At 37.0% G+C, this 576,716-nt stretch overlaps 8 protein-coding genes, 2 non-coding genes and 2 pseudogenes across 21 annotated transcripts; 7 read left to right on the top strand and 5 right to left on the bottom strand.

The window, feature by feature from the left end:
* Positions 1-8,938: 8,938 nt before the first annotated feature.
* On the bottom strand, positions 8,939-9,129 carry LOC122894775. Its single transcript, XR_006381841.1, has one exon. It is a non-coding gene; the product is annotated as a U2 spliceosomal RNA (small nuclear RNA).
* Positions 9,130-55,467: 46,338 nt separating this feature from the next.
* LOC122894799 lies at positions 55,468-55,593 on the top strand (annotated as a pseudogene).
* Positions 55,594-213,334: 157,741 nt separating this feature from the next.
* C13H14orf28 (chromosome 13 C14orf28 homolog) lies at positions 213,335-223,342 on the top strand. 2 transcript variants are annotated; one of them, XM_044229677.1, is made up of 5 exons: positions 213,335-213,586; positions 216,374-216,898; positions 218,572-218,661; positions 220,077-220,211; positions 221,381-223,342. In XM_044229677.1, the coding sequence occupies exons 2-5, from the start codon at positions 216,375-216,377 to the stop codon at positions 221,562-221,564; spliced, it is 933 nt and encodes a 310-aa protein (XP_044085612.1). In that variant the 5' UTR covers positions 213,335-213,586; position 216,374; the 3' UTR covers positions 221,565-223,342. The 2 variants fall into 2 exon arrangements, with proteins under 2 accessions (XP_044085612.1, XP_044085611.1); XM_044229676.1 differs by lacking the exon at positions 213,335-213,586 and having other exon boundaries at positions 216,324-216,898.
* A 12,898-nt stretch (positions 223,343-236,240) lies between these two features.
* On the bottom strand, positions 236,241-277,682 carry KLHL28 (kelch like family member 28). 3 transcript variants are annotated; one of them, XM_044229674.1, is made up of 5 exons: positions 277,388-277,682; positions 253,253-254,151; positions 244,034-244,477; positions 241,851-242,059; positions 236,241-240,806 (listed from the first exon to the last, which is right to left on the bottom strand). In XM_044229674.1, the coding sequence occupies exons 2-5, from the start codon at positions 254,149-254,151 to the stop codon at positions 240,643-240,645; spliced, it is 1,716 nt and encodes a 571-aa protein (XP_044085609.1). In that variant the 5' UTR covers positions 277,388-277,682; the 3' UTR covers positions 236,241-240,642. The 3 variants fall into 3 exon arrangements, with proteins under 3 accessions (XP_044085609.1, XP_044085608.1, XP_044085610.1); XM_044229673.1 differs by having other exon boundaries at positions 277,467-277,682; XM_044229675.1 differs by lacking the exon at positions 277,388-277,682 and adding an exon at positions 255,811-255,840.
* Positions 238,500-238,614, bottom strand: LOC122894780 (annotated as a pseudogene).
* TOGARAM1 (TOG array regulator of axonemal microtubules 1) lies at positions 277,427-358,914 on the top strand. Of its 2 annotated transcripts, XM_044229671.1 has the most exons (22): positions 277,428-277,528; positions 277,691-280,080; positions 293,539-293,695; positions 298,489-298,623; positions 304,706-305,011; positions 306,568-306,830; positions 308,783-309,015; positions 312,401-312,501; positions 317,085-317,237; positions 321,142-321,240; positions 322,456-322,631; positions 323,367-323,520; positions 333,874-334,027; positions 338,709-338,814; positions 339,442-339,677; positions 340,286-340,444; positions 343,896-344,022; positions 345,437-345,555; positions 351,813-352,002; positions 353,409-353,628; positions 356,353-356,439; positions 357,766-358,914. In XM_044229671.1, the coding sequence occupies exons 2-22, from the start codon at positions 278,038-278,040 to the stop codon at positions 358,017-358,019; spliced, it is 5,472 nt and encodes a 1,823-aa protein (XP_044085606.1). In that variant the 5' UTR covers positions 277,428-277,528; positions 277,691-278,037; the 3' UTR covers positions 358,020-358,914. The 2 variants fall into 2 exon arrangements, with proteins under 2 accessions (XP_044085607.1, XP_044085606.1); XM_044229672.1 differs by lacking the exon at positions 321,142-321,240 and having other exon boundaries at positions 277,427-277,528.
* Positions 358,915-367,435: 8,521 nt separating this feature from the next.
* PRPF39 (pre-mRNA processing factor 39) lies at positions 367,436-405,912 on the top strand. Of its 6 annotated transcripts, none has more exons than XM_044231445.1 (14): positions 367,436-367,577; positions 382,764-383,110; positions 383,548-383,673; positions 384,325-384,443; positions 389,238-389,405; positions 397,402-397,567; positions 398,064-398,171; positions 399,282-399,446; positions 399,761-399,887; positions 400,245-400,513; positions 401,399-401,583; positions 404,493-404,567; positions 404,820-404,940; positions 405,178-405,912. In XM_044231445.1, exons 2-14 carry the CDS (start codon positions 382,793-382,795, stop codon positions 405,232-405,234), a joined length of 2,004 nt encoding a protein of 667 aa, XP_044087380.1. In that variant the 5' UTR covers positions 367,436-367,577; positions 382,764-382,792; the 3' UTR covers positions 405,235-405,912. The 6 variants fall into 6 exon arrangements, with proteins under 6 accessions (XP_044087380.1, XP_044087381.1, XP_044087382.1 ...); XM_044231446.1 differs by lacking the exon at positions 367,436-367,577 and adding an exon at positions 367,774-367,877; XM_044231449.1 differs by lacking the exons at positions 367,436-367,577; positions 382,764-383,110 and adding exons at positions 383,862-383,930; positions 384,034-384,196 and having other exon boundaries at positions 383,593-383,673.
* On the top strand, positions 400,596-400,681 carry LOC122894752. The gene has a single exon (XR_006381823.1). It is a non-coding gene; the product is annotated as a small nucleolar RNA SNORD127 (small nucleolar RNA).
* A 559-nt stretch (positions 405,913-406,471) lies between the features above and the next one.
* Positions 406,472-421,565, bottom strand: FKBP3 (FKBP prolyl isomerase 3). 2 transcript variants are annotated; one of them, XM_044230039.1, is made up of 7 exons: positions 421,403-421,565; positions 418,586-418,687; positions 416,945-417,052; positions 410,397-410,532; positions 409,837-409,904; positions 408,068-408,165; positions 406,472-406,821 (listed from the first exon to the last, which is right to left on the bottom strand). In XM_044230039.1, exons 1-7 carry the CDS (start codon positions 421,508-421,510, stop codon positions 406,767-406,769), a joined length of 675 nt encoding a protein of 224 aa, XP_044085974.1. In that variant the 5' UTR covers positions 421,511-421,565; the 3' UTR covers positions 406,472-406,766. The 2 variants fall into 2 exon arrangements, with proteins under 2 accessions (XP_044085974.1, XP_044085975.1); XM_044230040.1 differs by lacking the exon at positions 421,403-421,565 and adding an exon at positions 421,023-421,268.
* A 1,067-nt stretch (positions 421,566-422,632) lies between these two features.
* Positions 422,633-487,171, top strand: FANCM (FA complementation group M). The gene is made up of 23 exons (XM_044230210.1): positions 422,633-423,566; positions 424,358-424,530; positions 427,174-427,251; positions 429,675-429,833; positions 436,183-436,314; positions 438,949-439,081; positions 439,551-439,676; positions 440,717-440,803; positions 443,775-443,959; positions 453,321-453,527; positions 455,422-455,632; positions 460,815-460,972; positions 461,968-462,135; positions 464,573-466,460; positions 470,594-470,685; positions 470,816-470,884; positions 472,925-473,053; positions 473,819-473,975; positions 476,976-477,082; positions 477,830-478,387; positions 483,193-483,568; positions 485,272-485,563; positions 486,952-487,171. The coding sequence occupies exons 1-23, from the start codon at positions 423,050-423,052 to the stop codon at positions 487,088-487,090; spliced, it is 6,141 nt and encodes a 2,046-aa protein (XP_044086145.1). The 5' UTR covers positions 422,633-423,049; the 3' UTR covers positions 487,091-487,171.
* A 3,081-nt stretch (positions 487,172-490,252) lies between these two features.
* On the bottom strand, positions 490,253-538,643 carry MIS18BP1 (MIS18 binding protein 1). Of its 2 annotated transcripts, XM_044232138.1 has the most exons (16): positions 538,250-538,643; positions 530,719-531,353; positions 526,455-526,936; positions 520,315-520,388; positions 518,096-518,226; positions 515,771-515,858; positions 514,653-514,810; positions 513,933-514,084; positions 513,358-513,454; positions 510,214-511,081; positions 502,004-502,185; positions 501,104-501,264; positions 498,158-498,306; positions 493,536-493,620; positions 490,832-490,889; positions 490,253-490,651 (listed from the first exon to the last, which is right to left on the bottom strand). In XM_044232138.1, the coding sequence occupies exons 2-16, from the start codon at positions 531,257-531,259 to the stop codon at positions 490,548-490,550; spliced, it is 3,330 nt and encodes a 1,109-aa protein (XP_044088073.1). In that variant the 5' UTR covers positions 531,260-531,353; positions 538,250-538,643; the 3' UTR covers positions 490,253-490,547. The 2 variants fall into 2 exon arrangements, with proteins under 2 accessions (XP_044088073.1, XP_044088074.1); XM_044232139.1 differs by lacking the exons at positions 490,253-490,651; positions 490,832-490,889; positions 498,158-498,306 and having other exon boundaries at positions 493,553-493,620.
* A 30,829-nt stretch (positions 538,644-569,472) lies between these two features.
* Positions 569,473-570,090, top strand: LOC122893154 (ADP-ribosylation factor-like protein 6-interacting protein 1). Its single transcript, XM_044229998.1, has one exon. The coding sequence runs from the start codon at positions 569,500-569,502 to the stop codon at positions 570,088-570,090; it is 591 nt and encodes a 196-aa protein (XP_044085933.1). The 5' UTR covers positions 569,473-569,499.
* Positions 570,091-576,716: the final 6,626 nt, after the last annotated feature.

The following is a 576,716-nucleotide window of genomic DNA, read 5'->3' as shown; positions in this document are numbered from 1 at the left end:
GTTATTAATCATATTGTATTTCTGTTTTTAATTTTCTGATGAACCTCCATACTGTTTTCCACAGTGGCTTCACCAATTTACCTTCCCACCAACAGTGTGCAAGTGCTTTTTTCTCTACATTCTCACCAATACCTGTTATTTCTTGTCTTTTTATTTTAGCCATTCTGATAGCTGGAAAGTGATAGTTCATGATTTGGATTTGGATTTCCCTGATGATTAGAGATGTTGTATTTTTTTTTTCATGTGTTTTTCACTTTTGGTGTATTTCTGGACTCTGTTCTGTTGATCTATGTCTCTATTTTTGTGCCAGTTCCATACTGTTTTGATTACTAACATTTTATAGTATATTTTGAAATCTGGAATTGTTATATTTCCAGCTTTGTTTCTATTTCTCAAGATACCTTTGGTTATTCAGGTCTTTCGCAGTTCCAAGAAAATGAAAATACTAACTCAAAAAGATATATGTACCCCTATGTTTATTGCAGCATTCTTTATAATAACCAAGATAGAGAATCAACCTAAGTGTCCACGGACATACAAATAGATAAGGAAGATGTGGTATGTATACAGAAGGGAATATTAAGCAGCCATAAAAAGGATGAAATTATGGCATTTGGGACAACATGGACAGGCCTAGAGGGTATTATGTGAAATAAGTCAAACTGAGAAAGACAAGTACCATATGATTTTATTCATATGAGGAATCTAGAAAAATAAATGAATAAACAAACAAAAAGCATAATCAGACCTATAAATACAGAGAATAAATTGATGGTTGCCAGGGGGCAGTATGGGGGTGGGACAGTCAAAATGGGTGAAGGGAAGTGGGAGATACAGACTTCCAGTAATAGAAGGGATAAGTCATGGAAATAATAGACACAGCATAAGGAATATAATCAATGATATAATACTGTTGCATGATGACAGATGGTAGCTACACTTGCAGTAAGTATAGTTTAATGTATAAACTTTCCAAATCTCTATACTGCATACCTGAACTAATGTAATATTGCATGCCAACTATATCCAAAAACATTTTTTAAGATTTTATTTATTTATTCATGAGAGACAGAGAGAGAGAGGCAGAGAGAGAAGCCAGTTCCCTGCTGGGCAGGGAACCCAGCATGGGATTCGATCTAAGGACCCTGGGATCATGATCCCAGCCAAAGGCAAATGCTTAACCATATGAGACACCCAGACACCCTATCCAAAAATATTTTATAAAAATAAAGATGCTTAGCGCTTCCCCGAAATGTGAATTATTAAAGAATCCATTTTTTCTACATTTTCCCAAACTTAGTAGGAGTAATTTAATGTTAAATGTTTTTGTTTTTTTTAATTTTTTAAAAAGATTTTATTTATTTATTTGACAGACAGAGATCACAAGTAGGCAGAGAGGCAGGCAGAGAGAGGAGGAAGCAGGCTCCCCGCTGAGCAGAGAGCCTGATGCGGGGCTCCATCCCAAAGCCCTGAGATCATGACCTGAGCTGAAGGCAGAGGCTTTAACCCACTGAGCCACCCAGGTGCCCCTGTTAAATGTTTTTAAAATAAAAGTAAAAAGCATTTATTTATTTAAAGTCTTTTCTAAGTTAGGATCAAGTTTTGAGGGGATGAGGAATAGCTAAACTATTGTTGAACTCATTTTTTTTTAAGATTTTAAGTAATCTCTGCACCCAACATGGGGCTGAAACTTACAACCTCAAGATCAAGAGTCAAACACTCTACAGACTAAGGCTTTTGGGTGCCTCAGTTTAAATCTATTTTTTAAGATATATCTGTTCCTATAAGAGAATCCTATAAGAGAAGTGTATTATTTGAATCAAAAATGAAATTCTCTTATTTAAAGAAAAATATGCTTATTTAACCACTATTTTAAATTTTACTTATAAAAAAGCATGGCTTTTAAATACATATACCACCCTTACCACAAACCCAATAAATCAAATATATTTCCACTTTTTTAGTCATGTTTCCTAATAATACAGTGCATACCCAAAAAAAGAGCAGATAGTATGTACCACCAAGATATTCTAAGATGCATTCCAAAGCCTCATTCACCCTCCAAACTCTGGGTTTTGGTGTTAGGCAAAGCAGGGCAGCCAGCTATAAGATGGCTATATGTCTCTACCCTTCACACTTGGAGCATGCAATCTAAGCACCACAGGATTAAAGACCATCCTTTGGTTCCCACACTCTCCTCCCTTCACCTTGCCTCTTGATGAACCATTGAGGCTTATAAATATCCTTATTTAATTCTCTCTGGCATGTGAAATGAGTATTATTTTAAAACTCCAAAAGAAGAATCAATGTGAATGCTATCATGGAGAAAATTGGAAACCATTTAAAGTGTCAAGGAACAGAGCTGAATTTAAGTGTCTATGATCCTTGACATTTACAAAAGCAATCAGAGATCCATGGCTCTCTTTTTTAATATAAAACTCTTTTACTTAATAGTAGTAATCACCTACACACCAATAAACAGAAGCACGTAGTAGAAAATAAATTATCCCATTCTTTTATAATGAATAGATATTTGTGTCTGTCCAATTTGGACACATCCAGTTTCATGATTTCCTGAGACTATAGGTAGCATTACTCCCATATGTTCTGTGAAAAGCATGCCTCAATTCTTCTAAAGGAGATATGTGAAGAGACTAAATAAGCTACAGGTAGGCATTCTGAAATAAAACTTGATATGTCACACATTTTGAAAAAAAATAATAAGAGTTTTTATTTTCATGCATTTTATTTAAAGTAATAATTTTCCCTTTGACAATTCCCTATAGTATTTATCATATTAAAATATAACATGCCCCAGGGGAACCTGGGTGGCTCAGTCATTAAGCATCTGCCTTCAGCTCAGGTCACGATCCCAGGGTCCGGGGATGGAGTCCTGCATAGGGCTCCCTGCTTGGTGGGAAGCCTGCTTCTCCCTTTCCTACTCCCCCTGCTTATGTTCTCTCTCTTGCTGTCTCTCTATCAAATAAATAAAATCTTTAAAAAATAGATAGATAGATACATAGATAGATGATAGATAGATGACAAATACATAGAGAGAGAGATATAACATGTCCCCTCACTAATGACTTAGGAGATGCAAATGCTTAAATTGGTCATTAACATTCTATAATATTATGCTTTAAAAGGCAAAATTTCAAGATCAGGGAAGATTTAAAATTATTGACTCTTTAATGGTACTGTCAATTTTTTCTTCTTCATTTCTCATACTTTGCTCTAGCTGTTCACTCACAGTTCCCAAATCAATGAAATTATAATGGAATTGATTTTCATTTGTAATTCTGAGGTTATTCTGTAAGAAATCCTCTCATAATTTTTTAAAAAATTAACTGCTCTTAAGGGTATAACTGAAGAAAACAGACTATTTCACAAAAGGTACTTATACATAAAAGACACAATAGCTCATAAAGCCTGGGAAAAGAGTAATTTTTAATCACATAGCATTGAAGTTTTTAAGGGGGGGGGGCCCATTCATCTCATTGCTTTCTTTCTTGTTTTCTTTATCATGTGACATCTGCCTAATTATTCAACTCCACTTTTTCTCCACAGGCCTGCAGACATTGCTTATCACTATGACCTCGTGGCTGTGTTTAATAAACATTATAGGAAAAAGGCATAGGAAAGGAGAAAATAAATTTACATTATCTCATTTGATCCCAGAAACAGAACTCAGAGGGAGGAAGGGAGAAAGGGACAGCATTGCAATTATGCCCCTTTCACATGGAAAGAAAATCTCATAGATCAAGACTTTCCCAGACTTAGAAAGTTACTGTCAGAACCAGGACTAGACTCCCTATCTTATGAATGGTAGTTTAGCTCTTTCCACAACACTATGAGTGTTCTCTATAGATTTTCAAGATGAATAATGTCCATTACTAAATTTCTCATCCTTTGTCTCATCACAAAGGAAAAGGAAATTCTGGTTTGAATCAAAATACGCAGAATCTGAAATACTTCAAATAATTTGAGAGTACATAATTTTCATAAATTTCCAAAATCTAATATGTAAGGACAATTTCTGTAAGCAGGACAAATCAATCTGCTTTCACCAGTATTAGTTAAATATGTGCCAAATTTTTTCTCTGCTCACCTATTATTTAAAATGTTGGAGCTTATGGTATTTCAGTAGTTATGTTTCTGTTCCAACCCAAACTGGTAATTTCTTTTTTTTTTTTTAAAGATTTTATTTATTTATTTGACAGAGAGGGATCACAAGTAGGCAGAGAGGCAGGCAGAGAGAGAGAGGAGGAAGCAGGCTCCCTGCTGAGCAGAGAGCCCGATGCAGGACTCGATCCCAGGACCCTGAGATCATGACCTGAGCCGAAGGCAGCGGTCTAACCCACTGAGCCACCCAGGCGCCCCCAAACTGGTAATTTCTAACACACCACCAGCTAGTATTATTTTTCTTTATTATTTACCTCATGAACCAATCATGAACCATGAATATACCTCATGAATCAATCATGAACCATGGATCAAACTTGGGTATAAAGTTGTCTTCCATGCTCCATCTAAAGCAACTACCACATTTTTAAAGCATGCTTCTCCTATGCAACATCATTCAGTAATACCAACAGGAAACATGGTTTATGTCTTAATTTTGGTGCATATCAAGCATATGAAGCACACCTGACAGCTCCTGTTTTTTTAAATCTAGAATCAATTTTATTTTTTATTTAAATTCAATTAGCCAACATATAGTACATCATTAGTTTCAGATGTAGAGTTCAATAATTCAGTTTCATATAACAGCCAGTATTCATCACATAACATGCCCTCCTTAATGCCCATCACCCAAATACCCCATACCTCACTCAATTCCCCTCCAGAAACCCTGTTTGTTTCCTTTAGTTAAGAGTCTTCTGTGGTTTGTCTCCCTCTCTGATTACTTCCCATTCTGTTTTCCCTCCCTTCCCCTATGATCCTCTGTGCTGTTTCTTCTATTTCACACATGAGTGAAACCATGTAATTGGTTTTCTCTGATTGATTTATTTTCCATAGCATAACACCCTTTGGTTCCATCCACACTGAATTAAATGTTAAGAACTCATCCTTTCTGATGGCTGAATAATATTCCATTGTGTGTGTATGACATATACATATATATAAATAAATATGTCATATTTATATTTATATATATATATAAATATGACACACACACACACACATACATACACACACCTCTTCTTTATCCATTCATCTGCCAATGGACATTGGGTATTGTGGGCATTGCTGCTATAAACATTGGAGTACAGGTGCCCCTTTGGATCATTACGTTTGTACCTTTAGGGTAAATATCTAGAAGTGCAATTGCTAGGTTGTAGGGTAGTTCTTTTTATAATTTCTTGAGGAGACTCCATACTATTTTCCAGAGTGACTGTATCAGATTACATTCTCACAAACAATGTAAGAGGGCTCCCCTTTCTCCACGTTCATACCAACATTTATCATTTCTGGACTTGTTAATTATAGCCATTCTAACTTTTGTAAGATGGTATCTCATCGTGGTTTTGATTTGCATTTCCCTGATGGCTAGTGATGTTAAGCACTTTTTTTTTTTTCATATGGCTCTTGGCCATTTGTATGGCTTCTTTGGAGAAATGTCTGTTCATGTCTTCTGCCCATTTCTTGACTGGATTATTTAGTTTTTGGGTGCTGAGTTTGATAACTTCTTTATAGATCTTGGATATTGGCCCTTTAACTGATGTGCCATTTGCAAATATCTTCTCCCATTCCACAGGTTACCTCTTAGCATTGTTAACTGTTTCCTTTGCTGTGCAAAAGCTTTTTATCTTGATGAAATCCCCAAAGCTCATTTTTTCACCCTTGCCTTGGAGACATCTCCAGCAAGAAATTGCTGCAGCCAAAGTTAAAGAGGTTGCTGCCTATATTCTCCTCAAGGATTTTGATGGATTCCTGTGTCATATTGAGGTCTTTTATCCATTTTGAGTTTATCTTTATGTATGGTGTAAGAGAATGGTCCAGTTTTATTATTCTGCATGTGGCTGTCCAATTTTCCAAGCACCATTTGTTGAAGAGACTCATTTTTCCACTGAATGTTCTTTCCTGCCTTGTTGAAGACTAGTTGACCATAGAGCTGAGGGTCCATTTCTGGGTTCTCCATTCTGTTCCAATGATCAATGTGTCTGTTTTTGAGCCAATACCATACTGTCCTAATGATTACAGCTTTGTAATACAGCTTGAAATCTGACATTGTGATACCACCAGCTTTGGTTTTCTTTTTCAACATTCTTCTAACTATTCAGGTCTTTTCTGGTTCTATACAAATTTTTGGATTACTTATTCCATCTCTGAGAAAAATGGCATTGGTATTTTTGATAGGTATTGTGCTGAATGTGTAGATTGCTCTGGGTAGCATAGACATTTTAACAATATTCTTAAAATCCATGAACATGGAATGTTTTTCCATTTCTTTGTGTCTTCAATTTATTTCATAAGTGTCCTGTAGTTTTTGGAGTACAAATCTTATATCTCTTTGGTTAGGTTTTCCTAGGTATCTTGTGGGTTTTGGTATAATTGTAAATGGCATCAATTCATTAATTTCTCTTTCTTCACTCACATTGTTAGTTTATAGAAATGCAACTGATTCCTGTGCATTGGTTTTATATCCTGCCATGTTGCTGAATTCCTGTATGGGTTCCAGCAATTTTGGAATGGAGTCTTTTGGGTTTTCCACATAAACTGTCATGTCATCTCTGAAGAGAGAGAGTTTGACTTCTTCTTTGCCAATTTGAATGCCTTTAATTTCTTTTTGTTGTCTGATTGCTGACGCTAGGACTTCTAGTACTATGTTGAATAGCAGAGGTTATAGTGGACTTCCCTGCCATGTTCCTTACCTTAGGGGAAAAGCTCTCAGTTTTTCCCCTATTAACAATGATATTCACTGTGGGCTTTTCATATATGGCTTTTATGATATTGAGGTATGTTTCTTCTATCCCTACACCATAAAGTTTTAATCAGGAAAGGATGCTGTACTTTGTCAAATGCGTTTTCTGCATCTATTGAGAGGATCATAAGGTTCTTATGCTTTCTTTTATTAATGTAGTGTATCTCATTGATTGATTTGTGAATGTTGAACCATCCTTGCAGTCCAGGAATAAATCCCACTTGGTCATAGTGAATAATCCTTTTAATGTACTGTTGGATCCTATTGACTAGTATCTTGGTGAGAATTTTGGCCTTCATGTTCACCAGGGATATTGTTCTGTAATTCTCCTTCTTGGTGAGGTCTTTGGTTTGGGGTTCAAGGTAATGCTGGCCTCACAGAAAGAGTTTGGGTGTTTTCCTTTCATTACGATTTTTTGAAACAGCTTCAGAAGAGTAGGTATTAGTTCTTCTTTGAAGGTTTGGTAGACTTCCCCTTGGAACCCATCCAGCCCTGGACTTTTGCTTGTTGAGAGACTTTTTATTACTTTTTAAATTTCCTTGTGGTTGTGGGTCCATTTAGGTTTTCTATTTCTTCCTGTTTCAGTTTTGGTAGTTTACAAGTTTCTAGGAATGCATCCATTTCTTCCAGATTGCCTAATTTGTTGGTATATAGTTTGTTCAATATGTTCTTAAAATTGTTTGTATCTCTTGATGTTGGTTCTGATCTCTCCTCTTTCATTCATGATTTCATTAATTTGGGCCCTTTCTCTTTTCATTTTGATAGGTCTGGCCAGGATTTATCTATCCTATTAATTCTTTCAAAGAACCAGCTCCTCGTTTTATTGACTTTTGTTCTTTTGGTTTCTATTTCATTGATTTCTGCTATAATCTTTATTATTCTTGTCGCCTGCTTGGTTTAGGCTCTATTTGCTGTTCTTTCTCTAGCTCCTTTAAGGATAAGTTTAGCATGTGTATTTGAGACTTTACTAGTTTCTTGAGAAAAGCTTGTATTACTACATCCTTCCCTTTCAGCACCACCTTTCTGCATCCCAAAGGTTTTGAACAGCTGTGTTTTCATGTTCATCTGTTTCCATGAATTTTTTAATTCCTCTTTAACTTCTGGTTGACTCATTCATTCTTTTGTAGTATGGTCTTTAACCTCCACTTATTTGAGTTCCTTCCATTTTTTTTTTTTTTTTTTTTTTTTTTTTTTGGGTGAATGAGTTCAAGTTTTAGAGCACTATGGTCTGAAAATATGCAGGGTATAATCCCAGTCTTTTGGTACTGGTTGAGACCTGATTTGTGACCCAGGATGTGATCTGTTCTAGAGAATGTTCCATGTGCACTTGAGAAGAATGTGTATTCTGTTGCTTTAAGATAGAATGCTCTGTATATACCTGTGAAGTTCATGTGCTCCAGTGTGTCATTCAAAGCCCTTGTTTCCTTGTTGATCTTTTGCTTAGATTATCTCTCCATTTCAGTGAGTGAGTCCATGTCAGTGAGTGGGGTGTTAAAGTCCCCCACTATTATTGCATTATTATCAATGCATTTCTTTAATTTTCTTACTAATTGGTTTATATAATTGGCTGCTCCCAAGTTAGGAGCATAAATATTTATAATTGTCAGGTCCTCTTGTTGAATGGACCCTTTAAGTATGATATAATGTCTATCTTCCTCCCTTTCTACAGCCTTTGGTTTAAAATCTAATTTGTCTGATATAAGGTTTGCTACCCCAGCTTTCTTTCAAGGTCTATTAGCATGATAAATTATTCTCCAACCCTTCACATTCAGTCTGGAAGTGTCTTTGCATCTAAAATGAGTCTCCTGTAGACAGCATATGGATGGGTCTTGCCTTTTTATCCAATCTGATACCCTGTATCTTTTGATTGGGGTATTAGCCCATTTACATTAAGAGTAACTATTGAAAGATATGAACTTAGTATACAGCCATTGTATTATCTGTAAAATCACTGTTTCTGCATTTTTTTTTTTAACCACTTTAAACACCTCTCTATTTTCACCATTTTCGTGGGGAAGGTGCACTGTTCCTGGATGTACTGCAATACCAGGTCGATGCGTGGAGTGGACCGAGCAAGCTCCTATTCCATCTCCCTGCTCCAAAAATCCATTTAATATACTGTCCTCGGATAGAGGACGTATCAGATATTAAACTGATAAGAACAGATACTACACTTGATCTTAGCCAAAATACTGTAAAATTACTTTTTCTGTTTCTCTCTGGTCTATGTTACTTTGGCGTTCTCTTTTCACTTACAGTATCCTCTTTAATATTTCTTTCAGGGCTGATTTAGTCATCATAAATTATTTTAGTTTCTGTTTGTTCTGGAAGCTCTCTATCTATCCTTCCATCTGAATGACAGCCTTGCTGGACAAAGTATTCTTGGCTACATGTTTTTCTTATTTAGTACCCTTACTATATCATACCAGGCCTTTCTGGCCTGCCAAATCTCTGTGGTCTGCTACCAGTCTAAAATTCCTACCCTTGTAGGATAAGGACCTCTTGTCTCAAAATGCTTTTAGGATTTTCTCTTTATCCCTGAGATTTGAGAGTTTCATTATTATATGTCAGGGTATTGATCTATTTTTATTAATTTTGAGGAGGGGTTCTTTGTGTCTTCTGAACTTTTATTTCCTTCCCCAGATTAGGGAAATTCTCAACTATAATTTGGTCAAATATATCTTCTGCCCCTCTGTCTCTTTCCTCTCCCTCTGGGATCCCAATAGTTCTAATACTGTTTCATTTACAGTATTGCTGATCTCTTGAATCCTCTCCTCATGGTCCAATAATTGTTTATCTCTCTTTTGCTCAGTTTTTTTTATTCTCCATAATTTTATCTTCTATACCACTTATTCTTCCTTCTGTTTATTTATTCCAGCAGTAAAAGCCTCCATTGCTGACTGCATCTCAGCAATACGCTTTTCAATTCAAACTGATTAGTTCTTAGTCCTTTTATTTCTCCAGAAAGGGATTCTCTAGTGTCTTCTAAGAATGCTTCATTCAAGTCCAACTACTATCTTTATAATCGTTCTGAATTCTAGCCCTGACATTTTACTAATATCCATGTTTATTAAGTCTCTGGAAGTGAGTATTACCTCTTGCTCTTTTTTCCTGGGAATTTTTCCTTCTGGTCATTTTGACCAAAGAAAAATAGATGAACAAAAAAACAAAAAATAAATAAAAAATAAAAATTTCAGCCATGACCCCAGCAAAATATACACTAAACAAGTCAGAAGAGATCAGAAACCAAAAAAAAAAAAAAAAAAGTCGAGGGGGTAGACAAAGAATATAATCAAACAGGTAGACAGAACAAGGTGATACATTTGGTCCTGGGTGTATTTTGTTCTGTTCGTTAGAAACACTTGATCCCAAAATTGTAAAGAAAGAAAAACTAATATAAATATAAAAATAAAATTGAAAACAGTGAAAGGAAGCCAAAAATGAAGAATATATCTATAAAATGTAAATGTAAAAATGAAAATCTTTAAAAGAGTTGATAAGAAGCTAGTTGAAAAATGGAAAAAAGAAAAAAATTTAAACTGAAAGACTAAAGAATTCATGAAGAAAAAACCTAGAATTATATATATTATTTTCCCCAGCTCAGGGGTTTTTCAGTCTGTATGATCCATAAATTTGATATTAGCCTCATATTCCTGCTTGTCCTTCTCGGGGAAGGGACTGTTGCACTGGTTCTCAGTGTCTTTGCCTGGGAGGAGTTGCACCACCCCTTGCCAGGGAGCCAGGCTCAGTGTAAGTTGCTTACATGTGAACAAAAAAAAGCTCCATGTGGCTTTTGTTCTCTGAAGACTTTCTGAACTGCTTCAGAGGATGAAAATAAAATAAAAATGGTGGTGCCCCAATCTCCAGTCCCAGAGCTAAAAAATCAAGGCCCCCACTCCTCAGTGCACCCTACTGGAATAGTAGTCAATCACTTCTGTGTGCCCAAACTCTGTAGACTCCTGCAGTGCACACCTATACCAATCCTCCCAGGGCAGCAAGGAGGGTCTCATTGCTGCCCCTCTGCTTTCTGGGCCTCTGATTGGGGAGTGGTTGCCCCATCATGGACACACCTCCACCACTCCTCCCAAGGGAAGGAGCAGGATCTCACAGTGGTTTTGCTGCATGCTGGGCCCCTGCTTGGACAGTTAGCCACGGATGTCCCACAGTTCATGGTTTATGGCAACAATTAGATGAGAGGCCACTCCAAGGCTTGCTAATTGTAGCCAGCTTCCCCGTTCCAATGCTCAGGAACTCCACTGCACTTAGGCACCCCCATTCTTCTGTGACCCTGGGGAATCTTGAGACCACACTGTCCTATCTAGGATTCTGCCCCAATCCACCACCTGGACTTCTTAGGGATGGTCCTATGAGGGATGTCCTTCACAGGAGCAGACTTCTAAAAGTTCTGATTTTGCACTCTGTTGCTATATCACTTCCTAGTAGTCACCTATGAGAGGCTCCCTCCCTCTGAGATTTATCTTTTGATATATCCCCCAGATTCACTTCTCTGCACCTCCTACCTTTCAAACAGTGGTCGATTTTCTATTCATAGAATTGCAGCAATTCTTTTCTTAGATCTCAGGTTTAATTCATTGGTGTTCAGAATGATTAGGTAGATATCTAGCTGCATTCAAGGGACCAGATGAAATGAGGGTCCCCTACTCTTACACAACCTTCCCTTCTCCCTCAGTTCTTTTTTAAAGAACTTTTTTAAAAAGTGTGCTTTTAAAAAAAATAATGATCAACATGAGCAATCTTAAATTATAAAATGTTTGAAATTGTAATCTATAGCATCCATATGCTACCAGAGCTGTTACTACCAGTAAGCAGAGTCTCAAACCCACAACATCAAATTTTCTTTTTACTATAATTCACAGCTTGATCATCCAGAGAAGTGTGACTTGCACATTATCATTCAGCACAACCTCATCAACTTTATCCTTTAGCAATGACCTTATGATAAGAAATTAAGCCCTTTGAAATAGCATTTGTAATTAATCCATTTCCATAAGATTAACATGTCAAATATCACAAGAATACATGTAACAGTCTACTGAAGCCTAAAAAATCCCTCAGTCACATTTCACTTAAAACCATATAAAGTATTATCACAATGTATCAGCAGAATATAAACTGCTAGATGCCCCCAGTGTCTTAAGTTCATTCATTTATTCATTCTTCAACGCATATTTATTTAAATGCCAATGTCCCAGGCACCACCCTGTTGTGTCTAAGGAAAGAAAAAGGCCAACTCCTGGTTCTGAGAGCACTCACAATCTAGGGGTAACACAGGCTGGTTAAAAAAAAAAACAAAAAACTAGTAAGTTATTCCGATGAGCTATATAAGAGATATGAATAGAATCAGAAGTATTAGAAGCATAGAGTCAGAAATATATCTACACACAAAAGAAGAATGACTCCAAGTAGAAGAACTAATGTATTACATAGAGAGGCATGAAAAATTATGTCCTGGTCTGAGAATAAGAATTCAAAATGAAACACATGACAAGTTATCCAACATTGCATCCCTGTTCCTTCAAAAGTGATGGCAAAGGTAAGACTGTACAAGAAAGTGGCAGGAAAAAAAAGTTAGAATAGCAGTTCTGGCAGAGATTTTGTATGGCCTTCTATACTGTACTAAGGAGTTGGGAGAAGATTTAGGCTTTATCCAGGAGATAGGAAGCCACTGAAGTTTCTAGCAGGGAACCCACATGATAAGAGATGTGCTTTAGAAAAATAAAAATAAGTATTGTGACTGGTATGCAGAACTCAATGCAGATTGTCTAAGAAGAAACTCCAGATAGAGAAACTGATTAGAAGATTATTGAATTAGTTTTTTGAGGAACCTCCACACTATTTTTCAGAGTGGTTGCACCAGCTTGCATTCCCACCAAGAGTGCAGGAGGGTTCCCCTCTCTCCGCATCCTTGCCAGCATCTGTCATTTCTTGACTTGTTAATTTTAGCCATTCTGACTGGTGTGAGGTGGTATCTCATTGTGGTTTTGGTTTTTTTTTTCAATTTATTTATTTTCAGAAAATCATTATTCATTATTTTTTCACCACACCCAGTGCTCCATGCAAGCCGTGCCCTCTATAATACCCACCACCTGGTACCCCAGCCTCCCACCCCCCCGCCACTTCAAACCCCTCAGACTGTTTTTCAGAGTCCATAGTCTCTCATGGTTCACCTCCCCTTCCAATTTACCCAAATTCCCTTATCCTCTCTAATGTCCCTTGTCCTCCATGCTATTTGTTATGCTCCACAAATAAGTGAAACCATATGATAATTGACTCTCTCTGCTTGACTTATTTCACTCAGCATAATCTCTTCCAGTCCCGCCCATGAGTCCCGTCCATGAGTCCCGTCCATGAGGAGGTTCCTCAAAAAACTTAAAATAGAGTTATCCTATGACCCAGCGATTGCTGTACTGGGTATATATCCTAAAGATACAAACGTGGTGCTCCGAAGGGGCACGTGTACCCAAATGTTTATAGCAGCAATGACCACAATAGCCAAACTATGGAAAGAATCTAGAAGTCCATCAACAGATGAATGGATAAAGAAGAGGTGGTATATATACACAATGGAATACTATGCAGCCATCAAAAGAAATGAAATCTTGTCATTTGCGACGACGTGGATGGAACTAGAGGGTATTATGCTAAGCGAAATAAGTCAATCGGAGAAAGACAACTATCATATGATCTGCCTGATATGAGGAAGTGGAGATGCAATGTGGGGGGCTTGGGGAGTAGGAAAAGAAAAAAAATGAAAGAAGATGGGATTGGGAGGGAGACAAACCATACAAGAATCAATCTCAAAAAACAGACTGAGGGTTGCTGGGTGGAGGGGGGACGGGAGAGGGTGGTGGGGATATGGACATTGGGGAGGATATGTGCTATGATAAGTGCCGTGAAGTGTGTAAACCTGGCGATTCACAGTCCTGTACCCCTGGGTATAAAAATAGGTTATATGTTTATTTTAAAAATAAATTAATTAATTTTTTTAAAAAAAGAAGAAGATTATTGAATTAGCCCCAGCAAAGGCTTGCATAAAAACAGCAGCTGTTGGTAAAAAAGTAGGGAGGAGAAGTAGGGACAAATAAAGCATAAAGTTAAGTCTTCAAAGTAAAGTAATAGTGAGTTAGTAAGTAAGTGGGCACAGATAATAACGGAGAGAATGATACCAAGTATTTTTTACTTAAATGGACATATGAATTAACTGCCTCTGAGATGAGCATGCCATAACCAATACCGGAAAAGAAGTACATTTGAGGAGAGAAGGAATGTACATTAGTTGAGAAAATAACAGGGTATTCCTGAGGAAATTGTAAGTTCAGAAGAAAGAGGTGAAGGACCAGGAGAATGGAGACTATAGGTTAGGAATGAAAATTGTTGAGCTCTTGGCAAATAACTAGCACTTTCAATCATGTTGCTGAATAAAACTGTCTAGGAAGATCATGTAAAATATAAATAAAGTATTAAATAATCTTCTTTAGCTCTTTTTAAGACACAATCCCTGCAATGTGAAAAGTGCCAACAGTTCGGTATTCTATATTTAACAACCTCACTTTTCTAAAGCAATGGGAAAATTAAGTAGATATACAATATTGCCAACATTAGTCAGTTTACTATTTAATTCATTTATTTCTACAGCAGGGAGAAGGATAAGTGACCATAAAAAGAATATTAATAATGATCTAAATAAGTAATCAGAATTCCCCAGGACAGGGTTGAAAAAAAGATAATATGGGAAAATATAAAAATATATGGTTAGTAATATCCCAATTGTTTTAAGAAGTTATAGAGTTGTATGATGAGTTGTAGTTTATCTAATGTTGCTAGTGCTAACATTAGGCATTTGGTTCAATTCTTCATATGCAATCATTTACTTAACCCTTATAACAAAACTATGAATTAGATTTACAATTCCCTTATTATACACTCAATAACTAAGGTTGATAGAGATTAATTGTGTTTTCCAAAGTTACAAAGAATATAAATGAAATAACTGAGATTTGAATCTAGGACTTTCTAATTGCAAAGTACTTTTTCTTAACCTTTGCACTATACTTCCTAATGCTATTCATATTATATACTTCCTCACCATTAGGTTCACATTTCTTCATTGAGCAAAGGCTACATCTACTTTTTCCACTTCTATTCAACAATATACTGGAAGTTCAAGCCAGGGCAGTTAGGTACATAAAAGAAATAAAAAACATCTAGCTTGTGCAGCTACTCTGAAAAATAGTATGGAGGTTCCTCAAAAAGTTCAAAACAGTTCTATTCATTCTAAATAACATTAAAACATTACCCTACCACCTAGCAATTGCACTAGTAGGTATTTACCCAAAATAAACAAAAATACTGATTCAAGGGGATACATACACCCTAATGCTTATGGCAGCACTATCAACAACAGCTAATTATGGAAAGAGCCCATGTTCATCAACGATGAATAGATAAAAAAGATGTGGTGATACATACACACACACATTATGGATATTATATATATTTTACATATATATTAATATTATACACCATATATATGTGTATTTTATATATATATACATATATATGTATATAATGGAATACTACTCATCCATAAAAGAAAATGAAATCCCGCCATTTGCACTCACATAGATGGAGCTAGAGAGTATTATGCTAAGTACAATAAGTTAGGGAAAGACAAATGCCATATGATTTTACTCATCTCTGAAATTTAAGAAACAAAACAGATGAAAAGCCAGTGCGGGGTGGGCAGGCAGACAAACCAAGAAACAGACTCTTAACTATAGAGAACAAACTGAGGATTACCAGTGGGGAGATGTGTGAGGGATGGGTAAAATAGATGATAGGTATTAAGGAGGGCTCTTGTGAAGAGTGTTGGGTGTTGTATGTAAGTGATGAATCACTGAATTCTATACCTGAAACTAATACTACACTTTGTGTTAACTAACTGGAATTTAAATAAAAACCTGAAGAGGAAAAAGCCATCCAGACTGGAAAAGAGAAGTGTAACTTTTCTTTCAAAAACAATACTATCTTATATAGAGAAAATCTTAATGAATCCACCAAAAAAATACTAAAGCTAATAAATGAATTCATCAAGGTCACAGGATACAAGAGAAACAAAAAGTCAACTGTGTCTTTTTTTTTTTTTTTAAGATTTCATTTATTTATTTGACAAACAGAGATCACAAGTAGGCAGAGAGGCAGGCAGAGAGAGAGGGGGAAGCAGGATCCCTGCCTGAGCAGGGAGCCTGATGCGGGGCTTGATCCCATAACCCTGGGATCATGACCTGAGCTGAAGGCAGAGGCCTTAACCCACTGAGCCACCCAGGTGCCCCTCAACTGTGTCTTTAAACATTGCCAGTGAATGGTCTGAAAATGAAATTAAGAAAAAAAAGTTCATTCTAAATAACATTAAAAGAAACAAAATTCTTAGTAGTAAATTTAACCAACAAAGTACAAGACCTGTACACTGAAACAGATTGAAAGATAGTCCATGTTCATGGCTCAGGAGAAGCAAATTATTAAAATAGCAAAACTCCCCAAACTCATCTATAGATTCAATGTGATTGCTATCAAAGTCTATACTGGCTTACACGCAGAAACTGGCAAGCTAATCCCAAAAAAATGTGGACATACAAAAGTAAACAATCTTTTTAAAAAAGGAACAAAGTTGGAGCAGTCACACTTCATGATTTCAAAACTTACTAAAAACTAGAGTAGCCAAGAAAGTGTGCCACTGGCATAAGGATGGACATATAGATCAATATCATAGTGAAACTTGCCAAATACAAAGAGAAAGAGAGAACTCTGAAAGCAGTTAGGGACAAAAGATCCTTAACCTACAAGGTTAGACACATAATATTACCAGAGACCTGTCTTCAGACACTAACCTAGAAGGTTAGACACATAAAATTAGCAGAAGACCTGTGTGCAGGCCAGAAGGGAGCAGCATGATATATTTATGGTGCTAAATGACAAAAACATGCAGCCAAGAATACTATATCCAGCAAGGCTGTCATTCAGTATAGAAGGAGAGATAAAAAGAGTATCCAAGAGAAGCAAAAGCAAAAAGAATTTGCTTTTGCTAACTGTAAGAAATATCAAAGGGGACACTTTGAGTGGGAAAGAGAGAAAAAAACAATGAAGACTAGAAAGGAACAATGACAATCTATAGGAACAGCAACTTTACAGGTAATAGGATGGCACTAAATTCAGATCTATCAATAATTAACTGCGAATATAGATGGACTAAATGCTCTAATTAGGGGCACCTGGGTGGCTCAGTGGGTTAAAGCCTTTGCTTTTGGCTCAGGTCATGATCCCAGGGTCCTGGGATCGAGCCCTGCATCAGGCTCTCTGCTTGGCGGGGAGCCTGCTTCCCTCTCTCTCTGCCTGACTCTCTGCCTACTTGTGATCTCTGTCTGTCAAATAAATAAATAAATAAATAAAGGAATGAATGAATGAATAAATAAATAAATATATGAATAAATGAATGAATGAATGAAAAATGAATGAATGAATGAATAAATAAATAAATAAATAAATAAATCTTTAAATGCTCTAATCAAAAGACATAGGTTATTATAATGGATTTTTTAAAATGGTTATTAGAATAGATTTTTAAAAAACAGTCCTGTAAGACTGGACTTATTTGACAAAATACATCATGCTTTCTTGATTAAAACCCTCAGGAAAGTAGGGATAGAAGGAACATATCTCAACATCATAGAGGCCATATGTGAAAGACCCACAGCTAATACTATCCTCAATGAGGAAAAACTTTTTCCCTAAGGTCAGGAACACAACCAGGATGTCCATCATCACCATTACTATTTTACAGAGTACCAGAAGTCCTAGAATTAGCAAACAGACAATAAATAATAAAAGGCATCCAAATCAGCAAGGAAGAAGTCAAACTTTTACTTTTCACAAACTATATGTACAAAACCCACAAGACTCCACCAAAAAATTGCTAGAAGTCATACAGGAATTCAGCAATGTGGCAGGATATAAAATCAGTGCACAGAAATCAACTGCATTTCTATACATTAACAATGAGATGGAAGAAAGAGAAACTAAGGAATCAATCCCATTTGTAATTGTACAAAAAAAATAAGATACATAGGAATAAACCTAAATAAAATGTAAAGGATCTGTATGCTGAAAACTATGAGACACTTATGAAATAAAATTGAAGACACAAAGAAATGGAAAAACATTCCATGCTCATGGATTGGAAGAACAAACATTGTTAAAATGTCTATACTGCCCAAAACAATCTACACATTCAATGCAATCCCGATCAAAATAACAACAGCTTTCTTCACAGAACTAAAACAACTAATCCTAAAATTTGTAGGGAACCAGTAAAGAACCCAAAGAGCCAAAGTAAAGTTCAAAAAGAAAAACAAAGTGGGAGGCATTACAATCCCAGACTTCAAGCTCTATTACAAAGATGTAATCATCAACATTGTATGGTACTGGCACAAAAACAGACACATAAATCAGTGGAATAGAATAGATAACTCAAATATGGACCCATAAGTATATGGTCAACTAATCTTGGTCAACTAATCTTTGACAAAGGAAAGAATATCCAAGGAAAAACATCTCTTCAACATATGGTGTTGGGAAAACTGGACAGTGACATGTAAAAGAATGAAACTGCACCACTTTCTTACAGCATACACAAAAACAAATTCAGAATGGGTGAAAGACCTAAATATAAGACAGGAAATCATCAAAATCTTAGAGGAGAACACCAGCAGCATTTTCTTTGACCTCAGCTGCAGAAACTTCTTACTAACCTTGTTTCTGAGGCAAGGAAAACAGAAGCAAAAATGAACTATTGGAACTACAGCAAAATAAAAAACTTCTGCACAGCAAAGGAAACAATCAAAACTAAAAGTCAACTGACAGAATGGGACAAGATATTTGCAAATGATATATCAGAAAAAGGGATAGTATCCAGAACCCATGAAGAACTCATCAAAATCAACACCCCAAAAAATAAATAATCCAATTAAGAATGGGCAGAAAACATGAACTGACATTTCTCCAAACAAGACATATAGATGGCTAACAGATACATGAAAAAATGCTCAACATCACTCATCATCAGGGAAATACAAATCAAAACCACAATGCAGATACAAATTCACACCATCTCACACCTGTCAGAATGGCTAAAATTAACAACTCAGGACTCAGGAAACAACAGGTGTTGGCAAGGATACAGAGAAAGGGGAACATTTTGCCCTGTTGGTCAGAATGAAAACTGGTGCAGACACTCTGGGAAAAAATATGGAGATTCCTCAAAACATTAAAAATAGAACTACCCGGGCGCCTGGGTGGCTCAGTGGGTTAAGCTGCTGCCTTCGGCTCAGGTCATGATCTCAGGGTCCTGGGATCGAGTCCCGCATCGGGCTCTCTGCTCTGCAGGGAGCCTGCTTCCTCCTCTCTCTCTCTCTCTGCCTGCATCTCTGCCTACTTGTAATCTCTCTCTGTCAAATAAATAAATAAAATCTTAAAAAAAAAAAAAGAGAACTACCCTACCACCGTCAATTGTCCTACTGGGTATTTATCTAGAGGATATAAAAATGATGATTCGAAGGGGTACGTGCACCCCAATGTCTATAGCAGTATTATCAGCAATAGCCAAATTATGGAAAGAGACCAAATGTCCATCAACAATGAATGGATAAAGAAGAAGTGCTATATATCACACACACACACACACACACACACACAGGAATATTACTCAGCCATCAGAAAGAATGAAATCTTGCCATTTGCCACAATGTCGATGGAAATAGAATGTATTATACTAAGCAAAAGAAATCAGTCAGAGAAAGACAAATACCATATTATTCCTCTCATATGTGAAATTTAAGAAACCAAATAGATGAACATAGGAAAGGGAAGGAAAAATAAAATAAGATAAAAAGAGAGAGGTAGGTAAACTCTAAGTTACTTTTAACTATAGAGAACAAACTAAGGTTGCTGGAGGAGAAGTGGGCAGAGAATGGGCTAAATAGGTGATGAGCATTAAGGACAGCACTTGTGATGAGCACTAAGTTTTACATGGAAGTGATGAATTACTAAATTCTACTGGTGAAACAACATGACACTACATGTTAACTTGAATTTAAGTTTAAAAAACAGAATGAAATATTGATTTATACTACATGGCTGAATATTAAAATATAATTTTCACTGAAAGCAGCAAAACACAAGGCTATATATTATATGACTCCATTTATATTAAATATACAGAATAAGTAAATCTGTAGAGACAGAAAATAAATTAGTGATTGCCAGGGGCTGGGAGAGAGGAGAATGAAAAGTGACTGCTAACAGATACAAAGTTTTTTTTTTTTAATTGTGGTAAAATCCACATAAATAATCTATCTTTAAGAGTACAGCTCAGTGGCATTAAATACATTCACAATGTTGTGCAACCATCACCACTGTCTATCTCCAAAACTCTTTCCATCTTGAAAAATTGAAATTCTTCCACCCATTAAAAACTAACTCATCTTTTCCCCCTCCCCCCCACCCCTGGCAACCACCATTCTACTTTCTGCCTTTATGAATTCAACTATTCTAGGTACCTCCTATAAGTGGAATCATCCAGCATGTCCTCTTGTAACTGGCCTATTTCACTTTGCATAATGTTCTCAAGGTTCATCCATGTTGCAGCAGGTGTCAGAATTTATTTCCTTTTTAAGGCTGAAAATAATTCCATAGTATGTATATACTAATTTAGTTTATATATTCATGTATTCATGGACACTTGGGCTGCTCCCACCTTTGGCTATTGTGAATAATGCTACTGTGAACATGAATGCATAAATACCTCTTCAAGACCCTGATTTCAATTCTTTTGGGTATATACCCAGAAGTAGAATTGCTGGATCATATCAGATGTATTTTATTTAAGGTGATGAAAATATTCTGGAGTTAGGTAGTGGTAATGGCTGCAAATTCTGTGAATATACAAAAACCACTAAACTGTATACTTTAAAAAAAAAATTATGTTTATCTTTTGTAAGAAAGAAATACAGATGCTCATGCATTTGCTATTTAATTATGATTCAAGGGAGACAGTTTACTAAACTCAATAAACAAAAGGTGCTTTGGTTTTATAAATAGTAGGCTACAGAGAAAAGAAGGAAATGGGGAAAGGACAGAAACAAAATAAAAAAGAAAAAAATTTTAAGAGGAAAAATAAAAATAAAAAAGGACATGGGTCCACACATAAATTTGGGTTAAGGTGTAAAAATCTCAAGTCCTCTCAATCCTACCAAATTCTTATCTCCCTACTACACCACATTTACCATAACTAACTCAGCCCTCTTTCTCATCTCATTCCCTTTTCACATAAGCATGTGAATCCAAGGTAAAGTACTCGTGTTATGATTTCTGATTCACTGAACTTCTAGGGGTCAAAGTAAATTACCATCTATTAGGTAGAACACTTCACTGGAAAGAGAGCTGATTTAGGAGTCAGAAAACTTGGGTTCAATTCATCTATTTTCCAATCACATTTGCTGTCAAGTTGAAGTTCTGAGACTGTGCCTGTGGTTGAAAACTCTGAATTTCTCATCATATTAGTAGTAATTGATTTAAATTTATCATAAAAGGCATTGAGAATTCAAAATAGCATCTATGGTTCACATCAAGATGTGCCAACTATGAAACACTATGAAATTAATACAACCTTGAAAGAGAAACCGCAGTTGGCTAAAAACAAGCTTTAAGAAATTTCCATGACAGCTGTGCTAGGTGATAAAGATGCAGAGGTCACAAATTTTGTGACCTGTTGGACACGAAATAAAGATATGAACCCACTTCTCCTTAATACACAATAGATTTTAACTTATTAACTCATTTCCTAAGAAAAATATTATGGACTCTTTACCTGTGCTATTATTTCCACTGGACTAACATGGGACTTTTCCAGTTTCATTGTTTACATTCTAGGCATAGCCTTAAAGATTATGTGAAGGATACGTCAACTAAAAAAATTTTTAACATTCCCCTAGATATGTTTTATTAATCTTTATGCTATTGTTATTGACTCTGTATAATCTATATTTTTTTTAATACACAGCAAAAAAAAGGTGGAGGCATTAAAGAATAAGAGAAGACTGTTTCCTTTGCTGTGCAGAAGCTTTTGATTTTGATGAAGTCCCAGAAGTTTATTTTCGCTTTTGTTTCCTTTGCCTTTGGAGACGTATCTTGAAAGAAGTTGCTGTGGCTGATATCAAAGAGATTACTGCCTATGTTCTCCTCTAAGATTCTGATGGATTCCTGTCTCACGTTGAGGTCTTTTATCCATTTTGAGTTGATATGGCCACAGTCGCCAAACTATGGAAAGAACCAAGATGCCCTTCAACGGATGAATGGATAAGGAAGATGTGGTCCATATACACTATGGAGTATTATGCCTCCATCAGAAAGGATGAATACCCAACTTTTGTAGCAACATGGACGGGACTGGAAGAGATTATGCTGAGTGAAATAAGTCAAGCAGAGAGAGTCAATTATCATATGGTTTCACTTATTTGTGGAGCATAATAAATAGCATGGAGGACAAGGGGCGTTAGAGAGGAGTAGGGAATTTGGGTAAATTGGAAGGGGAGGTGAACCATGAGAGACTATGGACTCTGAAAAACAGTCTGAGGGGTTTGAAGTGGCGGGGGGGTGGGAGGTTGGGGTACCAGGTGGTGGGTATTATAGAGGGCACGGCTTGCATGGAGCACTGGGTGTGGTGAAAAAATAATGAATACTGTTTTTCTGAAAATAAATAAATTGGAAAAAAAAAGAATAAGAGAAGATAAAAATGAGTAACTGACCAGATATTCCAATCTTAATTGCTCTCCTCAATTTTTGTTCTTATATCCTTATCATTCACTACTCATATTTCTAGAATGCAAATTATGCAAGAGGTTGGCTGGATTTGGGGATTCAAACCCTCTGACTATACAGGGTTCTCATTCTAGCATGGCAGTAACTGGCTGGAGCTGGGTTCAATCGCCCTCTAGATGGACCATGAGCTCTCTAGTTTGACATATTTTCACTTAAGTCATTTACTTCATTTATGTTTCCTGCTTGACCACTGTAGGATTTGTCTATAAGACTGAGACTTGAGAAACTCCACCCCACTGCTTCCAATGTGGCCAAAAGAACAAATGTGACTAGAACTGAGACAAACCTATTGGGTTTAGAGGCTTGGGGGACCTTGGTGAGTGTGTGTGTGTGCATAAAATTTTTTTGAGAATTGAGCCCAGCAGCTAGATAGGAGGGGGCTTAGGAGTCTGGGAAATGTATGGGATTGAGTAATGCCTGCCTCCTCCCTCTTTAATTCATGTCCATTTGGAACTTGTTAATATGATCTGGTTTGGAAATAGTCTTTTTGTAGATGCAGTGAATTTAAGATGAAATCATACTAGATTAGGTAAATCCTAATACATGGCACTTGTCCTTATGCAGAAAATTTGAACAAAGAGAGACATTAGAGAGGAAAACACCATGTGAACACAGGAATGAAGATTAGAAAGGTGCACCTACCAGCCAAAAAATACCAAGGATTTCTGGAAACCACCAGGTGCTAAGAAGAGAACTAGGGATTCTTCTCCAGAGCATTCAGAGGGACCACAGCTATTTTGACATCTTGAATTTGGATACCTAGCTTTTAGAACCATGAGGGATTTCTGTTGTTTTAAACTATCAAGTGTGTGGCACTGTGTTACAACAGCCCTACGGAGCTAATATATGGAATGAGGAAATAGAAACTGTGAGTATAGAGTTCTTTAAAGAAGTCTGGCTACATGTGGAAGAAAAAGATATGGTGCTACCTGGAAAGGAGAAATTGAAAACTGAGATATAGAATTTGGACATTGTGCGCCTTTTTCAAGAACTGCTTGGTTGTTGAGTACAGATATGGAGAAATGGAGAGTAAGGTCTACTTAAGCTTGGAATTTTGCCAGACAGTTATGATGAAGAGACAAATGGATGAAGGAGATTACAGATTCATGGGACTACTACTAAAATGAAGAACTGTGGATTCAAAGCTGGCTGAGGAAGGGAAAAAAAAAAAAAGGTAGGTGTTGAGGGTTTGATGGATAAGAGAAAATAAAAGAGTCAAAGAACCGGAAATTCCCAGTAAGCCAATGTTATGAAGTGAACCCTGTCCCTGTAAAATTTGTATGTTGAAGCTCTAACCACGAGTTTGACTGTATTTGGAGATAGGGTCTTTTAGGAGATAATTAAGGCTAAATGAGATCATAAGGGCAGGGCCCAATAGAACTGGTGTCCTTAAAAAGTGAAGAGACATCAGAGTTCCTATTTCAACTCCTATCCAGCTGCTGGGCCCAACTCTCAATATGTTATATCAAGTTATGTTATGTTATGATATGTTATGTTATGTTATGTTATGTTATACTAATTATCCTATTATATAAGACCAGTGTCCCCAAAGACCTCCAGCCTCTAACCCTAATAGGTTTGTCTCAGTTCCAGTCTGAGACTAGCATACTGCATACAGTGTGATCTTTCCAAAAGACAGAATTGATCATGCACCCATACTTCCCTTTTCCCTCCAGTTATTTCAATTAGCTTTCCATGTTTCCAAAATCCATAACATAGACTACAAAGCCCCATGTATGCAAGCCCCTACCCTCTCTCCACCTATATCTCCTCATAGTCCCCCCCCCTCAAGGCATTTTCTAGTCACACCAACAAAGGTCTTCTTTCAGGCCTTTATTTTATTTTTATTTTTTTTTAAGATTTTTATTTATTTATTTGACAGAGAGAAATCACAAGTAGGTGGAGAGGCAGGCAGAGAGAGAGAGAGGGAAGCAGGCTCTCTGCTGAGCAGAGCTCCCGCTGCGGGACTCGATCCCAGGACCCTGAGATCATGACCTGAGCCAAAGGCAGCGGCTTAACCCACTGAGCCACCCAGGCGCCCCTCTTAAATGAACCATATTAGCTTCCATCATGAGACCTCTGCACATGCTGGAAGTTCTTCCTTTCATCTACAAGCTCTTCTTACTCTTTCCCCTAACTAACTGCCCATTTTTTAATCTTAGCTCCAGCACCATTTGTTCAGTAGGCATTTGAGACCCAGTCTAAGTCTTTGTTTTACTCTCATAAAAATGTATACCTTTAGGGTACCTGGGTGGCTCAGCGGGTTAAGCCTCTGCTTTCAGCTCAGGTCATGGTCTCAGGGTCCTGGGATCCAGCCCTGCATTGGGCTCTCTGCTCGGCAGGGAGCCTGCTTCTTCTTTTCCCTCTGCCTGCCTCTCTGCCTACTTGTGATCTCTCTCTCTCTCTCTCTCTCTCTCTCTTTCCGTCAAATAAATACATAAAATCTTTAAAAAAATGTATACCTTTGCTTATGAGTCCTACCTCAGCTTGTAGATAAATATTCTTTGGGGTGATTATGTGACTAATGTGTCTCCCCAACTAAGTGTATATTTTTTCCTATGTATATTTTTTATCATCTTTGATTTCTATTGCTTAGTATAGTATGTGGCACATTACAGGTATTCAATAAGTACTTGTTGAATAAGCAAAAGCCTATATTCTTTGTAAATTAAACTGCCTTGTCCATATAGACCAAAAGGAGTACATCTTTATTAACTATGTTTTGCTGTGCAGTGAACTATTCTAAAACTCAGTGGCTTAAAACAACAGGCATTTATTTAGCTCATGATTAAGTAGGATAGCAAATTATGCTGAAATAGACTGATCTGGCTGATCTGGACCAGCTTAGTTGATGTTGGTTAGGTGCACACATGCATTTGCAGTAAACTTTCAGCAGGCTGGCTAGTCTAAAATAGCTTATTTCTGTCCACCTGGTCTCTCAACCTCCAGCAGCCTTGCCAAGACATATTCCCATATCAGATTTTCAAGACAAAAAGGACATAAGGCCTCCAAAGAACCAAGCATGTAACTGTACATCACTTTTTCCTTCCTTTTACTGACCAAGCAAGTCATAGAGCCAGCCCAGATTCAAGGATAGAACAAATAGATTCCATGTCTTGATGGGAAAGCTTACAAAATTACATTGCAAGTGTGTGCTTGCAGACACTTGTGGTTGCGATCACAAAAGAACTGTGACTCTTTTTGTAATCTATCATAACATCTATTTAATAGCCAATGGCTTACAGCATGATAATATGGAATACAAATGTGAGCTAGGACAAGAAGAGCCTTACTCTCAGAAACTAGAATGCAGAGACAAAAGATGGAGTAATGCAGAGTGAGAGCGGAGGTTGAAAGAGTAACTACAACATTCCCCATCCTAGCCAAAGATAGAAAGGAACTAAAGTTCTGAGTAAGCAGAGGCAGTCAGTAGAGGAAGAATGGCTCAGGCCCCAGAGCACTGCAAAAATGCCATGGGAGAGACCCTGGGAAAGGTGAAGAAAGAAGCTAAGAACTAGAGCTACTTTAGTTCCACTCCATCTATCACTGGCAGCTCTAATCCAAACAAAGCCCCACAACGGGCTCCATATTTATTCAGGCTGAGTTCTCTGGAACCAAAAGTCTAACCAAATCTATTTAAGAGAAATGTTTATGTATCCTTTTTCTTTTTCTTTCTAAACAGAACTATGCTACCTGCTCACTTACTTTTCCAAAAAAGAAAAAAAAAAATGTTTCTTTGAATGCATGAATGAATTTTGTGACTGGGAGAAACAAGAGTTTAATGGCACAAGGTTTGAGATAGCACAGTATACCAAATGGATGCAAGTGAGAAAATAAGGTTAATTTTCAGGAAAGAAAATTCCATGAACTTTCTTATAGTCAACTTTCACTCTGTAAAAGGGTCAATGTGTATACATAGGTGTGCAGGAGGTACCCTTTCATGGTCCATCTCCCTGTTCTCCAACGTTTTCCATTTGAGAACCACTGATATGATGAAGCACGGGCTTCATTACAAGATGTAAACATTGCAATATGCATGAAGAAAATCATATTACAAGCTAAATATTACCCATTTGGATTTGCAGCCAAGTTACAGTCCACTAAATCCTAAGTACTTTTTTTTCCCCCAGCCAAAGCTATATAGCATTTCAACTCCCTTGTTAGAAACTGATGCTAGGAATTGACAAGATAATAGGATGGAGAAAGTTTTCAGATCTCATTTACAGCAGATGGGAGAAGGGTCAGTTTCCTGGGTAATGAAGCATTGTCTGGTTGCCCCTAAATCACTCCAAACTCTGCCTGGTCCCAAGAGGCTTAGAACGCATCTGCATTATCACTATCCTTCAGAGCATTATTCTAACACCTTAAAAAAGAAAAGTTATAATAAGTGATCTGAGAATTGGAGACACAAATGCCCAACTTCAAATTTCTGTTTCAAAAAATAATCTGCAGTCCCTCCTGTAAGTATTGCAAGGAACCCTTGTAATTCATGGAAAAGCTTTTAATTTATATCTAACAGTAGACCTTTTTGTCTAATTTGTTCTTTCTCAGACTAATATGTCTTGAAGGCTCCTATTGACAACTTGTTGCTAACAAAACATAGAAGAAAATAAAAGGGCACTGTTTCTGCCTCTCATTCCAATTCTACCTTAATAGCTCCATTCTTCAGTCTACAGATACTTTCCTTCCACCATTATCTTACAAAAGAGAGCTCTGATCCTGTGAGTTATGTCTGGTTTCCCTGGGAACACAGGGAACATGATGGTAAGGATTAATAAAGGAGAACGTTGTCCTTAATATTTATCTTTTAATTTCAGTATCAAATACCTGTCTTTAGCCTTCATGCTTGGTTCAGTTAAATCCCCCCAAAGTCTCCTGCCACACTAAAGGACAGAAGGCTCTTACAGAGCTCCCAGGATTTCTGGAATGACAATTCACATACTATGATGAGCACCTAGATAAGTGACTCACTTGTCAGATTCACCAGTGTCCATCAATATAAGGAGAAACAGTATCTACCTGCAAGCATCATTATATTCCAGACAGAATCTCAGTAAAAACCATATGAATTAGTCCAGAAATTTCCACTCCAAAAATTCACACAAAACCCTTTTACTTAGCACTTCCAAATCTTTATATCTTACAGCAGTAAAAAGCAAGAGCCTGAATACTGTATAACTATCATTGTGAGCCATTTTTTACATGTTATTAAATCTCTGACTGGCATCAGCTTGATTTATTTGAGTCCTGGTCTGTTAGCCTGGGCTAATTTATAGTGATTAATTTATCATTCATGTCCTCATTGATTCTGAAAAACTATCCCCACCTCCCTGATAGTTTACTCCATACCAGCTCACATGATCTTCTCTCTTTGCATGAACATTCTTCTGGGTTCTTTACAGATTTGTGTGTATGACCAGAAGGGAGAAAAATGATTTTTTTTTATTAACACAATGTATTATTTGCTTCAGGGGTACAGATCTGTGAATCATCAGTCTTATACAATTCACAGCACAGACCCTCCCCAATGTCCATAATCCAGCCACCCTATCCCTCCCCCCCATCCCCCAGCAACCCTCAGTTTGTTTCATGAGATAAAGAGTCTTATGGTTTGTCTCCCTCCCCAGTCCCATCTTGTTTCATTTTATCCCACCCTATCCTCCACAACCCCCTGCCCTGCCTCTCAAATTCCTCATATCAGAGAGATCATATAGTAATTGTCTTTCTCTGATTGATTTATATTGCTTAGCATAATAACCTCTAGTTCCATCCACAAATGGTATTTTGGAGGGGGGCGGGTTTCTGATGGCTGCATGGTATTCCATTGTACATATATACCACATTAAAAAAAAAAAAAGAAAGAAAGAAAGAAAGAGGGCGCCTGGGTGGCTCAGTGGGTTAAGCCGCTGCCTTCAGCTCAGGTCATGATCTCAGGGTCCTGGGATCGAGTCCCACATCGGGCTCTCTGCTCAGCAGGGAGCCTGCTTCCTCCTCTCTCTCTGCCTGCCTCTCTGCCTGCTTGTGATCTCTCTCTGTCAAATAAATAAATAAAATCTTTAAAAAAAAATAAAAGAAAAGAAAAGAAAAAGAAAAAAAGAAAGAAAAATGATTTTGAGAGAGACCAAAGTAACATCTGCTCAGTCCTGATATGGTGGGGAAAAAGATTTACATACATATACACATACATGTAAAGGCTATTAAACTTAATATATGGAGCACACGAGAGAGGATATTCACTTTCTCTTTGTTAAAAGAAACACTTTAGCAAACCTGACTCAAATTTAACTCTTCAGCTCCATTCTTACAATACAGTATAATAGAAACTACTATATAATGTATATGGAACTGCCAATACTATTATAAACTTTGTAACATTTCCATATTCATGGTTTCTCTGTTTTTAATATCTCCTGATTATTACCATATGTTTATCAGCAGAAAATTATTAAAATAAACATCCTTGTTGCCTGCGTTCTGACACAGTCAGAAAGTATACAGCTGGGAACTGCGACCCATCTCCCCATCACAGTATTCAAAGTGCTAGGTTGGGTATTATACCTCCTGAGAAGAGAAAGAACAGAGGCACTCATGGAGCCTGCCGGGATCAGGAGCGGCCAGGCTAGGCTCTGGGACTCAGACAGGAAGATCTGTGCAGTATTCTCTAGTAGCTGGGTTCACTCTTTCATTCACAATTCTTTTCTTTATTATCTCAGAACCAAAAGCACTGACTGGCAGATTCTCCGGAGAAGAGAGGTATAATGATTGTATTCTTAGAACTGAGAGGAGCAACTTAGTGTGTTCCTAGCATACTTGCAGGATGAGCGCTGTTTGGGTTGGGGGGGGCTCTTTGGGGAGTATTTTGGCTTGTTTTGTTTATATGTTTAGGTTTTATTTGGATTAGATTTAGATTTAGATTAGATTAGTTACATGTTTTGGTTTGGTCTGGTTTGAGTGGCAGTTTTAATTCTGTTCTTTCACTTCTAATAATGTGTAAACCACTCCATAGATTTGTTTCCAAATTTCCTGCTATCTTCAAGATTTTTTTCTTTCCTCTTACCTATCTTTTCTGCCAATTCTCAAAATCCATTATGATTACAAATATACTTTACCTTTACATGGCATTTAGTATATAAAGTCCTCACCCATGTCATATTCATTTAAACTTTATAATAACCTTATGCAACGTATATTATTATCACCACTTTATAAATTTTTTAAAACTGGAGTTAAAACCAAATTCTTTCTTCTCAGATCTAGCAACATTTACCATTCCTGTGCGCTTGCAATATGCAAGGCTTTGTGCTAGTGCTATATCTGCACTTGGTTCTCCAACAGGCCAATTTAGTGGGGATTATTAATTCTTCTTATGTTACAGATGAGAAAAAGACATGCTTTAGCAAGATCAAGCAACTTGCCAGGAGTCACACAGCTAGTACCTGGCACAGCCAAAACTTTCCCAAGGTTACATAACCACCAAACACTAGAGCCAGTGCTAGAACCTAGGCCTTCTAATTCTGAAAAGGGGCCAATCTACAGTTCTTTTGTTACAGTTCTTTTGTTTCCACTTCAAGCTCTGTATCATGGCAAAACTATTTGGTTGTTCCTTTGGTTAAAATATTCTAAATAAAAAAGTGTTGGACAGCATTGTAATAAAAGGAAGTATGTTTCTCCAGAGGTTATGCTTCATACACCCCCAAGACAGAGTGGAAATAGTTAAAAGACCCCACTGAAGCTGACTCATCCCATAATTTATCTAGTGCTATAAAAAAATCAAAGACTTCTTCAGTTTCCTGACAGCTTTGCTGTCTTAAAGGTGAAATGCCCTCAGGGTCCATAAATAGATTTTGTTTTTTTGGAGTGCTCAAGTTCCAAAGTGTTTTTTATCTTTAAAATATTAAATAAATACTGCAAAGTACTTAAATGGGCTCTGGGGGTATATCTGGTTTGATTCTGGCCCTTCAGCAAAGCTACTGAAGTATAGATCTGGAGAACTAATCAAAAGAAAACGAAATTCACAGCTTTCTTTAAATATTTTATAGCATAACGTTTTAGTGTTTCACCTGCCTGCAGTCTCTGCTGGTTTATGAGCAGCTGTCCTGAGACATGGAATGTGCTGTTAGCATGGATACCTCAACCACGCAGGAAAGACCCAGCAGCTGGGGACTGGCCAAAGAGAAGAAGGCATCAGCACCTGCCTGCTGTGGCTTCCTTTTCTTTTTAGACTTCCCCTTAGTAGGAAAGCACATTAGGAGCTGCCTTGAAATGAACAATAATTTTCCAGGTTTTCATCATCCCTCTGGCAGCACTGTCCACAAGGGGCACTTAACATTGCATGGAAAAAAATGGTTCTCAGCCATTGGCTTCCTCCCTGGAAGCAGCCAACCATTTCATAAATGGGGACCTGGAGAGTAGCAGGGATGTCTTAGCTCACATTCATCCCTGCTGCCAGAAGAACAAAAACCACTAGTAAGACTCAGTGTGCCAGCGGTGTGTGTCAGTAGCACCATCATCTATACACAAAGACTTTTTAATATAATTCTAAATGAAACTCCAACATATTCCCCACCTATCTGAACTCCAAAAGTTCCAAGAGCAAAATCAGTCAGAGGATTTATTTTTAGGACATGTCCTATAATCAGTAATGGGAAAAGCAACTGAAAAGCTTTTTCTAGCCTAGTAGGCAGACTAGTAGACACACACACACACACACACACACACACACACTGCGATTACTTTTTCCAGATCCCAGCAATACCCACCATCAATTTAAGCCCCTAAAATGGGATTTTATGGTAAAGAATAAATAGGGTAATAGAGAATCTGAACTCCCATTTCTCTTTCTGCTTCTCCAGATATCTGAGCTACTATACCATAGGTTAAGGGGAGAAAATGCAGAGACATCATGCTCACAGCATTTTCCCCTCTCTAGAACTCACAGGTATTCTGAAGGTTTCCCATTAGCCTGGAAACAGATGAGACCAGATCCATCTGGCATACAGAGTTGGGTCACAGTCATTGGTATCACTTTATGTCCACTGATTTACATGAGGGATGAGAAGTCTAAAAGGCAAAGAACTCAAACAGGGTCCAAGGCTATAGTTCAGATATAGATGACATTTCTGGCAAACAAAGGTGAGGAGAAAGATAAGGTAAATTACCTGAGAGTATGGCAGAGTCCCAAAGAAAGAAATCACTCCAAGTAAAGACGATATCTGGCATGATGAATAAGACTTGGCAACAGAGCCTAACGTTTAGAGGAAAGTGGCAATTATGGCTATCTTAAAATAGCTATTTGAACCTGCCCAGTGAACAAAAAGCAGCAGAGCATCACCCATCCACAGCAGAGTGGATGGTGATGGTATGGTACCCAATGGAAAACTGACAGCAACTGACCCATGAGCATTTGTGAAACCTCACCTAGTGATCCACTGAGGTAAGTCTGAAAACACTCAAGGGAGTAGGGCTGTCATCATGCCTTGAGGCCAGTGTTGGGAATTATCTAGCCAGAAAAAATCTGGAACTATGGGGGGTCTGGGTGGCTCAGTGGGTTAAAGCCTCTGCCTTAGGTTCAGGTCATGATCTCAAGGTCCTGGGATTGAACCCCACATCAGGCTCTCTGCTTGCTTAGCAGGGAGCCTGCTTCCCCCACCCCTCTCTGCCTGACTCTCTGCCTGCTTGTGATATCTGTCTGTCAAATAAATAAAATCTTAAAAAAAAAATCTGGAACTACATATTAACAGGATGCTTCAAGTTACTGAAATATAATCATTCAATCCTCAAATACCTATTTCTAAAAGGTTATAGCTACCTACTCAAGAAGTGTAACAGCTACTTGAATTCTCAGCATGGATTTCATAAGGGAGCCTCCCTGTATTTTTATCTCTTCTGAACTGTTTTTGTTGAATCCCCAGCCATCCTTTCAGACAGGTAGTATCTGAGGTGTCAATACATATAATAGTATCTGAGGTTCAAGTTAGTATCTGCCTGGGCACCTATTAACACAAATACCTCCACTTAGTGTGGAAATTTCCAGTGTACAAGATGACTTACCCTTTTAGACCCTGTATTTGCAAATCTTGTTCTATCATCTTTAATCCTTCCCTAAATTTTCCAAAAAGCAATGCCAATTATAAAGAACACAGGGTTTTTCTTTCAATGGAAAATATATTTGAGCTCATTTCAATTCTTGACCAAGTCTTTTGAGACATGACATCAGAAAATTAATGTTCCCTGTAACCCAGATACTTCGTTGCTATGCCTTCCAACCAGATGATATTAAAATAATTGTAAAGGTATCAAACTTATATAAGTAATGATCACACCATTTTTCTGTCCTCCTTGAAAGATTTGCCTCTACTAATGTTCCTCTCATTCTTTCCTGCATTCACTCCAATCTGTTCTGTGTCACAAAGTCTAAGTTGAAAAATCCAGTGCCAATTCTTAGTCCTGATTTTACTCAATCTAGGGGCAATAACTGACACCTCTGTTGACTCTTTCTTGACTCCTAAATTTATTTCTCTGCTCTGGGCCTCTCCCTTGAAGCCCAGAATGAGTATCCAACTGCATATCTCACCTCTCCACTTGAGAGCTAAGACATTTCAAACCTAAGATATATAAAACATACTCATTTCTTTTTCTTCCACATTGTCCCTCCTCCCTCAGTTTTCCTCAGTCTCAGCAAATGTCAACTTCATATCCTTCATGGGACAAAAAACTTGGAGTCATCTTTGACTCCCCTCTTTTTTTCATATCCCATTATTGAATCCTTCAACAAACTCAAGAAGATTGACCTTCCAAATAAATCCAGAATCTGATCACTTCTCACCACCACTGTTACTCTGGTCTAAGCTCCCATCATCTCTTATCTAGATAATTACAATAGTCTCCTACCTGATCTTCCTGTTTCCACTTGTTTGCCACAAAGCAGGCACAATATGTATGTTAGAACATAATCAGATCATGTCTGCATCGCTACTCAACAATCTTTGTACAGCTTGCGATCCAACACAGAGTAAAATTCAAAGTTCTTATTACCATATGGACCAGGCCTGACCTAACTTGGAGCTCACCAGTTCTTTAATGTCATGTACTACTCTCTCCCTCCTTTCTTCCACTGCAGCCATGATAGAACTTGCTGCCTCCAATACGCCAAACATGTTCCCATCTCAGAGTCATTGTCCCCACTGGAGTTATCTTATTCTACTTCATGGCTCACTCTTTACCTTTTTTCGTCTCTTCTCAAATATCCCCTCATCAGAGATGTCTTCCCTGACTCTGAATATACAAAAAGAAGACCCTACTCCCACTTGACACTCTCCTCTCCTTGCATAGTTTGCTTTCCCCTATGGCACTAATGATCACTTGACATAATTATCTGCTCCCCCCATTCAAATGTAAGTTACATCAGAGTAAATATATTATCAGTTTTGATTACTGGTGCACCCCCATCATCCAGAACATTATCTCATTCATATAACATATTTCATCTCCTCTAAGACTTACATTTATATACATTTTAACATCTCTAAATTGGAGATATATCTTTTTTCCCCTTCTTAGTGGTCCATATAACAGTGGTCTATATTTTAACTGACATCTTAGATTCAGTGAAATACAGTATTGACAGTCGAAGGATATTTTCAATGAACAAATTCATTTATGGTATTTTCAGAAATGTGGAGCTCAGGCTCTTGAGCAAAAGGCTACAGAATTATAATGTTATATACAACTTAATCTACTGATCTGGGAGGTTTATCTGATTTAGACTAAAATAGGGTTACAGAAAAAATAGATTAAAAGTAACAAGGAAAGGGAATTGTCAAATTGAAACAGTCTAGAGAAAGGAAGAGACAATAGATGCAAGAGAATCACCAGGACTTATTTAAAATTTTGAGGTAATTAATCAAACAGACATACATAACTCACTAGCCCCTGAGGGAAACACTGTATTAAGATATAAAACAAAAATCATTCATAATGGTAACCTGAGACCTACTCATCACAAAATGAATGAAATATTTAGTATGGTCAGTTCAAAAAGCAGAATAGCACATCAGCATTAGGTTTCCTTCCAAAAAAATGGTTAAAAGATGGTGAAGGTGTAGGAGACTGAGATGACATCAGGTCTTAGGAGTTCAGTTAAATAGTTATCAAACCTTCCAAACACCTATAAACCCAACAGGAGATCAAAGAAGAGAAGAGCAGCAATTCTAGAAACAGAAAATTGACCACTTTCTGAAAGGTAGGATGTGTGGAGAAGTGAATCCAAAGCAACGGGAAGATAGACCATGGGGGGAGGCGCCAGCTCCCGGCAAGTGCTGGAGCAACAGAGCACAAAATTGGAACTTTTAGAAGTCTGCTCCACTGAGGGACATCGCTCCAGAGACTAATCGGGGATGTAGCCGTCATGGGGACAGTGTGGTCTCAGGTACCATGGAGTCGCAGAAGGATTGGGGTATGTGAGTATAGTAGAGCTCGCAGATATTAGAGCAGGGAAGCTGGCTACAGAGACCGAGCCAAAGAGTGAGCTCTCAGCTTGGGATTACCTGATCTGTGGCACAATCAGGACACTGCTCTTTGAGCAGGGACCCCACAAGTGGCAGATCCAGGGAGACTCACCTTCCTTCTCTGGAGGCAAGAAGCTGCTGGATTTGGAGACTCCAAATGGGGCTGCGTGCCAGAGACAGAAACGCCCAATCACAGGCCAGGTAAGCCTGGAGTGCAGCTAGAAACCAAGGAGATGAGAGTGATTGAGCGCTTTTCTCGGAGGGCACACTGCGGAGTGGGGCCCTGAGCTCTTGGCTCCTCCGGGCCAGAGATTGGGAAGCCACCATTTTCATTCCCATCCTCCTGAACTCTACAGAAAGCGGAAAGCATTCAGGGAACAAAAGCTCCGGAGAGTGAACCCGTGTAGATTACTCACCCCAGGCCCTGGCAAGGGTGGGGCAATTCTGCCTCAAACAAAGACATTTGAGAATCACTACTACAGACCCCTCCCCCAGAAGACTGCAAGAACATCCAGCCAAGACAAAGCTCACTAATCAAGAACAGCGAAATTCCAGAGAAGGGGAAAGCAAAGCATGGAATTAATGGCTTTCTCCCCATGATTCTTTAATCTTACAAAGTTAATTAATTTTTTTTAATTTTTTCTTATTCTAATCTTTTTAACTTTTTCTCTTTCCTCTTTTAACGTTTTTTAACAAGTTTATCTTAGCAATACCTTTCTTAAAAAAAAGACTTTTTAAACTTTCCTTAATATAGTTGTATTTTATCCTTCATTGTATCTAACAATATTTTTTGTATACACATATAGGGTGTTTTCTTCTGAAATACAACCTATATGTGTATTGGAATACAACTTCTAACAGATCAAAATATACCCTAATTCTAGCACAGGGCTTTGTTCTACCCTCCAGCCTGAGCAAATTCTCTCCACTTTTTTTACTTTCCCAACAAATTATCTTATCAATTCCCTTTTTAGAATTTTTTTTATATTTTCATCTTTACAGTCATATTCCATCCCATCATCATTTTACCCTTATTTTTGTATATATATATATTTTTTTTTCTTGAAATTTTGGGACATAGTTTCTTCTAAGAGACCAAAATACACCAAATCAAGTGGGTGGCTCTGTTCTACTCACCTGTCATATATATATATATGTATACATATATATATATATTCCTAGAAGAAAATTTGAGGAAATGCAGAGTTATAAGACCTTTTTACATGTCATATATATATATATATATATATATATGACAGGTGAGTAGAATATATATATATATATATTTCCAATGGAAAAAAGACAGTCTCTTCAAGAAATGGTATTGGGAAAACTGGACAGCCACATGCAGAAGAATGAAACTGGACAAGTTCCTTACACCACACACAAGAATAGACTCAAAATGGATGAAAGACCTCAATGTGAGACAGGAATCCATCAAAATCCTTGAGGAGAACACAGGCAGCCAACTCTTCGACCTCGGCTGCAGCAATTTCTTCCTAGAAACATTGCCAAAGGCAAGGGAGGCAAGGGCAAAAATGAACTATTGGGACTTCAACAAGATCAAAAGCTTTTGCACAGCAAAGGAAACAGTCAACAAAACCAAAAGACAACAGACAGAATGGGAGAAGATATTTGCAAAGGACATATCAGATAAAGGGCTAGTATACAAGATCTATAAAGAACTTATCAAAGTTAACATCCAAAGAATAAATAACCCAATCCAGAAATGAGCAGAAGATATGAACAGACATTTCTGCAAAGAAGACATACAGATGGCCAACAGACACAAGAAGAAGTGCTCCACAACACTCAGCATCAGGGAAATATCATGGAAATACAAATCAAAACCACAATGAGATAACACCTCACACCAGTCAGAATGGCTAAAATTAACAAGTCAGGAAACAACAGATGTTGGTGAGGATGCAGAGAAGGGGGAACCCTCCTACACTGTTGGTGGGAATGCAAGCTGGTGCAGCCACTCTAGAAAACAGCATGGAGGTTCCTCAAAAAGTTGAAAATAGAGCTACCCTACAACCCAGCAATCGCAGTACTATTTACCCTAAAGATACAAATATAGTGATCTGAAGGGGCACGTGTACCCGAATGTTTATAGCAGCAATGTCCACAATAGCCAAACTATTGAAGGAACCTAGATGTCCATCAACAGATGAATGGATAAAGAAGAGGTGGTATATATATACAACGGAATACTATGCAGCCATCAAAAGAAATGAACTCTTGCCATTTGCGATGACGTGGATGGAAACTAGAGGGTATTATGCTGAGCTAAATAAGTCAATCAGAGAAATACAATTATTATATGATCTCCCTGATATGAGGAATTTGAGAAGCATAGTAGGGGGTTTGGGGGGTAGGGAAGGAAAAAATGAAACAAGATGGGATCAGGAGAGGGACAAACCATAAGAGACTCTTAATCTCACAAAACAAACTGAGGGTTTCCGGGGGGAAGGGGGTAGGGAGAGGGCGGTTGGGCTATGGACACTGGCGAGGGTATATGCTATGGTGAGTGCTGTGAAGTGTGTAAGCCTGATGATTCACAGACCTGTACCCCTGGGGCTAATAATACATTATATGTTAATTTAAAAAATGGTTAAAATAAAAATAATCTGGCTTTTATAAGTGATAAAATTTAATAGTCTGGAACATTTATTCCAATGGCACACTTACAGCTCTCTAAATGATGTCATCAACATTGGAGTAATTCTCAGAGAACTTCTATTGGTATTCACTGTGCACTTCCACTAAATTTCATTAAGACCCATATGATATGATCCTAGAAGAAAATTTGAGGAAATGCAGAGTTATAAGACCTTTTTACATGAATTCTAATCTTACTTATTTTGATAGATGCTCTGAATTAAAATGTGTTAGAATACTACTGATCATTATCTAGCACTCACCTATTACATGCTTCTGCTAGTAAATAAAACTCACTTTTGCCCACCTTTTATGCTTCCTGCAAAATGAAGGAGGAAAATGTTTTATAATTTTTTAATTGTGATTCTTTCTACTATGTTGTTTATGTATCCTATTAATTCTGTATATCAAAAATTTGGGAAATTTTTCTCAACATAACAAAATAAAATGAAAGTGAAGTCAGTAGGTAAATCATGTAGCTGGGAGAGAAAGATGGGCTGTAGTTTGGGACAGAGGTTAAGAATATCTTATTGAGAGGCGCCTGGGTGGCTCAGTGGGTTAAGCCTCTGCCTTCAGCTCAGGTCATGATCCAAGGGTCCTGGGATCGAGCCCTACATCGGGCTCTCTGCTCAGTGGTGAGCCTGCTTCCTCCTCTCTCTCTGCCTGCCTCTCTGCCTACTTGTGATCTCTCTGTCCACCAAATAAATAAAATCTTAAAAAAAAAAAAAGAATATCTTACTGATTTCAGCTCCATATAAATGCGGTCTATTAATGCAGGCTTATATTGTTCATATGAACTCAGTATTCTCAATAAAGCGAACTTCCCACATATCAGTTATTAAAATGTTTACTCCTTAGTATCTGCTTTCAAAATGTACATAATCAAAAAATTCAATCTTCAAAATGCTGAGTGGTTGTCTGTTATTTCTTATCTTGTTCATATTTTTGGCAATAAAGCATCTTACTTCTCAATAATAAAAGAAATATTGGGATGTTTATTTTATGCAAGTTTTTTAAATGTTTATTTTGTGCAACTTCAGTTCTTACTTGTTACATAGGGATGACAATTCCTAAGGGAATCATTATAAGGACTCAATAATGCCATAATGCAAAGAAATTTGGATGGTGTCTGTTACATAGAAAATAACTTGATGATTATTATTAGTATTACTAGATTTATTGCTGTTATTATTAAGAAATTAGACATTTGGGCTAAAGCATCAATTTAGGAATAAAGACATAGGATTTTACATAGTGCCCCCTTGGGTTGTTTTCATTAGGACTCTGAGTATGAACAGGGGTGAAGGTTGACCCCTCATTTAAGCAGTGGAAGGAATGAGAAAGAAGACACAGGAGTACAAGAGGGGTACAGAATTTTTTTTAAAAGGCTTTATTTAAGAGGGAGTGAGAGAGAGAAAGTGAGCAGGTGAAGAGAGAGGCAGATTCCCAGCAGATGCTGGCATCATGACTCAGGCCCAGGCAGATGTTTTACCAACTGAGTCACCCAGGCATCCCAAGAGAGGTGCAGAATTAATGTAGTCAATTCTTCAGTCTTCTTTGTAGTAGAGAAACCAACTCTGGTTTCTGGACTTAATCACATGACTTGCTTTAGCCATTGGGATTTTAGGTTGCTAGAGGATAAGACATGGAACAGAGCCTCCATTGTTCCAGCTAAAGCCTTTCTAGACTAAAAAAGAAGCCATCTAATACCTGAGTATATGAGAAATACCAATCATAATCTATACATGATTTATCAAGTCAAGACCAAAAACACCACCCAGTTCACCCAAAAACTCATGAGTTAAATAAATGTATTGTTTTCATCACTGAGTTTTGGGTGGTTGTTACACAGAATAATGTGGCAATAAATAACTGATAGAAGTTGATACTAAGCTGAGTGGAAACTGTGAAAAGAATGACACCCCAGGTCCTTGTTGGAGAAAAAGATGATATGCAGAAAAATGTTAAAAGTAGCATGGACCTGGGTACTTCTCTTCCAGTGCAGTAAGGAACAAAGGACTGTGTCCCACTCCAAGATCAGACTTGCAAAGTCCAAGAGAAACATTGAGTGATAGCAGCTTAAAAACAGAAAGGAAACCAAGCAGAAGTCCTGGGTATGCAGCAAGCAGAAAAAAGAAAATGGGGAATCAGCCTAGCCCCTGAAAAGGACCTTTGGGTTCAACAGAAGAAAGCCCCAAGCAATTTCCCTAGTATTCATTCTGACAGATCTTCCATGGATCATTCTAATTTTTCAGTAGGGAAAATGCCCTTATTTTTTCTTTCATATTAGTTTCCTTTTCATTTTCATCACCAAAATCTAAAAGACTTCCTTCCTTCTCAGCTTACTGTTATAAAATAACCTCTTTTCTGGCCTGACCCCTCAGCGATCTCATCATGAAATCCACTATTAGCCAGATAATTTTTAAAACAGGTTCAATCATGTTTCTTTGCTATCTAAAAATCTTTAATGACTAATTACCTATTTAATTACTTATCCCTAGATCACCCTTTCACTTAAGATTCTCCACAAAATACACACAACCCCTGTTCCAGGATGGATGTGCATGGGTGGGTGAATAGATGGGTAGATAGATAGGTAGGGAGATTCATAGGGAGATGACGGATGATAGATGATATAGATAGATAGATCATGGATAGATAAATAGATAGATAGATGATAGATGATAGGCAGACTAACAAACTAAACTATCAGCCACAAGGACAAGCTGATTTTACCTCCCAGTGAGAAATATAATTTAATAGGGGTGGCTTTATACACATATTTTTGAGTTCCTTATTTGCAGTTCCACAGAGCACTGAGACTCTCTCTCTCTCTCTCTCTCTCTCTCTCTTTTTTTAATTCAACTCATCCTTCTGTCCAGCCCCTAGTTGGAATGGACACAAAAGCTTTTTGAAAAATAATTGGATCATACCACCATAATCAGTAAGAAGGACGTGTGTGGTTGGTTAGTTCCCTTTTCCCATTCCCTTTATGTGATCATATGAAGCTCAGGCTGCCATTGTCTTGGCCAACTCTTTCCTGATGTTGCTAATGTCACCTGCTTTGTTGGGACCCATTCCTTCAACTCTGTCCTATAATGGAATGACTTCTTTGTCCCCCAGGACCCCCCCATCAGCATTTAGAGCAGACTTTTTTTCCCCCCTTCATAACTAAACTGCCATAAATCTAGTGTCTGGGAGCCAAATCCTCAGGCCCAAGATCCCAAGAGCCACTTCATAGGATTCCCAGGAGACCTCAAGGAATCAGGACTGTTAATGCCTAACCCAATGTCCCAAAGTTCATGAAGCAGATATGCAAGTTCACCTGGCCCTGAATCTCACTACCTAAGCTTCAGTGTCAAGATTATACAAAACAACTAGTTACTCAATTAAAAGTGAATATTATCTTACATAGTCACATTCAAAACCATTTTGACACTATGATATATTTAGTCTTCTTTGTTCTAAATATTTTACTCAAGTCTTCTTTCACCTTGTTTTTTGATGCTAAAACATATATGCATTTTGGGGGTTTTTTTGGTTTTTTTAGGGTGCAATGCAATCCCTTCTAGAACATTTCAGTCACTGTGCCATGTAGGGTAACACTAACCAAATGGAAAAGATTTTTAAAAGGCTTTCAAAAAGATAGTTCTTTATTGCCGCAATACAATTTTGAGTTCAATCTATTCCAAAGGGGAAAAACAAACAAACAAACAAAAACACTGCAGTTTGCAACTAGAATGCACCAACGAAACATAAAATGTTAACAATAACCTCTAGTATCCCTAGATATACACAGCAGTCCTCCTTCCCCATCACAGTTTTGTGAGCCAATTCCTTCCTAACAGACTTCTAAATCATTCCTGATGAATGGAAACATCTCCCTAAAGAAGTCACTCAGTGTATTCACCAGACAGCTCCAGTTATCACCTGCATTGTTATACCTTGAAAATAGTTTGGCCATCTCAATAGCTCAGTGAAAATACTATAGAAATAGTTTGACTAACTACTGTTGAGTTGCAACCATCATTAACTTACATTTAATCTGTATAACTCTTTAAAAGTATCTCTGTTAACTCCATAGCCTGATACTTTTACTGAGTCTTCTGAATGTTATAGCCCCTGAATTCACTGTTAAGAATAATCCAGCTCACTTTGCCAGATACAAAAACAGTTCTTGGGCACCTTTTCTCAAAGCAGCAATTCTAAAAAGGTCCCTCACTTCCTCCCTGCTGTCTTTATAAGAACATAACTTACTAACGGTCTGGAAAAAGCAGCTCTACACACTTCATGCTCCACCATTTCTAGGTAAAGGAATTAGAACCAGCATGGGATTTCTGACCCTAACTAGACCAATGAGATCGTCTCCCCCAAAATTTAACATTGGGACCCAGAGACTAAGTCTGTAAGTTATGATCAGCAAGCAAAGCAACCTTCCGTGAAAGCAATGAGTCAAAAGAAAATCCAGCCTGCAAAAAAGAGAAAGCAGACTGTCTTGGTTATCTATTGCTGCATAACAAATTACTCCAAAACTCACTGCCTTAAAACAACAAACATTTATCATACCACATTTTCTGAGGGTAAGGAGTCTGGGAGCAGGTTAGCTAGGAGATTCTGATCCAGGGTCTCTCATAACATTGTAGTCAAGTTATTGGTTAGGTCTGTAGAGATCTCAAAACCAGACTGGGCCTTAAGGATTTGCTTCTAAGTTTACTAACATGGTCACTGGTAGGATTCAGTTCCTCCTGGGGTGAACTCCCTTAAGAAGCTTGGTTCCTTGCAATAGCACATGGACCTCTCCATAAGTCTGCTCACTACATGGCAACTTGTTTCCCCTGGTATCAGTGACATGTGTGTATGTTTGAAAGAGAGAGAAAGAACACAACTAATATGGAAGCCAGAGTCATCTTGAAATCTAATCTTAGAAGTGACAGCCTATCTCTCTGGCTGTGCTATATTATTTGGAGAGTGAATCACTATATCCAGCTCAGGGTCATGAGAAAAGGTTACACAAGAGCATGAATGCCACTAATATGCCACTTCTAATATGGGAGCCATATTAGAAAACACCTACCACAGTTACACCTATGGCTCCCAATGATTCACATCTCTCTCACATGCAAGATTCCCTCATCTTCTCCCATACCATTGAGAGTTTTATCTCTTTGTAGTACCAGTCCAAAGTCCAGAATCCTGTCGTCAAAATTAAGTCCAGGGATTAAGCCCGGGGACTTCTCAGGTGTAGATCCCGAAGTACAGCTCCTCAAATTCAGTACTCTTGATCAACAGACTGAAATTAAAGAATTACCTGTCCTCTCTACACCCACCCACATGCATGCACACACATAAACACAATGTATAATGATATGATAGAAGCAGAGTATTGAAAAAATACTATAAACATTCCTGTCTAAAGGGGAAGATAAAGGATACACAACAATCCTTGACAGTTCTGAAATCCAGCGGGGCAAATGTTGGCTACTCCTTGGTGAGATTTCAAGGCCTGGGAATAATTTTCCCTGACTCTCAACTCTACCTTTTCAGTTTTTAATTCTGCCCTCGGAGTCTTCTTTCCTTTTGTTATGAAAGATAGCATGTGTTTATAGCTAAGCAGCTATCACAGCTTCTTTTCTCCCAGTAATTCTGGTGTTCAAAAGACTCTCCTCTTTTTATATCGTCTTTATCCCTCTAAGTCCAAGCTAGCAATATTTCTGCATATATAAGAACTTTGTGGGTCTACTATGAATCATCTTGGGGTTCATTCCATTAGACAAAAGCCATGCTCACAAATCTTGAAATAAGCTCTTCCTTCCCTTGAGCCTTGGCTAAGACAGCTGAAGCACAACAGTTTGAATGAGAGGATCTGTGAGAAGTACCATTAATCTCTTTAAAGGGCCCTCAGTGTTGCTAAATAATACCCTGGGGCATGAACTTTGATCTTTCTGAGGTCTTAACAGAAGTTTTGACAGTGACATCCTTTGCTTCATCTTTAGATCTCTGTTCTCAGAGCAGTACCCTGAATTTGTTTTTTTTATCAAAATCCATTTCTTAATTTTGGCACCAGTTGCCATCTGGAAGAACAAAATTTTTTAAACTGTCAACTCTTGGCTCTTTTTAACTTAACATCCTCTCCTCGATTTAATTCATTCCTTTCCTATTTTATTATATAAACTACAGGAAGAAACCAGATAGCACCATCAACATGTTGCTTGAAAATCTCCTGGGCTAGATCACCCAAGTCATAAAGTACATTTTCTACTTTTCACATTACAAGCAACAATGTTGCTAAGTTTTCTGGCCCTCAATACAAGGATCTCCACTTTGTTCATTTTACTGCCAGCAACCACCCTCAGCCTTATAAAAGACTGAGACTTTTCTATTAACAGCTTCTTCAAAAACTTAAAATTTCACTAAATTTGCTCAAATCCCAGTTCCAAAGACACTCCTACATTTTGGGTTTTCATCATCGCAGTACCCTACTTCTAAGCACCAAATCTGTATTATCTGCTACTGCATAACAAATTACATCAAAAATTAGCAGCTTTAAATGACAAACATTATTTCTCTCACAGTTCCAGAGAGTCAGGAATCAGAAGCAGTTTGGCTAGGAAATTTTGGCTCATAGTACTCATGAGATTACAGTCAAGCTGTCAGCTGAAACTCCAACCACCTCAAGATTCAATGACTCAACTAGGAAAGAGGTATCCACTCCCAAGTTCATGGGGCTATTAGCAGGCATTAGTTACTCATACGCTTTCAGATTGAGGGCCTCAGTTTCTCATAAATTCTTGGACTGAGGACCTCAAGTCTTCACCAGATCAACTGGTCCTTTCCATATGGCTACTCAAAACATGACATTTTGTTCCCCCAACATAGGTGTTCTGAAACAGAGTGGATACACCCAAGACTGAAGTCACCACCTTTTTAAACCTAACCTTGAAAGTGACATCCCATTACTTCTACCTTTAGAAGTAGGTGAGTAAGTCCAGGGAACACCCAAGGAAGGAAAATTACATTAGGACATGAATACCAGGAGGGAGGAAGATCATTAGAGACCATCTTAGAGGTTGCCTACCACACATTCCTCAAGATGAGAAATGAAGATATGGCAAGAGAAAAAGAGAGATCACCTGATGGATTACCAGTCTCACGAGAGATGCCTATTTCCAACAGTTGCATTATATGATATTTCTCTGAATACCTAAGATAAATGCACCTACTCTTAAGCAACCTTGAGTTTCTGCTCTTTACAACCAAATTTTTCCTAAAACTATACCCTATTTTCTATCCTATTTTCTTATAGAATCTGTACTCCACCTTTGTGAACTGAAAGCAAATATAATATACCCTTCTACAATCTAAAGAAGACTCAGAATGTCTGAAGTGACCTGCAGATATTATAGATCAGGCATACTCAGTATTCTGCTGACCCTGTCAGTAAAAAAGCTCTCTGCCAGCATATTAAAGACAGCACACTTATACTAGAAGCTGCACTTTTAATTTCTGTGACATGTAATGAGGCAGTCTCACTAGCCAGAATATTTTATTAGGTCATAAAGTGTTAAATGTGGTTTAATCAAGGACTGCCTTTAGATAGCTTCCCAATGAACTTCAGAGGTAAGATGATCATATAACAAGTCATCTATGGAATCCCTCTGAAACAGTGTTAAGAAAAATGGCCCAGCTCTGCAATCTAAGCAATAATACCCTCATAACTAGTAATAATAATGATGAAAATAGCTAACATTTATTGAGCACACACATAAGGTTCTCTTATAGCTCAAGATGGCTATACTAGAAATCCTCATCATTTTATATCTTACACATGCCCACTCTTTTTAGAAAACTTGTGCTGAGAAAAGACAACCTGCATGTATTGGTTACTATATCTTGATCTCTGAGATATTACATTTAATCTTCACAACCCTATAAGAGAGCTATCATTATCCCCATTTTAAAAGTGGAGGAAACTGAAGTTTATCAATACTAGTCCAAGGTCAAATAGCTTGCCTCTGGATAAAACTAATCCTGGGAGGTCCCGTCACATTCTATCAGGGGACAGTCTGTGGCGTCAATCATTACGGCGAAAAGAATGGTATGTGACTTCTGATGCTAGGTTACACAAACCATTTCAGCCTCCACCTTGCTTTCTTGGATTCCTCATTCTGGAGGAAATCAGATGCCATATTTAAGAACACATAAGAAGTCATAAGAAAGTCCTGTGGCAAAGAACGGAGTCCTTTTAAACACCATCAACTTGCCAGGAATGTGAGCTATTTTAGAAGTGACTCCTCCAGATCCAGTCAATCCCTGAGGTGACAGTATCCTCAACTAGCATCTTGACTATAACTTCAGGAGAGACTAGAAGCCAAAACCACCCAGGTGAGTCACTTCCAAATTCCTGGCCCATAGAAACTGAAGAATAATAAATGTTGCTGTTTTTCAGCCACTAAGTTTTGAGGTGGTTTGTTACACAATAGGTAAGTGATATAGCAGTGGAGCTGCGTGACCCTGCCTCAAGTTCTCTCATGGATTATAGTCATGAATTTGCCAAAACTAAGATTTACTCAGAAGATGGATTGGGAAAAGTTCTGCTTTTAAGCTCATTCATGCAGCTATAGGCAAGATTCAGTTTTGATTATTGGCCAGAGATCTTCCTCCATTTCTTGCCATGTGGGCCTCTCCATAGAGCAGCTTACAAAGTGGCAGCTAGCTATTTTCTCTTATAGCAAGTAAGAAAGAACAAAAGGAGAATACCCAAGATGGAAGCCACAGCCTTTTGTAATCCACTATCAAAAGTGACAGCACATCAAATCTGCCACATTCTCTTCCCTAAAGGTGAATAAATAAATCTAGCCCATACTTAAGTAGAGGAGATGATGTAAGAGTGTGAATACCAGGAAGCTGGGATCATTGGGGGGCCATTCTACACACTGGAATATGATTCCAGTGGTCTGGATCAAGGTTTTTCACCATTGTACTCCATGCCTTCTTCGATCTAGTCATAAATTCCTTTTACAGAAATAGAATCCAAAAACAGAATGCAGGGTCCTCAAAAAGTTAAAAATAGAAGTACCATATGGTCTAGTAATCCGAAAATACAAAAACACTAATTTAATGGGATACACACACCCCTATGTTTATAGCAGCATTATTTACAATAGCCAAATTATTGAAGCAGTCCAAGTGTCCATCAGTAGATAAATGGATAAAGAAGATGGTGTGTGTGTGTGTGTGTGTGTGTATAACAGAATATTATTCATCCATAAAAAAAGAATGAAATCTTGCCATTTGCAATGAGATGGATGAAGCTAGAGAATATAATGCTAAGTGAAATAATTCAGTCAGAGAAAAACAAATACTACATGATTTTACTCATAAGGAAAATTTAAGACACGAAACAAATGAGCGAAGGGGGAAAAAAAAAAAAGAAGAGAGAGACAAACCAAGAAAGAGATGTTTAACTATAGAGAACAAACTGATGGTTACCAGAGGGGAGGTGGGTAGATGGGTGACATAGGTGATGGGGATTAAGGAGAGCACGTGTTTCAATGAGCACTGGGTGATATATGGAATTGCATCACTATATTGTACACATGAAACTAATATAATATTCTAAGTTAACTATACTAGAATTAAAATAAAGAAAACAAAATAATTTTTTGAAAAGTAATAGAATACAAGCATCAGCTTGTATAATTATAATTACAACACATCTCTCCAGGATATTTAGTAGAAAGATGTTTAGGCTGAAGACTGGTCCTGAGTCACCCCCATGACAGCTGCTTCTACTCCCCAGTCATATTTCTACCTGTGGTCATTGTTTGATCAGCTACACTCAGAGTTAATGCCCTCACTCTTCAAACTATCACTAACTCAAGACTTAATTCGAAGACAACTTTCCTGATGGCTCAAGGGTAACTAAAATTATTTACTGCCTCTCAGCAAATATCTTTAAAATTGAACATTAGCCAATCCTGCCTTTAAAATTATTCCAGGTGCCTGGGTGGCTCTGTGGGTTAAGCCTCTGCCTTCTGCTCAGGTCATCATCTCAGGGTCCTGGGATCGAGTCCCACGTCAGGCTCTCTCTGCTCAGCAGGGAGCCTGCTTCCCCCCCACTCTTTGCCTGCCTCTGTGCCTACTTGTGATCTCCCTCTGTTTGTCAAATAAATAAATAAAATCTTTAAAAATAAAATAAAATTATTCCAGCCCCTTAGGCATTGATACTTTCTCACAGGTCACCTTGCCCAGAGATTCTACCTACTACTTTGTTCCTCCCTATTCAGGGCCACCATATAGAGCTGTACAAGTTGTTCACTGTGCAAGGGTACTTGGTGAAAGGGGTGAGCAAGGGACTGAAGTTTAGCTTATATTTTGCTTCATAATCTGAAGTATCTGTCTTGGGATGGGGCTGCAACTGCCCAAAGTCGTACAAAGTGCCGTCTGGGCTAGCTGAACTTTTGTGCACTTTTTACACTGCTTTTCAGGACCCATTCTCTCATTTCTTAACTAATTCTAGAAATGAAAAGCCTATCATCATTCATAATTTTCAAATTCTAAGGAAAGTGGATCCTAGAAGTTAAAGGAAGTTTTTAGCTGGGAGCACATAATTTTTACTATGGTGAGTGCTATGAGATGTGTAAACCTGGCAATACACAGACCTGTACCCCCAGAGCTAATAATACATTATATGTTAATAAAAAATTAAAAATTAAAAAAGAAAGATTATATATATATATATATATATATATATATATATATATATAATGGTCTTTCATACACTTGAAGATACAGTTCAGTGAAAAGAATGAAAATGCAAAATTAGAAAAACTTAAGCGGAGCTAATTTCCTCTGCTTAAGACAAGGGATATGGATAATAGTGGGACTGGGAAGAGACTGGAACCAGGAGCTAGAAGCTATATGGAATCTAAGAAGAGCAACCTTGCAGATACAAGAGACATCTGATGGACATTTTTGGATAAAATGCTGTTCACCTGAGATGTAAAACACCCTTTCACCTTTTTAAAATTTATATTTCTCAGTACCCCCTAGATATATATTTGCTTGGGTAAGAGACAGGCATAGATGTGTCACTATAGCCATGGTTGGGTTAAACTCCAAATTGCTTACTTTATTATATAGAACACTTTGGTTCTCCCCCTCTCACTTCTTCAAATCCTCATCCATACCCTGAGGTCTATACTTCCATAGACAAATCACCCCATCATAAAGTTTTCTGTAAAACTCAAGGCAATATATACTATTCCTAGAAGAAAGGACAGCTTCAGTGGCTACTTATATAACAATTTTCCCTTCCACCAAATAAACTTAAAACTCCCCACCAAATTAATGATGCTTATTAAGGCAAGTAACTTTGGTTGAGTCTCTGGAATTTTCACATACAGCATTTCATCAAATAACCCTAGAAAATTGGTATTATCCTCCTATTTTACAGATGAGGAATTATAGCTTAGAACCATTAAATAACATTCACAAGGTAATAAAGTAAGAAGTAGAAAAAACAAAAATCATATCCAGATGACACTGGAGCTCTGTTGTTGTCATCGTTTTTTCTCTACAGCATATTATCTCCATATAAATAGTTTAGTCTTAGCAATCAGCTATCAATATATATCTTTTTAAATTCCTCAGTCCAACATATAATGAGTTTACTTTATTTTTAAGATTTTATTTGTTTATTTGTCAGAGAGAGAGACAGAGAGAGAGAGCAGGAGCACAGGCAGACAGAGTGGCAGGCGTATACAGAGGGAGAAGCAGGCTCCCTGTCAAGCAAGGAGACCATTGTGGGACTCGATCCCAAGACACTGGGATCATGACCCAAGCTGAAGGCAGAAACTTAACCAACTGAGCCACCCAGGCGTCCCATGGGCTTACTTTTGATCAGGGCTCCTATTTTATGAGCTTTAAGACAGATTGAAAGTTTAGCAGCATATTATCTTTAGGAAGAAGATTCATAGGCGTCCAAATTTTGTATAGCCTCAAAGAAAACCCAAAAAGATAAAACATTTAGCACACTTAATTCCTGTGCTCATGACATGCTTTGCACACAACATGATAATTTACATGAAACAGAATGTTTAATTTGGAAGTTTCAGCTGAGATACTGAGATAGGATATATAACAGATACCAAAATAATTTTGCAGAAAAAAAAACATATGCAGATTTTCAAGACATTATCCAAAAACCAAGTCAAAGTCTGGTTTGTATCCATAAGGAGATATAAAAGACTTCATAAAGTAGAGTTGGGGACAGAACTCTGTGAGAAGGGAAAACGGTATGTGCATGATGAGCTCTAACCCATCAGACAACTAAGAAAGAAGGAGAAAGAGGTTTCTGCTCCTTCACTGTAAGCCTAAAGAGACGGGTACTTCAGTGGAACCCCCTAGATAGAGGCAGAGGTATCTTCTAACATTTTTAGGATTCAAAGGTTGGCTGTCTCCCTAAGGAAACTGGGGACCTACTGCAGTGGCAAAATAAAGGTGAGTTGTGGTAGCAGAACATGAGAATTAACCGCACTTGCAGTCAGAGCCTACGTGAGTATTCATGTGGATTAGACATTAGCCTCACAGGAGCCAGCTGAAAAGTTGCCTAAGTCAACCCACCCAGAAAGGTCCCCAGGACTACAGTAGCAAGAGCCTATGTGTGAAGGACAACTGCATTCAGGACCGGCTCCATGGAGGGCAAGCTGCGTAGTTAACAAGGACACTGCACTCAGAGAGGCCCCAGGCTGGACTGAATGTTCTGTGTTCTCAAATTCTTGAGAATTTTTGAACTAGTGTTCTGTAAGTCCAACAGGATAATGTGTGTCTGTCATTCCTTGCTGCTCCATTTGCATATGGCATTTATGATCCCCCAGGAGCATAGGATTCCAGTGGACCCACAATGCCTAGAAACTCAGTGAGACTCAAAGTGAGTACAAGGTAAATTGTTATGTCTATAACCAAGTAAGCAGAGGTTGCTGACAGGTCCCAGAGACCACACCTTACATATGATTACAACTTGCTTCCAACACAAAAAGCAGTTGGTGGCATGCTAAGAAATACAAATGGAAACCTATTGAATCCTTCTTACCTATTTTACTTCTCTGAGTTAAGTAGCCATTTACACTACAAATGGCGACGTGGAAGGAAAGAGAAAGACAGGGCAACTCATAGGTCCTTTTCCTTTTGGTCCTCCCTTACTTATTCATAAGCCCAAGATAGAAAGTATTAGTAGGATGTACATGCATCAAGAAGTAGAATAAAAACAATTCAGTTTATTTTGGGCAAGATTTCCACTGTTCTGTACATATATGTTCCAGCTACAAAATACAAGCTATGTAATTTCAGGGATTTTGCATACAAGTTAAATATTCTCATATTTGATTTGAAAACTGGCATTGCAAAATAGAAAGATAACCAATAAAGTTATGGAAAATTTTTCTTGCAATGACATTAAATAGCAAATAAAAACACCATGATGAGAGAGATTATGCAATAAAGGAAAAAGCTTTATATTTTAGGACTTTTTAAAAAACATTTTATTTCTTTATTTGACAGAGAGAAAGAGGGAGAGAGAGAGAACACAAGCAGGGGAAACAGCAATCACAGGGAGAAGGAAGAAGCAGGCTCTCCACTGAGCAGAGAGCCTAAGGATCCTAGGATTATGACCTGAGCCAAAGGCAGATACTTAACCAATTAAGCCACACAGATGTCTCTATATTTTAGGGCTCTGCTCTTGAAGACTCTCTTTCTTGCTTTTTGAACAAGGGGCCCTGTATTTCATTTTCCATTGGCCCCTGAAAATTATAGCTGGTTCTGATTGCACCAATCACTTAAATCTACTCTTTTACTTCAACTAACTCCCTCCCCTGCAGGGCCTAACACTGGAGGGTTAAAACATAGTTAGCAAACTAGGAAAGAAGAAAAATACTAATGGGATGAGATGGAAAAGGGCCTCCCCATTCCAATACAATTGTCCCTGCTAGGGAAAAAGAAAAAAAAATTATGATTAATATTTTGATAACTGTTGGGAAGGCACACTCTAATGTCTGAACCTGAGAATGGTATTTTTTTTTTTAAGATTTTATTTATTTATTTGACAGAAAGAGAGAGATCACAAGTAGACAGAGAGGCAGGCAGGGAAAGAGCGAGAAGCAGGCTCCCCACCGAGGAGAGCCCAATGTGAGGCTCAATCCCAGGATCCTGAGATCCTGACCCAAGCCGAAGACAGAGGCTTTACCCACTGAGCCACACAGGAGCTCCTATACCTGAGAATGGTATTGATCTAAAATGACTTTAATACAGTCTGTTACCTAAACATGAGCCAAAAGTGATGGAACCAGCCCTCCATCCCAAGGGAACGAGAGATTATTCCACTAAATAAATTTTAAAGGAGCAGTAGGGGGCAAAAGTAGAGTTGAATTTTTATTATGTCTCATGGGTCATGCTTGCTCAATAATCCAGTTACAAATGAAACAGAAAGTTTGAAGAGGTCTGACCAGAGTTTTATCTGAAAAAAAAAAAAAAAAAAAAAAAAAGCAAGCAAGAAAGCTTTTCTTGGTTTAGAATACTTCAGCCACAGAAATTACATTGAAAATGATTAGATTCCATTGCCGATTTTACCTCACAAATTGCCCATATGTTCCAGCTCATGTTACAATTTCTTTGGGGAGCATTAAAATTATTTTTCAATTTTCTCACTCAATTTCTTCTATCTCTGCTGAAAATAAGAGACGACATTGTATGATAAGAGCAAGTCACTTTAAATTAGAACAACTTGACTTTTGTCTTGCAGTCAATCAAATGCAGATCAAATGTGGGGTTTTTTTTTCCCCAAAGAAAAAACAAACTGTGGAAAATTCATAAAGAAGCACTTCACATATTTTTAGAAATATAAAGGTTTGTTTTGAAATTCCTCTATTTTTAATCTTCTGTCACACTGATAAGCTGTGAATTTTAATTTATCACTTTGCCGCATCTTCAAAACAAAAAAAGCCAAGATATTTCTTTCTGAAAGATAAACACAATAAGGTTTCTGTTGCAATACATAGCTTTAAAGTGTAGAACTGTAATTATTTCACATAGTCCACCAAAATTAGTCCCTACTGATCAATAGATTTTGTTTCCATGATTTTTTTTCAGCTGCATAGAATTTAATACAGAACTTCCATGTATCAGAACCCAAAATGCTTTTAAAATATTTTGAGATAACTAATCAATCCAAAAAATTTTACATTAAATGGAAATTCCAGAAATTAAAGTATATGCCATAAAGTTAAATGTTAAATTTAAAGCAAATAATGAATACAATATATTATGGACTCACACTGCGTTAAAGGATTTGCTGATAAGTAAAGGCTCATGAATTTAAAAAATGGGAACTTTATGAGGTATCTTGGGCCACAAGCTCTGTCTCTGAAATTATGCACAAGTAGTGAAGTATCTAGAAATTGAGCCCCTGAACAGTCTGATACAGTTTCCTGGGGATTTTTCCCCCTAATTTTTCATCACCCTTATATTGCAGAAACTTTCTGGATGACATTTCACTGACTACTTAATGAGTGCCTCTTATGGGCCAAGTATTGTGCAAAGTGCTAAGAAACACAAAAACTAGTGCCTTCCAACTAGTCTAGAGTTGCCAGAGAGAATACAGAATTTCCAGTTAAATTTGAATTTCAGATAAATGAGTAGTTTTTTTTTAGGAAAAGTATGTTTACTTTTATTTTTCATGGGATTTTTTTTTTCTTTCCCAAAACTGGCCATCCCAGAGCAATGGAACTGAAGGTTTTGATCCTGCACCATAGAATTAGTACTCAGGCATCTGGACACTACCAGCTGAATTTGACCCTGCCCATACCTCCACTGGTGCCTTCCTTCAATCCCTCTTCTATGTTGGCCTATTTTGTCTAAAGCTGATCTCTTCTTCTATGTTGTAATTAGATCTTCCTTTGATGAAATTTATCTTCAAACAATTTCCATAAATAATGTGTGGGAGGTAAAACATTCTGAGCTCTTACATGTTTGATGGTATCTGTATTCTGCCATCACATTTGATTGATACTTAATCTGAGTATAGAATTCTAGATTAAGAATGATTTGTCTTCAGAACTTTGAAGATATTGCTCCCTTGTCTTCTAGTATCCAGTATTGCAGATGAGAAGTCCAAGGTCAGTCTGATTTTCATTCTTTTTATGGGTGACCTGTTTCATTTTTGTTTTCTGAAAGCATTTATGATCTCTTCATTCTTGGTTGTATTACTTTGCTAGGGCTCCCATAACAAAATGCCACAGTCAGAGCACTTGGGTGGCTCAGCTGGTTAAGCATCTGATTCTTGATTTCAGTTCAGGTCATGATCTCAGAGTTATGAGATCAAGCCTGCATCAGGGTCTGCACTCAGCAGGGAGCCTGCTTGAGATTCTCTCTCTCCCTCTCCCCCCCCCAACAATATTCTCTCTCTAAAATAAATAAATATATATTTTTTAAATGTCAAGAATTAAAAAAAAAAGGTCACGAAGTGGGTGATTTAAACAACAGAATTTACTTTTTTGCCATTCTGGATATTAGAAGTCCAAGATCAAGGGGTCATCAAAGTTTGTTTCTTTTAAAGCTCTTAGGCTTTTAGATGGCCACCTTCTCACTGTGTTTTCACATGAACATCCTTCTGTGTCCTAATCACCTCTTCTTATAAGGACACCAGTCCCAAGGAGGAGATGTGATTGTATGCTTAAATCTTATGTCACCTCATACCATCAGTGAGAAATTAGACTCAACTATGTACCATCTTTTAATATTGCCAGCCTCTGAGTAGAGCCAAGAAATGTAGACAAACCAAAGAGACTCTTGGTCTCAGGAAACAAACTGAGGGTTGCTGGGGGTGGGGGGTAGGGATAGGGTGGCTAGGTGATGGACATTGGGGAGGGTATGTGCTATGGTGAGTGCTATGAATTGTGTAAGACCGATGGATCACAGACCTGCACCCCAAAACAAATAATACATTATATGCTAATAATAAATAAATAAATTTTTTTAAAAAAAAATCAAATGATAACAAGTGGTGGCAAGGATAAGGAGGAAAGGGAACCCTTGTACACCAAAAATGTAAATTGGTACCAATTATGGAAAACAGTATGGAGATTCCTCAAAATCTAGAATAGTACCACCATATGATCTAGCAATCCCACTTCTGGGTACAAATCCAAAGGAAGCAAAATCACTATCTTGAACAAGTTTCTCAACACATTCATTGCAGCATTATTCATAATTACCACAAAAAGGAAAACAACCTCCATGTCAAACAATGGATGAATGGATGAAGAAAATATGGTATACATACAACAGATTATTCAGCCACTAAAAAAGGAATTTGTGACAACATGAATGAAACAGGAGGACATTATGCTAAGTGAAATAAGCCAGGTAAGCTTTGCGCAGTGGCAGTATCGTAGCCAATGAGGTTTATCCGAGGCGCGATTATTGCTAATTGAAATAAGCCAGGTAGAGAAAGACAAATACGATATGGTATCAATTATTGATGTAAAGTCTTTTAAAAAATAGCTAAATTCATAGAAATGAAGAATAGAATAGTGGTTGCATGGTTACTCGGAGCTAGTGGAAATGGGGAAAGTTTGGTCAAAAAGGACAAACCGGTTAGAAGAAGAAAAAATTCTCAGGATCTAATGTGCAGTATGGTAACTGTAGTTAATACTGTATTGTGTACTTGAAATTTGCTTAGACAGTTGATGTTAAGTCCTCTCACAACAGAAAAGAAGTTACTGTGTAAGGTGATGGATGTGTTAATTAACTTGACTATGAGAATTATTTCATAGTATGTATGTACATCAAGTCATCATGTTTTCCACCTTAAATATATGAAAATTTTGTCAGTTATACATCAATGAAATGGGGGAGGAAGGCAGAGAATGCAAATTCTCCAGTCCCACACCAGGCTGCTAAATCAGAAACTCTGGATTTTGAATTTTGACAAGTCCACCAGGTGATTTCAAATTAAACTAAAATTTAAGATCTATTAGGTTGGCCTAAGAGAACACAAGCCTCTATATGCACATATACATTACTGCATAGCCTTATAGTTCTTGGAGGAGAGAAGGGGCAGGGAAAAAGAGATGCCCCAAATGACGCAATGATGTTTCAGGGTAGAGAGATGCAGTGTCCTGTGCGAAAAAATTTAACTTGAAGACCTGAAATTTAGATAGTTACAACCCTCTGAAAAACAAAAGCATATTAAAAATAATAGAGGAAAAAGTATTTTATGCTCATCACCTGATATCTTTGAGGTGTTTATCACAAGCTTCTTTCTCCATTCTCCTCTCCTTTGGTTCAGGGAGAGGCAGTAAGGTTAAGCTCACGGGTTCTGGAACCAGACACCACAGGCTTCAAACTCCAGCTCCCTCACTTTATTAGGTATGCAACTTGGGCATGTTAGCCTCTTTCGACTTCCTTGTCTGCAAAAGTGGGCATATTGGACCTCTTTCACAGGATTATAGTAGGTTACATTCATATATATATGAAAGTTACATTTTATAGGTACTTAGTCCCCCATCCATAGTCAGTCCCATGTGAGTATTACCCATTTAACATGCACTCACTTTTTTACTTCTATTATGCTTTAAGCTATTTATATCTTAACTCTTTATATTACAGTAAACATTTTTTTGTTTAAAATCTATATATTAAGTACATAGCATTGATTTAGTGATTTTAATTTATGGCAAAAGAGCAATGTGACAACATCTTGCTGGAGTACCAGAAAATCATTAAAGATCTTTCTTTCATTTCAGTTGACACTGAATTAACTATTTGAAGGTAATTTATAGCAGTGAGCACTTTGGGACTTATATATAGATTTGGTACTATAAGAGTTAACTAAAGAGCTCTTACCAAAGGATGAAATTGGCTAAATAGGAACAAGCTGAATTTAAAAAAAGAAAAAGACTGATGTGGCTGCCAGAGTATGTTTTGCATGCACAAATATGAATCATGGCCGTGAAAATTAAAAAAAAAAAAAGTGTTGGTTGTTATGAATGTTTCTATAGGGCATACTGAGCCTAAGAACATTTTTCTTTCTCTTCATTTGACTTCCTTCATGGATGATTCCTAGGAGTTCTGATAGTCAATTCATTCCACTTTGGCAAAATATAGCAACTTCCTCTAAATCAGTTTTCTCAACCAGAGGGGCACGAGACCCCTAGAGAAATGAATTCAAAATACACATCCCTGCCATAACCTACCCTGAAATGCTTATCAAACTTTCTCAGAAAGGTCCCAGGTATGTGTACTTAGAAAAGTCTCCTCAAGGGATCAGCATATTCTGCTCCTCATCTCACATTAAGCCCTCACCTCCCACACACCATACAAACACATAACTGCAAGTCACTGTTCTAGAGGGCAGCTGGTTCCCCACCAGAAACATTCAAAGCATGCATTCCACATGGAACAACAGTATTGTCATTAAAAACCCAGGCTCTGGAGTCAAGCTGGGTTTGAGCTCAGGCTCTTCTATATGTGACCTTAGCTAATTCATTAATGCTACTATTAATAAGCAATAGTTGTAAGTAATGTTGGGTGTTTTCTATATTCTAGGCACCATGGTAACACTAAATGGATTAACTCCCAAACCAATGAAGTTGTTGTTATTATTATTATCCTGGATTTACAGATGAAAAAATTGCGGCTTAGAGAAAGGGTAAGCAACTGCTAATTTGTTCAAAATCATACAGCCAAAGAGTAATGGATAATACCCAGGGTCTCGAGGGACCATGCACTTGGCTGCTTTGTTGTATCGATGCTCAGATACAGAGAGAGTAAAACAGCAAAACATGAAACAGAGGAGTTCATGAACCTAAGATAGAGAGAAATCAAAAGGAAAATATATGACTTGGGTTAACCTGACACCATGCTAGACACCGAAAAACAGTCATGGTGGGTTAATGTTCAAAATATTAATGGGGAGGAAGCCCATAAAAGCATTTTATAAATACAAAAATGATTCCCATTTTTCAGCTCACACCCTACAACTAATCTCTTAAATGAAGATGGCAGATGTCATTTCCATATTTACGTTTTAATATACTTCCCCTGAAAACACAAATAGAAGTTCCAGTATGACAGCCATTTAGCAGGTGTGGACAACATCAAGTCCAAAACTGGAACAGGAAGATACAGAGCTCTGGGAGGGAGGTCTCCAGAGGGAAGGAAAGAGAGGGAGCCTAAACAAAAGAGATGATATTTTAGAGAGGTTGAGGGGGAAATTGGGGCAAAAAAAATATATATAAGCTACTTTTGCAGACATACACACACAAACACACACACACACACACACAAAATAGAAAGTTTTGGCTTTGTATTGAACAATATTTACCCAATTATAATTATGTGAATACCTTTCATAGCTCTCAGCTTTTTGAATCAACCTACACACCAATCACCAAAGACCCAGTTTTGGTTATAAAACAGAGTTTGACCAACACTGTATTAGACTGCATTCAGCTGTAAGAATAACACGTGTCTCAAACATGAAAGAAGCTTGTCCTTTCATGTGAACAATCTATAAATAAGCAGTCTGGGGCGGGTATGACTCTACCTATCAGGAGAGATACAGGCTCCTTCCACCAACATGGGGCTTCCATCCCAGGACCCATGATGACTGCCCAAGCACTAGACATAACTTCTACATTCCAGATAGCAGAAAGGAGGAAGCCATGGAGGGAAATGTGGACTTTCCCTCCAGGGACACTTTTGGAAGTCACACTCAATACTTCTGCTTACATCCTGTTGGCCAACCACATGACTCAGACCTAGTCATAAGGACACTGGGGATGGTAGTTTCCGTTCTGGGCAACCATTTGTACAACTAAAATAGAGATTTCATTACTAAGGCAGAAGAGGGTTGGATATTGGGTGACAATATCTCCTTTGCCACAGTTATCATCCTTGACAGTGTAGAAAAACAGAAAATAGAATTTAGAAGATTAAAGTATTGGAACACTGAAAAAAAAATTAAATTAAATTAAAATTTTTAAAAAAGAAGATGAGGGTGCCTGGGTGGCTCAGTTGGTTAAGTGACTTGCCTTCAGCTCAGGTCATGATCCTAGAGTCCCAGGATCGAATCCCACATCGGACTCCCTGCTCAGCAGGGAGTCTGCTTCTCCCTCTGACCCTACCCCTTCTCATGCTCTCTCCCTCTCTCTCATTCTTGCTCTCTCTCAAATAAATAAATAAAATCTTTAAAAACAAAAAAAAGAAGATGAAAGTAGGGAAGGAATTTGAAAACTAAAAGTAGTTACAAAATAAGGAGTTAAAAAATAGCATTTATGTTCACAAAAAAATTAAAAGTGTAAGGAAGAAATTAAAATTATTGTAGTTACAGGGGGAGGAGTCAAGATGGCGAAGAAGTAGCAGGCTGAGACTACTTCAGCTAGCAGGAGATCAGCTAGATAGCTTATCTAAACATTGCAAACACCTGCAAATCCCTCGGCAGATCGAAGAGAAGAACAGTAATTCTGGAAACAGAAAAACAACCACTTTCTGAAAGGTAGGACTGGTGGAGAAGTGAATCCAAAGCGACGGGAAGATAGACCCCGGGGGGAGGGGCCGGCTCCCGGCAAGCGGCGAAGCAACGGAGCACAAAATCAGGACTTTTAAAAGTCTGTTCCACTGAGGGACATCGCTCCAGAGGCTAAACCAGGGCGATGCCAACGTGGGGGCAGCGTGGCCTCAGGTCCCGCAGGGTCACAGAAGGATTGGGGGTGTCTGAGTGTCACAGAGCTTGCGGGTATTGGAACGGGAAAGCTGGCTACAGAGACAGAGCCCACAGTAAGCTCACAGCTCGGTGTTGCCTTGAACCGGCCGCAGGCTCGGTGAGCTCGGAGCTCGGCCGGAGATCAGGCAGACGGGAGTTACTGGGTGCTGTTCTCTGAGGGTGCACTGAGGAGTGGGGTCCTGGGCTCTCGGCTCCTCTGGGCCAGAGACCAGGAGGCCGCCATTTGTATTCCCATCCTCTGGAACTATACGGAAAGCGCTCAGGGAACAAAAGGTCCTGAAAGCAAACCCCAGCGGATTACTCAACCCAGCCCCTGGTAAGGGGGGTGCAATTCCACCTGGGGCAAAGACACTTGAGAATCACTACACCAGGCCCCTCCCCCAGAAGATCAACAAGAAATCCAGCCAAGACCAAGTTCACCTACCAAAGAGTGCGGTTTCAATACCAAGGAGAGCCTCAGAATTCCAAGGAGGAGAAAGCAAAGCACGGAACTCATGGCTTTCTCCATGTGATTTTTTAGTCTTGCAGTTAATTTAATTTTTTTCTTTTTCATTTTTTTTTCTCTTCTTCTGCTAAATTTTTTTTAACTTTTACCCTTTTCTTTTTTAACGTTTTTTTAACTAGTTTATCTAATATATATATTTTTCTTTTTTATACATTTATTTATTTGTTTTCTTTTTTTAATTCTTTTTTTTTTTCTTTCTTTCTTTTTGAACCTCTTTTTATCCCTTTTCTCCCCCCTCACGATTTGGGATCTCTTCTGATTTGGTTAAAGCATATTTTCCTGGGGTTGTTGCCACCCTTTTAGTATTTTACTTGCTCCTTCATATACTCTTATCTGGACAAAATGACAAGGCGGAAAAATTCACCACAAAAAAAAAGAACAAGAGGCAGTACCGAAGGCTAGGGACCTAATCAATACAGACATTGGTAATATGTCAGATCTAGAGTTCAGAATGACAATTCTCAAGGTTCTAGCCAGGCTCGAAAAAGGCATGGAAGATATTAGAGAAACCCTCTCAGGAGATATAAAAGCCCTTTCTGGAGAAATAAAAGAACTAAAATCTAACCAAGTTGAAATCAAAAAAGCTATTAATGAGGTGCAATCAAAAATGGAGGCTCTCACTGCTAGGATAAATGAGGCAGAAGAAAGAATTAGCGATCTAGAAGACCAAATGACAGAGAATAAAGAAGCTGAGCAAAAGAGGGACAAACAGCTACTGGACCACGAGGGGAGAATTCGAGAGATAAGTGACACCATAAGACGAAACAACATTAGAATAATTGGGATTCCAGAAGAAGAAGAAAGAGAGAGGGGAGCAGAAGGTATACTGGAGAGAATTATTGGGGAGAATTTCCCCAATACGGCAAAGGGAACGAGCATCAAAATTCAGGAGGTTCAGAGAATGCCCCTCAAAATCAATAAGAATAGGCCCTCACCCCATCACCTCATAGTAAAATTTACAAGTCTTAGTGATAAAGAGAAAATCCTGAAAGCAGCCCAGGAAAAGAAGTCTGTAACATACAATGGTAAAAATATTAGATTGGCAGCTGACTTATCCACAGAGACCTGGCAGGCCAGAAAGAGCAGGCATGATATTTTCAGAGTGCTAAACGAGAAAAACATGCAGCCAAGAATACTATATCCAGCTAGGCTATCATTGAAAATAGAAAGAGAGATTAAAAGCTTCCAGGACAAACAAAAACTGAAAGAATTTGCAAACACCAAACCAGCTCTACAGAAAATATTGAAAGGGATCCTCTAAGCAAAGAGAGAGCCTACAAGTGGTAGATCAGAAAGGAACAGAGACAATATATAGTAACAGTCACCTTACAGGCAAACAATGGCACTAAATTCATATCTCTCAATAGTTACCCTGAATGTTAATGGCCTAAATGCCCCAATCAAAAGACACAGGGTATCAGAATGGATAAAAAAACAAAACCCATCTATCTGTTGCCTCCAAGAAACTCATTTTAAGCCCAAAGACACCTCCAGATTTAAAGTGAGGGGGTGGAAAAGAATTTACCATGCTAATGGACATCAGAAGAAAGCAGGAGTGGCAATCCTTATATCAGATCAATTAGATTTTAAGCCAAAGACTATAATAAGAGATGAGGAAGGACACTATATCATACTCAAAGGGTCTGTCCAACAAGAAGATCTAACAATTTTAAATATCTATGCCCCCATCGTGGGAGCAGCCAACTATATAAACCAATTAATAACAAAATCAAAGAAACACACCAACACTAATACAATAATAGTAGGGGACTTTAACATTCCCCTCAGTGAAATGGACAGATCATCCAAACAAAAGATCAACAAGGAAATAAAGGCCTTAAACGACACACTGAACCAAACGGACATCACAGATATAGTCAAAACATTTCATCCCAAAGCAACAGAATACACATTCTTCTCTAGTGCATATGGAACATTCTCCAGAATAGATCACATCCTTGGTCCCAAATCAGGACTCAACCAGTATCAAAAGATTGGGATCATTCCCTGCATATTTTCAGACCACAATGCTCTGAGCTAGAACTCAACCACAAGAGGAAGTTTGGAAAGAAGCCAAATACATGGAGACTAAACAGCATCCTTCTAAAGAATGAATGGGTCAACCAGGAAATTAAAGAAGAATTGAAAAAAATAATGGAAACAAATGATAATGAAAACACAACGGTTCAAAATCTGTGGGACACAACAAACGCAGTCCTGAGAGGAAAATGTATAGCAGTACAAGCCTTTCTCAAGAAACAAGAAAGGTCTCAAGTACACAACCTAATCCTGCACCTAAAGGAGCTGGAGAAAGAACAAGAAAGAAACCCTAAGCGCAGCAGAAGAGGAGAAATCATAAAGATCAGAGCAGAAATCAATGAAAGAGAAACCAAAAAAACAATAGAACAAATCAACGAAACTAGGAGCTGGTTCTTTGAAAGAATTAATAAAATTGATAAACCCCTGGCCAGACTTATCAAAAAGAAAAGAGAAAGGACCCAAATAAATAAAATCATGAATGAAAGAGGAGAGATCACAACTAACACCAAAGAAATACAAACTATTATAAGAACATACTATGAGCAACTCTACGCCAACAAATTTGACAATCTGGAAGAAATGGATGCATTCCTAGAAACATAAACTACCACAACTGAACAAGGAAGAAATAGAAAGCCTGAACAGACCCATAACCGGTAAGGAGATTGAAACAGTCATTAAAAATCTCCAAACAAACAAAAGCCCAGGGCCAGACGGCTTCCCAGGGGAATTCTACCAAACATTTAAAGAAGAACTAATTCCTATTCTCCTGAAACTGTTCCAAAAAATAGAAATGGAAGGAAAACTTCCAAACTCATTTTATGAGGCCAGCATCACCTTGATCCCAAAACCAGACAAGGATCCCATCAAAAAAGAGAGCTATAGACCAATATCTTTGATGAACACAGATGCAAAAATTCTCACCAAAATACTAGCCAATAGGATTCAACAGTACATTAAAAGGATTATTCACCACGACCAAGTGGGATTTATTCCAGGGCTGCAAGGTTGGTTCAACATCCGCAAATCAGTCAATGTAATATAACACATCAATAAAAGAAAGAACAAGAACCATATGATACTCTCAATAGATGCTGAAAAGGCATTTGACAAAGTACAGCATCCCTTCCTGATCAAAACTCTTCAAAGTGTAGGGATAGAGGGCACACACCTCAATATCGTCAAAGCCATCTATGAAAAACCCACCGCAAATATCATTCTCAATGGAGAAAAACTGAAAGCTTTTCCGCTAAGGTTAGGAACATGGCAGGGATGTCCATTATCGCCACTGCTTTTCAACATAATACTAGAAGTCCTAGCCTCAGCAATCAGACAACAAAAGGAAATTAAAGGCTTCGAAATCGGCAAAGAGGTCAAATTATCACTCTTCGCAGATGATATGATACTATATGTGGAAAACCCAAAAGACTCCACTCCAAAACTGCTAGAACTTGTACAGGAATTCAGTAAAGTGTCAGGATATAAAATCAATGCACAGAAATCAGTTGCCTTTCTCTACACCAACAAGACAGAAGAAAGAGAAATTAAGGAGTCCATCCCATTTCCAATTGCACCCAAAACCATAAGATACCTAGGAATAAACCTAACCAAAGAGGTACAGAATCTATACTCAGAAAACTATAAAGTACTCATGAAAGAAATTGAGGACGACACAAAGAAATGGAAAATGGGAAACACAAAAAATGGAAAAATGTTCCATGCTCCTGGATTGGAAGAATAAATATTGTGAAAATGTCTATGCTACCTAAAGCAATCTACACATTTAATGCAATTCCTATCAAAGTACCATCCATCTTTTTCAAAGAAATGGAACAAATAATTCTAAAATTTATATGGAACCAGAAAAGACCTCGAATAGCCAAAGGAATATTGAAACAGAAAGCCAAAGTTGGTGGCATCACAATTCCAGACTTCAAGCTCTATTACAAAGCTGTCATCATCAAGACAGCATGGTACTGGCACAAAAACAGACACATAGATCAATGGAACAGAATAGAGAGCCCAGAAATAGACCCTCAACTCCATGGTCAACTAATCTTCAACAAAGCAGGAAAGAGTGTCCAATGGAAAAAAAGACAGCCTCTTCAATAAATGGTGCTGGGAAAATTGGACAGCCACATGCAGAAAAATGAAATTGGACCATTTCCTTACACCACACACAAAAATAGACTCAAAATGGATGAAGGACCTCAATATGAGAAAGGAATCCACCAAAATCCTTGAGGAGAACACAGGCAGCAACCTCTTCGACCTCAGCCGCAGCAACATCTTCCTAGGAACATCGCCAAAGGCAAGAGAAGCAAGGGCAAAAATGAACTATTGGGATTTCATCAAGATCAAAAGCTTTTGCACAGCAAAGGAAACAGTTAACAAAATCAAAAGACAACTGACAGAATGGGAGAAGATATTTGCAAACGACATATCAGATAAAGGACTAGTGTCCAAAATCTATAAAGAACTTAGCAAACTCAACACCCAAAGAACAAATAATCCAATCAAGAAATGGGCAGAGGACATGAACAGACATTTCTGCAAAGAAGACATCCAGATGGCCAACAGACACATGAAAAAGTGCTTCATATCACTCAGCATCAGGGAAATACAAATCAAAACCACAATGAGATATCACCTCACACCAGTCAGAATGTCTAAAATCAACAAGTCAGGAAATGACAGATGCTGGCGAGGATGCGGAGAAAGGGGAACCCTCCTACACTGTTGGTGGGAATGCAAGCTGGTGCAGCCACTCTGGAAAACAGCATGGAGGTTCCTCAAAATGTTGAAAATAGAACTGCCCTATGACCCAGCAATTGCACTACTGGGTATTTACCCTAAAGATACAAACGTAGTGATCCAAAGGGGCACGTGCACCCGAATGTTTATAGCAGCAATGTCCACAATAGACAAACTATGGAAAGAACCTAGATGTCCATCAACAGATGAATGGATAAAGAAGATGTGGCATATATACACAATGGAATACTATGCAGCCACCAAAAGAAATGAAATCTTGCCATTTGCGACACATGGATGGAACTAGAGCGTACCATGCTTAGCGAAATAAGTCAAGCGGAGAAAGACAACTATCATATGATCTCCCTGATATGAGGAAGTGGTGATGCAACATGGGGGCTTAAGTGGGTAGGAGAAGAATAAATGAAACAAGATGGGACTGGGAGGGAGACAAACCATAAGTGACTCTTAATCTCACAAAACAAACTGAGGGTTGCTGGGGGGAGGGGGGTTGGGAGAAGAGGGGTGGGGTTATGGACATTGGGAAGGGTATGTGCTTTGGTGAGTGCTGTGAAGTGTGTAAACCTGGAGATTCACAGACCTGTACCCCTGGAGATAAAAATATATGTTTACAAAAAATAAAAAAAAAATTTAAAAATGTCTAAAAAAAAAAAAAAGAAATAGAAAAAAGAAAATTATTGTAGTTACAAAGCTATTAAGCAGAGAAAAAGAATGAAGGTGGGTAATTAGTATAAGAAAGTTAAATCATAAATCTCTTATGCTTTCTTTGGGAAACAGATTCAGTAATGGAAGCAAAGAAATGGGAAAGTGGCTACCAGATAAAGAGAGGCAGTGAGAGTCAACCCACCAAGAGAAAGGAGCCCAGGTATTCAAAACACTAAGAATCAAAATTTAAATAGAGAAATTTTGCTTTAAGAGTACAATAAATGTCACTGGCTTCTGAATTAAAGGTTTGTGGATTTATTAAGTTTATGAACTCCCTTCTTCACACAAACACACACACACATACACACACACACATTTAAATCTAGCCACAATTCATATGCATGAAAGAAGTGATAATGATATATCTATATTAACAAAAAGTGAAAATTGCTGTTAAATTATACACAGAAAAGATGCAGCACCTTTTACCTCTAAATTCCTTAAAAATGACAAAAGTCTTTTTCAGAATGTCCTCAAACATGTCTATCCATGCCTTTATCTTCCATCAACCCTGCTTTTCTATAGTTACCACCATTGTGAAAAAAGTTAAAAACACTTAGTTATCTTTAAAAATCTGCTTGATTGTTAATATATTCAGTACATTGAAAATATAAGAAAAGTGTTCTCTGGGGCCCCTGGGAGGCTCAGTGGGTTAAAGCCCCTGCCTTTAGCTCAGGTCATGATTTCAGGGTCCTGGAATGGAGCCCCACAATGGAGCAGGCTCTCTGCTTAGAAAGGAGCCTGCTTCCTTTCCTCTCTCTCTCTGCCTACTTGTGATCTCTGTCTGTCAAATAATTAAATAAATAAATCTAAAAAAAAAAAAAAGTGTTCTCTAAGTTCTTTTAACATATTCTTATATTTACATACATTTAAAATACTTCAAGAAGTCATAACACAGTGTTTTCTTGGTTTTGATTTCATATGTTAGGGTATTTCTACTGCATTGTGGGTTAAATTGGCTTGGGAATGTAACTACCATTTACAATATAGTTTTTCAATAGGGAGATATGCTTTGAGTGCCAAACAGGTGATCTGTGAATAACAAGAAAAACAAAACACAAACCTATACTTGAAGGACTACTTTGCCTCCTTAATTCACCTGACCTGTGGAATTCCAGGTTATACAAACACCTGAAAAGTTGATGTCCTGGTGATGAAAGTGCAAACTGATAAATAAGAGGACAACTAAGACCAGGTATGACTTTTTTTTATTGTATTACTTTGTGCTGTCTAAGAAAAATAGCATACGTTTCTGGAACAATGCCATGTTTGAAATCCTGCACTTTTGTGTAACATCAGCAGAACAGAGCCTAATGTCAGCAGTGTTTTCCAGTGCTGGCCATATCTCATGACGGGAGGATGTCAGCTTGCCAGAGAGAATATTGTATGCCAGGCAATGCAATATACAGTATTGAATCCTATCATTCAGCAGTAGGTAACAAGATTCAGTCACATATACCTGCAATTATGGAAGGTGGAGATAAAAAGAAGCTACCAATTTTATTGGCCATTCAACAAAGTTTATCTATTAATTATGAATGATTGGCCTTGTTAAAATGATTTAGTAAATAGCTTTTGTCCATCCAGCAGAACTCCAAACCTTAAGCATGATTATTGAAATGTGTGAAAATGGAAAAATACTCTACAACATTTAGTTTTACCAAACAGTCCTTAGAAGATATGTTTCCCAATTACAATTAGCCTTGTGTTGCAGATGCCTAAAACTGAAAATTTTTAGAAAGTCCAGAGCACAGCAACAGAGCTCTGAGTGGACTCTCACCTTACTAAGGATTACACTTCTTGGTTCATAAAAAGGGTCAACTTCTCTAAGTACAGCCATTCAAACTTGTTCACTCAGAAAAAGGATTTTTACCAAACAGAAAAGGACTAAAGAAAATGTCCACAAACAGGGACTCTTGCAAAGAAAAACTTTGTTACTCTTGGTTTCTTTTCATCATGTATTACTTTGTTCTGCCTTCATTGATAGGAAGAAATTTCCCCTTCAGAACAGCAAGGCTTCTTCAGAATTGCTAACTTCAGAATATTACATGCCATCCTGTGATTGTTAGAACAAAAATTTTAAGAGAGAATTTTTTCTATAGAATTCACTGTACTTTGGCTGTTTCTCTTTGGCGTATTTATCCACAGGCTATCTGAAATTGTTCTATACAGTGTAACATTGCTCTCAAACATGATCCTTGAAGAGTTCATACTTATCTATTGCATCCTATTCATTCCTTTTTTTTTTCTTTTAAGTAAACTCTACCCGCAACAGGGAGTGCAAACTCACAGCCCAAGATCGAGAGTCGTCTACTCTACCAACTGAGCCAGCCAGACTCCCTCATGGCTTTCTTCCTATGGTTTAATTCTACTTTGCCACTTAGAAATCTTATGTAAGTTCTCTCTTAGCACAACAGTCCATTCTACCAGGAAGACAAAGACTATCATGTTTTTAAAGGTAACTTCATTCCTTCATTTTAAGGCAACATGTTTTAGTTAGAATTAGTTAATGATCCCTCTAGTTTAAATGAAAGAATTCACCTCCAGAAAGCCTCTTCTTCAGCTCGCCCTCTTAAATTTCTTAAATTTCAGCATTGCTTGTGTCTCCTCCCTCCCAAACTTTAATCAGTCTTCTAAGAGAGTTGATCTGAAATACATTTTCAATGAGATCCAATAGGCAGATGATTCCCCTGCCTACACCACCAGCCACATTTCTCCCGAGGTCTAACACCATAAAAATGCACTATACTGACTGTCTGGACATCCCAATGACTCAAAACTGTACTTTTCTTTACCTCACATTTTATAACCTGTCCTCTGAGCCTTATCTCAATAAATGACACCTCTATTACCTCAATTAGAAATGAGAATTACCCTAAATTTTTTCCTTTCTCTCAACCTCCAAACATCCAATTAATCCAATAAAATTTGTGAATTTGTTGTATTAGAATGGTCCCAGCACAACCCAACAGAAATATGGCATGAAGAGCTGAAGATCTCCTCGATTCCATTCCCCCATTATCATGCCCTGTATACAACGTTATCTATTTTCTTAAGTTTCAGGATTTTTTGTGGCTGAAGCAAAGAAAAAGAACATCAGCTTGCAGGACTCAGGAGAGATAGGAAAGTAAGTACAGAAATGGAAAGCAGTATGGTATCAATTTTCCAACCAGTTCAAAGAGATTGGTCTGATCCTCTGTAGTGAACAGGACACAGGCAGAAGCCAAAAAGCTTTTAAAATGAGGATAATTGCAAGACTTTCCATAGTTATGGCCCGATCACTTCACCCCTAGACACCTGAATTTACCTATTACCTGCCTTTCCTTATCTTGGGACACCCCTTCAGTTGATCCTCCACAGAGCTACCAAAGTAGTCTTTGCAAAGTATTAACTTAATGATTTCACTTCCCTGTTAATGAGACATCAAAATCTCCCCATAGCTATAAAGTGATATATCAAATTTGCTACCCTATTCTCTCCATCAGTCCCATCCTCTAACTACAACAAACCACTAGTAGTTTCCTGCATGCATCCTATCATTTCATGCCACCAAGATGACATATATACTACCCCTCTTCATTGGTTACCCTCCTTCTTACTGACACAACCAATATGCTAGTATTCACTTATTCTTTAAGACTACTTAGGCATATCCCTCCAAGGATAGCCTTTCTTGGATCCTAGAATGATTTACATACCCATTGTCTGTGTTCCCAAAGCACTCTACATTTATCTCTACCACACTCATCCAGTGTTGTAAGGTCTTGAGGAAGTATTAGTCATCTTTCTTTTATCACTGTACTGACTGGCACATAATAGATATACAATAAATTTTTCTGTATAAACAATATAACATTTTTTTCAAGGAAACATATTTTCCTAGTTCCAAACAAATTGGCATACAAATATATTTTGTGAACTCAATCTGTTCATAAGTTTTATAGGCTCTATTCTGGGAAATTGAAAGTCCCTTCATATATCACACATGAATAATAAATTGTCAAACAGAATACAATCAAATACACTAACTCCAAAACTACATCAAGTAAAATTTAACTTTTATTAATTCAGCACTTTCTTCATATTTTGAAATGCCTCGCAGCATAATCATGAATACCAATTTCTACTGTATCACAGATAAAGATGCTTACAAAATGATAAAGATTTTTAATCTTGATATTGGGACAGTTGGTATATTAACATTTATTATTTTTGCCACAATTAATTCTAAGTTGCATGTTATGCAATTTACGAGGGCCAGTCTTGGCTGTTGTTGCTGCCAAAGGAACACTCCCAAGAATTTTAAAACAGAAGGTATGGAGAGATCCCAGACTGGAACCCAAAATCAATTGGAACTGCAATGAAAGTCCCCTTTCTTTTGTCAAATTATAATTTAGCTAAATATATCCAATGTGCTGTAAAACACATAGAAATTTCATAAAATGAATGGAGAGTTAAACCATCTTAAGGTGTGTACCATATCCACTTATGATTTAACTTGCTAGTGGGAAATTGTTTAAATAAAGTTAGCATGCAGGTCTGAAGGACAAAAACAGTTCTTTCTCTATCTTAAGTATCTTCTAGTTTCAGAAACACCAGATACATATTTTTCCAAAGAAACATAAAAGGGTTCTTTCAGAAAATTGTGCTAGAAACACATCTAATAATAAATATGGTAATCATATAAAAAATCCTTTATTTGAATAAATCACTTATACCCCATGCACAATTAACTGGCTCTTCGTATTGTCTTGAAATGCCTTTCACATGAAGGCATGTGTTATTATTATATGTAAGAAAATGAAGCTACTGAGCTGCCACCAGTGTGACTTGCATTTTGAGCTGTTTTTCCCCCCAAGCAGTAATAATACATTTTCTCTTAGCCACTCATGTTTTGATAAGTGGCAAGAATATGTGAGATGGGCCACCTGAAATTCAAACATTGTCTGTAGCCCCATAATAGAGATTTATTCTAGGTAATATAACAGGCATTGGAGAGGAGAGAATTGACGACCTTCACTTCAATCTCATGAACAGTAGACTTCAATCAACAAAAACAGCATACCTTAAAAATACACTAACAATAATTCAGCAAAGCAAATTATGCATGCAAGGCAAAACTGGATGGATGCTTCCAGTCATATCAATATCATGATATTGATTATCTTTGTCTGAGATCTGAATAGTTACTCTGACCTAAAAATTAAATTCCATATCTCTAGTCATCAGTGAATACTAACAGCTTTTAAAAGAGGTAAACCAAAAAAATCCATAAATTAGCATGTACTGCAGTCTCCCCTTATCTTCCAAGACACCCAGTGGATGTCTTGAGTAGTAATGAATAAAACCACAAATAGTACTGAACCCTACATATGTTTTTTCTTATACATACATACCTCAAGTTTAATTTATAAATAAGGCACAGTAAGAGATTAACAATAGTAATTCATAATAAAATAGATTATATAATAAAAATTAAGTGAATGTGGACTCTCTCTGTCTCTCTCTCTCTCAAAATGCCTTATTGTACTGTACTTAGCCTTCCTGCAATGGTGTGAGATGATGAAGTGCCTACCCAAGGAGATGAAGTATGGTGAAAGACATATGCATTGTGACTAGCCAAAAGCTACTACTAACCTTCTGACAATAGGTCAGAAGAAGGAACATCTGCTGTCAGTGGGTGGTTATCTGTGGGTAACTGAAACAGCAGAAAGCAAAACCATGGATAAGGGGAAAGTACTATACTTCGATGTGAACACTAGTCCTTTGATACATACTAAATCTTAGATGATGGCACTTGTCACCAGCTAACACTATGCCCTACCTGTTCAGACTGTTTTCCCCAAATGATAAATCTCTTTTTCACACTCCAAAATCTTTTTATTATCACTTCTCTATGAAATGTGCCTTTTTATTTTTAGTATTGCCTAGATTAAATTCCCTTTGATGTATATTTCAAGCCTCCCCTTTGACTAACTCAGTGTTATAGACCTCACTAAATCCTTATTCAAATGGCAGGCACGACACTGTTCCCTTCTCTAATCACAGCAGCAACCCGTAACAGAAGCTATTCCAAGGCTCTCAGGAAAAAAAAAAAAAAATCATGTTTAATCTATGAGGAGAAATATTTAAGGTGGCAGGATTTTATTTCTCTAATGTACATACACATGTGTAATATACAAGAAAACAAAGTGCTGTTTGAAGCTTTTTTATTTTGTATTGTAAGTAGGATGTATGTAAAGAATTAGAATTATTCTGCCTTAATTTGACTACTGTGGGACGTGGATTGTAATATCCAAGGAAAACCTACAAAATGAAGCTCAGATGAAGGATTCAGATCTCAGACAAAGATAAATTGGGAGGTAATGAAATAGCCAAATTGACAAGATCACTCTAGCCTTTGTTTTTTCCTATTAATGGAAGGACATTTATTTTCCTAACTTGCTGTTTTCAAGGTAAATATAATGGGAGAAAATGAAAGAGCTAAAAAATTCTGCAGAACGGGAGGTCATTCAAGCAAGGAAAAAATCGAACACCTAAGCCCCAAGAGTCTGGATAAGTAATTTTTCAAACAAATATCAAAATAAGTCTTCATGAAAAATACCAGTTGTGAAACACCCTCAAAGAAGGTGGGGGGCACCCAGCTGGCTTAGTTGGTAGACTATGCAACTCTTGTTTTTAGAGTCTTAAGTTCAAGCCCTCTGTTGAATGTAAAGCTTACTTTAAAAAAAAATTACCATTAAGGGAAATTAAATTTTACTATAACGATAACTTTATTCTTTTTTTCATATTATAAGAATTAAGAACCTGGGAAGATTTTCTTTATATAAAAGATGATTATAGTATTTATGAGACAAATCAAATCTATTAAATTTATAAATACAGATTAAAATTTTAAGTCAGTCTAAATAGGCATAAAATTTGTGACTATTTCCAAATGCTAATCAAAGACCTCTTGGAAAAATGATAGTTTAAATTTGTTGAAATTACAAATAGAATAAGATTTGTAAGGTGAGCCTGAGAGCTAAAGGAAGAACTTGTTTTATATGTTGTTGTTGGATTTTTTCATTTGCAACTTCTTGATAAATTGAATAATAATTTTAAATATCAAAGTTATTCTGAACAGTTTTTTGTTTTGTTTTTCTTTTTGTTTTTTTTTCCTCTTGAAAAAGTAAAATTTCTTATTTGACACAATTTCAAAGTCCCTGGTGACTGATTAGTAGATCCCAGAGAACTCTGAGAGAGCAGGCTGTGCAGAGTGGTAAGAGCAGAAGGTAAGATTTTTGAGGGTCAAGATATGGAAACAGAGTCACAGACTATGATATTGGTTTCTTGTTGCTACTATAACAAATAAACACAAATTGGGGGATTAAAACAACACAAATTTATTCTCTTACAGCTCTGGCGTTCAGAAGTCCAAAATATGTCTTAGTAGACTGAAAACAAGGAGTCAGGAGCTGCTTTCCTTTTGGAGGCTCCAAGGAAGAATCCATTTCCCTCCTTTTTCAAGTTTCTAGAAGCCATCTCCATCCCTTAGCTCATGGCCCCTTCATCCATTTTCAAAACCAGCAGTGTATCATCTTCAAATTTCTCTCTGACTCATCTTCTGCCTCCCTCTTCCATTTTTTTTTAAATTTTATTTATTTCTTTGACAGAGACAGATCACAAGTAGGCAGAGAGGCAGACAGAGAAAGGAGGAAGCAGGCTCCCTGCTGAGCAGAGAGCCCGGTGCGGGACTCAATCCCAGGACCCTGAGATCATGACCTGAGCCGAAGGCAGAGGCTTTAACCCACTGAGCCACCCAGGTGCCCGTCCCTCTTCCATTTTTAAAGAAGCCTTGTGATTCCATTGAACCTACCCCGATAATCCTGGATTTCCCCATCTCAAAATCCTTAGAAATCATACATATAAGTCCCTTTTTTCATGTGAGGTAATACATTTACAAGTTCCAGGAATTAGGACTTCTTTCGGAAGTCATTATTCTGCCCACCACAATTATTATTCAAAACATTTAACAAACAAAGGAGAAAGACAGTCTATGTTACTTTGAGTGACAAAAAGTTTAATGGAAGGTTTTTTTGGTAGACAAAAAGAAAGGAGTTAAGAAGAGGGGGAAAATTGGGAAGAAAATTTTGAGGAAGTAGGTCCTAGGTCCCCCAAATGAAGGGTTACCCTTGGAGAGGAAGGACAGAGACTCTTTCTTGGGCCAGAAGCAGGAAATAAGGAGAGTAAAGACATCAATAGATTTGGGTGCAGAAGAGGAAGGTTGGGAGACTTCATCTCAATGATTTAACTCTTAAGTGAAAGTGACCTCACCCATAGTGAGCAAAGGAATTTGAAATTCCAGTGGATGTCCCTCCACCTGATCCCTTTCAAGCTCCCACCCACCTCCCCTCAAGTCATTACATCACCATTATTATTTTGGTATTAATTCTTCCAGCCCCACCCTGTGTTGTTTTTACTAGACTTTTGTGTATATTTACCTAAATGTGAAATAGTACAGTGTTTACAAGCCTCTGAATTGAAACCGCCTAGATTTCCATCCTCATTCTACCACTTTATAGCATATCTTGAATTGTATCTGAATATTGAGTTTCATGTTGAATTTTATCTTAAGAATTGTCTCTGTGGCTTAATGCCCCACTTATAAAATTGAGATAATAACAGCACACATATCATAGGGTTGTTGTGAAGATTAAATACTTTAGAAAATGTAAAAGGTTTAGTTCAGTGCCTGGCACAGTGAGGGGAGGACTAAATTAAAAATGAGCTCTCATTATTATTTTTTTCATAGATTAACATATTGAGGGCAGTATTTATATTTGTAGATTTACTTATAAAGTTCAACTTTGAGAGGATTTATTCCATGTTCCTTAATAATTTTTTAAAATCTATATACATAGTTGCAATACAATAGACTAAGTACCTTGACAAATACTGCACTGAAAACAGATAAAATCTCGCTAAAATATTTTTAAATCTCATTAAATGCATCTATAAGCAGGCAACAGTGTAAGGTATGTTCAAACAAAAAACTTAATGAAGGTGAAATTCAAGAGGGAAAAATAGAATTATGAGGCTGACTTTAGCCTTGAATCTATTTGCTAGAACAGGTAAACCTGAGTTTTCATTTTCACAACTTTGAGGACCTAAAAAATAAGACCTAAGATGAAGTCTCTAGTAAGACCCTATGCCAGTAAACCTGGGACCCCATCAGGCAACAATCCCAACCTAAAGACCTGCAAAGAAAACTGCCTGTCTCAAATCTATTTGTAACCATAAGCTGGCCTCCTTGCAGCTTTGCAAACTAAATTCATATTACCTAAATGGAACAAAAAGCTTCATGCTCATATTCTTAAATTTTCAACAACTCTTTGTACATATATGCACATTACATTTAGCAGCTTTGGGTTTAAGAATAATAAAATAGGTTAAGGACTTAACCATATGAAAGTTTTACAACTAAAGTTGACCGAGGAGATATTTTATAGGGCTTTAAAATTATATTTCTTGATGTTCCTTTTTACTTGCTATCACTTTTCCAAACATAAGCCCAGTTATTTTACTATCTTATTATGTCAAGTTTTCACTCACTTGCCAAATATCCACATATTGTCTGTTTAAGCACCATCATAGAACCATCCAACAAGGAAGTTGAATGAGATAAACATAGTTACAGCTCCTTTTCTTTTTAAAACGCAAACTAAATACCATTTCTCTTCCTCCTACTTGGGAAACTGTCAGAAACAATAATTTAAGATGAAAAATTGAGGGAACTGGCAAGGTGGTCTCAAGAAGACAGACTCCTCTGGTCATGCCACATGAAAAATTCATCTCAGAAGTTCATCATGTAAGAATCACCTGGCCATATCAAGAAGCTTGAGAATCAGAACTATAGAGGTTGCATTCTGAGATGATGAGCTTGAGGTTATATGACTCATCTTATTGAAAAGAACCTAAATGGTTCAGCATGATTTTGTTCCTGTTGACTTATTTCTCAAGACCAAAGTCCACACTGTCATTTGCAGCCCCCACAGAAAGATACAGCAAATGAATCCTAAGAAGATGGATTCAAAGAAATGGCTTCTTTATGAGTGTAAGTTTCCTGGGCAGTTCTTCCTGCTCTGCTGTAATTCTGTATACCCCAGTGTTCCCAAGGGATTGTATGCTAGACTCAAAGGGAGCCAATCTGGTTGGCATGACCCTTCCCAGACTCATAGTTCATTCCATGAGCCAGCATGATAGGGGTAGCACAGATACTCTTCACCACTGGATACACATAACCAGCCCAAAAGGACTCTGACTTTTAGGGAATACTGCATGCAGATACTGTAAGGAAAGGTGATTAAGTTGCACTGTGAAGAAGCAGCTAGTAAACAGAATCAAATGGACCTACTGGTACACCTTCTAGAGTATGGGAAAACCCACCTAGTGCCAAACAACCTTCTAAGATGCTAGCCATCTGGAATGGTTAATTTTATGTGTCAAATTGACCAAGCTGTGGTACCCAGGTGTTTAGTCAAACACCTGCTGCTGTGAAGGTATTTTTTAGATGTGATTAGCATTCAAATCAGCAGACTTTGAGTAAAGCAGATTATTCATAATATGAGTGGGACTCACCCACTCAGTCAAAAGCCTTTAAAGCAAAGACTGACATTTCCTGCAGAAGGGGAACTTTTCTCAAGACCATGACCCAGAAACTCTCCCTGAGTGTTTAGTTGGTTGCCCTGTGGAATCCAAATTCAAGACTGCAACATCCACTTTTACCTGAGTCTCCAGCCTGCTGACCTGTCCTACAGATTTCAGACTTGCTAGTCCCTAGATTCACCTGCGTGAATTTCTTAAAAGATCTCGTTCTCTTCTCTCTCAAGTAAAATTTTATTTTATTCTTGGATACCTGGATAAATTTAACCCAATCTAACCAAGCATATGTAATTTTCTTTTTTCTTCTTTAGATAAAGCTATAAAAACAATACCTATGTATAGGAAACATTGTCATTCTTGCAGTTTTAATATTTAGAGTGGATTTTTAAACAAATGTTCCCGTAAGATTTCCACAGTTAAGATTATCTAGATAACATTGTTTATAGGCTTAAAAGACTTCTTTATCAAAATTCTATAAAAAGGAAGAAACTACTACATAAAATTAGGAATAAATTATTTACATAAGTTTTACTAATTTGGAAAGGAAGCAAAGAAACCAAAGCCAAAAGTTTAGTTTAAAGTGGTCTTGGACTATTAGTGCGAACAGATATGCAAGTCAAAGATTCCTAGCAGTCCAAGAAAAACAAGTGACTCACATTCAAATATCAATGAACATTGAAGAAAACGTAGCACCAACACTGAGAATCAGCAGACTTTCTAATATTTCAGATAGTTGAACTAATAAGCGCAGAATATAATGAGCATTAATATTACGATATTTAAAGAACTAAAATATAAGCTTTAAAATATGAGCAAGGAACAAGACACTATAAAGAATAACAAAAAAATAATAATAATAATCAAGACAATTTTACAGAACCAAATAAAATGTCTAGATGTGGGAACAATAACAACTGAAATTAAAAACTCAGTAACTAGCTTTAGCAACATATCAAGACACAAGCCAAAGCAATAACCAGTGAACTTTAAAATGGCCCTGAAAAAAAATTATTAGACACAGATGCAATATATAAAAGAGAAATTTAGAGACCTGGAAAATAGAGTGAGAAGGTTTAAGAAAAGTCTCTAAGTTCTAGAAGGAGAGAAAGAAGAGGACAGAGTCCATTTTTGAAGAGATAAAGTCTGAGAAATTTAAAAAGAAAAGGGGGGGGGGGAGATTCACAAATTCAGTAAGTCCAGTGATTCCCAATAGAACAAATAAAAGGAGATTTATACTTAGGCCCATTACGGTGAAACTCTAAAATACCGAAACATTCCTCTGAAGTCTACTTTGTTCACCATTGCACCCCCTAGTGTTGGACACTCAATATGTACTTGATGACTGAATAACAGAAGATTATAATGAATGGGAAGGTCATGTGCTTGAAATCATGTGGATGGGATCATTCTGAATAGTGATGGGTCTATTTGGAGCCTATACTCATGAATGTCTGAAATGGAGGGAATTTGACATTAACATTGAGAAGGTAGAAAAACTCTTGATTAAATTACTCCATACTGTTTGATGCCTTTGAATATTCAAGACCAAAAAAATTAAATATACTATAAAAAAATATTTGCTCTTAAACCTACCATTTTTACCTTAGCAGCCAGCAATATTTTGTTCTAAGTTCATTTCATGCTATCCTCAAAAACACATGAGAAGCTGTGATAGTCATGAGAGCTGTTCACAAATACTCTTTCTCTCAGTGCAGGTATGTGGTATGATTGCCCTTCCCTGCCTATTTGAAGTTAGGTGTAGTCATGGGATTTGCTTTGATCAATAAAACATGAGAACTAACATGTGTTATTTATTTGTGGAAGTATTAAGAACTAGTGCATGTTTTACCACAACCTTTCTTTACCTTCTGCCAATGGCAATATTCTAGATAGTGTCTGCTCCTCAACCTGGATTCTGGAAAAAGCAGCACAAAGCTCCCAAAGATGCCATGAGAGATAGATACTATGAGAGAGAAGTGGACCTTTGTGGTTTTAAGCCACTAAAACTTAGGAGTTGTTAGATAAGCAGGGGCTAGACTTTCTTAATTCATACAAAGACACTAAAGAGTTTCTATACTTCTTTAGAATACTTGGCCTAACCTACAGTGTTTAAATTCCAAATTGGAAGATCCAGATTACAGATTCAGTAGCATTTTCTCAGTGACACAAAATCACAGAACATGGTGCCAAGCAAAGCTGTCGATTTGTCTTTTTGGGTAGTGTCTGAGAGGAGAATAGTACCTCATCTGGTTTAGGTCTCAAGACACCTAATGATAAGGCAGTATATTATACAACCACTCAAACTTCCTCCCCCCCATGGCTTTACACTCATTAGGACAGTGCCATGACTGGAAAGAAATAGGTTACAGAGAACAAATAATATGGCTCATTTTCTGGATTAGTCAGCAATTTCTATAATATTTTAGTATTTTTAAGATTCATAGTGACTTTTCAATGCTATTAAAATAACATTGGTGGGGCACCTGGGTGGCTCAGTTAAGCAGTCAACTCTTGCTTTCAGTTCAGCTGATGATCTCAGGATAGTGAGATCAAGCCCCACATCAGCTCCCCACTGAGCACAAGTCTGCTTGGAGTTTCTCTCTTCCTCTCCCTCTGCCCCTCATCTCATCCTCTCTCTCTCTCTCTCTCCTCTCTCTCTCTCTCCAATAAATAAATCTTTTTTTAAAAAATAACATTGGTGAATTATAACAGCCCTTTGTATAAATTACTTGAAAAAACTAAGACCCCAGCAGCACTTATCCTGTACAAAATCAAAGTAAACTAATTTTTTCTTTCATTCAAAAATACATATTAATCACTAATGAAGTTCCAGGCACTAGCTTAAACTCCACAGGTACAAAGATAAATAAAAAATGGTCTCTGTCCTCTAGGGGCTTATAGCAGCAGAGTATTCACCTAAAAAACTAAATACAAGACAATGGATTACATGCTATAAATGAGCTGTAAGTCATTATCACAGAGATAAGGAACAATGTATGTCAGAAAAAACTTCCAAGGAGAAAAACAATCTAGACCATTAATTCTTACTAAAAATTTATACACATATGTACATATTTGTACACATGCTTAAAGAGAAAAAGAGATACATAACACGTGTTTGTGTGTGTGTGTGTGTGTATTCAGACTTTAGCTAATTTAAATGCATAATTCATGCTCTTATTTATCTAAAATGAATGTAAAAATAAATTATGTAGAGGCCAAGGGCAGGCTGCCCCAAGATGTGCCCTTTAGGAGGCGGATTATTTTGAGCTGAAAACAATCAAGGTCCGAAAGACAGGAAAAAACTTTGACCTTCCCCCAACTGCCTAAAAGAATTTAGATAGAGGACCCATTCCTAGAAGAGAACTAACACCATAGATAACTACATTATAATATGAACTAGGTGTAGTAGACACGAAGGAACCTAGCAAAATCTGTTTAAATTCCTCTCTGAGGGCGCCTGGGTGGCTCAGTGGGTTAAGCCGCTGCCTTCGGCTCCGGTCATGATCTCAGGGTCCTGGGATCGAGTCCCGCATGGGGCTCTCTGCTCAGGAGGAAACCTGCTTCCTCCTCTCTCTCTCTGCCTACCGCTCTGCCTACTTGTAATCTCTCTCTGTCAAATAAATAAATAAAATCTTAAAAAAAAAAAAAAATTCCTCTCTGAGTCTTATTGTTTTTGAATGGCCCAGCAAACACTTGTAAATCAAACATGTACTCTCTTTCATCTTCCTATGAATTGCCTTCCTTTCCTTTAAAGTCATAAACCCCTAAACTTTCTTAGCTCAGAATGACATATATACCTCATTTTGCCTGTCTGACTTTGGAATCTCATGTCTGTATGGATTCCCTGTAGATATGCAATTAAATTTGATTTTCTCCTACTAACCGGTCTCTTATCAACTCAATTCTTTGGCCAGCTAGAAAAATCTTGAAGAGTAAAGGAAAATTTTTCTTCTCCACCAATGAATTTTTTAGAACAGAAATAGTAAGGCATAAGAAATTTATCAGTTTCAAAAACCACCTTAAACACAGTGACCTTTGAAGAGAATTGTAGGCTCATAGAAAAGCTTGAGTTATTACTAAATGAAGCTACCTTTAACCTCTGAACCTTAATTTCTGATGTGAGACTTAGAGATAACTACTACCCTGATGGATTGTTCCAAGGATTAGAAATAACAAAGCACTTCTACATACCTTGCAAATAATTTGCCTTCAATAAATAATAGCTGCTATGGGGGCTCCTGAGTAGCTCAGTCAGTTAAGAGTCTGCCTCCAACTCAGGTCATGATCCCAGGGTCTGGGACTGAGCCTAGAGTTGAGCTCCCTGCTCAGCAGGGAGTTTGCTTCTCCGTCTCCCTCTAGCCCTTCCCCCTGTCCCCTGCCACTTATGCCCACACTCTCTTTTTCACATGCACAGATGGCTCTATCACTCTCAAATAAATAAAATCTCTTTTAAAATTTTAAAAAAATAGTAGCTGTTATGGTTATAATTGCTATATTTTGTATCATTAGAATTAGGAAGCTACACTGAACCTGAACTAACCTTAAAACATGCTGTGGAAGTTATGCTTTTGAACTAAGCCCTGTTAGAACTTTGTTAGGCATTATCTTTCTGTTTCTATTTTCATTTTTTTATAAAAGTATACCATAAAGTTTACCCCCAACAATAACAACAAAAAAAATTAGTATCTGAGTTTTTTTGTTATTTGAATTCAGGATCAACAGTTTATAGGTTATAAGAAAATGAAAGGAAGAGAAGCAGAACCATGATAAAGTGGAAAATGTATAAGGAAATGAAGGTTTTGAAGACATCTGGCAACCTCAGTCATTGAATCAAAATATTCATGGAGCTATGGTTACTGCTGGAGGCTTCTTCCAGGCATAAAATATCACAATCATCTTTAACATTCCTTCTCCACTATACAAGCAAGGCAAATTACTCCATAGCTAAATAAATGCCTGGGGGTAGTTATTTTACTTCTTGGTTACATAAATTACTCAAAAACAGTACCCATGTTTTCTAAATATGCAATATTTTAAACAGTAGGTACATACTATAATGAGAAATGAGAGCAGATATAAACTCCTCTAACAAGTTTTTATATGTACTTTTTTATATAAAATAAGATGAGAATACAATCACGAGATAAGAAGAATTTCTCAGTCTATCACTGCAGCTGATTAGGAAGTAAGATTTAGCAATTAGACAGCTAATGTTATACATAAAATAACATATGTACTTAGAAACTCAAATCTGTATTACAAAGATATGTTAGGGAAAAAATTCCCCATGGGTCTCTCATGATTCTGCACAATTTGCAAGCAGAGGCAGATAGTTCCAGAACACATTTTTCAAGGATGCTTGGAAAAGCCTTGGAAAATGGATATAGTGTATCCCCTGGGAAGAGAGGGCAGATTTATTTGTTGTCTAGTGTAATAATGTCTCTCTCCAGCGTAAAGATTGAGTAGTTTTGTTTGCAGCCCATTATGAAGCACTGGAGTTCTATGAGCTCAGAGTTACTTGGTTGTGGTACACATCCACTATATATAATCATTGTCAACCTGAACGACTCCACATTGTACTCATGGGACTTAGGGAACATGAGGAACCAACATGAACATGAAGCTTATGCTGCTTGTTGTGCCATAAGCAATAGTTATTTTCTGACCCAGCAGTGTCATGTCTCAGGTCAGCATGCATAAAACTGTGGTGGGCTGACTTATTAACTTGCAAATAAGGTAAAATCTCAGATTCTTCACAGTTCTTGACAGAGCCTACCTTAAAAATTAAATATTTTGTGATCCATAACTACACTTCAGAAGAAGGGTGCCTGGTTGGCTGAGTCAGTTAAGCATCTTCCTTTGGCTCAGGTCATGATCCTAGGGTCCTAGGATCAAGTCCCACATTGAGCTCCCTGCTTAGTGGGAAATCTGCTTCCCCCTCTACCCTTTCCCCCTGCTTGTGATCTCTCTTTCTCACTCTCTCTTTTCCAAATAAAATCTTAAAAATTAAAAAAAAATTGTCTTTCAACTAAATAAATATTTATTCAAAATCTAGTATGTACAAGACACAATGACTCAGTTCTCAAGTTCCCAACTTTACTCATATCAGTATGGGGGTTGAGTAAGAATTGAGACATTAGCTTCTTTCAGCAGATATCAAAGTTTTGAAGACTTCAGGAGAGATATGTAATACAGTTACACCGAAATGTGGTTGCACTGCAATGGGCTAAGTAGCATAATTCTAATGCGTGACTCACCAAACTTATTAATTCCAACATGCCATGGATCTTCAAACTGAGGAAGGGTAGAAGCAGAAAAACGTTAACCTTTAGCCCACAAGGTTGATCTATAGCTTGCATAGTTCCAATAAGGATCAAATACGTGCTGTTACATTCTGTTGTTTTTTGTTTTTCATTTTGTTCAGTGAGCCAACATATAGTATATGGTAAGTTTTTGTTGTAATATTCAATGATTCATTAGTTGCATGTAACACCCAGTACTCATCACAACATGTGCTCTCCTTAATACCCACCACCCAGTTAACCTATCTCCCTAACCCCCACCCTCTGTAACCCTCAGTTTGGCTCCTGGAGTACAGAGTCTCCTGTGGTCCTCTGCTCTATTCTTTATGTTCTACATATGAGTGAAACCATAAGATAATTTTCTTTCTCTGCTTATCTTATTTCACTTAGCATAGTCCCCTCCAGTTCCATCCATATCAGTGCAAATGGTGGGTGTTCATCCTTTCTGGTGGCTGAGTCATATTCCATTGTATATATGAACCACATCTTTATCCCTTCATCTGTTGGAGAGCATCTCAGTTCCTTCCATAGTTTGGCTATTGTGGACATTGCTGCTATGAACACTGGGATGCATGTGCCCTTCCTTTTTACTAACCTGCTAAGAACTTATCAAACTCAACACCCAAAAACCAAATAACCCAGTCAAGAAATGGGCAGAAGATATGAACAGATATTTCTCCAAAGAAGACATACAAATGGCTAACAGAAACATGAAAAAATGTTCAATGTTGGGTCCCCCCAAAATTGGGTATCCCAATAATGGGTCAGTGATTAAAGGAGCGAGACTGATATAAAGCAAAGGTCAACCAAAGCTTTATTTCATGCCAAGCATCAGTAATCAAACTGGCCGGCCAGGGCTGCATCTCTTACAGAGAGAGGGCGACCCCTCCCTGCTTTCCAGACTAACTTTTATAGAGCAAAGGCCATGTGGTTGGGCCTGGTCACACACAGGTGGCCAATGAGATTGTAACACACACAGGAAACTCCACAGTGATGCTAGGCGACCAACTGAATTACAATTTACCCTAGTAGACATTTGAACCAGCGTACCACCTAGTTCAGAATTGGCGCCCAAAAGGTACCCAAAGGGCAGTGCCCATACTCCTTGGTAGCTACGAGACAGTATGCGCCCCCACTGATCAGAAGTCTCCACCTGGCCTGACCCACCCTTGTATTTGGACTTTGTTACCTGGGACTTGCTTTTAAATAAGTTGGCGGGGTGCGGGGCAAGGTCAATTTAAGTTTTACAACAAAATGGCAGTTCAACCGGGGTGGGGCCGCTCTGGCTGAATAGGCTCTTACATTCAACATCACTAGTCATGAGGGAAATACAAATCAAAACCACAATGAGATACCACCTTACACCAGCTAGAATGGCCAAAATTAACAAGACAGGAAACAACTGTTGGCAAGGTTGTGGAGAACCAGGAACCCTCTTGCACTGTTGGGCTACAGTCTTTTAAGATTTTTATTTTTCTTTTCTTTCTTTCTTTCTTTTTTTTTTTAATTTGATATACACAGAGAGAGAGAGAGCACCGGAGAGTGAAACAGCAGGCAGAGAGAGGGAGAAGCATGTTCCCCGCCAAGCAGGGAGCCTGATGCAGGACTCAATCCCAGGACCCTGGGATCATGACCTGAGCAGAAGGCAGACACTCAACCGACTGAGGCATCCCAGCTTCTACATTCTTAAAGGGTCTCAGGATTGCCTGTGCATCTCACCAATAGTTAATATAGAGCTAAATGAGAAGCACCAGAAAAAACTTTCGGAAGTAATTTTATGAGTAGAAATTCAAAGAAGGTATTTATGATCTAATTCTCCCTTACACATTCCCTCCCCTTTGAGCACTTAGTATATAACCACCAGCTTCATAGAGCAAAAGTGAAGCTCTTTCTGCCCATGGGCACTCCCCATACTATAAAAAAAGCACCTTTTCTGCCTGAAAAAGGACTTTTTTCTTGACTGGTAGCCCAGGGTCCCATGTCACAAACGTCAAGTCTATGAATGCCCAAAGACTAAATTGGCAATAATAGACTTGAACTCTGATTTGCCAGGTTAGAAACAGGAAGTAGCATTACTTACTCTCAAATTTCATATCCCCCATCAACCATTAAACCTACTATTATTACAACCAAGTCTTACTAAGCTCATCTAAGAACATTTTTTAAAAAGAGAAATGCTGGGGCACCTGGGTGGCTCAGTGGGTTAAAGCTGCTGCCTTCGGCTCAGGTCATGACTCCCAGAGTTCTGGGATTGAGCCCTGGGATCAGGTTCTTTGCTCGGCAGGGAGCCTGCTTCCTTCTGTCTCTCTGCCTACTTGTGATCTCTGTCTGTCAAATACATAAATAAAATCTTAAAAAAAAAAAAAAGAGAGAGAGAAATGCTTTAACTTCAAGTTCACGATAGTTAGAGCGACTATATAATTTATCACTCAACGAGACAATTTGAGGGAGAAAGACAGGGCATTATTAATAATTATACTGAAACAACATTCAGAAACCAGGACTGATGAGGCAAAAGGACATGTCCCCTGGCTGAAATACCAGCTACATTCCAAGGAGTTCAAAGAATTAATTCTTTAACAAACCCATTGAGAGTCTGGAAGAAACTGTTTTTGTATTCAACGCTAGTTGCTAAAATTCCCATACTTTCAGGTTAGTTATAAACTTATAATTAGAGCAAAGCTAACCAAAATCTAACACATGCAAACAAGGGAGCTTTGCAAGCAATTTTTTAAGGTATTTTCTGGGACTGGCTCAGTGCACATTTTCCTTCTAGAAGAGAGTTACTGTATTTTGAAATGACTTGCAAGATTTCATTCAGTGCCACCCCCTGCAGGGGACACAAACCACAGCTAGCAACAAGAGGAGTTGTAATGCTAATTCCCTAAATACCACACTATTAATTAATCTCAGTGAATAATGGGGTTTCTAATGCAAATTATTCTGATGTCATCCTTTGCCTAAAGGTGTTTCTAAAGATCTATTTGAAATGTCAAAGATAAGCTTTAGTCACCATGTGATAGAGAATTTGGACTAACAGGTGGGGAAATCTGGCTCATCTGAAGTCAGTGGTAGCTATCAACAGAAGCCTGTTAGAGAACTTAAAAGAATATCATTTTCCCAGTTGTTTTCTCTTCCTAAAAAGCAACTACAATGAAATCTGGACATGAAATTTCATTAAGAAATGGCTATAATGGACAATGAGTAACACAAAACAACTCTAGACATTTCTCTTTAATACACACTTCCAGAGAGGTTTGAGTCCCTGTTTTTTTTAAGTCCAGGAATTCATACTGGTGTCAGCATTGCCATCTGAACATTCTGAAGAAAAGAACTTGCACTAACGTAGAGATTTTCCCTGTTATCCAAAAGTAAAAAGTTCCAATAAAACCTTTCATAGACCAAAATGATATAAGGTGAAGGAGCAATTAACATTAACTTATAGGGAAAATCTTTTGAGCATTTCCAAACCCAAAAATAGCCTCTCTTAGGGTTTTCTGATACCTGAGGGCACATCTTGCTAATATATGCACAAAATATACCAAGATAAACCACGGATACTCATAGACACCATTCAAAGCTATGGTGACTCAATGCTGAGATGCCTAGTTCCCAGGGAAGAAGTTTGGCAGAACCACTCTCTTTGCTCAGGGTACACAGTGCTTCCAAAACTGTTCAATTGAAAACAAATGGTAAACCCTATTTTCACCTTCCATCTTTTTCCATAGAAGTGGAAATCCTCAGGGACATAGGGGTCTCAGTCACTTAAGCTTCAGACTCTTGATTTAAGCTCAGGTCTTGATCTTGGGATCATGAGATCTGGATGGAGGCCTTCTTGGCTCCACACTCAGCAGGGAGTCCTCCTGAGATTCTCTCCCTCTCTGCCCTCCTCCTGCTTCATTCAAAAAATATTCACTATACCATCACCAGTGAGGTATGAACAAAGCTTACAATTCTAGACTGATAAGATTCACTTTGTAATTATTGACTGCTTTCTGTTATTTATTTTTCACTTGTGTTGGTCAGTGAGTATGAGATAAGAAATTTCACAGGAAGCCTTACCAAAAAATCTCTAAATTTGAATCGTTATGTAACACAGTTATATTTCCTCAGGTTCTTCTTTTGTTCATTTATCCATACATCCATTTAACGTTTCATTCAACAAAGCTTTGTTGAGCAGTGTGCTGGGTCCAGAAGATATAACAATGAATAAGATATAGTTTATCCCCTAACAGTGCTAACACACTCTTGGAAAAATAGGTAAAGAAAATAAATATGTGAGTAAATGAAGTAAATTTCAATCACCAGACTTTCTTTGTGGAAGCATGTAACACTGGCTATTGTGTTACATTCGTTGATGGCAATGACTTGCAAAGTTCACACTTTAATTTAAAAAAAAAAAAAGGTTGGTAAAGAACATCTGTCCTGATTAAATTAGCAGGGCAAATATATGTGTAAAATTGAACAGGAACTATTTTCTCAGGCAAAACAAACAAACAAAAAAGAGATTGTTTTTGACTTATTAGATCTCCTTAGCAGGCTTTTTCTGGATGTACCAAGAGAATAGAATTCAAAGATAGTGACGGGGAGGGAATGGAAAGAAATTAAGATGCTCTTAGCAGGTTGGGCTCCTCTTGTAAAGAGTCCTATAGGCTATATTTAGCAGTTTGAACCTTATTCTACAAGAGAGAATTCAAAGATTTTAAGAGGAGGAATGAGAATCAGGTATTCATTTATAATGGTCATTCTAGCAACACTGTAACAAGAGGCTATTGCCAGGACTAGACCATAAACAACGAAGCATGGCCTAAGACAGTGCCTTCCTAGTGAGAGGAGATGATACAATAAACAAGTAACTCCAGACCTGATCAGTTGGATATGGGAGATGATAAAGAATTTGGGATCTAGGGTAACTCTTGAATGGAAAACTTGGTGTTGAAATGAAGGGTACAGGATCAAGAAAGGGGTGTTTTGTTTTCTTTTCCTTCTTCTTCTTTTGCTTTGTTTTGTTTTATTTTGTTTTAAGAATGAATGAGAGGAATCTGGGACACCTGGGTGGTTTAGTCTTTAAGCCTCTGCCTTCTGCTCAAGTCATGATCCCAGGGACCGGGGATGAGTCCCACTTAGGTTCCCTGCTCCACAGGGAGTCTGCTTCTTCCTCTGGTCATCCACCCATTCATTTTCCCAAACTCTCTCTCAAATATTAAATAAATAAAATCTTAAAAAAAAAAAAAAAAAAAAAGAACAAGAGAGATCCGAACACTACTGAACATTATTTCATAAGCTAAAAAGAAGGAGCCAGTGGAGGCAAGTAGTTAAAAAAAAAATCAAATCATTAGTGAATGATTATCCCAAAGGAGGCAAGAGGGATATTTGTGATACATAGCACCTAGAACATAGTAAGGACACAATGTTTGTTCTTAGAATCATAATTACTTTCAATTAGTCGAATTTCCAAATTAGTGAGGTTTTATTCTATTTCGCATCTTACATTATATTTAATAATTTTCAGTTCCATGTTTGCAACCTGATTTTGATATGCATAATCATAGCAAAATAACTACCATTTATTCTTTTATTAACATATTGTTAGGTCCATAATCAAAGGAGCGAGACTGATACAAAGTGAAGGTCGAGCAAAGCTTTTCTTCACGCCAAGCGTCAAGAATCAAACCGACCAGTCGGGGCCACCTCTTATAGAGAGGGCGACCCCTCCCAGCCTCACAGACTAACTTTTATAGAGCAAAGGCCATGTGGTTGGGCCTGGCCACCACAGGTAGCCAATGAGATTGTAACACACAGAGAAAGCTGCACAGTCATGCTAGGTCACACACGGGTGGCCAATTGAATTACAATTTACCCTAGTAGATATTTGAGCTAGCCTATCACCTTGGTCAGAGTTGGCAACCAAAAGGCAGGACCCACACTCCTTGGTAGCTAGGGAGACAGTATGCGTGCCCCACTAATTGGACGTCTCCACCTGGCCTGACCTGCCCTTGTATTTGGGCTTTGTTACCTGGGACTGGTTTCCCCAACTTGCTTTTAAGTAAGTTCCCCTGGGTGGAGGGGGGCAGGGTCAGTTTAAGTTTTACTGCATAAACAGCAAAAGCAACAACAAATTCCGGATGGAATCGCTCTAGCTAAATAGGCCCTTACAACATAATCTGTTTCAGGGATACAGGTCTGTGATTCACCAGTCTTAAACAATTCACAGCTCTCACCATAGCATATACCCTCCCCAGTGTCCATAACTCAGCCACCCTATCCCTCCCTCACCACCCCCAGCAACCCTCAGTTTGTTTCCTTAGATTAAGAGTCTCTCTTAATCTAAGAGATTTGTATCCCTCCCTGGTCTCATCTTGTTTCATTTTTCCCTCCTTTTCCCCCATGACCCCCTGCCCTGCCTCTCAAACTCCTCATATCAGTGAGGGGGAGGGAATAGAACCTCACAATGATAATTGTCTTTCTCTGATTGACTCATTTCACTTAGCGTAATACCCTCTAGTGCCAGCCACATTATTGCAAATGGTAAGATTTTCGGGGGTTTTGATGGCTGCATAGTATCCCGTTGTGTGTGTGTGTGTGTGTGTGTGTGTATCACATCTTCTTTATCTATTCATCTGATAACTACAATAATAAGTACTTAGTGTATACTTTACAGAACATGCCATCCCTTACAAAACTGCACTGAAGTCAATGGTATTTACAAATATGAAAACTGTGACTCAGAAGTATGAAAAAATCCACTTGTGCCATACAGTTAGTAAATTGTAGGGCCAGATTTCAAAGCCAGGTCTAAGGTCAGTGAAAAAAAATCTATGTTCTAACTTGAACTACCTCCATTTTGACCTGTGTCTGTACTAGAAAATTAATTTTTTTTTCCAGCTTACCTTCTAATTCAGTCAAAAGACCCAGGTAGGCTAAGCATCCTGTGATAGGAACTGAAACTATCCCCTCAAGTAATTACAACTGCCCTGACTCCAGCAAGACCCTGAATGACTGACCCAAAGGCAACCATCAAACCTGACATTTACTGACCAGCATGCATGACCCTTGTCCTACATTCTCCTTATATAAACTCAGACATATTTTCAACACTTGGGAGACAGCCATTGGGACCACTACTTTACAGTCTTCCTTGCTGGCCTCATAGAAATAAATTCTTTTCTTATTTCAAAGCTCCCCCCCACTCCCAAATCTATGTTCTAAATCACTATGGTCTATTGATTCTCATATAATTTGTAAATATAGGCCTTTCTTGAAACTCTTCTATGAAAGTTTTAAAGGGAAATTGTTTTTTTGTTTTTTTTTTAAGATTTTATTTTTATTTATTTATTTTAGAGATAGAGAGACAGTACGGAGAGACAGAAGGGAAGGGAAAGGGAGAGAGAATCTGAAGAGACTCTGCACTAAACTCAGAGCCTGTCATGGGGCTCAATACCACGACTGTGAAATATGATCTGAGCTGAAATCAAGAGCCAGATGCACAACTGACTGAGCCACCCAGGTGCCCCTAAAGACATTGGTACAATGGGGAAAAAAGAAAAAGCCATAATTACAATTGAAACCAAATTGATTTGTTTATTCTTCAAAGTCAAGATGAGTTCCAATCTCATTAACCATGGAACACAGCTTATTTTCTCATCTAGAAAAGACATTTTCGGGGCACCTGGGTGGCTCAGTGGGTTAAGCCTCTGCCTTCGGCTCAGGTCATGATTTCAGGATCCTGAGATCGAGTCCCACATCAGACTCTCTGCTTGGCAGGGAGCCTGCTTCCTCCTCTCTCTCTCTCTGCCTGCCTCTCTGCCTACTTGTGATCTCTGTCAAATAAATAAATAAAATCTTTTAAAAAAAAAATACTTTAGGGGCACCTAGGTGGCTCAGTGTGTTAAGCCTCTGCCTTCAGCTCAGGTCATGATCCCAGGGTTCTGGGATCGAGTCCCGCATCGGGCTCTCTGCTCCGCAGGGAGCCTGCTTCCCACCCCCCCCACCTCTGTCTGTCTCTCTGCCTACTCGTGATTTCTCTCTCTCTCTCTGTCAGATAAGGAAATAAAATCTTAAAAAAAAAATACTTTAAAAATGAGGCGCCTGGGTGGCTCAGTAGGTTAAAGCCTCTGCCTTCAGCTCAGGTCATGACCTCAGGGTCCTGGGATCGAGCCCCACACCAGGCTCTCTGCTCAGCAGGGAGCCTGCTTCCTCTCTCTGTCTGCCTCTCTGCCTACTTGTGATCACTCTCTCTGTCAAATAAATAAATAAAATCTTTTTAAAAAAATACTGTTAAAAAAAAAAGACATTTTCGTTTGTCACAGGTCTAAAATACAAACAATACAGGACATATTAACTGGGTACTATTATTGTCACCAATATTAAAATTTTGTTTAAAATGCCTCTTATAGATTATTTCTATCACAATTACAACTTAATTTTTTGAGTTTAAAAATACAAAAAAAACACTTCATGAGTTTTATAAGCTTTGCATGATGGAAATCATTTATTAAAATTGGTAGGTAGCAAGGATATATTTCAGAAATGAGGATACAATTGCAACCATAATGTATAAAATGGGAACTTTCAATGGATAGGAAAAAAATTCTTAAATTAAACTTCTCTGAAAAGCAGTATGAATTTTTCTTAACTGTAGAAACTTATGAATGATTCATAATAACCTTATAAAACATAGAGAAGGATAATGCTTTTCCTCAATTATCACTAGGTATTGAAATCCCAATCCCCAGACAAAAGAGCATACAGGTTGGAGTTACCAGATTAACTATGGGCACAACCAGTCCCTGCGAAAATAGGATTTACAAACAGCTTCCCTGGCAACCACCCTTCACAAGCAGGAGAGAAAAAGAAAAACCAAACCAAATTAAAACAAAACAACAACAACAACAACAACAAAAACAAAAACAAAAAACACCAGATTGAAAACATGTCAATTAAGATCCCCTACAGAAGAGGGGGTTTAAAAAAAAAAGTTTCATTTTGTTTGAGAGACCAGACCTGCAGACAGATATTTCAAAATGCTCTGCCCCTATTGGCTTTCTCCCCTTAATTTCCTGTTCTTACCTTTCCCACAATTGATTGGCCCCTCTCTTGCAGGGGCAGAGGTACCAGCCCAAGCACTGTCAATGATGCCCATCAACAGTCTGATCTCAAGGTACACTGTGCCTCCCACTTCAGAGACCAGGTCAGTCCATTTCCATGACACTTCCCTCTTCTAGAGCTTTTGTAGGGTGGCTTTTAGCTGGCCTCCTAACAGAGGTCACATATAAAAAAACAGGGCAACCAAGGAGAATTGAAAGTAAGAGGAAAGGCCTTCAGAATAAGTGAGGGTCTACATTTTATAGTTTCTTTTTGTAAGCTTATCAGGACATTTTTGCCTCACTGAAGTAGAGCTGAGATGCTTTTAAAATCAACGATATCCCCACTTTCTTCTCCCATGCTCCATGTCCCTCCTGGCATATATTTTGTGTTTCCCCAAGAGCTTTATGATACAGTTGGGGCAGAAAGAAGCATATGCTTTAGGAAGGGGCACAGAAGGTGGAAGGCAGAAAGGAGAGTGGGGAAAGAGGAAAAAATAAAGATCACTGGGAACGAGGGAGGCATTTTTTAACGAGATTTGTTAAAATCATAGCCAAGGGGCTCACATCAGGAACTGTTTAAGAAAGAAACTGTTTATCTAAGCCCTGGTTTAAAAAACAAACAACAAAAAAAAAAGTGTGACACTCAGCAGAAAAGAAGTTAGATTTTCCACCTCAGCAGAGAACCCAGAGATTCTCTGGCATGCCAAGGACAGGAAGCACTTGAGACATGGATGCTAGTGTTATGATAGTGGGCACTGCCAGTAGGAAACCCCACCAAATGGCAAACTGGATTATAGGTTTCTAAGGGTCTCATAGTGGGCATTAGGAAGAGACTAATATAGAGCAGCTGTTCAGTAAGGTTTCTACCTACCATAATTTGTCTATTAAAAGTAAATATGTAACTATATTTTGTGGTCAGAGGTCATGTCATACCTACTGTATGTTCATTTATTTCCCAATTAACAAAACAAAGAACCATTTGGCATATTAATGTCACTTAATAATATTGGAAGCTATGTTTTTCTGGCTTCATTCTGGACCCCACCTTTTTTTTTTTTTTTTTTTAAGATTTGTTTATTTGTCAGAGAGAGAAAGAGCACAAGCAGGCAAAGGCAGAGAGAGAAGCAGGCTCCCTGCTGAGAAAGGAGCCCAATGCAGGACTCGATCCCAGGACCCCAAGATCATGACCTGAGCTGAAGGCAGCCTCTTAACCCACTGAGCCACCCAGGCATCCCTGGGCCCCACCTTTTAAATCTTCATAATTTAGTTAAAATTCCTCTCTTCTAAGATGACGGAACCCTAGGGTTTTCTAAGGTAAGTGATAGTGACACAAAAATAATAAGCATGGTAAGTTTACTTTCTGTAAAAGTTTCAGCATGTGTCCAACTCCATTTAGGAGGCAGGGGTGCAATTGTGAAATAAAGCCACAGTCACTACGTAGGTATCAAAACAGAAGCCTTCAAATGCCCAGTGAAGAATCAGGAGCAACAGCCAAGAGCAGTAACTTAAAGAGGAAAAAGAACAGAAAAAAACTGGATTTAAGAAGAGTCAGGCCAGAGGCACCTGGGTGGCTCAGTCAGTTAAGCATCCAACTCTTAATTTAGGCTCACGTCATGACATCAGGATTGTGAGATTGAGCCCCATGTTGGGCCCCACACTGAGCATGATGTAGCCTGCCTGAGATTCTCTCCCTCTGCCTGTGCCTGAGCACCCTCCCAATCCTGCACACAACCCTCTCCTAAAAAAAAAGAGTCAAGCCAGTCAATCTAATTCCAGCGTTCAGTACCTTATAACCAACATGGTTGTGGAGAACACACTTTATCAGACCCTTCTTGGAATAACTGGAAGTCATTGCCTTTTGCCTAAAACTTTGTGCTTCCTGACCTTTATGACCCAGTTTAATGAGTATGTGGCTTACTACATAATTGAAAAGTTCACTGACTCAAATACAAACCCCACCAAGGAAATGTAACTTGTTAATGATTATCAGCCAAGACTCTGGGTCCCCAAGATAAGCAGCCACTGCTCCCCTCTAAAAGAACAAAATGTAGCACTTACTGACTCTAGAGGGTAGACCAGTTCAACATCTTAGTGGGCATTAGGCAGTGTTTGTGAACCAGGAGCCATCACAATGGGCTCCTGGTTCCACTGATTAGTGGCAGACACTCTCTATAAAAAGTACAAGGTCATTCTCAGGACACAACCAAATCAGTAATGAGACCTACAGTCAATATCAAAGGTAAAAGCAGGGGATCAAGCCCAAGATAGAAAGAAAGCATCTGGCACAACTGGCTTTGTTGACCCAGCTCTGCAAGGAGAGTCTCTCACCTCCAGGAGAATTCATGGACCTTTGGCAACCAGAGAGATACATGCTGAAAGAAAACTACAGCACACAATTTTGCCTAGAGTTGACCCTGGCATTATATTTTTTAGGTGATCCAATAAATAATGACAGTCAAAACTAGGTGAAGTGAATGCACACATTTTTTTCATTTTTAGAATCTAACGAAACAAATTTGTAGAGATTAAAAATAAATTCAAAGAAATTATCTGGGATCTATTGTAAAAGAAAAATTGCACCAGCCAGTTAAATGGTCAAGGAAAGTTTTATTCAACACTATTGCAATAGGGGATACTGGTGGCTTAGTCAGTTAAGCGTCTGCCTTTGGCTCAGGTCATGATCCCAGGGTCCTGAAACTGAGTCCCATCTCAGGCTCCCTGCTCAGCAGGGAGTCTGCTTCTCCCTCTAACCTTCCCCCTGACCTCGCTCATGCTCCCTCGCACTCATTCTCTCTCTCTCTCAAAAATAAATGAATAAAATCTTTAAAAAAAAAAAAAAAGACCATTGCAATAGGGGAGAGAGACTGACTTCAATTCTGCTGAAATAAAAGACAGAAATGAGCTAAAGGAAAAGTCCTGGAGGACATTAGTCCTAGAGGATATTAGACGGTCAATGGAGCCATCTGTATTTGCTAATTGCTGGTTATGGAAGTTGGGATCCTATACTCTCCCAGAGACAAGAAGACTCGGGCCCTTTCTCACATGTCAAAGGAATGGGAAAAACATTCCAGAACTAAAGAAGATTTACATCTCAACAAGCCAGAGAAAGAATTCACAATGGCTAGTGTCCTCAGGTAAGTGTTCTATAAAAAGGGAGGTCAGGGGTCTCTTGTCAAAAAGCAGGTTATCTAAAATTTAGTCAATCTGAGGGGAACATTACCATTTTGGTCACTATGTTCAACCTTGGAAAGTACCCAGATAATTTCTTGGAAAGTACACAGTGTAAACTATCTTCATCTGGTTCAATAAAAATCCACCCCTGCCCTTTTCCCTGGTTCAGTCCCATAATTCTATTTCGGTTAATTATTTCAGTGAATGATGATCCTTAAGGCAAACAGTAATCACACTAAAATCCTCTGCAGATGCTGTTTTCCACCTACAACTTAAATACTCCTTGGGGACTTGCTACTACCCAAACACATATTTGTTATTTATACTGAGAACACTGTCCCACCTGGGTTAGTCTTTCAAGAGGAGAACATCCCAAGTTTATTTGTCCACAATGGCTATGGAAAAATCCTTTATGCAAAGGATTCAACTATATGTAGGAAGCTTTTGACTCAGCTGGTATCTCAACTTAAAACCCTTAATAAATGTTTTACTTCCTTCATGTGTGTATCACTCACCTGTGGGACTAGTCAGTGGGACTAGAGAACAGGAATGAGAGATTTCTGATAACTGTTCTAACAAAAACATAATGAAATTCTTCTGATGAATCCCATTTTAACAGGTCATGGCATCAGACTGACGGGTCCAGCAATTCATTTGATTACTGGAGCTTTGCAGGGGAAAATGAGGTCTGAGAAAACCAGCTGATAAAAAAGCACAGCAAAGGTCGAACAAATCAGAAAAAATGATCAGCCTAATGAGCCACAAAATTATTTATTTGCTTGTAAGAAAGAAATTAGCCATAGTTCATCGTACATAACCAATACCTGTCTTAGTTGATGGAACACATGATTGCTTAGACAGAAAGAAGCAGGGTAGGGGGATTCAGGTGTGCAGCCTCTGGAGAGAATTATTGGATTTTTAGCAATCTGAAAACCCTAGAGACATACTCAGAGCAAAAATAATTAGGACACCATTGTTGGCTGAATTCAATACCTTGTCTGATGGGGCTTCTAGGTTGTTAAGGTAGTTAATGCACAAACAGAAGATAGAAACACCGAATCCTGGTTCATTTTGTTACTTTGGCTTCTATTTGTTCATGCCCTTTGGGATGTGCCTAAGCTTACCTTGCTATTTCAGCCTTCTGCTTTCAGAACAATTTTTTTTCTTCTTCTTTTTTTTAACCTAAAATAATCTACTTTGACAATGGTCATTAAAGATTATTTATTTCTCTTGGCTAGATTTAATTTTAAAGTATTCATTGCCTATTGCTTGACCTTCCTGTGTGGATTAACAGTGAAGCTCTTGTTCTGTTTTTTAGGCACAGACCACAGTGTTCTATATATATATATAAATATTCCATGTCCCATTGTCTATCCTTAGAACAAGAGAGTACACATTCCTATCCTTTGTCCGCAGATCAAATATGGTACGGATGTGAGATCCAGCTATACAGAGGGCAGTAAAAAGAGCTGCTTGCCTCCTCTGCAGTGTGATGCTTAGCCTGTATTTTAGCCCAACACCCTTCAAAATTTTTATTACTGAAGTATAGTTGACATACACTGTTAGATTAGTTTCAGGTTCACAACATAGTGATTCAATATTTTTTTTTAATTAATTAATTATTTATTTATTTGTCAGACAGAGGTCACAGGCAGGCAGAGAGACAGGCAGAGAGAGAGGAAGGGAAGCAGGCTCCCTGCCGAGCAGAGAGCACGATGCGGGGCTTGACCCCAGGACCCTGGGATCATGACCTGAACCGAAGGCAGAGGCTTCAACCCACTGAGCCACCCAGGAGTGATTCAATAATTTGATACATTAAGCAATGCTCACTGCAGTAAGTGTAGTTACCATCTACCACGACACAATATTATTACAATATTATTAACTATATTCTCTACACTAAACTCTTCATCTCCATGGCTTATTTATTTTTCTTTTTTCTTTTTTTTTTTTTTTAAAAGATTTTATTTATTTATTTGACAGAGAGAGATCACAAGTGGGCAGAGAGGCAGGCAGAGAGAGAGAGGAGGAAGCAGGCTCCCTGCTGAGCAGAGAGCCCGATACGGGACTCGATCCCAGGACCCTGAGATCATGACCCGAGCCGAAGGCAGCGGCTCAAACCACTGAGCCACCCAGGCGCCCCGGCTTATTTATTTTTCAACTGGACATTTGTACCTCTTAATCCTCTTTAGCTATTTTGCCCATCCTACTATCCCTCTCCCCTCTGCCAACCAGTTTGACATTTGTACCTCTTAATCCTCTTTACCTATTTTGCCCATCCTACTATCCCTCTCCCCTCTGCCAACCACCAGTTTGACATCTCAATTTGGCATTGTAGGCAAGTGTCTTTTCTCATATAATTACAAATAAATGTAATTCTCCGAAATAGATGCATTGTAACTGACTAATGACATAGTATTTATACTATAGAGACAAAAGGAATTTTGATGCACATCATTAAAACAAAAAGAGGCAGAGTTCTAAATTTTTTCACTTTTTATTTTTATATATTAATAAACTCTCAGGAAGTTGTAAAATTAGTACTTAGAGTCCCTGTGCCCTTAACCTAGTTTCCCCCAATAGTGACATCTCATAGAACTGTAGTATAGTATCAAAACCAAGGAATAATTGACATTGGTAAAATATTGTTAACTAGACTACTAACTAGACTACACAATTCATTTTCACCACTTTTTACATGCAGTCATTTGTGTGTGTTTATGTATAGTGTACACAATTTTATCCCACATACAGATCTATGAAACCACCGCCACAATCAAACTCCTTTGTGTTACTCATTTACATTTGCACTACTCACTGACCCCTTCCCAATCCTATCCCCGCCTCCCGGTAACGACTACTCTGTTCTCCACCTATATAATTTTGTTTCACGAAGGTTATATAAATGCAGTCATATAGTATTTAAGCTTTTGAGATCTTTTCATTAAGAAAAATGCTCATGAGATCTGTTCAGGTTGCTGCATATACCAGTTTATTTCTTTTATTGCTGAGTAGTATTACATTGTATGAATGTTCCAGAGTTTAACTATCCAACCACTGAAGGAGATTTGCGTTGCTTCTAGTTTTTGCTATTAAAAATAAAGCTGCTATGAACACTTATTCATATGCTTTTGTGTGAACACAGGTTTCCATTTCCCTGGGATAACTGCCTAAGAGTGCAATTGTTATTTCATATGGTAAGTGCACATTTAGCTTTATAACAAACTGTCATATTTTCTGGAATGTCTGTATCATTGCACATTCCCACCAGCAATATATGAGAGATCTAGTTTCTCTGCATTATCACCAACATTTGGTATTGTCGCTATTTTTTATTTTAGCTGTTCTAATAGGTGTATATTTATATCTCATGTGGTCAGACTGGATTTTTATACACCATGTTCCCATTAGAAAGTTACTGCCTTCTATATTTTACTCAGGATTCACCATTATTGATACATGTTACATCCCTAAGCCTTTAGTTTTCCCCCACTGAAACTCCTCTCGCCTACAGACACATAATTTTACTCAACCACTATCCTTAAAACTGCCTTGAATTTTGTTATCTTTAATCACATCTCCAAAATATTGTAAAACCAGCGAGAAAATTGGAATTGGCTTGCATTTAGAATGAGCATGCAAATTTAAGTGCACAAAGAATCCATAAAGCATTCCCCTTATGGGTTGGATTTTTTTTTAATGAAGTATTTACAGGCTTTAAGATAGGAAAGAGAATGCTTGTAGGGGCAGTGTCCTTAGACTAGTAGCCAAGATCCTATATCCTATCAGAAAAGTGAGGGTCATTATGTAATAGAAGAGAGTTCGGAACTAAAGAACAGAACAGATTGTATTCGTCCAGACTAAAGACAAATGAGGATAGGATATCCAGCTGTGGTAAAATCAAAGCAGAAACTAAGATTTTATTCTCATGGCTCCTGAGAAACCCAGGAAATCAAACACCTGCTGTGCTGCCAGAGGGGCCTTTCCGGGTATGGCAGCTTTGTAATAGGTACTTGAATTAAACCATAGGTCTTCAATGAAAAGGCTATTCAGTACAATCTACCCATTTGTTATATTGCCTTAACAATGTACCACCATGGGATCAGTGAGGTTGGGGAACAACTTCTCATTGTAAAATAATTGTAAAAATTGTAAAATAAAATAAAAAAATTGTAAAAATAATTTAAACTGAAGAGCTGTCATCCACTTTCCACATCATATTATATATATATAAATATATATATATATTTTATAATATTCAATACACTGCTCCAAACCCAAGTGAAATCCAGACAGTAAAAACATTCTTTACAATCTGTGCTGAAATTCCTGAAAGTTATATTGTTTGTGGTGGGTGGGGAAGGAGGATGAACTCATCAATAGTGTTTTTAAATCAGAGAAATAATGAATCTCCTGCTGAGCTCCATTCTAACAGAATTGAGAAGGAAAAAAAAAAAGACTATATTATGAAGGTGATAATGGTAGATACCATTTCAAATTGGAAACAACAAAAAGAAAGATTTATAGATTTAAAAAAAATAATGGAATCAAAATGTCTACACCTAAGAAAAATCTTCAGTCTATGAGTTACTATCTGCTTTTCTAAGAATGGAGCTCAAAACTTAGCTATATGGATTGCCAATATAGAGTTTGCTATATAACACACATTATGTCATTTGAAACTTGATACTCAAAATCACTTTAAACAAATCAAAACCATTTTTGTTACTGTTAAAAGTGTGTGTTTGGGGGTGCTGGGGTGGCTCAGTCGTTAAGCATCTGCCTTTGGCTCAGGTCATGATCCTGGGGTCTGGGATCAAGCCCCACATTGGGCTCCCTGCTCATCTGAAAGCCTGCTTCTCCCTCTCCCATGCCCCCTGCTTGTGTTTCCTCTCCCGCTGTCTCTCTGTCAAATAAATAAATAAAAACTTTTAAAAAATTGTATGTTTGTATATACATGTGTGTGTGTACCCATTACTGATGTCATAACCAGTCTCAAGTCTCGCTTGACACATCACATCTGGCAGTAAGGACTTTGATGAAATTGTACCATCCTGTATCACTACATTATAAACAAGCAAGAGAAGATTTCAGAAGAACCTTTGGAACATAATGGCTATAGAAAGAGAAATGAAAGGTAGGAATGGGAGGGTGGATGATAGTCTCAAAGGGGAAGCAAGGAAAAAAGGTGTCTTTTAGGAAGATAAATTATTTTCCCCAGTGTTATAAAATACCCTGATCTCAAGATGATAGACTCCAAATGTGTCATATGGTGACGTCATAACAGCAACCATTGTCGGCCATCTCACTGTTGTTAGAGTAACACCAGGCCCAAGCTAGAGTTACTGAATAACAAGTAATGGTTATAAAGGGACAGAATTAAAGGTTAGAGCTGAGTCTGACTCATTTACATTTTAATACAAATTCTAAAGAGGCACTTTTAGAGGTACATATTCTAAGACATTTGATTGCAAGTATAAAAGGTGATTTGAGAACTGACAATTTTCCCTGAAGTATAAATTTAGGGAAACTAACAAGTAAGATTTTTGAGAGAGAAAGAGAGAAAGAGAGCAAGAGTATGTGAGTAGGGGGAGACGGTCAGAGAGAGGGAAAAAGAGAATCCTAAGCAGGCTCCATGCCCAGTGCAGAGCCCAACATGGGGCTCCATCTCATGACCTTGAGATCATGACCAGAGCCAAAATCAAGAGTCATTCACTTAACCAACTGAGCCACCCAGGTGCCCCTAACATATAGGATTTTGTTCTGAATTTTGTAGAGAAAGGAAACTTTCCTTCAATGGCTTGGTTGAATTCTACTGTTTATGTGTCTAGGCAGCATAACACTATTTCCATCATTATTCTTCAAGTAGTTAACTAGAAGTTCGAGGGTAAGGAATAGATTTATATAAATATTCAAGACCTAAATGACTGACACTGTTCACTGACCATAAACTTGAGAGATATACAGTATCACTAGCAACCTGCCTTGTGCACTTTGTATCATATCTCCTGATAATTCTGAGAACAGAGTATTCAGGATATCTATTTCTGGCTTGTGTGAGGGTTTTCGTGGAGTGTGCAGAGGGATTCAATGTGATCATATGCTCTGACACATTCAAGTGAGAATTCACGCTATTTCTATATTTTTTGCTTATCTTAAGTGATGAGTTTCTATATTAACTTAAAAGATTTTTTCCACATAATTATCCCAAACCATAAGTGGTACTTTAACCTTTAAAGTCAAACATTGAGAGACAAATAATGAAAACTTATATCACAAGATAGTGGCCAGTAAGGCAAGTAGAACAGCTTGCAATTAATGTAATTTTTCACTCCACTCAGATAAGACGTTAAGAACAGAATTAAGAGAACCATAAAACTGCTATGATGATGACTTTATTAGAAAATAAAAATGTCATTATGGTGATATTTAAAGCATTATCATAGAAGACTATTTTATTACAAATATACATGCCCCTGTAGACATCGTTCTTCTAACTGTCCCTAGGTTATTGCTCAGTCAAACTAATAAGTCTGAACTGCTTTCTAATGCCTGTGTAAAGATGAAGGTATTGGAAACTTATCATGAATACTGAAAAAGAAATATATGCACTAGGGATAATGCACCTGGGCATTGCTATTCTCTGTCTGACTCTCTAACTGCCACCATTAATATTTTTTTGTGTTTCTCACAGCTGTCAGAATGTGCTAGCTTCTGCTTTATTCTCAGAGCCTAAACACATCTTTTCAGGCTACATGGTTTGCATGCTAATCTGTTCAAGCAAGGCATATTCTTCACTCTAATTTTGATCAAAGGCAGGACAAGGATTTTAAATGCTTCAACCGTTCATACTAATTAGAAGAACTATTTAACAGCCAGCATTAGCTTTCTCAAAGACTAAGGCATAAATGAGAACTAGACCTCACAATTAAACTGACAGCAATAGCATAGAAAAATTTTAAATGTTCACATGTGTTTATGTTTTAAATGCAACTGGGTACTATTTTCAAGTAATCAGAAGTCAGATGATGTATCACTTATATAAGATATGATCATAAGGGTTCCAAGTCAAATGCTACTATAGAGATCATTTAGCACAATTCTCTAATTTCATGAATGAGGAAGTTTGGAAGAAGTGAGAAATCCCATCCAAAGGCACACTGTGAGTTAATGGCGGAGTCAGGACTTAAAATCATGCTCTTCTGTCCCCCAGCCACACAATATAAGTTAAGATCAAATATTAGAAAAATGTAAATCACTTTATAAATTAGAGCACATAAAAGATATTTTTAAATTGCCTTCCTTGTTCTATACAAAATCTCTCTTCAGGTCACAATGATCTAATTTTCTTCCTTTCAAGCGTTTTCCTTGAGTTTTTTGATCACAAGTCATCATATTACCTCTACCAGAGCCTACAGAAGTTTTAATCTTTACTCCAACAGAAGATCTGTAATTGATCCATGTTCCACTTCTCAAAATATCACGCAGACATGGTGTGGCCCTTTGCTGCTTGATTTCAAATATTCATAATCTTAGTATTTACGGTGGGCTGGCTTTCCACACTTAATGCTCCTCAGGAGATATAAACCTACTCAAATAAATACATTGAATATTAATTAGCTCACCATCATTTAAATCATGTGGCTCACCTGGAAGCTTATAACCCACCCACAAACCATTTAAGTACAAACTTGGATTTCCAAATGCATTGACCTCTAGAGTCTTGAAATTCAAATTAAATTTTTTAAAGATTTATTTATTTATTTATGTGGGGGTGACAAAGGGAGAGAGAAAGAATCTCAAATGGACTCCCCACTGAGCTCAAAGCCAGATCCAGGGCTCAATTCCAGGACCCTGAGAGCATGACCAAACCCAAGAGTCAGATGCCTAAGTGACTGAGTGACCCAGGTACCCTGAAATGCAAATTAGGACACGCTGAATATAATTGCTGCTTCAATCATGTAGAAGGGTCTACATGTAAATGAGAAGGAAAGATATGAGGTAAAACTGTTTTGAAAAGGATTCCTAGGGGCATCTGGGTGGTGCAATCAGTTAAGCATTTGTCTCTTGATTTCAGCTCAGGTCATGATCTCAGGGTCATGACATCCACCAGAAGTAGGTCTCCACCCTCAGTAGGGAGTCTGCTTAAAGATTCGCTTCCTCTGCCCCTTCCCCCATGCCTGCACATGCACATGCCTGCTCTCTCTCAAATAAATAAATCTTTAAAAACAAAAAGATTCTTTTTTCATTTTAATTTAATTTACTTATTTGTCAGAGAGATAGAACACAAATGGGGGAGCAGCACACAGAGGGAGAAGCAGGCTGCCCGCTGAGCAAGGAGCCAGATGTGGGACTTAATCCCAGGACCCTGGGATCATGACCTGAGCCGAAGGCAGACACTTAACTGACTAAGCCACCCAGGCATCCCAAAAGAAAAGGATTCTTAAAGAATGTTCAAATCAGTGATTTTATAAGTAGAATATGCTAAGTTGATTTTTAGTAAGATTGACCATATATGGAAGTTTTATAGAAGTTTTATGGAAGCAAATAGGCCAACTGCATACTTACCAATGAAAACATTTGTGATAATGAGTGTGGAAAAGCTTTGGAACAAGCTAAACAAATTAACTGGATTTTAAAAAATAAAAGACTGATGAGAGTTTGTGAATTTACTACAAGATATGAGAAAAATTTATAAGTATTACTCACTGGAAAAGTTTTTCAGTTATACAGACAAATAGGGTGAGCCTCTCAGATTAAAGGGGTTATTAATTTCTCATACCTTGTGCTAAGTGGAAATTTGGAACATTCAATAGAACATTGACAAACTGGCAGAAGCAAAAAAGATGTCCTTCATTAGTAAGTTAGTGACATATCCTCAGAAACATGTCACTAACTGACTACACTGAACTACTTGGAGTTAAATACAAAACATACAAATGTAGTAGGGAAAAAATAAAGCCCAAGAAAGAAGTAAAGAAAGAGGAACATGCACAATAAGTAAAATACACACTGAGTAATTGGCTGTCATATACTTAAATGATACGAAAATCAGTAAATTTTCTGTTTGCCTTTTGGTCTGATCCCTGTGAGGTAAGAAAAGAAGTAGAATTTTCACTTCCATTTTAAAGGTAACTTGGAGAGGTGGCTCAGTGGGTTAAAGCCTCTGCCTTCAGCTCAGGTCATGATCCCAGGGTCCTGGGATCGAGGCCTACATCGGGCTCTCTGCTCAGCAGGGAGCCTGCTTCCCTTCCTCTCTCTCTCTGCCTGCCTCTCTGCCTACTTATGATCTCTGTCTGTCAAATAAATAAATAAAATCTTAAAATAAAACAAAAAACAAACCAACAACAACAAAAAAATATAAATGTAACTTGGAGAAACAGAAGAGGTATTAATTTTCCTGTGTTGAGACCAAATTCTGTTGTCAGATACCAAGCTTCTGAGAACAGAATAAAAGTATCTATTCAGCTTGTTGCATCACACAATCACTCATCTATTACCCATTTTTTATAGTCAATACAAAATAAAGATCAAAATACTTTCCTCTGTTTGGACTGAAGAAAAAGGACAATAAGTAGATACCGTCAATTTAGAAGAGATCCATGACCTATAAATTCATAGTGCTTTTTGTCCATTAACCTCTCCCTTTTTTTATTATCAAACTAATCTTGTAAAGAACCTCAGAGATACAGAAACATCAAATGACTTCATTACTATATTATGTGTCAAGGATTACATCCTGATCCCAAAGACATAAGGAAAAAGGCTTCTGGTCCCAGTTCTATTTCATACTTGGGGAATAATTGTAAGGTATATATAAGCTTGTTTGCAAGATAGAGTAACAAAAAACACAACCTTTAAATAAAATGGTCACTTCACGATGTGGCATTTCCTTTAAATAATTCTGGAAATCAATTAGTTTCAACCCATTTCTTGTATTGAGGACAAAAGACCCAATTGAGACTTCTGTTAGCTCATAACAATGAGTCCTCCCTCCCCCCCAAAAAAAAAAAAATTTTTTTTTTTACTTGGAGAAACTTAAGATTCTATAAGTGAAGTTTTACAAAAACATTTTTTCCCACATAATGGAGATAGTTTGTTGTATTATGCAGTGCACTTCATGTGTTCCCAGGTGCATATCGATGGTTCTGCTCTGTAGCACCCATATTCTTGTGGCAAGCAATGAAGTCTGTTTTTGTTATGACTGTCACGGTTGTTTTGACTGCCTTTAACCTGCCTGGCAACTTGAGAATCCTTTTGTCAGGATCGGCACCCAAAAAGAGGCCATGGTGTGGCCTTTGTTGATAAACTGTTCTCACTTCTCTGACAGAAATTTCCTAACGTCTTGTATATAGTGACAGTGATCCCAGTGACAGCCAACACTGAAAAAAATTCTACAGTCCAATTTTAACTACAAGATGTGGGCGGGGAGGGTAAGATGTGGAAAAAGGCACAGAAAACTTAGGTGAATTGAAATGAAGGTCATAGGGCACAAATGTAAATTCCTTCCAGGAATGTTTGAGAGTACCTGGTTATGTGGTCCTGGCCACCATTAGGTATTACACTATTCAAAAAATCTTTGCCAGTTGAATTAATTAAAAATCATATCTAGTTGAAATTTGTAGTTTCCTTTAATATTTTAATATCTTAGTTCATCACTTCTGTCTTTTATTTGTTTACTTTCTTTGCCTGTTTTTCTACTGAGGACCTAATCTCTGTCTTATTGAATTGCAAGGGTATCTGATATACAGAATATCAATTCTAAAGTTAAGAATTAAGGACTAAATTACTAATATCTCTTTGATTTCAAATACCTGTAACAGGAGGGAGAACATGTTACTCATTAAAATTCCCAAGGACATGGTAGGGCAGTTGTATATTTGTCTGCAGTCTATACTTGAAGAAAGGTTTTGTTGGTTTGGTTTGGTTTGATTTTCTTCTGTTAATTCTGTTAATTTGGTTTGGTTTGATTTTCTTCTGTTAATTAATATAGTTAATTAATTACATTCTTACATTAGTTTCAGGTATAAAACACGGTGATTGGACAACTCTATGTATTAAGCCATGCTCACCATAGTGTACTAGCATTTAAGAGCCTTGAGATTTCTGCAGGCCTTACCTACATAAATGTTTGTTGCTGTAAGCCACCAAGTTTTGGGGTAATATGCAATGCAAAACTAATACAGTAGCCATTAAAAATGATAATGTAGCTGTGTGGCGTGAAGGAGGTTATGGGTGTGGGTGTGTGTATATGTAGTCTGTCCTGTAACACATGTTTCTGTATACATATGACTGATAAAAAGTGGAATTAAGTCAATATAAATTTGGAGTCATGTTGGCTTATATTCAAGTTTTTCTAGGTAAATAGAGCCAGAATAGGAGGAGTGGACATCTAATTATAAACAGGAAAGGAAAAGCCATTCATTCAGAAGCTGCCTTGACAGCAAGAGCCCTTTGGTTTATACTTTAAGAAAATTTAAAACAAGTACCTGAGACTATGAAATATGCAAAAGAAAACCCTAATTATTATGGCATGATTTATAAAATTTGTAATAAAGACTGCAAACAACCCAAATCCCATCAATATAAGACTGATTAAATATACTGTGGTATACCCATCGAGGAGTATTATGCAGCTATAAAAAGAACAGATGACAATTCAGTAATCTAATGTAGAGTGGTCTAGGATTTAGCTACTAAGGGAAATATAGCAAGGAGTAGAAGAGTAAGCCATATGTGTAATAAAGGGGAAATACCAAGATCCATACATATTTATTAATATTTTCATCAAAAATAAATAATACTAATTAAAATAAACAAAACTAATTAAAAACATAACAACCAAAACAAATTTGTGGCTTTTCCTTAAATTTTTATTTGAAGAACGCAAATATAAAAGGATATTTTTAACTGGAAAGATTTGACCATGAATTTGATATTACATATTAAAGAATTTTGGTCAGTTTCATTAGGTGTGATAATGGCATTATGCTTATGGGTTTTTTGGTCTTCATCCAGTAGAGATAGATATATATACATACGTATATATGTATCTATCTATCTATATATGTGTGTACACACATATACACGTATGTATACACACATATACATGTATGTACACATGCGTGTATAATGTGTACACGTGTATGTATATTGTACATGTTCATATATGTATATGTACATATACACATATACACACAAAGCCATAAATAAGTACAATGATATGATATCAGGATTTGCTTCAAAAATACTTCAGCAAAGGAAAAGGCCGGGTGAAGGCTAGGTTTGGAGAGACAGATGCAACAGGATTAGAAAAATAATGATAGGGGCGCCTGGGTGGCTCAGTGGGTTAAGCCACTGCCTTCGGCTCAGGTCATGATCTCAGGGTCCTGGGATCGAGCCCCGCATCTGGCTCTCTGCTCAGCAGGGAGCCTGCTTCCTCCTCTCTCTCTGCCTGCCTCTCTGCCTGCTTGTGATCTCTCTCTGTCAAAAAATAAATAAAATCTTTAAAAAAAAAAAAAAAAAGAAAGAAAAATAATGATATCTTTTGAAGCTAGTTTTTAGATATATTTGTTTCTTTACTTATAGGTGTGTTTAAAAATTTCCATAATAAAAAGCTGAAAAACAGATAAATGTTAAAAGAGGGTTTGCTCACACACCTTCTGTCTTAAGTCAGCTCAGGTTGCCATAACAAAATGCTATAGACTGGGTGACTTAAACAACAGAAATTTATTTTCTCCAAAAAAAAAAGAGAAATTTATTTTCTCACAGATCTGGGAGCTAGAAGTCCGACATCAAGGTGTCAGCATGGTCAGTTTCTGGTGAGGACTCTCTTCAAGCTGGTAGATAGCTGACTTCTCATTGTGTCATCCCATGGCAAAGAGAGAGAAAGCAAACTTTCCAGTGTCTCTTCTAATAAAGACATTAATTCTATCATGAGGGCTGCATCCTAGTGACCTTACTTAAACCTAATTATCTCCCAAAGGCCCCATCATCATACCATCCCAGAGGGGGTTTGGGCTTCAACATACGAATTTTGGGAGGACAAAATTTGATCCCTAGCACCTTCCTACTCAGCGGGGCATATGTCCAGACAGGCACAGCTCCCAGCTCACTGCCAGGTTCACAGCACCCATGCCTTCCTCAAGGAGGGATAGCCATAGCCCCCTGGCTCAGAGATCAGCTTCCACCTGTATTGTACATACTCCTGCTTAGTATACTACTTCCAGATCTAATTAAAGGGTTGATGGTACTGCCACTCTACTGTTCTTGCATTTTATTATAACTGACATGCCAGTCTGTAGTCATGCTGAATTGTCTGCCTGACAGCCCAACTTATCTCCCCAGGTACCAATGATTGTTTTTGCTACTGCTCTGGTTACAGATTTGCTGGGATTTTTTAATACCCTTCTCTAACCTTATTTTCCAGTTAAGTCCTGTCATTTTTAGTGTGCAGTTTTGCCAAATACAGAGTTTTTCAGGAACACATTTTGCCAGAAATGACTGTATATGCAGAAAAGGGCAAGTTAGCAAATAGTTTATATATAGCATGATTCAATTTTTGTTAAAATATACCTATATATGTACATAGGGAAAAAGATGTTTGTAGCTTCTTATATGCGTTTTCTAATTCTTTCCATGCATTATATGGGTTCATAAAAGAAACGATAAGAGTTTTTAAAACTAAAGAACAATTGATAGCCCAGAGTCTGACCATTTAGATAACTAGAAAGATGTATCCTTCAAGGGCTAAGAGATGGAGGTGGAATAATTCTATAATCATCTGTGGCTTAGAGAGTCTCAATACTCCATTCCGAGTATCTCTGGAAGACACATTTTCACTAAACCTACACTAGCAGAAGTTAAGCCGTCCTTTGCCAGGGTGAAGAGCAGAATGGGCTGAGTGGGGACTGATTATTATGAAAAAAATTTGTGTGTAAAGACTACTAAGAAGCCAGAAATTTGACAAAGTTATCAAGACATCATCTTAAAATGAAAGAGGGGGGAAACCCTCACTTGTGTCAAAAAATAAAAAAATAAAAACACCACAGACTCTGATAGTCACCTTAAATATATCATCTCCACAAGATTTCTTGACATATGTATAACTGTTTTCACTTTAAGTACTTAATGAGGTTATGAAGCAAGTAGGAATAGAGCAAGGATTCCATCCTACCTGTCTTCAAAAGTTGTTATTTCAGAGAAAATCATACCTCGTAGTATGGATCATATTATTTTACAAACAATTTATTTTCTCACATTTGGACTACCTGCCTGACTTCAGAAACTACCAGTTATTTTTTTATATTAAATAAATCCCTAACATCATACTCAGTTTTATGATTTCTGATCATGACCATACATAAACATTTAACCAAAGATAGGAGATTAATTTTCGATTATCTTTGCCCCAGGATTGAAGGAAACCCACTTGGTTAAAGGCATGTAGTAAACCAGAGCCCAGGTTCCATCTCTTCCTGACATGTGGCACTGCTGCACTGCCTCCCTTCCCAGTCTACACAGGGGCCAGGAGGGCACAACACACACACACACACATACAGTAGTCCGTCTTCCAATCTGTCTTTATCCTTCTACCTTCTCACTGGGCCCTAAATACAGTTGGCATTTCTTTCTGACCACACAAATTATGCCATTAGTCCAATCATTACAGTTTTAAATTCAGTTTGAATATTTTTACTTCTAATATCAAATAGATCTCAATTGAGGTCTGCGATGACATTACAAAGGTAACACCCTGAAGACCTCAAAAATCTAAATTTCTTTATCCCTTCTAGTTCTTTTCACTTTCCATCTCTTCTGAAATACCAGTTTTCATTGGTATGAACCTTGGGAAACTCCAATGGGTACACACTAATTTGCTGTAGCTGCTGAACCTTTTTCTATTCTTTTGATGCTACCACACACATCCTTTCCCTTTATGGCTGACACTTGCAATTCTCCTTGCTGCCCCCCCCCCCCCGCCTTCTCTTTAGGTCACTCTTAAGCATTCAGGAGAGTTAAGGGACACTAGCAACACTAAAACTATATATAACACATATACCCCACAACTAAAACATTATGTTCAGTAACATCCATAATGGAAGCCCATAAGTCCTTCCATCATCTAATGCCATCTAAATTATCACCCCCAAAATTCATTACAGTGAAGACAGTTTTATATTGAATAATCTTATTATATCCTGATATTTTAAAAATTAAAAATACTGGCTTAAATCAAAACTCTCAGCTTTCCATAATTGCAAAATTCCATTTACCTAGCTGGTCTCTTCATTGTGTTGATTGAAAGCATGCATATGGAACAACAGAGCTGACCTCTGTCTCCCATAGATTCTATTCTGTGTCAGATGTCAAAGTAGATAAAGAGGCTTTACACAAGAGCCTAAAGATATTTAACTTCTTAAAAATCATCCCTGAGCAAGAAAAAAATCTCTTCCAGTGGAATTAGATCACTTTAGCACCTCCTTCTCATATTCTAATTGCCCATGGTCTTGGCTATTTCCCCACTTTCGGGGTTCAACCTAAACCATAACTCTGGCTCAATCATTCAGCTTTCCACATTTTCAGATGACTCCTATTTTCAATCTTGGCTGCCCCTGTGATCCTATCTCTTGGTTCTCAGCCTTAACCTGATCCCCACTTTCTATGTTCTGGTTCTGACAGTTTTTGAACAACCAGCCCTGGGTAGTAAGGGTATCACACTGGACACAGGAAGTGTCTAATTATGGAACCTCTAGGAATATTATTAGGTATAGTCAGATTAAGAGCCTATTAACGAAAAAAAAAAACATTCTGACATTTGTTAAATGGTAAAGAAGGCTTTATTCAGAACTATTGTGATAGGTGTCAAGATTATCACAATAGGGAAGACAGATCAGGCTCAATAGAGAATACAGCAAAGACAGCTGAGAATTTATAGCTAAGGAGCAGAGTTGGGGTGGAGAGGGTTGTCAGTGGATAGAAAATTGCTAAAAGAAGTCTTCAAGGGTAGGGGGATTATTGATAAACCAATTTAACAAAATTCTTGTTGAAGGCAGATCAGGGTAACGAAATACTGAAAATGAATGAAGATATCAAAGGTGATCAGATATTAAGGGTAGAAGGGTTCTTTCTAAACTGACCTAGCAGGATACTTGCTAAAACTGGATTTGGCAGGTGGAAGAAACATCCACAACAAGGACTAGTCAGAAGGAGGGCTCAAAAGAGCCAGTCCATAGTTTGACCAAAGAGAGAGTCTTTGTCAGCTCATATCAGCATTTACAAACAAAAGAAGGAAGGAAGTTAACACACTTTTAAGGACTGATTATGGCACTGTGTCATTATGTGGCACTTTGCATTATCTTAATTAAGATTAAGATACTCTCTCCCTCCACTCCTCCCCCACTTTCTTTATCTCTCTCTTTTTCTCTCTCTCTCTCTCCCTCTCTAAAACACACACACACACACAACAAACAAACAAACAAACAAAAAGAACACTCTAAATCAGGCCATATCATTGTGTTGCTTGAAACCCTGTTAGCCAGAGTGCCTGGGTGGCTCAGATGGTTAAACAACTGCCCTCAGCTCAGGTCATGATCCTGGAGTCCTGGGATTAAGTCCCACATCATGCTCCCAGCTCCATGGGGAATATTCTGCTCCCTCTGACCTTCTCCCCTCTCATGCTCTCTCTCACTCTCTCTCTCTCAAATAAATAAATAATCTTTAAAAACAAAATCAAACAAAAAAAAAAACCTCTGTTAGCTGTTTACTGCCTACCAGTGAAACCCAAAGTCCCAGGACCCCACGATCATGACCTGAGCTAAAGGCAGATGCTTAACCAACTGAGCCACCCAAAATGCCCCAACTATTTTCAATTGTTTGTTGTTAATTCAAAGTCAGCAAGGTTCCCATTCATTTAAAAGGAAAAACTGGGTCCAAAAAATTTTCCCTTAGAATTAAAATATATTATTGTAAAATTATAGATCACATCTTGAAAATTAAAGTGTATTGCTTCTTTGGGGATTTGATTTCTTTCATTCTTATTTGCTATTTTTAGAGCATGTATGATAAGCCACCTATCGTCATTTCTGAAGTAGTTACTAGAATAAAAGAAATTTAAATTAAATATCTTATAGTTTTCCCTTAGAAATATTAAATCATCACTGCCAATAAATTTCCGATGTATTTTCTGGGTTATTACGATTTTTAGTTAAAAACTAAATTCTAAAATAAATTTTAAATTTACTCTGCATTAAGGTAATTCTAAATGAATAACAAGCTTATTGATACATAAATTCCTTATTTGCAATATTATGCCATTTTAGTTATCAGATAAGCTACAAATATTTTAAACTCTTTATGTTTGCAAAATATGTCTTTATTATGTAATCTACCTTTTAAAATATTAAATTTTAATTATTAAATTATGTACCTTAAATTATTATATTATCTAAATAATTAGGATATAATCACTATAATCTTTATGAACCACACTGAACCATCCTGAATTACTGTGAATTATAATTTAAGTTTGTACAGCTATTTAGAACATTTTCTAACCAATGTCTTCTTTTTTTTTTTTTTTTACCTTTTCTTTTAAATCCAGTATAGTTAACATACAGTGTTATATTAGTTTCAGGTATATAATATAGTGATTCCAGAATTCTATACATTACTCAGTCAAAACAATGTCTTTCAACAGACAGAACCATGTGGATATTCTACTCATTGTTCTTTGCTGTAGAACTTAACATATATTCCTGACTTTATATTTATCAACCACAGTATATTATAAAGAGTATTTTATTTACATCATTTCCCAAAAATTGAAATGCAGTCTTCTGTAGGTAATTTTCCCAGCATTGTTCCTCTATGTGATCTGGTCAATTTCCTTTTTGTGAAAAAGATAACAGAAATTTTATCTAATTTTTAAAGTTTGCTGGTTGCCTATTCAATATCCATTCTCCTCTTCTTCCCCATTAAGTGGAACTACAATTTTGTTGGCAGCATCCATGTGCTCAAGAGAAAAAACATTCCTATTTCCCATACTCCTTTGCAAAGAGGGTGGCTGTGGGACAAAGAGGCCAAGGCCATGGAAGTTTTGGGGGGCTTCTGGAGAAGCTCCAGAAAAAGAGACTCTAACTCAGCAGTTATTTTTGTCCTTTGTTTTTCCTCCTCCCTGCTTATGCCTTGAGAAAAGGGCCAAAAAACAGCAGACATCTCAGCCCTGACACACAAATCACCAAGCCAACTCAAGCAACCAGACTTCTCATTACATAAGAAAAAACAAGCCTTTATCTTGTTTAAGTCACTATTATTTGAGTTTTCTGTTTTATGCAGCTGAACTGAATCTCTAACTGAGAAACCGGTACTAACCCAATAGTGTCAGTTACTAGAATCACCGTGCAAACCTACCTGCACAAAAGAACATTATTTTTCATGTAGGGATTTTCTTAAATTTCATATTTTAGCACCTTAATAAATGTCATTAGACGAATCCAATTTTGTTTATATATGAAAGCCTTTTGAGAGAGTGGGTCCCAAAAAGAGCACAATATATAATAAAGAGACAAGACAATAAAAGGCAGGTCGGCATCCTCAAAGACAGATTCCTCCACAACAGAGCACTGAAAAAGAATTAGGCAGAGTCCAACAGAGCTGTTTCTGAAAATAATGGGTATGTTTAAAAAAAAAAAAAAAACCTAAGGAAGGAAAGGAACAGCAGAGCCTTTAAAATGTATAGAATGTTACAGAAATAATGATTTGTTCTATGTGTCTGTTCTTTACATTGTGGCCTCATTATTTTGTTTGAAATTCCCCGTATCAGACATACTCATAAATGCCAAGTCATATATCAAAAATTTTGGATTCATTTTCTCATGCACTGAATTGTTTTAAATGCCTACTATATGCCAGACACTCTTCTAGGCCCTGGAGATACGGTGATAAAGAGGACAGTTAAAGCTTCTGTCAATAAGGAGTTTGTAGTCTGAAGGGGAATGAGACAGATATACACAGGTTAGACAGTGGTGAGTGTTGAAGAGGAAAAAAGTAGATATGAATTTTTAAAAAGATTTCATTTATTTATTTAGAGAGATGGAGAGAAAGGCATGAATGGGGGAAGGGGCAAAGGGAGAGGAAGACAGAATCTCAAGTAGACTCCCTGCCTGAGTATAGGGAGCTCAATCTCAAGATCCTGAGATCATGACCTGCACCAAAAGATGGAACTGTGAAGAAGCCTCCATGAGAAGATGACATTTAGTAAAGATATAAAGGGCATGAGGAAACAACTTACATAGATATCTAGGCTAGTGGGGGAGAGAGGAATGAACAAAAGCAGAAGCTGGGAGGCTGGAGTGCTTACTTTTAGAGGCCAGTAGGGCTTAGAGGGGGGTGAGCATAAATTTTAGAGTAATGCGACTGTGTCACATCTTGGGCACCACATCCATTTGCTTAGCATTTATCCATAACATAAAAAACCCTTATATTTTACCTTTTAATTTCCAGTGATATTTGGAAATTTATAAAATAAATTTATAAAATAAAAACAACATCATCATCATCAACAACAACAACAAAAAAAAAACAGTAGAATTCTTGATATATCATGAGAAAATTTATGTTCAAGTACCTGGTCATAAAGAACTATACTTTCATATTGTTACCAATGTTTAAAGTGATGATACTCAAATATTTCTTATACTTTTTAAATCTCAGGTTTTCAAAAATGTGCTGCACATATTAAGTACTAGTTTCAGCCTTTAGAAGATTTTTATCCTGTAATACAAGTAATTTTCTGAAAGAGTATTGCTTGTGTGGAGAAAATTAAGCGCCTGTCTCAATTTAGGAGTATGTCTGAAAGAGTATCACGTAAAAGGGTTACATTCTTAGGGGTCAGAAATAGTAAATTGAGGTTTGTAATGTGTATCAAAATGGAAATTTTATTTTGATAGATTTTATATCATTCCAATTGCCCCTCTGAAATGTAGATATAAGAATACTAAAATCTACTGCATTAAAATTTCAAACTCACTGCTCTAAAATGAATGTATCTGGACTGCCTATCTGCTTGGGGTGAGTCATTTATCCTCTTATTCTCTCACAGAGAATTTGATTGCATTCAAACTACCCAGCTGGAGAATTCAGCTACCTTTGGAAAAGCTGACATCAAAGGATCTGTGAAGAGTTCTACCCTCTGCAGAAGCTTGAATGTCGACTGAGGTGGCCATCATCACCTCTTCACAGCTAAGGAAGCCAGAAGAGGCATCCTGCCATCTTCTTCAGGTACTGCTAGTGTTTGTGAATTTACCACTGTAGAAGATGACAGAAACAATTTTAGCACAGTCATGCTTATTTTCTAAAACTTTTGTGTTACTTTGACTCATCTCTCCCTCAATACTGATTATCAATTAATACACATCCAATTCGATTCTAGACCTTTAATTATTATTAAAATTATTTAGTTTAATCCCCTCAAGTTGCAAGATTCTAAATACATGAGTAATGATGACTGTTTTGTAGAGCTTTGTCTTAAAAAACAATCACAGCCTACTATTGTATAGTATCTGTAAAGGTAGCTTCTATTCTGAATACTCCGAACTATTTATTCATTTGCTCCTCCAGCCAACCCTAGGAAGTGCCTTTTTCATCTCATAGACAAGGGAACCAAGCAACAGGGAGCAAGTAACCTGCCCAGTATCACACAACTGGTAAACAGTAGTGCCTGAATATGGACCTGGTAGTGTGGGCTCCAGACACTGGAGTTTTAGCCATGATGTCATGCTGTTTAGCCTGTTATCAGTGCTATGTGTTGTTCAAGTGAATTGTGGCTACAAAAATGTGAATCAGTTACTCTACAGATACATAATAATTCATGAAGTAAGGCTCTGCTGGTGAGAAGTAGCCACGGTATTTACCTGATGATAGGAAATGTAAGCACATATCCATGGAAATACATCTAACACTACCAACTTGTAAACTATAGTAAAACAAGTCAAGTGTGCAGAAATTCCCAATGAGTTTAGAAGAAAAACTCCTAAACCAAGGTTATTTTTAAATGGTTCATATGAGAATGGGATTTGAGGTGTTACTGAAAAGAGAGGAATTGGATTTGAGAAAGAGGAGGCAGAGAAGAGAAGGCTAGCTGAGCAAAGAGCATGAAGGAGCAAAGTATAGGATGGTTAATGGAACAGCAAATATACCAACTGCTAGAGAATTGGATTCACCAACACCCACTGATGCTCTAAGGATTTGTTCATTGGTGTATGTAATGTTCTTTGAACATCTTGGGGATAAAAATAAGTCTTTAAATTAAGCCTATTTCTATTACTTTTGCTTATGGATTTTTCCTTCACTCAATCCTAATATTCAAAAGTCAGAGAAGCTGGGGTGCCTGGGTAGCTTAGTTGGTTAAGCGTCTACCTTCGGCTCAGGTCGTGATCCCAGGGTCCCCAGATGAATTCCACTGCTCAGTGGGGAGCCTGCTTCTCCCTCTCCCTCTGTCCTTCCCTCCCCCCAACTTGTGCACCCTCTCTCTCTCTCTCTCTCTCTGACTTGCTCACTTTCTCTCAGATAAATTAAAAAACAAATCTTTTTTAAAGACAGAGAAACTTTTGCTGGCTTTCTTCAAAATTGGAACCCTTAGGCTTCTAGATCATTCAATTACAGAATCAAAGAATTAGAATCAAAATTGTGATCTAATCCAGCCCTAACATTTCCTTGAGAGTTAAACTTTCTAACTTACTTTCCTTCTCTGTAGTATGAAAAAAATACTACTCTCATTTGGTATGCTGAGAGAATTAAAATGAGATAATACTCATCATTCACTGAGCATTGGTATTAGAGGTTGGCCACAGTAGCCTCTCAATAAACATGTTTCTTCCACTTCCCCATCTCCTTTACACATACACTTGCATGCACACATGCACACACGCACACACACACACAACTTTTAAGGGGATTCTTAGGATATATAGTACATGCTTTTTAACTTAGAAATAAGAAAAAAACTAGTAGTGTGAAATTAAATAACCCAAAGCAATCTAAATATAGGAGACTAATTCTGTCTCTTTGCTTAATTTTAACTTTTAGCTTGCTGGTGCAGAGATTTGCATTGTCTTTCCAAATAACTGTGAGCACATTTGAACCTACCACTAGAAAAGGCACCCCTGCTCTAAAGATGAGTTCACTAGGAAGCATCCTGCCTGCTCTATTTTAGCTGGAGCTGACCACAAACTTCCCAACTCACTGGATATTGACTCTAGGGATGGATAATCATAAAATGAACTGCAGATTATATCCCTACTGTAGGTTATCCTATGTTACTTTCTTTCTAGAAAGCTGAAAATATGTCTCATAAAAATTATTTTACTTAGGGGCACCTGGATGGTTCAGTCAGTTAAACATCCCACTCTTGGTTTTGGCTCAAGTCACAATCTCAGGGTCATGAGATCAAGCCCCTTGTCTGGCTCTGCATTGGGTGTGGAGTCTGCTAGAGATTCTCTCTTCCTTTCCTACCCCTTCTACCCCTCCCCCACTGCACATGTGCATGCTTTGAAAGAAAGAAAGAAAGATAGACAATCTTTTTTCAAAAATATTTTACTTAATTCTAAAGTAAAAAGATTTCTGAGGACCATTTTATTACATTTATGTTGTTGATTAAGCAAAAAGAGAACCAGTTAAACTCATTAACCAAGTACATTCAACTCAAGTTTCCTTTCTTGCTGATTTCTTGATTCCTGGTCAAGTCTTTCCTCTTTACCAAGTCCTTCTCTTCCATGCTCATTCTCTATTTTGTGCCCCAATCTAGTCTTGCTTCTTTCCCATCCATGCAAATGCCAGTTCTTTCCTGGCTCACCTCATTGCTAGGCTAACAAATCCTACCTACCCAGATTTGTTAGGTTATCATATTCAGATCAGCCCCCAACATGATCAACCCTCTGTCTGCCAAGCTATAATGTTTCCTTATTTAAGTCATTGTTTCCCAGGCTACTTCCTTGAAGACAACTGAAAACTTCTTTGCAGTTCTTCATCCACTTTAATAACAATAGCCACAATTTTTTAAAAATGGCTAGCTAGCATTTATGGATCCTCTTTAGTATAGCATTTCTCTAAATTTTTTGTATACGTCATTGCATTTAAATTTTATAGCAACTTTGTGACATGAGTATTATTATGCCAACTCGACAGATTAGGAAACTGAGTAATACAGGTGTTAAATAACCTATCAGGTCTCACAGCTAAGAAATGGCAGAGCCGGGACTACCTGACTTCCAAGCCCTGTGTGGAGTACACAGTTGAGCAGACCACTTCCACCTGTCCCTAATTAAAGAGTCTAGGTGGGCACAAAAGTGACTCAAAGCCCATGCTGAAGGAACCCTGTGCCTCCAAATTATTTTCTCTACTTTTACATTTTCTACAAAATAAGTTCTGTAGACCTTAACATTCCTATTTTTCTTGAATTTCAGCTTTTCTCAAAGCTTCCTCTTCCCTTAACAGCCCATCAACTACTCGGCTGAGACATCAGGGGACCCCCCTGCCAAGCACATTCCTATCCACCAGATAGCATTCTCACTCCGCATGGACATTAGCTCATATCTATATACTCACAATGACTCCTATTTCCTGCTCAGGAGCTATAATATCCATACATATATGAGAAGAGGGAATTTGCCACAAAATATCACTAAGTTGCCAGTCTGTAGCATTTGAATGCACAATTTGTACGGAAGCAAAAACTTGTTAGCAATCTGAGTTCATTTAGTTTTATTAGTTGTTGCTTTAAATTAAAAAGTTAGGGATAATTACATTTTGATAATCCCTAAGCCACTTCTGACAGACTAAGCCTAGTACACATTTGAAAATGACACTTGTATAATAACTGCTTGTAAGGCAAAACTGAGGATTAAAGCTATAAGCTTGGAGTTTAATATTCAAATACATAAAATGAACCAAAATAATAATGCAGATATCCTTTGTTACACAGAAATTTTTCATGTAGAAATTTGGAGATTACAGAATTAAAACACAAGGAAAGGCTTCAATACCCAAAGAGTCAAAAGAAAAATAACAGTAAAATAGACTTGAGTTTTGCTTTGTTTTGCTCTCTATTCATCCATAAGAAAAACATGCCTATTCCTCATTACGTTATATGCCTTTTAAAAATTAGTTTGGTTGAAAAATGGAATATCAACAGCTCCCAGTGTAAAGAGGGTAAGTATGTGAACCAGTATACCTTAAATTTCAATTATCTAGAAAATAATACAAATAATGGTTCTTTTCTTTTTCCAAAAGTGTGGTGTCATAGCTCATTGTCAATGGGACACTAGCAACTACTGTTACTAGTAACAGTAGCATGTACCCACACCCTCTTATGAATATCTGTATGTCAGTAGGATCAGAAGAGTCTGTAACTTAAGGAAAAGGTTCCTTGGTACAAAGTTGACCTGATCAAACAATGATTTTGGCTCTGACACAGTCTTTCTATGACCAACTAAACCTGCTGCGTTAAGCTAAAGACAGTATAATAGCTCTTTATACTCATCCAGCTTTACTCTGGCACAATATCATACAAGACACCTGATCCAAAAACCCCAAATAAAACCTTCCCATTTTGCTTTTGCTCATATACAATCCAAACCACCTCATGCCCACTGTCTCATTCTAATTACTCCTTCTATACATTCCACTTCAGACAAGTGTGCCCAAACCTCCTTATCCATCCATCTCACATCACTGGTCCAGCTTAGGCAGAGCTTAGAAGATCCACTCATCCTCATTTCTTCCAAGCCCATTAGAAGATCTCTTTTAATCGAGACAGTTCTTCAAAACCCACCATTCCTCTTGCCGTTGAACTTAGAAATTGAATCACATGCATTTGTCCTATACCTAAATCATGACCCCACCAAAATGACAGGGATTTTTTTAAAAAGGTATAATAAACAAGGGCAAGGAGAGATATGGGTGAGGCAATATTGAAAACAGGGAACTGGAAGGAGCTTTACCCTCCACACACAGGTTAATTCTCTGTAATAAACCTGAGGGAACTCAGACTCTGGATATCAGAGGCAGAGAAGGTGTGTGAGGCAAGTGCTAGAAACAAAAAGTCCACATCCTAAATGCTGGGCCTACCTAACCTTTTATTTCAAACTGCTCCTTGAATGCTTACAGAGAAGCATATGACCCCTGATTAGAAATTAAATTTTTCTCTAACAAAAAACTGAACAGGCCCAGAAAAAGGACCTGCATTTGCTGACATTTGGGAGATATACCCACTCTCCAACCCAAGTTAAAATCCAGCTCACTTCCCACAAGTAGGTAAACCCTGGCCCCACATACAGAAAGCTTCCAATCAGCCTTACAGTGCCCTGCTTGTGAATATAACTGGACATGAGAATGATCAGAAGGTTAAGAAAAGTCTCCAACATGCAAAGAAGAAAACCAACAAGCAGAAAACAGTAGCCTGGAAGAAATATAAAAATAAAGGATGCAAAATAGATAAAACTATATAAATAATATCTTAAATGAGGTAAGAAACAATAGCACCTTTTTCTTTGTCTTTTTTTTTTTTTTAAGATTTTATTTATTTATTTAACAGAGGGGACAGAGCAAGAGAGGGGACACAAGTAGGGGCAGTGGGAGAGGGAGAAGTAGGCTTCCCGCTGGACAGAGAGCCTGATGCAGGGCTTGATCCCAGGACCCTAGATCGTGACCTGAGCCAAAGGCAGACACTTAACAACTGAGCCACCCAAATAGCACCTTTTCCTTAAGATTTATTTATTCATTTTAGAGAGAGAAAGAGAGGGAGTGCTCACATGCACGGGTACAGGGAGGGGCACTTGAAAGGAAGAGAGAGAGAGAATTCTCAAGCAGACTCCCCACTGAGCACGGAGCCTGAGGCAGGGCTCAATCCCAGGACCTTGAGATCATGACCTGAGCTGAAATCAAGTCCATTATTTAATGGACTGAACCCTACCATGAGCCCCAGGATAGCACTTTTAAAATGGTATTTTTTTAACATCTTTTTAAAAAAGATGAAATTAGAGAAAAGTAATATTTTTAATTAAATTAAAATATGATGGCATAAATTTGAATTTTTTAAATAGCTTGAAAAATAATGTTAACTCTCTTAGAGAGTAGAACAAAAAGATAAAGAGTTGAAAAATAAGCAGAAAAAGATAAGAGATTTAGAGGATTCTTTCAGAACATTTACTATCTAAGAGTAACTCCACAAAGACAGAAAAGAGAATACAGAGGAAATAATCAAATAAATCACCTAAGACAAATTCCCAGAACTGAAGGATATATCCCAGATTAAAAAGAGAGATTAGGTGCCAAATGGTATGAAAGACTTATCACTGTGAAATTCAGAACACTCATAGAAAAGATCACAAAAGAATCCAGTGAGAAATACCTACATGTATAGAAATACCTACATGTATGTGTGCATGTATGTATATAGCACTGGAAACAGAATAGGAAGCCCCAGCAGCAATGTTGGAGTACAGAATATAAGGAATCAATGTGTTCAATATTCTGAGGAAGATACAGTTTTAATTCACAATGCTGTATTAAACAAAACTATTAATCAAATATGAAGATGAAATAAATATTTTTCAGACATGCATAAAAATTATTTTTCACACATCCTTTCTTAAGCAGCTACTGAAGATTTATTTTTAGAAAACAAGGAAGGAAGACATGAGACTCAGAAATATAGTGCATCATCAGGATGGCAGCAACAAAGTTATTTTCAATCCATAATTCAGAAATTCTAATTTAAAAAGAGGGAAAAAAAAACAAAATATAAAATTACTTACTCTAAAAACAGTCTTTTGACAAAGTTGGAGAAATAAAATCAATTTACCAACTTCTACTACCATATTTCCTTAACTAAAATAACCTCTTTCCTTGTTTTAGCCCTTCAATGGACTGTTTAGGCAACAGTCCATTGAATTGTAGAGGGTTCAAAAGGTCTTTTCAACTATGAAAAATATTGCTGCCTGAACCAGAAAATATTGATAGTTTATCATTTTCTCAAGTTAGTTGAATATTTTTCTTCCACATATTTTCTGGCCTCCAAAATTGATATGTGTGATTAGAGATTATAATTTATCCTTCATTGTAACTCCTAAAGTCCTCAACATACAGTAAGTGCTCAATAAATAACTGTGTAATATACACGACTTTGAGTGTATCATAATTAAAATGTAATTATTCACACGAGTTGCTACCTCAGGCGTGATGATGCTTTATGGTGCTATGGAGGAAGCTAGCAAAGAACTGCTTAAAGAAGACCCACCAGGAGTAAACTAATAAAGTGGGACACACCAGCATTTTGAAGAACATGGTAGGAGAGAGCAGACCTTCCCTAAATATCAAATGATAGAGGTGTGCTACTTAAAGACTATACTTTGAGCAAATACTAGGCAAAGACTATAAGATTTCTGTGATTCTGATTATGGTCCTAAAACAAAAAATTGACGATCAAGAATGGATGGTATGTAAGTGACTCTTAATCTCACAAAACAAACTGAGGGTTGCTGTGGGGAGGAAAGTCAGGAGAGGAGGGTGGGGTTATGGACATTGGGAAGGGTATGTGCTATGGTGAGTGCTGTGAAGTGTGTAAACCTGGGGATTCACAAACCTGTACCCCTGGGGATAAAAATACATTATATGTTTATAAAAGAATAAAAAATTCAATTTAAAAAAATGTGTTTAGTTCGGGAAAAAAAAAAAAAAAGAATGGATGGTATGAGAAATGTAGGAGTATATCCCTGGGATGAACAAAGGGAAGAAAGGGAAGAAAGAAGGGAGGAAAATATCTGGGAGACAGAAAAGATGAAGAGAGCTAAGTAGGAAAGAAAAGGAAAAAGAAATCCAAAAGCAACATAATACACACAACTATCCTTAGTGTTAAGTAAAGATTATCCTGAGTACCTGCACAGAAATCAGTGTCAGAATTCACTATTTTTTTTTCATTTATTTAACTAACATGTATTGTAACTCTATTGTGACTCTAGGTGCCATGCCAGGAATTAAGGATTTAACAATGAACCCTATACCATGAAAACTCTATTCATGGAGTTCAAGATTTGTAAATAGATGTATACATTCCTAATAAAATATATCATTTTCTCACATTATTATTTTTATAATTCACAATATATCCTTTTATGTTCTCATTACAATCTAGAATTAAACAAACAAACAAAAAAGGCAGGGATGCCTGGGTGGCTCAGGGATGTCTGGTTGGCTCAGTTAAGTGTCTGCCTTCAGTCTAAGTCATGGTTCCAGGGTCCTGGGATCAAGTCCCACATCAGGCTCCTCGCTCAGTGAGGGCCTGCTTCTCCCTCTGTCTGCTGCCCCTTCTACTTGTGCTCTTTCTCTCTCTCTCTGACAAATAAATAAAATCTTCAAAAAAAATTTTTTTTAATAGAATAAAAAAAAAATTCTAGGCCCTAACTAGATTGGTTTTACCAGACCATAATCTGGGTTTAAAGGTGGGGATGAGAGAATGCCAGTGGTATAAAGCCAAATGAGCAGCACTCCATGGGAGCATGTTTTCCTGAGATTTCTTTTTCTTTGGGTATACTACATACTACAGTTCCTGATTCATTTTTATTGCTGCTGTTGATGCTAAAAGGGACATCTAGAAACTAGGGATTAAAAATTTTCAATTCCACATGAGCTCAAGGTTATAGCCTCAGACCTTATACAAGTAACTAATCAATTTTGCCAAGGTTCTCACTAATAGAATCTGCAAGATCAAGACTGGTGTGTCAAGGGTCTCTTTGTACTAAGATATATTTTAAAAGCTAGTCTTTTGGAATTCTGTTTTCCTCTGTAGCCCACTAAGCCACCGGGATATACTGAAGCAGGATTTCAATAAAGCCTAAGCTCTTATTTTACATGCAGAATTGAAACCAAACAGAGAAGACCTGAAATTCAGTTGTAAGCAAGTGTTCGGGCAAGTTATTTTATGCATCTCTCCTACAACACAGACTGGAAACTATAGCTCTAAAATTGATCCCACTGGGACCTGAAGCAAAACATTTTCCAGGATGAATGCAGTGTGCTAATTGCTCTCCTCTATCCATTTGTTGTTCCCCATCCTTCCCTGGTTTTCGCATTCTCTCCTTACCTCTGCCCTTTGGTGATCTCTCATAAGAGGGGAAATTTGTTTCCTTTTTCCCTTACAGAATCAAAAGGAAATACTCATAAGAAAGGTATTGTCTGAAATAAGAACTAAGAGGACAAAGGGCATGTTCAAGAAAAGAATTCCTTAAAAGCTATTTCACATTTGAATATGTTTTCATTCACCAACCTATCCAACTGAATTCTTTAGAGACCAGAAAAAGAAACACCCCAATTCTTTTATAGAAGACTAATAAGGCCATTCATCCCTTTGCCTCTTCTCACTTGCTTAAGCCACCCTAATAAGAAGCAAATTCCCCTTTCCTCTTTTTATTTTCATTGTGTGTGTCAAAGCCTCAGATGCACATTTTATTACTCTGGAGTCCTTGTTGGACGAAGATATTTGAGATGTGAGGGGCATGTTAAGAAACCATTTATAGTTTATATAACAGAGCTTTAAAAAGCCCAGGGTCAACACAGCAGTGTCTTTTTCACCTAAAGCCAAATTTTTAAGCCAAGGGAAAAAGAAAAATAGGGTTCTGAGTTTTATTTACCACATACTGACAATTCAAAGAAAAACAAAAATAGCAGAGTCTAAATGCACTATTACTGACTCTTCAATGCAGAAAAAAAATGATTTTTGAATGTTCCAAATGAAAAATGTTGAAATTACAATACTTCAAAATTGTTGCTTGACAATGTTTCTGTGTCCTGGCTTATATTTAGAAACATCTCTAGAGCCAGAATTTCCCTTTTCTAAAATAGTATAGACTTCTTTATCCTGAAAACTTGGGTTTCTAAACATTTTGATCATAATGGTGATGATGATTACAAGAATTTACTCTCAAAACTTTTATTTTGAATCACCTGGGTGGCTCAGTGGGTTAAAGCCGCTGCCTTCCGCTCAGGTCATGATCCCAGAGTTCTGGGATCTAGCCAGCTTGGTGGGGCTCCGTACTTGATGGGAGCCTACTTCTCTCTCTGCTCACGCCCCCCCGCCCCCCACTTGTGCGGATGCCTGTGTACTCTCTCTCGCACACACATACACATAAATAAATCTTTTTTTAAAAAAATTTCTATTTTTATGAAAAGACATTAGAATGAGAAAATAGTATTGGTTATCAGTAACTTGAATTCTAAGACTGTAGTTTGCCTACACAATTTTACTCTTCTCAGCTAAGAGACCGAAACAGCAGTCTAAGGACTTAAAGATATTCTCTTAACTTCCATTAATCCTTGCCTTAAAGGAATCTGGTTACTAGTTGGTAAACTTTTGGCAAATTGCCAACCTAGGAGATACCCAAATATAATAGTTTCTGTGAAGTCTCTTAAGAGTCACATTCAGAAAAAGATGGCTAAATAAGGAGTGTGCCAGTGTATGGGATTTAGGTGAGAAAGAGTGCAAAAACGGGTTAGATTCCTTGAAAGGGAATTGACATTGCATTTACAGATGATAGAGATGGTTCTGTCAGTCAGTCATCTCCTACCAATCTATCGAACCCATTCAGATCAATCTTCCTTCTCCTACCTATCATCTCTTCTCTCCTGTCCAGATACTTTCTGACCTCTGCTAAATCCTCTTCAAAGGAAATTGAGGTCAGGACATATGAAAAAAAAAAAAAAAAAAAAAAAAAAAAATATATATATATATATATATATATATAAAATAGCACATATGAAAGATTACCACCTCTCTAGTTCACTTCTTTACTTCTACCTTCCCATACATTTTCAAGAAAATTCCCCCTTCTTTCTCCTCAAGTAGAAAATAGTTATTTTGTTGAATTAACCCAAAAGAAACTTTTGGGGAGGGTTTGTGATCACAGTGGCCATTGGGCTTGGAAATGCAGTCACCCTGTGTTGCAATCCTCTGTCAAGTCCAGTGAGGGGCACAAATCCAGGCTCCACTCCCTCCAATCAAGAGATATGACAACAGTCACCAGTCCTGAAGAGCCAGGGGATAGACTGCACTCTTAAGTCAGACTCTGGGCTTGAACCCTCGCTCTGCTAACTGCTTGTTATTTCAACATGAGCAAGTACACATCCGGAAAATGGGTTGCTGATGATAATTTTAGTACCAATATTCATAGCATTATCATGAGATTTAAGTAAGTGAACACTCATGAAGTACCAAAATACTTAGAATAGTGCCTGGCTCATAGGCTATGTAAATTAGCTTGTCAAAGTAAAATTTAGGCTTGTTAAAATAGTTTTAAAATTTACAAAACCAGTGCTCAAACTCCTGAGCTATGGAGCCTAAATTAGTTTTAAAGTTTAGATTGTAATCTATGTATTACGTACATTTGTGATTAAAATATAATCAGTCATTTTTGCTACTTTACTTTTTTGAATTTTACATTCTTGGACTCAGAAGCCATTGGGCTCCATTCTTCTACTTTACACAACACAAAATAAAACTAAAAATTGTATTTTTTAGATAAGCATCTTTGTGGGGTTTTTTCCCTAAATACTATAGTACCTAACAAAAGAACTTAAACTTGAATGGACTATTGCAAAAAGCAACTCTTTTTTGGTAACATACACTTCTTTTCCAAATGACATTGGGAAATCTGTATAGTCTATGTTATTTCCCTATAGCGTTTTCATTTACAGACTGTGTTTCTAAGCACAAACACAACTAAGTAGGAAAAAGAAAAAACTACTTCAGTTACTGAACCTTATAACCCAGTACTAAAAGATGCAACCAAAGATGCCATTTTCCATCAAATAGCCATCTTTTTTTATTATTTTTTTTTTCCCATTTCGAACAAGCCAGAACATTTAATAGATTGATAGGCCAACTCTGTCCCAACAGAGCTGTGAGAAAACATCCTTGGAATGCTGATTTACATTTCACTCACTCATGCATTCATTCTTTTTTTTTTTTTCCCAATTTATTTATTTTCAGAAAAACAGTATTCATTATTTTTTCACCACACCCAGTGCTCCATGCAAGCCGTGCCCTCCATAATACCCACCACCTGGTACCCCAACCTCCCACCCCCACCCCGCCACTTCAAACCCCTCAGATTGTTTTTCAGAGTCCATAGTCTCTCATGGTTCACCTCCCCTTCCAATTTACCCAAATTCCCTACTCCTCTCTAACGCCCCTTGTCCTCCATGCTATTTGTTATGCTCCACAAATAAGTGAAACCATATGATAATTGACTCTCTCTGCTTGACTTATTTCACTCAGCATAATAGCCATCTTGAATGCATTTCACTGTGATAGTTCCACGCTGGGACAGTATTTGAATGGAAGAAAATGGAAGCCAAGGCCAGTTTGAGCAGTGCTATAACATGCTACAGCCAGGACTCAGTGTGATTTGATTTAACCAGGTTTGTTGCATCATGAACTTCAGATTTTTCTCTGCAGTAAAACTCTTTGAATCGTGATTTTCAGCCAACATTTGCATCATCTGTTGTAATTTCTAGCCCACATTTGCATCACCAAAACATGCCTATGACCAAAGTCTCATACATATTCAGAAAGAAGTCTGTCCAGTAACTTTGTTCAGTAAGGAAGCACAGAACAAGCACTCAAGGGGTGGGGGGGTGGAAAGGTGAGTTATTTATGTTAGGGTATGGAGTTGATCACCCCTCAATTAGACAGAGAACACTATCGATAATGCAAGTCACACAACGAGGTTTATTTCCAGCTAGTTGGGGTCCAAGTATCCGCCCAGCACAGCGGGTTTCAACAAGGACCCCAAGCACTCAAAGCCATGGGCTTATATAGCATTTTCAAGGCACTTCTTCATAGCTACATACTTATCTTGCACCCCACTTTGACAGTTTAACTTTGTTTAACCTTTTGCCACCCCGGTGTCACCCTGGGGCCATCCTGGTGGGTTAAGTGAGATTTAGGTTTAGAAGAAATTTAACTTTATTTACATTTCCTTCTGCCTCAGCCTCCTTCAGTTTTATGGTGCGACCTTAGGCCTTGAGGAACTGAGCCATTTGTCTCTGGAAATTGGGCCATTGAAGAGATAGCCCTTTCTGTTATAAATCACCAGGACCTTTGCAAACCAAGGGAGACTCCTGTCTTGCAGGATTGTGATCTCTGCAAGTTAACTATTTGTTTTTCTTTAACATTTGGTCCTGTGGCACCACTACCTAACCGCCCTGGTGGTATATGATTAAGTTGTTTTTCCAGGTTTTAGCTACTTTCTCTTATCTCAAGTTACCTGCGCAGTGGGCTGGTTAGGGACGCTCAGTAAAATAGCTTCCCAGCCTTCAGGATGGCCATTCTTATGCTAACCCACTCTTACAGTACAAGGTGCCAGTTTTTGCTTTGCCAAGATGGCTGTACTTATGTCAGGGCTAGACTCGAGGTGGGTACAGCCTTGTTTTTCTTGGCCTTCACATCTGGAACTGGTTTCTGGGACTTGTTTTTAAGTCCCCTGGGGGAGGGGAGCAGGGACAGTAAAATAGGTCCTTACAATTTATAGATAGGGGGAAAAAAAAAACCCTTTCTGGGAACAAGATATTTAAAGTTTTCAACTCAATACAAGTTTAGAGTTAAAGTTTTCAACTCAATACAAGTTTAGAGCTAGAGTTCCAAACATCAGGACAATAACTAATCAACTTAGCCACGACTGTCACCAACAGGCTTTGCAAGTTGAGACCAGAAGGTCAAAGGTCTGCTACAAGAAGATTTACCATTTATTAAGTCATAGTTCTGTCCATCCTCTGCTCAGTTTCAAGCTGTGATCAATGAAGAGATGTCCTTCCAAAGCCCTGACATTCAGTATGGATATTTCATAACATTCAGTATGTTAAAAACACATATTGATTGATACCATTCCAATTTAAAATAATGATTTGGTAGTAAAAGCCTTCACTTCACAAAACTTGAAAGCTATTTTAAAAGCAGATAAATATGCTTGGAAAGAAATTGCTCAGCAAAATCCCCAAAAGAAAAGTCTGTCAGAATTGTTTAATTGAGCATTCACTGTGTTGTATAAAAGAGTATCTAAGATTTTTTTATTTAATCATCCAACTTTTCCTTTGGGGAGAGATAAAATTGAGTAACTCTTTGACTTACCTCTTATCTTCCTCTCTGCCCCCCCCACACACCATGAATTAACAACACTGATGATATTAGAAAACAAATGGCAATAATCAGCTTTTCTACATAACCTAAACTTCGAAGCTAGGTTTTAAAAAAGTTTGTGTAAGTTTTAAAAAATAAAAATAGCTCATCAGATTTTTTCTAATTCATAAGTAAACACATTATTATGTGTAGGAAAAAAAGGACAAAGAAAATGAGTCATCCATTATCACCTAAAAAAGTAACTACTAACATTTTTGTATACTTCAATCTTCTTCTCATGCCTATATATAGTTAAAAAACCCGATGGCTCAGTTGGTTAAGTATCTGCCTTTGGCTCAGGTCATGATCCCAGGGGCCTGGGGTTGAGTCCCATGTCAGACACCTTGCTCAGCAGGGAATCTGCTTCTCTTTCTCCCTCTGCTCCTACCCGCCTCCCCAATTGTGCTTCTTTTTCTCACTTGCTCTCCTTCTCATAAATAAATAAAATTTTTTAAAATATGGTTTTAGTTTTTATAATATTGGGATCCCACAGAATAGAGGTTTGCAAACTTTATAATATACTATAAACATTTTGGAAATTATTAAATATTCTATTAATTATATTAGTAACTAAATTGTATTTAACTAATCTCTGAGATTACAGGTCATTTCATTTTTTATTATTATAAACAATGCTCTGATAAATATCCCAGCAGATTAATAAAAAACTGTTTTCTTAGAACACATTTCTAGAAGGCAATTGTTACTTTAAATTATATGAATGCATTGATGTTTTGAAATATACTACCTAATTGCCTTCTAGAAGGCTCTTTTTAAATGTTTCATGTTTGGAGCACCTGCGTGGCTCAGTCAGTTCCTGATGTGGCTCAGGTCATGATCCCAGAGTCCTAGGACTGAGTACCACATCAGGCTTTCTGCTCAGCAGGGAGTTGGCTTCTCCCTTTCCCTCTGCCCTTCTACCCACTCATGCTCTCTGTCTCTCTCTCAAATAAATAAATAAAATATTTTAAAAAAAAAAAAAGTTCCATGTTTCACTTAATTGACTGTGCTCCCAGCTAGATTAGTAAAAACCATAGTCACCTAGACTTTTCCTGTGGTTCATTCAAAAGGCTTTCATGATAATAGCCTCCGGTAACCAAAAAAATATCAATTGGAGCCAGTATGTCATTGCTGCATCATCACTGCCTATGGCCTAGAGATATCATTAAGAACAAATGTCTATGCAAGCATGTCTAACATCAGCACACAAAAGGTCATTCCTCAAGGAGTCATTCAACAAACATCATCCCTTTGCAATCACGCGGCATTCAAAGAAGGGAAAAAGTTGCTTACATTTTCTAAAACTACTCAGAAATCCTCATTTCATATTTTAAGGACTTCTACACTGTCACAATATACCATTTATACTTAATAATAACTCCTAAATGAGTTTCTTTCAAAATACCTATTCTCTATACTGTTTTTTTAACAAAGATTCTTCCTGGCTGTGATTAATTTAAAGGTGAACCCACATAGTATAGCCGTTAAGAGCAAAATTAAGTTCAGTAATTGGCCTCCCTGTGTTTGAAGTGTTTTTCTGCTATATACTGCTTCTGTGGTCTTGAGCAAATCATTTAACCTCTCTGTACCTCAGTTTCTTCACATGTGAACTTTGAGTATAATAAAAGTAAAATTTTTCGTGTAGTTTTTCTAAGCAAGCATTAATACAAAATGCTTAATACCATGTTTAACACATAATAAGCATTTAATATCCGTTGGTAGTTGTTACTATTAAGCAAAAATTGCCTTTGGCTCTTTGAAACTTGTTGTCCTTCATCATTTATCTGCCTAATAAAAGAATGTACATTCTGTGCAGCCTGTGAGGACATAAGGTCTTTTTCATCTTTGTGATGCTAAAAGAACTTTCAGGACCCATGGAAGCCAGCAAGGGTGCAAAGTGTTGATTAGCAGTCAGATAAAATCCTCTTGGGCCCCTGGGTCATCCCAACATCTGCGTCTGCAATGAAACAACACTGACATCTAGTGATCAGAAAGATAAATGACAGGGTTGGGCAAACAGCAAATATAATATTAGTTTTTTGTCTTGGCCCAATGAGTTTTCCTATTATTTTAGGGAAAATGAGTTAAATCCTAGGTGGGTTTGGGCATAGCCTCTTTACGTTCTTCTGGTTGCATAAAAAGTGTTCTGAAAAACTGAAATCCACACTATCCATCACATCAACTTTTATACTTTCATTTTAATCAATTTGTTTACCTTAAAAATCAGAAAAAGAGAAAAATATAAAAATATATTTAAGAGAAATATTAATATATGTTCATTTTACTTTCAAATCACATATAAAAGTAGAGCAAATTAATGCAAATTAATTCAACATAACAATAGTCAAAAATATATTAATGGGCCTTCATTATATATTAATTTGTGAATGCATTTTGTACAATTTTATAGTGAAGATCAAAGCACCAATACCATTGTGTTAAATAAAACATAGCCAATCAACAATTTTTCTGTTTCCTTTCTATGTTTCTATAACAAAGAGGACTGGGAAAAGTAGTACTTCAGGAAAGGGTTTGCACATCTATTTCAGGAAAGGGTTTGCACATCAATCATAAAATAAGCTTTAAAGAGAACTTCTTACAAATAAGTTAGAAGAGTAGTCACAGGAAATCCATCATTACTGGTCTATATTTACTGATATAATCCTGATATTGGTCTATATTTACAGTACCATTTTCCCTTGTGGCACTTGGTTAAACCTTCGCAAGAAAGCCTAAAGATTTAATTCAGCAGCAGGACCTCAGATATGCTCATTGGAAATGCTAATAGAGCAATGAGATCAGGAGAACCAAACGGAGTGATCTCCTGAGCCAGCTGAACCATCAGTTCATCATCATCATTGCTAATAGCATCTACCAGTTGTAGAACATTTATTGTGTCTCATACTCTGCTAGGTTCTTCTAATTCATAACTGTTCGTTTACTGAATAAATAGACTGTCTAGGGTGCTTCCAGATCAGGTAACAGCACGGAGGAGTCACAACAGACACAATCCCCGACCTTACTGAGACTATAAAGCACTGGAAATAGAGCAATAATCACACACTTATGGGCTGTGTTATGGGCTGAATTGTGATCCCCCAAACCTCGTATCTTGAAACCCTACTCCCAGTATCTCAGAAAGTTACTGTTATTTGGAGACAGGGCCTTAAAGAGGTAAGTAAACTAAAATGAGACCATTAAGATGGACCTCAATCCAATCTGACTGGTGTCTTTATAAGAGGAGGAAATGCAGACGCACTGACACTAGGGATGAACACGGAGAGAAAAGACCATGTGAGGATTCGGTGAGCAAGTGGCCACCTGCAAAACGAGACAGCGACCTAAAGAGAAGCCAAACCTGCTGACACCTTGATCTTACACTTCTAGCCTCGAGAATTGTGACTTCTATTGCTTACACAAGCCAGACATGGTATTTTGTCAGGGCAGCTCTAGCAAACTAACACACCCTGATCTCAGACTTGAGCCTCTGGAAATAGAAGAACTGAGAAATTTCTGTTGTTTATAAGCCACCCAGTCTATGGCACTTTGTTCTAACAGCCCAAACTGATGGCAAATGGGAGGTAATTAAGTATAGAGAAGGTTATGAGGGTGGAGCCTCCATGACAGGATTAGTATCCTTATAAAAAGATACCTCAGAGCTTCCTCTCTACATCATATGAAGATACAGTGGGAAGGCAGCCATCTGCAAGCCAGGAGGAGGGTCCTTGCCAACAAGCAAATGTGACTGCTCTGCAATCTCGGACTTCCCAGCTTCCAAAACTGAAAAATAAGTGTTGTTTAAGCCAACCAGACTACGGTATTTTGTTATAGCATCCTGAGCTAAGATGGGGGGGGGCAGGCATCATTATTTGGTTTGGTTTGGTATGGTTTAGTGGGAGATATAGAAATATGTTTTAAAGCTGGTAAGAATCACACCAGCTCTGAAAGACAGACATTTCGGTTCACGTATGATAAATCAGGACCCCACGGATTAGAAAGATTGATAAATCAGGACCCCAAGGATTAGAAAGATTAAGTAATTAGTCTTAAATAATAGAGCTAATAAGCAGTTGAACCAAATCCCAAAGCCAGGCCTATCTATTCTAGCCAATTTGCCATGCTGCCTTTCAGTTAATATTTATTGTTCACCAAGTACATGCAAGACCAGATGACATAAGTCAAATCTAATTAGAGTTGGGAAAAGACTCAGTAAATAAAATGTTGATATTACTCCAAAGGAACAGTATCTGTTCTCATCTATTATATCCAGAAAGACCTCTTCTTGCCCTTAGTATTGCCAACTCTGTATAATGACAACATGAAAATTTAGAGCTGCCTAGAGAAACCAGGACTTGGGAGACAGGATGAAGAAATGAGAGAGTAGGGAAGAGGGACCAAAGTCTTGATCTGAGCCTTGGTTTTAGTTTCTTAGAGATCCATGGTGGTGGGGAAGGGAATCACTAACTTATGTAATGTCATTATTACTGCTATAGTTCTGATGGTATCATTTCATCTCATTCCTAACTCAGGTCTCTTCCTTATGAAGATTGTTAATAGACACAATTAAAAGATATTTTCAATGAAACACACTATCGTTGTTAGGGTTGCACACCTTAACTACTGCTTAAATTCCAGTAAGAAATAGCCCCTCAAGAATCCCAAGCACAGACCTTGTTTAAGACCCTAACACCACTGGATATTTGCTCTGTGGTTTTTGTACTTCCCCAGGGAGTACTTTAAAAAGAAAAAGAGCTGGAGATGTTCTATTGCAGTGACTTTCAACCTTAGCTGCATACTGGAATCACCTGAAAGGCTTTAAAAATATGGCTTTTAAAAACACTGATGCCTGGGTCCTACCCCCCAGAGATTCTGATTCCATAGGTCTCAGATACGACCTATGTATTAGAATTTAAAATTTTTTCCAAATTATTCAAATGTGTAACCACAGGCCACTAAAAGCCATATAAGGGGTCTCTGGGAGAGTTTTTGCCTGCAAGGAACAGTCAGGATTCACTTCGGAGCAGATACCATGATGGATGCTATGACACAGATAAATAAAACAAGATTACTATTCTCAAGAGATACCCTTCCTCACAGAAGGGTCAGATGTAAAACAATTACAATATCTTTAAAAGTTTTGTGATAGAGGTATAACCCAGACACCAACCACACTTCTAACTTAAAGGATTCCATTTGTTAATTTTCAAGATATTCAGAATACACAATTTTTTAAAAAAGATATTCAGAATATATTCACAACAGGTGAATTTTTCTCCAGGACCTTCAGAGTTGTAGTTATCTGTACTCTGCTGCCACTAAGAGCCAGTAGAAACGCTCCAACATAGTCTGCTCTTAAAGTAGATGCTCCCTTTCCTCCTGAGACCCAGCAAGAAACAGGGAACAGCAAAACTCGCTGTGGGATATGCTATTCTTTGGCTATTACAAACATCTTCTCCGCCTACCATTATCATTTCTCCCCTCTGCACAAGCATAACATCATTTTGTGTTCAGGTAAGTATCAAAGAAGTCATGCTTCCTCCTGCTGGTCCAAAAGTTGAATCATGATCATATTGAAACTGTCAAAGTAATGCCTTTCCACTTGTGATAGTTCTTTCCCACCCTCCTTTGAAACTTGAGGTAGCCGTGTAACACATTTCTGGCCAATAGAACAAAAGGGGAAGTCTAAGAGTGGGCTTCTAGAAAAATTTCTAAATGACAGGGGAGGGTTTGGGTCCTATTTTTCTTTTTTATGTATTAAAAGCAAATGTAATGTCTGGAACTAAGGCCGACATCTTAAGACCATGCAGAAACATGCACAAGCACAAAAAACCAACATGCTAAGAATAGTAGATAGAAAAAGTTAAAGAACCTGAGTCCTCCTATATGACCTTACTGAGCATCTGTTCCAGCCCAGAATGGAATTTACCCAGACTGTTTACCATATGAAAAAAATAAATCACTGTTTGTTTAAGCTACTGTTACTTGGGTTTTCTGCTACTATGAAAATCATAATTAATTAATACACAGTTACTGTTTCCTTGCCACTTTGTCCTTTTGGCCTCCAAAACATTAGATAGTAATGTAATTATGAGGTTCTTCACTGAAGGGAAGTTCAGAAGAAATATACAGTGCAGAATAGACAAAACTGCTATTTTAAGACTTTCCCAAGCATCACTTAAGTGAGGCATCTCAAGATGTTGGCTTTCATCCTTTACACAGAAGATAATCATCTCGTAGCTCCCTCTGCTTCTGATCAGGCCCACTGCCCTAAAGTCCATTGCCTTCTTACGGGGGGATTGCAATGTTAAACTAAAGAACTACATTTCCCAGGATCCCCTTCCCTGTATGGTTCTAAGGTAGGCTGGAGAAAAGAAGAACTTATATGATATTTGGAAGGCAGAAGTAAAACAGTGACCATTACTCTTTGGGGGTCATTGTTGACAAATACAGAAATGGAAACATACAAAAGTAATCAGCTAGTTACATTTCATCCTCACTCTCCCCTGTTCTGGGTCAACTCTTCTTCTCAAATGCTGACCTTGTTGACCCCAACCCCCAGCCCCCAGATAATTGGCTGATCCACCAGAGGCATGAGCCACAAACAGGCAAAAGCTTGCCACAGACCTTCTCCTTTACAGCCCCTCTTTGGTGGCGAGATGAGATGAGCCGATCATTCATTTCTTTTCTGATCCTGCAACTTTCCTTCCAGATCTTCACTTGCACACCTCCTCAACTGTATACAGTCTAATTCCTATAATAATTCCATTATTTCATAATCTTCATAGTGCCTCTGCTCCTCCAGCTGATATGGCTGTCCACCCACTACCTATTTTACACATAAAGAGGCTATTCTCAATTTCTTCCTCCCATCAGGTGGTGAACAGTCCCATTCTATTACAGTTCTTTAGCTAAAGTAAACAGTATCTCCCCCTCCCCCAATCCCAGTTCCAGTTTCCCTCCTGCAATAGTAGCAAGCCTGCTGATTCCATTACTAAGGGACCAATTAAATAAGCACTTTTCTCAGCAACAAACATTAGCTTTCCTTGGAGATAAATAATTCTCTATGTACAATAAAAAACCCTTTCTCCAATAGTAGGGCTCTGGCCTACCATGAAGGAACAACAGACAACTCATTTTCGCTCAGAACACCATAGTTCTTTTCACCTGGGTTGAGACCAAGCAGAGAGAGCCACAAAGCTGCACCCTGTCTCCCTGGTAAAGGTCCTGGTCCAGGTTGTATCCTTTTGAGTTACAGTCTCTCTGTAAGGTTGGGAAAGGTTGAGGAGGTGCAGTTTTTTGGCAATCCTCCTACCATAGAGTGTGAAATGGAGAACTGAGAAACACCAAAGATAAAGTAATCAGTGTAGCTAGAGGGATCTGGAAAAGGTTTCACATAGGAGGTTACACTTTAGCTGGGGCCTAAGACAAGTAGAACTTCAATTGTTAGAGAAGTTAGAGAAATGTTTCTTAGTATCCCTCACTATCTGACTCTATCCACTCCTGAGTCAACATATCAAGAGTTAGAATAAGAAGGGGACACAGCTTCAATTCCTATTTCAGGCAAACTAAAAAACTTCAGCATCCCATTGCAAGGAAAGAAGAGGAAGAAAAGTTTTCATAACAGGTCAGTAAAATATCAACCTTGGTTTTTTACACAATATTTCTAGTCAGATTTTTAATGCTATAATCCAATGGGTCATTACCCATAAACATTTTGGTAAAATCATAAATGTTGGCATAGAAACTTCACAACCATTTTTCTAAGAGAGATAAGAATTGTCATTTAGACCTTTTTTTCTCAAATTTCAAAGCTGCCAAAAAATATATACACCTTGACCTCCTAGAATAAAAAAATTACATCAAAAGCAATCTATTTCTCCATAGTCTTTTCAAAAGAAACAGTAATTGTTTAAAAAATTAAGACTTAAATTTAGGTTTCCTTAAAGACAGGTAGCAATTTAACATGTAAAATAAAATTAAGCAATAAAATTAACTTTCACCCCAGTGAATTTTTCTTGAGCTGCTGAAATACTGCCATGAAAGATCAAATCTTTGGTAAACTTCTGAGAGCAAGATTGTTCAAATAACGTTCAGGTTAAAATGGGCAAATAAATGTGCTTACCAATTGAGTAGATGAGACTAGAGTGGATAGAAAGGAGTGAACTGGAGCTTGGGAAAGTCATTTAAATACAGCCAATATAAATCTCAGTCAACAAATTCACATGTGAAAATAATCACTTCTATTTACCATAGACCAATATAATTTTTGGCCAGCAGAAACTTGAGGTATTCTTGGGGCTCCCACAACACTCTCAAGGTTAAGCCAACGCTTTATAGTCTTAATTAACAGTGGTACAGTGGAAGACTGTTCTGGCCACTGGTCATCTCCTCAAACAGGTCATGCCTGTGAGCGGGCCTTCATGGTCTACTCCAAATTCAGCAGCCCCCTACAGCTTTGTTTGGCACAAACAGGACATGAAAGTCTACTGAGGCTGGAAAACCAGCACTTGATGTTGCCTCCCTGCTCACACAACATCCCCTCTGTATTCTGGTTTTTTGTTTTTGTTTTTTTGGGGGGGGGTTGTTTTGTTTTTTTGTTTTGTTTTTTAGAGAGAGAAAGGGGGCATGCACATGAGTGGGGGAGGGACAAAGAGAATCTTAAGAAAGCACTACACCCAGCGCAGAGTCTGACAAGGGGCTCCATCTCACAACACTGAGATCATGACCTAAGCTGAAATCAAGAGCTGGATACTTAGCCAACTGAGCCACCAGGCGCCCCCTGACTACATCTTTGAAATAAAGCCAAGAATAGTACATTCTAGAAACAGTGCTCAAAGATCTCTTTCTTTTTAGTTTCAGGTGTCCCCATGCTCTCTCCAGCTTCTCCAGGACACCCTGCCTCTTCCCTCAAACCCTATCATCCCTCCTTTTTAATAAAACACTTTGGTAGCTACTATGGTCTAACTGTTTATACCCCCCCATAACTCATATGTTAAAAACTAATGCTCAATGTGATGGTACCAAGAAGTGGGGACTTTGGGACATGATTAAGTCCCGAGGGTGGAAGCTTCATGAATAGGACTGTGCTCTCAAAAAGAGACTCCACAGAGCTCCCTAGCCACTTCTACCATGTGATGTTACAGCAAAAAGACAGCCACCTAGGAACTAGGCTTTCACCAGACACCCAATCTGCCAACACCATGATCTCAGACTTCCCAGCATCCAGAACTGTGAGAAATATTTGTTGTTTATAAGGCACTCAGTCTATAGCAGTCTGAAGAGACAAAGACAATAACTGATTAAACCCAGAGCCTAAATCATTACCTAAAATAGTCTCCTTCCTAGGAGCCTATAGTCCTTCAACTTTCACTCCCTTATTTTTTTTTCACAGCACATTTTTGAAATCAGATATTTGTATTTCTAATTGTATAGCTCTCCCTATACATTTCTCCTCATACATCTCTCTTTTCATTTGCATGAAATGCAAACTAGTACCTAGAACAATGCCTGACATGTGGTAGATACTCAAAGAGTTGTTGAATAAATGAAGAACATACAATTTGGCCACCAAACAATGAGTTTTCCAGTCCTCACAAGCAGAGATAGTTTAATCATCAAACCCTCCCAGGAGAGTTTATTTCATATCCATCTAGTACACTGAATAAACAAAAACACTGAAGTTTCCAAGTTTAAAACAATCTGAATGTTCTTATTTTGCCATATAGGTTTTTAAGTTACATGATTATTATGCTGCCTTGCATCTCCATGAAGTACCCATATTGTCCTGAAGTTAATTTGTTTTAGGCCTAAGAACCTACAGTTTTCTCCCCACACAGGCAGTGGGAGAAACGTGAAACCTGAGAGGAAGAAAAGATGAGGGCACAAGGGACTCCTGATCTTGCTGTTTATGCTCCACTTCGTTGTATTTCAGTCATTAAAATATATCATGGGGAAAAATAAAAAATAAAAAAAAAATAAAAAATAAAATATATCATGGGGTTCTGGAAAATTGCATGAAAAAACCTTTTTATTCAGAACAGTGAAAAATAGTCAGTTAAAGGAAGAAAATACATAGGAATTAAATAAAAACATAATCGGTGAGTGGGAAAGAAATCATTGAAAGGAAGATGTCTGTTAAAAATACATTCTCAAAAAAAAAAAAAAATCTCATTAGTTTACTTTTGTCCAGACTATAAAAGGAAAAAGTAGAAATCTACTACACAAAATAGTCAGATGTCATGTCTCTTTATCACTATGTGATTGCACTTATAAGGCATTCATCAGTCTTGTTGACTCAAGTTATTACATTCTAATATAGATTAGCTAAATTGTTGGAACACATATGCACACTCAGGAGAGCATGCATTTTAAAACCCAATTTTATATTTAATATCTTGAGAAGTTTTACTATGGTTTGAAATCCATCCTGAAAGAGGATAGTAGAATATTCATATTTTATGTGACAAAACTAACAGGTTCACCATTTATTCCTAACTAAAATTGAATTGTCTGAGAATTGCAGTAACTATCAGCTTCTAAAAAGCTTATCTCATGTCTCACAGTTTAATTGGATTGTTTTCTGAGAGTCTTTCCTTTTCGATTTCATGAAGACCATAAATGTTCATATTATTGTTCTTCTGTTCTTTTTCCTCAGAACTTTATTCATTTTAATTTTTAGTTATAATGGCCAAAAATGGCCCTGTTTTCCCTTATAACCCAAAGTTCAAGTGAACTGCAACTATGGAACTATTGACATCTTTCCATCTATAATTGCATGGGTAAGATAAGAAGAAGCTTAATAAGAAACACAACAAGTGAGTCATTTATATTTGCAAGTGTTCAAAATCATGAAGAAGCAAAACAAATGTCAGTGTACAAAAGAATGCTTCTTCAGTTATGTACCTGGAACTAGACCAGTTACCAAAAAATCAAGTATCAGAATGACAAAAGTCTATTTAGCCACACCAAACTCTTAGTTCTAAGTGTTCTAACCAGAGACAGCCCAGAGATAGCCAGAGATAGATAACTGGATAGCAAATGAGCTACTCAATAAAATTTGCTATAAAGCAAGCTTATATGATGATGAATATTTTGGGGGACATTAAAAACTAAAATCGGGGCATGTGGGTGGCTCAGTCAATTCAGTATCTGCCTTCAGCTCAGGTCATGATCCCAGGGTCCTAGAATTGAGCCCCGTATCAGGCTTCTTGCTCAGTGGGGAGCTTGCTTCTCCCTCTCCCTCTGTTGCCCTACCCCCAGCTTCGGCTCTCTCTCTTTCACTCCCATCTCAAATAAATAAATAAGATAGTTTTGAATACATACATACATACTAAAATAGGATTATAATGGAAAAAATCATCCCTAAATACATGACAACTTATGGATAGCACCATATAAGGCACTATGGTAATACAAAAATTTTAAACCTTGGCTTAAAATATAACTATAGTACAAATGTAAAAACACAAAAAACATTTTTAGTCTTTTATTATAAAAATATATGTCATAGAGAGGGGAATCCAAGCAGCCCATCACAACACCTTCTAGATACACATATAGCTACAAATATTATTCTGATTACACACACAACACACAAACACACATTAATTAACAGCAACTATCTCTGGGTGGTGGAATAGTGAGTAAATTTTTATTTTCTTTTTCATACCTTTACATATTTACAAGGTTTCTACAATAACTGAACACTGCTTTGGTGATTACATACATAAAGGTATATTTAAGTCATCTTAACTCTCTAAATGGCATCTACCTAATCCAGCATACTTACATTCCAAGTACCAAGGAGATGCTCCATATGTATTAAATACTAAACCTAGGGTATTAAGAATGTAATCCTGTCACAGCCACTTGGGAAATGTAATTCATCCCTTGCCATGTTTATTATTCTCATGAGAATCAGAAGCTCCCACCCCATCCTGCCCCCTTATAAGAAACACACACACACACACACACACACACACACACACCAAAATACTGGCAAATAAATTCTCCACATCTTTACACTTACAGAGAACTTTGGAAGGCAATGTCTGAGACTGAAAGTCTTTATTAGATATTTTTAGGTAAAATACCCTGCCATCCCTCCAAATGTCACTATGGAGAATGACCATCAGTCAATCAAGGGCCAGATTAGGTTCTTTGGAAGTATAAACACTGATGAGATTAAACATATCATATATAACTTTTCAAATGACACAAAAACTAATTACATATACATGAAAATTAAAATAGCCTTTTTAAAAAATTTTTTTTAAAGATTTAGTTATTAATTTGACAGACAGAGATCACAAGTAGGCAGGGATGCAGGCAGAGAGAGAGGGGGAAGCAGGCTCCCTGAGCAGAGAGCCCAGTGAGGGGCTCGATCTCAGGACCCTTAGACAATGACCTGAGTTGAAGGCAGAGGCTTAACCCACTGAGCCACCCAGGTGCCCCTAAAATAGCCTTTTTAAAAGATTTTATTTATTTATTTTGATGAGAGAGATACAGTGAGAGAGGGAACACAAGCAGGGGGAGTGGGAGAGGGAGAAGCTGGCTTCCCACTGAGTAGGGAGCCCCATGACAGAGCCTGGGATTATGACCTGAGCCAAAGGCAGATGCTTAATGACTGAGCCACCCATGTGCCCCCAAATAGCTGATGTTTAAATGTTCTCCTTGCAAAGCTCAGGTTCAGAATCTCTTTACTATATTAGAAGCAGATTGTTCTTTGCTGGTACTCTAAGCATGTCCACACTCTATTGCCTAAGCCAGCCAGGCATCTAAAGAGCAGCCAGATCTGCCTTCACACTCAGTTCTGCAATAAAATACTTCAAAAATCAGGAAATTGAATTACCAACACATTCTCTATTTGTATAAATTTCTCACCTCACAAAGTCAAAATTTCCAGATTAATAAAAACACAATTTGTTAATTCTTCTTTTTTTGAAGCATACAAAGCCCTATCTAGGAGATCAGATACCGAATCCTATATCACTCTTCTTTCTACCCCTTAGGAAAGCATTCCACAGTGGCTGTACCAACTTACATGCCCCCCAATATTGCATGAGGGTTCATTTTTCTCTGCATCTTCACCAACATTTGTTGCTTCATATCTTTTTTTTATTTTTTTTATCTTTTTTTTAAATTATTTTTTAATTTTTATTGTGTTATGTTAGTCACCATATAATACATCATTAGTTTTCGATGTAGTGTTCCAAGATTCATTGTTTACATATAACACCCAGTGCTCCTTACAATACATGCCCTCCTTAATACCCTTCTTAATAACCTTAATACAGGCTCACCCATTCCCCTACCCACCTCTCCTCTAAAATCCTCAGTTTGTTTCTCAGAGTCCATAGTCTCTCATGATTCATCTCCCCCTCTGATTCCCCCCTCCACTTTTCCTTTCCTTCTCCTAATGTCCTCCATGTTATTCCTTATATTCCATTAGTAAGTGAAACCATATGATAATGGACTTTCTCTGCTTGACTTATTTCACTCAGCATAATCTCCTCCAGTCCCATCCATGTTGATGCAAAAGTTGGCTATTCAACCTTTCTGATGGCTGAGTAATATCCCATTGTATACATGGACCACACCTTCTTTATCCATTTGTCTATCTAAGGGCATCTTGGCCCTTTCCTCAGTTTGGCTATTGTGGACATTGCTGCTATTAATTATTTTTTAATTCCAGTATAATTAACACACAGTGCTAGGTTCAGATGTACAATACAGTGATTCAACAATTCTACACATTATTCAGTGCTCATCACAGTAAGTGTACTCTTAATCCGCTTCACCTATGTCACCCATTTTCTTCCCCATCTCCCCTCTGGTATCTACCAGTTTGTCCTCTATATATAAGAGTGTGCGGTTTTTTTCCTCCTTTCTTCTTTGTTCATTTGTTTTGTTTCTTAAATTCCACATGCAGGAAATCATATGGTATTTGTCTTTATCTGAGTTCAAAAAGATAAATGCACCACTATGTTTACTGTAGCATTATTTACAACAACCAAGATATGGAAACAACCCGGGACGCCTGGGTGGCGCAGTTGGTTAAACGACTGCCTCCGGCTCAGGGCGTGATCCTGGAGTCCCGGGATCGAGTCCCACATCGGGCTCCCAGCTCCATGGGGAGTCTGCTTCTCCCTCTGACCTTCTCCTCGCTCATGCTCTCTCTCACTGTCTCTCTCTCTCAAATAAATAAAATAAAATCTTAAAAAAAAAAAAAATTAAAAAAAAAAAAAAGATATGGAAACAACCCCAAGAATGACTAAAGAAGTAGTGTGTATGTGTATATATATATACACATACACGTGTGTGTGTATACACACACACACTCACATATACACAATGGGATATTACTCAACTGTTAAAAAAAAAGGAAAGAAATATTGCCATTTGCAACAAGGATGGATCTGGAGAGTATAATGTTAAGTGTTTCCCTTACTTTTTATTTTAACCATCCTAACGTGTGAGCTGATATCTCACTGTGGTTTTGACTTGCATTTCCCTGATCATTAGTGATGTTGAGCATCTTTTCATGAGTCTATTGGCCTGAGAAAGACAAATATCATATGATTCCACTCATAAATGGAATCTAAAAAAGTGAATAAACAAAAAGCATAATCGGAACTATAAATATAAAGAATTGATGGTTTCCAAAGGGAAAAGAGGTGAGGAGCTGGGCTAAATGGATGAAGGGGAGTGAGAGATACATGCCTCTTCTTATGGAATGAGTAATTCATGGGAATAAAAGACAGAGCATAAAGAATACAATCAATGATATTGTAATAGGGATTTAAAAGGACAGATGGTAGCTACAGGTGTGGTGAACATTGCATAAAGTATAAACCTGTCAAAGCACCAAGTTGTACACCTGAAACTAATGTAAGATTGTGTATCACCTATACTCAAATAAAAATTAAAAAATAAGGCGTTCCTCTATTCACAAAGCAAGCTAAATGAAAGACTAAATTGAGTACAGTTAGAATAATTTACCCCAATCTAACTAGAAACACATAAATATTATCAAAATATATAAGTATATGTGTGTGTCTTTATACATTTTAACACTTCAAGACTTCATTTTGAATTAAGAGAGATGCTACCAACAGAGCTTATATGTTCCAGGAAGCGGAGTCTTGGTCAGTGCTCAGAAGCAAAACCAAAACTGAATTCAGCTTGTTAAGTAATCAATTGTCAGCAGCTTGAGGTGGGTTTGTGTTATGCACAGTGTTTAAGTATAGGCGATTATAAATTCACAAGAGCTAACATCTAAAGAGAAGGAAAAAGCTTTCAATGCTAATATTTCAGTTTACTTGACAATAAAGAAAAAAGGAAAAGAAAGTTTATTTGTAATCTGAAAAAAAAAACACAAACAAAAGAGAATACATTTCTACCATTACTCTTTTATAGTAGAGCAACCAAAGAATTCAGAACCAAAGGGCTCAGGAATTCAAGAGTCCATTAGGTAGAAGAAAGTATTGGGTCTATGGGTATTGGCCTCCCTTCCATTTGAGCTGGGTGTTTGTTACAAGGACCTATTAATATGGCATTAATAAGACCCACTTTAGCCCCAGGTCATCCAGAGAGCGTTCCCACCTGTCATTTTGATTGCCCCCTTCTTATGAGGCAGAACTGCCAGATAGTTTCTACTTAAGAGATCTTCAAGCCATGCCTCTAACCTAATTCTCTTTCATCAACAAATGGGTTTCAAAATGTAATTTAGGCCTTTCTTTTCATTTTAATTCAACAAAACAAAAATGCATCAGTACAAACATAGATGCTATTTTATTCAGCCTTCATTCATGTGTTTCTATCATTATTACCAGATTGAGTCCATAAAGAAGGCTGACTTTACACTTAGGTAAAATCCAGGATTGCCACCTGGTATAATGTGAGGTGTATGCTAAATCTCCCAATATTTTAAAATTACTCCTCTTGACATGAGGGCTAGAAATTTCCACCATTTAAAAATTGCTGAATTCAGGAGCTTCTTTGGAATACCCTATAATTACTTAGTTGCTAAATCCCAAGAATTATTCATTAAACAATATAAAGCCGGTCATCTATAAAAATTTCTCATGTACAATAAAGGGTCTAAGATTTTCTGTTTGAGTAGGCAATGATACCATAACAGACTATCTCTCATTTGGTTACCTTATCAATAAATAGTTTAAAAACTAAAAGAATAGGGGCACCTGGGTGGTTCAGTGGGTTAAGCCTCCGCATTCAGCTCAGGTCATGATCTTAGGATCCTGGGGTCAAGCCCTGCATCAGGCTCTCTGCTCAGCAGGGAGCCTGCTTCCCCCTCTCTCTCTGCCTGATTCTCCTCCTCTCTCTGCCTGCCTCTCTGCCTACTTGTGATCTCTGTCTGTCAAATAAATAAATAAAATCTAAAACAAAACAAAACAAAAAACCTAAAAGAGCAAAAAAATTAACCAACCACTTATATTGAAATACCAAAACCAGAGCTGCAAAATTCAGTGGACTTTCTCTGTTCTCATCTTATTTGCTCTTCCAGAATTATTTCTCAGAAATAATCTCTCTTTTCTCTTGGTTTCTATGAGTCCACTCTCCAGGTTTTCTCACTGATCATTTCTCCTCCATCTACTTCAGACTCTTCCTCCCCTATCTATAAATTTTGAAGTGTCCAAGTGGTTACTCCTAGGCACTCTTCTCCATCTTCATTCTCTAAGTGATCTCATCAATTTTCACAGATTTATAGACTATTCGTGTGCTAGTGATTCCCAAACTTACATCTCTACATCAGATCTTTGTTTGTGAGCCCCACACTCAGATAAAAATAGCCCACTTGAAATCTTTACTTGAGGGTCTTATGAACATCTCAGACTTAAAATGTTAAAAATGGGATTCTTAAGAGGAGCAAGATGGCAGAGTAGTAGGAGACCTAAATATCGTCAGGTTCCAGGAATTCAGCTGGGTAGTTATCAAACCATTCTGAACAGCTACAGGAGAGAGAAGAGAAGAAGAGCAGCAATTCTAAGAACAGAAAATAAACCACTTTTTGGAAGGTAGGATGTTTGGAGAAGTGAATTCAAGGCATCACTCAGGAATAAAGACCACAGAGGGAGGGGCCGGCTCCCCACAATGAGAGAGGAGCAGAGAACAAAATCAGAACTTTTAGAAGTCTGCTCCACTGAAGAACGTCACTCCAGAGGCTAAACAGGGGGCGGAGCCATCATAGGGACAGTATGGTCTCAGGACCCTCGGGGACACAAAAGGACCCCCAGGAATCTGAGTGTGGCAGCACTCCCAGGTATGGGACCAGGGAAGCTGGCTATAGAGACAGAGCCAAGAGTGCTCTCTCAGCTCGGGGTTACCTTAAACTGTGATCCACTGGCACAGTCATGCCACTGCTCTTTGGGCAGGGACCCAACAAACAGCAGATCCAGGGAGACTCACCTTCCTCCTTCAGGAGGAGCTGCACAAAAGCTTGCTGCAGAAGTCAGCTGGATTTGGAGGCTCCAAACGGGGCTGTGCATCAGAGATAGATAGTCCTCAGTCACAGGCTGGGTGAGCACAGAGTGTGGCTAGAGACTAGGAAGACAGGAGTGACTGACGGCTTTTCTCTGTGAGCACACTGAGGAGTGGGGCCCTGAGCTCTCGGCTCCTACAGGGCTGGAGATTAGGAGGCTGCCATTTTCATTCCCGTCCTCCAAAGCTGTATGGAAAGCATTCAGAGAACAAAAGCTACCGAGACTGAAACTGAGCAGATTACTTAGCCTGGCCCCTGGTAATGGTGGTGCAATTCTGCCTGGGGCAAAGACATTTGAGGGCAACAAGCCCCTCCCCCAGAAGATCAGCGAGAACATCCAGCCAAGACCAAGCTAACCAACACTGAGAACTGCAGAACTCCAGAGCCAGGGGAAAGCAATACATAGAATTCATGGCTTTTTTCCCATGATCCTTTAGTCTATCAAAGTTAATTTTTTTCATTTTATTTTTTTCTTATTCTATTTTTTAATTTTTCCTCTTTCCAACTATAACTTTTTAACTATTTTCTCTTATCAATACCTTTTTAAAAATCTTTTTAGATTTTCATTGTTATAGTCATATTTTATCCCTTCATTGTATTTAACCTTATTACGTATAACCTATATATGTATTTTTTTTCTTTAAAATTTTGGGATATAATTTCTTCTAATTAATCAAAATATACTATAAATCTAGCATATGGCTTTGTTCTAGTCTCCAACCTAATCACATTCTTTCCTCTTTTTTTCTTTCCTTTTTTCAACCAATTTCTTCTTATCAATTTATTTTTTAGAATCTTTTTAAATTTTCATCCTTACAGTCATATTCTATCCTTTCATCAGGTTTACACACACACACACTTACATATGTGTGTGTGTATATATATATGTGTGTGTGTGTGTATATGTTTTTCTTTCTTTAAAATTTTCATCCTTACAGTCATATTCTATCCTTTCATCTGGTTTACACACACACACACATACATATGTGTGTGTGTGTGTATATATATATATATATATATATATATATATATATATATATGTTTTTCTTTCTTTAAAATTTGGGAGATAGTTTTTTCCAACAGAGCAAAATATACCCAAAATCAAGTGTGTGGCTCTCTTCATTTTTTTTTTTTTTTTCTTTTCTTGCCCCTTTCTTCTCCCTCCAGTTTTGGGTCTCTTCTGATTTGGTTAGTATACACTAACCATTCTCTGGGGTCATTGCTATACTTTAAGTATTTTGTTCTCTCATTCAACTATTCTTATCTGGATAAAATGACAAGGTGGAAAAACTCACCACAAAAAAAAAGAACAAGAGGCAGTACCAACGGCTAAGGACCCAATCAATAAAGATATTAGTAATGTCAGAACTAGAGTTCAGAATTGTGATGAGGAAAGACACTGTATCATAATCAAAGGGTCTGTCCAACAAGAAGATTTAACAATTTTAAATATCTATGCCCCTAACATGGGAGCAGCCAATTATATAAATCAATTAATAACAAAATCAAAGAAACACAACACAATACAATAATAGTAGGGGACTTTAACACCCCCTCACTCAAATTGACTGATCTAAGCAGATCTACAAGGAAATAAGGCTTTAAATGACATTTAAAGAAAAATAAATTGATAAGAAGAAATTGGTTGAAAAAAGGAAAGAAAAAAAAGAGGAAAGAATGTGATTAGGTTGGAGACTAGAACAAAGCCATATGCTAGATTTATAGTATGTTTTGATTAATTAGAAGAAATTGTATCCCAAAATTTTAAAGAAAAAAATACAAATATAGGTTATACATAATAAGGTTAAATACAATGAAGGGATAAAATATGACTATAACAATGAAATTTAGATGTCATTTAAAGTCTTTAAATGGCATAAGGCTTTAAATGACACACAGGACCAGACAGACATTACAGATATATTTAGAATATTCCATTCCAAAAGCAACAGAATATACATTCTTCTCTAGTTCACATGGAACATTCTCCAGAATAGATCACATCCTAGGTCACAAATCAGTTCTCAACCAGTACCAAAAGACTGAGATCATTCCCTGCATATTTTCAGACCACAATGCTTTGATACTAGAACTCAATCACAAGAGGAAAGTTGGAAAGAACTCAAATACATGGAAACTAAAGAGCATCCTACTAAAGAATGAATGGGTCAACCAGGAAATTAAAGAGGTATTGAAAAATGTATGGTAATAAATGAAAATGAAAACACAATTGTTCAAAATCTTTGGGACACAGCAAAGGTAGTCCTGAGAGGAAAGTATATAGCGATATAAGCCTTTCTCAAGAAACAAGAAAGGTCTCAAGCATACAACCTAACCCTACACCTAAAGGAGCTGGAGAAAGAAGAGGAAAGAAAGTCTAAACCCAGCAGCAGAAGAGAAACCATAAAGATCAGAGCAGAAATCAATGAAATAAAAAGAATTAGTAAGATTAACAAACCCCTAGCCAGAATTATCAAACAGAATAGAGAAAGGACCCAAATTAATAAAATCATGTTTAACCATCTTTCAGAACAATGTATTACCTAAAACATAACCCATGAGAAATTATACTAGTTACCAAGCACACTTAAAGATAGCCTTAAGGAAAGCATGTACTAATAGGCCTCTAGGGGAGAGGATGATATATGTCCTGGAAGCCGAGCAGCTAGGAATACCTGGCCCATGCAGGGTGGAATGCCACCTGCTTCATTTTTCTGATATCTCCCCTTCTCTGGAGAACACCTGCTGTTAGTCAGACAATCCTTTTTGTTTGGGCTTTCTCAACTATAGGTCATGTACTACATGACCAAACATATTTTGCCTTTCTTCTTACTTATCTACAAGACTCATGGTCAATGTGTAACCTACTTTGGCCTCTTTGTTGCTTGTTACCTACTTCCCAATAAATATGAGACTGAGGGGTTGTTCAGGGTGACAGTCTTTTATACTGTTGATGCCTGCTCCCTTTCTCTTGCAGCTGAATTGGTTGTGTGTCATTCTTCTCCCATGTACCATCAGGAAGCAGAAATCATGAATGAAAGAGGAGAGATCACAAGAAACACCAAAGAAATACAAACACTTATAAGAACCAATTATGAGCAACTCTACACAAGCAAATTTGACAATCTGGAAGAAATGGAGGTATCCCTAGAGACATAAACTACCAAAACTGAACCAGGAAGAAATAGAAAACCTGAACAGACCCATAACCAGTAACAAGATTGAAGCAGTCATCAAAAATCTCCCAAAAGGTGCACCTGGGTGGCTCAGTGAGTTAAGCCTCTACCTTCACCTCAGATCATGATCTCAGGGTCCTGGGATCGAGTCCCATATCAGGCTTTCTGCTCAGTGGGGAGATTGCTTCCCCCTCTCTCTCTGCCTGCCTTTCTGCCTACTTGTAATCTCTGTCAAATAAATAAATAAAGTCTAAAAAAAAAAGATCTCCCAACAAGAGCCCAAAGCCAGGCAGCTTTCCAGGGGAATTCTACCAAACATTTAAAGAAGAATTAAAACCTATTCTCCTGGGAGATGGAGAGGAGAAGGGAATTGAGGGAAACTGGAAGGGGAGGCGAACCATGAGAGACTATGGACTCTGAAAAACAATCTGAGGGTTTTGAAAGGGGGGGTGGGAGTTTGGGGGAACCAGGTGGTGAGTATTAGAGAGGGCACAGATTTCATGGAGCACTGAGTGTGGTGCAAAAACAATGAATACTGTTACGCTGAAAAGAAATTAAAAAACAAAACAAAACCCTATTTTCCTGAAACTATCCCAATAAATAGAAACAGATGGAAAACTTCCAAGATCATTTTATGATGCCAGCATTACCTTGATCCCAAAACCAGGTAAAGACCCCATCAAGAAGAGAATTACAGACCAGTATCCTTGATGAACATGGGTGCAAAAATTCCCACCAAAATACTAGCCAATAGGATCCAACACTACATTCAAAGGATTATTCACCATGACCTGGGCTGCAAGGTTGGTTCAACATCCGCAAATCAATCAATGTGATACAATACATTAATAAAAGAAAGAACAAGGACAATATGACACTCTCAAGAGATGCTGAAAAAGCATTTGACAAAGTACAGCATCCCTTCCTGATCAAAACCTTTCAAGGTGTAGGGATAGAGGGTACATGCCTCAATATCATCAAAGCCATCTATAAAAAACCCACAGCAAATATCATTCTCAATGGGGAAAAACTGAGAATTTATCCCCTGAGGTCAAGAACATGGCAGGGATGTCCACTATCACCACTGCTATTCAACATAGTACTAGAAGTACTAGCCTCAGCAATCAGAAAACAAAAAGAAATAAAAGGCATCCAAATTGGCAAAGAAGTCAAACTCTCACACTTTGCAGACGATATGATACTTTATGTGGAAAACCCAAAAGACTCCACTCCAAAACTGCTAGAACTCATATCGGAACGCAGTAAAGTGTCAGGATATAAAAGCAATGCACAGAAATCAGTTGCTTTTTTTTTTTTTTTTTGACAAACAAAGATCACAAGTAGGCAGACAGAGAGAGAGGAGGAAGCAGGCTCCCTGCTGAGCAGAGAGCCCAATGTAGGGCTTGATCCCAGGACCCCAGGATCATGACCTGAGCCGAAGGCAGAGGCCTTAACCCACTGAGCCACCCAGACACCCTATCAGTTGCATTTCTTTACACCAACAGCAAGACAGAAGAAAGATCAATTAAGGAGTCAATCCCATTTACAATTACACCCAAAACCATAAGATACCTAGAAATAAACCTAACCAAAGAGGCAAATATGCAAGGAATCTATACTCAGAAAACCATGAAGTACTCATGAAAGAAATTGAGGAAGACACAAAGAAATGGAAAAATGTTCCATGCGCATGGATTGGAAGAACAAATATTGTGAAAATGTCTATGCTACCTAAAGCAATCTACACATTTAATGCAATCCCTATCCAAATACCATCCATTTTTTTTCAAAGAAAATGGAACAAATAACCCTGAAATTTATATGGAACCAGAAAAGACCCTGAATAGCCAGAGGAATGGTGAAAAAGAAAACCAGAGTTGGAGGCATCACAATTCCAGACTTCAAGCTCTATTACAAAGCTGTCATCATCAAGACAGTCTGGTACTGGCACAAAAAACAGAAACATAGATCAATGGAACAGAATAGGGAACCCAGAAATGGACCCTCAACTCTATGGCCAACTAATCTTCAACAAACCAGGAAAGAATGTCCAGTGGAAAAAAGACAGTCTCTTCAACAAATGGTGTTGGGAAAATTGGACAGTCACATGCAGAAAAATGAAACTGGAACATTTCCTTACACAACACACAAAAAAAGATTCCAAATGGATGAAAGACCTCAATGTGAGACAGAATGCCATCAAAATCCTTGAGGAAAAAAAAGAAATCCTTGAGGAGAACACAGGCAGCAACCTCTTCAACCTCAGCTGCAGCAACTTCTTCCTAGAAACATTGTCAAAGGCAAGGGAAGCAAGGGCAAAAATTGACTATTGGGACCTCATCAAGATCAAAACTTCTGCACAGCACAGGAAACAGTCAACAAAACCAAAAAACAACTGACAAAATGGGAAAAGATATTTGCAAATAACATATCAGATAAAGGGCTAGTACCCAAAATCTATAAAGAACTTATCAAACTCAACACCCAAAGAACAAAGAACCCAATCAAGAAATGGGCAGAAGACATGAACAGACATTTCTGCAAAGAAAACATCGAAATGGCCAACAGACACATGAAGAAGTGCTCAACATCACTTGGCATCAGGGAAATACAAATCAAAACCACAGTGAAATACCTCCTTACTCCAGTCAGAACAGCTAAAATTAACAAGTCAGGAAATGAAGATGCTGCCGAGGATGTGGAAAAAGGGGAACCCTCCTACACTGTTGGTGGGAATGCAAGCTGGTGCAACCACTCTGGAAAACAGCATGGAGGTTCCTCACAAAGTTGAAAACAGAGCTACCCTACAACTCAGCAATCACACTACTGGGTATTTACCCTAAAGATACAAATGTAGTGATCCGAAGGGGCATGTGCACCTATATGTTTATAGCAGCAATGTCCACAATAGCCAAACTATGGAAAGAACTTAGATGTCCATCAACAGATGAATGGATAAAGAAGAGGTGGCATATATACACAATGGAATACTATGCAGCCATCAAAAAAAATCTTGCCATTTGCAACAATGTGGATAGAACCAGAGGGTATTATGCTTAGTGAAGTAAGTCAATCAGAGAAAGACAATTTTCATATGATCTCTCTGATATGAGGAATTTGAGAGGCAGGGCATGGGGTCATGGAGGGTAGGGAGGGAAAAAATGAAACAAGATGGGATCAGGAGGGAGACAAACCATAAGAGACTCTTAATCTCACAAAATTAGAGATTAAGATTAATCTCTTAATCTCACAAAACAAACTGAGGGTTATGGCGGAGGGGTAGGAATAGGGTGGCTGGGTTATAGACATTGGGGAAGGTATGTACTATCGTGAGTACTGTGATGTGTGTAGCCTGATGATTCACAGACCTATACCCCTGGGTAAAATAATACATTATATGTTAATACAAAAAAATTTTAAAGTAAATAAATAAATAAAATGGTATTATTCACCAATCTCTGTTAGTTGGGTAGGATGGCACCCTATCACTCTAAAGCTAGAGTCCTTGAATTTCCCCCTTTCTCTCATGCTTTTCAACCCATCTACAAAAATATATCTTGGATCTACCCACACCACATTTGTTCCTCTGTACCAGCAGCATGCCAGATAGCTAAACTACTGCAACTGCCTCCTGCCTGCTCTCTTCTTCCCACCATTGCCCTATTCCAATCCACCACACATGCAGAAGCAAAAGTAATCCAAAGCATATTTTTAACCAGCCATTTCCTTTCTTAAAATCTTTCCATAGCTTCCTGTTTCATTTAGAATAAAATGAAACTCCTTAAGCTTTCTACAATGTCTAATATTGTCTAATATTTCTATAATGTCTAACCCCCATCTATGTCTTCACCACTCTCCACCTTGTTCTAAAATCTCCAATCACTCCTCTCCACATCAGGACCTTTGCATATGCTAGAGGCATGGATAGATTCCAAACATATTTTTTGAGATGGATTAAGGAACATGATAAAAAGAGGAGATTCAAGGACCGCTCCTGTTTGGTATTCCTTCTGTATTTGACATGACTCTTCACATGGCTAGCTCCTTTACATTCTTTTTTTTTTTTAATTTCATTTATTTATTTGAGAGAGAGAGAGTGCGCATGAGTAGGGGGAAGGGGAAAAGGAGAGAATCTTCAAGCAGATTCCCCGATGAGCATAGAGACCAACTAAGGGCGGATCTTATAACCCATGAAATTATGGCCTGAGCCAAAACCAAGTCAGACACTTAACCAACTGAGCCACCCAGGGTCCCCTTTCATCCTTTCTGTCTCATCCCACCCTGAACATCATTAAGCTCAACCCAACTGAAATTCTGAGTCGGTTCCCTGCCACTCCATGCCGCTTCAATCAAGACTGGTAGGACTTCCAGCAGAGGACTGAGTACAGACTGAAAAAGGGCTCTTCCAGGTGATATAGGATAGTGAGCCCCAGGTCACTGGTTGAAGTAAATATGAAATGAAGACTGATCAACAAGATGGTAACACCAATAATGAGACTCCTTATTTTACAAACTATATGTACTGTTCTTGTCTCTGATCTCCCAGACTGTCCAAAATAGGTCATTTAATCTATTTCATTCTGATAACCACAGCCAAATACAATACTTTTTAGTCACTTTTAAGTTAAAACTTGGTCCTTCTCTTTCAGTGAAATTCAAGTATATCTCAGTCACACCTCAAAGGTTTCTCTTTGAGCTTTCTTCCCTTATGTCCTTTTCACTCAAAATTCCCAAAGAACTGGCCCATGGTTCATCCTGGCAGCAAGTCAGTAAAGACAGGGAGAGTCTGCTTGTAAGAAACAGGTTACACACCTGGTTCACTTTTCTCCTGGCCCCAGATGCTGGCATTCCCACCAGTCTGGTGATGGCAGCACCCAGTTGTTAGCTATATTTTATAGCCATTTTCATAGTCATTGAACATTCAGCTGGGCAGTCTCTCCACAATATTTTAGTGTCAAGAGAAAGGCTGCAGTTTTCCACCTCAGCTCCCAGTTAATTGCCTACAGCTTATGAATAGGATCTCTTCCTCCCAATGCACAGCCTTCAAGGTACCAAGCCAGCCTATAGTCCCATTCTTTAGCCTTCTCTAGACCTCAAAACCAAGTATTATGAACTCTGACACGCTTGGCTCCACTGGAGTTATCTTTACCTTCTCTGACAGGGTACACACTCTGCCAATTTTCTACTGTCCTCCTCCCAATTGGTTATAGCTGTATGTTCTGCCTCTCAGAGATGAGAATCTAGCACCAGTGCCTAATTCCAAGAGAATTTGAGGGGAGAAGTTATCTTTAAAACAGGATGGAACAAGTAGAAAATTCTCCTCTCCCTGCACAAGACTGTGGGAAGGCACAAAGCACCTTGACTCTTTCCTGCCACAGAAATCTCCATCTTCCATCCACTGGCCTTAGATATATTTTTTTTATTGTGTAAACAATATTTTCTCATAACTGGCAAGGTCTACATCCTATCTAAACATTTCCTAGTCCTCAGAGATCTTGAGTGGAAATGATCCTAAAGAAAGGAAAAACAAGTTCTGTATTTTAGTGTCTGAAGTTATTTCCATGAGTAAATACTTCATATGTGATTTCCTTATCTCATCATTCTCCACTGACCCTATGAGCAGTATTTGTCTCATATCCCCTTGCCAAAGACTGATACCACTATTTATAATCTAAAACCACAGGTACAGTGATAAATCTGACAATTATTTAAGTAATGAACAGCTATGCTGGTCAGGGAGAGAAAACTTATAGTCTTATAGAGCATTCTTAGGAAATGATTATTGATTACAGAGTAAATTTACATCACCCTTAAAAGTATGTTTTGTATTGTTTAGAAAGGTCACTCTTAGAAGTTGTTGACTGAAGTGAAGCCACTTCTCATTACTGACCATTGCCACTAATTAATTACACAGATCTAAAACCAGTTCTAAACGTAACCATGGCATAGGATTATCAGTCTTTTTTTTTTAAACTCTCAATCCCCTTTTGATCCTCTCTCAGCCAAAGCTGCAGGAAAGATCATCAAGACTGTCTAGATATTCTCCATTGTGGTGATTCTCTCGGAAGATGTTTAATTTGCAGAGGCCTGATTTTCAGTGTGAGTATTTCTCAGTGTAATTTTACCTCCATTAGTTTTTGGACCATCTGTTGGGAGATTGGTAGATAGAGGCATTCAGGATTCTGGATAATAAACATAATATAACTATAAAGAAAACAAGAACAACTAAAGTACCACAAAAAAGCACTCTAAAACCATGCTTTATGGTTTCCCAGAACGGACCAAGAAAACAAGTCTCAACAACTCCTCCAAATCTACTTTAGATGGTTGCTTTTTAATTCTGCTTATAGATTGTTTCATCACTCCCAACCCTAGTTAATCCAGATACAAAATAAAGTGTTAGTAATGGCATTAATTCCCCACTGGTTGGCCAAAAGAAAATGCAAAGTTATTATTTCATCTGTAATAATTTGGGTCATTCTGCTATATTACTTACAAAGTTTGGGATAATTTTTGAGACCATCTGGATTCAACTCCTATAAATAGGATTACTATCCCTCAAGAGAGTCTTTGGGGAGTTATTACCTCCCCAATGTTTTGATTTTAAAATTTTAAAATAAAAGTTTTAACCCTGTAGACATTTTTAAGAAGATACAGTCTATTGAAGCCATAAGGGATACATTCAATAGGGATGACTTAACTAGTAACTCCACAGAACAATTAGCCAAGTACTCAGCTGGTATTGAAAAGCCTCATATATATATACGGGTGAAAGAATCAAATGGCTGATTAGAGAGGCATTTTGATCATATTTTAACTATAGGCTTATTTCCTCTAAGTTTGTCATTCCAGTCACTATTATATCTCAGGAATGTCTGTAGCCTCCTCTTTCTGTACAAGAACAGTTTCTTTTATTTATATATTGTCTTAAAAAGAGGATAATCATGAGTAAGGTTAATATAACACATTCTTTAAACTGGCTGCACTAGCAACAGCTTGGGAGAGTTGAGTTATAGAGTTGTGATAATAATCATCCTTAGACTCATGCATGTTATTATTGTAGTAAAAGAACAATGATAAATTAAGTCAGAGGCATACAACCTTAAACCAGTAAAGAAGAAACTTATGACAAAATTTGTTATCAGATGGATGTAGCAACCTAGATACAAATGATCTTTTGTACCAGCCCCAACCTCTGGCAATTTATGGCACATCCCAATAGAAAGGGGGGACAATCTGGAATGATCAAATTGATGAGTCCCCAAGCATAAGGCAGTACAACTGACAGACTGATACTAGTATCCTCTTGAGTTGTATCCTCAGCAGCCATGAAGTGTACAGAGGTGAAAGGAGGAAGGCACATTGAAAAGACTGGCCCTACCAATTGAAAAACTACAGCTCCTTTCAAAGGCATTTGGTTTGGCACAGTAATATATGTATCATAAATCACTGGAAAAAATAATTAGGTCTTTTGAATACATCCTAAGGAACAGACTATGGAAGCATTTGGTCTTTCCTCAGGACATCGCCTCTCATACACTCATCTGCATGGTTCCTTCTCCTCTCCTACTTTTCCCCACCTATAACAACATTTAACTGGGAACAACAAAGCTCCACAAGTATGTTTTTAAAACATTTCTCCTTAAGCCATCAACTTTTTTCAGTCTAATAGCAGTGTGTTTACAGCCTATGTATCTGGGTGACCCATGTCTATCTGATTGCACCAGGGAAGGGGAAATATCTTTAGGTCATAGGTGAAAGAATTTGATGAGATGATCCCTGGGGTGCATAGGTTAATACTTTGAAATACTTTCCCAGCACACACAAAGCTGCCACAAAGAATGAAGCCATTGGCCACACTTTCCATTTCCTGATATGCCATAGCCAGTGACCTCTGGTTTAGGGAAAGTGGCAAAGGCCCAGAAGAGTGCAGTCTCACATGAGCAGCTTATGAGACAGATATTGAGATAAGTCAACATAAATTGAGGTGGGGGGGTGGCACCTTGGGTCAGAGCCAAAAGCTCTATAGAGAGATCGGGTCTTACCATAGGATTAGATAAAACAGTAAAGTTATTGAGTGATGACCTGACATTTGGAAGTTCATCAGTTAGAATCCCTTTTTCAGTTTCTACAGCACAGCCAAAGATGTGGACAGAGTCGTCAAGGAGAGGCATTTCAATACTATTCTAACCTTTGTGGAGCTGATGTAAAGCGCTCTACTCCATAACACTGGGTTCTTAATTTGCTCAGAAAAGGACACCAAAACCAAATCTGATGCAAGCTGATGATGCAGGAACACAACTACAACTTCCCAAGATCCACAAAGTCCCAAACTGGGGCACAGAGTCTACTTCCCCACAAGATTAATCAGCCAAATCTAAGGATAGCTGAAAGAGACACAGCCAGTCATGTAAAAGGACAAAAAGTAAGGAGGAAAGGTGTTAATAGAAGAGGAAACCCTTTTAAATGAGAAACTATGTCTACGAGGGAATTGCACAACCGGTATATATAATGAGAGACTGAGCACCCTTCAAAAGACCTTAATCCAGTGTAGCCACAGCATCTGTACACCAGACCCATAAGAATCTCAGGTCAAAGCTGGATCACTGAGCTCGGATAGTGCTACCAAGGATGAGGAGGACTGCCTTTCAAAAATGAGGAGAAGGATCTAGGAGGAGACCTTTCTGCTACATTCCAGGGTTGTCCCCAGACCCTTGAACAAGTTGCATTAAATATAGAAGGTACATTATCAGACTCTGCCACACTCTGCCCTATGTATGGTGTAGAATATATGCTTGAGACTGAACTGAAGGGCTCCGTGTAGGGCTCCATGTGTGTTGGGCCAGCTAACAGGAACTCTGCCTTTGACACAGCACACCATTCCTCCCTTCCCTGGCATAAGGGCGGTATATGGCCTTTATAGATGAAAACCTAATACAATTTGTAGACTTGAGGCTTATTTCTTCTTGGGTATACTACAAGGTATATTTTTTTCTATAAAAAACCAGAGAGAGAGAGAGAAAGCAAACAGTTTGCTTATAGAATACAATTATTTTCCTTTAATTCAGCAAACAGTAAGCACCTATTTTTTGTCAAGCATTTTAGGAAGCATTTTTAAAAATAGCATCAATCTGAAAATCAGATGGTGCTTCCAACTAAAGCCCTCTAGAATTTTATTGTTTTAGAATTGAAAGTACTAGAGAATGTTCAGAACAGATGGTCTCAAAAGGATATCTGAAACGGGTGCTCCCAAGAATGAGAATGTGATTGCTCTTACTGTCTCTTGCCTAAAACATCAAAGTAAGTCCCAAATCAGTGTCCATTCCTTCCATCCATTGTCTCCTCTCAAAGTCATTCCCTCTCCCGCTATCAGAGCCATCCTTAAAAAAAAAAAAAAAAAAAAAAAAAAAATCAGTCTTAGCATTTCACTTCCATTGTTTTCTTCCCTTAAAGTCCAAACTTTCTACCATAGCTTCCCCAGCCTTTTATCATCTGGCTCTGACCCCTCTTACAAATGTCATCTCCTTTTCTGAAAAAGTTAGACCATCTCCCCAAGCTATAAACTAGAAGATGTTTGAAAATGCTATTAATTTTGTTATAACTTCATATTGTCTACGGCAACTAGGACATTAACACAGCAGCTCTTTCCCAGAAAGTCTTATTAAAACCCCAAAGGAACCAATGGCCAGACTCTGATCCAAAATATAGCCCTTAAATTAAGAAGCATCCTCACTGCTACGAACAGTGGGATTTTTTAGGGAAGCTACTTAAAATATTATTTGTGCTACAAGTAAGGAGATTAAGAATTTTAATGAACATCACAAAATCTGCTACAAACCTAACTACAACCCTAACCCACTACTCCTCTGGGTTGTGATAACAGAATGGTTCAAAATGGACCCTAAGGTCTTGTGCTGACATTGTTCTCTCTCTCTGAATGGTCCCCTTATTCGCTGGGACAACCATAAATAAATTTCCCAACTAGACACTCTGGTTTGGACTCTGAAAAAGGAGAGGAGAGGATGCTACTTTCCTTTCTAGCATGCCCACCACTTGGTCTGAACCCCTCTTGCTGCACTGTGCCAGACCTGTCACACTGTGCATCATCCATCATAATTCACTTTCTCTATCTCCCTCCCTCTCCCCACACTGTGATTCATATTCTCAGTGCCCCATTCCCAACTAGAAGTTGTTTGGAATTAGAAGTTGGTTGGATTATTATCCCTATGAGTTCCCCTGTAATTGGATTATACATCCGCACCTTTTGCCATGTCACTTTGTACTCTCAGTGTGAGTAAATATACTTTCTTGCCCCTTCGATATTAGCTCTGCTTTAGCCAATGAATGTTAGTGGATGTGACATGAGCAGAGACCTTAAATGTGCTTGTAGAGTTGGCTTGTGCTTTTGTGCTCTTGTGGTTTGCCATGAGAAGAAATAACGCCTCCAGGTAGCTGCTAGTCCAAGGAGAATGAGAAAATTTAGATAGCAGATGTAAATGCAACTGATCTCAGCCAAATCCAGCAGAACCACATTCAACCCACAGCCCATGATCAAAAAATATATAAATATAGAAATGTTTGTCTTTGTAAAACACTGCTTTGGGAATGGTCTGGTACTCAGAATTATCGTGGCAAGAAGTGAATAACACTCTAATAACCAACTTTAATCAAGCCAGTTATATTATCCTCCATATGCCAGGTTTTTTATCTATGAATTAGAAATAAGAAAAAGAATCAAACTCAAATGGTTATAGCAAGAAATAAATGATAAGGGCACCTGGGTGGCTGAGTGGATTAGAAGCCTCTGCCTTTGGCTCAGGTCATGATCCCAGGACCCTGGGATCGAGCCCCGCATCAGGCTCTCTGCCCGGCGGGGAGCCTGCTTTCCTTCCTCTCTCTCTGCCTGCCTCTAAATAAATAAAATCTTAAAAAAAAAAAGAAAGAAATGATAACACAATTGTAAAGTCCCTAGGTAGGGGCTAGCCCACAGAAAAACACAATATAGTCATTTTTTTAAAAGATTTTATTTATTTATTTGAGAGACAGAGATCACAAGTAGGCAGAGAGGCAGGCAGAGAAAGAGAAGGAAGCAGGCTCCCCGCGGAGCAGAGAGTCCAATGTGGGGCTCCATCCCAGGACCCTGGGATCATGACCTGAGCCAAAGGCAGAGGCTTTAACCCACTGAGCCGCCAGGCACCCCACAATATCATTTTGATATTACTTGATTAATACGTAACTTCCCAAGTTTATTAGTGTTTTCAGATGTTTTCCCCAAACAGGATGGTTGGATTTATAAATATATCTTCTAGCTGAGGCCTCTTAGGTACCTTTGCCCACTAAGTGAGTGTCAAAGACAAAATGCTTCCAACAGGAAGTTTGCCCTTTTCTGTTTCTAAATACTTTAAGTGATTTGAACAAAACCACTTTATGCTCAGTTACACAGTAGTTTCACCTACAGTGTTTTAAAATAGGACTCCACTTTAACCCAGAGGAATGAATTTCTAATGGTGAACTCGGAAGCACTGTGGCAAGTGAATGGTGGAGAGAGAGAGAACGGGGAGAAGAGAATTTATAAGGCTCTGAAAATCACAGCACACAGCCATCCCTTTGTCTCACCTACTGACAGCCAATTGTGGTGGCAGAATCAGGACACAAGTGCAAAACCATTTCAGTTGGTTTCTCAAGAACCTGCAAAGGCATGCTATACCTCTTGCTCTTAGAAAAAGTCATAGGTTGAAAGTGGGTAGTTTTCACTGCCCTTCAGAAATCAAGATTATGAGTACTGCCTATACGTATGTCTATTCTACAGTAATCTAACATTTTCTGTAAGAAAATGGAAGGACATTTATTGGGGACCTATCCTGTACTCTGCTAGGAAATTTATGTTATTAAGTAGGTATAGGACCAGCTTCATGGGCACATGACAAATGCAACCACACAGAGCCCTGTTCTCAGAAGGGCCCTTCACTTGTTTGGAAGCTCTGCTGTTGCCGTCATGAAAGTCTATTTCTGAGTGTGTGTTTTATAAGTAAAGTTTGGTGCGACAATGGAGGGCACATATGAACAGAGTAAATACATCCATATGCCCACAATAACTTGCCACTCCATTCACACATAGCCTTCCTGGCTTCCATAAAATGCTTATTTCACTGTGAGTCTACTGTAATCCAATGCACAATGGGTCCACCAGAACTCTATATTCATGTACCATACAACACGTCTATGGCTGAGTAAGAAGGGTCACAAACAGATCAGAAGGTATATGCTTTACCCTTCTCAATGCCAACTTTCTTAGAGCACAAAAAGAATCCATTTAGAGCTTCTGGGTTGGTGAACAGTTCAGGGTGGGGGGACAGCAGCACACTTGACAGTGGGCATGAAAGCTCCTCCCCCTTCCCCCATACCTTGCATTGTACATCTCTTCCATTTGGCTGTTTCTGAGTTACATCCTTTAATAATAAACCAGTGACCTACTCTTTATGTTAATACGTCAAAGTTGAAGAAGACACTGTTGATTTTACACATGTTAGAATTGAGTCTTCTAGGATATTTTGATATCCCCAAGAAAATCTACACTCCTCAGATTCCGGAAATTCAAACAACATTGACTCAATCTCAAGAAGGTAACCTTCAAATAAAACAGATTATCAGTAAAAAAGAAAAACAAAAAAGATGATAATGGTATTTTAAGAAACACGAACAACCAAGGAACCCTATCGTATCCTTTTTTAGTCACACTACTTCAAATTCATAATGCTGAATTTGATGACACAGTAAAAAAGGAAAGATAAGGCAGCCTATTGCTGGATTCATTCCAGTCCTTCCTTCCTCTTCAGTAAGCTGAAGGTAGACAGTGTTGGTAAAATATGCACATATAAAGAAAAGTTTTAAAAAGTTATTTTTGTGCATATTTCCCCCTACTCTTCTGCTAGGAATGAAATATATATGCACATATAAGCTATGAAATGCCAGTGATTCCACATGTAAGTTAAATGCCTTTATATTTGCATTTACAATTATACATTGTAAATATATATTGGCATTATCCAATATAAACACGAACCGAAAAATTCATTCTAATAATTTAACATTTTAATTTTACTGTACTTGCAATGATTACACTATTATGTTTTATAAATTATAAAATATTTATACAGGAAAAAAGTTTTACATATCCATACTTTTAATAGCATTTTTTTTTCCTGCTTTTTGAACAAAGAGCCTGGTATTTTCTTTTAGCTCTGTGACCCACGAATTATGTAGCTGCCCCTGAGTAGGTACTATTATCCTCCACTTATAGATGAGAAAACTGAGACTCAGTCAGATTAAGTCACTTTCCCAAGATTACAGAACTAGCCAAGTGACAGACACCTGATTCAAGCACGTCTGACTCCATGGAGGTTGCTCCTCTACAGTTGCATACTGCATCCAAATTGCAGCTGGGGAAGGGCCCAAGAAAAACTTGAGCTTAGGGGTGAATCTGTTGCTTCAACTCCTGTCCAGGTAGACTTGTTTGGAGCAAATATTTTGGTTAAGACCCACTCACATATCATGGAATAGCCATAAAGTTAAGAGGCTATTTTAAGAAACTTCTACTAGCATTCTTTTCACTAATCTGTGATCAATTTCTCTACTTAGTAGGTCCACAGATTTGAGATCATCAATTCAACTCAAAGTACATCATGCTCAGCTGTCAAATAAGAACCTTAAATTTTCTCTCGAACTCTTTTTTCTAAGCCCCACATATTTCTACATTCGTATATTGAGTCACATGAAAATATTTCATTTAATTTTTATTGCTATATCATAATTACCACCAAAGTTGTCCAAGGAATCATGTTAATGTGACTCTAATCCAAAATTTTTTAGTGACTTTACCCAATGAAATTTTTTGCCTGGTATTTCATAAGCATCCTATTGTCCATAAGACCTTGGTTCTCTAACAATTTACCTTCTGGCTTCAGCGGGCATTTTCCTAGATTCACAGCAACAGATTTTAGGCCTCTGTCTTACCTTTTCCAATAACATTTACAAAGTCTGAGTTAGCATGCATATAGACTAAATTAAGAGATCATAATTCTTTACTACCATATTTCAACTCTGATAATGGTCAGTGATAGAGTTATCTTTTTACCACACTTGCAGGAGGAAATGTGTTTCTAAAGCTAAAAAATACAAATTAGGATAAAGATCTTTCCTTTTAGAAGTCACCATCCAATGTTTGAGGTATATTTTTCTTATATATAAATATATTCTCTTGTTACCCTAGGACTATGGAGTCGCTGCTACAGCCAGAAATGTGAAATATTTTGTTAAAAATTTTTATCACAGCAACTCTTCCTTTGAGATATTCAGAGAATTGAATATATTTTATAGATATTTCCAGACATAGAACACAAATATTGCTGTCAAGAAAATTTCCTCTAAGAATGATGCAGCAAAGATGTTACTGTTAGAAAAACAATGAATTCTTTAATGATAATTTCTATAATACATTCCTGAGAGTGTAGAAATAACACTATATAAATATTCTTATTTGAACAACTTGAGAAAACATGCATAAACATAAACTGTATTTATAGGTTTAAAAATTGTACTACATGAAGCCTGAAAAAAAATATTTGTTTTGATTTTTCAAATCCATGGAGTCTCACTGCTAGCCAAAAACAAAATGAAAAGTGGAGGATTCAAAGACACACAACCAGGGACTTTTAGACCAAACCTAAATGCAGTTTGTCATCATAAAATGCTTTTAAATAAGAGAAATTATTATTTTCCTATGCCCAAAACTGTCCATCTGGTCTCCACAGCTCAAAAGCCAGAAAAAAATTCTCAAGGGAAAAAAAATAAAAATAGTGAACCTACTATAAAAGAAGTAACTAAAAGCAAAGGGGTTTTTTTTGTTTTTGATTTGTTTTTTGGATATGGAAACTGGGAAATCACAGGATTCTTATTTTATTTTTTTTAAGATTTTATTTATTATTTATTTGAGAGAGAGAGAGCATGAGCCAGGTTAAGGGGCAGAGGAAGAAGCAGACTCTCCGCTCATCAGGGAGACTTGACACAGGGCTCCATCCCAGGACTCCAGGATCGTGACCCGAGCCCTAGGCAGATGCTCAACCAACTAAGCCACTCAAGCGCCCCATAGGATTCTAATCTTTAAAAACATAAACTACATAAATATAGTATAATAAATATGTCATTTGTGATACTGCAATATCAGTAATATGATAGGCAGCCTTTCAAGATTGCTCCAATAATCACAGCCTCCTGGTATTCCTCATACTCATGTCCTAAGGAGTCTTTTCCCACCTTGACTCATGGCTAGTCTGTGTAACAAATAGTGCAGAAATTAAAGACATTGCCACTTCTGCCTTGTTCTCTCTTAAGATTACTAGCCCTGAGGGATGCCAGATGCCATGTCATGAAGACACTTAAGCAGCCTGTTGAGAGGTCTGAGTGAGGAGAAACTAAGGCCTACCAGCATTAGCCAAGAGCAAGTTGCCAGGCACAAAAACAAACCACTTTGGATGTATATCCTTCAGCCCATATCAAGTCTTCATATGACAGCTGCCTTGACTTACATCCTTTTTTTTTTTCTTTTTAGATTTTATTTATCCACTTGAGAGAGAGAGAGAGCATGAAAGGGAAGAAGCCCCCACTGCTAGCCCCCCGCCATGGAGCCAGGAGCTCAATGTGGGACTCGAACCCCAGGACTCTGGGACCATGACCTGAGCTGAAGGCAGTCCTCCAATCAACCAAGCCACCCAAGCACCCTTGGCTTACATCTTGATTGCAACCTCAAGTTAGAATCACCCAGCTAAGGTGTTTCTGCATTTCTCACCCACAGAAACTGTATAATGTTTATTGTTTAAAGAACAAAAAAAAAAAAAAAATGAGCACCTGGGTGGCTCTGTTGGTTAAGCATCTGACTCTTGATTTCTTTTTTTTTTTTTTAAAGATTTTATTTATTTATTTGAGACAGAGAGAGTGTGAGAGAGAGCATGAGCGAGGAGAAGGTCAGAGAGCGAAGCAGACTCCCCATGGAGCTGGGAGCCTGATGTGGGACTCGATCCCGGGACTCCAGGATCACGCCCTGAGCCGAAGGCAGTCGTCCAACCAACTGCGCCACCCAGGCGTCCCTGACTCTTGATTTCGGTGCAGGTCATGATCACAAGGTTGTGAGACGGGACTCCTGTGCACTGGGAATGGAGCCTGCTTAAGATTCTCTCTTTTCTGCCCCCTTGGCCCCTCCCCGTCTCTCCCTAAAAATAAAATAAAGAACCATAGTTTTGCAGTAATTTTTTATGAAGCAATAGATAACCAATATGATGGTCTTAACCTGATAGGTAGATGTCCTGTACCCAAAAGTGAGCAATCCTTAGACTCATGGCCATTAGATATCAAACTCACAACAGTAATAACTTGCAACACAAGATGTCAGTTTAATAATTTACTATGAGAAATGGACCAGTCATTGCTCAGGGTGCTAGGTATATTAAAGAGGCCAAATTAAGATCCAATGACTGTTTCATGAAGGTAGAAATAGGAAAAGGATCATTGCTTTATCTTACAGAATATATTCACAAACTACAGAGCTTAAATTTTAAAATTCTTTCACTTTTCTAGAATGTTTATTTCAAAAGAACTAGTCACTAAAACCATAGCACCCTTTAAGTGTACAAGCAGAATAGGTTCCAGGAGCCTCTGATGTAATCAGTTATAAAACTGTAACAGTCATTAAGGCACTCTAAGAAATACTACAGGATATCCCTAAGTTTTCAGAGAGAGCATCTGTATGCTCCCATAAAAATCATCTCATTTTACAATAGAAAGCACTGCTCTGCCCCAGCCACTCCAGCATGCTTCTGTGCTGAAGGTGCTGCTGGAACCCATCTGCAAACAAAGTCTCCAATTTTCCTAACCCCCTAAAAACTTCTCCCCCACATAAATGCAAAACCAGACTCAGGTACACCCAACCAGGAAGGTTTCTTTGACTTTATTTTTCATTTACTTCTTCCTCCTTCTCCCCCAATTAATTTCTTATTTCAGCTTTTTCCTTCAGAGAGCTAATTTATTTAATGTCTGATATTCTTTTTTTAAAGGTTTTTTTAATTTTTTAAGAGTTTTAATTTTTTATTTGACAGAGAGACAGACAGCAAGAGAGGGAACACAGCAGGGGGAGTGGGAGAGGGAGAAGCAGGCTTCCTGCTGAGCAGGAAGCCCAATGCCAGGCTCAATCCCAGGTTCCTGGGATCATGACCTGAGCCAGAGGCAGGCATTTAATGACTGAGCCACCCATGCACCCCTGATATCTGATATTCTATTTAACGTATCATCCTTCCCAGGAAGTTTGCATTTTTCCCAGGAAAATGCCTGTCTGGACATATTTCAGGCTTCAGGACCTCTGATAAGGTCATAATTTTTCAATTTTAGTATGTGTAAGAATCATTTAGAGCTATTTAAAATGTTATTTCCTGGACTCACATCTACAGACTTTTAATCCACCAATCTAAGGTAGGGCCCAGAAACTTGCATTTATAACAAACCACTTCCTCCTACCCTCAGTGATGCTTATGAAAGCAACTGAAGACCATGCTTTGAGGAAATGTTATAAAGGAAGATACTTGGGGACTAAAGAAGTCTAGGTTATCGGAAACCACCAGCAACTATAGCTTCCTCCCTTTCTTTAACCAGTATTCAACCTCCTTGCAATTAGGATTATTTTGATTCCTCACCAGTTGCAATTATCCTGTTGCTCACCCTGCCAATCTAGACCCATAGAGTCCACTTTCCTAATAGGCATACAAATCACATCTTTGTTCAGATGGACTTCACGTTAAAGTCAGGCTCTTGTCTTTTGCTCAGAGAGTAATTCTACTGACCTAACTGATCCATCTCCCATGCTTTCTGGCTTGAGGCTCTTTTCCCACTCTGTCATTTCAGCAGTTGCCTGTTCTTCGGGATTTCCAAGTTTGACAAGCTGTCGATCTCTGAGGACCACAGACCCCATTCTGCTGACCCAGAGACTTGACACTAACTCTCCCAGCCTCTTTTTCCAGGGCTTGTTAATGGACCACACACATATTTTAAAATCTGGGTAGTTGGGGGTGGAATCCAGAAACACACGTTTAATAAGTTCCCCAGGTATACTCAGTATAGGTATCATCAGTATTAAGCAATTTCTCAAAATTGCCTAATGATAAAAAGCACCAGGATACTGAAAGAATAGCTTCCTAGACCTTACCCTCTAATGATTCTGAATGGGCACAAGGTGGACCTTATTTTTAACAAGTATTTTGGGCAATTCTAATAACTGGACAATTTGAGAAACCCTGGTCTCAAGTAACAGTTTAGGACTTTAACATCAGGGTATCCTTCTGAGTTCAGTTTGATATTAGTTTGAACATTAAAGCTAAGAGCATGAAGTTAGCTGGTATTAGAGAAGTAATCCTCAGAAGATAACAAATAGCTTAACAAGGAGTCTTGCACTTACATTTCATCTCTCAAATACAAATACGTTCAGTGGTAATGAAGGGATTTTCAAATAATACTAAGTCCTTAAAAACTCATGTTACAAGAGTGAGATTTTTCTGCTCCCTTTTAAAAGATGAATTACTTCAGTTCTCTAAATCATGTTCCAAATTTAGCCTTACAAACAAAACACTTAGAAGGGAAAAATCTTTGGCAGATATACTATAATATTATATATAATATACATATATTTATACATTAAATAAGTGTTACATAATATATATTTAATATATATATATGATTCAACTATTCATGTTTGAAACACTATTCTAGATACATAATTACTACTGGAGTTTATTTTTAAATATTTTGAGTTAAATATTGGTGACCCAGGTCTCTATCCTCATTCTACCAAATCTCTTCTAAATCTCAGAATATCTTTGGAATTTACCTTTAGGTGTACAAATCATTGATTTCCTAAAATAAACAGGAAGAATAGAAGGGAGGTTCAAATTTTCAATTAATAAGATCAGTCAAGTAGTATACCTCCTCTTATAAACTGTTTAATAATATTTAAAAATCACAAAAAGTTGTAATTTCATAGACTGTGGTCATTCTATCACAAAATGTTTAAAATATTGAGAAATATTGCTAGAAGATGGAGCTGGAGAGTGTTATGTGGTCTCCAATTTGTGCACACAAAAATACAGAATTCCTTTCTGGGGCATCTGGGTGGCTTGGTCGGTTAAGTGTCTGCATTCTGCTCAGGTCAGGATCTCAGGATTGGGATCTAGCCACATGTGGGGCTCCCTGCGCTGCCAGGAGCCTTCTTCACCACCACCCTCCCAGTGCTCCCCTGCAAGTGTACTCTTTCTCTCAAATAAATAAAATAAAAAGCTAAAAAATAATAATAATTTCTTGGTTGATAATGTCATTCCTAGGAGATAAACTAGTTTTTTATCAAGGAACTCATGATTTTTATAGTATTCACCTGGCACTTGGATAGCAAGGGATAATGAAAAAAGGACCTGGATTTAGAAGACGTAAGACCTGAGTTCAAATTCTAGCTGTCATTTTTCGGCTGTGTGTCCCTGGCCAAATGATATAATTATTTCTGTATCTCAGTTCTCTCAACCATGAAAGATAATAGTTCTTGCCCATTTCTACCACAAAAAATTGTTCTGAAATGTTTTGAAAATAAGTGATAAATTCTTTTTGAAAATGCTACATGAATTACAAACTGCTATATAAACATAATGTATTGCTTTGTAATTCTGTCTTATTCAATAGTATAAATAATTTTCCTTATCACAAAACTTTTTGACAAAATATTTTTATACACCTACTTTCCCCCTTATATTCTATTGCACCAATCAGAGCTTTTTCACCAATATGTCTGGCAAGTTCAGAGATCTTTGGGCCATACCCAATAATAATGCAAACTGCTGCTGCTGCAGGGAGTGGGAAGGGATGCACAGGACCCTCCCACTGAACAAGCCCCTGAGACATGCTCTCTTCCAAGTATGTGACCAGCCTTGGGCTTGGGTGCTGCTGCTACATCCTCTTCTCACTTGCTGTACTAGCTTCCTGTTGCTGCTATAACAAATTACTACACATTGAGTGATTTAAAATAAACTTATTCTCAAAATAAATAAATAAATAAATAAATAAATAAATAAATAAAATAAACTTATTCTCTTACAATTTTGGAGGTTCGAAGTCCTAAATGAGTCTTACCGAGTGTGGGGAGTGGTCAAGGTGTCAGCAGGGCTTTGCTACCTCTGGAAGCTCTGGGGAGCTGAATCTAGTTTCCTTACCTTTTCCAGCTCTGAGAAGCCACCTGCATTTCTTGGCTTAGGGTCCCTTCCTCTGTCTTCAAAGCCAGCAGGATAGCATTCAAATCTCTTTCTTGGGGGCCATTATTCTATCCAACACACTTGTTCTATCTACTCTTTTTAAAGGTTATCTCCTCAAGCAAAGTGTGAGCCTGTCTGCCTAGATCCCCATTGTATTGTTGCCCCCACAAAAATAGATTCAGTTTAAAGATTTTTATTGCTAATCACTATGGAGGAGTGAATAGGAACAATAAAATTATTAAATGAAGGGCACTAAAAGGTCCAGGAAAACCTATAAAGTCAGAGATAGAAAGTGGATGAGAGGGGTGCCTAGGTGGCTCAGTCAATTAAGGGCCAGACTCTTGGTTTCAGCTCAGGTCATGATTTCAGGGTTCTGAGATGAGCTCCAGGTTGGGCTCTATGATCAGCAGAGTCCTCCCTCACTCTCCCCCTCTGCCTCTCCCCCCTCTTCCCCTTTCCCTATTCATGCTTGCTCTTCTGCTCTTGCTCTTTATCTCTACCTACCCTCGCCACCCTATCCCATATATATCCTGTGTATTACCACTTGCTCACATCTCCACAGGCCCTCCCAGGCCAGATTAGGAATGCTTTCCCATAAGGTCTGTTCATATCACCATCATCACACATACAAAATGCTAATATACTCTCTCTAATGTATCTCTCTCTTGAGAGCCAGGCCCACCTCTTCCTCACAGTTATAATCCATATAACTGGTACCTAATAACATAGTAACTGTAAAGGAAATCATCAGAGAAGCGTACAAAACATACAATTTATTATATGGAGATATCCATAGCACAAGCTGGAACTAATGTAACTATCCAGCAATAAGAATGTTAAATGCATTCTATTTTCTCTATAATTTCTCTTTCATGTTTTACAGGATATTTAAAGTCACGGAAAGGTGCTATTTTATATAAGCAGGACAAAAAGTCATATAAATAATATTACTGCAACTGTGTTTGAAAATAACCATATGAAGAGAAAATATAAGTAAAAATCAACAATAACTTATGGGCTAATTGTGGGTAAATTTATTTTCTCCTAAAATATTTTTTTCAAACTTCCTATTTTAAAATCAAATTACTTTTATAAATAATTTTGTATAATACCCATTCATTTTAGAAAAATTAGAAAATTTAGATAAATAAAAATAAGAAATTTAAATCACATGTCATCCCATGATAGAGACATAGATAGATAAATAAACAGATAATGTTGTATTTAATGGGCTAAACCTGATAGGGTACATTCAGAAAAAATATATATATAAAATATATATATTATAAATATATGATATTTAAAATATATATTTATAAATAACATATTTTATATTATAAATAAATATATTTATAATATATAATATTTATTTATAATAAATACATAATATTTATAATGTAAAATAAATTTATAATTTATATATAAATTTATAATTTATATATAAAAATCTATATATATAAATATTTTTTTATTTTTTTTTTAATGCTACCTCCTTCAGAGTGGTTCTAGCAGCTCTCCCTTCCCCTCCCCCAGATATCTTGACTACTTTGCCAGTCACTTTTTACCTTTTAGAACAATATATCCTCTCTCCTCTTATGGAACTGATCCAAGGATTAGAGACCTACAGGGGCACAAAGGCAGTAGAAGGAGACTGTTATGTTATTTTACCCTCCATGTTTTACCTCCACCTTCCTCCTCCTGGCTCTAAGAGTTTGGGTCTGACTAGCAGGAGGGATGAAAACAAAGGTCTTTTTTATTTAGCTGCTGCCTTGTATCAATTACCCACTGTCATAGCAGTCAATAAAATTCTAGTTCTCTCTCATGGGGGAAGAGCATTGTTCTCATATTTCTTTAGAGACACCTGCCCACCTCCGTGCATATGTCCACCTGTACCATCGCCTGACACCAGCAATGCTTTCTAGATTACTAACCCTCCTCCCATTATCTACCCTCTGGCAGTTCATCTAGTTTTTTTTTTCCTACTGGACTCCCTCCCCACAGCAAGGACCCTCTTTGGGGGGACACTTTCAAGACCATTAACATGCTCTTCAGTGTCTACTTGGCTCAAAGAATTCATATATCTTTGTCCCTGCCCATTCCCACGACTGTCCTCTTTTCAAGTAGCCTCTCAAAGTCAGGATTGTCCAAGTGAGGGCCTTAAATTTGGCCCCAAAGTCCTGGTCATAGGTATCTAGTTCTCTCATAAATTTTCACATGGTCCACATCTTGTGTTTGTGCTATTCAGCAGACAGCCAGAAGGAGAGCAAGCTGCCAGGTTCCCCTTATTGTAAGTCCCCATCCAGCCTCACTGAGGGAACCTCTCAAGTCTCCCTCCATTTGGCTTTTGGAGAAGACTCAAGACTCAGCTACTATAAGCTCTTTCCAAAGAATCCTCATAATATATGTCCAGGCTTTACTTAAATAGGCTGATAATAATGATGGATGGATATTGGGCTGAGCTGGTCCAGCATCTTACAGCAAGTTCTCTGCCTTATTACCTCTCTTGAAAATGTGGGGGCACTTATTGCTCATTGTCCTCTGCTTTACGACTTAGCCAGAATTCCATAACAACAGAAAAAGTCACATTTTTTTTATTTTTTTTTAAAGATTTTATTTTATTTATTTGAGAGAGAGAGACAGTGAGAGAGAGAATGAGCGAGGAGAAGGTCGGAGAGCGAAGCAGACTCCCCATGGAGCTGGGAGCCTGATGTGGGACTCGATCCCGGGACTCCAGGATCACGCCCTGAGCCGGAGGCAGTCGTCCAACCAACTGCGCCACCCAGGCGTCCCGAAAAAGTCACATTTAACATCAATTATGTACGTACACTTTTGCAAAAGTGGGATGAGGTCTCAAAATGTTTGGTTGGCCTATTTTGTCCTTGGTATTAAGATAAACAAAAAGAGGGGCATCTGGGAGGCTCAGCTCTTAAGCGCCTGCTTTCGGCTCGCTCAGATCATGATCCCAGGGCCCTGAGATCGAGCCCTTATCAGGCTCCCTGCTCAGCGGTAAGCCTGCTTCTCCCTCTCCCACTCCCCCTGCTTGTGTTCCCTCTCTCACTGTAGCTCTTTCTGTCAAATAAATAAATAAATAAAATCTTTTTAAGAAAAGGTAAACAAAAAGAATAATATGATAAAATCCCTATCCTTTAAAAAGCTTGCAATGCAGCACAGAAGATAAGATATACGAACAAATAACCAATAAAAAGCATTACAAATGTTGTAAAAGTGACAAAACAAACAAACAAACAAACAAAGCATTATAGGTGATTCAAAAACAGCATATTGCTTCTGGTATGGAGTACAGAGGAACATTTCTTAGGAGAGGTTAAATTTCAGCCACCGGGCGCCTGGGTGGCTCAGTGGGTTGAAGCCTCTGCTTTCGGCTCAGGTCATGGTCTCAGGGTCCTGGGATCGAGCCCTCCATCAGGCTCTCCGCTCAGCAGGGAGCCTGCTTCCTCCTCTCTCTCTGCCTGCCTCTCTGCCTACTTGTGATCTCTGTCTGTCAAATAAATAAATAAAATCTTTAAATAAATAAATAAATAAATTTCAGCCAGATTCTGAAGAATTGGTAAGATAGAGGTAGGAGAATGCATATTCCAGGGATAGGAAACCAGGTGAGTAGGAGTCCAGAGACTGAAAAGCATAGCATTTCTGCAAGGATTACTGAGTAGTCCAATTTTCTAGGGAATACATTATGGTGGAGAGCTGTAAAACATCTTGGGGCTACATCATAACGGGGTAGGTAGAGAATTTGGACTGTTCATTTGGCAGTGGGGAGGCACTAAAAAATTGTGAATTACAAAGAGACACCAAGCTGTGCAAGGGCTTAAGGCAAGAAGGAACGAAGCAAAGAAGTATACGCAATAATCCCTGCCTAAAGGAGAATGGTGGCAGGGGGAATGCAAAGGAACTCACACAGATTCAGGTGGCAATCCACAACCTTTCAAGCATTCAGCCCATCAATCACCCTGATAACAGTAGTAAAGCCTTGCTGCAGAGGCTCTGGGTTGACTGTCCACAAGTAATGAAGGATTTGCACTGAGAATACGAATTCCCACTTCTTATACCCCTCAAGGCCAGGGTAATGCATTTCCAAAGAGGCTGTCTAGTGTGAAGGATCCACGGTGAAGTCATGGAAAGAAGCAAAGTTAAATAGCTCATAAGGGAATCAAACTCACCAACAAAGGGTCACAGGCACAAGTCAGGAGATTTAAAGGCAGGGCAGAGGAAAGGTGGCAAATTGACTAGAATCTTCTTGAACCTGCCTTTGTAATAAAATGCCCCATAATAGTAAAACTCTGAAATGCCCATGATAAGTAATGACTGGTGCTAGCTGGGAAATAACAGTAAATGCTACTTACGGATTGTGAATATTTAGACTTGCAGTACTAATTTGAAGTGCTGTACAGCATATAATTTTTATCCCCGGTGACTAATAGTGTGTCAATCCATGAACAGGAATTCTTAAAATTCTAGGCCGTCTTTATCATTATCATCATCATTATTATTTATTATTAGTAGTAGTATTATTATTATCAGAATGCCAGGTTTCATGGAGACTAAGACTCTGTAGTACCCTAGACATGATCTAGTATGCTGTAGCTACCTTGGTGTTTTTACAAATTTCAATTTGAGGCCAGATATAATTAGTGATCAGATGTTTCAAGATTGGGTCAAAAGGGGAAATAATGAAAGTTAAAGAAGCTGTTGTTGGTAAATGAAGGCCATGGCTTCTAGAAGCAGGAAAACCAATTGTGCATGTCTAGCAGAAAGATCTGTGAGCTTCTTGGATGGTGCTGTACTGCCATCTACAGACACAGCCACATGCCCATGACATGCAGCACGGTTAAAACTGTAAGTCTAAGACAAAGGCAAGTACCAGTAAAGTAAAACAGAAATGTGAAATTCTAGAACAATCTTTTCAAAGAACTCCTGCCTCAATAGGAAATAGAAATGGTTTCTGAATAAAAAGTAAAGGCAAGGGTGTTTTGAAGGAAAAGATATGGATTTTCCCAGAAATCTGAAATAGAAATATGAGTAAATTAACTTCAGAGAGAATCAATTATCATATGGTTTCACTTATTTGTGGAGCATAAAAAATATCATGGAGGACAAGGGGTGTTAGAGAGGAGAAGGGAGTTGGGGTAAATTGGAAGGGGAGGTGAACCACGAGAGACTATGGACTCTGAAAAACAATCTGAGGGGTTTGAAGTGGCGGGGTGGGGGTGGGAGGTTGGGGTACCAGGTGGTGGGTATTATGGAGGGCACGGATTGCATGGAGCACTGGGTGTGCTCCATGAATACTGTTTTTCTGAAAATAAATAAATTGGGGAAAAATTAACTACAGAACTTGTAGGATATAAAGATCAAGATAAAAATGGGTGAAAAGAAACAGGGGAAGGAAACAATGAAAGGAAAAGTTTGCTGCAAAGGCAAACTCTATTAATGAGTTGAATAAAAAAGATGATACAGAATTTTGCAGAGACAATAAAGTTTACTCGATTTTCAATAACAAGTAGCTAGACTGGTCAAATTATGAATCACTTAATAAAAATCATATTTAGCTGCACCTGAGTGGCTCAGTGGGTTGAGCCCCTGGCTTTGGTTTCAGCTCAGATTAAGAACCCATGAGTCTTGAGGGGCACCTGGATGGCTCAGATGGTTAAGCATCTCAGGGTCCTGGGATCAAGTCCTGCATTGGACTCCCTGTTCATTAGGGAGTCTGCTTCTCCCGCTACCCTCTCCCTCTGCCCTTCCCCCTGTTCATGTTCATTCTTGTGCTCTCGCTCTCTCTCTCTCTCTTCCTCATGTGTGTGCAAAAATAAATAAAATCTTCAAAAAAAAAGAACTAATGGGTCATGAGATCAGTGGGTGGCCTCAGGCTCCACCTTCAGTGAGAGTCTGAGGACTCTCCCTCTGCTCCTCCCCCGTGCATGCACTCTCTCAAAAATAAATCAATCTTCTTAAAAAATGATATTTAATGCCATGTCATTTAACATAATGTTATAAACTATAACCAGGACTTCTGATTAGCCCAAAGAATGTATTTAAAAACTTGTATTTATTGGGGCGCCTGGGTGGCTCAGTGGGTTAAAGCCTCTGCCTTCGGCTCAGGTCATGATCCCAGAGTCCTGGGATCGAGCCCCACATCGGGCTCTCTGCTCAGCAGGGAGCCTGCTTCCTCCTCTCTCTCTGCCTGCCTCTCTGCCTGCTTGTGATCTCCCTCTGTCAAATAAATAAATAAAATCTTTAAAAAAAAAAAAAAAAACTTGTATTTATTGCCAAAATTTGAAAGCTCCTGACCTTCCTTCTGGCCAGAGTTCTGCATTTTATGCTCCACTCAACTGAAATAGCTCCTGTATCAGAACTGAAAGGAGGTTTAGGAACACAGAAGAGAGTCATTGGATGTCATCTGAGGTCACTTTGATCTCTGAAATGTATAAGAATGGTTTCAAACTCTTAGCCCATGTCTAAAGGGAAGACTACTGCCTCCTTGGATTCCTGGGGACTCATAATCTCACAACTGCTTTGCAGTCAATTTCCTGAACTGTCTCACTCCAATTTCATATCACTCCCAGATTTGGAACCAGTCCTTTCCTTAATTTCTTCAAAACACCATTACCACCAAGAAGAGTCATCCTTAACTGAAGGTTTGGAGGACAAAGGACATCAAGAGCTAATAAACCGGGGCAGCTGTGTGGCTCAGTGGGTTAAAGCCTCTGCCTACAGCTTGGGTCATGATCCCAGGATCCTGGGATCGAGCCCCATATCAGGCTCTCTGCTCAGTGGGGAGCCTGCTTCCTCTTCTCTCTCTGCCTGCTTGTGATCTCTGTCTATCAAATAAATAAATAAAATCTTAAAAAAAAAAAGAGCTAGTAAGCTAACATTGATGCTAGGCAATACTGTTCTTTAAAAGTCTAATATGAATACTATGCCACTTCCTTGGGACAGAAGCAGGTACCAGAAGCAGGTGGTTGTAGTTTTAAAAAACATTTAAAGAAAATTTTTTTCTTCTGATTAATAAGTCAATTCAACCTCCTTCTTGGCTTAAGAGTGTATTAACAACCACCTTCTCCCTTGTCTTCCAATTCTTTCACACAGTACATTGGGAAAATATTATCTTACACTTGTATAGTATCACATTTTTAATCAGAAACAAACTCTTAAGAGGCATGGGAAGGTGGAATGGTTGCTGGTCATGTGACATCGAACGTATAATGGATTTCATTTCTTCTGGACATTTTATGCCCTCATACACTCTACTCAACCTTGATGTTGCTGTCTTTCTGCTTTTTTAACCTCTCAGCCAATGCCATGCTGCTAAACAGGAAGTATAAAAAAATAAGAAAAAAAAATTCCCACAGTAATGAATACCAGATTAAGCATAAATTATTCTAAGTAAGAAAGTAGACATTTTTTAATGTAACTGATTTTTGTGAATAATTTAAAATTCTGTAAGCTCCTTCAGATATCAGACATACGTTCAGATTTTCCATTCAGGGCCTGTATATCTGTGCTAAATCCCAAGCATGAACAGTTTCTTCAAAAGGTGGGGCAGGGGAAAGAGGTTGAGAATTTCTGTTTCTTTCAGTTTCAACTTCAAAATGAGTCACTCTGTTCCTGTTCTTCCTCCTTTTCCTCCTCCATTTTTTGGGGGTAAATACAATGTACTTGCCATTTATATTATCTATTATTTTGCAATGGACTTCAGATTTTGCAATGGGCTGTTTTTGTCCTCCAAAATTCATGTGTTGAAATCCCAACCATCAATTCGATTATATTAGGAGGTGGTACTTTTGGGAGGTTATTAGCTCATGAGGGTGGAACCTTCATGAATGGTATTAGTGTCCTTTTAAAAGAAAAGAAGCTCTTGTGCCCCTTCCACATGTCAATAAAATGAAAATGCAATGTCTGGAATGAGAGAAAATATTTGCTAACCATATATCCAATAAGGAATTAATAGCCAAATCATTTAAGGAATTCATACAACTCAATAGCAAAAGAAAAAAATCTGATTTTAAAATGGGCAAAGGACACGAATAGGCATTTTTCAATAAAGATCTACAGAGTTCTAACAGGCATATGAAAAGGTACTCAGCATCACTAATTATTAGGGAAATGCAAATCAAAACCACAGCGAGATATCACTTCCTACCTGTTAGGATAGCTATTACCAAAAGTCAAAAAACAAGGGTTGGCAAGGATGTGACGAGGGACTCCTTAAACACTGTTGGTGTGAATGCAAATTGGTATAGCTATTCTGGGAAACAGTACGGAGATTCCTCAAAAAATTAAAAATAGAACTTCTGTGGAATCCAGCAATCCTGTTTCTGGGCATATAGCCAAAGGAAATGAATTCAGTATCTCAAAAAGATATTTGAACCCCCATGTTCATTGCAGCATTATTCACAATCAGCAAGATACGGAAACAATCTAAACAACCTAAACGTCTGTCAATAGATGAATGGATAAAGAAAGTGTGGTATTGAATGGGATATGTATATAAATTTTCTTTATCCATTCATCATATGCACAAATAATAGAATATCACTGTGCCCTAAAAAACAAAGAAATCCTGGACAACATGGATGAATCTGGAGGACATTATACTAAGTAAAATAAGCCAGGCACAGAAAGACATAAATACTGCATGATCTCACTTATACTAGAATCCAAAAAAGTCAACCACATAGAAACAGAGACTAGAATGGTGCTTACCAGCAACTGGGGAATAAGGAAGATGTTAGTCAAAGGTTACAAACTTTCAGTTATAAGATGAGTAAGTTCTGAGATTAATATACAGCATGGTGCCTACAGTTAATAATCTACTGTACACTTGAAATTTGCCAAGAGTGACTCTTAAGTATTCTTACAGACACACACAAGGTAAATATGTGAGGTGATAGATAAATTAGATTGATTGTAATGATCATTTCACATGGAATACATATATCAAAACATCACATTGTATTCCTTAAATATATACAGTATTTGTCAATCATACCTCAACAAAGCCAGAAAAAAATTATCTGTGAGGCTAGATCAATTCCCTTCCCTAGGCAAAAATTAAAGCAGCCTTCATAACTTTCATGGCCATTTTAAATAATACCAACATTTCTCTCCTATAGTGGATGCCTCTGAAGCCTGAGTCACATTCTCTCAGCCTAACCCCTGATTTCAGCAGCATCTTTGGGGGAGTGTTCTGTATGAGCTTAGACTCCCCCTGAAGTAAGGACTAATGGGAATACTAGAACACCCTTACTAGAATACTAGTGTACTCGCATTATTATATACTAGTATACTATATATTGTTATATATATTACTATATACTAGTATTACTAGTATACTAGAATACTAGAACCTTCGCTAGGGCACTAATTCAGGGATGATACTCTGCAAGATAGGGGTACTGTCCTCCCAGATGCAGTACGTGCAGTTCAAGCAATGACCAATACAGATATCTGTGACCCAATAGCTGAATACATGGGTAGAGAACCAGGGAGTAGATGTGGTATTGGGCCACTCTCTGTCACTCCCAGTGACTCCATGTGCGGAATATGTGCTTCCCTTCCCATTATCTTGGGCTCTCTGATTTGAGGTCCTGGTTCTCAGGTTGGCAGAGGGGGGCCAAGGGGTACTCCCACCAGGCAGTACGGCAAGGACTGCACTGAACCTGAAACTATAATTAGCAACCTGATCACTTTGGGATCCTTATGCCAGTTGCCCTGCAGGTAGCAAAAATGTATAACGTTGTAGATGTTAAACTCTGATTATAATAAGGAACCAAGATTTCTGCTTCATAATAAGAGCATGGAAAGGCACATAGGTACCTAGGACATCCACTTGCTGCCATTTTCTGGTGTTTTCCTATTCAGGTGTAACAGCAGATGGGTAACTGAAGCAACCAATACCTAATAAAAGCAAAAGACAACCACGGGTTCAGACCCCTCAGGGATGAAGTTCTGTCTTTATCACCAAGCCAAGCAGGGCTACTATACCCACCCAAACACTAAGAAAACTCTAGAATGAAGAGGAGAGAGAAAATATCAGTCATGGCCTATAGCCATGCACAGCAAGAACTAAAGCTTATTCTTCTAACTCACGAGATTGAATCATAGAGAGATTAAGGTCAGCCACCTCCTTAAAGACTCAGTGGAAAAATGGACTTAATGCAGGATACATGTGAATATGAGCTATGTTACAGGGGTGGACAGGAGCAAATACCTCTGGTGTCCACATCTCATCCCCAAGGCCCACCTCTGATTTCAGCCACAACCATGACAGCCCAGTGTGACCTCAGATTCCTCCATTCCTGCTGTTTGCCATGTCAAGCAAGCACCGTACTACTTTCCCCTGCTTCCAAGAGTCACCTCCTATTTAAACTCACAGCATCCAAATCCTAGACTCTGGCTCTAGTTTCTGGGGAAAGCAAATTGTAAAAAGCATTTCTCTTCTATTTTCATTGCCTCTGTACCATCCTCACCACTGCATTCATGGCCCCACCCAGATCCTGCCGTCATCAATGTCCTCCACCACTTCAGCTCCCCATCACTCCTGCCCTAAAACCAAACCTCATAAGGCCAGTATTTCTTCCATTCTTCAAGGTCTGTGTTCAGGCCACCAGATCTCTACAAATGAATCACTTATTTGAGGTTTTTTTTTTTTTTTTCCCAATTTATTTATTTTCAGAAAAACAGTATTCATTATTTTTTCACCACACCCAGTGCTCCATGCAAGCTGTGCCCTCTATAATACCCACCACCTGGTACCCCAACCTCCCACCCCCCCCGCCACTTCAAACCCCTCAGACTGTTTTTCAGAGTCCATAGTCTCTCATGGTTCACCTCCCCTTCCAATTTACCCAAATTCCCTACTACTCTCTAACGCCCCTTGTCCTCCATGCTATTGGTTATGCTCCACAAATGAGTGAAACCATATGATAATTGACTCTCTCTGCTTGACTGATTTCACTCAGCATAATCTCTTCCAGTCCCGTCCATGTTGCTACAAAAGTTGGATATTCGTCCTTTCTGATGGAGGCATAATACTCCATAGTGTATATGGACCACATCTTCCTTATCCATTCATCCGTTGAAGGGCATCTTGGTTCTTTCCATAGTTTGGCGACTGTGGCCATTGCTGCTATAAACATTGGGGTACAGATGGCCCTTCTTTTCACGACATCTGTATCTTTGGGGTAAATACCCAGGAGTGCAATTGCAGGGTCGTAGGGAAGCTCTATTTTTAATTTCTTGAGGAATCTCCACACTGTTCTCCAAAGAGGCTGCACCAACTTGCATTCCCACCAACAGTGTAAGAGGGTTCCCCTTTCTCCACATCCTCTCCAACACATGTTGTTTCCTGTTTTGTTAATTTTGGCCATTCTAACTGGTGTAAGGTGATATCTCAATGTGGTTTTAATTTGAATCTCCCTGAGGGCTAATGATGATGAGCATTTTTTCATGTGTCTGATAGCCATTTGTATTTCTTGATTGGAGAAGTGTCTGTTCATATCTTCTGCCCATTTTTTGATGTGTTTGTCTGTTTCGTGTGGGTTGAGTTTGAGGAGTTCATTATAGATCCTGGATATCAACCTTTTGTCTGTACTGTCAGTTGCAAATATCTTCTCCCATTCCGTGGGTTGCCTCTTTGTTTTTTTGACTGTTTCCTTTGCTGTGCAGAAGCTTTTGATTTTGATGAAGTCCCAGAAGTTTATTTTCGCTTTTGTTTCCTTTGCCTTTGGAGACGTATCTTGAAAGAAGTTGCTGTGGCTGATATCGAAGAGATTACTGCCTATGTTCTCCTCTAAGATTCTGATAGATTCCTGTCTCACGTTGAGGTCTTTTATCCATTTTGAGTTGATCTTTGTGTACGGTGTAAGAGAATGGTCGAGTTTCATTCTTCTACATATAGCTGTCCAGTTTTCCCAGCACCATTTATTGAAGAGACTGTCTTTCTTTTTAAGTAGAGACCTTATACAAAGGATCTCCAGTCTGCCTTGCATTTTCAAGTATAGAACATTTCATACAGGGACTGTCAGGATCTCAAAAACTGTTAGTTCTTTTTCCCATCAATCTTATAGGATTCATTAATCAAGGAATAATCAGGAGATACAGAGTATTACTATTAAACATAGCTTGCTGGGCTAAGGGTTCTCCTGTCAACAGTGAACAAAAGGAGTTGATAGTCCCAGTATTCCCCTCTTCATCTCCATATCCTACTGCTGGGTGAGTCTGTCCATTCCAAGGGTAAAGGTGGAGAAAAAAAGGAAAAACATACCGTACTCCTTTTCCTAAATGCCAAATATCAAATATTGATTCAAATACTGTGTCTCAACACAGACCTATCTATTATCTTAGAAGAGAACTGTGAATGATGCTAGGTTCCGGGTAAAGACTCATACTCCGTAACCAATTGATTGTGTCTTACCCACCATAGTCTCAGATATATAACGTATTCAAAGGAAAGACTATAGCCTGTGAAAGATACAAGACCATCAGTGGTCACTCATGAAAGAACAGTCATTAGGTAGTAAGAAAAGGGTGGAGGGAAAGAGAAAAAAAAAAAGCAGCCATTATGTAGTGTGCTAATGCCCTCAGTCCTAAGAGCAAACACCTTACCAAGATCTCTAAATACTTCTGTCACTTTGCTGCATATGCCTCTGTCATAACTAAGATCTGAATCCTCGGGGTTATAGGAAAAACACCCATGGCATCCTCATGGCACAGCAAAGGGGCTAATTCAAATCTGATTTAAGCCTGGGGCCCTTAAGCCCTATAAAATAATTATTGCCACAAGGGAATCCCCTAGCCTTTTAGATACTGGTGTGAGGCTCTCCTGGAAAATTAAATTTATAAATAAGAGCAAGAAAGAGGACACTTCATATCCTTGAAATATGTCCAGAAATATCTATCTCTCCCCCTCTCCTTTCTCACTCCTCTGCACCCACACAACATGGAGGTGGAGGGGCCTGAATGCAGGGGGAAGAAACAAACAAAAAACTGAAACAGAGCCACAATTTGATCCAAATGGAATCCAAAATTTACTAAAAGAATTTATACAGTGAAATATCAAAGGGCACTGATTGTCTTTTGGACTTAGTAACATATATTCTGAATTAACTTCAATATCTAATAACATGCACCAATTAACAAACTTTCACAAATGCAATATTAGGGATTCCACTACATTTAAACATGGTACACCCTATACTCCTAGGGAGTTAATATAAAATAAGGGACAAATAGGTATGCCTCATCTTAACCATTGGAACTACTGCCTAAATTCCCCACAGCCAAGGCATTGCCCTAAAATATACCACAGTGGGTATGGATCTCTGACCCAATGAGTAACAAATTAAAATTAAATTGTCTGCACTTGACAAATGGGATACCACGAACCTTCCCCTCCCCCCATTAAAAAAGTTAATATGGACTGATGTAAATTAGAATATTCAGTGATTGAAACCCTTTATACAAGACAACCCATTTAGAGAAGGGGTGATTATCCTCACTGCTTTTTCATTTAATAATCTAATTTTGTCTGTACTTTAGCTTAGAAATAATGAATGGTGCCTCATAGTGGATTATACAATCTTAAATGCCTTGATCCTACCCATCAAGGCTCCTAGTCCCAATATTATTGAAATTATTGACTTTCCAATCGCCAACTAATAAATATTTTGGTATTGTAGATTTGATTAAATGTTCTATTTAGTGACTATTTCAACAGACTTTCAACTGCAGTTTGCCTTTACCATCAAAATAAGGTACTTGTTTACTTAGCTGTCCATAGGATACCTCAACAGTCTTAAAATCACACATAATCTTTGCAAGCAAGATCTTAACTACATCCAATTTTTTCCAGGGTCACAGGTATGACATTACATTGATTCACAAGTATTAACATTATATTGATTACACTGATCTCCTCTGAGAAGACTTATTAGAAGCACTCATTTGGGATAATTACTCACAAAAGAGTTCAGAAAAGGGGACTATCAGGGCTCCCTGCTTAATGGTGAGTCTGCTTCTTCCTCAGCCTCCTCTCCCTGCTCATGCTCTGTATCTGTATCTTCCTCTCTCAAATAAATTAAAACACACACACAGTAGAAAGAAAGAGAGAAAGAAAGAAAGAAAGAAAGAAAGAAAAAAGAAAAAGGGGACTGACTGAGCCATTGGCTCACACATAACGCAAAGTACCATTGTTTCATTTAAATGTCTAGTAAGTACTCAGTAAAACAAGGACTGCTCCATTCCTGACAAGGTCAAGAACCTCAGCACCCACAATATCTTTTAGTTCTTTTTGGGTTCTGCATATTCTGCATATTCCTCATTTACACATTGTACTTAAGGTCATTTACACTATTATTTGTAAATTAGCCTGCAGTTAATTGTCCCTCTCCAAAAAAAGGCTCTAGAATCTATCCAGATCACAATATAATAGGTATTCTCATTAGTGCTCAGAAATTCCTTCACCACTGAAGCTTTACCAACCTCCTCTCAAGCCTCCTGCAGGCTCTGGATCCATCCATGATGGCCATAAACTGTCCATGGGTTTCTTACGCAAAAAACTGCTCTCCTCAGCCCTGTGTTACACACCATGAGAGCAGCAATTGCTGGCCATATACTGGGCTCTTCTGGAAATAAAATCTCTCACAGGCCCTAAGTCCATGACTCTCCCAGACCCAGATGCCCATTTTATGGGTCATGGAAGCAGCTCCTCACAAGTTTGGCAGAGCTACAGAGCTCTGTATCTACTTGCTAGAGAATGGATCCAAACCTGGACCCTGTTGCCAGACATCATGGTGCTAGAGAAGGTCAAACTTCTCCTAGACGCTCGGCTACCTGGAGAACTCCTTGGGATCAACTGAGTTAATAGCAGTGGAACTTCCTATACTTTACAGAATTCCCTGGGCATAAGAAAAAAGGTGATTCCAAATGGAAGTACAGAGAGTGGGGAGGAATAAAAAGCAATAGAAATGGTAAATATGTGGGTGAATATAAATGAATATTGACCATACAGAGCAAAATAATAAAATAATATTTTTATGAGGTTTCAAATATATAGAGAATTAAAATATCAATAAAAATACAACAAGCCAAGAAAGAGTTAATTGTTCCAAGGTCCTAACATCATTTGGGAGGAAAGTATAAATTAATATTAGACTTTGATGAGTCAAAAATGCATGCTGTAGGGTTCCTGGGTAGCTCAGTCCATTAAGCTTCTGTCTTCAGCTCAGGTCATGATCTTGGGGGTCCTGGGTCCTGGGATCAAGCCTACGTTAGGCTCCCTCCTCAGTGAGGAGTCTGCTTTTCCCTCTCCCTCTGTTCCTCATCCCTTGCCCATGCTTGCTTGTGCTCTCTCTTACATAAATAAATAAACTCTTTAAAAATAAATATTACGTGTTGTAACTTCTAGGGAAACTGCTTAAAAGAACAGTAAAAAGTATGCCTAACTTCCAATTGAAGAAAAAACTGAAATAACATAATAAGTCCAAAACTTTTCTCTTCTTTCAGAGAAAAGAGGACATAGAATAGGTAAGACAAAAAGAAAACACAGTAAAACAGTCAACTCGAAGATATATCAAAAATAGATTAAATGTAGATATTCCTATTAAAAGACAAAATTAGATTAGATTAAAGAAAGAAAACCCAACTATGTGCTCTTTACAAGATACACATTGACAAGATAAAGAAAGGCCAAAATCACAATAGAACACAAAAAGATCTACCATGCAAACACTAACGGAAAGCTGGTATATGACTGTATCAATATAAAAAATGGACTTCAAAGCCAAAAGTATTGCTAGAGATAAAGGTCACTTTATCATCTTAAAAGGTTCAATTCACCAGGATGTTAAAATAACCTAAATTTATAAACTCTTAATTCCCATCCCTCATTAAATTCCCATGGAGAAATTAAAGTGCAAATACAAAGAAATTAAGGTCCCAAAGAAATCAGAGCTCCTATTTCTTCCCCTCAATCTCTTACTCTGCTCAGTCCAACCAGAGAGCAACCTCAGAGGCCTAGCTGCCTTCTTCAGTTACAGCCTAGTGGCTTTTACCAAGAATGAGAGTTGCTCCTTGGCATTACCAAAGTTAAATTAATCCTAACTGCAACACTTAGGTGTCTCATTCCTCAACTTCAATGTTGTCAATAAAACACATGAATATCAATATTACTCTCCCACTCATTTGAAAATTTACACCAAAATGTGGTAACTGCCAGTGGCATTTCCCAGACAAAGCAAATTTTCCCACATTGCTGTCACCTGCCATGAATCATAACAGAGATTGAGTGTTATCTGAGAGGAGAAGGATAGACAGAAAAAGCAAGAGGGGGAAGTGGAATATTCTCCATGGTTTCTGTCTTACAAGGATGCTGGTCAGTTCATGCTAAACATTGGAGACTACAGTTTTGAAATTAAATATAACTGAAGTCAGTGAAATCCATGGCTTACCAAAACCCCAGGTGGCGGTAATCCGAGAGGTTGCTCCTGTCTTCTTTTATTCTTAGAGGGTCCAGGCAGATGAAATAATCGTTGTCAAGTGATTCTCATCAAAATCTGTTTTCCTCTGATTTCTTAATTCCTGAGGTCTTGGTTAATCTTCACTACTCCAAAGGCAGCATCAAAATATAAAAATCCAAATAAATAATAATCTCTTGCTGCAAAAGGACCTGATCTTCCCTGGAAAACAAAATTGTCCTTGTTGAAAGACTAGGGACATGAAATGAGTGCTGTCTAACCACAAAATACCGTCCTAAAAAGCCAGAGCACCAAAGCTCTATCATTTTGAGTTTAGTTTTCTCTGGTCCCAGAAAGAGTTTGCCCTTTCCCTACATACTCGGTTCATAACATTTGAAGCTATCTCTGCAGGTCTACAAGTACCTACAGAAGTTCTTCTCTCCCCGAGGAAATACTCTCCCCTAGCAAGACGAGACCCCTGCTTGCTCAGGCTTCCATCTCACTCAAATCTGTTCTGACCACAAAATGAACACTTTTTCTCGACAAATCCAGCCACCCGCCCCATATCAGTAACACCATCTGCAGCTGGGCTGCCACAATTTAAATCAGCTGTGGCATTTCACACAAAAGGCAAAGTCTTCCACATAGCACTTTGACTCTAAATTCCCGACTCTCTGCTTATACCCATTCAGCCTCACAATGAACAGCAATTTTTAGGAATGCAAGGTGATAGTTAAGAACAGTAACCAATGCAGAATTTACCACTTTATTAACTTCCAAACCAGCACCCAATAACTCCCAAAGCTGAGGTCTGACAGAAGCTGGACTGAATAATATGGTTTAGCCCTGAAGGCCTAAACATGCCTTCCCATCTCCTCCCCCAGGAAATAAAAATAAAAAGAGGTCTTAAGGGAAAACAGAATCTGCCATGTTTCAGACATGGAAGGTGGAAGAAAAGACCAACAGATAGACAATCTTGTCTAGACAGCTCAACAAGACAATTTAAGATGCAAAAGAAGAAACTGCCTGGCCTTCTCTTGTGGGTGCTTACCACACAAAGGTAGGAAAAATAAAACAGGATACCAGTTACGGTGTTTACATTTAAAGCACAGTACACTGCCTACTAGTAATGCAGACTCCAATGAATATCCTAGGCTCTAGCTAGCCAGAATATCAATTTTTCCTCCCTTGGGAAGGAGACTCTCAGAAAGGAATCAAAAGAGGGCAGAAAGGGGGGCGCCTGGGTGGCTCAGTGGGTTGAGGTCTCTGCTTTCGGCTCAGGTCATGGTCCCAGGGTTCTGGGATCGAGTCCCGCATCGGGTTCTCTGCTCGGCAGGGAGCCTGCTTCCCTTCCTCTCTCTGCCTGCCTCTCTGCCTACTTGTGATCTGTCAAATAAATAAATAAAATATTAAAAAAAAAAAGAGGGCAGAAAGGTATAGAAAAATGGATTTACACAAACATGAGCACATAACTGCCACACACAAAAACATACATACACTACATATATACCTATACTTGGGTATAGGACAAAGACTAATTTCTGGGGAAGCATTAGAATACCATCACAGGTAAACGGATAACTGCATAAGAGTTGGAACCAAGACATAAAACCAGTACTATTGGCTCAATCAGGGCTGGGACTAAGGTGAACCAAGTGTGATGCCTAGGGCCTCCTCAGTTTTGTGCCTGAGCATGTCATTTGCTTTTAGTCTTACCCTTGGACTAAATCAGTATGTGTGATGGGAAGCAATGTGATTTAGAAGGGAGTAAATGTTAAAAAAACACAGAACTCCAGATCTAACTAACTCCAGATGAAGGAAAAATGCAACAAAGCAGCAGCTAGCACTGGGTAACCAGGACCCAGGTCTAAGGAGAAAGTGTACTCTACATTCACGAATAATGGCTACAGCATACTAAAATTTTTATCTAAAGTCTCTCATTGTATTTGTTATCTATTGCTGCATAAAAAATTATCCAAAACTTACTGGCTTAGAACATTTATTACCTCACATTTTCATTGCAACAGGAATCTGGGCACAGCTTAGCTGGATCTTCAGGCCCAAAGTCTCTCACAGACTGCAATCAAGGTATTGACTAGGGCCATAGTCATCTCAAGGCTTCACTGTGGAATAATGTGCTTCCAAGCTCACTCATGTGGTTATTGACAAGTTTTATCTCCTTGTTGGCTATTGACCAGAGCCTGTCCTCAGTTCCTTGACATTTAAACCTTCCCAATATGAAGCTTGCTTCATCAAAGTAAGCAAATCAAAAAGGCAAGAAAATGCCCATGAGATGGAATTTACAGTCTTTCATGATCTAATCTTGGAAGTGATATCCCACCACTTTTGCGTAGTCTATTCATTAGAAGCAAATCACAAGGTATAGCCCACATACAAGGGGAAGGGGTTACACAAAGATATGAATACAAAGGGGTGAAAATCATTGGAAGCCATCCTAGAAGGCTGTCCTGTGAAACCCATGAAATTTAGAGTTAAGAGAAAATATATTTTTCAAATTATAACAGGTACATCTTATACTTATACAATAACTTAAATAGTTGCTTCCCTATTTGAAATTTGGTGACCCCAATAGCTTTGCACCATTTGATTAAATGCTTAATGCTAGAAAAGGCCCCATGGTAAATCACTGTACCACCAGAGGTCTTTACATTATATTCAGAGAGGTAGACTTCAGTAGAGGAGATTTGTATTTTTATCTCCCCAATACCCCTTTTTCCACTGGAAAACTGCCTCTTCTTCACCCTATATGGTTCTAACGAAACATATTTCCAGGGCCCTATCTGACCTCTGGCTAATCACATGACCATCTTCCTCTTACCTGCACCAAGCAGGCCCAGAGTCCATTCATGTGATTTGATATGAGGAGACAGAAAATCTCTTCCTTTTGAATCATAAACATGGAGTTTAAAACATAAATCTGGAGTTCTGTGTTTTTTTAACATTTACTCCCTTCTAAATCACATTGCTTCCCATCACACATACTGATTTAGTCCAAGGGTAAGACTAAAAGCAAAAGTGGTGGGATATCACTTCCAAGATTAGATCATGAAAGACTGTAAATTCCATCTCATGGGCATTTTCTTGCCTTTTTGATTTGCTTACTTTGATGAAGCAAGCTTCATATTGGGAAGGTTTAAATAAACATAAACAATAAAAATGAGAGTTTACAGCTGCTGGAAGCAACCTTTCCCACCATGAAAGGACCTGTTAGTAGAGCCAGTTCCACCCTGAACTTCCCAGTTACATAAGCCAATAAATCCCATTTTGCTCAAGCTTGCTTGGGTTTCTGACATTTGCTTGTAACCAAGAGTCCTGACAAATACAGGTTTGTTTCAAGCTAACACTTCTTACTATTATTACACATATTCTATCTCTGTGTGGTTCTCAAACCAGAAAACAACCAGAATTACCTGAAAAGTTTTTTTTTTTAAATACATATTTCTAGAAGGAGTGAGAGGCAAGATGGCAGAGGAGTAGCAGACTGAAATGACATCAGGTCCCAGGAGTTCAGCCAGAAAGCTATCAAACCATTCCAAATACCTACAAACTCAACAGGAGATAGAAGAGGAGAAGAGCAGCAATTCTAGGAAGAGATAATCAACCGCTTTCTGGAAGGTAGGACGTGCAGAGAAGTGAATCTGAAACAATGGGAAGATAGACTGTGCAGGGAGAGGTCAGCTCCTGGCAAGCAGTGGAGCCACGGAGGACAAAATCAGAACTCTTAGAAGTCTGCTTCACTGAGTTACATTACTCCAGAGGCTGAGCAGGGGTGGAGACTTCACAGGGACAGTGTGGTCTCAGGTCCCACGGGGTCACAGAAATATCGATGGTGTCTGAGTGTGGAGGAGCTCCCAGGTGTCAGACTGGGGAAGCCAGCTACGGAAATGGAGCCGAGAAGTGGGGTCTCAGTTCAGGGTTGCTTTAAACAGTGTTCCAAGGCACGGTCGGACCACTGCTCTTCGAGCAGGGATCCCACAAGTGGCAGATCCAGAGAGACCCTCTCCTTCCTCCTCTAGGAGGAGCAGCATAGCAATGTGCGGTAGGAGTCTCCTGAATTTGGAAACTCCAAACAGGGCTGTGTGCAAGAGACAGAAACACTCGGTCACAGGCTGAGTGAGCTCAGAGCATGGACGGATTCCAGGGAGATGGGAGTGATTGACTGCTTTCCTCTGAGGCGCACTGAGGAGTATGGTCCCGAGCTCTCAGCTCCTCTGGGCCCAAGACTGGGAGGCTGCCATTTTTCATTCCTGTCCTCCAGAGCTCTACAAAAGCATTCAGGGAACAAAAGCTCCAGAGAGCGAACCCGAGCAGATTATTTATCCTGGCCCCTAGCAGGGTGGGGCAATTCCACCTCAGGCAAAGACATCTGATACTCACTGTAACAGGCCCCTCCCCCAGAAGATCAGCAAGAACATCCAGCCAAGACCAAGCTCACCGATCAAGGAGAAGAGCAAAACTCCAAAGGGGAAAGCAATGTATAGAATTCATGGCCTTCTCCCCATGATACTTTAGTCTTGCAAAGTTAAATTTTTTTAATTTTATTTTTTTAATTCTATTTTTTTAACTTTTCCTCTTTCCTCTTTTAACGTTTTTTAACTAGTTTATCTTAACAATACCTTTCTTGAAAAAAAATCTTTTTAAATCATCAATGTTATAGTCATATTTTACCCCTTCATTGTATTTAACCTTATTTTTGTATACCAATAGGGTTTTATTTTTCTTTAAAATTTTGGGATACAATTTCTTCTAATAGCTCAAAATATACCCTAAATCTAGCACATGGCTTTCTTCTAGTCTCCAGCCTGAGCACATTCTCTACTCTTTTTTTTTCCCATTATCCAACCAACTTATCTTATCAATTCCTTTTTTACAATTTTTTTTCATTTTTGTCTTTATTCCATTCCTTCATTGTGTTTACCCTTATTTTTGTATATATGTGTTTCTTTCTTTAAAATTTTAGGAGGTAGCTTCTTCTAAGAGAACAAAATATACCCAAAATCAATTGGGTGGCTCTGTTCTAGTCACCAGTCTAAGATATATATATATATAGAGAGAGAGATAGATATCTATATCTATATCTATATATCTATATATAGATATATATCTCCCTCCCCCCCCCCAGTTTTGGGTCTCTTCTGATTTGATTAGTATATATTTTTCTGGGGTCTTTGCCACCTTTTTAGTATTTTATTCTCTCATTCATATATTCTTATCTGGATAAAATGACAAAGCAGAAAAACTCACCACAAAAAAAAAAAAAAAGAACAAGGGGCGCCTGGGTGGCTCAGTGGGTTAAGCCGCTGCCTTCGGCTCAGGTCATGATCTCAGGGTCCTGGGATCGAGCCCCGCGTCGGGCTCTCTGCTCAGCTGGGAGCCTGCTTCCCTCTCTCTGTCTGCCTCTCTGCCTACTTGTGATCTATCTCTGTCAAATAAATAAATAAATAAAATTAAAAATAAAATAAAAAGAACAAGAGGCAGTACCTAAGGCTAAGGACCTAATCAATAAGGACATTGGTAATATGTCAGAACTAGAGTTCAGAATGACTATTCTCAAAGTACTAGCTGGGATCAAAAAAGGCATGGAAGATATTAGAGAAACCCTTCCTGGAGAAATAAAATTCCATTCTGGAGAAATAAAAGAACTAATATCTAACCAAGTTGAAATCAAAAAAGTTATTAATGAGGTACAATCAAAAATGGAGTCTCTTACTGTGAGGATAAAAGAGGCAGAAGAGAGAGTTACTACTATACAAGACCAAATGATGGAGAATAATGAAGCCGAGCAAAAGAGAGACAAACAACTACTGGACAACAAGGGGAGAATCTGAAAGATAAGGGATACCATAAGACAAAACAATATTAGAATAATTGGGATCCCAGAAGAAGAAGAAAGACAGAGAGGGGAAGAAGGTATATTGGAGTAAATTATAGCAGAGAATTTCCCTAATTTGGCAAAGGGAACAAGTATCAAAATCTAGGAGGCACAGAGAACCCCCATCAAAATCAATAGATTTTGATAGATCCACACCCCATCATCTAATACTAATAGTAAAACTTACAAGTCTTAGTGACAAAGAGAAAATCCTGAAAGGAGTTTGGGACAAGAAGTCTGTAACATACAATGGTAGAAATATAAGATTGGCAGCAGACTTATCTACAGAAATCTGTCAGGCCATAAAGAACTAGCATAATATATTCAAAGCAATAAATGAGAAAAATATGCAGCCAAGAATACTGTATCCAGCTAGGCTGTCATTGAAAATAGAAGGAGAAATAAAAATCTTCCACAACAAACAAAAATTAAAAGAATTTGCAAACATCAAACCAGTCCTACAGGAAATATTGAAAGAAAGAACAAGAACCATTTGATACTCTCTAAGCAAAGAGAGTGTCTAAAAGTAACAGGCAAAAAGAAACAGAGACAATAGACAGTAACAATCACCTTACAGGCAATACAATGGCACTAAATTCATATCTATCAATAGTTACCCTGAATGTAAATAGGCTAAATGCACCAATCAAAAGACACACAGTATCAGAATGGATTAAAAAAACAAGACCCATCGATATACTGTCTATAAGAAACTCATTTAAGACCCAAAGACACCTCCAGATTTAAAGAGAGGGTGGAAAACAATTTACCATGCTAAAGGACATCAAAAGAAAGCTGGGGTGGCAATCCTTATATCAGATCAATTAGATTTTAAGCCAAAGACTATAATAAGAGATGAGGAAGGACACTAATCATATTGAAAGGGTCTGTCCAACAAGAAGATCTAACAATTTCAAATATCTATGCCCCTAACATGGGAGCAGCCAATTATATAAACCAAATAATAACAAAATCAAGGAAACACATTGATAATACATTAGGGGACTTTAAGACCCCCCTCACTCAAATGGACAGATCATCCAAGCAAAACATAAACATGGAAATAAAGGTCTTAAATGACACACTGGACCAGATGGACATCACAGATATATTCAGAACATTACATCCCAAAGCAACATAATACACATTCTTCTCTACTGGACATGGAACATTCTCCAGAATAGATCATATCCTAGGTCACAAATTAGGTCTCAACTGGTACCACAAGATTGGGATCATTCCCTGCATATTTTCAGACCACAGAGCTCTGAAGCTAGAACTCAATCACAAGAGGAAAGTTGGAAAGAACTCAAATACATGGAGGCTAAAGAGAATCCTTCTAAAGAATGAATGGGTCAACCAGGAAATTAAGGAAGAATTGAAAAAATTCATGAAACAAATAAAAATGAAAACACAACTGTTCGAAATCTTTGGGACACAGCAAAGGTAGTCCTGAGAGCAAAGTATATAGCAATACAAGCCTTTCTCAAGAAACAAGAAAGGCCTCAAGTACACAACCTAACCCTACATTTAAAAGAGCTGGAGAAAGAACATCAAAGAAAGCCTAAACTCAGCAGGAGAAAAGAAATCAGAAATCAATGAAATAGAAACCAAAAGAACAATAGAACAAATCAACGAACGTAGGAGCTGGTTCTTTGAAAGAATTAATAAGATTGATAAACCCCTGGCCAGACTTATCAAAAAGAAAAGATAAAGGACTCAAATTAATAAAATCATGAATGAAGGAGGAGAGATCACAACCAACACCAAAGAAATACAGACAATTATAAAAACATATTATGAGCAACTATACACCAGCAAATTTGACAATCTAGAAGAAATGGATGCATTCCTAGAGACATACAAACTACCAAAACTGAACTAGGAAGAAATAGAAAGGAGATTGATGCAGTCATCAAAAATCTCCCAGCAAACAAGAGCCCAGAGCCACATGGCTTCCCAGGGGGATTCTACCAAGCATTTAAAGAATAATTAATACCTATTCTCCTGAAACTGTTCCCAAAAATTGGAAATGGAAGGAAAACTACCAAACTCATCTTACGAGGCCAGTGTTACCTTGATCCCAAAATAAGACAAAGACCCCATCAAAAAGTAGAATTACAGAACAATATCCCTGAAGAACATGGATGCAAAAATTCTCACCATAATACTAGCCAGTAGGATCCAACAGTACTTTAAAAAAATCATTCGGGTGCCTGGGTGGCTCAGTTGGTTAAGTGACTGCCTTCAGCTCAGGTCGTGATCCCAGGGTCCTGGGACTGAGTCCCACATCGGGCTCCCTGCTCCATGGGGAGTCTGCTCCCTCGACCTTCTCCCCTCTCATGCTCTCTCTCACTGTCTCTTTCTCAAATAAATACATAAAATCTTAAAAAAAAAATTATTCACCACGACCAAGTGCGATTTATTCCTGGGCTGCAAGGTTGGTTCAACATCTGCAAAATAATCAATGTGATACAATACATTAATAAAAGAAAGAACAAGAACCATTTGATACTCTCAATAGATCCTGAAAAAGCACTTGTCAAAGTACAGCATCCTTTCTTGATCAAAACTCTTCAAAGTGTAGGGATATAGGGCACATTCCTCAATATCATCAAAGTCATTTATAAAAAACACACAGCAAATAACCATTCTCAATGGGGAAAACTGAGAGCTTTTCAACTAAGATTAGGAACATAGCAGTGATGTCCACTATCATCACTGCTATTCAGCATAGTACTAGAAGTCATAGCCTCAGCAATCAGAAAACAAAAAGAAATTAAAGGCATCCAAATCAGCAAAGAAGTCAAACTCTCTCTCTTTGCAGATGATGTGACTTTATGTGGAAAAACCCAAAAGACTCCACTCCAAAACTTCTATAACTTGTACAGGAATTCAGTAAAATGTCAGGATATAAAAGCAATGCACAGAAATGAATTGCATTTGTATATACCAACAAGCAAGACAGAAGAAAGAAAAATTAAGAAGTCGATCCCATTTACAATTACACCCAAAACCATAAGATACCTAGAAATAAACCTAACTAAAGAGACCAAGAATCTGTACTTAGAAAACTATGAAGTACTCATGAAAGAAATTGATGAAAATACAAAGAAATGGAAAAACATTCCATGCTCATGCATTGGAAAAACAAATATTGTGAAAATGTCTATGCTACCTAGAGCAATCTACACATTTAATGCAGTCCCTATCCAAATACCATCAATTTTTTTCAAAGAAACAGAACAAACAATACTGACATTTATATGGAACCAGAAAAACCCTGAATAGCCAGAGAAATGTTGAAAAAGAAAGTCAAAGTTGGTGGCATCACAATTCCAGACTTCAAGTTCTATTACAAAGCTGCAGTCATCAAGACAGGATGGTACTGGCACAAAAACAGACACAGATCAATGAAACAGAATAGAGAGCCCAGAAATAGGCCCTCAACTCTATCTATGATCAACTAATCTTCGACATGTCCAGTGGAAAAAAGACAGTCTCTTCAACAAATGGTGTTGGGAAAATTGGACAGCCACATGCAGAAGAATGAAACCAGACCATATCCTTACACCACACACAAAAATAGACAACAAATGGATGAAAGACCTCAATGTGAGACAGGAATACATTAAAATCCTTGAGGAGAACACAGGCAGCAATCTCTTTGACCTCAGCCGCAAGCAACTTCTTCCTAGAAACATCACCAAAGACAAGGGAAGCAAGGGCAGAAATGAACTATTGGGACTTCATCAAGATCAAAACTTCTGCACAGCATAGGTAACAGTCAACAAAACCAAAAGACAACTGACAGAATGGGAGAAGATATCCACAAATGACATATCAGATAAAGGGCTAGTATCCAAAATCTACAAAGAACTTATCAAATTCAGCACCCAAAGAACAAATAATCCAATCAAGAAACGGGCGGAAGACATGAACAGACATATCTACAAAGAAAACATCGAAATGAGCAACAGACACGTGAAGAAGTGCTTTACATCACTTGGCATCAGGGAAATACACATCAAAAGCACAATGAGATACCACCTCACGCCAGTCAGAATGGCTAAAATTAACAAGTCAGGAAATGACAGATGTTGGAGAGGATGCAGAGAAAGGAGAACCCTCCTACACTGTTGGTGGGAATGCAAGCTGGTGCAGCCACTCTGGAAAACAGCATGGAGGTTCCTCAGAAAGTTGAAAATACCACCCTGAATGCGCCCGATCTCGTCTGATCTCGGAAGCTAAGCAGGGTCGGGCCTGGTTAGTACTTGGATGGGAGAAAGTTGAAAATAGAGCTACCCTATGACCCAGCAATTGCACTACTGGGTATTTACCCTAAAGATACAAATGTACTGATCCAAAGGGGCACATACACCCGAATGTTTATAGCAGCAATGTCCACAATAGCCAAACTACGGAAAGAACCTAGACGTCCATCAACAGATGAATGGATAAAGAAGAGGTGGCATATATATACAATGGAATACTATGCAGCCATGAAAAGAAATAAATTCTTGCCTTTTGCAATGACATGGATGGAACTAGAGGGTATTATGCTGAGCTAAATAAGTCAATCAGAGAAAGACAATTATCATATGATCTCCCTGATACAATGAATTGGAGAGGCAGAGTTGGGGGCTTGGGGGATAGGGAAGGAAAAAAATGAAACAAGATGGGATCAGGAGGGAGACAAACCATAAGAGACTCTTAATCTCACAAAACAAACTGAGGGATGCTGTAGGGGAGGGCAGTAAGGAGAGGGTGGTTGGGTTTGGACATTGGAGAAGATATGTGATAAGGTGAGTGCTGTGAAGTGTGTAAGCCTAATGATTCACAGACCTGTACACCTGGGGCAAATAATACATTTTATGTTAATAATAATAATCAATAAAAAATATGTAATGGGGAAAAAAAAGAACTACGAAGATTAAAAAAAAAAAAAACATGTTTCTAGGTCCCACCCAAACCTACTATTTCAGCATTTAGAAGTGGAATCTTCATATTTGTATTTTCTTTTCAAGTAGATGGGAGCAAGTACAGTATTTATAACTTTTTTTAAAATTTAAGTATAGTTGATTCAAAATGTTTCATTAGTTTCTCATGCACAACATAGTGATTGGCAAGTCCATAGTTATGCTATGCTTACCACAAGTGAGCTACCCACCTGTCACCACACAGTAACATTAAAATACCATTAACTTACATTCCCCATGCTGTACTTTTTAGCCTTCCAACTTAATTCATTCTGTAATTGTAAGACTATTTCTCCCATTCCCCTTCACCCATTTTGTCCATCCTCCCCACCCCCTCCCTTTTGGCAAACATCAGTTTGTTCACTGTATTTATGAGTGTTTCTGCTTTTTGTTTGTTTTGTTTTTTGGATTCCACAAATAAGTGAAATCATATAGTACTTGTTTTTTTCTTATTTCACTTAGACTAATGCTAAGTCCATCCATGTTTTTGCAAATGACAAGATCTCATTCTTTTTTATAGCTGAGTAATATATTTATATATATTTTAATTCCACAAATGGTTCTAAAGCCAAGACAGTATAGGCAACCACTAATCTTATCAACAAAAGAACAAGTTTCAAATTCTAAACTGAACTTTCTCCTATTTGAATTGCAACATGGACTTTCAGTTAGAATCCTGCAGGGAAATTGGGTTTCCCTACACTGACCACCACTGAACTCTGTTATTCCCAACAGAAAAATCAGTGAAACATTTTAAAATAGATTTATTGATTTTTCTTAATTCTACTGACAGAAATCATTAGTGGTAGGAGTATTATAATCACAGATGTGGTTAAAAAAAAATCATGCTCCTTCAGTGACTGATCATAAAACTATCATAAGAATCAGAGTGGGCAATAATTGCCTCCTAATGCAAATTTTGCTATTAAATGGCACAAAACACAGCTAAGCCATGTTTCTGTATCTTTTTATATGTTCATCCCTTCACATCTGTACCTAGACAAATTAGTAAACTAATTTTGCATTCTGACATTTTAGGAAGAGCAAAGAGAAAACAACTTTTTAAAATAATGTCATCAAGGCTCAGTTTCAAGTGCATGATACAGGAACCCTCTGACCAGGTAAACCTTGGACAAACCTGTGAGTCAGCCTAGTGAGACTGGCAGGGTACTTTTCAGCCGTTTGCAATGTCACAATGGTTCCTGTAAATCTGAATATGCTCATTAGGAAACTGGCCTATGATAGCATGATTAAGCAAAATTTAGGCCAATCTGTTTTCACAGGATAATTTATATGTTTATGTCAAGGGAAGAAAACAAAAGCAAGAGACATTCTACAGTCTTTATTTCCCAAACAGTTAGGTTGCATGTTTGCTGTTTTGTATTATCACCTCCCAGACAAAGACCCCTCTCAGAGGTCCTTATAAAAAGAAAAACTAGGGGTGCCTGGGTGGCTCAGTGGGTTAAAGCCTCTGCCTTAGGCTCAGGTCATGATCCCGGGATCCTGGGATCGAGCCCCGCATCGGGCTCTCTGCTCAGTGGGGAGCCTGCTTCCCTTCCTCTCTCTCTGCCTGCCTCTCTGCCTACTTGAGATCTCTGTCAAATAAACAAATAAAATCTTTAAAAAAAAAAAAGAAAAGAAAAACTAGTATTCAAATGTTATCACAGGTGATCATCTTGGGTATAAAATCAAAGACAGATCACCATGGAGGGGCCAAGCAGGAATCATATAACTTCCAGAGCTTGACCATGATTATATCTCTTTCAGTCAACCTCTTCTAGGATTGAAGACTGATGTGGAGGTATTTTCAGTTTTATTTACACTCTTGAAAAATTAAGTACAGGGAGATAATCAACAGGAGAGGGAAAAGGGGACAAGAAATCATTGAAGATAACATCTGACTATTAATGTCACTTTTTTTTTCAGATTTATGAGGTATACTGGGCAAAGTTGCTGGAAGTTGTGAGGCAGAGTATCAGAGAGAAGAAAGAGATCCAGAAGTGTGCATGAGTCTTTTGCCAGACAATAAGCTGTATGTACACATAGAATTTACAAAGCTGCACAAAGAACTAGAGTTGGAAAAAGAATAATTACCAGGCAGCTGTGAGCTGAACAACTACTGGAGTTCACCCAAGTCTGGGAGACATTCTAATTCTGATCTCCAGAGTAGAAAGACCTTACTGAAAATTCTGCAGCATTCAAGGGAGACCTCAGAAAGACTATACTTTAGGAGTAGGGCTAATCTACTCCTAAATAACCACTTTATACCACTTTAATAATACTTTAAAAACAACCTTCATACTAACCATGAACACACAGAAACTGAAATTTAAAATACTACTATTTACAATTGTTTCAAAGAAAATCAACTACTTAAGCATAAATCTAACAAAATGCATACTGAATCAGTATGCTGAAAATTATGAAATGCTATAAAAAAAAATCAAAGAAGACCAAATCAAACAGGAGCCATACTGTGTTCATGGATTGGTAGACTAAGTATTGTAAATATGTCAATTTCCCCCACCTTGATTGATAGGTTTAATCCCATTTCTATCAAAATCCCAATAAAGGTATTTTTGTAGACAAAAGATAATCCTATTCTAAAATTCATACAGAATGCCATAGGATCTCAAGTAGCTTTAAAAATATTATTTATTTGGGGCACCTGGGTGGCCCAATGGGCTAAGCTCTGCCTTCGACTCAGGTCATGATCTCAGGGTCCTGGGATCAAGCCCCATGTTGGGCTCTCTGCTCAGTGGGGAGCCTGCTTCCCCCTCTCTCTCTGCCTGCCTCTCTGCCTACTTGTGATCTCTGCCTCTCTGTCAAATAAATGAATAAAATCGTGTATATATATATATATATATATATATATAATATATATAAAAAATAATAGATAATATATTATAATATATAATATATTATTATATAATTAATTATTAATAAATAATTAATTTAATTAATTGTTATTATATAATTAATACTATATTATTATATATAATATATATTTTATTTATTTAATTATTTATATGACAGAGAGAGAGGCATGAGCAGGGAAGACATAAGCAGGGAAGCAGGCTCTCCACTGAGCCTGATGAGGGACTTGATCCCAGGACCCTTGGATCATGACCTGAGCTGAAGGCAGCTGCTTAGCCAACTGAGCCATCCAGGTGTTCCTATATATATTTCTGAAAAAGAAAAAGAAAGTAGGAGGAATCACTCTACCCAATGTTGAGTCTCCAAACCCATTCCCAGGTTCACTGATTTACTGGGGAGCACTCATAAGACTGTATATAGTCATACTCATGGCTATATATTTTAGCATAAGGATATAAAGCAAAGTCAACAAAGGAAAAGGGTACACAGAACAAAATTTGGGAGGAAACCAAGTATGAGTTTCCAAGAGTCTTCATCTATCAGAGTTACAGGACTTACTTAATTCCTACAGTAATGAGTTGTAGTAACACATGTGAAATGTTGTCTACCAGAGAATCTCCTTAGAGACTCAGTGCCTACCGTTTTTACTGGGAACTGGTCACGTAGGCTCACTGTGCCTAGCATACACTAAAATTTCAGATTCATAGAAGGAAAACAAATGTTCAGCATCAGCCATCACTGTCTGCAGTTCAGGCACAGTGAGCCACTCTGATCAGTTAGGATGGTGAGAGCTATCCTGAAATCCTAATTATCAGACACTTTCAACCTTGAAAGTGGCCCATTCGAAGGAAAGCAGTGACAGGATGCCTATATTAACTCCTTTTTGCATGCCACACAGCTATATATAGCTGTATATAGCTACACTAATGAAGACTATGGTATTCACAGAGTGATAGACACACAATTCAATGGAACTGAATAAAGAACCCACCAATGGACCCACACACACCAAAACAAAACTGCCCAACTGATTTTTGACAAAGATACGAAAGCAATCCAGTGAAGTAAGAATATAGCCTTTTTTCAACAAACAGTGCCAGAATAACTGCATACATACACACAAAAAGATGACCTTTGGCTTAAACCTCCATCTAATTGAAAAACTTAACTTAAAATGAATTTTAAATGTAAAACATAAATTTATAAAAATTTGCTTTTAAAACAGGAAGAGAATCATTGGGATGTAAGGCTATATGCAAAGAGTTCTTAGACTTGACACCATAACAAAAAATGATAAATTAGGGCACTTAAAAATTTAAAACTTTTACCCTGTGAAAGACCCTGTTAAGAGGATGAAAAGACAAGTTAAGGACTGAGAGAAAAGGGGCACCTTTTCTCTGAGAGAAAAGGGGCTCAGTTGGGTAAGCATTTGACTCTTGATTTTGCCTCAGGTCATGACCTCAGGGTCCTGAGATCAAGCTCCACATCAGGCTCTGCACTGGGTCTACCGGGCATAGAGACTGCTTAAGATCGTCTCTCTCCCTTTGCCCCGCCCACTGCTCTTTCTCTCTCTCTCTCTCTCAAATTAATAAATAAATAACAGTGTCAGATTTAAAAAAGAAATACTGACAGAAAATACTTTCAAACTACAAATTCAACAAAATTTGTACCTAGAATACGTAAAGAACTCTTGAAACAGCAGCCAAATAATCTGATTAGGAAATTGGAACAGACATGAACAGACATTTTACTAAAGAGAATGTACAGATGGCAAATAACCAGATGAAAAGATGTTCAATATCATGCACCACTCTGGAAATGGAAATAAAAAGCACAATAAGATGGTACTAAACATTATCAGAATGGCTAAAATAAAAAATAATGATAACATTAAATACCGATGAGAATGTGGAGAAACTGGAGTATTCTATACATTGTTTGTGGAATTGTAAAATGGCAACCAAAATTATACATGCCGTTATCATATGATCCAGCAATTGTACTCTTAAGCATTCATTCCAGAGAAATGAAAACTATGTTCACATAAAAACCTATAAAAAAATGGTCATAACAGCTTTATTTCTAGTTACCAGAATCTGGAAATAACTCAAATGTCCTATAAAGGATGAATAGTTAAACAACTGTGGTATATTTATAACATGAAATGCTACTTAGCAATAAAAAGGAATAAACTATTGACACATATAACTTGGATAAATGTCAAGAAATATTCTAAGTGAAAAACTCCCTATGGCTATAAAAGAGTATCAAAAAAGATTCTTGTGATGGAACTGCTGTGTGTCTTGATTGTGTTGGTAGTCACACTAACCTACAGATATGATAAAATCACATGGGACTAAGTGTGCACATACACATGCACACAGACAAATAAGTGTATGTAAAACTGGTGAAATCTAAATAAAGTCATTGAGTGGTATCAATATAAATTTCCTGATCATAATATTGTTCCACAGTCATCCAAGTTGCTATCTTTGGGGAAATCAGATAAAGCGTATACAGGATCTCTCTCTATTACTTCTTACAAGTGAATGTGAATGTAGAATTATCTCAAAATTGAACTTAAAAACAAAGCTTCAAAATAATCAAATTTATATGTAAGTAAATTAACTGCTTGCCAGAAGAAAACACTCCATCTCCATTAAGGACTACAAAATCTAAACTCACAACATAACACCCATTACCAGACCATACATTAAAAATTACTAGGCATGTAGTGGCACCTAACTGAATCAGTCAGTTGAGTTTCTTGTTCTTGGCTTTGGCTCAAGTCATGATCTTGTGATCCTGGGATGGAGCCCCACATTGGCCTCTACACTCAGTGGAGAGTCTGCCCAAGATTATCTCCACCTCTGCCCCTCCCCCTACTCATATACTTGCTCGCCCTCTCTCTAAAAAAATTAATAAAATCTTTTTTAAAAAACTACTAGGTGGGGCGCCTGGTCTCTCAGTGGGTTAAACCCTCTGCCTTTGGCTCGGGTCATGGTCTCAAGGTCCTGGGATTAAGCCCCGCATTAGGCTTTCTACTCCGCAGGGAGACTGCTTCCCCCGTCCGCCTCTCTGCCTACTTGTGGTCTCCTTCTCTGTCAAATAAACAAATAAAGTCTTTTAAAAAAATTACTAGGTATGTAGAGAAGCAGGAAAATATAAACTATAACAAAGAAAAAAAATCAGTCAATACAAACTGACATAGATGTGACTGAGATGATTAAATTAGCAGAGAAGGATTCTATTACAGCTATTATAAATATGGTCAAAGATTTAAGGAAAACATTTGTGTGATTAAGGAAAAGAAGGATGCCTCAAAATAGAAAACTTTTAAATATAAAAGAAACCAAAAGATATTCTACAACTAGAAGAACACAATATGTGAAATGAAAAAATAACTGAATGGACCTCAAAGTAGATTAGACTCTGCTGAAGAGAAGACAAGTAAACTTGAAGACATGGACTAGAAATGATCCTAGTAAACATAGAAAGGAAAATCGGTTGAAAAAAAATGAACAGAGACTCAATGGACTGTGAGATAATATTAAGCAGCTAACATAATTATAATTGGGGAGAAGAGAGACAATAGCACAGAAAAATATATTTTTTTCAAGATAATGGGAGTTTTCTTTCTTCAAATCTGATGAAAAACATAACCCCATAGATCCAAGAAGCTCAATAAAGCAAAGCAGGATGGGGGACATATTGTAATCACATTTATAAAAACCAAAGATAATGAGGAAATCTTCAGTGTATCCAGAAAAAAAAGAAACATTATATTCAGGGTTAGTAGGAATTACCATTTGCTTCTCAAGAGGAAGAATGCAAATCAGAAAACAACAGAATGAGTAACATTTTAGTACTTAGAGAAAAAGACTATCTAAAATTCTTTATATAGAAAAATGATCAAAAATGAAAGCAGAACTATACAAAATTTTCATAAATACAAAAATAAAGAGAATTCATCATCAACATGTGTTCTAGTTATGTATTACTTGGTAACAAACTACCCTGAAACTCAGTGGCTTGAAACAAGTATTTTACTATAAATCACAATAATTGTGATTTGGAGATTTGTGAAAGACATGGCTGGGTCAACTTGTCCTTCTGACATCAGTCAAGCTCACTAGATACATTCACTTACATATCTGGCTTAATCTATATGGCTCCTCTCATATAACTAGTGCATTGGCAGAGATGGCTGGAAGGCCAGGCTTGTCAGGGACTGTAGAACAAAGAGCCTCCATACAGCACCACCAACATGGGGCCTCAAGGTTGTTAGACTTCTTACCTACTGGCTTTGAGAAGAAGAGTTCTAGCAAATGAGACATAATCTACATCATCTTTTATGACCTAGACCCAGAAGTCACAAAGCATTACCGCTGCCATATCCCATAGTTGAAACAATCAAAAGCTAATGCATTTCAAAGGGAAAGAACATAGCCCTCCAAATAGGAAGAATGCCAAAGAATTTGTGGAAATTATTTTGAACTGCCAGTCTACCCTCTGGCCAAAAACATTTATAATCTTCCCTATGTAATATATATTTGCCCCTTCTCTAGACTCCCCAAAATTTCATTCCATTAATGGCATTAAGCTCAAGTTCAGGATCTTATCTAAATCAAGTCCCAAGTATGGATGAGGCTCCCACAGTTTCCTGGGATCAGATCTAGATCTGGAAATCTGCAAACTAAAGAGACAAGTTATCTGTCCCACACATACCCAGAATAGGGTGGTATGACAGACACAGAACAAGTGCCATAAATAGATACCCATTTAATACATGGAGAAAATAGAAAGTCACCAATCCATTGAAATTATAAAATCTAGCTGGGTAAATGTTACCAGTTCATTATTAGGGCCTAATCCTCCTCCCTGGGAATGATTTTCCAAAATTTTTGGTTCTTACCCCTGAGATCTTAGGTTTGCCCTCTAAATCGTTCTTCCTTTTCCATAGAACTGATCCATTTCTGCAGCTGAGCAGCCTACTGAGCCTGCTTCCTGCCCACAGAAGTTTAAGGATCCAGAAGTCTCTCTTCATTTTGTACAGTCTTCATTTGGTGGTGGTGGTGGTGGTGGTGGTGGTGGTGGTGTGTGTGTGTGTGTGTTTCAGTGTAAACTGATATTATTACTTTAAAAATTTTAGATTTTTTGAATACTAAAAGCCAAATCTACAAATATCTTCTAGATAAGCCCTGTTCTACCCTGGACCCCCTATGAAGCTATTGTGGGATAATAACCTTAAGAATCTGAGAGGCCTTACTGTTTGGGAGACAGTGTCTATACTACAACCCCTTAGAACCTTACAAGGCTTTTTATCTCTTTCTGAACTCTTAACAAAAGCTTTTACAATCACATTCTCAGCCTCATCTTTACCTTGAGCCCATGATTTCCTAACAGAGCCTTGAATTTGATCTTCATTCTGTGGCTCTTTCTTTGAGTATGTTCTGCTGGGAGAAACTAAGGATAAGAAATAGTTTCATGGGTGCCTGGGTGGCTCAGTTGGTTGAGCGACTGCCTTCTGCTCAGGTCATGATCCGGGACTTCCAGGATCGAGTTCTGCATCAGGTTCCCAGCTCCTTGGGGAGTCTGCTTCTCCCTCTGACCTCCTCCTCTCTCATGCTCTCTCTCACTCATTCTCTCTCAAATAAATAAATAAAATCTTTTAAAAAAAAAAGAAATAGTTTCATTTTCAGATTTTGTTCCTATATAGTTCCTCTAAATTCTGTTTGAAAGTTGAATAAGTCCTTCTTTAGCAAGCTCTGTCTATCCATACCTTATGATACATAATTTTAAAACAAATAAATAAAATATAACTTCCAGCATTCTGTCTGGAAGTCTCCTAAGCCAGATCCATCACTTCATTAAATATATTTTATGATTATCCATGTTATCACATTTGCTAAACCATCTGCCATAACAGAACAAGATCCTCCTTTCCTTTAGCTTCCAAACAACAGTTTCTTTATTTTTTAAGCTCTCATTGACATCCTTCTCAATGACTGTCAGGATCCCATTAACAGTCTTCTCAAAGCCCTGTCAACTTCTGCCTCATATCTTGTCCCAAAGCCAGTGCCATGCTTTAGATTTTTGCTACAACAGCACCCCAAATTTTGTTCCACTTATCTAATACTATGTAACTGCTCAAAAAAAATAGTTGCTTAAAATAACAATTTTATTAAAGCTCATGATTAAGAAAGTCAGGAATTTGGGCAAGTTTCAGTTTGGTGATCTTTACATTCCTTGTAGTATCAAGAGAAGCTACTTGGGATATTCACCTGGTAAATGAGAAGTTTGGAGGATTCAAGACAGCTTCACTCACATATCTGGCACCATAGCAGGGATGACTAGACCACTGGATTTGGCTGACTCTGTTGACCAGAATGTGGCCTCTCCAGCATGGTGGTCTTCTCACATGGTGTCTCAGAGCCCTAAGACCAAGTGTTCATATGAATAAAGCAGGAACTTCACAGTCTTTTATGACCTAACCTCAGAAGTCATAGTGTTTCATTTCTGTTGTTCAGTACAGGTTAAAGAAATCACTAGCCTACCCAGATTCAAGAGGAGGGGATAAAGACTCAGTATCTTAGTGGAAAAAGTGTCAAAGAATGTGAAGCCATTTTTAAAAAACCAACATAGCAGATATGCAATACAGAAAATATTAAAGGAAGTTCTTCAGGCTGCAGTGAAATGATACCAGATGGAAACTTAGAACTACAGAAAAGGATGAAAAGTACCAGAAATGGTGAACATGTAGGTAAATAAAAAGGGCTTTTTTCCTTCTTATTTTTTTTTCCTTCTTATTTCTTAAGTTCCCATGTAGCAGTAAAAATATATGACAATCACAACACAAAAGACAGGAGTATAATGGATCTGACTTTATGCAATTGTTGAATCAACTCATTTTTATCAACCAACATGGAAATTATCAATACTGTCAACCAATGAAGCAAAGGAGATAGAAAAGGTGCCTCTTTCAAAGAATACAATATAGTAAAAGCATTGACAACATGTCACAATATCACTGGGGGGAGGAAAATGATATCAGGGTATTTTATTCCACTATGTCTCTCCTTGAGAAGTCATCATGGGCTGGGTGTACCTGTATGAGGACTTCTTCAAATAGGCTGTCTCCAAGGTCAAATATCAAAGTCGTCCTCTCTCTTGCCTGTTCAGGCACTTTTACTATCCCAGGATACTCACTTCATTATCCCTCTGAACACATTTTAACATCTACCAACAAAGTGTATAGATTTGAAGCAAAAATTTACCTTTCAGAAAATTTGATATTAAAAATAGTTTACTACCGGGGCGCCAAGGTGACTCAGTCATTGAGCATCTGCCTTCGGCTCGGGTCATGATCCCAGAGTCCTGGAATTGAGTCCCACATTGGGCTCCCTGCTCAGGAGGGAGAGCTTTCCCTCTCCCAATCCCCCTGCTTGTGTTCATGCTGCCCTCGCTGTCTCTCTCTGTCAAATAATTAAATAAAATCTTTAAAAAAATCGTTTACTACTAATAATTAGAATCCCAAATAATGCTTATTAAGATGAGTAAATCAACATCTGTGTATGTTTAGGGAAAAACATCATTACTATTAGGAGGTACTTGGTATGAAAAACTTGAACAGACTGTAAATCCATTGTCATTACCACAGGGAATTTCAACCTTATGCTTGTCAGCGAAAGAACAGTTAGACTACAATTTTAAAAGATCAAACTATCTGAATTCTGATTGAAGACAAATAAAAAATGTTTCATCAATTGAAAAAAAATAAATCATCTCCTGCTATTTGTCATCACCTATGTATGTATACAAAAACTGGGTATACTTCTGATGTTAGGTGATAAAAGGCCACGTAAGGTCTACTGTGTTCACTGAAACACTTGTTCTTACAGCCCTGGGCCATCATGTGAGAAGACAACATGCTGGAGAAGCCACAATACTGCTCAACAGAGCCAGCTATGCCCAGTCTTCTGTCGATGGTAACCATCAAGAACCTAAGAATATAAGGTTATTATTACAATTGTGTATAGTCATTTCAATCATAAACCCTAGTATTAATAAATGATCATGATTACTCACTACATTCAGGTGGCAGAGTTTGGAAAAGTGTTTAGCAGTGCCTATTAAAGTGGATTAAACATATGCATTTTACTCCCACATCTATTTTCCCTAGGAATGTATGTGTATATTACATATACAAGTCCCAAAAGACATGTACTAGAATTTCAAATCAGACAGAACTTCTCAGATTAGCCAAAACTGGAAACTATCCAAATACTTACTGACAATAAATTGGATAAATAAATTATGTGCTATTTACAAAATAGAATCCTAAGCAGTAATAAGAACAATCTACACAGAACAACATGAATGACTCTCACAATGCTGAAAGAACCTAGACCCAAAAGAGCACATATTGTATGATTCTATTTATATAAATTACAAAAACAGGCCACACTAATCTGTGCTACTAGAAGTCAGGATAGTGGTTACCTTTGGGGCAGCAGGTAATGACAGGAAGGCAAGGTTGGAGCACTGGAATTGTTCTGCTTCTTGATCAAGGAGGTGCTTAGGTAAGTGTGGGAATTTAAAAACATATCCATAGATCCTTGACACCCCTTCCATTAGAAGGTAAAGTCCAATTTCCTTCCCTTTTATATGGACTGGTCTTAGTGATTCACGCCCAACAAACAGAATACACTGGAACTGACACTGCGTGATTTCCAATGCTGGATTAGCAAAGGTACTGGAGCTTCCACCTGGCCTTCTTTCTTGGGATGCTCACTCTTGGTACCCAGCCCCCACACTATCAAGAAGTCAAGGAATCACATGGAAAGCCCCCGTGGAGTGTTCTGGTCACAGACATAGCTAAAGTCAGAGCCAACAGGGGAGCATGGTAGCCAAACATGTAAGTAAAGGAGGCTTCAGATGATTCCAGCCCCCAGCCTTTAAATTAACCTATCACGCCTTGCCCAAAATGCAAATTCGGAAGCAAAATAAATGTTGCTGTCTTAAGCCGCCAAGTTTAGAGGTAATTTGTAATCCAAGTATATGTAACTGGAACACACAACAGGTGTGCTCACTTTGTAAAAATTCACCAAGCTACATAATTATGATAGATACATTTTTCCTTATGTATTATTACAATTAAGTTTGAATAAAGGATTTTTTTAAAGATTTTATTTATTTATTCATGAGATACAGAAAGAGAGAGGCAGAGGGAGAAGCAGGCTCCCCACTGAGCAGGGAGTCCAACGTGGGACTCGACCCCAGAATCCCGGGATCATGACCTGAGCTGAAGGCAGATGCCTAACCATCTGAACCACACAGGTACCCTAAATAAAGGTTTGAAATAAAAATCTTATCATGGAAACAAGCTCAAGTTTCTCATCAATTTTTTAAAATATTTCATTGAGAAGTTTTATATAAATTCAATGTTTCATATCACCCTAATACTTATCTTTTCCCTAGAATTACATAATAAAGAAAATGTGATGGATTTTTTTTTTCACCACGCTCAATTTAGACACTTCCTAATCTCTTGTCAGATTACCCTCATACACTGCCCAAATCTGACAATTTTACCATGTATGGGTGTAAAAAAAGTTGGGAAGCACTGCTATGGGAGATATCTGCCCACCACCATTCCATCTCCTTTTGTTAATAGGATCTTACTGTCCTGGGGGGAACTACCTGCCTTCTGATCAACCAAGTCATCAGAGACCTAATTGCTCATCTTTTCCTTTAATTCTATTATTCTTCATATCCTTCTAATAAATTTCTATTTTACTTAAGTTGACAATATTTGAGTTCTAGTTTCTGCAACCAAAGAACACTTGCTGATATATATCTCTGTGCTAGCACATGTCCTGACATACAGCTGATGATGAATAAATATGAAATAATGTTATAAAATGATACTGAAAAACTGATCTGTGGCAAAAGCAGAAAGATAGCTTAGTGGAAAAAAGAACAACATTTAAAGAAATATTGCTGGAACAACAATATATGAACTTGAATCCATGCCTTAAACCATAAAAAAAAACCTCAAAACGCACCATAGTCCTACGTATATTGCCTAAACTGTAAAACTTCTGGAAGAGAACATAGTAAAAGGTCTTTGTGAACTTAGAGTAGGCTAAGATTTCTTAGAAATGACACTAAAAGCACAATCAATAAAAGAACAGATTGGACTTTATTAAAGTTTAAAACTTCTGCTCTTCGAAGTTCTTGTTGAAAATGAAAAGACATGCCAATGCCACAATAAAATCTTTGCAAAGCTTATATCTGCTACAAAGAACTTGTATCCAGAACGTACAAAGAACTCTCAAGATTTACAAAAACAGCCATCCATTTTTTTTAAATGGGACTAAGATCTAAAGAGACACATCACCAAATCTGTATACAGATAGCAAATAAGCACATACAAAGATGTTCAACATCATTAGTCATTAGGAAAAAGACATATTAAAACCACAAGATATTACTGCACACCTACTAGAATGGCTAAAATTTAAAATGACTGATCATACCAAGTATTGGTAAGGATGTGCAGGAAATGGCACTCTGAATACAGTCTTGATGGGAATGTAAAATGGTTCAATTACTCTGGAGAACCATTTAGCAGTTTTTTAAAAACGTAAACATATATTTGCCGTATGATCCAAGCATTCCCCTTCTAAATATTTACCCAAGAAAAAAGGAAATATATGTCCACACAAAGACTTGTATACAAATGTTCATAGCAGCTTTATTGGTAATAGCCCCAAACTAGACACAACCCAAATGTCTACAAACAGATGAGTGGATAAGTTGCAGTACATCCATATAATGGAATACACTCAGCAACAAAAAGGAATGAACTATTGGTACACAGAACAATTTGGACAAATGTCTATATACTGATAGGTAAAAGAGACCAGACCAAAGTAAAAAAGATACATACTGTCTGATTCCATTTACATAAATCTTTAGAAATGCAAATGAGTCTATAATGACAGAAAGTAGATCAGTGGTTGCTTAGGTGTGGGAGGCAGGGAGGGATGCAAGGAAGAAATTAAAACGGGGCTTCAAGAAAATTGAGGATGATGGATATATTCACTTGACTAGATGATGGGGTATATATACATCAAAACTGCACAAATTACATACTTCAAATATGCCCCATATATTACATGTCAATTATACCTCAATAAAGCTGTCTAAAAAAAAAAAAAAAAAACCCTGCAAGTCAGCTGTCAGATTTTAAGAGGAGCAGAGAAGCAGCAGAATGCAAATCTCAGTTAAAGGCCTCAGTGAAGTTTGTGAATTATCCAAGTATCCAAAGAATCCATGCTTCCCTTTCCTAGCTAAGCCTCAGCATAATGAGCCATCTCTCTGCTATTCTCGAGAAATGGTGACAACCACCACAACTGGGTTCTGTTTTTAGGAAGAGAATAACTCAATCATTATAAAATTAATTCCATATCTTGTGAAAGAAGGTCAACTGAACATATAATCCACATGTATAAACATTTTTCAAGAGTGTTCTACTTGCAGGATAGTTTTAATACTGAGACTAAACTCTTTGCATGTAAATCCCAACACAGACACACTAGTCATATAATCTCTCAGAACCTCGGTTTCTTCATCTGTGAAATGTCATAAGAAATAAGAAAAACAAGGAAACTGAAAAGAGCAGACTGTGCCAGAATTATTGATTCTTACTTTTTGGCCAGAGCCTCTCCCCCACCCCCCACTCTGAGAGATGTCCATTTCTTCCCATCATGACCTGCAGTAATTATTTTGAGTAAGTCAACCCCCTCTCCTACCCTCCTTTCCTCTATCACTGGACTTTTTGAGAGAGTTGTATGAGGAAGGTCCCTGCCATAGCCCTGACTGGCCATCACTAGTCGAAGAGGGATCTACCAGATTCAGCTGTGATTGAGGATCACAGTGATGTGCTGGACTGGCCTTGAGCTCTCTGTATAGCATGTTCTGGAGGTTGGGTTTCACTTCCCAATCATTATTTGTTGAACAGATGGGGAATATCTCAACAGTATCCACATTTGTAATGATGGGTAAGGCAGTTCTCCAGGGTGGTCTGTGTTTTCCAGGAGCTAAGCCATATGAGCTCTGACTCTTTAAGGAAGGATACAAGAACTGGGGCTAACTGAGTAGGAAAACTGATAGAGCCCACAGACTATAGCATTAAGCAGCTCTGGCTTCAATTCACAGCCATTACTTAATGTGTGGTACTTTTAACATTTCCGAAACTCATTTTTTCTCATCTCTACAATGGGACTAAAGCTATCTAACTGATATAAATGTTATTAACTTCTATTGTAAATTACAGCACCCTGACCCATTACTACCTTGAACACTAAAGAGAGCAGTTAACCCACTAATTCAACTTTTCTTAACTATATACTTAAAAGGTTTGCATAGTTAAAGTTTCCTGTGAAAACAAACTTCTCCCCTTCTGAGTTAAGAATTTAAGAAGACAAGACTTGGAAGCAAACTAAAATCAAGGTCCTAAAGGATACAAACCTCAAAAAGCCAGGCTGGATTGCCAACAAAGCTCCGCCTCCACGCAAGTCCGGCCCACTTCCGGCTGCCCTTCCCACCCTCTAACACGGGAACACCGCCCCTCTCCGCAAAGTCCCGCCCCCCGCACCTGATTTTGGTTTCTATTGGGCGAATCTGGACGCTGTATACACACCGACACACGCACGTTTGGCAGGGGCGTCTTCGCGCCTGCGCAGCAGCACCGTCAGGCGGCTGGGTACTAGGGGCTGGGGGGAGGGGGGCGGAGGTCAGGCCGAATCTTCCTCCGTAATAAGAAGCTACGCGTCCTGCGGTCCTGGCTCCGTGGGTCCGGTCGGATCGGGCCTGGGCGCTGGAGCTGCTGTGGCTCCCGCCGCGGCGGGTGCGATGGAGGCCGTGCCAGAGCCCCGCACTCACACCGGGGAGGCCCAGACAGCGGACGGTGCTAGTAGATGAAGCGGCGGCGGCGGCAGCACGGGCTCTCCATGAGCAAGCGGCGGCGGCGACGGGTGCGGCGGCACCGGCGGTTTTCGGTCCCCGGGGAGGTACGAGAAGTCGGCTACCTGGTGGACGGAGAATGGCCGGTGTGGGAATGCCTTCCGCGGCCCGGCCCTCTAGCCCAGCGCCCGCAGTCCCAGGCGCTTAGGGGAACACTACCTGGACGCGGGCAGGGTTGCCCGCCGTTTCACCTGCTTCAGGCTCGGGGATGTGCCAGCGGTGCGGGGCCAGCCCTCGGTGCCAGGCCTTCGCGGGCGCAGAGGACCGGGGGCGGGATAGGCGTGTCCGGAGTGCGGGGGACGGAGGCGGGCGCCCAGCGCGCGCCCCGCCGGTCCCTGCCCCGAAGCCCCGCGCTCCTTCGGGGGGGAGCGCGTGGCCGTTTTTCAGATTATTTCGGGGTGCTGATTCAAAGGGGATCCTTAGGACCGCCGAGCTCTTAGGGAGCCCGGCATTCAGTGTCTAGGGCGAATGGTCTGTTCCTCCCGACCAGTGTGGAGTACAGATTGTCACCCTTGAAAATGACCGCAAAAGAAAGGTGTCGTTTTGCCAAGGAAATAGAGGTCGGGGGAGTTTTCCAGGTTTATTTAAACTGGAGGGGCCTGTTGAATCAGGACAATGATGCCAGCAGGATATATCCTCCAGGGCTTCTAATGCACAGCCTAAAGAAACAATCTTTTCGACGATGTGGTGAAATCTTAAGACAATTTTAAGTAAAGCTCTTTGCAGCCATTTCACCACCTTTTTTACTCATTTTGCTGTAATTTACTTTATAACAAATCACCACCTTAATGCTGAAACGAGTAGGTGTCCTCTAGTTCTTTGAATCCTCTCTACCCCTGCCCTTTTCCTCCCCCGCAAAGACAGGCTGAAGAAGTTAGTTTCATTATATATATATATATATATATATATATATATATATATATATAATTGTAGTTTATTTCTGTTACGTAGAACTGTTGCTGTAGTTACTCATTTGGTCCTGCTTTAAAGATAATTTGAAGAAAAATAGTGCAGAGATTTTACAATTCCTTCCCAATGCAACATTTGGAAATCTGAGCCCAGGCTTGTGACCTTGCTACAAAGTTTTTAAAAATTAAGTAGAAATAAGTGAAACCATAAAGAAAGTTATTTTCATTTTCAAAGGTATTTGAATGCCATATGATTTTTTTTGTTTAATCTTCAGAAACATTAAGAAGAAACCGTTTGGGTTTGTCTAAGGCTCCAGATTTGCCACGCCCTCTAATTACCTAAATGGTTGACTAGAGCTGACAACATGTTACCGACTATGAATAAACATCTACACTTAAGACTAAATATAGTGTTGAATATTTTAGAGTCCACAGCCTTGCCTCAAGCCGAAAATACTGTGTGCGTGCACGCCCGCGTTTAATACATTGTAGAACTGAATTTTCAGTCTGCTAGTATTGTGAAATCGGTCTGAATTTAATTTCTTTAAAGTGTAAAACAGTTGTTTTTTTTTTAACTGAAGTATAGCTGACAAAATGTTACATTAGTTTCAGGTATACAACATAGTGATTCAACAGCTCTATACTTGATGCCATGTGAACTTTATTTCTTAACACAAATAAAACATGGAGGTCTGCAGTGTTCAGTATTGGATTTATGTTGTGCTTGGGAGGATATGTGTGGCACCTGAAAAGATAGTCCAAATAAGACACCTCAGTCTGTGACTTCTCTTTTCCACTTCCTCAGATGCTTTGCTTTCTTTTTTCATGAAAATATACTTTTCCATAGACGTACCATTGAGAAATCCTGTGATGTTTTTAGTTTAGACATTTATTGTACCAAGTAAAGCAATCTTTTCTATTCAGTTTCATTAGGAAGGACCTCATTCTTTAATTTTTTAAAATTCTGCTTTGTATAACATACATGACAGGAACATATTTTTACAATACAATCAATGACTAAGAACAAATTGCTTAGCTAACATCAAGGTTAGGAGAAACATAAGTAACAGTTTAAATAGGGAGGACACCCCATTTCATTCCCAAAGCATGCAAAGAGAGGGAATCAGATTACTTTACCAAGTTCTGAATCAGATCCTCACAGCACGGCCTCTATAGTTAGAATTATAAAATATCAAGTATGGTCCTAAATTGCAAGTGAAAATCCCAAAGTGCTTAGAAATGATTTTTGTATCAGCTGTGCAACTCTTCAGTTAAGTACTCTGGGATTACTTTTCATATGTGGTCTTTCAAATATAATTGGCCATTATTCTGTAGCCCAACTAAGAATTCCATTATAGCAGTTTCATAAGTGGAATCATGCATATTAAAAGGGAAATGAAGCACAGCTTATATTTTGAAGGGAGAAAGAGGTTTACATTAGGAATGCACCCAACCAAATTTGGATTGCATTTTCAAATAGCTTTTTTCATTTAGAATTTTTTATTTCAGGGTCTTCCTTATATCAAAGATAAAATCTGCTATATAATTAGTATAAAAGTTTTATCAAATGCTCACCCTGTACCTCAAAAAAGATTGCACTTCTTAATGGTCTTTCCAGAGGCCATGCACATTGCCCAAAAAAAGGCTCAGCTTGACTTGTTTTAATTTTTTTCATTATATTGGTAGGCCTCCTGACCAAATTTAATTTGAATCCTTTTTTAAAAAAATTTTAAGTAATCCCTATACCTAACTTGGGGCTCGAACTTAAAATCAGGAGATCAAGAGTCATATATTCTACCAACTGAGCCAGCCAGGCACCCCTAATTTGAATCTTTAGATAGGTTTGTTTTCATTTAAACATATTTCAAGCATTTAACATAGGAAGTCACAAATTTACATGTTCCATCTTAAACTTTTAAAATGCAGGATGAAGACACTGTTTGAAGAGATCAAAGCATCAATTAAAAATAACTATAACCAAGATCGCTCATTTTGGAGGCCTGTTCTTCCTTGGGGAGGTGTTTTTACTATCAAAGCTGGCCGCAAAGCAGTATCCTGTACACCACTCTATGTTGAAATAAGACTGAAAAACACCTGCACCATAGATGGATTCTTGATGTTATTATATGTCATTCTTAATGAAAATGAAAATTTCCCCAGGGAACTCTCTCTTCATTTAGGTAGAGAGTTTGTAGACTGTTTTCTTTATTTAATGGACACCTATAGTTTCACAACTGTGAAGCTACTTTGGATTTGGGACAAGATGGAAAAACAGCAATACAAATCTGAAGTTCATAAAGCTTCATTAATAATTGATTTATTTGGGAATGAACATGATAATTTTACAAAAAATCTCGAAAATCTCATGTCTACCATACAAGAGAGTTACTGTTCCAACTGGCGATGCCCAACTCGAGTGCAGGAAGATCAGCAACGCACAATTAATATAAAGTAAGTTGTTTTGAAGTCTGTCATTTTAGCATAGATAATGTACTTTTTAAATGAATGCTGCTATAAATAAATATAGTCAAAGTATTTCCTTAAGTACAGACCTTGTATAATTACTTACTTATACATTGCAGCCCCACAAATGCAGGACTATACTGTTTATTAAATCCAAATATCTTGGAATTGAGTTTGTAAAACCAACTGATAACTATTTTACTTGAAAGGTAACGAATTTGTATGCAAAATGTTTTATTCTTGCTTTGAATTGCTAATATCACTGTGTAGATAATTATTTGTTTCATAAACATAACCTCTTAAAGAACATTTAATGCTATATTGGAATGTTCACTTCTTGAATGGATTTCTGTTGGGTAAGCTGTTTTTACATGAACAAGAAGAGTGTCGTGTCATGGCCAGGGCATCATTATAGACAGAAACCCCAAAATTCGAATCTTCATACCTGGAGAGGATACTGATGTTAGGAGCTTTTTCACTGGCTAGGAGAGGTGCTGATAGCCTGCTGAATATTTTTGGCTTTAACAGAGAAGGCAGACCTCCAGGCTGGTAAATGATAGGGAAGAAGGCCAAACTGGCATGGCCTAGTAGAGTATTGGGAAACATTAAAGCCCCCAGGGGACATGAGCTGGAAAAAAGATAACTGCCAGTAGAAAAACAGGACTGAAAAACCCAAACACATTGTTTTCTGAAAATGTATTTGACCCAGTGGTCCACAGAAGCAGCCTAATAGATATTCCCTTTTTGAAATATACATCACATACCCTAACTTAACTAAATTCACATTTCTTTAGAACATATTTAGTTTAATATTGTAACATTTTGCTATTTATGGAAAACTGAAGATACTATATTCTTTCTAGAATCTGTCAATTAATGTGTTTCTTGTTTCTGTAATACTTTGTCCATTTCCTGTATTGCTGATATGATGACGTTGAGTTTGAAATCTGTCCGGGAAGAAAGTTTCATTACTCTAAATTGTAAGGAACTTAAAAAGCATTTTAGAAATCTGTTTTGCTTTTCAAAAACTAGTATCAATTTGTGTATATTCTGAAACTATAATTAGTATTTATAATCTAATATTAATGCTAATATTTTAAGCTCAATAAAATATTTTTCATCATACTGAAAATATATGTGTGTATATATATATACATATATATACATATATATGTGTGTATATATATATATAAAACTTTTTAAGGCTTTTGCCTATATTTCAATCCTACATTTAAAACAATCTCTGAAGTATGTAGGAAGACATTTTTTAACAAATCAAGTAATAGTAGCCAACAATGGCTGTAATTTGCATTTAGTCATGTACCTAATCGGTAGCTCTCCTAATTCTGGGTCCTCCTTTCTTCCCCAAGACCACAATCCCTTCTACTAAAACCTCTCAAAAACTTTTTTAAGTAACAACTGCATATTTCAGGAACAGTTTCCAGAAAGATTTAATGTTTCTTGGAAAACTTCATGCATTAATGTTTATTAAGTTCAACTGATTGCTATAATTATAACAAATAAAAAGATGAAAAACAGAGGTTATAATTTTATACTTGATTTGCTAATAATGAATTGATCTGTAAAATTGGTTATCCTAATAAATATTTAACATGTAAATTTCCAAAGCAATTCTTACATACATTTTGTAATTGTTGTAGTCCTCCCCAAGAAATTCCTCATGGAAACTTGATACGACTGGCTGTGGATGAGTTATTCTGTTCCAGGATTGAACTGTGTGAAGAGAGTGGGTGAGTATATGATAGACATTTAAGATCAAAGTATTTCTATTTTTTATAAAGAAACCTGAACAGATAGGCTCTTTGATGTCAATACTTTAGGAAATAGCAACTCACAAGTATTTGTGAGTTGGAAGCCTAGTGTTTTTGGAATCTTAACACATATGGTAGTTTACTATGCCATCTTATGCTATGTTGTCATTATAAAATTTCACTATATAGAATATCATACTACAGTTACTTGATGAATACAAAGCAAATGCCTTTTCTTTTTTCCCCACTGCTGAGCAGGTACAATAAAACCTTGGTTAACCGGAACCCAGCTAATCGGACTCCCAATTAACTGGATTTTTTTCTGCATTCCTCATTTAGGAGAAAGAGGTAAATGGCAACCAAAAAATTTAACTTAGTTTTAAAAAAATTCAAAAGGGGCAGAACATCTTCATCCCAGTCTCTCAACAATTTCTATATCTAAGGTATTGTACAATGAGATTTAAGATTTAGAAGGATGGCCTTACAGCTAATTAATCACAAAAGGAAGGAAGAATAAAATATATTCAGTTAATTGTACTTAAGTCCAGAAAGTAATCTAATGTATTTTAACAGGAAATACTGAAACTAAATGGTTTTCTAGTTAATGCTTTAATCAGTAACGTTTATGAAACAAAATACTGTGTCCTGAGTATTCCGGTTAATCGAGATTTTACTGTATTTGTGGTATTCTGATCCATATCCTTAATATGTGAGACTACTAAGAAAACAGAATTTATCTCATTCTCATGGCAAAAAGATGCAATTACGGGCATCTGGGTGGCTCAGTCTTTAAACATCTGCCTTTAGCTCAGATCATGATCCCGGGGTCCTGGGATTGAGCCCTGCATCCAATCTGCTGCCTGCTTAGCTGGAAGCCTGCTTCTCCCTCTCCCAGTCCCTCTGCTTGTATTCTGTCTCTCACTGTCTCTATCTCTGCATGTCAAATAAATACATAAAATCTTTTTAAAAAATGCAATTAGGGAATTTTATACAATATAAAGAGGACTGGAAGAGTCCTACTATTTACCTCTCTGCCAGTATTATCATTTGAAACCAACCAAGGTGGGGGGGGGGAATGTATAGACATATAAAAGCTTTTATGTCAGTTCAAAAAATTAAAAGTTTTGTAAGCTTAAAAAAAATAGCTTTTCCTGGGGTTTTATTCTTTAAATTTTTAAAGAATTTACTTTTAAAGAAAAGTATTACTTCTTATATATAGAATCTCACAGCTTATAAACTTATGGGTATAGATAATAAAAATAGTAATATAGCCACACCATTACCCACACCTAAAATAATTATACTTTTTAAGAAATTAATAAAGACAACCCAGAAGTGATAAAAGGTAGTTTTGTTTCAAGTGTAATAAAGTTCATGTCTCTTTTCGATTTTAGGTGTGGTGGCTTAAGAGAATTTTCCCAGCGAGTTTTCTGCCATGGAGCACCCCCTTTTGTTGTCTTAAATATGCAGCATTGGAAATCTGAAGATCTGGCATATGTACCATATTACTTGGATTTATCTGATCACAAGTAGGTATTTTTTGGTATGTTTTATAAAACTAATAAGTAAATTTATTTTCTATTTTACTGCTGTTCTGTCATGACTGTGACTAGCCCTTAAGAAATATCATCGAAAAGAATCATAGCTAACTATTATTCTGTATACCGAATAAGGTTAGAATCTACTACAGGGGGTTAGTCTCTGGCAATGTGCATAATAGTTGGACTATAGAATAGACAGAATTGAATCAAATCTCAGCCCCACCTTTTACAAGCTATGTAACCTTGTGTCCTAACTTAACCAGCTTACACATCAGTTTCTTGGTTTTATAAACAGAAATGACAATATTTATGTGGCACATTGTTGTGATACTTAATGAGATAACACATATAAAGTGTTTAGGTTGGTACCTGACACGTAGTAAACAGTAACGACTGGCTATTACTTGTATTTCAAATCAAAGTAGTATATAATAGGAGGTCATCGTTTAAACAAAAAATGTTACTTTCAGCATTAGAGATAAAAATGTCTGTTGCATACAAGTTAGGACATACAGGGTCTTTTAACTTTTTGCTTTTAAAAGGTTTTCTCTTATTTAATAGAATGATACAGATATCATTTAATAGAATGATACAGATTGTTAAAATGTTTTTCGAAATTCTTAAATTATATCAGTTTTTGAATTTTTAAATATTTTACTCTAAATTACCAGTTATAGTATGTGCTTTTTACTGACATATCTTTTTAGGTACCAGAATATAAATAACAGCAATATTTTTATTCCTTAATTAAGAATTTAAGGAGCATTTTGGTGGTTCGGTTGGTTAAGCCTCTGATTCTTGATCTCCGCTCGGGTCTTGACATTAGGGTTGTTAGTTCAAGCCCTATGTTCCACTCTGGGTGTGAAGCCTACTTTAAAAAAAAAAAAAAAACTTAAGAAATGTTTAAAAATAGGGGTGCCTGGGTGGCTCAGTGGGTTAAAGCCTCTGCCTTCGGCTCAGGTCATGATCCCAGGGTCCTGGGATCAAGCCCCACATCGGGCTCTCTGCTCAGCGGGGAGCCTGCTTCCCCCTCTTACTCTCTGCCTGCCTCTCTGCCTACTTGTGATCTCTGTCAAATAAATAAATAAAATCTTTAAAAAAAATGTTTAAAAATAAAGTTTTATCTTTTTTGCTACACTTTGTCATTTAATTTGCAGGTATTTGTTGGAAGGTGCCACATTATTTAACAAAGTGGAACATCATTATTCTGCAGCTTTCCAGATTGATGGACATTGGATGCACTATGATGGCCTCAGAAATGTGAATTTAATTTTGTTAAATAAACCCCCAGAGTTTCTCCTCTTGTCATCATTGGTTTATATTCGAGCAACAGAGAAATAAATATAGACTGATGCTAAATTAAATTGTTTTCCCTCCTGCCCATGCTCCCCCCCAGATGAAGGACTTTTATTTTGTATATACTTGGTATCCAAGGAAATAGTTGAACTATACTAGTTTCAGAGGTGTATTTTCTAGTGTTTAGCCCCAGGTAAATATTATATATGGAGAATCTATGCAAAAATATTTGTATTTCTTTTTTCTATGCCCTGGGTAATTTTTATATAAGCATACTTTATGTTGAAATAAAATATATCTTGTAGCCTTTGTAATTTTTATTTATACATACTCAAAAGATTTTTACAGTTCTGTCCTTGAAAGCAAGAAAATACTTCATCATTTGAATTCTCGGTTTTTCTTTTTGGATATTCAAATAAAACCTGGGTACAAGTCAGTATTTCAGTTTATATAAATTTAACAGTTCAAAATGTATCTGACTATATCTTTTGCCCTACCTCACTAAAATCCAAAGTGCACTGTTGGATCTAGTATGGATTTGAATGTAGAACTTATAGATGGCTTAATCTTTTTTACTCATTGATTAGCCTAATTTCCCTGCAGAAGTTTTTAAAAATACTTTGGTGAGAATGTTTTTCTGGGCTTAAATTATTTCTCTATAATAGCAAATTACTTTAACCACTTGCTCTGAAGTATTATAAAGCTGCCACATTTTAAATGTTAACTCATTTTAAGTGTTAACTAAAACTTGCAAGCTTAATTAAAGTTATTGTTACAAATAAAATATATAACTAATCTAACATAATTAAATGTAATGGAAATTCTCTAATAAAAATCTGTTCTGAAGATAAGACAACTATAAATATCAGGCAACAGGATGCTTACTAATGCTGGATTAATGATAGAAATATACTTTAAATATATATTTAAGAGAAAATGGTGCCTAGAATATATTTTTTTTTTTTGCTCTTAAATCATATTTTCACAGAGAAAAAAAAAAAAACTAAACTTTTGGAGTAACAAACTGGTGGCTTCCTTGTAAGTAGTAAACTGATAGCATGAGGGTTTGATTTGCAATACAAATCACTAGAATTTTATAATTATCAGAAATTGTTTTCAAAACCCTAAGGTCTTTCTTCCTTTTTTAAGGAAAAAAATTAAGTAATCTCTTCAAGGGAAAATACTTTTTGCAGTTTATCACCATTTACTTTAGTATTTAATTTCAATAAACAGTCCATCTTAGATTTTGGGTTGGGACTGCATGCAGTATACTTGGAGATGTCTACATGACAACACAGTTCACTGCCATATACCAAATTGGTAAGATTTAGTTCAGGAAATTAAATCTTACATTGGCTTGGTGCCATGTTGAAGTAACTTAAAAAAGAATAAATGTGAGTATAACAATGCTGAGAATGCCTCACTTTGAGCGAATACTGTGAAAATTATGTCTTGTATAAGATAAAAAATAGTGATTTATTTTACAAAAAAAAAAAAATCTACCCCAGAGTTTATTTAAATAGTCCCCACATGTTTTGACAGTGATTTACAGTGAATTTTTATGGGGACACCTTATTGCATGAATCAAAGTATACAAAAACAAATATTAATATATATATATGTGGTTCATTAGTGTAATTATTCCTAATGCAGGTTATTCTTTTAAGAATTGCACTTTATTTGGAATAATACTAGCTTATCACAAAACAGTGACTTTTACCTACCTCACAGGGTTGTTGTGAGGATTAAGATGTTTGTTAAAATCTTGACTGCCTTGAACATGCTAATAAAAAATATATTTTTTTCTACCTCTTTCATACAGAGGCAAGTCTCCCAGATTCTCTGTTACTAATGAACTTTCTAGATCTTTTCTTTTAAGTTATTTATTTGGGCAGTTGCTCCTATCAATAATGGACTTACATGTAATAGAATTTAAGTATGCCTTCTGGACCCCAAGATGGTTGGATTTTAAGGATAATAGGTAGGTTATTGTTACAGTAGTGGTTGGTTGGCAGATAGAAACAATTTCCCCTGCTGACCAAACAGTGGGTAGAAAAGGGGTGAAAAATAATTAAATTAGATTATCTGCAAGATGTGAAGGTGAGGGTATGGAAAATTCTTTACAACTTTAAGCACTCTTAGAAAAATTGGAATACTGGAACGGGTCGGGGGAGGGGGGAAGAAGTGAAAAACATGAAGAAATCATCAGAATCTTTATTTATTTATTTATTTTAGATTTTTATTTATTTGAGAGAGAGATCACAATGGGGGAGGAGGAGCAGACTCCCTGCTGAACAGGGAGCCTGATGTGGGCCTCAATCCTAGGACCCCAGGATCATGACCTGAGCTGAAGGCAAACACTTAGCTGACTGAGCCACCCAGGAGCCCCCAGAATGTTTGTTTGTTTGTTTTAAGATTTTATTTATTTACTTGACAGAGAACAGGCAGAGAGGCAGGCAGAGAGAGGAGGAAGCAGGCTCCCTGCTGAGCAGAGAGCCCATGCGGGGCTCATGCTGGGCTCAATTTCAGGACCCTGAGATCATGACCTGAGCCGAAGGCAGCGGCTTAATCCACTTAGCCACCCAGGCGCCCCTCCCAGAATGTATTTTTAATAAAAATGCCAAAAACCCTACCTCAACCTTATGGGGAGAGGAAAAGTGATTTTAAAACCCTGGCCTCAATCAGAAGGGGATAAAGGACAAATAAAGCAAATTAAAATAGGAATGTCAAACTTCTTTGCAGTAAAAGAAACATTTGACCCCAATTTAGCAAGTAATCTTACTTAGATTTATCCTTTAAAGTAGCTTTTCATTATTATTATAGTTGACTTAATATCTGAAATATTGTTCTCAGATATTGATATATCAGATCTCAGATACTGATCCAGTCAAAGAGGAAGAAAAACTAAAGGTAATTACCATAGGCATGCTTGCTTAGGGTGACTCCCATTTTCTATTTCATTCTTAGAGTATGAGTAAACAACTAAGCTATATAAGCAGATAACTCTTGTAACACATAAAGGAAAAGCTGTACATGTTGAGCATATCAACAGTTAAAAATTATAATTAAATGATTTAGTGATATTTAATTATTTGAAAAATAATAGTGCTATAGGCATAAAGGGTAAGCAGTACATGCAAAATGACTGTCATTATTGCTGCTGAACCACAGCCAAAGCAAACATTTATATTTTCATCTTCCTTTGTCAATGCTCTAACATTTAAAATCAGCACAAATTCTTCTGTTTGAAAAGCTACAATCAAGAAAGATTTTGAGGGGTGCCTGGGTGGCTCAGTGGGTTAAAGCCTCTGCCTTCCACTCCGGTCATGATCCCGGGGTCCTGGGATCGAGCCCCACATTGGATTCTCTGCTCAGCAGGGAGCCTGCTTCCCAACCCCCCAATCTACTGTGATCTCTGTCAAATAAATAAATAAAATCTTTAAAAAAAAAAAAAGATTTTGAAGTTCATCTCAATGGCATGGTGCCTTACTAACTAGTTCCTATACACCTAACTGGCCCAGGGTTCACTATCTGGTCATCTAGACAGCCTTTAGCCTCAAATTTAATTTAATCCCAGGGAAAACATAACTTTTGACTCTGTCTTAAATTGAAGAGGAAGTTATGGGGAGGCCACTGGAGCTAAATGATTTCTTTATAAATGCTGATTTCTACCTGAGGATGTGTATTATTTATACTGAGTGAGCAATCAGTTCCACAGTACATCTATTGTTTTCTCAGTGAGGTCTTCTGGAAGGTATCAAGAGGAATATCATTTGGGGGTGTCTGGGTGGCTCAGATGGGTTTTTTTTTTGTTTTTTTTTTTTTAAGATTTTTTTTTTTATTTTATTTATTTGAGAGAGAGAGACAGTGAGAGAGAATGAGCGAGGAGAAGGTCAGAGAGCAAAGCAGACTCCCCATGGAGCTGGGAGCCTGATGTGGGACTCGATCCCGGGACTCCAGGATCACGCCCTGAGCCGGAGGCAGTCGTCCAACCAACTGCGCCACCCAGGCGTCCCTAGGTGGCTCAGATGGTTAAGCATCTGTCTTCAGCTCAGGTCATGATCCCAAGGTTCTGGGATTGAGTCCCACCTCCTTGTTCAGCAGAGAACCTGTTTCTCCCTCTGCCTTCCGTTCCCTCTGCTTGTGCTCATTCCCTCATGTTCGAGCTCTCTCTCTGACAAAATCATTAAAAAATAAAAAAGAATATCATCTGAAGATGGAAAACTTAGCTGCCCCCACAGGACCCTCAAAAATGATGTGGAATGGAATAGCAGCTTGGAGAGCAAATGAGCTGTGTAGACAAGTTAGCCATGGTAGAATTAGCCATCTGTTTATGTGGTTATTTATAGTTTCATTACTTATTTTCCCTTTGAATTTAGTGAAGTCCCATTTTTAATATGATTATAAAAATAATACATAAATAAATTTAAAAGAATAAATCCCAAAAAGTATAAGAAAATGATCAATCATGATTTCTCCACACAGTGATAATCATTAGATCATACTAGACAGTCTTTTTGAAAAGTCCAGCATAGCTTCAAAGTACTGAAGAGAACAAGAGTCAATGAGTTAGGGCTTTGAAGAACTGTATATTCCTGGGGGGCAGCATCGTGTTGATACAAGCTATCAACGTGGAGAAACTTCAAGAGGAAAGTGAGACTGAAGAAAACTGCTGTGGCCATCTATTCAGACATTTCTTTCTACCTGGACACTTGTCTTTAAAAGCCTTCATCTTCTCGAACCTTCAAGAACTTACTTTATGAAAGATTCATTCCTTTACATTCCTCTACCTCAAAACTAGCATCCCAGGTGCCAGAGCTGGGAAGCAAGGCCCTGATGACATAAATTGTCCCAAAGCAGATACAACCAAATTGATTTTCTGCTTCTCTGTTAACCTAACAGAGTATAACAAAGAAAGATTAAAATAGACTGAGCATATTTGGCTTGCTCTAAGGGTAGAGTAGAAAAAAACTTGGGGAGTTTGTGAAAAGCAGACATAATAAACAGTTCTGCACATCCAACATATGGGCATTTCAGGTTAGAAAAAAGAAGAGGAAAGCAAACAACAGGAAACAGAGAAAAAGCTGAACTGTGCTCAGGTCAAGGAGAGACCAGGTAAGGCCTTGAAGGAAATAACTGGCCAGCTAGAGAAATCTTTACCCGAACAGGCTCAGCTTGATTAGAGGGGCTACAAGCTAGAACCAATTAAGAGCAGACATATTCTGCAGCATTTATTTGATACATACATAGTACTATTTGTTAGTTGAATTAGGTATTTATGCACTGGAGGTGGGCACATGTCTTGAAAAGGGAAAGATGAGTCCATCAATGATGACTGTATAGAAGGAAGTCCTATGGCAGGGTCAGCACCTCAGGTTGTGAGGGTACAGAGGAGGAGCAGCTTCACAGACAACTGCTGTGAGGTCTTTGTTGAAATGGGCCTTTCACAGTTGCCTGTCTAGCATCCCTCGAGGAGGTTTCTAGAAAAAAGAGACTGCAGATTGCCTAACTTGTGGTCTCTAGGGTAGTCGTAAGGTCTTATTTCCTCTACCTCTACCCCAAATATTAACCACCTTTAATTTCTATTAGAAGGCTATAAATCCTAAAATAAATATAAAACGGATTTTAAACCCTTCAAATTTAAAAAAGGAATTTATTGTAGCTAAAGTATTCCACAAGGATTAATAATGTCAAATATTTTCTATTTCTGACAGAAGGGAAGAGACTTGAGGGGAAAGTGAGAGGATCATTGGGCGGGATCCCTTTTCAATACTTGGTGAATGAGCTGTGAACTGGACCTATGGTGGGACAGGAAAGGGGAGTTCCCAGCTCTTGCAGTTTTCTACATGAACACTAGGTGGCAGAAGCTCCCCAGTATGGAATAGGGAAGAGGGGAGGAAAGAACCATGCCTGAAATTTTTTGGCCTTAAAGTTTTTTGTTTTTTTTTTTTTTAAGATTTTATTTATTTATTTGACACACAGAGAGAGGTTACAAGTAGGTAGAGAGGCAGACAGAGAGAGAGGGGGAAGCAGGCTCCCCACTGAGCAGAGCGCGCGATGCGGGACTTGATCGCAGGACTCGGAGATTATGACCTGAGTCGAAGGCAGAGGCTTAACCCACTGAGCCACCCAGGCGTCCCTGGCCTTAAAGTATTAACCCACTTTATAATTTGGGTGAACCAAATCCAGGTTCCTTTTCCTTGTGTCCTGTGTCACTGTATGTATTCATAGCTTGGGGATAACATAGAGTGGTGACATCATTGATGAGATCCTTTATGCTCTCCGCCAACACCCCAGCTCAAATAATATTTGTAAATTGACTCCTGGGCTTTTTCATCTCAACCCTCATAGTTTCTGGACTCCTTTCCACTTTCCTGACCTCTTCTTTTGAAGAGTTAGGAATTCTTGTCCCTAAAGAACTTACAGAAATGCCAGAAGACCTGATTCAGAATTGACATTTTTCACCCAAGAAAAATATCATGGAATTGCAAACTTTCCAGTGAATCACATATGATCACATTACCACTAGATTATCTCTATTATTATCAGTTTTCAACTATTAATTTTTCATGCTGTCAAGGAGAGGCAAGAGTGTGGCCTGAGTTCAAAATTGGACTCTGGCAATCAGAGAAAGACAATTATCATATGATCCCACTGATAAGAAGAATTTGAAAAACAAGAAAGAGGATCACAGGGGAAGGGAGGGAAAAATGAAACAAGATGAAACCAGAGAGGGAGACAAACTGACTGTTAATCTCAGGAAACAAACTGAGGGTTGCTGGAGGGGAGGAGGTTGGGAGGGATGGGGTGGCTGGGGGATGGACATTGGGGAGGGTATGTGCTATGGTGAGTGCTGTGAATTACATAAAACTGATGAATCACAGATATATACCCCTGAAAGAAATAATACATTATATGTTAATTTAAAAAACAAAAAAACTTGGGACTCTGGTTGTGTGACCTTGGGCTTATTATTTGACTCCTCTGGCCCCTAGTTTCCTAACTATAAGATGGAGAGGATAATAGAATATATCTCAAAAGGTTGAGGTGAGGATTTAATGAACATGTATAGAACTTAGTGCCTAGCAGATAGTAAGCATCATGAAAGTGTTATCTACCATTATTTTTTTTTTCTCTTTCAATACTGTATTAAGAAATGAAATAAAAAAAAAAAAGAAATGAAATTAGTAGCTAAGTAGTGCTGCTGCAGAAAATGAACTAAATTGTGGCAATTTAGTTCACAGAACAATTTGTAATATTAAGAGTAAAACAATATTAAATTCATTAATTAGTCTGAAATGCAAAAACAAGGAAAAGTATAAATATTGCAGGAAAAAGTAAAAGTATTAGAGGGAAGTAAGTTGCTTGAATTTTCCTAGATACTCAATAATAATGAAATATGACATTTTGTTCCTGCTCAAAATCATTTATCTACCAGACACTGTCCATATAGTTTATCTAACATTTGGCTCTAGAACTTGTTGAGACATAGTTCTCTATTCATTGGGAACCAACTACTCTCTTAAATTCTAGGACCCCTGCTTATTTAAACTCTAAGTGGCCTCCTTGGCACAGCAGGAGGCAGCATATGAATATCAAACTATCAATTCTCCTCAGGACACACACAAGAATATCCTTTAAAAGACTTTCTTCCTGATCAGGATGACAGAAGTGATTGGTCCATCCTTATTTATTTATTTATAATATGTATTTTTTCAGATTTTATTTATTTGACACAGAGAGACAGTGAGAGAGAGAGAACAGAAGCAGGGGAGTGGAGAGGGAGAAGCAGGCTTCCCACAGAACAGGGAGTCCAATCCCAGGGTCCTAAGATCATGACCTGAGCCAAAGTTAGATGTTTAACGATTGAGTCACCCAGGAGCCCCAGTAGATCCTTAATTAGACCCTACCTTACTCAGTAAGGGATTTAAAGATTTTCACATACATGAAAAATAAGCTTCTTTTCTTTCATTGGATTTTAATATTATACATAATTTGAACCAAAAAAGAACCTGAAGTCAAGTGTTACCTTCTAATAAGGCCCTGAGTAGGTAAATTAATAAAAACAGCCTATGAGATACTCTTGTCTATTGTTCATGGTAACACAAAATTCAATCTTGGGAGAACTGAAAAATGTTATGGGCTCAATATTTGTGTCTCCCCAACATTCATATACTAAAACCCTACCCCGCCTCCTTATGATGTTGTTATAAGGTGGGGCCTTTGGGAGGTAATTAGGATTAGATGAAGTCATGAAAATGGAGCCCTCATGAATGGCATTAGTGTCTTTAACAAGAGTCATGAGAGAGCTTGCTTTCCCTCTCTACTCCGCCATTTGAGGATACAATGAGAAGTGGGGAGACTATAACCCTGAAGAGGATCTCAGCAGAACCCAACCACGCTGGACCTGGTCTTGACTTCTAACATCCAGATCTGTGAGAAATAAAGTTCTGCTACTTGTAAGTCACAGTCTATATAGCATTGTTGTTATAGCAGCCTGAACTAACAAAAGCAGGTGAGATCCCACAAAAATATATATCATCTGTCCTTTGGCCCAGTGATCTCATTTCTAAAAGTCTATTTCCAAAATACAAAATGGCAAATGCACAAGGTTGCACAAGGCTATTTTCATTGTGACATTACTTTTAACTATAAAAGTCAGGGAAACAACCCGAATGCCCATCAGCAGGAGACTACTTAAGAAATCTGTGGTATAGCCACACAGTAAGGTACTATTCAATTACAAAAAATAATTGGGAATTATCTCCACACACTGGCATGGAATAATCTCTAGAATATATTAAGCGAAAAGGGGTGTGTGTGAAAATATGGTTGTTCTTGTTTTTTAAAGACTTAATCGAGGGGCGCCTGGGTGGCTCAGTGGGTTAAAGCCTCTACCTTCGGCTCAGGTCATGATCTCAGGGTCCTGGGATCGAGCCCCACATCAGGCTCTCTGCTCAGCAGAGAGCCTGCTTCCTCCTCTCTCTGCCTGCCTCTCTGCCTACTTGTAATCTCTGTCTGTCAAATAAATAAATAAAATCTTTAAAAAAAAAAAATACTTAATTGAAAGAGAGTGCGTGCAAGTGGGAGACGGGGCAGAAGGAGAGAATGAGTCCTGAAGCAGACTCCCTACTGAACTTGCCGGGGGAGGGGGGGGTCGGGGGAAGGGGGGATTGATCCCAGAACCCTGAGAGTATGACCAGAGCGAAAACCAAGAGTGGCTACTCAACTGACTGAGCCATCCAGGCCCCCATGCTATCTTTTTGTAAGGAAATGGAGAAAGCGGTGGGGGGGGCATATTTTCAATGAAACCAACATCTAATAAAAATGATGACCTATAGAGGAATACAAATGAACAGAGTGGAAGTGATGGAAATGCATACAAAATTCTGTGAATGCATCATCTCCTATAGTTTAACTTCAGGGTCGAGTACATTTTTATATAATTAGAAAATAAAATTACATAAAAAAAGATATCCCTAATTATTCAAACATTAATTAATGTAAGCTAAATTTACATTAATCAATCATGCTTTAATCAAATAAAAATACTACTTCATTTGACTCTAAAAACACTGTTTTCCTTTTTGTAAGTAAACTCCAGGCCCACATGGGACTTAAACTCATGACTCTGAGATGGAGAGTCACATGCCCAACTGAGCCAGCCAGGCACCCCTAAAAGTGGTGCTTTTAATATTTATCCTTGTGAAATATATTCTAAGGACAAAAGAGAACCACAAGGACTCTTAATTACATTCATTGGTCCTATCTATACTTTCGTTGTTATTTTGAAGCTATTAAGTATGTTTAAGATAAATCAAACACGTAATTATGCTGATGTTGATAGAAACCAAGATTTTCAGGCTAAGAAAAAACCACTAAAATCCAAGAATGTAAGTAGAATCCCTTTTCCTTTAAAATAAAAAAGGAAGCGTTTCCTGACTCTACCTATTGAATAGCCTATAAGCAATAACTACTGAGTAGCACAAAGCACCACTAGCAAAACACTGGGATCTCTCAATACCACTTCCCAGCAAAAAAGTGCCGGGACCCTTGCAGCAATGGGTAATTCTAGATCTGAGGAAGCAAATGTGAAAGCCAAAACACAGCAATGTTTGAATTTGGTATCTGAACTGTGGTTACATAAGAGAATGAATATCCATATTTTTAGGATATATTTGCTTAAGTATTAAGGGATAAAAGGACATAGTGTATGGAAACTACTTTTGAATGGTTAAAAAAAAAAAATAAAAGAAAGGGATGCCTTGGTGGCTGACCTTTGGTTCAGGTCATGATCTTAAGGTCCTGGACTGGAGTCCTGCATTAGGCTCCCTGCTGAGTTGGGAGACTGCTTCTCCCTCTGCCTACGGCTCCTCCTGCTTGTGCTCGCTCTCTCTCTGATTAAAAAAAAAAGTAATATTTTTTAAAAAGGGTTAGGGGCACCTGGGTGACTCAGTTGGTTAAGCAATTGCCTTTGGCTCATCCTGGATTCCCGAGATCAAGTCCCACATCGGGCTCCCTGCTCAGCGGGGAGTCTGCTTCTCCCTCTGATCTCTCCCCTCTCATTATCTCTCTCTCTCTCTCAAATAAGTAAAATCTAAAAAAAAAGAAAAACCCAAATAAATAAAAATGAACCAGAATAGTTTTTAAAAAATAAAAATTTTAAAAAGGGTTAACCCTTAAAAAAAAATGATGAAACAAAGGTGGCAAAATGTTAAAAAAATTGGTGAACTTTGGAAAAGGTATTTCAGAGTTCTATCATTCTTACTTCTCTGTAAGTTTGACATTATTTTGAATCATGTCAAAATTTAATTTTTTCGAAGATTTTCTTAAGAGTATTAAAGCACAAGCAGGGGAGTGGCAGAGGGAGAGGGAGCAGCAGACTCCCCACTGCAGGTAGCCCAATGTGGGACTCGATCCCAGGACCTTAGGATCATGACCTGAACTGAAGGTTAGCTGCTTAACCAGCTGAGTCACCCAGGTGCACCCTCAAAATAATTTTAGTAGGGGCGCCTGGGTGGCTCAGTGGGTTAAAGCCTCTGCCTTCGGCTCAGGTCATGATCTCAGGGTCCTGGGATCGAGCCCCACATCGGGATCTCTGCTCAGCAGGGAGCCTGCTTCCCCGCTGCCTCTCTGCCTGCTTGTGATCTCTCTCTCTCTCTCTAATAAATAAATAAAATATTAAAAAAATAATAATTTTAGTAAAATTTTTAAAAAGTGAGTAAATTTTCAATGGAACTTAATGGAGGTACTCACCAGACTAAGACGGTGGCTATTAATTGAAACACACATATTGAAACAAATACATAAAAAATCATGACTTCATGATACTTGATCACCTTTAAAAGTTTCTAGGGCATCAATTCATTACTCCAAAGATGTAGAGAAAGAACCAAACATCTTCCCCAGCTTTTCCTGTATAGACCTTATTTCAGGGTAACCAAGTAAGTGATAAAGAAATGTTTTTCTTTATAGAATTCCAGCTAATGCAGGAAAAAAAAAATGGCAGTTAGAAAATCACTGCTTTGGGGAACCTGGGTCGCTCAGTTGGTTGAGTGTCTGACTCTTGGTTTCGGCTCAGGTCACAATCTCAGGGTCCTCGGATCAAACCCTGCATTCAGCTCCACACTCAGTGTGGAGTCGGCTTGAGATTCTTTCTCTCTCTCTCTAAAACAAATAAATAAATCTTTTTAAAAATCACTATTTTTCTTTATCCATTCATCTGTTGATGGACATCTAGGTTCTTTCCATAGTTTGGCTATTGTGGACATTGCTGCTATAAACATTCGGGTGCACATGGGGGGAGGGAGGTTGGGAGAAGGGGGGTGGGGTTATGGACATTGGGGAGGGTATGTGCTTTGGTGAGTGCTGTGAAGTGTGTAAACCTGGCGATTCACAGACCTGTACCCCTGGGGATAAAAATATATGTTTATAAAAAATAAAAAATTTAAAAAAAAATCACTATTTTTCAACTCAATATAATAATGGATCCAGCAGTAGTCATTAACAGCTACTAAAACCATCAAATGAGAGTTTATTTTTTTTTTAAGATTTTATTTATTCATTTGACAGACAGAGATCACAAGTAAGCAGAGAGGCAGGCAGAGAGAGAGGAAGGGAAGCAGGCTCCCTGCTGAGCAGAGAGCCCCATGTGGGACTTGATCCCAGTACCCTGAGATCATGACCTGAGCCGAAGGCAGCGGCTTAACCCACTGAGCCACCCAGGCGCCCCCAAATGAGAGTTTAATAGAAATAATGCAGCGATCAGGTTGACAAGATCTAAATGCAAACCATGATTAATGCTAGCATCATTAAAAGTGGGCAACTGGACACAATGTACCCCAGATTCAATGCAACAGAAAGAATATAGAGCATCCAATACACTTGGAAAAGAAGAAAAAAAAAAGGAAAGAAAAAGAAAAAAAAAAAACCGGAGTTTAATCAAGACTCTACAGCCAACTATCAGAAAATGTGAAGAATAGGACAATAAGCTATACAATACCACAAAAACCAAGTAGCCAAACCTAGAACACGGGACAATCTACCAGACAAATATTCTCATTTGTTCATAAGTAAGTGGACATGAAAAAGGAGAGGAATGCAGTGATTGGTGGAGACTGAAATGGACTCAGAAACCTAACAGTCAAATGCAAGGTAAAACTTCATGCAGATCCTGCCTCAACCAACAATAATGACAAAAAATTAGGACATGATCCTAAGGTCCTGGGATCGAGTCCCACATTGGGCTACCTGCAGTGGGGAGTCTGCTGCTCCCTCTCCCTCTGCCACTCCCCTGCTTGTGCTTTAATACTCTTAAGAAAATCTTCGAAAAAATTAAATTTTGACATGATTCAAAATAATGTCAAATTAGGACAGTCAGGGATATTTGAATATAGATTGTGTACTAAGTAATATAGAAGTATTAGAATTTTTAAGTGAGATTATTATCAATGTGGCTTACAGAATGAAAGTTTTAAGTGTCATTATTATTTAGAGATATAGTTTCAATTATTTACCAGTCATATTATTTTGCATGTCTGGAGCTCTCTCTAAAAATATTCCAGAAAAAAAAAGTAGGATGAATAGATGAAGGATTAGCAAAACTAATTGCTAAAAGGTTAATTTTTGAAGTTGGGTGATGGGTACACGGGTACATTACTATTAAACATGAAGGGGAAATAAGCCTGGAAAACATATCAAAACCCACTTGAATTATTCTGATACTATCTTATCACAGAACTGAATTTTATGCCTAGCCTTTAGACTCATTGGAATAGCTTTTTGCTTTCCACTATGAGTCTATTGTACAATCCAGTAATCACAATATTTTCCAAATTAAAGTTAAAACTTTCACCCTTGGGGCACCTGGGTGGCTCAGTGGGTTAAAGCCTCTGCCTTCGGCTCAGGTCATGATCCCGGGGTTTTGGGATTGAGCCAGGCATCGGCATTGTGCTCTCTGCTCAGCAGGGAGCCTTCCTCCTCCTCTCTACCTGTCTCTCTGCCTACCTGTGATCTCTGTCAAATAAATAAACTCTTAAAAACAAACAAACAAATTTTCACCCTCATTACTGCACTGGCCCCAGACAAGAGAACTATCAACTAATTTTATGAAAGAACCCAAGAGGCCCAGTTACAGCTCTGCCAGGACAGCACTCCTCTTATTCTCTCTCCTGGTGGGGGGAAAAATTAGGTGTATTTTTTTTTTCCTCAAGCAAATTGCAGAATATGGCTTGCTACTCTTTTGCACCTTGCACCACATCTTACACATGCTAAGATCTTAACGACTGTCTGCTGAGATTTTACAATTTCTGGGTAACATGAGAGCCATCCATCCATGTCTTAGAAATCACAAGCAGAACTTCAAACGCATCCACTCAGGCAAGAAATCTTAACTTCAGTATTTTAACCAGAACTCTTAAAATGGATATTTGCATACTTTGCCATCTATAATATACTTCAGCATGTATCTATTAAATTTCTACTTAAACTCTAGGAGTTGCCCTGTTAAAAATGCAGTTGAGGGATGGTTAACTGGTATTATAATCAGGAAACCCATACTCAAGGCAGATTTATGTTATCCATAGGCAGATTCTGTTATCCATAATTAGATCAGCATCCAATGTTCTGCTCAGTATATTAAATATCAGGGACATTATTGGGGAAGACAGACTAACATAAAATCAAAAAGTTGCTCTTATTGGTGAAATTAGAGTTTCAAGATATACGGATTGTCTAAATTTATTTCCAATCCTTGCATGGGCAGATTATCTGAATCCATGCTGGCCTATAGTTCACAACTTCCACAAAGATGGCACCTGGGAATTAATCACCCTTTCTTTTAGGACTACTGGTTGTCTGATACCAGGCAGAAACATAAGCGAATCCTCTGGAATGCTGCCTTGTCTGCCCCAAGAAAACCCCTCTTACAAGGCAAGTTAAAGAATCTAAAAGGACAGAAAGCTAGGACTGCACTGAACTTAGCAACTGAAGTCCTCTGCGCTGGCTTTGCTGAAGAATGTTTCTTTAATGAGTGTCTGAACACGTGTCAGGGTTCAGCCTAACACGTTTCATTATAACCTGGTAATAAGGATGTAAAAGACTGGCTTTCCCATACCTACTTCAGTATTTGTGACCACTACCTATCTACCAAAAAAGATCTAAGAGTTGAAAATGACAAAACTAGCTTGGGTCAGTTCATAACATTTGAAACATACAAAGGCATATTTCTCAAATTTATTTTAAACATTTCACATTAAATGAAATTTAACCATAGTCATTACAGAGCATCACCACAATAGTACACACAAAGAACTTTTAAAATAAAAGACAAAAGAATACAACCTTCAACAAGTTAAATGCCACTTTACCATGTAAACAAAAATAAAACCCTGATGCTAAAAAGATACATATTCAGAGGTAAAATACATTTACAAAACACTTAAACATTAACATAATCCACTAGATCACATTCTTTGCAAGAGAGTACAAATATTAGTACTCTACATCTACAAAATTTCAGAATCCTGTTAAAATCAAAACCATCTCTGGTTTATGATACAGCACAATTCATAAGGCAAAAATAGAGGCATTATCATCCAGTTCTTTAATTTCACTTGTATTTTAAGGCAAACTTGGAACTTTTTGCTTAGTATTTTAAAATAAACGGGACCTACACAGGATAACTTGACAAAATTAACAATAAATTATCTCTAGTTAAATATGCATAATATAAAAGACATATGGAAAACAATTTTTCTCTCTACAGAGATGTAAACTGGATTTTTATTGACTCTATATTCACACCAATAAGAAAACTTGTAAACCTGTAGTATTTAAAACTTACTATATTTTGCACTCTTTTCCAATGTGTATCAACACTGAATCAATATACTGTAAGTGAAAATCCAATATATATCCAGCCACAGAATAAATGTATTTAGTTAAATCATGTCTAATTAAAGTGCTGTTTTACAAAGAAAAAAAAAGGTTAAGAAGTAGAACTGGATGTTAACTTGACATGTGACATCTTATAATTTCTTAGCTTTCAGACTACAGAGGTTATAAAGGTTATCACAAGTTTATTGAACTTTTAAGCAGTATATTTATTGTAGAATCTGATTTTCCTGAAAATGAGCACTTAGGTGACAATACCAGAAATCCAACATCCAAACTGAAAACAAACAAAGCATTATATGTACATTTATTTCCTTCAATGTTAGCCAGAGCCTTGATAACATAATATGTAATTTTTTAAAGTATCTATAATTTTATTTTTCTAATAGAAAATATATTAATCAATTCCAGGAAGTTTGGAGTTCTATAAATATTTTTACCATGATTCTTTTTCATGTCAGTAAAACCTAATTGGACACTAAAGGACACAAATGTCTACACATAAATTAGGTCTCTAATCACTTTTGATGATTTTGGCTACAAGGAATTAAATTAAAACTTTACCATAATAGTTATTTGGGTACAGAGCTCCCTCACCATACTTTACTCTTTGAATGAAAAGATTTGCATCTTATTTGTATTTCTAGCCCTGACAGGATCTGGCACAATATCATGTATACAAAGTAGACCCTCCAAAATTTGTCAAGCTCTCAAAATAATTTTTGAAAACCTAATGCCATTTTCCTGTCATTAAATACCACTTCATATAGTTTAATATTCATTCATATTTGAAACAATGTTAGCAATAACCTATGGAACTTACATAAATATCCTTTGGGCTACATTAAAAATCACCTAACTTCTATTACTATATTTAACAAACATTAAATAGCCAAACATTCCTACCAGATTAAGTCTTCATAATTATGGAAGGCAAGTATCTTCCAAGTGATGAGATTAATTTCTATTTCCACTGTCACCTTTTTTCCAAAATATTTCTGGACATCTTAAATAGGTTTCTCCCCTTTGCCTGAGTATATAAATTATTTCTAGTATCTTTAATGGTGGGAATTTATAATCAAATATTTTGATTTTTTTTAACGTAAGAAACATGTGACTTTAAATACATAATTTGTCAGAAAATATTAATGATGAAACTTCTCACAAATCTGTATGAGAAGGTCTATTGTAAAGTTATCAGTTGTCAGGTTACAATACCTCTGGCTATTATGAATAGTACCGTAGGTTTAGTAAACCCAAAGTTAGTATTTCTAAAGTTTGGGATTTCATTTCTTTTTATAGGTTTTTGTAATTTATTCGCTGGTATATGGTTCCTACTATTGCCCAAGATGTTTCACATTTAGTCTTTAGCAGGATAAAGTTTAGATTTTTCCAAAACAATGATCAATATAGGCCTTTGGTCTAATTTACCAAGTGATTATATGTTTTATAACAATTTGATAAATGAGTAAAACATTGTTAAAATTAAAATAGATTTTTACAGTCTTTCCAATTCCTTTATGTTTGGGGGAGAGAAGATTAAAAATAGTATTAATGCATTTAACAATTTGACATAAACGAAAAAAAACTGAGTTGAAGACTTAAAATTAAGTATGTAATGAAATCTCTTTTAAATTGCTTTCCTTTAAACTAATAAGAACAGATACTACACTTGATCTTAGCCAAAAGGCCGAGAAGTGATTAAATTGCTTTTCTTTAAATAAAGTCTAGGCCAATCACAATAGTGCACCTTGTTTCTATTCAATAGGTTTATTCAAATCAATTAAAAAGTTATTGCTATATATCATTATGTCATTCAAACAAGCAACATAGAAAATACTCAGCCTGTCAATGTTATTAGTAGCTCCTGTTGAGTTCTTATTAGGAAGAGACTAAAAATCACTTGCAAGGTTTTATAATCTGTGCAAATATTCATAAAGCATACTACTTACATGATTAAAGATGACTTTACATAGTTTTGTACTATATTTTAAATCTACACTGGCAGTTAATGGAAGAACAAGAAAAACTGCAAATTGCCAGGCTATACATAGTAACATAGATGCTAAATGAACAAACCTATGTTTTATAATTACAAATGGCTTCTTAACAACAGCTTGGAATATTATGGCACTTAAGAATGCAGTATACATTTTTTCTTAGGAAACAAATATACACTGGTTTTGCGGAGTCTATAGAGATAATAAGCAGGTTTAAAAAAAAAAACAAAGAAAAGAAAATTAAACAACTACAGTACCAAAAATTATAAGTACCGATATCCTAATAAAATGCAAAGTAATATATTCAAGACTAACAGATATTTTCTAAAACATGCTAAAACAAAATGAGCTGACCACTTATTTTAAATAAGCTGTCACTGGCTATAGCAAACAGTCTTGCTTATTTCTTTAGTCAAAATAGAACCAAATTTAGAATGATTACTCAAGTAAACATTGAGTTCCAGTTTTCCTCAGTAACTTTAAAATATCCAATTACCTAAGAAGTGTACAAAGTAATGCATAACTGCCTAGTGCTTTATATTTAATGCATATATTTGTCTTTAAAAAGGACATATATCTAGCACTAGAAGAAGATAGAAAATGCATCTTTTTTTAAATCACTACTCAGGAACCATGAAAAGTATAACATGGGCCATTTAGATGATTTTTGGATGTTAACATTAGCATAATCACTAACATTTTTAATAAGCACAAACCATGCCAGTAAAAATGAAAACAATACTATTAAAACATGTCATGCATATCTCATACTGAACATCCAAAAGAACATTATTATAGCCTTTTACAGATCCTACAATTAGCACCATTTTTATATCTGAACACTGTGAAAAAGCAACTAAGGGTCTTAAAAAACTAAAATTATTATAAGGATATGTAGAAAAAATCAGTACTACTAAGGGTGGTACTAAACATTTGTCAAATATTTACATCAACACTGGGAAGCCACTGTACTATGAATAAAATAAAACTGAAACTCATATGCCTAACTTTCTATCCATGCTTAGCATAGCACAGGTAAGTAACTAAATTCATCCAGCATTAATCTGCCCTATAAAAAAGGCATAAACAGGAAAAATCTGGCTTCTTAATATAAGCCTCCAAAAAATGATTATAGTAAAAGCATTTGTTTTGCAAACTTATTACATCTCCAGTCCTAAAGCCATTTCATAGGAAGAATATCCAGGTGACTCACTATGGTATATAATTTACAATCCTTAAAAGTAGCCCCCTCAAAAAAGCAGCCCTTTATTTGTTTAAAATGTGAAGCATATGAATGTATATCCAACAGACAGTATCAGCATTCTGTCTAGTCTTTCAATACACTCCCACATCTAAGCATCTCTCATCCTAGTAAATCATGGTGCATATATTAAGAAAGAAGGAGAGCTAATTTTTTTTAAAGCAGCAAGATTTTCTCCACCTGTACACTAATGAACATAAAACTACTCTATGCCAGTATTAGGGGAAAAAGTGCACAATTAAATTGGCAAGATCTTTCCTTTTTTTTTTTTTTTTTTGATTATTGATTCACTGTATAATCAAGAGCAACCAAAGCTACTTGTCAATTCAAAGTACCCAACAGAACTTTGAGTCTTCATGCCATTTCAAGTTAAAAAGAAAGAAATGTAGCTTTCGGGTTTCAGAAAATGCGGCATCCTTTCATGCGGCACAAGGTTCATGACCACACGATTCCCACCAGGGCACACTTGTCAAAGTGCTGTTAATCCGAAGTTGCAGCGACAGTATATCATGCCAGCTGAATCCAGCCACGTATCTGAGATAGGGTCATATTTCTGCACGGTATTCAGATAGGAAGACCCTGAGTGACCACCAACTACATAAAGGTAGTTATCAACTACTGCAGCACCAACCCCTAGGAAAAGTGGGTAAAAATAGGAAAAAACACGTTAACCATGAAGTTGACTTCTCCCTAAAAATAAATTTGTATTTTAATGTTTTCTCAAAATACATTTCAATAATCTACTGTTAATTATACAAGCAACATCGCCATACATACTTACTGGGGGTTAAAAATGCCCTAACATGAAAGCAAGAGTTGAAGTCTTCCTTTATCTCTCCTTCCCAATCCTACTCTCTCCTCTACCACGGAAAAATACAAAGAATGTAGTATATGTCTTTCCATATGCTTACTTTTGTTTATACTTACATATTTTCAACAAATCATTCATCTTTATCAGGCTTTTAAGTATGTTGAAAATATGTGAAACATATCTTGAACCATACAACTTATGCTTTTAAAAATTATACTGTAAATACTGTTATACACACTACTAAAGAGAACAAGACTACCCAATGTTTTTTTCACATTCTTGTTATTTTATGACTTTCCCTCTTATGCAAGAAATATCCTTAAAGCATTTCCATCAACTTAAAACATTCCCCTTAAAATAATGTGCTATAAGTTTGGGTTCAAAGGTAATTTCTATTCTTCAAAGATGTTTTTGTTTTTCTCTGGGAACCCTGAAATCCAACCTTTCCTATATCTCCAAACACCCTCCAAATGTGAGAGTATTTGAAAGGTAAACTACAGACTAATGTACAGAAAAAAAAAAAATCCAAATTCTGTGTGAGTGTTTAACATATAAAAAGATGACATTTGCTATATGGACAGAAGAGCTTCTGTAAGATACATTCTATTCCCACCATTTCTAGAAATGTGTTCTCCCAATTTTAAGAAGATGATAATATGCACATTGGCATATTAAAATCACAGTATAGAAATCTGTGTAGTTTTGTCAAATTAGCTGTCTCTCAAGTGTAGCACAATAAAGTTTTTTGTTTTGTTTTGCTGGACAAGTAATACTCTTACTATTATATTCCAAGGTACTACTATTCCAAGAATATCACTATAAGAAATATCATCCTCTATGTTTAGATATTATTTAGTTATTATTACCTGTTCTGGGTTCTTTCATTGGTCTACATACAGTCCACTGATTCTGATGAGGGTCATATCTTTCAATGCTTGACAAATGTGAGACACCATTATGTCCACCCACCACAAAAATAAAGCCTAGCATGACACCCACACCAAAGTGAATCCTTTTATCTGCCATAGATGCAACCATCTCCCAGGAGTCCTTACTTGGGTCATAACGCTCCACACTGCAAATATTCACAAAAGAAAGAATTAATTTGCATATTCCTTGTGCCATTTCTTCCTACCAAAGCAAAACTAAAACCTACCATAGTTTTAGAAGTTCCAACAGACAGATATAAAACAAGAGTAGTTTGTTCCAGATGTTTACATTTTGCTGATAAAACTGCAATGATAAAAGCTTACCTTACCTTATAAACTGCGAGCAATAATACCCATATGCTATTCTATTATATCATACAAGCAGCAGGGTATATTAAGGGCATAAAACTTCTGAAATCAGGAAACCTGGGTTCAAGTACTAATGCTGTATACTTAGAGTTGAATGAACCCTAGCCCAAACACTATGGGTATGTGTAATCCTAGATAAGCCCCTTCTGTTCCCCTGAAAAAATGGGGATAACTTAACCTCAAAGGATTCATATAAGAATGAAGTCAAATGAGTATGCATGTTCTGAAAGAACTCTGAAAATCACAAATTAAATATAAATGTTTTCCAAAGACAGTAAGGATCTTCTACATAGCTAAGGAAAAGGGAAGATGAAAAAAAGTAAAGGAAAGGAAATTTTTTATCTTACAGAAGTTGTGGTGGTTTACTGTAAAGCAAACACTGCAGATTACATAACACAAACTGGCCAATCATAATAATCTCAGAGTGATTTAGGAGAATTCAGGGGTTTAAGTCAAGTCTGCATTCCAGAGAACACCTGGCATTTCCAAGCTGCATTATGGATATCCAAAGCAGATGAGAATTTCCAAAAGAGCTTCTATAGAAAATCCCAGAGGGCCTTTATAGCTCTATTTTGACAGGAGTGGGCACAAAGGCAGGCTTGCTGAGCTTGTTCTAGTCCTAACCTAACTTCTCAAAAAAGCCTGAAGCAGTTGAGAGTCAGTAGCATAATTCTGGAGTTCAGAGCAGAGACAAGACTGTAAACTAGACTAGAATATAGACAAAACTATAAATATTTCTGAAAGAACACTGGGATAAAAGCCATTAGAGCCAAATTACTGGACCAGAAGAGTTGATAAACTTTAGTAAGAACTTAAACTTCAAGAGCATTATCTCCCAAAAGAAATACTCAATTTTTATCTTAAAAATTTCTGCCAGCACATTTTCAAAGAATAAAAATGCATGGCTCTGCCCCAAATACTTTTCCTTCAACTAAGGGAGCAATAAAAAGGAGGAATACTTTAGCTTATAGAGAAATAAAAATTTATAGATGAAATGCTGTTTTGCTCTTGCCTTCTCACTTAACAAATCACAATATACTCTTCCATTAAATGTTCACAATCAATAAAAGACACATCACTTTAGTCACTATTAGAGAAAATCTTTGGAACAGCAATTTTCAACAAAGGCTCAGAATTATTAATTTTCCATATAAGCAAGTCACTTTATGCTTTTATTTTTCTCATATATTTTTCTCCTTTATTCAGAAATGCTACAAAATGCAGAAACCTCAAATTCAGACTCCAGCAGAACTCAGGTACACAATGATACACGCATGATTATAGAATAAGAATCCAAAAAGGAATATTTAAATAAGGCTTTATGTTTATGATGCATAATATATAAGCACATAGGAATTACATTTTTCACTTTTTATTCTGCTAAGCAATGCAGTAACAGATCATTTATAAACACACATACACCCGTATTTATATAAATTCGTCACCCAAAATCTAAAGTTGTCTAACTTCATTTTATAATCAGATCTCCGAATTTTAAAATCTAATCCAATTATATTAAATGAATGAATTTAAAATTTTGTTAAGAGGAATCTTATTTTTAGCTTTGTATTAAATCCTCATATGAAACAATTATAACTACACTCATAGAGCAGATTAAATTTCAAATGCTTAACAATATTACTTTAAAAACTAAGAAGGGAAGTTCATTCACACATACCAGTTGTGTAAGAATTATTGTTAATGAGACTTTAAAAATCTGCAAGCATATACAACTTCATTAAGTTAAATACCTGTTCATGTGGGCAGGACCATACCCACCAATGGCATATATCATTCCATCCAACACGGCTGCAGCAAAACAGCTTCTTGTTGTAGTCATTGGTGCCACAGGTTGCCATTTTCTTATTTTAGGAATATATTTCTCTACAGATTGTAAATAAGATTGTCCATCATAACCACCTAAAGCATAAAGTTCTCCTGCAAGTACTACTACTCCAAGGGTACTTCGGCTTTCATTCATTCTCTCAAGAGAAGTCCAGGTATTTGTATCAGGGTTCCAGCATTCTACTGAATTTTCATGTTTTCTGATAGTGATGCCAGGACGCACGTTAGTTTCAATACCACCTATAACATACACTTTTTGGTCTAAAACACATATTCCAAATTCATAGCGAGGAATGTTTAGGGGTGCCAAACCAATCCAAGAGTCATTCTGAGGAAAGTACATCTCCACACTGAAGAATAAGCAGAAAAAATTAAAATTTTAAAAATCAAAATGGCCCCAAACAAAAATGTTTAATCTCCTTAGTAATCAGCGACATGCCAATTAAAACCACAACAAGCCATAACATACTTTCTAGACCGGCAAAAATTTAAAGTCAGATGGTAACAGCTGTTGGCAAGAATGTGAGCAAGAAACGCATACTCTGCTGGTGGGAGCATGAACTGGTACAAACTACACTGGAAAACAATTTTACATTATCTGTTAAAACTGAAGGTACACAAATGTTCTGATTTGGCAATTTCGTTCATGTGTATCTACACTACTGAATGCCTGTTATAGTCAGTTTTGCACCAGGACATACATACAGAAATGTTTATAGCAGCACAGCACAATCACCCCTCAAAAGGAGAATGGATAAATAAGATGTGGTATATCACCCTAAACTGAGCAATTCCATTCCTAGATATGAATCCAAAAGAAATGCACACGTTTATGCATGACGGTCACAGCAGCGTTATTTGTAACAGTCGAAAACTGGAAAGAGTTCAAAGGTTCATCAACTATAAAATAAATAAATAAAATGTGGCATATCAGAGAATTCAGCAATGAAAATAAATTACAGCTACATGTAATAGGAATGAATCTTTTTCCTTTAACAGAAATGAAATCTTACACCTATAATGCCAAGGGAAAGAAGCCCAAATCAAAAGAATACATTCTGTATAGTTTATTTATACCAAGTCCAAAGACATTTCTAATCTCTGGATTAGAAATGAGGATATTGGTTACCTTTGGGGAGGACAGAGAGGTAACTCCAGAGTGGTTTCTGGGTGTTGGTCATGTACTATTTCTTGAACTGGTTTGTTAATATTCACTTTGTGATAATTCACTGACCTGTACACTTGGGATTTGTGCATTCCTCTGTATGTGTGTAACACTTTAATTAATTCTTATAATTAACATATTCATTGTAAAAAGAAAGAATTATATTATACCCATGTACGATAATACCATATACCAATGAAACTAAATGAACTATTGCTTCATGTAATCTCACAGATGAAATTCACAAACATATTTATTGTTCAGTAAGAAAACACATCCCTGAAGAATATATGTAGCATTACTGTATTTGTATAAAAATATGTAAAACCTAATGCTATATTGGAGCACATAAATATGTGGCAAAATTACAATGAAAAGCAAAGAAATAATATGCAGAAAATTCAGAATAGTGGTCACTTCTAGGGGAGGAAAGGAGATGCATCAAGGAGGGACACAAGGGAATTTAAAGGTATTATTTATTTTTTACACTAGTTGATAAGTACTTGGATTTTTTTCTTTATACCTTGCATGCAAACTATATTTGGTCTCTTGAAAGAATTCATACTTCATTTCAATGTCTCCAAACTCAGTTGTGTGATAATATAAAATATATATTTCTATCCAGTATGATTAAAGAACATTCATTCATTCAGTAGTTACTGAGTGCCTATATACAGTTTTGTTATACTGCTTGTTTTAAAATGTGAATTTGTTCTGATGAAAATGATACATCAGGGAATTATTTGACATTCATGAAAGTAGTTTGAGTGAGGTGGTGGGGACAAATCTTGACTAGAGTGGTAAGAAAGAATAGGAGATGAGGGAAAACAGTAGATATCGACTGTTCCAAGGACTTTACTATAAGGATTAAAACAGATATGAGACAGATATAAGGATAAGCAGAGAAAGACCACGGCCTCCAGGGAAGATTGATTTAATATGGGAGCCTAAACCAGACATGTTTGCATGCTAATGGCAATGATGTAGTACAGTGGGGGAAGGTGATGTAAGAAGAGATATGTGATAAATTCAAGAGCAGAGCCCTTGTGCAGAGGAGAGGAAATGGAAGCTAGTAAGTAGAGAAATGGAGGAACTGGTCTCAGAAACAAATAACCTGGTGGATTTGGAGATCAGAAGACAAGACAGGGGCACCTGGGTGGCTCAGTGGGTTAAGCCGCTGCCTTCGGCTTGGGTCATGGTCTCAGGGTCCTGGGATCGAGCCCCGCATCAGGCTCTCTGCTCAGCAGGGAGCCTGTTTCCCTTCCTCTCTCTCTGCCTGCCTCTCTGCCTACTTGTGATCTCTCTGTGTCAAATAAATAAAATCTTTAAAAAAAAAAAAAAAAAGAAGACAAGACAGTACTCTTCCGATTGCTTCTATCTTTTGAGAGAGTAAGAGATAGTCATCAGCTGAGAGCTGAAAGGTGAGGGTTGGACGGGGTTGGATATCCTTATGGAGAGAAAAGGTATAAAACAGTCTTCCAAGGAAGTGGAGAGTAAATTACTTAGGGAAATGAAAGGGGTTGCCGACAGTGCTAGGTGTCTTAAATGAGATCACTTAAGATGGGTATGTGCGTTTCTCTAGCCACATATTGCTGCTCGGGTGCAGCTATGGCGTAAGTGGAGAACTGATTCTAACTAGAAGAGTAGGACTGAAGAAGGGCAAGGGAGCCATGAGTATATTCAATGGAATGACAACAATGATGTTCCTGGAATCTAAGTTGAGTAAGGAGTGAAAGTGAGGACATGTAGTGATCAGTGAGCAGTTAAGTTTTCTGAATATAGGGCCAAAGAATTAAAAGTCTTGAAGGGAACAAAGAATGACTGCAGATGTACTGAAATAAATAAGCTCATAAGAAAGGACATGGTAGTCAGAGAACGGAATGTATGTAACCAAGATTTCTGAAGTTTGAAGTCACTGGTAATGGCAAAATTGAAGTATAATCATGAGAATAGTGCCTGAGGTAAGGCAAAAAAGACTGTTAGAAGTGAGATCAAGAAGAGAGGCAAAGTTGTTGTATAACTGTGGATGGGGATGTTGAAATCAGTAAGAATGACTCTTTATACAGAATGATGAGAAAGACAGTAAGCCAGTTATAAAAATCTTCAGTGAATAAAGTTACTAAAGGGGTTGCAAAAGCTGGCAACATGAAGGTGTATCAAATGATACAGCCTGATGGCAAATGCTTGGAATGAATTGAGATTTTGTAGAAAGGGGAGATAAAAAAAATCTAGGAAGTAGATATGAGGAACAAAGAAAACACTTACCAACCTTTAGGACCTGTGATACATGAGGTATGGGGAAACAAAACAAAACAAAACAGGTTTGAGAGGGCTTTGGCAAAAAACAGTATCTTTAAACATCAGTCATATTTCATTAGACCAACAAATTAAAAATAAAGGGGATTTTTTTAAATGATTAAATATAAATTCAAAAAGATATGGCAGACAGATTTGAGGAGTCAAAAAGAAAAGGACTGGGCAGGGCGCCTGGGTAGCTCAGTGGGCTAAAGCTTCTGCCTTCGGCTCAGGTCATGATCCCAGGGTCCTGGGATCGAGCCCTGCATCGGGCTCTCTGCTCCGCGGGAAGCCTGCTTCCTCCTCTCTCTGCCTGCCTCTCTGCCTACCTGTGATCTCTGTCTGTCAAATAAATAAATAAAATCTTAAAAAAAAAAAAAAAGAAAGAAAAGGACTGGGCTATTAAGTTAAATTAGATGATATATAGGACCATACAATAACAGTGTAATAAAAAAACAGTACATTTGGGTTATGTCCCAGGTTCCTAGCACAGAGCTCCTAAACTTCTTGGAAATTTCCTGAGTGACAGGAATATCTTTTGTTATTTACAATGATCTCTTTTCAATTACACCTCAGTTTATGCTACTGAAGTGATTACAAGTGGCCACCTAGATAGCTTCAGCATGGGGGCCAGAAACCAGAGGTGGCAATAATGTGATAAACAGTCTGAGGTTGAGCTCAATCACCAAGGGCCAATGATTTAATCAACCATACCCTCACAATGAAATCGCCGTAAAACTCCCTCCCTAAACAATGGGGTTTAGAGAGCTTCTAGGCTGGTAACACACTGAGATGCTAGGAATGGGTGGCATACCAGAGAGGGCATGGAAGCTCTGTCCCTTTCCTCCCCACACCCTGCTCAATGTATCTCTTCCATTTGGTTGTTCCTCAGCTGTACCCTTTGTAACAGACTGGTAGGTAAAGCACTTTCCTGAGTCCTATGAGTCATTCTAGAAAACCTGAGCAGGGGCTATTGTGGGAACCCCTGAACTTTCACTCTTCTAGACAGAAATGCAGGTAACGTGAGCACCCCATTTGTGGACAGTATCTTAAGTGGGGATAGTCTTCTGGGACTAAGCCCTTAATCAGTGGGGTCTGAGCTAACTCTGGATACTGTCAGATTACTGGACATGCATTTAGTGTTGGAGAAATGGAGAACTGATTGGTATGAGAAAAAAACCTCTCAATGATAAGAGTTCAGCTATGGTAATGGATTTTCAGAAGTGACTTAGGTAAACCATGATACAAGATATAAAGGTTCTAGTCCTTATGGTTTTTTAAGGCAAATGGATAATTATTTTTCTTGGAATCTGACCTGTGACTCAGAGCACTGAGGTGAGTGGTGTCATGTGTGGTGTGGCTTGATGTCCATTTAACATTAAATGTATGTGCACAATTATTCAAAATCACTTCAAATGTACTGCCATCTTATGACTCCCTATGTGTAAACAGAAACAATACTCAGAGCTTCCTGAGATTCCTTAAGCCACCTACCCAATCCCCACTTCCCTCTTTTGCATACCTCCTTCCTTTTCTAAAGGGAAAAATGAGGCTACTGGATAGTATCTATCTTAAACTCCTTCTCCCACCTCTTCCCATGCCAGCAAACCTATCCTCATATTATGGTTTTGGGACATAAAGAGTCCCTCTTCCTCATATGTAAAACCTTCTACCTTTGGGGCACCTGGGTGGCTCCATTGGTTAAGCATTCTGCCTTTGGTTCAGGTCATGATCCCAGGGTCTTGGGATCAAGTCCCACTTCTAGCTCCTTGCTCAGCAGGAAGCCTGCTTCTCCTCTACCTGCTGTTCCCTGTTTGTACATTCTTTCTCTCTGACAAATAAGTAAATAAAATCTTTAAAAACAAACAAAAAAATGCTTCTACCTTTACTTTTGATACCAACCCCTTACAATTTCCTCTAAAATCTTGCTTTATCAATGACCATTCCTCTATCCTGTATCTTTAACTTATTCTTCTTTACCAGCATCTGATAATAAATATACTCCTGTCTCTCTCTCTTCAAGAACAAAATAAACAAAAACTATCATTTTGCCTTACTTCTCTCCTCATCTCAGCCAAGATTCTTAGAAGTCTTCACAGTTTATTTCCTTATTTTTTATACCCATCTCAATCTGCTATAATATATCCACAGCATTCCTAAAATTCTGCTGAAATTACTTCACCAAAAGTCATTAATGATCTCCATATAGCCAAGTTCAAGAGCCACTCTTCTATCTTTATCTTTCTGGAACATTCCTTAGCATTTTACATTGTTAATCACACTTCTTCCTTCTTTTTTTTTTTTTTTTAATTTTATTTATTTATTTGACAGACAGAGATCACAAGCAGGCAGACAGGCAGGCAGAGAGAGGGAGAGGAGGAAGCAGGCTCCCTGCAGAGCAGAGAGCCCGACGTGGGACTCGATCCCAGGACCCTGAGATCATGACCCGAGCCGAAGGCAGCGGCTTAACCCACTGAGCCACCCAGGCTTCCTTCTTGACACATTTAAATTGCTTGGTTTTCATGACACTATTCTCTCTTGATTCTCCTACTTCTAAGATTGTTCTTACAGCCTTCTTCTTGAACATTAATGTTCCCCAGAGGTTCATTTATGAACCAATCTTTTTTTCCTTTCTATATGTTCTCAGTGGGTAGAAAGAAGGGACATTTAAACCAGTCAAGAAGTCCAGAAGACTTCATGGTTTTAAATTTATACCTCCAAATGATATTACATGCCAATAACTTCCAAATATCCAGCTTTGATCTATTCGCTGAGCTTTTGCAATCATTTCCGGCTAGTGAGTCATCCTTCACTTGGATATTTAATAGGCATTTCAAACTCAGTATGTCCAAAACAGAACACACTACTTTCCCCTTCAAAATGGCTTCTCCTCCTATATTCTCTCTCACGATATATAAGATTCATCCAGTATCTAACCAAGAAATCTAACTCATTTTTTATTCTTCCCTCTCATGATCCCCCCATATCCATTCACTAATTCCTGTCCATTTGCCCTCTTAAAACATTTCTTAAATTAATACCCCCTTCTCTATCTTTGCTTCTTCCACTTTGGACCTCATAATCTCAGGCCTGTACTTTTATAATAGTCTCTTTCCTAATGACTCAGATACTAATTCTGGCCCCTCAATCTTTCTCATAAGGCAGCCAAGGATGATCTAATATATGAATGTGATCATTTCACTATTCTCCTTAAAATTGTTTTTGGACCCACATAAGAAAAATCCTCTTCATCATGGCACAGGATACCTTCTTTAACTTGGCCCATACTGATAACAGCCTACCCCTTACTGTTTAGATCTTTGAACCTTATTTTATTTTTAACTTGATTTTCCCTTTTCTTCCCTTAAGATTTTATTTTATGTAATCTTTATACCCAATGTGGGGCTCAAACTTACAACCCTGAGATCAAGAGTCACATGCTCCAGGGGCGCCTGGGTGGCTCAGTGGGTTGAGCCGCTGCCTTCGGCTCGGGTCATGATCTCAGGGTCCTGGGATTGAGTCCCGCGTCGGGCTCTCTGCTCAGCGGGGAGCCTGCTTCCCTCTCTCTCTCTGCCTGCCTCTCTGTCTACTTGTGATTTCTCTCTGTCAAATAAATAAATAAAATCTTAAAAAAAAAAAAAAAAAAAAAAAGAGTCACATGCTCCACTAACTGAGCCAAACAGGAGCCCTTGATCTTTGAACTTTGGAATACCAAACAGCTTTTAATTTCCTGCACATCCTATACTGTATCATTCCATTGTGTCTTTGTGCACTTCCTGTGACCTTCTGCTTAGGTCTTGCTTAGCCTTCAACACTCAGCTTGGGTGTTAACAATATCTCCCTTAAATTTCCCAAATGGGATAAATGCCTTTCCTTAATACTTCCATGGTATTATCTTTATCACTACATTAACACCACATATTATAATTATCTACTTAAATATCTGCCTCCTTAACTAAATTATAAATTTGTTAAAGACCCATTATCTAGCACAGTGTTGTCTGATGCACAGGTGTTAAATATTTTCTATAGAGTCAAATTGAATAATTTCTTAGATTGATTCCAATTTCTCCATAGTTATAAATAATACTGCAATAAATGGCTTTGTGGCCATTTATTATAAATATAATAAACGACAAATGACATTTAATTTTTTTTTTTCCTGGAGTGCCTGGGTGGTTCAGTCAGTTAAGCATCTGACTTTTGATCTCAGTACAGTCTTGATCTCAAGGTCGAGTTCAAGTCCAGAACTGGGTTCCACGCTGGGTGTTGAGTCTACTTAAAAAAAGTTTTTTTTTTCCTTATAACAGATGTTAGATGAAAGATTACTGGATCTCAACATATGAACAGTTCTTATAACTTTTTAATAATTTATGTATGTTATTTTTAATACTCGAGACCAAGAGGCAACTGGTCAAGAATTTTTACCATGTAAATTCACATCTGGAATTTTTCTCATGACATGTTACTAATATGCTTTACTTTATGCCAATAAATAGTGCCCTTAAAAATAAGAATTAATAATCAATTTTTGTAGTTACCACAACTAATATTCTACCTATAGACTGGTCTCAATGATACTAGGTTTAGACTATGTAATTAGTTTAATTTAGACAATTAAAATGTAACTGAGACTTTCTAAAAGATAAAGATACATCAGTTGACACTGCTAGAATATCAATACCTTCTTACCATTGGAGGGGGGTAAAAGCAATCTACTAAATTTTTGAAAATTGCCAGAAAGAAGTCACAGTATTAAATAAACTTATCAAACATGGAATTTTTCATGAAGCGTTCCCATTCAAGGGTAAAGCAAAGGTAACATCCAGCTATCTTTTCAACATATAAAAGTTACTTGTGTAATGCTGCAAATCAGGGATTGGCAAACTATGGCTAAGGACCAAATTCAGTCCACTAAGGACTTTTGTAAATAAAGTTTTGTTGGAACCCAGTCATTTCATTTTTTTACATATTGTCTATGGCTGCTGTCACACTACAATGGCAGAGCTGAGTAGTCATAAGAGAACCATATAGCCACAAAGTCTAAAATATTTACTATCTGGCTCTATACAGAAAGTCTGATAACTCCTACTGCAGATTATTAGAAAAGAGAGAACTCTTCACTACTGTCATTAAAAAATGTTTATACTAAAGAAAATAAATATGTATGTCCATGATTTGTATTCAGTATCCTACTTTTTCTTATTTCTTTGGTGATTCTTCTACTTGATGGTATTCATTCAAACCCACTCCTGTCCCCAGTCTGCCCTCATCAAAGATTCCAAGCTCTCCTTTTTGGTATCTTCTGTTTATAGTTAGCAATAATAAATCTCTACTGAGCTGGTCAAATAATAATGTAAACAGTTTCACAAATTAAAAGAAAAAAAGACATAAAATGGTAGAGAAGTAACAAAAATTCATAGTTTGTGCATGGAGGAGCTGGGGGAAGGTTATTAATAACTGAGAGTGTTGAAAGGAACGGATGACAATGTGATTAAAACAACCAGGTAAGCGTTTTAGGAAGAATAAAAGAAAGAAACAAATGAAAATGTAAATAAAGAAAGTAAATAGTAAAATCAAATTATTTAAGAAATGGAGAAAATTAGCACACTTAAAAAGTATAAAATCTCTTAGCACCACTCTTTTAAGAAAGCCTTCTATTTACCTATCCAAACAGGCAAATAGTCCAGATTTTCCTCCTACGGCACAAAGTACTTTGGGAGCACAGCGAGGTCGTGTCATCAGGACAGTCTGATGAGAGAGTCTATGTTCAGGCATAAAGTGGTACTTTAGGGCTTCATTCAAAAGATGTTTACAAGTGCGATCATCACGAATAAGATGATTTGCTTCATATAGTCTAGTGAGAAACTTAACACTCAGCAATGGTAATCTCACACTATTAAGTAGCTGTGCTAAGTATTTCTGACGTTCTTGTACATCGTACTTGATCCAAGACTCAAGTGCATAAAAAACAGTCTCTTCGGTAGCTACATTCAAACAGTCATTGGAAACAATTTCATCCAAATCAGCATGTGTAAGTTCAAAAAACTCTTCAGTCTGGCAAACAGCTTCAAAATTCTGGCATATGTATTTAGTAGCTGCCAAATAAAGGTCATGACAACCGTATGTCTCTGCAAAACGAGAAATTCCAATACAATTACCAGGATCAAGCTGGCTTTCAAGAAATGCACAACATTCCTTCAGGACAAGTTTTATCTGGAGTAGGTTTGCTGCTGGAAGGAGAGATTCAACTGTGTCCTGTGAAATAAAAACAGTTCCTGTATAGGCATACTCCACAATGGCCTGGAGAGCAGTTTCATCAATGCACTGAAACTCAACCTCACTGTTCTCTTTTTCAGAAAGGTTTCCAGTGAACATAGCTTTGAAATATGGACTGATACTGGCAAGTACCACTTTGTGAGCATGGATTTTAACATCACCAACACGAAGAATGATGTCACAGAGCTCGTGATGTTGACGAAGAAGATTCAAGCCCTGCAGAAGTTGTTCAGAATGCAAGTGGGTTAAGTTAGCAAGCATGTAGGTCGGGGATGTGTGGTCCATCTGCAGAAAAAGAAAAAGCCTAGTTACTTCAAAATAATCTTGCCCATATGACTCCCTTTTCAAATAGTACAAAATAAATGAAATTTGTTGTTTATTGGCCTGTTTGTTGGTTTTTAAATACTTCACACTAAATACTAGACTGAGACTTTTAGCAATCACATAATTAACAATCATATAATTCAATTCCTATATTATAGATACTAGGAAACAAAGGCCCAAAGGCCCAATGGCCACAAAAGTGATATGCCCCAAACCACAAATGTCTCCTGACAATGGACTTTTGGACTGGAACGCTACCAGATCTTCTGTTTCCCTTCATTAAATTCAAGTCTGAGTTACCTCTGAAACAAAATGGAAATGTGAAAAAAATTTTGCCTAAAGGAAAATGAGTTTTGAAAGAATGCTAAAAATTCTTTGGCTATTTTCTCAATAATAACATCAATGCCTGCCAAAAGATGCTTTACTTGGAAAGAAATTTCTTATTAACTCACACACTTTACCCAAAGACTTAGTAATTACTTTAATAAAGGGTGTGGAATTTAACAAAAGTATTACTATCAACAAATTCAACGACAAACAAAAAGTTCATGTGAACACAATCTGATGCTCTATAATGAGGACAGTTAGGCTCACTTACTCATCTAGACATTATCTACTCAACTCTTCAACATAACTTCAGATTACAGCCAACCAATCTTTTTTTTTTTTTTTTAAAGATTTTTATTTATTTATTTGACAGACGAAGATCACAAGTAGGCAGAGAGGCAGGCAGAGAAAGGGTAGGAAGCAGGCTCCCTGCTGAGCAGAGAGCCCAATGTGGGCCTCGATCCCAGGACCCTGGGATCATGACCTGAGCCGAAGGCAGAGGCTTTAACCCACTGAGCCATACAGGCACCCACAGCCAACCAATATTTTTGTCACTTCGTACATCTGAAGATGAAAAAGAATAAAAAATAGGAGAAAAGAGATGAGAGAGAAAAAGAAGAAAAGAAAGGAACAGGAATTGTGGTAGGCTGAATAATGGCTCCCCCAAAAAAGATGTCATTAAAACAAAAAACTTCTGCTCTGAGAAAGATAATGTCAAGAGAACAAGAGGACAAAACATGCCTTGGGAGAAAATATTTTCAAAAGACACATCTGATAAAGAACTCTTATTCAATGGATACAGAAGATGTGGTATATATATATATATATATAATGGAACAGTACTCAGCCATCAAAAAGAATGAAATTTTGCCCTTGGAAATGATGTGGATGGAACTAGAGGGTATTATGCTAAGCAAAATAAATAAGTCAGAGGTTTCATTTGTATGCAGAATTTAAGAAACAAAACAGATGGACATAGGGGAAGGGAAGGAAAAATAATATGAAAATAGAGGGGTAAACCATAAGAGACAGTGAACTCTAGGAAACAAAATGAGGGTTGTTGAAGGGGAGCTGGTTGAAGGGAAGGGGTAATTGCGTGATGGGTCTTAAGGAGGACACTTGATGTAATGAGCACTGGGTGTTATATGCAACTGATGCATCACTAAATTCTACCTCTGAAATGAGTAATATAGTATATGTTTACCTATATCGAATTTAAATAAAGAATTTTTAGAAAAAGAACTGTTATTCAGAAAAAATTACTCAAAATTCAACAATGTAAAAATGAACAACCTGGGGCACCTGGGTGGCTCAGTCATTAAGCGTCTGCCTTCAGCTCAGGTCATGATCCCAGGGTCCTGGGATTGGGCCCCATGTCGGGCTCCTTGCTCTACAGGGATGCCTGCTTCTCTCTCTCCCACTCCCATTGCTTGTGTTTCCTCTCTAGCTGTCTCTCTCTGTTAAATAAATAAAATCTTAAAAAAAAAAAAGAACAACCTGATTAAATAGCAATCATATAGTGACAGACACTTATATTAAACTAAGTTTTGTATATTCAAGCCTGATTAAAAAACATCTAACCAGAGAAGAGAAACAGATGACAAGAAGCAAAAGAAAAGATGTTAGAGAGAAATGCATATTAAAACAAGAATGAGATTCTACTTCACACCTATTAGAACGGTCAAAATCCATAACTCTGTGGATATGAATTCCTGGAGAGAATATGGGGCAATAGGAACTATCATTATGGCTTGTAGGAATGCAAAATGGTACAGCTACTTTAAAAGACACTTCGATGGCTTCTTACAAAACTAGACATACTTTTACCATACAATCCAGCCACTTCCCTCTTTGTTTTTTATTCAAATGAACTGAAAACTTATGTCCACACGAAAAATGTGCATGTTTGCTAACGGCAGCTTTATTCATAAGTGCTAACACTTGGAAACAACCAGGATGTCCTTCAGTTTGTGAATGGATAAACTGTGGTACACCAAACAATGGGGTATTATTCAGTGCCCAAAGAAATGCTTCCTATCAAGCCATGAAAAAACACAGAGAAAACCCAAATGCATATTGCCAAGTTAAAGAAGCCAATCTGAAAAGGCCTGATATTGCATAATTCCAATTATATGAAACTCTGGAAAGGGCAAACTATGGAGAGGATAAAAAGATCAATGACTGCTAAAGGTTAGAAAGAAGGGAGGGATGAATAGATGAAGCACGAAGGATTTTTTTAGGGCAGTGAAATTACTCTGTGTGATACTACAATGGTAGATATGTGCCATTATACATTTGTCCAAATCCATGAACGTACAACACCAAGAGTGAACTCTAAGGTAAATTATGGACTTTGGGTGATAATGATGTGTCAATGTAGGTAGGTAACAAATGTCCACTTTGGTGGGGATGTTGATAATAAGGCATAGTATGCATATGCTGGGGCAGGGCATATATGGGAAATTTCTGTACATTCCTCTCAATTCTGCTGTGAATCTAAAACTGCTTTTAAAAGGTAGTGGCGGGGGGGTGGGAGGTTGGGGTACCAGATGGTGGGTATTATAGAGGGCACGGCTTGCATGGAGCACTGGGTGTGTTGAAAAAATAACGAATAATGTTTTTCTAAAAATAAATAAATTGAAAAAAAAAAAGGTAGTCTTTAAAGAATAAGTTTAAAAAGACACCTAAGCTACTTTATAAGCTCACATCTCTCCTAAACTAAATAATAATGTTCCAAGATACATAAACAAATCTGTAAATGAAATCCCTGAATCACTGCCAGCACTGCAAGACTGGAGACTGTTTTCAAAAATAAGATGGTAAATTCTACAAACATTTTGGTAAGGTTAATGTTAATTTCAGATAATATTTTAAAGTAACTGTTTGATATGTGAATACCTAGAAGAGGATATAGTGACCTCCAGGACTAGGATAGATGGAGCTAATAATAAGACATGTGTTACAGACTAATCTTGTTTCTTTATTTGATGTATTTAGAAGACTCGGAGATCAAGAAAATACACCTGATGTCTGTAAAGAGTTTTACAATGACTTTCATGATTTTCTTGACAGTAAAACTAAAAAATATGAGGTAGTTCAGTTAGCTAAATCAGCAACACTAGTGCATACTACTTAACGGAATGAGGTCTACCTGGAGGAAGGCTTTTGGAGTAAGCTATAAGGCCAAACTGAAGATACTTGGGCATTCCCTTCACCTCTACAGATGACATGAAGCTTCCAAAGACAGCAAAATCATTGGTTAACAAATGAAGCATCCAAAAGACCTGATATTTAACAAGAAGAAATTTAAGAGGGATAAATATTAAGATTCCAAAGTGGATTTCAAAACAACTACATAAGAATAGCTTAAGAGAGAAAAGACTCAACTGTAGGATGTGTTTAAAGGGCTCAGAGATTTTAATTGCACTATTATTTTAGTATACTAACCTTAGGTAGGTTTAAGTTGCAATAATAAAACTATAATATGCAGAACTAGAGGAGATATTCTCACTTTGTTTTGCAAATGTCACACCACATCTGGAGTACAGATTCTTAAAAGGGAGCAGAACAAAGTATAACATGATGAAGAGGGGAAATTCAAATCATGTCTTATGGGTAATGGAACTGAGGATGTTGAGTATGAAGAGAAGGAAATCTGAGAGGGTTATTATGTGAAAAACCTAAGTTATTCAATAATAATAATAATATAATAATGTAGGGCTGCTTTGAGGATTAAATAGGTTTATACAAATAAAGTGCTTAGAATAGCATTTATCAATAAGTTATTGTATTACTAGTAAATTTCTAAAGTGTCTACTTAAGAGGTATTCTGCTTTCTGTGTTGCACCATCTCTCACTACCAGGTAAGAAATCCACCCTGGGGGCGCCTGGGTGGCTCAGTGGGTTAAAGCCTCTGCCTTCGGCTTGGGTCATGTCTCAGGGTCATGGGATTGAGCCCTGCATTGGGCTCTCTGCTCAGCATGGAGCCTGCTTCCCCCTTTCTCTCTGCCTGCCTCCCTGCCTACTTGTGATCTCTGTCTGTCAAATAAATAAATAAAATCTTAAAAAAAAAAATCCATCCTGTACCACTGACATCCTAAGCCCCACAAACTACTGCAGAATCGTTGATTTTTAAATCAAGTTAGTTATTGATTTGTTTTTACATAAATATGAATCATATAGTGACAGAACCTTATATTAAACTAAGTTTTGTGTATTCAAGACTGATAAATTACCATTAACGTATGAGATATAAAGGCACAATACAATACTGATTTGTAAAATCATACAAATCATACATAAATGTACACACAAAACATACACACCTATGTGTGTTTATGTGTGTATATGTATATCTCAAATATCCATATATGCAGGACAGTATGATTTTAAGAGACTGGGCTTAGGAATCAGGGTCCTAGGGTTACAACATTGTCTTTACTATTTATACTAGCTATGTGACCTTGGGAAAGTGCTTGATCTTAAAGTCTTGGTTTTTTCATGGAGCGCCTGGGTGGCTCAGTGGGTTAAGCCTCCATCTTTGGCTCAGGTCATGATCTCAGGGTCCTGGGACCGAGCGCCACATCCGGCTCTCTGCTCAACAGGGAGCCTGCTTCCCATTCTCTCTGCCTGCCTCTCTGCCTACTTGTGATTTCTCTCTCTGTCAAATAAATAAATAAAATCTTAAAAAAAAAAGTCTCAGTTTTCTCATCTGTAAAACACAGACAAAACAGTACACATAACTCAAGAGCTGTTAGAGGCTGTTTACTATTATATCATCATTCTCAAAAAGGCTTGGTTTTTTGCCAGCTACCACATGTGACTTCCTTTCATGGTTACTAAAAAAGAAATGATGCTTACTTACAAGTGAACTAACATAATCAAAGCCTGGCTAGTTTGACCAGAAAAGATATGACAAGCCACCTTTAAATTTTGATAGTTTACTAGTTATAGACAATGAAAAGAAGAGTAAACCAAAGACTAAGTTTCCTGAATCCTTGTCCCACGCACCAAAAAGGACAATACCAAATCAAAAAGGGTTAGATGAAGGCAACACAAGTTGTAAAGAACCCAAACTATATTGCAGCTAAGCAGTTTTGTATTCTGCAGCTCTACTCTTTGGGGTGAGGGGGGGCATGAAAGCCCCACACCTCATCATAATCAGGGATTTGAGATTCTGTCCCATGTCAGAATCTTGGGGGTTATAAGGGGTCAAGTGGGAGATGGTCTGTAGCCACTCCTTAAAGGCTTCCCCACTCCCTGTGTTTCAGGAGAATGACAAGGTGCTTCAACACTCAGATGAGTTGTGGTTCCAGGATCCAAGATTTGCCTAGGTGGCCCTATACAAGGTTATAATGAAGGTCATAGTGAAGCCGCCTTCCTACACTTATACCCTCTATAGTATTTCTTCTTTATCCTTTATACTTTCTTAGTATCCCCCCAAAATAATAAAAATAATAATCGAAGTTTTAAAAACCACTCAAAGAAAGGGTACTAGTAAAGATGAATTTGTAAAAGAACATCCATACATACTTCTTTACATCACTGGACAGAATACAAATGGCACACTGTTCACTCCCCTTAAGAAATATTGAGAGGGGGACCTGGGTGGCTCAGTGGGTTAAGCCTCTGCCTTCAGCTCAGGTCATGATCTCAGGGTCCTGGGATCGAGCCCTGCATCAGGCTCTCCGCTCAGTAGGGAGCCTGCTTCCCCCTCTCTCTCTGCCTGCCTCTCTGCCTATCTGTGATTTCTGTCACATAAATAAATCTTAAAAAAAAAAAAAAGAAAAAGAAAAGAAATATTGAGAATAGGGAAGGAGTCCAAAATGCAGAGGACTAAGAGACCTGAATTTTGTCTGGTCCCAGGAATTCAGCTAAACAGCTATCAAATCATTCTGAGTATCTGCAAACTCAACTGGAGATTGAAGAAAAGAATAGGTGTAACTCTACAAATAGAAAAGTGACCATTTTCTACAAGGTAGAAGGCGCTGAGAAGTGAATCTGAGGTGATATATGGGAAGAAAGACTGCAAGGGGAGGGAGCCTCCATCAGCCAGCTACCAGCAAGTGATAAAGCAGCAGAGCACAAAAAAACAAAATGTTTAGAAGTCTGTTTTGGTGAGGGAGGTGGCTCAGGCTGCTAAGCAGGGATGAAATCCTAGCTGGGGCAGTGTGGTCGCAGGATCCTTGGGGGTCACAGGAAGCAGGGGTGCCTGACTGTGGCAGGTTCCCAGGCATCAGAGGGGGAAGCCGGCTACAATCAGTGAGACCAGGAGTGGACTCTCACCTTGGGGTTGCCATGGACTGTGATCTTCAGCACAGAGGGGATTGCTAAGTAGGGGCCCAACAAGCAGCAGAACCAGGGAGACACTCCCTTCTTCCCCTGGGAGTGCTGTAGGAGCGTGCCACAGAAGCCTACAAGGTTTGGAGACTCCAAGCAGGGTCATGTGCCTGAGATAAAAACATTTGGTCATGGGCTGGGTGAGCACAGAGTGCTGCTGGAGACCAGGGAGACAGAAGTGACTGACTGCTTTTCTCTGAGGACACACAGAGGGGCCTGAGCTTTTACCTCCCCAGCTGGAGAACGGGAGGCAGCCATTTTCATGCGCATCCTCTAAAGCTGTGTGGAAAGCCTTCAGGGAACAAAAGCCACATACAGCAAACCAGAGGAAATTCCTTAGCCTGGCCCCCTGGCAAGGGCAGTGCAATTCCGCCTCGGGCAAATATACTTGAGAATCAAAGCAACAGGCCATTCCCCCAAAAGATCCGCAAGAACATCCAGCCAAGACCAAGTTTAACAATCAATGAGAACTGCAAAACTCTAACACTAGGGGAATATAGCACAAAGAACTCAAGGATTTTATTTTCAGGATTCTTTAGTCTTTCTACTTTAATTTTTAAAATTTTCTTTATTTTTTAAAATTTCTTCTTTCCCTTTTCAACCAATTTCTTATTTTATCAACTCCTTTTTAAAATCTTTTTAAAATTTTCATTTTGACAGTTACATTCTATCCTTTCAATGTATTTAATTTTATTTTTGTATATAGAAGTTTTTCTTTCTTTAAAATTTTGAGATTCAGTATCCTCTAATACTGACTAAATGTACTCAGGACATAGCAGATGGCTCTGTTCTATTCACCTGTCTGTTTAGATCCTTTCCTTTTTTGTTTTTCTTGTTTTTTCTTCTTTTGTTTTTTTCTTGTCTTTTAATTGCCAATTTTACAGTTACATTCTACTCTTTCATTGTATTTAATTTTATTTTCATACATACATAAGTTTTTCTACCTTTACAATTTTGGGACCTAGTTTTCTATAAAACATACCAAAATATACACTGGAGCCAGTGTATTGCTCTATTCTGCACATCTGTCTAATTATAGTATTTTTTTTTCCTTTTCTTCCCTCCCCCACCACCCTGCCACCCGTATCAGGTCTCTTCTGATTTGTTTAATGTATATTTCTCTGGGGTCATTGTTGCCATTTAGTATTTTGTTCTCTCATTCATCTATTCTTCCCTGCACAGAATGACAAGACAGAAAAACTCACCTCAAAAAAGAGAATAAGAGGCAGTACTGACTGCCAGGGACCTTATAAATATGGACATTAGAAAGATGTTGGAACTAGAGTTCAGAATAACGATTATAAAGATACTAGCTGGGCCTGTGATGCCTGGGTGGCTCAGTCCGTTAAGAGTCTGCTTTCCACTCAGGTCATGAACCCAGAGTCCTGGGATCAAGTCCCACATTGGGCTCCTTGCTCAGTAAGAAGCCTACTTCTTCCTCTGCCTCCCACTCCGCTTGCTTGTATCCTCTCTCTCTCTGACAAATATATAAATAAAAACTTAAAAAAAAAAAAAGATACTGGCGGGGCTTGAAAAAAGCTTAGAAGACACTAGAGAATCCCTTTCTGAAGAAATAAAAGAACTAAAATTTAACCAAGACGTAATCAAAAAGACTTTTAATGAGATGCAATAAAAAATGAAGGCTCTAACTGCTAGGATAAATGAGCAAAAGAAAGAATCAGTGATACAGAAGACCAAACAATGGAGAATAAAGAACCCAAGAAAAAGAGAGAGAAAAAGAACCAGATCACAAAAGGAAAATCTGAGAGACAAGTGAAACCATAAAATGGAACAATATTAGAATAACTGGGATCCCAGAAGAGGAGGAAAAGAGAGAAAAGGGCAGAAAGTAGAAATTCCCTAATCTGGGGAAGGAAACAGGCATCAAGACACCCCAACATGTAATAGTGAAACTTACTAATCTCAAAGACAAAGAAAAAATCCAAAAAGCAGCTAGGGACAAGAGATTGGTAACCTATAAGGGCAGAAACATTAGATTGGCAGCAGACATATTCATGGAGCTGTGGCAGGCCAGAAAGGACTGGCATGTTACATTCAGGGTGCTAAATGAGAAAAATATGCAGCCAAGAATACTTTATCCAGGTAGGATGTCATTCAAAAAGGAGTGACAAAAAACTTCCAATATAAACAGAAACTAAAAGAATTTATGATCACTAAACCAGCCCTATAAGAAACACTAAAAGGGGTCCTCTAAGTAAAGAGAAAGCCCCAAAATAAAAGACCAGAAAGAAACAGAGATGATATAAAGTTAACAGCCACTTCACAGGCAATACAATGGCACTAAATTCATGTCTCAATAGTTAACTCTGAATGTAACTGGCCCTATCAACACCCCTATCAAAAGACACAGGGCATCAGACTGGATAAAAAAACAAGACCCATCAATATGCTGTCTGCAAGAGAATAATTTCTGACCCAAAGACACCTCCAGATTTAAACTGAGGGGGTGGAAAGCCATTTATCATGCTAACAGACCTCAAAAGAAAGCTGGGGTGGCAAGCCTTATATCAGTCAAAGTAGATTTTAAACCAAACACTGTAATAAGAGATGAGGAAGGACACGATATCATAATTAAAGTGTCTATCCAACAAGAAGAGCTAACAATTATAAATATTTATACCCCTAACTTGGGAGCAGCCAATTATATAAGCCAATTAATAACAAAATCAAAGAAACACATCGACAATAACACAATATTAGTAGGGGACTTTAACACTCCCCTCCTGGCAATGGACAGATCATCTAAGCATAAGATCAACTAGGATATAAGGGCTTTATTTCTTTTTTTTAAAGATTTTATTTATTTACCTGACAGAGGGAGAGATCACAAATAGGCAGAAAGGCAGGCAGAGAGAGAGGGGCAAGCAGACTCCCTGCTGAACAGAGAGCCCAATGTGGGGCTCAATCTCAGGACCCTGAGATCATAACCCGAGCCAAAGGCAGAGGCTTAACCCACTGAGGCACCCAGGTGCCCCTAGGATATAAGGGCTTTAAATGATACACTGGACCAGATAGGCTTCACAGATCTATTCAGAACCTTCTATCCCAAAGCAAGAGAATACATATTCTTCTTGAGTGCACATGGAACATTACCCAGAATAGATCACATCCTGGGTCACAAATCAGGTCTCAACCAGTACTAAAAGACTGGGATCATTTCCTGAATGTTTTCAGACCATAGTGCTTTGAAAGTAGAACTCAATCACAAGAACAAAATTGGAAAGAACTCAAATACATGGAAGATAAAGAGCATCCTATTAAAAAATGAATGGGTCAACTAGGAAGTTGAAGAAGAATTTTAAAAATTCACGGAAACAAATGAAAATGAAAACACAATTGTTCAAAATCCTTGAGATGCAGCAAAGGTGGTCCTAAGAGGTCCATATAGCACTACAAACCTTTCTCAAGAAGTAAGAAAGGTCTCAAATATACAACCTAATCCTATGCCTAAAGGAACTGGAGAAAGAACAGCATAGAAGCATAGAAAACACAACAGGAGAAGAGAAATAGTAAAGATTAGAGCAGTTGTCAATGAAATAGAAACCAAAGAATAATAAAACAGATCAACATAACTGGGAGCTGGTTCTTTGAAAAAATTAGTAAGATTGATAAACACTTGGGCAGACTTATCAAAAAGAAAAAAGAGGAAGGACCCAAATAAATAAAATCATGAATGAAAGAGGAGAAATCAAAACCAACACCAAAGAAATATAAACAATTATAAGAACATATTATGAGCAACTATATGCCAACAAATTAGGCAGTCTGGAGGAAATGGATGCATTTCTAGAGACATATAAACCACCAAAGGTGAACCAGGAAGAAACAGAAAACCTAAACAGATCATAACCAGCAAGAAAATCGAAGCAGTAATCAAAAAATCTCGCAACAGGGGTGCCTGGGTGGCTCAGTTGTTAAGTGTCTGCCTTTGGCTCAGGTCATGATCCCAGGGTTCTGGGATTGAGCCCCACATCAGGCTCCCTGCTCAGTAGGAAGCCTGCTTCTCCCTCTTCCACTCGCCCCCTGCTTCTGTTCTCTCTCTCTCTCTCTCTCTCTGTCAAATAAATAAATAAATAATCTTAAAAAAAAAAAAAAGACCCTCCCAACAATAGGATCCGAGGGCCAGATGGCTTCCCAAGGGAATTCTACTAAACATTTAAAGAATTAATACCTATTCTTTTGAAGGTATTTCAAAAAATCAAGATAGAGAGAAAACTCCCAAACTCTATGAGGCATTACCTTGATCCCCAAATCAGACAAAGACCCCACCAAAAAGGAGACTCACAGACCAATATCCCTAATGAACATGGATGCAAACATTCTCACCAAAATACCAGCCAATAGGATCTAACAGTACATTCAAAGGATTATTCACCATGACTATGCAGGATTTATTACTGGGCTCCAAGATTGGTTCAACATCTATAAATTGATCAGTGTGATACACTACATAAATAAAAGAAAGGACAAGAATCATATCATCTTCTCAATAGAATCAGAAAAAGCATTTGACAAGGTACAGCATCCCTTCTTGATTAAAACTCCTTCTAGTGTAGGGATAGAGTATCTCAATATTATAAAAGTCATCTATGAAAAACCCACAGGGAGTATCATTCTCAATAGGGAAAAACTGAGAGCTTTTCCCCTAAGGTCAGGACCATGGCAGGCATGTCTACTCTCACCACTGTTCAACACAGTACTTGAAGTCCTAGCCTCAGCAATTAGACAACAAAAAAAATAAATAAAAGGCATCCAAATCGGCAAGGAGAAAGTCAAACTCTCACTCTTTCCAGATGACATGATACTCTATATGGAAAACTCAAAAGACTCCACCACAAAATTGTTAGAACTCATACAGGAATTCAGCAAAGTGGCAGGATACAAAATCAATGCACAGAAATCAACTGCATTTCTATACACCAACTACACCAACAAAAAGACAGAAGAAAGAGAAATTAAGGAGTCAATCCCATTTAAAACTGCACCCAAAACTGTAAGATACTTAGGAATAAACCTAGCCAAAGAGGCAAAGGAACTGTATTCAGAAAACTAGAGAGTCCTCATAAAAGAGATAGAGGAAGAGACAACAAAATGGAAAAACATTCATGCTAAAGGATTGGAAGAACAAATATTGTTTAAATGTCTATGCTATCTAGAGCAATCTATGCATTCAATGCAGTCCCTATCAAAATACCATCAACTTCTTTCACCGAAATGGAACAAAATCTTAAAATTTGTATGGAACCAGAAAAGACCCTGAATAGCCCAAGTAATGTTGAAAAAGAAAACCAAAACTGGTGGAATCACAATTCTGGACTCCAAGCTCTATTACAAAGCTATAATCATTAAGACAGTATGGTACTGGCACATTAACAGACCCACTGATCAAGAGAACAGAACAGAGAACCCAGAAGTGGACCCTCAACTCTATGGTCAACTAATCTTCAACAAAGCAAGAAAGAATATCTAATGGAAAAAAGACAGTCTCCAACAAATGGTGTTGGGAAAAGAAGAAAATTACATGTTGAAACTGGACCATTTTCTTTTTTTTTTTTTTAAAGATTTTATTTATTTATTTGACAGAGAGAGAGAGATCACAAGTAGGCAGAGAGGCAGGCAGAGAGAGAGAGGGAAGTAGGCTCCCTGCTGAGCAGAGAGCCCGATGTGGGGCTTGATCCCAGGACCCTGGGACCATGACCTGAGCCGAAGGCAGAGGATTTAACCCACTGAGCCACCCAGGCGCCCCGGAAACTGGACCATTTTCTTAAACTAGACATGAAAATAGACTCAAAATGGATGAAAGACCTCAATGTGAGACAGGAAACCATCAAAATTCTTGACGAGAAGGCAGCAACCACTTTGACCTCAGCCACTGGAACTTCTTGCTAAAAGAAGAATGTAAGGGAAACAAAGGCCAAAATGAACCATTAGGACTTCGTTAAGATGAAAAGCTTTTGCACAGCAAAGGAAACAGTTGACAAAACCAAAAGGCAGCTGGAGAACAGGAGAAGATATTTGCAAATGAAATATCAGATAAAGGGCTAGTATCCCAAAATCAAACTTGTTTGACAAAGAACTTATCAAACTCAACACCAAAGAATAATCCAATCAAGAAATGGGCAGAAAGACATGAACAGACATTTCTTCAAAGACATTCAAATGGACAAGAGACATACGAAAAAGTACTCAACATCACTCAGCATCAGGCAAATACAAACCAAACCACAATGAGATACCACCTCATACCAGTCAGAATGGCTAAAATTAACAAATCAGGAAATGACAGAGATGGTGAGGATGCAGAGAAAGGGGAATCCTCCTACAGTTGGTGGGAATACAAGCTGGTGCAGCCACTTTCGAAAACTGTATGGAGGTTCCTCACAAAGTTGAAAGTAGAGCTATCCTAGGACCCAGCAATCACACTAATGGGTATTTACCCTAAAGATACAAAAGTAGTGATCCAAAGGGACATGTGCACCCAAATGTTTATAGCAGCAATGTCCACAACAGCTGAACTATGGAAAGAGCCTAAATATTCCCTAGGAGATGAATGGATAAAGATGTAATACACAGCACGCACGCACGGACACGGACACACACACACACACACACACACACACACACGTATATACACGGAATATTATGCAGCCATCAAAAATGAACTCTCACCATTTGCAAGACATGGATGATACTGGAGGGTATTATGCTAAGCAAGATAAATCAATCAGAGAAAGATAATTATCATATGATCTCACTGATATGTGGAATTTAAGATACAAGGCAGAGGATCATAGGGGAAGAGAGGAAAAAATCAAACAAGACAAAACCAGAAAGGGAGACAAACCATAAGAAACTCTTAATCAGAGGAAACAAATTGAGGGTTGCTGGATGGGAGGGGGAGTGAAGGGATGGGGAAACTGGATGATAGACATTGTGGAGGGTATGTATTGCAATGAGCACTGGGTATTACATAAATATGGCTGATGAATCACAGACCTTTATCCCTGAAACAAATAACAGATTATATGGTAATTAATTGAATTTAAATAAAATTTTAAGAAAAAGAAATATTGAGAATAAGGTTTAAGTACAGAGATAATACTTTGAATGTTTAACTGAAACAACTCTAACTAAACTGCAAAATGTCAAGGTAAACATAGGGAACTTAAAATGAATTACATTGGAGGTTTGTCATAACATCATTCTTAAAATTTTTAATTTGCCCCCTTTTATCTCTGAAGAAATCTGACTTAAGAGAAATTCACAAAACTTCAACTTTTTTTTAGAAGTTTTAAAACAATGGTTCTCAAAATATGATCCTTGTACCACCAGCATCTGTATCACCTGTAACCTGCAAGGGATGCAAATCCTTGAGTCCAGCCACAAATCTAAGAAATCAGAAACTACATAGACAGGGAGGGGCAGCAACATGTGTTTTAAGCCCTCCAGGCAATTGATATGCATGCTAATGTTTGAGAACCAGTTCAGATATTGTCAGCACAAGTGTAACTGCTAAAAAATTATCCCACATCATACTACAACTCCCTCAAAATTATGAATTACAACTGTGACTATATTTGGTTCAGCTATTTACCTTTAAATGGCTAAAAGTAACTCAAAGAAGCAATAACTTCTAATTTTTAAAACCTCACCTTTGACAGTTTACGTTGACAGTTTCATCACAGTAACAACCTTGAGCAGAAGGATAAGAAAGTATCATGGAAAACAGGAAAGAAAAGTGAGCAAATTCTAGAACCAGAGAGATGTGAGTTCAAGTCTATATTTAAGTAATTAATAGCAATATACTTTGGGAAAATTACGTATTCTTGACTTGAATTTTGTCAGTTGTAAAATTTGTTGTGGATTAAATAGAATGTTTGGTTTGAAGAAACATACCAATTGAGAAGAATCAGAATAGAGAAATGTATCACCTAGCATATACAAATTTAGCTTATGATAAAGGCAGTACCTCAAAATCAATGAGGAAAACAGTGGTTTTAAATAAACATATTAGAATAACTAAGTAGCCTTATAAAATTAGATCTCTTCCATAAAACTACACCAGGATAAATTCCTAATGGATCAGAGGTATAAATGTAAAAAAATAAAATAATACAACATGTTTTCTTAAAACAACAGTGTGATTTCCTCTGTAACCAAGATTAAAAATAATTTCTTAACTATGATACAAAACCCAGAAGCATAAGTGAAAAGACAGATCAAGGTGATTACATTATAAAGCTTTGACTATCTACTTACATGTATCTAGTTAATGGCCTAACCATGCCATTCTGAATAACTTCAAAACAGTAAGTTGATGGTTGGTTACTACTGGGATATGCCCCCAAACAAAACAAAAACCTTATGCTATTTTCAGGAGTCACATTATTGGTGAAAGTGTTATGAATATTCTGAAACTGTTATGTGTGCACTGCAAACTGTTATGTGTGCATTGCATAATTACATGGCATTTCTAATATCATCGTCTGTAGGGTCACTGTGATCTATCATACTCAGTAGGGGAGAAAAGAGAAAGATGTAAAACTAAGACACTGAATATAAACCTTGTACTCTGATTTTGAATAAAAAGTATAAGAGGGATTAAATCTATATACAGAAACAACATTAATTATATGTACTAGTGTATATCTTAGGTATATAATATAAAAAGTACATATGAAATATACAAATGTAAAAAATATATACATTATTTTAAGGAAAAAGTTAATTATATTTCCTACTCTGTTTACTGAACAGGGCTAGGAACTATGACCAACCCAGTAACAAGGAGCACTCCTACCACCCAGATGCGGTCCCTAAATATCATTCCCCCTCAAGGGATCAGAACTCCTTGTACAAATGGCTGATTCAAGGCCTGGAACGAAAATATCAAGATAAATTTGGAATTTTTACTACTAGACAGCAAGAAAGCTATTAGTGACAACAAAGGTTATTTAAAAAAAAAAAGGAGCCAAACTGAATAGGCTATCACTAGTCAAAGATGGGACAGAGTGAATATCCATAACTGCAACTGATTAAGACATATCAGATATGCTTAATTCCATGAGTCCAAGGATGCTTGGGTGGCTCAGTTTTAAGCGTCTGCTTTAGGCTCAGGTCATGATCCCTGAGTCCTGCCTTGGGCTTATTGCTCACCAAGGAGACTGCATCTTCCTCTGTCTGCCTGTCACTCCCCTTGCTTGTGCTCGCTCTCTGTCTCTGACAAATAAATAAATAAAATCTATAAATAAATAAATCCATGAGTCCATAATGGTAATACAGTTATGACAACTTAAATTAAGTCCTAATTCAGTACCACTGAAGGGTGCTAATGAACCAACTTATTATTTGAAGCCTAGTAAATAGAGGGAAAGAATCAAACATTTATCATGTCTTTCTGATACTAACTGTACTATTAGGGTACCAAATACATTAGGGGAAGTTTCTTTTCATAAAAGTACTCCAGTTAATAAATAAAGAATGATAAAGTGTCACCATTTCACAATCTTAATGAATAAGTGTAGGTATTGGTCAAAAGTGTTGATTATGAAGGACTGCTAATATCACAAAAAGAGAGACAACCAGACATCAGGATCTTTCAAGAGAAGACCATAATATCAGCTATGGATATTCCTGAACTCTCCAGTCCCCCCCACACACACCAAAATCAAACATGCAGTCAACAGTCTAGATCCAACTATTAATTTACCACAAATACAGAGAACAGAAAAAGCATGTTAAACTGTAAGAGAAGGATGCAATCAGCAAAAACCTTCTGACTGTGAGAAAGTTTATGGAATAACCCAGATGTTTCCATAAATAAACTGAAAGAAATGAAAAGAAAGAGAATGAACATACAGATGAAGATAAACTTGAAAGACATAGCAAACAAATACAACTTGTAACTGTAACAGTTACATTTGGAAACTAACTAGATTATTCATTGTATTAACTAATCACCATTGGGGTGCCTGGGTGGCTCAGTGGGTTAAAGCCTCTGCCTTCGGCTCAGGTCGTGGTCCCAGGGTCCTGGGAGTGAGCCCCGCATCCGGCTCTCTGCTCAGCCCCCGCCTCTCTCTCTGCCTGCCTCTCCACCTACTTGTGATTTCTGTCAAATAAATAAATAAAATCTTAAAAAAAAAAAACTAATCACTATTGCTGAAAAATGATACTGTAGCTATGTTTTTAAGAGCTTTTTCTTTATTTTTGAAGATTTTTTTTTTTAATTTACTTGTCAGAGAGAGTGTGTATGCACAAGCCCTTAAGGGAGCAGCAGAGAAGCAGGCTCCCCACTGAGCAAGGAGCCTGAAGTGGGACTTGATCCCAGGACCCCAGGATCATGACCTGAGCCAAAGGCAGACACTTAACCAACTAAGACACCCAGGTGTCCCAAGAATTTTTATCTTTTACATACTAAAATATTTGTAGGTAAAATAATATATCAGAAAAAAAATATATATCAGGAATTTGCTTAAAATAATATGCAATGAGGAACACTTGGATGGCTTAGTTGGTTAAGTGTCTAACTCTTGATTTCAGCTCAGGATAGGATCTCAGGGTTGTGAGATTAAGCCCTGCGCTGAGCTCCATGCTCAGTGAGGAGTCTGCCTGAAATTCTTTCTCTCCCTCTCTCCCTTTTCCTGTACTGACCCAAGCACACATGCATGTGTACACTAAATAAATAAATAAATAGTTTTTTAAAAATAATATGAGATGTAGATAATGTCATGAGCTAGCTGCTAACTGTTAAAGCTGGGTGATAGGTACATGAGGGTTTATGATGTTATTTTTGCATGCTTTTGAAATTTTGCACAGGAAAAAAAAAGAATGTATGTATATGGCACTAAACTTGGCATAAGACCTAGAGATGAAGAAAGTGAAGTTCAGAGAGTTTATTTATTTATTTATTTTTAAAAGATTTTTATTTATTATTTGACAGACAGAGATCACAAGTAAGCAGAGGCAGGCAGAGAGAGAGAGGAGGAAGCAGACTCCCTGCCAAGCAGAGAACCCAATGTGGGGCTTAATCCCAGGACCTTGGGATCATGACTGGAGCTGAAGGCAGAGGCTTTAACCCACTGAGCCACCCAGGTGCCCCCAGAGTTTAAATGAATCAACAAAGATCATACAAATAGAAAGAGATGTTTCTGGGACTGTAATGTTTTCTTAATCTTAGAACAATGTTCTCTATACATTACCTTCAAAAAATTTCAATGCTGAACAGTATAGAGAGACCCCTCAAATATTTATAATTGTTGCCACTCCTGAGAGAATTGTTTATAAAGACTTGCTTGGAAGACCTTTGTCAAAATGGGCCAATTACTGGGGTGCCTGGGTGGCTCATCGTTAAGTGCCTGCCTTCAGCTCAGGTCATGATCCCGGGGTCCTGGGATCAAGCCCTGCATGGGGCTCCCTGTTTGGCAGGAAGCCTGCTTCTCCCTGTCCCACTCCCGTTGCTTGTGTTCCTTCTCTTTCTGTGTATCTCTCTGTTAAATTAATAAACAAAATCTTTAAAAAAAAATTTTTTTAAATGGGCCAATTACTGTTCTCAGCTTTTTACATGTATTAACTCCTTTCATCCTCAGAATAACACCATGAGATATACACTACTGTTGTTATTCTTACCTTATAAAGTAACCCGAGGCACAGAGAAATCAGGCCCAGGCAAGATTTAAACCTTGGCACTCTCTCTCCAAAGTTCTTCATGACTATTTTATAAAGCCTCACTTATAAACTCATAATTTCTTAATCTTATTAAAGTTTTAACTCAAGGGGGCTCCTGGGTGGCTCAGTTGGTTAAGCAACTGCCTTCAGTTCAGGTCATGATCCCTGGGTCCTGGGATCGAGTCCCTCACCAGGCTCCCTGCTCAGTGCAAAGCCTGCTTTTCCCTCTTCCACTCTCCCTGCTTGTGCTCTCTCTCTCTGTGTCTCTGCCAAATAAGTAAATAAATATTACATAAATAAATAAATAAAATAAAGTTTTAGCTCAAATAAGAGTCTAAAAAAGTCTAGGACAGAAACTTAAAAATAGATAGATCACACACAAACACAAACACATATATAAAATATATACACATACTATGTAGATCAGATACAAAAGTCCATCAGGGTTTTAAAATGAAATACAGAGGCATCTATGGAATAATCATTCCCTTCTAATATTTATATAATGGCAGCATTCTTGTTATATAAATATGCACAATATAAAAAGAATATTACATAAAATCAAACTTTCCATTAGTCTACATCAGTTTCATAATTTTGGGTGCTGAAACAACGCTAATGAAGGTCAGCTGTGAGTTTATTAACGACTTAATTGACACCTAAGTAAACAGTGGTGCTGAAATCAGTTGGGAGGCAATTATCTGCTACAATGAGAGAAAATAAATGGTGATGAGAAAGAATTGTTAAAAAAAAAAAGTCAAACACATATACTTCGCTGTAAAAGTATGATTTATATAAAATTAGAGCATTTTATCAGATCAGTTCTTTTTTTTTTTTTTTAAGATTTTATTTATCTGACAGACAGAGACCATAGGTAGGCAGAGAGGCAGGCAGAGATAAAGGAAGGGAAGCAGGCTCCCTGCTGAGCAGAGAGCCCGATGCGGGGCTCCATCCCAGAACTCTGGGATCACAACCCAGGGGAAGGCAGAGGCTTTAACCCACTGAGCCACCCAGGCGCCCCGATCAGTTCTTAAATTTCTTTCCCACAGTTCAACTCTCCTCACAGCAGAATTCAATTAATGATGGCATACTACTTCATCAGTGGGCCTAAGAACAAGTTGGCAATTTTCCTGTTCCCTGAGATTGACTTTAATTATATATGGAGAAACAAAAGTAAAATTAGAAGCACACTATAATATGAATCATTATATCATGAAGTCAGAGATAATACAAAAGAAAGTCCTCAAAGCCTTTTTTATATCCAGCAAAAGCTGTAAGTTACATAATTAATCTGTCCACTGAAAAACTGGTTGCAATGAAAGTGAAATAATGTTAATTTACACAGATTAATATCATAAATGCCACAATAATTGGATTTTTGTTTAAAGTTGTAATTTTGACTCAGAAATGCACAATGGCTTTGAAACATACACCTAAAAAAAAAAAAAAAAGAAAATGGATCTCTGATATACATCAAGAAAACCTGTTTAATTTCACATATATAAAAATAGACTCATCGGGAGGCCTGGGTGGCTCAGTTGGTTAAGCAGCTGCCTTCGGCTCAGGTCATGATCCCAGCATCCTGGGATCGAGTCCCACATCGGGCTCCATGCTCGGCAGGGAGCCTGCTTCTCCCTCTGCCTGCCTCTCTGTCTGCTTGTGCTCGCTCTCTCTCCCTCCCTCTCTCTGACAAATAAATAAATAAATTAATTAATTAAAAAAAAAAATAGACTCATCATTTCTTAACCTTATTGAAGTTTTGGCTCAAGTAAGAAACTAAAAAACTTCAGAACAGAAACCCAAAAAGGAAGATTAAATATAGTAAACAATATATCATAAAATATATGAATGATTAATAATGGAAAAACAAAATTTTAGCCTATAGTTTCAAAGCTCTTCCCCACCAAAATTATTCTAAAGCTCTCTCTGACCAATTACTTTCCATGGAAACATCCATAACATGTGCCACAGCACAAACCTATGTAATTTCAAAAATTGTTGTGAAAATTCAATAAGTCAAAATTCATTAGGTACTTACCACCCTGAATAACACACAGTAAATAATCAATAAACGGTAATCTTATCATAAACTGTTAATAGCATCTTTCCTTTGCATAGCATTTCTTCATAGTAACTCCTTAAACTATACAAAAGCCGTAATAGTTTACAGAATTCACACTGATTTCCAATAGTCCTGGATGTCTGCAAAATTTGACTAAAAACACAGAAAAAACTATGACGGTTCATCCAGCCAATTAATATCTTATTTCTGACTATGGAAATAAAAAAGACATTGTTAGGGCAATTGTGTTTATAAGTTCAGCTCAAAAAATTAATGTATAACAAATATTCCGATAATCCATTAATTTAACTAAACTTTTAAAAAAGTATTGATGTTTTAAACTTGTTTTACCCATTTTCAATGTATTTTGTTTTTAAAGATTTTATTTATTTATTTGACAGAGATCATAAGTAGGCAGAAAGGCAGGCAGAGAGAGAGAGCGAAGCAGGCTCCATGCTGAGCAGAGAGCCCAATGCGGGGCTTGATCCCAGGACCCTGGGATCATGGCCTGAGCTGAAGGCAGAGGCTTTAACCCACTGAGCCACACAAGCGCCCCTTTTCAATGTATTCTTAATTACAGCCTTTCAACTTTCAAAGGCATACTATTAAACACATAGTATATTCCACTATTCAGGAATTTATTTTATCTCTACTTATGGCAAAACATAAAAGGTCAATATACAATTCCTATAATTTGGATTACTGGAATTCAAGAATAAGATTTTTTAAATTTGCTTTGTAGAATATACATTAAATGAATGAGATCTGCCTTCCACAAAAAAATCTTAAAAGAAAATTAGTAGGATACACGATGTTGATAAGGTCCCATTTCCTAAATATCCACCATGGGGGCTAATGAATCTAACAAGTCTTCATCAAAGACATTAAATGTAATAGATATAAAATAAATTGCAATCTATAACATAGTGATCTATGGAGCCCTGAGAAAAGGGGTCAAAATAAAGACTCATTTTGCTTTGTTCTAAGAGAAAGGCCACAATAACTGGTTGGCTTAAGTATCCACAACCCTTGAAAAGTATTCTCTATGGAGAGAAGGAGTAATTCTTAAGTTTCTACTATAACTTTGATGATACATCATTCAAGACTCCCGAAGTTCCTTTTCTTTGATTTCATGATTACCATACCACCTCCATTTCCCATGTTCGTGAATACGGCACTGGATTTTTCAACCTGAAAATTCTGATCACTGGGAAGGGTTATCTTCTATTCCAACATAAACTGGCATTCTAATAGTTACATTCTAATGTGTACATCATTCTCATATTTAGTTTAGTTTGAGTGAGGTTATTGAAGCCTGAGCATATATGGGTAAATGTATAAATATGAGTTTCTTATACTGGAAATATGAGAACCAGACATTCCTTCTAACTGAGGACTGCTACAATCCTCTCTTGGTTTTCATTCCTCAGCCCTTGCACTATCCTTACTTTTTTTTTTTTTAATTTAAAAAACGGGGGATGTGGTCTACTGAAATAAAGTTAAACCAAATTAGGCAGATTCATTTAAACACCCAATGACTAATTAAAATCAAAATAACAACCCAGAACTGAAACCAAAACATAACGATGTTTACACAAGCCTCATTTACATTTACTCTATTTCCAAAAGACAAAAAAGAAATTTATGATACTCGAATTGTGCTTTCAGACAACGCACAGAAATTATGTTTAAACTTGAATTATGCAGGCGACTGGGTGGCTCAGTCGTTAAGCGTCTGCCTTCGACTTAGGTCATGATCCCAGGGTCCCAGGATAGAGCCCCACATAGGGCTCTCTGCTCGGCAGGAAGCCTGCTTCTCCCTCACCCACTCCCCCTGCTTGTTGTATTCCCTCTCTCGCTGTGTCTCGATAAATAAATAAACTTGCATTATCCAGCAACATTATTTACAAAGTGGTTTGGCAGTGTAACTCAATTATCCTGACTTCACTTGCGTTTAAACTGCATGAGAGACTTCAAAAAATAACTCAGCCTTTTCTCAGTGGGTCATTATAAAGTAACTAATTGTGTTATTCCTTCAAAAAATAGCTCTTCCACACTTCAAAGAATTCAGCCTCACGCCAGACACTCGAGCTCTTCAATTGTGTCCGCTTAAGTTTCATTAACAAGGAGAGAACGCTCACCAATAATTCACACTTCGCCTAAAACAAAGAAACGTCTATTATTAGCCCTAAATGTACACGGCAGAATTCTCTTAGGTCCCTGATGACAGGAACTTCAATTGCAAGTGAAATTGTCTTTGCAATCTGTTTCCAGGAGACTGAAAGGCTGCAGCGACGCGCAAGGATTCTGCAGAGATGCTGGGGTGGCAAAGAGAACGGGAGGAAGGAAGGAGTAAGTCTCAGAGTGGGAACTGCATTAGGAGACTTTGAGAACGTCTCAAAAAGACGTGGTAAGATACAGGAAAAATTGATTAAGTACGTTTTTAAAAGAGAATTTTAAATGATGAAAGTAAGGAAAGATGAAAGAAAATCATTAAACTTCCACCACCAGAGGGTAAGCGAAGTAGGAAAAGGAAGGGGGGGGGGAGGGCGGAGTATAAGGGCCCCAAAGACCAGAATTTGGGGGAAAAAGGGAAAAAAAAAGAAAAAAGTACCCGAGCTCTGAGCTTGGCCTTGGTCCGAATCTCCAGTCAGTGTAAGCGGACGGCAGGAGGGAAGGATCGCACTTACTCAGGGTGCAAAAAGCAACGTATTTACAACGGTAACAAACCCTGCACAAGAAGATGTCGCCTCTCTCCCTGCTAGCTCCCGTGCATTTCTTTACCTCTTACGGCAGCACCAGCGTCACTCCGGCAAAACTCTGCCAAAGCCTGCGCCGCAGGAGGACAGCAAAAGGAAAATACCTGAGTCCCAGGAATCACGCCTGCAACGACAGGAGGAGGAGTCGAGGACCACTGGAATCGGGGTAGGATCCTCACTTGTCTTCAAACCCCAATCTTTTCGGGTGGGGCGGGGATGTTCCGCTCCGAGCGGAAACGTCACTTCCGCCTAGTGCCTACACCCTTTTTCGCCTTCTTGGCTCTAAAGACGTTCTCTACTTTCGTAACGTTCTCACTTCCTTTTCCAGGAGCCTGCTGCTTATTCGTAACACCTGACGTGGACTACATAACCCAGCATTCATCACGACACGTCAATTTCCGGGTCAAGAGGTCTGCGCTGGGTAGATCACCATGGAAGCCATCGGTTTGGTCACGTGGTGCCCCTGGTTACGCCCGCTGGCTGCTGTGGGGTCTAGGGCTCCGGCAGGGGCCATTTTGCCGAAGCCAGCCTTTTAAGGGAGACTTGGCAGCTAACTGAAGCTGTTCCTTTTCTTCCTCTGCAGCTTGGGGCTTGGAGAGGAACTGGAAGGCTGGGCTCCATCGAGCCCTTCAGAGACGATGGTTTCCTCCCGCCTCTGCCACCTGACGACCCTCCATGGCGGCTTTGCCCTCTGCGCTGCTCCTGCTGCCGCAACTTCCAGCCCTCTGTGCCTATCGCCTCCAGAGCTGCAATCGTCCTTCCGCCCCACAGACTGATGGTAATCGAGGTGGAGGCACCATGAGAGGCGAGAAAAACTATTGCCGTGGAGCCGCCGGAGACCACGGTTCCTGCCCGCCGACACCTTCGCCTCTGGCCTCGACCCTCTTGATGCCCGCGGAGGCAATCACAAGTAGTTGGTCTGGGTCTGGAGGTGGTTTGTCGGGGGGAGATGAAGAGGAGACTCGGCTTCTTCAACTCCTCCGGACCGCGCCAGATCCTTCCGAGGCCTTCCAGGCTTTGCAGGCTGCTTTGCCACGGCGAGGCGGTCGACTCGGCTTCCCCCGACGGAAGGAAGCATTGTATCGGGCCCTGGGCCGAGTGCTTGTGGAAGGAGGTAGTGATGAGAAGCGACTCTGCTTGCAACTCCTCTCGGACGTTATCCGGGGTCAAGGGGAGGCAGGCCAGCTGGAAGAGGCCTTTAGCTTAGCACTTCTGCCTCAGCTCGTTGTCTCCTTACGAGAAGAGAATCCAGCCCTACGGAAAGATGCACTACAGATCCTACATATATGTCTGAAACGTAGTTCTGGACAGGTGCTGAGAACACTTATACAGCAAGGACTGGAAAGCACGGATGCCCGGCTTCGAGCTGCCACAGCACTGCTGTTCCCTATCTTGCTTACTCCTGAGGATTTGTTGTTCAACCTAGATCTCACTGAGGTAATAATATCCCTCGCCAGAAAGCTTGGCGATCAGGAGATAGAAGAAGAATCTGAGACTGCTTTCTCTGCACTTCAGCAAATTGGGGAACGACTTGGCCAAGAGAGATTTCAGTCCTATATCTCTCGCCTGCCATCTGCCCTGAGGAGACACTACAATCGCCGTCTGGAGTCCCAATTTGGAAGTCAGGTTCCTTATTATTTGGAACTTGAAGCCTCTGGATTTGCTGAAGATCCTCTCCCCTGTACAGTGACTCTTTCTAACAGCAATCTTAAATTTGGAATTATTCCTCAAGAGCTGCATTCAAGATTGTTAGATCAGGAAGACTATAAGAACCGGACTCAGGCCGTCGAGGAATTAAAACAGGTGATAGGAAGATTTAATCCTAGTTCTACCCCTCATTCCAGTCTTGTCGGTTTCATTAGCTTGCTGTATAATTTGTTAGATGATTCTAACTTCAAAGTGGTTCATGGCACACTTCAGGTCCTGCATTTACTGGTTATTCGCCTGGGACAGCAGGTACAGCAGTTCTTGGGACAAGTTATAGCAGCTTCTGTCAAAGTGCTGGCAGACAACAAGTTGGTAATCAAACAAGAATACATGAAGATCTTCCTCAAGCTGATGAAGGAAGTGGGTCCTCAACAGGTGCTTTGTTTACTCCTGGAACATCTCAAACATAAACATTCCAGAGTGAGGGAGGAGGTAGTGAACATTTGTATCTGCTCCCTCCTGACCTATCCCAGCGAGGATTTTGACTTACCCAAACTGTCTTTTAATCTTGCCCCAGCTCTTGTAGATAGCAAACGCAGGGTGCGTCAAGCAGCTCTTGAAGCCTTTGCTGTGTTGGCATCGTCAATGGGCTCAGGTAAAACTAGCATCCTTTTCAAAGCTGTGGATACTGTTGAACTTCAAGATAATGGAGATGGAGTGATGAATGCTGTGCAGGCCAGATTGGCTAGAAAAACCCTCCCAAGGTTAACAGAACAGGGATTTGTGGAATATGCAATGCTTATGCCATCATCTGCCCAGGGTAGGTCAAGCCATCTGGCACATGGAGCAGATACAGACTGGCTTTTGGCTGGTAACAGAACTCAGAGTGCACACTGTCACTGTGGAGACCACACAAGGGACAGCATGCAAATTTATGGATCTTACAGTCCAACTGTCTGTACCCGAAGGGTATTAAGTGCAGGAAAAGGAAAAAATAAATTACCATGGGAAAATGAACAGCCTGGAGTCTCTGGAGAAAACCAGACCTCCAATTCCAAGGACATAGAACAGGTATGCATTTTTGCTAATTGCCTTGAATTGAAACTAGAAAGAATTTAAAATGAACATAGGCCTGTAATGATTTAAGGGTGAGGCTGCCTTAGGATTTTTATGCTTTGTTTTTAATTTGGTTTGAATGGTGATGTGGATATCTATTATATAGATACAGATCACGTAGGAACATTTAATAGGCTTACAGCTTGATGGATTTCATTGAATTTGAGGCACAATATGATAGTGACAATACCTGGATTTCAGTTTTGGTCTGTCCATTTGGGATATCGGTTATTTCATCCGTAAATAAACCTGAATATTTAGTACATGTCAGATGAAGAGCTAAGTTCTGTTAACGAAGATGAGAGACTGGTTCCATGAAGTTTAGGGAAAAGGTCAGACCTGTAAATGGACAGTATCAAGTTTGTTAAGGGCTGAGGTAGAAATATAAAGAGTCTACAGGAATATAAAAAGAGAAAAAATAATGTCACTAGAAAAGTTTAAAAAGTCTTCCAAGAAGATGTGACATCTGAACTGATTTTCTCCCAAATTTTTTATTTTGAAAATTGCAAATCTATAAATAACTTAAAAGAATTGTATAATGAATATCCATCTACTTTATTTATATTTACCAGATGTCATCTTGCCATGTGTGCTTCATATTTGCTGAACCATTTGAACGCAAGTGCAGATATCTTTGATATTTCATTCCTAAATATTTCCATATATATCGTCTAAGAATGGCATTTTCCTTTATCACATTATTAACACACCTCAGAAAATCGATAGTAATTCATTAATATCTAATATATAGTCTGTATTTAAATTTCTCCAATTATCCTTTAAAAAACGTTTTCTAGTATTTGTTTTACTTTTATCATCCAGATTCCAGTCAAGGTTCATGTAGTTAATTTGTCTCTTATCTAGAACAATATACCTCCTTAATTGTTTCTTTCAGGACATTGACTTATTTGAAGAAATTGGGGTAGTTTTGTAGAATTTTCTGCATTTCTTAATTTATCTGATTGTTTCTTTATGATTACATTCAAGATAAACACTTTTATCAAAAATGTTACATAGGAGGTGTTGTGAACAGGACATCACATCCAGAGACATATAATATCAGGTTATCCTGCTACTGGTGAGCTAAATTTTACTACTTGGTTTAGGTAGTGATAACCAGACACTCTATTGTAAAGTTTATCTTCCTCTTTATAATTAGCACACGATCTGCAGGATGATACTTTGAGACCCTATGAATAACCCAACAACCTTTCAGCCACTGTTGCCAACATCCAGTAATGATCCTTACCTATTCCATTTATTAATCAAGGGCTACAGAGAAATGGTATCTGTTTTTTTATTCTTACATTCTATATTTGTTATCTGGCATTCTTTTTTATTCTGTATTAAATATACCAGTATTCCTTTTGATGCTAAAATTGGCTCAAAGTTGACCAGTGGCTGACTCTTATGTCCACTGAGGTGACTCTTTAGTCTTTGAACACTTCCTTTACTTAAACATATAGGATGTCCAGGCTTACCTTGTACCTTTCTTGTGCCAGACCTGAAATCAGCCATTTTTTCAAGAACACTAAAACTGCTTTTGTAGTTAAGAGTAGAATTTAAAAACCAAAGTCTATATATATAAATGTACTCATTGTTATTGTTTACCATTGTGGATTGGTCCTGATTTCAGTGGATGAACCAGGGAGTACCTTTTTTTTTTTTCTTTCTTAAATCATACTGATACTTCTAATTCAAATCCAGCACCACAGGGTTTTTCCTCATCTTTCTTTCGTCCATATCTCTACCTTCCTTTTCCCACAGTAAAACCCTGGTTTCCAGTGTCAGTCATATTCATATGCTGTATTCTTTAATTCACAAAAAAATAATCGCTACAACAATAACATAACAACTAACTACCTACAAAAGGTCAAGATTTCTTTGCAGGTCTTCTTCTGCTTGGAATTATTCCACAGAATTTTATTTTCAAACTCTTCTTAATTATTTTCTAGGTGATTATGATTTAAATGGTGTGATAAAAGATGAATAGAGTTTTGCTAAGTATGCGGTGGATCCTAGTGAATTTCAGAGGGAGAGAATATCTTTATTCCCTGGGAGGGTCACCTGGATGGCTGAATCGGTAAAGCATCTGCCTCAGGTCAGAGAGACCCACATCAGGTTCCTTGCCCAGGTGGAGGAGGAGGCAGGGTGGCGGGGGTTAAGGCAAGGGGGCGCTGGAATGGGTGTGTGTGTCTACTTTTCTCTCTCCTTCTGGCCCTCCCCTTCCATTCATGCTGTTTCTCTCTTTCTCTCTCAAGTAAATAAGTAAAATCTTTAAAAAAACAAAAAGGACTGCCTTATGGAAAGACTTAGAAAATTAGTAAGAAATGGTGAGTTTTTTCACAGCTGAAACTGTATGGTAGGTGGTAATAGAAGATGATACTAGATACTTACATAATCTAGTTATATGGTTATTCTCCTGTATTGTAAACATTACCTAGCAGTGAATAGTTTTCCGTAAGCATGGATCTTAACACTGCTTATTCTGTGTCAAATCTAAAATGTTAGTGTATTATGATTCTGGTGGTAGCCGAAGTACCAAGAATCTGAAAATAAGTGCATTTTTGAAATTCCAGTGTGGACAATATGTTGCTTTTAAAAGATAGAACTTAATCCCAGAAATTAAGTTTTACTTTCTTACTCATAAATGTTTTGTAGAAGAACTACACTGGAATTTATCTTGAGGACAGTGATTAAATATTTAAATGTTTTTACATATGCTGTTTTTGAAGTGTGTGTGTGTGTATATATATATATATATATATATATAAAGATTTTATTATTTATTTGAGAGAGAGAGAGCATGAGCAGGGGGAGGGGCAGAGGGAGAGGGAGAGTCAGACTCCCTGCTGAGCAACTAGCCCAGGACCTTAGGATCACAACTTAAGCCAAAGGCTGGTGCTTAACCTACTGAGCCACCCAGACGCCCTCTAAGTGTGTGTGTGTGTATATTTTTATTTTTATTTTATTTATTTATTTATTTATTTTTAAAGATTTTATTTATTTATTCGACAGAAAGAGATCACAAGTAAGCAGAGAGGCAGGCAGAGAGAGAGAGAGAGAGGAGGAAGCAGGCTCCCTGCTGAGCACAGAGCCTGATGTGCGACTCCATCCCAGGACCCTGAGATCATAACCTGAGCCGAAGGCAGCGGCTTAACCCACTGAGCCACCCAGGCGCCCCTGTGTGTATATTTTTAAAGATTTTACTAATTTGACAGAGAGAGAGAGACCACACAAGTAGGCAGAGTGGCAGGCAGAGGGAAAGGGAGAAGCAGTCTCCCCACTGAGTAGGGAGCCCGATGTGGGGCTCAATCGCAGGACCCTGGGATTGAGGATCTTGGGATCATGACCTGCACTGAAGGCACATGCTTAACAACTGAGCCACCGAGATGCCCCAAGTATGTATATTTTTTAATAAACATTTTTTAGAGCTGTATTATGTTCGGAGCAAAATTGAAGAGAAAGTACAGAGATTTCCCTTATCCTTTCTGTCCCCCGCCCCCATGCACAGCCTTCTGGACTGGCACCACAGTAGTACATTTATTGCAGTTGTACATTGACATATCAGTATCACCCAAAGTCCATATTCCATGCCCAGTATTCAGCATTGTAGTATCATACAGAACAGTTCACTGCCCTGGAAATCTGTGCTCTGCCTCTTAATCCCTCCTTCCTTCTCTCTCAGCAACTGCTGATCTTACTGTCTCCATAGTTCATTTTTCCAGAAAGTCATGGCCCCTGGTCTGATTTGTGCTGGCTCTTGCCCAAGTTCTGCTTTACCATTTCCAGTCTACTATTAATCTGTTACTCCTGTCTTATCCACGTATAGCACTGGTTGGTGACATTAAACAGCAAAACTTCCAGAAAAACTCATGACTGTTATTACATACTCCTGGAGCTCATTTTGAAGATAGACTAGTTTGCATAGAAAGATGATTTTTGTAGTGTAGTGTTAAGAGATAAGTTTACAAGAGGGAAGCAGGGGCTACATCGGAGACCAAAGAATTTAGCTTGTAATTTTGACAGTTGTTTGAGACTATTTGTTTGGTTTTTGTGGGTTTTTTCCCCCATGATTTACTTGGAGTAAGTTGTGGTGTTATTTTTTTTTTCTTTTTTCTTTTTTTTAGAGAAGCCAAAGACTGGAGACTTAGAAGATTAGTTAGCATTATACTTATTGGACTAGTTGGTATGAGGTGTTGAGATTTATGAGGATTAGCAGGGCTTCAGGATTAAACTAGAAAGAAAATAATGGATGTAAGGGATATTACAAAACATTTAGTGACCAAGTGTTGGAGGAGAGAGAGAGGAAAATGGGTAACAGATTTAAATGAGGTGACCAATGCATAATCGATTCATGAAAACACGTAGGAAGACCCTGAACAAGGAAATTAATTTGAGGGGAAATGAAATTCAATAGGAAGAAGATAGAATTTGCCAGTTGAGTTTGAAGAATACTATTTGAGAGACAAGAAAGAACTAGAGATACAGATCTTGGAAGTCATGTACTGAGAAGTAATTGCTGAGACTGAGAAGAGATAGACTCTCCAGTAAAGGCCATCTAATAAGAGCAAGAACAGCATGCTAACATGGTCTTGACATATAGTCCCATTTAGGAAATAGCAATAGGAGATAGAACCAAACAAGGCAAAGAGACAGGTGCCTAAGTGTTGGAAGAGAACCGAGAAAAAACAGTTTAGAAGTGAAGCAGAAAGTTTCCCTCCCCACCACCTTGCTCTCACTCTATAAATAAATAAATAAATAAATAAAATACTTAATATGACCAATTTTTAAGGTCAAAATTATTAAGCTGCACTAATGTATTTGGTGTGAATTAATCCTAAAACTTGAGATTTTTCCTGGATGTTCAGTTGTTTCTAATAAGTAGTCTTTGATTTTCTTTTCAAAAAATGATTGGAATATGTGAAAGAGAAAAACTCTTGGTTTAGGCATGTCAAAATCATGGATAATCATGGATAACCCTGAAAATCATATCTGATGTCATTACAGATATTAGATTGTTTTCCATAAATAGTCATTCATTTTCTTTTTTCTTTTTTTCCTTTTTGAATTTTTTTTTAAAGTAATCTCAAGTGTCACACACTCTAGTAACTGAACCAGTCAGGTGCACCTGATTTTCTTTTCTTTTTTTTTTTTTTTTTTTTTAAGATTTTATTTATTTATTTGACAGAGAGAGATCACAAGTAGGCAGAGAGGCAGACAGAGAGAGAGGAGGAAGCAGGCTCCCCGCTGAGCAGAGAGCCCGATGCGGGACTATCCCAGGACCCTGAGATCACGACCTGAGCCGAAGGCAGTGGCTTAACCCACTGAGCCATCCAGGCCCCCTCTGATTTTCTTTTTTAAATTTTACTAGTGTGTCTAAACAATCTGAAAACCATAGTTTTTTGTTTGTTTGTTTTGAGATTTTTTTATTTATTTGATAGGGAGACACAGTGAGAGAGGGAACACAAGCAGGGGGAGTGGGAGAGGGAGAAGCAGGCTTCCTGCCAAGCAGGGAGCCTGATGTGGGGCTCGATCCCAGGACCCTGGGATCATTACCCAAGCCAAAGGGAGCTGCTTAACGACTGAGCCACTCAGGTAACCCGAAAACCTTAGTTTCAGTGGTTCTCAAAATCTTGGAACCACCCCAAAGCATATCTGTTCTTTATAGTTGATCTATTTAAAACCTTAAAAATAATTTTAAAATCAATTTTTAGAAATAAACCTTAAAAACATATTAAATAAGACAATATATATTTATATATATTTTTCCATCCTAAAAAAAGCTGTAAGAATGCCCTTGATAAGTGGACAGCATGTATCCATTACCTTGTATTATATTTTTATTTTCCTATAACTTTTTAACTTAGAGCCATGTCTGCTCTATACGTGTCTGTATATATTAAATACAGCCTTACTCAAAGAAACCGACTTTATTTCCTCATAGATGCAGAAAAAACTGAAAGTCATGTAACGAAAAAATTAGCTTTCATTCTCTCTGAGTCCATATTTCATATGCTTTTACAGTGATTTAAGTGGCAATAAGCATGTATTTAACATCATCCAAAGGTATTTCTATATCCTTTAATCTGTTTAATTGATGGTTATTCAATAATGTAAAAGAGATAAGGGTAAATTAAAAATATATTTGGTGAACACTGATTTGCGTATTTTTCTTAAGTTCAGGATCTAAAGATTTTTCATTAATTCAATTTTATATTAGCCTAAAATTTTAAGATTAACTAAGGGTTTGAAAATTATAACAAGCTATATATTAATCATTATAGAATTATATGACATAGAATCATATATAGGCATTATAGGAATTGATCCCCCCCTTTTTTTTTAAAGATTTTATTTATTTATTTGACAGATGGAGATCACAAGTAGGCAGAGAGGCAGGCAGAGAGAGAGGAGAAAGCAGGCTCCCTGCTGAGCAGAGAGCCTGATCAGGGGCTCCATCCTAGGACCCTGAGATCATGACCTGAGCTGAAGGCAGAGGCTTTAACCCACTGAGCCACCCAGGTGCCCCCGGAATTGATCCCTTTTAATAAAGATATCTATTATAAAATTTAATTGAACTATGATTTTACATTTTTTTTAAAGATCTTATTTATTTATTTGACAGACAGAGATCACAAGTAGCCAGAGAGGCAGGCAGAGAGAGAGGAGGAAGCAGGCTCCCTGCTGAGCAGAGAGCCTAATCAGGGGCTCCATCCGAGGACCCTGGGATCATGACCTGAGCTGAAGCAGAGGCTTTAATCCACTGAGCCACCCAGGCGCCAATACGATTTTTTTTTTTTTAAGGAGCTATATTAATATACCCAACCTGTGGAGCTAGTGTAGGAAATTAAAGAAATTTGAGTTTGTGGGGTACTCAGACTGAAGTTTTATTTCTTCAAAGTGCTATGTTTAAAAGGATTTTGTATGAACTTTTTCTATGTAATTATATACCAGATATTAAAACTTTAAAGTTTAAGAACATTTTTTTCTTGGTTAACCAAGGTCATTAATTAAACTTGCAGCTAGTCTATGTTTTCCCTTGAATGTACAACTTGTGGCAAGACCATTGTTTGCCTTAAATAAACAGTACCTTCTGGGCGCCTGGGTGGCTCAGTGGGTTAAGCCGCTGCCTTCGGCTCAGGTCATGATCTCAGGGTCCTGGGATCAAGTCCCGCATCGGGCTCTCTGCTCAGCAGGGAGCCTGCTTCCTCCTCTCTCTCTGTCTGCCTCTCTGCCTACTTGTGATCTCTCTCTGTCAAATAAATAAATAAAATCTTTAAAAAAAAATAAATAAACAGTACCTTCAAATCATAACAAGTAAAGAAATCCTAGAAGTCTTGGGTTTTATTTAATTTAAAGAGTATAAGCACTTACCCTCTTAGAAGATTTTATTATATCATTTGAAACAGTGTTGTTTCGTTTGATTTTATTCTGATTAATACAATCTACAGATAGACATGATATACTAATCTATTTGCTCAAAAATATTTTATATTCATAAAATGGAAAAATTTTACCTTCTGAATAACTTAGAGCATCTAATTATGATAAAGCAGCAAATTTTTAAGGTAGAAGCAGATGTCGGTCTATTGATGTTGACCAGCTAAAGAAACAAAAACACTTAATTACCATTAGATTCATCATTGATGAGTTGTTGGTTGTAAATATATCTACCACAAATTCATTGAGATTCTTTCCCTGAATAGTTGCAATCCAATTCTCCTCTACTTGCATGTGTGTAGACTTAATGACTCAATTCTAACAAATAAGGTAGAAATAAGGGTGCGTGACTTCAGAAACTAGGTCATAAAAAGGCACCACAGCTTGCATCTTGGTTGTTGTCTTTCTTGGATTGATTGCTCTGGAGGAAACCAGCTGCCAGATCATGAGCAGCCCTCTGGAGAGACCCAGATAGGGAGGAACTGAGGACTCCTGACAGTAGCCACTGAGTGAAGTTCAGTGATCCTCCACTCTCAGTCAAACCTTCCAGTGATAGCAGCTTTGCCAGTATCTTGATTGCAGCCTCCAAGATACATAAACCATCCAGTTAAGCCACTTGTAAATTTGTGATCCACAGAAAAAAGATAATAAATATTCATTGTTTTACGCTACTGTGCTCTGGGATAATGCATTTTATAGCAGTAGATAACTAATTGACTAAGAATTGTGACTCCCAAGGATTTGGAGAGACATTCTTTTTTTCCCAATGTCCATATCTTATAGAAATGGCATTGAATTTTCTTAGTGTTTTTTTTTTTTAAAGATTTTATTTATTTATTTGACAGAGAGAGATTACAAGTAGGCAGAGAGGCAGGCAGAGAGAGAGAGGAGGAAGCAGGCTCCCTGCTGAGCAGAGAGCCCGATGCGGGACTCGATCCCAGGACCCTGAGATCATGACCTGAGCCGAAGGCAGCGGCTTAACCCACTGAGCCACCCAGGCGCCTGAATTTTCTTAGTTTTTAAAAAAAGCTAAACTTTCTTGAGGTTTGGTAAACTATGAAATATTGTTTTGTTTGGCTTTTGGAAATCATTATTTCTCTGAATGTGTCTAATTTATAATTAAACTTCTTAACTGTCCTTTAGCCTCAGAGTTCTAAAGTAATATTAATGTACAGTTACTCATTTATTTAGAGAAATTGAAGAAGGCTGACAACTAAATCCATTGAATGTTATAGATTTTGTTTCCTTTCATCTTTGCTATAGGAATTTGATTTTTGTAGATATTAACAGGTAAATATTGGGCCCATTCTAAGTAAACGTAAAAAAACCCCAAGTTTTGGATGGGGAAAAAGAGATCTGGTTATTAGTGTAAAGGACCTCATATCAGTACATTTAAAAATACTTAAACAAGGGGCACGTGGGTGGCTCAGTCAGTTAAGCATCTGCTTTGGCTCTTGTCATGATCTCAGGGTGCTGGAATCGAGTCCCACATCGGGCTCTCTGCTCAGCAGAGAGTCCGCTTCTCCTTCTCCCACTGCTGCTCCCACTGCTTATACTCTCTCGCTCATGCACTTTCTCTTTCTCTCTCAAATAGTCTTTAAAAATAAATAAATAAAATTAAAATTTTAAAAATACTTAAAATGAAACAAGAGGGGACTGAGGAGGGAGACAAACTATAAGAGACTCTTAATCTTAGGAAACAAACTGAGGGCTGCTGGATGAGGGGGAAGGGGTAAAGGGATAGGGTGGCTGGGTGATGGACACTGGGGAAGGTATGTGCTATGGTGAGTGCTGTGATTGTGCAAGACTAATGATTCGCAGACCTGTACCCCTGAAACAAATAATACATTATATGTTAAATTTAAAAATACTTAAATGGAGCACACCCCGAGATTGCAGGTGCCCTATTGGCTCCCTGTTATCCAGCAGAAATCATATAATAGTCAGATCATAAAATCAAAACCCATTTCTACCACTGCTTCTATCTGTGTGGAAGCTATTGTTCCTGTGTCCAATTAAAGTCAGAACCAGAAAGAGGCTTTACCAAGAATCAGATTCACTATGCAAGAGCCATTTTGCTCAGTCAGTTACATGAGGAGAGGTTAACTGGACTCAAGGGCCCAAGTCTCAGAAAAGGTACGCTTGTAGGTTGTGTGTTTGATTCTCATTTCAGACCCAGAAAAGCAGCATATTAGTGAAATTTCCAGAAATAAACATCAAACAAGGAGTCAGAAATACTTAGTTTGTTATTTGCAATGTTGTTTGTGTTCTTACATGTAAGAGAGTCAGCTAATTGGCTAAGTAAAGGGAAAACTAGAAATAGTCTCATTTAAATATTTTGTGGGTAAACTGGTTAGCTGACAACTACAGAAAGTTTGGTTTGGGTATTCTGCCTCATGTGGGAAGCCTATGGATATCAAAGAAACCACCATTTTAATTGTTTTAAAAAGGTATTTAAGCTGTGTAACATTTCTAAGGTCTGCCAGTCCCCTTCAGTCAGCACTGCTACCTTAAGCCAGATATGCACCATTTCTGTCATTGGAATTTCTTCCTTATCATTAAAAAAAATTTTTTTTGGAAGCAACCAAATGTTCCATAATAAGAGAATGGCATGCCTAGTCAATGGAATATTATGCAGTCTCTAAAAATGTACTAGGATATGTACATAACAATGTTCACTACAAGATTATAATACTGAAAAGTTGTGACATAGAAAATGTCCATCAGTAGGGAACTATGAGTTCAACAATAATGCATAATATTGGGCAACCGTTAGAAAGAATAAGCAGATATGTATGGATTACGTGGAAGGATATCTATAATATGATGAGCACTTACTGTGTGCCAGAGTATTACGTGATCTATTTTTGTTTCTTAAGAATACATTATTGAAAAAAAAAAAAGAATACATTATTGAGAGTTGCAGGATGGCTCCCTGGATTAAACTGCGACTCTCCATTTTTGGCTCAGGTCATGATCTCAGAATTGTGAGATGAGCCCCCCGCATCTGATTCCACACTGAGCAGGGAGTCTGTTGGAGATTCTCTCCCTCTTCCCCTGTGTCCCCATTCCCTCACATGTATCATGTACTCTCTCTAAAGTGAATGGAAAAGTCTTTTTTTTAAAAATAGTTTTTGGAGGTATGTTTATATATAGAAAAAGATCTGTTAAAGAGTTTATCATCAAAATTCTAATGAAAAGGTTACCAAAGAAGAATTTTATATCTTACTTACTTCTATATTTTTTGCATTTTTTTACAATAAGCAGTATACTGTTTTTGTAATTGAAGTTTATAGCATTTATAAGAGGTTTTAGCAAGATGGAAGTAGTTTTATGATAATGTAAAGTACAAAAGTGAGATATAAAACTTTGTATCTAGTAACACAACCATGTTTTCTTCAGGTGTTTTTAAAAACACAAATACGGGGTAGCTGGTGGCTCAGATGGTTAAGTTCTGCCTTCAGCTCAAGTCATGATTCTGGGGTCCTGAGATGGAGCCCCACATAGAACTTGCTCAGCAGAGAGCCTGCTTCTCCCTCTCCCACTCCCCCTGCTTGTGCTCTCTTTCTCTTAAAAAAAAAAATAAAATAAATAGAATAAGTCAAGCAGACAAGCAGAGAGAGTCAAGTATATGGTTTCACTTACTTTTGGAGCATAAGGAATAGCATGGAGGACATTGGGAGATGGAGAGGAGAAGTGAGATGGGGGAAATTGGAGGGGGAGACAAACCATGAGAAACTGTGGACTCTGAAAAACAAACTGAGGGGTTTGGAGGGGAGGGGTGGTGGGTTGGGTAAGCCTGGTGGCAGGTATTAAGGAGGGCACGTATTGCATGGAGCACTAGGTGTGGTATACATAAATCATGAATTTTGGAGCACTGAAAAGAAATAAAATAAAATGGGAAAAATATATAAGGTTTTCAAAGAAAAGAGAAAAACAGAGTTGTTTCAGAAGGAGACTTAAGGTAATCAGAACTTTTTTTTTTTTTTTTTTTAGAGAGAGCGCGCGCTTGAGCAAGTGAGCAAGTAGCGTGGGAGGTGCAAGGGGAGAGAGAGAATCTTGAGCAGGCTCCATGGCCAGCATGGAGTCCAATGCAAGGCTCCGTTTCATGACCCTGGGATCATGACCTGAGCTGAAATCAGGAGTCAGGTGCTTATCTGGCAGAGCCATCCAGGATAGGTCTTGATCTCAAAGTCAGGAGTTCAGGCCCTGTGTTGGGCTCCTTGCTGGGCATATGGAGCACACCTAAAGAAAAAAAAATGTATTCCCTTCTGTAGGATTATTTCTTGATTACTCACTATTTTAACTGAGTTAGTATGTCTTAATGTGTCTAATCAAAAGTTGACTGTAATTGGTTTCATTTTTTATCCCATTTAATATAAACTATTGTATAATCAGTCATAGAAATTGTAATACTGTACTCTGAGAAAGTGAAGGCAGGTTTTTTTTTTTTTCATTTCAGGCATTATTTATTTTTCTTTGGTATTTTCTCGGTTAATTTTTGAAGATGTTAACTCGTTTTTCACAAAATTTGTTAAGAAAAAACAGGTTATCCGAGGATTTGGTAGTTCATAGTCTTGTAATAGTCAATTAGCAAAGAAGTTTTCAAATAGACATATCTTTAATTTTATTGTTTTTCATTGTTATTTGATATTTGGCAAAGTTTGCAGAGAAGCCTTATAGCTAACTACATGTCTAGATTTGATTGTGTCTGTAAGCTTCAAATAAATATATAGGCAGTAAGTATAATTTATGTTCATTCAACTTTTTTTTTAAGTTTTTACGGTTACATATTTATTTATTTTTAAATAATTTCTGTATCCAACGTGCAGCTCGAACTTGCACCCCCAGTATATGTGCTGCCGAAGCGAGCACATGAACTTGCACCCCCAGGATCAAGAGTCACATACTCTTTTGACTGAGCTAGCCAGGCACCGCTGTTCTCTCAATTTTTAAAATATGCTCTCTCAGTTTTTTAAATATGCTATAGCCATATTGAATGTGAAGTGATCCAGAACAATTGAGGTCGTCATTGGTGAAGAATTCTGAACCCTTGGGGGCGCTGGGTGGCTCAGTGGGTTAAACCTCTGCCTTTGGCTCAGGTCATGATTTCAGGGTCCTGGGATTGAGCTCCGCATCAGGCTCTCTGCTCATCAGGAAGCCTGCTTTTCCCTCTCTGCCTGCCTCTCTGCCTCCTTGTGATACCTCTCTCTCTCTCTCTCTCTGTCAAATAAATAAATAAAAATCTTAAAAAAGAAAAGAAAAGAAATAAAAGAATTCTGAATACTTGGATCTTGCTCTCACTTAGTTCTTTAACTATCTGTCCTATAGCACTTTTGTACCTTAAGGATCAAAAGGGACATGTGAAAAAAAAAATTGGATACTATAAAGTACTAGACTTAGGTAAAGTATCAGGTACTTGGTTTCAACTAAAAAATCTATCCTAAAAAAAACCTCCTAAGGGAACTCTGACATAGGTTACCATTTTTATTTGGGCTACAGAATATGGGTAGTAAATTTGTCACAGTAAGACTAATAGAGTGGAGTGCTTACTGGTTCAATGACCTTCAGTTGGCATTTACTGCATAATACTCAAGGACGGCATAGTGTGACAGTCTACACTCCTAAATCAGAAATGTTCTTTGCTGTATTCAAGTTGTCTTTTAATTCTTTCTGTCATTTACATTCTTTCCTTCCCAGCTGCCAGATTTGTACTTTAGGAAGGTAAGGTGCAGAAAAGGTTTGGGGTAAAATAATAAGAAAGAGACAAAAATTTAGCATTTCTATCATGGAATGAAAAATACTGTTAGTGTACCATACGATATTTGGGTGTTTATTTGCATCATTGTATATTTGATAAATTTAGTATTTTTTAATCTGAATTTCATAATTGAGTCTAAATTATTCTGTCATATTTATTACCAAGAAGATGTAACACATATTTGATAATTTTTTATTCTCTTCTTATAGTTTTCAGCATATGATTTCATCCCATCTCCAAAATTAAAGCCCTCTCAAGGAATGCCAGTAAATGATGATTTATGTTTTAGCAGAAAAAGAGTGTCAAGAAACTTATTTCAGAATAGTCGAGATTATAACCCAGATTCTCTTCCTGTATGTGCTGCTGGTAAGTAAAAAGTCCAGGTAATGGATATGTTGAAACTATCTTAAAGGTTTCTCTAAACTTAATAATTCCTTTAAGGGCTCAAAGAATTTATAATCTAGTAGACAATTCAGATTCAATAAATATTTGTTAAAGATATGATAGGAATGGGGCACCTGGGTGCCTTTAGTCCATTGAGTGTCCAACTCTTAATTTTGGCTCACGTCGTGATTTCAGGGTCATGAGATCAAGCCCTATGTCTAGCTCTGCACTGGGTGTGGAGCCTGCTTGGGATTCTCTCTCCCTCTCATCCCATACACTTGTTTGTGCCTGCTCACTCTATCTCTCTTTCTTTCAAAAAAAAAAAAAATCTAATAAGAATGGACACTTTGACATAATTGTCTTCTAAGGCTCTGGGAGGGTTTCTCACTGAAACCCTTTAAGTACTAATGTAAGGCAGTATTTACTTAATCAACAATCCATATTTATTGAGTGTCTCCTATGTGTCAGATATTTTACTAGGTACTGGGAATATGGCAGTCAACAAAAAAGGGAAAACTTTCTTCATAATAAACTTGCATTCTAATTGGAGCAAAGCAGACATTAAATAAATGCAAAGCATAGTAGGTTAGATGGTGATAAATGCTATGGAAAAAATAAAGCAGAGAAGTGGGAATGGAGAAAAGGCTATTTTATTTTTTTTTATTTTTTATTTATTTATTTATTTATTTTTAAAGATTTTATTTATTTATTTGACAGACAGAGATTACAAGTAGCAGAGAGGCAGGCAGAGAGAGAGGGGAAAGCAGGCTCCCTGCCGAGCAGAGAGCCCGATGCGGGGCTCGATCCCAGGACCCTGGGATCATGACCTGAGCCGAAGGCAGAGGCTTTAACCCACTGAGCCACCCAGGCGCCCCAGAAAAGGCTATTTTAAATAATGTGGTGAAAGAAGGCCATATTCAGAAAGAGAATATTTGAAGAAAACCACACAAGTATCAAGAGAGAAGAAAAAATAATACAGGAAGAAGGAATAGTACAGAATGCAGAACATGTTTGAGAAGGATCAAAGAGGCTAGTTAGTCTGGAATGAAATCAGTAAGGGTTAGAGAAGTAGAAAATGAAATTAAAGAGGTAATAAGGGTCCTTATTTATAAGGTCTAGAGGACTAGTGAATGAACTCTGCTTTTACTCTGAGTGAGGAACATTTTGAGAAAAGAGGTAACATATGTTGCCTTATATTTTCTAGGCATGTTTTGGATGTTACATTTAAAATAGAGCTAAGAAGGGCACTTGGGTGGCTCAGTCAGTCAAGTGTCCAACTCTTGATTTTGGCTCAGGTCATGAATCTCACCATGGTGATATCCAGTCCCAGGTGGGTCCATGCTCAGAGAGAATCTGCTTGAGATTCTCTCCCTCTTCCTCTGCCTTTCCTGCCCCTGCCCCCAGCATCTCCCTCAAATAAATAAATAAATCTTTTAAAAATAAATAAATAGACTTAAGGAGGGCCAGGGTGAAAACAGGGTAGAGTTGATGGAAGTTTAACCAGGCTAGCAGTGAATGAAGTGAAAGCAGTTAGATACTAAACATATGTCATAGGTAGAGTTGATATGATCTGCTGATGGCTTGGGTATGGAATGTGTGAGAGAGAGAAGTAAAGAGTGCTCTAAGGTTTTTTGGCCAGAGCAACAGAAAGATATTTGTCTAAGTAAGTGTTTCTCTTTTTTTTTTTTTTTTTTTTTAAGATTTTATTTTTTTTTATTTGACAGAGAGAGATCACAAGTAGGCAGAGAGGCAGGCAGAGAGAGAGGAGGAAGCAGGCTCCCTGCTGAGCAGAGAGCCCGATGCGGGACTCGATCCCAGGACCCTGAGATCATGACCCGAGCCGAAGGCAGCGGCTTAACTCACTGAGCCACCCAGGTGCCCCTAAGTAAGTGTTAATAGAAAGTAAATATTATGGTAGTTTAAAGGACATGGTCATTGTCATGGGCCATATCAGTTAGAAAAGGCACTGAAGAGGAGGTAATTATAATGCATCTTTTGAGGATGTATATGATATAAGCAGTTAGAGGTGAGTTGTGAGGAGAGCAGAGGTTTACATTAGGAATGGGCTTGGGATATTCTAGGAGCTGTGTGAAGAAGGCATGATTCATTTTAGATGGTTGAGAATAAATTTGGATATGGGGAACCCTTCTGTACTAGGCTCAGAAATTTGAACTCATCCTTATAAGCTATATGGAACTAATGGGAGATTGTTTTCATTAAGGAAAAAAGAAGCTAGGGTGATAAGGTTGGTTATAAATCAAATAGAAATAATCAGGAAAATATGACCACTGGATGTAGAAGATGAAGACAGGGAATAGAAAAAGATTTCAAGATTTAGCACACAGGTAATTACAAAAAGGGTAATGTGTTGACAAAACAAAGCCAGTTGGGAAGGAAAAGTGGTTTATAACAAAGATTTAGTTTTTTATGCTTGTTTATTTGATATCCAGATGATATCATGTATTGAAATGTGTTAGCTATGAGTCCAGGCACAAAATTTAGAGAATATTGTTACCACAGGAGAATTTATATACCTTTATGCAGTAAAAGTCCATAATATTTTCATATAAAAATGACTGTTAGACAGATTATGTAGTTTTAATGTCTAAGAGAGTAAAAGAAATGCAAGAATATATCCAGTTATGGGGTGCCTGGGTGGCTCAGTGGGTTACAGCCTCTTGACTTCAACTCAGGTCATGATCTCAGGGTCTTGGAATGGAGGCCCTCGTTAGGCTCTCTGCTCAGTGGGGAGCCTGCTTCCTCCTCTCTCTCTGCCTGCCTCTCTGCCTACTTGTGATCTCTCTCTCTTTCTCTGTCAAATAACTAAATAAAATCTTTAAAAAAAAAAAAAGAATATATCCAGTTATGCTCATACCATTAGTTAGGATTTTTATAAGGCTCATGCTTTCTCATGCTTTCTGTACTGTTGAGGGCTCTCACCTAGATGTATAGATTTAAAATAACTGGAAAGTAAGACATCATATAACCTGATGCTAGATTGGATGACATGAATTATAAGTACTGTAGGGATTTAAGAAAGGAAAAGGTGATAGAAGTGTTGAAGTGGTGAAGAAGTGGTTTGAGAAAACTCCAGGAAAAGTTGGGCATGAGCTGGACCTTAAAAAAGGGATAGGTTTGGGGCACCTGGGTGGCTCAGTGGGTTAAAGCCTCTGCCTTCGGCTCAGGTCATGATCCCAGGGTCCTGGGATTGAGCCTCGCATCGGGCTGTCTGCTCAGCGGACAGCCTGCTTTTTCCTCTCTCTCTGCCTGCCTCTCTGCTTACTTGTGATCTCTGTCTGTCAGATAAATAAAATTTAAAAAAAAAAAAAAAGGGAGAGGTTTGTGATTGATTGGCAGTGAAGAAAGAGAGGGACTCTTATAGATAGGGCTAAAGTAGAACCAAAGCATGGAGGTGAAAATTACTTTAGAAGGTGTCCAGCACATGAAGGTTAAAGGAGCTTAAAATCAAAGGGAGATAATTTTAAAAATCATAAAATTTTAGAACTTATATAAAGGACCCCCAAGTAAGCAATAACCTTAACCAGCCAAGGGAAAGAGATCTTGGAAATATGGCCACATAAGCTTGGAAACTATGTGAATGCTGTGTTACATGTTAGGAAACAAACTAGAAGAGCTCTGCAGTACGACATTTTTGTATAATATATACTACAAATGTCAGGAAGAAGGAAAATCAGCCCAGGAAACAACAGATGTTGGTGAGGATGAGAAGAAGGGAAATCCTCTTACATTGTTGGTGTGAATGCAAACTGGTACAGCGACTCTGGAAAACAGAGTGGTGATTCCTCAAAAAGTTAAAAATAACTTTTTTTTAAAAATAAGCATTTTCATGTTTATAGCAGCATTTTCAACAATTGCCAAATTATGGAAGGAGCCCAAGTATCCATTGACTGATGCATGGATAAAGAAGATGTGTTATAAGTGTCTGAGGGGCTCAGTTGGTTAGTTGGCTGCTTAAGGCTCAGGGTGCTGGTATCGAGCCCCCTTATTGGGCTCCCTGCTGAGCAGGGAGGCTGCTTCTCCCTCTTCCTCTGCTGTTTCCCCTGCTTGTGCTCTCTTGCTCTGTCAGATAAATAAGTAAAATCTTAAAAGAAAAGAAAAGAATGAAATCTTGCTATTTGCAGTGATGTGCTTGGAGCTAGAGAGTACTATGCTAGGCGAAATAAGTCAGAGAAAGACAAATACCATATGATTTCACTCATATGTGGAATTTGAGAAACAAAACAGGTGAGCATAAGGGTAGAAAAAAGAGAAGCAAACCGTAAAACAGTTTTAACTATGGAGAACAAACTGAGGGTTGCTGCAGGATGTTGAGGGGTTGGATGGATGTAGAGGGTACTTGTTGGGATGAGCACTGGGTATTATATATAAGTGACAGATCACTAAATTCTACTTCTGAAACTAATACTACACTCTATGTTAACTAACTGGAATTTAAGTAAAAACTTCGGGGGAAAAGAAGGAAAGCAAGGTCTGGAGAAATGTTCCATGGTAAGGCAGCATGTAGAAAGAGTTTTTGTGTATATTTTTCAATATTCCTTTCTTTGTACTTTTGCAGTCTCTTCTGTTCTTTAACCCATGATACCAATCAGATATGCCCATAGCAAAAACTGTCCCTTTCTTGCCTACTTAGTTCACTGTACAGTTACTCCTGTAGTTATTCCTATGCAAATGAAATCAATATTTATGAAATTTAATGTATTCATGAAATAAAGTTAATATTTATTTTTATGTTTTTCTCTTCCTTCTCTTCAAAGGCAGTACTGGGACTCATCAGACAAATGTTTCTGGGAAGTGTGGACAACTTGGATTTTCGCAGATATGTGGGAAAACTGGCAGTGTGGATTCTGATTTACAGTACCTAGGAACAACTAACAGTCATCAAGATAAAGGTTTAATTTCCAACTTTATTTGGATACAAAGATTTATAAATATTATGTAGGATATCCAAGTGTAGCTTATATGTTATTTTGTGTAATTTTATTCATTGCAAAAAACTTATATATTTTTTAAAAAAACTTACATTTTTAGTAACAGTTTTAATAACATTTTTTCATAACTTACCCTAAAATGTTAGATTGAATAATCTTAATGTAAATATAAGTGATAGAAATTAGAGAGTTTAGAAACTCATGGTGGAAATGAGCATTTTAATACCGAGTAATTAAAAACATTATTCATTAAAAAGTACTGTGTTAGCAGAAGACAGTTATGTTCTGTAGCAGTTTTAACTTTTCCTTTTTCCTTTTTGAAAGAGATTATGCAAGTTGAGGGGAAGAGGGAGAATCTTAAGCATTCTCCATGCCCAGTGTGGAGCCACACTGGGTTCAGTCTCACATTCCTGAGATCATGACCTTAGCTGAAATCAAGAGTTGGATGCTTAACTGACAGAGCCACTTGAGCGTCCCAGCAGTTTTACCTTTTAAGGCTGTTGAGAATTTATTAAGCCCCCTGTTAGGAACCATAACTTCTTGACTAGCTGTCATTTCAGATATCTTATATATCTTTAAGATAGAGAACAAAAGGAAGGACTTGAGGCTGACTGTCAGTTATATGAATTTTTTATTTGAAGGGGTTTCTTAAATGTCTGTGTTAAGTAATAGCCTTATCAATTATTATTTAGAGGTAGGATCATATGAAATATTTTTAGAGGTATTTTAATTTTTGTTAAATATCCTTTACTAAAGATTTTTGAATGATAGGGACATACCTCTGTCTTTATTTGTCAATGAAAAGTAACGCTCATTTGAAATCAGTAAGGAAGATTTGTTAATATAGTACTTAAATTTTAGCAACCCTTTCCTCTACCCACTACAAGGGCCATATGACTCCATAAAGTTTTTCTTTATGGTGTTATTCCCAATAAAACAGTTCATTTTTCTTAATGAAAGAGATATTTCCTAAATTTTGACTAGATTCCCTGGGGACTTGTGATTAGTAGAAGCAGTGAAGATTCTGTCTGTTGCTTAGTTTGTTCCTGTTTACGATGTCCCCCAAATGATTACATTACCTTTGATAACTACCTCCACTCTCAGTGTTTAATCAGATCTTTGAGGCTCTGGTTTTCTATAACCTCTCAGAATACCTGTAAGAGCAGTACTAAAGGGATATCAAGTTCTTCCAGAATCAGCATTTAACTTAATAGTAGGTGTACATTAGGGCGCCTGGGTGGCTCAGTGGGTTAAGCCGCTGCCTTCGGCTCAGGTCAGGATCTCAGGGTCCTGGGATTGAGTCACGCATTGGGCTCTCTGCTCAGCAGGGAGCCTGCTTCCATCTCTCTCTCTCTCTGCCTGCCTCTCCATCTACTTGTGATCTCTCTCTATCAAATAAATAAATAAAATCTTTAAAAAAATAATAGTAGGTGTACATTAAAAAGTCTGTTAAGACCACCACCATGTTGGGGCATGTTGGGTGGCTCAGTGGTTTAAGCCTCTGCCTTTAGCTCAGGTCATGATCACAGGGTCCTGGGATTGAGCCCCACATCGGGTTCTGTGCTCAGATCACCTGGCAGTCATCACAAGTGTACTTCTTAATCCCCATCACCTATTTAATCCACCCCCAAACCTGCCTCCCTTCTGTTTCTTGGTTTCCCTTTTTTTTTCCCCCCCTTTGCTCATTTGTTTTGTTTCTTAAATTCCACATATGAGTGAAATCATATGGCAATTGTGTTTCTCTGATTGACTTATTTCGCTTAGCATTATACTTTCTAGCTCCATCCATGTCATTCCAAATGGCAAGATTTCATTCTTTATAGGGTTGAGTAATATTCCTGTTTGTGTTTGTGTGTGTGTGTGTTGTGTGTGTGTCTACCACATCTTCTTTATCCATTCATCAATAGGTGGGACACTTGGGCTGTTTCTGTACTTCGGCTATTATAGATAATGCTGCTATAAACATCACAGTGCATGTATCCCTTTGAATTAGTATTTTTGTATTCTTTGGGTAAATACCCAGTAGTGTAATTGCAGGGTCTTAGGGTAGCTCTAATTTTAACTTTTTGAGGAACCTCCATACTGTTTTCCAGAGTGGCCTCACCAGTTTGCATTCCCACCAACAGTACAAGAGGATTCCCCTTTCTCACATCCTCACCAATACCTGTTGTTCCCTGTGTTGTTGATTTTAGTTATTTAGTTATTTAGTTATTCTGACAGGTGAGAGGTATTAGTAGTTTTGATTTACATTTCCCTGATGATCAGTGATGCTGAGCATTTTTTCATGTGTCTGTTGGCCATCTGGATGTCTTCTGTATATTTTTAATTGGATTATGAAATGCTATTTTTAAGAGCCATACCTAAAACATGTCAAAAGAGAATGGGAGAAAGTAAAGCATGGAAAAGATATACCAGGCAAATAGTCAAAGATAGCAAGTATAAAAATACTGATATTAGGGAAAACATGCACACTAAAGGTAAAAATATATTTAGGGCTAAAGATTATCATCATAATGAAACAAGAACAAGAAGATATAAGACTTTGCTAAAATCATTTGGAGGTGGGGAGGAGTGTGTGTGACAGAATTATAAGGAGAAAATTAACAAATCCACAAATGTCCACACGTCAGTAGAAAATTTAAATAGAGGGGCACCTGGACGGCTCAGTCAGTTAAGTGTCTGCTTCCTTGGGCTCAGGTCATGATCCCAGGGTCCTAGGATCCAACCCCACATTGGGCTTCCTGCTCAGTGGAGAGTCTGCTTCTCCCTCTGTTCTTTCTCCTGCTTGTGTTCTCCCTTTTCCCCTCAAATAAATAAATAAGTAAAATCTTAAAAGAAAATTTAAATAGAATAAAGAAGTTTTAGATTAGGTGATACAGAGTAATGAACAACACAATTAATAAACTTGTGAAAGTTGTCTCAGGAATGGAAAACCTCAATAGACCTGTAATCATTGAAGAAACTTTCTTTTAAAAATTTATCCCTACATACACAAAAATGACAAAAATATTCCAGGTTCAGATGGTGTTCCTAGTATTCTGTCAAGCCTTCAAAAAGAGATAAATCCTATCTTAAACAAACTGAAAGAATTAAAAAAGAAAGAAGTTTTCCTGCTTTATTTTATGAGATGAGTATAGCCTTAATTCCATGACCCCATAAAGTTAATGAATAAAGGGAAATAATGGTGGCCCAGTCTTACCTTCATGGAAGACAAAGTCCCAAAAATGTATTAGCAAATGTAATCTAGCAATGTGGTTTTAAAATGTGTATGTTATATATTATGTGCAAGTAATCTTCCAGAAACTGCTATATTTTTAACCTTATCGCAGAAAGAAGGATGCAAACCATATAAATGTGTCGATAGATGTGGTTAAAATTCAACATCTGTGCATGGTTACAAACTCCTAACAAACTACAAATAACTTTCTTAACCTGATTAATATCTGTTAATTCTGTTAATACCTATAGCAACTATATTTAGTGTTAAAGTATTAAAATTCACTTTAAAGTCAAGAATAAGACAAAATGCTCACTGTTACCATTGCTTTTGAAAATGTAATACTAATCCCTTTAGTATTGGGAAGCAGGCACTGTTCTGGAATCTAAAGATCAGAATCTAATAGAGGAGAAAATAAACTAGAACAGAAGTGACTTCTGTGAGGAAAAATAAAGTATGATAGGAGATAGAATGTGATAAGGAAAGTTTCTGTGAGTGAAAATGTTTAAGCAGAACCCCAAATGAAGTGAGGGAGTGAGTTACATTGATACCTGGAAAAATCCGGGAAGAGAGCATTCCGGGAAGAGAGAATAATCAAAGTACAAAAGCTCCAAAGTAGGACCACATTTGGCTTATTGGAGAAATAGGAAGGTCGGTATATTGAGTGAGAGGGAGAGTAATCTTCAGAGGTAACTTGGGGCCTTGTGGGATATAGTGAGGATTTGGGATTTTATTCTGAGTGGGATGGGAAGTGTTGAGAGGTTTTTGAGAGGAAACAAAAATAGCCTGATTTGACTGTTTTAAAAGGATCAGAGTTACTGTATAGAGAAAAGGTTTAGTAACAATGAGGGCAGGGTTCAAATCAAACTAGTGAGGATATGGCTATTATAAAGGCCAGAAATGATATGGCTTGTATTAGAAAGGAAGCAATGGAAGTGGTGAGAAGTAGTTGGATTCTGATGTACAAAATAGCCATAAAGTTTGGAAACATAGATAATTTTATAATGTATGCTCATGTAATATGAATAAGCCATTTACTCTGTATTCACCTAAGTTTTCAGACTCAGTGATCACCCTGTGTTGCTAATGTTGATTTATTAATGGATTAGATATGAGGTTTGTGAGAAGAATCAAGGATGAGTCCAGTGTTGTTGGCCTGAGCAACTTGAGGAATAGAGCTGCCATTTACCAAGAAGAGTAGATTTTACTGGGAAATCAATAGTTTGGTTTTGAACATGTTACATTTGGGTCATCTGTCTTTTTAAAGAGGATGTTGAGTGGCTTTTGATATGAAGCCTGGATACAAAGGAAAATCTGTGCTAAAAATTTGGGAGTCATTCTAATTCCTGTCTAGGAAGAGCTTAGTTCAAAATTAAAAGTATAACGTTTGTAGAGGAAGAAACAAAAATTGTCATTACTCTCAGATAAAATGTGGTACAATGTGATAATTAACAGCACTTGGAAGCCACAGTGCTTGGGTCTGTATCCTAGCTTTATGATTTCCTAATGTGTGATTTTTGGCAATTTAGTTATCCCTCCTATGTTTTTTCTTTTAGTCTATAAGATGAGTATGTACCCCCTCAGGGTTCTTGTGAGGATCAGATTACTTAATACACACAAAGTGTTTAGAACACCACTTGATCGGAAAAAAAAAAAAAAAAAAGAACACCACTTGACATGTAGTAAAGTTCTAGGTATTAGCTCCCATCATTATCATTTTCATAGTTGCCATCATTATCATTATGAAAATTACTAGATTACCTACAAAGATAATCTGAAAACATATACAGAAAACTGTTAAAATATTAAGCGATTTAGCAAGGTTGCCAGAATATAAAGGTCAATAAAGTTCCTAGACACCAGCAACTTTTAGAAAATATAATTTTTTTTTAAATGGGTAGAAAATATATATATATTTTTTTAGAAAATATAATTTTTAAGAAAAAAAAATTACAGTACCGGGATGCCTGGGTGGCTCAGTTGGTTAAGCAGCTGCCTTCAGCTCAGGTCATGATCCCAGCATCCTGGGATCGAGTCCCACATCGGGCTCCTTGCTCGGCATGGAGCCTGCCTCTCCCTCTGCCTCTGCCTGCCATTCTGTCTGCCTGTGCTCGCTCGCTCTCTCTCTCTCTCTCTCTCTGACAAATAAATAAAATATTAAAAAAAAATTACAGTACCAACAAAAAATACAAGTATATGGAAACCTAACAAAAGATTCACATACCTTTTGTAATGAAAGCTAAAATACATTTCTGAGAGACAAAGACCTAAATAAATTAAAGGAATTCAGCCTCCCTGTTTAACTGTTTTAAACAGAGAGGCTGATTATCAGAAAAATGGCAATTATTCCTAGGTTGTTCTGTAAATTCAATGTCACTCCAATCGAAAACCCAACAAGGATCTTGTATAGGACCTGACAGCTGATCCTGAAATACATATAAAAGAATGGAAAGCCGCGAATGGCCAAGATAATTCTAAAGAAAATAAAAAATGGAAGGACATCCATCCTATTGTATAACATTATTATAAATAAAATATTTTAGTATTAGTGCAGGAATAGACAAAATAGACTAATTGAACCAATAAGAAGCATCTAAATGTGTGTGTATACATATATGTATATATATGTATATGAACTATATAGATGAAAAGAAAGGACAGTTTAAAACATGGCACTGGGAAAAGTGCACTATCTATTTAGAAAAAAATTAGATCTTTACCTCACACTGTACAAAAAGATATAAACTTTGACTGTGAAAAGCAAACCAGCTTTAAGCTCTTAGATGTATATACATAAATAACATATTTTCTTTTGTTTTATTACAGTGTATGCTAGCCTGAATTTTGCCCCTAAGTCACAGCAGACCTTTGGTAGCCAGACAGAACGTACTTCTTCATATTCTGGTCTAAATGCAAGTCCAGGAGGTTTCATCCTTCCATCCTATCCTCTCTCATCACCTCGAACTAGTCCAAAGCACACATCTCTTACCGTATCTCCAAAGAAATCTCAGGATACTTCTGTTAACTTCTCCAATTCCTGGCCTCTTAAAAGCTTTGAAGGACTACCAAAGCCAAGTCCACAGAAAAAGCTTGTCAGCCAAAAATCGTCTGACCCTCCAGGTAGAAATGATGGTAAAAATTAATACTTTGTTCAAATTTATTTGTGTTTTTGAAATATTACTTTGGAGTTAGGGTTGTTTGATCTTTAAGAACTGGTATTTTATTTCTCTGAATTAGGAAGCATCTAGGAAAATATTTAATAGTATGTTAAATAAATCAAATATGTTATATAAAATAAAATTGAAATGAAATTGTCATTTCTTTAAATTTGTACTTCAAAATCTTTTTTTAGAACTAGGCAACTAATATGCTTTATAATGAACATAAACATGAACAGCCCAAGAGCCTAGTAACAAATTTTAGCATTAGAAATATACTTAATGCTTAGTATCCATTTATTCTACAGTTTTTGAATGCTTAGTAATATTAAATTTATTTAAAAGAGTTTCTATTATTTGTTAACTAAAATATTCTTTTCTTAACAATAGCCCTTTCCAGGATGCCTGGGTGGCTCAGTCGGTTAAGCAACTGCCTTCAGCTCAGGTCATGATCCCAGGGTCCTAAAACTGAGTCCCACATCAACCTTCTTGCTCAGCAGGGAGCCTGCTTCTCCCTCAGTCTGCTGCTCCCTCTGCTTGTGCTCTCTCTGTCTCTCTCCCTCTCTCTGACAAATAAATAAATAAAATCTTTAAAAAAAAAAAACAGCAACAACAGTAACCCTTTACAAAATAATGAAATTAGCATATGTATTTATTCAAGACAAATTCCATCTCAAATAAAAAGTCTGTTAAGGGCAGTGCCTATATCCCACATATTTTCTTTTCCACAGCCTCTGAGCTAAGATGTACCACTTTTAAACTAACCTGCAACACTGCTGTTATAGTTCATAACATGACTGTAAGTCAGTTTGTTGCATGGTTAGTCAGTTTTACCACTCTTTCTTTTTTTTTTTTTTTAAGATTTTATTTATTTATTTGACAGAGATCCAAGTAGGTAGAGAGGCAGGCAGAGAGAGAGAGGGAAGCAGGCTCCCCGCTGAGCAGAGAGCCCAATGCGGGACTCGATCCCAGGACCCTGGGGTCAGGACCTGAGCTGAAGGCAGAGGCTTAATCCACTGAGCCACCCAGGCGCCCCTAACCATTCTTTCTTAGAACTACACCTTCATTTCCTCCATTAATTTCTTTCTATGTTTGTCTTTCCTACAAAATCAAATACTGTATTGAAAGCTGAGAATTCATTAAATTTGTTCTCCCATGTGCCCAGCACTACTGCTTTGCATATAATAGTCACTCATAGGTTACTTACCTAATTAAATGAAGCCAGGCAAGTATTCCTTCTGGCTTGCTTGTGGACTTTACCATACAAATATTCGTTATGGTAATGTGTATAAAGATAAAATTTTAAACTGGTATATAATGTTTTTATTTAATATGAAAGAATTTCTACTGACTCATTTTTATTATATTTGTTAGGGGGCACTAATATGTTGATCTGATTTTAAATAATATTCTTCTAATAAAAGATAATGTGTTTTTAATTTTAAAACAGTGTATTCCAAACACATGATTATTAACTCCCAGTTCTCTGAAATTAAAAAAATGTAAGTAAAATATATTTTTTTCATGCAGGAGAAAATTCTCAAGAAAAACTTTCTCCAGTTCAACTTATACCTGCTTTGGTGAGATCACCATCTTCCCGACGAGGCCTAAATGGGACCAAACCTGTCCCTCCCATACCAAGGGGAATCAGTCTTTTGCCTGATAAAGCTGACTTGAGCACAGTGGGACCCAAAAAGAAAGAGCCTGATGATATTTGGAAGAGTGAAAAAGATAGTCTTAAAATTGATCTTTCAGAATTAGATATCCGAGATAAAGATTTGGATCAAGAAGAGGTTAGAGCCAAACACCATTTTTAATAATTTTTAAATGCTTACAATTTCTTATAATATAATATCTGTTATTTAAGGTAAAATCAAGTACTTTTTAATTCCATAACATGTTTTTTTTTAATAAAAGTATTTTATGATCCTTATAGAAAATGTAGAAACTATAGTGAAGTATTGGAAGAAAATTCATCACACCAAATCCCACTACCCAGAATAATTTGCCATTAATATTCTAATGTCTTTCCTTTCAGCATTTCTTCTATGCATATATTATTTCTTTTTAATTTAAAAGTATGAGTTATATAGCAGTATACCCATATGCTAATCCCTCCCAAATGAAAAATTTGCATGTTTCCTATTTTTAAATAAATAACATAACATAGTTCCCTCCCCAATCCAGTTCCTTTCCTTCCTTCACCAGAAGCAACCACTGTCACCATTAATTTGTGTTTTATGTATTTGTCTACTTTTAATATATTATATTTTTACATTTATGATATTATCATAATTGATTTGGGCTTATTCCTAGTCTTTTGTTGTTGCAGACAGTGCTGCTTTGGACATTCCTGAGCATGTCTGTTGTGCATATGTACAAGTTTATTTATCTTCATGAACTATGAATTCTCAGTCACTCCATTTATACTATAAAAATCCATTGCCATTGTGACAACCCTGTACTTACTAATTATGTCAGAGAAGGAATGTGGTTGTTGTTTTACTTTGGATACGGAGCACTCTTTCCATAGATGCTTTCTTTTCATCATATTAGTCTGCCTGATGTCAGGTTTAAAAAATTGTTTTACGTTAAATGTGTGTAATGAAACAGTTATATTTTGTGGTCTTATTTTTGCCTACTTTTAAGATGGAAGCATCATACACTGATAGTTTGCTCAGTAAAATAAAATTAATGCATATTCATTTTAAGGATATTTCTTTAGCATTAAACATGTGTACCAAAATTGGTTCTTAAATAAATTAATTAGTCATTCCAACTTCTGACTGCTTGTAAAATCTTTCCTTCCCTCTGAACCCATAGTTATATTTCACTGGTACTAGGAAAAGAATTCATTTAAAGGGAGGAAAGTTCAAAAAAAAAAAGGGAGGAAAGTTCTGGAAGGGTCATTTTCCTACATAACTCATAAATTTCATCTGATGCTACATATTTTTGCATTATTTGTATGATACCTTAAAAATAGCCCTTTATCTTTTAATGAATAATTGACAGGATAATTTCTTTTATATAATTATTGATAAATACAGGAGGATAGTACTATTTTTATAATGGCAAGCCTTCTAATTCTAAGGATTTACTAGGGAAGTGGCCATACTGTAGAATCAACCATTTTAATTGTTATAATCAAAATGTAAGTGAAACAGTTTATGTATATTCCTGGGTTCCTTAATTCATTCAGGTTTCTATTCCCAACTTTAATATCTTTGTAAGGGCATCTTCTACTCTACATTTTTAGAAATACTTGGTTTCAGAAGTCACATATAGTCATCTGTTATTCTCTGACCCCTAATACTGACAATCTTGATATAAACTTCTAATTTTAGAAAACATTACTTTTCACAGAATTTCTAAATGGCCACATCTACACACCAGTGACCTAAGATTGGCTAGACCTTTCTGACCTCAACTCAGATATCTACCATCTGGTTGAATGATTCATTTACTAATTAAATTTTATTATATTAGTCATTATTCTCAATGCCAGAAATACCATGGTGAATAATAGCTTGAAATCGTTCCTCTTACGCGGCTTACAGTTTTGTTTATAAATTGGTTGTTTATAAAATACATATTTTTATTATGTACAAATATGTTAATACCATCTTGTTAGTACCAGATTGGACACTGGCTAGCTAGGTATAGTGAATGGAATTTTAAAATCTAAGGATAACCTTTACTCATATAAATGTCTTGTAAAGTTAATTGTTGTTGTTTTTTTCCTTAGATGCAGAGTTCTCTTAGGTCCCTTCGTAATAGTGCAGCTAAGAAAAGAGCAAAACTGAGTGGCAGTACTTCTGATCTTGAAAGCCCTGATTCTGCAATTAAGCTCGACTTGACCATGGACTCACCATCTCGATCTTCCTCTCCAAACATCAGCTCTTATAGTGAAAGTGGAGTTTATAGCCAAGAATCATTGACTTCTTCTCTGTCTACAACTCCCCAGGGGAAGAGAATAATGTATTTTATTTTTTGATGTGTTAAATGAATGCTGATCTTTTAATTTGTAGCCTGATCCCTAATACCGTATTTGAAAAAAACTTAACTATTTATTTTCTAGTGTTTTTTTTTTTAAAGTTTATTTATTGTTTGACAGCAAGAGACACAGTGAGATAGGGAACACAAGCAAGGGGAGTGGGAGAGGGAAAAGCAGGCTTCCTGCTGAGCAGAGAGCCGGATAGAATGCAGGGCTCTGGGATCATGACCTGAGCCAAAGGCAGATGCTTAATGACTGAGCCACCAGGAGCCCCTGTTTTCTAGTTCTTAAAATGTAGAAGTACATTTAGAAGACAGTGGGAAAGTTTATAGATACTATCTAGCTTGGCTTTGGTTTGGGATGCATGGAGAAAGACAACACATCAGCTGTAACTTAGAGCACCTGCAGTAATATATAAATTCTTATTTCCCAAGTCCTAGTTGTTCTGCCTGAGATTTATCCTAATATTCTTTGTTCTTTACCTCTATTCTGGATCATTGAGTCTTTTGCAGTGGACCTTTAAGCTGTTATTACTGCTTTCATTGAAAACTCAGCACTAATTTTGTCTAATTTGTAGATAAACTCCACCCAACTGTTACCTCGCCATTTCTTTTATTTTGTTGTTTCATTGTTTGTAATAGCGCAGGCCTCTATGCCATAGCTTTTGCAGCCTTCCCAGGAATCTCCTTACAGCAGTTCTAGAGTTAGAGTCCTGGACACCCCAAAGCATTTTTTTCTGGTACAACAATTCAACAAACTTTACCAGATTACCTCAGTGACCTCTAAGTCTTAGATAGTGATCCCGCCTTGATTTCTGAAAATTCCTGTGGCTCTCTTCTAGGATTTTGGGATATCTCTTCCCTCTTTATTTTAGACAAAAACCTAAGAGTAGAGTTGTTAGGTCATAGGATAGTTAATATTTAGCTTTATTTATTTATTTATTTACTTACTTACTTACTTATTTGACAGACAGAGATCACAAGTAGGCAGAGAGGCAGGCAGAGAGAGAGAAAGGAGGAAACAGGCTCCCTGCTGAGCAGGACCCTGGGATCATGACCTGAGCTGAAGACAGAGGCTTTAACCCACTGAGCCACCCAGGCGCCCCATTTAGCTTTTTAAATAACTGATAAACAGTTTTCCAAGATAACTTGCACAGTTTTATGCTCCCACAAGTAAAATAAGAGAGTTCCAGTTGTTTCACATCTTTGTTTATATTTGTTGTTGTCTGTCTTTTTAATTTTATTCTCCTTTGATTTTTATCCTGAATCATGGTTATCTACAGCTACTAGCCATAAATATTTAAAATTAAATTTAAATTATTTTCATTTAAGTAAACTGGAATCTTTAACAGTGTAGGTAATTAGAGACTGCATAATCAAAGGACAGATAGTGTTTTATTAATTCTAATGGAAAAGGGTGTTTCAGCAGTTCTCAGGTTTAAATGAAAATTAAACTGCTGTGAAAAGCTCGTCTTATTCCATGATTCCATTCTCTACATTTTTAACTTTAAGTAGCAGCTTATTTTGCAGTTGGAAATTTTTTCTTACTGGAAATTCCTTTGTTGTAATTACCTAGGTAGAATAATGCAATATATTTACAAAATGAATTTGGATTGGCTACCTGGGCTGGTGAAGTGACTGTTTACAATTAGTTATCAGACATTTTTTTTTTTAAGATTTTATTTATTTGACAGAGATCACAAGTAGGCAGAGAAGCAGGCAGAGAGAGAGGAGGAAGCAGGCTCCCCACTGAGCAGAGAGCCCGATGCGGGGCTCGATCCCAGGACCCTGGGATCATGACCCGAGCTGAAGGCAGAGGCTTTAACCCACTGAGCCACCCAGGCGCCCCAGTTATCAGCATTTAAAGTCGATATTTTTCTCTTTAGACCTGAAGTCCTTCCCTTATCTTCTATGGATGTCAAGTTTTATGTTAAATACTCCTGCAGTTGCAAGGTCCTGTAAATAATTTAGAACCTAGTTGGGAAGAAAAGAAAAGTTCACTTTATACTGTAACGTTTAGAATTCACTGTTCTCTATGTTGTCTCGTGGAATTATTTTCTTCAGATACTGAACTCTGTGAGGAGGAGTTCAATATACCCTCATTTCTGGACTCAGTTACCTTTAATGAATTTTGTATTTCCACATTAAGTTTAATGGCTTTTTTTTTTTCACTTAATTTCTTTCTTCTTTTTAGATTTGTTTATGTACCACACCCAGTGCTCCATGCAATACGTGCGTGCCCTCCTTTATATGTCCCCTACCCCCATCCCTCCAAAAGCCTCAAAGTTTGTTTCTCAGAGTCCACAGTTTCTCATGCTTCATCTCCCCTTCTCGTTTCCCCAATTCACTTTTCCTTTCCTTCTCCTAATGTCCTCTATGCTATTCCCTATGCTCCACAAGTAAGTAAAACCATATGATAATTGACTCTCTGCTTAAATTTAATAGCTTTAAAACAATTATTCTTAACCAGCTTGCGTCTTGCCTTAAGAATCATGGCAAAGAGAGCCACTATTACCTCATGTAGGGCTTTCATCTTTAAGTGGGTTGGGGAGGAAAAACTCTTGAGAATCATTCTTCTAGAGACTTAAAGTATTTTCTTTCATTCAAGTCAGGTACATGGTATAAATGTAAGTTGACTAAAGAAACCTATCATCTATTCTAGAGAAATTACTCTTTAAAAATGTTTAACATTAAAAAAAAAATTTTTTTTTTTAAGTTTAACATTGACGTCTCTCTAGGCCAATTAACAAATATGCTTACCCAACTACTAAGAACTATGTTCCTTTGTAAAATCCCTTCTTTATAATATCCATCACTGGCTTTTTGATATTACAACACTTGCGTGATTTTGAACAGTTCCTTTACATTCAGATTTAACATTCTTCAGTCACTTTCTTTGTGAAACAAAGCCTGCAGGTCTCTATGATGTCAGAAAAGTATAACAGAATAATTCAGGAAGAAAATGGCATGTGCTAATATAACCCAACAGTTGCTTATCTCTAATTTGTAATGCATTTAAGTCTCTTTTTTTGTATTATTATCTATGAGGGCAAATAGTATATTAAATGATTAGGAGTCATTTGCTTTGGTGTTGGAATGAATTTCTTTGGATCAGTTTTGATTCTTCTTTTTTTTTTGACCCAACAAAAGGTTATATAATATGAGTTAGAGAATCTTCCCTGCCTTTGGTAATCTTTCCATGAATAATTAAGAACTACCTATATATCACGTGGTTGGAAGTTCAAAAAGTGAACTAGGAATACCAATAAAAAATATTCTTAGCTATAGTTTTTATACTTGCTCCTGCCTTACTATTTAAGAATATTTTACTGTCTTTAATGTTTATTGAAATTACTTTGTTTCATTGTAGGTCAGACATATTTCCAACATTTGGATCAAAGCCTTGTCCAACAAGACTTTCTTCTGCAAAGAATAGAAACTCTGAGATAGCTGACCAAAGCCCCACTGCAGGTATTTTATAGCTATTTTATAAATACGTTTTATAGAAAGTATGATTTTTTAAGCAATTATTTTTATTAACATATAATGTATTATTTGCCCCAGGGGTGCAGGTCTGGGAATCATCAGGCTTACACACTTCACAGCACTCACCATATCACATACCCTCTCCAATGTCCATAACCCAACCACCGTCTCCATCCCACCCCTACCCCAGCAACCCTCAGTTTGTCTTGTGAGATTAAGAGTCTCTTAATGGTTTGTCTCCCTCCCAATCCTATCTTGTTTCATTTTTCCCTTCCCTACCCCCCCAAACCCACCACTCTGCCTCTCAAGTTCCTCATATCAGAGAGAGCATATAATAATTGTGAAAGTATGATTTTCAAATGATATAAAAAATACATTTCAGATGTAGAATTTTTATAGTTACCAGTTAAGACTAATCATCTTTTTAACTCCTCACAAGAGCTTTTTTGGCAAGAATAAGTATTGTATTATTCTTGGAAGAAAAAATATTTACTGAAATAATTGATCCGCCTTTAAGCTCATAGGTGTGCCTTAGCCTGGCTCTTCCATCTGGACATTTTGGTTTAAGTGATATGAAATGTGACTTGGCCAGCAGAGTTTTGAAAGCCCTCAGGGTGATTCTAATAGGCAGCATAGTTTGGAAGCCACTAGGCATCACAAAAGACAATTTTTTTTTTTAAACACAGTAACTAATAGTTAATTTTGTTTGTATCTTGTTAAGAATTTCGTGAACCTGGAAGTCTCTAATGTATAGGCATCACTTTTCAGAAAATAGATTTAGTTATTAGTAATCTTTTGGAGAAATATTTGGATTCTCATCTATTTAGAATGGAAACTGCATGTGATTCTTCTTTATGATGGGTAACACTGTTTTGGATTATGAGTGAATTATAACACATTGGCATTTATTTTCACATGATCTCAGTATAAAAGTCCTAACAACTTTGAGGCTACTCTACCTTATATATAATTTCCTCTCTAAAAAGCTATGTATGTATGTATTTGTCTACTAATAGTTTAAAATTTCTTGCCCCTAAATATGTCTTAATTTCATCTCCTCTTTTTAGTCTTCATTATCACTTTTATTCATTCCTTTCTTTCTTAGCCTTGTAAGATTTTTCTCTGGCTTTAGTCTCATTGTCTATAATCAGTTCGCCTCAGTGCAAGTCTGACTGTATTGTCCAGCCCAAATTTATTTAGGGCATTCTTCCATGATCTGTCTCTGTCTACCTTTCCAGCCTCATATTTCACTTCCTTCATTATAATTTTGTATTCCAGTTAAATCAGACCACTTTCAATACCATTTCCTCTCTTTTTGTAGTTACATGTACAAATTCTTCTGGGTGAAATGTGGAATCCATACCACACCCAATTCAGCTCGGAAAACTGTTCAGTTGCTTTTTCTGGAAAACCTCCCCATTCAGACAAAAAAATTGATTATTACCTCTTTCGTGATATCTTTCCATTTTGCACTGACATCTTTATAGTGGAATTGGCATTATTTTACTTCTTTGGACTCTCAGATTCTCAATCCCCAGAGATTATTTACCTCTGATTACCTACCTAGTGCCTTTATTATCATGAATGCCTAATTCAACCATACATGCTTGGTATATTGGCTTCCACAAAGCTAATATTCCACAAAGAGTTAGTTAATCTATTAGGCACAGGAAGACAGTTTTTATGTGTTTTGGAGTCTGAAAGACCCCAGATGGAATCCCAGTTTGACCACATCCATGAGCTGGGCAAGTGATTTAACTGCTTTGAAATGCAGTTCACTCATCTGATAATGTAAACCTTGAGAAGGAGTAATGAACATTTGAGTATAAGCACCTAATGCATAGTAGACACCTGGCTTTTATTCCCTTACAGGAGGAGACACAAAGAAACATAACACCTAAACGTTTTCCTAAATCCCTTTTTAAGGCTGATTATTAGTATATGTGCTGCCGAAGCGAGCACTTAAGGCTGATTATTATAGTAAATTCTTCATAACATTATGTAAGTTATTGGTAGCCTGTGTCTTCTTTGCAAAAGTGAAGCCCTCTTCTGGAAGAATCTGTTTAGAGTTAAAAAAAGAATAGATTTAGAAAACCTGGATTTGAAATTCCCCACGACCTCATAAGCCACTTAAGTTTTAGTAAAGTGAAAAAGTTCTTAGAGCAGTACATACTTCTATATACAATATTTGGTTTTTGCCAAACTTGTCTAATATTTGGTATTTCTCAAACTTACGTGCCTTGGGATCACCAGGGATACTTGTAACAGAGATTCTTGGACCTCACCTCACAACTAGTGAATTGATCTTCAGAGTTAAAAGTCTTTATTTTTAACAAATAAGTATTTCTAAGATCAAGTTTTGGAAATTCTGCTGTTGAATTCACAGTGAGATATTCTTGGTTAAATTTAATATACCCTCTAAATGTAACGTTGCTAACAGTTTAGGATTTTATAAACTTGGGTTTACATTTTTTTTTTTGTGGGATAGATAGGGTTTTGTAAATGATTCCTACAAGTTTATCATTTAATTGATAAAGTGTAAAAATGTTAATGCTTAGAGTAAAGACTATCTGAAAAGAAAACCAAAAATAATTATGTAAATACTATAAATCCAACTTGTCTTTGTGTCCTCATTTCCAGTAAATATTTCCACGTGTAATCCATCACTCCCTATTATAGCACATAGGTAAATGTGCTATAGGTAATTTATATAGGAACATTTCCTGAATTATGTTATAGTAGACTTTTTTTTGTAGCATCAGATTAGTAATACCTGCTATTAATAAAAAACATTTGCACCTAAATCCAGTATCTTTATGACGCTACCTTTATGGATTAACTATCAAAACTAAGAAGAGTTCGGGACGTCTGAGTGGCTCAGTTGGTTAAGCATCTGCCTTCGGCTCAGGCATGATCCCAGGGTGCTGGGATGGAGTCCTGCATCAGGCTTCCTGCTCAGCGGGGAGTCTGGTTCTCCCTCTCCTTCTGCCTGCCACTCTCTTGTGCTTGTGCCAGTGCTGCTGCTTGTGCTCTCTCTCTCTCAATCTGTCAAATAAATAAATAAAATAAAATAAAAACTAAGAGGAATATAGACAGATATCCACGTTACTCCCAGAAGTTCTTTATCATTTCACGCTAAATATTTTTTGACTGTCTGTGAAGTGACTTTTATTGTCTTTTACCCTGCAGTCCTCTGTTGACTGGTTGCCACCAACCACCCCTTCTCCCTCATGATCCTGTTTTTTTATTTAAAAAAAAAAACATAATAATATTAAGAACAAATTGTGTTTTGTTACTACTACCTAGTGGTATTTGTAGGGAACTATATATATGAAAATAGATGGTGACTTAAATATATATTATGTAGGATTTTCCATTTAGTAGATATTTTGTGATTTTAATAGCTTCAAAGTACTGGTATAGGGTGGTCAGTCAAAACGTTCAAATGTAGATTAAAATTTTTTGATATTTGTTTAAAGGAGACCCACATTAGGGTTTTTGTTTTTATTATTTTAAGATGTATTTATTTATTGGTATGGGGAGAGGTGGAGAGGGAAAGAAAGAATCTCAAACACACTCCCCAGTGAATGAGGAGCCTGACGTGGGCTTGATCTTAGGACCCTGAGATCATTAGCTGAACCAAAGTCAAGAGTTGGATGGTTAGGGGCGCCTCGGTGGCTCAGTTGGTTAAGCCACTGCCTTCGGCTCAGGTCATGATCCTGGAGTCCTGGGATTGAGTCCCACATCAGGCTCCCAGCTCTGTGGGAAGTCTGCTTCTTCCTCTGACCTTCTCCCCTCTCATGCTTTCTCGCACTCTCTCTCAAATAAATAAATCTTAAAAAAAAAAAAAAAAAAAAAAAGTCGGATGCTTAACTGACTGAGCTACCCAGGTGCCCCGATTTGGCTATTTAGAGTATCCCTATTTACTTAATCCTCATGACCATCCTGGAGGGGTAATACTATTATCCCCTATTTTTAAAAATAAGATTAAGTGTCTTGCTCAGGTTCTGTCAGCAGTTTAAGTGGCAGTGCTATGACTTAAAGCCAGGAAGCATAATTACAGATTCTGAGTTTAGTCACTGGAGTGTACTGCTTCACCAGCCACACCAGGGTAGACCTACTACACAAGAGTAGGAGAGAAGAGAGAAGTGGAAAATATCTCTCAGGATACAGTTTAAAAATTCTAGATTTAAAAATTGTTCTTTTTGCTGTAAAGGTTTATATGTCATTTAAACATTAAATGCCTGTAATATTTTAAATATATATATTCTTGGTTATCTCTTCCAAACATTAAATTTTGTATTTCATTGTAATTTTAAAGCCTGTTTTATAAAATGTTTTGGATATAGTTTATAATAAATGTTCTTAACTGCTAGTAAAAAGTATAACAAAATTTAAAATAAGATAAAACTCTTTAAGTTACTGTAATGTTATAATTTCTAATGTTACATTGCTGACCTTTTTAAAAGTCCTAGAAGGCAAGATAGATTTAGAGGGGAGATACATACCTATGTATAATATTACCTGAATCATTCAAATAAATAATTTTATGTATTTTTATCTTATAGGGATTACAGCATCCAGTGTAAGCATAATTGGTCAACGTATGAACTATGGGTTTGGATGTGGTGATTTTGAAGATGATAGGTCCCATGACATTTCACCTAGTGTTTTCAAAATACAAAATAAGGAACCCCCAAGACATTATAAACATACAAAAGGTTAGTAAATTTCACAAATTAATTTTTAAAATTGAATGTCTCTAAATCCTAAATTAAGTGTGTTAGAATTATCCCTAAGCATGCCAATAAACAGAGATTTCTCAGTTTTGAGATTTTTCTTACCCCTCTGCTGATGTGTTATTGCTTCAATAATTTTGCCAAATAAGAGAACATACAGGTTTCATGTATTGGTTAATGGACTTGCCTGAGAAGCCAGAGGAGGGAAGCGACTACATATGAGGTTAAAACTCGGGAATCTCTGGTGACGTCTCCCCCGCCAAGATTACACACACAACACACACACACACACACACACACACACACACACACACATTTTACAAGACATTTTAGCACAAAAATGGGGTAGAGAAATCATGTGAATAAATAAGTCCCAGATGCCTACTTAGGTTGTAACCGTGGAATAAAACTGTGGAAACAGGAATATAGTTTTCCTATGGTAGAACCTGGGAAGGCTTCTTTGTTATCACTAACCATTATTAGTAATTTGCATTCTTTTTTTTTTTCCTTTAAAAATTTAGTGGAGCAAACAGCTCCTTTGTGACTGCTCTCTTCGTTATTTCAGAGAACCTATTAAAGCTACATTTTTTTAAATTTCCTTTAGGATAAAGAGGAAGTTACTTTATTTTATTTATTTATTTTTTTAAAAAAAATTTTATTTATTTATTTGACAGAGATCACAAGTAGGCAGAGAGGCAGGCAGAGAGAGAGAGGAGGAAGCAGGCTCCCCGCTAAGCAGAGAGCCCGATGTGGGGCTCAATCCCAGGACCCTGGGATCATGACCTGAGCCGAAAGCAGAGGCTTTAACACACTGAGCCACCCAGGCGCTCCTAGGAAGTTACTTTAAATGGAATAAATATTTAAATAGAGTAATAAGAAGTCACTGTATTTAGGTATTTAATCTCCTAGTAACTCTTAAGGAGCTGTCATTTTTTTATTTGTAGCAACCATGATTATAATAGGTCAACTTTTGTTATTTCTTTCTTTTTTTTTTTTTTTTTTGCAGATGATATGACACTTTATTTTATTTTTTTTTTTAAAGATTTTATTTATTTGACAGAGAGAGATCACAAATAGGCAGAGAGGCAGGCAGAGAGAGAGAGGAGGAAGCAGGCTCCCTGCTGAGCCGGATGCGGGACTCGATCCCAGGGCCCTGAGATCATGACCTGAGCCGAAGGCAGCGGCTTAACCCACTGAGCCACCCAGGCACCCAACACTTTATTTTTTTTTAACTTTTGTTATTTCTGATCATCTGAAGTCACATATGTGTGGGTGTGTGGGTATATCTGTGTGTCTGTGTAGGCAGTCAGGCATTTTAGGACATCTGTTTTTTTGTGTGTGGAAATAAATTGAGTAAAGGAAAGTTGCTTGGAATGTTTTTTTTTCTTTTATCTTTCTTTTTGGTAAATTTTTAAAGTATTTCATCCATGATGTGATTCAATATCTGTTCTTTGTGAAAGATTTCTTCTCTCTCATTGTTTTTACAAAAGAAAATGACAGGGTTTTTTCCTATTTACGTATATATTTTATTTCTCATGTAAAGATAATCAATATAAAAATATTTTTCTTCCTAAAAGTAACTCATACCCTAACATAAAATTTTTTAATTTTCTTTTTTTAGAAGTTGCTTTGAAATAATTGCGGAATATCTTTATTCACTACTATTGGCACCCTTTTTTGGACAGCAGAATCGTAAAAATGTTTATAACTTTTGACCAGCTGTTATTTCTAGTCCAGAAAATTACTTCATACACATAATTCCAACTCTAAACCAAACACCTATTGTATCTTTTTGGTCAGGAGAATAAACATGCTCAAAAACCAAACTAACCTTCCTTTAGGGCGAAAAGGACCAGTTCCTTTTCCTTTGTTTTTATTTTTATTAGTAGCATTACTATTTTTCCAGTTATGTGGACTTAAAACTTTAGAGTCACCTTTGTCTACTTCTCCTTACCCTCCAAGTTCAGGCAGTGGTGATGATCCTACCAGTTCTGTTTAATATGGCCCTTCATTATCTCTTCCTTGGATAATTGCAATAGCTTTCTGAATAAGACATCTTGCCTCTTATTTTATCCATTTTTACTCCAGGCTCCATACCCTTCCAGAATTAACTTTTTGAAGTATAGTTACCATCTCTTCCATACTCAAAACCTTGAGTGGTTCCCTCTTTCCCACAGAATAGATTTTGTGCTCTGCAGCATAATTTTTAAGACCCTTAATAATCTTGCATCAGCTGAACTTACTACATTATCTCTTACTACTCTTTTCATTCCCAGTGCTCTGGCATTCTTAGTACTGGAAGTTTTCTTAGGTGGCAATGTATAGTCAACCTAGATGTCTGTTTCTGATCCTAATGTGTTCATAGCATGTCTGCTTTTTGAATACTGGCTAGAATCCATTTCTTTAGAAAGTTTTCCCCACTTAACTGGTGTGGAGTAGTATAAATTATTTAAAAGTAAAGGTATTGCATTTTTTTATTCCTATTAGGCTTTGCATGTAATGGTTTCCAATACCACATGTTAAATGAATGGAGCAGTGATGAGCCAACCCAAACTAACAGTGTAGCCTTGGATGCAGTCCCTCAAACATTGCATCTTCAAACAATCAGATTAAAGTGACTTTTGAGTACAGTGCTCAAGGGAATAAAACAGCTTCCAAAAGAAATATTGGCAATAGGTGGCATATATGAATGGATTCATTTTGTAAGAAACTTCAGACGGTTTTAAGATTTGCTTTCAGAACCACTTCTTCCCATTCCACTCCTTTGCTGGTTGTTCCTTTGAACCTGCCCATTTTCTAGCATATTCATGTAAAGCCCCAATTAATGACTTAAGAAAGTGACTACTGATAATGCTTAGAGTTTTAGCAAACTAGCTTTTATGAGTTAGTATTTTCTCTTTCGCTATTTGGATGAATGAGACAGAAGTAACAAAAAGGTTAAATAAGATTAGCTTATGTGTCAAGAGTCTTTTAAGCTTATTTTTTCTTTATATTTTACAGTTGAGACCCAGTGAGCAACATTTCTTTCAGTGTTTTGTTTACAAGAAAATGTAGTGTAAAAAGTAAAAGTAAAAAATGACTAGTAGTGTAAAAAAATGACTAGTTATATCAGCCTGATAAATGAAGTTAAACTACTTAAGGATAACATTTTCTTTATATGTTTCCTCTTGAGATTTGTCTAATTATTGAGTCATTTCTTGACAGACTATGTATACACTTTATGGACAGATTTTGAACAAATTGTTGCATTTACTGAAATTTGCTTTCCTTTGTCACTTAACACCTTTTGAGTCTACCTGAGGTATCTGTTTGTAGACCCCAAATTAATTATACTTTGCTTTTCATTTTTTCTGTCTTGTAACGTTTATCTAACATATATTTATTGAAAACCTACTATATGCCCTACTAAGAGGCTCTGGAAAAGCATAATTGAAACCAGACATGGGTCCTATCTCCATAGAGCTTACAGTCTAGTAGTAGAATAATTAAACAAATAATCGCACACTGAGGTAAAAGTTAACCTAGAAAATTACAGATTGCTGAGAGATTGACTTGGCTGTTTTTAGGAGTCAGAGGCTTTCCTTCATGGTTACCTTTTGTTGCTCATTTATCATGCTGTGATTATTTTCTTGTATATCTTCCCATTCTTAACTCTGCCATGTATATAGTCCTTAGGGGAAGGAAGGTCTCTTTTCTCTCTACTGCCTAGTCAAACAAGGTATTCTAATTTCAAATATGTATTGAATTAATAAATAAGTGTGAATAAATAAATTATAAAATCCATGTATGAAATAAAATTTTCTGTTTTAAAGGACCATGTTATAATATCCTAAAATACTATATAACAACAATATTAAAATGTGGGGTTTTTTGTTTGTTTCTTTAGCATTTACAGGGTCATCATCAAATTTACAGCAAATTCCCAGTTTTGACTTCATATCCACAAATACCTTACCAGAAGACTCAGTAGTTGTTGTTGGAAAAGGTATTTCCAAGTTATTTAGCTTGTTAATTGTATGTGTTCTCCACACATAAGCAGAGGATATCATTAAAGAACAGAGAAGAATGTGATTCAAGTGTTGATCAGAACTTTTTTTATTAGAACTTTCTTTTTAAGAAATTATTAAATTGAAAAAATTAGAAGTGATTACTTAATTTTAGATTTCTGTCTTCTAACAAAACTAAGTAAATTCATGTGAGTAAATTTCAGAGTATGTAACAGCTGCAGCTGAGGGACTTCTAAGACATTTTTAGGATAGCTACGATAGCTTTATCACAGTTTAAGTTCAAATAATAGTCCTTATTTATAATTTATCAGCTTAGTATTTAATATAATTTCATTATTTTCCATACAGAGTATAGACAAATCAGAATTAACCCCTGTTACATATTTTTGGAGGATTAGAGGACCTTTGAACAATATATTTGCAAATATTCTTTAAAACTCTTTTTTCTTTTCAACTTTATTGAGGTATAATTGACAAATAAAACTGTAAGTGATTATTTAATATCCATATACATTGTGAAAGGATTCCCCCATCAAGTTAGTTAACACATCTCAGTTAGTTTCTTTTTTAATCAAAAAAGTAGAATGTGATGATAGACATTGATGATCGACATTTTATTTTTAATAAATACCGTGAAATAGGATGAAATACTTGGAAAGCTTTCCTAATTGTTTGCTTGGTAGAGTCTCATTAAGTTAATTTGAGGCCCTTCTCAGATTGGCTCCAACCTACCCTTGCAAACTTAGTTTCTGTTATTCTTCTGCCTTGTTCTTAACCAAACTGAGTTATTCACTTCATTTACATGCTTTATACTTGTTCAGCTCTTCTTCTAAGCATTACCATCTTATAGGATGCCCTTCCCTCCTCCTTCATTTACCTGCCCAAAGTCATTGTGTCTTCTAATTCCAGCTCAAATCCTTGCACTGAAATCATCTTAAACACACATCATATCAACCTTTTCTTCATTTAAACTCGTTATTACAATATGCAGTTCTCAATTAATATTGTGAAATGTCTAGTGATACCTGTATGATTGTCCTGTTAAGGGATTTATTTTTATATTTATTATTATTTGACATGTTTTTCTTACTAACTATATTGTTTATTTCTTAAAGTCAAGAGCTTGTCTTTAACTTTATTAGAGTGTGATCACATAAATACTTAATGGCAATTTGATGGTGGGTTAATTTCAGGTGTATTTGGAAGTCCAAATTCAGCACCAGCAGCCTGCAGCCAATCAGTGATATCTTCTGTGGAAAATGGAGATGCATTTTCAACTAAACAAAACATTGAACCACCGTCAGGGATTTATGGAAGAGCAGTCCAGCAAAATATTCCATCATATGTTGATATTGAGAATGAAAAGGATGTAAGAATATTTGTTGATTATTAGGATAAACTCAAGCCTATATTATTTAATTGTGCTGTGTTCATCAGATTTGAGGTGATGAAGGTGTTTTGATTAAAATTTTTAAAATCCCAGGATAATTGAAATTTCTGATCCTTAATCATTTAAATAATGGATTATTTTTCTTTCCAGCAAAAATATTCTCATTCTGGTATAAAGTATCTAGTATACTTTAAACTATACATGTACTTTATGTTTGTGTGTGTGTGTGTGTGTGTGTGTGTGTTTATATTTACATACTCAACAATTTTCTAGGACACTCGAGGTGTAACAGACTGGGATCCTCAGGTATAAATTCAGTTATGATGTTAGCATCATGTAATTCTATTCAATTTTATTTTATTTTAAGATTTTATTTATTTATTTGACAGAGAGAGAGGTCACAAGCAGGCACAGAGGCAGGCAGAGAGAGAGGAAGGGAAGCAGGCTCCCTGCTGAGCAGAGAGCCTAATGAAGGGCTCTATCCCAGGACCTGAGATCATGACCTCAGCCAAAGGCAGAGGTTTAACCCACTGAGCCACCCAGACGCCCCGCTAGTCAATTTTAGAATTCCTAAAATAAGGACTAAAAATATATATAACTTACTTTTTTATATGTAGACACTTTATGTCTCTATGTAGTTGTCAGAGATGAAGATAGCTATGTTAAATAACAAACTCCCTGAATACTTACAGATATTTCAACTTTTTAATTCAGATCAAAATTTCTATTTCAAAATCTACTTATGACAAGATGAGACAAAAGAGAAAAGAGGAAAAAGAACTTTTTGACATTAAAGATTGTGAAAAGAAGGAACAGAATTCCTGGGAGCGAATGAAAACTACAGGAACTGAGAAGAAGACGTCTGAAAGTAAGTGGAATTTAACTTTTGGTGTGTTTTTCAGCTGATACTATTCTAAAGCTAGTGTACCTGTGGTTTAACGGAAGGCTAATAATGGAATATGTTGAACCATAACATTGAAATTTGTAAGACCCAGTAGCCTTCTAACTATTATAATAAATATTAATTATTTCTCATAAAGAAAGAAGTTGAATGACTATTTTTCTCCCTTCTAGACTTACATATTTTTGGAGATGAGGTGGGAATATCAAAAAATCAGAGTTCCCCTTTAGAAAATATTGCCTTCAGCCCTCCATTGAAAGGAGGGACCTCGGGGCGCCTGGGTGGCTCAGTGGGTTAAAGCCTCTGCCTTCAGTTCAGGTCATGATCCCAAGGTCCCGGGATCGAGCCCCATATCGGGCTCTCTGCTCAGTAGGGAGCCTGCTTCCTCCTCTCTCTCTGCGTGCCTCTCTGCCTACTTCTGATCTCTGTCAAATAAATAAATAAAATGTTAAAAAAAAAAAAAAGAAAGAAAGGAGGGACCTCTTTAAAAAGGTCACCATCTTTAGTGTTTTCAGATTCCGGTAAGTAATTTGTTTAAATGTAAAGAATAATGTCACAAATGCTGGTTAAGCTGAAGAGACCACATATGGTTAAGTGCATTTGTGATGAAAAGAGCACTAAAGCTAGTAGGAGTCAGTAGACAGACCTGGCTTCATAATTATCAGGCCTGCCTTTTAATTAACACTCTGACCTGGAAATATGCCTTAGTTTTCTGTCCCTAAAAATATCCAGATTATCTCAAAGGTCTCTTCTGTGCTCTCTGCAAATATTCCTGCTTCACTAAGGAGTTGTGTCCCATTTTATAGCTGGGGTTAAATGAGATTGTGAAGTTAGTTTAAATCAGATCATGATTTTAAAAAATCATTGTATTTATCACTTATTCAGTCTACCATTCAGTATTTACTAGCTCTTATACCTGGCCAAGAATGGCTTTCATGTTTCCTTTGCTGTTTTTGAAAATATTAAATAGGACTCCGGAAGCTAAGTGGGAGGTTGAACCCTTGGTGGGACAGTGTGGTCTCAAGATCCTCAGGGTCACAGGAAGACCAGGGGTGCCTGAGTGTGGCAGAGCTCCCATGAATCGGAGCAGGGAAGCCAGCTGCAATCAGTGAGCCCAGGAGTGGTCTCTCACCTTGGGGTTGCCATAAACGGTGAACTGAGGCACAGTCAGATCCTGTTCGAGCAGGGGCCCAACAAGCGGCTGAACTGGGGGAGAGCCTTCTTTCATTCCCCAGGGGGAGTGGTGTGGGAGCACGCCACAAGAGCCTGTTGGGTTTGGAGACTCCACATGGGGTTGGGCACCTGAGATACAAATGCTTGGTCACAGGCCAGTGAGCACAGAGTGTGGCTAGAGAGCTAGGAGAAAGGAGTGATTGACTGCTTTTCTCTGAGGGCTCACAGAGGAGTGGGGCTCTGAGCTTTTGGCTCTAGGGCCAGAGATTGGGAGGTCAACATGTTTGTTCTCATCCTCCAAAGCTGTGCAGAAAGCCTTCAGGGAACAAAAGCCACATAGAGCAAACCTGAGCAGGATTACTTAGCCTGGCCCTAGGCAAGGGCAGAACAATTCTGGGTGGGGCAAAGACATTTGAGAATCAAGGCAACTGGCCTGTCACTGAGAAGATGTCACTGAGAAGATGCACAAGTCTGTGGAGTTTGATACATGCAGAAGGGGAGACAGATTGACCTGGAGGATCTTTTGAGAGGAGTGGACTGTGTGTGACATTGCGGCTTTCAGCTGGAGATTCCGGCACAGCCATGTTCGGTCTGTCCCTCTTAAAGAGAAGTAGAAAGACACCAGGGAATTAAAGCGGCTCAGCCAACCAGCTCACATTAAGCCCATCTCTCTGACAAGGTGTGGGGCAACTCCACCCAGGCAAAGACACCTGGGAAGCTGAGCAACAGGCCCCTCCTCCAGAAGACAGACTGGAAGAACAGGTGAATAAGCTTAAGCTTATTTCCCACAGAACTGTAAAACTCAGCACCAGGGGAAAATAATATTGAGAGCTCCTGGTGTTTCCTCACGACTGGCTTATACTTCAAGCTAAAATTTTATATTTCTCTTTTAGTTTCTCTTATTCTTTTTTTTAACCCTTTCAAATAGATTCGTATTTCCCAGCCTATGTTTTTAAGTCACTTCTTAACTTTTATTTTCTTTTTCTCATATATGTTTTATATATTTACACCCCATTATAGTCCATTTTTCACTCTATTCAATTTTATCTTGCTATATATGTAAGTTCTGATTTCTTTGCAATTTTGGGATATAGTTTTTTCTAACACAGAGACCAAAAATCAAGCAGGAACAAGCAGATAACTGTGTCCACTCTGAGAGATTATAATCTCTGCCCTTTCTCCCTTTTTTCTTTTCTTTTGTCTCTCTCTCTCTCTTTTTTTTTTTTTTTTATTGTTTTGGATCGTCTTGGCTTTGATGGTGTATCTGTGGTAGCTTTCAACCGCTTTGGATTTTTTCTTAATGTGTATTTTCTTTGGGTTGTAGTTGATATTTTGGACTCGGTACATTCCCTCAACCATGTCCCTCAACAGAATGACTAGGAGGAGGAACTCTGCAACAAAGAAAAGAATCAGACAATGTCCTCTGCCACAAATCTAATGGATATTGATATAAGCAAGATGTTAGAGATATACTTCAGGGTAGCAATTATGAAGTCAATAGCAAGGCTTGAGAAAAGCACTAGCAACAATATAGAATCTCTAAGGGCAGAAATGAGATCTAATCAGGCTGAACTTCAAAACTGCTGTGAATGAAATGCAGTCTAAAAAGGATACACTAACAGCCAGGGTAAATGAGGCAGAAGAATGGATTAGTGATCTAGAAGAGAAGCTGATAGAAAGGAAGGAAGCCAAGGAGGATAGGGACAGGCATTTGGAAGCCCATGAGAACAGACTTAGTGACACCATGAAAAGTTCCAATGTCTGAATTATTGGGATTCCTAACTGGTTGGAGAGAGAGAGGACTAGAAAGTATATTTGAACAAATCACAGCTGAGAACTTCCCTGATCTGGGGAAGGAAACAAGCATTCATGTCTAAGAGGCAGAGAGAACCCCTCCCAACATCAAAAAAAAATAGACCAACACCCTGGCATATAATAGTGAAACTTGCATATCTTAGAGCCAAGGAAGCTATCCTGAGAGTAGTTAGGGGAAACAGGGACTTTACAAGCAATGTGATGGCATTAAATGCATATCTCTCAATAGTTACCTTCAACTTGAATGGCCTCAATGCTCCCATGAAATGGCACAGGGTTTCAGATAGGATAAAAAGGACCCATCCATATGCTGTTTATAAGAGACTCATTTTGAACCTAAGACATCTCCAGATTGGAAATGAGGGGATGGAGAACCATTTTTCATGCCAACAGACCTCGAAAGAAAGCTGGGGTAGCAATTCTCATTCCAGATAAATTAGATTTTAAACCAAAGACTGTAATAAGAGATGTAGAGAGACACTATATCATACTTAAAGGGTCTATCCAACAAGAAAATCTAACAATTTTAAATATCTCTGCCCCCCCCCGAACATGGGAGCAGCCAACTACAGAGACCATCTATTAACCAAAATAAAGAATCATATTAATAATAATAAATTAATAGTAGGAGACCTTAGCACTCCCCTCTCAGCAGTGGACGGATCATCTAAGCTGCTCAACAAAGAAATAAGAGCTTTGAATGACACTTTGGACCAGATGGTCTTTGTAGATACATATAGAACATTTTACCCTAAAACAACAAAATATTAATTTTTCTCGAGTGCACATGGAACATTCACCAGAATAGACCACATACTGGTTCACAAATCAGGTCTCAGACGATATCAAAAGACTGAGATTATTCCCTGCATGTTATCAGACCACAGTGCTTTGAAACTGGAACGCAATCACAAGAAAAAAAAATTGGAAGGAATTCAAACACTTGGAGGTTAAAGAACATCCTGCTAAAGAATGATTGGGTCAACCAGGAAATTAAAGAAGAATTTTAAAAATTCATGGAAACAAATGAAAATGAAAACACATTGATCCAAAACCTTTGGGATACTGCAAAGGTGGTCCTACGGGGGAAATACATAGCCATCCAAGCTTCTCTCAAGAAAGCAGAAAAATCCAAATGCTCAAGCTAACCTTATACCTAAAGGAGCTGGAGAAAGAACAGCAAATCAAACAGAAACCAAGCAAGAGAAGAGAAATAATAAAAGATTAGAACAAAAGTCAATGAAATAGAAACCAAAAGAGCAGTAGAACAGATCAATAAAACTAGAAGCTGGTTCTTAGAAAGAATTAATTGATAAATCTCTGGCCAGATTTATCCAAAAGAGAAGGTAAAGGATCCAAATCAATAAAATCATAAAAGAAAGGGAAGAGATCACAACTAATACTGAGGAAATAGAAACAATTATTAGAATAGAAACAATTATTAGAAAACAATTATTAGAAATAAAGCAACTAGGGGCGCCTGGGTGACTCAGTGGGTTAAGCCGCTGCCTTCGGCTCAGGTCATGATCTCAGGGTCCTGGGATCGAGTTCTGCATCGGGCTCTCTGCTCAGCAGGGAGCCTGCTTCCTCCTCTCTCTCTCTGCCTGCCTCTCTGCCTACTTGTGATTTCTCTCTGTCAAATAAATAAATAAAAATCTTTGAAAAAAAAAAAAGAAAGAAAGAAAGCAACTATATGCCAACAGAGTAAGCAAACTGGAAAAAATGGTGCCTTCCTGGAAACTTATAAACTACCACGACTGAAACAGGAAGAAAGTGACAATCAGACTAGACCAATAACCAGTAATGAGATTGAAACAGTAATCAAAAACCTCCCTAAAAGACAAGAGTTCAGGGCCAGATGGCTTCCCAGGGAAATTCTCTATAAAAAAGAAATCATACATTTGCAAATCAATCAATGTGATAGATTACATTAACAAAAGAGACAAGAAAAATGTGATCCGGGTGTCTGGGTGGCTCAGTGGGTTAAAGCCTCTGCCTTCTGCTCAGGTCATGATCCAGGGTCCTGGGATCAAACTTCATATTGAGCTCTCTGCTCAGCAGGGGGCCTGCTTCCTCCTCTCTCTCTCTCTCTCTCTCTCTCTTTCTCTCTTTCTACCTGCCTCTCTGCCTACTTGTGATCTCTGTCTGTCAAATAAATAAATAAAATCTTAAAACAAAAAAAGAAACACATGACCCTTTAATTGATGCAGAAAAAGCACTTGACAAAATACAGCATCCTTTCCTGATTAAAACTCTTCAAAATATAGGGACAGAAGGAATATTCCTCAATATCATAAAAGCCATCTATAAATAGTACACAGCAAGTTTCATTCTCAAGGGGAAACACAGAGCTTTTACCTTAAGGTCAGGAACATGACAGGAATGCCCATTCTCACCACTTTTGTTCGGCATAGTACTAGAAGTCCTAGCCTCAGCAATCAGACAACAAAAAGAAAAGGCATTCAGATTGGCAAAGAGGAAGTCAAACTCTCTTCTCTTTACAGATGAAATATACTTTATGTGGAAAACCGAAAAGACTCCACCCCAAAATTTCTAGAACTCACACAGTGCACAGAAATAAGTTGCATTTCTATATACTAACAATGTGACTGAAAAAAGAGAAATTAAGGAATCTATTCCATTTAAAATAGCACCAAAAATTGTAAGATACCTAGGAATAAACCTAACCGAAGACACAAAGAATCTGTACTCCAGAAACTGTAGAAGACTCATGAAAAGAAACTGAGGAATACACAAAGAGACGGAAAAACATTCCATGCGCATGGATATGGAAGAAGAAACATTGTGAAAATGTCTTGCTTCCCAGAACAATCTACACTTCCAGTGAAATACCTTTCAAAATACTATTGACACTTTTTACAGAGCTGGAACAAACAATCCTAAAATTTGTATGGAACCAGGAAAGACCCCAAATTGCCAGGGGATTATTGAAAAAGAAACCAAAGCTTGGGGCATCACAATGCCTGACTTCAAGCTCTATTACAAAGCTGTGATCATCAAGATAGTATGGTATTGACAGAGAAACAGACACATAGATCAGTGGAACAGAATAGAGAGCTCAGAAATGGACCCTCAACTCTATGGTCAAATAATTTTCAACAAAGCAGGAAAGAATATCCAATGGAACCAAGATGGTCTCTTCAATAAATGGTGTTGGGCAAATTGGACAGCCACATGCAGAAAAATGAAACTGGACCATTCTCTTACACCATACCCCAAAATAAACTCAAAATGGATGAAAGACCTCAATGTGAGACAGGAATCCATCAAAATCCTAGAGAACGTAGGCAGTAACCTCTTCGACCTGGGCCATTGCAACCTCTTTCAAGGCATATCTCTAAAGACAAGGTAAACAAAAGCAAAAATGAACTTTGGGGGCTTCATCAAGATCAAAAGCTTTTGCACAACAAAAGGAACAGTCAACGAAACCAAGAGGCAACCCATGGGAGAAGATATTTGCAAATGACACTACAGACAAAGGACTGTTATCCAAGATCTATAAAGAACTCCTCAAACTCAGTACTCAAAAAACAGATGATCAGGGACGCCTAGGTGGCTTAGTTGGTTGGACGACTGCCTTCAGCTCGGGTCATGATCCTGGAGTCCTGGGATCGAGTCCCACATCGGGCTCCCAGCTCCACAGGGAGTCTGCTTCTCTATCTGACCTCCTTGCTCATGCTCTCTCTCACTGTCTCTCTCTGAAATAAATAAATAAATAAATAAATAAAATCTTTAAAAAAACAACAACAGATAATCACATCAAAAAATGGGTAGAAGACATAAACAGACACTTCTTCAAAGAAGTCATACAGATGGCTAACACACACATGAAAAAATATTCAACATCACTAGCTATCAAGGAAATACAAATCAAAACCACAATGAGATACCACTTTACATCTGTTAGAATGGCAAAAATTAACAAGATAGGAAGCAACAAGTGTTGGCAAGAATGTGGAGAAGATGGAGCCTTCTTATACTGTTAGTGGGAATGCAAGCTGATACAGCCACTCTGGAAAAACAGTATGGAGGTTCATCAAGACACTAAAAGTAGAGCTACCCTACAACCCAGAAATTGCACTGTTGGGTATTTACCCCGAAGTTATAGATGTAGTGAAAAGAAGGGGCACAGGCACTCCAGTGTTCAGAGCAGCAATGTTCATAATAGCCATGTAGAAGGAGCCAAGATGCCCTTCAGTAGATGAATGGATAAGGAAGATGTGGTTCATATATACAATGGAATATTCCTCAGCTATCAGAAAGGATGAATACCCACCAATTGCATTGACATGGATGGAACTGGAGGGGGATCATGCTATGTGAAATAAGTCAAGCAGAGAAAGACAATTAACATATGGTTTCACTCATACATGGAACATAAGGACTAGCGAGGAAGACCACAGGGCAAGGGAGGGAAAACGGAATGGGAAGAAATTGGAGAGGGAGACAAAGCACGAGAGACTCTGGACTCTAGGAACCAAATTACAGGGTTACAGAAGGCTGGGAGGGGATGCGGTAATGAAGTGATGGATATTAAGGAGGGCGCATGTGGTGATGAGCACTGGATGTTATATGCAACTGATGAATCTTTGAACACTACATCAAAAACTACTGATGCACTATATGCTGGCTAATTGAACATAATAAAAAATAATTTTAAAAAATAAAATAAAGAACAAACTGCTCGATATTTGAAAAAAAAATTACATATCTTGGACCTTTCAGTATTCCAAGTGAAGTTTACCAAATATGGAAAAAATTAAAATAAAAAGAAAATATTTTTAAAAAGTTATAAAAAATATGAATGCATGGAAAAAAAAAGTTCACAAAAATCATCCTCGCTTATTTTTAAAAAGTTAAAAATAAATAAAAATATTAAATAGGTCTTAGGTATAGTAGAAACTTGGGAAAATCAGAGATTGAAATAAAAAAATCTCATATACTATCATAAACATTAAGAAATATTGCTTATTGGGAACCCGGCAGGCTCAGTTGGTTAGGCCTCAGTTGGTTTGGCTCAGGTCTCTCTGATCCCAGGATCCTGGGATCGAGTCCCACATTGGGCTGTCTGCTTGGTAGGGAGTCAGCATCTCCCTCTGCCTGCTGCTACCCCTGCTTCTGTGTTCTCTCTCTCTTTCGAATAAATAAATAAAATCTGCAAAACAACCCCCAAATTATTGCTTATTGCTTTATTATTGTTTAATGTTAGTAAGGAATAAACTGAACTATTACAAACATTTTGAAATTTACGTTGGGTGTGAAGTCTAGGTATCCACAAAAAAAAAAACAAAAAGTACAGAAAAAATAAATATATAAATGTGATCTTGGTCACCATCCTTAACATCTCTCAAAGATACATATAAAAGATAGTTGAACTAAATGACTATCTCATTGTTCCTAGTTTGTATTTCTTTTATAATGCAAGAAATAAAGAAAACTTTTTTTTTAAGAAAACTTTTTAAAATGCTGTCTTCTCATCAGTAATAATTGTTGAGTGTGACTGATAACAGATGTTGACCTGTAAAATTACTGGTTAAGCATGTCCCTAAGAACCAGTTAAATATAGGCATTGTGTTTAAGCCTATTTAAGTTTAAGCCTATTTGCTAACATTCTCAAATAATTTCACTATTTATTAATGTCATAAAATCTAAGGGGATAAAACCCCACAAAACTTCTTACCTAAGCTATAAAAATACTGTTACTGTTACAGCAGGAAAAGAAGTATAGATAATAGTAAATAGGACAAGTTGATAAATATGTTTATGATAGTCACTTTCTAGTGTTTAATATTACCTTTTTAAAAATATCTTGTGGGTGCCTGGGTGGCTGTCAGTTAAGGATCTGTCTTCAGCTCAGGTCATGATCTCAGGGCCTTGGAATTGAGCCCCATCTCAGACTCTCTCCTCAGCGGGGAGTCTGCCTCACCCTTTTACTCTCTCTCCCCTACCCCCAAGTAAATAAATAAATAATCTTAAAAAAAAAAAAAAAACTCTTAACATAATATAACTAATGCATCCTTACCCATTTAAAAAAGCCAGTGTAGGGTCACTTAGGTGGGTTAGTTGATTAAGTGTCCTACTCTTTATTTTGGCTCAGGCCCTGATCTCAGGACCTGCATTGGGCTCTGTGCTGAATTTGAGATTCTTTCCCTTTCCTTCTCCCTGCCACCAACCCACCCACCCCCTCCCCAAGCTTTTGTGCACATGTCCACTGTATCTCAAATAAATACATAAATAAAATCTTAAGAAATACGAATACACATTTTATTTGATCTTTTTGATCTTTTCCTTTCTAATACTTCCACTGCAGGTATCTTGTATTATTCAGTGCCCCCAGGGCATTACCCTGAGCACTCTATGATGATTTGTTTTCCTGACATCAGGGCAATGCCTTACATCTAGAAAATGGTTGGTAAATGATTATGGAAAAAATATTGTTCTTATTACCACACATGGTCTTAGGATTTGTAATAGACCATTAATTCTAGTGGGTAGCAGAAAATTTGTATTTTTGGAATTCTTTATACAGGGAGTCCTGGGTAGCTCAGTAGGTTAAGTATCTCATGTGGTTTCAGCTCAGGTCATGATCTCTGTGTTGAGATTCAGTCCCCAGGCTTGCTCCACACTCAACACTGAGTTTGCTTGTGTCTCTCCCTCTACTCCTCCCCCCAGCATGTGCTGTTGTGCGTGCATTCTCTCCATCTAGAAGAAGTAAAATCTTTTTTTTGAAAAGAATTATTTACTATGAAGCTTCATTTTCAGTTGTCATTTGTATAGTAAAACAGGCATATATCCACATGTTTTTATAAAATGGGATCATATACTTCTTACTGATTTTTAGCTTCTTTTTTTTTATTTTTCTTAAAGATTTTATTTATTTATTTGAGAGAGAGACAGTGAGAGAGAGCATGAGTGAGGAGAAGGGCAGAGAGAGAAGCAGACTCCCCGTGGAGCTGGGAGCCTGATGCGGGACTTGATCCCGGGACTCCAAGATCATGACCTGAGCCAAAGGCAGTTGTCCAACCAACTGAGCCACCCAGGCATCCCTGATTTTTAGCTTCTTAAAGCTCGACTTTATTATATGACTCATGACTGAAAAACCACTTATATATTTATATTTGATATAATTAAGTAATTTTGTATATAAAAAAATAAAGTTTTAAATAGCTTTGGTATCCAGGTATTAGAAATTTTATTAAAGTCTAAACTGATAATACTAGTTTCCATAAGAAATACTCATAGAATCTGTAGTCAGAATATTATTTGTATCAGAGTTCTCTAATGCTTTATTTAATGTTCTTTTTATTTTAGGTGAAGCTTCTCCTGGAGGCATTCCACAGTATAAAGAAAGGATGTCATCTGTCACCCATAGTCCTGAAATAATGGATACATCGGAACTACGGCCATTTTCCAAACCAGAAATAGCACTGACAGAAGCTCTTAGGCTTTTAGCTGACGAGGATTGGTAAGTTCACCATCCTTACTTTAAAACTAAGCTGAGGGGGCACCTGGGTGGCTCAGTGGGTTGAGCCATTGCCTTCGGCTGGGGTCGTGATCTCAGGGTCCTGGGATCAAGCCCCACATTGGGCTCTCTGCTCAGCAGGAAGCCTGCTTCCCCCTGCCTCTCTGCCTACTTGTGATCTCTCTCTCTGTCAAATAAATAAATAAAATCTTTTAAAAATAAATAAATAAAATAAAATAAAACTAAGCTGAGTTCCAGAAGTTTCCTGAAAAATTTTTATTAAAAACTCTGAAACATTGCCTATTAAAATAATCACAGAAATTATTATTATAGTTCTTAGTTTGAGTTTTTTTTCAGCTTATTAATGTAACTGAACTCCTGTCCTAATAGCACTGTTTACTACCAGTTATAACTTATATGTAAAGATAGAGTTTAGCTCTATTATGGATTACATAAACCTTTTGGTACTAAAATACAAATCTCACCTTTTCCCCAAGTGTTTCTCTGTGAAATCCATCCTATAACAATCCTGAAAATACTTATCTATTACTAGCATAGCTGCAGCAGCCACGTAGCCCAGCCCACCTGGAGCATATACCAGCTGTACTTGTTCCATTTCCTTCCTTACTGCTTCAGTATCTCTCTCCATTCCCATCCTCCATATCCTCAGTTTTACTTCTACTAGACCATATTCATCAATATTAAAATGTGCTATAATATCCCCTGTTTTTTAAAAAACCTCCCTAAACTGCACATCTTCATATTTCTTTTATTCCCCTTTTTTAGCCAGGTCCTTGAAAAGGCTGACTCATTGTCTACTTTTTCACCTCATATTCTCTTCTCAGTCTTTAGTTGGCTCTCAATCCTCCCTGCCGTGACAACCACATCACTAAACTATGAAAGTTGTCATCTTGCTGAATCTACATTGGTTATTTTTAGTGGTCATCTTAGCCTTTTAGCAACATTTGACACAGTCGACACTCCATTCTTTCAGATTTTACCATTGAAAAATCAAGAGTTTCTTGGTTATTTTCTTGTTTTAGTATGTTCTTACTCCTTTTCTTTATTTGACTTCAAAATGCTCCATGCTTGAGGCATTCTCTACCTACATTTATTCCATAGATCAGGCTGGCAATCATTTTCTGTAAAGAGCCAGATAGTAAATATTTTAGGCTTTGCAGGCCAAATACCTTTATCACAACTCCTCTACTTTGCAGTTGTCATGTAAAAGCAGCCTTAGTATGAAAACAAACATGTATAGCTATATTCCAATAAACTTTACTTATAAAAAATTCTGATGGATCCAGATTTAGTCTGTGAATCATAGTTTGCCAACCCCTTTTGGGGGTTCATGATGATTACGTTCAGCTGAATGTATGTCTTGATTCCGGGTATCTTCTTGACCTCTAAACTTAAAATCCATCTGCCTGTTTGACATTTTCACTTTGATGCTTACTGACATTTTAAATTTTATATACCAAAATAGAACTCTTGGTTTCCTACTTCCTGCCAAGGTGGGTTAACAGGCATAAGATTTGCCTATACATCTGAAAGAACTAAAGAAATCATACAAAATATATGAAACAGTGGTTTTCAAAATATTCCTCACGAGGCAGTGTAAATTAGTGATACTTGAAAGACAGGAAACAAATAAGGTAAACTCTGTAATTGCCCTGACTTAACTTCCTGCACTATTTCCAGGTTATAGCTCAAAGAAGAGAATTCTATGTAAATACCAGCGGAGATGGAAATGGAGCTGGGTGTTTGGAGATGCCAGGATAACTAGAGTTTGCAAGGCAGAGTGTCAGAGAGGATGGAGCTTCACAAAGAACTCTGGAGACCTTCAGAGAATTCTTTTCAAATGTTTAGCTGAATACTAGTCAGGCCATAAATGTAAATAAATTACCTGGAGCCAGAGCTAGAATGAAATTACAGGAAACAATCCCTGAATACTTTTTTTCCCATCAGCACAGTGGAAAACCTCATAATTCACAGGCCATCAAGTATAAAACTCAGAAGAGTTTTGCTTCCTAGTGTGGAAAAATAAACCTTAGGCTAGAGACTGGTTTGGCCCAGCCCAACAAAGCATAAAAGCAAGGCCTAAAAGGATCACACTTAACAAATAACCTAACTCTATCCCAGAGCAAAGGTAAAAAATAATTTTGGAATACAGAAATATCTCAGGTAAGATGAATAATGACTGACATCCAATAAAAAATTACCAGGCATGCAAAGCAGCAGGGAAATACAACCCATAATGAGAAGCAAAAAAGGTAACTATTGAAACTAATCCAAAAATGATACAGATAAATAGAATTAGTAGATAAGGACATTATAGCTATAGTTATAATTCTATTCCATGTGTTGAAGAAACTAGAAGAAAGACATGAACAAAGAATCAGCTGTAGGAAGACCTGCAAACCTTTTGCTATATAATGTAACAAGATTGAGGGAAATAATAACCCCTTACATTCACACTAAAGGGGAGGGTATTATCAGGTGGTATATACCACAGTACAGGAATCATGGGTGCCATCTTAGAATTTTGTATTTCACATTAGGAATAAAAAGGGCCATTCTATAATGATAATGATAAAAAGGTTAATTCATCAGGTGATCCTGATTTTATTTATCATATAACAGAACTTCAGAATACATTAAGCAGAAACTGGTAGAACTGCAAGAAGAAATAAATAAATCCACAATTATAGTTGGAACTTAACAACCATCTCTCATTAATTAATAGAACTATAAGAAAGAAAATCAATGAGGATATAGAAGGCTTGAATGACATGATTAACCTAATTGGCATTTATAGAATAATCCACCTAAAATAACAGAATTTACATTATTTTCGAGTCCATAAGGAACATTTACCAAGAAAAATATTTTGGAACATAGAATAAGTAATTTAAAAGGATTCGGATTGTACAAATTTTGTTCTCTGACTATAGTGGAATTAAATTAGAAGTTAGGAACTGATACCTGGAAAATCTCTAAATGTCTTGAAACTAGCACTCTTAGAAGCAACCCATGGATCTAAGAAAGTAAATCAGAACATGGGATTCCTCCCCATAAAACCCTCCAGTGGCCCCTTAGAAAACTAGGGAGGGAAATTAACTTTTTCATAGCTTACAAAGTCCTTCATTTTCTGTCCCTTGCCTCTTTCTGTACCCTCATCCCCTACCAGGGGGATGCTGTGCCTTGTTTGTCCACTCTAGCCATCTGGCTATTTCCTGAACACCCAAGCTCATTTATGTTTCACGACCTTTGTTCTTAACTTGTTAAACATTCTTCCAGCGACTTCTTTCTCACTTCATGCAGGTATCTGTCAAATGTCATCTCCTCAGAAAAGCCCTATTTCAGGATTTTAACTAAAATAGTGTTCTTTTCCTCATCTTCTTATACTGCTTTATTTTCAATATTGCTACCTGACTTTACATTTTAACTCTGCTTTCAGCAATTTGATTTTGATATTCCATGTTGTACTTTTTTTGTTTTATCCTGTTTGGGGTTTGTTTTTAGATCTGAGAGTTTATTGTTTGGATCAAATTTGGAAAAAAATTTTAGCCACTTTTTCTTAATTTCTTTTCCTGCCTCCCCTCTCTCTTGACTGTACTATCTGTTATTTGTATGTATAGAATTGGATTGTTTCTGCATTTATTTATTTTTTTAAAAGATTTTATTTATTTATTTGACACAGAGAAATCACAAGTAGATGGAGAGGCAGGCAGAGAGAGAGAGAGGGAAGCAGGCTCCCCGATGAGCAGAGAGCCCGATGCGGGACTCGATCCCAGGACCCTGAGACCATGACCCGAGCTGAAGGCAGCGGCTTAACCCACTGAGCCACCCAGGCGCCCTGTTTCTGCATTTAAATGTTTCTGCATTTAATTGTAAACTGTTTTATGTTTATTCAAAAAATGAGAATTTTGAACCAGACAGCTATTTAAATAGGTTTCCTTTTGTTGCCTTGGATTCTTGGGTTTTTTCGTGTCTCTGAGTTTTCCATAATTCATTCAAGGAATTTAAATGCTTAAAAAAATGACTGCCATCAATATTACCTAAGGAAATATTACAATATTACTAAGGAAACTCATTTTGGCTTACATTTTTCAAACCTATAAGATGAAAATCATCAATTTAGAAATGTTATATCTAAATCTCACTTGAATCCCACTCACTTGTTAGTATCCACCTACCCTACAGCTGGCTCATTAGGTCAGCTAATGAAAGAGAAATACAAATTACAGAACTATCTGTTACTGGTGTTCTGTTACTGGATTATATATTTTCCAATAAGGTAGTTTCTTTTCTCCTTCCATTTTTTTCTTTTATTGCTTCCCTTACCTTTTGTTTTCCATTCCTTTTCCTCTCTTTTCTGTAAAGAATATGTCATTCTTATCACTAGGGAGGAAATATTCCTTTTTATTTACAAAACATGAACTTAGTATGACTGTCATTAGTGATTTTAGCTCTTAAAAGATCTTTTGCATCATGAAAGAGAACTATTGGAGCAAATAAAACTTTACATATTTTTTTAATTTGAAATCCCTAAATGAATGGAAAAATAAGCAAGATCTCCTCATTGGCAGTATTTCATGCACACAAATTAAGACATCTGAGATTCTGTTCCAGTTGAGACCCATTTAATAAGTGATTTGCCATTTCTTTCTTTTTCCTATAGGGAGAAGAAAATTGAAGGACTGAATTTTATTAGGTGCTTAGCTGCTTTTCATTCTGAAATATTGAACACAAAGCTGCATGAAACAAATTTTGCAGTAGTTCAAGAGGTAAACTTATTTTCCAGCTGAGTTAAGGATTGTTTGGATAACAAAGAATACATATGCCACATTTATTTATTTAAAAAATACCTCTGTACTAGGGGCGTCTGGGTGGCTCAGTTAGTTGAGAGTCCAGCTCCTGATTTCGGCTTGGGTCATGATCTCAGGGTTGTGAACCCCACATGGGGCTCCATACTGAGGGATGAGCTTGATTAAGATTCTTTTTCTCTCTTTCTTTCTGCCCCTCCCCACCTCTTTGTTCTCTCTCTCTGGGGGGAAAAAAAAAGAAAAAGAAAGAATAGTCTATACTAAGTGATTAAAGTAGGCTTATATGTAGTTATAAATAGATCCTGTTTGGGGCTTCTGGCTGGCTCAGTCAGGAGAGCATCCAACTCTTGATCTCAGGGTCATGAGTTCGAGCCCCAGGTCGAGGATAGATTTTACTTTAAAAAAAAAAAAAGTAGCTCATACCTTACTTTTAAACTTTAAAAAATTTTTCATTAATGTTAATTTTTAGGACGTAAGATAGTATGTATTAAAGCATGTTACTTTAATAGTAAGTTTGGTTTCAAAGTCATTATTACTGATTTTCTTTCAGAATATCAGCAAAATGTACATTTTGGAAATTTTTTTTAGGTGAAAAATTTACGGTCTGGAGTTTCTCGTGCTGCTGTGGTCTGTTTAAGTGATCTTTTCACTTACCTGAAAAAGAACATGGATCAAGAACTAGATAGCACAGTAAAAGTTTTGTTGCACAAAGCTGGAGAATCAAATACATTTATAAGAGAAGATGTTGACAAAGCATTGAGAGCTATGGTCAGTAATGTAACACCTGCACGTGCAGTTGTTTCTCTTATCAATGGAGGACAAAGGTAATATTCAAAATAATCTTGATATGTCCTTAAACTAAAAATGCAGGCGTACCTGGCTGGCTTAGTCGTTAAGCGTCTGCCTTCGGGCTGCCTCAGGCCCTGCATCAGGCTCCCTGCTCAGTGGGAAGCCTGCTTCTCCCTCTCCTACTCCCACTGCTTGTATTCCCTTTCTCACTGTCTTTCTCTCTCTGCCAAAGGAATGAATAAAATCTTAAAAAAAAAAAACCAAAAAAAAAACTCTAAAAATGCAGTTGTTTGCAGTCTGGGATATAAGAAAAACACAAGCAAACTTCAGTATTATTTCAGTCAAAAAACAAATAAATCCTATGTGATAAACCTCATACTAGGTACAGAGCATATAAGGAATAATAATACTGTTATTCTAATAATTTTACTTCTATTCATAGATCTGGAACTAAATAAATGTCAGTGATTATGAGTTTTGTTTTTAACTTTTTGAGAATGGATAACTAATTTAATTTGTCATTTTAGCTTTCAGGGATGATTGTTGAGGGTTAAGAGAAGTTTAATCATTTAACTTTAAACGTATATCTTTGGTAAATAGTTCATACATCAAATTTGTTTCAATTGATCATGTTTTCTTGTAGTCATTTACACATTGCAGTAAGAAGATGTACAGCCCAGCATTTAACAGATGTGGTGGAATTTATGGAACCAGAGCGTATTTTATCCGGAACAAAGGATATGGCTGACCGCATATTACCAGCTGCTGCTAAGTTTGCTCAGGACAGTTCACAAGAAACCAGGTGAATAGCTGCTAATGATATTTGCTGAATCTGTTAGGATAAGGGCTTAAAAGTAGGCAGGTTAAAAAAGAATAAACATTTTTTCTAAATGGAAAAGTGGGGTCCCCAGGGTTTGGTGCTGGGGGTGGACTTATTTAACCAATTTGTAAATGATCTTGAGGGAGTGCACAGTGAATTCTCCAAATTTACAGATGACACTACATACTTCTGGGTAGTGAGATGCCATGTCACAGGGATGAACTGCATGAAAACGGCACAAGACTATATGAGTTCAGAAAAGTGGCAGAAGAACTTCATTTTGGGCAAATGTAAGGTAATGCATTTAGGGGAAATGATGTATTTTCCAAGCAATCAGGTGAACTCAAGGATATATGTGCACATGAAACACAGGAAGCGAAATTGTTAACATATTGTCTCCTGAAACATGAGATAGCTGCACTTAGAAAATCCCATAAATTTCTGATTGTTGTACTTGTAAAACAATTCTGTGAAGGTTAAGAACAGTCAGAGAAAAATGACAAAATAATTAAGATGTAGATGGTACCTTACTGTATTGGTAACATGGAGGGTTTTTTTTTTTTACGTTAATTCTGTGCCTAGTGTGGGGCTCAAACTCACAAACCCAAGAGCAAGAGTCACATGCTGCTTTAACTGACCCAGGTGGGTGTCCCTCATTCTACTGGTCGCAGAAATTTTGGATATAGTCAGGAGTCTAGGTTCAATTCCTAATGCCAAACATTTTTTGCCCTTAAACAAATTACTTTTGTCTATTAACCCAGCTTTCCTCATTTGTAAAATTAGGAAGGTGGGACTAGGTGATTGATAATGTCCCATACAAAACGTAAAAATTTATGGCAGTTAAATATGAAGCTAGATTAAAAGTGGGAGGGATGGTCCTGAGTTCATAGAGACTAAAGTAAAGAAAGATATAAAATTATTAATGTTTAAAGACAAAGATATCTGTGACTTTAGATAACTGGAGTTAGTCTTATGGAAATCATTATATCAGAAACTAATACTGAAAGTTAATGTATTCACTTTCTAATGCTGTATAACAATTACCACAAACCTAGTGGTTTAAGGCAGGACAGACTTTTTTAGCTTATTGTTCTTTAAGTTAGAAGTCTTACATGGCTCAACTGCTTTCTCTGCTTGGGGTCTCCCAGAGTTAAAATCAAGATGATAATAATGCTGAGCTCTGTATCTAGAAGTTCTATAGAAGAATCTGCTTCCAAATTCATTTTGGTTGTTGGCCAAATTCAGTTCCTTGTAGTTATAGGACTTAGGTCTCTGTTTTTTTGCTGGTTGTCAGCCAGGGTCCTCTCTCAGCTCCTTAAGCTCACCCAAATTCCCTCTTGTGCAGCCCCCTCCATCTTTAAGCCAGCAACAGTATGTTGAATCCCCCTTGTGCTTAGAAGGTTTCTGATTTTCTCTTCTGCTACCAGCCATAGAAAGCTCTCTGCTTTTAAGGATGAGTATGATTAGATTAGGTCTACCCAGAAAATCTCTGTATCCTAGAGTCAACTCTGCCATATAATATAACATAGCATAACATAATCCTGGAAGTTATATCTCATATTTACAAATTGCAGGTATTAAAGCAGGACATCTTTGGGGAGCCATTTTGGAAGTTATGTATACCACAGTAAAGTTCAAAACAATTTAGGAGGCTTTGGATCATAATAAACTAGTTAGGACAAAAAAAGATTCGCAGTGGTGGTTCTGTGTACATCTTAATCTTTGCTTAATGACATGGTAATTCTTCTAATCCATTTTGTCATTTCTTGATTTCTTTTTTTTTTTTCATTTCTTGATTCCTTATTTGAAGTTTTAAAATTATAAAATGGTTACAGCTTTCAGTTTTTTTTTTTTTTTTTTTTTTAAATATTTTTTTTTTTTTAAAGATTTTATTTATTTATTTGAGAGAGAGAGAGACAGTGAGAGAGAGCATGAGCGAGGAGAAGGTCAGAGAGCGAAGCAGACTCCCCATGGAGCTGGGAGCCCGATGTGGGACTCGATCCCGGGACTCCAGGATCACGCCCTGAGCCGAAGGCAGTCGTCCAACCAACTGAGCCACCCAGGCGTCCCTACAGCTTTCAGTTTTACTATTTCTCACATTTAGTGTCCTATTGCTTGTTTGCTTGTTTTAGCCATTCTCATATCATTAGGGCCTGTGATGGACCTACAGCCCTTAATGTTCTGGGCTAAAAGTTATAATCATCTTTGAAACTGTAATTGACTATGAACTACTTATCAAGGTGTAACTTTATTTTGATTCTGAGGAAAGAAGAGTAATTTTCTGATACTACCTCTTTCTATAATTTTCTTAAAATCGAAGGGGCCTGGTTGATGCCTGAGATCATTCTGTACTCTCTCCCTGCCCCCCAAGACTTACCTTCTCTTGTTCTTCCTATTCCACATATTCCAAGTTGTAGGAGAAAGCATAATTATAATTGATTGTAGGGCCATGCTTCTTTGAAGAATAATAATATGGTATAATTATAAGGTACTATATGAACCCTCTATCCAAAAGTATCTTCAATACCCATTTTTATGATATCTGTGGTTCTGCTATCAGAATGATATCTTGGCTTAAGGTTTTATCCTAAAAAGAATTATTTCTTTTAAAAAGAATTAATTTTAAACTTATATACTACCATTAAAAAATGTAATTTGGAGAACATTACACATTTATTATAATGAATGAATAAAAAAAAATCCATGATTTTCAACTGACCTTGGGTATGTTTTAGGTAGCAGAGAATAGGTTTTTGAAGAATGGGAACCAGGTAAGTTTTGGCAGGGGGAAAAAAAGAGCGAGGGTAAGAAATATAGGAAATACAAAACCTAGGGAAGGTTGACTTAGGTCAGAACACCTCTCAGCAGCAACCTCTTGCCCAGTGAGCAAGGAGCCCAGGATCAAGAGAGACTTTTCCTAACTCAAGTTCTGCCAAATACCAGCCTTGATATGGACCCAAGGGTGTCTAAAAAACAAAACTCAAACATTTGGTTCTCCAAAAAGAGATTTGAAGATTTGAAGCTATGTCTTTTTTTAAAGTGAGGGCAAGGAGAATGCTATACTCCAATTCAGATAGTATAACTACATTTCAGTGACTTGTTTAAAATAGGAATGACAGGGGCGCCTGGGTGGCCCAGTGGGTTAAAGCCTCTATCTTCAGCTCAGGTCATGATCCCAGGGTTCCTGGATCGAGCCCCGCATTGGGCTCTCTGCTCAGCGGGGAGCCTGTCTCTCTCTCTCCCTCTGCCTGCCTCTCTGCCTACTTGTGATCTGTCAAATAAATAAATAAAATCTTTAAAAAAAGAAAAAAGGGAATGACAATCTTGATATTGACAGTTTTTTTTCTATTGAAAAAAAATATTGCACCTAAGGATAGAAACTGAGTTTGTTAAGGTATATATAAATACTTGTATATTTCTCAAATGTCTATAGGTACTATGGTCGAAAGATGCTTTTCCTTATGATGTGTCATCCCAACTTTGATAAAATGCTTGAAAAGTATATCCCATCCAAAGATTTGCCATATATTAAGGAATCTGTTAAGAGCTTACGGCAAAAGGTATGTGGAAAAAGTTTAATTTGTAAACATCTTTAAAAGCAAGGTACCAGGAAACTAAAGGTAGAAGTAATTGCTTCTTTGATTATTTCTCTGTTAACCGTTCAGAATATAGCTACAGTAGCATTTCAACAACTGCAGTTGTACAAGTTGCAGTAGATACTCGTAGTGTCAGTAAGAGTTTATTGAACAGAAGCTTGATATTTGGTAGAATATAATGAGGTTTATTGGAGTTAAAAGACTTGGATTTGATTCAAGACTTGGGTTTGAGAATTAGCCAACTAAATAGTGTTAGGTACATCACTTAATTTCTTTAACCTGAGTTTTTTGTTTTTATAGGGTAAGGTTAGTGATGTTCATCATGCTTGGTCCCTGCTTTATTTACCTTGCCTATTCCACTGTTAGAGTTCCTATCACACTGCAGAACATTGATTGGGAGGTCTTTGAGGGGAAGCCCCATGTCTTATTTAATCCTGAGAGATAATGGGGATTCAGACATGTCTGAAATAAGTGATTGAGGAAATACTAAGTAAAATAAAATGCGGAAAGTGTCTTATAAAAAATAATCCACTTACATTTTTTTTAAAAAATATGTTTAATAATGTAGAATTTTTCTATGGTAATTTGTTACTCCTCACTGCTAATCTTGGTTAAAGGATTCGTTTATGAAAGGCCAGTTTTATACATTTTAGAGCATTTTTTTTCTGCTTATTCTTTTTTTAAGATTTTATTTGTCAGAGAGATAGAGCGAGCAAGCACATGCAGGGGGAAGGGCAGGCAAAGGGAGAAGCAGGCTCTCTGCTGAGCAAGGAGCATGATGCAGGACTTGATCCCAGGACCCTGGGATCACGATCCTAGCCGAAGACAGATGCTTAACAGACTGAGCCACCCAGCCGTCCCTCTTTCTGCTCATTGATTTTAAAGATTTTAGCTTAATTCATATAGAAATAATTAAAATGACCATGCAAAGAATTATCTTTTTGAACTGAGCAGGTTGTATTTGAGAGTCATTTCAAGTACAAGGATTTTTAAATAGTTCTTATCTAAGTGCTTATTCTTAACCTAGTGTTGCATAGGAATTCATTATTTATGTAATGTGTTCATATTTTCTCTATAGATTTTAAGGTTTAAGAAGCATAGTTATAAAATATAGCATATTAATTCTTAAAAATTTAAACAGTTTTACTTGGCCAATATCATTTCCTATTAGTTGATCATATATTTGGTTAATTTACTACTAATTAGAAGGTATTTTATGTATTGATACCCTTTAAAGCATCAGCATAGCTGATTATTAAGATGTGTTCACTTATTAAAAGATCAGTAATGACTTCTAAGAAAATTACATGGTATAAATTATTTCACTTAACTGGTTTTAAGACTTGTATTACACTGCCTTTCTTTATATTACTTAAAGGGCTTAGGAGAGATACCACTAGATACTCCTTCAGCAAAAGGAAGACGATCTCATACTGGCACTGTTGGAAATGCAAGGTCATCATCTGTTTCTAGAGATGCTTTCGATTCAGCTGAAAGGTAGGATCATTTGATAGTCCACATCATTAGAGAAATTACTCCCTAGAGATAGTAGTCTCATTTGGATGTTTTTATGAACTGTCCCAGGGGTATTTGTCAAAACGTAATGGAGTTTTAAAAGTTGGTAAGTACTTAAAAGTGTAAGGTAATTATATTTAATAAGGCAGTTATATATTCATAGCAACTGGCTTTGACGTGCACTAAATGTTATTAAAACTTCAGTGTTGTTGAACTTGTCAATATTAGGCCTGTGTTGGACAACTCTGATTAATTTTGTTTTCATTTATAGCCTTTACTTTTCCCCCTTGATTATAAAAGTAATATATAATTATGGTTCGTGAAAAAAAAAAACAACTTTAGGAAATCCAAACATTGAAAGAATTAACTAATCATCCATACTAGCATCAACCAGAAAAAGACTACTCTTAAATTTATTAGAAATATAATTATGTATATAATTATGTAACCTGCTTACACTATTTAACATGTAATAGATTGATTATATAATTTTTAAAAATATATATATATTTTTAGGGGGGTCTGGGTAGCTCAGTTGGTTAAGCGTCTGCCTTCTGCTCAGGTCATGATCCCAGGGTTCTGGGATCAAGCCCCGCTTAGGGCTTCTCTCTTTCCATCTGCCCACTCCTTGCCCTGCTTGTGCTCTCTCTCTCTGCCAAATGAATAAATGAATATCGTAAAAAAAAAAAGTGGTTGAATTTCATTCTTTTACATGTTATTGTCGTTTTTCCAATTCTGATAGTGAAGACACCATCTTTTTTCTATGGGATATTCTTTCCTGCTTTGTCAAAGATTATTTGACCATATAGTTGTGGGTTCATTTCTGGTCTGTTACGTTCCATTGATCTGTCAGTTTTTGTGCCAGTACCATACTGTTTTGATCAATACAACTTTGTAATAAAACATGAAGTCCAAAATCATGATGCTTCCAGCTTTGCTTTTCTTTTTCAAGGTTGCTTTGGCTATTCAGGGTCTTCTGTGGTTCCATACAAATTGTGGAGTTGTTCTAGCTCTGTGATAAATGCTGTTGGTATTTTGATAGGATTTGCATTAAATGTGTAAAGTGCTTTGGGTTTGTATAGAAATTTTAACAATCTTAGTTCTTCTAATCCATGAGTATAGAATGCTTTTCCATTTCTTTGTATCATCTTTAATTTCTTTCTTAGGTGTTTTATAGATTTTAGAGTACAGATCTTTTACCTCTTTGGTTAGGTTTATTCCTAGATATCTCATGGGTTTGGTACAATTATAAATAGGATCGTTTTCTTTTCTTTTTTTTTTTTTTTTTAAGACTTTATTTATTTATTTGACAGACAGAGATCTCAAGTAGGCCGAGAGGCAGGCAGAGAGAGAGGAGGAAGCAGGCTCCCTGCTGAGCTGAGAGTCTGATGTGTGGCTGGATCCCAGGACTCTGAGATCATGACCTGAGCCAAAGGCAGAGGCTTTAACCCACTGAGCCACCCAGACCCCCCGGGATTTTTCTTAATTTCTCTTTCTGCTGTGCATTATTGGTATATAGAACTGCAACAGATTTCTGCATGTTGATTTTGTATCTTGCATCTTTACTGAATTCATCTTCTTGTGGATTGGAAACTTGTGGATTTTTTTGGGTTTTCTATATAAAGTATCATGTCATCTGCAAATAGTGAAAGTCTGACTTCTTCCTTGCTGATTTTTTGTTGTTGTCATCCTTTAAGATTTTTATTTATTTACTTATTTGATAGAGCGAGAGACAGCGAGAGCGGGAACACAAGCAGGGGGAATGGGAGATGGAGAAGTAGACTTTCCAGCCGAGCAGGGAGCCTGATGTGGGGCTCAATCCCAGGATCCTGGGATCATGACCTGTGCTGAAGGGAGACGCTTAATGACTGAGCCACCCAGGTGCCCCTTCCTTGCTGATTTGGATCCCTTTTTTTTGTTGTTGTTGTCTGATTGCTGAGGCTAGGATTTCCAGTACCAAGCTAAGTAACAGTAGTGAGAGTGGGTTCCCTGTCTTGTTCCTGACCATGGAGGAAAAAGCTCTCATCCCCTTGAGGATGATTTTAGCTGTGGGTTCTTCATGTATGGCCTTTGTTATGATGAGGTACCTTCCTATAAGCCTACTTTCTTGAGGGTTTTTATCATAAATGGATGCTATACTTTGTCAAATGCCTTTTCTGCATCTATTGAAAGGATCATATGGTTTTTATCCTTTATTTTATTAATATCATGTTGATTGATTTGTGAATATTGAATCATCAAGGCATTTGACGTATAGTTCTCTTATTTTACTGGAATCAAGATAATGCTGGTCTCATAATGAATTTGGAAGTTTTCCTTCCTTTTCTATTTTATGAAACAGTTTGAGAAGAATAGGTATTCAATCTTCTTTAAATGTTGAGTAGAATTCCCTTGTGAAGCCATTTGGCCCAGAACTTTTGTACCTTGAGGGATTTTTGATTACTGATCCAATTTCCTTGCTGGTTATGGGTCTGTTCAAATTTTCTATTTCTTCCTGTGTCAGTTTTGGTAGTTTAAATGTTTCTAGGAGTGCATCCATTTCTTATAGATTGCTTAAACTGTTGGCATATAATATTCTCTTTTAATTGTGGGTGGCTCAGTGGGCTAAGCCTCTGCCTTCAGCTCAGGTCATGATCTCAGGGTCCTGGGATTGAGCCCCACATTGGCTCTGTTCAGTGGGGAATCTGCTTCTCCCTCTCCCTCTACCCTTCCACCCTGCTTATGCTTGCGCTCTCTCTCTCAAATAAATAAAATGTATTTTTTAAAAATAGCATTTTGTATTTCTTTGGTGTTGGTTGTGATCTATCCTCTTTCATTCATGATTTTACTTATTTGGATCCTTTTTTTTGATAAGTCTGGTTAGGGGTTTATCAATTTTACTAATTTTTTTCTGAGAACCACTGCCGCCTTTCATTGATAAGTTCTGTTGTTCTCTTAGTTTCTATGTCATTTATTTCTGCTCTAATCTTTATTATTTGCCTTCTGCTAGCTTTAGGCTTTGTTGTTCTTTTTGTGGCTCCTTTATGTATAAGATTAGATTGTTTATTTGAGATTCTTCTTGCTTCTTGAGGTAGGCCTGTATTACTATATACTTCCTTCTTATGACCTCTTTTGCTGCATCCAGAAGGTTTTGGACCATTGTATTTTCATTTTCCTTTGTTTGCATGTATTTTTCTTATTTCTTCTTTGATTTCCTTGTGACCCATTCATTGTTTAGTAGCATGTTGTTTAATCTCCATATATTTGTGCTCTTTCCAAATTTTTTCTTTTGGATGACTTCAAGTTTCATAGCACTATGGTAGGAAAATATGCATGGTATGATCTAAATCTACTTATACTTGTTTGGGCCTGATTTATGACCAAGTATGTGATCTGTTTTGGAGAATGTCCCATGTGTACTTAAATGTATATCCTGCTTTAGGATGAAATGTTCTGAATATATGTGTTAAGTCATTCTGGTCCAGTGTGGCATTCAAAGCCATTGTTTCCTTGTTTATTTTCTGTTTAGATGATTTATTCATTGTTGTAAGTGGGATGTTAAAGTCTCCTACTATTATCATATTATTATCATTGAGTTCCTTTATATTTGTTATTGTTTTATATGTTTGGGTATTTCCTATGTGTGGGGCATAAATATTTACAGTTGTTAGATCCTTTTGGATAGCTCCCTTCATTATGATACAGTGCCCTTCTTCATCTCTTGTTACAGTCTTCAGTTGAAAATCTAGTTTGTTTGACCTAAATACTGCTACTCCAGCTTTCTTTTGATGTTCATTGGCATTATAAATGTTTCTCTGTCCCCTTACTTTCAATCTGCAGGTGTCTTTAAGTCTAAAATGACCCTTTTGTCCTGCCTTCTTTTGAACTGATTGATTGAGGGGTGTGTGTGTATATGTGGTATATATGTCTATTTTTTGTCATACACCCTAAGGTATATTCATTGTTATTTTGCTATTAAATCCATTTTGTTTAAATAACAGAAAAGCCATCTTTAAACACAAGTTGCAGTAATTAGGTGGCTTCTTGAGGTGTTCTTTTTACTCTTTTCATTTATTCACCTTTTATGTATCATATACTTCTCAGTTTAAATATAAATTTAATCTTCTATTTTTCCCATTGTATAGAATTAATCATTCACAAATTAACCTCAGATCAATTTATTTAAGCAAATTAAAAATAATGAATAAATACATCTACTTAAGATCTGTGTTCTAGCTCACCATTCTATATCTGCTTTTAGGATGATTCTGAGTAAATCTTTAATCAGTGCTCTTAAGTCAACCTCAGTGCCATTTTTAATACTGGTAATTAGAGAGATGGTAACTGGCAACACATACTATTGTCCTTATGACCTGTCAATTTGGTGGTGCATGGGTGACTCAGTTGGTTAAGCATGTGCCTTTGGATCAGGTCATGATCTCAAGGTCTTGGGATCGAGCCCCACATGGGGTTCCCTGCAGGGAACCAACTTCTCCCTCTCCCTCTGCCTCTCCCTTCTGCTTGTGTTCTCTGTCTCTCTCTCTCAAATACATAAATGAAAATCTTAAAAAAAAAAAAAAGATCTGTTAATTTGCATGACACCTTAGTTTCAAAGGGATCATTCATCTGCTACATTGCATCACCCCTTTATAGCATTAAAAAAGAAGATGCTAGTAATAGTAAGTAATAGTAAATCATTGAAATAGTAAGTCCTAGTAGTGTCAAGATTCTAGTTTTCTCATGCAAATTCACATGGATATTTTGAGTTAATACAGGAGATCTGAGAGTTCTGTTTTTCAAAAGTCAGACTGACAAGATGAGCCCTTGGTTGGCATCTGGGAACTAGGATTTAAGGAAGATTACCACTGCTCCTTAACTGATAAGAGTAGTTTACTGTACCACAATTGTTTGGGCAAACAATGTGGTTTATGCTAAAGACCTGCTTTCCTTCTGGCAGCCTAGAAGTTTAGAATATCCTAGGCAGAGGACAAATCATGCCAACTCCCAGTAAAAACCCTGAGCATTGAGGGGTTCCTGGGTGGCTCAGTTGGTTAAGTGTCTGACTCTTGCTTCTGTCTCAGGTCAGGATCTCATGATTGTGGATCGAGCCCCATGTAAGGCTCTGCACTCAGCGTGGAATCTGCTTCAGAGTCTCTCTCCCTCTCCCTACTGCCTGCTCTCTCTCTCTCTCTCAAATAAATAAATAAAATACTTAAAAAAAAAAGAAAATAGGGGCACCTGGGTGGCTCAGTGGGTTAAAGCCTCTGCCTTTGCTCATGATCCCAGGGTTCTGGAATCGAGCTCTGCTCAGCAGGGAGCTTGCTTCCTCCTCTCTCTCTCTCTCTTTCTCTCTCTCTGCCTGCCTCTCTGCCTACTTGTGATCTCTGTCTGTCAAATAAATAAATAAAATCTTTAAAAAAAATTAAAAAAAATAAAGCCTGAGCATTGAGTCTCTAATAAGGTTCATTGGTAGACAACATTTCACATGTGTTGTCATGAATTGTTACTGGAGTAATTAAATTTGTTACTGTGTTAGGGCAACTGGGTGGCTGCTGTTGGGTGTCATCCCAGGGTCCTGGGATACAGCCCTTCATTGGGCTCTCTGCTCAGAGGGAAGCCTGCTTCTTTCTCTCCCACTCCCGCTGCTTATGTTCCCTCTCTATATCTCTCTCTGTGAAATAAAATCTTAAAAAAAAAGAAACTGTCCTGTGTGAACTGGGAAAGGACCCTTGGAAGCTTGTATCTAGTTTTGACAATACTTTGACACCTGCACTTTTTCCCTTTGCTGATTTTGCTTTGTCTACTTCTGTAATAAATCTTAGCTCTGAGTAAAACTATGTGCTAAATTCTGTGAGTCCTCCTAGCAAATCAACAATCTCGGGAGATTTTAATTTTTTAAAAAAGATTTTATTTATTTATTTGATAGAGATCACAAGTAGGCAGAGAGGCAGGCAGAGAGAGAGAGAGAGAGGATGGGAAGCAGGCTCCCTGTTGAGCAGAGAGCACAATCCAGGGCTCCATCCCAGGACTCTGGGATCATGAACTAAGGTGAAGACAGAGGCTTTAACCCACTGAGCCACCCAGGCGCCCCTCTCAGGGGAGATTTTAGCCCCTCCGCCGCCCCCCGCGCCTACACAGGTATTATGGCAATCACTTTCAGAATTTTTGAAAAATAAATGTGTAATAAGAACTATTTATTATGTTTGTGTTTCTTATAGGAAATTAATAATGAAATTAAATTTACCTTTCTTTGACTTTAGAGAAGTAACTGAAATTCGTGACATCACCAGAAAATCAATTCCCCGTAATTCCTTAGAAAGTGCTGAATACATTAAAGTCATAACCAGTTTATTAAATGCAAAAGACTTCCGTGATCGCATTAATGGGATTAAGCAGCTTTTATCAGATACTGAAAACAATCAAGAGCTTGTTGTTGGAAACATTGTGAAGGTAATGAACTGTCAAAATTAATTTTCATTTTCAATATGTAGCTAACAGCTCTTTAGTATAAGAAATTACCCTAAATCTTACACCTTACATATATTATTTTAAAATGTTAAACTTAGTGAAAAGTATGGATTGCTTAGATTGTGCTCTGTTAAAAGCATTCGAGAACAAAATAATTTGGAAAAAATAGAAAAATAGCTGCTTATTTGTCTGAATTCTCCCAGAATTCAGTAACTTCTTTGGTATTTTGGTAACTTCTTTGATTTTGGTAACTTCTCTGAAGCTCTGTATTCTCAGAGCCTGTGGAACCTGACATTCAGTGAATATATGTTCAGCGAATCAATAAATATTTTAAGAACTCGGGCATTTAAGAGCTCTGATGCTACTAAGAATAGATATTAAAATTTTTATATGTAGATTACAAATCTTGTATATACTAATTTACATACCAACCTTTAGGAAGATAACAAGCAATAGAAAAAGAGATAGTAACAAATTGAGCATAGATGATTTATGCTTCTTCAGAGTTCAGTTAATTACTAAATTCCATTTTAAAATTGTGTTTATGGTCATTAAACTTGGCCAATATACCATAACTACCCTTAATTCCAGTAGTACTGTCACTTAATTTTGAATAAAAATAAATGTTTTGGGAAGACTATTCTTACATGAAAAATTGTATGTATATGAATTAGCTTTCATAGTTTTTATATGAGAGATGTGTGTGTATGTGTGTGTGTGTGTATTGGCCTCACAGATATATATATATATATATATATATATATATATATATATATGTATGTATCTTAATCTCACTGAATAGCTCTTCACTCACCTGATGTGACTAAAGATTTATCATTCCCTTACTGTAATTAAGCTTATGAAAGTTAAGAATTCTAAAGAGTAAGGAATAACCGGGTTAAGAGGGAATAATAAAAATTTAACTCTGAAATTGCATATAAAATTTTCATAAGACAAACTGAAACTAAATCAGATCTCTACAGTAAAACTTACATGTCTAATTCCGGTATCAGTAGTGATAAAAGTAGAAACTTTTCTTGAATTCTTAGAGTTACCTAAGCTAACTTGTACCTTCCAAAAAAGAGCATCTCTATCCCATTTACAGTAAGCCAGTCATCTTCCTAGTAAGCTGAATTTCTCAACCTTAATTTATTAGTATGTCTTTTGGGTGATCTTTGAAGATTTGTCTTTTTGCTCTAAGAAATTTTGAGACTTAGATTTAACATCGAAGTTTTTATAAAATTCCTATTATCTAAGTTCAGATTAAATAAAATGTTGGGTGTATGTTTTTAAACAGTATTGTTAATAGGAAAAATACTACAGAATGCCAAAAAGAATTTAAATAGCTATATTATTTTACTTTAAATAATTTACTAATTTACTTTCAGATCTTTGATGCTTTTAAATCTCGACTTCATGATTCTAATAGTAAAGTAAATCTGGTGGCTCTGGAAACAATGCACAAAATGATTCCTTTGCTTAGAGACAACTTATCGCCTATAATCAACATGCTAATTCCAGCAATAGTAGATAACAATCTGAATTCTAAGAATCCAGGCATCTATGCTGCTGCCACAAATGTTGTTCAGGCACTGAGTCAGCACGTAGGTAAGAAATCTTGACTTTGGCACTCAAATTATTTTGGCTTTACTTTTGTACGTTCTGATTCTACACATTGTGTTTTTTTTTTTTTTAATAATGAAATCATAGTCAATATTTGTCATTTAATGTGATATTCTCAGTAGTATTTTAAATTATTTTTAGAGATTAAATACTGTCCCATTCAATTGACTTTATCTTCCCTTATTTTTTACTTTTCTGTTCTTTTTTTCTACCTCATTCTCACATCTGATGCAAAATTAACTTAAAATGGATCTTAGATTTAAATGTAAAACTTAGGGGCGCCTGGGTGGCTCAGTGGTTTAAATCCTCTGCCTTCGGCTCAGGTCATGGTCTCAGGGTCCTGGGATCAAGCCCTGCATCGGGCTCTCTGCTTAGCAGGGAGCCTGCTTCTTCCTCTCTCTCTGCCTACTTGTGATCTCTGTCTGTCAAATAAATAAATAAAATATTTTTAAATAAATAAATAAATGTAAAACTTAATTGTAAAACTTTTAAGGATAACGTAAGTAGAAATCCTTAGGACCTGAGGGCTTGGTGAAGAATTGTTATCATGACACTAAAAGCATGGTTCATAAAAGTTAATAAATTAGACTTCATCAAAATTAAAAACATTTGCTCCTCAAAAGACTCTGTTGAGTACATAAAGAGACATACTACAGATTGGAAGAAAGCATTTGCAAACCACATATATGAGGAAGAACTCAGAGTATATAAAGAACTCTCAAAACTGAACATTAGGGGCACCTGGGTGGCTCAGTGAGTTAAAGCCTCTGCCTTTAGCTCAGGTCATGATCTCAGGGTCCTGGGATCGAGCCCCACATTGGGCTCTCTGCTCAGCAGGGAGCCTGCTTCCTCCTCTCTCTCTCTCTCTGCCTGCCTCTCTGCCTACTTGTGATCTCTGTCAAATAAATAAAAAAAAAACCTTAAAAAAAAAACTGAACATTAAACAGTTCAGTTAGAAAATGGACAAAGGACATGGAGAAACATTTCACTGAAGAGAATATATGGATGGCAGATAAATACATGAAAAGCTGTTCAACATCCCTAGTCATTATGGAAATGTAATATTCAAGTTAAGACCATGATCACTACACAAATATGTTAGTCTGTAGGGGCTGCTACAACAAACTACTACAGACTGGATGGCATGAAAACATTTATTTCTCAGAGTTCTGGAGGCCAGAAAGTTCAAGGATGAGGTGTCAACAGATTTGGTGTCTGGTGAGGGCCGACTTTCTGGTTCCTAGATGGCCCCATCTTCTGTTTGTGTTGCCACATGATAGAAGGGGCAGAGGAGTTTTCTGGGACATCTTTTGTAAGAGAGCACTAATCCCATTCATAAGGGCTCTACCTTCATGACCTAATCACCTTCCAAAGGCCTCACCTTCAAATGTCATAACAATGGGGATTGGGTTTCAACATATGAATTTTGGAAGAAACAAGCATTCAGTTTATAGCAAGTATTAGGACAGCTAAGATGTAAAAGAATGACAACAAGATTTCAGAGAAACTGAATCTTTGCTACTTTGCTGGTGAAAATGTAAATAAAATGGTGTAGCCACTGTAGAAAATAGTTAGGCAATTTCTTAGAAAAACTAAACTATGCTTATCATATAACCCATCCATCCTTAGGCATTTATTCCAGAGAAATGAAAACTCATTTCCATCTAAAAACCTGTACACTGTTGTTTATAACCGCTTTATTTGCAATAGCCAAAAACTGCAGATAACCTAAATGTAATTTACTGGGTTAATAGTGAAAAAATTTGTGATAACATTCATACAGTAGAATACTACTTAGTAATAAAATAGTATTATGGATACACACAACACAATGCTCAGTGAAAGAAGACAGTCCCAAAAGGTCACATGCTATAGGATTCCATATGTATAACCCTCTAAAAATGATAAAATTTATAGAGATAGAAAACAGATTAGTGGTTATCAGCATTTAGGGGCAGCTAGGGAGGAGGAGCTGGATGAGACTAGGGAGATCTTTGTGGTGAGAGAATAGTTCTATATGTTAATTGCAGTGATCATTACAAATCTACACATATGATAAAATGACATAGAATTGTACACAGGTAGGGGCACCTCGTTGGCTTAGTCAATAGAGTGCGTGACTTTTGATCTCAGGGTCATGAGTTCAAGCCCCACATTGGGTGTAGAGCTTATAAAAAAACCTCCAAAAATCAACAATTAGGTGAATGATGCAGATTAGAACTATGCACATGTATAAATGTCAGATTCCGTATTTTGATGTATACTATAATTATTTAAGATACAACTTTTAGTGAAAGGTACATAGGACCTTTGTAACATCCTGTGAATCTATAATTATTATAGAATTAAAACTTTGAAAAAAATAAAAAAAAATACAACAATTTTTATTTTCTGTTTTTTGTTTGTTTTTGATAAATCTGTATTCTATTTTTTGGAATAAGATGCCTGGGAGATAGGCAATTCTTTTGCTTTTTTATACCATATGATAGCTCTTTTAATATTCAGTATTTTTATTTCTTATTTGCTATAAGACTATTATCCTATTAAGGTTTTATAGATAATGTTAAGTGTAGTGATTACATAGATTTAAAAAAAATCTTTTTAACACATTTGCATTCATTTGCATGAAAATATTTTCCTTTCAGTTCTATGTACTGGAAAATAAAATCCCATAATTCTTTATATGTCTTTAATATTGTTTTTGTTTAGATAATTACTTACTTCTACAGCCATTTTGCACAAAAGCTCAGTTTTTAAATGGAAAAGCAAAACAAGATATGACTGAAAAGCTTGCTGGTAAGTATTTTTTAATTGCTGTTTCTAAAGAAATATTTTAGGGGTACCTGGGTGGCTCAGTGGGTTAAGCCTCTGCCTTTGGCTGAGGTCATAGTCTCAGGGTCCTAGAATCGAACCCTGGCATTGGGCGCTCTGCTCGGCAGGGAGCCTGCTTCCCCCTCTCTCTCTCTGCCTACTTGTGATCTCTGTCAAATAAATAAATAAAATCCTTAAAGAAAATGAACACTTTAAAGAAATATTTTATTACCTTAGGATAAACTGATAGGCATTTCAATTTAATTTGGGGTTAACTACCAAATTCAATATTGTTATGCACAATGTAGAAATAAATTGCATAATCATCCCTATGAGAACCTTTTAAGACTTTTATCCCTCAAAATTTTCTTTAAGAATTTTATCCTTTTTTGGGACGCCTGGGTGGCTCAGTTGGTTGAGCAGCTGCCTTTGGCTTGGGTCGTGGTCCCAGCGTCCTGGGATCGAGTCCCACATCGGGCTCCTTGCTCAGCGGGGAGCCTGCTTCTCCCTCTGCCTCTGCCTGCCATTCTGTCTGCCTTTGCTCACTCTCTCCCCCTCTCTCTCTGATAAATAAATAAAATCTTTAAAAAAAAAAAAGAATTTTATCCTTTTTTATCCAGTAAGTATTTAGTCTTCCTGTCAGTAGAAATAATAGAGGAAAAAAATAAAAAGACATTAAAGTCAATTTGGTGCAGTTGGAAAATTATTTTGAATTACGTATTTGATAAAAGGTCAGTGACTTAAAAATGTATGTTTTTATTTAACTACATTTGGAAAACATTGAGATGAATTTTGGGTTTAATTCCTATGTTTACTCCTTTTACCTGAACTAAGTTGTCATATATGGAATTCTAATACTTTAAGATTCTTTGGGAGGAAAGTTTCTGACCTTACTTTTCTTTAAAATCCTGACCTTTGGGGCACCTGGGTGGCTCAGTGGGTTAAAGCCTCTGCCTCCAGCTCAGGTCATGATTCCAGGGTCCTGGGATCGAGCCCTGCATCAGATGGCTCTTGGCTCAGCAGGGAACCTGCTTCCCCTCCTCTCTCTGCTTGCCTCTCTGCCTACTTGTGATCTCTGTCTGTCAAATAAATAAATAAATAAAACCTTTTAAGGAAATTTTTTAAAATTAAAAAAATAAAAATAAAATACTTTGTTAAAAAACAAACAAGTAAATAAATAAATAAAAGCCTGACATTTTAGGACAAATGGCATAGGGGAAAAGCTTAGTATATTTTGTATGCTTTTTAATTAGCTAAACTTGAATTTATTTTTTTTGAAAACCTCACTATTTACCGATTTTTATGTTTCAGATATTGTTATGGAACTTTATCAAAGGAAGCCCCATGCCACAGAACAGAAAGTATTGGGTGTTTTATGGCATCTCTTAGGGAACATGACAAATAGTGGCTCTTTGCCTGGAGCTGGAGGAAATATACGAACAGCCACAGCTAAGTTATCAAAAGCACTTTTTGCACAAATGGGTCAGAATCTGTTAAATCAGGCTGTATCTCAACCACCACATATCAAAAAGAGTTTAGAAGAATTGCTTGATATGACAATATGAAATGAATTATGAATCTTTGATGAAATATAGTATGATGAAGAAAATTGTTTACATGATGACAAATGGAACTTTTTTAAAGTAACAATTTCAGTGCCTGCACTTCTCATCTGGTAAATTAAGTCAATGGCTATTTGTATTTGCAGCCAATGAGTACACGTCTGCCCTATCTGAACCCTGCCACTTGCACTCATCTCACAAAAACCTAAAATGATTAATATAACCTAATATTCATGAAATCTGAGGTACATGGAATGAATCCAAGTATATTATTTTTGAGGAAAGTCCTGCTCATTTGCACTATTCTATAGAAACCACAATTCATTGCCCTATATGTACAATTAGATTTGTAATTAAAAATATACTTTTTATTATGTAATCATGTTCTGCTATGTCTCATTACTCAGCCTTATTTTATAAAATGAAAGAAAAGTCATTGAACTATGTTATAACAAATTAACTTATGTGTGCTATTTGTGAAAAACATGTATTTCTGAAATCAGTCTGCTAATATGATTGTGCAGTATTAGCTTGCTTTTGCTGCTGTGTTAATGTGATATATTTGCCTACCATTTGGGTTAAATCATTTACATAATTTGAAATTCAACAAGTTTTAATGAAGCATGATAACCAAAGTTTTAGAAAACGCTTAAAACATTTTAAATGCACGTTAAAGAAAACGTGTTGAATGTAACTTCCCTATTTTTGTGTGCAAACACTAAATTTTATTTCTATATGTCCCAACATTTATAAAGGTGTTATTTTGCTGCCCAGTTGTGTAATTCTCAAAAATAGTGCCAGGTCTTCTATAGCTTTTCTCAGAATTCTTGGGCTATAAGTACTGTATGCATCATAAAAAGAAAAGGAATGTTATAAAAATAAAAAATTTATTTCTGTAGATGTGTGAGAGGTGTCCTATTTTTCCACCTTCCAAATATCTTAAAATAAAATATATATATAATATTGGCCTATCGCTTTCACTTGGTATACTTGATATAATATTGACCTATCTCTATTGACTAACTATAGACCTGGGTTATAGTTCTACCTTTAAAGGAAATTAGCCATGTGATCTTGGGCAAGTCACTTGCTGGCTCTGACTCAGTGTTCCCATCTCTAAACTATGAGGGCTGGACTAGGTGATTTTTAAAGTTCTGTCTTGTTCTAAACATCTATAATTCTGTGCCTTGTTTACTCGATGATCACTTTATTACAGTTTTGAACTATCCTCATTCTTTTTCATTTGTTGTGTCACTTACCAGTTTTCTGATGTATATGGCTTCATTTTAAATTGTGATTCTTTGTATTACTCCATGACTGCTGAGGAATAAAAGGGGTTTTACAATTTGAAGCTAAGCTGAATGGAAAGTGAAGACTTGGTTACTTTTTCTGTTTGTAGGTACTGTAACATATATTCATAGTTACATACATGCTTTATCTGTTCTTCCAAGTGTATTTTATTATGTTTCTATAGTTTAGGTCTGAAATTAAGGACCAAAAAGTGAATGTTTTTGGCTTTGTAAGCTACAGACAGATAGTGGCATATTCTTTGAGGTTTTTTTGTTTTTTGTTTTTTTTACTCTTTAAGAATGTAAAATACGTTCTTAGCTCAGGTCAAACAAAAACAGACCTCTCAAATAGTTTGTCAGCACCTGATTTATACACTTTTGACCTAGATTTGTATATCTGAAATCATCATTAAATTTTGCTTTAACCCTTAATGATGTGCATCATTGAAAGAATGGTTATAGATAACAAGTTTTATTAATTTTGACCCCTGTCCTTGTGTCATTGCAAATGTGCCTATTAAATTTGCATTAATTGTTGAGTATATGGAAGGTAAATTTTAAATTTCAAAGGTAGAAGACCATTATTTTTATGTACAAGTTTAATTATCCTTCTTTTAAAAATGTATATACTATGATTTTGCATTGAAAAAGTACAGTAAAGGAGCATGTGAGTGGCTCAGTTGGTTAAGCCTCTGCCTTTGCCTCAGGTCATGATCCACGGTCCTGGGATTGAGCCCTGCATCAGGCTCCCTGCTCAGTGGGGAGTCTGCTTCCCCCTCTCCCTCTTATGCTCTCTTTCTCTCTCTCTCTGAAATAAGTAAATAAAATCTTTAAAAAAAAAATACAGTAGATATAATCACTACTTTTAATGTGAGAATTTTATGTAATCTAGGTGCTTTTATTACAAAAAAAATACTCGTTATAAACAGAGTCCCAAGCCTTAAAGATTTCCTCCATTTTAGTAACTTAATGATATTGAGCACTCAGAATTCTAGGACTCTGTTATCAAGGACTGATAAACCCGGAAGTCAACAAAGAACTGGAGAGTGATCACTGAATGAAATAATGAAGGGAGGGATGCCTGGATGGTTCAGTCTGCAAAGTGTCTGCCTTTGGCTTGGGTCCTGATCCTGGGGTCCTGGGATTGAGCCCCACATCAGCTCCTGGCTCAGTGGGGAGCCTGCTTCTTGCTCTGCCTGCCACTCCCTTTGCTTGTGCTCTGTCTCTCAAATAAATAAGTAAAATCTTTAAAAACAACAACAACAACAACAAAAAAAAAAACTAAAGGAGCTAAAAGCCTAAATAAATTAAAATGAAGGGGTTTTTTTTTTTTTTTGGTTTTTTGGTTTTTTTTTTTTTTTTGGAATGAAGAATTTTTACAAGCAGTAATAATTATAAAAGTTTACCCCTACCTGCAGAGCAACTAAAAAATTAAAAAATTTAAATGGCATATTAACCCAATGGAATCCATGTCATATTGTCATTAAAAATATTAAATAATCACAGGGCAATATCATAGTATGTTAAAGGAAAAAAGCCTGATTACAAAATAAATACAATGTCTCTATCTCATATATAAGCATACAGAAAATAGAACTGGAATTATATACACGAACATATTAAACTGTAGTAAACTGTAAGTAAAGAAGGTAATTTTTTTTAGTGTACTGTTAAGCAGTTTCTATTTTTTCAGAAATGAGCAACATGTATTATTTATGTGATAAAATTTAAATTATAATAAGATGAAAGTCTGAAGGGAATCTGAAGATAAAAATAATGTGAAGAGAAAACAATGGCAAAAAAAGGATAGTAGTGAATATTAGTATTAAGGGAGGTCGAAATAATTAAAAGGGAGATGACAAAGGGAAGCAAGATATTGTAAAGAGCTTAAGACTTTGATTGGAAAGCATGGATTTGGAACCCAGTTTTTTTTTTATTACTTATCAAAACTTATGTAATTCTGGGTTATTGTGGGATCCAAATTTAAAATGAGATTATGTATAAGAAAACATTTATAAACCTCAAATTTTTTACAAAGATGACTTATTCCCAGGAGCAAATGAAAAAAGATGAGCACAAACCCTATAGAAATCTTTACTGCTAGGATAAATTAAGATTACTTATTTCATTGCAGTTAGTGGGTTGAAAATATCAAAGGCAAAATCAATTAAGTACTATATTATCATTAGTGATTTGTGGTTTCTTAATGCATACTGTAAAAGATAACCTAAACTCTGAATTCACAATTAAATGCCTCTCTGGGCAGAACAATGGATGACCATAGACTTAAAAAGCATTAAAGTAATTTACAGATTTAGCAAAGTAGTCAAAAAATACATGCAGGGGAGCACCCGGGTGGCTCAGTGGGTTAAATCATGACCTCTGCCTTCAGCTCAGGTCATGATCCCAGAGTTCTGGGATGAAGTCCTGCATCCAACTCTCTGCTTGGCAGGGAGCCTGCTTCCCTCTGTCTCTCTCTGTGCCTGCCTCTCTGCCTACTTATGATCTCTGTCTGTTGACTTGGTTAAGCGTCCAACTCTTCGTTTTGGCTCAGGTTATCATTTCAGGGTAGTGAGATCAAGCCCTACATCTGACTACTAGCTCAGCAGTCTGCTTGAGAGTCTCTTCCCTCTGCCCCTCTCCCATTCATGCATGTGCTCTCTCTCTCTCTAAATAAATAAAAATCTTAAAAAAAAATACATGAAATGAGACAGAATTATGTAAAATGATCTGGTGGTACCAAATTCTGGCCAGTCTTGAATTACTTTTTTTTTTTTTTAATCACTATGCCTGGAATAGTACCTACCCTGGATGCTAAATAAAGATAATACTTGAATAAGACGGTGAATCATATATAAGTTTGAAATTTATTCTGGAGACAGAAAGCAGTGGGGTTTTTTTGTTTGTTTGTTTTTAAAAGATTTTGTTTATTTATTTGACAGACAGAGATTACAAGTAGGCAGAGAGGTAGTCAGAGAGAAGAGGAAGCAGGCTCCCTGCTGAGAAGAGAGCCTGATGTGGGGCTCGATCCCAAGACCCTGGGATTATGACCCAAGCCGAAGGCAGAGGCTTTAACCCACTGAGCCACCCAGGCACCCCAGAAAGCAGTGTTTTTTAAAGGTAGAAGTTATGTTTAAAAAAATAACCAGTAGCAGAGGATTAGTTGGAGCCAAGAAAGGGTGTGGGCAAGGAAGTCAATCTGAAGCACTAATCCAAAGTGGCAAATGGATTTCATCAAATGTTCCAGTGTAATGAATGAGTTGATAGTATCTGCTTGTGTTGAAAAAGATTGTAAAATTATGTTAAGTTTCAATAGGAAAAAATTTAGTGATCCACCCAGAGACCAGAGCCAGACTTCAGATAGTAAAGGTCTAAACCTAATAGTAGAAGCAGTGAGAACTGAAAATGGATTTGAAAGCTATTGATAGGATTGACTGAATTGATGACACAGATTTGGAGGATAGAGGAGTCAAAAATTAATGAAGTTTGTAACACTGGTGAGTATCTCTAGAGGATCTGCCTTTTTATTTAGGAAAAGAGGCCATTTTTGTCTACTTCCAGCTACATCTCATTGACTGCCCTTAGATGGAAGGGAAGCTAAAAAACTGAGTATTTCATCTCCTAGTCTCAATAGTAGACAAGGTAATAGAAATTTCAGTTGGAAGAGTTATGACTGAGCCAGCCTACAGTACCTGCCATATTCTGTAAGCCCCCCTTCTATCAGATGAACCACAGATTAACTCCGTTAAATGTCTGCTTTAGGCTCAGGTCCTAGGGTCCTGGGATTGAGCCCACATTGGGCTCCCTGCTCAGTGGAGAGCCTGCTTCTCCCTCCCTGCCTACAGCTCCTCCTGCTTGTGCATTCTCTCTCTCTGTCAAATAAATGAATGAAATCTCTTTTTTTAAAGGTTTTATTTATTTGTTTATTTATTTATTTATTTTTTAAAGATTTTATTTATTTATTGTTTGACACAGCGAGAGAGGCAACACAAGCAAGGCAAGTGGGAGAGGAAGAAGCCGGCTTTTGCAGGGCCTGAGGCAGCCCAAAGGCAGACGTTTAAGGACTGAGCCACCCAGGCACCCCAAGTGAATAAAATCTTAAAAAAAAAATGCATTTAATACACCTAGCCTACCAAACATCATAGATTAGCCAAGTCTGACTTAAATATGCTCAGAACACTATAATTGGGCAGCCTATAGTTGGGCAAATCATCTAACACAAAGCCTATTTTATAATAAAGTGTTAAATATATCATGAAATGTATTGAATACCATACTGAAAGTGAAAAACAGAATGGTTACATGGGTACAGAATGGTTTTAAGTGTATTTGTCATTTATCCTCGTGATCAAATTGGCTGTGTGCTTAATCACTCTTGAGCCACTTTGAAAAATTGTTCAGTTGAACCATCATAAGTTGAAGACTGTAGCACTTTCCAAAGTTGCTGACTGTCCCTTCACCTGTGTATTTATTAATCTTGGTGAAGGGAGTGTACCTGGCACTTCTAGGATACATAGTTATAGGTGAGTAGAAAGTTGTTCATGAATAGTTCATGCCAGCACTCCTACAGAACAAACTGTTAAAACCGTGCCTGACTGTTTAAGCTAGGATATTGAATTTATACATATATATATGTATATGTTAACATGTAATATTACAAATATATATATTACATATATATACTTTAAAATCATTTCCTTTTCAGTCTAGCACTCAAGGAATTTTATCCTGTATTCTTCATATTATTGTCAACATAAATTTGTAAAGTTTCAACTGTCTTGCTATATACATCTTGCTATACAAGTTTGATGTTATAATTGGCCTCCAGAATATGCCGAAATCTGATTCTATTATATGTTTAGAAAAAATGGTAAGTGTCGGAAATTGGGAATAAGAAAAATTGGCCCCTTTATGCAAAGTGAAACTTCTACAGATTAGGTGAGATCTATACAGATTTCCATGTAAGGCAGAAACAGTCTTTTCAGTCCAGTGACTAGGGGCTGCTTTTGTTTGTTGAATGAGGCTCAGTTGAAAGTAATGAGTTAAGGGCATTTGAGTTATTTGAATTCTACCACATGCCCATTTCACTTCTTTGGTTCTGCTCTTTCTTGAACAATGCCTTAATTTTCACAGAAGGGTTCTGACAAGACTATGAATCCAACTAACTTTGTAATTTGGCAAACTATGGGCCCCAACTTTGAGGGTGTTTGGCTCTTTTAGCCCCATGGCTGCAAAGAATAAATTCTTTTGTTATTATCAGAGGAAGTCCTTAATTTTTGATTCCTACTTCAAGCTAAGAATTTAGAAATCTCATTTCGTCATTCTCTTTTAACCTCTCCAGTGTTAGTATAAATAAAAACTCTACCCCACACTTTAGTCCAAAACTGCCTTCTATGGGTATATTATTATACCCATGTAAGTTAATCATTTTATATCATATATAGTTAATCATTTTATTATAGTTAATCATTTTATATCATATGTTTACTGTATGCACTGTGTTCCATAAACACCAGAAGGACTTCTTTTGGTACCAGCTAAATTTTTACTGGTTTCTCAGCCCTGATTAGGACTAATCCAACTTGTTTCTATTTCCCTGAGGGTCTGTTATCTGCAACGGTTCTTGGAACTCGTTTCACAAGTCTTATTTACCAGCAAATACAACTAATTAACTAACTATATATACCTAATTTAAACAAAATAAAGGTTTATAAAAATCCGGTGTCACAGAGTTCTATGAGACTGGGAGGCTAGCTAGCTAATAAGAATGTATACCTTGTGTTGCAGAGCTGGTCTGCATTACAGAGGTAGTCCAACTAGCCTGCTAGTATTACAGAAGACAGCCACCATATCACCCCACTGATACGACACACTGCCACACTGGATGTCAGCCCTACAAGCCATGTGTTCATGTCTCTACGAGAGAGAGAGAGAGAGAGAGAGAGAGAGAGAGTGTGTGTGTGTGTGTGTGTGTGGTGGAGGAGGGGGACTAGGAAAGTAAGTATCGGGTAGTTTTATCTTCTATAGTGGGATGTAGGCTCTCTACTTCAGAAAGAGGAGATGTCCTAAAGAGCTAAAACAAATAAAAATTGTCCATTGCATAAATCACTGACATATGGAAGGTAATGGAATCAATTAGGAGAAAACACATTGCATTAAATTTAACGTTTATGTTGGTTAGTTTTTGTGTTAGTCTGGGTTCTCCAAAAAGCAGATCTATAAAGACAAGAGATTTATGGAGGAAAACTAGTGGACATTTTCTAACGGGGGAGAGAGAGCAAGAGCACTATCTGGAAAGGTAAGATGTAGAAAACTAAAAGGAAGCAATGAATCTGCAGTGAATAAAGATGAAGAAGTAGAAAGATTTTTATAAAATGACTATAGAAGGGAATGGGATCTCAGAACTAATCTTATTTACCGATGAAGAATTCTAAATAAGTTTAGGAAAGATTGGAAGAACCAGAAAAGGAGTGAAGAAGTCCTGGCACTTAGAGTCACTTCCTAATAGATTACTCCATTAAGTTTCTTTCCCATAGTAAACATCTAAAAGTTGCTGACAAAACCAGTAAAAAGCATAGCTGCACTGAGAATCCAAAAGTTAGCTTCAATAGTAAGAAGCAATGGAAAGGGAAAGCTGCAAATACATGCAGTTTGCTGAAAGTAAAATGCAGTCAGTAAGAAGACATTTTTTTGGGGGGGGTGGTCCCTGCTGGGCTTTATATTAACATACAATGTATTGTTTAAGGGGTAGAGGTCTGTGAATCATCACCTTTACACAATTCATAGCACTCACCAAGAACATACCCTCCCCAAATTCCATCACCCAGCCACCCAATGGGCCACCCCTATCCCCTCCAGCAACCCTCAGTTTGTTTCCTGAGATTAAGAGTCTCTTATGGTTTGTCTCTCTCAGTGGTCCCATCTTGTTTCACTTTTCCCTCCCTTCCCCACTACACTGCCTGACACCACTCCCTCAAATTCCTCGTATCAGTGAGATCATATGATACTTGAAGAAGATTTTTTTAAGGGTTTAATTTAAGTAGTCTCTACTTCCAAATTGGGGCTCACACTCCTTACCTTGAGTTAAAGAGACACACGCTCCTCTGATCCAGCCAGCCCCTGATTTTGATATTTGGAAGCAAAGGTGGTATTGAGGGGTTAACAACGTTGTGGAGGGGAAACATTACCTTCAGAGATACTTCTGGAATCAGATTCCAAAGGAGGAACTTGCAACCCATTTGTGATACTACTGAACCTTCAATAGAGATTGCATGGCAAGTGGTGGGTGAATTCAGGAACCTTTTAACAGAAATAGGAGAGAGGCCAGATTAAAAAAAAAAATTTTTTTTTTAAAGCGAGGATTGGGGGACACCTGGGTGGCTCAGTGGGTTAAAGCCTTGGCCTTCATGATCATGGCCTGGCATGATCCATGTGTCCTGGGATCAAGCTGCATGGGGCTCTCTGCTCAGCGGGGAACCTGCTTCCCTTTCTCTCTGCCTGCCTCCCTGCCTAGTGATCTCCTGTCTGTCAAACAAATAGAATCTTAAAAAAAAAAAAAAAAAATCAAGGATGAGAACCTAACTGAAGAGGACTGCTAATACTGTCAGTGCAAGCAGCCTTCATTTGTCCCGAGGATAATTTCATATAACTCTGTAATGATCAATTCCCCAAGCCCCTAACTTGTTTCCTTTTTTTTTTTTTAAATGTTTCCTCTTGAGAAAACTGAGAGGACCCAGAGTCTTTATCATCCTGAGTTATAGAGATTTAAGGCTGAATTTCTCCTCACGTTTAGGTAAAGGGATAAAACCTGGGCAACTGTTGGGAAAACCTGAGATTTGCCGCAAAAGACAGTATTTTCCTTTGGAGGGCGTGGAGCGCTGTGTTTAAGATTAAGTATGTAAAAGGCCCTAAACACTGTCTTTTGGTTCAGAAAGTCCCCACAGGGGTGAAAAACATCAGGAACAGCCGCCCGATCTTTTCAGGGTGCAGACTCGAGAGCCGGAGAAGAAGGGGCGGGGGCTGCGTGCCCTCTGCGTGCCCCGCCCCGCCCTCCCGCTTCAGGATCCCGCGGAAGGCGAGGCCTGAACGCGGTGTTACCACGTGACTCCTTCGCCTCCGGGGGCACCGACGCATGCGCGCCTGCTCTCGAAGAGGCGGCCCTGTTCCTGTGGAGGCTGCTGCGGTGTCTGTGGGACGGAGACGGTGGAAGTGCCATCTTCGACTTGGTTGGCCCAGACTGCGGCTCATGGCATTGAGTGGCATCCGTCGTCAGGTCAGCTGGGGCAGGCGTTTTGGAATTGGCGGGGCGGAGTGGCGGGGGGGGCGGTATTTCGTGGAGCAGGAAAGGGCCTGCCTTGTTTCAGGCCGCACTGGGGTTGCGGCCTCCCTCTCCCGCCCTGTTTGAGGCCCGGCCTGGCCTCGGCTCCCAGCTGTACATTCCTTTCTCCTTCCCACCTGTTGGGTGGGGCAGAGTGAGATTTCTTTTCTTAGACCAAACGTTTCTCTGACGATTGCGCCTTATGAAGGGCGGGGAAATGCAGGCCTCCACCTTGATTTAGGAAGCGTTTTGGGGGTAAGTCTGAAGCCCTAGCTTCCGCAAGGGCTGGAAACCAGTGTGCTGGGGCGACTGGAAGTGGAAGGGGCTCAATAGTAGCCGTCAGAGGATTGAGAGAATTCAGATTCTGTTAATGAAAGCTTGTAGGCGCCCTGGAGTGGCGTGTTCCGCGTTCCGACTGCGCAAGCCATGCTGTTGGGACCCTGAGTCACAGCACCTCAAAGATCAGCCAGAGCTTTGGCAGCATAGGATAGAATCAGAAAAAAAGACGCTAAGGATCCTAGTAGGATCTTCTAAAGACACTTGTTTTTAAAGTAATGCTTATCTTTTGTAATCAGAGACCGACACTACGTAGTACTGCTCTTTATCTGTTATTGATGATTATAATACTGTATTATTTTATGCCGATTGAATTGTTTTGGTTCGATGTCCATGTTGCCTTATTTTTAAGGACTTGAGGTTATTTGGCAACTGATCCAGTCTGTTCAGAAATACTTTAAACTTTTTTTTACAGCTGGGAAGGTTGAACCTTAAAACACATTTTATACTGGGAAATACGAAGCTCATGTTGGAACTTAAGTGTTTTGGTCTCTCTGGGAGATTAAGTAGATTGAAAAAAACAACTGTCAGGTACCCCCCCTCCTCCCTCCCATTTATAACCTCATTCTAGAGTTGCAGAAGTTGGAACTTTCCACTGTTCAGCTTCTGGTAGGTATAAAGTCAACGAAAGGAGTTGTGCTAAAAAACTCTAATTCGTAGATTATGAACTCTGGAATAATTAGGCATTGACTAAAGATGGCTAATTAGTGTCGGAGTATTTGGTAATATTTTTACTTGTTTACTTATAGTTGAGTAAGAAGAAGAATTTTATTTTTTAAAGACTTCTTTTTTTTTTTTTTTTTTTAGATTTTATGTATTTATTTGACAGAGCACAAGCAGGGGGAGCAGCAGAGAGAGAGAGTGTCCCCCTGAGCAGGAAGCCTGAGGGAGGGCTCAATCCCAGAACCCTGGGATCATGACCTGAGCCTACCGCAGACATTTAGCTGACTGAGCCAGGCAGGCACCCCCAAAAAAGAATTTTATAAATCAAATGATGAAAGGTGTGTGTACACAAGAAAAGGAACAGGGGCGGCTGGCTGCCTCAGTCAGTAGAGCATGTGACTCCTGATCAGTGTTCAAGCCCCACAGTGGGTGTAGAGATTATTTAAACATCATAATGAGAAATAACAGAACCTTTTGTGGTACGTTAATAACTAATCTGCTTGAAACATAGGATTTTGTATGTGTGTGAAAAATAGTCAAAGGAGAAAGAAAGTAGTTCCTGTCGAATGGTAATTTTTTTCCCCCTAAAGACTTAGAGGTGATGCAGTCATTTATGTAAATAAATGTATACAAGGTTGAGTTTCTGGAAAATATTGTGTTTAATATGTGGAAAAATTAAAAAGGTCAGTCTGTGGACATTCTACTTGGCCTCTGAAAATAGTTTCCCAAACAAGTGGTTATGGTAGTCTCTTCTTAACAATTTGTGTCTTCAAATTGGCTTATCTGAGGATGAGGAACAGAGTAACTTGTAGATTGGAAAGCTAGTTGATTTGCAATACTCAAACTGATTTCTTGGTCCTTAGTGATGACTTTAGATGTTTTTGTGTTTCTTTGTTTATGAAAAGAAAAATACATGGTATGATTTTGAGTGCCTAGAGAGAGTTAAGAGAGAAGATATTAAATTAGACTTCACATTTTTAATTAAGTATGGGTTAAATGATCCTCCAGAAGACCTTTTAAATTTTAAGATGGCATGCTGAATTGTTAGTGAAATGTTTAACGTTTGCTAACTAACTAACTAAACTAAACTAACTAAATTAAAAGTTGAATGTATGATGTAGAACTGTATTTTTTAGTGTATATGTAGTCACATTATACTTTATCATGTTTCCTTTCATGCTTGTGGACTTGGGCCTCTAATACGATTTTATAAGAAAGTGAAATGTAGAAGGGCATTGATTGGTTGGGAGTTGAGAAAAGGAAAGTTTGTTAGTCTAAGAGACTAGAGTAAGCCAGGGTTCGGACATGAAAAATATATTGAGCTCTGTAAAAAGCAATGAGGAGGAATACTGTAGGGTTAGTATATTTGAAAGGCTAAGTTGGGATCAGGTTGTCACTCACTTTTTCAACAGAGATTTAATGTGCTGTTACATACAGGACACTGTTTTAGGTTCCTGGAACACAGTAGTGAATAAAACCATGGCCTCTGTTCTGCTCATTTTAATATTACAGTAATATTCATTTATCTGTAGCAGTAGTATAGCGGTGTTTTTCAAGTTTTTTGACTGTGACCCATAGTAGGTTGTGCATGTAATATTGCATCCCAATAAACAGTAGTTGCATTCTGTGTTTATTTCAGCATGCCCTTAGTGTGTGCATGAACTCTGATATATTGTTTTCAATTCTGTATTTTTCCATTTAAAAAAATGAGAAGCTGATTGGAATCAGTCTGAAATTTGAAAAACATTACTCGAGAGGCCATATAAAATAGGGGCCCCTGGCTGGCTGAGTCAGTAAAGCATGTGGCTCTTGATCTCTGGGTTGTTAGCGTCCCTTGTTGAGTATGGAGATTGCTTAAATAAACTTAAAAAAAGAGGGGAGATGATAATTACTGAAATTGTAGTAATAGCACTGTGAATGAAGAGGATAGTTAATCTTTATGGCAGGGTATTTGTGATTATTTTATGAATGAGTCTTAGAGAGGTTAAGTATCTTGCTCAGTGTTCCCTAATGAGTAACTGGGTCAGATTTTTTTTTTTTCATTAAGATTTTATTTATTTATTTGAGAGAGGAAGAGAGATAGTGACAGAGTGAGAGAGAGCACAAGCAGGGAGCAGAGGGAGAAGCAGGCTCCTGCTGAGCAGGGAGCCAGACACAGGGCTCAATCCCAGGACCCTGGGATCACCACCTGAGCCAAAGGCAGATGCTTAACTGATGAAACCACCTAAGAGCCCCTGGGCCAGATCTTTAATTCAATTCTGTTGGACCCTAAAGCCCAAGTACTTTATTTTTTTAAAAAAATGATGTTATTTATTTATTTGACAAAGCAAGAGAGCACAGGCAGGGAGAATAGTAGAGAGAGGGAGAAGCAGGCTCCCTGCTGAGGAGGAAGCCCTATTTGGGGCCATCCCAGGACCCTGGGATCATGACCTGAGCTGAAGGCAGATGCTTCACCATCTCAGCCACCCAGGGACCACTCCTAAAGCTCCAGTACTCTCATTTGGTTATGAAAGTAATATATTAGTTTTTATTCTGGGAGGACTAAGGACTCAGATACCGTTTATTTATTATTCAGTGAATTGAGTTTGTAGTACTGGGCCTCCTGGTATATTGTATCCCTGTGTATTGGTAGATCTGGTCCTGACTCACAAGAAATTTGTAGTCTAGGTGGAAAGATGATACCAAACGAGTACCACAAATGTGATTTGTGCTATGGAGAAAAAGAATTCTGTGGAGCATCAAGGAGGGAACCTAGATAATTTGGAGTGTATGGGAAAACTTTCTAAGAAGTGGTGTTTAAACTTCCCATGCAGAAGAATGAGTAGGCTTCTGCTAGGTTGAAAGTTCTAAATGGGGGTGGGGTAGGGGGTGGGAGAGTATTCCAGATGGAAGAAACTGGGTACACTAAGGCCTTGAAGTGGAAAGGAGCTGAACTGGAAAACAAAACAAAACCAAACTTTAACAAAAGGAGAATTTCTTGGCTGCAGAAATTGGTAGAGAATGGGGAGAGTTTTGGGTGTTAGAACGGGTTTGAATCCTGTCTTTTTGCCTTACTAACTATATAACCTTAGACAAATTAATATTAGTCAGTTTTGTTTTTCCTATTCTTAAAAATGGGTAAATGGCATTCATCAAAATACTTGTTCAATAAATGGTGTCTCAGGATTATGACAAATAGCTAGTAATTGAAATTATAGCAGTATATGATGATATACTTTCATTCATTCATTCTTTCACAAATAAGTGTCTTCAGTGTGCCATGCAGCTCAGTATGCAGTAATTGGAGTGTGTGTGTGTGTGTGTGTGTGTGTGTATAGTCACAGCAAATGTCACAAAAGAATATACCCTTACTGTGTGCAAAGCAGTCTGATAAAATTTTTTCCATTTTATTTTTCATTTGCAAAAGAGGAGAAAAAGCTGTCTGAAGCAGTCTACAGTTTGAAAAATACTGGTGTAGTGGGGAGATACTGATTACTTAAACTATAGCAGTACTTCTGTGAATAAAAGAAGGGGATGGTTAATTCTTATGTTAGGGTATTCTAAATAAGTAAATTATTATGTTAGAGTGTAATATTATGGATAAAAGAAAAAAATAGAGGACAGTAAAGGGGATCAAATACAGTAAAAGGGATCATGTACCCTGGGAATGGGAGCAAGTTAAAATTTTAAATAGGATTACCCAGGTAGGTCTTACTGAGAAAGTGACCTACCTACCAACCTCCCTTCCTCCCCTCCCCCCCACCTTCCTTCCTTCCTCCCTAGATTTATTTATTTGAGAGAAAGGGAGTGGTCATGGGCTTGGAAAGGGAGGGAATCTCAAGCACACTCCCTGCCAAGCACAGTGCCCCACACCAAGCTCAGTCTCAGGACTCCTAGATCTTGACCTGAGGTGAAATTAAGACTCAGACGGCCTGAGAAGGTGACATATCAATAAAAGAGGAGTTAAGGAAGGCATCTGGGAGAAAATCCCTCTGGTAGAGGAAACCGCCAATTTAAAGGCTCTAAAGCTGGAGAGTGTGGTCTGTTTTAGAGAAAACAAGATGCCAGTGCAAATGGGGCTGAATTGGGTTAAGAGTAGTAGAAGATGAGGTCAAAAGATAAATGGTAGGGGGAAGACAGTGGGCCATTTCAAGGACATTGACTTACCCTGTGAGATAGAGCAGTGGAGTGGCATGGTTTTATTTGTGTTTTAGAAAGAATACTATCTGCTGTGCTGAAAATGGACTGGGGACAGGGAGGTAGGGTGGGTGCAGCAAAAAGGATGAAGCAGGAGACCTATGTAAGGTTATAGAAGACTGTAATAGTATTCTAGGTGAGAGTGGGTGGTTTGAATGAGAATTAGAAGATGTGGAATTCTGAATACATATGAAAGTTTCCATAACAAAGTTGTTGGGTGTGAAAGAAGGAAAAGTCAGGGATGATTCCCAAGATTTTTGGCCTGAGCAACTGAAAGGAGGGATTTTCTGTTAGCAGATACGGGGAAGGCAGTGGATAGAGCAGGTTTTGTGGAAGAGATCAGAAGTTCACTTAAGGACATTTTGTAATTTGAAATGGCTCTGTATGTGTAGATGATAAAAGTAGCAGTTGAATATATGGATCTGGAGTCTGGAAAAAAAGGCTGGAGATAGCATTTGGGAGTTGGCATGTAATTAGTATTTGTATTTAAAACTGTGAGACTGGGAGTTAATGGAGATAGAGAAGGAATAGATGAAAGAAAGATTGAGTGCCTCAGGAGACTAGTACTTGGGAGGAAGCGTGATTGTGAGGTAGAAAGAGGTGATGGTGTGACTCGGAATACAAGTGAAAGAAATATATCAAAGGGAAGAACATTTTCAGCCCAAGGAGAGAAAAGAAGAGAGTTGAGTACAAAATGTTGGGTGCTACCAATTCTTACAGGATTGTTGAGAAGAAAAAAAATTCTTCAGCATGGTAGGGGGAAAGCTAGGTGAATGTGATGTGTCAGAAAAATCAATAAAAGACAATCTTACAAGTAGAAAGTCATCATTACTGTTGGATGCTGTAAATAGTACATCAGGAAGTTGTGACCTTGGCAAATTTTAGAGAGTGATGAAGAAACCAAATTGAAGAGTAAATGGAGGTTACAGAAGTAGAGATAACAAGCTTGTACAACTTCATTGGCTTTGTCCTTAGAACAAAATCCAAATCCTTAACATAGCTTTTGATTGATATCCTTCATTTGTTTTTAAGCTAAGTTGTTGTATATATGTCATGAATTACTATATAGAAGAAGAAAAACATTTACACTTGAAGGCTGTTGGATTTAAGAACTGAAAGAAACTGATAAGGGGAGAGTAAAGATAATTTAAGAACCACTATTGAGATGGGTGGGAGAAATGATCAAATCATGAATTCAGGGTGTGACCTTTGCTAGGAGCAGAGATACTTTCTTCATTATGGCCAAGGGAAGGAAGAGGACCAATAATGATTTCAGCCACTATAGGAGTGCTGTAGAAGAGATACAAAACAAATACTTTGAGAATGGGAAAATACTAAACAGGGTTGAGCATAATTGTAAACCTAATTTCAGTAAAATAAAAAATAATATAAAAACAAAATAACATCATGTAAACCCTAAAAGTCAGAGGACAGAAGAGGAAGTGTCAACATGAGAATTAAATGTTCTGGAAGAAACAGAGTAGATTTCACTGATGAACTTAGGTTTTCATTTTTTTGCATTCAGTTCTTCACCTGCAGAGAGGGAAATTAATAAGAAATAGAAGGATCTTCCCACAAAACTCCAGAAAGGCTCAGGAATTTTGGTTACCAAGTGCCTCTGATGATGAAAGTGCTAAGTAGGGCTAAAAATTCTAGGATTAGTTGAAAGTCTAGAGTAGTTTAGACCCTACTTTTTTTTTTTTTTAAGACCCTCCATTTTTCTTTTCCATATAATATAGCCAGCAAAAAATAGATGTTTATTATTTGAAAAGGGTGGAACCAGAGAAGGTATGACATAGCTGGTGAGAGTTGAGACGGGGTGAAGGGTATTGATGAAAATGGGAAATTGAATAAAAGTTTACATATTGAATGGTAAGATAACTAGCCTTGTTTTTTTTTTTTTTTTGCTCCTAGAATGCTTATTGTCTCTTCATATTTTTTTTTTAAGTTGAAGCATTCTTCTTTGGGAAAACTTAACACCAGGGAAATGATGTGAAGCACTGATATTTAATGAGTTCCCCCTCAATAGAATGCCATCCTGCACTGAGGTTCAAGCTTTATCTAGCTTCTGATTTTGTGTGATGCGTCACACTTCTTGAACAGCAGTTCGAAGATCTCTATTTGAGAGACCAAAACAGTCAAAAAACACACAGAAGAGACAGGTCTGAGAACAGAAGAAAATTCAAAATGATTTATAGAGAGATAGCAGGAGATATTGCACCACTGAAACAGAATAGGAGACTAAAATGGATTATTCAGAGTAAAAAAAAGGGAATTAAAATTTTGATTCATATATTAAAAACCTAGTAAAAGTGATCTCAGAGTAGAATGAGTCAAGGAGGACGGGGAAAAATGTAGGAAAAGCTAAGAAAAGTAGAGGATCAGTCCAGGAGGTCCCAACAACGGAGTAATGTGAGTTCAACAAAGATAAAACCGAGGGAAGAAAATTATTACATAAATGAAAAATATGGAATGTAAGAATTGAATGATGTAAATATTTAGATTAAAATAGGCCTTCTGAATGAATACCAGCAGAATGAGTAGAAAAGACTTAAGGCACATCATTTTGGAATTTCAGAACACTTGGATTAAATGCTGGCTACTGTGGAGAAAAAATACATGTCTCATATAGAGGAGTTTTCTCAATAGCATTACTCTAGGGGCACCTGGATGACACAGTAGGTTAAGTGCCCAACTCTTGGCTTCATCTGAGGTTGTGATCTTGGGGTTGTAGGATTGAGCCCTGTGTTGGGTTCGTGTTCAGGGTGGAGTCTGCTTGGGATTCTCTCCCTTCTTCCCTCTCCTGTTCCTCCCTTCTGCACTCCTGTGCACTCTCTCTCAAATGAATAAATCTTCAAAAAAAATAATAATAACAACATCGTGTATTAGGAAACAATGAAAAGATTACTTCAAAACTTTTTATTTTTGTTTCAAAACTTTTTTTTTTTTTTAAGTAATCTGAATGCTTAATTTAGGGCTTAAACTTACCACCACTCTGAGACCAAGAGTCTCAGGCTCCACCGACTGGGCCAGCCAGGTGCTTCTTCTTTAAAACTCTTATGCAATTATTTTCATTATAGAATTTTATACCTAGACTATCATTCAATTATGAGGATTTTAGCATTGAAAAGTCTTAATTTTTTCACTCCTCATATGCTTTTTCAGAAGTTTATAGAAATAATTTTCTAAAAGAGGGAATAAATCAAGAATGAACAATAGTTTGGCTGTTGTAAATGAGATTTAGTCCAGGAAAGGAGTTAAAGGAATTCCTTGGGTCAAATAGAACAGACAAACTTAGACAAGGCAAACCAGTCTGGATTGCTGCAGAAGGTTATATGGTTTCAAACAGGATGTCTCCTAAAGGGAAAATGGACTTGATAGTATGAGTGTCTGTTGTTTTTGTTTGTTTGTTTGTTTTTATTTTAGTAAACTATGCAACATGCTGTGCTCAAACTCATGACCCTGAGATCAAGAGTTGCATGCTTTACCAACTGAGCCAGCCAGGCACCCTGAGTGTTGGTTGTTTCTGAAGGAATTTTATAAGAGCTCTTCAGGAGTTTGAGGTCAATGGTCAAAGAAAACCAAGCATATGAAAATAATGAAAGATTTAAAGAGGTAGAAGCAAGGAAATGTAATTAAATGTAATTATAGTATACATGATAGCTTGGGGAAAAAATGTTTACATAAGCATACTAATGTAAACCTGAATGTTGATTTAACTCCACACTGACTGCAATTGGATCATGTTTGTGAGAGGGAAGTTACAGGGGCATGTTTGGTATAATAGCTAAATTCTAATCTTATCTAATAGAGCAAAAATTGTCTAAAATTTAAAAACAACAAATAAGATAGACCTCCAGATAAACTCTTTTGTCTGCTAATTTATGAAGAAAGGCAACAGCTTTTTTCCTCCTCTGAAAACTTTTTCAAAAAAATTTAAGTGTGTTGTGAATTTTTTTTTTCTTTTCCGTAGTTATTTTAAAGTATAACATCAGGATTGGAAAGTGCTATTTGAGGAAACTGTTGTTTTCAGTGATACTTTCATTTGTGTGAATTTATAGACTTCCACATGCTTTTATCTCATCTGATGTTCCCAATAGCCCAATGCAAGTATTATTGGTCCCTAATTAGAAGTGAGGAAGAAAGTCTGACTAGGATCACATGCTCTTAAGGGAGAGGACTAGGACTCACTCCCCTTACCCCCTGTTCATTTTAGTATTTACCATACTATATCTTATGACGAAGGAAGGATTTGGATGGAAACCTGGATAGCTCAGTTGGTTAAGCATCTGCCTTCGGCTCAGGTCATGATCCCAGAGTCCTGGGATGGAGCTCCCTATCAGGCTCCTGCTCATTGGGGAACCTACTTCTCCCTCTGCTCCCTCGTGCACTCTTTTGCTATCTCTGTCTCTCTCTCATATAAATAAAATCTTAAAAAGTATTTGGAAATTCTAATTCCTAGTCTTTTGTACTTTATATTTGCTAATTTAGTTATAATTTTTTTTAAAAGATTTTGTTTATTTATTTGACAGACAAGAGATTCACAAGTAGGCAGAGAGGCGGGGGATCGGGGTGGAGTAGGCTCCCTGTTTAGCAGAGAGCCCAATGTGGAACTCGATTCCAGGACCCTGAGATCATGGCCTGAGCTTGAGGCAGAGGCTTAACCCACTGAGCCGCCCAGGTGCCCCCTAATTTAGTTATATTTAAACTGTTGTCTTACCTTTTTTTTTTTATGATAAAAGCCATATAACATAAAATTTACCTTAACTATCTTTTTTTTTAAAGATTTTATTTATTCACTTGACAGGCAGAGATCACAAGCAGGCAGAGAGGCAGACAGAAAGAGAGAGAGAGGGAAGCAGGCTCCCCGCAGAGCAGAGAGCCCGATGCGGGGCTCGATCCCAGGACCCTGAGATCATGACCTGAGCCGAAGGCAGAGGCTTTAACCCACTGAGCCACCCAGGTGCCCCTACCTTAACTATTTTTAAGTGTATAGTTCAGTAGTGTTAAATATATTCACATGGTTGTATATAGACTACCAGAACTTTTCATCTTACAAATCTGAAACTACATGCATTAAACAACTTCCCTTTTCTCCCTCACTCCATTCCCTGGTAACTGCATTCTACTTTGTTTCTATGAATTTGGTTACTCTAGATACCTCATATAAGTAGAATCATGCAGTGTTTGTCTTTTTTTGTGACTGGCTTATTACTTCACTTAGCATAATGTCCTCAAGGTTCGTCCATATAGAATATGACAGGATTTCTTTCATTTTAAAGGCGAATAGGTGTGCTTGGATGGCTCACTTGGGTAAGTATCAGACTCTTGATATAGGCTCAGGGTTGAGAGATTGGGCCCTGGTTGAGCTCCCCGCTGGGCATGGAGCCTGTTTTTAAGAGTCTCTCTCTGCCGCTTCCTTCTTGCTCACTCTTGAACACCCTCTCTTTCTTTCTTTTCCCCCTATAAAAAAAAATCCTAAAGGGTGAACAATATTTCAATGTATATACTACATTTTGTTTATTCATCTGTCAATGGACATTTGAGTTGTTTCCTCCTTTGGCTATTGTGGATAGTGCTGCTATGAATGTGGGTGTGCATGCAGCTGTTTGAGTCCCTGCCTTCAGTAATTTGGATATATACCAGGTGGGATTCTTCGGTCGTATGTAGTTCTCTTTTTAATTTTTTTCAGAAACCTCCATACTGTTTTCTGTAGCAGTTGAAACATTTTAGAAGCCTACCAACAGTGTACAAGGATTCCAGTTTCTCATCCTTGCCAAGACTTGCTATATTCTGTTTTTTTTTTTTTTTTGTTTTTTTCTGTTTTGTTTTTGGATAGTAGCTATCATAATGGGTGTGTGATACCTCGTTTTGATTTTGATTTGCATTTTATTGATTAGTGGTGTTGAGCATGTGTTCATATGCTTGTTGGCTATTTGTATATCATCTTTGATATATTTGTATATCATCTTTGGAGATATACAGTTGATGTCCTTTGCTCATTTTTAAATCAAGTTTTTTTGTTGCTGTTGCTGAATTGTAGTTCTTTATATATCCTGAATAGTAATCCATAATTGGATATAAGATTTACAAATATTTCCTCCTATTCTGTTGTCTTTTCATTCTGTTTTGTTTTGTTTTAAAGATTTTATTTATTTATTTGACAGAGAGAGATTACAAGTAGGCAGAGAGGCAGGCAGAGAAAGAGAGAGAGAGGAGGAAGCAGGCTCCCTGCTGAGCAGAGAGCCCGATGCGGGACTCGATCCCAGGACCCTGAGATCATGACCTGAGCCAAAGGCAGCGGCTTAACCCACTGAGCCACCCAGGCGCCCTTGTTTTGTTTTTTTAAGATTTTATTTATTTATTTGTCAGAGAGAGTGAGCACAGGCAGACAGAGTGGCAGGCAGAGGCAGAGGGAGAAGCAGGCTCCCTGCTGAGCAAGGAGCCCGATGTGGGACTCTATCCCAGGACGCTGGGATCATGACCTGAGCCGAAGGCAGCTGCTTAACCAACTGAGCCACCTAGGCGTCCCTCATTCTGTTGATCTTTGATGCACAAAAGTTTTAAACTTTGATATAGTCCGTTTGTCTGTTTTTACTTTTGTTCTCTTTGTTTTTGATATTTCTGGGAAATCATGGTCAAGTACAATATCATGAAGATTTAATCTCTGTGTTTTCTTCTAAAATTTTTTTTATTTTTAGGTTTACATTCAGGCTTTTAATCCATTTTGAGTTAATTTTTGTATGTGGTATAAGGTAAAGCTCCAACTTCATTCTTTTGCATTTGAATATCCAGTTTTCCCAGCACATTTTTAAAAATTGATTGCCTTTTCTTTGTTGAATGATTTTGTACCCTTGTTGAAAATCATTTAACTATATATGCGAAAGTTTATTTCTGGGCTCTTTGTTCTTTTCTGTTGGTTTGTCTTTATGCTAAAACCACAATTGTCTCCTTTTGATATTTTTGCCCCTTTGCTGTGTTATGTTGCTAATTGGAAGTTATTGGTTGTTGTCAAGAATAAAGTGGGACTAGTTAATTACCATTTTATAAAGACTATGTTGAAATAATTTATAAAAAAATGACTTTAGTGTATTCGTTTGGCTCTGTGATTTTTGGCGTAATCAGAAAAATGATCTCCCTAAGGGTAAGGATGATGTTCTTAATTCTTTTTACAGCATTTTATTTTATTTTATTTTATTTTAAAGGTTTTTTATTTATTTATTTGACAGAGAGAGAGTGAGAGAGAGAGAGACAGAGATCACAAGCAGGCAGAGGCAGAGAAAGAGAGAGAAGCAGGCTCCCCGCTGAGCAAGGAGCCCGATGCGGGGCTCGATCCCAGGACCCCGAGATCATGACCTGAGCTGAAGGCAGCGGCTTAACCCACTGAGCCACCCAGGCGCCCCTTTTTACAGCATTTTAATTACAGGGTGCGGAGTAATTGATAATCTCTGAAGATGCAGGGGTGTGGTAAATTTGCTGATTGCAGAAGAAGCCATTATGTTCCACTTAAATATTAGAATAGGGCTGATGGTAAATGACTCAGACTCTATCAACCCACATTTTCTTGTTGGTTTGTTTGACATTGGCTTTGAAATAAAAAGACATGAGTCAATGGCTAATTTGCATATGGAAAATTAATCTTCAAATGTGTCTTTTCTTTAAAGGAAGGGGAAGAAGAGAAAAAAAAAATTGAAAGCTTCTTTGCCTTTTTAGGGCCTCAAATGCCTCAAACATGGAAAAGCTAATGGGAAGGGAACTTATTTTTTCTCATAATCTAGTATTTTGGATTCTTTTTTACTATGTACCAAGTGGGTTTGCTTCTCGTATTATTTTTCATCACTTGTATCTGTAGATTTACTTATATCATTTCTTTTCAGATTCTTCTGACTCTCCCCTGCTTATTCTGCTGCTTACCCTTCCTTTTCCCCAATATAAAACCTGGTCTCTCTTGTCTTCGAATCAGTTCTAATTTCTATCTGTTTGTCGACTGTCAAGGATTTTTCTGTCAAGTGGGCTTTTCTCTGTTCTGGATAATTGTTCTTTCTATTGTCCTAAAACTTACTGTTTTTCAAAGTTCAGACCCAGTTTTTTATTTCATGAAGCCCTTCTAGATGGCTGTAATTTTCAGTTGATTTCTGTGAACTTTCACTTTGTTTCATTTAAAATTCTCTGTTTTGCTTGTTTTTTTTTTAGTCTCTTCCCAATGAATTTAATAAGCCCTAGAGTAAGGACCTTCTGTTATACTTAAATATTCTTTACCAGGAATGTAATATAGTACTAGACATACATTAGGCATTAACTTTTGTCTCCACCCAAACTACCCCTGTTCCCTTATTTTTCTCTTCTCCTCCCCCACTACTTTTTTTTTTTTTTTTTAAATTTGAGAGAGAGAGTACATGCATATGCATGAGTGGAGGAAAGGTGAGGGGGAGAGGGAGAGAGAGGATCCTCAAGCAGACTTCCATGAGCATGGAGCCCCTTGTAGGACTTGATCCCAGGACCGTGAGATCATGACCTGAGCCGAAACCAAGAGTTGGATGCTCAACCAACTAAGCCACCCGGGCATCCATTCCCACTTCTCTCTTTTTTTTTTTTTTTTTAACATTCCTTAGATTTACCTGGTTATAGTTAATTCTTCCAGTGGGATTCAGCCTCAGAAGGTCTCCTGATTTAACATGTTAAATTTCTCCTTTTTTGGGATAAAATTTGCTTCATACTATATTTTGAGATAATGTTTTTTTTTTTTTTTTAAAGATTTTATTGATTTATTTGACAGAGAGAGATCACAAGTAGGCAGAGAGGCAGGCAGAGAGAGAGAGGAGGAAGCAGGCTCCCCGCTGAGCAGAGAGCCCGATGCGGGACTCGATCCCAGGACCCTGAGATCATGACCCGAGCCGAAGGCAGCGGCTTAACCCACTGAGCCACCCAGGCGCCCCTGAGATAATGTTTTGAACATGTTTTAAGATTTGGATTTCGTAGCTGCTTGACGTTTACAAGATACCCTCTATACACACAAAAAAACTAGTAAGAAAAACTAAAAATAATGTTTTATAATGTATATTATAAAGATCTCATTTCCTTAATTTACAAAGAGCTTGTAGAAACATAAGAATAAAAATTAGTAATGTAATAGAAAATATGAGTGAAGGATGTGAAGGCATTTAAGAAAAAAATAGAAATTCAGCTTTCTTGTAGTTAAAGGCAAATCACAATGAGGGTACTTTTTTTTTTTAATCAAATGAACAAAAATTAGGTTTTATGATACTTAGTGCTGACGAGAGGTGATGGAGAAATGACCATTTTCATGCATTGTTAGTAGGTTAATCAGGACTTTTGTCTGCAAGTAATAGAAAACCTGTCTATTCCTAGTAGTTTAAACAAATAGGGACTTATTTTTGCACATAGTGTGAAATTAGCATTGTGTTATTAGTAACTGATAACGTCATGGCCGGCATTTCTTACTTTTCCTTGCCAATTCCTTATTGACTGCTTTAAAGACATAGGTCGTTTTAGATATGTTCACATTCAAGGTGATAAGAAAGTGGTAGAACCTACACTATTTGTGACTTTCCCTTTTTGTCAGAAAAGCAAAATCTTTCCCAGAGCTCTATAGTAGATATCCTTTTCAGTCTCATGATTCCCACATGGGGCTAGATATTTTGTTACTCAGACCAGAAACAGGTTTTACTAGGAAGATGGTAAGAGAGGATATTGGATAGGCAACTGAAAATGTCTTGCCACATGGCTCATGCAATTTTTCTAGAGAACAATTTCAACATTTTCCCCAATTTAATATACACATACTCTTTAATACACATGGATTCTTTGATTCAGTGTTTCCATTGTCAGAGATCAAGAATGAAGTTAATATATTTCTTTAATAGATAGCTGGGGCTTTTAAAAGGTGGTTTTCATGATGCCAAATAAACATTTGGAAGATGTTGCTCTTTATTTGTGTTTCCACAGATCATTAACTGAAGACAACATAAACAAATATGCAAAATTCTCACATGGATGAGTACAGAAATTCTAGTAATGGCAGCACAGGCAACAGTTCAGAGGTAGTGGTAGAACAGTCTGCTGATTTCAGTACTGAGATTATGAATGTGACGGAAATGGAACAGTCCCCTGATGGATCTCCTAATGTGAATGCAGCTGCAGAAGAAAATGAAGTAACAAATGCTGTGGACCTTCCAGTGACAGAAACAGAAGCAAATTTCCCTCCAGAGTATGAAAAATTCTGGAAAACTGTAGAAAGCAATCCTCAGGATTTTACAGGCTGGGTATATTTGCTTCAGTATGTAGAACAGGAGGTTAGTAACTATTTAAATGGGATTAGAAGGGACAGATGAATCAAGTAATAGCAGATGAGGTTTACTGTTTTGTAATTAAACAGTTTTCAGATTAAGTTGAATAACATTAGATATGTACATTTTTTAGCTTTAAAATAACTTTTATAACATTTGTACGTATTTGTCAACATTAGTAGAGAGTCTGATCTTTGTAATAATTGGTGTGTATGCGCAAATATGTATTTAATCACTGAAATAAAAAGTTACCTTCTGTCTGACAGAATTACTTCCTTTTGTTTCAAAGGATAAGACTGTAATATGCAAGAAAGAGATCTGTGTGTGTATGTGGTTTTTAAATCTGCGAGTTTATTTTATTTGAGATAATACATTTGGAAGAAATAATATTTTTGTGACATTAACTTCCAGGATTTTTAAACACCCTGTTTTATTTTCATCAGAATCACTTGATGGCTGCCAGGAAAGCGTTTGACAAATTTTTCATACACTATCCATATTGCTATGGTTACTGGAAAAAGTATGCAGACCTTGAAAAGCGGCATGACAACATTAAACAATCAGATGAGGTGCGTACATTACTGAATAAAATTATCTCCATTAGGTACTGTAAGCCAAATAATAAAACAAAAACTTTTTTTTTTTTTTTTGGCTGGCAGTACCTACGATTTATGGTCAAACAATTTTATAGGGTATTTTATTTGCATTTGTCACTCTTGTGGCATTTGTAGCTAATATTTTCTCTCTTTGTTGGCAGGTGCGTTAAACCTCTACAGTTTGTCAAGCTTTGCAGTGCAAGCCTCTGTATTACACTGCAGCTTAACAAGTAGGGCAGGGCTTTTCTCTCACTTACATTTATTTCTCATTTTCCAAACAATATAGTTGGTTTGCTAGTCACATTTGCTACGTCTTATTGCATTTTTGGTCAGACGCTGTCATTGATGCTCTAATGGGTCTGTGCCCTATGGTCTGTAACCCAAAGCCTGCCCACACAACCCGGTCAGAATGCAGGGACTGCTGCGCTTTGAAGATCAAGACTCTGCACGTGGGGATCAGAACATTGCCATGTTCTATCCAACCTCCACCCAAATGGTAATGGTAGATTATTTAAACAAAATTCCAGTAATTAGTATTTCTAAGGTTCACCGGATAACACAGTGTTGCCTCTCTGTTAAGAAATAATTAAATATTTGAAGTACAGTTTGTTCTTTTCTTCTTAGGTATATCGTCGGGGGCTTCAGGCAATACCTCTTAGTGTTGATCTATGGATACATTATATAAACTTCTTAAAAGAAACATTGGACCCTGGTGATCCCGAGACAAACAGTACAATAAGAGGGTATGCTAAAAATTGATACTCAGATGCCTTCAAAATAGAAATAAGTCAGATATTTTGATGTTGACAATAGAACTACTCATGAATGCTAAACTGAATGTTTAACATACATTTCATTTTCACTATTTAAAAAAAGATACACGTAATAAACTGACACATGATTATAAATATTATAGATAATAATGTCCTCATTTCACACGCTCCCTTATGTTCCCAATCCCATTCCCTCCATGATTTATGAATTGTGTGTTCTTTCATATATGGATGTTTATAGGTGTATGTATTGTACATATTTGATTTTTTTTTAATGTAACAGGCTGTTTTGGAATCTCTCCCTATTGTAATTTTCCAAGCATTGCAAAAGTATTTTGTGGTATTGAAGTACTATATTTTATTTGACTAAATCCTTATTTATAGGAAATAATCAGTGGTGCTATAAACATGTCTGTATTAGTCATTATTTACGTCGAGCATGCTAGAAATAGAACTTTTGTCAAAGAGAACACAAAACTTTTATCAAATGTTCTTTCAAAAGTGGTCAATTTTAAACTCTCACAGTATATGAAGAGTAGTCATATTTTCCCATAGCCGTGCCACATTCTCTTTAACCTCCAGTGATATCTCATTATTTTTGTTTGCATATCTCTGGATTGCTCATCCCAGTTTGCCATCTTTTTGTATACTTGTATCAGCCATTTGCTTACTGCCTGTTCATGTCATTTGCTTGTTTTACTTTTGGATTGTCCTTTTCTTATTGATGATAGGAATTTTTTTTTAATGTGTTCTTGGTTTTTATTTTTATCAAAGTATATGCATATGCATATGGTTTAAAAAATCATTGTTAAACCGCTTGTAACAAAAAGCAGTCCCTCCACCCCTCCTCAAATATTTTATCTGTTTCTTATATTATCCTTCATGTTTATAATATTAACTCTTTACTGCTCTTTCTCTCTCTTTATTACATTATGATTTTGGTATAGTAGATGAGATTTTTAGTTCACTTATACCCTGTCTTCCCATTTCTTACTTTTCCAATATGGATAGGTTTTGGAGCCTTTTATTTTTCCTGGAGTTAGTTACCCCTTCTTACACTTCTTCCTTTTTCTTACTTGCTTTGTTTTCCTTGAACATTTAAAATTTCCTACCCCTTCCAACAGCTATTTTCAGTTGTCAGTAGTAATAACTGGACTTCCTGCAGTGTACAAATGCTATGTGCGTTTTTTTGAAGCTAAAAACTGTGTATATCTAGTGTTGCTCTACTTAATCTGAAATTGTGAAAGGGAATTATACTCAGAAATTTGCAAATTCCATTTTTTACCCTTCCCCTTGGGGAATATCCCTCTTGGAACTTTCTCTTCCGTCTGGATTGGTTGCTTTGTTCTGTTTCTGCCAAAGAGCAGTTATTTTGAGATTTCCTCATCATGAATATAGGAGATGCTTTTACCTCTTTCTTGGATTTCAAGTTCTAATTCTGAGAGTTTATAAGATCCAGATTTTTCTTGGCTGATGCCTATCTTTAGAGGAGTGCATCCTATAACTTTTTGATAAAGGATGCTTGGGAGAAAAAAAAAATTAAGATTTTGTAAATCTGAAACACCCACTTGGTCCAGTAGGGTATAGAGTTTTGATTTGGAAGTAATTTTTCCTTAGGCCTTTGAAGTCATCTCCATTCTTTTATAGATTTTGGTTTTGTTAATGAGAAGTATGATAATTCTATGGATTCCCTTTGTATGACTCGTTTTTCCTCATGGAAGCTTTTAAAATGTTCTCTTTATCTTTGATATAAATGCAGTTTTATAATATGCTTTGGTGTGAGTTTTCTTTTTCTAATTCATTGTGCTTACTTCGTGGGCCTTTTCATTTTATGGGGCTCATGTCTTTCTCTTCAGAGAAATGTTATTATTGAGGTGCATGGCTGGCTTAGTATAGCATTGAGCTTTCCATCTTGGGGTCATGAGTTGAGCTCTGTGTTGGGCTCAGAGTTTGCTTGGGCTTGAGTTTGCTTAAAAAAATAATAAAATTTAAAAATCATCATTACTGTATATATTCTTATGTTGGTAATTCTCTTCCTGTGTTTTTCTCTATTGTTTTTATAGTTGTACATTGTTTCTTAATGTGTTTTAATCATTTAATTTAATTTAATTTTTTTTTTACTTTTTACATGTCAGGTTTTTTTGGCTTTTTGACCCTTATATTGGATTTTTAATATCTGCCATCATTTTTTTAATATTTAAGAATCTTCTTTGTTTATTGTTCCTTTTGTCTTTCTATTTTTGTTACATGGCTTATATCTTTTTCTTGCTTTTTAAAAAAAGTAAAAGAGTTAAAGTTATCTTCTGTTTCCAGCACTATTTTCTCTGAAGTGTTTTATTTACTTGTTTTCATCTCTGACTTGTCTGATTTCTGCTCATGTTAAAATGAGATTTTAGGGGCGACTGGGTGGCTCAGTGGGTTACGTCCCTGCATCTGACTGTCTGCTCGGCAGGGAGCCTACTTTCTCCTCTCTCTCTCTGCCTGCCTCTCTGCCTACTTGTGATCTCTCTCTCTCTCTCTGTGTGTGTGTGTGTTGAATAAATAAAATCTTCAAAAAATATAAAAGATTAGTTTTAAGGGGCACCTCAGTGTCTCATTTGATTAAGTATCCGCTTTCAGCTCAGGTCATGATCCCAGGGTCCTGGGATTGAGCCCTGTGTGTAGCTCTGCTTGTCAGGAAGCCTGGTTCTCCCTTTCCCTACTTGTGGGTGCATGTGCTCTCTCAAATAAAATCTTTTTAAAATATTAGATTTTAATAAACTGAATATAAGCTCTGTGTATTTTGTATGCAGGGTATTATCGACTGGCTTGATGGGCTTCGCAGTAGGGTGATCAAATGGGCACTCAGGTTTTTGTTGGGAGAATCCCAGTGTTGGTATTCTTACATTTCACTGCTGTGCCACATAGCTCCTCATTGAAGGATCATCTGATCTGCCTGGGGAATGTATACCTAGCTGCTGAAATCCCATAGCTGGGTAGGAAAGGAGGTATAAGGTCTCTTACCATTCCTTAAAGCAACCTTCTTGTAAATATCCTGTTTTTAGTTCATTAAATGCTTCTTAATCATAGTTAAGATGATTAACTCTCTCAACTCCTTCCACTTTTGTTAGTTTCTGGTGTTTTAATTTCCTGAATCATTTTGGGATTCTGCAGGGGCAAGTAACATGTATTTTACTTTCTTGAAAACCTCAGACACAAACATATACATGTGTGCATGCATGCATAGACATATCTCTTAATCCTTTATGGATATATTAACATCCTCCAGTTTTAGTACATTTTAAAGATTTATTTATTTATTTGACAGAGAGAGAGATCACAAGTAGGCAGAGAGGCACGCAGAGAGAGAGAGGAGGAAGCAGGCTCACTGCTGAGCAGAGAGCCCGATGCGGGACTCGATCCCAGGACCCTGAGATCATGACCTGAGCCGAAGGCAGTGGCTTACCCCACTGAGCCACCCAGGCGCCCCAAGTTTTAGTACATTTTAAAACTTTGTTTAGAATGTCTGTCTTGTCTTTACATCACTTTTTTCTTAATGTGGTTCAATCTTTAATCTTCTATTTATATGTGAGTCTTTTGCCTGCCTTGCCAAAAATACGTAAATCTGGTATTCTAATTTTTTAATAGTTTTTTTTTTGTTACTCATTCATCTGGCATCTAAGTCTTTGTCTTTTTGAAGTTACAGATTAACCTTTTATTTTGTCCAACTTTTTTGTGTTGATTTAAAATACATTTTTTATCATATACTAAATTCTCACATGTACATTGTTCTGCTTTCTTGGAACTGTTTTGTGATCCATTTTTCTGTTACCTGGACAATATCATACTTTTTATCACTGTAGCTTCCTAATTTCTTTTGATATCTTTCAGGAAAATGTCCTCTGCATTGTCCTTTTTGTATGTTAGCTGAGTGTTAGAATGTGTTTTACAAACTGTTCCACTTAAAATTTGTTAGACCTTTGATTGGAATTTTATTAAAGTTGTAGATTAATTCAGGTAGTTTAGTTCGTACTGTTAAAAATCCCTCTTGATTGTAAGATATATTTTGGAAATATGTATCTAAAAGTTTTATCCCACTGGGATATCAAATCCAGTGATTAAAATTGCTTACAAAAATCTCTTGAAATGAGTGAGGTTGTTTAAAAACATATGGTGTTATTGTTGTTTTGTTTTAGTAATCTGTAATTTTAGAATCAGAGAGACTTTTGAAAGTTTTAAAAATATATGTATACTTCTCATTACCTTACAAGGCAGTTGGGTTCCTTCTTGGAGAGTTATATTTTGCCAGAAAATTAGTCTTTAAATTGAGATAAAATTTGTCTCTGTCTTCTGCTGTAGATGAATCTATTTGATAGACATTTCAAATTTCACAAATATTTAAGTATCTGCATTGTCACTCTTGATATGTTTGCAGTGTGCATTTTGCATTGTAATTTTGTGTAAGATAAAATTACATCAAAGTATGTATATTCCCTTTTCCTTACTCTTGAAAAAGTAGCTGTTGTACACTTTTTTGGTTACTCCTTCTGCCTTTTATGCCCTACTTGTATAGGAAGCAGTTAAATGTAATTTTGAATTTAGCATGATCTTCTGAAATTTTGAAATGTTTTATTTATTTTTAATTTTTTAAAAATTGTATAACCGACATATTAGTTTTAGTTGTACAACTGAATGATTTGATATTTGTATTATTATAAGGTACAGAAATATTTTAAAAGTGATTTTATTTTGGAAAGATAACTTAGAGGTGATTTAATTTTTCAGAACTTTTGAGCACGCTGTTCTAGCTGCAGGAACAGATTTCCGGTCTGACAGACTGTGGGAAATGTATATAAACTGGGAAAATGAACAGGGTAACCTGAGAGAAGTTACAGCTATATATGATCGTATTCTTGGTATTCCAACACAGCTGTATAGTCACCATTTTCAGAGGTGGGTGGAAAAATCCAATCATTAAAATATATTTGATTATTCAGGTAATTAATTAATGTTGAGGATTATAATTCTCTTGAAATGTCATGTGAGATTCTTTTTATAAGAGGAATAAATTTTCTTACTTGATAATCACAATTTATACACTTTTAAATTTTAACTTTTTCCCATATACTTTAGGAAATGTTTAGGAACTTTACTGTTTTTATTTATTTGTTTTTAAAGATTTTATTAGAGACAGAAATAGTGACAGAGAGCAGGAGTAGGGAGTAGAGGGAGAAGCAGGCACCCTGCTGAGTTGGGAGCCTGATGTAGGGCTTCTTTTCAGGACCCTGGGATCATGACCTAAACCAAAGACAGACACCAACTGAGCCACCCAGGTGCCTACTGTTTTTAAACACAAGTTTTTCTTTATCCATTTTATAGATGAGGAATAACGGGAATCCTATCTAAGGTGTTTTGGAGTGGTGAAGGAATGAGAAAATAGAACCCAAGTTTAATTATTGTTTGTGGTACTAAGTTAATAGAGTACATGGCACATAAATATGCTTATTTAAAACTTAGTGGTTTACTCGGGGCTCCTTGGCTGGTTCTGTCTGTGGAGCATGTGACTTTTGATCTTAGAGTTGTACGTTCAAGCCCCAAGTTGGGTGTAGAGATTACATTAAAAAAAAAATCTTAAAAACAGAAACTTAATGATGTACTAAAGGTACATTCTTGTGATTCATATAACACCTTATACCGAAAACATCTATTTTCGAAAAGATCTGTTTTATGTAGTAAATCTAAATCTGTTCGTATTCGGTCAAAAGTAATTTCATTTAAATTTCCCACTATGATTTTGTCATTAATGGTATTATTTCATTTTTATGAGGACTGTTAAAACAACTAATTCTGTGTGTTGCGATTTCCACATTGTTTTCTGATGTACTCAAAATATCTCATTGCTTAAGGACTCAAAGTCTTTCTGAACAAGAAAGTATGTATTGCCAGTATCTGCTGTGTTAATAAATACTTGCATGTTTTTTATATTCATGCAATATTCATATATTCGACATTTTTGTTAAAACTTTTATAAGTAGTATGGTGTTAGAGCCTGTAAATTTAGTGCTTTTTTTAGTAAGTGAATTTCCAAATTTTTTTTTTTTTTACTAAAAAAGTTAGTATGAAGCATCTAAAAAGTTAAGTGGATCAATTTGTTGAAGATTAGAGGAAGTTATGCAGATCCAGATTAGGAATAGGAATTGCATAGATCTGAATATATGGTCTCTGTTTTTTACGAAATAGAGTAGATGTCCAGGTTTCTAGGGTATAATGATCTTGGAAGACACTTGATTAAAGACATTATTAGAGGCGCCTGGGTGGCTCAGTGGGTTAATAAAGCCTCTGCCTTCAGCTCAGGTGGTGGTCCCGGGGTCCTGGGATGGAGCCCTGCATCGGGCTCTCTGCTCAGCAGGAGGCCTGCTTCCCCTCCTCTCTCTCTGCCTTCTTGTGATCTCTGTCAAATAAATAAAATCTTTAAAAAAAATTATAAATAAAGACATTATTAACCCAAGGCTTGACATACATAAGTGCTTGATGCATATTTTTTTCAATAAAAGAATACAAAGATTTTAAAAATCCTTACGAGACAAAGATGATACCTTTTCCTAAACCATTCTTAAGGGATCTACGGTATAGATAAAGTCTGTGGTAAGAACTTTATTTTTGGGGGCGCCTGGGTGGCTCAGTGGGTTAAGCCGCTGCCTTCGGCTCAGGTCATGATCTCAGGGTCCTGGGATCGAGTCCCACATCGGGCTCTCTGCTCAGCAGGGGACCTGCTTCCCTTCCTCTCTGCCTGCCTGTTTCTCTGCCTACTTGTGATCTCTGTCTGTCAAATAAATAAATAAAATCTTTAAAAAAAAGAACTTTATTTTTGGTAAGAAAAATAAAATATAATTAAGAAACACTTGCTACATGGTATTTGCTATATGTCAGACGCCATTTTGAATGCTTATTTATAATTTACAGCATTATAACTTAAGCATATAACTTACAGCATATATAATTTATTTAATCCTCACAGTAAGCCACTGAGGCTTAATAAGCCAGTGAGGTATATTATTATCCCTACTTTATGGGGATATTATTATCCCCATTTTATGGAAGTAGAGGCACAGAAATATTAAAATACTTGCATGAGGGGTACCTGGGTGGCACAGTCATTAAGCATCTGCTTTCTGCTCAGGTCATGATCCCAGGGTCCTGGGATCAAGCCCCACATTGGGCTTCCTGCTCAGTGGGAAGCCTGCTTCTCTCTCCCTCTCCCACTCCCCCTGCTTGTGTTCCCTCTCTTGCTATCTCTCTCTCTGTCAAATAAACAAAATCTTAAAAAAAATATATTTGCATGAGGTCACAAGAGTTAGTGTTTGGAAGCTGATTGAAACATAGATGGTGTGGCTCCAAAGTTCTTGGTATAGTCTCCTCCAAATCTTTTTATGGTTGTTAAATGAATATCCCAGGAAGCCTGGTGGGCTCCGTCAGTTAAGCGTCTACGTTTGGGTCAGGTCATGATCTCAGGGTCCTGGGATCAAGCCCTGCATTGGGTTCCCTGCTCAGTGGGGACCCTGCTTCTCTCTCTGCCCCGCCCACCCCTATTTGTGCTCTCTCTCAAATAAATAAAATCTTTAAAAAAAAGTGAATATCCCAGTAGGTTTTTTAAATTATGTATATGCTTATAATAGATACTGGTGGATTGCATTACACATACTGCTCTTTAATCTGCACTTTTTTGTTGTTTTTAAAAGATGTATTTGAGAGAGAGAGGGAGAGGGGGAGAGGGCATCTTAAGTAGACTCTGTGCTGAGTACAGAGCTCGATGCAGGGCTCACTCTTCATGACCCTGAGATCATTACCTGAGCTGAAATCACGAGTCCGATGCTTAACTGATTGAGCCATCCAGGCACACCTAATCTCCTCTTTTCCTTTTACTATATTGATAACCACTTTCCTTATCAATGTTTATAGCACTAGTGTTTGTGTAAGTAAATCTTAAGGCATAACTGACTGCTTTGAGAACCAGTGGAATGTTTTCTTTTCCCTAATGCATTCCTACTTGGTCATTTATTTAGTACTTGTTATTTAAAAGATTATATACCATTTAAGTTGTAGAAGTAAAGGCTCAGAGAAGCTATGTGTGAATGGTGTTGGCTCTCAAGCTGGTCAGAAGTGTGGAGGAGGAAGCATGTTTAAAACAAAAGTGTTGGGGCACCTGGGTGGCTCAGTGGTTTAAGCCTCTGCCTTTAGCTCAGGTCATGATCTCAGGGTCCTGGGATCAAGCCCCACGTCAGGCTCTCTGCTCAGCAGGGAGCCTGCTTCCCCCTTCTCTCTCTCTGCGTGCCTCTCTGCCTACTTGTGATCTCTCTCTCTATCAAATAAATAAATAAAAATCTATTAAAAAAATCATTTAAAACAAAAGTGTTCAGCACCTGGGTGGCTCAGTTGGTTGGGCGCAGACTCTTGATTTCAACTCCAGTGGGGATTTTAGGGTCATGGGATCGAGACCCAGTTGGGGCTCCCTGCTCAGTGGCAGATTTGCTTGGGATTCTTCTCTCCCTACACCCCTCCACTACTTCGCGCATGTACACGCTTCCCTCTCTCTTTTTTTCCTCTCAAATATTTTAATATTATAATTATTTTAATAATATATTATCATATTATATATTATAATGATACGTTATTATAATATAATTTTCTCATAATAAAAATCTTTTATTTATTATTATTATTATTTTTTTTTAAGATTCTTATTTGTCAGATAGCAGATAGTAGAAGCACAGAGAGCTGCAGGCAGAGCAGACAGTGGGAGGAACAGGTTCCCTGCAGAGTAAAGAGTCTGATATGGGAAGCCTAATGTGGGACTTGATCCCAGCGGGATCCCAGCCGAAGGCAGATGCTTAACCATCTGAACCACACAAGTGTCCCTCAAATAAATAAATCTTAAGTATTGTAAGTGCTGTTATAGAATTATTTCTGTTATGTAGGTTTGTTTATTGGATATATACTGATGACATTATCTTTAAGGAAATACGTAATTTAAAATTTTCCTTAGCATGAGAGTTTGTGATGTTGATTTAACTTCTCAGACCCAGTCCCTGGTAGTTCCTAAGCTCCAGATCTATTTAAATACTGATAATTTCCCAGCAGGCACTGCTCTTTTGTGCTTCTGTGATTTTAATACCTTTTCTACTTACCATTTGCCTGGTTATTTCATAGTACTCAAAACCATACAGCTTAATGTTTTCTGTGTGAAATTTTAATTTGCCAAAATAGAATGTTCTGTTATTTGTGCCAGCACTCTGCCTCTTTATTTACATTTGTCTTTTTTTTTTTTTTTTTTTTTTTTAGGATTTTATTTATTTATTTGACAGACAAGAGATCACAAGTAGGCAGAGAGGGAAGTGGAGGGGGTGGGGGGAAGCAGGCTCCCTGCCAAGCAGAGAGCCCGACTCGAGGCTCGATCCCAGGACCCTGGGATCATGACCCGAGCTGAAGGCAGAGGCTTAACCAACTGAGCCACCCAGGTGCCCCTACATTGTCTTTAAAAAAAAAAAAAAAAAAAAATTATTTATTTTAGGGAGGAAGCAGACATAGGGAGAGAGAAACTTAAGTAGATTCCATGCTGAGCATGGATCCCAGCACAGGGCTTGACGTGGGGCTCCATTCTTTGATCCTGAAATCGACCTGAGCTGAAACCCAGGGTCCAGAGGCTTAACCAGCTGTGCTACCCAGACACCCCTATTTACTTTAACACTAATAACACTGCTTTGAAAGTATCTCTTTTTTAAACTGCTCTGCATATCTGTCAGTTTCTGAGACTTACTGATTTCTTTTATTCTTAGTATGTAGGAATAGGGCTCCGTATATATTAGACTCTTAGCCATTCTTTATTAAATTAGCTTTTTATTAGGAAAGGCTGATGAACGTTTATTGTTTAATACTCATATTTTATCACTATTTGAAATAATTTCCTATATAATAGTTAATACTATATTTTTTAAAGATTTTATTTATTTATTTGACAGACAGCAATCACAAGTAGGCAGAGAGTCAGGCAGAGAGAGAGAGAGAGAGAGAGCAGGCTCCCCAGTGAGCAGAGAGCCTGATGCAGGACTAGATCCCAGGACTCTGAGATCATGACCTGAGCCAAAGGCGAGAGGCTTTAACCCACTGAGCCATCCAGGTGCCCCATAATGTAGCAATTATTTTAAATTTGTGCTCTGTAAGTAGTCATCAATTTTATATTTCTATTTGTAGCCTAATACTTTTGAGTTTTATTATTTACCTGAATATTAATTCTTGTCTTTCTTTTTTTTTTTTTTTTAAGACTTTATTTATTTATCTGACAGTGAATGAGTGCATAAGCAAGGGGAGCAGGAGCTCCAGAGGGAGAGGGAGAGGCAGGCTCCATGCTGAGCAGGGAGCCCTACATAGGGCTTGCTCCCAGGATTCTTGGATCAAGACCTGAGCTGAAGGCAGCCCTTAACATTATCTGCGCCACCCCAGATGCCCCTAAATTTGTTCATTTTCTTACTATACTTTCTGAAAATTACCTCCTCATTTCTAAGTATTTTTTTTTTAATAAGGCAGTCTGTATTTTCTCTCTCCCAGTGGTGAAATGGATCAGGTTAGCCTTCAGTATCCATTGATTCTGCAAAATCTAGATTTGTTTCCCATGTTATATATATACATTAGTGAAAGCCTTAAAATCCATAAAAATTCAGGTGTGAATAGCCTAAATCAGTTTTAAGAAAATTGGGAAAAAGTCTGTAAGATTAGAGCATAGGGTACATGTACAACTCTGTCTAATAATTAGTTTAAAGAGGTCAGTCTGGTTTAGAATATGAAAGACTTTATCTGAGTAGATTGGATTTTAGCCTGAATGCAAGGTAAATTAACAGAAGTTATTTTGGTAGGAGGGAGATATGATCATGTTTACTATTTTGTTCTTCATATTTAATTTTTAGAAAAATTTTTTTTAAGATTTTATTTATTTGACAGAGTTCACAAGTAGGCAGAGAGGCAGGCAGAGAGAGGGAGGGAGAATCAGGGTCCTTGCTGAGCAGAGAGCCTGAGGTGGGGCTCCATCCCAGGACCCTGGGATCATGACCCGAGCTGGAAACAGAGGCTTTAACCCACTGAGCCACCCAGGCACCCCTCATGTTTACTTTTTAATAACATTTTTGATAGCACCATTAGGGTTGAGATGAGAATAGTGAGACTAGAGTCTAGAAGCTGTCCATGTTTATCCAGATGAAAAATGAGGAGGACGTGAAGACATATTTAGAAGGTAGAATCAATAGGATACCCAGTGGAATGTAAGTGAAGTGAGGTTGAAGAGATTTGGAAACAGTGGTTGACAGTACCATTAATCAAAATTAGAAATGCTGAGGGTGTTGATTCTGGATAAAGATGATGCAATCATTTTAAGATGTATATAAATTTCCAAATTTAGATAGTGTAACTATTTTAGCTCTTCATGTTAGTGTTTTGATTTAATTTGCATATATTTGATTTAATTTGCATATATAGTATGTGTGTATGTGTATACACACATATTAAATTTAGTGTAATATATTTTAATAAATTACATATATTAAAATTAGTGTGTGTGGAAAAATGAAATGACTTTTTTTTCCCAAAAACATTGGTAGCTTAAAATTAACCTATTTCTTTGGCAGAGTTTTGGCGATTGGATAGACTAGGATTGAGAAGAAGTTCAAATTTTTTGCTTATTATTTCTGTATTCGGTATTAATAAGATTGACTAGGAAGTAAATGAAAATAGATAACAAAATGCCAAATGGAATCCATGGCAGTCCTAACATTTAGGAACTGATAGGAAGGGAGAATCCTCAAAGATCAAGGATCAGTTAGAGACTTGGAAGAAAACCAGGAAAGTGGTAACTCAGCCAAAGGCAAAGAAGGTTCTAAAAGGAAAGCATGGTTAAAGGCCTTTAATAGTGAAGACATTTTTAGAGTATAGACTGTACTATGAAATAAGTGTCCATTTAATTTTGCATCTAATTTTGGTGACTTTTATTAGAGCAATTTCATTGGATCATCTGGCACGGACACAAATTCAGGAGTAATTGGGAGGTGGGGAAGGAACTGCAAACATTTGTTGATCATTTTCAAATGATCATTTATAATTTAAATAGGGATTATATTTAATTTTAAAGTTATTTTGCACAAATAAGTCAATCTTGCAAAATAGTATTGTGCCATTTTACGTGTGAGAAAGCCACGACTTAAAGAAGGGAAAAACTGGGGCACCTGCTGGCTTGGTTTGTTAAGCGCCTGCCTTTCAGGTCATGATCCTGGGGTCTTGGGATCAGGCCCCACATTAGGCTCCCTGCTCAAGCAGGGAGTCTACTTCTCCCTCTTCCTCTGCCCCTCCCCCACAGTTGTCCATGTCTGTGTGTGCTCATTCCTTCTCTCCCAAATAAATAAAATCTAAGAAAAGAAAAAACTTGCCCAAAGTCAAATAACTAATAGTGTACAGAATTAGGATTTGAATTTATGCCTGTCCATGCTTTCTCTGTTATATTGCAAAGGCATGAAAGAAATGAATGTGTCATCAAGTGGTCGGTTTTTATTATAAAAAAGGATAGAAAGGGTTTGGTGTTTCATATCAGACTTTTTTTGAAAGAGTACTGTGTAGTAGGAATTGAATGTGGGATCTAAAATTATACTTTTTGGGCATCTCCGTGGCTCAGTCATTAAGCGTCTGCCTTCAGCTCAGGTCATGATTCCAGGGTCCTGGGATCGAGTCTCACATTGGGCTCCCCGCTCTGCGGGAAGCCTGCTTCTCCATCTCCCTCTCCCACTCCCCCTGCTTGTGTTCCCTCTCTCACCATGTCTGTCTGTCTGTCTCTCTCTCTCAAATAAATCAAATCTTAAAAAAAATAAAATTATACTTCTTATATAGAGCGTTTATTTTTATTGGTTTCTTTTAGATTTAAAGAACATGTACAGAATAACTTGCCTAGAGATCTATTAACTGGCGAACAGTTTATTCAGCTGCGAAGGGAATTAGCTTCTGTAAATGGACATAGTGGTGATGATGGTCCTCCTGGTGATGATTTGCCGTCGGGAATTGAAGACATTACCGATCCAGCAAAGGTAACCAGATGAGTAAAAAATCCTTCAATGCATGGGAAACTAGATTTTATATCCCTTGACTGTCTGTGTTGTGTGACTTGTATCCCGTATAGAATTTATTTCTAATTAAGGCAAGTGGGAATTCTTTAGCTATAATGTGGTTTAAGTACAGATTTAAGGTAGAGAATCTATTTTACTATGAGACACTTGTAAATAGCTTGGACGAGCTAATAGAATCTATTTTACTGAGACACCTGGAAATAGAAGGGACGTTTTGCCCATGCAGTAATCTACTGGTTCACCTTAAACACACATAAGAAAGTGGTTTATTAGGAAATTCTATTATAAATTTTAGTATTTTTAATTGTACTTTGCACATAATTGTTAACAGTTTAAAACCTACCAGTATTCTCAGATTATAAAGTAGGTGTGGATAATATTTAAATGTAAACAATAATATTAAAAAATTTCAGTATGTAACTTGTGTGATTTAAATTTTTTTCTTTTTCTTCTCAAGCTGATTACAGAAATAGAAAACATGAGACATAGAATCATTGAAATTCATCAAGAAATGTTTAATTATAATGAGCATGAAGTTAGTAAAAGGTGGACATTTGAAGAAGGTGTAAGTGTTTTTGTTTTGTAATAGGCTTCAAATATAAAGATAGAAATAATGTATTTTCTTTTCAGTTTTGAGTAATGTCTCTACTCCTTTATTTTTGCCTATTTAGATATCATCAATTTCCCATGATCATTTTTATCATTTTCCATTATCAGTTTTAGAATCTTCAAGAATGAATTCAGATTTACTCAAGTTGGAAGATAACCATTTTTTGCAGTTATTCAGTTTTTTTAAATCCGCTTATTGAGTTCACACTTTCTGTGTAACAGAATGTACCCATTTTAGATGGGTAGTAAAATTAGGGTTTCCATCTAAAGATTCTAATTTATTTCTGGTTTTTTAAAACAATTTTGAGATAAAATGCACTTACCATATATATAGTTCATCCATTTAAAGTGTATAATTCAGTAGTTTTTAGTGTATTCACAGATAGGTACCGCCATCACTGTGGTCCATTTTGGAACATTTTCATCACCTCACAAAGGAATCCTTTACCCTTGACCTTTAGCTGTCACCCCTCTACTCCCTCACCTGTCTGCTCCACCGCTTATCCCCAGCCCTAAGGTACTACTAATCTACTTTCTGTTTCTATGGATTTTCCTGTTCTGGCCTTTCATTTGAGGAATCATAGTATGTTGTTTTTTGTTGATTGGCTATGAGGTTTGACTGTATATTCAGATTACCGTGCACCACAGCAATCAGGATATGGAACTAGTCTGTCATGCCAGAAAGTTCCTTTGGCCCCTTTTTCATTCAGTAACCTCCACCCCACTCCTAGCCCTAGGCAATTACTGATCTGTTTTCTGTTTTATAGTTTGTGTTCAGTTTAAAAATACTCAATAAGGAAAAAAATTTACTGGACATGAAGTTATGTAGTGTCATTACAATTACTAAATAAGTGGAAAATACATTCTATTTCTTCAATTTGTAAAACCTAAGAAATTTAATTTTAAAAGTTTTTATTGTGAAGTATGGTGATTAAAATATTTTGGTTCACCGTAATTACATACATAATTTAGATAATTCCTATTATTACTATAGTTATACATTTTCTGGTGTTGGTATTGGTTTCATTCCTATGTCATACTTTTTTTGGTCATACTTTTATTGCAGATAAAAAGACCTTATTTTCATGTGAAACCATTGGAAAAGGCACAACTTAAAAACTGGAAAGAATACTTAGAATTTGAAATTGAAAATGGGACTCATGAACGAGTTGTGGTTCTCTTTGAAAGATGTGTCATATCATGTGCCCTCTATGAGGAGTTTTGGATTAAGGTAAGAAAATTAGGTGCTCTGAAACTTGAACATATTATAAACATTGATCTAGTGACTAACCTTTTTTGTACTTCTGTTGAATGTTGTTCATATAACTATATCTGTTGCATTAGGAGATGGTCTGCTTGCAACCAGATTTGACTGCTGCATATGCCAACCTCGTTGCCTCTCTTCGTCCTTCCTTACAGAAACTAGTCTAGTGGTTCAATAAAGGTGCTGAATGGGTTTAAAAATAGAATTTTATCGTTCTGTCACATATTTAATGGCTTGTTCAACTGTAAATTATTCAGTATTTCCTCTGTTTCTGTATGTAGTATGCCAAGTACATGGAAAACCATAGCATTGAAGGAGTGAGGCATGTCTTCAGCAGAGCTTGCACTATTCATCTCCCAAAGAAACCCATGGTGCATATGCTTTGGGCAGCTTTTGAGGAACAGCAGGGTAAGAATGAGGAAATTTGGTTGATATTTTGGGGATTTTAAGTTACTTCAGGAGAAAGTTCTAGGAATTGAGTCCTGAGGGATGGTGTAAAGCAGAGGTCATTAGATTTTTTTCTATAAAAAAAATCCCAAGCCATATGGTCTCTTTCTGACAACTCTGCCGTTATAGCTCAGATACATCTGTAGATAATAGATAAACAAATGAGCATGGCTTTTTCCAGTTTTAAATTAAAAAACAAAACAAAACAAAACAGGCAGAGGGCTGGATTTAGCCTGTGGACTATTATTTGCCATACCTTGCATAAAGGATATTTTAGAAGTTTAAACAGAAGCATAAACATTTAATTAACATTTCTAGGTAATATTAACGAAGCCAGGAATATCTTGAGAACATTTGAAGAATGTGTTCTAGGATTGGCAATGGTTCGTTTGAGAAGAGTAAGTTTAGAGCGACGACATGGAAATATGGAAGAAGCTGAACATTTGCTTCAGGATGCCATTAAGAATGCCAGATCAAATAATGAATCATCATTTTATGCTATCAAACTAGCTCGGCATCTTTTCAAAATACAAAAAAACCTTCCAAAATCAAGAAAGGTGCTTTTGGAAGCAATCGAAAGAGACAAAGTATGTATTTGTATTTTAGAATATCTTTCATAAAAAACAAAAACAACCCCAAAAACAGTGCTTCTTGTTTGTTTTCTCGTTTTGGCAACTATGATGAAAGATTTGGTCTGTATGTAATATATTTCATTACTAAATGAAGACAACAGTCCCTCTAAACTGATGTTGCCATTCTTCAAAAATTTTTTGAATTATTAGGAATTAAAAGGTTGAGAAAATTAAAATTATTGGATTAAAAATGGTTGCAGACATTGTGACACATTCTGTTTCTCTCATGTTTAGAAAATTTATAGCAGATTTACTGATTATTTTAAGCAGAGGAGGACCTGGAAGAATACCTTATAATCAAAAGCATGATAGTTGTCTATGTTTTACCTGCTATACCAGTGAGATTCTCCTTTTCCAAAGTATTTCACTCTTATCAGTTGATAAAAGGCAGTGTATATATATTTCTAAGTTTTTAAGGATTTTCAGCTAATACCAGTTCTGTTTAAGACACAGGTCTGTAATTGCGTTTCCCAGCTGCACTTGAAGATGATTACAGTTGTAAAGATTTAAACTAATGGGAACTGTAGAAACTATTTTTTAATGTTTTATTTTTTTATTTGTCATAGTAAGATCAAGCCACATTAAACCCAAGGTAATAGGATTTTCACTTACTGGGATTTAATAGCTTTTGTAATTTGGGAGATAGTAGGATGATGTCATTACTTCTCAGTGTGCTAATTTGTTTTTTGACGTATTTTGATGTATGCTCAAAACATTTAACATGTTAGATTTTAATATGATTTTCAGTATTTTTCAAATTTAGACATTAAGGCATTTTAAATATCTGTTCTAATCAAAATATCTTAGAATCATTATTAATTGATACTGCTTTTTACACAGGAGAATACAAAGTTATACCTCAATTTACTTGAAATGGAATATAGTGGTGACCTCAAACAAAATGAAGAAAATATCCTAAATTGTTTTGACAGAGCTATACATGGTTCATTACCTATTAAAATGAGAATTACATTTTCTCAGAGAAAAGTGGAATTTCTTGAAGATTTTGGTTCTGATGTTAATAAGTAAGATCTTAATTATATATTATCTATTTATTTGCATAGTCAATGAGCATTGATAATTTTGGTTGGGAGTTTGATGATTAGTACAAATTATTGTTAAATTTAAAATGTTTGCCTAGGTTACTTTTTCCTCATATATATGGAGGGTAAACTCAATTTTGCAAATGTGTATGTATTTAACAGGAGAATAGATGGTTTGTCTTTCCTTCAAAATTGTTTGCAAAATTTTAGCATGGTAATGCAAGCAATGAGTGAAGGCAGGAAACTGCAATCCCATGAAAAAGAAATGGGTCAGGGGTTGAACCCTAAAACACAGAAATAGAATATAGGCCACTAAAAGTGGATGGATTTAATCTGAAATAGGGATACTGTTTTATCTCTGATTGGAGAAAATGGATATGGTTGCACAGATCATGCGTAATGGACTCAATTTAAAGCATTGTAAAAAGCTGAAAGTTGAGGGTGGTGGAAGGATTCACTCTAAGGCATTTGGGAAAAGGAGAAGTTTAGGATTTATATTTGAAAATAGAAGAGTAGAAGTATTGGTAAGAGTGTTGCTGCTGTTCCATTCTTAACTGATTCTAGTGGGGAACTGTCCCACCTATTAGTAGGCATGTCCCTTTTTTCCTTTGAAAGAACCATTGATAAAATGAGGATTTATGTGTCTTTATATATGTGTATATATATTTTTGATGGTTGAGTAAAGTTTTAGCTAAAATAATAAACATTGTAACATAAGTTAATTTTTAATACAATCGTATGTATGTGCTTGACACAGTAAATGTGTTTTATGGATTATCTAATGTAAAATATTTAAGCCTAATGAGAAGGGTGTAGGTACTGTTTTTTGTTGTTGTTGTTGTTGGTACTGTTGTTCTTTTAATAGATGAAGAGAGGCTTAAAGAGATTAGTAGTGTTTGCAAAGGTCAGTTAGCTGTTATTTCATTGTGCAGCTGGGAATAGAAATTGCTTCAAAGTCTGTGCCTCTAACCACATGTGCTGTATATTTAGTGCCTTCTGTTTATTTTGTACTGAAGAAAGTGCACAAAAGAAATGGGATATTTAATTCCAGGTTTTAGTCTAGTGGATGGTATGATGATCAGAGAAAATATGTAAGTATCTGAGGTGTCACAAAACTGTTAAAGAAGGCTGTGATTTCTATGGATCAGAATGGATTTGTCATCCTTCACAGAGGAGATGGGGCTTCATTTAGGTACTCCTGGATTCTGACAAGGAAAGGATCAAGTGGTCGAAGAAAAGTTCATTTAAAAGTAACATACGCTTTATTGGAGGGCTTTTGTAGTAGAAATGTGATGTTGATTGTGCTGTGCATTGAACACTGAGCTGGGTTAGAGCGCATGCAATACCACAAATGACAGTAGGAAGCTGTTAGAGTTTTGACTGAGATTATGTGATATATTTGAATTTGGCAATAGTATGTGGACAAATCTGAGGCTCGACACAAAGATACCAGTTAGGCCCTTGCAAATATAGTTCTAGAGAGTCTGAATGTCAGGTCTAAGATTATTGTAGTTGAAATTTAAAAAGGGAATGATTAAAAAATAAATGAGCTTAAAAATTAGAAACTTAGAAATTTAGGTTGCAGTTATAAGGTATTGGTAAGAATTGATGTTTAATTCAGACAATATATGCTTAAGTCTTAGCTTAGTCACTTTACCATTTGTGTATTCCTCAGTTTTCAAATTTTCTCATGATTGAATCTCTGATCACCTAATCCACAGGTTGTTAAAAGTCTTAAAAGAACTTAGTCCATTTAAAGTGTTTGATGTTGAGTAAACCCTCAACCAGAGATTGCTGGTATTAACAATTTTATAGCCTTTTGAACATTTTGGGATCAGAGTTACAGGTTATCATTAGATATGTATATGTGTGTGTGTGTGTGTATGTATATATATACATACACACACACACACACACATATACATATATATATATATATATATATATGTATGTATATATATGCTTCCCAGGGAAGTTCTGTATGCATATAAAGTATATAAGGTCATTTATACAGAAATATTATCTGTGTTCAGGTTTATGATTACTTAAAAAAAAAAAAGCCATTTGTCTTTATAAAAAAAAATTTCAGAAAATGGTAAAAGGAAAATAAAATCTTTAGGATTTTTACAGTCAGTTTGGCTTCAGGTGACACCGTTTTTGAAGTTCTGAGTTCCAGGTGAGATAATGCACACATCAATGTTAGAGTTTTTTTATTTATTAAAAATTATCTTCAGAAAAATTTGAGAGAGTGCACGTGCATGCAGTGGGGAGGGGCAGAGGGAGAGGGCGAGAGAGTCTTAAGCAGACTCTGCATTGAGGGCAGAGCCCAGGACAGGCATGATCTCACAACCCAGAGATGACCTGAGTGAAACCAGGAGTTGGATGCTTACCCAACTGTGCCATGCAGGTACCTCCTAAAAAACTACCTTTTTAATCAGTGATAACAGATTGTAGTTCTGTATTAGTTTGGTTTTTTTTTTTTTTTTTTTAAGATTTTATTTATTTGAGAGTGCAGAGAGAGTGAGCAAGCACGAGCAGGGTGTTGGGAGAGGGCAGGAGAGAGAGAAGCTAGCTCCCTACTGAGCAGGGATATGTTACTAAACATATTGATTTGGGTCATATTGGTCCGGGGATGTACTGTAATTGGCCAGTCCTGAATCCCTGAAGCCCCATTTGAATCACATGGGCTGAGAAGCAAAGCTGAGAGTAATGGTTTCCCAAAGGAAATATATTGGTAAAGGTAGCTGGGAAGTTTGCTAATATTGGTTCAGTGGATATTCACTGCAACATATTTTTGTTTCCAAGTAGAAATAAGTCCAAAACTTAATAAATTTAACAGTTTGGTTTTTGTGTATTCCAGAGGTTTTTTTTTCCCCCCTCTTCCCTCTCAGGCTTCTGAATGCTTATGATGAACATCAAACACTCCTAAAAGAACAGGATTCTTTAAAAAGGAAAGCAGAAAATGGGTATGTAATGAAGGGATGCTTAAAAGACATTTCATTGTGGAAATGCCTTTAAAGATAAATATTTTTACATGTTACCTCCATGTTGTGGTAGTTTAGATACTTTATATTCATGATTTTAAAAAATCATACAAGAGTGAGTGGTTAAAAACTAAAATAAATGTACGTAGGTACAAATGTACACATTCATCCATTTGTTTTAAAAGTACTTACCTGTGGGAATTTTCAAAATTTCTATTTTGTCCTTTTATTTAGATCAGAAGAACCAGAGGAAAAGAAAGTTCACACAGAAGATACAACTTCATCATCTACACAGATGATTGATGGTGATTTACAGGCAAATCAAGCTGCGTATAATTATAGTGCCTGGTATCAAGTGAGTTCACATAATCTAATCTTTTGTTCATGAATGTTAGTTAGAAAAGCTTAAGTTAGGATAGGTTTTTCTTTTTTTTAAACAACTTATACTCCAGACTGTATAATAAATTATTTTTTGTGGTTAAGTCTTAGAATTGTTAGTAGTGAACACATGCCTTTTTTCTTAATTTTATCTACTTTTATAAATGGAATCAGCCAGTTCTAGCATGCTAACATGTGTGCTTTTTCCTTTCAGTACAATTATCAGAATCCTTGGAATTATGGACAGTATTACCCTCCCCCTCCAACCTGATGAGAAAATATATCAGATGGAATGTGTGAAAAATACAAAAATTATTTTTTTTTAATGAGGGATGTAAACATAACATAAACTTGTTGTATTTGATAACTTGTCTTCCTGTTTCTGTGTAACATGATTTGTTTAGGAATAGGGGAAAATGTCACTTAGTAGTTTACCACAGATATTTCCTACCATTTATAAAATTTACTTTTTATTGGAGAACTATTTTTTTGATTTTTGCATTAAGTGGTCTAGAATTCTTTTGCAATGCATTCACAACAGTTTTGTAGCCTTAAGGGGTAGGAAAAAAGGAAAAAAACTGACTGTAAATCATGTCAGTATAGTACAAGATTCTGAAAATACGTAAGGGCTGGTTATTAAGGATTTACCTCTGTAAAAAAAAATTGGATTTTTAACCTTTGATGACAAGGTTTTGTCTGTTTCAATTATCCTTGTGAATTTGGATTTAACTACCAGAAAAGATACACTATTAAATACTATGTCTTGGGATAGAGATTATAAATGAAAAATGGAATGTTTGCATCCCTTTTAAAAAATGAAAATCATATCAAAAGTATGTTGTTTCAGGAGACTTTGTATTTAGAATATTCATGTAAAACTTGTGAGCAAGCTTTCATTTTGATCAAACTGATCATCTTCATTTTTGTAATAAAACTGAAGACTTCTCAACAAATTGTTATGAATTTATTGGGGGGGGCTGGATCACCTGACAATATTGACTTTATTCATTATTCGTGATTTATTGGTTTTGAAGTATACTTTTCTTGAATTTAGTTGTTCTCTTCTTGCCAGAATTTAGACTATTTAGCTGTTTTTGCTTCCTCAATTTCTGTGCTTGTTTTCTCACTATACAGGGCTACTTCTTTTAAAATTTTAAGAGGGGCATCTGGGTGGCTCAGTTGGGCATCCGACTCTTGGTTTCCACTTAAGTCATGATCTCAGCATCGGGAGATTGAGCCCTGTGTCAGACGGCTCCAAGCTCAGTGGGGAGTGGACTCCAGATTCTCTTCCTCTTCTCTGCTCCTTGCTCCCCCCCACGCACATGCACTCTTTCTAAAATAAATAAATAAAATCTTTAAAAAGTCATAGAAGCTCTTTAGAAGAAAAGATTTTAAGAGGAGTGTCCCTGGCAAAGCTGTCTAGATAATCTTACTATAACTCCTTGTTCTGATTAAGCCTTAGCTGTCGTTAAGCTCATCAGAACATTTATATATTAACACCAAACAAATGCAAGACACTGAATATGTTTTTATTGAGCCTTTTAGTTTACAACAGGTAAAGGAAAGTCATTTCTCCTTAACCAGTATTTTACATAGCTGTAGTAAAATATTTCAAACTTTAGGGAATTATAATGGATTATGTATATTAAAAGTTGGGGATTGGGTAAACAATATCTGAGCTCTTAAATTTTCCAGTTGACTCTTCCCTTACAATAGTAACCAGCTCTAATTAGTTACATAAGTTTCTTCAAGGCAATGTTTTATTGTTGCTGATGTCATTATATCTGAAGCATTGCTGCTATTTCAGTCAATATCCACTAATTCTACTTCAAAAATGAGTTTTGCATTTGGTGGAATTCTGTTGAAGAAGTCAAGGTAAATTTGATAAAAATTACTTCTTCCTTCATTCCCAATAACCTCAGTCTAAAATTAGAATTATATGTAATGGATATTGGATATTAACCCCAAAGAGAAGAGCTTTATGACTGATTGAGGTGCTAGTACATACTAGCTTAGTGGTTGCTAAAAATATCTTTGTGAATGGTGATTATAACCTATCAGTATAGACTGACTAGATAGGTTGAGCTTGAACTTGGATATTCCTTTCCTGGATGCTTCATCAGTACTCCCAATTTAGCCACCACCTAATGAAGACTGCTACTCTGTGCTCACCAAAAAAAAAAAAGAAAAATCTAGTTGGGTGTATAAGTTATATTAAATCGAAGTTCATATAGCTAATGCATGATATTTGCTATGAATTTTAAGATGCTGAATTCAGAGAAGTGTGATTTTTATTTGATTGGTTTTGAGATGCTTCACATGAGAGGGGGAACTGTAGTTGGGCCATCTAGTTTTGATAGGTTTAGAAGAGGATTATTATATTCCCAAATAATCTTAACTGATAAAATTGGGAGAGGCCTTCCAAATTTTTCAGAAGTTACTTTAACTGATCCAACTAGTCCAATGGGAATGGAACAAACAACATAAAAAACTACCTTCTCACTTAATTATTGGATTGTTCTGGTTGGTCAGGAGGCATGGCTTTTGAATTTTCACAAACCACGCCTATCAGAAATTATCATTAGTAATCACAGACGCTTACACATTGTTGGACCCATGGTCTCAGCTTCACAACTGGTAATCCTCAATATGTGTTCCATTTCTAAGCTTTTGAGTACCCATTAATTGCCTGAAATTATACTGTAGCATAAAATTACCATGAGCCATACTTGTATCCTATAACTTGCTTCATTTGTTTGTACTGGACATCTTAACTCCTTGAAGTAAATCCTTCATACAGTAACAACTGCCTTTCAAAGATGAAAACTTAAAACCTCATAGTTTACCTCTTAAAATAGAAAACTTGAGTTGAAGAGGAAAAAAAAGGTAAGAATCTATTCTAGCTCAAGTTTGCACACTTTTTCTCAATGAAAAATACTAACTCCCGTCCACATTGAAGGTGCTGATACAGAAGCATCTAGATATCAGGAATACTAGTCTGGACATGATTCCTGTTCTCCAAGTTAACCTACACAATATCTTTTATACATTCAGGTGGTCTTTCTTCGTGTTTTTTTCTTTATTCACAAAGGAAAAAAGGATACTTGGCATCAGGCTGTCCTTTCTTTCCATAAGCCCATTCTGGTTCAATCTCTAGTCGAGCCTTTTCTCCTTTACTCATAGTTAAGAGTGCTTCATCCCACTAAAGGCAAGAACATGAAAAAAAAACTAATGACAATTGAAAAAAAAAATTCATGAAAAACTAGAAGGCTGAATATACCAAAAAACATTGTTACTGGATTTTACTATAGCGTAAGGCAACACCGTTGGGTGAATCTTTGTCTTTTATTTCCTCAATGGGGAAAAAAAAAAGATATGTTAAGCAATTTTTTAGTGCAATATATGCTTCAAATGCTACAGTGTTAACTTTTTAAAATGTTAACTATCTTAAGTTATGGAAACCAGTTTATTAATAATATAAAAAACTTGATACACTTGATATATCCCAGGGCAAACTTCTGACTTTATATTAGAGGGATAAACTAAAACCAGAATCGTCTTAAGATCACTAGATTGTGGAGTCCGGATGGCACATACAAGATAAACTACATGTTACAGCACTGACCTTCCGTAGAAGGTAAAACTATTCAAAGAAATGATACAGGTTTCTGTGTTGCCACTCCATCTGTCCAAATTTGGAAAATAAATATATATATACATAAGTTTTAAGTAAACTGTACTCCTAACATGGGGCTTGAACTCACAAGCCCCAGATAAGTCACACACTTTAACCGACTGAGACAACCATATGCCCTGGATCTTAAAGGAAGTTACGAAAAACAGTTAAATCTACAAAATGCAAAGGTAGATATGACAGATACTCTGATAAAACTCAAGGGATAGAGATCTGTTATATGATGGAAATTAATACGGTTCACTAGAAATACACAAGCAAATTAGTCATGGAAGCAACTGATTAACTTGGTATACAGTTATTAGCAATTTGGTATAATCAAGTAGCAGTTAGGATTATTTTCAACTAAACCTTTAGTTTTAAGATGTTTTATAATCTGGGGCTCTGAATGATTGAGCTGTTTTTTCGGACTTACCCACAATAAAAAGAATAACACGGAGGGTTCTCAGTGCATTTAACAGGCATTTCAGTTACAATGTTTGATGTTGTGAATAAAGACATTTTAATAATAAATGGGCCCTGGAATAACAACTTGATTCAGTGAAGCCAGTAATGAGCCCTGATCTATTACCTCCTTTTCTACACTGCATTGGTCAGTACAACTCAATCATACCTTCCCCTTTTCTCAAAGTTTCCTTCTATTATCTCTCCATGTAAGTAAGGTAGCTAAAAAAAGCATGCTTATATTTGAAAGATTTTCCCGTGTTTGAATTCCAGTTGTGAGAAGTGAAAAGGCCCAGAACAAACTTTTGCTTCTATATTAAGTACTTCAGTGAAACAGGTATTTTACCTTTTACCTTTCTCTTTGATGTGAAAGTGGTGCAACAACCTATGTAACATTTTACAAGAGTCTTAAAGATAAATTTAGAAAGCCAAACTTTCTGATGAAGAATTTATGATGAAAAAGTAAAAGGGGCAGGCATGAAGAAAATAATACTTGAGTCTCATTATATTATGCATTTTAGTTATGCTCCTTTAATTGTTCAGCAATCTTGAGGAAGACTGTAGTGTCCATAACTGAGACCCAGAAAACTTGGGCCAGATCAGTTTGCAATGACAGCACCTGATTTGTCAGACTCCCAAAAAGACTGTTCATCATATCCCCAATCCTAATTATAGCACCATACCACATGCAGCATGTGCCAAAATATCTAATGATTCATTGCCATTTTTACTTACTCCTCTGATAACTTTGCCTATTCCAACCTTAAAACTTAAAGGCTTGGCATTTTTCTTCTTCTTTGAACCTGTAAAACAAAATTTTCTTATAATGCACGATGAAATTAAGTTCTAATGGAAAAACATAATGATTTAAGTCTTTAATTTTAGAACATATTATGCATTTGAAAAGAAATAAAGATTCAGAAAGCTAATGCACCAAGAAAATTCTGTATGTAAAAATAGTTATGGTCTAAAAGGAGGGAGAGAGTAAGGACCTATTTTACACTACTAAAACAGCATACTGTTCTGCCTTTTACATTAAATACGAAAGCCTCAACTTGGGGATATTAACCAAGTTTAGACTAAGCTTATTTTTTGCTTCCCAATGACCAAGAAGTATTTATCCACCCGGCCAATAAATAGTGAATTGAAGACCTGAGTCCCAAGTAAATCACAGGTGCAAAAGACTTCTGGAAAAAAGTGACAGCCAAGAGAAAGGTACAGCCAACTGTTCATATATCACACACATATTTTGCAATGCCTTAAAGCTAAAAAGGTAAGATTACATTTAGACTTACTCGTTTGAATATTAGTATCAAAAACAGTCCCATCCTGTAGTGTTCCTGTATACCAGCAGTGAACAACATCACCCTTTTTGGGAAAGTTGGTTTTATCTCCTTTTTTAAGAACAGATTTTATATATTTTGGTGGACCCTAAAAACAAACAACACAAACAGTAACTCACATCCTTCTTTTAGAAGGATGACAAAGAGAATTCTTTTTTTTTTTTGGACAAAGAGAATTCTTATATAGCCAATTATGACCCAAGTCTGGTCACAAAGTTTCACAGATGTGGTAACAAACTATTTACCTCTGATTCACCTCTGAGTTTAAAAAAAACAAAAACAAAAAACAACTCACTATCTAATTGCAAGTCTGTGGCAATATTAGTAAACAGCCTATCTATAATTTCAAGTAACTTCCAGCTACCTTGGAAACCAATGTTCTTTTGACAAAATTCTATTATTCAACAAACCATAAAATAAATCCCATTATTTTCCAAGGTTAGAAATATCTTTACTATCTAATTCCTATAAAACTGTAAGACATTAAATAAAGCCCTGTGACTTATTTTCAAAAATCTGAGTTGTTTAGCACCAATAATTGACATTACTAAATATTTTTACTGTATCCAATTAGAAGGAATACAGTAATAGTCCATTTGTTTCTGAACTTTAAAGTAAGTTCATACAATAAACAATCATCTATAGAAATTATCATAAAAGACATATTTCCTAGAACAAAACAGGATTATCAGAAGCTTTTAAAGAAAGCTAAAGTGGGACACCTGGGTGGCTCAGTTGGTTAAGCAGCTGCCTTTGACTCAGGTCATGATCCCAGCATCCTGGGATCGAGTCCCACATCGGGCTCCTTGCTCAGCAGGGAGCCTGCTTCTCCCTCTGCCTCTGCCTGCCATTCTGTCTGCCTGTGCTCGCTCTCTCCCCCGCTCTCTCTGATAAATAAATAAAATCTTTAAAAAAAAAAGGAGTTTTCTTAAAAAAAAAAGAAAAAGAAAAAATAAGAAAGCTAAAGGTGGGGCGCCTAGGTGGCTCATTCATTGAGCATCTGCCTTCAGCTCAGGTCATAATCCCAGGGTCCTGAGACAGGACTGGATCCAGCTCCTTGTTCAGCAAGGGAGTCTGCTTCTTCCTTTCCCTCTGGCTGTCATCCCCCTGCTGGTGCTCTCTCTGATCAAATTAGTAACTAAAATCTTTAAAAGAATAAAAGATGCTCATCATCACTTTATCAGGGGAATGCAAATCAAAACTGCAGAGATAATACCTCACATCTGTCAAAATGGTTAAAATCAATAACACAATAAACAACAGGTGTTGGTGGGGCTGTGGAGAAAGGGGAACCCTCTCACACTGCTGGCAGGAATGCAAACTGGTGCAGCCACTGTGGAAAACTGTATGGAGGTTCCTCAAAAAGTTAAAAATAGCAATTGCACTTCTGAGTACTAACCAAAAGAAGAACACTAATTCAAAGGGATATATGCTCCCCTATGTTTATAGCAGCATTAGTTACAAAAAACAAGATAAGAAGCAGCCCAAGTGTCCACTGATTGATGATGAATGGATAATGAAAATATAGTATATATACATACAATGGAATATTATTCAGCCATAAAAAGAATGAAATCTTGTCTTTGCAATGGCAGGGATGGAGCCAGAGTATTACGCTAAGTGAAATAAGTCAGAGAAAGACAAATACCATATAATTTCACTTATGTGGAATTTAATAAAACAAGCAAAGGGGAAAAAAAGTGAGAGAGAGAAACCAAGAAACAGACTCTTAACTACAGAGACCAAACTGATGTTCCCAGAGGGGAGGTCAGTGGTGGTGGTGGGGTAATGGGTTCAACAGGTGATGGGGATTAAGAAGTCCACTTGTGATGAGCACCAGGTGATGTGTGGAAGTGCGTAATTATTCTAGTGTACACCTGAGATGAATGTAACACTGTACGTTAACTAACGAATTAAAATAAAACCTTTTAAAAAATTAAAGTATGTATACAGAATTTCACACTACAAAACATTTAATAATGGGAAAAGAAAATAAAAGACATTAAACATCTAGTATTTGCCAGCTACGTAACACATACCATCCCACTTACTCTTAATCCTCTGAAGGTGTCACTACTTGCATTTTTGCAGATGAAGGAACTGAGGTTCAGGGAATTTGCAACAGAGCTGATGAGTAGTAGAGAATGAATATGGACGTGGGCTTGTCTGAATCCAAAGCCCCTGTTCTTCCACTATGCCTGAATACCTCAAATAATAGTACTGATGATAGGGGCACCTGGATGGCTCAGTGGGTTAAGCCTCTGCCTTCGGCTCAGGTCATGATCTCAGGGTCCTAGGACTGAGCCCCGCATGGGGCTCTCTGCTCAGCGGGGAGCCTGCTTGCCCCCCTCTCTCTGCCTGCCTCTCTGCCTACCTATGATCTCTGTCAAATAAATAAATAAAATCTTAAAAAAGAAAGTAGTACTGATGATAGTTAACTTCTAGTGGTATCAGTTAAAATAGCAACTACCGAGTACCCTCTATGTGCTGGGCACTATCCAAATGCTTTACACAAATTAACTCTTAATTGTTACTACCTTATGCCTTAGGTACATTATTCCTATTTTACAAAAAAGGAAATATAGAAATAGAGTGGTTAAGCAACTTGCTTACGCACCTACAGCTCCTAAGTGGCTGAGTACAACTGGAAACCAGGCAGCTAGCATGTAAAGTCCCATGCTCTTAACCACTTTACCCAAGCACATATGGAATGACAAGTATTACACAAATCATTTTGTTTTCCTTGCGTCAATACATTTAAACTCACATCGACCTGACAGTCTTTTTTCCATCTTTTTTACCAGAAAGTAAGGCCTGGATAGAGTATATAGTCCAATTTAATTTAGAGTCTAAGAATTAGCACTTTCAATTAAAGCTAGGCTGACTCCCTAAATTAAGTCACATCTACAGCACGAGTACATGTATTATTATAAAAGCAACCATTAACTTCCTTGCTGACACTCCCATTCCAAGGTTGTTTTAATGAAAAACGTTACTATAAATGGTGAGCTGTCTACTAGTAGCAGTATAAACTGGTGCCATCTCTTTGGAATGCAATTTAAAAAGATCACAAGTGAAATAAATAATAATAATTCTATTTATACAAAAATATGCTCAAGAAGTAATCTGAAGCTTAGGAAAATAAATCTTTGTGCACTTATTCAATGCACCATTATCCACAGTGGCAAAATAACCACATGTTTATGGTAATCTAATACTCAATTTTTTATAATGTGGAAAAATTCTTATAAAGTTAAAAATCAATAGTAAGGGGCGCCTGGGTGGCTCAGTGGGTTAAGCCGCTGCCTTCGGCTCACGTCATGATCTCAGGGTCCTGGGATCGAGTCCCGCATCGGGCTCTCTGCTCAGCAGGGAGCCTGCTTCCCTCTCTCTCTCTCTGCCTGCCTCTCAGTCTACTTGTGATTTCTCTCTGTCAAATAAATAAATAAAATCTTTAAAAAAAAAAAATCAATAGTAATATCTAACAATAGTAATATCTCAACTATTTAAATCAATATGCACTTAGAAAATATTCAAAGACAACATTCTGAAATGTTAAACATGTTCATTTCTAGGTGTTGGAATACTTATTCTCTATACTTTTCTATTACTTTCTCTCTTTTTTTTTTTTTAAAGATTTTATTTATTTATTTGACAGAGAAAGATCACAAGTAGGCAGAGAGGTAGGCAGAGAGATGCGGGGCTTGATCCCAAAACCCTGAGATCATGACCTGAGCTGAAGGCAGAGGCTTAACCCACTGAGCCACCCAAGTGTCCCACTTTCTATTTGAAAAACATCATGTTATTTTTATATCAGAAAAATATTTTAAAAATATAGTTGACTTACAAAATCTGGTAAAACAAAATGAGAATGACTACATAATTTTTTTATGAAAAAATACTAGACTATCTTAAGACTTTTTTTTAAGAAATCACACTTAACTATTTGAATGGATAAGGTACAATTACGGAACAATAACCATATTTTAAATTTTAATGTCATTTCATTGTTTTCCCATTTGTTGTCCCAAGATGCTTAGACACGTGTTATCTACATTAAATCTAGGTCATAGAATAATGCAAAAAAAATTAAACTGGTGATTACTCAGTCTTGGTGAAGGTGCCAGTCTGCCTAAGGATAGCCTCCATTTCAGTGTTTCACAAAGTATCTTTTAGAGATCACTTATTCCTTAGCATTGTTAACACTGTTAGAGAAGAAAAGAGGTTTACCATAATTAAGTTTGGGAATCACTACATTGAAGAAAGTTAAATATGCCTTTATTCTGCATGACTTCTCAGAGCTGTCACCAGCTAACCTGCACTGTGAATCTTCAAGGAGACAGAAGATATAGGTTTTGATGATGCCAGAAAACAAACTGGACTTTCTGGGACCTATATAACACACTTTCACAGTAGTAGTTATTTGATCTGATTTTGGGTTTCACTGCAAGACCTGCTTACTGCTTAGTTCATGGTGAGAAGTCAGATCACTCCCAAAGGTACACCTGAATTATGTGCTTGAATGGACCTGGCTTTTAGGTAATTTCCTGGTTTTACAACAATTTCTTACTTCAGAGTGATGAAAAGAACTGCATTCTTGAGACTGTATCTGAACTAGGTACTTGCAGACAGAGATAAAGGAACTTTGAGAGTAATCATTACAATTTGAGTTAACTGGATCACATCATAGCCTCTAAAAATGAGAGTATGTTAACATAATTATCCCTATTATTATTCAATAAATATTTGAACATGTTCCATGTGTTAGAAACTGGAGATACATTTGGAGGGTGGTAGACTTGGTCCTGACCCTCATTCTAACAGAGAATATAGTCATGTGTGTAACTGCATGGGTTATGAGAACTAAAGAGGAAGCACAAGTCTAAGATGGGAATGACACAGTGACCTAACCCACTGTAGGCTTTAAGCTGGGAGAGGTTTCTTTGAGGTAGGTGATTAGGGAAAGGTATATAAAGAGAAGGACATTTTTATAGTAGGGTAGAGCATGAAACCAGTATAGTCTGCAGGGGAGAAGTGAAGGAGGCAATGTGGTGTAAGATGAGGCTGGAAATACATGTAGCATACATTATGAAACTTTTTTTTTAATCTTCAGGTCACTGAACAGCCAATTAAGAGATTTAAAGAAAAGTTAACAGAATCAGATTTGTATTTTATTTTGTTTATTTTTTAAAATATTTATTTATTTAGAGAAAGAGAAAGCACGTGGGCGAAGTAGGGGAAGAGTGAGAGTCTTAAGTAAACTCTGCACTGAGCGTGGAGCCCAGTACGGGGCTCAATCTCACAATCCTGAGCGCGTAACCTGAGCTGACACCAAGAGCTGGATGCTTAGCTGACTGTGCAACCCAGGTGCCCCTGAGAAAAGAGGTCTTTAAAAAAAGGAATGTAATTTAGAATCCTCTTAAGATCTCTCTAGATTGTCTCCAGCTCTTATACCCTATTTGTAGCTCTCTTTTTCTTAACCTCTTCATGATATACAATCTGTTGCCTAATTCCTCCTTTATTGTAATTTTCTGGAGGGTAAACTATTTTACCAACTATTTTTGCAATCCTTTTCAGTAATCATTATACCTTTTTTTAACCTTAGTAGCTGCTCAATATTTGTCCAATACATATAACATTTATCAAATAATATTAGATGTGATAAACCTCAAAATTGCTTTATTGTGTGTACATATCCACAAACATTAATTTCCGCTTTTCAACCAACAAGAAAATATCATGTGAATTAACTAGCTTCAGTTATATAAACTATAATTCTATACTTGAACTTGCACTCTGTCTACAAATATCCAAATGCCATACCTTCATCATTAGGTGGCATCTCTTTTTAAGACCTAAAAAATATTATTATTATTAGATTATTATCACTGATACTAAGACCGCTAGAATGAGTAAGCTTACTTAGCAAGTATTATCAGAAGTGGAAAGATTATAGTCAATTCAGCTCTACTGCATCTGTTCTAACTGCTGTCCTTGGCTCTACTGGGGCTGTCCATCTGCAGAAATGGTTTTATCTAGTTCTTCAAACCCTTGTACCAAAATGTAAAACCTATGTTGCGAAAGATGAGGCAGATGACTCCACACCCTGTAGCCAAGCCTGGACTATTTCTATTGCCAAAGATACCATGTACATTAGAAAAAGCTAAAAATAATCACAGTGAAGTATCTTTTACTCAGTCCAACTTGGCTATAAATCAGGACCTTTAATGGCTTTGGAACTTCAGAGTTCTGGTCAGACATAGAGGAACTATAAAATACAAAGCTAGAGGTATTTTACAGGAAAGGCTTAATAACTGTAAAGCTTTGGTTCTTACACGTTTTGTTCTGGTTCAGCATACCTAAGGGAGATAACACACTCCAAATCAGTGTTTGGCTTACTGAAAGTATCCACACTCCTTTACCCCTTATGAGAAAGCAGGGCTGTAAACAAATACTTTTCTCAAATTCACAAGAGAAATAAAATAATATTATATACAAACCTCATCCAGAGTCTCTTCAGACTTGGTTTCTTTGGGTTTATCTTCATTAAGCTTCACATTTTTCACCTGCTCAGACACTTTACTTATACTTTCCGTACCCTTGAAACGCTGTAAGGAAAATGTTCTACTGTTTACCATATTCAGAACAGGCTAAAAGTTAGAAGGCACATCTAGATTTTCAACTTTTCAATTTAATTAATATGTACATCATGAATATAGGCCATATAACTCAAATACAAATAAATGGAAACTACCTAAGAACAAAAGAAAAATCTTATGTTAAACATTTTAATCAACAAATTAGAAACCCCAAAGCATCTCATAACATAAAATGCTGAAAAGGAGATTTTCAGATATGACAATTCAGGGGTGACTAGGTGACTCAGCCAGTTGGGCCTCCGACTCTTGGTTTCAGCTTGGGTCATGATCTTGGGGTCATGGGATCAAGCCCCCTGTTGGACTCTGTGCTCATGGGGAGTCTGCTTGGGATTCTCTCCTTCTTCCTCTGCCCCACCTCTCCCCTGTCTTGCTCTTGCACTCTGTCTTGCTCTAAAATGAATAAATAAATCTTTAAAAGGGGAAAAAAAAGATGTAGAAAGGCAACTCGGACTCAGATATGAATACAATTCACACAGTTCCTGGGTTTTCTGGGTGGCTCAGTTGGTTGGGCCCCTCTGCCTTTGGCTCAGGTCATGATCCCAGGGACCTGCTCAGCAAGGAGTCAGGTTCTCCCTCTCCCTCTGCCCCTCCTCCCTGCTTGTGTTCTCTCTCTCTAATAAATAAATAAATCTTAAAAAAAAAAATTCACACAATTCCTTATTAAAGACCCCTTGCAGGGTGCCTGGGTGGCTCAGTGGGTTAAGCCTCTGCCTTTGGTTCAGGTCAGGGTCCTGGGATCAAGCCCTGCATTGGGTCTCTGCTCGGCAGGGAGCCTGCATCACCCCCCCTCTCTCTGCCTACTTGTGATCTCTGTCAAATAAATAATAAAATCTTAAAAAAAAAAAAAAAAAAAAAAGACTCCTTGCTGTGGAAGATGGTCATTTCATAGTGAAAAGGTTTTAGAGAATTTCTTAAAATTTCTTTTTCTAAAGGGTCAGCCTAAATCTAACTAAGATTTTAAATTCATTAATGAAATGGAACTTTGGATTTTTGACTTTTCAGTACCCTTATCTGTTGTCTTAATTTAAGCTACAGGAAATTATTATTATTATTATTATTGAAAGATTTATTTATTTATTTTGAGAGAGTACGAGCATGGGGATATGCAAGTGTGGGGATGGGGCAGAGGAAAAGACTCTCAAGCAGACTATCCGATGAACAGGGTGCCTAGTGCAGGGCTTGATCTCAGGACCTTGAGACAGTGATCTCAGTCAAAATCGAGAGTCAGATGCTCAAATGACTGAGCCATCTAGGCATCCTGGGAATTATTTTTTAAAAATTTCATTCCTTTCAAAATATCACAATATCCTGCCAATCCTGCAGATTAACATTGCTACATTTGGCAGCTAGTCCATTTGTGATTATAGTTAGGAAAAATGCCAGGTGGAAAAACTTAAACATATTCTGCAAATAAATTTAAAACTTTTTTGCAAATAAAATATCTAAAATAATATTATGGTAATGAAATGAAACAATACTCACCTTACTTTCAAAAAGATGGTTGTAGGCTGTAACCAAATGGTCCTTGTTAGCTGTCTTGGCCACATTTTTAATGTTTCCTAATAACTTATGTTCTGCAAGAAACTATAAAGAAAAAAAGCTGGTTAGTCAAAATAATCTCCCTCATGTAATAAGGGTCTAAAATTCAGAAAAATGACCTTTTATGTTAGTAATTCTATCTTCAATAAAACTACTTATGATGGAAAAAATGAAATAAATATATTTTATACCCTTCTTAACAAAAAAGATTTAAGGAAGATTAAAAACTACAGTGTATTAATAAAAATTATTGACAAGACTGGAACTGTAATACTATGTAGTGGTCACACTGTTGCATACTAACACTTTTCTCATTACAGAACTTGCAGAACATTTACACAGCAAGCACATTTTGGTAACTGGATGATGCTGCTACTAGCAGGATGTTACTTGGCTATGGTCCTAGGACTCTCCAACCATGTTGGGCATACCTATCTTGACAAAGCTGTAACTCATTCTTGACTGGGAAGCACTATTACACAATGCTGGATATATGGTGGTTAAGTGTGTAGGCTGAGGAGTCAGACCATCTGTATTAAAATCCTAGCTATCTGATCTTAAGACAAAGGACTAAGCTTTCCTAAAGACTCAGTTTCGGTATCATAATGGAAGATTAATAACAACATCTATGTCAGAGGGTTGTTCTAAGGATAAATGCAATAGTCCATTTAATACATTTAAACATACAGTTTGCTGCCTGGTGAGAACTCAATAAATATTAGCTATCAGGACTAATAACAATGTACTTAATAAACCAAAGTAACAGAATTCCACTTCTCTAAAGTTGGCAAACTTAAACTACGTTGGTAAATGGACATGAAAATACTAACTTCATCTCAAAATCAAGCAATGTGGGGATTTTAATAATGTCTTTGTTTTCCTTATTTTATTCTGCTTCCTTTTCTGCCTTTTGGTCCTTGATTCCTCATTTTTGTTATTTTCTCAACATTGTCCTCTGGCATATTCTGTCCTTTGATAAAAGAACTTTTCTAACACTATCAGTGCTGTATTCTTTTCTCCTCTGCTTTTCCTCTCCCCCAATTAGAGAAATGTTCTAAATGATAAAGACTGATGGGGAAAGGTTATTTTGATTAAATGGAAGTATCAGTTGCTTTTAGCACTCATTTCTTTTGCAAGATCCCAAAAATATCCAAAATGCAAACATCTCCTTAATATCTTATGATCAATAAAATAGTGACTGTCAAATATAGGCTTAAGTATGTGAATGAATACTGGAGAATATGCACTTAAGATATGCACTTAATCTATCAAAAAATATTTTGATAACTCAAGTCTCTTGAAATTGTTCCGATAGGCCTGTCTTACATTTGATTGTACAGTGTTCTCTAAGAATCTGATGACGTACAGGACTGAAGCATTAAATGTTAACAAATGATAATGCCTAGTTTATTCTATTGTTCCCGTTGAAAATATGAATTGACTTGAGAGAAAATAACTCCATTAAAATGGTATAAAATGGAATACCTGAGGGATGGTCTTTCTTTTACCCTGTATCACCAAACACTGAGCATAGCTCTTGCTATAGATGTTAAGTCAGGATACTTATTCTAGATGTATGGAACTGGTTCCTAGATAATAACTTTATTTCCTTTTCAAGACACCTCAAAATCGGTGGCCTTGATGGCTCAGTTGGTTAAGGGGCTGCCTTCAGCTGGGGTCATGATCCCAGGGTCCTAGGATGAGAGCCCCACATCCCACTCCCTGCTCTGCAGGGGAGCCTCCTTCTCCCTCTCCATCTGCCGCTTACCCTGCTTGTGCTCTCTCTCAAATAAACACAATCTTAAAAAAAAAACAAAAAACCCTCAAAATGAAAATAAACATCATTACAGAAGAACCCAGAAAGAAATTTTCTAATGCAAGTTTAGAACTTAAATGAAAAACTGTAGAGAAACTATACAGACTGCTGTTTCTATTTCCCATCAATGGGGAATGCAGAGTGCACGAACTGTGCAGTGGTTCGGCAATTTAAGAGAGGTATGAATGGTCTTAATTTCCGAAGGGAAAAAAGTCTGACCAAAAAAACACAAAAACCACCAAACCAAAGAAACCCCCAGAAACACTTGTGACCAGAGTTGGGTGGTTAAGATGGAGACTAGACTGAAAAATGCAGGGCATACAAGGATAAAAAATGCCCAATACATCTTAGTTTCTAACAATGGGAGATACTGCACACTAAATGCGCATCTAACTACCCTCAGTATAAAGGTGAAAAGGTCATGTAAAGAGTCGATATTTTAAAAAAGTTAAACAGCAATCTAAGGATTTTTTAAAAATTACACGCAGTAGTGTTCAGTATTTAGTAACTGATGAGAAAAAGCAAAACGCACATACCGTTCTCAAAAGTCTTCACAATCCTTACCATTTCTCTAATGGCCTACTCTCCACCGCAGGGGTCTCACCCAGGTCCCTAGAGCTCGGGCACCCGTCCCCACCCCCAGTATCTCCTGAGCTCTTTCTCATGGCTTCCACCCTCACTCAAAGACCCCAATGAGGTTTTAATTATGCGATTTCTTCCTGCCTGCCCCAAGAAATAAAACCGATACCCCCTCCCAAATGGGGCAGCCTAGAAGGGCGGGAGCTTGGCTCCCCCGCGCACGCGAGGCCTCTCCGGCCTTCCAGGCCACCGGCCGCGGGAGGACGAGGGCGGGGGCACGGAGGAATACGGAATGTACGGGCATCTCCGGGGGGGTGAGGCGTCCCTCAGCCGCACCAGCCCGGCCGCCCCGCCGCCTCTGGTACCGAATCTGAACCGTGGTCCTGTAGAAACTTGATAATGTCCTTCTTGGGTAGCTGCTCGCTGCGCAGCTGCTCGACGGTCCAGGCCCGCTGTGGCACGGCCGCCGCCATCTTCCCCCGCTGCCTCTGCTTTACTGAGCCAGCCCGCCTAGGTTCAGCATCGCCCCGCCCCCGGGGCGTGGCGTGACCCCCCGCTTGGAGCTCGAGGGGGCGGGGTCACGGTGCGACGTGGCGGGATTGGTGCGCGTTCTTGAGTGACGTCAAGGCTGTACCTAGAAGGCCTCGGTTGAGTCCGGGTGTGATCCAGGTGATGCGGTCGTTGCGACGGGCTGTGCGGGTTACCGGAAGCTGTCGCCTGCCCTTAATTGAACCCCGTCGAGCAACGGGTGTTGGTAGTGATATTTACCAGCCATTACCTACACTTGTGTATTCCCGACGGGCTGCTATGCCTTTAAGAGCCTGTATATAACCTGCTTAAAGAAAACATTCAGACTTCTAATCACGTTTTATCTAGTTCTAGCCTAAAAATTCACACCTGAATAGGTTCAGTCCTTGCCCGTCAGAACGACCCATACCCCACATCTCCCTTTTGAAACTCACCCAAGTGAAACTAAAATACAACTGTTCCCTACCCCGCCCAAGAAATAAAAACACACGAGAAAATTTGTTTCAAAGCAAGTTCAAGACACTTGACCAAATTAAGCGACGTAAAGAAGCTCCTCGCAGGATGCCGCCTGCGGATGATGACAGTGATATTACTAATGCTCAAAACAACCTGACGGTCCGTGGACTTCCTCTGTCCACGAGGAAGCAAATGTACAGAGGCTATTCCCCAAGCTGCCAAGGTTTAGGGTGGAGAAGCCGGGAATTGTATCCACGCCTGAGGTAGAAAGCTTTCGCTACACTAGACGAATACCACCCCGACGCGTACTGCTCTGTATCATTTATGAAGAGGTAACGGTGGAGCCGGGAAAGCCTTCCTTTTTTTGCTTTCGGATTTCCCCACGAATGCGGGACCAAACCATTCGCTTCCCTCTTAACAATAAAAATAATAAAATAATGGGCTGCCTTTCCAAACACTGTGAAAAAGAGACCCTGCATTTTTGTTTTTTCGGCTTGGAAAAAGAAATAAGATATTTAATTCAACCTAACCCTTTTGCTTTTCACATCTTTAAAAATACAGCCAACAAGGAATAAGAAATACTCGCTCGATAACGTTAAATTCACAAAAAAAATGGGTATCCGTTGTCCCTAGGATCTCAAAGTCTTTTTTGTTTTGTTTTGTTTTTTGTTTGTTTTTGTTTTATCATTTTAAGCAATATCACTTTAGCAATGAGGCCGGGACACAATCGTTGGGAACGGAACTTATATTTAGAGTCTGTGAAGAGACTGAACCGCGGACGAAATTCAGACTAACGCCGGAACAGTGCGCATCCGTCTCCGGGAGGCCTCGAGGTTTTCCGGGAAGCTAGCCAATCATATTTCCGACTCAAACTCAGTGGCGGCATTTTCAACTAGATGAACAGGCTGCAGTCCCGCCCTCACGTTCCTCTGTTTTGTGCGAAGGTAACCGATGGGGATCCGAATGGTGGCGGTTGAGCTGTTGGAACTGCTAGCGTCTGAGCGAAGCCTTTGGTGGTCGTCATCCTAATGAGCGGGCGGCAAAGAACACTTTTTCAGACGTGGGGCTCAAGCATTTCTCGGCCCGCCGGAGCTCCGGGTTGCGGCTCTGGACCTGAGCGGCCTCAGAGCCCTGGCATCTCTAGGGCACATTTTCCTCCCGCTGCAGAGGCTACCGAGGCTCAGCGGGAGTCAGACGATGATGTATTGCTGGTTGCAGTGTATGAGGCGGAGCGGCAGCTGAGTTTAGAGAATGGCGGTTTCTGCACCTCAGCGGGCTCCCTGTGGATTTACCCTACTAATTGCCCAGTGCGGGATTACCAGCTGCACATTGCTCGGACCTCTCTGTTCTGCAACACGCTGGTGTGTCTGCCTACCGGCTTGGGAAAGACCTTTATTGCCGCCGTGGTCATGTACAATTTCTACCGGTGGTTCCCTTCCGGCAAGGTGGTCTTCATGGCCCCCACGAAACCCTTGGTCACACAGCAGATCGAGGCTTGCTACCGAGTGATGGGTATTCCGCAGTCCCACATGGCCGAAATGACAGGTATCTTAGAAAATGGGTTAATTTGAAACTAAGTGGGGGGGGGTAACTCGGAAAAGCACGCATTCTGGTGGAAATTGAGCCAAAGGAATTCCTAACCCAGGAGGAATAGTCCCTAGATCACAGTATCCGTATTTTCCATTCTCTCTCTCTCTCTTTTTTTTTTAAAGCTTTTTTAATTTATTTGACAGAGATCACAAGGCGGCAGAGAGGCAGGCGGGGGGTGGGGGGGTGGTGGTGGAGGAAGCAGGCTCTCTGCTGAGCAGAGAGCCCGATGTGGGATTCGATCCTATGACCCCGAGATCATGACCTTAACCGAAGGCAGAGGCTTAACCCACTGAGCCACCTAGGTGCCACTCCATTCTCTCTCTTAAAGCATTATCTATTTGTAGCAAGTTTGGCCCTCACCAAAAGGGTTGCTCTCCTCAATTTTCAGAGACTCCGTAATTTGTCGGAGTACTTTGAAGCGATTTGTATGTATACCCCATCAGAAGTGAACAGGAGGTTTTCTGGCTTTCTTCCCCAGAAAGATTTCCCAGTTGAAGAATTTGCTTTTCTTCAATTATTACACCATGTTGTAGGAATTCTCTAAAGACAGTCTATTTGTGTCTCAGCATTAACACTGGGATCACAACAGAGCTTTAAAATTTAACATTTCAATGATTTGTTAAATTGTTCTTGTCTGAAGGCAGATTACCAAAACAGGACTGCATTCTGAAATTAGGTTAGATTATAGATATTTTAAAGGTAACAGTCCTGGTATTTAGAATGTAGGATGTCACTTTTGTTTACAGGATCTACTCAGGCTTTCACCAGGAAGGAAATATGGCACAGTAAGAGAGTCCTTTTTCTTACACCTCAAGTCATGGTAAATGATCTTTCTAGAGGAGCTTGTCCTGCTGCTGAAATAAAGTGTCTAGTTATCGATGAAGCTCATAAAGCTCTTGGAAACTATGCATATTGCCAGGTAATACTTCGTTTAAAAGTATTTTGTACTGTGAACATACTGTTAAAGAGTATTTTGGTGAATACTTATTAATGATGGTAGTTATTGATTGTGTTATCATCATGAAAAAAACCTCACCTTATTTCAGTGAAGAAAATACTTCGTCATTCAAACCAGTGTCTCTGCTGCCTGGGTTTTTTTTTTTTTTTTTTTTTTTTTTGTTGTTTTTTAATCCCTAACAAGTGTCAGGTATAGATGATGATGGTTGAGGCAGTAATCTAAAATAGGGTATGGGTAGAGTTTTGGAACAAAGTTAATTATTCAAAAGTTGGTAGTAGCTATGCAGTGTCATTCTCTGGCAGCTAGGTAAAATCATACTTAACTGTCAAGAGTTGTTACCAAGATTGAATGAAATAATGTGTGCAATCTACCTAACAGTGCCTTCTAGTTATGTACTACATAAATATGAATTATAAAGGTGAAGAGGTGGGATTGGCTGGAGAAGAACTTAAGGTCAAGGTCATGAAGGCATTTGCCTATTATGGCTAGCAGTTTGAATGCTCTTTGTAGGACATAGGGGATATGGGTGGTGGAGACTCATTTAAAAATGTTTACCTGGGGTGATACTTGAGATTTAAAAGAGATTAGAAGAGAGAGGGCTAAAAGCAGGGTGTACAGTGTGGGAGAGGAGAAATTTAGGATGACTCCTTCACAGGTTTCTGACTTGGAAGACTGTGAGGATGTTGGTGTAATGAGGAGCACCAACGGAGACTTATGGATGCACAGAAGATTTGGGGTATTGTGGAAAGATAATGACGGTAGCTTTAGATTGCTGAGTTTGAACTGTCTTTGAGGCATCTAGCTATAGATACCTAGTGGGCAGTGCATCTCAATGGAGAGTTCTGAGCTAGAGATACAGATTTGGAAATCATCAACATAAAGATGGTAGGTAGGTAAAACTATGAGCTGGTGATAACAGGGAAAGAGTAAGAATAGAAGGGAAAGTTGATTTTATTTAGTGCCAGAGGGGTGAATTTTACTGCCGGTTTGTGAATCTGTAGTTTCCCTGATTAAGGAACTTAAGTTTAAGTTAAGTTTATTGTATTATATCTCTGTGTTATCTTGCGGAGAATTGTTATCTTTCTTAGAATTGATTTTTTTTTTTCGTTGTTAGCTTACAGCCTTTTTTTTTTTTTTAATTTAACTTATAATGTATTATTTGCCTCAATGGTACAGGTCTGTGAATCATTAGGCTTACACATTTCACAGTGCTCAACACAGCACATACCCTCCCCAATGTCCATAACCCAGCCAGCCACGCTATCCCTCCCCCTCTCCCCCCAGCAACCCTCAGTTTGTTTCCTGAGATTAAGAGTCTCTTGATTTTAGGCAGGAAATGGATGTATATACTTTTTCATATCTTTCCAAGTTAAATTAATATCCAGTGTGTTAAGGTTTCTGCTTGAGTGTGGCATTTAAAAATTTTTATTTTAACTCTGTAAATTTATTTTGTATGTAGCAAAATATGTAGCAACTTTAACTCATTTATTTTCAAAACATTTTTAGCATTGAGGTTTTTTTTTGTTTGTTTGTTTTTTAAGCAGGCTCCAGATTGGTTGTGGAGTCCAGTGTGGGCCTTGAACTCACCACCTTGAGATCAAGACCTGAGCTGAATTCAAGAGTCAGACACTCAACTGACTGAGCCACTGAGGCAGCTTACTTTTTTTTTTTTAATTATAAGACTTATGCTTTTATGAAGTACAGTAGAGGCATGCATTGATTTCACTAATTTTCCAGGCAGCCTTGAGGGTTTATGGTACCTTGAATATTATAGACGTAGATTCCAATAGGCACAACAATCCCATGAAGAATGTAGCTTCCTGGGTTACAAACACAGCACCATTTCCTCTTCTACAAAATGCACGAGAATCCCACTTGGATAAAAGTAACGTATTATTAGGGTTTGTCTTGCATCAGTTTTTACTTAGAACAATTAGACTGTAAGTAAAATGTTCTATCTTAATATGTGTTCTATATCATTTTAAAAAGAAAGTCCATAAATAATATTTTTTGAGATTGGTCAAGATTCAGTGTGAGTCTCACTGAAATCATCCTTTACATGGGTTTAAATAAGAGCGGTTTTTAGGTAATCTGTTTTTACTATTTCCTATATTTAATGCAGAACTATAGGATTTTGAGAGCTGTTACTGTAATTCAGTTTACTTAAGGGTCCTTTTCCCTTGTATTGGGGCCTCGTGAAGATCATATAGGAATTTGGTGGAATATCTGATATTAATCATACAGATGTGGGTGTTGAATTCATATTGCAACATCTAGAATGATGCTTTTGTGCCACTGAGAAAATGTGTTAGAATTTAAAAGGAAAGTTGGACTTTAAAAGTCTTTACTTAAACAATTTTTTTTTCCATTTTAGATCTAATTTCATACTGGTATTTTTTCCCATTTTTATATTTTATTATATTATACTTGGTTATGTATTATATTTATATATGTAAAATATATATTATAGTTCCATCCCTTAGACCATCAATACTCTGAATAAGAAATAATGATAATGGAACATATATAATAGCTTGTTTAACAGAAACACTGTTACTTTGTATTGGATAGATAAAATTAAATAACTTTTTCTCTTTTTTTAAGGTTGTAAGAGAACTAGTCAAATATACAAATCACTTTAGAATCTTGGCTCTTAGTGCCACACCAGGTAGTGATATAAAGGTAAGTAAAATGTCTTTCCATTTCTTAACATTTAAGAAAAATAATAACTTTTGTACAGGCCCAGATCAGTTTGTCATTCTAGTATTTAGTTTGACATCAAGATATAACATTTCTTACACATGCCTCTGTTTTCTTCTTTGGTTGGAGAAGATTTTCTACATTAATAGTTTTAATTTTTTTAATTAAGAAAAAAATTTTCACTAGTAGTTTTTAGATGTCAGTATGCATAAGTAGTTTGTTAAAAGTACTAACTTTTGAAATAGTGTATTTTTTATTTTATTCATTAATTTTTAAAGATTTTATTTATTAGAAAGTGTGAGAGCACAAAGCGGGGGAGGGGCAGAGGGAGGAGAATCAGGCTTCCTGTTGAGCGAGGAGTCCAATGTAGGGCTAGATTCCAGAACCCTGAGATCATGACCTGAACTGAAAGCAGACGCTTAACCAACTGAGACACCTAGGTGCCCTAATATGTGTTTTATAAATTGTTTAAGTTCTCAGTTTTTTGGTTTTTTTTTTTTAAGTTTTATTTTGAACTAAGACTTCCAGAAAATTTGCAAAAATTCCAGTCTCTTATCTCTCCTTTGCTCATTTTCCTCTAGTGTTTACATATAACCGTAGTAAAATTATCAAAACTAGGAAATTAACATTGGCACAGTACTATTAACTACTCTGTAGACCTGAGTTGAATTTTGTCAGTTTTCCGACCACTGTCCTTTTCAGTTCTGAGGTCTGGTCCAGGATCTCACTTGCATTTAGTTGTCATGTTTCAGTCCTTCGTATCTGTAATAGTTTCTCAGCCTTCTCGTTTTCCATGACACTGACGCTTTTAAGAGCAAATGCCAGTTATTTGTAGAATATCCCTCAGTTTGGGTTTGTCTGATGTTTTCTTATGATTGGAGTGAGGTTATGCATTTTTGGCAAGAATACTCCAGAAGTGATGCTGTAGCTTTCTCGGTGCATGGTTCAGAGACTACATGATGTTGATTTGTTTTACCACTGTTGCTGTTAATCTCAACTTGGTTAAGGTAATGTTTTCCCAGTTTCCACATTTTATTTATTTATTTATTTATTTTAAAAAGATTTTATTTATTTATTTGACAGAGAGAGATCATAAGTAGGCATAGAGGCAGGCAGAGAGAGAGAGAGAGAGAGTGAGGAGGAAGCAGGCTCCCTGCCGAGCAGAGAGCCCAATGCAGGACTCGATCCCAGGACCCTGAGATCATGGCCGGAGCCGAAGGCAGTGGCTTAACCCACTGAGCCACCCAGGCGCCCCAGTTTCCACATTTTATTTTATTTATTTATTTATTTATTTATTTTAAAGATTTTATTTATTTATTTGACAGAGAGAGATCACAAGTAGGCAGAGAGAGAGAGAGGAGGAAGCAGGCTCCCTGTCGAGCAGAAAGCCCGATGTGGGACTCGATCCCAGGACCCTGAGATCATGACCTGAGCCGAAGGCAGCGGCTTAACCCACTGAGCCACCCAGGCGCCCCTATTTATTTATTTTTTTAAAAAAATTTAAAATTTTTTTTTTTTTAAAGATTTTATTTATTTATTTGACAGACAGAGATCACAAGTAGGCAGTGAGGCAGGCGGAGAGAGAGGAAGGGAAGCAGGCTCCCCACTGAGCAGAGAGCCTGATGTGGGGCTCGATCCCAGGACCCTGAGATCATGATCTGAGCCGAAGGCAGAGGCTTTAACCCACTGAGCCACCCAGACGCCCCCAGTTTCCACATTTTAAAAGGTTTCTCTGTTCTTCCCACAAAGGGAAAAAAAAAATAAAACACAAAACACTGGAAAAAAGTGTTTGCCAGGGAACCAGGAAATCTGGGTTGTGATTTAGTTCGCTACCTCAAAACTTCTGTTTTGTCTGAATCTTCATTAAATGTTGGTGGAAGGAGTATATCACTGCCATTGAGAAGTCCAAAATATGTTTGAAGAACTTGTTGGATGTTTACCAATATTCTTATTTCTTGGATTCTTGGCTGGAAGGGCTGCATGAAAGAAAGATGTTTTAAAGCCTTATCTTCCTCTTGTACTACTTCTAATGTGACTTATAGTTAAAAACAAAAAGAAGGGATGCCTGGGTGGCTCAGTTGGTTGGGCGGCTGCCTTCGGCTCAGGTAATGATCCCGGAGTCCTGGGATCGAGTCCCACATCGGGCTTCTTGCTCGGCAGGGAGACTGCTTCTCCCTCTTCCTCTGCCTGCCACTCTGTCTGCCTGTGCTCGCTCTCTCTCCTCTCTCTCTGACATATAAATAAATAAAATCTTTAAAAAAACAAACAAACAAACAAACAAACAAAAACAAAAAGAAGTTTAATGATATGAATTTCAAATTTTACCACTATTTTATTTTTGGTGGTAACCTAAGCTAAAAAATTTAACGTGCAATGTAGTTATAAACATACTTGATTTTGTGTAGGCTGTTCAACAGGTTATTACTAATCTACGAATTGGGCAGATAGAACTTCGTTCTGAGGATTCTCCAGATATTTTGCCATATTCTCATGAAAGGCGAGTTGAAAAGCTAGTTGTTCCCCTTGGTGAAGAACTTGCAGCCGTCCAAAAGGCATATATCCAGGTAAGCCATTTTTATTACTTTTCAGGGTTTTCACAAATAATGTCAAAAAACAAAATGAAGATTTTATTTTGTAGAACTTGGCTGTGAGAATCTATAGTTCTATCATTTTATATAATTAGCATGTTGAAAAATTACTTGAAATTAAAAATTTTTGGAGTTAGTACCATGTTTTAATTGTTAGTTACTATTAGTTAAAGAGGAAATACAAAATGATGGACCATTTCTAAAGCCAATTATAGCCTTTTTTAAAAAAGTACACCTATTAATTGCAGTATAAAACACACATATAAATTGAGGAGCGTACGAAACCTAAGTGTGAATAGCTCAGTGAATTTTCACATAGAGAACACACTTATAAAACAAGTCCAGATTTAATCAGAAGATTCTTTGTAAGAAAATATATTTTCATTATTTTTCCTCCTGTATCTCTTATACAGCATTGATTCTCAACTGAGGGCAGTTTTTTTCCACCTGGTGACATTTGGCAATGTCTTTTTTGGGGAGGGGGGGTCTTGACATATTTTTGGGTATCATAACTGGAGGGGGTAGAGAGTAGAGTTGCTACTAAAATCTAATGTGTAGAGGCTAAGAATGCTGGTTAACATTCTGTAATGAACAAGAGTAGTCCTCCAACAAAAAAGGATTATCTGGGCCAAATGTCAATATTGTAGTTTTTGAGAAATTACTTGGCCAGTTATCAATTTCAATGGGAAAAATTTGAGGTAACACACTATTTTTCTATAGTTCATAATTAGTGTCATGCTAGGAGAACATCTTGTTCTCATATCTTCATTGTTGTAGATTAAAGATGCCTGGAAATTCTTTGACACTCCTCCCATTTCCTTTTCCTTCTAATCTACACTGGCTCTGTGACTGATTTTTTTTTTTAAGATTATTTATTTATTTATTTATTTGACAGAGAGAGATCACAAGTAGGCAGAGAGGCAGGCAGAGAGAGAGAGAGAGGAGGAAGCAGGCTCCCCGCCGAGCAGAGAGCCCGATGCGGGACTCGATCCGAGGACCCTGAGATCATGACCTGAGCCGAAGGCAGCGGCTTAACCCACTGAGCCACCCAGGCGCCCCTCTGTGACTGATTTTGACCACAGAATGTGATAAACGTCAAGTATGCCATGATGAACCTCAGCTAAGCTGTGTTTAGGAGAAAGGAGGAAACGGTTGATAGCTAGAATCGAGGGTGTAAACATATGGCTAGTTGAGGTATTACACTTAACATTCAGCCATTCAGGGCTCCAAATATCAAAGAACAGAGTTTAGCTGTCCCTGCAGTGCCCTGACAATCCTTTTTTTTTTTCCTTATTGTTTTTTTAATAAAGATTATTTATTTATTTGACAAACAGAGATCACAAGCAGGCAGAGGGGCAGGCAGAGAGAGAGAGATAAGCAGGCTCCCCGCTGAGCAGAGAGCCCAATATGGGGCTTGATCCCAGGACCATGAAATCATGACCTGAGCCAAAGGCAGAGGCTTAACCCACTGAGCCACCGAGGTGCCCCTCTTTTTTTATTTTTAACACTTTATTTTTAACATTTTACTTTGCAGTGGTTTTAGACTTTCAGGAAATATGCCCAAATAATATAGAGAATTCCAGTGGGGAGTTAGTTTAAGATTACTCAAATGTCCTGTTTCTCAGTATAATTTACTCTCTAATTTTAGCATGCAATGATGGTTATTGCTTGCTACAGTTAATTGTTATGTTTGCTTAATCACGGTTTCTTCTTTCTCTCAATTTTTTATGTTTGTTAATTAGAATTCATTTATTAATTTAATTCTTTTATCAGTAGAGACTAATAGATTTTTTTTTTCCTATCCGCTACAATCTAATACTGATATCAGCATGAGTTTTGTTGCTCAGATTGCTCCAACTTTGGCCTTTTAGAGTTCCTTGTGTCCTTTAGACGTGCATTTTTTTTTTTTTTAACACTTCTTAACTTTCTGTCCTCACAAGATATTTTGTGCTCATTTGGTATTTCTCATGTTCCAGCCATGGAATCAACCATTTCTCCAAGGAATCCTTGTAACTTTTATGGAAGAATGGTAATTTGAAACCTGTATCTGTGTATTAGTGCTCATTGTTAATGCAGTATCTCAGCCTGAGCTCTCAGTGACATGCTTGAATTATTACTTGAAGAATTAGAATCATGAGCAAATAAAATGGTTATTTTAATTTATGCTGTTTTCAAGTACTTTGTATATAGGAATAGATAGCCAAAATATTCATCTATCATTTAACCTTTAATAAGTCTTTCTTAAAGAAAAGTTCTATAGGAATATGCTTTATTTTTGTTTTCAAATTATTTGTGACAAAATTTTAAGTATTATTAAGATATGGCAAAGTATTTCTCGTGATCATTTCCTTTTTGATTAAAAATTTTTTCTATCTGGGGCGCCTGGGTGGCTCAGTTGTTAAGTGTCTGCCTTTGGCTCAGGTCACAATCCAGCGTCCTGTGATCGAGTCCCGCATTGGGCTCCCTGCTTGGCAGGAATCCTGCTTCTCCCTCTCCAACTTCCCAAACTTCTTGTGTCTCTCTTTCTGTCAAATAAATAAATATTAAAAACAATTTTTTAATTTAAATATAGTTGGCACACAATGTTAAAATAGTTTCAGGTGTACAGCATAGTGATATGACAAGTTTATATATTGAGCTATGCTCACCACAGTGTAGCTACCATACGACATTACTATATCATTGAATGTATTCCCTATGCTGTACCTTTTATTCCTGGGATTTACTCATTCCATAACCGGAAGCCTGTATTTCCCACTTCCCTTCACCTATTTTCTCAACCTCCTCCCCTCTGGCAACCATTATTTTGTCTCTGTATTTATAGGTCTGATTCTGCTTTTTGTTTTCTTGCTTATTCATTGGGCTTTTTTTTTTTTTTTTTTTAGATTTCACATATGAGTAAAATCCTATGGTATTTGTCTTTCGCTGTCTCACTAATTTCACTTATAATAACCTCTAGGTCTAACCATGTTGTCACAAATGGCATGATTTTGTCCCTTTTTTTACTGTAATCTTCCATTGTGTATATCTATCTATATATACACACCATGTTTTCCTTATCAGTTTGTCTACTGATGGACACTTGGGTTGCTTCCACATCTTGGCTCTTGTAAATAATGCAATAAACATAAGGGTGCATGTATCTTTTAAAACTAGTGTTTTCATTTTCTTTGGGTAAATACATAGTAGTGAAATTATTGGGTCATGTAGTAGTTCTGCTTTAATTTTTTGAGGAAACTCCATGCTGTTTTCTACAGTTGCTTTACCAATTTACATTCCCAGCAACACGGTATAAGGGTTCTTTTTCTCCATATTCTCACCAACACTTGTTATTTCTCATCTTTTTTATTTTAGCCATTCTGACAGGTGTGAGGTGATATCTCATTGTGGTTTTGATTTGCATTTCCCTGATGCTGGTGATGAGTGGTATTGAGCATCTTTTCTTCTCTGTTGGCCATCTGAATATCATCTTTGGAAAAATGTCTATTCAGGTCCTCTGCTCGTTTTTTATTTATTTTTTTTAAAGATTTTATGTATTTATTTATTAGAGAGAGAGAGATCATGTGCACAAGTTAGGGGAGGGACAGATGGAGAGGGAGAAGCTGACTCCCTGCTGAGCAGGGAACCCAACATGAGGCTCCATTCCAGGATCCTGGGATTATGACCTGAGCCGAAGGCAGCTGCTTAATTTACGGAGCCACCCAGGGACCCCTCTGCTCATTTTTTAAATCAGATCTCTTTTTGGTGTTGAATTTTATAAGCTCTTAAATATTTTGGATATTAACCCCTTATCAGATATGTTGTTTGCAAATATCTATCTTCTCTAATTCAGTAGGTTGGCTTTTCATTTCGTTGATGGTTTTCATTGTAATGCAGAGCTTTCTTTTAAAATTTATTTTATTGGAGTGCCTAGGTAGCTCAGTGGGTTAAAGCCTCTGCCTTTGGCTCAGGTCATGATCCCAGGGTCCTGGGATCGAGCCCTGCATCAGGCTCTATGCTCAGCAGGAAGCCTGCTTCTCTCTCTCTCTCTCTGCCTGCCTCTCTGCCTATTTGTGATCTCTGCCTGCCAAATAAATAAAATAAATAAATAAATAAAATAAATAAAAAATAAAGTAAATATAAATATATAAATATTTATATAAATATGATTTTTATAAATATAAAATATGTAAATATTAAATATAAATAAAATATATAAATATAGATATAAATATAAAATAAGAAATAACATAAAATAAATAAAATAATTAAATAAATAAATATAATAAAAAGTTATTTTATTTAATTAATTATTTTAAGTAAACTCTTTGCCCAACTTGAAGCTTGAACTCATGACACCAAGATCAGGAACCACAAGCTCTTCTGGGGCACCTGGGTGACTTAGTTGTTAAGTGTCTGCCTTCCCCTCAGGTTATACTCCCAGGGCCCTGGGATTAAGCCCCTCTTTGGGCTCCCTGCTCAGTGGGAAGCCTGCTTCTCCATTTTCCATTCCCCCTGCTTGTGTTCCCTCTCTTGCTGTCTCTCCCTGTCAAATAAATAAAATACTAAAAAAAAAAAAAAAAAAAAAGGGTGACATGCTCTTCTGAGGACTGAGCCAATCAGGCATCTCCAGAAGCTTTTTGATATAAAAATCATCTCCTTTATACTAGTACATTTTGTCATGATTAAAATCATTCCATTTATAAGGATATAAAAATTATAATTTGTATAAACAAATATAGGCATTTCATTTTATTGATGCTTTTGTTTTTTTGTTGTTGTTGTTTTTTAAAGATTTTTTATTTATTTATTTGACAGACATCACAAGTAGGCAGAGAGGCAGGCAGAGAGAGAGAGAGGAGGAAGCAGGCTCCCTGCTGAGCAGAGAGCCTGGGGCTCGATCCCAGGACCCTGGACATGACCTGAGCTGAAGGCAGAGGCTTTAACCCACTGAGCCACCCAGGTGCCCCTTATTGATGCTTTTGGATGGTTCTGTAGGTGATAAGATCAACAAAACTGGAAGGAATGAAAAATAAAACTACTAAAAAGCCCTATTTTAGGAAATATAATTAGGCAAAAATTTAAACTGTTAATTACACATTGCTGTACTAGGAGTTCATCCCTAGGTCTCTATTTTCATTCACTGTGCCATCAAGCTCATCCTGCATTAGGCATTTCCACATTTCCAATGCCTGATATGCTCTGTCCTCAGAACTTGTCATCATTCAGACGTCAACTCAAATATTACCTCTCCAGAGATACCATCTTTGTTTACCTTACTTAATAGTGACTCCATTTTCCTCTAGAACTCTATAGTATTACTGTGTTTCGGGTTCTTAAATGCATTTATTGTAACAGAAGCTCTCTTTATTCACTCATTATTCTTTGCTTCCCTTCATTGGATATAAACTTTATGAAAGTAGCAACTTCATTTGTCTCAGCTACAAATTTCTAGCCTTTGGAACAATGCTTGACATATAGTAGATGCTTATTATTTCTTGAAAGAATGAATCAACAAATCAAATTGAATGTACTCAAGACATTTTGATTTAATCAGCAAGACTACAAATATTTACCTATATGCTAGACTTTGTTCTTCATATTGAAGATGCAGCATTGAGAAATCAAAGGTTCTTTATTCATTGTGCTTAGATTATAGCATGTGTAGGTGAGGAAGGGAGGGGAATTAAGAAATACACAGATAAGCACATATGTTCTTGAATTATATTTGGAGGCAATAGTTACTTGTGCTGACTCTTCAAATAGATATAATCTGGGGATAAATGTTAAGTACTCTTAAGTTTTGTTGTTATTTTGTGTGTTTACTTGAAAATTTATTTTAAGTGGCACCTGGGTGGCTCAGTCGTTAGGCGTCTGCCTTTGGCTTGGGTCATAATCCCAGGGTCCTGGGATCGAGCCCCACATCAGGCTCTCTGCTCAGTGGAACGCCTGCTTCTCCCTCTCTCACCACCCCCTGCTTGTGTTCCCTCTCTGTTGTGGTCTCTCTCCATCAAATAAAATCTTTAAAAAAAATTATTTTAAGGGTGCCTGGGTGGCTCAGTGGGTTAAGCCGCTGCCTTCGGCTCAGGTCATGATCTCAGGGTCCTGGGATCGAGTCCCGCATTGGGCTCTCTGCTCTGCAGGGAGCCTGCTTCCTCCTCTCTCTCTCTCTGCCTGCCTCTCTGCCTACTTGTGATCTCTCTCTATCAAATAAATAAATAAAATCTTTAAAAAAAAATTATTTTAAGACCAACTTTACTCAATATGTAACTTCCATTTTAATATGTGAGAAAATGTATTTGAAAAAGGACTTTAAGCTTAAACTAAATTTCACTGAAATTTGCAGGTTTTGGAGGCATTTGCCGGTTCTTTGATTCAGAAGAATGTTTTGATGAGAAGGGATATCCCCAATCTAACAAAATACCAGATAATTTTGGCAAGAGATCAATTTAGGAAAAATCCATCTCCAAATATTGTGGTAGGTATATTTTAATTAATTTTGAAGAGAGGTTAAGTTTTTGTTTAGACCCAAGATAAAATGTAAATAATGATTTTTTGGATATATATTAACTCATCAAGAATTCAGATATGATTTATATAGTTTATAAAAAGCATGAAAAAGTTAGCAAAAATATGCTTTAATGCTTTGAATTAAGATAATTTTATCTTCTAACTTTTAATAAAGACTTGGTATTTTAGTTCATTTCTGTTAGTGCCATGAGGGGGGTAGACTTTTATAACTAGTCTTAACTCTTGATAGTAGAGGCTGGAGGAAGCATCATAGTAAGCTTCTTATTTCCAGTCTTCCTAGGAAAAAACAATAGATGGATAGGAACAAACCATCAAGGTAGGTCCAAAATCAGAAGAGATGCTCATAAGCAAAAAAGCACTGAGTCATTCTTTGAACTGAGAGATAATGCATCTGCAAAAGAACAGAGGCAATTGAATGAAGGTATGAAGGAGTCAGTGAACAAACCAATGTAGCTGAGGTAAAAGATTAAGAAAGTCAGATATGATAGATAATCTAGGTTGTAAGCCTAGATTTTACACCGAGAAATGTAGACTTTATCTTGTAGTATCTAGGGAACCACTAAGGGAACATTTTCTGTAAAATTAGAGTATATTATACTAAACTTTAATAAAGTGTTTTAATTTCTGCTAGTCATTAAATGTTCATTGAAATTTTAGATATTAAATCTAAACCTTCTGAACTTGATCTTACTTAAGAGAGTTTGTATTTTGCAGAAAGTTGGTTTAGGTAATTGCGGTGCCATTTTAGGTCATTTATCACTACCCTGCAGATCTTTAAAATGACTATTACTGAAATTAAATGCTACTAAAGATGTAAGGTAGAGAATAATACAGTCTTTATCTTTAATAAAGGAAAATAATTAAAACTTATTCTCAGGGCGCCTGGGTGGCTCAATGGGTTAAGCCGCTGCCTTCGGCTCAGGTCATGATCTCAGGGTCCTGGGATCGAGTCCCGCATCGGGCTCTCTGCTCAGCAGGGAGCCTGCTTCCTCCTCCTCTCTCTCTCTCTGCCTACTTGTGATCTTTCTCTGTCAAATAAATAAATAAAATCTTAAAAAAAAAAAAAAACTTATTCTCAGTGGTCTCTTTTAAAAATTATCCTATCATAGGGCGCCTGGGTGGCTCAGTGGGTTAAAGCCTCTGCCTTTGGCTCCGGTCATGATCCTGGGGTCCTGGGATCCTGGGATCGAGCCCCACATCAGGCTCTCTGCACAGCGGGGAGCCCGCTTCCCCCTCTCTCTCTGCCTCTCTGCCTACTTGTGATCTCTGTCTGTCAAATAAATAAATAAAATATTAAAAAAATAAAAATAAATAAAAATAAAAATTATCCTATCATATAGTTATACTTGCTGTATGCTCTCATAAAAGGAATACATGGGGGAGGGGATGGGAGGTTGGGGTACCAGGTGGTGGATATTATAGAGGGCACGGATTGCATGGAGCACTGGGTGTGGTGAAAAAAATAATGAATACTGTTTTTCTGAAAATAAATAAATCAATTAAAAAAAAAAAAAAAAGGAATACGTAGGGGCACCTGGGTGGCTCAGTTGTTAAGTATCTACCTTCGACTCAGGTCATGATCACAGGGTCCCGAGATCCAGCCCTGCATCCAGTTCCCTGCTTAGCGGGAAACCTGCTTCTCCCTCTTCCTCTGCCCCTGCTTGTGTTCCCTCTCTCACTGTCTCTCTCTCCTCGATAAATAAATAAAATCTAAAAAAAAAAAAAAAAAGACTGTATTTCCTTGAGAATAGTGGTTAAAAGCACAAGGACCCTGAGCCAGATTTCATGGGTTCAAATACTGGCTTTACAGCTTTCTTGTGTATAAAATGGGCAAAACCATAGAATCTACCTTCCAGGTATTAGGATTAAGTGAATTTGTGTAAGTAATGTGCTTAGGACAGTGTCAAATGTTATTGATGTTAAATGTTAATGTTAAACTGTCTAATTAAATTTTGTTCTGGTGCCAGTAACATTTATGAGCATAGGCCATTATGTGACTTATTTTCCTTTGTATCCCAAATATCTATCTCTGTGCTTGATATGTAGTAGGTACTTGTTAAATAGTTTTGAAAGAAAAAAGGAGGGGCACCTGGATGGCTCAGTGGGTTAAGCCGCTGCCTTCGGCTCAGGTCATGATCCTAGGGTACTGGGATCGAGTCCCTCGTCGGGCTCTCCGCTGAGCGGAGAGCCTGCTTTCCTTTCTCCCTCTCTTTCTCTCTGCCTGCCTCTCTGCCTACTTGTGATCTCTCTCTGTCAAATAAATAAAATCTTAAAAAAAAAAAAAAAAAGAAAGAAAAAAGGAATCTATATATACTGCTAATAATTTACCTAGAAAGAGAAAAAATATATGACAAGTATTTCTCTCCATCACTTATTCTCTTTAAAATGTAAATTTTGTATTGAATTAAAAAATAAAATTAAAGAGTGACAAATTTTATATGGAAAATACACTGGCACTATGTCCTATGACATTCAGTAGGTAGACCTTCAATACCTTCAATACAGTGATAAGTTTGACACAGAACATGTATCTTTAGTTCTTCCTCTGGTTAAATTTGATATGTGCTTTTTTTTTTTCTAGGGAATACAACAAGGCATAATTGAGGGAGAGTTTGCTATTTGTATTAGTTTATATCATGGTTATGAATTATTGCAGCAAATGGGAATGAGGTCATTATATTTCTTCCTTTGTGGAATTATGGATGGAACTAAAGGTAAATTATATGAAATTATTTAAAGGAGTAATGACATATTATTATTTTGGTTAAACATGTGTTGAACAGTTTGGGTTACTTAAAGATGCTTTATTTTAACAAGGAATAAAATAAGGGTGCCCGGCTGACTTAGTCAGTAGTGTGTAGCTCTTGATCTTGGGATCATGAATTTGAGCAGTCCTTTGGGCCTAGAGAAAAACAAACAGAACAATTTCCAAAACAACAAAAAGCTAATAAATAATTACGTAAAAAATGATTATGCCTTTTTGGTTTTGCTAAATTGGTGATAAAAAGCAAGTAATTCATTAATACAAATGTGAATGTGGAGCTGGAAATAGTTGATGGCTTTCATGTTTGAATTAGAAAAGTTTGTATTTATTGCTAAAGTGTAATTTCTTTTAATAAATAATTTTGATTAATTTTGCTATTATATTTATTAATTTGGAAAATCTTTTCCTAATTTCTGAAGGAATGACTCGGACAAAAAATGAACTTGGCCGAAATGAGGACTTCATGAAACTCTATAATCATCTAGAGTGCATGTTTGCATATACACGTGGTACTTCAGCAAATGGCTTTTCTACTATCCAAAAAGGTGTGGTTTTTCTTTTAAAATTTTATGTTATTTCTCTTTATAAGATTGATTTTGAAATTTTGCTCCATCGAGCCATGTATCTATCATTACTTCTTTCTATAGCAACAGGGCTGTTAAATGCTTAAAGATTTTATTCCTTAAGTTACGATAAATATATATTCCAAATTTGTAAACTTTAAATATATACCAAAAACTGATTTATAACTTAACTAAATACATACTTTTCCCTTCTACTTTGCTGCTGATTTCATTTGGATTCTCTTTCAGAATGAAATTACAGTAAAAATTCAGGGGTGCTTGGGTGGCTTAGTCAGTTGAGCATCTTATTCTTGATTTCCATTTAGGTCATGATCTCAGGATTGTAGGATTGAACCCCATGCTGGGCTTCATACTTAGTGGAGAATCTGCTGGAGATTCTCTCCCTTACTCTCTCTCTTTCTACCCCTAAAATAAGTAAATAGATAAGTCTCTAAAGAAAAATTCAAAGTTTATTTTATGGTAGGGCTTATGTGCTACACAGATGCTACTTACTTAAATGAATAGAAAAAAAGTTAAATCTATTTTGAAGATTTTATTTATCTGAGAGAAAAAGAGCATGAGCATGATTTGGGGGAGAAGCAGACTCCCCACTGAGCAGAGAGCCAACCAGTCCTTGTTCCCAGGACCCTAAGATCATGATCTGAGCCAAAGGCAAATGCTTAACTGACTGAGCCACCCAGGCATCCCAACAAATCCATTTTTTTTTTTTTTTTAAGATTTTGTTTATTTATTTGACAGAGAGAGAGATCACAAGTGGGCAGAGAGGCAGGCGGGGCGGGGGCGGGGGTAGGGGAAGCAGGCTCCCTGCTAAGCAGAGAGCCCGATGCGGGTCTCAATCCTAGGACCCTGAGATCATGACCTTAGCAGAAGGCAGAGGCTTAACCCACTGAGCCGCCCAGGTGCCCCCAACAAATCTATTTTGAAAAGGATAATTAAAATACATTAATGTAATTGAATGGGAAATATGTAACAATTTTTTGGTGTTTTTTTTGTTGTTGTAGGAGATAAAGATAAAAATTTTTTTTATAGTCATCCAAAGTTAAAGAAATTAGAAGAAGTTGTAGTTGAACACTTCAAGTCATGGAATGGTAAGTCATGTTTGTAGCTTCAAGTCAAGACAAAGCTACTGAAAGAGCTTTGTGGTCACACTTTATGGAGAAGATAGGCTTTTTTTTTTTTTTTTTTTAATAAAGATTTTATTTATTTATTTGACAGAGAGAGATCACAAGTAGGCAGAGAGGCAGGCAGAGAGAGAGAGGAGGAAGCAGGCTCCCTGCTGAGCAGAGAGCCCGATGCGGGACTTGATCCCAGGACCCTGAGATCATGACCTGAGCCGAAGGCAGCGGCTTAACCCACTGAGCCACCCAGGCCCCCGAGAAGATAGGCTTTTAATTATTCTGGATAATAAACCTAAAAAAGAAGCTTTAATAAATTTTGGGAGTGTGGGACAAGGGAAATGGTCAAAAAGCTAAGAATAAAGTAGTCCATGAAAAAGAAAATGAAGTCTGGGAAAATAGAAGGCAAGCAGACAGTAAAGCAATGTATAATAATATAATGGTGGGGAAAAGTAAAATGGGTAAGGAGTGCTATTTTACATAGGGTATTAGGGAAAGACTGTCTCTAGGGTGATGTTTGAGCTGTTACTTGATGGAAGTGAGGGAGCAAGACTTGTGGATTTTTAGGGGTTGATCATACCAGGCAGAGAGAATAGAAGATTCAAAGTCCCTGAGGCAGTGGGGTGTTTGATATGATTAAGGATCAGTAAACAAACAATGCCACTGAAGTAGTATAATGAGGGTAAGATTGGTTTAGGCGAAGATTGAAGAGGTAGCCAGGGGCCAGATCATATATGGCTTATAGGCCAAGTCAAGACTTTGGTTTTTATTCTATAAATGTTTATGCTTTGTGAAATCATTATAGGGACATTTAGAGCAGTAGAGTGATGTTATCTGACTTACATTTTTAAAAGATCACTCTGGTAGCTTTTGCCGAGTGTCAACATTAGCCACTTAGGAGCCTATAGTCATAGTTTAAAAAGATAACAGTTGATGGTAGCTTGTACCAAGAAAGTAGTAGTGGAGATGCTAAGTGATTATAGATTCTAGAGATATTTTGAATTTGGAGCCAACAGTATTTGCTGATAGATTAGACTTAGGATATGAAGGAAAAAAAAGAAACCCATGAGTGTGTGTGTATGTTTTGAATAATTACATGAACCAAGAAAAAATCAAGAACAGCATACAGAAGAAAGAGCAAACAGATTTAGATGCTTTTGATAGATCTGGGTGGAGATGTGTAAGCATTGAACAAGTGAATCTGGATCTCAGAAGAATGGTCTTGGCTTTTTTTTGCCTTTTTTTTTTTTTTTAATCAGAGAGAGATAGAGATTGAGAAAGTGAGCACAAGCAGGGGGAGTGGCAGACAGAAGGAGAAGCAGGCTCCCCACTAAGAAAGAAGCCTGATGCGGGACTTGATCCCAGGACCTAAGTATCATGACCTGAGTGAAATGCAGCCACTTAATTGGCTGAGCCACCCAGGTGTCCCCAGGCTATTTTTAATCTCTTCACATATATATGAATAAATTTTGAAATCACAGCATAAAGATAATATTTAAAGTTTCAGGAATGGTTATGATCACATTACCAGGAATACAGTTTAGAGATGAGAGGACCCAGAATGTAGTCCTGAAGAATACCAGCATTTACAGTTTAGAGGAGGGGTACCTGGCTGGCTTAATTGGCTGAGCATGTGACTCTTGGTCTTGGGGTTGTGAGTTTAAGCCCTACATTGGGTGTAGGGGTTACTTAAAAATAAAATCTAAAAAAAAAAAAAAAAAAAAAGAAGAAGAAGAGGAAAAATCCACCAAAGAGGTTAAGAAAGATGGATAAGTGAATGGCAGAGAAGCTTCAGAAAGAGACTATTTCAGTAGGAAGGAGTGGACTGGGTTAGATTCTGCTGAGATTTGTGGTAAAATGAACTAAAAAGTGACAATCGATTTGGCAATATGGAAGTTATTGAGACTTTGGTAGAGGACCTTCAGTAGAATGGAGGTAGAAAGGCAGGCTGTAGCCAGTTGAAGGTGATAGGGTTTGCATTGAAAGTAGCAGTTGGTCAGGAGTTGGTCAGATGCAGAGGCTTGATAATTTAAAGGAGGTTTATCTAGAATAATTTTTGCAACAGCTCTTGCTCTTTCCTTAGGTATTGTGAATCAACTTTACATATATTAAGTCATTTAATTTGTAGGGTTGTTATGAAGACTAAATGAGTTAATATGTAAAATGCTTAGTGCAGTCCCTGGCATGCACATAAAGATTAATTAATAGATATCATAGGAAAGCTTAAAAATAAAACATACAAAAAACCCATACAACTTTCAATTATTAACCAATTGTTTTTGCAATTGGTGTGTGCAATTATTAACCAATTGCTATGGGCAAGTCCATATACTTTATATTCCATTCATTTTAGATACGAAGAAATTAAAGCTTATTAGGATTAACTGTCATGGTTACACATCCCCCAGAGAGTTAAGTGGCCCACCTTCAAAGATCATGTTCTTGTGTATTTTGTTGCCTCCCAAGCACAGAGACCTTGAGATCAGCTTTGTGATTGACTATAGGAGGTATTCTATAGTTATCCTTGGAGAATTTGAAAATATCACAGGTTCAGGGGCAGAATCCCATGGCCTGGATTGAGAGTGCTTTTACTGGACAAAAAGAAAAGGAAATATATATGAAATTAGTGGGAGCACTACAGTTCTGGGATTCTGACTTAGAAGGTAAAGGAGAATAACTGGCATCATGCATGAATTGGACTGGTTAAAAATGACTCAGGTAATTTTTATTTGATTTGTTTAGGATTTTATTATGACAGCCAATGAGACATAGGAAGCTAAGAGTATTAAAATTACCAGGAAGAAAACCAGCAAAGTTTTAAGATATCTGAAATTACTTTTTTTGAAACAAATTCATTCGTGTAAGTTTCAGGGTTGTCTTGAAATAATTCTTGGGCATATGCTTTAACAAAAAGTTGTAATTGAAGTATTTTTTGGTTTTATAGCTCAAAACACCTCTGAAAAGAAATGTGATGAGACCAGGGTTATGATCTTCTCTTCGTTTCGAGATAGTGTTCAAGAAATTGCAGAAATGCTTTTACAGCATCAGCCAGTCATTAGAGTGATGACTTTTGTTGGCCATGCCTCAGGGAAAAGCGTGAAGGGATTTACCCAGAAGGAGCAACTGGAGGTAATTACTTTTGGAGATGATGAAGACTAAAATAAAATTGATTTTAGCTTTGTACGGATGCCTCTTGTTTTAACTCATTGCTCAATCAGCTACTTCTTAAAAAATAATTTTATAGTAGACATAAAAATAAACATAGGCATATTTTGAAAGATCAAAGAATGCTTTGTGGTTTTGAGACTTTCTTCAAGTAAGGTAATCTACAGTGGTTAAGCAGAATGGCTCTGAAATCATACTACTTAGATTGGAATCCTGGCCCTACCACTTGAAAGTTTTCTTTGCTTCTTGTGCCTCATTTTTCCTTATCTGTAAATATACTTCTTGTAGTTGTTGTGAGCATTAAATGAAATCATACTGTAGAGCCTTCAGTAAATGTTTACATTTTTTTAAGTCATGTTTCTTATATATTCTAAAGAAATAATGACCTTATTTCTTTTTTCTATTATTTAAAAATCTGAATTTAAAAATGTCATTGGTGGGCTGCCTGAGTGGCTCCGTTGGTTAAGTGTCTGATTCTTGATCTCACTTCAGGTATCAATTTCAGGGTCCTGAGTTCAAGCTCTGCACTGGGCACCATGCTGGGTGTGGAGAAAAAATGAAAGAAAGAAACATGTAAAAATATGGCCAGTTGTTAAAATATGACCAGTTGTTAAGCTTCTGACTCTTGATTTTGGTTCCGATTATGGTCTCAGAGTCATGAGATCGAGCTCTATATCAGGTTTTGTGCTGGGCATGGAGTGTCTCTTTCCCTCTACCACTGTGTCCACTCCCCTCAACCCCACGTGCTCTCTCTTAGAAAAAAAGAAAAAAAAATATTCATTTATGCTCTGAATAAGAGTCATAAGTTTTCTAAGGGCTGTATTTTGTGTGTGTGTGTGGAAATTTTAGACTATTGATTTTTTTAAACTGTATACAAGTTTTTGAAGATTAGCTGTAGTCTACATTTCAATGGTCAATGACAATTAGGTTGTCTTTAATATCTAATTACTTTTGACAGATCTTGATTTTGTAAACATTAGTAAGAAGAATCCTGTTCTTTAAGTGTCTTTTATACCAGTCCTCATCGCACTTAGAAGAGTCTGTTTAAGCTGACTGTTACCTGGTGAGGACAGTCTAAGAGGTCTTCCTGGGTCAGCAAAAGAATACCTTTACCCATCTCAAATCTGATTATATGTATTTTAAAAGGTTCGGATATCTAGCAGGTTATTATTACTACTTCTAACATTTATATTTAAACGAAAAATGAAGTGGATTTTTGTCTGGGGTGTTAAGCATTTTGAGATACTAATAGTACCCAGCCTAATCTCTGGTCAGTTTTGATATTACCTAAAATCATTATTTCCTGAGTTTGTCAGGTACCATAAGAAACCTTATTGATTTTATATTGACTTTGTCCTTTCCTCACTTATATCAATAATATTTTTATGTAGGCCAGATAACAACCCTTTTTATTATTCCTGCAATAATTGCTTTCCTTAGAGAAGTTTTATTCTAAAATAAGCTTTTGTGGAAATAGTTGTACTTATATTATTCACTTATTTAGAAAAAGGAGATAAAGTCAGGGAGGAAGTAGGGGCCAGATCCTTTAGAACTTTATAAGTCATTTCCATTTTTTATAAAAAAAAAAAGTTCTTTAAATTTCGGTTAATATAGAGTGTGATAGTAGTTTCACATTATAGTGATTCAACACTTCCATACAACACCCAGTGCTTGTCACACAAGTGCCTTTCTTTTTCTTTTTTTTTTTTGTTATTTTTTTTTTAAATTTTTTAATTTTTTATAAACATATATTTTTATCCCCAGGGGTACAGGTCTGTGAATCACCAGGTTTACACACTTCACAGCACTCCCCAAAGCACATACCCTCCCCAATGTCCATAACCCCACCCCCCCTTCTCCCAACACCCCTCCCCCCAGCAACCCTCAGTTTGTTTTGTGAGATTAAGAGTCACTTATGGTTTGTCTCCCTCCCAATCCCATCTTGTTTCATTTATTCTTCTCCTACCCACTTAAGCCCCCATGTTGCATCACCACTTCCTCATATCAGGGAAATCATATGATAGTTGTCTTTCTCTTTCTCCTCTTGACTTATTTCGCTAAGCATGATACGCTCTAGTTCCATCCCATGTTGTCGCAAATGGCAAGATTTCATTTCTTTTGATGGCTGCATAGTATTCCATTGTGTATATATACCACATCTTCTTGATCCATTCATCTGTTGATGGTAAGCTCACAGCTGAAGTGCCTTTCTTAAGCCCCATCACTTACTTTAGCTATCCCCCTACCTGTCTCCCCTCGGGTAACCATGTCTTCTCTATAGTTAAGAGTCTGTTTCTTGGTTTGCCTCTCCTCTTTTTTTCCCCCCTTTGGTAATTTTTGTTTTGTTTTGTTTTGTTTTTGATTTAATTAATTTATTTATTTGAGAGAGAGTGAGAGCATGCTGGGGGAGGGAGAAGGATAAGCAGAATCCTCAGAATCCTCACTGAGCATGGATCCCAATGTAGGGGTCAGTCTGAGGACCCTGAGATCATGACCTGAGCCCAAATCAAAGTCAGACATTTAATCGACTAAACCACCCAGGCATTCCTCATTTTTGTTTCTTAAATTCCACATATGAGTGAAATCATAGTGGTACATGTCTTTCTCTGACTGATTTATTTCACATAGCATAATACTCTTTAGCTCCATCCATGTCCATACAAATGGAAAGATTTCATTCTCTTTTATGGATGACTAATATTCCATTGTGTGTATATATGACCTCTTATTTATCCATTTGTCAGTCAATAGACACTTGGGCTGTTTCCATAATTTGGTTATTATAGTTAATGTGCTATAAACATAAGGATATATGTATCCCTTTGAATTAGTGTTATTGTATTCGTTGGGTAAATACCTAGCAGTACAATTGCTGGATCATAGGGTAGTTCTATTTTTAACTTTTTGAGGAACCTCCATACCGTTTTCCACAGTGGCTATACCAATTTGCATTCCCACCAACAGTGCACCAGTGTTCCTTTTTTTCCCCATCCTGGTCAGTAACTGTTGTCTCTTGTGTTGTTGACTTTAGCCATTCTGACAGTTGTAAGGTGGTGTCTCATTGTAGTTTTGAATTGTATTTTCTTTTTTTTTTTTAAAGATTTTATTTATTTATTTGACAGAACGAGAGACATAAGCAGAGAGAGCAGCAGAGGGAGAGACAGAAGCAGGCTCCCCACTGAGCAGGGAGCCCCATGTGGGGCTTGATCCCAGGACACTGGGATGATGACCTGAGCCGAAGGCAATCACTTAACTAACTAACCCACCCAGGCACCCCTGATTTGTATTTTTCTGATGGTCAGTGATGTTGAGCATCTTTTCAAGTATGTTAGCCATTTTGATGTCTTCTTTTGACATGTCTATTCATGCCAGTTTTTAAATTGGGTTGTTCATTTTTTGGATGTTGAGTTTTCCGTTTCTTATGTATTTTGGGTATTAACCGTTTATCACACCTGTCATTTGAAAATACCTTCCCTTAGGTATTTTGCCTTTTAGTTTTGTTGATTGTTTCCTTTGCTATGTAGAAGCTTTTTATTTTGATGTAGTCCCAATAGTTTATTTTTGCTTTTATTTCCCTTGCCTCAGAAGAAGTTGCTATAGCCAGTGTCAAAGAGGATACTGCCTATATTCTCCTCTTGATTTCAGATCCATTTTGAATTTGTTTTTCTGTGTGGTATAAAAAGTGGTCCAGTTTTCCCAACATTTGTTGAAAAGATTGTCTTTGTCCTGTTGGTTATTCTTTACTGCTTTGTCAAATATTAATTGACCATATAGTTGTGGGCTTATTTCTGGGTTTTCTCTTCTGTTCCACTGATCTCTTGTCTGTTTCTGTGCCAGTACCATACTGTTTTGATCATTACAACTTGGTAAAATAACTTGAAGTACAGAATTGTGATACCTCCAACTTTACTTTTCTTTTTCAAGATTGCTTTGGCTATTCAGGATCTTTTGTTCTTCCATACAGATTGTAGGGTTGTTCGTTTTAGCCCTGTGAAAAATGCTGTTGGTATTTTTATAGGGATTGCATTAAATGTATAGATTGCTTTGGGTAGTATTGACATTTTAACAATCTTTGTTCTAATCCAAGAGCATGGAATTTTTTCTATTTCTTTGTGTCAGCTTCAGTTTATTTCATCAGCATTTTATAGTTTTCAGAGTACAGGTCTTCTTTTCACCTCTTTTGTTAGATCCATCCTTAGGTATCTTATGGTTTTTGCTGCAATTGTAAATGGGACTGATTCCTTAATTTCTCTTTTTGCTGCTTCATTACTGGTGTATGGAAATGCAACAGATTTCTGTATATTGATTTTGTATTCTACAACTTTGCTGAAATTATTTATCAGTTCTAGCAGTTTTTTAGTGCAGGCTTTGGCATTTCTGTATAGAATAAATATTCTTTGCAAGTAGTTTAAGTTTGAGTTCTTCCTTGCCAATTTGGATGCCTTTTATTTTTTTGTTGTTGTTGTTAGACATCTGATTTGTGAGGCTAGTATGTTAAATAACAGAGGCAAAAGTGGACATCCCTGTTTGTTCCTGACCATAGAGGAAAAGCTCTCAATTCTTCCCCATTCAGGATAATATTAGCTGTGGGGTTTTCATAGATGGCATTTGTTATGTTGATGTATATTTCCTCTAAACCTATGTTGTTGAGGGTTTTTATCATCAATGGGTGCTGTACTTTGTCTCTTTTGTCAAATCCTTTTCTGCATCTATTGAAAGGATCATATGGTTCTTATCCTTTCTTTCACTAATATGTATCATTTGATTGATTTGCAAATATTGAAACACCCTTGCAACCCATGAATAAATCCCACTTGGTCATGGTTAATGATTATTAGTATTTTTTTAAGATTTTTATTTATTTATTTTACAAACAGAAATTACAAGTAGGCAGAGAGGCAGGCCAAGAGAGAGAGGGGGAAGGAGGCTCTCCACTGGGCAGAGAGCCTGAACCGAAGGCAGAGGCTTTAACCCACTGAGCCACCCAGGCACCCTGGTTAATGATTATTTTTAATGTGTATTTGGATCTGGTTTGCTAATATTTTATCGAGAATTTTTGCATCCATGTTCATCAGGGATATTGACCTGTTGTTCTCTTTTTTAGTGGTCTTTAGTTTTAGTATCAGTGTAATGCTGGCCTCATAAAATGAATTTGCAAGTTTTCCTTCCTTTAAAGTTTTTTTTTTTTTTTTTTTTTTAAAGATTTTATTTATTCGTTAGAGAGAAAGAAGGAGCGAGAGCAAGCACAGGCAGACAGAATGGCAGGCAGAGACAGAGGGAGAAGCAGGCTCCCTGCCGAGCAAGGAGCCCGATATGGGACTCGATCCCAGGACGCTGGGATCATGACCTGAGCCGAAGGCAGCTGCTTAACCAACTGAGCCACCCAGGCGTCCCTATTTTTAAAGATTTTATTTATTTATTTGACATACAGAGATCACAAGTAGACAGAGAGACAGTCAGAGAGAGAGGAGGAAGCAGGCTCCCTCCTGAACAGAGAGCCCGATGTGGGGCTCAATCCCAGGACCCTGGGATCATGACCTGAGCTTAAGGCAGAGGCTGAGCCACGCAGGTGCCCCAAGATTTATTTATTTATTTATTTGACAGAGAGAACGAGAGAGAGACAGGGAGAGAGGGAACACAGGCGGGGGAGTAGGAGTGGGAGAAGCAGGCTCACGAAGCAGGGAACCTGATGTGGGGCTTGATCCCAGGACCCTGAGTCAAAGGCAGATGCTTAACGCTTGAGGAACCCAGGCGCCCCATCTTCAGAGATTTTTGAATACTGATTCCGTTTCTTTGCTGGTTATCAGTCTGTTCAAGTTTTCTCTTCCTGTTTCAGTTTTGGGTATTTGATATTTTTTTAGGAATTTATCTATTTCTTCCAAGTTGTCCAATTTGTTGGCATATAGTTTTGCATAATACTATCTTGTAATTATTTGTATTTCTGTGGTGTTGGTCATTATTGCTCCTCTTCTATTCATGATTTATTTGGGTCCTTTCTCTTTTCTTTTTGATAAGTGTGGCTAGAGCTTTATTACTTTTATTGATTTTTTTTCCCCAAAGAACCAGCTCCTGGTTCCATCGATCTATTCTATTGTTTTATCTGCTTGTGTGGTTATTGTTGTTGTTTTAGTTTCTGTATCATTTATTTGTGCTCTAATATTTATTATTTCTTTCCTCCTGCTGGTAGGCTTCTTTTGTTGTTCTTTATCTAGCTCCTTTAGGTGTAAGGTTGGGTTGTTCATATGAGATTTTTTTCTTGTATTGTTATGTACTTTCCTCTTATGACTGCTTTTGCTGCATCTTGTAGATTTTGGACCATTCATTGTGTCTTCATTTTCATTTGTTTCCATGTATTTTTTTTTTAATTTCTTTGATTTCCTCTTCATTGTTTAGTAGCATGTTGTTTAACCTCCATATATTTGTGGTCTTTCCAAATTTTTTCTTGTGATTAACTTCTGGTTTTATAACATTGTGGTCAGAAAAGTTTCATTTTATGATTTTAATCTTTGTATTTGTTGAGGTCTCTTTTTTTCTTTTAAGAATTTATTTATTTGAGAGAGAAAAAGAGTGTGGGAGAGAGAGCATGAATGGTGTTGGGGAGGGGCAGAGAGAGAGAGAAGCAGACTCCCTACTGAGCAGGGAGCCCATGTGGGTCTCGGTCCCAGGACTCTGGGATCATGACCTGAGGCAAAGACAGATGTCCCGCCAGCTGAGCCACCTGGGTGCTCTTCTTTGAGGCCTCTTTTGTGATCTAATATGTGATCTGTTCTGGAGAATATTCCATGTACACTTGAAAAGAATGTGTGTTCTGCTGTTTAAGGATAGAATGTTCTGAAAATATTTGTTAAATCCATTTGGTCCAGTGTGTCATTCATAGCTACTTCCTTTTTTATGTTATGTTTAGATGATCTGTCTGGTGATGTAAGTGGGGTGTTTTCATTTTAATAACTTTGGCTTGTATTATGAGTGAGATGGGAAAAGAAGCCCTTGGAGAGTGTGAAGCAGAGTAGGGTCATGACCCTAAAATAGTTTATATTTTATTTTTTTAAATGTTTTATTTATTTTTTGAGAGAGACATACACAGTGAGAGAGGGAACACAAGCAGGGGAGTGGGAGAGGCAGAAGCAGGCTTCCACTGGGCAGGGTACCTGATGTGGGGCTCAATCCCAGGATGAGGGATGCTGGGATCATGACCTCAGCCAAAGACAGACCCTTAACAACTGAGGCACCCAGCTGCCCCTCTATTTATATTTTAATAAAAATCACACCAGTTGTTGTCTTAATAAAATATACAGGACCTGGAGTGCAAAGAGAAGACCTATTAGAAGTCTTATTATCAAGCTAAGTCTCATGGTGGCTTAGACTAGAGTGGTAGCAGGGAAAGTTATGAGAATTTGTTGGGTTCTGGATATATTTTGAAGGTCAAGCTGAGGGGATTTTATTTTGGCAAATTAACGCAGGGTACGAGATTGAGAAGTGTGAAGGATAACTCCAGGAATTTGGCCTGAAAAACAGAAAAGAGCTACTGTTAATGAAGATAGATAAGACTTTAAGAAAAGCAGGCTTTGGAGAGAAATATCAGGTGTTTGGTTCTGGATGAGTTAACTTTGGTATGTCTATGAGATTAGTGTTTTTCTGAATATGAAAATTGATGAAGGATGAGTTTATTTCCCCCTTAGTATGTCACAGATACTTTTGAACATCACAATAATAATGAATTAATTTTAAAAAAGTAAAATCAATGAAAACAATGTTCATGGCCAAATTTTTTATTATTAAAGCCAACAAACATAGTATTGCTCTGTCATTTCTAAACACCTACTCTTGGGGTGCCTGGATGGCTTAGTCATTAAGTGTCTGCCTTCAGCTCAGATCAGGGATCAAGCCCCACGTCTGGCTTCCTGCACAGTGGGGAACCTGCTTCTCCCTCTCCCATTTACCCTGCTTCTCCCTCTCCCATTTACCCTGCTTGTGTTCTCTCTCTTGCTGTCTCTCTCTTTCAAATAAATAAATAAAATTTTTAAAAAACCCAACAAAATAAACACCTACTCTTAAGTTTGTATTTATGTTATTGTGGGCTAGTAATAAACAGTTTGTGAACCAAACCAATAATAAATAGTTTGTGAACCATAGTTTGAGCAGCATTGTTTTATTTTTTTAATTTTTAAAATTTTATCTTTTAACGATTTTTGTTTATTTGAGAGAAAGAGAGAGAGAGAGAGAGAGAGCAGGAGCAGTGGGGAGGGGTAAAGGAAGAGGGAGAAGCAGACTCCCTACTCAGCAGGGACCAAGATGCCAGACTTGATCCCAGGACCTGTGGATTATGATCAGAGCTGAGGGCAGATGCTTAACCAACTGAGCCATCCAGTACCCCTGAGTAGCATTGTTTTAAAAGTAGAGATTTGAATAAACATTCAAATATATAAGTCTTGAAGTTTATTAACATGTGTACCTTATGTTATACATGGGAGATATGCAGGGAAAAATGAGTAATTTCCTAAGGTGGTTTAGAATTGACTTAAATACCATATTAATAGGGAAAGGAGAGGAGGAACATAGGCTTCATAGGAGAGATATTTGGGAAAGATGAATGGGGCCTTAGAAGAATAGAAGGGAGGTGTGATAGTTTGTAACCAAGTTTGTCTGGCTGTAGTGATGGCTTTTAGTCTCCTCTCCTATAATGAGTTGATTTTTTCTGGTTGATGAAAATCCCGGGGAGCGGATTTATGACAATTGAGTTCCTTCTGTTTTTGGACAGATAAAGGGAGAGGAATCTTCTCCCTGCTTTTGCTGTTTTTCAAGTGTCTACAGCTCAAAATAATATATCAAAGCAGCATGTTTTGGGGCAGCATGCCCTAAACTCCCACAGTCATGTTTTCGGATGGCATTATTTTGCTGCCCTTCACTGGAATGGCAGTATAGAAGGTAAGATAGGAATTTAGGAGTAATAAAATTTTCACTTTAGATAGACCTAACAATAAATTTAGATCTAGGATATGATTAGCAAGCTGTAATTGCTCTCGGCTCTTTATCTGCCCATAGCCCTTTAGTGACACTTAAATAATATCTTGGGTTTCTAATTTATGTGTGAACTTAACAAACGTTTTTGTCATCACAACCATTATGAAAGCAAAGGCATTAGGACTGCCCTTTGCATTTTACCAGAGTCTGTTTTGGTTTATATTGCCATTTTGGTACTTCTTTTCCTTTTCCATAGTATCCTGGGTTCTAATTTCACCATTTTTGGGTGAGTGGAAAAAGTATGCTTTGATCTACAAGTCTCTTACATTTTTCTTTGGTTATTTTAAAATCACTTTTATTTTAGGTTGTGAAACAATTTCGTAGTGGTGGTTATAACACATTGGTTTCTACTTGTGTTGGTGAAGAAGGTTTGGATATAGGAGAAGTTGATCTTATAATATGTTTTGATGCCCAGAAGAGCCCAATTCGTCTTGTACAACGAATGGGTAGAACTGGCCGCAAACGTCAAGGCAGAATAGTTGTTATCCTTGCCGAAGGACGAGAAGAACGTGTAAGTAGACTTGTAGAAATGTGATTTGATAATTGAAATTTGAGAAATATAGTTTAAGGTAACTATTGGTCTGTTAACATTTGAAGACCCAAAAATGTGTAGGAAATTATGGTTGATTTTTTTCCCCCTACTTTTTAGAAGATTGAGTATTCTTCTCTTGTAGTTAGGAGAATTTTTAACTAGATTCTGTTTTCTAATTTTTATCCATATAAAAGAACACATTTTTCTACGTTAGTATTAATTTAGGGATACTTAGATACAAAAATCCATATGTATTATTATTTTTTAAATCTTTGAGAGATCTTTAGCTCCTTTTTTTTTTTTTTTTTTTTTTTTAAGATTTTATTTATTTCAGAGAGAGCATGAGTTGGGGGACAGGGAGAGGGAGAAGCAGGCTCCCTGCTGAGCAGGAAACCCTAGGAGTGAGGTGGAGGCTGGGAGGAGGCTCAATCCCAAGACCCCAGCCAGGATCAGGACTTGAGCTGAAGGCAGACGCATAACCTACTGAGCCATCCAGGTTCCCCTCAATATTGATTTTGTTTTACTATAACCCTATGCTTCTAAGGGCTGTTTTCTGTTTTTAGTTTAGTTTTTTCTTCTGTTTTTAAATATAGTGAACTGAGAATGGATTTTACATTCTGCCTAAACTAATCAACCAACCAACAGCAATATGTGCTAGAGATATTATGTGGCCTGGAAAATCTAAAGTATTTACTTTCTGGCCCTTTATGGAGAAGTTTGTTAATGCCTATACAAAATGATAAGAAACTTAAATTATATTCACACTTGGCTGCAATCTTGAGTGACAGACCTTCCTGGAATATGATGTTATACCTAATATTATTTTGTTTGTTACACTAAAATTATTAACTAACTCCTGTAACTCAGTGGAACTGTTTCCTTGGGCAAATATGTAGGTTCATATTAAAGATTCTTAAATTGATTATAGCAGTTATTAAAAATTGATTTAAATTGTTTTATCGGCCCTTTAAAAATCATCCTGAAAAATGAAATTTTCCCCTGATACTTTTCATGTGATTATAGCATATTATGTAACATTTATTTTATCTGTAAAATGATTCCAATACAGTAAATGCCTGGCAGCTTGTAAAAATTTATGTATTATCAATGAGTGGAATTAGGTTCTAACTGTATTACCTTAGGCAAACCACTTAACCTCTGAATTCAGATGCTAGTTTTCTTATCTGTAAAATAATCTTAATGGCCCACATTTAATAAGGACCTACTCTCCTTGGCAGTGTTTTAAGTGTGTCAGATGCATTATTTCATTTAATCCTGTATGGGGAATAATGGTTTTCTTGTATGTAGTTAAGAAAACTGAGCACCTGGGTGGCTCAGGCGGTTAAGCCTCTGCCTTTGGCTCAGGTCATGATCCTGGGGTCCTGGGATCAAGCCCCGCATCAGGCTCTCTGCTCAGCAGGGAGCCTACTTCCCTCTCTCTGCCTGCCTCTCTGCCTACTTGTGATCTCTCTCTGTCAAATGAATAAATAAAATCTTAAAAAAAAAAACAAAAACCGAAGTGTAGAGAGATGAAGTAACAAGCTGGAATATGGGAATAGTATTTTTAAAAAAGCAATTTACACTTATATATATAAATATTCACCTTATTCAAAATTAGAAATATCCTAAATGAAAGGTAGATTTTCTTTGTGCAGTATAATTATGAAGGTAGGCTTTTATAATACTAGATTTTGAACTGATTTTCAAGAGTTAATTGAACAGGTCTCAAATTCAAGATAACAGATATTCTCAGTGTTTAAGTGGATCAGAGTTTAATTTACTGTTTATAATAAATCCAAACAAATATAATAACTTTTTGTTATGGCTAACTGACTATTACAGAAATAATGTAATTTGACATTTTTCTTTGCAGACTTATAATCAAAGTCAGTCCAACAAAAGAAGTATTTATAAAGCTATTTCAGGTAGCAGGCAGGTTCTTCATTTTTACCAAGGAAGTCCACGAATGGTTCCTGATGGAATCAATCCAGAATTACACAAAATGTTCATTACATGTGGTGTCTATGAACCAGAGAAGCCTCGGAACTTGCAGCGGAAGTCCTCAAACTTTTCCTATAAGAACGGTAAATAAAAAAGCTTTGCATTTGAGCTATGCATTTTTTTTTTCCTGTTGTTAGTTAGCAGGCCATATGTTGATATATTTCTTTTTTGAGAAACTCAGTGTACATTCTAGGATGTTATGAGTGTTGGAAAAATAAGAGCTTATTCCTCTGGCAAAGGGAAGGAGACAATGACAGAACAGAGTGAGAAACTCAGGGTTGCGAAAATTAAAATGCCTGCCAACCCAGAGAAGCTTCTTTACAAAATGTAGAATAGAAAGAGAACTTTTATTATTGAATAATTGAATTGAATTGAATCATTCAGTTGAATCATTCATTGAATCAGATTATAGTGTGCATCATTGAAATCCACTAAGATAATATGAAGACAGAAATCCTACCCTATACCTCCCTTCAGGCAGTTATGATTCCTTACATACATATTCTCAAGATTAATAGTAACTTTTCCTCCTATGGGAGGATAACACCTTTTGCTGTATATTATTTCATAGTTCATCCCCAGATCACCTGATAATTGAGGTAGCCATTTGTGTTAGCTTTGTTGCCTTTATTCAAAGAAATAATAAGACAACTTTTATCTCTGCATATAGTGAAGAGAACAGTACTCGGATTAAACTTCCCTGGTGACTGAGAGGGACACTATCTTCCTTGATGTTTACATTGCAGAGAGAGCTCCTAAATCCTTAAGAAAAACATCTGTGGTTGAAATGCTAATTTGAGCCTTGCTCAGATTTTAGAGATTTGCATATAATATCAAAGAGTTAAAGAAAAGATTTACAAACATTAGGTGTCTCCGGAATTGCTTTAAGAAAAGGAGATGAAATAGTTTCTTTCCCTTTCTCCAAAAGAGAAAACTTTTTTTTTTTTTTTTTTTTTAAATTTACATGAGTTAGTGGTCAAGTTCTACCAAGTTCCTGCTAATTCTGAGTCAGAAATTCTTTGGTGCCAGGAGCGTGGCTAGTAATGAGAATGTTGTTACTTTAAGAACTGCAGAGATTTTGGTGATATCAAGAAAATAATCTTGAAATTTTAATACTATGAAGATGAGAAACTAAAATTTTTTTCTTTTAAATTTTACTTAATTTTTAATCAGGGCTTTTAAAGAATCATAACATCATATAGTTTTATTTTAAGATTTGGAAGGAACATTGGAGGTCATCTGGTCAAATTAGCTATCGAGATAGGCATAGTTTCTGCAGCAATTTTCTTTAATAATATTTTAAGAAGAACAATGTCATCTTGTTAACTATAGGCACTATGTTGGGCACAGATCTGTAAAATGTATTCATCTCATGTAACTGGAATTTTAGATGCTTCAAGCAGTAACTCTGTCTTTCTCTCCACCCAGCCCCTGGCAACACCATTCTATTCTCTGCTTGTATGAGTTTGATTATTTTATTTTTTTTATTTTTTTTAAGATTTTATTTATTTATTTGACAGAGATCACAAGTAGGCAGAGAGGCAGACAGAGAGACAGGGGGAAACAGGCTCCTTGCTGAGCAGAGAGTCCAATGTGGGGCTCGATCCCAGGACCCTGGGAATCATGATCTGAGCCGAAGGCAGAGGCTTTAACCCACTGAGCCACCCAGGCACCCCAAGTTTCATTATTTTAGATATCTCTTATAAGGGGAATCATGTAGTATGTGTGCTTCTGTGACTGGCTTATTTCACCTAGCTAATTTTCTTTAGGTAAATGGTAGGATTTTTTTTTTTTAAAGATTTTATTTATTTATTTGACAGAGAAAGATCACAAGTAGGCAGAGAGGCAGGCAGAGAGAGAGGGAGGGAAGCAGACCCCCCGCTGAGGGGAGAGCCTGATGCGGGACTTGATCCCAGGACCCTGAGATCATGACCTGAGCCGAAGGCAGTGGCTTAACCCACTGAGCCACCCAGGTGCCCCGGATTTTTTTTTTTTTTAAGGTAGAATAATATTCCATTGTATGTACAGGCACATTTTCTTTCTTTTTAAAAAAAGATTTATTTATTTGAGAGTGAGAGAGAGAGAGAGCACAGGCACAGGGGAGGGGCAGAAGGAGAGGGAGAAGGAGACTCCTTAATGAAGAGGGAGCTGGATGTGGGGCTCAATCCCAGGACCCTGAGATCATGACTCAAGCTGAAGTCAGACTCTTAATTGACTAAGCCACTCAGGCGCCCTACCACATTTTTTTTTAATACACTCATCTGTCAGACATTTGGATTGCTTACTTACATCTCTTACATATAGTGAGTACTGCTGCAGGATACATGGAGTGCACATAATCTCTTTGAGATCCTAGTTATACTTCTTTTGGATATACACCCAGAAGTGCAATTGCTAGATCCTGTGGTACTTCTATTTTTAATTTTTGGAGGAACCTCTATGCTGTTTTCTTTCGTTCTTTCTTTCTCTCTCTCTCTCTCTCTTTCTTTCTTTGATTTTATTTATTTGACAGACAGAGATCACAAGTAGGCAGAGAGGCAGGCAGGGTGTGGGGGGAAGCAGGTTCCCTGCCAAGCAGATAGCCCGATGCGGGGCTCGATCCCAGAACCCTGGGATCATGACCTGGGTTGAAGGCAGAGGCTTTAACCCACTGAGCCACCCAGGGGCCCCGTCCGTGCTGTTTTCTTTTACGGCTGCACCACTTTACTACCACACCAACAGTATATAGGGATTTTAATTTTTCCATATCCTCACCAGTACTCGTTATGGTTTGACTTTTTGATAGTAGGCATCCTAACAGGTGGGAGGTGATGTTTCATTGTGCTTTTGGTCTGCACTCAGCTTTCTTGTTAAATGCATATTCAGCCTCAACTTGAATATCTGTTAATGGAAATTGTATTTCATTTTAAGGGTTTATTCCCTAAGTAGAAACCCTATATAGAAGAAGATTATTTTTCTTATGTTGAAAAATCTTTTTTTTTTAAGATTTTATTTATTTATTTGACAGACAGAGATCACAAGTAGGCAGAGCAGCAGGCAGAGAGAGAGGGGGAAGGAGGCTCCCGGCTGAGCAGAGAGCCTAATGTGGGGCTCGATTCCAGGACTCTGGGATCATGACCTGAGCCGAAGGCTTAGGCTTACTTAACCCACTGAGCCACCTAGGCGCCCCTGTTGAAAAATCTTTGTACCTTTTTCTCATTGGTTTAATTTTATCTTCTAGATACAAGGAACAGTTTTGATCCTTTGTTTACCTATGTGGCAGTTCTTTACATATTTGAATATAATACCTCTCAAGTTAAGCTGTTGGTTCCACTGGTTTTCATACCATGAAATTTCAATATCCTTTCCATTCTAGTCATTTGCTTTGGGTTCACTTACATTTGTTAGTTTTTCCCCTTAACTTGGAGCTCTAAATCGATGCTTTTTGTATATGCTTATTAAATCTCATACAAATCTACTTAATGGAAATATGCCTGTCATTTTATAACACTTTGCCAAATCTTTGGTTAAGGTGAAAAGATTGTATGTACAATTGATTCTTGAACAAAACTGATCTGAACTGTGTGGGAGCAATTCTATGCAATTTTTTTCAGATTTATTAATGTAGTTCAGTACTGTAAGCATACTTTCTCTTACGACTTTCTTAATATTTTTTCTACCTTTATTGTAAAAACATAGTAAATAATGCATAAAATATACAAAACATATGTGTTAATTGACTGTTTATGTTATCAGTACAGCTTCCAAACAACAGTAGGCTATTAGTACTTAAGTTTTTGGGGAGGGAAAAGATAACTGCTGATTTTTAGCTGGGGGTTGTTACTCCTAACCCCTGCATTGTTTAAAGGTCATCTGTATTTTGGATTCTTTTAAATTTATTTAACTATTTATTTAAATTGATTAAACTTGCATAAATTATTCTTAGTGATCATTGTATTTTTATAAATGTTAAAATTAACCATATGTTTAATAATTATTTCTCCTGTCCAAGTACTAACCAGGCCTAGAGATGGATGACAAATTTCTGTAGTAAAATTGAGATAATATTGGCTCAAGTTTTTTTTTTTTGTGCTTTTTTTCCCCCATTCCACCTGATTTTTCAAAGCTTTAGGGATTCATCTTGCTAAAATTGTATGTATAAATGTAATCTTCTGTAAATTAGCCTAATTCATCTGGGCTTAGAGACCTGAATTTACTTAAAGTGACTAAAAGAGAGGAATGCCTTCCAATTTTAGAAGTCTGTTTTAAAGATTGTTAGATCTGAAAATAGCCTGAAAGACCACTTGTTCAAACCCCTTACTTTACAAAAGCAGATTCTTATACAGTATTGGAAATCGCTAAGACAAAAGTTTCCTGACACCTAATTCAGTAGTCTTTCTGGTTTCTTTTTCTGTCTTCATTTCTGTTGCTCCTCCCCTCATAAAGTTACTACTTTATACCATTTATCCTTTTTCAGTTTGCTGATTATTTTCCTCTGTAGAGATTAAGAAAGTCGGAAAGAGTTAATTTAGTATATTTTTTATAAAAGTATATTATTGGGGCGCCTGGGTGGCTCAGTGGGTTAAAGCCTCTGCCTTTGGCTCAGGTCGTGATCCCAGGGTCCTGGGATCGAGCCCTGCATTGGGCTCTCTGCTCCACGGGGAGCCTGCTTTCTCCTCTCTCTCTCTGCCTGCCTTTCTGCCTACTTGTGATCTCTGCCTGTCAAATAAATAAATAAAATATTTTTTTTAAAAAAGTATATTATTGTCATTTTTTAAAGCAGTAGGTCTTTTCTACCTCTACCACCATCCCCCATTTAAGACTTAAGTTAAAAATCCATTTTAGTCTTGACGATCTTCCCCCATCCCCAACCAAGATTCAAATAATCTTTCAGATAAAAAAGAGAATTTAAAAAAAAATGATAGAATCATGCCAGTTTTCGTTTGTAAGTTTTTTAACTCTTTTATGCCAGGTCTTAGACACAACATGGAGAGAGTCCTAAAGAAACCAGGATTGAGAGCCTACCTATCTGGCTCTGTTACATTAATGAAGTCATTATGGAAGGTTAGCTCCTGAACAGGAGGCTGTGCTAGTACTTTTAAAGAGGTGAGAAAAGTGATAACCAAATGATTATGTGAAAAATACTGGTTTTAAGGAATAGAATCAGTGGTTTAGTAAAGATGAATAGATACAAACAACTGGAGAGTTTGAGTTGATGTTTGTATGTTTTGTGTTTCCTTAGCAGATTTTTTAAAACTTCTTTTTAATTACTTTTTCAACTTACAGGAATGAAGCAGAGTAATTCAAAAAAAGATTGGTTCTTATCAGCAGAAGAATTTAAATTATGGAACAGACGTTATAGGTTAAGAGAAAGTGATGAAATTAAGGAAATAACATTGCCTCAAGTTCGGTTTTCGTCTTTAGAAAATGAGGAAAACATACCAGTAAGTTGAACATGTTTTCAGATACTCTTTATAGTGATTATGCAATAGCTTTGGGAGTAGAGAGAGTGTTCATGATCAGAAGGTCAAGTGGCTTTAAAAATGAAGAATGTTAAACAGTTTTAAAAGAATATTAGAGTCTGAGTTTGTAGAACTATAAATTTTCTTATATTCTTTATTGTGTATATATGTATTTTTACATGAGTGTAATACATTTACATAATATTTGTCTTTTTCCAATTACTTTTTACTATATGAGTATTTCTATATAGGCATACTTTACATGATTGCTATGTTATTCTGCAATATGCCATGGCTTGCTTGACTATTTTTCTGTTATGTTTTCAAATTCTTTTCAGTGTCACTATTGTAAAATTGTGCCATCATAAACATCTTTGTACAAACTTTTTAAAAAAATTGTGTAGAACTTTAAATTGAATATTTTTATTTCTCTTACTATGAACAAATTATTGGTGAACTTAAAGTCAAGAGAATTGATCAAAGGTTACATATATGCCTAAAAAGCTGGAAAAACAACCTTAGGAAAGAGTCCTTTTAGCAGATTTATAAGATTTGAAATATGGCTATTCAGAATTTATATTCATTTACTACCAGGGAAAGTGAAGAATGTCAGCATGAAAAAATTAAATCATTATCACTGCGAGGTTGTGAATGTGTCTTTATTAGATTATAGAATATAAATCTAGCCCAATAGTACTTTTGAAACCTCACATTTTCTTAAATATTTGCTCTTAACATGGAACTGTATAAACAGGAATATAACTAAGTACTAACTCAAATAATAGTTACTTTCAAAATATATTTAAAAGGGCATTTTTGTACTTTATGAAATTATTTTTTTTAGTCTCCTGAGATTTTACTGAAAATACCCAAATGAATTCAGACTTTTTATGTTAGGCTTATTATCTGTATGTTGTTTATTTAATCAGTTTATGAAATCTGAGTAGGTATAATTATCATTTTTATTATTTTTAAAGTCATTAATCAAGATCCAGGAACCAAACATTGGAATTTATCAACTCTCTCTTTCTGAATGGAGAGTGTGGCAGGATCGTCCTTTTCCTACGTATCAAGTTGACCACTCAGATCGATGCCACCATTTTATAAGCATTATGCAAATGATAGAAGGAATGAGACATGAAGAGGTAGGGTTTTATTATAACTTTCTCTTGTTGGTATGATGGTGAAAAGAATACTTGGTATTTTTTATTTTTTTGTGATTTATTTATTTATTTGAGAGAGAAAGAGCATGTGGGTGAGTTGAGGGGAGGAGCAAAATGAGGGGGGAGAGAGACAATCTTAAGGAGACTTCCCATGGAACACAAAACCCGGTTTGGGGCTTGATCCCACAACCATTAGATCACAACCTGAGCAGAAATCTAGAGCTGGTTGCTTACCTGACTGAGCCATCCAGGCGCCCCTATGCTTCTTAATTTGAAATCATTATTTAAGAATCAAGTATTTAATATAAATAATTATAGTTAGAATATTTTGTTTTTTGTGAAGTTTCTTGTGATCTCAATAGGGAACCGGTTTTTTGCCTTAGGTGAAGAAGTACACTTAATTAAAAGAATATCATCTGTTATTATAGATAAATCAGAGTAAAATTTTAATATACCTAATGACTTATATAAACTTGTAGTAAAGCTGATTTAGCACTCTTGTTAAACTGGATTTATTGAGATATTCTCCATCACATAGGTGATTTGGTATGTCTCTTGTATCCTGGTGGTACTTTTTAGAGAATTATTGATTCCTTGAGAAGCTACTTGATTATTCTTCCTTGAGAGAATGAGAATAATGAACCTACTATGAGTATGAAATCCAAAATGCCTGGGTTAGAATCCCAGGTCTACCTCTTACTAATCATGCATCTGTAAGTTACTTAACCTCTTTGGGCCTCAGTTTCTCTGTAAAATGGGAATAATGATAATACTTTCTTCATAAGGTTGTTGTGAGGATTAATTGACTTAGTTTGTGTAGACCATATAGAACAGTAACAGGCATACTCAATAGACTGTAGCTGCTATTTTTATTATTACCTATTATTCATGAATACATATAAATGGAGTAACTAGTTGTGGATCCCAGCAAAACTTACGCTATCAAATTAACACATATTTATTTAGTGCCTTCTATATGTCCTCTTCTATTCCAGGCCCTCTGGCACATCAGTGAAGAAGCCAGATAAAATACTCTGTCTGTGGGGAGCATATACACTAGCAGGGAGACAACTTTCTCAAATTAATACTTACTGTATTTATTATTCAAAAAGTGGAGAATTAACTGCTTAAGTCCCTGAATAGTAGAGGAATCCCGACTAAAGTAGCCACTCAAGAGGAAGAGGGGAGGGTAGGACAGGAGTTGGGGGGACTGTAGTTTTAGATTTAGTGATAAGTGCACTTTAGAAATTTACTCTAAGAGTTCCTTTGGTGCCTGGGTGGTGCACTTGGTTAAGTGCCTAACTTTTGGTTTCAACTCAGGTCATGATCTCAGAATTGTGAGTTCCACTCCATGCCAGGATTTGCAGTCAGCACAGTTTGCTTAAGACTCTCCCTCTGCCTCTGCCCCCACCTCCAGTCTTTCTCTCTCTCTCAAATAAATAAATAAATCTTAAAAAAAAAAAAAGAAAAAGAAGAACTTTAAGAGTTCTTGGTTGGGAAATTTGTTAATAGTATATTCCAACCTAATGGATTTACAGGTATACTTATTTCAGATGTCTAAAAGTTGTTCTTAGTTTACCTTTATCAAGACAGTAAATTTGACACTTGTATTTATAATTTTCATTTATATATATTAATTACTTGATATCTATTTTTATGAAATTAGAATAATTGTTCAATTAAATATTAGAAGTGAAGAGCTTAGTGCTTATAATACTTATTTTTGTAGATTTATTTATTTGAGAGAGTGTGAGTGTGAGTGACAGGAAAGGGGAGAGGAGAAAAAGACTCCCTGCTGAGCTCAGAGCCCAATGCAAGGCTCCATCTCAGGACCCTGAGATCATGACCTTGGTCGAAACTAAGAATTGGTTTCTCCACTGACCGAGCCACTCAGGCACCCATATGATATTATTTTATGTATTTATTGAACTTGTTCTTTCTGCAAATAGTTATCATGAGTCTTTCATGTATTAAGTTCTAAGGATACAAAAACATTAACTAATTAAAGATAATTTATAATAATTACACAGTAGAGCCATTTATAATCTTGATTTATTAGAATAATTTTTAAGTTAGGGGTAGCTGGGTGGCTCAGATGGTTAAGCATCCCACTTTTGGTTTTGGCTCAGGTCACTATCTCAGGGTTGTGAGATAGGGCCCCTCACAGGCTCACTGCTCAGCACAGAGTCTGCTTGGGATTCTCTCTCTCCCTCTGCTCCTCTCTCTCTCACACATGCTTGTGCTTGATCTCTCTCTCTCTCTCAAATAAATAAATATAATATTTAGAAAAAGAATAAATTTTGTATAAAAGAAAGTCATTTGATTTTGAGTAATCATTTGAGTAATATTGTTTAGAAAATAACATAAAGTAAAGCTCATCTCTTATTTCCTGTGACTTTTTTATTTTCCTTCTTTCTAGGGAGAATGCAGCTATGAATTGGAAATTAAACCTTACTTACAAATGGAAGATATTAGCTCAGTATTTAGTGCTCCCAGGAATGATTATAATCCTGCCAATGGCCCCGTTACTAGTAATAAGAAATCTTCATTTTCAAGGAATATAAATCATAGAAGTTCATACTCAGTGACAGAATCTGATGAAGAATGTGCCGAAATTTTTAAACAAATTCGTATCAAACCTGCTAAAATTGCTTCTCTAAAGAAAAAAGCCTCTAAAGAATTTAAAAAAGATCAACCTATTAAAGAAAATAATGATGTTATGGGTTCTTTAGATACTGATGGAAGTACTACTGTTGAAAATATTTTTCAGGTAGACCTGCTAAATGATAAAAGGACATCAGATAAAGATGAAGTTGCGGTTGCCATATGTGCTATCAGTGAAGATGTTAGTCAGCCACATGGATTAATGGAATGTCAATTTACAAATAAATCTAGTTCATTCGCTGCAAATTTTTTAGATTCTGGTTATAACAGTTTCACTGATGAGAAATATGTTTCATCTAGCATATTTCTTCCATTTGAAAAAGAGCTTTGTATAGCTAAAACAGTTGACCAATTGCATAGTTGCCATTCATTAACAAAAGAGGTACTAGATAATGTAGAGAGATTTTTATCTCATTCTCCTCCACCTCTCAGTGGACTCTCAAATTTGGAATATGAAATTGCTAAGGATTGTAAACTTGATCATTTCCTACCTTACACTGAATATTTACAAAATGATAAATCCACTTGTTTGAGGTCATATTTACCTACAAATTCTCAACAGGATTTGGAATTGAATTCACTGAAATTTATTAATCATTCTTCTGAAAAAAGTTGCTTTTATACTGCAGCTAATGATAAGATTTCTGATGAGCCAAGTTTCTATGACTATGTTGATAAAGTACATAAAGAAGATAATAAAAATGAAAATTTAGTATCCAGGAATCATTCTCAAATAAACATAGGCCCTCCGAAGTATTCAGTTGAAGAAAAAAATTGTGATATAGATAACAATGGCCTCCCAGTATTGCTCACTGAACAGGATGAGAGTTTACCCCTATTCAAAGATGTTAATACAGAGTCTAATGATGTGCGTCTTTTTCCCTCAAACAATAAATATAAATCTTCATGTGTGTCAGACAAAACTGCTTTAAGTGAAGTGACACTGGTCTCTCACTTCTTAATTACTGATGAACTATTGGTAGATGATAATTCTGAACCCCAAGATCAACTTATCTGTGATAATAATAGTTGGAAATCTCATGAAGATTTGAACGGTGACCATGAGGAAAAACTGAAGCGTGATGAATATGTTTTTGACTGCTCTAAGGATTTATTTTCTGTTACTTTTGATTTAGGATTTTGTAGTCCACATTCTGATGATGAAGTATTAGGACATGCATCAGATACAAATAAGAATAAAATTTTAGATGAGCTTTCTGGAAGGTGTTTAGATATTAAGGAGACCAATGATGCAAATTATGTTTCAAATCAAGCAATAATACCACAAGATCCTGTTGCTAGTTTTATGGGTAGAACTATTACTATCCCATCAAGTGAAGATAAGTGGAATCCAAGTTTTGCACATTTTTCACGGAGTACAGCAAAAAATAAAGAATTTCTGTCTCCTGGTTATTGTCAATTTTCTTTGCCAGTAGGAGAAAAAGTTATGAGTACGCCACTTTCTGAATCAAACACCTTGAACTCATTTTCTAAGAGGAAAGAAATGCCTTGGACACCAGATTCTCATCTACAGAGTTTCAAAGAAACATTTAATTCAACTTTTGTTGATTCAGGACTTTCTGTAGAAAAGGCTAAAAGCAGGGAAAAAATCAGTCTTTGTCAATCCTGTCATCCTGCTGAAGGTAAGATTCGATCTTAATAAAACACATAAATCTTTCTGGAATAATTACTCTAGATAAGCTTCTGTAATTTTTCAAAATGTAATTTCTCGGTTTTTGATGTATTGAATTAGATAATTTATGTATTTCTTAAGTTGGTGCTTACTGATAAAAGATTTATCTCCAGGGGCGCCTGGGTGGCTCAGTGGGTTAAAGCCTCTGCCTTCGGCTCAGGTCATGATCCCAGGGTTCTGGGATCGAGCCCCTCATCGGGCTCTCTACTCAGCAGGGAGCCTGCTTCCTCCTCCTCTCTCTGTCTGCCTGCTTCTCTGCCTACTTGTGATCTCTGTCTGTCAAATAAATAAATAAAATCTTAAAAAAAATAGATTTATCTCCATATATTTATGGCATGCATGCCATGGGAAAATAATTATGCTAGATACTGAAATACAGATTTGGCCTTGGCCCTTGACTTTAAAACCCAGATAATTGTATGACATGTACATTTCAAAAGATACCAGTAAGATATGAAAATAACTACCAAGTAAAAAGGTAGTGGATGTTAAGGAGGTTCAGAAGATGACAGAATTTTGAACGGGATTAGATTAAAAATGTAGATTTTTTTAAACATAGATTTTAATTTTGGCTCTTCAGGAATATTTACAATTTGAATATGTTGAAAATAGAGAATTTGGATGTTATAAAATGCAAACAAAGAGGGAAAGGGGAGGTATGAGATTTAGAAGAAATAGTATAGAGTAGTAGAAGATTTACATAGAAGAAAAACAGTTGGGGCAAAAAAAAAAACTGTTGAGAGACAAGACTATATGAAGGATTGAGGCAAGACCACAGAAGTTCCAAAGGAATCTGGATTTCTGTGATCTAATTCTACACAGTTACAGAAACTGTGTTACAGAAAAACTAGAAAATATAACGCTAGAGTTTGGTGTTAAAATGACTAAAGTATTCTTCAAGTACTGTAATAGATTCAACTCTAGTTTATGTATAGATTATTATAGCAGGCCATTTATGAACTTTTTTCCTTTTAGTTGAGGAAAAAGAGTAGTTGTAGGATAAAATGATTTTGCTCTGTAAATCTTCATGATGCTATTCTCTTTGGGATCAAAGGCATGATTTATGAATATTTTATTTAAGATAAAGCTTCTTGAAAGTAAGTTCTGGAAATATGTTTAATTTTTAAAATTTAGATATAGTCTGACATATATATTTTTACTAAGTTTATGTTACCTGTGGGCCTCCAGTATTTGCTTGAACATCCTTATATTAAGTCTGTTAGTGGTCGAGATCATTTTTCTATCTTTGTGTCAGATTTGCATTAAACCTTCTAGCATTATACTTAACTACTAACTATGGGCAATGTAATTAATAAATGCATAATGATTTATTAGGGAATATGTAGTATTTTTGAGGGTAGTTGATATACAATGTTACATTAATTTCAGATATAGAACATAATGACACCACATCTCTGTATATGCTCACAAGTGTAGTTACATCTGTCACCATACAACTCTGTTTACTATAGCATCGACTGTATTCCCAAAGCTGTAGTTTTTATTCCCATGACTTATTCATAGTTAGTATTTTTTACTTCCCCTAATTAAAATAGAGGATTTAAGATCATTTACCATGTTATATGTATACTATAATAGCAGTTCATTATAGCACCACTAAAGCAGTTGAAAGGAAAAACCTCCTGAAATGAGTAGGTTACTATATCTGAGCCTTGCATTTAACTCTAACTTCCTTAGAAGGTAATTAAAAATAAAACTGGTTGATTATACAGTGCCCATCTGTAAAAAGGATTTATTTAAGTTTATTTGTCTGGGTAGTTTTTATGTTTGTTTTTTGTTTTTTTCGGCACAAAGTATGAGGAGAAGTTGGTTGTGTGAATTTGTATTAATTATTTATTGCTGTGTAAAAAGCTACTCCCCCAAATTTAGTGGCTTAAAATAACATTTATTTGTAGTTAGGAATTGAACAGTTGCTTAACTGAATAGTTGTGGTTGAGGATTTCTCATCAGGTTATAGGCAAGATTTCACCTGGGGTTGCAACAGTCATCTGAAGATTTGACTGGGCATGGAAAATCTGCTTCTGCTTTTAGGATGGTTCAAAAGTGAGGTGGTGATGGGAAGAGGAGGCACACAGGAATCTCTGTCTATAGTAATTGTAAAATGCAGTAGAGCTGAGATGGGAAGTTCCTTGATGAGGACTCAAGACCTGGAAATAACTCTCCATGGGTCTCGGCTTCATCCTTTGGATGCTTGACCCTTTTTCATAACCTGTAGAGAATTTCCTCAGCCATTTCCATTTAGTAAAAATTGGGGATTTTTATTTTATGGGGATTTTTAAAGGCCTCTTTTCATTTTATATTGTCTTTGCCCCTTTCTGTTGTTGTAGCTGGCTATGTTTCTTCCCATATAATTCTCGTATATCTTTGTGGATCTCTTGTGAATCTTATTGGGGTTCATTGCATTAGATACTAGTAATGCTCACAAATCCTTTGGAGGCAACTCCTTCTCTACTTTTTTGCTTCTGCTAAAATGTCTGCAGATAGTTCCTTAATCTTGGAAGTCCTGTTTAAAAGGATCTGTGGGGCACCTGGCTGGCCCAGTCGTTGGGCGTCTGCCTTTGGTTCAGGTCATGATCCTGGCATCCTGGGATCAAACCCCACATTGGGCTCCCTCTCTCACTCCCCCTGCTTGTGTTCCTTCCCTCACTGTCACTCTCTCTGTCAAATAAATAAATAAAATCTTAAAAAAAAAAAAAAAGAGCATCTGTGAAAGACATCCTTAGACTATTCAGAGGGCCTTTTATCTGACTGCATAGTACTTTGAGGCACCATCTTTGATCTTTGGTCTTAAAGCAGTTACAGTTTCACGTTTAGCTTCACCTGGACAGTAGTTTCCTGGCAGTCCTCGATTAGATCTTTGGTTGGAAGATTTCTTAATTTAGTGTTGTTTGCCAACTAGAGAAGCTGGGAATTTCCAAAACTAATAAGTCTCAACTGTTCATGTTTAATAGTCCTTTCTTTAGGACTCACTATAGGATTGCTTCTTAAATCTTTACAATACAACATTTGGCTTCCCCCAAAGTGAGTGATGCAAGGCAGAGAACAAGGATGAGACCTCATGAACTTTAATGACCTAGACTCTGAAGTAACTCCCCCTTCATTTCCATTATATTCTTTTGTTAGAAGCAAGTGACTAAGTCTGGCCCTTACTTAATAGGAGAGGGATTACGATCCAGCCTCTGAAGGCAGGCGTATAAAAGAATTAATTAACATATCTTGAAATAACCACAGGGTTCTTACAGAAGGTTTCCTAGAAACATGGAATGGTGTCTGAATCTGAATTTCATGAAAGTGCAGAAATCAAGCTTTAAGTACCTGAAAATTTGAAATATTTGATTTTACACATCAGATGTTTGTTTTTAGCATTCTTTCCACCCTCCTGAATGTGATCTAGTCACAACATTTTGGTGAATATCTTACCAACTTTTATTTCATGCTTGTGTACAAACACATGTATGTTGACATATGTACATAAATATATAAATAAGAATCTCTTCAAATATTGTTTTGTAGCCTACGTTTTTATGCTTTAACTCCTTTAAAATGAAAATAAGACACAAAGAGCAGAGAGCGAGAGATGAATTCTGGGCCCTTTGACTAATAAAATCAGACTGCACTCGCAGCCTCATTTCGGTTATTAATTTGTCATATTGAATCTGAGTCAAAAATGTGGTTATTAGCAAAATTCCCTCACTCCTTAATTTCCTCACTGGCACTGTTTTATTTTTCTCTCTCATGCTGATTTTTTGGCCAAGCTTCTGAAAAACTCTTTTTAAATAATATACCCATTGATAAAATAGTAGTGAGTAGGGGGCGCCTGGGTGGCTCAGTGGGTTAAGCCGCTGCCTTTGGCTCAGGTCATGATCACAGGGTCCTCGGATCGAGCCCCGCATCGGGCTCTCTGCTCAGCAGGGAGCCTGCTTCTCTCTCTCTCTCTGCCTGCCTCTCCACCTACTTGTGATTTCTTTCTGTCAAATAAATAAATAAAATCTTTAAAAAAAAAAAAAAAAGTAGTGAGTAGATAAATCTATTGACCAGATTCATTTTTTTAATAAATTATAGGTGAACAATTAACAAGCAGTGAAAGTGAAGATGATGAAATTTTCCAAAGAAAAAGTAAAAGAACAAAAGGAAATGTTTTAGAATCCCCTGAGGTGAGTCATTTAGAATCTCCTGAGGTGAGTGATGTAATAATCACAATAATGTAATCGTGTAAAGGCTTTTTTCTCCCTTACCTTAAGTCTTTCTTTTTTAACCTTTTATCTAATTATCTACTTTATCTAGGATCAGAAAAACAATGAAGTTGATTCCCCACTACATGCTGTAAAAAAGCGCAGGTTTCCTCCAAACAGAGTAAGTAGGTAATAGATAATGTAGAGTGATTAAAGTTCCTTTGGAGTAATTATTACAAGAAAAATACATGTATAGGTGAATGTAGATAAGGTTGATCTAATAGGTATATAGTTAACACAAAAATATATAGTAAATCTTATGTGATTGGAATTTCTTTTTCAAATTTATACTTCTTTAAAAGCAATTTTATTCAGTACGCTTCAGCAGTTCCCTAAATATCTATCTACTCTATGTCTACTGTGTAAGATGCTGGGGGACACTACTATAAATGTTATATCCTGGTACTGTCTTAAGTCACCTAAAATCTAATAGGAAAGAGATAAGTAAACAGATAATTTCAATATAAATTTTCATAAGTTAAGTGATAAAAAATGATCAGTCCTTATCCTAGTCCTTGGGGGTTCTGGAGAGTTTCTTGAAGATAATAAATACCTTAGCTAATTCTTAAAGCATATTTGGCGGTGAGGCAAGGAAAAGCATTGCCAACAGAGCAAGCAGCTTAAAGAATGACACAAAATGGGGATACAGCATCTTTATTATTAGATGGTAAATACAAAGAGTGCCAGGAAGTAAAGTTGGGAAAAAATGAGGGTGTTTCTGAAGACCTTATTCTTTCATTTGCTTCCTGAAAAAGGAAAGGAAGGAGTTCAAGATGAGTCTGTTTCTTGGATAGGGCTGTTTGGACATGTGTCACAAATTCGGAGACAATAAAAAGGGGATAAATTCAGTGTTGAATATGTTTGAGTTTGAGGATTTTGTAGAATAGTGAATGAAATGACAATATCTGGCATGCAATTGGTGACTATTTGAATCTGAAGTTTGAGTAGGCTAATGATGTTCATTTGTTATCAGTTGTAAGCTGAGAAGTGTAGAAAACGTTGAGATTAGGAAATCCTGTGTTTTTCTTTTTTTTAATTCTCTACTGTGCTCTAGGATAAAGTGCAAAATTAATAAAACATGTAATCAACTCATATTCCCTTTGTATACTCCTATAGTACTTCACTAGAAAAATTGCTTTAACTTGCTACCTTAACTAGAATGTCTGATTGACTCATGGTAAATGAATTAGAATACTGATAGTGCTGATGATCAGTCTGTTTTAAAGTGAAATTATTCCTGGTACTTGAAATTATTTTGGTGAACTTCTTTTATTCTTTTGTTTGATTTTCTATTATTTGTAAGAGATAAAGTGATAGGCTTCATTGTTAAAATTTATTATGATTTTATTGGTTTCTTGGTTTGAAAGGACTCCTATATGTTTTGACTGATTTGATGTTATATTTATAGGCTTAAATAATTTTTGTAAAGACCTTTAGGATCTTCTGGAGGCGATAGTTAAACTGAATAATAAATTTGATGTAATACTAAATTGGATGAATATTGTACTAGTATTACTATATTACCTAATTTAGTGTTTTAGTACTTAGTATCACCTAACTTTTAAATTTTAAGATTTTATTTATTAATTTGAGAGAGTGAGAGGGCAAGAGAGAGTGCGCACATGAGCGGGGGTGGGGGATTGGGCAGAGGGAGAGGAAGAAGCAAGCCTGACCTGGGCTTGATCCCAGGATCCTGAAATCATGACCTGAGCTGAAGGCAGATGCTTAACTGACTGAGCCACCCAGGCACCAGTGTCTTTTACATTCCTAAGGATTATGTATTTTTAACATGGCTCTGAGTTGTGGGAATATTTTATTTTTCTAACAAAAAAAGGTCAAATGTTAGGTCAACTATTTAAAAAGAAAAAATTGGAGCACCTGGGTGGCTCAGTGGGTTAAAGCCAATGCCTTCTGCTCAGGTCATGATTCCAGGGTCTTGGGATTGAGCCCTGCATCAGGCTCTCTGCTCAGTGCGGAGCCTGTTTCCCTTCCTCTCTCTCTGCTTGCCTCTCTGCCTACTTGTGATCTCTGTCTGTCAAACAAAATCTTAAAAAAAAAAATTTTTTTTTAAATTGAAAATAAAACTAATAACCCATGAGAACTACATAAAATGAAATTTGATTATATTTTCTTATGCAAGAATTTTATTGAATTATTATAGTTAGAATTATCATCTAGTGATGAAAGTGAGAATTTTCACAAACAACATCCACAATTAGAAGACTTCAGGGGTCATAACAGGACTGCAAAAAGGGGCATCAAAGTCCAAAAGAAACAGAGTTACCTTAAGGTAAACTTTTTTCACTTTCGTATATATATATATATATATATATATATTTATTTGTTTGTTTCTTTATATATTTATACTTACTATTATGTTATATATTTATATATATAATTTATGGATAGAAGATTTTATGTAGGAATAGATTTCTCACTATAATTTCTTCATAGGAAAATAGAAAATTAAAACTATTTTGACCCTGTTTTACTGGAATTAAAATCTCAAGCTGTGACAGTTTTGTTCCTTTCTTGTTTTGAAACTATCTTTTAGTATTCTGTTATATTAAATGACTAAATGAAGAAACTTCAGTGTATTGAAAATTTAAGACTCAAATTAAAAAAATACAGAGACAGAAATCTTGAGTTTTAGAATATTTGCTTTCACAGTCATTGCTTCATTTTTTTTAATCTCTATGCAATACTCAAATCCTTAGAAATAATTCTTTACCACCTTTTTTTTCTGAATATCTTTTTTTGTGGTGCAGTAGTTTTCCTGGCAAAATTAATTAACCAGAAGACCTGGAAGACTTTATGCTTATTAAGAAACATTCAGCAAACTGACGTGCTGACTTGTGCTATATTTTGCTTATAATAGAATTATCAGGAATTTTAAATAGATGTGCTACTTTGTCATTTCTTCTTGCAGTTTTCTTTTTCTTTTTTGTCTTAAAAGCATTGCCAAAAAATCCATTTTATAGAACTGTTTTTCCAGTTATTTAAGAAAATAAATGATTTCCTTGAGGGTATCTCCATGTTTTCTAATTTGTCACAGCTTGCAGCTAAGAAGTTTTTAGATTACGAAGCAGAGCTCTCCGAACAAGAGGCAGAGTATGTTTCATCAGATGAAAATGATGAGTCAGAAAATGAACAAGACTCCTCATTACATGACTTCTTAAATGATGAAACTCAACTTTCACAGGCTATAAATGGTAAATGATATAATGATACTTTTTCTATTAATTTTCAGTGATTTTACTGTGGTTATATTTAAATATTTTAGTCCGTTTTTAAAGAACTTAAAAGGAAGTAAATTTAGTATGTGTGAAATATTTGGTCACTTTCATTCAAATTCTATACTATTTTCTATTTTTTTAGACTTGGTTATTTATAGTCTGCTAATTTGATCATTTCTCACCAGAATGATCTGGCTGGTGCAGTGTCAGATGTTCGTTTAACAAGTATTTAGTGACTCCTGTGTGCTGGTAAGGTTTTGAGAAAGCTGTATCAGTAAACAAAGGGGACAAAAACCTCTGCCCTTATGAAGCTAACATGTGAATGGAAAGAGACAAAGAATACACATAATAACTAAATTATTTAGTATGTTATAAGATGAGCAGTTTACAGAAAAATAAAAGAATGAGATGAGAATTTGGAGTGACAGGAGTTGGGAGTATTATTAATAGACAAGCAGTAATTTTAAATAAGGTAATTAGGGGCAGGTCTTATTGAGAAGGTGACATTTGATCAAAGACTAGAAGGAGATGAGGACTTGAACAACGCTGATTGTTAACAGCAGGTGGTACAAGTAAGAGAGATCTACTTTTGGAAAATGATGTCTCCAAACAATGCCTGAGCAGATCTTATATATAATACATTAATTGCAGATGATTCATATTGGCTATAATAGAAATAGGAAAGATTCTGGTGGGGTTCTAAGGGTTCTAATCTTTCACAGATCTTGCCATTTATTCTGCTCTTGTACTCTCTGTCATGATTTAAGACAATGAATTTTCCCAAGGAGTACTTTAAAGAAAAAGGGTCTTAGAGACTAAGTTCTCAGTACTATGTCCTTGATACTGATGTGACTTCAGAATAAGGGTTCCTAGTGTTATGCTCTTAATGTTCATTAACAGAGTGGCTTTTTTTTTTTTTAAGACTTTATTTATTTGACAGAGAGAGAGAGATCACAAGTCGGTAGAGAGGCAGGCAGAGAGAGGGGGAAGCAGGCTCCCTGCTGAGCAGAGAGCCCGATGCGGGGCTTGATCCCAGGACCCTGGGATCATGATGTGAGCCAAAGACAGAGGCTTAACTCACTGAACCACCCAGGCACCCCCAGAGTGGCTTTTAGAGGTTTACAGTATAATCTGGTGGGGAATGTTGATGCAAAGACAACAAGTAGACAGGTACTGCGGCAGGAGTGTGCCCAGCATATTCCAGGAACAGCACTGTGACTGGAATTGAACGATGGAGAAGCAGAGTGTAGGAAGTAATATCAGAGAATTAATGAGTAGGCATCTCCTGGTCTGACTTGCTGCAGTAGTATCGCTCTAGCTTTGGTGAGAATGGCTTATAGGGGAGCAAAGGTGGGAGAAGAGACCATTTAGAAGGTTATTGCAGTAATCTAAGGAATGCTAGTAGTGTTAACCAAAGTGGTAGCAGGGAGGGTGTGAAAGATTGGATTTGGGATATGTGCAGCTGACAGGATTTTCTGATGGATTTGAGAAAAAAAAGAATTGTCAGTGGGTTTGAGCAACAGGAAGGACATAGTCGTCGTTGTCTGATATTGGGCAGGCTGCATGTAGAGCCCTTAGGAAGGAGGGTACGGAGATCAGCAACTCCATTTTATTTTTACAATTTTAAAAAAGTTTTTATTTTTATTTTTTTACTAATCTTTACACCCAGTGTAGGGCTCAAATTCATGACCCTAAGATCAAGAGTTGTGTGCTCTTCTGACAGAGCCAGCCAGGCACCCCTGAAACTCCATTTCAGACATAGTGCATTTGAAATAATGTAGGGTTTTAGAGTTTTTTTGTTTTTTCATTTATATGACATTTGGGAAAAGGTAAAACTATAGGGACAGCAAATAGTTTATTGTTTCTTATAACAATACATTTGTCAAGACAGAACTGTACCATAAAGGAAGATAAATTTTACTGTATGTACATTAGACAAAAAAAAAAAAAAACAAAACTATGAAGCAAACAAACAGAATTCTCTGAAAGCTCCTGATTCTGGGTTCTTCTAAGAAACTAGAAGTAAGAGTCTCACTAAGTTTATAGGAATTAAGCATGAGTAAGAAGTGAATAGGTAATTAGGAGGGTACCTAGTAGTTGATAGCTATGGTATGGAATGGAGACAAAGGAAATGTAATTCAAAGAAAAAATTATACATCTGGTTCTGAGCCCTATTAAATTAGCAATTTTATCTCTGAAAAGAACCTGTTAATTAATCACTTCAAAAAATGTAAGGGAAAATGGGAGACAAAAGTAAAATTGCTTTCTGAGTATAACCTTAAAAAGAAGGCAGACATCAATAAAAAATGTGTTTCCCAGTTTATGCTTGACTGAAAATTATGAAACATACTTACTATTAGCTATGCCTTTTGATGTTTTTAAGCATATGCTTTCTTTCTTGCCTGAATTTCTTGTGTTTCATTCAGTATTTTCTATATATCAAATATGGTCCTAAAGTTCTTCATATACATTTATTTTTTCATGAAAAGGCATCTTAAAAATTCATTTTCAGAGGAGAAAGATAGCTAAGGCAGAGAGCTTAAATAAATTGTCACAATCATCCAACCACATAGCCTCATTTCAAAGGCAAAACTAACTTTTTTAATAATTGTTTTTAGACTTGTTTCAGTACATATTAAATATTTTTTGTGTAAAATAATTCCACAGGGCTTGAATTATTAAATTTAGAATAGGTCAAAACTAAATACTTCACTAGTTTTCATTTAATTAATTTTGCTACTTGAGGGACATCTGGGTGGCTCTGCTGGTTAAACGTCTGCCTTCAGCTCAAGTCATGATCCAAGGGTCTTGGGATTGAGTCCCACATTGGGCTCCCTGCTCACTGGGGAGCCTGCTTCTCCTCTGTCGATTGTTCCCCATGCTTGTGCGCTTTCTCTCTCTCTGACAAATAAATAAATAAAATCTTTGAAAAATAAATAAACAATGTTGCTGCTTGAAATTCTTTTCTTTACACAGATTCTGAAATGAGAGCTATTTACTTGAAATCTTTGCGCAGTCCATTGATGAGCAATCAGTATAAAATGGTCCATAAGAAACATAACAACATAAATATTTTCTCACAGGTATGAACTATAGAAATATAGCGGAGAGTTTCCTGATGAAATGTTGAAATATATTCCTGTTAATTAAGCCTCCATTGTTTCTAAAACTGGACTGTTAGAGCTATTTGAGATAATTTCTGCCCTGATTCAGGAAGGAAGGTGGAAGAAATGTATTCTCAGAATGCCTTTTTTTGCCTAATTTGGTCAAATTACTCTATCTTCAATTTGAGCCGATTAGAATTCACTGTTGTTTTCCAATTAGAAGAATGTTTAAAAGAAGTGACTAGAAGTTCATCATAACTGTTAACAATTTTTAAGTACTCTTATTTCTCTTGAAAATTATTTTTTTATAAAGGGGTTATATTCTAAAAATTATAGATTATTTTTCATTTATGGACAAATTTTCACACTAGTCTTCTTTGTTTACAAATTGCCAATATTCAGCCTGGTAATAGGGTCATTCATATCTCTATACTTCCATTGTGTTTGTTATGTAGCACTTATCCACATTGTTTATAAATTACTGTTTATTTTTCTGGCTATCTACCTAGTATAAATTTTTAGAGGGTAAATTATTCTTTTTTTTAATCTCAGTCTTCCCATTTTCTTCCATAAAGAATATAGTCAGGATATATTTGTTGAGTGCAAGTGACTGAATTGATAAAGTGAAATAGTCATAAAGATTTCATGTACTTAAAAGAATATGTTAAATACATACTGATTTTATGAAAGAAATTTATAATGTGCTAATTGGTATATTTACTATAGATTCCTGAGCAAGATGAAACCTACTTAGAAGATAGTTTTTGTGTTGATGAAGATGAGTCTTACAAAAGCCAATCAAGTGAAGAAGAAGTGTGTGTTGATTTCAACATAATAACTGAAGATTGCTTTGCAAGTGGGAGTAAAAAATATAAAACCCGACGTGCAGTAAAGCTAAAACAAATGGAGATGAGACAGAATTGTGCACGTTCAAAAAAGAAATTATCCAGAATTATTTTACCAGATGATTCAAGTGAGGAGGAAAACACTGTAAATGATAACAGAGAATCCAATATTGTGGTTAACCCAAGCACTGTTAATAAGAGCAAACAGCAGGACCATTGTTCGAATATAGTGTGTTTTGGGTCTTCATTGCCGTCCAAGGACCGTTGTGCCCCAGTTGTTAATCAGTCACCACAGCAGAGACAACAGACACCACTTCATTTAAAGGATGCAGTTTCTGACTTCAAACCTCAGAGCTGTAATAAAATTGAACCTACCTCACCATCATTCTCTTCTGTTGATTCACAGAAAGACTGTAGAAAATTTCCAATTCATTTAAAGGTATGGATCAAATTAGAGAAAAAACCTTCATATGTTTACCAAAAGAGATTTTTTGCTGTTTTCCTTTTTTTTTCTAAGTCTATTCTTTTTTTTTTTTTTTTTGAAGTAATCTTTATACCCCAACGTGGGGCTTGAATTCACAAACCCAACATCTAGAGTCCCATGCTCTTCCAACTGTGCTAGCCAGGTTCCCCTGTTATTTTGTTTTTTTGTGTGTTTTGTGTTAAGTAAGTCAAAATTGGCAAGTGGTGAATTCTTTTTTTTTTTTTTTAAGATTTTATTTATTTTTGAGAGAGAGAGAGAGAGAGAGCATATGTAGGCAGAGCGGCAGGCAGAGGGAGAGGGAGAGGGAGAAGCAGACTCCCTGCTAAGTAGGGAGCCTGATGAGGAACTCGATCCCAGGACCCTGGGATCATGACCTGAGCCAAAGGCAGATGCCTAATCCACTGAGCCACCCAGGTGCCTCAGTGGTGAAATTCTTCAAACAAGAAAATAGTACACTAAATTTATTGATAATTCATATAGGGATGTTTATGTTTTAATTTTTTTAAGTATGATAATAGTTTTCTTAATAAAACTCTATAAAGAAGCTTGCTAGTTTTACAGAAAGGATGTAGGAAATGGACTGCTTGCAAAATAAAATTAGCAGGAGTTACATGCTCAGAACTAGTTCCCCACAGATTAACTTTCTTTTCCCTGTTTCAGATATGTAACTTTACTGGGGAGAGAAGTTTAGGAACCACTACCTGATTTCCTTCCTTTAAAATTTTCTCTTTTTAGAATGGCCAGATAGTCCAGTTTCCAACTTCTCCCTGTCTTTTATTATTGCTGAAATAATCCCTAAAGCCACTTATAGTTTTTAAGTTTATAGTATTTTTGTTAAAATAGGGGTTAAAGGTTTTGGTAATAGGAATCCCTTAACTGTACATAACTGAGTTCTTTCCTTGATTGTTATCTTGGAGAGAGACCTAGACCTAAACTTCTGTTTCTCTAAATACCTTATTCCGAGTGTTTTAGGCCATTCGGCCTTAGCAACATGCTCTAGTATCAACACTGTAGCTCTTAATTTGAGGTTTCCAACTTTTTGTTTTTAGAGGTTTATTTATTTATTTTAGAGAGAGAGAAGAGGCGGAGAGGAAGAGGGAAAGGGGCAATCTTGGGCTCCATGCCCAGTGGAATCCAACACAGTGCTCAATCCTACAACCCCAAGATCATGACCTGACCTGAAGAGTAAGAGGCTTAACCAACGGAGCCACCCAGGCATCTGGATGTTTCCAATTTTAAACTTTCCCCAGGCTTTTTTGGACAAAGTTATTTCTTCAAGGCATAATTAGAATAAAGGTGATTAGATTAAGTCTTGTAATAGAACTCGAGGCTAATTAATTTCTCTGAGCCTCAGTATCTTTAGCTATAGTATAAAGATAATAATCCCAAGGGTCAAAGTACATAGTAAGGCCCTGGGTTTAAGATGGTTCAACTTAATTTTTTGACATTATGATGGGTATGAAAATAATATGCATTATGTAGTAACCCTACTTAAGATTTTGAATTTTTTATCTTGTCCTGGGCCAGCAACCTGTAGTTTGATACTCTGAGGTCATGTTGGCAGCTGCAGCTTCCAGTCAGCTACACAATTGTGAGTGTGAACCACTAATACACTTGTAACTCTCTCTACCCATACAGCCATCCTGTTTTACACATTTAGTACAGTATTCAATAAATTACAAGAGATATTCAACACTTTTATTGTAAAATAGGCTTTAAATCAGATGGGTTTTTCCCAGCTATAGGCCAATGTATGTATGCTGAGCAATTTTAAGGTATAAGGTAAGCTATGATGTTCAGTAGGTTAGGTGCATTAAGTGCATTTGCTACTTAACAATCTTTTCAACTTATGATGGGTTTATTGAGAGGTAATCCTATCATCATACTTGAGAAAGATCTGTATATGCACAATCCTTTGGAAATCAGAAGCACTAACTACATTTCTACATTGGCATGCTCTAAAAAATGGATACATCTAGTAATACTTTGAGGACTGAAAAAGGATGAATAGATTTTTTATAGAAAGGTGTTTTCAATTTTCTTCTCTTACTTATACTCCATTTCAACGTAGTATGATTCTTCTCACTTGAAGCAGGAGGGGTGAGAACATGAGGTACATTTTTGTTGATGGTGGATTTTGCCTTGGGAAGAGGTAACTTTTTTATACAATCTCAATTTTTTTCTTTACAGTTTCTGAACTTCAGTGTTATGTTTAGGAAACAGTTTTCTACTTCAAAATAACTAAGTATTCTAAATATTCTCTTTTGTTTCTTTAATGCAGTTTTTTTTTAAAATTGAATACTGAATTATTTTGAAGATTATTTTTGAGTGATTAGGACTTCCATCTTTAGTTTAGGATGTAGAAAACTGGAAAGAACATTGTTCCCTTCCTAGTCACGGCAGCAACAAAAAGCCAGATAATCCACAGAATCATGGTTTTACTTGAAACTATTGTGGAGCTGAGGTTGTAGATGAGCCTCATTTCTAAGGAAAGACAAGTGCTTCCAATGAGAGATTAGTTGATTTGGCACAGTTACTGGGTCCTGTATATTTTGGTAGGAAGACTAAGCTAAAACTTTAATAAATTGCAGAAGGCAATAAATTAGCATGAGAATTTAGAACCACTGGGAATTACACACAGAGAGGAATTCATAACTCCTCATGGGCTAGTCTCCATAGACTTAATCAGGTGTTCACAGGAAAGACAGAATCAGAGAAAGCCTCCTTTGCTAATGCCAGGCCTTTGGGAAGGTAACTTGCAGTTACTATAGAAAAGGCAGCAAACCCCATCTAGTTCCTTTCTCCCCTGTTTCTCCTATAGAACAAAAAGCTGCTGGGGATGAGCAGCAGACCTTATAGCTATACCTCAGAGCCTAGGTGAAAGACCCTTTGCAGATGGAAGAAGGCAAAAAGAAAAAACATTCTATACCTGAGACAGAAGCATGAAAACATCTTGGGCCTAGAGAATTAGAGATCTTCAACCACTGGGAGGAAGGAGGGCAGGATCACTGAGCAGATCCTATTTCTGAGACTGAGGGACAAAAATCCAGCTCAGGCTGAAGCAGGAAAGTATAATTTCCCTCCCTCCCCCCCCACCACTTGCCCTGCTGCCGCCATGCCACCTCACGTGTCTAACATTCTCTCCAAGCAGGCTAGCAAGCACTAAGTAACAAAAACAATCAACTGCTGACAGGGACAAGGGTATAAAGAGAGAACATCACTGAGGTGCAGGCTCACAGAGAAGATCTAAAACTGAGAGAACATTTCAAAAAATCATTGGCAGAACCCTGTCCCCATCCTAAATACAAAGTAACACTATGGGAGTTTAAAGTCTCTAGGCTAATCATAGCAGTAAGAAAACTGGGATGCCTGGGTGGTTCAGTCAGTTAAGCATCTGCTTCAGCTCAAGTCATGATCACAAGATCCTGGGACTGAGTCCCACATCAGGCCCCTTCCACAGCAGGGAGTCTGCTCCCTTTGCCTGCCACTCCCTGCTTGTATGTGCATGCTTTCTTTCTGACAAATAAGATTTTTAAAGACAAAACAAAACCCTAAACTCAACTTTTGACTAGATTGGTTAAACACCACACACTAAAGGCCTAGCCTCCCACCCCCCCCCAAAAAGCATAGCTGTTTCTAGAATTACTACTACCTTACACAAGATGTCTGGCTTTCGCCCAAAAGTTACAAGATATATAGAAGAAGAAAACATTCCCAAGAACTTTCAGGTATGACTCAGATGTTGGAAATACCAGATAAGTATTTTAAGATAATCTTGATTAATATATTAAAGGTTGTATTGGAAAAGTAAAACAAACATGCATGAAGAGAAAGAGACCATCATTCCAGAAATGGAAAATATAAAAAACAAGAAAGTGGAAATGCTAGAAATGGAAAGCATACTAAGAGTGATGAAGATTATCTTTAATGAGCCCATCAATAGATGCAACACAATCCTGGAACGAGATCAAACTTAAAGCTTGGTCAGTAGAAATTACCCAATATGAAACACAAAGGGTGAAAAAAAAACCCCAGCATGGAGCATCCAAGAGCTGTGGGACTGTGTCCAACAATCTAAGATACACATAATTGGAATTAAGGAGAAGAGAGAATAGGTTAGAAGATCTATTTGAACAGGCAATGACTGAGAATTTTCCAAAATTAATTGGCAAACAAATATCTGAGTCTCTATTTTCACTTCTTTTTGGTATATATACCTAGGAGTAGAATTACTGGGTCATACAGTAATTCTGTGTTGTTGTTTTTTTTTTTTTAAGATTTTATTTATTTTTTTGACAGACAGAGATCACAAGTAGGCAGAAAGGCAGGCTCCATGCTGAGCAGAGAGCCCAATGCGGGGCTTGATCCCAGGACCCTGGGATCATGACCTGAGCTGAAGGCAGGAGCACAACCCACTGAGCCACCCAGGCGCCCCCTGTGTTTAACTTTTAAGGAACCGCCAAACTGTTTTCCACAGTGGCCAAACTATTTTACATTCCCACCAGCAATGTAGGTTCCAGTTTTTTCACATTCAGACAACACTTATTTTACTGTTTTTTTTTTTTCACTTTAGCCATCCTACTAGATGTGAAGTGGTAGCTTGGTCCTTCATGTTACATAGTCACTTTGATCATGTTGAAGGAAGAAAAAAACAGTTAAAAAGAAGAAATAATATCAGTAAGGAAAATAAGTTTCAGGTGTTAGAAGTTTTTGGCACTAATATTTAACCTGATAGTTACCAATATTTTCCACCTTTTCAGGTTGGTCGTACTCTGGAGGATTTGAGAACTTCCGTGGCAAATTGTTCCAATTCAAGACCACAGTTGGCTGGCACATATGCTTCTCTTAGACTTCCACAGGAAGGCCAAAGAACTTGTATTCTTGTGGATAGTTGTGAAATCACTTCCGGATCAGAAGTAATTTCTTCCCTAAGAGCAATTCATGGCTTACAAGTAGAGGTTTGTCCTCTTAATGGCTGTGATTACATTGTGAGCAACCGCATGGTGGTGGAAAGGAGGTCTCAATCTGAGATGTTAAATAGTATCAATAAGAACAAACTCATCGACCAGATCCAGTACCTACAGAGCATGTTTGAAAGAATATGTGTGATAGTGGAGAAGGACAGAGAAAAAACAGGTTTGTGTTTTTAAATGTTTTTGTTTATAAAGCTGTAAAGGAAGTAGATTATTATTTAATTCTCTGCTATCAGTATTTGGAAACTCTTAAAATATAAATACCTGACTCAAAAATGTCACTTTATGTGTTTATATGAAGCCATAATGTTTTTCATTAGTTATTGTGTTTATTTTATGCTATTATCATTAGCTGCTTCATAAATAGGTTTATTTTTGGATTTTTTTAGTCATTGTGTTTAAAGGCAGTTTGAGAGTTAAAGGGTAAGAAATTGAAGGCAAGTAAACCAGTCATGCATTTTTTTCAGGGGCTTCAGAAAGGATAGGACCTGAAGGCAGTCGTGGGAAAAAGGAGGAGGATTTAGGAGGCAGGATTAGCAGTAGTTGGTGGAAGGAGGCAAGAATTACCCTTGCATCAACTGATTTCTTTCACCGGGCACTAGGTAGTGGTGCTTTTTATTAATTATGATTATCAGAGAAGAGCAGATTTGAGGTATAAAGAGTGTTCAGTTGAATACTCAGGTGTTCTTATTAGGGAGCTGAAATGGGTGCATAGGAGCTTCAGTTACGGAATTTCTTTGGGTGTACCTACTTGAAGGGGGAGCCCTGAGAATGATAAAAAAGGTCATGGAATATGGAATCAGAAGACACATTGAATTCTGTTGTCACAAAAGCTATGTGACGTTGCATTAACAAATCACTCCCTCTGAGGGGTTAATAATATATTTGTTCTATTCATTTTGTAATATTGTGAGGACTAAGAGAAATCATGCAGGCAAAAGGCCAGTATGGAAGAATTCAAGAGTTATACAGCCACACAGTATAAAGTAAAAGGAAATAATGTAGTTTATATAAAACACTGGGTTGATAATTGAACATTGTACCTTTTATCCCCATGCTATCAATGGTAAACTATATGGCCTTGGATAAGTCACTCTTTCAGTAGCCAAGTTTGTCTGTCTCTTTCTTTCCTTCTTTCTTTTTCTGACAAGTGACTTGATTAAGCTATCTCTTCAGTCCTCTTAGTGCTAAAATTCTATAATTTCCTCTTTATCAAAATATCCTTTATAAAGGAAATAGATTTGGAATAAAAGGAAAGTAACATGGCAAAAGTTGCAGGAAAAAAAAGTTATGGAAAAATTTTTGTTTTGTTTTTCTTTAATGAAAAGTGCCCCCAAAAGGATGGAGGATAAAATATGAAAAGAAATGAATGGGAAAGGTAGGGAAGTAACTTAATAGGCAAGAATTAAGGATGACGCTAAAATGGGTATGCAGGGTTTTGAGTTACTCTTGGGATAAATATGTAAGATTTTATATCAGTTAAGCCAGTACTTGAGCTATTCATCAGTGCTAACATTATGAATTTTAGAGATAATATGGTATTGGTGTTTAGGAATGAATTATCTAGGAATATGAGATCTCTCCTGCCGACTCATCTTTTTGATTCCAACTGAAGATCCTCATAAGGATAATTCTTCCTATTTTATCTCCCAGATACTTGAGAATCACTAAATCTTCAGTTGAGCCTTTCTCATTAGCATAAGATGGCACTAATTTGCTTAATGGGTATGGATCTTGGGATTTCGATTATATGTAGTATTAATGATTCTACTTAATATAATTTACTAATTATAATTAATGAATTAATTACTTAATGTAATTTACTTAATGTAATTTAATGTATTTTCCTAAATGTGAAATATTTAGGAGACATATCCAGGATGTTTAGGAGAACAAAGAGCTACGACAACTTGCTGAGTGCCTTAATTGGTGCTGGAATCCGAATTCTTTTCAGTTCCTGCCAAGAAGAAACTGCAGATTTGCTAAAGGAACTATCTTTACTAGAACAAAGAAAGAATGTTGGTATTCATGTTCCAACGGTGGTGAGCAGAAGTAAATGTGAGGCACTTCAATTTTATCTAAGTATTCCCAATATAAGTTACATAGCGGCATTAAATATGTGTCACCGGTTTTCTTCTGTGAAAAAGATGACTAACAGGTATGTCTGTTTTAATATTTTTTTTTTAAGATTTTATTTATTTATTTGACACAGAGAGACACCAAGAGAGGTAACACAAGCCAGGGGAGTGGGAGAGGGAGAAGCAGGCTTCCTGCCAAGACTGGAGCCTGAGGTGGGGCTCAATCCATTGCCTTTGGGGAACTTAGAGCCTTCTGGGAGCTAGAGAGACAGCTCTTATATTTGAGCTTACATTTTTTTTTTTTTTGAACATACACAGTAGATAATTTATTATACAAGTCACATTTTTTAACCAAAGTAAAGATAAATTACAACTTTAATTTCAGCTACAAATTACACAGGTATTGCAATGAAATGCGTAGGTGGTATGGTTCACTTTGGATTCATCCCAAGAACATAAAAATGCACTTACTTTTTCTTAAAGTGAAAACTAAGCAGTTCCTTAACTTTACATTATTATGGCCTCACAAGTTCACCTTCCCATCAATATCCTTCTCTAGAAAAGAGATTGAGAGCTCATTGTCAAGGTAGAGCAATATTGTCCAGCAACATACTAACATCTCCACTGTCAAGGGCTACTTGTATTATAAGTTCCCCAATGTACTTTTTTTTTTTTTTTTTTTTTGCTTTAGTATTCATTGTTTTTGCACCACACCCAGTGCTCCATGCAATCCCTGCCCTCCTTAATACCTACCACCTGGCTCCCCAACCTCCCCCACCCCCGCCCCTTCAAAACCCTCAGGTTGTTTTCCAGAGTCCCATAGTCTCTCATGGATCACCTCCCCTTCCAATTTCCCCCAACTCCCTTCTCTCCATCTCCCCATGTCCTCCATGTTATTGGTTATGCTCCACAAGTAAGTGAAACCATATAATTGACTCTCTGACTTACTTCACTCCGCATAATCTCTTCCAGTCCCATCCATGAGCTTGCATTTTTTTATCCTCTTTTTTAAATTGTGTTATGTTAGTCACCATACAATACATCATTAGTGTTTGATGTAGTATTCCACAGTTCATTGTTTACATATAATACCCAGTGCTGCATGCAATACGTTCCCAACTTAATACCTGCCACCAGGCTCACCCATTCCCCCCACCCTTCTCCCCTCTAAAACTCTGAGTTTCTCAGAGTCTGGGCTGTTTGGTTTTGGAACTAGACAAATGTGACAGTTTGCAAATTTTACAAGTTTTTGTCTATTATATTACCTGAAAAGGAAGATTTCAGAAAATAGATTAATTAAACCAAAGGCCCATGTGTAAAACAGTGAAATTATTTTTATATATGACTTTAAATATAGAGAATAACTTTTATTTAAACTCGTGCTAAGGACATATTAATGTTTTATGTTTGGTGTTCTTTAAGCAAATAAGATTAAATTATACAAAAGTTCTACTCATTTATTTTTCAGCTCACCTCAAGAAATCTCTTTATGTGCACAAGTAACTCATCAGAAGGCTGAGGAGATATACAGATATATTCACTATGTATTTGATGTGCAGATGTTACCAGATGGTCTTAATCAAAGTAGACTACAATCTGATGCATGATCATATTGCTCAGGTTCGGTTATGAAAAAGAACTCTTGCAATACTGAATGCACTTCAATAATCATTATTGTGGTTTGTGGTGATCAGTTTAAAATATGTAAAAGAATAGTTTCATATCTATTTTATATTGTGTATATTTTTACTTATATAGATTATAATTATTTTAAAAGAAAACCTGATATTCAGTAATCATTTTGATTAAATAGATTATGAAACTTATTTATTGAATAAAAGAAGGTTTACTGAAGGTGCTTTAAAGAAAGTAAAAGCTTGGATAGAAATGTATTTTAGAAAATTTCCAGAGATTATAGCACTGTACTTGCCATTTGTTAGCATAACAGGTTGAGGAGTCTGACTGCTGCCAACTTAATGGTCATAAATAATTTTCCTATATATAAATATTATCATAGAGAATATTTTAAATGTCCTGAGTCTATCTACATATTGGGTAAGATGTGAATGGTAGCTCTATCATTAGAAGTGTGCTTCAGTTACTAGGAGAGATGAAAATTTAACTGAATATGATTATCTTATCAAAAGTGTCCCAATCAAGTAGAGTCAAATCCTGCCAGTATGAACTCCAACCTACACTGCTTTTTTTGTTGTTGAAATATCATATTCAGAGAAGTGGAGTATTGGCTTAGATTTGGGAAACTGGTTAGTATCAGATGAGCTGTTGAATGTGGACTTCACTGTGCCCTTAATAGTGTCTGTGATGCTATTAATATTTTAGGATGTCTCCATGTTTTTATCTGCAATATCTGAGGCCCTCCTAGTCAGTCTTTAACTATGGATCCCCTTCCACCCCCACCCCCCCGTTTAGAGTCCTTTATTCTCTGGTTGCCTCATTGTTTTCTTATTACCCTGCAGAGTAGGTGAACTAACCTCACAGTTGAGTTCTGCTTGCCTTACACCAGGCAGGGACTTCAGAGTTCACCTAATTCAGATTTCTTTTCTCTGTCCTTATCAGGTGGAAATAAGTCCCACAAACAAGTGACTTATTCAAGTTTACTGGGAAATCTAGAACCAGAACCCAGGAATTAGAGACAGGTCCTGCCACCCCCCCCCAACTAAAAAGTTAACTCTTAATTGTGAGTTTAGCTTCTTTGTGGTAGTATAAATTCTTAATTCTACTTAGAGCAGCAGATTTCATAGTTCTACTGTTCAATAATTCTGTCTAAATGAGAAATTCTAGAAGTTACTGGCTCATGTGCAGGCATCGATTTATTTTTCTTTCAGGCTCAAATTTACCCTTTGGTATCTTGCTATAATGGACTGGACTTTTTGAACATTTCTCCCTAGAGTGGGCATGATTTAAGCTTTATCAGTAGAAGGAAGTAAGGGGCTTCTTTCTGGCTCCTTTGCTGTTCTGCTGCTGCTTACTCCTGCTACCTGTTGTCAGCGGTGCAGGTGGGGAGGGGGGTGGGGACATTTGGTGGTACCATGCCCTAGCTGCATTCCAGAAGCATGCAGTTCCTCAACAACTTCCCACTGACCTGGGAATGACCACCTTGCAGCATCTCCCATGCAGACACCAGTGTGCTCATATTCTTTGTGTAAAACCACCAGACAAAATATTCTATTAATTAACCTGGTGTGAGGGAGACAACCTAGAGGATTTTATTTATTTATGCTTACTGTGTACAGAGCTCTATCCATATTTAAGCTGCAGTAGTCTTCTTTATACTGTCATTGGTAGCACTTAACTGTCAGCCTTACTGATTATTAATCCATCTTTAAGCCTACTTTTAAGTTTCCTTTGGAGGTTACTTTAAGGCTCACTAGCTTATCTTATGACCTGATGGAAAGAAATGGGACTAACCAAGTACCTGGCAGGTGGGATAGAGTAAAGTAGACTAGGAAGGACACTGAATGAGTTCTAGCAGGACAAAGGGAATTGGGAAGGGGAGGAAGGCCACACTTCTTGGTGTTAAGTCTGTGCTATATCAAAATTATCCTTTTATTTCCCATTATGGAATTTAAGTACCCTCTAACTCCTTAAAAACACTATCCATTAACATTAAACAGCATGGTATTATACCAAATACTGGCAATTTAAGTCATAAAACTGTATTTCACTAAGATAATCCCTTCATTTGTTCCATTCTACATCTAAGTCTTTGTGGCAGGAACAATTATGAACTCAGTCTAATATCTCAGCAATATTCTTTTCAAATCTTATGTTTCCAAAAGTTTAATAGTTATACAACTGATTGTTACTGACTAAATTCTTAAGAAACAAGAAAACATATTTTTTCCTAAAAGTTCTGAGAATTTTCGAGGCAACAAGCTGAACCAATAACAAAGTGCATATTTATTTACTTTCTATGATCCAGTAATCAAACAACAACAACCAAAATACAAATGTTATAAAACCAAACCAAGTTTATTTGAACAATCTAACTGGAGAGAAAGGGTAAGTGAATATATACTATAACCACAGGAAAAATATTGTATGTCAAATTTCAAAACAGAGTGGCAAAATGAGCTAAATAATATTTATTTTTAAAGGAGCTATCTGAAAAGAAAATGTTTACTATAACATGGTATATTAACTTCTTACAATGTAGTTCAACTACCTGAATGTTTGCCTAATCCAGTCTTTTTGAGACCAAATGTAAACCATGTCTGCATATGTAAATAAGGCGTAATGCAACAAAATTTGTTCTCTGATTCTACCTAATAAAATACCGAAAAAGCAATAAATTAAATTTATATAGGTTTCATAGGTATGCTAATCACAAGTTTTAAGGAAAAAACCTGGAGAAAGAGTGTCACGTTAGTTTCAACAACATGTAATTTAAACATTAGATCAATTCTGGCTTGTATACCAAGTGATAACAAATGCTAACTCAGACATTTTCATGTACCCAGTATCCAGTACCCAGCAATACAGTCTACTTTTCATTTTCCCTCCCCAACCCTATCCCTAAAGGGAGCAATATTTTCTTGGAAGCTTTTAAAAAAATCTGTTTGGAACATGATTTTCTTAAAGTAAGCAGACTTGGATGCATAAGGGAGACTTATCTAGAATTTTTTTTTAAGATTTTATTTATTTGACAGAGATCACAAATAGAGAGGCAGGCGGGGGGTGGGGGAGGGGAGCAGGCCCCCTGCCGAGCAGAGAGCCCGACATGGGGCTTGACCTCAGGACCCCGTGATCATGACCTGAGTCGAAGGCAGAGGTTCTAACCCCTGAGCCACCCAGGTACCCCTAGAATATTTTAATATTGCAGAAATTTACAAATATCTATACAAGCAAAACAACTGTCCTTAAATTTTAGTAACCTGCAGCAATGAACAATATTTACAGGAGGATGTTTATTCTGAATACAAACTCCTAAAACCTTCCACAATTTCATATGAAGGTATGTTATAAGGAAAATACATGTATTCCAAAAGAAGATACAAATATCTGCTTCTTGATAAAAATCCTGGAAATATTTTCTCATTTTTACTATGCAGAATCAGAATTTGAAAAATAATAATCTTTGTCTTCTTCATCTAAAGACTCCATAGCATTAGTGAAAAGTTTTCCAATACCAGAATTTTCTCCTAATTCTGTAAAGAGAAATTTAATAAAGATTAATATACTTCTAAAAGTAATTTCAAAGAAACTGAAAAGAACTGAGAAACTGAATAGTTTAAGTCTGGCCCATTTGAGAGCAGTTAATTTCATGTACCATGTTAATAAAGAGGTTATCTTATAATAGATTAAGCTACAAAAGAAAAATAACTTACCTTTGTTAAACAGGGTTTTTTCTTTCTTTGATGTTGGAGTTGAAAAATCCGTTTCAACCTGCAAGAAAGTTTATATTAATAGTAAATAGTACCTTCTGTGAATTCTGCCTCAAACATGGACAAAATAAGCATGCTTCATCCCAAGTACCTTGAACACATGCCTATAATGATACCTAATCACATTATAATTATCTGTGAAATGTCTAATTTTAAGTTGAATTTATCTGGGGCAAGAATACTTATTCAGTGTTTTTCCCATTGCTGACAAACATGACTTATAAGAAAATATTACAAACTAATGCAGCAGAGGTGACGGTATAGTCTGTGGGCCTCTGGATAGTTGCCAAAATCTAAGTACTCAATCCATTACATTACACTAGCAGAATTTAAATTCTTGTCTAAAATGGTAACTTAAATGACAAATATTAAATGTATAATACATACTTATTACATCAATGACTTTTAAACTTTTGGCCATGGCTGCCTATCTTTAAAAAATGAAAAGGAATGAAGACATCCAGATGGCCAACAGACACATGAAAAAGTGCTCCATATCACTCGGCATCAGGAAAATACAAATCAAAACCACAATGAGATATCACCTCACACCAGTCAGAACGGCTAAAATCAACAAGTCAGGAAATGACAGATGCTGGCGAGGATGCGGAGAAAGGGGAACCCTCCTACACTGTTGGTGGGAATACAAGCTGGTGCAACCACTCTGGAAAACAGCATGGAGGTTCCTCAAATGTTGAAAATAGAACTGCCCTATGGCCCAGCAATTGCACTACTGGTTATTTACCCTAAAGATACAAACGCAGTGATCCGAAGGGGCACGTGCACCCGAATGTTTATAGCAGCAATGTCCACAATAGCCAAACTATGGAAAGAACCTAGATGTCCATCAACAGATGAATGGATAAAGAAGATGTGGTATATATACACAATGGAATACTATGCAGCCATCAAAAGAAACGAAATCTTGCCATTTGCGACAACATGGATGGAACTAGAGCATATCATGCTTAGCGAAATAAGTCAAGCAGAGAAAGACAACTATCATATGATCTCCCTGATATGAGGAAGTGGTGATGCAACATGGGGGCTTAAGTGGGTAGGAGAAGAATCCATGAAACAAGATGGGATAGGGAGGGAGACAAACCATAAGTGACCCTTAATCTCACGAAACAAACTGTGGGTTGCTGGGGGGAGGGGGGTTGGGAGAAGGGGGGTAGGGTTATGGACATTGGGGAGGGTATGTGCTTTTGGGTAAATTGGAAGGGGAGGTGAACCATGAGAGACTATGGACTCTGAGGGGTTTGAAGTGGCGGGGGGGGGGGGGCGTGAGAGGTTGGGGCACCAGGTGGTGGGTATTATAGAGGGCACGGCTTGCATGGAGCACTGGGCGTGGTGAAAAAATAATGAATACTGTTTTTCTGAAAATAAATAAATTGGGAAAAAAAATGAAAAGGAATAGAATAGAAAATATGACAGGGTATATCCACTGTACTAAAGGTAAATAGAGTTCAAACTTTTCAGATACAAACCCATGATCAGGTTGTGACATAAATGTACTTTTTCTTGTGAAATGAGTCAAAACCACTATTCTATCATTTAGCTCTCAAAATCATTCAAGGACACTAAACCCACGATTCCCACATCAATGATAACCATACGTGAATAAAATGAGATTAGAAAGCCCAAATAGCTTGTCTTATTATAAAGCTGGTACGGGAAGTCAAATCTTGAAATCAGAATTTTTAACACTAAATCCTTTGCTCTTCCTGTCCTCACACACTAGCTACAAAATACTAGTCTGTGAAAAAAAATAGGACTAAATCACAAGGATATTATTATATTTCAGTAGATTGCTCCCATTTTGACACATTAAGAAGAAAAGAAGTCCAGTACTGGTTAGGATGATTATCAGAAATACAAAGAAAAATTCTTAATAGATATTTATCCATGTGAACAGACTAAGTGGATTAAGATCTTGCTACTACTCAGTATGGTCTATGGACAGCAACATAGGCATTTTATCATCTGAAGCCTGTTAGAAATGTAGAAATCTCAAATCTACTGGTTCAGAATCTGTTTAACAAGATCCCTAAGTGACTCTTGGCCACATTCGAGTTTGTGAAACAGTTGTCAAAACAATCCAACTTTTCACTGGTGAAACAGAGACTAGAAGCCAGCCAAGTCTTTCTCACTATGATGATTCCAGATCCTTTGCAACAAACCACAATTTCATTCTCTCAGGAATGTGGGACTGGAAAAAGGAAATCTAAAAATCATTGAGTCTGTCTGCACCCTCAATACTGGAGATTTCTTTTAAAGAATTTAGTCTCCAGGCTGATTTTAAGTATCTACCATTTCCTATGGACAAAGGAAACCTATAGAGATTGGACAGGATTATGTAATCCCAATGTTTAGTTTACAAACTCTCTGAGAAGAATTATAATCTAGAGCAAGTGTGCAATATAAATATTTCAACATGGGTGAGGGAGGAAGAAATTGCTATAATCTGGTCAGAAGGAATATATAATCAGGAGACAAGGTGGTTCTTCATCATACCTCCATAAATAATATTCTCTAAGAGTAACTACTTTGAGGGCAAGAACTTTTACGTATAACTCTCACAGTTTGCCATATATTATAGTTATTCCATAAAGGTGATGAATAAATGAAAAATAAATAAACTTACTTTTTTCTTGATATTGCCCCAGACAATGCCACCTTTACTTCTATGGTTTTTTTGCATACGAAAGACATATTTATCACAATCATTCCTGTTTGAATATAAAATTTTAAGTCAACATTAACTATCATACTTCTCTCCACAGCCTGAATAGCAATTGACAAAATTAATTTAAAATGTGTTTTGATCTTTAAAAAGTACATTTTCTGGGGAAAAGTGTATTTTCTGGGAAATATATATCCCCCCCCCAGGAAACAAATGTAAAAATAAACTATTGGGAATACATCAAAATAACCAGCTTCTGCACAGGAAAGGAAACAATCAACAAAATTAAAAAGCAACCCACAGAAGAGGAGAAGTTATCTGCAAGTGACATAGCTGATAAAGGGTTAGTATCCAAAATATATAAAGAACTTCTGCAACTCAGCACCCAAAAAAGAAATAATCCAATTAAAAAACAGGCAGAAGACATGAATAGACAGTTCCCCAATGACATCCAGATGGCCAACAAACACATGAATAAAATGCTCAACATGACTGATCATCAAGAAAATTCAAATCAAAAGTACAATGAGATATCACCTCACACCTGTCAGAATGACTAAAATCAACACAAACAATAGGTATTGGTGGGGATGTGGAGAAAGGAGGAACTTCGTGCACTGTTGGTGGGAATGCAAACTGGTACAGCCACGTGAAAAATAGTACAGATGTTCCACAAAAAGTTAAAAATAGAGCTACCCTATGATCCAGCTATGGCACTACTGGGTGTTTATCCAAAACATACAAAAATATTAACTCAAAGGGATACTGCACTGCAATGTTAAGAGCAACATCACCTACAATAGCCAAATCATGGAAACAGCCCAAGTATCCATCAATTGATGAAGAAAGAAAATGTGGCATATATATAAAAATTGAATATAACCTAGCCATAAAAAAGATTAAAATCTCGATTTGCAACAACATGGATGGAGCCAGAAAGCATGTTAAGCAAAATAAAAGAAAGACAAATAGCCATGTGATTTCACTCATACTTGGAATTTAGGAAACAAAATAGATGAACTGGGAGGTGCGGTGGGGAAAGGCAAACCAGGAAACAGATTCTTAACTATAGAGAACAAACTGATGGTTACCAAAAGGGAGGTAGATGGGGGAGGGATGGGCTAAATGGGTGATGGGGACTAAGGAGCATACTTGTGATAAGCACTGGGTGTCCTATGAAGTACTGAATCACTATATTGTACACCTGAAACTAATATTAAACTGTATGTTAGCTAACTAGAGTTTAAATAAAAACTTAAAAACAGGAAAAGTGTATTTGTCTTTTCCATTCTTAAGACAACAGTGTACTAATGGAAATGGACAAAATGCTTCAACCTAACATTTTAAAGGAAACACTGAGTAAGAAAATTCTAGGAAATTATGGTTTTGCTTATTGCTCATTGTCCCATTTGTGCTCTTTCCAATCATTATCTTGCTCTCTTTTCCAAAGTTCACTGAGACAACTTGTCCCTAGACTCCCTTTAAGACCTCTCACTCCTTTCTACTGTTCATTTCCTTCCCTATCCAGATTGAATCTTAACAGTTATCCACTTTAAGGATATACCTGGTGATGAAAATCCTCAATTTATAGCTTCCAAGTAAATGTTGAGTCGTTTCTTTTTAGTTTATTTTCCCCCTTCTCATTCTTAGCAAATACTTGGCTCAGTTACAGACACAAACTGAACCTAAAGAGATTGGTTGTTCCCATTTCTCCCTACGGTTTGTAGTCTTGCTTATGACAGTAAATACCAACTGAACACCAATTCTAATTCTATCTCTTGAGTTCAAGATCCTTTATGATCAAATATCCTTTCCTTTATGATAATCTGGAAGCAACCATAAAGCTATGCCATGTTGAAATTTCTAAATATATGACTGTATTAAGGTATTAATGTGAACCACAAATACTGCTGTATAGCTAGTGAATAAGCCTGGCCAGCTGTTCAGGATCAGCACCCCGTGAGCCTGCTGTCCTGTACAAAAAAGTCACTTCTTTAGTGATAAAAACTGTTTCATTATTTAAAATAAAAAAGAGGCCTAGGAAACTCATTTTTTCAAAGTTTTGGGAGATATATTCATGATATTAATGAGTCCACCATGTGTTCCATTGGGGGGGAAAAAGATGTATTGCCATCATTGTAAAAGTGATATAAAAAAAAAAAAACAAAAACCACCCAAAAACCACAACTCATTCAGTGAGGGATAATGGCTAGTGATGTTTTTAGTCAAGAAATTTCCTCTCTGAATATGTTATGTAAATTGGGATACTGTTTATAATCTATAATCAACTGAACATTATTCTTTGTTGTTAAAAATTCTTTGAAGGTTGGGGTGCCTGGGTGGCTCAGTGGGTTAAAGCCTCTGCCTTCGGCTCAGGTCATGATCTCAGGTTCCTGGGATCAAACCCTGCATTGGGTTCTCTGCTCAGTGGGGAGCCTGCTTCCCACCCCCACCACCTGCCTCTCAGCCTACTTCTGATCTCTGTCAAATAAATAAATAAAATATTTTAAAAAAATTCTTTGAAGGCATGATTCATAGAATATAATATTATATTTTCTATATATATTTAAAATATGCACAAATATATAACATATACATATATGGATATAAAATATATGAATATATAAATATAATTACATTATATAATGTAATAATATATATTATATATAATATATATTAAATATATTTATATATAGTATGTATTCTATTATATGGACATATTATTCTATTATTGTATTCTACATATTATTCTATTCTACATAGTATTCTATTATATGGACAAACTCTAATTTCTTAACTTTATTGGACATTTAGGTCATTTCCATATTTTCAGTATTGTTTCATAATGAACATCTTTGTTCATACAGATGTACATAACATACTTCCCCAAATACATTTCCTCATAAAATGACTAATAAAATTCAAGGGCCAAAGGGATAAATATTTTAAAATTTTTGATGATTTGGCCAAAGTGCTTACCAAAAACTTTGTCCAAAATTATACTCTCAATATACTTTCACTTGCAATGAATACCAAATCAAAAATAAACCAAAAATAATTTGTGGATTGCTGGGGGGAAATTGTTTTTACCAAATAAATGCAAATTAAAGTTTCACTAAGCTTCAAGAGAGGACTGAATACTCTTTTTTCATAGTCATTATTTGGCTTCTGCCTCAAAACCATGGAAATTACTTTTCATAAAATCAGCATTGTCCTGCTTGATTGTCAAATGGAATGGCTTATTTTCAGGCCTCTTATTTATTACTTTCCATCTTTTCTCTGTGTTGAATGTTGGTCACCCCTGATTTTTCTTAATTTTATTTATATTTCAAGTAGTTCCTGTATTCACATAGTTCAAAATTCAAAAAGTTTCCCTCTTATTCTCATCTCCAAGTGATCTTAGTTCCTTTTTGTAGGGATCATTAATCTTTTCAGTTTCTTATATATTTTTCCAGATATATTTAATAAAAGGAAAGCAATTACATATATATGTATATATACATACACACACACACACATATATATATGCACATATAACATATGCAAGTACACACACAGCCAAATAATTCACTGCATCTAACTTTTTTCACTTAATATATCTTGAACATTTTACCATAATAGTACCTAAAGAATTTCTTCATTAATTTCTATGGCTACATAATGTACCAGAGTTTATCTGACTAGAATTTGAGTTGCTTCTAGTCTTTTGCTATTATAAACAATACTCTAATAAGCTGTGCATTCACTATTTGAGAAGCAGGACTGATAGGTCAAAGAGCATGTGCATTCACAATTTTGACAAATATTGAAAAACTGCTTCTTAGAGACACTATACTAATTTACCTTCTCACTAGTAATGCATGAGAATAGTTTTCCTTTCCTTTTAATTTTTAGGAGTGCTGCATTAGGAAAATTAGCCTTTTCCTTTGATGAATTCCATATATTCTTTTGACAGATCACTGTTTATCTTTCTTCTTCACTGTTTATCTTTTTTCTTCACTGTTTATCTTTTGATTGCTTATGGTGGTTGGTAGGGGAAAACTGTTTACCTAGGTTGACTTTATGATTCTTTTTGTTAGTGTCTTCTGAGTCTTGCATCATAGTTTGAAAAGACTTTTACTAATCAATGATTATCAAATAATCCTGCAAGGTTTCTTATGGTATATTTTATAGTGTAATACATTATGCAAAACTTTGATCCATTTGGAATTTTCCTGATGTAAAGTGTGAGCTGTGTCCCTATACTGTCCCTACTTGTTCTTCCTTGACTTTTAAGAACTATTCTTTCTTCCACTGCCTTCGGCTCAGGTCATGATCTCGGGGTCCTGGGATCGAGCCCCATATCGGGCTCTCTGCTCAGCAGGGAGCCTGCTTCTCTCTCTCTCTCTCTCTCTCTCTCTGCCTGCCTCTCCATCTACTTGAGATCTCTGTCAAATAAATAAATAAAATCTTAAAAAAAAAAAAAGAACTATTCTTTCTTGATTTTTTTCAATGATAACTCTTCTTATGACTGACATCTACTATCCAACTCATGAAATGTTAAATGCTGATGCAGAGAATTACAGTATCGTATGCCTATTTACCGATTTACAGAGGCTAGCATGCCAGGACTGACATGTTGACACTGAGGAGTTTTTGCCAATGGAAAGACAACTGATGATGGAGTTGTTGGATTTTTGTCCATACTTGGCAGAATATCATCCTCTTCTGCACTATCCTGGAGACTTGGCAACTAGAAAACAAATATTTATTACCAGCCAGCAGACAACCCTAAAAATGGCATTTCTCATTATCACTAAATGTTTTTGGGTGGGCTAGTAAGTTGTTTTCCTCCTTAAATTTTCCAGCTGAGAGAACATATTAGTGGTTACAGAACAGAGCCTTTAAAAAAATTTGGTTCTATTGTGTTAAACAGAGACAATGACGCCTATTTCTAAAAGTTGTGAAAAGACCAGGAGTCAGCAAATATTTCCTGTAAAGGGTCAGACAGTATATATTTTAGGCTTTGTGGACCTCACAGTCTCTGTCCCAAATACTCAACTCTGCTGTTGTAGCATGAAAGGGGACATAGCTGAGAAAACAATGAACATGTCTGTGTTCTAATAAAATTTTTTGTTTCTAAAAAATGTGGCCTGTCAGATTTGACCCTTGGGGCATGGTTTGCTTACCTCTGTGTAAACAGAACAAAACAGAACTAATTCATTGATTATTATGCTTGGCACTTAATAGGAATTCAAGCAATATTAAACTTTTGTGTATATATATTTCCAATAAACAATTCAATCCTCAAGATTTTACCTTCTGTTACATTAAAACCTTAGAGAAGCCTGAAATGACAGTAGAATTATATAACAGATATAACCCCGAAAAGACCATGGCTGTTATGTAGGAAACAAAGTAAGAGCCTCAGGTGGCTCCCTTAAAATACCTTCCTTTATTTGTGAGGGCTAAAAGACCCCAGAAAATGATGTTACTAAATTCTTAAAGCATTGTGTAGCTTTTTAGTATTGGAGATGATGTAACAATATGAAGAAATGAGTAAATTTTTAAAAAATTGAGTAAATTTAAAAACTACTCCTTAAGTTTAGCTCACTAAAACAAAACAACTCTTTGAATTTTTACACTTCAATGAGTTGTCTGTATCTATCCATTTTTGCATTAATCTTAATACTCTTTAACATTTACATTTATATTCAAGACATAGTCTCAAATTTGCAATTAATATTTATATTGTATTTGTTTATCTTGCTTCTAGTTTGCTACTGTAAAGATCAACCTGCCATGAATATCCTTGTCAAGATTTTTGGCTTCAGGGTGCCTGGGTGGCTCAGCTGGTTGAGCAACTGCCTTTAGCTTGGGTCATGATCTCAAGGTCCTGGGATTGAGCCCCACGTTGCACTCTCTGCTCAGTGGGGAGGCTGGCTCTCCCTCTCACTCTCCCTCTCTACTCTCCCTCTCTCAAATAAATAAAATCTTAAAAAAAAATAGAGTTTTGGCTTCTTTTGAATTTCTTAGGATAAATTCCAATGAATACAATTAATCTAATGGTTCTTTAACAAGACCATGATGCTTTCCAAAGGGTATGATTCATTTTACATCCACTAATATATGGCTACATCATTATCTCCACTGCTTTTGTTAGTGGATATTTTAACTCATTTTTACAAAAGAGTCTGTAACTTAGAATATATACATATACTTAGTTTTCTTTTGATTGTAAGCTAATATAACCACCTCCCCAAGTATTCAGGTCTTTTGAAATTTTTTCATGCCCACTTTTCCCCTGCAATCTTGACATTTTGTTTTATAATTTTTAAACATTTTTTTAATAAACATATAATGTATTATCAGCCCCAGGGATACAGGTCTGTGAATCATCAGGTTTACACACTTCACAGCACTCACCATAGCACGTACCCTCCCAATTTGACATGTTTTTTTTTTAAGATTTTATTTATCTGAGAGAGAGAGCAAGCATGAGTGGGGGGAAGGGCAGAGGGAGAGGGAGAAGCAGATGCCCCACTGAGCAGGGAGCCTGATGCAGGGCTGGATCCCGGGACCTTGAGATCATGACCTGAGCCAAAGTCAGACATTTAACTTAACTAAGCGACCCAGGCACCCCTTGACAAATTTTATTAATTTTAATAACACCTGAATTAATTATAAACACTGGCATTATATTTTGTAAATATTTTTTCCCAATTGCTGAAGTTTTGATTTTTTGATTTTTATTTTTTAAAAGATTTTATTTATTTATTTGACAGAGAGATAGCACAAGTCGGCAGAGCAGCACGCAGAGGGAGAGGGAAAAGCAGGTTCCCCGCTGAGCAGGGAGCCCGACATGGGGCTGGATCCCAGGACCTGGGATCATGACCTGAACCAAAGGCAGTGGCTTAACTGACTGAGTCACCCAGGTGCCCCCAACTGCTAAAGTTTTTAATTATGATTTTTCATACTATAAAAATTCATTTATACAAATGACAAATTTATGTGCCATTAAATCCCTCCACTGTATTTACTATACAGTATGAAATTTTATAAGTTTGCCTCATTGCATATGAAAATTTAAATATATACATTTAGCCTATTTTAACATTTCTGGGTTTTCAATTTGGCTCTATACCCATTACCTTTGAAACTCACTGAAGTGTAGAGTCTGGACACTAATTAGAAGAGCCTGTACTGGCAGACTGCTTCTTATACTATACTTTGAGTCATGTCTGTGGAACTATCAGTCCTTGGCCTAAATATTAGGGGTGAACACTAACCATATACAAAAATGAAAGATAGGGGCACGTGGGTGGCTCAGTGGGTTAAAGCCTTTGCCTTCGGCTCAGGTCATGATCCCAGGGTCCTGGGATTAAGCCCCACATCGGACTCTCTGCCTGGCAGGGAGCCTGCTTCCTCTTCTCTCTCTGCCTGTCTGTGATCTCTATCTGTCAAATAAATAAATAAAATCTTAAAAAAAAAAAAGGATGTAAAAAGTCAATATAAAGAAAGCAATGATTTCATGAACTTAAGACACTTACCAGTATTCTTTGATTCTGCAAAGGTGTCGTACTGAAAAAATCATCATGATCATCTTTTGGCAACTGTTCCAGAAAATCCCTCATTTGCTGCTTCCTTTTAAGAGTTCCCACTTTGGCAGTTATCTTAATAATTTGCTTCTTATCAGCATCAACTATCTTGCCTTAGGAGTCAGCAAAACATTTTGATAAGGATTTGGTCATTTATAGTAATGCTCTAAAGTTAACAGACTTTGTAAAATCTAAATTGTATATTTATATTAAGTAAATGCATCCTCCATTAATACATCTCCTATATAATAGAAGATTCTTTCTGTATTAGGATCTATGCAATATAATTAGCCCACAGAATACTCATGAAGAAACTACCTAAGATCAGCCAGGGTGAGGTGGAAAAGGTCTTTACCCAGAGGGAAAGAAAGGTTACCTCCTACATTCCCTTTGCTGAATGCCTAATTTATTGATTTTGTAAAAAATATAAACTTATTGAATTAGGACAGGAATAGATTATTTCCAAAGCGTAGTATAAGCTATGTCATAAACCTTGAGCAGGAATGTGTACTCCTGGGGAATATAAAAAATTAATTTGAATTTTATTATGAATTTCTAGGGGAACCTAACCAAGTGGCCTCAAATTAGACTCTTAGAAAAATAAACCAGATACTGAAATCTCTGGATCTAAGTGGAGATTTTCTAGAATAAATTCAAAGCATAAGGCTACTAAGGCTACTATTGATGGGATTAACTATCTGCATAAGATGTAAAAAAATTCAACAGATGATCTTTAGAATTCTTTCTAGGTATAAAATTTGGAGAAAATACCTATAAGATGACAATACATAGATAAATGTATCTAGTGAGTGATTAGAAATCAATACTGAGAACTAGGAAAAAACTACTTACAAAGGTTACCATTTTGGCCTTTGGGACTAACTGTTTTTTTCTTAGTGACAGGTTTCTGGGATCCTTTTTCTCTGGGATCTTCCATGTATTTCCTCTGGCATTCTTCAGCAGATCGAGAACCTACAGCCATAGCTACATCTGACCAGAAACCAGGCTTGTGCTTTGGAAGAGATGCAAAAGCACTACAGAAGACCAAAACCAGTTAAAGAACAAGAAATTCAAATTAACAGAAACAACTTCCTGAATGGATACCACTAAACCAATGAGACTTACTGAGCTAAAGGAATTTTAACCAAAACCATTCTAGATAACTGGGAAGAAGAAACTATTCCTTCCATTCAGTAACTTACTTGAGTATTTAAAATATGAAGATGTAATTTTACATATTTGGTAGGTATCTTCTATTTTGTTGTATTCTATTAAACCTGAAATTCATCTCAGGTCTCTCAACATCTTTTTCCTAAGTCTAACTATCAGTGATCTGATCTTCTGGGGGACTCAAGCATGACTAGTCTTACTGGTGCTAAGTATATTGGAGAATGAGCTCTTAGTTGCTATATATTCTCCAGTTATAAATTCTTACTAAAAAGTGTTATTCTTGCTCTCAATCTATCATAATTTACAGAATACAATATTTTATATATAATTGAGGGAAATAAAAATTGAAAGAGAAAAAAAAACTGTCAATATAAGGTAGTCACCAAATTTAATAAATGAGTTATATTCTGAAAGTTTATTTGTAAATATTTAGAAACTGGTACACATATTTCTGCGTTCCTCCCCCCCAACAGATTTTACATATTGTGGTTAAGCTGACAGTTCAGCCAGAAAAGATCTACTTAACTCATCAATTAACCTATACAGCATTATGCTGATAAATTTTAAAAACCAGCCCTCTGGGGTTAAAAAGTCCTTTATTCGTAGGGTTTTTGCCAATTTCTATATGGTAAATACCTCTATTGTGGCTGATTTTAAGCTACCAACATAATGTCCCTGAATGTGCAGTAAGAAATGTGTGATAAGACACAATTATATGGGATTTCCACAATATAGATATAATTGATGTAAAGAACCTTAAGGCATAGACAGTAATAATAAAATGCAGTAAAATAACTAGGAAATGATGAGCTTAGGGTATTACTTAATAAATTAATCTGGGGCACCTGGGTGGCTCAGTGGATTAAGCCGCTTGCTTCGGGCTCAGGTCATGATCTCAGTGTCTTGGGATCGATCCCCACATTGGGCTCTCTGCTCAGCAGGGAGCCTGCTTCCCCCTCTGTCTCTGCCTGCCTCTCTGCCTACTTGTGATCTCTCTCTGTCAAATAAAATAAATAAAATCTTTAAAATAAATAAATAAATAAATTAATTAATCTAATTGTAAATCTATACGAATCAGCTCTTGTGAAAGGACAAGTTGACTATAGAATACTACTCTCTCCGTGCATAAAAGAAAGACAAATACTTACAAGCATTAAACACTAATGAATGCTCCACTTTTTGCAGTTAATCATTCCACAGGTGTTCTAAAGTGAAGAACTAAAAGGATTGGGAGGCTCAGGCTTCCCTATTGTGTACATCATTAATTTGCAAGTATAGAACTGCCAGGACTATTTTTCATAATAAAAATAATTAATGAATTTAATTAGTCTAAAATTAACACATCTCTACTTTATCCCAGATAATGTTAAAAAGCAAATATAATGTAACTCCAATCCTACTTAAAACTTGCTATAATAGATAACAGGGAGAAAAATATAACTTGCGTTTATAACTCACTAGCATAAAAACCAAAGTATTTACTATGACTTTCACACTGTTATCTCTTTTATCTTATTTTGTATTGCTCTGCCCTCATTTTCTGTACTCTGATCATTTTGGCCTTCTTTCAGTATTTGTAAATACGCTTTCTTCCTTTCCACTTTTGTCCTACTGTTTTATTTATAATGAACTTATCATGAAAATTTGGCTTAAATAATTTTTGTCTTTCAGATCTTAGTTCAAGTATCTGCTTAAGCTAAGTCAGATTACCCTGATATACTTCCATAAACCTCTTAAGAGTAATTATTTCCTAACTAGGTTATAAGCATGATGAGGAGTACAAAATAGTGGGACGCAACTAAGAATCACTTGAGTAGGTTACATCAAATGTACAAGCAAGCAGATGTTATTAAAATAAGCAAATAGATTCACAGACTCTACCCCTAAAGATTTCAATTTAGTAGGTTTATAGTGCCAACACTTTGAATTTTTCAAAAGATTCTCAGGTGATTGTTGTGCTATGCAGTCAGGATTGGAATTGCTTTATGTTCTAAGAAGCATTAAGTATTATACCTAATTAAGAAAGAATCATTATATATAGTTAAGTGGGGTAGTAGGAATAAGTGATGATAAAGAAAGGTGACAGGAAGGAGTGACTGACATGTGAGATAAAATTTGAAGGATGGATAAAATACAACAGGTGAAAATATGGCAATAGTATTGGCAAAGAAATGAAGATGAGGAGGCAGGATGCAAAGTTAGGGAACAGAAAGTAGTGTATTTGTAGTATGGTAAATTTCAAAGGCATGGCTGGGATTAGAGCTTTGGGGAAAAAAAAAAACCAAAAAACAAAACTAGAAAAGCAGAGCTCAAACCCAAGCATGCCATCTCTAAATATTTTAAGTGTATGCAGTATAGGCTCCTTAACATTTTTTTCCTAAGTTAACATAGTAAAATTGTCTTTTTGGATATGGTTTATGAATCTTAACAAATATAAAGACTTGTATAACCATGATCACAATTAGGATACATAATAGTTTCATTATGCTGAAAAAAATTCCTAGCGCTTCCTCTTTGTGTCCACCACTATAACCACTAGCAATCATTGATGTTTTCTTAGTTTTGTCTTTCCAGAATGGAATTATACAGGATGTAACCTTCTGAGCTGCCTTTCCCCCACCCCCATTCAGCATGCCTCTGAAATTCATTCAGGTTTTTACATTATCAGTAGTTCTTACTTTTTATTACTCAGGAGTCCATTCATTCTAAGAGTGTACCATGACTCATTTATGTGGAAAGTTCCACAGAAATCAACAGAGAGGAGCTCTACAAAACCACCCCATAAAGTTGTTTGTGAACTTCTGTGCTCACACCACAAATTTTCATATCTTTTCATTTCTGTTCAGTTCAGTATCTTTTTTCCCCCAGACCTCTTCCTCTTTGACCCATGGATTATTCACAAGTGTGTTATTTAAATTTCAACTGCTTGGAAATGTTCCTGTTAGCCTTCCTTTATTGACTTGTAGTTTAAATCAATTATGGTCAAAGAACAAACACCCTATGCATGACTTCAGTTATTTTAAATTTGTCAAGATGTTTTTATGACCTAGTCAACGTTCAATCTAGTGAATGTCCACCTATCCTTGGAAAAAAATGTATTTTTCCCCCTATTTTTGGGTAGACTATTCTATAAATGTTGATTAGATAGTTGGCTGATGGGTGTTGTTCAGTTCTTCTGTAGCCTTGCTAATTTTTTGTCTACTAGTCAATCAATTGCAACAGAAAAGCATTGAAGTTTCCAACTGTAAATGTGGTTTTACCTCTTTTCAGTTCAGTCATTTCCTTTTATTCTCTGATTATGATTCATGTATTTTGAGGGTTTTTTTAGTTAGATGCATATATATTTAACATTGTTTTCCTAGTAATTGACATTTCTCTAATTTTGTAATGTTCTTTATCCTTGATAATTTTCTTGGCACTAAAATCTTTGACAGGTTTTAGTATAGCCACTTCAGCTAAGAGTTACCATGGTATTTTTCTATCTTTCCACTTGTAAGTTACCTATTCACCTTTGAAGTTCTCTTACATGGCACTATAGCAGGGATTTTTTAAATTCATGCTGACAATGTCTTAAATGGCGCATTCAGACCACTAACATAATTATATTTGGATTTAAATAATTTTATTAGCTGTCTGCTTTGTTCTGTTTTCTATTTCTTCTTTTCTGTCTTCTTTTGGATTAAAATTTTTTTTAGTATTATATCTATAATGTATATTTGAAAATACCTCTCTATAGTCTCTTAGTAGTTGCTCTATGGATTACTACAAACATAATCATCTACTTAGAATCAATATTTTACTGCTTCGAGTAGAATAGAAAATTTACCATAAGTCTCTTCATCCTTTCTCTCTGTATATTGTTGTTTTATGTATTAAATTTCATATATTCAAAATTCCACCATACAATGTAATATTGGCTATCAACCAGTAAACATTCTAAAGAATTCAAGAAAACAGTCTGTTGTATTTGCCCAGATAGTTACCATTTCTCTTGTTATTCCTTCATTTCTGATATTGACTGTCTCCTTCGTCATTTCCATTCTGTTCCTGAGCCTATCTACTAAGTTTTTTATTTTGATTATTCTATTTCCCAGTTCTAAAATTTTCTGTCAAATTTTCTGAATTTCTGTTCAAGAATGGTTGCTTTTAGTTCCTGGAGCTTTTAAAAATTTTTTGACTAAAGAATTCTGTGCCTTTATTGGCCAAACAGGCTACCTGAGAGGCATGAAGCAGGAGGAGTAGATGGCTCTGATGCCAGGCCTGCAGTGCTTCACAAGCTTGTAGGTGGTGAAGAACTTGCCCAGGTAGTGGCCAATCATCTCCCGCTTGATTTCCATCTGGTTAAAGGTCTTGCCACTTTAGACCCCTCCCCCCATTGCCCACCATCTTGGGCATGGTGATCATGTCCTGCAGGAGCACCTAGGGACTATGCCATGGCGGGGGAGCTTCCTTCTTGGTCTTGCACAGGTGCTCCAGCAGTAAGTATGGCTTCTCCCACAAACTCCAGTTTCACCTCTGCTGCAGCTGGGCACCATACATCATCTGCAACAACCTCCTAGGACTGTATAGCAGCTGGTCAAGGTCTACGATGCCAAAGGTGAACTTGCAGAAGGTGCGCTTCTGCTGTTCCACATCCACCATCTTGTCAGCTCTTGGGAAAGCCTCCTGGACAATTTTAATACACCTGCTTCAGAATCTTTCCAGATAATTACAACATCTGTGTCATCTCAACATTTTTTTTTTTTTAAATAAATCGAAATTTTCCTGTTTCTCTGTATACTGAGTAATTCTGGACTATTTCCTAGGCATTTTGAAATACTGTAAAACTTTTGGTCATGTTTATCTATGGAAAATGTTAATGTTTTTGTTTTAGCAGGCAATCTGGTTGTAACCTGAGCTATAAATTCCAGTCAGTCTTTTGTGGTAGTAGTTTCCGTATGTTCTATTTTTAAAGCTTTGCAGTGCTATTAAAATATCCTGTGTCGGGGGATACCAAGTGGCTGGCTGGCTTAAAAACTGGGTGGCACTCTACCTCTCAGTTCAGTCGTCAGTATTGGGTATACAGTTTAGTATCAGATCCTCACATTTGCAACTTAGGGGTGAGCTCAAAAGTTCATAAACAACTTTATATAGGGTTGTTTTCCCTAGCTCCTCCCTTTGCAATTGTTAGTTCCCCAGGGTTTCTGGTTTTGGTTCTCTGGCAGAAACCTAGTGCTTTAGTTACCCAGCTCTGCAGTACACTTCATACAACTATCCTTCTGCAGTGCCAAGCCCAAAGGACAGAAAGAGAAAAATGCCAACACGGGTAGCTCTACCTTTTTCTTTCATGACCTGAGCTGAAGGCAGACACTTAACTGACTGAGACACAAAGGAACCCCAGTTGCCCTCCCCTTTTGAGACCTATATGTAATTGGAGGAAGGTTTCCCACTTTCAGAGTTTTAGGTCCACGTGGGCCCCACATGCTGCTGTGATTTTCACCCTTGCAGGATTACATGGGGACTGTGACATAAGGGAAAGGAGAAAAGAAAAAGAGAACTGGGGGACTACTACTACTGTTGCTGAGTGCTAGTAGTCCTTTTTCCTTCTCCCCAAGCCAGAAGTGGAGGGCTTTTCTTTGAACTCTTAGTCATGCCTCAGTGCCCACTTCTACATTTTAAGTGGCCTTAATCTAGGTTAAGGAACACCAGAGGGAAAACTAGAATTATGTCCTCACTTCAGTGGTACTTAAAATTCTAGTCTTTCCAAACCAGCCTGCTACTATTTAGGTTCTTGAGTCAACAAAAAGCTGTTCCATGCATTCTGTTCATAGTTGCACACAAAAAACACTAGAATGTGCTTTCCTTATCTTTTTGGGAACTGGAATCTTAATTTCATTCTTAATGAAATTCTTAATTTCATTAAAATCATAGATGAAATGGATATAGAATAAAGGTTGAAAACCGTTATGATAACAAAATGATGGGATACAGCTGCAAAGGATAATTAAAATAGAAGTACTGTATGCTGTCACTGCAAGACAGAAGGATCTCTATATAATTTGAAGATTAGTAAGAATGCAGGGCAGGTTTCTGATGTTAGAAGCACAGCATTACATTACATTAAAATTAATCTGGAGATACATAAAGCAGATTACACAGATGCAAACAACTAAGTAAAAATACAAAGCTACTTCCATAGTTCAGGCAGGCATAAGGAGTCTGAAAAAGAGTAGTGTGAAGAGAAAGAGTGCAGATGGAATGATCCTGTGGAAAAATCTATAGCTCCTTGAGAACGACTCTGAATTAAAAACAGAATCAATAATGATAAAGTTTAAACACAGATGATGGAAAGAATTACATTTTCAGAATCAGGAATGTCAGGCCAAGTAGACTGGCAGGGGAAAATAAGTTTAGTTTTTGACATATTATGTTAGAATCTCTGTCTGTGAGATTTATGAAGAGATGCCCAACAGGCAAAGGGAAACACAAATATATATATTTTTTAAAGATTTTATTTATTTATAAGAAAGAGAGAGAAAAAAAAACACAAGTGGAGGGAGGGTCAGAGGAGAGGGAGAAACAGGACCGGGAATCATGACTGAGCCCAAAGCAGATGTGTAACCAACTGAGCCAACCAGGTGCCCCATGGGAAACAGAAATCTAAATACAAGAATTCAGGACTAGGGATACAAATTTGGGAATCCCTGTTCAAAGAGTCAAGTTAGAACTATGAAAGGAAAAGATCACAGAAGACTAGATTATCTTAGCAAGAAAGCACCCAAAACAAAGGACTTTGGAGAAGAAGGAAAATTCTCTGCCTGAAAATAAGACAGAGAAGGAACACTTAGGAAAATGAAAGAGAAGGACATAGTAGCACAGAGATTTCAAGAACAGTGTTTCAAGAAGGTAGATCTGAAAATGAATTCCAAATATTAAAAGGTTAGGGAGCACTCAAGCAAATGAATCACCGATTGTGGTATGTTTCTATCTTCTCTCTTACCAATCACATCTTCCTTTCTTTCTACTAGATCATTCCATTAGCTCACCACCATACTCTGATTCCTCTTACAAACAAATAAGCAACCAAACACACATCTTCCCTTATATTCACACTCTTCTATTAGCTATTTTTTTGTTCCCTAACACTGCCAATTTCTTGTGTTATCCACTTAGGTTGTCTTTACTCTCTCATTCACTCTCCATTGTTCAACTATGCTCTAGCTTCCAATGCTACTGCACTACTCAAATTCTCAAATTGCTTGTCACATCTATGTAGCTAAATCCAATTCTTGTCATATTTGGTTTATTAGCAGCACTAACCATGAAACCTTGGATGGATCACCTAATTTCTCAGGCTATTTCTACTTTGTAAATGCAGCGGGAAAAGACCATATTAAATAATTTGCAGGTCTGAATTCAGCTTTAAAGTTTTGTAATTATAAATTTAACTAAAAAATATTTCTTAAACTATGATATAAGACAGCAGCATTTCTCTGTTAAAGTATTTTCCCCACCTTAATAAAATTGTATGAAGTATACATGGGATTACTTTATATGCATGTTCAGTGTGAAATGACAACCACAATCAAGTTACATAGTTACATAGTCACATAGTTATTCTTTTCTTGAGGGGGAGGGTAGCTGTCTTGAAACATTAAATGGGAAGGAAAGGAAGATTAACTTTTTTTGTTGTTCATATGGAAGCTGTGGCCAACTATGGTCACAAAGCACATAGTTGGAAGTTATCTAGATTCTCCCTCCATTCTTTGTATAAATTTCTCTCCATGTGTTTTTGGATATCTTCCATATTAATGATTAGGCCACACTAATCATCAGCTCTTTATTGGAATTTTTACATCTTCAACTGTTTTGTGGCCACGCTAGATATTTTAAAGTCAAATCTAACTACTTACCAATGAAGTTTCTGTAATTCCTTCTCATTCCATTCTTCATCCTGAATTATACCAGGAAAACATTCAAAGGAATGCCTATTTGTCTCATGAGAGCCTATTGCCTCAATAATTGGAGACTCATTCCTATTGCCAGCTTTCTGAAGATTTTCTTTAGCAGAACATCTAGCTTTCTTTTGTTTGATATAAAATTCACTTTCACTTTCTTCAGTTTCAGATTCAGAAATCACTGGGATTTTCCTTGTGGTGGTTCTTGTGCTTTTCCTTAGGTGAACCACTGTTTCTTTGGTATTCCTTGCTCTGGTTTTCTTAGCAATTTCAGCTTTCTTTCTAATTCGCTCTTCTGTTTCACTCTCTTCACTAGACAAATCTGATGAAGACTGATGCTCATCAAATGACATAGATGTCTTTTTGATTTTCTTTAATTTTGGTAATAACCTTGTATTTTTCTTAAAATCGGAGGTGACCGTCTTTTCCTTTTTAGGATGAGATATTTTGATTTTCTGGTTGACAGTGAGCAAATCACATTCATTGCAATCTTCCTTGTTTTTATTTTTCTGATCTACACTATACTCAAATGCATTTTTGAAGGTCTTTTTGGGCTTACTGATCAAATGTACAGTTCCATTTAAGTCTGATTTACTTTCTTTCTGATGATTTGGCACTGCAAAATCTGTTACTGCTTTAATGGTGCCACAGGACAGATTATACTTCATGCATTTTTGTTCTATCACTTTTTTAGACTTAAGTGGTGTCACTAAAATATAAGCTTCCTTCTGATTAAGAGCCATACATTTTCTTTCTTTGTCTGAGAAAAACAGTTGTCTTGAGGTTAGAATGTCAATGGATACATTCGATTCTTCAGTTCTCTCTTTAATTTCATAAGACAAAAACCAAACATCAAAATCTCAAATTAGCTACAAAATAAAGCACAGATCTTTTTTCTAAAATAAATATTTTTCCCATAAACTCCAATGTACACATTACTGTCATTACTAGTCTTCTTGAAGCACCAGTCTGTTCATATTATTGCCCCTCAACTGTAAACATATTTTTTATACCAGTCTGTGACTTCCTACAGTCTACTTAGTGTACACATAAACTCCTCTGTCTGGCCTTGAATGTAGGTCTGATCTCTCACTGTACTCAAATCTGACCTATATTCTTTGTCTACTGCACCACTATTTCTCCCAATTTTCTTGATCTTCAATTTTCACTATCATTCTACTTGGAGTTTACTTTACTCACAAACCAAATCACTACTTGCTTTAATTCCATTCTCTAATCCACCTCATCCACAAACTTTGTCTGATTCCCTCAAGTGAATAAGAAGTTCTTCTTCAAATTTCCTGAATACTTTTAAATAATATGTTTGACAATGTACCCTGAATTATAAATATACAAACTTGTCTTATCTTTGAACTAGACTGCAAAAAAATCCTTAATAGTAAGAATTTTATCTACATTTTTAGATTTTTTGTTGTTGTTGGAGTTAGTACAGAGCCTTTCAAATATGCAGTAAAAGATAAATATATATTAAATCAACTCTTTTGAGGTAAAATATTTAGGAGACATAAGAAAGCCACTAGTGTTGCTAAAACTTTACTAGGTATATTATTCCTTACATGAAATGCAAGCTATCCTAGTTAGGGGAATAAGGAACTCTATATTTCTGTGGCCTCATTATCATTCCTAATGGTGGCAATGGAAACACAGTTTTGCTGAGTTGTCCAAACACCATGAAGCATTATGGAATAACAATCAAACCAGAACTTGGGAATCTTTATTATACTGTGTCACTATTAAGGAAAGCAAATTAAAATGAGAGAAATTCTCCAATTGCCATTATAAGTAATATATACAAATCATAAACCATCACACCAAGCATCATAGTGAAATACTGCAACAACCTACACATATAATGTACCATTTTACAAGATGAATGATAAAATAAAGACTGATGAGTAATGTTGGATGCTGGGGAGAAAAGAAGCCACTAAATTATAATTCATGAAGAAGTGGTACCAATTAAAAGTAATCAAAGTTTTTAAAAGTAATCAAAAGTTACTAATTAAAAGTAATCAAAGATTTCTCAATGGATCATCTATCTTCCTAATGGAAGTGTTTTCTTTTAATTCCTCACAAAATCTGACTCAAATGTTCAACTGGCAATTTGAAATTTTTGAGCTTTATAATTTTAAATAAAATACTTTTATTCTGAATATTTTTATTGATTTTATTAAATAATCTGAATAAAGATTCATCCTATTCTGGATACTTTAACCTAAGTCACATGATCCTGATAGTCTTTAAACATTTAATAAATGTTCTTCACTTTCACTTCCTTTCACTTATGAAATAAAATAAAGATGCTACTAAGCTGATGGATTTAACTCAACATGAAATTTGAAAATTGCTAATGTATAGAGAAAAGACTCTTTAAATTCTGGTATGCAGGATTTCAAAGAAATCATACTGAAAATCGACACTTACATATAGCTAAATGATGGCATTAATTTCATTAAAAGATTCGTAGTCTTTAAACATTTCTTTTAAATGTAAACCCAGTAAAGTTATATCACCATGAATATTCCAAAAATCAAATTTAAAATAATAGCTTTGTTATTTAAAAAAACATTATGGGTGCCTGGCTGGCTCAGCTGGTAGAGCATGTAACTCTTGATCTCAGGGTTATCAGTTTGAGCCCCATGTTGGGTGAATAATTTACTTAAAAAAAAAAAGAGGTTAAAAAAATAAATAAATAAAAATTATTTAATATCTAGATTAAGTAAGGGAAACCTACAAGTAAATATGGTATGTAAGGTAATAGATTATTTTATTATGCAAATTATGTTATATAGAAAAACCATACTTTATTGTACATCTAAAACTAGTAACACTGTATGTTAATTATGGTTCAATTAAAGAAAAAACTAGTATTCTGAAAAAACACCAAAAAAGCCCCCGACACTTATAACCATTGTAATACTTCATTTACCACTTTAGATTTGGAAATTTTGAGATCACTTTTACTATATATTTAATATAACTTTATTATATATTTAACATATTATATAGTATTATTATATTAAAAACATTTCAAATAAGAGTTATCTGCTTATTATAAAATCAAAAAAGATAAAATACCTTGCTTCTGACTTTTAATTATAGTTTCATCTGCTCTTTCACAATTTTCAAGTTTCTTTGAAGACAAGTTTTCATATTCTTTCTTCCCATTTAATTCCTTCAAAACAAAAAAGCAAAAAAAAATAGCTTTTTATTTTAACGACTACTACCTATAAACAGGACCTCAAGTATTTTCATAGTATGTATCAAGCATGCAAATATCTAAGTACATTTAGTTCTACAAATTTCATTAATGGAGGCAGTCAGAAACTCATTTGCCAGAGCTTGAGTTTTGGAATCACCATGTGGGTATCAACTATCTTAGATATTTCCTATAATGATTTAATACCTGTGATATGTCAACTGCATATACAAACACACAAACAAACACACACACACTTTATTTAAGCATTACTCTAAGAGCGAAACTTTGTTTTATTGACTTCACTTTTCCAACAAGGCACGGAGAAAATAAGTTATCAAGACATTGTCAAGGCTGATATTTAACAGAATTCATGATTTCTGATTTGGTCCTGAACATTTTTAGTAGCATCACACCACCACTCTACATATCACAGTGTACAGTAAAAGCTTACCTCATTAGATAAGTCATTTCCTCCTCCATTTTGAGAAGTATTATTTACATGGTCATCTGGGAGCCTTAATGGTGGTTTATTTTGGCAATTACCATGGCACACGTTTAATTCTGTGGCTCCTGGCAACCTACTGCGCTTACTATTTTTCACTTCTATGTGTACAAAGATGGAGATATTAACAAATTATTAAATAGAAGATAAACTGCCTTTTCACAATAAACAATACACTTTCAAGAAATGTTATCTAGAAAGAGTAGTAAATTAATGTTCATACTTTTTTTCCAGCAGGAGGGAGGGTGGGATATGAGGCAGATTACAGTTTTGGCAAAGAGGTGACGCAACAGTTCTGTTAGCTACCTTATAGCAATGGTCACTCAAAAAAACATGCCATTCCCTCCATGGAAGCAAACTGATTTTGTCTATTAACAAAAATGCAATTTGATATAAAAATATAGGCATTTGTAATATAGGTCCAAGATGGGTTGGTAACCTAAATACTTAAATCTAGGAAAGTGAAAGAAAATCACCTTTCATTGCCATGTTTATTAGTGTTCTTGATTCTGATGAACTAAAACATAATATTTAAAGAAGTAAGCAGAGAATAAACTGCACTGTAGTTTTTCAAGTATTAAAAAATAAGAATTTTAGGGCAGTGCAAGTCAAAAACTAAATACACTATAAACAGTGTAGATTAAAAAAAAAAAAAAAAAGCAAACATACCCAAATGACAACAATCAATGTCATAAGTAGTGCTGGCTTTTTGGAGGACATCTGTTTGGTTTTCTCTCACATCATTTTTTGATGATTTTCGTATATCAGGGACAAATCTTCCTGTTTTCTGTTTTTGTCTGGCCTTTCTCTCTTTCTTTTCACAAGCCCTAAAAACAAGTATAGCATTTTTCCTCTAATATTTGTTCTCAAAAAACAAAAACAAAAAAACTGAATATATAAATAAAGTCCCTCAGATAAAGCTCCTCCCCCAGCAAAGATTATCTTTAATCTTACATTATTTAAACCTTTATGACTTCTACCTCTTCCCCCACAAAGAACTGAAACACAGTACCTTAAAAGAATCATAAAACCTTGTAAGTGTTTACTACTCTATGCTCTTTCATTTTCTACTTAAGCTAATATTGTAAGAAAATTACAAGACTATTGCTGACAGTTGCCTATTTCTGGAAATAAATTTTACTGAAACACTGCCACATTCATTCATTAAAGTACTGTCTACGGTTGCTCTCCTGTTACAAAGGCAGAGTTGAATAGTTGATAGCAATATGCCCATAAAAACACTTCCTATCTGGCTCTTCACAGGACCATCCCTCCACCCCAGCATTATAAATTATACAATGGTACTGTGATTAATTAACTTATATTACTGTATCCCCTGTGAGTTCCTTTAATGGCAAGAATTAATAAAATTTTCTTTGCTTTTACTGTGCCAACACAGCGTCTGCTAAGCAACTGACAATAACTACTGATGCAATGAATGAAAAAAGACCAAGAACACCCGTGTTTAACAGCAACATCCCTCTTAAATGGTGTTTGAATGAGGATGCTCCCTGAAATGTCAACGGTGTTATTTTCCTCTCAGATTTATTCCATATGACAGAAATTCTAGTAAAGTATTACTGCTTTCTAAAAATCCAGGATTAGAGAGAACTTTAAAACTAACATTCCCTGCCCCCCCCCGGAAAACAAGTTAAAACCAATTTAATTCGTTAAACAGATATATTTGTAAAAGCCCCCCAAATTTTATACCTAAAATGGGTGCATTTTATCAAATATAAATTATATCTTACTAAAGTTACTTTTTTAAAAATTAAGAAGTACTTTACCTTAATTGTTCTAGAAAATTATCAATATGCTCTTTCCATTTTTCTGGAAAGCCAAACATAAACTTCCTTATGAGATAATTTGGATATCCTATTCAACAATAAACAAACAAAAATTATCTAGAAGCTAAGAATTTTAAAGACATATCATTGGTTCATTAGATCACTGAAAAAACATACACTTATTGCTCACTTTGTGCCAGGCACTGCCACAGACATTAAGGATTCAGCAGCTAACAAAACAAAAATTCCTGTCTTCATGGAACTTGACTTTTAGTGTGAAAGAGTAAGCAAACCAATAAATAAACATCTTGTTTGTTAGATGGTCACCAATGCTATGGAGAAAAATTAAGCAGTCAGTCAGCAAAAGGATACTAATATACGTATGCTGGGGGAGGAAGAGGGGTGCAGCATTTTTAAATGAGGTTCTCACTGAAATAGCATCATTTGAGTAAAACTTTGAAGGACATGAGGGAGTAAGCCATGTGGCAATATGGGATTAAAACACTGGAAACAAAGGGAACGAAATAAAAGGCTATGAGGTAAGAGTGTGCCTGGCCTGATGTAAAAATTAGTATGGTTGGAGAGAAGTGAAAAGAAGTTAGTACTAGGAGACTACTCAGAAGAGAATAGAGGCAGTAGAGGAACATGGAAGATGATAAGGCTTTGGGGTCATTTTATGGGCCTACTCTTTTACTTTGGGTAAGATGGGAAGCTATAAAAAATCTTCAGCAAGGGAGCCACAGGATTTAACTTGCTTAAACAGGACTGTATTAGCTGCTATTTTGAGAAGTCTCTGGAAATACAAGTGAAGAAACAATGAGACCAGTTAGGATTCTGTAATGATTCAGATAAAAGGTAAGGGAGGTCGGGACCACAGAGGTCAGCAGAGGCCTGGCTTCTCAAAAAATTATGGAGATAATTCCAATAGGATGTACTGACCCACTAAATGTGGGTGTGAGAGAGACAAGATTCAAAATGCCTCCAAGCATTCTGGCTAGCCACTGGAAATAAGGAAAGAGGGGGAAGACTATTAACATTACCTAAGCAGATTATAGGGAGAAGACCATGTTTTAGACATACCAAGTTTGAGATGCCTGCAGACATCCTAGTGGAGATGTCAAATGGGCAGATGGAAAATGAGTTGAGTGGCTTGGGGAGTTTTTTTGGTAAGAGATATAAATTCACCATATAGATGAGATTTAAAGCCTCAAAGAAATAAGCACATCATAGAATGTATATACAAAGAGCTACAGTCTACTCCATATTTAGAGGCAAAGAAGAAAGAGCAAAATAAGCAAATAAACTAAGAAGGAATAGGGAGAAAGGCAGCATGAAAATCTAAATACGGTGTTCCTGAAGGCAAAAAAAGAAGTATTTCAAGGAGGTTAAGTATGAATAACTATGATAAGCAGATACTTGATTTAGCAATGTGGGGGCCATTGGTAACTCCGATAAGGTCTGTTTGGTAAAGAATTGTGATTTAAGGCATGAATAAAGAATTTTTTTTTAAATAGGAAAGAATTCAAGGAATTAGAATCTTCTGAGCTGTTTTTGCTGTAAGCAGTAGCTGACATAAGTGGGGTTAAAAGGGTTTTTGTTTTTGACAGGATAAGGGAGAATTACTGGAGTGATATCCCTGAGTAAAAGAGGGAAAATGGAAAGTATGGTACAAATGGAGAGGTTGACAAATTCATAAACAAAAGCAGATACATATGCAAGCAGGGGAATAGACATGATGGTAAACTTCTCTTCTGATTGTTTCTATTGCTCAGGTGCTCCCCCCAGCACCTCTACTGTGAGAGGAAAAAAGGAGGTATTGAAAATTTGTAAAAATATGCAATAGTCATCAAGGAGGATGGGAGAGTGAATGCAATAGGGAAATGTGGTAGAATACCAAGAGACCACAACTTGTTGCTGGTAATCACAAACTTTAAGATACTCAGGTATGTTTTTCTTCAGCCACATTACTGTGTGCAAAGCATAGGCAGAAAATTAGATAACAGGACTGGGGTTGTACTGGGCAGGTTCAACAAACTAGGAAGCTAAATGATAGCTTTATAAAGCAGTTCCTCACACAACAACATTTCACTTGATTTTTTAAAAATCACTGAACTTATTTAAACTGTCATTAAGGGTGATTAAATCAGAGAAAAATAGTCAACACATATAATAAATAGTTTTACATAATGTGGTCAACTCTGTTTTAATTTTTTGTTTTGATTGATCCATAATTTTAAAACACCTAAGAACAACAAAAAAAATAGATATCACTGTTAGGAATATGGTTGATTCATTTAAAGTAATTTATAATAATGACAGTCATACCTGCTTCCTTCATGGAAATCCGATCTATCATCCCTTTTAGTATGTAAATATTGCCTGATAAAGTCCTAAGTTTGTTGTGCTTAATCCGTTCTATAATGACATTACTGTGCCAATATATGTTAGTGATGTCTCTAGGAGAAAATTAAAGGCCAAAATAGTCACATTTTACCAGTAATCACAATTTACATATGTAAGTATACAAACTTATAATAATAAAAAGTAATAAATTTGCACTCTACAAACATTTAGCAATATTATCCATTTAATTATAAACATCTAAGGGCCAAACATTACAGCAGAATTCAACTGCCTGGATAATGTGATCCTCAGAGTATGTAATAAGAAACTGTACTGTGGCCAAACCAAACCACTAATATAAAATTTATCATTAGCAAGGAAGCAGGGGCCTTCTCTAAATGGTGCTGACAATGCCTGCAACTTCATCTTAACTGATGCCAAGTTTCTGAAGAATGTTTTTCTGTCCCTCTCCTCAGGGCTTATACTGTGTTAGCTTTCATGCAGTTACATAGTTTGGATTCCCCTAATCCTGTGAGTACTTTTTGTCTTTTTACCCTCACTACACATCCAAGTATTTTTACCTTCCTTTTTGAAAATACAAGAAAAAAGAGTTCCAACTGGGAAAAAAAACAAACTGCAAGATCAAATCACTAACCCATAAATCTACTCTTTGTATTTCCTTAAATGAAGCTAGGAATATAAAACAGAAAGAAAATATAAAGATGTATTAGATAAATGTTGAACATCCCCAATTCATCAGGTAAATAGTAATAAACACACTAATTTTAAGGGTAATATGACAGTTAAGTTCCTTTGATTTGGTCAAATGGGACTAAACTCAGACATATTTTAATACAGTGATCCTGTGCTTTTTTGTTTGATTTTACTTAACATTTAAATAGCACCCCAAAAGCACTGTTCTCAAGTCTCACAAATATTAACTATTTTAATATTCAAAATAACCCAAAGAATAGGTAATATTATTATTATCTTTGTGCAGATGAAGAAACTGAGACTGATAAAGGATAATAAGGTGCCCATGCCATATAGCTGGTAAGGCAGCAGGAGCGTGATTCCAACACAGACCACCTCTTTGACATTAAGGGCATAGGCCCAAGACAAGCAGAAATAGAATGGGCAAGACAGATTTTAAATAAGTAACTTACAAACTTCTAGGTGAGTGCCCTGAACAGTGATATCTTATTTTATGACAACCTTTTATTACAATTTTTTTTTAACCACTAAGAAACTGGTTTTGAAAAAGAGAAAATGGTGCTAATAGAGTAGCAAAATTAGGCAAAGTCCACTCACCTGATGACGCTTTTGCTTTAGGGAGAACCAGAGAGTGCCAATGATTACTTAATATGTAGTTGTATGGCAAAGTGTTAAATAATTCTGATTCCTTTTCTGGATCAGTAATTTAGATCTGGTTGTCCCAATTTAGATGTGAGAATCTGGACTGAAATGCACGTAGTAAATATTAACTACCCATATATAATTAAGCAGAGAACACCAGTCCACTTAATAGAAGCTCTTTAAAATATAAAGCATCATGATGGGCACCTGGGTGGCTCAGTGGGTTAAAAACTCTGCCTTTGGCTCAGGTCATGATCTCAGAGTCCTGGGATCCAACCCCACACCGGGCTCTCTGCTGAGGGGAGCCTACTTCCTCCTCTCTCTGCTTGCCTCTCTGCATACCTGTGATCCCTGTCTGTCAAATAAGTAAATAAAATCTTAAAAAAAAAAAAAAGCATTGTGTATACAAATTTGAGTTGTTACTATTCTAAAAAGAACAGGTGAAAACAAGAAATCTGGTTATAATCAACATGGCCAGCTTCTGCACAGTCCTTTTACTTTTCTGGCTTCAGTTTGTAACCTTGTTACAAAGTCTTTGTTTTGTAGGAAGATGCATCTCCTTCCAGCTCTTATATACTTATAAATTTTATTAAAATCCTGAAATGTGGGCGCCTGGATGGCTCAGTGGGTTGGGCTGCTGCCTTCGGCTCGGGTCATGATCTTGGGATCCTGGGATCGAGTCCCGCATCGGGCTCTCTGCTCAGCAGGGAGCCTGCTTCCTCCTCTCTCTCTCTCTGCCTGCCTCTCTGCCTACTTGTGATCTCTCTCTGTCAAATAAATAATAAAATCTTTAAAAAAAAAATAAAATAATAAAATAAAATAAAATACTGAAATGTTATACTTACGTCAATTTTCCTTCTACACATATAGCGGTATTATTATTTATGATTTTAATCATCCATTCCTGTAGCTGGACCACCTATCAGCATAAAATGAAGTATATATTTCCTGTTACTTGTAGCAAAAGCATTACAAAATCAATTTACATCATATAAAAAGAAAAAACTCATATATTTAGTGCTCATCTATGTAAGAACCACATTCCATTTTAAATAGTAACAAGGTAAAAACTCTCATATACAATGAAAACAGAAAAAAGGAAGATTGGAAGTTGTACTGCATAATTTTTTGTCCAATCCAGAATCAGTTCTACGTCAAATATTCTTATATCAAATACCTCAACCACTGGAGAAAAAAAAAATCACCTAAAATTCTAAGGTATCCATTAAAGACAAAAGACCTGACTTATATAAGAGTCAGCTGTGTAGTATATACTCCACCACCATTCTTATACTAAAAAAAAATAGCATTTTTCTTTTTTCTGCAAATTTGGTTTTGAACTGCATTTAATTTTCTTTAAACTACAAAGGTGATTACTAGTAATCTATATTTCACAGCAGTCTAATCCAGAGCAAATATCTAAACAGCTCAGAGAATTATTTTAGGACAAAATCCTACTGTAGAGGAAAATTTCTGTGAATGTCTGTGTTGAGAAATTTCTTCTACTATGTAACAACACTAAACTATTTCTGATGAGAAATTCAGCAAAAGTCATAACTAAGTTGAGTAGCTATTTAGTATACATACAAAAATTATAAATTTATAAAGACAAATTCTTCTGTGGTAGTTTTATAGCGAGCCAGAAAAAGATGCTAAAATGAAAGGTCCTTCTATTTATTCCACTCCTCAGTTATGTTTATTTTTATTTTATTTTTTCCTCAATTACAAACAGGCAATGAAATTCCTTTTTCATTTTTAACACTTGGATATTTGGAACTATCTAAGATAGATCAAGGACAGTCAGATGGAGATGATGTTAAAAATAAAAAATAAGGGACATCTGGGTGGCTCAGTCATTAAACGTCTGCCTTCAGCTCTGGTCATGATCCGAGGGTCTTGGGATGGAACCCCGCATCGGGGTCCCTGCTCCACGGGAAGCCTGCTTCTTCCTCTCCCACTCCCCCTGCTTGTGTTCCCTCTCTCATTGTGTCTCGCTGTCAAATAAATAAATAAAATCTTCCAAAACTATTAAAAAAAATAATAGTAGGCAACGTTCCAAGTATTTTAGATTCAATGACTCATGTTATCCTCATAACACTAGGAGGCAGGTAATATATTCCTCATTTTATAGATAAAGTAACTGTAAAGTCAAGTTAAATAACTTGCCCATGTCACACATAGCTAGTTAGGGGCACAGATTGGTTACAAATCTGGGAATTCTGGCTCCAGAATCTTGTACCATCCTGCTTACATAAAATACCAAAATGTGCATTCATACTCATTCAGCATAATATTCTTGACCTGTAGTATATGCCAGGCACTGTTAGGCAGTAGGATTCAGCAAGAAACAAAATGGTTGCCCTATTACAGCAAACACTGGTGTGTGTGTGTGTGTGTGCTACTGTGCGCTCACAGGGGCTGAGGGGTGAATGTGTAGAAGCAAGTAGAGTGGTGGTGGTTATATCCAAACAAATGGACAAATAATGTCTGGTAGTGATAATTATAAAAAGTAAGTACAAGACATGCTTACTTAGATATGATAGGGAAGGTCTTGGAACAGAACACTGAGTAAAGTAAGGGATAGGACATACGGGTTACCTGGGAATACATTCTTCCAGGCAAAGGGAATAGGTACAAAGTCCCCTGATAGATAGCATAGAGGGCACAGCAGCTTGAATAAGCAAGAAAGCAACAGAGGGGAGTGAGAGATGAGATTAGGCATGTTAAGGACTGAATTATGTAGAGTCCTGTAAAAGATGGTAAAGGCTTAGGGTTTTCTCTTAAGATAAAAAGATAAAAAGTTACTGGAGGATTCTGAGCAGAGTGGAGACATGACTTAATATTTTAAGAAGTTACTGGGTAGAAAATGGACTGTATAAAGATTCTGGCAGGGCACCTGGGAGACTCAGTTAGCTAAATGTCAGTCAGACTCTTGATTTTGGCTCAGGTCATAATCTCAGGGTCATGAGATCGAGCCCTGTGGGGGCTACATGCTTAGTGAGGAGTCTGCTTAAAGATTCTCTCTCTCCCTTTCCCTCTTCCCATGCTTGTGCACATGCTCTCTTTTCCTCTAGGGTAAACAAAAAATCTTTGGGGGAAAAAAAAAAAGGAAAGGAAGGAAGGAAAAAAAAAAAAAAAGAAAAAATGGTGATTCTGGCTGTCTGAAAAACAGAATGGAGAGGAGAACAACAGGGGGGAGCAAGGAGACCATTAAGCTATTATAGTAATCCAAGAATTTATGGTACCCTGGACTAAGGTAGTGATTGAGTATTGACAAGTGGCCAGATTTAGGACAGAAGAGCCAACAGGATTTCCTCACAGTCTGGAGTGGTGTATGACAGAAAAACAAGAGTCTCAAATGAATCTGAAATTTTAACCTAAGTTAAAATTTGGGGTAATGGTATTACTATGTATCAGGATGGGACACAGCTGAGAGAAATTTGGGGGGAAGAAATCATTTTAGATATATTAAATCTGAGATGCCTATTAAATATCAATGGAGAAGTCCTATAGACAATTGAATATGTGACTGTGGGGTTTAGGAGAATGTTCTGGACTCGAGATATATATTTAGGAACTATCAGTAAAGAAATGGGATGTAAAGCTACAGCACTGAATAATCCAGTCTCTAGAGTGTGTGCAGGCACTAGAGAATCAGTTTCAAGGACTGATTCTGGGGAATTACAGTATTACAGATTGTGACAAGAGGAAGCAGCAAACTGGAATGAGAAGAATGGCCAGTGAGACAGTAGAAAATCAGGAGTGAGGTATCATGGAATTCAATAGAAAAAAACAATACGTTTTAAGAAGGATGTTTTGATTCACTGTGTTAAACCCTTGTCCGCAACAGAATAATAAGAAATAATAATTACTGGTTTGGTAACACAGAGATCACTGGTGAACCTGAAAAGGGCAATCTTCACAGAGCGATTTATGAATGCCCAAAGTAGAATATATTTCAGAAAGAAGAAGAAAAACTGTGAATACATATATCTCTATCAAGGTGTTTTACAGTAAATGGAAAAAGATGGGGTGACAGTTGAAATGGGATAGGGAATAACAGGAAGGTGGACTTACTTTTTCTTTGCATTTTTCTTTTTTTAAATGCAGGCCATGTTTCAGCACATTTATATGCTACTGGGAATTTTCCAGAAGACAGAAAACAACTGAGGGGATAATTAGAGGGACAAAGTTCTATAGGTATTAAGAGGAGGTGAATTGGCCTTGAAAAGGGAGCACAAACTGTTCATCTATTATAAGAGAAGGGGAGGCAGAATATGTGGATAGAGCAGCCGGGAGATTGGTGGATTTCGTAATAGGTACAGGAGGCTCAATAATTTGGGAATGGGGAAGAGAGAGGAGATTTGGAGGTTTTAAGAGAGAAAAAGCAGGAAAAATTATTCTAGGAAAGATAGAATATGAGGTGGATTAACAAGTGAAGTGTAGCAGGACTGATGTTTATACTGAGAGCCCCCTTAAGGTCTGCCGTCAAATTTAAAATGAGACCAGTGTGGTTGTGCATTTCATTTCAGCCATTTTTTTTTTTAAAGATTTATTTATTTTAGAGAAAGAGGAGAGGGAGAGGCAAAGGGAGAGAGTCTTAAACAGACTCCCCACTGAGCTCAGGGCCCCATCCAGGGCTCAATCTCACAACTTTGAGATTACACCTGAGACAAAACCAAAAGATGGATGCTCAGCCACCTGAGCCACCCCGGTGCCCCCACCTGATATTTCTTAGGTATATGAGTGAAATTTAACTAGGATCCCAACTTTGTCAAAAGAGAACAGAGGAAGGGGCACCTGGGTGTCTCAGTTGATTAAGCGACTGCCTTCGGCTCAGGTCATGATCCCTAAGTCCCAGGATCAGTCCCACATCAGGCTCCCACCTCAGCAGGAAGTCTGCTTCTCCTTCTCATCCTCTCCCCCCTCATGCTTTCTCTCATTCTAATAAATAAATAAATTCTTAAAAAAAAAAAAAAAAAAGGTAGAGAATGAGAATGGAAAGAAAAGCAATAGAGTCCGACAGTTAAAGGGATGGTTAAAATGATGGGACCACAGAATCTGTAGGGTAAAGAGCGAAATGAGGAAAGAAGAGCACTTACGGTCTAAAGGATTATCTTAGTAAGGTGGAGTATTCATGGTGAGGGAGAAGGAAGAGTGCTAGGGGTAGAATGATCTGGAAAGGCAGGAGTTTGTGTGAGCAGGATGCTTGAAAGTGAGAATCTGGAGCATGTACTAGCAAAGGCAAGGTATGAGTATGACTAGGGTAGATGGTAATGGTTAAGGGAAAGGTTCATTTAAGATCAAGAATTCAAGGAGGCTGGACGGATCATCTCTATGGATGTCAGTGTCACCAGAGTTGATGACAGAAGTAGAAGCAGAAGAAAAAGTAACAGGTGTTAAACGCTTTAATGGTAATGCAAGGTTATAACTAGCAAGTTGTATTATATAATATATAAAACACTATACAACTATACAATATACACTTCAAGGAGTTACAGGGAGTGATAAAGTTACAAGAGCAATAGCACTTGCTTCAAAGAAGGTGGGAGGGGCTGTATTAGAGAAAAGGAAGGAAAATGGCCTGAAATAGTAATGAGGAGCAAAAGAGATACATTCTATCATCTTTAGGCCCAACAATATGAGATATGGGAGAAAAAAGAGCTACTATTTAAGAAAAGAAGCCATATTTTGGTTAGAGCAAGGTTAAGAAATGTTCACAGAAAATTGAGAATTTAACATTTTGCTGATGATACACCTTGAGTTCAAGAGGGTACAATGCAGTGTTTGGAGATGAGAGACAGACTGGGTCAGAACTAGGGCATGTACAGAACTGTATACAGGTAAGAGTCTAGGAAGGCTTGGTCTTCTTGTAGTAAATAAGATAAACAGCACTGTAGCAATGACAGAATTAGTATGTGGGATCTCTCATTACAGCTGTCTTCAAACTTTTTGATCAGCCCACCTCATACATTTTTAAAGCAACATCCAAAAATTTTCATCAAGTCTAAATATTTGCAAATAATGCAATTTCCAAAGAATACATTGACAGAACTATAAGTGTTATAGGGGCACCTCGGTGGCTCAGTTGTTTGAGCATCAGATTCTTGATTTTGGCTTAGGTCATTATCTTGGGGTCCTGGGACTGAACCCCACATTGGGTTCCACACTCAGCAAGGAGTCTGCTTGAGGATACTTTCCTTTTCTGTCTGCAAAACATCCCCACCCCTCATGCACGCTCTCTAAAATAAAATTAAATCTCAAAGGAAAAAAACAACAACAACCCAAAACTATAACTATTACATCACACTTCCAACAGGGGGCTTGAATTTACAATCTCAAGATCAAGAGTTACATGCTTTACTGTGCCAGCCAGGTACCCCTCAAATTTAACCCACTGAGCCACCCAGGTGCCCCAAGGTGCCCCTCAAATTTAGATGGAATTTAAATACCACTATCATTCTTTAAAAAATTTATGGACAAATCTTTACCAATTGGAAAATTTATGTTGTTATCTTTTTCCTTGAACTTATTTTCCATTCCACTTCTTTCAGAGAATTATCCTAATGCATCATAGTGTGATAGCCTGAAGTGTTATTGATCACTCTATATTACTTTAAAATAGGAAAAATTCTCAAGACTTCAGAAGCTATAATCCCCTTCTATTTTAATTGCAGTTAATAGTACTCCAAGAATCAGGGAAAAAAAAAAAATTAAGAACAGCAAGGAACTCAGTGTTCATTCCCAAACGGAGTAAGTAAATTGTTGAAGATTATACAACTAGTAACAGAGCAAGGTTAAAACTTAATACTTGGTTTCTCTTGCTTTCAATCCACTGCTCTTTTCACTAGGCACAATGCCTTGACCTAAATAATAAAACAAACAAACGAACAAAAAATGAACCTACTCTTAATGAAAGCTTGAGCTCAGCTTTTGAAGAATGAGGGTAAAAACATAAATGTAAATCTGTCTTAAGTTGTCCTACCTCATTTTTTTTAACTTCATTTGTAAGAGTTTGAAGTGTACTTGGAGAATGATTTGAAGCATTTCTTTTTGATTTCCGAGGTATCGTTATATGAAGTCTTGGAGTTGCAAGCACAATTTTACATGTATCATTCATGGAAACCAGGACATCAGTCTCTCTGAGCATTGTGTTCTCATTTCCTTCCTTAATCTTCTGTTGTGAAGTCCTTTCTGTTGGTATCTTACTATCAGAAACCACTGACTGGCCATCATTTTTAACAGGAACACAGTTAGTATTGAGAGTCTCAAGAGTAGAATTTTGGGATTTTTCAATGACAGAATCAACACCTCCTAAAACAAAGGTGTCCTTTTTAGACTTAGTGGTTACAAATGTATTCTCCTTTGAGTGAAGAATTTGTTTAGCCAGCTGAGCTCTAGGTAGTGCTTTGTTTGAGAATCCAGCAGTTGAAACATTTTCATGTTCTTGGTTCAGAAATGGAACCTCTGTAAAAAAATACAAGATAAAACAAAATTTAAAGAAGAATCACATGAAATTAAAAGAGAGAAACAGAATAATATTGAGCTGTTTATATTAAAAAGAAGCGTTCAGGTTAGGAATGTTCCACCCTTTGGCCCAGTCTTTCTCTGAAAGGGATGCCTAGACAGGGAGAATAATTATCTAGAACATTCAACAAAACAAAAAACACTTTACCATAAGTTAAATTATACAGAGATGCTTTCTTTTCCTGCTGACATTGAATCTTTTACTTTTTCAGAAGGAAAGTACTATTTGATGATTCTAGAGGAACTTCTTGCATTGAGGTTGAGTTTTGTTTTTTGTTTTTTTAAAGAAAGAGGAAATGAATTTTATTAGTTACTGAGAAGAAAAAAATGTTTACTTATGTTCAAAAATGATTAGATCGATATAGTATACTTCTGTAACATATGAGTTACATTTCCCTTTTTATCTTCTCATGCTTTTATCACATTCTCTGTATCTATAGTATGCTGAGAAAGAATTTTTTAAAAACTCTACATGTTACAACTTGCCAGCTCTACACGAAAGTTTATTACTGAACTTAAAAGTTTAGTGATTGGGAATAAAATCTGGTGCTGTCAAAAATCAGAGAGGTCTATCTTAAAGTTATATATGTAGTGCCATACAGTCTTAAAAATTCTGATTCTGCTTCTGGTTGCTACAAATTTCTAAAACGTGAAAGAAAAGTTGAAAAGGTGTAGCTTGTATGTTAAGAGTTGCCATGTTGTGATTCAAAAGCAGACATAACCATAATTTATATGCCTTTGACATCTCTTCAGTAGAACTTCAAAGACAAAAATCTGGTAGGCTTATCTATTAGACAAGTAGGAACTAAAAGAACTGGTTACATTTTATTCTGCTTTATATCCTAGATGGTTAGTTTTACTTCTTGAAGGTAGAAATGAGTTTCTTTCACACAAAAAAGGGAAATAATAGACTTAAAATTGGAGGAAAAACTGAATTATTTTATATGTTTAATTTCAAATATTCTGACAAAAACTGGTAATGATTATGCTTTAGTAAATATGCAGCTTCAGCTTTAAAAAATTTAATATAAGGATTTTATTATATTGATGTGTATCATAAAAGAAGGGCAAGTTCCTATTTCTTTAACTCATTCTACTAGAAATGGCATGGCAAAGGAGTAAAGGCAAGTAGGTAATTCAATCAGATATAACATGCTATAGAATCTGGTCATTTATTTTAGAGTACAAAGTCCATGCAGATTCTCCAAAAGGTGGGGGTATAGCTCAGTGGTAGAGCATTTGACTGCAGATTCTCCAAAAGGTCTCTGAAATTACATACAAAATTTGTGTTTCTATGTATGTGCATTTTCTGGGAAAAGAGTCATCAGACTCTCAAAGCAATGTTATTTCTTTCTCCCTCTCTAATTCCACTTAACAAATAAAAGGTGCTTTACCGCATTATTTGCCTCTCTCCTTTTCTCCCAAAATGTATGAAACATATTTTGTGTACTCCCCTACCTCCATCCTAAACTCTCTTAGAAACTCTGCTTTTTGTATCAAAATAGATCACAGTCTTTGAAATACAACAATATAAGCACAGTCTACTATATAATAAAGAACACGGGCTTTCCAATAAGTACCTGTATTAATTCTCAGCACATCACTTATTCCCTGTGAGACATAGAGCAGACATAACCTCTTTGTAAGCCCAATTTCCCAGACTTAAATGAGCATCTACCCATAGTGTCTGCTGAAAGGATTATATGAGATAGTGCATGTAAAATATGTTTATCAATTACTGCAACTCATTAAAGTCTCTATTTCAAATGTCCCAAATTCTGATCATTCTATCTTTCCAGATCATTCTCTCAAATCCAATGACTATCTTAATAATACCTAACACTTCTTCACTCTTCACACTCCCTTATCTCCTTTAGGTCTCCTTTTCTTTGTATAACTAACTTAAATTTCATGGTCCCTTTATATACATATCTCGACTCCTTTGTCCTCTTCATCCTATTTGATAAAATTACAATCCTGATAAAACCCAACTCCCTGCCTATACCCCAGCAGCACCCATGCAGCTAAATAGGGCTAAAGGAAAACTCATAATCACATTGACTGATCTCATTTAAGTTCACACTACAAGTCTCAAATAGGTCGTTAATGTTGTACTAGAAATCAAATTTAGGCCTAGACCATTTACTCTTCTACTCTCCTGTATAATTTAAACCTCCACCTCCTCAAATTTTAATGCCAGTGTCCATGCTCACTTTCAGCTGATGACTTTATTGCCCACTTCATTTCTTAAGTCCTATAACACTGCCTATCTTCTTGTTTGATTTATGATGTTTATTTTCCCAGCTAAGGCCAAAACTTCCACTTACAGATTCTGTTCCCTCTTAACTATTCAAGTTTATCATACTACCAATTTTAGTTTTTCTTTCCCTACTGGATTATTCCCAATAGCATACAAAAATGATCTTTCACTATACATTAAAGATAATACATATATATGTATATTAAAAAAATATATATATTTTTTTAAGTAGGCTCCGGGTCCAACATGGGGCTAGAACTCAAAACCTTGAGATTGAGAGCTGCACACTCTACAGATTGAGCCAGCCAGCCACCCCAAAACTCAAATATTTTAAAACCGTACCTCCCATATTTCTTTGCTCCCTTCAAAGAGTTGTCTATACTTACCACTGTCAATTTCTTTCCTTCACAATCTCTCTTGAACCCTTTTGCATCTCATGTTTTTGATCCGATCACTCCACTAAATCCCCTCATCAAAGTCACCAATGACCTCCATGTTGCTAAATCCAATGGTTAAATCTCAGCCTTCATCTTACTTAACTGGTCAGCAGCATAGATACAGTGAAAGACTCTTTGGCTTCCAAAGTATCACTTCTGCTTTTTCTTCCTTCTTGACTTCTTGTGGTTTGTTTATTCTTAACGTACAAAAACCTTAATTACTGAGCTCCTCCCCACCTTGTCTATCCCATTTCAGTTAAATCACTCCATCCTTATAGATACTCAAGCAAAAAAACCCAGAACCAAAAAACAACAAACAAAAAACACCCTAGAAGTGGTTTTACATTTTTATACCTATATAAAAGATAAATATAGTAACCTTATCTCACCTAGATAGACGCACTATTTCAAATTCACAGCAAGTGATATTTTAAAAACGTAAGTCAAATCTTGTCATTTCTCTGCTCAGAACCCGCCACTGACTCCTTAATTTGCTCATGTAACACACCAAACATTCGCTAAAAAGGTTCTGTTATCTGACTGTAACCATCCTCTCTTCTCCACTTCCGTCCACTCACTCTATGATTTATTAATCTCATAGCTGGTTCTTGAATTTTTGAGGAATCCTCCTATTCCAGGACATTTGTGTCAGCTGTTACTTTGTGTGGATCATCCCTCTCAATTCTTCCAATATTCTGTCTGTATCTATCACCTCCTTCAGTTTTTTGGCTCAAATGCCATCTTCTCATTGAACCACAGCCTGACCACCACATGGAAAATTACAACCCACTGCAACTCTCCCCATCATCCTTACTCTGCCTTTTCTTTTCATAGCACTTTCCTTTTGTACTATAAAAACTACTATTTTAAATCTGTCTCTTCCACCACCTGAATATGAGCTAGTTACACAAGGGTTGAGATTTTTGTACATTTTGTTCACTCTTGTTTCCTGAGTACCTAAAACAGTATCAGACACAATAAACACAACACATCATAGCTTTCAACCAACACATAATAAAACTAACCTTTTGGTGAGCTGTTATCTGATTGGGATGATTTGTTGTTTTCCTTTTCTTCACAGATATAGGTACACCGCAATAGTCTTTTCTCAGCTCCTTTAGGAGTGAAATTTTTCTTTTCACTTTTCGGTGGTTCCAACAAACTCCTGTTTCCTGATGCTTGTTCTTGCTTGTCACACAGTACTTTTTCTTTCATTCTTTGAAATATTTTTCCTGGTGATTCATAGTTTGTTTTATTTTTTAATCTATCCTTGTTGGGCTTTATAGCACTGATATCAAGAGAGCTGTTAGAGGTGGTAGCCTCTGCTAGCATGGTGGAATGAAATATATTTTTATTATTAAAATTTGTCATTTCTAGGAATTTTTTCTTTTTATAGTCATTCAATGTTAAAAAGGGGATCTGATATTTTGCCAAATCTTTCACAGGAGTAAGTGTGCCTGAAGGAATGCTGTCAAAAAAGATTGCTTGCATGGGCATATTCTTTCTTGGAGAAGAGGTCTCTGAAGACAAAGGAATTTCTGGGTGTTTCAAAGGTGTTGCAATCATCTTGATAAACAGTAGAAACAAATTTTCTCTAACAGTAGGTCAGTTAAACACAATGTTCAGGGGTAGTAGACCTTCAGCAGGGGCCCAGAGGAACCTGTAGTTTAATGTGAAATCAACCTTTATAATGCTTTACAAAAAAATTTATTTGCTTTCAATAATATTATTCTAATTAAAAGGTAAAATTGGTTCATAACAACACTGGATAATCTATAGCTCACAAATCTAAGGTTTTATGTTTTTGTTAAAGACTCATTTTATTATTATTTTAGATGAGCAGTGTGGTCATTAAATTTACTTCACTAGAAAAAACAGTATTCACCAAATCATCTACTTAGTAACCATAAAAACTGAATTTTGAGTATCTGATTTTTAAACATACTTGAACCTCAAGTCCTAGAGGTTACAATCTAATATTTGCTTCAAAAAGAATTAAATCATATCCACATATTGCATTATATTAGACTCTAAAAATTTAAATTTCACAAACATCACTTTTCCTTTTCAGCACTTAAATTTTAAGGCGGCAGCTATAATGATACAGCCTAATGAAAGCTGAAAGATTCATTCTATTTTTAGTTAAATAATTCCCAGTCCTGATTTTGTTATGCCGCTGAACATTTTAACTATGAGGTTTTAGTTGAAAAACCCTCAAATTAAAGTAAATTATACTCATTATGATTTAAAAGAAATTAACACTATTTAGAATTTTTAGCCGATATCATGTATTTGAGCATACATGGTCTTAGACTTGTTTTAGCTTGCTTTTATGAATATATTTTACTATCACACCTATAATTAAGATTCTAGGTGGTGAGCCATATAGTTGCACTTTGTAATACTTGGTAAATAAATAAAACGTTTCCACCAAGATGCTTGGAAATTACTAGTTTCAATTTGCTGCATCTCTTTTGCTAAATTTATAACTATTCTAATCAGTCTTTGACATCATATAAACATAAAAAGTGTACTACAGAAAATACAAAAGCAGTCAGATCAAAGAAATCAAGTATCTTTAAGTAACTTGTGTGAGAAGTATCCAAGTTAAAAATTCATAGACAGGGGCGCCTGGGTGGCTCATTGGTTAAAGCCTCTGCCTTTGGCTCAGGTCATGATCCCAGGGTCCTGGGATCGAGCCCTGCATTGGGCTCTCTGCTCAGCAGGGAGCCTGCTTCCTCCTCTCTCTCTGACTGCCTCTCTGCCTACTTGTGATCTCTGTCTGCCAAATAAATATCTTTAAAAAAAAAATTCATAGACAGTGATCAAAAACCTCCCAAAAAACAAGAGCCCAGGACCTGATGGATTCCCCGGGGAATTCTAACAAACTTTCAAAAAAGAAATAACACCTATTCTCCTGAAGCCCTTTCAAAAAATTGAAGCAGAAGGAAAACTTCCAGACTCTTTTTATGAAGCCAGCATTACCCTAATCCCCAAACCAGGCAAAGATGCTACCAAAAAGGAGAATTTCAGACCAATATCACTGATGAATATGGATGTTAAGATTCTCAACAAGATCCTAGCAAACAGGATCCAACAGCACATTAAAAAGATTATCCACTGGGGGTGCCTGGGTGGCTCGGTGGGTTGAGCCGCTGCCTTCGGCTCAGGTCATGATCTCGGGGTCCTGGGATCGAGTCCCACATCGGGCTCTCTGCTCAGTGGGGAGCCTGCTTCCTCCTCTCTCTCTGTCTGCCTGCCTCTCTGCCTACTTGTGATCTCTCTCTGTCGAATAAATAAATAAAATCTTTAAAAAAAAAAAAAAAAGATTATCCACCATGACCAGGTTGGATTCATCCCTGGGTTACAAGGATGGTTCAACATTCGCAAAACAATCAATGTAATAGAACAAATCAATAAGAGAAGAGAGAAGCAGCACATGGTCCTCTCAATTGACGCAGAAAAAGCATTTGACAAATCCAGCATCCATTCTTGATTAAAACGCTTCAAAGTATAGGGATAGAGGGAACATTCCTGAACTTCATAAAATCTATCTATGAAAGACCCACAGCAAATATCATCCTCAATGGGAAAAAGCTTGCAGCCTTCCCGTTGAGATCAGGAACACGACAAGGATGCCCACTCTCACCACTCTTGTTCAACATAGTATTAGAAGTCCTAGCAACAGCAATCAGACAACAAAGAGAAATAAAAAGGTATCCAAATTGGCAAGGAAGAAGCCAAACTCTCTCTCTTCGCAGATGATATGATTCTTTATATGGAAAACCCAAAAGCTCCACTCCCAAACTACTAGAACTCATACAGCAATTCAGTAACGTGGCAGGATACAATGTCAATGTGCAGAAATCAGTGGCTTTCTTATTCACTAACAATGAAAATACAGAAAAGGAAATTAGAGAATCTATTCCATTTACTATAGCACCAAGAACCATAAGATAGCTGGGACAAAACCTAACCAAAGAGGTAAAGGATCTGTACTTGAGGAACTGCAGAACACTCATGAAAGAAATTAAAGAAGACACAAAAAGATGGAAGACCATTCCATGCTCTTGGCTCGGAAGAATAAACATTGTTAAAATGTCTATACTGCCTAGAGCAACCTATACTTTTAATGCCATTCCGATCAAAATTCCACTGGTATTTTTCAAAGAGCTGGAGCAAATAATCCAAAAATTTGTATGGAATCAGAAGGGACCCCGAATCATTAAGGAAATGTTGAAAAACAAAAATAAAACTGGCAGCATCACGTTACCTGATTTCAAGCTTTACTACAAAGCTGTGATCACCAAGACAGCATGGTACTAGCATAAAAAACAGACACATAGACCAGTGGAACAGAGTAGAGAGCCCAGATACGGACCCTCAACTCTAAGGTCAAATAATCTTCGACAAAACAGGAAATAATATAGAGTGGAAAAAAGGCAGTCTCTTCAATAAATGGTGCTGGGAAAACTGGACAGCTATATGTAGAAGAACGAAACTCAACCATTCTCTTACACCATACACAAAGATAAACTCGAAATGGATAAAAGACCTCAACGTGAGACAGGAATCCATCAGAATCCTAGAGGAGAACATAGGCAGTAATCTCTTCAATATCAGCCACAGCAACTTCTTCCAAGATATATCTCCAAAGGCAAAGGAAACAAAAGCGAAAATAAACTTTTGGGACTTCATCAAGATCAATAGCTTCAGCACAGCAAAGGAAACAGTCAATAAAACAAAGAGGCAACCCACGGAATGGGAGAAGATATTTGCAAATGACAGTACAGACAAAAGGTTGATATCCAGGATCTATAAAGAACTCCTCAAACTCAACACACACAAAACAGATAATCACATCCAAAAAATGGGCAGAAGATATGAACAGACACTTCTCCAATGAAGACATACAAATGGCTGTCAGACACATGAAAAAATGTTCATCATCACTAGCCATCAGGGAGATTCAAATTAAAACCACATTGAGATACTACCTTACACCAGTTAGAATGGCCAAAATTAGCAAGACAGGAAACAACAGGTGATGGAGAGGATGTGGAGAAAGGGGAACCCTCTTACAGTTGGTGGGAATGCAAGTTGGTGTAGCCACTTTGGAGAACAGTGTGGAAATTCCTCAAGAAATTAAAAATAGAGCTTCCCTATGACCCTGCAATTGCACTACTGGGTATATACCCCCAAAGATACAGATGTAGTGAAAAGAAGGGCCATCTGTATCCCAATGTTTATAGCAGCAATGGCCACGGTTGCCAAACTGTGGAAAGAACCAAGATGCCCTTCAATGGAAGAATGGATAAGGAAGATGTGGTCCATATACACTATGGAGTATTATGCCTCCATCAGAAAGGATGAATACTCAACTTTTGTAGCAACATGGACGGGACTGGAAGAGATTACGCTGAGTGAAATAAGTCAAGCAGAGAGAGTCAATTATCATATGGTTTCACTTATTTGTGGAGCATAACAAATAGTATGGAGGACAAGGGGAGATGGAGAGGAGAAGGGAGTTGAAGGAAATTGGAAGGGGAGGTGAACCATGAGAGACTATGGACTCTGAAAAACAATCTGAGGGTTTTGAAGGGGGGGGTTTGGGGGGAGCCAGGCGGTGGGTATTAGAGAGGGCACAGATTGCATGGAGCACTCGGTGTGGTACAAAAACAATGAATAATGTTACGCTTAAAAGAAATAAAAAAATAAAAAATAAATTCATACACAAATAGTAGCTTATCCAATAATTTATAAGACAAAAAAAATTTTTTTTCCTTAATAACAAGAGCTGACAAAGAAGGCTATCTTGGCAATCTAGTCATGTGACACAAAAACTATTGAATTCTTCCACAGGATGTTAATTCAGTAAATATATACCAATAATTTATGTGTTTGGCAATGTGCTAGTGATAGGAATCCTGTGCTGAGAGTTAAAATACTCATTAGTGGTTCACTTTAAACTGTCAAAATCAAAAATGAATAAACTGGGACAACTGCACACTAAAAATTGGCAAAGTATGTATAGGTTCACACAATCTCATTTCCTCACAACCTAATGAAATGCTCAACAGGAAGTATAAAATGCAAATGAACTAGTCAAACTGAAAACAGGCCCAATTAGTAGTAGACACACATTACTGTTTTTACCTAAAGGCAGATAATTATGATCCCACTAAACAGTTTGAAGAACCAGCATATAACTCCTCTTTCATGTTGCCCAATCTCTTCCCTTCTAATTCAAATATGTAGTAGAATGGATGTGAGTAGTCAGGATTCTGGAAAACCTCAAATTCCACCCCCCCAAAAAGGACATAAGATTCTTAGGAGTCTCTCTTTCCCACTATGTGATAAACAGCAACTCAACAGATGCCAAAAGAGTTGGCAATAGTTGTCTGTGGTTTCAGTGTGGTTGGTGGAAGAGAGGATATGGAGGGAAAAAATATTACTTAGGATTTTCTGACCACAGAGGCTTTGTAGAATAGATACAAAAGAAAATCAGGAAATCACCAGGTAGAGGCCAAACCCTTAAGGTCCCATTCTCCTCCTAGTTAACAGAGGAGCAAAACAAAACAAATTATGGTGCTCAGACTCTGATGGAAGAAGAGACAGATGTTAGAGGATGGGGATCCAGTAACAGGCACTTCTCAAGTTGAGGAAAAGAGTATCCTGACGGCCAAACACACTTGACCTAAGAGATGGAGGTCATTAACAAGAAATTGTTAGTTCCTTCTTGGACTAGAGAAGAGAAGGTGAATTCTAAACTGGTATGCTTGTGCTTCACTAACCGCTTAAAACTATTTGGAAAATCTAATTGTTGCCATTTATTCTAAAAACTGACAAATGCTAATGCACTAAGAAAAAAAAATGCTATTTATTTAAAATAAAGACTCAGGCATGAGAAAACCATTATATGAAAAAGCTAGCTATGAGCACTTTATAGTGCATATAAATAATATATAAGTAAGGCTAAACAACAGTTTTCCTCATGGATATGATTCTCAGTGTAACTGTTACTCTTCTTCCCAAAATTACATGAAAAGTTCTTCTAGGAATTTACTATAGGGGTAGCAGTAATAATAATAATAACTATTATTATGATGATGGAAAGGGTAAAAAAATCCCAAAGCACACTAACCAAAACTGAAAGATGGAGATGAGAAAAAAAACGAGAGGAATTTTAAGTTAACTGGCATATACACTTGGAAGAGGGGAACAAACAAACAAACAAAACCCCCCAGCACTCAACATAATAAAGTTGAATTGATTCAACTCAATTACTAGAAATAACATTCAAAGTGACCAAATGAATCAATTTTAAGAAAATGATCAACACAGAAAAGGGCCAAAAGGCGTGAAAGGCAATTAATAAAGCAAGCACACAAAAAGCCACTCAGTGAGTCAAATGACACTTCATTTTACTAATAAAGGAAGAGATACAAATTTAAACAGTGGGACTTCTTGCTTATCAGATTGGAAAAATTCAATTTCAAAATATAGGTGTGTATGCTATTCACCAAGAAATTCCACTTCTAAATTTTTTTCTTACAGAAACAACTACATTAAGGATGCAAATATATAAGTGGTAGTAACAGTCAATATTTATTGCATGTAATCAGATACTACATAACCTTACAGCAATTCTGGAGAGTTTTGAAGATGGGGAAACTAAGGCACAGACAGGTAGTTAAATAACCTGCCCAAGATCACACTGACCATGATTAAGAGCAGGACCTAAGTCTGAGTTCAAGACCCAAGTTCCTAAACAAGCACTATACAGTTCACTGACAAATTATTACTGAACAAATTATTTGTCCTGGACAAATTATTATAAACAATTTACATCTCCACCACTACGGGACGAAATTCTGCTACATCCATAGAGTTGAATTCTATTAATTCAGTAGAAAGATATATTCCTTATGTGTACTGACACAGAAAATAGCTAGGATATATTAAACTTAAAAAAAGGAAAGAGTAGAAGAGGACGTACAATCTCATTTCTGTAAAACACATGAGCATAAGCATAGGGAAAAAAATCTGGAAGTGTACCAAATTGTGAATAGTGTTTAACTTTGAAGAGTAGGATGAAGGGGCCCACCATTTTCTAGATAATTTTAACATCTAGGTATGTTTGTAACCGATGTGTAATTAAACCAGAAGAAATCTCGAGCTCGATGGATGAACTGTTTCTACAGCACCGTGGATCTTAGGATCCAAGGGCAGTGATGCACACAAACCACTCTTAACGGAAAGGACTTTTTTTTTTTTTTTTTTGGTTTGGGGTTTTTTGTTTGTTTGTGTTTTTGTTTTTAACTAGAAGTGATTTTAGAACAAAGGGTTGGTGCGTTCACCATCGAAACGAACCTGAACGGTAGTAGACACGCAACAACTATGCACGCAACGAATGAAGCAGTTGTGAGACTACCCCCCTCTCAGCAAAAAATGTACAAAAGCCCACGAGGGGTGAAAACGCTGAGAGGCTGGGACTCTCAGCGTCAGAGGGGACCGGCGGCAGGAGGCGAGGGGGTCGGGGAAAGGAGTTCATACCTTGGGTGAAGAGCCTGACAGGGCTAGAAGGCGGCAGTCCGGGCTTGGCTTCGCGTGGGTTGGGCGATCCCAGGGCTCGCGCCTACCACCCAAGTCAGCGCCAGGCCCCGCAGCCGAGCCTCAGGTGACCCTCACTTCCTCCGCGAGGTTCGCCGACACCCACAACAGTTTGGGAATTCAAATTTGAAGAGCCCGCCCTCCGGCCAGCCCCTTATTGGCGCGCTCAGGAACCGCGTCACTGAGTGACTCGAAAAAACTGGGGGTGGCCCCTACCGCGCGGACAATGCTGTTTCCACAAGAGGAGGGTACCCCAAGCTGCCAAGAGTACCCAGAGCGCCGCTCTAGTCTTTTGCAGAATCCGTTTCGTTTTCAGAGGTCGCGCGCCCCTAGCGCGTTCCACCGCTCCTCCCGTTATGCTCTGCGGCAGGAAGGCCTACGTCAGACGTCACCTGCGTTCTCCTGCGCTCCTGCGGTTTATTAAGTTTGGCCTTTTTCAGCTACCCTCCTCCGCTACAAGTTTGAGAGCTGGTGGTGGTCTGTGACCTGTCTGAAGAAACAGCTTCCCGAGTGCTTTTGAGAGAGCTTTTAGTTTTTCCTGGCAGCCAGATATTTGAGAATGAGGAAAAAAACGTTTTGTTCTTGAGAGCATAATAGTCTGAATGCAAAGTTATACTTGAAATGGCATGTTTAATTTGAGCTGTTTCCCCAAGAAGTGTGATGTTTTCTGAACCTGATTTTATCGAGTCCCCAAAGCTTTAATCTTGACGACTCTGGGTTGCAAAGCAGTTTGTGACAATGCACTGAGACTGAGCCTTGCCTTAGATGGCACCCAGTGATGCTCTGCTCCAACCACCGTGGATTATGGTGTATCCTTCACCTCAGCGCGCTGGCAAGACGCATTCGCTAGCTGGAAGCATTGTGTAGCGCGCCCTGTTTCAGTCTTGGGGGCAGAGAAAGAGGTGCCAGAGGAGTAACAAAATGTTTTCAGTCTAAACCCCTTCCAGCTCTGATCCAGCAACTTTTCTCCATTAACTCTCTCCCACTCCCCAACAAGACAGCACGGGACGGGAGAATTTATTTTATTCTTCAGCCAGGAAGATTCCTCAGCATCCTAGGACCATATATCGCATTTTTCCGTTAACATTGGACTCCACTGGTTGTAATGGATTAATTGTTTAAAGTGACTGTTGCAATCCCCTTGTCTAAATCCTGTTTTCACTAAATCTTGTGCACACTGAATATTCAGAGTCTGAAATATAAATTTAAAACATGCAAACGACTGCAAGTAAGGAAAAGAAAACAGTTGAGGTGAGGAGATGAAAACAAATCTACAGAGATAAAATGAAGTTTCTGTCTGTGCAGCATAATGAGAAAATGGCTGGACATGAATTTGCACAAGATTTGTGGGAAAAGCTAGACTTAAGATATCTGTTAAGTGACATGTATGAAAGTGTATGAAATGCACATTGTGTGAGAGAGACTTTGAGGAGATAGGCGTTCATATTCCAAAGTACCTGGAATAGAAATATGAGAAGTTTCTATGCCTCTTATGGAGATGGCCATGGCTCACACATTCAGCCAGACTAGGAACGTTATTAAGGGTAGACATTCAGAAATATAGATTTTAATTTTTTTTAAATATCACTCTTCATATTAGAAATAGCTAGTATATAGCATGCTCCAGGGTGAACAGTAACAGATAGAAGGATAACTAATGATTTTCCAAACAAAACTGGAGGAAACAGTTTATGGATAGCAAACTGTGATGAAAAGGCATACAGGCAAAGAGACAATGTTCATTTGTCCACTGGAACATCAACATACTTCCCTGGATGGGCCTTTCTTTAAGTTTCAGTCAGCCTCTGGATAATCTGTCCAGGCTTAAGTCTGTTATTCATGGTAACACATGCAGACCTCCTTAGGGTCCAAAGGACAGACAAAAGAGGAAGAGAATGGAAGCCTCACGCTGTGTGGGAGCTGCTGTCAAGGTATCTGGGTCTGCTGAGCCTGGAGTAATATTCCCAGGACAATGGTAAGTTCCAGCAGAGTACTAATTGACTATATAGCATTTTTCGTTTGGGGGAGAATCGGAAAAAAGGTGCTCTTTCTTCAAGACTGATAGTTTTCAACCAAGGGTGATTTGCACCACCACCCTACCCCCCAGCGGGGCATTTGGCAATGTTTGGAGACATTTAAACCATAAATGTCACAGCTGAGAGGGATGCCACTGGCATCTATTGAGTAGAGGACAGGAATGCTGCTAAACATCCTACAGTGTGCGGGACAGCCCTTCCAATACAAAGAATTAACCAATCTAAAATGTCAATAATTCCAAGGGTTAAGAAATCCTACATTTGTAAGATATAGCCCTGAAACAGGATTTTAGATTCTTTTCACTCTCTCAGTTGTGTTTCCCTTATGTAAGGTGTAATATATAATTACTACTGCTGTGTCTGGGCCTAGAGGAGGGATGAAGATGCAGTCAAAAGGGAGGTTATCCAGGCTGTGTGAGGGGAGGACCCATCAGAAGAAAAAACTGCCAGAGATTTCTGTGTAATAGAGACATTACTACAAACATGTAAACACATTACAAGTTGTAATAAGTGCTCTAAAGATGACTAAGGTTAGATCCTGCAAGAAGAAAGAGTTAGGAGTACCAGAGATTTACTGGGAGGTAAAGTCTGTGAGGGTCAAGGGAAAGGAAAAAGGATTGGGCCTGATAAACCTCTAGACTTTGATTCATAGTTTGATACAGAATCAGGCAGAGGGAGCCTAAAATTGTAATGCAGATTTGACAAACTATTGGCTAACACAGCAGGACTTGGGGTAATCCATCAGAGGTGTCCTGGAGTGGGCAGAAATGGGTTGGTCCTGGAATACATAATGATGGAAGCTTCCTGGGAAGAAGATGGCCATGACTTAAAGGCTTAAAAACATTTTTTAAGGGAGCCTGGCTGGCTCAGTCAGTAGAGGCAGTGACTCTTGATCTCGGGATTGTAAGTATAGAGCCCACATTAGATGTAGAGGTTACTCAAAAATACAATCTATTTTTTAAGGATTTTATTTCTTTATTTGACACAGAGAGTTCACAAGTAGGCAGAGAGGCAGGCAGAGAGAGAGCGGGAAGCAGGCTCCCTACTGAGCAGAGAGCCTGATGTGGGGCTGGATCCCAGAACCCTGAGATCACGACCTGGGCTGAAGGCAGAGGCTTAACCCACTCACTGAGCCACCCAGGTGCCCTTAAAAATAAAATCTTAAAAAAGAACCCCATTTTTAAATTAAATTTTTTGGGGATTGAGATAGAATTGTTGTATGACATTATAGTAGTGTCAGGTGTATGACATAATGATTTCATATATGTATATACTGCCCAATGATCACAATATGTCTAGTTAATATCCATTAGAACACAGTTATGATTTTTTTCTTGTCATGATAACTTTTAAGATCTACCGTGTTAGCAACTTTCAAATATACAGTAAGTATTATTAACTATAGTCACCATGCTATACATTACATCCTCAGGACTTACTTATTTTGTAACTGGAAATTTGTGCCTTTTGACCACCTTCACCCATTTTACCCATTCCCACCTGCCTCTGGCAACTGAGTCTGTTCTCTGTATCAGTGAGTTGGATTTTATTTTGTTTTGTTTTTAGATTTCACATAAAAGTAAAATTATGCAGTTTTTGGCTTTCTCTATCTGGCTTATTTCACTAAGCATAATGCCCTCAAGATCCATCCATGTTGTTTCAAATGGCAATATTTTCTTTTTTTTTTAATGGCCGAATAATATTATATTGTATATATATACCACTTCTCTTAGCATTCATTCTTAGTGGATGATGCTTAGATTGTTTCCATGTCTTGGCTATTGTTAATAATGCTGCAGTGAACATGGGGGTGCATATATCTTTTTGAGATAGTGATTTCCTTTCCTTCAGATATATACCCAACAGTAAAATCCAGGGTCATACAGTAGTTCTATTTTTAATTTTTGGAGCAATCTCTATACTATTGTTTTAAGTGACTATGCCAGTTTACAATCCTAACAATAATATACAAGTATTCCCCTTTCTCCACATCATTGCCAACACTTATTATCTCTTGTCTTTTTGATGATAAGCATTCTAACAGGTGTGAGGTGGTAGCTCATTATGGTCTTGATTTGTATTTCCCTGACAATTAGTGATTTTGAGTGTCTTTTCATGTACCTGTTGGCCATTTCATTGTCTTCTTTGGGAAAACATCTATTCAGTCCCTCTGCCATTTTTAAATCAGACTTTGGGGTTTTGTTTCATTTTGTTTTACTTTGCTTTGCTATTGAGTTGTATGAGTTCTTCATATATCTTGGATATTAATCCCTTATGAGATATATGATTTGCAAATATTTTTTCCCATTATGTAGGTTGCTTTTTGATTTTGTTGATGGTTTCTGTTGCTGTACAGAAACTTTTTAGTTTGATGTAGTCTCCCTTATTTATTTTTGCTTTTGTTGCCTTTGCTTTTGGTGTCAAATCCGAAAAAATAATCAGCAAAACTGATGTCAGTGAGCTTACCACCTATGTTTCCTTCTAGGGGTTTTATAGTTTCAAGTCTTCCATTCAAGGCTTTAATCCATTTTGAATTAATTTTTATAATTTTGAATTAATTTTTTAATTGATTTTATGAGTAGGTTGGTGGCCCAGTTTTTTTTCTCTTGCATGTAACTGTCAGTTTATTTAAGTCAAAGATTTAGCAGATCCTGATGGCAATGCAGTTGGAGGCTGTTTAGCTAACTGCACTCCTCATAGACCAGTGACACTTTTTAATGAATAGAGGTTTGAATTTCACACTTCATGGCTGCCATAGAAGGACAATTAAAAGTTTATAAAAGATGGAGTTTATTTGCAGTGGCTTTTGTCTTTTTGTGTAACCCACAATAAGATATATATTTTGTATTGTACTGAATAAATGCATAAATACATGTAACTAAAGCCAAGAGTTTTTCAGACATTACTTATCTTTACGGTATACAATCATACTAATATTATCCTCTTCTATTTCCTGTTTTTTAATGCTTGTGTATAACTGTAGGACAGTGTGAATATTTTCATGTTTCTGCATAGTTAACATATTTTTTTTCTTTTTAAAAAATTGTGATGAAATTCACATAACTTAAAATCAACCATTTAAAAGTGTACACTCCAGTGGCATTTAGTACACTCACAATGTTATGCAAGAACTGCCTTAAAAAAATCTTCATCACCCCAAAATTAAATCCCATACCTGTTAAACAGTTATTCTGTATTTTCCTTACCCCACAGTCCTTGTCAACCATCAGTCTGCTTTCTGAGAATTTTGGACAATCCTAAAAACCAGAATTCCAAATTAATAAATTTGGTTGGAAAGATTAGCCTTTGACTTAAGTGGGATTTTTTTTTTTCTTGGAGTAAACATTGATGAATTATTAGCCTGATATCAATGGAGGACTTTTTTTTTAAAGATTAAAAAAATTTTTTTTAAGATTGTATTTATTTATTTGACAGAGAGATTGAGAGTACAAGTAGGCAGAGCAGCAGAGGGAGAGGGAAAAGCAGGCTCCCTGCTGAGCAGGGAGCCTGATGCAGGGCTCAATCCCAGAACCCTGGGATCATGACCAAACTGGAAGTCAGGCACTTAACTGACTGAGCCACTCAGGGGCTGCAATGGAGGACTTTTCTTTTAGAATAAATAGCTGTGAGGAAGAAAAGAGTGATTGTGGATTTTTAGGTAAGGAATAGTCTTAAAGTTGAAATCTTCTCATGGCATATACATTTTTTGATGTTTTATTTTATTTTATTTATTTATTTATTAAAGATTTTATTTATTTAACACATAGAGAGAGAACACAAGTAGGCAGAAGTGGCGGGGGGAGCAGGCTCCCCACCAAGCAGAGAGCCCAATATGGGGCTGGATCCCAGAATCCCACTATCATGACCTGATCCGAAGGCAGAGGCTTAACCCACCGAGCCACCCAGGGACCCCTATTTTATTTTTTTAAATTAACATATAATGTATTATTAGCCCCAGGGGTACAGGTCTGTGAATCGTCAGGCTTACACACTTCACAGCACTCACCATAGCACATACCTTCCTCAATGTCCATAACCGAACCACACTCTCCCTCCTCCCCACCGTCCTCCCCCCACCACCCCACAACCCTCAGATTGTCTTGTGAGATTAAGAGTCTCTTATGGTTTGTCTCCCTCCTGATCCCATCTTGTTTCATTTTTTCCTTCCCCACCCCCAACCTCCCATGTTGCCTCTCAAATTCCTATATCAGGAGATCATATGATAATTGTCTTTCTCTGATTGACTTAGCTCAACATAATACCCTCTAGTTCCACCCACAATGTTGCAAATGGCAAGATTTCATTTCTTTTGATGACTGCGAAGTATTCCATTGTGTGTGTGTATATATATACATACACACATATATACACATCTTCTTTATCCATTCATCTGTTGATGGACATCTAGATTCCTTCCATAGTTTAACTATTGTGGACATTGCTGCTATAAACATATGGGTGCACGTGTCCCTTCAGATCACTACATTTGTTTCTTTATAAAGGGTAAGTATCCAATAGTGTGATGGCTGGGTTGTGGGGTAACTCTATTTTCAACTTTTTGAGGAACATACATGATTTTTATTTCCCTGATGTAGAACACTTTTTCACGTGTCTCTTGGCCATCTGGATGTCTTCTTTGCAGAAATGTCTGTTTATATCTTCTGCCCATTTCTTGATTGGATTATTTGTTCTTTGGGTGTTGAGTTTGAATAGTTCTTTATAGATTTTGGGTACTAGCCCTTTATCTGATATGTCATTTGCAAATATCTTCACCCATTTTGTCAGCTGTCTTTTGGTTTTGTTGACTGTTTCCTTTGCTGTGCAAAAGCTTTTGATCTTGATGGAGTCCCAATAGTTCATTTTTGCCCTTGCTTCCCCTGCCTTTGGCGATGTTTCTAGGAAGAAGCTGCTGTGGCTGAGGTTGAAGAGGTTGCTGCCTGGGTTCTTCTCAAGTATTTTGATGGATTTCTGTCTCACATTGAGGTCTTTCATCCATTTGGAGTCTATTTTTGTGTGTGGTGTAAGGAAATGGTCCAGTTTCATTCTTCTGCATGTGGCTGTCCAATTTTCCCATTACCATTTGTTGAAGAGACTGTCTGTTTTCTGCATGTGGCTGTCCAATTTTCCCAACACCATTTGTTGAAGAGACTATCTTTTTTCCATTGGATATTCTTTCCTGCTTTGTCAAAGATTAGTTGACCATAGAGTTGAGGGTCTATTTCTGGGCTCTCTATTCTGTTCCATTGATCTATGAGCCCAGAAATAGACCTCAACTCTATGGTCATCGATGATGACAGCTTTGTAATAGAGCTTGAAATCTGAAATTGTGATGCCACCAACTTTAGCTTTCTTTTTCAATATTCTTCTGGCTATTCGGTGTCTTTTCTAGTTCCACATAAACTTTAGGATTATTTGTTCCATTTCTTTGAAAAAAAAAAAGGATGGGATTTTGATAGGCATTGCATTAAGTGTGTAGATTGCTGTAGGTAGCACAGACATTTTCACAATATTTGTTCTTCCAATCCATGAGCATGGAACATTTTTCCATTTCTTTGTGTCTTCCTCAATTTCTTTCATGAGTACTCTATAGTTTTCTGAGTACAGATTCTTTGCCTCTTTGGTTAGGTCTGTTCCTAGGTATCTTATTTTTTTGGGTAAAATTGTAAATGGGATTGACTTCTTAATTTCTCTTTCTTCTGTCTTGTTGTTGAAGTATAGAAATGCAGCTGATTTCTGTGCATTGCTTTTATATACTGACGCTTTACTGACTTCCTGTATGAGTACTAGCAGTTTTGGAGTGGAATCTTTTGGGTTTTCCACATCAAGTATCATATCATCTGGAAAGAGTGATAATTTGACTTCTTCTTTGCCAATTTGGATGCTTTTTATTTCTTTTTGTTGTCTGATTCCTGAGGCTAGGACTTCTAGTACTATGTTGAATAACAGTGGTGATAATGGACATCCCTGCCATGTTCCTGACCTTAGCGAAAAAGCTCTAGTTTTTCCGTATTGAGAATGATACTCGCTGTGGGTTTTTCATAGATGGCTTTGATGAAATTGAGGTATGTACTCTCTATTCCTACACTTTGAAGAGTTTTGATCAAGAAAGGATGCTGTACTTTGACAAATGCTTTTTCAGCAACTACTGAGAGTATCACATGGTTCTTGTTCTTTCTTTTATTAATGAATTATATCACATTTATTGATTTGTGGACATTGATCCAAGCTTGCAGCCCAGGAATAAATCCCACTTGGTCGTGGTGAATGATCCTTCTAATGTACTGTTGGGTCCTATTGGCTAGTATTTTGGTGAGAATTTTCACATCCGTGTTCATCAAGGATATTGGTCTGTCATTCTCTTTTTTGATGGGGTCTTTGGTTTGGGGATCAAGGTAATGCTGGCTCATAAATGATTTGGAAGTTTTCTTTCCATTTCTATTTTTTGGAACAGTTTCAGGAGAATAGGTATTAATTCTTCTTTAAATGTTTGGTAGAATTCCCCTGGGAAACCTTCTGGCCTTGGGCTCTTGTTTTTTGGGAGATTTTTGATGACTTCTTCAATCTCCTTACTGGTTATTGATCTCTTCAGGTTTTCTGTTTCTTCCTAGTTCAGTTTTGGTAGTTCTTCTTCAGTTTTGGTAGTTGAGTTTGGTAGTTCTGTTTCTTCCTAGTTCAGTTTGGTAGAAATGGAATGTATCCATTTCTTCCAGATTGTCAATTTGCTGGCGTATGGTTTCTCATAATATGTTCTTTTAATTGATTGTATTTCTTTGGTGTTGTTTGTGATCTCTCCTCTTTCATCCATGATTTTACTAATTTGGGTCCTTTCTCTTTTCTTTTGGATAAATCTGGCCAGGGGTTTATCCATCTTACTAATTCTTTCAAAGAATGAGCTCCTATTTTCGTTGATTTGTTCTACAGATATTTGGTTTCTATTTCATTGATTTCTGCTTTGATCTTTATTATTTCTCTTCTCCTGCTGGGTTTAGGCTTTCTTTGCTATTCTTTCTCCAGCTCCTTTAGGTGTAGGCTTAGGTTGTGTATTTGAGACCTTTCTTGTTTCTTGAGAAAGGCTTGTATCTCTATATATTTTCCTCTCAGGCCTGCTTTTCCATGTCCCACAGATTTTGAACAGTTGTGTTTTAATTATCATTTGTTTCTATGAATTTTTAAAATTCTTCTTTAATTTCTTGGCTGCCCCATTCATTCTTTAGTAGGATGCTCTTTAGCCTCCATGTTTTTGAGTTCTTTCCAACTTTCCTCTTGTGATTGAATTCTAGCTTCAGAGCCTTGTGTTCTGAAAATATGCAGGGAATGATGTCAATCTTTTGGTACCAGTTGAGACCTGATTTGTGACCCAGGATGTGATCTATTTTGGAGAATATTCTATGTGTACTAGAGAAGAATGTGTATTCTATTGTTTTGAGATGGAATGTTCTGAATATATCTGTGATGTCCATCTGGTCCAGTGTGTCATTTAAGGCCTCATTTCCTGGTTGATCTTTTGCTTGGATGATCTGTCCATTTCTGCGAGAGGGGTGTTAAAGTCCCCTCCTTTATTGTATTATTATCAATGTGTTTCTTTGATTTTGTTATTAATCGGTTTATATAGTTGGCTGCTCACATGTTTTGGCATAGATATTTAAAATTGTTAGATCTTCTTGTTGGACAGTCCCTTTAAGTATGATATAGTTTTCTTCCTCATCTCTTATTGTAGTCTTTGGCTTAAAATCTAATGTATCTGATGTAAGGATTGCCACCCCAGCTTTCTTTTGATGTCCATTAGCATGGCAAATTGTTTTACTCCCCCTCACTTTAAATCTAGAGGTGTCTTTGGGTCTAAAATGAGTTTCTTGTAGACATCATATTGATGGGTTTTATTTTTTTTTATCCATTCTGATACCCTGTGTGTTTTGATTGGGGCATTTAGCCCATTTACATTCAGGTACCTATTGAAAGTTATGCATTTAGTGCTATTGTGTTGCCTGTAAGGTGACTATTACTGTATATTGTCTCAGTTCCTTTCTGGTCTACTACTTTTAGGTTCTCTCTTTGCTTAGAGGACCCCTTTAAATGATTCGGTGTTTACAAATTCTTTTAGTTTTTGTTTGTCCTGGATGCTTTTTATCTCACTTTCTATTTTCAATGATAGCCTAGCTGGATATAGTATTCATGGTTGCATGTTTTTCTCATTTAGTGCTCTGAATATATCATGCCAGTTCTTCCTGGCCTGTCAGGTCTCTATGGATAAGTCTGCTGCCAATTTAATATTTTTTACCATTGTATGTTACAGACTTCTTGTCATGAGCTGCTTTCAGGATTTTCTCTTTGTCACTAAGACTTGTAAGTTTTACTATTAGACTACAGGGTATGGACTTATTTTTATTGATTTTGATGGGGTTCTCTGTGCCTCCTGGTTTCTGATGCTTGTTCCCTTTGCCATATTAGGGAAGTTCTCTACAATAATTCACTCCAGTATACCTTCTGCCCCTCTCTGTCTTTCTTCTTCTTCTGGAATCCCAATTATTCTAATATTGTTTCATCTTGATGGTATCACTTACCTCTCAAATTCTCCCCTCTGGTCCAGGAGTTGTTTGTCTCTCTTTTGCTCATCTTATTCTCCTTCATTTGGTCTTCTATATCACTAATTCTCTCTTCTGCCTATTTATCCTAGCAGTAAGAGCCTCCATTTTTGATTGTACCACATTAATAGCTTTTATTAAATTTTAGCTTGATTAGATTTTAGTTCTTTAATTTCTCCAGAAAGGGCTTTTATTTCTCCAGATATCATTTCTCTAATATCTTCCATGCCTTTTTTGAGCCCAGCTAGTACCTTGAGAATCACCATTGTGAACTCTGCTTCTGACATATTACCAATGTCCTTATTGATTAGGTCCTTAGCCATTGGTACTGCCTCTTGTTCTTTTTTCTGTGGTGAATTTTTCTGTCTTGTCATTTTATCCAGTTAAAAATATATGAATGAGAGAATAAAATACTAAAAGGGTGGCAAAAGGGACGCCTGGGTGGCTCAGTTGGTTGGACGACTGCCTTCGGCTCAGGTCATGATCCCAGAGTCCTGGGATCGAGTCCCGCATCAGGCTCCCAGCTCCACGGGGAGTCTGCTTCTCCCTCTGACCTTCTCCTCGCTCATGCTCTCTCTCACTGTCTCTCTCTCAAATAAATAAATAAAATCTTTAAAAAAAAATAAAAGGGTGGCAAAGACCCCAGAAAAATGTACGCTAACCAAATTAGAAGAGACCCCAAATTGGGGGGAGAAGAAAGGGGGTAAAGGAAGTTTAAGAAAAAATTAAAAAATATTAAAATATGTGTATGTATTAGAGTGATGAAGAGAACAGAGCCACTCACTTGATTTTGGGTGAATTTTGTTCTCTTAGAAGAAACTACCTCCCAAAATTTTTTAAAGAAAGAAAAACATAAATACAAATATAAGAGTAAATGTGATGAAGTGATGGAGTATGACTGTAAGGATGAAAATTTAAAAAAAATCTAAAAAATGGTATTGATAAGATAAGTTGGTTGCAAAGAGAGAGAAAAGAAAGTGGAGAGAATTTGTTCAAGCTGGAGACTAGAACAAAGCCTTGTGCTAGATTTAGGGTATATTTTGATCTATTAGAAGAAGTTGTATCCCAAAGTTTTTTTAGAAGAAAAAGCCCTATATGTATACAAGAAATAAAGTTAGATACAATGAAGGATAAAATATAACTATAATAATGAAGATTTAAAAAGATTTTTTAAAAAGAAAGTTATTGTAGTTATTGTAGATAAAATAGCCAAAAAATGTTAAAAGCAGAAAGAGGAAAAGTTAAAAAAAATTAAAATAAGAAAAAAAAAATTAAAAAAATTTAATTAACTTTGTAAAACTAAAGTATCATGGGGAGAAATCCATAAATTTCATGCTTTGCTTTCCCCTCCTCTGGAATTCCACTGTTCTTGATCAGTGAGCTTGGTCTTTGCTGGATGTTCTTGCTGATCTTCTGGGGGAGGGGCCCTTGTAGTGATTCTCAGATGTTTTTGCCCGAGGAGGAATTGCACTGCCCTTGTCAGTGGCTGGGCTAAGTAATCTGCTCAGATTTGCTCTCAGGAGCTTTTGTTTTCTGAACATTTGCCATAGAGCTCTGGAGGTTCGGTTTGAAAATGGCAACCTCCCAGTCACTGGCCTGGAGGAGCTGAGAGGTCGAGGCCCCACTGCTCAGTGTGCCCTCAGAGAAAAACGCTAATCATTCCTATCTCCCTGGTCTCTGGCCGTGCTCTGAGCTCACCCAGCCTGTGACTGAGCGTTTCTGTTCTGGCACACAGTCCCATTTGGAGTTTCCAAACCTAGCAGATTCCTGCCTCCAGAGAAGGAAGGTGAGTCTCCCTGGATCTGCCTCTTGTGGGATCCCTGCTCAAATAGCAGTGGTCCAATTGTGCCACAGATCACAGTTTAAGGTAACCCCGAGCTGAGCGCTCACTCCTTGGATCTGTCTCTATAGCTGGCTTCCCCTCTCTGATACCCACAAGCTCTGCTATACTCAGACACCTCCCATCCTTCTGTGACCCCACAGGACCTGAGACCACACTGTCCCTGAGAGTGCTCCATCCCCGCTTAGCCTCTGGAGTGTTGTTCCTTAGTGGAGCAGACTTTTAAAAGTTCGGATTTTGTGTTCTTTTGCTCCACCACTTTCCAGGAGCTAGTCCCTCCCCTGCAGTCTATCTTCCCATCACTTCGGATTCACTTCTCCGCACGTCATACCTTTCAGAAAGTGGCCAATTTTCTGTTTCTAGAATTGCTGTTCTTCTTCTCTTTGATCTCCTGTTGGGTTTGTAGGTGTTCCAAATGGTTTGATAACTATGTAGCTGAACTCCTGTGACCTGTTGTCATCTCAGTCTGCTACTCCTTGCCATCTTGACTCCTCTCTCATGGATTATATTTTTGTTGGTGTTATAGGAAGAGAGATCATGGGTTAAAAGTGGACTCAGAGGTACTGAAGTATTTAATCTTCACCATAATTCCTCTGTGAGAATAATGATTAGATTTTGGAACAGTATTAATGGAAAATGTGAGGGCTGACTTGAGAGAAACAGAATGATTGCTGGAGCATATTGAGCATTAGGTTAAAGTTCAAATCGAGATTTGTGGTGGCACTGATTGGTAGGATTGGCAATTTTTGTTTCCAACAAATTTATTAAGAACAAGAGAAGCTACATAAAGCTACACTGAAGCCAATTTGAAGGCAAAGATTTGAAATGGAAATGGTTTATTAAAGAATCTCAAATTATTACGTGGTAAATAGGAAATGGTTTGATTTTCTCAATCCCTGTTTCTGATTGTGTTCTGTCAAATACCTCTTTCTCCAAATAGTTGGCATCTTGAAAACATCTTGGCCCAATTCTGCTACTCGAAGATCCTTGCCACTCAAAGAAACCATAACATTCCATCCTCTTCCCAATTTGCAGCTAAATGCCTAAAACCTCACTGTGGTCCTGCTGCCTCCATCTGTGTTGAAATGATGCCTAGGAAATAGATTAGGAATGAAGGAATGAGATTTGAAGGTTGATTTGGTTTCTTTTTTTGCTAACTCATCTAAGTCCATAGTGAGCACCTGGAGTGCATGCATTTACTAAGGGCCAAGATAGCATGAGACCCAGTCTAATATTTAGCCTGAGGGTGCCTGGGACTCTTCAACAATCAACTGGAGTGAAGCCTGGAATCCTGCTTGGTGATACATAGACTGCTTAGTGTCTTTGTTCTTGTTTCTGATTATTATGCCAATTGACCTAACTTGATCAACTTTTATAAATTGTCGTTTGTCTTAAAGGCTCAGACCCGCTGTTGCATAGCCCCTAAGGTCTAATATAAACAGACACCTGACTCTTGTCTGCTCCTCATACACACTATTTTCCTAGCTCCTAGACCATACTGGAGCCTGTATAATTTGTTTTAGAATGTTTCTAATGTTTGTTTTCAGCCATATTTGCCAGTGAGTAGCTCTTCTTTCCTAATAAACAAAATCTGTAGGCACTGTAAATGATGGCTTCACTGTGTTGGAGGAGGTTCTGACTAAGGCTCTCCTGTAGATTAACTCTGACTCCATCTTGTGGTTAAATGGGTGGCTGCACTGGGAAACTCGACTGGTCTTGCCTGTTGCCTACTGCTCTCTCATGTTGGTTAAAGGCAAATTTGCTCAGTCTTTTTTTTTTTTTTTTTTCCTGCGGATCTGGATCTGGTTTATACTGACTAGGTTGGTTCAGTAAGTTGAAACAAAGCTCTTTCCCTGTGATTCAAGAAAACTTTCACCTTGATTTCCCAGAGATATTTCATATTCTACATTTTCAGAATGGAAATTTGCATCATTCTGCCTACCCTCACCCTTCTATGTTCCCTCCCTGCCCTCACAGCCTGTTCTTTCCGTGAATGTCTCCCTTAAACTCTCTCATCCTCTGCTCTTTATCTCAGAGAAAGACAGTTTACCCACTAGTGAAAATTGGAGGATTAAGAGCAATTCTGATTTTTTTTCTCCTCTGTCTTTCATCCCTTTATTTTGCCTCTCAATTCCAAATGATCTCAAATTTTCTGTCCCTTTCCTCCATTATTCTGCTACTGTCAGAGTTATAACCTTTAATATTTTTTGACCCAAACTACTACAGTTGTCTCTATTATGTTTGCCATCTTAGAGTCTTATGGATATCAAAATTTTCCTTCATATTGTCTCCACCTTGATTGATCTGAAACTCAAACTTGAAATCCTTCAGTACCTCTGCACAGCCTATAGGATCTGTCCAAGATCCTTGAGGTGGCTTAAAAAGTGCCCTGTGAGTTGGCATTTGTCTACTTCATACATCTACACACCTAATATAGTCCCTAGAACACACTGAGCTCTTTCATGCCTCTGGGCATCCGTTCATGCTATTCCCTTTTGTATAGGAACAAACATATGCAGATCTTTCTCTTAGGCTTGTTTAGGTTCACTAGGGGCTTCCTGCAAAACTTCCATAGGGTATGTATCTGTTTGGGCCTGCAGGAAGTAGTTGGATAATGCAGCGCATAATGGAAGAGTGCTTTCAGGAGGATTTAATGAGGGGAATATTTACAAATAGGACCCTTCAAGGGATGGTGAAATACCCAGAGATTAAAAAAAGCTGTAAACCTTTATCTCCCCCAGGCTTAAAGAGGCAAGGAGAAAGGACAGTGTTACTGGAATCTCAAAGATCTGTAACTGGGTGTGAGAGTATACCTAACATTTTCTGTGTTTGAAAGTAGAGGAACACAGCCACTGTCAAATGTGTATAGTGGTGTTGGGGGACAAGGTAGAATATATAGCCCAACCCCTCTTTCCTTCCAGCTTTTGTTATTCTGTGGGAGCCTCTCTTCCGATGATTTCAAGTGAAAGCCAAAGGCAAAGGAGGCCTGGGTGATATAGTCCACAGAGATATATTCACAGAACAGGTCAGAAAGTGGTGGAGAGCTAAACAGAGAACAGTCTGCAGAGAGTATAAACTTGTCTGCTATTGTTCTGTGAGAGGGACACAGGGAGAGGGCTAGGGATATCACTTTTCAGTATGAAGACTTTTAATCAATCTGTTTTCAAATGGCTACTAATCCCTCAGCTTTAACAGGTGTCTCCAGGTCTCAGGATGGGGAAGGTCAGGGAAACTTTTTTTTTCAGAAATGTAGATTCTCAACCATTTCTCCTGTTTTCAGCTCAGTTCAACACTTTGCCTTCAGATAGACCTGGAGCGTTATTACAATTTCTGAAAATTTCTCAGATTTGCAATATAAACCAGCTGGCTTCTTACTAGCTTCCTTATCCACTACAGCTTAAGTCTCTGATATTTCTTGTCCACTAGTTTAGTTTTCACTGAAACATTTCACTAAAGACAATAGCTTTACTCTTTCTGGGCAGGAAACAAAACTGCCATCTGCTCCAGAGGGAAACATTGTTTCTATTTTTCAAGACTGTTTTCTATACAAACATCCTTGAAAAATATACTGGAACAAAAGCTGTCAGTGCCTCTTTACAACACATGCAGGAAGCCCAGGGATTGCTAGAAAATTGTCTTCCAATGGTAAGCAGAAATAGTCACTTCATGGATTGGCCATTTTTGAAAAGAAGAATGGTTTTCTAAATTTCTGATTGGTAGAGACCCCATATCTCTTCAGAAACAGACAGTGGTAAAGTATGCATTATGTTCTTTCTCCTTTTCAGGAGCAGAATTTAAGTGCTTTCCTCATGGAAGGTTCATCTGTCTCATAGTAAGTACAATTTCTTTCAGACTCCAGTATTGAAATGTTCATCTGTCTTAGTTTTTGGAGTTGATTAGATATTGTGTGTGTGTGTGTGTGTGTGTGTGACTTCATAAGGTATTTCTCATTATGTTTCCTTGGAAACCTGATAAAGGTAGAATGTCAACTGTATAACCAGCAATGTTGTTTTGGTAAAAATGACCCTGATTGGTGAATTCACGTAGACTAGGGAAGTTGTGGATTATAAATTCCTGGAGTGAAGACAAAACTCTGGGCTTTTCTAAATAACTCAGTAACTGTCTTTTGGGGGCTACCTAGATGTTATGCCCATGAATATTTTTTCCTACTGGGACATAGATCTTCTAACCCAGGATGATCATTGCACATGTTTATGTGGATTTCATTCTCTTCTACTTGAACTGTTATTTGAGGGCAGTCAATGAGGACAAGCTCCTGGGCTGGTGGGTTGCCTTGAGGACTCCTATATATGGAAAATGTCTGATACTACCTTTCTGACTTGCTATGCTTTTTGTCCTTGCATCCTTTGGTTCCAAGTGTAAGCTACTCTGGTCTTGTGAGTCTAAATATGTAGATGAACTCAGAAATGAGCAAGAGGGAGTACTGCTGAACATTAAAAATAATAATAATAATAATTTTAAAAGAGAAGTCTGACCTTAGTTTATAAAGTACTTTAGAACTGTCATACTGATCCCAGGACAGGATTCCCTTTTATGAATCATTATCAGCAGAGAAAATTCCCAGACAAAATTCAGACAACTTTATTTGTTGGGGTTATGCCTCCGGAAGATTGGGAAAATACTAGAGTAATATTAGTAGGCTTCAACAGGACATTTCATATGGACTTCTTAAATTTGAGAACATGCGATGATATGCATAATTTCTGAAATAACTGGCTGAATGATGCCCACTAGTGGTTGTTTTGATAGCTCTCTGTTATCAAAGACTGTAAGACTTAGCATTAAATATTTTTTCTCCAGTTTTATTGAGAAATAGTTGACACAACATCACTGTATAAATTTAAGGCATACAATCTGATGATTTGATTTACATGTGTTATAAAAATGATTACGTAATAGATTCAGCTAGCATCCATCATCTCATGTAGATATAAAGAAAAAAGCAAGCAGAAAAGAAAAAAAAATTCCTTATGATGAAAACTCTTAGGATTAACTCTCAGCAACTTTTCAACATGTCATACAGCAGTGTTAACTATGATCACCATATTGTTTATTACATCAGTAATACCTGTCTTATAACTGAAGTCTGTACCTTTTGACTACCTTCTTCCGATTCCCCCCTTCCCTACCCTCCACCTGTAGTGACCACAAGTCTGAACCCTTTTTTATGTAAACTCATAAACTTTTATGTAAACTTTTAAATTCCACATATAAGTAAGATCATACAGTATTTGTCTTTCTCTGTCTGACTTACTCCACTTAACATAATGCCTTCAAAGTCCATCTATATTGTCACAAGTGGTAGGATTTCCTCATTTTTTATGGCTGAAATATTTATGTATGTATATGTGTATTTATTTATTTATTTATATCTCACAACTTTTTTATCCGTTCATCCACTGATGGACACTTAAGGTTTCCTGTGTCTTAGCTATTATAAATAATGCTGCTATGAACATGAGGGTGCAAATATCTTTTCAATTTAGTGTTTTTGTTTCTTTTAGATATAGCCCCAGCAGTGGAATTGATGGATCATATGGTAGTTCTATTTTTAATTTTTTGAGGATCTTTCATACTGTTATTTATTTATTTATTTATTTATTTATTTTTTTAAAGATTTTATTTTATTTATTTGAGAGAGAGAGACAGTGAGAGAGAGCATGAGTGAGGAGAAGGTCAGAGGGAGAAGCAGACTCCCCATGGAGCTGGGAGCCTGATGTGGGACTCGATCCCGGGACTCCAGGATCACGCCCTGAGCCAGAGGCAGTCGTTTAACCAACTGCGCCACCCAGGCGTCCCCATACTGTTTTTTATAATGACTGTACCAGTTTACTGTCCCTAGAATTGTACACAGGTGTTCCCTTTTCTCCACATCCATGCCAGCATTTGTTATCTCTTGTTATTTTTGATAATGGCCATTATAATAGGCATGAGGTGATATAACAGTACGGTTTAAATTTACATTTCCCTAATGGCTAGTGATGTTGAGTATCTTTTCACGTACCTGTTGGCCTTTCAGATATCTGTTTTGGAAGATATATATTCAGGTCCTTTGCCCATTTTTAACTGGGTTATTTGTGTTTTTTGCAATTAAGTTGTATGAGTTTAAAAAAATTTATTAATTATATGAGAGAAAAAGCATAAGAGAGAGAGAGAGGGAGAGCAAGAGAGAGAAAATACAAGCATGGGGAGGGGTAGAAGGAGAAACAGACTCCTCAAAGGGAGCCTGAAGCAGAGCTTGATCCCAGGACCCTGAGATCGTGACCTGAGCCAAAGGCAGATGCCACCTGAGGTACTGAGCCACCCAGGTACCCCCTGTGAGTTTTTTTTAAAATATATTTTGAATAATAACCCTTATCTGATGTATGGTTGCAAATATTTCTTCCTGTTCTGTGGGTGTTCACTTTGCTGATAGATCCTTACTGTACAGAAGCTTTTTAGTTTGATGTAGTCCCACTTGTTTATTTTGATTTGATTGCTTGTGCTTTAGGTCTCATATCCAAAAAAATAATTACCAATAATTACCAACACCCATGTCAAGGCTTTAATCCTATTTTTTTTTCTAGGAGTTTTATGGATTCAGGTCTTCCATTAAAGCTTTTAATCCATTAGACTTAATTTTGTGAGTGGTATTAGATAGAGGTCCAGTTTCATTCTTTTATGTGTGAATATAAAATGGTCCTAGGACAATTTCTTGAAGAAACTGTCTTTTCTCCTTTCTCCTTTCTCCTTTTGGTTCTCTTGTCAAATATTAGCTTACCAACATTTTTATTAAAGATTTTGATGAGGATGATAAAGAAAGGCAAATCCAATGTGCCACCACTATAACTCTAGGGTAGAGAGCAAACATGATAAAATCAGGATCCTAAATATCTTCAAAAGTCTTGAGTAATGGGATAAATAAACCAAATAGAATTTAACTGGGGAATGAAAAAGGTCTTATTAGAGTAGCAGTAAGGTCTTATATTTGGTTTCCTCAAAGCAATAACCAACTGCAGAAATGTAATATAGAGGAGAAGTGGCAAGAAAATAACATGTGCATCCTAAATACTTTCTAGCTTTCTGGGGCTACCTTTTCTTTTAAAAGTCAATTAAAATTAGTCTCTATTTTTTCTGTGTAACTTTGGGAGATCCAAGGATTTTGGCATGGGAGGTGGTGGTTGGGAAGTTTGTGTTCTCTCCATGGTCTCTTGGACAGACCATCTTCATTCTCTTAAATCTTACTTTTTACTTGTCTTTTCCTAGTGAATTCTCAGTTTCTTTCTTTTTCTTCTCATTCCCACTTCTAAAAGAGGGAAGGGTTAAAGATCCCTGATTGAGATGCCATGTTCTCTACATTTCTTCTAGTCTCTGATATGGAGTAGCTGGTTAGTTTGGCTCTTTGCACTGCCGACTATTAAAACAAGATTCATTCTATCTGGCTCTCAGGGTGCTAATGTGTGCTGCTGGAGTGCATGGTCTGAGATATTTTAGGGTGCTTGAAGTATCCCCACACCATGTCCTCTTCTTTTCTATCCCAAGGATCTTAGACTTCTGTATCCTTTCACTGGAGGCATATGTGGGTCTAGTGCATAAAAGGACTGCAAATAGTGAACGAGAATACATTTCATCCATCCACAAGTTGCCTCCAGTTGATGCTGTCGCTGTCCTTTGTGCCATGTTGGAAGCTGTTGTACACAGAGCTTTTTTGGGTCATAGAGATAGAAATGTATCCTGGTGTAATTTTGGGGAAATCCAAATATTTTATTTATGATCTTTTTTTTTAGTTTTTTTTTCAATTTATTTATTTTCAGAAAAACAGTATTCATTATTTTTTCACCACACCCAGTGCTCCATGCAAGCCGTGCCCTTTATAATACCCACCACCTGGTACCCCAATATGATCTTTTTTTAAAAAAATTTAATTTTATTCTTTCATTGTTCCAGCCACCTGGAGAAGGTATACTCTTGTCCAACAGCCAGCTTTGAGGTTTCTGCCTAGCCAAGAAGGTTTTAAAGGGACAGGGGTCATTAACCGTGAGAGGGTGCAGTGACCTAACATTTCCTGATTCTGTGTAGATTTAGTGGTAACTATTTACAGCTTTCAGTGTTTGAGGATTGTGCAAGAGGTCTAATTTCTGTTCTGTGATGTATGAGGGTTTTCTACTCTCCTTCTAGAAAGGACCAAAAGATTTATCGGCACATAAGGGGGGGGTTAGTAAATCAATCATATGAATTTAGGAACACCTATTAAAGATTACCATGCTAATTATGAAGATCAAAGGAGCCTCAGGAAAGTAGAATTTCTTGTTTCTCATGGATTTAAACAAAGAGAATGTGAGCAGTTTCTCTGGTTATCGTGACACCATATGTGAAGTTTTGTTTGAGGAAAGAATAAACACAGAACAAGAAGAGCCAAAAAATGGAGAGAGCAAAACTATGCGTGGGTGAAGGTGCATTTCTTTTCTTCTTTCTTTCTTCTGTCCTTCCTTCCTGTCTTCCTTGAAACTTGCATGTGAGTTTATTTATTTATTTATTTATTTATTTATTTATTATGTTCATTTAACCAACAGATCAACCCAGTAATACCCCTTGGCTTCTTAGTTATATGAACTAATTGTCCTTTTAGTCCTTAAGCCAATTTGAATTGGCTTTTGTCACTTGTCTTAACTCACATATAACTCAAAAAATGTGTGTAATGTTTGATTGACAGTGTTACAAGGAGTATTTGGAATAAAGGCAGTGATTGATGGCCCTTCCCTGTTCTGAATCTGAATGTCAGTCCTGGAGTATTGTTTTGGTACAAAGAAGGAAGGGGAGGAAGAAGGGGAGGAGAAAAAGGATAAGAGAAAGAAATATAATTATAAATGGTCGTTCAAAGTGTAAAGATGCTCAGTCCTTCTTACAATTAGATAAGTGAACAAAAACAGCAATGAGACAGTACATTTGGCAACCATATTGGTAAAGATTAAACTGTGCTTATGCTCAGTGCTGGTGAGGACACTTGCCCACACAGTTGTTAGAGATAGAAATATTTAGAACTTTTCTAGAGTGAAATTTGATAATAACTATTAAAGTTTTAAATGTATGGGACGCCTGGGTGGCTCAGTTGCTTAAGCAGCTGCCTTCGGCTCAGGTCATGATCCCAGCGTCCTGGGATCGAGTCCCACATCGGGCTCCTTGCTTGGCAGGGAGCCTGCTTCTCCCTCTGCCTCTGCCTGCCTCTCTGTCTGCCTGTGCTCGCTCTCTCTCCCTCTCTCTCTGTCAAATAAATAAATAAAATCTTTTAAAAAAAAAAGTTTTAAATGTATGTGTCCATTGAGCCAAAAATCTTGCTTTTGGAAATTTATGCAAAAACATAATTACATAAGTATGCAGTAATATATGTACAAGGATAAGTGAAGTATTATTCATACTAATGAAATCAAAAATTTTCTATGTGTTTTCCATAGATAATTGGTTAAATAAAAAATGGTGCCTTACACAAATGAATGCTTAGAACTGATGAGAGAGCCATTAAAACTGATGAGAGATGTAGTGATTTTGCCACAGAAAGAAGTCCATGATTATTTTTAAGAAGCAAAACATGTTAAGTAACAGTAATTGTACTATAATCCCACTTATTTGAATATATTTTTGATGGATTTTAAAATTTTGCAAAGATGTTCTTTGAATTAGCCAGTAACTCCTAGGGTGGCAAATTCAACTAAAATTAGTTTATATGGAAAAGGAGATTTGTTGAAAGGACTGAAAAACTCATACTAAAAGAAATTGCTTTGAGATTAATGAAAGATAAAATCTTTAAAAAATGGGGTGCCTGGCTGGCTCAGAAGGTGGACCATGCAACTCTTGATCTCAGGGTTGTCATTTGAGCCCTAGGTTGGGTGTATAAATTACTTAAAAATAAAATCATAGGGGTGCCTGAGTGGCTTAGTCTGTTAAGCATCTGCCTTTGGCTCAGATCATGATCCCAAGGCCCTGGGATCAAGCTCAGCAGGGAGTTGGCTTCTCCCTCTCCCTCTGCCTCTCCCCCTTCTTGTGCTTGCTTTCTGTCTCTCTGTCAAATAAATAATAAATAAAATCTTTAGAAAATAAAATCATAAACAAAAGAAAGAAAAGTAACTTGTTTTAAGAAGCAGGGAAATTTTAGGGTGCCTGGGTGGCTCAGTTGTTAGGCAGCTGCCTTTGGCTCAGGTCACGATCCCAAGTCCTGGGATCAAGTCCTGAGTTAGGTTCCCCATTCAGCAGGAAGCCTGCTTCTCCCTCTCCCACTCCCCCTGCTTTGTGTTCCCTCTCTGGCTCTGCCTCTCTCTGTCAAATAAATGAATAAAATCTTAAAAAAAAAGAAAAAAAAAGAAGTAGAAGAAGAAGAGGGAAATTTCAGGAAATTCGGGGACCAGAGTATGGGACCTGAATAGTGTCAGCCTTTTTTTCCCCCCCCCTTGGTCTTTTGTCTCTATCTTATTTTGGCTTAATTCTTTTTTTTTTTTTTAAATATTTTATTTATTTATTTGATAGACGGAGATCACAAGTAGGCAGAGAAGCAGGCAGAGAGAGAGGACGAAGCAGGCTCCCAGCTGAGCTGAGAGCCCGATGCGGGGCTCGATCCCAGGACCCTGAGACCATGACCTGAGCCGAAGGCAGAGGCTTAACCCACTGAGCCACCCAGGCGCCCACTGGCTTAATTCTTTTATTACAGACAGGATTTCTCCATGTTATGGGGAACGCAGTTGCCAGCCACTTCTACAGATACACATTGTACAACTCTAAAACCAGAGTGGGGAAAAAAAAAATCCAGTCTTTGAGCTTCCCGTGTGAAAATCTCAGCACAGGATTCTGATTAGCCCTAAAAATGCTCACATTTTTAACCAATCAGTGTTACCGTGAGGGTGAGAGTCTACAGTTTACCAGCATGGCCACTGAGGTATAGTTGTGAACTGGACTGCCATCCCCGTTGTGTCTATTTTATACATTAAGATGTTAACTGCAGTTATTTTGAGGAGGTGGGATTAGGAGGGAGGCTTTTACTTTATATGTTATATGCATTGATATTAAATTTTTTCTTATGGTGAGGATATATTACTTTCATATGGCATAAAACAAAGTATTACAATTTTGAAACAAAAAGATAAATGATAAACTGGGTGATGTACATTAAGGAGAGCATATGATGTAATGAGCACTGGGTATCATATAAGAATGATGAATCACTGACCTTTACCTCCAAAACCAATAATCCATTGTATGTTAATTAATTGAATTTAAATTAAAAAAATTAAAAACTTACTATTGAACTTTACTGAAAAGAATATTCAGAGAAGCATTATAGTTCTGTTTAAATATTTACTGACTACCTTATCAAAAAGTATTTGTATAGCCCCAAGGACTGATGCATGGCCCAATGTGTTAGAACTAGAAAAAGTAGATGGAGGCTCTAAAGAGGTGTTGGCTACACATAAAAATTTTCAAAGTTAGAATTTTCTAGGAATGGACTGCATTGCCTCAAGAATTACTAACTACATAAACTGCATTATGTAGACTTTCTTAGAGTTCTCTAGCTTCTAGTTGGTTTAGGCAATGGGAGGCAAGTAGGCATCTAGGAGGCATCTAGGGTGTGAGGAGGGAGAGAGAAGAGATCAAGGCATTTCTTCCTTCTCTCTGTCCTTGCTTTAGAGCTGTGTTCTGGCTGTGGTTGAAACTCTACAACTATAGGCTTCCATTTTCCCAACTCCTCCACTGTTCCAGTTCTAGCTTGTCCCTTCAGGCCTCTAGGAGGTTAACAGTCCTAGAGTGCTCAACAACCCTGTTGAATCTCTCAAGTTTTTTTCATATCTGTGGATGGTCTCTTTATTAAAATATCTTGAAATCTCAGCTGAATGTTTTCTGTTTCCTGCTGAGACCTATACTCTGGGAACTGATGAAGGCAGGTGAGAATACCCTTTTGTAGGGACAGAGGTAGTCACCCTAATTAAAAAAGAAGCTTCCTGACAGATGACATGAAATGTCCAAGTTTTTTCCTTTGGAAGTCTTTGCAAAATAAGAGGAATCTTCTCTCTGGAATGGTTTCTGTCTGTTTAATAGATGAGATTAAAATATGAATAACCATCATATGTATACATACCCAAATAGTTGTTCAACAGTCCCACTCAGCCATTTCAATGCTCTGGTGTAGTTTCAAAAAATATAAAATTGTCTTTTGCTGTTACTGTTTTTACAGTGTCTCTTCTCCCCCCTCCCTCACTTCTAAAAATCTGAGTCTTCTTAAAGAAGAATCACATAGAAGTATTTTCTTAGGTTTCATTTATGATTATCTAACCTTAGCAGTTGAAAATAGAAGAAATATAGAATTTATTTCAGCTGGGCTTTGGGGACTTTCTCCTGCATATGTTTTTATTCCTTTGGAAATAGAAGCCAAGGCCATATGGATGTTCAGTGTTCAAATAGTGAGTGGTTTTTGTCCAAAGTGTGTTATAAATATAAAGATAATTTCATTTTTGTCCACATAACCCAGAGATGAATGGTACTGATGTATTATTAAACTGATAGTTGAACCAATAGAAGTTTTCTCTTATATTTCTGCCTCTGTCTTAGGAGAAAATATGCAATAAAAGATAATCCCTCTGCCCCTCATGAAACAGTCTTGAAAATCAACTTCCCTGCCACTGGTCCAGTCCTAAGTGAGGTGATGAGCAAAAAAACCCTAAACACTCTTATCACAGTCTGAGGCTGCTGTGGTGAGCCTTATATCTATTCTATTAAGATTTTTTCAGACTTTACTGATTCTCCTAAGGATGGGAAATACAGGAACTAGCACATTAAGCCATGGTCTTTCATATACCACATCTAAAGTAACAAATGCCTTTGCATTTGCTACTTTGGGACTATAGTTTTTGACTTTCTTCTAGGTTTACTTTTGCCGACTCTTACTGAACAGAGCCTGGTAGAGTATAGGTAGGGGAAGAGACATGGAAGGTTACCTGAGGAAGAGGAATCAGAGAAGGTCTGAAGGGGCGTGTGTAGATGGGAGGGAAAGAAGCAACTTTACCTGGAATTGAGCATTATGCATTAGATAGTTTATCTCAACCAACCAGTGTCTGATTAAACATTGTTACCAACTTCCAGTATCTGTGATTCTCAGTTGGGTTTTATCTTTAGGGCCAGTATACCCTTAATATACAGGGCATAGTAGAATAGGAACCTTGGGGAACTTCATCAATGTATTTATATTATTTCAGGATTGTGGAATACACCATTCCCATGATTATAGAAGTCACTTATACCTATTTCCTGGTTTGGTGTTTCATGAAGCATAAACCTGAGGACTTTGAGATTTGCTATTGAATATGTGATATTTTTGGATGTGAATCCATCTTTGTGTCTTACAATCTAGTATCTTAAAATCTAGTGTCTAAGGTCTTCATTTGGGGTTCTTGTCTGGGGGCTACTGTCCAAGATCAACATTATCTTCTATCTCTAAATGATCACTAGTGCTTCCTACCCATGAATGGTAGACTATGATTTTGATCCATCATGATTTACAGAATGTGTTTAATCTCATGAAATCTTATTTTCTGTCTGCCCCCTTTTCTTTGTTACAGTAAAGGTTTTCTAGGATGCAGATGTTATAGTAAATTTTATACACATCTCCTATAAGACCCCGAGACTGAGATTTCATGACTTTACCACAGCATGGCAGGCAGAGACACACACCAGCCACATTTTGGGGCAGTATTAGTTTACTATAGCTGCTGGAACAAATTATTGGTTTAAAGCCACACAAATCTGTTTTTTTCTTTTTTTTAACAGTTCTGAAGCCAGAAGTTCAAAATCAGTTTCACTGGACTAAGGGCAGGGTGTAGGCAGGGCTAGTTCCTTCTGGAAGCTCTGAAGGGATAATCTGTTGCCCTGCTGTTTTCATTTTCTAGTGGCCGTTTATATTTCTTGGCTTGTGGCCCCTCCTTCCATCTTCAAAGTGCATTACTATAATCTTTGCTTCCATCATTATATTGCCTTCTCCTTTGACTCTGACTCCTCCTGCATCCCTTTTCAAAGAACCACTGTGATTACACAACTTCTCCAGCTGCTTCCCACTTCCCCCTCCCAATAATCCAAGATACTTTCTTTTCTTAAGATACTTAACTTAATCACACATGCAAAGTCCCTTTTACCATATAGGGTAAAATTCACAGGTTCCATTAGAACATGGATACATTTGGGGCCATTATTCAAGCCTATCACATCTGTCAAGTCTCTTTCCAGTGTTTGCCTTGGCTGCAGAGAACAACTTTACCTGTGTGGTAAACACACATCCTGTGTGGGCAGCTTACATTGGGTGACTGAGTGAAATAGAAGTTTAAATGCCTGGCCATTTTGGCCCAGCTCAAGATAGTCTGATGGGCAATACCTGCTTCAGAGCTTCATGCCAAACTGGCTTAGGCTTTATTGGATCTTTGTCATAATTTTTTTCTCTCCTCAGTCCTATTTCCCCTCTTCCCTTTCATTGGCATTGGTCATTAATCAACAGCTTGTGCCTCAAACTCTGATCCATCTGCTTGTAGAGGACTTAGACTGCTGGCAGTTGGTACTGAGAGTAGGATTAAAAAACCATCGATAAGATGGGGTTTTAGAGCTGGATTACTCACTGTCTGGTAGCCAATAAAGAGCCCAAATAGCTTTCTGACAAAAGTGGTGGTTCATTGTTAAGCTTTTACCTGTAGTGAATTGGGAGGGTAAACTGGCAGAAGGGAATATATTAGTGGGTGAATATATTAGGTATTTGAGACTTAGTGGAGGAAAGCTCTGTATATACATATAAACAGACAACAAGATTGAGTGGCTATTACTAAATATTTGACCTGATACCTGTTTTTTTGTAAATAAACTTTTATTGGTATATATCTACGTTTATTTATTTATATATTGCTTACAGCTACTTTTGTGCTACAATGGCAGAGGTAAGTAGTTTCCACAGAGACTATATGACCCACAGACTCATACACAAAAATATTTAGAACCTTGCCTTTTACAGAAAAGTTTGCCAGTTCCTGGTTGGATGCTGGAGTGGTAGTCCCTAACACATCTCCATTTAATTTACCTGGCCCCTGCAAGAATCCAATGGATCTTAAAGAATGACTGTAGACTAACACAGGCTCAGCTAATCACTGTGCCTGATGAGGAACCTTTGCTAGAGTAAATTAGTTAGTCTTTAGGTATGTGGCAAATGGTCACTGAGTTGAAAAATGCTTTCTTTTCTATTTCAGTTAGAAAAGAGAAAAAGAGGAAAATTGGAGGGGGAGATGAACAATGAGAGCCTATGGACTCTGAAAAACAATGTGAGGGTTTTGAAGGGGCGGGGGATGGGAGGTTGGGGGAGCCTGGTGGTGAGTATTATGGAGGGCATATATTGCATGGAGCACTGGGTGTGGTGCATAAACAATGAATTCTGTTTCACTGAAAAGAAATTAAATTAAAAAAAAGAAAAAAAGGAAAGATAATAAGAAACAGATAATAATGATATGGAACAGATAATAATATTCATTTATAGGCTTATCCCAAGGAAGTTTTAAGTCTCCTGCCTTCTGTCAGAATATATTTTAAGTAGATATGGACCATTTTGACATTCTGTACTATATTATTTTAATGATGTTATGTTGATTTTGTTGGATTTGCAAGAGATAGCTAACACAGTGGAGGCATTGGCAAGATGTGTACTCTAGAGTGCAGGACAAATATCCTATGAAGACTCAAGTGTCTACCACATCAATGAGTATTTTAGAGGTCTACTGATCAATGGTGTGCCTGGATATCTCCTTTAAAGTAAAATAAAAATTATTACATCACCTATCTCCTACAAAAAAAAAAAAAACTGTACAAAGCACAATACCTGGTGATCCCCAGAGGTCTGGCGGTAGCATAATTCTAGTCCTATGGATAATTTTCTGGTTTATATACATAAAAAGCTTCCAACTTTAAATGGGATCTAGAGTAGAAAAGAACTCAGTGACCGGTGTGTGCTGTGATGTAAGCAATCCTGTCACTTGGGCCATACAGTTTGGCAGAATCCATTATGTTAAAGATGTTGGTAAGAAAAGATGCTGCATGGAGATTGTCACAAGCACCAGTGAGCAAATCATAATGTAAATTCCTTGATTTCCGGAACAAGGCCATGACATTTTCAGTAGAGAATTATATAGCTTTTGATGTATTCTTGTTCCCTGGTGGAGGCATGATGCCTGGTCATTTATCTAGAAATTCCCATCATGAGCTGAATCCTGTCAGATTCCCCAAATAATAAGGTCAGAGAGGACCAGCAGCAGTATATTGCAAGATGGAAGTGGTACATTTGGGAGTGAGTATACGCATGACCAGGTGGCACAAACAAGCTTCGTGAGCAGGTATCACAGACCCTACCCCCCCATGACATCATTATATTAGTGCCCTTCCCTCAGCTCATGTCTCTGATTCTACAGGGATTCTGTATGAATACCTGAAGGATAACAAGAAAACTCAAACTTGGTTTATGGATGGGTCAGCTTAATATGTACATGAAAGTCAAAAATAGCCCTACCTAATGGTGGCATTGAAAGACATAAGATCCTGGAATCTACTGTCTGCCATATCCTTTGCACACATGCATTTGTCCTATCTTACTGCACATATTTTTCCCCCTAACCATAGTTCCTGTCTCATTATATTTTAAAACCATTAACCTTTCAAATAATTTTATGGAATCTCTTTACTTGCCTCTTTTAAGAATTATCACCCATAACTTTGTCAAGTTTCCTCATTTTCAGAGAGAAGGAAACTTATTCAACTTGTAGATTATTTACCCTTTGACTGAAGAACTGTACATCAATGCCAAAGCTCATGACCCTACCAGTGTAATATGTTTCTTGAGATATGAGTTAGTTTCATTAGACTTAGCTACTTCAGGGTTTTATTTTTAAAGTAAAAATAAGTTAAAATAAAAATTAAAGGAGTAATAATAACCTCAAACCAAGAAGTGCTTATTAAACATGATAATCTATTAGAGGAAAAGAAAATGTGTTTAAGTGATTTTTTCTGGTAAAAGAAAATAGTTTCTTGAAAGACAAAATAGTTTGGAACTTCATGATCAGACTGTCATCCATAAAAAGATAAGTGCAGAGAGAAAGAAAGGGGAGTACTTATAGGGAAACTGGGAGTTAAAATAAAATGAAAAGTAGGATCATGAACTGACTTATATTCTTGGCCCTTCTGCATGGACACTGTAGAAGAAATTCTGAAATTCCATTAAAAAGTACAAGTCTTGGGGCACCTGGGTGGCTCAGTGAGTTAAAAGCCTCTGCCTTCAGCTCAGGTCATGATTCCAGGGTCCTGGGACCCAGCCCCACATAGGGCTCTCTGCTCAGCAGGGAGCCTGCTTCCCTTCCTCTCTCTCTGCCTGCCTCTCTGCCTACTTGTGATCTCTGTCTGACAAATAAATAAACAAAATCTTAAAAAAAAAAGAGTATGTGTCTTTTATATTGTTAATTATTTTCTGGAATTTTCATCTAAGCCTCATTTGAAAATGCTGTGACATATATGTTATCTTGTAAAGCAGATCCTGTTTGATCAGATGATAATTCAAAGCTGGGACTGTTGCTGCTGAGGATGATGATGATAATGATTTTGCTCTACCACAGAGCATTTTCTCCCTGTAAATGTGTATGAAAAGTTATGTGAGGGAAGTTTCTCACAGAAGATATAAAATAAGCAATTCACTTGAATCCATGAATTTGCCAGAACTCAGAAGCAGGACCAGAATTTAACAGGTTTCCACTAGGTGGCAAGCCTCCTCTTTCAATTTCTCAGTGACATCAAGCTAAAAAATTGCAGCTATTTCAAACTTACATGCTTGCGTGAGATAGCTGCACTTGTATCAAAAAATAATAAAGGCCCAATTCACAAACAGTCAAATTTAGTATCAAATTATTCGAACTAAAACTGGAAATGTATTGTGATGTTCAGAAGTTTTATCTGAAGCATATATATTCATTCACTCCTTTGACAAACACTAAATGTCTCTTTTATATATTTTTCATACTTTGTTTCACTTACTCCCCTCCCAACAATGATATTAGATGTTTTTATTAGTCTCATTTTTAAACTAAAATGGCATTTATTCCAAGAATGCAAAGTTGGTTTAATGTCAGAAAACTCAAACAACGTAATATATAACATTAAGAAAAGAGAATAACAATATGATAATCTTAATAGATGCAGCAGAAGCATTTGACAAAATTCAACACCCCTTCATAATAAAAATTATCTTTAAACTAGGAATAGAAGAGAACCTATTCAAACTGACAAAATGTATCTACACAAAGTTTATACTACTGTACTTTATAAAATTTATAATAAAAATTTATAATACTGTACTTATGATGAAACATGAAATTCTTTCCCCCTAAGATTGGGAGAAAGGCAGGATGCCTGTCCTCACCACTTCAACATATATATGAAGTGCTCAGGACAAGGCCTGATTGATAGGTGTTCAATGAATGTTTTTAGCTTTTGGGTCACATGTGGTATGTGTTCAGCTTTGGTATACTTTGCCAAATAATTACCCAAAGAGGTTGGTACAGACTCTTTTTAAAATAATTTTTTTCTATTTTTAAAAATTAAAAGACAGGCACCTGGGTGGCTGTGTGGGTGATGGTGGGAGGCTTGTTTTGGTGGACGGCTTGCACCCACTAAGGAAACACCTCAGGGACAATGGCGGAGGGAGATAATCGCAGCACCAATCTGCTGGCTGCAGAGACTGCAAGTCTGGAAGAGCAGCTGCAGGGATGGGGAGAAGTGATGCTGATGGCTGATAAAGTCCTCCGATGGGAAAGAGCCTGGTTTCCACCTGCCATCATGGGTGTGGTTTCTTTGGTGTTTCTGACTATCTACTATCTAGATCCATCTGTTCTGTCCGGTGTTTCCTGTTTTGTTATGTTTTTGTGCTTGGCTGACTACCTTGTTCCCATTCTAGCTCCTAGAATTTTTGGCTCCAATAAATGGACCACTGAGCAACAGCAAAGATTCCATGAAATTTGTAGCAATCTGGTAAAGACTCGACGTAGAACTGTGGGCTGGTGGAAATGTCTCTTTACACTGAAGGAAGAAAAGGCTAAAATGTACTTCATGACCATGATCATTTCTCTTGCTGCAGTTGCTTGGGTGGGACAGCAAGTCCACAACCTGCTGCTCACCTATCTGATAGTGACTTTCTTACTGTTGCTTCCTGGATTAAATCAGCATGGAATCATTTTGAAGTACATTGGAATGGCCAAAAGGGAGATAAATAAGCTTCTCAAATAAAAAGAAAAGAAAAATGAGTAATACATCTGCTTTATTCAGTGTAATGAATGGCATATACATTGTCCTTGGGAACAGTTTCTATTACGCTGTCCAGATACTAAAATGTTACAGAAGTAGCTCTTTGCTCTCCCTTGTTCTGCCCTTAGTTCGTAGAAATTCAAACTTGCCAAGTAAGGCTTTATGTCTTCATGTGAAGTGTAGCAGATGCTATCTCATCAGTTGGCCGTATATGGACAACTCATTCGTGAGTACTTGTTTTGATTTTTCTCACCCAGGTTAATTGAATTTTTATTTTTAGGCAACTTCCTTTAAAATAATATAGTGGTGAACTTCACCTTTTAGTGCAGTTAACTGTGACTTTGGATAATTGTTCCAGTTTATCTTTGCTTTAGCTAGATACAAGCTAGTGGTCTGTGGCTACAGGAAGCTGATTCTACTGTCTGCTTCCACAGTCTGCTTACACTGTCTGGCTTCATGAATACAGAGACCAAGTTTACCACTTCGAATTAAGAGACAAGTTAAGATTCATTCCTCATGCTGTTTCTAAACTGTAGAAGAAGAATCCTCTGGAATAAAATGAAACCAATTCCATGCCCTAGTATCTGTTGGTTTCTGCCTTGTGCAGAACTTAGTAATTTGTAAGAAACATTGATCTTTCCTCCCAAATGGGGAACAGGACAGGCTTCGAGCTCGTCTCTCCTTGCTCTTAGACTTAAGTTAGTAGATCCTTAGAAGCTTTTTAACAGCAGGCTTCCAGAAACTTGTGTTTAGGATTTTTAGCATATTTTTAATTTCAGAGTTTCAGCTGACTGAAACTAAAGTATGTTATAGGTTAAGACTCAGGTCTGTGACCTTCACTCCAACACCAGCCAATAAAGGACAGAAGTCTTCCTGTACTTAGTCAAGACTTATTTAGTAGAAAATAATCTTAGCCTACTAATTTTTCAAGACCAGACTAAGCCTTTAAAGATAAGCCTCAAGATTCTCATTTGAAGGTAATTGCTGGCTGCTTTGGTCCCCAGAGATTTGGCATAGGAGGTGGTGCACTGGTGTCTGACTTTCTTCCTTGATCTCTCTCTCTGAAGAACGCAAGGGCTGCTGGGGAAAGCGGACTTTTGGCGACGATAGGTGGCCTCTGGTCTACAGAGAGTTTGTAACTGCTTGGAACGTATCTTAGAATCATTCTCCCTCTCGGTAGCTAGAAATTTAGAATCGCTGAAATCTGTAGGAATGAACCTCTGAGGGCCGAAAATGTGACATTTGGGAACAGTTCTTAAACTCTGATTAATTAGCTGTAATATAGTTTTGTGAATTTATTGCACTGATGCTGGCCCTTGTGGTGTATCTGTCTCTAAATAAGTGTTTCCAACCCTTCAATCTGACTGTAAACGGTAGCACCCATTGTAGCATATGTTTGATTTTTTTTTAATGTTTCATATGAAAACTACAAACTACCTTAATTTTTACATGTGTTTCCTCACTGTAGATAAGCCTATCTTGCTCTCTGGATTTTTTTGTGTATATGTGATCTACCAATTAACTACTTTTTGCAGTTTTAATCTTGTATTATTTCTTCTACTTTGTTTTGTGTAAAAGGGGAAAAATAAAAAAAGCTGGAATCCAAAAAAAAAAATTAAAAGACAATATTAAAAGTAGTCTGCCACAATAACCATTATTAATGTGTTTGTACTTTACCTTTCAGTCTTTTTATTGCATGTTTATTAATTAGCTAGGATTATGGTTTTATGCACTTTTGTATCACTTTTTAAAAAACATTAAAAAATAAACATTTTCCCATGCTTCAAAAAACATAGTTTTGTACATGTGTGATTTTAATAAATTAGGAAACTAACTTTGCTCTTATTTACAAATTCTGAAAAAATACTTTGTTGTCTGCCAAATATTTTTGAATGTCATTTATAGTATTAAGTAGGTAATATCTTGTTATGAAATTAATATCCTACTTTTCTTTTTTTAGGGAGTTTTGTATACCCTGTTTATTTGTATTTGTTTTATATTTTATTTATTTATTTATTATGAACATAAAATGTGTTACTTATTTCAGGGGTACAGATCTATGATTCATCAATCTTACACAATAACACAATACACAGCGCTCACCCCACACCTGCCTTCCCCAATGTCCATTACCCAGTCCCTCCATTCCCAGACCCCCTTCCCCTACAGCAACCCTCAGTCTGTTTCCTGAGATTAAGAATCTCTTATAGTTTGTCTCCCTCTCTGGTTTCATCTTGTTTCCTTCTTTCCCTCTCTTCCTCTATGATCCTCTGCCTTGTTTCTTAAATTCTACATATCCGTGAGATCAAATGATAATTGTCATCTTCTGATTAACTTATTTGGCTTAGCATAATACCCTCTAGTTCCGTCCACGTTATTATAAATGGCAGGATTTCATTTTTAATGGCTGCATAATAATCCATTTTACATCTATATCTACCTATATATCTATATCTATATCTATATCTATATCTATATCTATATCTTCTTTATCCACTCATCTGTTGATGGACATTTGGCTCTTTCCATAGTTTGGCTATTGTGGATGTTGTTTCTACAAACATTTGGGTGCACGTGCCCCTTTGGATCACTACATTTGTATCTCTGGGGTGGATATCCAGTAGTATGATTGCTGGATCATAGGGTAGCTCTATTTTCAACTTTTTGAGGAATCTCCATACTGTTTTTCAGAGTGGCCGCACCAGCTTGCTTTCCCACCAACAGTGTAGGAGGATTCCTCTTTCTCCATATCCTCACAACATCTGTCGTTTTCTGACTTGTTAATTTTAGCCATTCTGACTGGTGTGAGGTGGTATCTCACTGTGGTTTTGATTTGTCTTTCCCTGATAACGAGTGATGTTGAACATTTTTTCATGTGTCTGTTGGCCATTTGGATGTCTTCTTTGCAGAAATGTCTGCTCATGTCTTCCGCCCATTTCTTGATTGGATTCTTTGTTCTTTGGGTGTTGAGTTTGATAAGTTCTTTATAGATTTTGGGTACTAGCCCTTTATCTGATATGTTATTTGTAAATATTTTCTCCATTCTGTCAGTTGTCTTTTGGTTTTTTTGACTGTTTCCTTTGCTGTGCAAAAGATTTTGATCTTGGTGAAGTCCCAATAGTTCATTTTCGCTCTTGCTTCCCTTGTCTTTGGCAATGTTTCTAGGAAGAAGTTGCTGTGGCTGAGGTTGAAGAGGTTGCTGCCTGTGTTCTCCTCAAGGATTTTGATAGCTTTCTGTCTCACATTGAGGTCTTTCATCCATTTGGAGTCATTTTTGTGTAGTGTAAGGAAATGGTCCAGTTTCATTTTTCTGCATGTGGCTGTCCAATTTTCCCAACACCATTTGTTGAAGAGATTGTCTTTTTTCTATTGGAAATTCTTTCCTTCTTTGTTGAAAATTAATTGACCATACAGTTGAGGTCCATTTCGGGGCTCTCTATTCTGTCCCATTGATCTATGTGTCTGTTTTTGTGCCAGTACCATACTGTCTAGATGATTATAGCCTTGTAATAGAGCTTAAAGTCTGGAATTGTGATGCCACCAGTTTTGGTTTTCTTTTTCAGCATTTCTCTGGCTATTCGAGGTCTTTTCTTGGTTCCATACAAATTTTAGGATTTGTTCCATTTCTGTGAAAAAGTTGATAGTACTTTGATAGGGATTGCACTGAATGCATTGATTGCTCTGGGTAGCATAGACATTTTCACAATATTTGTTTTTGCAATACATGAGCATGGAACGTTTTTCCATTTCATTGTGTCTTCCTCAACTTATTTCATGAATATTCTATAGTTTTCTGAGTGTAGAACCTTTGCCTCTTTGGTTAAATTTATTCCTCAATATCTTATTGTTTGAGTGCAGTTGTAAATGAGAGCAACTCCTTAATTTCTCTTTCTTCTGTGTTGCTATTGGTGTATAGAAATGCAACTGATTTCTGTGCGTTGATTTTATATCCTGACACTTTACTGAATTCCTGTGCAAGTTCTAGCAATTTTGGGGTGGAGTCTTTGGGTTTTCCACATAAAGTATCATATCATCTGCAAAGAGTGAGAATTTGACTTCTTCCTTGCCAATTCAGATGCCTTTTATTTCTTTTTGTTGTCTGATTGCTGGGCTAGGACTTCTAGTACTATGTTGAACAGCAGTGATGACAGTGGACATCCCTGCCATGTTTCTGACGTTAGGGGAAAAGCTCTCAGTTTTTCCGTATTGGGAATGACATTTGCTTTGGTTTTAAAATTTTTTTCCTTTAAAATTTCCTTAAAAAGTTTTATTGAGACCTAATTGACAAATAAAACATATATATTTAAGGTTTACATTGTGATGGCTTAGTACACATTTTAATTGTGAAATGATTACCACAGTCAATGAACACATCCATCACCTCACATAGTTACAATTTGTGTGTGTGTGTAATGAGAATATTTTAGATCTGTTTTCATGATACCTGGATGGCTCAGTAGGTTAAGCACCTGCTTTCGGCTCAGGTCATGTTCCCTGGGTTGTGGGATTGAATCCAATGGCTCCTTGTTCTGTGGGTAGCCTGTTTCTCCCTCTGCCTACTGCCCCCTGCCCCCACTTGTGCTCCATATCTCTCTCTCTGGCAAATAAATAAATAAAATCTATAAAAAATTTAAAAAAAGATCTATTTTCTTTGCAAATATCAACTATGGAATACCAGTACTGCTAACTATAGTCACTATGCTGTTGTCATATCTCCAGAATTTATTCATCTTATAACTAACTTAAAGTTTATATCCTTTAACCAACATTTTCCATCTTCCTACCTCTCAGTCCCTGGTAATCACTGTTCTACTCTCTGTTTCTGAGTTGCATGTTTTTGGTATATAAGTAAGTGTATAAGTAAGATTTACAGTACTTATCTTTCTGAGTTATTTTATTCGTATTGTCACAAATGGCAGGGTTTCTCTTTTTTTTAATGTCTGAATAATATTACATTGTATACCACATTTTCTTTATCCATTCATCCATCAGTGGACACAGATTGTTTTCCTATATTAGTTATTGTGAACAATGCTTTCCCAAAGTGCTAGGATTTGAATGCCATAATACAAATTGATTTATGTTTTTGTCCATTAATGGTTTGTGAATTTCTTTAAATGAAAGTCTATGTTAGAGTCATAGACATCAGCGTTCTGTAAAACTGCCTGGGATCCAAGGTTCCAGGATCTATTAGTCTCACTTTAGAGAGAGGGAAATGGAAGCTTAGTGAAATTAAATAATATATTATCTCAAGATAAACTTTCTAGGTTCAAGTGTCAATAGTTTTATCCAGAGTGTATTCTCTTAACCACACATCTTAGTGTTTTTCCTAAACATTGTAAATTAATTTAAGAGATTTTTTTTTAATTTATTTGACAGAGAGAGATCACAAGTAGGCAGAGAGACAGGCAGAGAGAGAGAGAGGAGGAAGCAGGCTCCCTGCTGAGCAGAGAGCCCGATGCGGGACTCGATCCCAGGACCCTGAGATCATGACCTGAGCCGAAGGCAGCGGCTTAACCCACTGAGCCACCCAGGCGCCCCATGTAAATTAATTTAAACTATTTTGCACAGTATTTGACACATAGTACTGTTTTAAAGTATTAGTTATTATTTTCTTCTCTCTTATAGATATTAGCAAAGTTAAATCTTCTAGCATGACCTTTATGAAAGACTGTATAAAGAAATAAAAATGATTTCAAAACACTATACTACAGCAAATAATGTCTGGACAGTGTTACCTATTTAAGCATGTGCAAGATGAAAAGAAATGACTTAAAGCTCTGCAAATTTACTACAGAGAAAGACAAAGATATATCTATGCATATATCAGATGAGAAAATTGTCTGCAAAAATCATAATGTCAGTAACAGAAACTCTTTCATTGTGAGTGCTTCTTGCTGTAGAAGAATTTTTATATGAGTACAAATTCAATAAAATGAAAGTTTAAACAAGAATATAAAATAACAGAATGAAATAAAAGGGCTAGTGTACAAAGAAACTCACTGAGATAATATTTTAAATCTAATAAGTATATTAAAAGAATAAGGAACAGAAATTATAGTGAAAATTCAAATTAATATAATAGAAGAAAGACATAAGATCACAGTAAATGCAAAGCAGATGGAGATAAAAACAGTTAAGAAGAGGAAGACAGACATGGATGATTGACAAAGACAGTTGGTACCTCTGAAGTATATATAACAGATGACAAAAAAGTATTCAGAGATATAGTAATGGAAAATTTAATAAGGAAGTGAACACATCTAACAGGAAAATTTGATATTGAGCATCAACACTGAGACCTGGTTATTATTGAGCCTTCAGGATTAAAAAAAAAGAAAGCGTTCTTTAGACATCAAGCAGAAAAAAGCAAGTTACTTACAAAGGGGAAAATTCAAGTTGATGTTAGTCTTTTGCAGAAACATTAAATGCTACAAGAAATAAGTATGCCTAAAACATCCTTAGACAAAGGAATATTTGTCTAAATATTCAAAATAATATATCCATCAATGTTATCATTGAAATATGAAGGATTCAGAGAATTAACATTGAAGTTTTTTTTTTTTTTAAGATTTTATTTATTTATTTGACAGAAAAAGAGAGAGAGA

This window comes from Neovison vison, chromosome 13 (genome assembly GCF_020171115.1).
Source record: "Neovison vison isolate M4711 chromosome 13, ASM_NN_V1, whole genome shotgun sequence".
Classification (NCBI taxonomy): domain Eukaryota; kingdom Metazoa; phylum Chordata; class Mammalia; order Carnivora; family Mustelidae; genus Neogale; species Neogale vison.
The sequence above is the reverse complement of the archived record's forward strand: the minus strand, read 5'-3'. Positions and strand labels throughout refer to the sequence as shown.

Excerpts from the sequence above, each read along its gene's own strand:
- FKBP3 (XM_044230039.1), bottom strand. The coding sequence starts at position 421,510 with ATGGCGGCGGCCGTGCCACAGCGGGCCTGGACCGTCGAGCAGCTGCGC. Across the intron at positions 409,905-410,396 it reads TGATACTAATATTCAAACGA|GTTCAAAGAAGAAGAAAAAT; the intron begins GTAAGTCTAAAT and ends TTTGTTTTACAG. Across the intron at positions 406,822-408,067 it reads AAAGGACAGCCTGATGCCAA|AATTCCACCAAATGCAAAAC; the intron begins GTATCCTTTTTT and ends CTTCTTCAACAG.
- KLHL28 (XM_044229674.1), bottom strand. The coding sequence starts at position 254,151 with ATGGACCACACATCCCCGACCTACATGCTTGCTAACTTAACCCACTTG. Across the intron at positions 244,478-253,252 it reads CTATTTGCCTGTTTGGATAG|TGTGGAGATGTACTTTCCTC; the intron begins GTAAATAGAAGG and ends CTTATTCTTCAG. Across the intron at positions 240,807-241,850 it reads AATGAAAGAACCCAGAACAG|GGGTTGGTGCTGCAGTAGTT; the intron begins GTAATAATAACT and ends CACTTTTCCTAG.
- FANCM (XM_044230210.1), top strand. The coding sequence starts at position 423,050 with ATGAGCGGGCGGCAAAGAACACTTTTTCAGACGTGGGGCTCAAGCATT. Across the intron at positions 423,567-424,357 it reads CCACATGGCCGAAATGACAG|GATCTACTCAGGCTTTCACC; the intron begins GTATCTTAGAAA and ends TTTTGTTTACAG. Across the intron at positions 466,461-470,593 it reads ATCCTGTCATCCTGCTGAAG|GTGAACAATTAACAAGCAGT; the intron begins GTAAGATTCGAT and ends AATAAATTATAG.
- LOC122893154 (XM_044229998.1), top strand. The coding sequence starts at position 569,500 with ATGGCGGAGGGAGATAATCGCAGCACCAATCTGCTGGCTGCAGAGACT.
- PRPF39 (XM_044231445.1), top strand. The coding sequence starts at position 382,793 with ATGCAAAATTCTCACATGGATGAGTACAGAAATTCTAGTAATGGCAGC. Across the intron at positions 389,406-397,401 it reads TATAGTCACCATTTTCAGAG|ATTTAAAGAACATGTACAGA; the intron begins GTGGGTGGAAAA and ends GGTTTCTTTTAG. Across the intron at positions 401,584-404,492 it reads TTTGGTTCTGATGTTAATAA|GCTTCTGAATGCTTATGATG; the intron begins GTAAGATCTTAA and ends CTTCCCTCTCAG.
- TOGARAM1 (XM_044229671.1), top strand. The coding sequence starts at position 278,038 with ATGGCGGCTTTGCCCTCTGCGCTGCTCCTGCTGCCGCAACTTCCAGCC. Across the intron at positions 309,016-312,400 it reads CCCCAGGGGAAGAGAATAAT|GTCAGACATATTTCCAACAT; the intron begins GTATTTTATTTT and ends GTTTCATTGTAG. Across the intron at positions 339,678-340,285 it reads CTTATCAATGGAGGACAAAG|TCATTTACACATTGCAGTAA; the intron begins GTAATATTCAAA and ends GTTTTCTTGTAG.
- MIS18BP1 (XM_044232138.1), bottom strand. The coding sequence starts at position 531,259 with ATGATTGCAACACCTTTGAAACACCCAGAAATTCCTTTGTCTTCAGAG. Across the intron at positions 513,455-513,932 it reads GAAATGACTTATCTAATGAG|GAATTAAATGGGAAGAAAGA; the intron begins GTAAGCTTTTAC and ends TTTGTTTTGAAG. Across the intron at positions 501,265-502,003 it reads AGGCCAAAATGGTAACCTTT|GCAAGATAGTTGATGCTGAT; the intron begins GTAAGTAGTTTT and ends CTGACTCCTAAG.
- C13H14orf28 (XM_044229676.1), top strand. The coding sequence starts at position 216,345 with ATGTTCCATCTTAAACTTTTAAAATGCAGGATGAAGACACTGTTTGAA. Across the intron at positions 216,899-218,571 it reads CAACGCACAATTAATATAAA|TCCTCCCCAAGAAATTCCTC; the intron begins GTAAGTTGTTTT and ends TAATTGTTGTAG. Across the intron at positions 218,662-220,076 it reads GAACTGTGTGAAGAGAGTGG|GTGTGGTGGCTTAAGAGAAT; the intron begins GTGAGTATATGA and ends TTTCGATTTTAG.